Source organism: Phyllostomus hastatus, unplaced genomic scaffold, assembly GCF_019186645.2.
Source record: "Phyllostomus hastatus isolate PE091 unplaced genomic scaffold, TTU_PhHast_1.1 phas_contig_58, whole genome shotgun sequence".
Lineage (NCBI taxonomy): Eukaryota > Metazoa > Chordata > Mammalia > Chiroptera > Phyllostomidae > Phyllostomus > Phyllostomus hastatus.
Genome location: NW_025333916.1, coordinates 38,177,570 through 38,754,285, shown reverse-complemented (window position 1 = coordinate 38,754,285; position 576,716 = coordinate 38,177,570). Strand labels below are relative to the sequence as shown.

Here is a 576,716-nt window from a genome sequence, read left to right as displayed (position 1 = left end):
GCACAGAATAGCATGCTAATACAATGACCTTGGATGAGTTCCTGAACCCTGCTGAATTTGTTTCCTCTCTGTAGAGAGGGGTAATGGTAGGTCTGGTCCCTGAAGATTAAATCAAGTCATATGGCAGTCTAGTATGGTGCCTGGGACATGGTAAAAGTTCCGTAAATGTGGTTATATTTCACAGGTGTAAAAATTTCATTGTAAGAGTGAAGAGTAAAACAGAAACTCTGAGTTAGGGAAGAGAACTTCAAGGAGTAGGCTGAGTTTTGATAGACAATTTAGATTAAAATGAAATCAGTAAAGAATTGTGAGGAGAAAACTCCACAGTTTACCCAAATCCATCATGCATTGCATGGAAGTGTGAATTTGCATTTTAATAGAAAGAAGAAAATTAACTGATCTCAGACTGTGGCATCTTCCAGAGGCAGATTTCAGTCTTGGAAAATAAAACAGAAGCAAAAAAAAAAATGGAAATCAGTACACAATATATACAGTGTTTTACAGCCCTTACGTTCAAATGGCTGACCGGCAGGGGCAGGACCAACACAGGGCTCGTTTCTATTTCAGCTCTGTACCATGTACTCTCTGTGTGCAACTGAGAGCATCAGTGTTTCTGCATAAAGCACACAGCTGCACCTAAAGGCAAGCATGGGCTACACATTCACATTTTTATTGACATCTGATGTCTGAGATATAATAATAGCCTCTGTTCTTCTACAGAACTCAAAGGAAGCCAGTCTGTGGAATAAAACCACTGAGATTTTACATAGTGCTAATTCAGAGACTACAGTTCTGCTGGTTTGCTGGGAAATTAAAGAGGAAGGAGGAAAGGCGATCCTGAGTGACAGGGGAGGGACTGTATTAGTTTCCGAGGGTAGCAACCATAAATTATCCCAAATTGGGCGTCTTCAGACAACATAAATTTAATCTCTCACAGCTCTGGACGTGAGGAGTTCTGAAATCAGTATGCCTGCAGGGTTGGCTCCTTCTGGAGGCTCTGAGGGAGAATCTCTTGCAAGCCTCCCTCCTGGCTTCCTGCGGCTGCCGGCCATCCATGGGGTTCCCGGGCTTGTAGACCCATCATTCCAGTCTCTGCCTCTGGCTTCACACAGCCTGCTCCTCTTGATTTCTCTCTCTTATCAAGGCACTGGTCACTGGATTTAGGGCCCAGCTGGGTAATCCAGGATGATCTCATCTCAAAATCCTTAATTACGTTTACAAGACTCTATAAGATCACTGTCACAGATCTCCAGGGGTTTGGACTTACAAATACCTTTGTCGGGTGTCACTGTTCAACATGTTACAGGGACTGTTCCCTAAAAGCTATTGAGAAATAGCATATACCTTTATAAATCTGGAATTGTAACAGAAAATTAGAAAGTAAACCCAGTGTGACTAATTCCTTTGGGTAAGTAACATTTTAAGTTTTAAAAATTCTCTAACTTGGATTTCAGGTAAATACTAGTATGATTTTCTACATTAACAGAAAAGCTTATTCTTAGGGAAGAAAAGGGTTAAGTCTCTGAAGTAAGTTGAACCATTATAGGCATTTGGAATTTATAAACTTTTCTTCCTTTTCCTTTACAAAGTTACAACATGAAAAATAAGAAAATATTAAGAAAACATATACAATTTAGAAATATAAGCTGTTTTTTATCTTCATTTCAATTTGAAAAAATATTGCCATTTGTTAGGTGCAAAAATTCCAAATTGTGTTCATGTGATTCTGTATTATTTGTCATCTCTGCCCTGTTTTTTGGCATGTATATTGTTTGTGTGAGAATAAGCTAATTTCCAACTCTCTTAACTTCATTATAATGTGGAATAGAATGTAAATATAAAGTGAATTTCATTGGCCAATGCAAGTCACATGACAACAGCAGGTCTCAGAAGGAGAAAGAGCCAGAGTATTTGTGACTAGCCCGAACTACCTCAGCGTGAGATCCAAAGCTGTATGTCCAAAGAAATAGTAATGTATTAACTATAATATGTCAATAGATTTCTTGATCCAGGATGTGGATAAATCCTTCCATGCCTGATGAAAAGTAATTGGGTAATTATATTTGCATCATTATATCTGGAACTAACAAGAAAGAATTAGTCTTCCTATCAAAATTTTTTATGGAAATGACAAAAGCACTAACGATGTTGTTCTCCTTTCTTAACTGATACTTAGTTGGAGAATATAATTTCCAGAACACTGGCAGTGTTCTGGGTAGTCCCACTTATTTGTGGTGTCAAAGTAATAGATTGGTGGTATGTGTGTGTGTGTGTGCATGTGTGTGCATGCATCTAAGAGGTCTGTCCGCAGAAAGTCCAGTCATTGTTAATGTAAAAAGAATGGTTTGCGTGATGTTGATGTAACCTGGCAACCGAGGAGAGTGGACTAGAATGCACATGTGTGAACAGTGACAACCTCACTGTACTACTAGTCAGTGGGGGCAGTCAATGCTGCTCAGTGAGCGTGCGTACTGTGTGGCCATCCTATCCAAAATGAGCAAGTAGAGTAATGAACTTGCATCAGATTTTGTGTTAAGCTTGAATATTCCTCTGTGGGAAATATTTGGGTGATCCAGAAGGCCATAACTATGGGCAACTGGTGACTGGCCGCTTCATCACAACTTGTCTGATCATGTATCATGCCTTATGCAGAGTCTTTTTTTGTGAAACATCAATTCACCCAGGCGACTCAGGCCTCCTACAGCCCAGATTTGGTGCCCTGTGACTTCTGGGTTTTCCAAAAGCTAAAATTACCCCTGAAAGGGAAGAGATTTCAGACTGTCAATGAGATCCAGGAAAATAAGACAGGGCAGCTGATGGCAATTAGGGGAACTGTGTGAGGCCCCAAGGTACCTACTTTGAAGGGGACTGAAGCATCATTGTCCTATGTACAATGTTTCTTGTATCTTGTATCTTCTTCAATAAATGTCTTGATTTTTCATGTTACACACACACATGGCTGTGTGTACATGGCTGGATACCCTCTGAACAGACCTCATATATCTTGAGATGAAAAAACTACCCTATTTGAGTGGGCCCAAGCTAATTACATGCATTCTTAAAATTGGGAGAGAAAGGCAAGGAAGAGAATGAGAGAGATGGTATCAAGAGAAAGATTGGGAGGCAGAGACAGTATGGAAGGATCTGGGAGAGGTGTCTGGAAGGTAAGGGTGGCTCCCAGGTCATAGCCAGCAAGTGTGGGACCTCACCCTCTAGAACTGAATTATGCCAATGCCTGAGTGAGCAAAGTAATGGTTCTCCTCCCCACGAGCCTCTGGAAAGGAACCTACTAATACCTAAATTGTAGCCCAGTGACACCCACACTGTACTTCTGACCTCCCAAACTGCAAGATAGTAAATGTGTATAATTTTAATTCATTTAATTGTGGTCATTTGTTACAGTAGCAGTAGAAAATTAATACACAGTTTTCATGCAAGTTTTCTTTTTAATTTAAACCTTTCCACTCTAACCAACACTATTCATTCTAGCACAGACTCTAATCAGCCTGAACTCTAGTTCCTTCTTGTGAAGCAACCCTCTTTCCCAAGTGAAATGATTTAGAAAGGTCTTTATAACTTTTTATACTAAATTTTCTCTTTTTCATTGTTGTTCAGTTATAGTTGCTCAGTTTCCCCGTTGCTCACCCACGCCCCACCCAGCCTCCCCGCCACCTGCTCCCACAGTCAATCCCCACCCTGTTGTCCGTGCCTGCGAGTCCTCTATACATGCTTCTTGATTTTCTATATTAAAAGCCTCAGTGGATTTTCGAGCTGCATTTAGCTCAAACAATTCAGCTTGACTGATTACAGCAGTGTCAGTTAGGAGTGATGTAATCCTAGAGTCCAAAAGGCAAACGGATGCTAACATTCCTGACCCTGAAGGTGGTCTCAGTCACGCCTGGCAAGGACTGCATAGCACATTCTGGAATGCATCCAGACAAAGAGGGAAAAACAAAGATCCCAATCTTCTCACATCACAATCTGGTTTTAATATAATTTCTCTACAGAAGAATCAACTATTAGAGAATGATTTCCTCAAGTCCATTTTTACAATCACTTTAATCTTGCCAACTGCCAAAATTATCTTGATAGAAATGAGGAAAATTCAGTGAACATCTGAATTTCTTTGTTTATAAAATAAAAGCTGGATCACATTCTTGACCCAGTCTGCTGATAGAAATCAGTCTGATATGTACACATATCAGTGTGTGTATGTGTGTACAGTCACGTGCCCTATAATGACACCTTGGTCAATGACTGACCGTGTACATGATGGTGGTGTACTGTACAGCCGAGGGGTGTAATAGGCTGTACCATCCAGGTTTGTGTAAGTGCCCTCTATGATATGCACACAATAACAAAATTATGCAATTCTTAGAACATATCCCCATTGTTGAGCATGAATAAAATGTATGTACAGATTGATATCATATATTCACAGCGATACATGAATACATTGATACACATGGGTATTTAAATACAACCACACATGCACACACACACACACATAACTGTATTCATCAGGATAGGCAAGTTTACACTGCATGCGTTATCCATTGCCATATACAAGGCACACAAACTTAGTGGCTCAGAACAACAAAACTTGATTCGTTCAAATTTCTCTGGGTCAGCAGTCTTGGACTGGGGTCTTTTGTGAATTTTGTTTGGGGTCACTCAGCAGTACAGTCATATAGTAAACCAAGGAGGCCTATTCACATGTCTGGAGGAGAATGCATTCACTTCTATGTGGTGGAGGTGAATGCAGGCCATCGGTAGGGTCTCTCTCTGCATGTGGTCTTTCTCTATCTTCACTGGCTCCAAAAGGTGGAGTCAAAGCAGCAGGACAGATGAGCAGAGTTGAAAGGCCCCTGGAGGCCTTTACTAGGAACTTCCTCAGTATCACTTCTAAATTCCCACTCAGTCTCTCAGTCAAAGCAAGACATGAGTTCAGCCCAGTTTCAGGGGTAGAGAAAGAAAGTCTACCCTTGATGAGAAGAGCAACAAGTCACAATGTAAAAGTGATAGAGTGATTTATAGCCATTTTTATAACCTGTCATAACCCCCAAAACTCAGGTTTATTTTCACTTGTTCTGCATGCCCACCATGGTCTGCTAGGAGCTGTGCTCCACATTATTTCTCAGGATGATGGATTTCTGCCTCTGTGCAGAGCATGCCCTGTCGGTGATCATTGTGGAGGGAAAGGTATCAATGAAGTGTCTTCCAGGCACTTAAATGCCTCTGCCCATGAGTGAGATATGTCACTCACAACCAGTGCACTGTCCAAAGTCAGTCAGATAGCCACACCTGACTGCAGGGAGTGGGAGGTGAAGTCTTATCATGTGCCCAGAAACAAGGGAACTCAAATATGAGCAAACATATTTATTAATAAGAAACACATATGAGGTCTGTCTAGAAGACATCTAGTCACATAATACAAAAAATCGAGACATTTATTGAAGAAGATACAAGAAACATTGTACATAGAACAATGATGCCTCAGTATCCTTCAAAGTAGGCACCTTGAGACTTGACACAGTTCTCCCAATCGACATCAGCTGCCCTATCATATTTTTCTAAATCTCATCAGTGGTCTGAAATCTCTTCCCTTTCAATGGTAATTTTAGTTGTAGAAAAAGCCAGATGTCACAGGGTACCAAATCTGGGCTCTAGGAAGGTTGAGTCACCTGGGTGCTTTGATGTTTCACCAAAAAACTCTTCACGAGACCTGATGCATGAGCAAGAGCATTGTTGTGATGAAGCTTCCAATCACCAGTTGCCCATTGCTGCGGCCTTCTGAATCATCCAAATAGTTTCCATGGAGGAATGTTCATTCTTAATGCAAACTCTGATGCAGATTTACTACTCTACTCACTCAGTCATTGTTAATGTGATGGCCACAGAGTACACATGCTCGCTTAACATCATCTACTGCCCCCACTGACCACTACAGTGAGGTTGTCACTGTTCATGCATGTGCATTCCAGTCCTCTCTCCTTGGCTGCCAGGTTACATCAATGTCACACAAACCATTCTTGTTATATTAATAATGGCTGGACTGTTTCTGGACAGACCTCGTATGAACATTAATTACATTTGTAAAGTCTCTTTTTGCATGCAAGGTGACATTTTCACAGGTCCAGGGATCAGGACTTGGACATCACAGGAGCCATGACTCCGCCTACTCTCTCCCCAGCCCACAGAGAACCAGAGGATGATTGGAGGTGTGGGGCTTGAGATCTGGTGACCACTGGGCCTCGCTTTCCAGCCTGGGCAGTTTGGAGTATGAGCTCAGGGAAGGCATGGATTAGGAAGTCTCTGGATAAGAAAGAATGAAGTTCACATTTAGGCCTTATTTTGTGTCTGTTTGTTTAAAATCCAGCTGTTTAGTGACAGGATTTTCCATGATACTTTTTATTTATTCTTAGAAAGTATTTTAACTACATCCTTCTATTTCAGGACTTGCTCAAAGAATGCTCAGTGTTGTTCATTTCCCAGCCCTCAGAACTTTGCTTGGAAATGGGGCACCTAGTGTAAATATGAGTCTTGAAGTCTGAGTTTCTTCACTGCAGAACCTCCCAGAGCCTTCCGTCCTGATGCTTTGTGGGGCATGGTCCTGAATGGTTCTCCTCGTTCACAGTGAGCACAGGGGCTTGGAGAGTGCTACCAGCAAGGGGTGTCACTGGGGCTATGGTGTGGATCTCCATGAGAGGCAGGGAGATAAAAAAGGGAGTTGAGTAATAAAGTGAAGGTCTTCTCTTGGACCTGACCCCCTATGATCTAACAAAAATGTTTATGTCATGTGTTTTCCCTTCTAATAACGTTGGATGGTTGCACTGTGGGACCATCACCAGCTGTGTCCCCATTCCCCAAGTTCTCACATGTCAGATAAACCTGATTGGGGAGCCCAGTAATGTCACGTGAGTATGTGCCCTGGCCATCAGCCTGGTGGCTCTCCAGGTGCCTATACAGAAGGAAGACATCAGGGTGAAATGGCCACGAGCTACTGTGCTGACTGTTCAAAGTGCCGGAAGCCAAGCCTGGGACTTCTTATTAAATGTGGTGCTGTCATCCTTCCCAGGGGGCAGCTGGTGTAGGTCTTGAGTGTTAGTCATAATTACAAGGTGGCCTTCAGGAACTGAGCCTCACTCACAGCAGTCACAGCATCTCTAGCAAGGATGCTCCCCATTCCCTGGGCAGAAGTTCGGGGTCCCTGTGCTTCCTCATAGTCACCATGGGTCTGGATTCAGTTGTTCACTTTGAGAGCACAGGGACTGGTTTTATCAGTTTTCATAGAGGTTGTCAACTTTGGACATTTGAGCCATGCGGGAAAATTATTAATAACAGGCAGATTTATTAAATCTGAATGCTGATTTGCTAATTTGCCACAGGGGATAGATTTTGCAGGCAGAAGGATACTTGTATCCAAGGCAACCTCTGCTGGAAAAGCACATGTAAACTGAGAGCAGAGGGAGTGTGAGGGTTCTGTGGGATGCTACATTCCTATTGTGTCTTCTGTGGCTTCTGAAAATGAAGCTCCAGTGATTAGAAGACCATGTTGTGTTGTTATGATGGTTTCACAGTAAGCGATCCTCTTCTGTTTTCCATTGCTTTAGACTCCCAGCAGGTTTGCCACGAGAATGCATTGCCTCATACTTGCTGCATTGTAGCTGAACAAGTTAACAGTTTTCAAATTGGATTATCATCCAACTATGTTACCAATTATTTCCATATCAATCAGAAGTCATCTGGGGTCAATTAACTTGATCCATTATTGATTATTTACTATATTTAATTTCAGAAAGAAACCAGTGCACTTTATTGCAATACTTACCTTGTCTGCAGTGATACTGTGAGGGTCTCAGACCAGCAGCGTTGGCTTGAGGGTCACCGGGTTGATGGTCTATTGAATCAGGCTTTCTGGGGATGCAGTCCAGGAAATGGTTTTAACAAATCTCTCAGGTGATTCTCCTATGCATGAAAGTGTGAGAACCATGACTACAATGGTTAAGAGCATGGATCATAGGGCCAAGCTGCCTGGGTTTGTATTTTGGCTATTCCACTGAAGGCTGGATATCCTTGGGAAAATTACTTAACCTCTTTGAGATTCAGGTTTCTTATCTGTAAAATGGGCTTAATAGTAATTCTTACCTCACAGGGTTAGCTAAGTTAATGCATGCAAAATGTGTTCTGAACAGTACCTGGCCATCAGGAGGGCATTCTAAGCATTTGCTATTATTACTTCTTTTATCCCAGGGGAGGTAGAGTGAGGATAAAGCAGTGCCTGAATGGGGGTAGGATGTAGGTGGATGTGGGACCAGAAAGACTAGGTTTACATCTTGTACCCACATCTGTTCCAAGGCCTTGACCACATGATTGAATGGATCTGACCCTGATTTCTTTGCCACCACAGGCCTGCTGGCTTTTAAGATTGCTTTTGTCTCTGCAACTCCAGTCCTAAACATCGTCCCAATCTCTTGTCCTGCTAGGGCCCCATCAGGAGGAGAAGTGTAGGCCATTGTGCAGACCAATCAGAACAGGATTATTTGTAATGGAAGCAAATGGAATCTTTAAGAAAAGAGTAGATCTCAGCCAACTGCCCTGGATTTTAATCCTCAGTAGACTGGAACTTCAAGGGGAAGCCTACTTATGTACAGCTAAGAGAGCTTCCAAAGCACATGGTTACTATTTTTCATTCTTTAAAATTATACCAATAAGGCATATTAATTGAAATAAAAATTAGAAAACACCAGATGAGCAAAAGGAAAATAAAAAACATAGTTCCATTGCAGGAGAAAAACAGTAATTCATTTTTTAGATGTATGTTTCTGTAGGTTTTTCTGCATATATATTACATTAAATGGATTTCAAAACTTACATTGTGAATTATTTTATCAATAATCACAATCAATATTAATAATTGTAGGTTATTGTACATCATGGTTCATTATTGAATATTCATTGTTTACTCATGATTTACTAATTACTCCTTTACTTCTTTTTAAAATACTTTTTCATCTTATAATGAGTGAGTAATGAGATCTCATGTGCAAATGTTCATGGATACTTGTCCAGTGATTTTTAGAACACATTCTTCATGGCTGAATAGCTAGAGGTAAAGCATTTTAATGGCTTCTATTAAATGTTGCCAAATCACCTTCCCTACCAGGAGTGGGTAAAAGTGCCACAATTTCAAACCTTGCCAACATTGGATATTTTTCTTCATTTTAACCTTTCCCAATGTAAAAATGCTTTCTCACTCAATAAAGCATTCAAGAAATATTTCCCTGCATGCCCTGGGTCCTGTGCTAGGCACTCAGTCTCTAGCATCCTCCTTACAGACCTTGTTACCATGGCAATTGCTGGAAGAAAACTTTGGACTGAGTGCAGTGTGATGAGTGCTGTGCTCAGGAACATGAGCAACACAGCACAACACAGCATTTCAGAGCAGGGGTTCCCAGTCCAAACTGGCAGTCAGGAAAACCCGCCAAAGAAGTGGCATCTGAACTGAAATTCCGAGGATTAATAGGAGGTTTGCAGACATCGTGTTGGGAAACGTTGGTGCTGGAGAAGGAATGGAAACCTCAGGAGTGGAAGAAAGCCAGGCAAGGGTGGGACAAGGCATGTAGTTGCTTTAATTTGTATTTCCTTGATTTCTAGACAAGTTGTACATTTTAAATGCTGATTGGTCATGTATTTTGCTTTTCTATCCCCAAGAACCTTTTCATACTGGTGATATATTAACCTTTAGTACAGCACACATCTGAAATAGTGCTTAGAGCCTGTGTATTTCTTTAATTACTTATTTTGAAATTTTTATTCATTTTTCTTTTGAGGTGTTCAGTGGGAATTTTTTTCTTTTTACTTTTGAGATTTCTTTCTAAAATAAGGATATTAACTCAGTTTCCTTATATAATGATTTCTTTCTGGTTGTTACTCATCTTTTTATATTATTTATGTTCTTTTTGATCCTGCAGAAATTTAAATTAGATGTGTCAGGCTTTCCTTTAAATGTTAAACCCTTCTCTACTTAATCATTTTGTTAAGATGTAGTTGTCATAAAATAAGGTTGGTAGTTTAATGAGTTTTTACAAATGTTTTCACAGTGGAACCACCACTACAGTCTGGATGTAGAGTGTTTCTCACGTCTCAGGATCTGCCCTCACGTCCAGTTCCAGCCAGTTCTCTCCACACACATGTCCTACAGAGACTCTCACTGGCCTGGTTTCTCTCACCATACATTCATTCTGCGTCTTCTAGAACTTGATAAACATGCTCTTTCCACTTAACATAATATTTTGAGATCCATCCATGTTGTTTTACTTGGCAGTCGTTTGTCCTTTTGATTCTGAGTAGTGACCCATTGCATGACTGTGTAGTTATCTGTTTATCCAAATGTCTCTTGATGGATCATAGGCTATTGTAAGTTTATCTTTATAATAAGCTGACACACTGTTTTCCAGAGTAGCCATATCATTTTCACTCTGACTGCAGACAAATGAGAGTTCCACTTGTTCCACATTTTCACCAATACTTATTTAAGCTTTGATTAATTTCTATGTAAATTCAGAGACAAAAAAATCTAGCTTTGTCTTTTCCTAGATGGGTAGCTACTTATCTCAACAATATTCTTCAAATAGTTCATAATCTCTCCATTGCTTTAAATACCAAACTAATTTGTATACATTTTTATTTTTCATTTATTCCCCAGGTTTTTGGTGTCAGTATCACTCAGTTTTATTCATTATTGCTCCATAATATATTTCAATATCTGATAGTGGAAATCATTCATCTTTACTATTTTTTCTTGTTGTCATTTCAAAAGATTTCCCACTATTCTTATACATTTAATCTCACTTGAAGCTCAGTATTATATCTAAAAGTCCAAATTTTATAAGTCAAGGAATGATAAAGGATAGAGAATAAAACTGGGATTGTTTCAGCCTTCTGTAAAATTTCACCCAAGAGAATAACAATCCAAAATCTTGTTCTTTAAAAAAAATTAGCTATTATACTTACACAGCAAATGCAAAAAAGGTAGTTTTTAAAAAAACTCTCTACCTAGCTGAAGTTCAGTAATCCTTTATTTTATTGATTTATTTTTAGAGAGAGGGGACGGCAGAGAGAAAGAGAGGGAGAGAAACACTGACATGAGAGAGAAACGTCAATTGGTTGTCTCTCTTCTACTCCCCAACCAGGGGCCAAACCTGCAACCCAGGCATGTGCTCTTGTAACAGGGTGCAGCCAAGAGGGGAGCCCCAAACAGAGATTTGTAATAGGGTCCAGAAGAGCTTGGAGATAATTGGCTCCACACCACAGGACCACGCCTGCCCAGAATGCAGGCAGCTGTGGCCAATTGTGAGAGGAGCTGGAAATGGGGCTGCAGAGGAAGATTGGTGCTGGGATCTAAATGGAGGCACAGCAGCCATTGGGCGTCTCTCTTTTTGGGACCACACGTCTGTTTAGGATCATGCGGCTTTGGTGTCTTGGTTGAGACCATGGGGCTTGGGTGAGAGTCAGGACCACGAGGCTTTGGAAGTATTCCCTTTTGCCACGTGGAGGGTGCGGGGAGGACTGTGTGCATTTGTGGGGAACTTTAGTTTGTGTTATTTCAAATGAATAATAAATTCCTTTCCTTTTCATGAATCTCTGACATTGAGAGACGTCTTTCCTCTGGCGATGGACATAACGAAACTGGGGGGCTCCTTTTGGTGATAGTATATTGTCCCAGGCCCCCTCTTGTTGTTCTGTAACACTCTGACTGGGAACCCAACCTGTTACCCTTCGCCTTGCAGGATGACACCCAACCAGCTGAACCACGCAGGAGTCCTCTTAATTAGGATTTCAGGTATCATGGAAATTTCTGTGGAAAATAATTTTAAAAGTTCTCAGCTTCCTGGAGTCTGTTTTCGGCGGGAAATTTACGTTTCTCATTAATCTGCTGTAGATACAGTCACAACGCTCCCAAGGCTTGCCACCAAAACAATCAAGCTGACCTGTCAAACTCAGACCCCATCTCAGTGTCACAAAAGCACCCACAGAAGAAGGAGGCTTATCAACAGGAGATTATTTACTAATCACAAAGGCAACTACAACGTTACCCTGCATGAACCTCATGCTCAGAAACCACCGTGTGGCCAGAAAAGCTGGGTCTTGGAGGAGAGGGTTGTGGCTGTGGCTCACATCAGGGGGAAAATAGTGGACTTTGAATATTCGGCAATTGTTCTTAGTTTGGGACTAATTTTCAAAGATATTGGTTAGAATTTGGCACAGGAATTTATGCACTATCATGTGCCTTCTTGCCTTATTCTGAAGGTTTAGATGTTAAAATATTCAAACAGAAAATAATGAGGGCTGCTGAGGCCGTGGAGAAATGAGAACTTTGTGCCATGTGAGTGGGGTTGTCAAATGGTGCAGCTTCAGTGGAAAACAGTATGGTCGTTCCTCAAAAATTTAGAAGTAGAATCCCCATATGATCCACAAATGGCACTTCTGGATGTACACCCACAAGAACTGAAATCAGGGGCAGGAACAGGTATCTGTACACCCGTCTTTGCAGCAGTATTATTCACACTAGCCAAAAGGTGGAAGCAACCCATGTGTCCACTAATAGAAGAGTGGATAAACACGATGTGGTCTATACATGCAATGAAATATCAACCAGCCCCAAAAGGGAAGAAAATTCTTAACACATGCTACAACGTGGATGAACCTGGAAGATGTTAGGTTTTGTGAAATAAACCAGTCACAAAAAGACAACTACTGTATGGTTCCACTCGCACATGATTCTTAGAGTACTCAAATCCATTGAGAGAGAGAAAATGGAATGGTGTTGCCCTAGGCCGCGGGGAGTGGAGATGGGAGTACTGTTTCATGGAGCCAGAGCTTCAGCTCTGCCCGTGGAAAGAGCTCTGGAGAGGGATGGTGGGGATGGCGTCACAACAATGAGAATGCACTTAATACTGCTGAGCTGTGCACCTAAAAATGGTTAAATTGGTAACTTTTATGCTGTGCATATTTTAGCACAATTAAAAGACATTTTTTAAAAAGGTAAATGAAAAAAATCCTTAGGAAATTCAGATTTTGAAAAACCATCAAGGGTCATTATATTAGTCAAAGTACGTTCATATGAAACAAACCTCAAAATTTGGATGGCTCAATGCAATAAAAGTTTGTTTCTCTCTCATTTCAGCCCATCTCAGCTTTGGTAAGGGCAGGGGAGGATGGTATCTACTCCATACAGTTGTTCAGGTTGCCACGTCCTTCCACCCTGTGGCCCCTCTGACTCTTTGGAGTGCTTTCTGTTCAGTCGGCGGGAGAGGAAGAGGGTGAGGCTAGTGCTTGAAGAGTTTTTATGGGCCAGACCTCAGAGTGGAGCACATCAGCCCTGGTCATATTCTGCTGCCAGAACTCTGTCACTGAAACACACCCAATGCAAGGGGCACTTGGAAATGTAGTCCAGCTGTGTGTCCAGGAGGAAGAGGGAGTCTCAGTTATTTGTGCAAACTGCAGGTCTCCACTATAGTTCAGTTCTACTAGAAAGGCATATTTGATAAATATCTTGCCAGAAATAAAATCAGCAGTATTCCTAGCAGCCAGAATCCTGTGGGAAAGGTATTTCTTATGGGAGCAGAGAGATATGTCTAAATCATGGGTCCCATCCCCATAGCATGATAATATATAGTTCTGTGAATATACAAATAATTACTTCAAATACTCATATTTTGGTCTGAAGATAGATTACTTCAGCAATAGACCTCTGAATTTCCTCCTGATAGTGAAGTGAAAAGTGAGTCTTATGGTGATAGTCATTACTAAGGTCCTATCAAGTTCATAGGATAGCACAGAAGTTGGTTAGTAGCACTGGTACAGATGGGAGCATGGAAACCCAGCAGCTCATTGCCAGGCTCTAGACGACTTCCCATCCTAGATGCTCTGGCACTGAAGTGCAGTGGGAGTGGACGGAGGGGTTGGGGAGGGCTGCTGAGCCCCAGCCGTAGCTTCAGTGAACCCTAAGTTGGCTTCTGGCCTCTGGAGTGTTCTTTGTTCTCAAACCCTCACCAGAAAGACCTATATCTACACAAAGCTAGAGCTGCACTCCATTGAATGGAATAAGCTATAAGTTCACCTGTATTGCTATTGTGTATATATTCATAAAACTTTGGGCATGGGTTATAATCTTTTAAAAATGAAACCTTTAAAATATATAACAGATTTCTCCATTAAATATGCCTACATTAACATGAAAAATCTTCACGGATGTGAATCACTTCCCAATTTTATCTTGTTTGTCAGATCTGAATTTAGCATGTTGGGTGACTGTAAGTAACACTCATGCTATTGAATTATTTCACATTTTCTTCTGCTGGAAATTCTTTCATTTCCATCTATTTCTGGTTTGACACTCCTTCTCCAACTCAGTTTTTATCTTCCTCTACACCAGTACCTATTTGAATAATTACTGACCCTGCTATTTAAAACAGAAATCTCTGTACATGTTTATGTTAATTAAATTTCATAGCTACATTGAGGACCAGTTCAGTAATATGTACACGAAGTTGACAACGCTGGCCCCCTCAGGCTATGAAGTCGATCATTTGGACAGCATCTGTCTGAGACAGCCTGATGATGGAGTGTGGTCAGTTTTCCATCTGGGAATTAGTGCAGCACAGCATGGTCTTTGGTACTTCTCATACTCTGCATCTGTCGGAGCACATGAAAGATGCCTCGGTATTTCTAATTGTTCAAAACAATAGCCACTATAGGAATTATTTCCCTGCCAATCTGTGGGCTTCACTTTCTAGTTGACCTTTCCACACAATGTCATTGATGAACAGAGGCATTTTTTTGTGTTTTTTTTTTCAAAAGTATTTTTAATTGATTATGCTATTACAGTTTTCCCAATTTTCCCCCTTTATCCCCCCTCCACCCTGCCCCCTCAACCCTCCAGCATTCCCTCCCCCCTTAGTTCATGTCCATGGGTTGTACATATAAGTTCTTTGAGTCCTCTGTTTCCTATAGGATTTTTTATCTTTCCTCATCTATTTTATGCCTACCAATTATGCTGCTTCTTCCCTGTACCTTTTCCCCCCATTCTCCCCTTCTCCCTCCCCACTGACCTCCTTCTGTGTGATATCAATATCTCTGATTCTGTTCCTGTTCTGGCTATTTGCTTAGGTTTTTCTTTTAGGTTCATTTGTTGATAGTTATGAGTTGGTTGCCATTGTATTGTTCATATTTTTTTTCTTTTTTCCTAGATAAGTCCCTTTAACATTTCATATAGTAAGGGCTTGTTGATGATGAACTCCTTTAACTTGACCTTATCTGGGAAGAACTTAACTGCCCTTCCATTCTAAATGAAAGCTTTGCTGGATAGAGTCATCTTGGATGTAGGTCCTTGCCTTTCATGACTTCAAATACTTCTTTCCAGCCCCTTCTTGCCTGTAAGGTTTCTTTTGAGAAATCAGCTGATAGCCTTAAGGGAACTCTTTTGTAGGTAACTGTCTCCTTTTCTCTTGCTGTTGCTGTTAGGATTTTCTCTTTGTCTTTAATCTTGGGTAACTTAATGATGATGTGCCTTGGGTGTGTTCCTCTTTGGGTCCAACCTCTTTGGGACTCTCTGGGCTTCCTGGACTTCCTGGAAATCTATTTCCTTTGCTAGATGGGGAAAGTTTTTCTTCATTATTTGTTCAAATACGTTTTGAACTTCTTGCGGTTGCTCTTCTCCCTCTGGCACCCCTATAATTCGGATATTGGAATATTTCAGGTTGTCCCAGAGAGTCCTCAGCTTCTCTTCATTTTTTTGGATTCTTGTTTCTTTGTTCTGATCCAGTTGGATGTTTATTTCTTCCTTTTGTTACAAATTGTTGCTTTGAATCCTGGTTTCCTTCTTGTCACTGTTGGTTCCCTGAATATTTTGCTTTATTTCATTTTGGGTATTTTTCATTTGTCCTTTCATATTTCAACCAAGATCAATCAGTTCTGTGCACATTTTGATTACCAGGGCTTTAAATTCTCCAGTTAGGTTGCCAATGTCCTTATCACTTAGTTCTGAGCTTTTGCTGTGTTCTTTCATTTGGGCCATATTTCTTTGTCTTGACACACCTGGTAAGTTGTAAGGGGTGGGGCCCAGGTACATTTTAATTTTAAATGTTTAATAATGCATTCATTCAATATAGACTTTCCAGCACCTACTATGTACTGTATCTGGTTACTCAAGATACACCAATGAGCAAAAATTGTCTCAACTGTAATGGAATTTTAGATTCTAGGAAGAGGAATAGATAATAAGAATATGTGTGATAGTGATAAACATTAGAAAAAAAGAGGATAATGAAACAAAGGAAGGGAAGGGGTGAAAAGTGATGGTGGTATGGGGTGTGTAGTCAGATAAAGCCTCTTTGATGAGGTGACGTTTAATCTGCGTTAGGAAAGGGCATCACTCTTGTGGCTCTAGGAGAATGTTTCAAGCATGAGAAACCTCAGACCTCACAGATGGTGACTCATGTACATTGTAGGGTCCACCCTGGTATTTGGTGCCCTTTACCCTACAAAAACCCAGGGCAAGACCTTAGGTGTGAAACTGCATTATCACCAATGTAATAGCTCTGGAGCTAAGTTCTAGGCAATGTTGTAGAAATGCTAGTGTGTGTCCATCCACCGTGCATGGCCAGCTGTGCATAGAAAAAGCACTGCATGCCTGCAATTTTTATTTTGTTTCCCCCCCACTGTTTCTTGTTCAGTGCTTTTAGGGAGAACATAGATAATGATTTAGCAAAAAAAAAAAAAGAAAAAATGACTTCTTTTACTTTGGAAAAAAGTTTCCTTTGATGAAGGCAGCCATAAACAAGTCCAGCATATATGTGTGTGTGTATGTGTGTGTGAATGTATATATGTGTGTATATGTATACATATGTGTGTATGTTTGTACACACACACACGAATGATAATCCTTAAGCTATGTTAGAACAGATTTTTTTCTATTACCTTACTTAGGAAATACAAATTTTTCTATAGCTGTACTCTTTATTTGTATGTCTTGGGTAAGAATTTGCTGTCTCTAAAACTCCTTCTTGGAAACCACTGTCTTTTATTCCTCTATAGCTAACTAATTTTGCTTTCCATATAAAAATTTCTAGGACCAATTGCAGACTGTATAACTACCTCCATTTGGGCTGTAAACTGCTTATAACTAAGTTTGCTTTTTAATTGCATATTTATTAGCAGGCCATTATACCTGGTTTAAAAGAGGCAGGCAGTACATTAACATTTGTTAAGTATTCTGCTTTAAATAAACAATAAATGGCTATTATCTTTAAAACACAGCCCTGTCCCCCAAAGGAGGGATGCTAGCTGTGCTGATGGTTCTGCATCTAACTTTAATAAAATTTTCTTTTGCTCGAAAACATTGACAACAACAGTGGATGCAGTTTGCATATTCTGACCTCTTACATGACAAACACAAAGCAAATGTGAATGTGGCTCCACTTTCAATACACTTTGCATAGTGCAGAACAACCGGCTGGGACATGCATGTGCATATTTGTGTTTCATTAAAAATCCATTTGAGATGGAAGTTGCCCTAAGACCACTGACTTTTGATTGAATTATAGGAAATTGGGAAAATAGACAGTGATAATGTTGCATTCCAGAGAGGTGGTAGAGAAGCCATCACCCAGGAGTATTTTGGGAAATATAAGACATGTAGCTAGAGCCTGCCTGAGACTCCACACCAAAGCTATAAAATTGATGTCAGCAAACTTCTGCACAAATAATGTGCAAATGCTTCCAACTCTTGCTATTATACCTCTATACATAACATCATCTGAAAAATAAAACAGTGAAAAACAAAGCAGTTCAATTGTCAACAGTTCTTCAATAGTTATATTAACATTATTTTTTAAAGATTTTATTTATTTATTTTTAGAGGGAAAGAGAGGGAGAAGTAGAAGGAGAGAAACATCAGTGTGTGGTTGCCTCTTGTGCGCCCCCCATGTGCCCTGACTGGGAATCAAACTAGCGACCCTTTGGTTCACGGGTCCACGCTTAATCCATTCAGCTACACCAGCCAGGGATATGTTAACATTCTTGATCCTTCTACTGCTTCCACACATTACTTGTAATGTATGTGAATAAAGGCAAAGCAGAATAGGTGCCCAATAAACATTTGTTCAATGGACAGATAAACAAGTGCAATGCTAAAGATCCAGGTGTGCGGCAGGTACTTGGTACATCTTACTCAGTGAAGCAGTGGACCTTTAAGATTGCTTTTAATCGTAAAAATGTTCCCACACAGCTTCAGCCAAGTCTGTTGTGGATGAGGACCCTCAGAATTAAGTAAGTGTTTCTGCCTCTCTTTAAACAACAGGGAATTGTGGACCTCTCATCAAATGCACTATTGGAACCACAAGATGAAGGAGTTTTACATAGGAGTCAGGAGTGAGCAGATGGAACAGGGGCTTTCCAGATGAGAGGCCAGAGAGGAGATCTTACTGAGATGCCTGGCGTGGGTGCTGTTCCCTCCCTTTCCATGAGCATATGGCCTCGCTGGGGCTACATTTAGCTTGAGATCCAAATGTGTGTTGGATGCCACTGAGCACAGATTGTTAGTATTGAGTCTTCCTAAATGGTCAGAGATGCCATGAGAAACCGAGGTTTTCATTTTGGCAGGTCCCTGCCCTGCAAAGAATGGGCCATTTGTCGCTGCTGTGCCTCCAGTGTTAGTGAGTGTGGGGCTAATGGAAACCTAGTTGAGGTGTGTGGCCTCTGCTTCTGCTCGGGGTAGCCACATCTCGTCCCCCAAGGCTCAGTGCCTTGGGAACTTCATCTAATCTTACAGAGGACACGGCTGTGACCTCTTCCTGTCAAACTTCAGCCCACCTGAAATGATGCAGGAACAATGCCGCTCAACTGTATTGTAAATCTGACAGACTATTTGAAAAAAATAAAAGGTATGAAAATAGGTTTCATAAATCAGTTGTAAAAGTGGTTGGAAACTAAAATGAGGCCTGCATGCCTGTCTTCAGCAATCTGGGTCAGCATGAGAGATCGGAGCTGCAGTAATTATCAGTCTAATCATTAAGATCACGTTTTCCTCCTGCACGTTGGACTGTTCCTGCCCCCTCCTCCACCCCACACCACTGCGTTCCCACAGTCATATTTACTTTCTGTTTTATAGACAAAAGCATGATGCACTTTGAATATATCTGACAACAATACTTTTGGAATATATTTGGTCTCATCCTGTTTTTATAGCCTAAATTGCTTATTTCATGATTGTATGAATTCTTAGGAGGACGTATGTTTTGTAAATTACTGTGTTAAGTCATAACTAGGGAGAAAAGAGTGTCGACTAAACCTAGGAAAAACCCTATTCCTGATTGCTTAATTGTTAACATCCAAATCTCTTCTGCTACAGTAGAATCTCTTATTATCTAAATCATGTTTTGTGCGGGCAAAAAGAATAGATGTTTTTAATTGCTATTATCTATTTAACTATAACAAGACAACATGCAGATTGGTGGATAAATGAGGAAGGGTACTATTTCAGAAAATGAAATTCCGACATCATCATTTAATATATATGTAGGGTGCCTTAAGTGTACAATGACAACAACTACAGAAAATTAGAATTAAAGGTTTCCTTTATGTTTTCCTTTCCAACGTATTACTGTTGCAATTTAAAATATGTTGGAACAGTGTCACTCTATACAAATGGCTGGAGGGCCTTGGGTACCATTCCTGGATGTCCTTTCCTTTTCTCGTGTCTCAATGAGGGATTTCAGATTCCCATGTCTCCACTTTGCAGTGAACAGTGGTGGGATACAGATACATGCAGGTGGGGTTTGCACAGCTCTCCCTGCAAGCAGGTCATTAGACCGGCCTTGGGAGGACCATAGCCATCACTGTGCCATCCATCACCTGGGTCTCGTCATGCTCCCATGGAGACTGCACTAGGTGAAATAAATTCACAGCATTCCCTCTTCTAGAATACACAACATCTGAATATTCCCTAGAACAAGGTGTGAGGGCCTTATACACCTTTTCTGAAATTCTGTTTTCTCTTCCTTCCAGCAATAAGGAGTTGGCACAATTAACTACTAATGTCTTTTGCAAATCTCACATGATGTAGTTCTGTAGTAAATTTACTGTAATGAATTAAAAAAAGCCAAATTTATGGTTTTGTTCTGTTTTTTTACTCCTTCAGAATCAGCAAAGTTCTCTCTGTTATCTGATCACAGTTCTTATCTGTCATCCCACTCATTTGTCCAACAAATGTCCACAAAAAGTGGCTGCTAGATGATGGTGCATAGATGGAATAAAAACGTTACAAAGTTTATGTAATATTAAAGTTTGGCTAGCAACATCTTTCTAAAGATGAGAAGCTTTATTCATTTTTCTCATTCATCTCCTTCAGTGGATGTTTATAGAGCATCCCCACGTATCTCCACACACATGTCTATTCCTGGACACACAGAATCGGGCCAGTGTTCCCAGAGTACGTGAAGTGAGAAACTACAAAGACTGGTTCCCGCTGCGGGGGAAACAAAGGAAGAGAAACAATCTGGGTCTTCTAGGGGTTGACAAAACTAAGTCTGGGGAAGGCAGTCTCAAGGGGGAAAGAAGGAAAAAAGGTTCTGGACAGCCTTTGTGCATGAAAAGCTGAAATACTCAATCTTATTGCATTCTAATTCCTAAGTAATAATTCTGCCATTGAGAGGCAGAAAAAAGGTTTGTCTCCTGGAATAAAAGAGAGCCATCTGAGATTGGATCAGGGCAGGAGTGTCACGATAGGTTTCAAGATCACATATTGTAACCAACTTATATGTAGATGCATATTGAAATGTATTGGACTGTTCTGGCAGTTGGCGCACAATGCCAGGATAGTACATGTAGTTTGGAATGAATAAAACTTCTGATGCCCATATGATAACCTTATGTTTTAGAAACTCTTCTTATAGCACAATAAAAATTTGAGTTGTCAGAGTGAATATGTGATTGGAAGACAGCAATTTAATGCATAATGGAGATTCCAGAAAATAAATTTGTGGGTTTTTTTTTATTTGTTTTTAATCCTCACCCAAGAATATGTTCAGTGATTTAGAGAGAGAATGGAAGTGGGGGAGAAAAGGAGTGGAGAAGAAACACTGATGTGAGAGAGAAACATAAATTGGTTGCCTCCCATACATACTCTGACCAGGGATTGAACCCACAACATAGGTATGTGCCCTGACCAGGGATTGAACCTGCAAACTTTTGGTGCACAGGAAGATGCTCCAACCAACTGAGCCACTTGGCCAGATCAAATTTGTATTTTTTCTAAAAATTTTTTCTACAAATATGTTTGGCAAAATGAGTTTCATGAATAGAACAGTCAATCCTAGGTATATTGCTAAATGACTAACTTCAAGAAAATCACTTCTCTGGCTCCAATTCCTAAATGTGGGAAAAGACAGCACATCTCTACTTTTCTGTGTAGCCCACAGCTATTATATTGGTCAAAAAGTCCATATGGTTTTTTTCCATAAAATAAAAGACACATTTTTCATTTTTACCAGTAACTTTATTAATTTAGATATTTTGAATATGTTGACTATCTCCTGTGTGGTATAATGTTGATTGTTCTCAATTAATGTCTCAATTTGATTGCTACCAGTTTCAACTGGTCTACCTGCCTATGGAGCATTTTTGTCCAGTAAGAACTCTTCAGCATGAAAGTTCACTAACCACTTTTGACACATCTGATCAGTCACAGTACCTTGTCCATACAGTACATGAACTTTTTTTTGCATTTCTGTTGCATTTTTACCTTTCTTGAAGTAAAGTAATAAAGCATAATATGCCAAAATGTTGCTTATTTTCTTCCATCTTCAATATTAAAGTGGCTACATAAAATTTCACCTATTTTGATGTTTTATTTAATGCACACTGATATGACAGCTGTCACAATAAAATCCAACAAAATTGTTTTGAATGAAGTTAAAGACAGCTAAGTGCTCCTAGAGCCATCTTACGGGAAAAAAACAAACGAATGTTTTGGCCAACCCAGTGTGACTAAAACCCACCTCGAGCTCCACCAAAAATTAGGAATGTATGGGTTCCTTCAAACATCGAGGCCAACAGTGAGCGAGGGCTGGCTCTGGGGCTGAGGCGCTCTGACCACTGCTCTGCATCCTCTTCTCTGGGCACTGCTGTCCTCTGCGTGAAATCCACTCCTAAGCAGGCCCACGCTCGCCCTCAGGGCGGCAAGATGGCTGCCAGCAGCTCCAGACAAATACCTCATCTTTGATAAAGAGGGACATATTGCCCCAACAAAAGTTCTCAGATTAGTCCTACCTTGACACATTAGGGCCTCATGCTCATCCCTAAATGAATCTCTGATCAAGGGAGTTATGGCTTTTAAGACCACTTATTGCAACAGATGTATATGTAGAATCATATTCAAATGTATTGTTATGTATCATTGAAATGTTACCATTGAAATGAAATGTGAACTGTCACACCTGGGTCATGTGCCTGTACCTAGATTTGAGATCTCAGATAAGTCCCAAATAAGACACACAAACAGGGTGGAGAAGAGATCATTCCTCCGTGGAAAGTCAGAGTATAAAGTAGGGAATGAATGCTCATCGGGCAAAAAATAGCACTTGTTCAGCCTTCGTGCCTGAAGCACTGGAAGGTCATGATCCTGAATGGGCCACGTGGGATTTAAAGTCAGGCTGTGGTTCATGTCTTGAAAATGCTACTTTTTATCTGTGTGAATGAGGGCAATTTCCAACCTCTGTGCACCTCAACTTAATAATCTCTAAAGTGGGGATAATATTGATTTCACAGGATTGTCAAGAGGGCAAATTGAGACGATGTCTAACAACTGTATAGCATTTTAAGCACTAAATCAATGGTAAGTGTTCTTCCCCTTCCAAAAAGCCCCTGGCTTCAGATTCTTTCACTGTGAATTCTTTCCATTCTCTAAGAAATGCATCATTTCCATGTCATTTGAATTGTTCTGGTGCATAGAAAATAAGAAAAACTTAACAATTGTTTGATAAATCCAGCATTACATGGATAATCAAATTTATCAAATGTAACACTGAAAAAAAAACTACAAACCAATCTTCCTTATGAATAAAGGAGCAAAAATTTTAAATGAACCCCCAGCCAGAGTCGGCTGTGTATAAGGAGACTAGGCTGCCATGACTAGGAGTGCTGACTTCGGGGATGCAAATGTCAACTCACATACTCTGTTCTCATCGGGCTTCCTGTCACAAGATATGGCACCAGATGGGACAGTCCAAGTGATGTGAATGCACAAAATATTCTGTTTCTTATTTATAGTGCTCACACACTCCAGTTGGCAATGTCTTCCCTACATAATCTTACCCAGTCTTGTGACTTTAAATATCATCTCTATGCGAGTAAATTTCAAATGCATATTTCCGGCTCTTGTGACTACCTAAACTCCAAATGTATCACCCACTGCTTAATAACATCTCCACCTGGAGTAGGCATCTCAGACTGAACATGTCCACAGCAGGGCTCTGAATTTGAGTCTTCCTCCGGTTTTCCCTTCTTGAAAAGTGGCACCAACCCACAATGGATAATGCTAGTGACCCAAGAGTAATTCTTGGTTATCTCTTCCCCTCACTCCCTGTATCAAAGTCATCTGAAATCCTTGTGGGTTCTGCTTTCAAAATATATTCCAAATGCAGACACTTCTTCCCACCGTCTACCACCAACTTGACTTAGGCCAGCAACACCCCCTGCCTAGTCTACTGCACACCCTTCAGATTGGACCCTGTGCTCCCACTCTTGCCCTTTTCTGATCCCCAAGTCTGTTCTCCAGAGTAAATCCCCCCCAACCCCCACTCAACCTGGCCTCACCACACCTGTGTCTCTCTTCTCCTCTCCTCGGGTCCTTTCCTTTGCTCATGCTGCCCCAGCATTGGAATATTTGCCCCCTTCTTTTCTGGATCACTTCAAGCTCTCAAGCTCTTTTTTATTTTTTACTCAAGGGGACATTGCTGTGTCCCTTGCCACTTGGAAGGCTCATCCCCTTGACCTCCAGAGATGATTCCTTTTCATCCAGTTGTCTTTTCAATAACCACCTCTCTTCAAGGGCTCTGTCTCCCCGGCCGCACTCTCTAAAATAGCACCTTGCTCTACCCTACCTGGAGGTATTTATTTCTTTACTTGTTTAATTCTCATCTTCCCCACTAAAATGTAATTTCCAACATGACAGAGACTTTGTCTTGTTCTTTACTGTATGCTCCATGCTTAGAATAGTGCCTAGTCTATAGTCCATAATGCACACAATAAATATGCGTTAAAGTATAGAGGGAGAAAGGAAGGGGAAGAAAAGAAGTGAGAAAAGAAACAATGGAAGGAGAGAAGCAAGAACCGGGGAGGGAGGGACAGGGAGAAGGGGGAGTAAGAAATGATTGCAAATCCCACCACTCAGTTTCGAGCTGAAGACACAATCGTGGGGGCTGAGGTTACTCATGTGAGCCAAGTGCACCGTCTCTGGGCCCTCCTCCTCACTGTAACCCACATGGGGTTCTTGTTCGTAAAGCACTTTGTGCTCTTTACGTGAAAGACGTAAATTCAGGCACCATTATTCTATTTGCTGCCATGAGAATACATTTCAGAATATTGTGAAGAGGAAAGAAAAGCACAGAAATACATGACTAAGATAAAAAAAAGAGAGAGAAAGAGAAGGGACAAGTATAGGAGGGTGACCTGAATATTAAAGGCAAAAATTTCAGTCTGAAAGATGAACTGTGTATTCAAGTGGAGAGAAGCAAATGGATGGATGTGGTGAATGAGTAGTCTGAGAGAGTCTGGAGCTTTTTAACCAAAATATTGTGAAGTTTAGATTAAATAAATCCCGTGTAGACTTTAACAAGGGCTGAGGTATGCTCCAGGGAAGATGGAGCAAGGATGTCTGTGTTGGTTAGTCCAGGGTCTGTTTCTCCCTCATTTGAACGATCTTATTAAATATACAATAATGTTAATACATGGGCATGTTCCTTAAAGCAGGAATTGGTCCCTTGATAATGAAATGGGAAGACTCACTGGGGGAAGGTATTAAAACTATCGCTCACTTTCAAGATGACTCTAATCGCAAAGTAAACGTCCGTGTGCCACTGGAAAGCAGACAGATGATTATTACAGCGTTGTACCTGGTGAAAAGCTTGCCAATGTCAGTCTAACTGCCTGTGAAAAAAATTGCACTTTCTTTTGAGGGACTGAATGATCTGAATATAAATAAGCAACTCTTTCCGCCTGTCAGTTACCTTGAGAATATTTAGTATTGTCTCTTTTAATGACTGCTCATTACAGATGAGTGTGAGTGAGCAGATTTAATCAGGGTAACATGGGGTAATCATCATGTGAATTTCTCCACATCGGGACTTGTCCCATCTGTTCCGAGCCATTTGTCCGTGTAAAACTGTCACCATTCTGAGCTGATGACTGACAGGTGAGGCCAGACATAGGTTTTTCATCTCAGAGCCAGAAATTCTCTGATGTGTCCTTCTCACGAAAACCAACTGCTTCTTAAGAGATGCAAAGGGCTTCTATATTTAGGAGCATTTTTCTATGGTTTGTTGCATTGCTCATTAAAATATTTAGCTCGCTCTCGCTCAGCACAGCGTGATAGAGGCTCGTGGTTATTTTGATTGATGTAGTAAAAACTAAGGGGAAGGCTGGCTAACATGACCCCGGAGGTCTTCACATCAGCGCTGAAATGCAGCTGCCCCTGGGGTCTGAATAGGACATTAGTTTAGCAGCCACACAAGTGCTCCGCTGCTATGGATGGACATCTCTTATCCAGCCCCCTTCAGTGTAAGAAATACAAGTCTCCAGCGAGTTGCTGGCACTTGTCCAGGAATGGTGTGCCTTCAGCAGCCTTTGTGTGGGCTCACTAGAGGGACTGGTGATGGAAATTATTTAATGAAAAAAAAATGCAGCTTCAGCCTCATGAATTTTTATTTTTTACTTCATGGGATTTCTGCATCAGAAGAGCTGTTCTTTATGAAACAAAATTCTCTATGAAGAATTGCCTGTACTCCCCAAGCTAGTTCTAAGAAAAGTTATAATAGAATATTTGAGAATCAAATATCCCCTCAAGATGCTTGAATCCAAAAGACAAACAGCATGTTAATAAATAGAATTGGACATAGTTATTTCATTTAAGTCTTTGGTATACTCTGCGTGATCTCTGCTAGTTGGCTGTCAGTTCAGAAAGACTATATTACTATTCTAGAATCAAAATAGAATTTTTCCACTTTTCTGCCTTAGTTTGACCATTACTTTTTGTGCAATATTGAAATGCCCAGATCATGCTAAAGGACTCAGAACACAAAGGTCTTGGCAACACTGGAGCAATAGGAAAGAGCTAGAGATGCTGGTCTTATGATGTGATGTCTCCAGGAACAGAGAATTAGAAAGCAAAAGCTGTCTTTCACTGTGGCTTTGTAATATTTATTTCTCTTTTCCTTTGTCACAAAAACCCTTATGTAATTGAATTTGGTTTTACCTAACAAATGCTCCATAAGCCAAACACTGAAGAATAAATGAATGCTGGGGATGAGGAGAAAGCCCAGGCATGGCTTCCCAGGGCTGAGCCTCGCAGGGCACAGGCTGGCAACCAACACATGCCAGCAAAGAGGCCGGCGCCTTGATAGAGGTTTGATTGAGCAACCGGGGAAATAGTAGTTACTTCTCTTTCGAGTGTTCTTAGCTTCGTTATTTCATAGATGGATGCCCTTCCATTTTTGCTTTTCCAGTCTGCAGAAGGTAAAATCAAAGTTTTTTAGTACATTGTTTTCCACCTGAAGGAGAAGAACAAGGTTTATCCTGATGGTCACGGTCTACTCCGGATCTGTTTCAGTAGAAGCCACTCAGGAGCTGCGTCCCTCCGTGCCTCCTTGAAGATGTTCCCCTTTGTTCCCTTCATCACGCGGAAGCTGTGACAAGAACAGCGAAGTGGAGCCTGAATTGCACAGATATCACATATTCAGAGAAGAATGACAAAGTAACTCACCGCTGGTGTTTTCATCTGGTCCTCCTGTCAGCTTGCTAAATGTAGGATTCATCTTAAGTGTTGTTTCTGATGTCTCTGGACAAAGCGACCTGTATCCAGGACATAAGCCTCCGTGGGGGATCTGCTGGAAACATTGTGATCAAGTGCTACGTTAGAAAAGCTTCAATTCCCCCAGCATTTAATAAATTCTTCCCCACTTTGTGCTCTGGTGGCAAATTGTCCAAATAACTGATTTAGTTTGTCGTCACACTGTAAACGTGTCTTGCTCTGCCTTTAGTCTCTGAGTGCCTGGAGGACAGAAACTCAGTTCTATCCACTGCGGTGCCCCAGTATTTAGGAGAGTGGTACTTAACTGGGTGTGACTTTGCCATTCAGGGAACATTTGGCAATTTCTGGAAACCTTTTTGGTTTTCACACCTGGGGAGGGGAGCGTACTATAGGCACCTAGTGGGTGGACTGCAGGGATGCTGGTGAATCCTACATGGCACAGGACAGCTCCCTCCCCACACTGACAAAGAATTATCCAACCCAAACGTTGACAGTGTTGACATCAAGAAAACCTGCTTTAGCATAAGACCTGGCACTGCACGCATGTTAAAAAATGCTAACTTAATTTTTCCAAAAATAGTCTGTCGTAACAACACATTGAGTCATGTGCTCTTTTATCGTTACTTTTTTCCCCTGGAACAACAAGCTCACGTCACAAAATTCTCCTGGTTTTGAAAGAATAACCAGGGAAAGGTTCCAACCCTCGTGTTATTCTGCAGAGAGTTGCTGGCATGGATGGTGCCGACTGATTCTCTCAGCTGTGAATTGCTTTTCTTTAGGCCTTCGACCGACTGAATCCACATTTTGTGATGCTCTCTGTGTGTTACATATATTTTATTACATCACTGTTTTAAGTGTTGGGTGGTCCTGAATTGCTCAGCCATTGCCTAGTAGAAAACACCTCCTTAGGAGACTTACGTGGCTGAATGTCTGCATCATGATAGCAGAGGTGACAATTTCAAAAAAAAAGTTTTTAAAGAATGCTTTGCAAACATTAAGTAGAATCCCACCTGCAGACACAAATATTCTTGCTACCCGTGAGGGGCTGAGAAACTTCCACCGATGACGTAGCAGAAGACCCCTTCTCCCAGACCTGAAGGTGTCTCATTCCCAACATTTGCTTGTGATGCTGATGTCGAAAGCTAACGAGGCCTGGAAAATGCAAAAGCCATCGAGAACAAGCAAATTGTTGCTAGACTATCTCTTTCTTATTTGACTGCCTCGGAACGACGTGGAGAAAACTGTGCTATAAACACATTGCTGCCTCACTGCCTTTCTTATTAGAGCCGTGTCCCCCATAAGGGTTCAATCTAGTGGAAGAAAAAGAGAAAACTTGAATAATTCAAATTGCCCAAAAATATATAACTATATCAGTTTTTAAAACAACTGATTTTTTTTGTCAAAATGCTAGAGTCTCTTTTTATTACCCATCTTATTTTTGCAACGATACAGTGTCTCATGGGGGTTTTAGCAAACGGCATCATTGTGGTTGTGAACAGCACAGACTGGATCAAGCAGAGAAAGATGCTGCCCTTCGACCTCCTCCTTTGCTGTGTGGCGACTTCCAGGATTTGTCTCCAGATAGTCATATTCTACTTTAATCTGGCTCTTGTTTCCTTGGTCGAAATCCCTCCTTCTGGTGGGTATTTTGTCATGTTCATGTTTATATACCCATTGGAACTTTGGCTTGCCACGTGGCTCAGCGTTTTCTACTGCACCAAGATCTCCCCCATCACTCACCCACTCTTCTCTTGGTTGAAGTTGAGGATCTCCAAGTTGGTGCCATGGCTGATTTTGGGGACTGTGCTATGTACATTTCTCACTTCTATTTTCCACAGAAAATATGCATGGATTCTCTTCCAAAAAACCTGGTCAAGCTTTTTATTCCCAAATGCAACAACTCAAGTCAGAGAAATCAAAGAAATACCTGTGTTACAGCTTGTAGTTTTGTTCATTGAACTCTTATTGCCCTTAGTTATCTTCCTTATCTCTGTTCTTCTCCTGATATGTTCCCTGGGGAGACACACCCAGCAGATGATAAGCACAGCAACCGGAGCCAGGCCCCCGAGCGTGAGTGTCCACATCACTGCTCTCCGGTCCTTCCTGTCCTTCCTGGTCCTCTATGTCTCCCAGTACCTGATGGCTACTTTAGCCTTTTCTCATATTTTCAAGATCAGAAACTTCATCTTTTTTGTCTGCGTGTTGCTGGTTGGTTTATACCCCTCTGTACACTCCATTGTCTTAATTTTTGGAAATCCTAAACTGAAACAAAATGCAAAGAAGTTCTTCCTTCACAGTAAGTGCTGTCAGTGAGAGAGAAGTTTGATACATTCGAAGACCTCGCGGCTCGGTGAGTCAATGGTGCCTGCCATGCCTCCCTCAGCCAAGCAAGCTGGTCTGTCCATAAACACGCAAACAATCATCGAAAGACTGTTGAACCCAAGGCATTTTTATGGATTTGCTGCTTTTTCAAAGCGTTAAATTGATTTTCAGAACATAACACATGTCGATGGATTATATCAATATCCTTGTTGCTTTTAACTATTGTCCTGCAAGATGTTACCTACCTAACTAGGGACGCCTGGATAAGTGGTGCACGGATCTTTCTGAATTATTTCTTACAGTTGCAAGCAAATTGACAATTATCTCAAAATGAAAAGTTTGAAGGAAAAGAAAAGCGCATTTGAACTTGTTACGGCAGAAGGATGCATGTGCTGGAGGGGCCCTGTGTGCCTGCTGCCTTGTCTCAGCTGATTTCCCCTGAACAAAAGGGCTCGCTGCCCACCTCTTGTCTACCTGTATGGTAGCCCTGTTGTTTGTTAGTTACAGAGAACGGGACCGTTCTTCCACATCTGCTCAGAGAAGAAGCTGGGCACAGGCTGGCCTTCTGTGTCCTTGTAAGCATGCTCACCTACTCCATGCTGCTGAGGGCCTAGGTGCCATGGTGACATGTCCCATCAACTAACAAACAGGCAGACAGATGGAGGAGGAAGAGGAATGCCGGGCTGAGTCTTCATTTTCCATTTCCCCCAATGGGGAACGCTGAACAGACAACAGCTTGCAAAGCTGTTTTGTTTTGCACTTCTGTGCTCAGCTTTGAGACCCTTTCAACTGAGGGTGGCAATTTGGAACTCCTACCACATTGCATGTCTTCCCAACGAAGCAACATCAGTAGGTGGGTGGGGAGGGGGTGTCTCCATCTGCTTAAAGTCACCAACACATTTTCTATTTGATGGTTTTGGATGCTAAGAAATGTATATTTCCAAAAGAGCTTCAGAACCCCTTTATTTCCAATAAATTAAAAAATGTCCCTCAGCTTGGCTGTAGATTGTAGTTCACATGTAATGACGAAAAATGTGTTTAGTTTGTATCGCCAGTCGCCAGGAATGTAGTAATGTGGATTCAAATACGGTTTTGCTAGCCCAAGACTTGCAGGCCTAGCTGTACTAAACTAACACAGGCCTTTTGCCTTCTTGGGTGTGGGAATTAAGCTCTGAGGCTGGTCTTCCTTGTCCCACAAGTCTCGTACTTCACTCCCCAAGGAGCAAAGTAACAGCCTCCATCTTCCTGCTATTTCCTTTTCCCACGGCCCCCTAGGCGGGAAGGTTTACAGCTAATTGTGCGCTCAGGCAGCCAGCTCTGGGAAGAGCAGTTGGGACCTGGAGATGATTACTGCCCCCGCTTTGAGAAGGGACAGTGAGGAATCACATTTATTTTCTGCCCATCTCAAGTTCAGATGCCTGCTCCTTGAGTCACGGTCTTTCAACCTGCCGGTGGATGGAGGGCAGAGGAGCAATTTCAAAAACTTCAGGAAGAAAAGTATACAACTCTCATGTGAGGTTTTCTCAGATACCGAATTCTGATTCAATTTCACACGACTCCTGCTTCAATAATGCTAGCGAATGAAATAAATATTAAGGTATGACTGTCGTATACTTAAAGGTTATCAAAGTTATAAAAAGAAGGATGCATACTAAAGCAACCTATTCTAGAAACAGTCTACTTTCCTGGCAATATATTTCTTCCAGAAATGTTGCCTAACTATCTTGTTGGTAGATATTGCTAGGACAGTAATTGCTCCGTTGTAGAAGAAAAACAGACTCTGCCTTTGGACCCTCTGGAGCCACACTTATCTGCACTCCGTAGCTTGACAAATTGGTTTGGTCCTGCTCACGTAGCCTGGGGGTAGCCTCTGTGGCGGTGCAGCATCTCCCTCTGCCCTGCCCCTGCATGAACACTGTGGCCCTGGGAGTCTTGGCTGTGGGATCACAGGCCCGTGGGTCAGGCCAGAGGACTGCTGATTACAGGACATGACACTGTCCATGCTTCCTCCACTTCCTCTTGCTTCCTGAGGAGATCCAGCCCCTCCGTGGTCAGTCGTTAGCAAGGGAGGATGGGCTACAAGGCAGGTTCTGACTGGAAAGAAAGCAGCAGAGTATCCCATCCCATTCGAGGTAGGGGTTCCACGCACAGCCCCGAACCAGAGGATGGGTGTTGTGATGCTGTGCCCCGTTCTCCCTCTGACTCCAGGGATTCTCCATGATTGCCAGTGACTGACAATGGTGACTCCCCCTGCGGAGGCCAATCTCTGTGCTTATAGAAAGAGATTTTTAAAAACATAAGTGCTGCAACAATTTGAGTATTTTTTAAAAAAGTTTAAAAAGTCTTATGGATTATAAATGCCTTTTAAATTCTCAGTCACTCATTCAAATAGAATAAATGCTTGGTGATAGAATTATCTGGTCCCGAAAATTATAGGAAAACATTCGTGTTTAATGTCTACTGGCCTTCTTCAGGCTGACAGTAACCATTGTAGATACTTCAAAGAGCTCAATATTATGCTTTTTGTATGCTTGAGTACAGTCATACTTGTCAGACTATGAATATTCTAATAGCAGGCTTGGGAAATATGTTTTCCATAACTTTTGCCCATGTAGACCTACATGGTTTGGGGTGAGAAGAGGGACAGGTAGTCAGAATTATACCCAAGAGAGAAAGAAACCAGGCAGATCATCCAAATCGACTTCTGCGATCAGCGGAGTAACAGATGCTGCAGACAGATGGCACCCATATTGGAGAGAAATCCAAATGTTTGGGGCAGGGAACCCCACATGTTATAAAGAGGGTCTTGCTAGGGAATGAGTTTGGAATTAGGTTAGAGACTATATTAACTTAGTGTTGGTGATATATTCATTTTTAAAAATTATTCTTTTGCCACATAAAAATTATAGATAGATTGTTCTCTGAGAACTTTATGCCAGGGTAAAGGGCAGATACTGAGAAACTGCTTCAGTGAGTTGAAAACATTAAGCTTTTGGGGAGAGTCAGCCTAAATTCAGCTCTTGGGCATTTGTTTCTCTGCCTTTCTGTGTAAAGCTAGCCCCCACCCCCTCTTTCCTTGATACATTAAACCATCTGACATTATCACTCCATACCTTTGCAGGATTAAACAATGATTGTTTTTAAGATGTGATGTAAACATTTGGCTTTATGCCTGTGACATCTGGATTTACTTAATCCTTTTGGCTGAGGGTCAGGAGTTGGTGATTTTACCCTATAATTTAAAACATTCAAATCAATGAAGTGTAGGTTTCCTTTTTTCTTTTGGGTGCTTTATTTGTTTCTATTTTAAAAGTTTATCCACAAGATCATCAAAACAGCATAATGTTAAAACATCTACTCAAATCTCTGAAAACATGTTTGTTTAAAATGACAACAGAAAATTCATTTTGTTTAAATCTCAACATGATTGAGGAAAAAAATACATTGTGACTCTCTTCTATATTTGAAGTGAAAATGCATGTTCTTAAGTGAAATCCTTAGCTTCTATGAACTGAATTCTCTTCTTCCTATAGATTTCTAGAATTCAATAAAAGCACCCACAGATGGGTAACACATAACTGGGTGGAGTTTGCATTTGGGAGTACCTATGGCCCCATAGCTGGATTGGGCTCAGCACATGGGAAGCAGGTCCTGAATGACCTGAATTCCAGAATGACTGGGGAAACTTCAAATTCCTCTGAAGATAAGCAGGTTAAAAAAATTTGGAAAATAAGTAGCTAGCAATAGGATGGGATAGGACATTACTAAATACGTGGAATGCTGTCTGGCCGTAAACCCACTCATTTGGACAGCAGATGCTGTACTTATGATTATAAATTAGTAAGTTTTATTTCATTTGAAACCCCTGCAATCTGCCTCCAGAAAACACTAATCAGATGCGGTCAGGGAGCTCGGTTTCATGATAATACTCACTGCTGTTTTTTGCTATAATACTTGACATTCTTGAGATAAAGACTTGTTCCTTTGATCATGGAGGCATAATGTTCTTTTTCTTTTTTACTTTTGCTTTTTTTTCAATTACAGTTTACACTGACTATTATTTTGTATTAGGTTCAGGTGTACAGCATAGTGGTTAAACAGTCATGTATTTTAGAAGGTGTTCCCCCTGATATTTCCAGTACCCACCTGGCAACGCACATAGTTATTACAGTATTTTTTACTATATTTTCTATGCTGTGCTTATTTTACATGCTGGTGATTGTTGTGTAATTACCAATTTGTACTTCTTAATCTCTTCAAGTTTTTATTCCTGTTTTTTAATCCCCCCTCCCTTGGCAACCACCAGCCTCTTCTCCTTCTCTATGAGCCTATTTCTGTTTTGTTTGTTTATTTTGTTTCGTAGATTCCACATATTAAGAAATCATATGGTATTGGTCTTTTTTTTGACCGACTTAGCATAATACCTGCTAGGCCCATCCATGCTGTCACAAAGTGTAAGATTCTATTCTTTTTATGGCTGAGTAATATTCCATTGTATATATGTTTCACCATGTTTTTATCCACTAGTCTATTGATGGGCACTTGTGTTTCTTCCATATCTTGGCTATTGCAAATGATGCTACAGTGAACATAGAGGTACATATATTCTTTTGAATTAATGTTTTGGGTTTCTTCAGATATATATCCAGATGTAGAATCTCTGGGTCATAAGACAGTTCTAGATTTAATTTTTTGAGGAACCTCCATACGACTTTCCATAGTGGCTGCACCAATCTGCATTCCCACTGGCAGTGCACGAGGGTTCCATTTTCTTCACATCCTCACCAGCACTTGCTGTGTGTCGATTTTATTGATGATAGCCATTCTGGAGTGTTAGATGATATCTCATTCTGGTTTTCATTTCCTTGATGATCAGAGATGTTGAACATCTTGTATGTTCTTGCCTCCTTTGTTAAATATTAATTGACCATATAGGTGTGGGTTTACTTCTGGGTTTTCTATTCTGTTCCATGATCTACATATCTGTTTTTATACTACAGTATTATACTGATTACTATGGCCTAGTAGTGTGGTTGAGATCAGTACCTAGCTTGATACCTCCAACTTCATTCTTCATTCTCAAATTGCTGTGGCTATTTGGGATCTTTTGTGGTTCCATATAAATTTTTGGATTTTTTGTTCTGGTTCTGTGAAAAAATGCCATTGATATTTTGATAGGAAATTATGTTAAATCTATAGATTGCTTTGGATAGTATGGACATTTTAATGATGTAATTCTTCCTATCCATGAGCACAGTATGTGCTTGCATTTATTTCTGTCTTCCTCAGTTTCTTTCTTTGGTGTCTTACAATTTTTCAGATACAGGTCTTTTACCTCCTTAGTTAAATTTATTCCTAGGTATTTTTTTTTCTGATGCAATTTTAAGTGAGATTGCTTTCTTGGTTTCCTTTTCTAATAGTTCATTATTCCTGTGTAAAAATGCAACCAATTTCTGGATATTTGTTTTGCATTTTGCTACATTACTGAGTTTATTTATTAGTTTTAGTAGTTTTTTGGTAGAATCTTTATGGTCCTCTATAAACAGTACCATGCCATCTGCAAATAATGAGAGTTTTACTTCTTCCTTTCCAATTTGGATGCCTTTTATTTTTTGTCTGATTGCTATGGCTGGGCATCCAGTACTATGTTGAATGAGAGTTCTGAAAGTGAACATCCCTGTCTTGTTGCTGATCTTAAGGGAAATGTTTTAATTCTTCCCCATTGATATGATGTTAAATGTGAGTTTGTCATATATGTCCTTAATTAGTTTGAGATATGTTCTTTCTATTCACACTTTGCTGAGAGTTTTTATCATAAATGGATGCTGGATTTTGTCCAATGCTTTTTCTGACTCTATTGATGTAATCATATGGTTTTTTATCCTTCATTTTGTTTATGTGGTGTACCACATTTATTGATTTGTGGATATTGTACCAACCCTGTATCCCAGGAAAAAAATTCCACTTGATAATGCTGTATGATCTTTTTAGTGTAGTACTAAATTTGGTTTGTTAATATTTTGTTGAGGATTTTTGCAACTCTGTTCATCAGTTATATTGTCCTGTAAGTTTTTCTTTGCACTGTCTTCATCTGGCTTTGGAATTAGGAGAATGCTGGCCTCATAAAATGAGCTTGGGGGGTCTACCCTTAACTTGAATTTTTTTTGGAATTGTTCGAGAAGGATTGGTGTTAATTCTTCTTTGAATGTTTGGTAAAATTCATCAAACATTCAGTCAAGGAGTTTTGTTTGTTGGGAGTTTTTTTTATTACTGTTTTGATTTCTTTGGTTATAATTGGTTTGTTCAGATATTTTTGTTTCTTTGTGATTCAGTTTTGGAAGATTGTATGTTTCTAGGAATTTGTCCATTTCTTCCAGATTTCTCAGTTTGTTGGCATATATGTACTTGTGTGTAATATTTTCTCATAGTCCTTTGTATTTCTCTGGTGTCAGCTGCCACTTCTCTTTCATTTCTGATGTATTTATTTGGGTCCTCTCTTCTTATCTTGATAAGTCTGTTTAAAAATATATCAATCTTGTTTATGTTTTCAAAGAACCAGCTCTTGGTTTCATTAATCTTTTGTAATTTTTCTTTAGATTCTGTTTTGTTTATCTACACTCTAGTCTTTATTACTTCCTTTCTTCTGCTCACTTTGGGCTTTGTTTGTTGTTCTTCTAGTTCCTTTAGGTATTAGGTTAGATTGTTTATTTGAGATTTTTCTCTTTTTCTTTTCAGGTAAGCCTATAATGCTATGAATTTCCCTCTTAGAACTTTTTTACACTGTGTCCCATAGATCTGTGGTTGTTGTGTTTTCATTATTTGTTTCCAGGTGTCTTTTTACATCTTCCTTGATCTCATTGTTAAACTATTCATTGTTTAGTAATATGTTATTTTGCCCCCATGTGTTTATGTGTTTTTCAGTTTTTTTCTTGTAATTGATATCTAGTTTTATACCATGTGTTTGGAGAAGATGCTTAATATGATTTCAGTCTTCTTAAATTTAGTGAGACTTGTTTTGTGTTCTGGCTCCATACTTGAAAATGTTTTATCTGAACTTGAAAACATTGTATGTTCTGCTTCTTTGGGGTATAATGCTCTGAAAATACCAATTAAATCCATTTGATCTAATGTGTCATTTAAGGCTGCTATTTCCTTGTAGATTTTCTGTCTGGAAGATCTATCCATTGATTTCAATGGCTGTGAAAGTCCCTACTGTGAATGTACTACTGTCAATCTCTCCCTTTATGTTAGTCAAGATTTGCTTTATGTATTTAGGTTCTCCTATGTTGGGTGCATAAGTCTTTACAAAGGTTATATTCTCTTGTTGAATTGATCCCTTTATCATTATGTAGAGTCCTTTTTTGTCTTTCATAGCCTTTGTTTTAAAATCTATTTTGTTTAATGTAAGTATTGCTACCCCAGCTTTTCTGTTTGTTTCCATTTGCATGAAATGTCTTTTTATATCCCTTTACTTTCGTGTATGTGTGTGTTTGTGTCTTTCAATCTGAAGTAGATTTAATGTAGACAGCATATTGTGGGTCTCATTTTCTTATCTAGTCAGCTGCCCTATGTATTTTGATTGGAATATTTAATCCATTTACATTTAAAGTGATAATTCATAGGTATGTATTTATTGCCATTTTAAAATAATTATGTTCCTCTTTATTTGATTTTCTTTTTCCTAAATAAGTCCCTTTAACATTTCTTGTAATACTGGTTTGGTGGTAATGAACTCTTTAGCTTTTTCTTTTTGGGGAAGCTATTAATTTTACTTTCAATTTTAAATAATAGCTTTGTTAGATACAGTAGTCTTATTTGTAGGCCCTTGCTTTTCACCGCCTTGAATATATTTTATCCCATTCCCTTCTGGCCTGAAATATTTCTGTTGATATATCATCTGACAGGGGTATGACAGCTTCCTTGTAAGTAACTGTCTTTCTCATGCTGCTTTTAAGGTTCTCTCTTTGCCTTAACCTTGGGCATTTTAATTATGATGTATCTTGCTGTGAGCTTCTTTGAGTTTATCTTGTTTGGGACTCTCTGTGCTTCCTGGACTTATTTGTTTTTTTCCTTCACCAAGTTAGAGAATTTTCCATCACTGTGTCTTCAAATAGGTTCTCGATTTCTTGCTCTCTCTCTCTTGTATTTTGGTACATTTATGATGCATGCAGATGCTGTCATGCTTCATGTTGTCCCAGAGGTCCCTTAAGTGATCCTCATTTTGTTTAAGTCTTTTTGGATGTTTTTGCTATTCTGATGAGGTATTTTCTACTACCTTGTCTTTCAAATTGTTGATTTGGTCTTCTGCTTCACCTGATCTACTGTTGATTCCTTTAGTGTATTCTTCATTTCAGATATTGTATTCTTTATTTCTGACTGGTTCCTTTTCATGGTTTCTATGTCCATTCTTATGCTTACTATCTCTTTGTTGAAGCTCCCACTCAGTTTACTTGTTCTTCCGCTAAGGTCCTTGAGTATCCTGATAATCATTGTTTTCAATTCTGTATCCATTTCATTTAGTTCTTTTTTCTGGGTATTTCTCTCATTCTTTTATTTGGATCATGTTTCTTTGTCACCCCATTTTGGCTGCCTCCATGTATTTATTTCCATGTATCAGGTAGATCTACTATGTCTCTCAGTCTTGGTAGAGTGGTCTTAAGTAGTAGGTGTCTAATGGGACTTAGTGGCACTGTCTCCTTGATCACCAGTGCTAGGTCTGAGGTGCTCCAGGATTGTCCTTTGTGTTGGTTATGTGAGCCCTCCTACTGCAATTGAGTCTTAGTTACTGTTGACTCATCCAAGGGTGGGGTTGACTCTTAGCCTGGCTGGCATAATGACTACTCATTACCACAGTGTATGAGCTGCTGTGCGGGGGCCGACTGCATGAAGTAGACTTCATTCCAGCAGGGTCTGTTTCCTGCTGAGATCTCCTTTTGGGTGTGCCACTTGTGGAGCTAATTGGGTGGTGCTCCTATGTGTTCTGAAACCTGCCCCTGGGTATGTTGGTTCTGGGGCTTCTTGGGAGTAATTCTGGTGCAGATCAATGTCAGATGCTGCCAGTGACTATCCCTGGGCTATCTGTTAGGAGCTACAAAGTGAGGCACAGTTTGTGGCTGACTCTCTCTGGCCTGATTGTGCACAGGAGGGGCCAAGCTACACACCAAGGCTGGCTTCTACTAGCACCAGAGCTGGGGGAAGTGACAAAAGTCCCAATGTACCCTAAGATCTGCCTCCACTTGCTGGCTGCCTATTAGTCTCAGTCACTGAAAGAGCCCCTGGCAGTAAATCACCAGGTTGTGTGAGGTAAGTTCTCAGTAAATAACCAGGCAGGAGCAAACTGGTGTTCACCAGCTTGATAGATATTCAAACTCAGCACCAGTACTAGGTCTGAGGCCACTCAGCAAAAGTCTCAGGGTACATCAAGGCCAGGTGCTACCACCCTGGGGCCTGGGCACCTTTGTAGTAGGGAGGGGTCGCAGGGAGTTGTCAGGCTGGGGCCAGTAGAGTTCATCATGCTAAAACAGATTAAGTTTTGGTGATGTGGAGGAAGAGCTCTGCACAGGAATAGTGCATTGGTTGAGGCATATGGAGTGGGGATGGGGAGATGGAACTCCTTGAGAGGCTTCCGAGGAAGCCTGCATTGTGGACCCAGGCTGGCCATAGCCAGCAGACTCCTCCACAGGGTGTGAGCTTGGCAAGGTGGTGCCACAGGGAGTCAGGAGGGTGGAGCTAGTGAATCCCCTGTGGTGAATGTCATATGGAGGAAAGTGCTTGACCCAGGAAAGATGGCATCTTTGGGCAGTGTGGGAGAGAGACTTAGCACAGGGACAATGGTGGCTGTCCCTTTAGCCCTCTCCTTGAAGGCATACAACCCAAACTCTCCCTGTATGACTCCAGTTGGCTCTGAGCTGCCATCTCTCTGCCAAAGCCCAGGGCGAATGGCCACAAACGAGATTTTGTGTGCTGGCCCTTTAAGAGGGTGCCTGGGTTTCTAGCAGACTCCTGTCTCTCCAAGGTGGTCAGAATCCCCACAGATTTTATGACCAGATGGCATGCAGGCTCCTCTTCCTGGACCTGGTACTCCAGGCTAGGGAGCCCAGTGTGGGGTTGAAATTCCTTGCTCCTCCAGCAGGACCATTGTAGTTAACAAGGGCTGCATGTAGATGTGGAACCAGCCCTTTTTGAGTCTCTGCCCTTTCTACCAGTCTTGATGTCGCTTCTTTTGTAAACTCGTGGTTATAAAACTTCTGTTTAGCTAGTCTTCAGTTGGTTTTTCATGTTTATTGACAGCACGATGTTGTTAATGGCACTAGTTGGTGGTGGATATGAAAAACAGCCTCTATGGGAGAAAAGAAGAAATCTTAAGGATAATACTTTAGATTGAGTGAGTAAGTGGATTTGCATAATACTGTGTAAAGATAGGCAATTAGTCCATACACAAGCCAAACCAGCATTGCCGAGCCAATAACCTGGCCTCCCCAATTCTCACCAGCATGCACCTGGTTATTTTGGTTATGTAACAACTGTGCAGTACAGTAAGCACAGAAATAAGCTGAGCCTCTGTTCCTTGATCTGTAAAATGGGGATAATAACCATAGATACCTCATGTTTAATAAAGTTCCAGGTAGGCAATTTTGAGCACCAATGAATGCAACTCCTAGGAAATGGGGACTGATATAAGTGCTGTCACACGTTTCTCCAGCAGCACCTTGGGAGAGAGGCAGAGAGCACTGGGAGGAAACAGGTTGAACAACACGGAGTCATAACTAAAGCTTGATTTGGAATCTAGATTCACCACTAATGAGCACGGCGACTTGATGAACCTGAGCCTCATATTTCCCCATTTTTGAGATGGGGTACAAATAATTCTGAGCTTAATGAGAGGAGTTGATGGGTTACTATAATCAATGTCTGGCCATTGCTAGTGTTGCTTAATGGGTAGAGAATTTCTGTTGGGGATAATTAAAAAGTGCTGGAAGTAGATAGTTGTAATGGTTACACAACATTGTGAATGTACTTAATACCACTGAATTACATTTAAAATGGCTAATATGGTAAATGTCATATATATACTAAAAAACCCACTATCAAAATAGAAAAGAGGCAGGGGCTGGATGTACTACATTATGTTCTGTTGCTGTTCATGGGCAAATGTAGGTGACAGTCTCCTTCGTGAATTAAGTTATTATTAAATTAGAAATCAGGTTTCACTGTTAGAATCACCTTGTGTTCAGACTAATAGATAAATATTAAGAACCTAGATATTTTTATAATCTGAATAGATCATTAGCATTCAAATATGAGTTCCTCCTTCTTTCAAAATACACAAGACATTTTACAGGCCATTGAACCTAAGAATGTGCAATGGTGTTTAAATTCAGCAAGGAAAATCCAAATTCTCTGACATCATCTTTAAAGAAGTTAGTTTGAAATTCTTCTCAAGGGTCAAATTTAAATAAACCTTAAAAGTAGGGTTTTTTTTTTAACAGGCAGGGGTGCCTGGGGCATATTGTGAGGAAATAGAAATTCTAGCCCCTCAAGGCATCAAAATTGAGCTTGGTTGTCTAAAGAATTTTAAAGTGTGATTCAGTCATTGGTAGCTAATTCAGAGTGAACAAACTGTTTACCAATGACATGCTTCCAGAATGTTAAAAATAAACATATCTCCCTGATGGGACCAGTTTCTGTTGATGTGAACCCTCTAAGGAAGCTGGGGGTGCATCTTTGGGGATAGTTTTCCTTCCCAGATTGTAAAGTAACCAGAGCCAGTTCAGCTGACTCAGCCAGGCAATATCATCTACAAATGAAATACTTCTTTTTCTTTCTGCACTCTGTGTTTTGTTACACCCCAGGTTTCTGCCCTGCCAACCATGGATGCTTTGTTTATCCTTGACACCCAGATCCACCAGAATGTGTCAGGAGATGTGCTTATCAGTTATAAGTTGAGTGCCACTCCTCCCAAAGAACTCCTGGGGGATCCCAAGTCTGAAGAGCTCTCTGTCTCCCTGTTTTTGCAGGAAGAGAATGAATGGATCTCTTGTGAAGTAACTCTCTAAACTGTTCCCTTTGGTCTTTTAAATCATATTTGGAAAAAAAGCAAAAATAAAATAAAGTAGAACAACTCCAACAAGCCAGCAGGGACTTTCTGGGAAAGGAACCTCAGGCCTTTAGAGTAAACCTTCCTATAGCCAAAGTCAAGTAAGACATGGGCAATTTCTGCCTGTCAAATGTGGAGAACATGACCGGGAGTATGAGCTCCAGAGGCAGTCCAGGGGTGCCCTCACTGGGCTATAAGAGTGGGAATTTTTACATCTTCAATTATATTTTTATTTATTGTAAATAATAACAAATAATAAAAGAGAAAATTGCCCATATCATGTCTGCTAATGGATAGTCACAGTGTCAGGAGCCCACAAGGTGTACTGGGAGGAAGAGAAGACCCGGGGTGAGGAGCTGGGCTGACTGCCTAAAACAAAGTTGGTTTTGTAGGACTTCCCCACCAGTTTAGTCATGGTCCCTGCCGCCTCACACACTTTCCCCTCATCACTCAGGTCTTTGTGTGTAGAGGTCAACATTTTCTTTCTTGAATCAAACTGGGAGAAAATTAGAGAGGGAACATGGAGAAGACCATTTTCCTCATTGTTCTAGATCAGGTTTATCAACTTCAACACCATTGCCATGCGGTGCTGGGTAACCCTTCAGAAGCAACAGAGGCTATCCTGAGTCTTGTAGAATATGTAGTAGCATCTCTGGCCTCTACTGTTAGATGCCAGTAGCACCTCCACTCTCCTCTCCATTGTGACCACAAAAAGTATCTCCAGACATTGCCAAATGTCCCTGCGGGGCAAAATCTCCCTTGGGTGAGAACAGCTCTGCTAGAGGAATGCATTTCCTTTACAAAGGAAAGTGGACTAATAAATATGTAGATTAACATGTTTATAATTTAAAAGTAACCCATGACTGTTGTATTAATTATACAATTAAATGAAATAAGAGAGCATTGATTTTCTGTGTATACTACCTTTCAGATAAAACCTGAATGGTGTCATTGGAACCAGATTCAAACTCAGTCTGTTGTGGTCTATATCTCAGATAGTTTACCCAGAACATGTCCTGTCTTGCTTCCCATTCCAAAGTACTGTTTATTGCATGTGAGAAACAGTTGCTACACCCCAAAGTGAGGGCATACAGTGGTACCTGCTATGTGTCCGTGTTTTGAGAGTGTTGTAGGATTAATGAATTTATGGGTGGAAAACTCAGTGGCATTGTGGCAGAAATTGTGAGAGAAGAGCAAAGTTTTACTCTAGGAGGTCCATGTGGATTAACAGTGTCTGCCTTTTATTTGTGGTTCTTTTTAAAGAGAATGCTGTTCCTAAAGCTCAGACAATACCATCTGATGCTCTGAGTGCGTCTGAGGGGGCAGGGTTCAAGTGGGGTGACTGAAGAGGAGGAAGTCAAGACTAGAAGCCCCTTTTTCACGGTGTATGTGTTGGAGTTCACTGGGGGTGCAGCTGATCTTTTGTAATGGTGTCCCCAGCACCACTGGAGAAAGAGGTCAAGCCAATCAGCCATGTCTGTGCCCACAGCAGTGTCATTTTCCTTCATCTCCTTTCTGAGCTGCCACATACGGCTGCTGTCAGAGCTGAAGACAGCCCTACCCCCTGAGGAGGACTCCCAGCAAAAAAAGCTTAGGGAATGTGCCTTATATGGTGGAGCCTGTGGAGAGCTCCCTGAAATGGCCACAGGGTCACTTCTGTCTGGGGACTCTATGAACCAGAAGAAGCAGATTCCTAAGGAGGAATACTGATGTGAGGAGGGATCCTAATACAATGAGGAGTGTGGTGGTGTTTTTTACTTTTTTCTCATGAGTATGTTGGTGGGACTAAGAAAGCCAGCTGGGTTCGAAGGTAAACACTTGTTTAACCAACAGAAAGATAAACTGTGTGTGTATAGAGTTTTGAGTGGAGGAGGTCTTTCTGAGCAGAACATTACAGTAAAAAAAATCACAGATCTATTGACATAAAAATTTAAAATCTGTAGGGGAAAAATCTCAGTGATGATCACTGGAATATCAGGAAACTGTCACAACATATGTAACAGAATTAATACCAACATAGTAAGAATTCTCAAAACCAACGAGAAAAAGACAAGCCTGGTAAATAGAGTATGCCAAAGATATGAAGGAGACAGTTCAGAAAAGGCCAGAAAATACAAGAAAAAGTAGTAACCAGGATGGAAGCTGGAGGAGCAGTTGGGTAGTGCCACCGTTTAGCTGGCAGATGAACAAAAATGGGAAAGGGTGCCGTCTCCAGTCTTCCGTCAGGGCTGGGTGGGGGGTTGCCGTCACCAGAGCCTTAGAGAGGGCTGCTGGCCAACACACTCAGAGATTCGAAAGTCGGAATACTTTGACCTAACCATTCCACATCTAAGTACTTGGTACCGAGAAATAGCAAGATAAGGAGTGCGGTCATAACATCTTGGTAAGTTTACATGGTGACAAATGTTACTAGAATTCGGGGTGATCACATTGTAAGGCATGAAAATGTCAAATCACTATATTGTGTGCCTGAAACTAATGTAACCAATACAAGATTGTATATCAACTATACTTAAAAATAAATTAAAAACAAATAACTTAAAACTAATATAATAAAAAAAAGAAAGAAGGACATAAGTGCTCCAAATAAACATTGAGAAAGCTTTATTACATGTTTTTTTTAATGAAGACAAATATATGAAAAACCCTAAGTGACCAGGAGAGTGTTTAAATAAAAACCACATGTGAACCATAAAATGGAATACTCCTGTAGGCACCAAAAATATTTATGTTGCCCTACATCTATGGACTCGAGGATGTTTATGAAATAATATATGCAAAAAAGATCATAAGGTAATATATATGATTTTATTTATATAAAAATATATAAGTATACTTATATGTAGGGCAGAAAAATTGGAATTATATATAGCAAGATATTGACAGTAGCTATCTCTAGATTTGCAAATTAGAATGATTTCATTTCCTCTTTTCTTCTCTGTATTTTCTAACATTTTTACAAGCAACATGCATTATTTGTGTAACAAACTAATAATAAAAGCAAAAAATACAGTACGAAGAGACCCTCTGACTCTTGCCTGGCATCGTTGCAACCTGTTCTCATCCTCAGAACCTCTTCCTGTGCCGACCGCCCTCTTTCCACTGCCTCCCTTTCTGCCTGATATTCAGAGCTGGACTCTCATTGCAGCGCTCTCTCTCGTGTTTATAAGTGCCCACGTCTCCTTCGAGCTCTTCCTATCTCCCTGGAAATAAGTTCCCCGAAGCAGAATTGAAAACAGAAGAGGCCTATCATGTACTTTTGACTGTTTTAAAGTATGTAATGCTTCTGCTCAAAATTCTTCTTAGTTTTGCTTTCATATTCAGAATCAAGATCATACTCTCCTGTAATTTATAACATCCCATGAAATCTGAGCCCTCTCTTAATTCTTTCTCTTTCTCTTTTCTTTACTCGGTCTGCAAAGAACACAGTGACCTCCATGCTATTCCTTGTTCAAATACCAAGTGCTCTCTCAACCCAGGGCCTTTGCAAGTTGCTTCCCTTTGCCCCGAAAATGCACAGTCTATCTCTCTCCCTCACTTATTCAGGTCTCTGCTCAAATGTCACCTCCATGAAGAAGCCTGTCCTGATGTCACGTGTAAAACAGAATCTTCCCCATCATTCCATACCCCCAATTCACCTTGAATTTTCCTCATAACACCTCAATCATTACCTGACCGTTAACAGTACATTTAGCTGTCCGTTTTTTTTATGACCTGTCCCCGACTAGAACAAAATCTCCATGAGGGGGGTGGTTTGCCTTGTTCTTTGCTGTATCTACAGTTCCTGAAAGAATACCTGGTCTGCATTTATGGATGGAAGGGAAGAGATGGAATAATAGTAGAAATTAATGAACTAGAAGACAAAGAAACAAAAATCAACCAGAGCAAATGCTGTTCTTTAGAAAAATATTCTAAAATAAACTACTGACAAGGCTGATTAAATCAAGAGGGGAAGATACAAATAAATTATATTAATGATGACAAAGGAGGCAAAAGAGATAAGGGAAGAGGCTTTTAAAGTACGAGACCACCCAACAGTATTGTTTTTATTGAACAATAAGTTGAAGACTCTGTTGAGGAGGGGGCGCGGCCCTGGCCTGAAGCACACTTCCCCACACTGCGGCCTCTGCAAGCAATGGGCCAGTCACAACCCAGGGTTTGAAGCTATGCAGAATTAGATTAATGACCGAAGAAAAAAAGTCACACACATTTTCATACTAAAAAGCTGACAAATATGACAAATATCATGAAACCCAGAAAAATAGCAGGAAATTATTAGTAGTAGCAATAACTGACTGCCTGACATACCTCTGTAATGAGTATTCTCTGGCTTTTCCCCCATACTCTTTTATTGCCATTTCCTATGACAATAATTTTGTAATATCATTTTCTGTAGAGAGAATAGAAAGTTAATTCCATCTTTCCTCTCCCAAGGTTGACAGAAATTTATTTTTTATTATCAATGGTTTAAAAAAGCTGCTTTTGGTACCATGTCTGGTAACTGGTAATGCCACAATGGTGACTGTGCCATTTCTTGCTCAGATGGGGCTCCCAGCAGGACTGCAGGGGGTGTGGAGTCAAGGGAAGCCCTCAGAGACCTTAGGTCTTTCCTGGGGGTGAGGGGTGCAGGATCAGACCAAGCCTTAAGAGTCTTGCAAGCCTTCATCCCCCACTCTCTCTCTGGACATGGCCTCCCACAGCCACTGCCTCAGAGGCAAGTGGTTTCTTCACCCCAGGTCTGTTTCTTAGCTCCTTAGTTACCTCCCCACAGTACTGCAGGGCTGGTCCTCTGGAACCTGGGAGCAGAGCAGCACTGTTAGATCCTTATCCTCGAGGTCAACAATAGGGTCAGGATGCTCCAAGAATCCCTGAGTGACAGGCAGTTGCTGGAGCTGCAGGATGGAACATGGTACTCGTGGCTCTCTGGTGTTTACTGTAGCCCCCAGCTGCAGGGAGTAAAGGTGACCCCTAAGCAAGTCAGGGCTCCATTCAGAGGAGCTTCTGAATCCTTCCTACATCCCTGGAGGAAAGCACAGCCAGTGTAAGCTTAATTCTCTTTCTGGCAAGCCCACCACTTAGTGGAAGCCAACCTTGGAGCAGGTAGGAACAGCTCGGGAGCCTGCATGAGGGGCAAATGGGACTACTACTAATGGGGCAATGCTGGGAAAAGGGGTACAGGACTTACTGTCCTGGGTATGACTCTAGGTGTCCTAGGTGTGTTCCTTTCCTGAGTATTTCTTATGCCTGTTGGTGTCCTGGTATTGAACGTCTGTGGTTTGCATCAGTTCATTGTCACTCTTTCTACCATAGGCAAGGATGATCACCTTGTTTTTACATCTTCCATTGTTTCTCTTATATATGTTTTTGGGGTTTTTGTTTCCTCTGCTACTCTATTACTCCCTTTTTATGTTTAATTACATAACATCTTTGATACTGTGTGCCTGTTACACAGATGTGTAATTATATCCTTATTCTGTTGTCTTTAAATTGGATAGGGGAAAAAAATACAAACAAAGCATACATTTTTACTGTTATTATATTTCCCTTCGTTGTTAAGTTAATTGGTGCTCTTTATTTCTTTTTGTGGATTCAAGTGTTTGTCTAGTGTCCCCTCATTTTAACCTAAAGGACTCCCCTTAGTATTTCTTGTAGCATAAGTCTGTATGAGACAAATTATATCAGTTTTGTAAAATAAAGAATATATTAATTTATCCTTCATTTTTGATGGATGGCTTTGCCAGATAGAGAATTCATGGTTGACAGTTTTTTTTTCTTTCTGGGTATGTCATACCACTGACTTCTGGTCTCCATGGTTTCTGGGGAAAAGCCAGCCATCAGTCTAACTGATGACAACTTGTACAAAATCAGTCACTTCTTTCTTGCTGCTTTCAAGACTCCCTCTTGGCTTTTTTTTTTTTGACAGTTTGATGAAGATGCATATGTTTGGCTCTTCTGAGTTTTTCCTATTTGAAATTTATTGAGCTACTAGGATGAGATTAATGTTTTTCATCAAATTTTGGAAGTTTTCAGCAATTAGTTTTTCAATTATTTTTTCTGTCCCTACCTTTCTATCCATTCTTTCTGAGATTTGCATTATTCACATGTTGAGAATTTTGACTGTGTTCCGTAAGTCTCTGAGATTCTGTTCATTGTTCTTTTTTCTCTTTCTTTCTTTTTTTTCAAATTGGATAGTCTTAATTGACTATTATCAGGTTTACTTTTTCTTTCTTCTGCTTGGTCATATCTGCTATTAAGCCCTTTAGTAAATTTAAAAAAATTTAAATTTATTTTTAGAGATAGGGGAAGGGATGGAGAAAGAAAGGGTGAGAAACATCGGTATGAGAAGAAGCATCAATTGGTTGCCTCTGGCATGTGCCCCAACCAGAGACTGAACCCATAACCCAAGCATGTGCGCCGACTGGGAGTCAAACCAGTGAATTTTCACTTTGCAGTGTAATGCCCAACCAGTTGAGCCACACTGATCAGAACAAATTTTTTCGTATTAGTTGTTCTTTTCAACTACAGAGTTTTTATTTGATTTTTCAAGTCTTTGTCCTGTAAAACCAATGTCAGGTGTTCTCATAATGTTTTTGTTTTGAAAATCACACATTGAAAATAATATAATGTGGCAACTCTGAAAATCAGATTTCCCTCTGATCCCCCCATTTGTTTTCATTGCTGCATGTTGTAATTGTTGTTTGTTTGTTTTTGTGACTTTGCTGAAATAACCTGCCAAGCTTGTATTTTTTTTCATGTGTGTCCACCAAAGTCTCAACTCAGGTTAGTGGTCAGCTAATGAGTACACTAAGATTTCCTCAACTGTCTGGAACCAATACATCTACCAGTTCTTGCCAAAGCGCTCTTTATATGTGTTTGGGGGTCTCCCTCTCAGCACTCAGTCAAGAAGTTGACTTTGCCTTTCCCTCCTGCTCAGAGCCTCAGGATCAGCCAGGGTAAGAGCTTGGAGCCTTCTGAGGTCTTTCCTGAGTGTGACACAGCCAGAGCATGTGCACAGTTCTATCATACACATGGCCTTCTAGATTCCCAGGAATGCGTAAGAGCTTTTCTAAGACCCTATGTATTTCTATGTATTTCTCATTCCCCAGCTTTTCCTTTTGAGCTTTTTGGTTAGTCCATGGTTTATTCCAACTGCTATCTATCACCTTAGGCAGCTGCAAAGTTAAATGTTCCTGTACTTAGTTTCAACAAACATCCCTTGGAGAGAAGACTTTTTGCACTGGGCGAGCTCTAAATTAGGTCAACTGCAGATAGCCGTGCAAGTGAGATCATCCAGGGAACCGTGAGATGAGTGAAATAATGACGATTCTTTGAGAATGGGCCTTTGCCAGAGCTCCAGCTTCATTCTGCTACCTCCAGTGGCTGCCAGCTTACAATGGAAGCACAGGCTTTCATTTTACAAGGTTACTGTACATCTGGTGAGCTGAAGATAAGACGAAGGCAAGTTGAATGCAGACAAAGTTCACTGCTTTTACTGAGATTTAGTCAGTTATTCCCTGATCAATGCTCCTTACATCTCTCCACACCTTCAGTTAATTTCCAGAGTTCTAATAAAGTTGTTTCTGAGAACCTTAGCCAGTTTTATCATTATTTTATGGAAAGAGAATTTTTGGAGAAGAGAATTTATACCTTTTATCAATATTATTTGACTTCTTTTGATACACAAAATATTTTAATTATGCTACTGTTATGTAACCTCAGACTGATGTGATAGCTGTGTGTCTGGAGGAGTTTTACCCTGATTCTCGATCCTTATTTACCCCTTACAACTTATTTACTAGGTCTAAGTTTTCACTGTGCTGTGACATGGGTACACCCCTAAAATAAATTGGAGAAAAGTGTGTATGTACTGATGGTACCCAAGCTAGTATACGTATTAGCACCATTATTTGTGTATAGATGTTTTATAGTGAATTATTACTCTAAGTAAGGCTACAACCAGCAGCATAAGCACCACTTGTGAGCTTGTTAAAAGTGCAAATTCCCAGGCCTTAACATGACCTAGTAAATCAGAAACTGGTGTGGAGCCAAGGTAGCTCTTTTTTTTTAATCCTCACTTAAGGATATGCTTATTGATCTTAGAGAGAGGTGGAGGGAGAGAGGAAGAGAGGGAGAGAAATATCAGTGTGAGAGAGGAACATTGCTCAGTTGCTTCTCATACATGCCCTGACTGGGGACCAAACCCACAGCCGAGGTACGTGCCCTGACTGGGAATCAAACCTGTGATACTTTGATTTGTGGGATGACACCAACCAACTGAGCTACAGCAACCAGGGCAGGGTAGTTCTTTTAACCAATAATTTAGGTAATAGTTACGTTCCACCTTAAAAGAGAAAAGTATATAATTTACACCATTTATATTTTCTAATTTTCTTTTTTGTTTTATTGTACACAGATACATCATTTTATTCTTTTGGAATGAAATGTGGAGGGACAATTTTGAGTGAGATCATTTTAAGGGGGCTCCATTACAATAAAAGTAAGTTGTGGTCCAGTAAACAATATTTTTTTATTTTCTTTTTTGCTTTATTGAAAACAGATATCATTTTATTCTTTTAGAATGAAATTGGGAGGGATAGTTTTAAGTAAGATAATTTTTAAGGGAGCTCCATTACAATAAAAGCAATTTGTGGTCCAGTAAATAATATTTCTTTTTTAAAAAATTTATTTTAATTGTTGTTCAAGTATAGTTTTCTGACTTTTACTCCCATCCCAGCCCACCCATCCATAATTTACACCATTTAAATACTCTGATCACCTAGGTAACCCTTTATTCTCATATCCACCAAGGTGAGTGATCTCAAATGAGTTGCTTATTTTCACCTAGAGGGTTTATATCAAACCCGTAAAGTGATTAGGTTAATATAAAATCAAAGGGTTCATACGGTTATTTTGTTTGTTTTTGTATGGCATATGAATTACTGGTTTTTCTGAGAAGTACCTTCCCCACTCAATGGTTAAAAAAACAAAAGCATAACTCCTATATCTTATTATATCTTTACATGGATTTTATCTTTCATCTAGATCTTTAATCCAGCTAGAAACCATTTTAAAATTTTGTTGAAATGCATATATATATGTATTTGTATATATACACCTTTTATTTTCTAAATTATTAACTATTTGTTTAGGTATCATTTATCATGTGCTAAAACCCCAAGTATTTTTGGTTTGGTGTTTGGACTCTCTGTAGTTTTGCTCATCAATTGTCTGTTCCTGTGCCATATTGTTTTGATTAGTTTTAACATACATTTAAGTATCTGGAAAATAAGCCCCTGATAGTGATCTTTTCCAAAATATTCTCAGAAATTATCAAGTTTATTCTTCCAAGTGAAATTTGTATTCAATATGTCTATAAATTCTGATCTTCAAAAGCAAGATAAGAATATATAAACAACCATCAGAATTCTTTTTTTAAGTTAATTATTTATTGATTTTAGAGGCGGGGAGAGAGAGAGAGAGATCAATTTGTTGCTCCACCTATTGATGTATTCATTGATTACTTCTTGTATAAAAGCCCTGACCAGGAACCACACCTGCTACCTTGGTGTATCAGGACGACACTCTAACCCGCTGAGCTACCTGGTTAGGGTGGAGTTGCTGTGAATTTACATACTGAATGGAGAAGTATTTATGTCTTCCAGGCTTCCCATCTAGGGATATGACATGTCTTCATTTGCCGACAGTTTCTTTGAGGTCTTCTGTAAAATATTAATATCAAAGTATACATTCTAGTCTTACAACTTCCTTGACAATTTTATTTTTAGTCATTTTGTAGTTTTAGTAGCTATCATGAATGGAATCTTTTACCATTTCAATTTCTAAGTGGTTATTACTAGTATAGTGGAAAGCCACTAAGTTTTTCAAATATCTTACATAGTGACATCTTCATGTGGTTGTTTTTTTTTTAAAAATAGTTCTAATAGGTTGTATTTTTTAGTTAATACTTCTGAATTTTCTAAGTATAAAATCATCTTATCTGCAAAAAGTGGTATTGTTTTCACCTCTTTTCCAGTATTTACACCATTCACTTGATTCTGCATTAGCTCAAACCTCCCAAACAAGACGTTTAGTGGAGGTATCCTGCACCTTGTCCTGTGTCTAATTGTGGTGGAATGCATTGAGGATCTTATAATTTAATGGCTTTCGCTATCATCTTAAAAATCATTTAGGAAGTTTTTGTTTTATCTGAAGTATTTAATCGGAAATTTTATTTCAGTTAAAAACTTTAATCCTAAAATTTTTTTCTTGATTAGATCATTTTAGGATCTAATGATATGCTAATCCTTTACTCCAATTATGTATTAATATAAGGAATTATGCTATTAGAGTCCCACAAGTAGAAACATTCTAGAAAGTGTGGAATAAATTTTTGTTTAGTAGCTGTAGTAAAAGATATCATAAATAAAATGAAATGTAACATAAGCAAGAAGCTTAGAGAAAATATTTGCAATACAATGCATACAAATTTATGCATTGTATACCTATTTATGCAATAGATATGACTATATAGTATGTCATATCTATTAAAACATACAATATTTAATATAATGTTATTTTTACTTATTAATAAAAAATAGATAAACAAAGGATATATGAGTAGGCAAAACACAGATAAAAACATAAATGATCAATAAATATGTAAAAATATGTTCACTAATAATTTCACTAATTAATCTCCTAATAATTTTAAAAGCATAAATATAAGTGGGGTGTAGTTTGCCTTTTAAAATGACGTCTAAAAAGACTAATAACACCAAATGTTAGAGTGTGAAAAGCACTGGTGCCTTCACGCATCTGTAGTGGGATATGAATTAGTATAACTTCTCAAAATATGATTGAATTTCACATATTAAAAAACTTAATACATATATATGATGATCCAGCAATCTTAATGTCAAGAGTCTATACAAAATCCACAGTATGAATTGGTAAAGATGAATGTGCCAGGGTTTTCACTGCTACATTGTATATAACTGTTAAAATAAGAAAATCTCTTAAATGTACATAGACAGGCAGCTTATTAAGCAAATTGTGATGTAGGATGCAATACCATGGAATGTCACAAGGCACTTAACAAGAAAGGGTTGGTCTAGGTTTACTGGTATGTACAGCAGAGTTCTATTCTTAAATACCCTAAGAATCCTGAAATACCAATTCAAAAGAACCTATGCACCCCAATATTCATTACAGCACAATTTACAATAGCCAAGAGCTGGAAGCAGCCTAAGTGCCCATCAGTAAATGAGTGGATCAAAAACTGTGGTACATTTACACAATGGAATACTACGCAGCAGAAAGGAAGAAAGAGTTCCTATCCTTTGTGACAGTATGGATGGATCTGGAGAGCACTATGCTAAGTGAAATAAGCCAGGCAGTGAAAGACAAATACCATATCATCTCACCTGTAAGTGGAACCTAATCAACAAAACAAAGAAGCAAGCAAAATACAACCAGAGACATTGAAATACAGAACACACTGACAATAGCAGAGGGGAGGGGGGAGGGTGATAATGGGGGAAAGAAGGGGAAGGGTCATCAAGTAACATGCAAAGAGGACTCATGGACAAGAACAACGGAGCAGGGGGAGGGTTAGGATTGAGTGTGGGAGGTCAGGGTAGGTGAGGAGGGGGAGAGCGGTGCGGGGAAAATGGGAACAACTGTAGTTGAACAACAATAAAAAGAATTTCCATTCTTAAATAGAAACATACATTATTGCTTGCCATGTATTGTGTGTAGATTCTAGGCACATGTTTTAACAAGCACAGGACAATTAGGATCAGCCAGGTTACTAGTTTTAAGAAACAGTAGCTAGTTACGGTGAGTTCAGCAGAGAAGAGGAGACTGAGTGGTCCACAGTATCCTTGGGACATCCAGGAATATGCCCCAAACCATGTACAAGAACTGGCCTGACAGTGACGATTTTGCTGTCACTCAGCCTGGGATGCTACAGTTTGCACTGCCCCAAGGCTTGACCACAGCTGCAGTAGCCCCAGGCCCCATGCTGCTTTTGTTCCAGGGACGGGGCAGATGAGCACTGTGACCCAGGAGCCAGCTGCCTCACCAAAGTGGATTCCATGGGGCCTCTTCCTCAGGCTGTCCTTCCCAAAGCTCAGCCCATGTGTATAAGCTCAAAAGCCTGAAAACAGCTGCGAACCAGCTAAGAGCTGGGACCTCAGGTTCTCTGACTTCAGCCTCGGGAAGGTGGGACTCACAAGGCTAGAAAATGCAAGACATACCGAAGTGTTCAAAGGTGCTGAAAGGCCAGAGGAACATGGAAGCATCCAGCAGAGAGGGCTTCCAAACTACTTTAGACCAGGTCATCTCTGAAGGGTAGAATCAGAGGGGTTGTAGCGGCTGGAATTTCGTGGTGGAATTCCAAGGAGTGCCAGTCACTCTGGGTGGAATTTACAACATGGAAGCAGTGCTGGGGGATGTGTGTGTGTGTGTGTGTGTGTGTGTGTGTGTGTGTGTGTGTGTGGTGTATGTATATGCAATGGAGTTATTTAACTTATTTGTGCTTTTCATTATTTTCCATGTACAAAGCTAAATATAAACAAATGAGCTCACTGGGACCCTTTTAATCCTATAATTTTCATTATATTAGAATAAAAATTATGCATAAAACACAACAAAATTCAATATAAAAATATTGACAATACCAGATTTAATTTACACATTATATAGTTCACTGAGAGCAAAAACTAAGTTGGGGTCTTCAAATTCAGCGACCTTATTTCTGGAACAGCAGGTCCCAGATGGATTTAAATGGCTTCCTCGGCCCGTGAGAAATTCCATTCTGGGATTTCAGACTCCCAGTTCCCACTCTGGTATTCTATGGTGAAGGCAATTGAGATCAACTGTTGGAATTTATCTCTGTTTAATATTTTCTAATTGTCAAAAATCCCCAGTGGTTTCTCAATACATGAGGAGCAGAATCCTCGTTCTTTGTATAGCCCCACAAGCCCGGCCACTCTCTGACTCTTGTCTTTTCCTTCGTCATCCCTGTCCCAATCCCACTGACTTTCTTGTTCCTGGAGCTTGCCAACCTCATTGTTACTTGAGGATTTTTGCACTTAGTCATTTTGCCTGGAATGTTCCGTCCTCACACCCCTCCCCCCAGGATCTCTGCACAACTCACTTCTTCACTGCATTCTACTTTAGGCTCAGAGACCAGCCTCTGTGAGGCCTTCCCCAAACATTCTGTAGAAAACTCTACCTCCTTTTCCCCTTTTCTAGCCCCTCACCTGCTCTACAGCAGGGTCTCCTGCTAACTCACCAGATATTAGTTCCATGTGGGGAGGGACTGCTGTGATCTGAATAAGTGTCCACCCAAAATTGATAGGTTAAAATCCTAAACCCCTAGAATTAGGAGTTCTAGTGGGTCCTCTGAGAGTCCTCGTGAATGGGATTCATGGTCTTCTTATAAAAGAGGCTCCAGAGAGATCCTTGGCCCCTTTCATCATGTGACAACACAGAGAGAAGGCGCCAGCTATGAGCCAGGAAGAGGGCCCTCACCAGAACTTGACCATGCTGGAGACTTGATCTTGGACTTCACAGCCCCCCAACCTTTGAGGAATACATTTCTGTTGTTTAGAAGCCACCCAGTCTGTGGTATTCTGTTACAGCAGCCTGAATGGACTAAGAGAGGGACACTGGCCCGTTTACTCTTAGCATCAACCGAATGACTACATGTCACAAGCCTTCAGTACATAGTGATTGAAAGGTTAGTTTATGAGACCACCAGCTGGACTGTATATTCAATGGACTTGCTTCCTGTGTAGTTCTTCTGCAGGCTTCTTTCCCATGGAATCCACCTCCTGTCGAACTCCTCTCACCCAAGCCCGTAAGGGAGCTGATTTCAGTATTGGTCCTGTGAGTACAGAGACCCTTCCCTCCACACTTGCCTCTCCCATTGAGCTCCCAATCTCTCAGGGCCTCCCCTTGCTAACAGACCTGCTTAGGACCACTGGCCATGTGGGCCCCTTGTAGGTGCCTCTGGACATCTTTGCACAACATTGCTGGTGGCTCAGAATTCTTTTCATCTGCCTACTTGGAATCAGCCTGCACACCTGCATTCTTCGAACAGTTCCTAATAGCTGCTAATGGTGTTGCTCTGCCTGATCTGCACACTCCCCACTGTAATTCCCTTGCAGGTATACTAGTCCTTAGATCAAGAACACAGAAAAATACAGAATTTATTTTTTAACTGAATGAATCATTTTATGGGTGTCCATTCAGTTATTTGTATTTAACATCAGAAAACTAAATTCAGCAGCTGTTGGAAGAAAGTGCGATTCCGTATAGTGTCCCTATGAGAAATGTCTCATGATCCCCAGACCTCTCCCTGACCACACCAAGACTCTTTACTAAAAAAAAAAAAAAACCTAAATTTTTTCAGTTTTGATGTAACACCACCCCTCAATATTTGTATTTCTTTGTCTGGTATCCTACACAGCATAAAACATGTAGGCAGCTTAAAAATGTGGTTTGGGTCACTTTTGGATTATACTGCTGTGTAAATATCATGGTGTAAATATTGGTCCAAAAGTTGTGTTCCATCTTCATCCAGTCCGCGGTTTGATGGCTAAATCGAATATCTCATTGCACATTTACCTTTGGATGCCAACTGCTATGAGCGGTACAGTGCTATCAAGCATGGAAAATAAAGGTCAACACTGTTTCTCTTCTTCATTCTGCCCTTGACACAGGTGGGACGTCACAGAAGAAATGAGAAGTAAGCAACTGTGCCACAGAGAACCCGTGACCAGAGAAGTCTGGTCGGGGATGATGCCGCTCGTATAAGAGCTCTGAAGAGACACATTTCTACAGGACAGGACTTTGAAAGGAAGAGAGGGCAGTGCTGTCTGTTAGCTTTGCCAGGAGCATCAGCCTGGAAAATAGAAAACCGTGGAAAACCTTCGATCCAGCATAGAGTGAATAGGTTGGTGACTGCCACCAAGTTTGAAAGGATTAAGTAACAAAGGCAATAGGGTGTTTTGTAATGAGACACCTTCCACTCTCACCAGCATCTAGGTATAGGGGGAAGAAAACATGACCTGTTTCTCTATCTGTTTTCAGAATTCAATGACTTCTCCAGGCTACACGAGGGGCAGAACAGGGAATGAAACCTATGTGACCTTAGAAGGAAGCCCATTGTCCAGACAAAGCAATGTGGATATTCGTGTTTCTTATCCTCATCATCGGGTGCTATTTTCAGGGGAAAGATACTCTGCCTACAAAGAGGCTTCAAGCTCCAAAGTCAGAAGTTCCCTGTAGTGTCCCAATTTTGAGTCTCATAGCTCAGCACCAGGAAATGCTTTCTCTCTTTTTGACTGTGAGCATCTGCACTCGCTTCCTGTGCTTGAAACTTGCTTGCTAGGGTAGACGCTGTTTTTTGGCGGCTGGCCCTGACGCCCTTCCTGGGCCTGCTGTGAGCATTGGCTGTTGAGGATTCACTGAGGTCCCCCACTTGCCAGAGTATTTATTGCCTGGAGCATGTGTTGGTTCCTAGAGCAGCCACCACAGCGTACAAGGAGCTGGGTGGCTTACACAACAGCAAGTTATTTCCTGACATTTCTGGGGGCTGGAAGTCCAAGATTAAGGTGTTGACAGGGTTGGTTTTTTTTTTTTTTCAGGCCTCTCCCCTTGGCACGCTGATGGCCCTCTTCTCCTGTGGCCTTGCGTGTTTTTCTTTCTGTGTATGTCTGTATCCAAATCTTCTCTTCTTATAGGGATGCCAGTCATATTGGATTAGAGCCCAGCCTTATGACCTCATTTGATCTTAATTATGTCTTTAAAGGCCCTGTTTCCAAACACACTCACATTCTGAGGTACTAGGAGTTAGGATTTTCACATTTGAATCGAAAGAACACAAAATTCAGCCCCTAACAGGCCAGAAGCTTGAAAGAAAGAGAAAGTAAGAGTAGGGAGGGAAGGAGGGAAGGAAGGAAGGAAGGAAGGAAGGAAGGAAGGAAGGAAGGAGGGAAGGAAGGAAGGAAGGAAGGGGGAGAGAGAGAGAGAAAGGAAGAAAGAAAGGAAGAAAGAGAAAGAACGAAAGAGAGAGAGAAAAAAAGTTTCTAAAGGCACATGGAATTTGGTAATTAACAGTCTCTGAATATTTGACCTCCTGCCCAAGGCAGTTTCCTGGTCCTGAAAGCACAAGAACTGTGCTACTAAACCTCTACCCACTTTCCACCAGAAGGGGGAGTTCTTTCCAATGTCTTCCTAAGCTGCGGCCCTGGAGGAATGTGATATGGACAAGAAAGCCCCATCCCAGGGAACAGAATGGGAGTGGGGGAGGTAGGAGACAGGGGAAACCCTCAGACCTGCTTGTTCCAGAACCTGCTCCAACACTAGGGCAGGGCTGTTCTTGCCTAGCAGGGGGTTGTGACGTGTGTCATCGACAAGTAACCGCCTGTGCCACTCACCCCTCTCCTGAATGTGAACTGAAGAAGAACAGGAAGTAGAGACTCCAGACCAGATCAGATGAGTCTTCTGGCCTCAGTCTCCTATGGCTTTTCAGCAGTTCCTTAGAGAACTGAAGGTAATAGCAAAGCCTGGTGGTTCTGTGTAGGTAATAGGCTGAATATGGCTCCCAAAGATGCCTATGTCCCAATTTCTAGCACCTACAAATATTTGAATTGAAAGAGCACAAAGGGACTTGGTGAGTAAGGATTTTAAGATGAGGTGATTATCCTGGATTGTCTGGGTAGGTCCTGTGTAGTCACAGGACCTTTCTAAGAGCCAGGTGGGAGGGTCAGAGTCAGAGAATATGTGACAATCAAGCAGAGGTCGGAGAGGAGAGAAGATGCTATCCCACTGGATCTGAAGGTTGGGGAGGGGCCCACAAGGCAAGGAATACGGGTGAGCTCTGGAAGGCAAGGAGCAGATTCTTCTCTCAGAGCTTCTAAAGCAACACAGCCCAAACCTTGATTTTTTAGTCCAATGTAACTGATTTTGGGCTCCTGACCTCCAAACTATGAGACAACCAGCTTGTGTTGTTTCAAGTCACTCAATTTGTGGTCATGTATTACAGCAGCAATAGGGAACTAATGCAGTATGTAACAGGTATGAGTTTGCGTAGCAGTGCATTAGTTCAAGACACATCCTGTTATTTAACTTCTAAGGTGTATATTATATTATGCCTTTGCATATTATTTATAGTCTGTGGGATCTATGGTTAGACTTACAGTTATTGCTCAGTAAACTGTAGGTAGTTTTCATCCTATGTGAATGTCCAGTCATTTGCAGTCAATTCTTTCATTGCCTTAAAAGTCACACGTTAAAGAACCCTATAGATAGCACTGCCGACAAACACCTAAATGGCGTGCTACAGAACTGAAAACTGCAGTCCAGGTTCTAATGGCTACAGCTGGGAGGCTGGTGACTAGCTTTCCTTGCCTAATGGCCCGATAACAAGGTTTATTCCTTGACCTTTCCCAGGTCCTCTGCTCTCCTCCGCAGGTTGTCTGTCTGGTTGTAGGATTCCCCACAGTCGCTGGTCACTGCTCTAGCAACAATTGCATTCGTAGATGTCAACAAAGCAGAGCTGAATAGGCTTATACTGAGCAGAAAAAGAGACTGCTCTGGTTTGAGCCACCTGCCTTTCCTTAGCACCAAGACGAAACAGAAGCAAACTCTTGGGTCTTAGCGGATAAACACATCTGTTCTTTGCCTTCTCAGTTCATGCTAAGCTGATAATTAATCTTTAGCATTGGGACTAATGTGTCCAATTGCTGTGTAGTGGGCTTTAATTATAATAAAGAAAATGTTTAATGGGTTCATCTCGAACAAAATGGTGCACCTAATGGCAATTTTAAGAATATTTTTATTCCACAAAGCTTCTTATTTGAAAGAAAGAAATGTATGGCCTCAAAAGAAAATTTTTAGTAAAGGTTATAGAAATGGCAAAGTATGCTATTTTCTTCTCTTTTTGTTCTCCAGCCATTCACTTGCTTCCCTCACCCACTCACCCTTACTGAAGAAGAGGCCTTTCCTACTGGCATGCTGGCTTGCCTCCCCTGGCAGGAGCTTAGGAATCACCAGGAAAGGGCAAAGGCATCCGGAAGTCACAGGTATGCTTGTCATCAAACCCTATTTCCTGAGCCTCCAGAAGGCGGAAAGCTCTGAGCCAAGGCAGGTAGAAGCTAAATGAATGGAAAACGTGCAGAGACACACAGTGGAGGCAAGTTAGTCCTGCTGACCCAGAAAACAAGCTAATAATCACTTCTCCAAATGTTCTATAATTTTTCAAAAAGAAACCCTACAAATATGGTATTAGCAGAAAAAGATTTGTCTTACATTACATATGAGAATCTGTTTCAATTAACTTACCTGGAGAATTGGAAAACTCCAATGTTTGAAAGTAGAAATGATAGACTAGCTAATATTCTTTTCTCCTCCTTCAGCATTATGTATTTTTTCCTTGCGTGAATCAGAACAGGACAGTAAGAGAGAGTCATACTGACATCGTGGATTAATTTTTGTCAGGTATTCCTTTAAACTAAGGAGATTGATATTTGATGAGAACAAATTAGCATTGATTGTCCTATAGCAAATACCAGAAATAAGGCTCAAACTTATTTTTGCGAACTTAAGAATTAAAACACAGATTTCTCTTCTTTCAGTAATGGAAAGAAATTGCACCCTGCGGATACATTGGTACTCCTCAGTTTAATGCACATTTTACCAACAATAACTGAGCAGAAGACTAGAACTGGAATGCAGAATCCTGGACAACAGTGTTCATTCCTCACAAGGCATCTACTTGGTCCCTAAGGTAAAATACCTCCTGAGGGATCCTGATTAAAAGTGTGAAATTATCCTTTGTCTTCAAAAGAATTACCTCCCCCTTGAGCATGTGTCCCATTGTCTTCATACAGTAGCTGTGGAGAACAGGACAACTGTTTCCATCATGTGGGAGCCAGCCAACTTTCTGGAATGCTCCTGCTCTGGTGAGAGAGAGACCCCGCCCCCCACCCCAGACTTAGGAGGTGGGGACAGCGGAAGTGTCTGGGAGTAGCTGCTGGAAAGCTCACTGGCCTTTTCAAGGGGCATTTTTTTTTTAATTGTCATTGTGGAGACTCCCCCCAACCACCAATGAAGAGAAAAATAAGTTTCTTTTTTTTGTTGTTGCAATGCAGACACCTACTGGGTTTTCATGTTCCTTAAGAAAAATTAAGAATTGGGAGATATATTTAATAAATCAGAATACCAATTTAAAACACAGCCTGGTTCTGTGTATTTGCTAAATGAGGAGGAAGATGGACAGGGGGAGAAGAATCAAAATGGAAAAAGAGAGGGGGAGGGAAGAGAAAACTCACAGGAGAAAAGTGGAAATCAAATGGAAGGAGAAGAGGAAAAGGCCTGTCTTAGCTTGCTCGGGCTGCTGTAACAAAAATACCACCAACTGGGTGGCCATAACAACAAATGTGGATTTCTCACAGTTCTGAGGCTGGAGTCCAAATCAGGGTGCTGGCAGATTCAGTGTCTGGTGTAGTTTCCAGGTTTATAAAAGGCCAGCTGCTCTGTGTCCTCACCTGGTGGAAATGTTGAGGGATTTCTCTGGGGTCTCTTTTTCAGGGCATGATTCCCATTCATGAGGGCTCTACCCTCAGGACATAATCACCCACCCAAAGGCCCCACCTTCTAATACCATCCCTTTGGGCATTAGGTTTCAGCATATGAGTTTCAGGGGCACAAACCCTCAGTCTAGAGCAAGGCACAGAGGCAACGGTGAGGAGGACGAGGTGAGAATAGAAGACATTACGTGTAGAGATGCCAGCAGCAGCGAGGGGAGGGAGAAGGGTCCAGGCGGAGGGAGGGGAGCATAAGGCCAGACCAAGAGAGAGGTTAGCGGGAAGTGTAGTATGAGAGCCCCACTGTCTTTGCAGTAAGTTACGGCGTGTTGTCACTAACCACAATGACGCTGACTGCCATGGTGAGTTACTCATCCAGCAAGCAGGGCTGGGCTGCTCATCCTTTGCCAGGTGGGGCTCTGGGTGCTGGGACACAGCAGTGGGGCTCCTGGCCTGTGAGGTGAGAGGCCTAGAAATGGTGCTTTCGCCACGGGGAGGTGCAATTTGCGTTCATGATGAAATTCCACCTAGAATTTATATTTTAAAGGAGGATTATTTTACCACAGATTTCTTGTCTTTACATTCTTAAAAACAGTTAAGGGTTTAAAGTTGTTGTTTGGAACATTAGAGAAGACTGACTTTTTGGTAAAGATTAAAAGGCTGCTTTTAGATTTGAAAGCAGCCAGATGGTTTTGTGATTTGATAAGAGGTTTGTGATATGATAAGGAGTTTGCAAAGAGGGATGTGGGGTCGGGGGAGGCTGGCGGGGGGGAGGAGAGGAACCAAATCATTTCATGAACCTAAAGGTTACGTTTGGAAAAGGTGCTCATTTCATTGTTTCCCACCCCCGCCCCACCCCGCCACCATGCCCACCCCCACCCACCCATTTTTTTCCTTTGAAATGAAATCCAGATGTCTACTTAGTTCAGCTGAGTCCCAGAAAGCAGAATCCTGGGAACTATTATGCAGGGAATTAAGGGAACCTTCAGGTTAAATAAAGGAGTGAAACTCTGTTCTTACTTGCACAACTGCTCTTATCAAAATGTCAAGCTTCTCCTCTGTCCCAGAGGAGCTGGCCTCAGCGTGCTGCCCCATATTTTTGACGGATGAGATGGCAAGTGAGTTCAGCAAGACAAGGGGCCCACGAATAGTTGATTAACTCAAACTGTTTCTTCAGCTCGAACTGTGCCTTCTGCTTGGTGCTCTGGACAAGTCCCTCTGGGGCTGGCGCAGGGCCTGGGCTGTGGCAGGGCGAGTAGCACTGCATCCCCCGAGGAGCCCTGGCTGGGGCCCTGGCTGGAGCGTGGGGCAGAGCCTGGGCGGTGAGTGGGATTTCCAAAGGAAACTCCCTATAATTTTCTGCCCCTGTGCCGGAGAGATTATTTTGATAAAAAAGATACTGTTTGAGAAAATCATTTGGCAACAGATAATTCACTTTCCAGGGGAAGTGAGATTTCTTTGAACTAGTAGAGGTCCAATTTTCCTCAGTAAAATTCTGGAACTAGATAGAGGCGACGATTGCACAACTTTGTCAGTGGACTGAGTGCCACTAAACTGCACACTTAGAAAAGGGTCAACTTTATATTATCTGTATTTTGCCACACAAAAACATTTTAGTTGGCTGATTTTATTCTAAAACAAGTTGCAGTAATAATTAGGCATCAGTATAATAATACCTGTGGTGTTAAATCCATGGGAGGAATAACATAAAATTTCACCAAATTTGAAACAATTTGCTTCATAGGCCCATATTTTAGTATGATTTGATAATGAAGAAAATTCACAATGGAAAGGGATTTCTTAGCATAACCCTAGCTTCTGAGTTCTTCTGATGCAAGAATATTAAAACTGGGAGGACAACAAAGGGATAAAAATTAGCAAGAAAACCGAGAGCTCACCATTATATCAGGAACTGAGAAGCAAGCAGGAGATCCATTGCTCCATTTGGCCTGTAATCGCTTTGTTTAGGAAACACTGCATTCCGAGGGAATGATATCTGGTAGGAAAAACATCCTTTTAATCTTATCAGAACCAGCTCTGCACCTGGAGTTTGGAGCCCGCTTCCTCTCCCTTCATTAGAGGCTCAGTTTAGAAGCCTGAAAGGACTGTTGCAGGAGAAGCAAAGCTACGCACAATCAGTTCTCTCCCCTTGCAAGCTGAGCTGTGTGAGCATGGAGACCTGACTGTCAGATCCCCGGCAGAAGGGGGGCTTCTAGAAAATGCAGAAACTTACTCCCATGGTAAAATAATTCAGCCGATGAAATTAACAACTTATTTTGATCCTCTACCATCTGAAGTATAAAGTTAATTTTTCTTCTTTTCTTTTAAGCTTTACAAACAGTGGAGACTCTGAATATGCTCAGTAGACTTCTCCTGCAAAGAAGAGGTTGACTTTAATATATAATGAGCAAATCTTCAGTAAATGTTTCCAAATGTGATTGGGGGCAGGGTAAAATGGAGAATCCCCAGATTAATTCAATGATACTACATATACCAGGATCTTAACCTGTTACAAGCTCCTTGGGTCATGAAGTGCAAAGCCGACTCTGTCTAATGTTTAACCTAAGATGGCTCTGCTATTAAACAATTAATTTCTTTATTATAAAGTTTCCTTTCTTTAAATCATGTCTTTTATCTAGGAAGAATGAGGAAAAATGATTTACATATATTATCAACTCATCTACTTCATGGTTGTTGACTATTTCCTTCTGTTTCTTAGCTTTAGACTATTATATCCAGAGCCCCTCACATTTCCATAAAGACATCATTTCCAACATTTTGATTATGTTGTAATTTTTCTTTATATGTTCTTTAAGGTGCTCCAATAAGTTATTGGTGATGACCCAGGAGCCCCTCTGAACTTGCAGTTAATGTGCATGTTGCTGATTAGATGGAATGCCATTGAGTGTGGCCACAGCCCCTCCTTGGGGACCGGGGTTGATTCTGCCCACCTGACTGGCTGGATGGTGGCCTCGCCCTTATTTCTGAAAGTGCACCTCTCTCAAAACTACACCTGGGAAGAAAACCTATGAGATTATTGTCAGCATCTTGTGTTTCTGATTCCCCCTAATGTCCCCCTCTGGGGACTGCATCTGTATCCACACTTAATCAGTGCCCTTCCTGTGGAGGGTAGAACATCTTTGGGGAGAACCATGTCACTCGCCTTTGCCAGTGGAATACGAGTCTTCTGGATGGAAACTGTAACAGACAGCACTGCTCCGTTTTCCCCCATCTGTGGTGATGGAAACAGGGAGCCCTTGGACGTCTGAGTCCCTGAGGAATTGAGATGGTCAGGGCTTGCAACGGACAATGTAAATCAGAAACAATGTAAACCAGAAACAAACTTCATCACTTACATATTTTAGGTTGCTCCTATGGCATTGTCCAATCCATCTTGTCTGATACTTCACCAATCTCAACTAAAAATATTGATGACTTTGTCTCTTTGGATCCCATGGAACACTTTTGACCATCAGCAACTTTCAAGTCCAGTGACCTACTGATTCAATTGAAAGAGAGACTGGACTATCTTGGGTCAGCTCACTCGGCAGTCTTCCATAGATCAAGTAGCTCAAGTTCAGACATGAAAATGAAGAGCAGATTTTGAGGGAAACAGTGGTGATGAGACAATAAAGAAATTGCAGATGAATAGCCAATATTTGGAAGCAGCCCAAATGTCCATCAGTAGATGAGTAGATAAAAAAACAGTGGTACATTTACACAATGGAATACTACTCAGCTGCAAAAAAGAAGGACATCTTTGTGACAGCATGGATGGACCTGCAGAGCATTATGCCAAGTGAAATAAGCCAGTCAAAGAAAGACAAATACCATGTGATTTCATTTATCTGTGGAACCTAATGACCAAAATAAACTAACAAACAAAATAGAAACAGACTCATAGGTAGAGAGCAGACTGACATCTGTCAGAAAACAGGAGGTTTTGAGGGGCTGGGTGAAAAGGTGAAGGGATAAAACAAAAACAAAAAAAGAAAACGAAAGAAAGAAAACAAACTCACAGATACAGACAGCATGGTGATCGCCAGAGGGAAAAGGGGGTCGAGAAGGTAGAAGAGGGTAAAGGGGGGTAAATGGTGATGGAAGAAGATTTGACACAGTACAATAGACAGATGATGTATTATAGAACTGTACACCTGAAACCTATATAATTTTATTAACCAATGTCACCCCAATAAATTCAATAAAAAATTAAAAAGGAATAAAAAAGAAATTGCAGGTATAAAATAGAATGGGGCAGAGGGCATCTCAAATGAAGTTTTATATGGGGAAGCAGCTGGAATGGCTGCAAGAAGTTTTAGGGCAGGGTTGTTATTTTAGAACTCATTCCAGTTTAACATGGGGCTCTATTAGGGTTCTCCAGGGAAACAGAATCAATAAAATATGTTTATGTGTATATATTTCTATTTAGGTAGCATATATGTTTATTGTAAGGAATTAGTTCATGGGATTACAGAGGCTGAAAGGCCCGACAACCTGTCCTCTGCAAGCTGGAGCGTCGTGAGAGTTGGTGGCAGCCTTGCAGTCCAGGTCCCATGGCCTGAGAACCAGGAGTGCTGACTGACACCATGAGACCCGGTCTGAGGGCCGGAGAAGACAGACCCACGTCTCAGCTCCAGGTGTGTGGCAGAGAGAATTCTCTCTCCTCCTGCCTTTGATGGGATGATGCCTGCCCACACCGGGGAGGGCAGCCTGCTTTACTAAATCTACCAATTCAAATGCTAAGCTCTTCCAGAAATACACTCATGACACATCCGGAACAATGTTTAACTAAATAGCTGGGCACCCTGTGACCCGGTCAGGTTGACACATAAAATTAACCATTACAGAGTCATCAGGACTATTTCCCCATTCTGGTAGCAGTGAAATTGGGTGTGCGTGTGTGTCTTCATCACACATATTGCAATTATTGAGGGGTAGCATATACGCCAAAATGCACACAAATCATAAGGATGCAGCTCAGGGAATTTTCACAAAGTGAACATACCATGTAACCAGTAAGTACTCAGAAGAAACACATCATTTCCAGGACCCGAGACTTCCTCTCATTCTTGTCCCCATTACTTAAGAGTACTTTCCTGACTACATTTACCTGCTGTGTCTGGGTTCTTCTTCTCAAGGTTGTGTTTGTGACATTCATCCATGCGTGGTTGTCATTCAGTCATTTATCACAGCTGCATAGTGTTCCATGTGTGGGTATATACTGTAATTTATCCATTCTACTGTTGATGGGCATTTGAGTAGTTTCCATTTTGGGGCTCGACGTGGACTCTGGCCCTCGGGGTCCATGTTTTATGGCTGCAACGAACAAATTCACATGAACTATAGAAGCCTGTGGAGAAAAAGGGATGGCATGGCCACTTTCTAAGTGAGAGAGAGGGCCCCAACCCCTGCCTGGACAGGCTTTTATTGCTTTTGGGGGGTACATTACATTGAGGGTGGTCCTCATTTACTATGCACAGGTTTGCTGTAGGTGATTACCTTTTATAGATAACAAAGAAAAGAATGTTGCTAATTACTTCAAAGAGAAGGATGTTACAGATCAAGGGGAAAAGTGGTTGAACTGGTTACACTCTATACTTGGGAGGTTAGCACAGACTTTAGGAAGTTACTCCAAAGATATGCAGTAAACATTTGCTGCCTCAATTCAGGGTGAGAGAGTTTTAGCAAAAAGCAAGCCTGAAAGCAGCCTAGGTACAATGCAGGCCTGATTCCCCACGGGAAAACCCATCTGTGGACCCGGTTCCTGTGTGCCGACTCACTCCCCGTCATTTTTCCAAATCAGGGGCTGGGCTACATTCACCATGCCACTTGGATAGGTTCCCTATAGGGGCTACTACAAGTAGCTACTATTAATGTTTCTTTGATACATGTCTTTTAATGAAATATGTGTACAATCCTATTGGGTACATGCCTTGCACTGGAATTGCTGGATCACAGGGTATATGGTATGTTCCATTTTAATATTACACCTCCCATCATTTTCCAAAGTAGTGTTACTCGCACCAGCTCAGTAAAGAGAGGTCACACTTGTTCCATATCCTTCCCAACCTGTGGTGATTCTTGTCCTTTTCACTTTAGCCATTCTAATAGATGTGTGGTTTTAAGTCTCATTTCCCTGTTGCCTCTTGAACGTCTTTTTGTATGTTTATTTGCCATTTGGAGTATTCTTTCTTAAGTTCCTGCTTAAATCTTTGGTCCTTTTGTCCATTGGGTTGTGTGCCTTTTTCTCGATGATTTGTAGATATTCTTTATATATTCTGGATACAAGCCATTTTTTCAGACATATGTTTTGCACAATTTTCTCTCACTTCATGGGTTTCCCTTCCAATCTGTTTATGGTGCCTTAATGTACAAATTTTTATTTTATGTTTATTTATTTTTATATATTTATTTATATTTTATTACTTATTTTATATTTTATTTTTATTATTTATTTTTTATTTTAGAATTTCTTTGAGCCAAACTGATGACAATTGCTGGGAAGCAAACATCTCAACAGATTGAGAAAATGCTCCAGAAAATGGCAGTTTCACCACTTATTTTATACATCAGAACCAAAAGGGAAGATGTAAGGGGGTTACATGAAATCCACTGGTGATAGATTAGGGAGATGGGAGAAGGCAAAGCAAGAAATTTCTGAGATTGGATAAAAAGTAAAACAAATAGACGTCTACTTTTTTACATTTGTATGTATGGGATAGTTAACAGTCAATATGAGAAAAGCCTGAAGAACAAGTATAATAATAATAATTAATAATAGTAATAATAGTTATAATTATTAATTATTATTATTAATGTTAGCAGACAGGTAAAGATAATTAAACAAAGAAAGTCTACCATCAATTTGTAAGTATACGGGCCTTGTTGGTGTCTTGGGATAGCTGTGTATCTCTGATGTCAGCAGCTTCTCGTCCTCAAGAAGCCTTAGATCTCTGCTTAAAACAGGTCTGGAACTCCGAGTGAAACTCCCCCAAGTTCCCCGATGCAAAACTAGCTGGTGGGCCACAGTGGGTCGCGGCTTGTACCTAGCCTGAGTCCAGGTCGGCCAGGTGGTCCTGGGTGGGCTTCTTTGGAATCCTCCTGACTATGCCAAGTAAATGTCAGCGTAAGAAATGTCCAAACCTGTAAGAATTTTTATGAGTTTATGTGAGCCAAACTGAGGATGATTGCCGGGAAGCGAAATCTCAATGGATTGAGAAAATGCTCTCTTGATGTATAAGTTTTTAATTTAATGTGGTTCCAATTTAACATTTTGTTTATGATTGGCATTTTGTGGGTCTTGTTTTGAAATCTGTGCTGACTATACAGTTATAAGTATGTTTTTCTATATTTTCTTCTGAAAGATTTATTCTTTTACCATTTGCAATTAGATCTGTAATTGATTTTTTATGTTTATGTGATATAGGGCTTAAGAATCATTTTTTCCATATGGATGTCCAAGTGGCCGAGCCCAACCTGTCAGAAAGGCAGACTTTTCCTCCTGCCTAGCCGTGTTGCTTTTGGTCAAAAGTCAGGTGACTGCATAAGCGTGGCTCAGCATCCAGCTTTTCCATTATGAATCCATTCATCTAACCATGCACTGTATTACTTGTCAGTTTTATAATCATGAGATACATTGCATTCTAAACTGTTCTTAACGCAAATTCACAGGAAAAGAAGCAATAGTTCAAATGATACAGATCATATTTGGAGAGCTCTTAGCATAGATGACCAAAAGGCCTCATAGGATTACATATCCCCCAATAGTATATATAATTATTACTTTACTTGTTTACCCTGAATTTTGTTAACTTTTGGCACTAGCATTTTTTTTAAAAAATTGCACCAAATGCACCCATCACCAGTAATATTAACAACCACCATTTACTTCATTATACCCCAGACACTGTGTTAGCGGTCCTCTCCATACATCGCATGTTTGGTTTGTGTCCCCACTTCCCATGTTAGGAGACCGAGGCTCTGGATGTCACCTGATTCGTTGGAAGCTGCCCAAGAATTAAGTGTCAGAGATACACTTTCAGTCTCTGTCTGCCCCTCTCCAGAGCCCTTCTTTTCCCCACTGTCCTAGTGTATTCCATTGCAATTCTTTAATTACAAGGTAGCTGAAACTGCTTTCTTGTTGTAGGCCTCAGTGTCCCAGACCATCCTGTGGTTCTGCCTGATTCTTGGACCCTTCTCAGAAGGAATGACAATTCACAGGGCTTCTTACTGGCTGGGGAGCCATGCATCTTTCAGCCTCCCACCCACCTCCAGCCAGGAAAGGATGAGGGTGATGATGCCCTTTGCACTGGTACCTATTCCCCAGCGGCCAGTGGTCTAAGGGAACTTGCTTAACATGATTCAGAAAATGTATTGGTGATTAAACTGCTATTCCTCCATGTAGGTGAAGGGAAAGCCATGTGGGTAACCAGTATGCAGGGGAAGTTGAGAACGTGGTGAGAGGCAAAGTTTTCTAGGAGGCCTGGGCTGGTGGCTAGTGCAGGTAAACCCTGGTGGGAGTTCTCAGGAATGGCATTCTTTGGGGGGAGGTGGGCAGCGGGCGGACCTGGAGGTGGAAGTTGTGTCGCTCACCCTAGAAACACCAAAGGAGTCCAAGGGGCAGCTTCTCTATCTAACACACACATTCTCCTTCTCTCACACACAGGTGCCCACAGATCTCTCCCTGTTGCTCCCTTACACACTGACATTTGAGATCTTTGCCAATATTCTAAAGGAATTTTGGCCAAAGAAGGCTCCAGCTCCTTCCTTGGCCTCTGACACACGTGCCTTGTTCTGAACTGAGCCGGGCAAAGGCAAGAGGAGGGGCGGAGGCAGCCTGAGATCAGCAGAGGCGGAGTGCCCTCTTACACCAGCTGCTGTATTATGTAATTACCACGCATTTTGTATATTTTCCCCAGCAACATTAATGCAGTTGTAGAAGAGGGCTGTAATTTCTATAGTGGAAAACAAGGTGCTTAGATTTGGGAAGAACAGTGTCTGGAAATAATCACCTGTTGTTGGAGCAGGCTTTCAGGGGCCTTCTCCTCTATTTCAGTGGAGGATATGTCACCCTGAGAACCAGGTTAGTTAGTACCAAACTCCTGGAGCTCCTCCAGATGCTAAGGGACAGGAAAAAAGCAAAGGCACCAGAGGGAGTCTTACTGTCACTAGCATAGCTCAGGTTCCACGTTCTGTAGACATTACTCTAAGATCTGTAGATAAACAAGGATGAGAGCCACAGACTGCTCTGAAGGAGAGGAAGTCCAGCAACCTCCCGAGTCCTGCAGGCCATCCTGGAGCTCCAAGTGCAGAGGGACCCTTTACACTGTTACATCAGGGTGGCAGAAGTAAGCCACGGTACACCTGGAATCTTCCTTCCCTCTCTTAGTTTGAGTTTGTGTCCCCAGCACCAGAACATGGTTGCCTCAACATTTTCTTTAAATGTCCACGAGATAAAATGTTCCTCCAAACAAGCAGAAAGAAAAAACAAAGAGTGAGACAGAGTGGCTCAGCCTGGGCTTGATGAGCTTTGGCGCCAATTACAAAACTCAAACTTTTATTACTTACTGTGTTTCACCGAAATTGGAAGGAGGGTGTCCAAGCAAGAGCATAAAACCCTGCCACCAGCCTAGGGAGTGCCTCAGGCTTCCATGAGACAACGCCTGAACACGAAGGAAATAACCTTTGGTAGAATGTACGATGTTCAAGCCTAGTTGCATTCTGGCCCTTTAAGTTTCTTAACTTCACAATCCTAGAAGGCAGCAATTATTTCCATTTTGCAGATGAGGAAACTGAGGCTTAGGGAGATGAAGTCATTTGCTGAAGACTGCCCCAATAGAAAAAACTTAGGGTAAGACTTTGTCTAGGCCTGCTCGGCTCTAAGGTCTATGATCTAACATTCTAAAGTGAAGTCAATTTTGGTCTCAAATATTCTAAGTCTTCAGGACTTAGATGTTCTCTTTAGTAGCTCTGCAACAATGTCTATTGTTTGCTTCACAAGCAGCAGTAAGGCGCTATGCAGGGTAGTTATCACACTGGCCCTTCACGTATTTCCATTTTTGACAGACTTTTACAAATATTTTTAAAGGTTGGTTTTCCAGTCGTGGAAATGTAGGCAGTCTCAAAGTTTCTAAGTGAACCAAAACATTCTTAGCAGACTGAGTAATTTTGACATGAGTCATTTTATCTCTGAACTTTATGGTAATAGAGCAATTGACAATCTCACCGTATGTTCCAATGTGGGAGGAGATCCATTCAGAAAGAGAAGAAAAGAACGCGTTCAGCACATTTGTGTGGCAGATGAGAACGCCTGCTCTGCGCCAGCCGTCAGTGGTCCCAGGTGCTCCTCACTCGCGGCTCAGCCCAGATCCGAGACTTGGAATCGGACTTCCCAGATCTATGGTTGAACTCTCTTGGTTTTGTCTAATTCCACACAAAGCATCCCGAGAAACCTGCTCTCCCGGGCCTTGGCTGCAAATGGGTTATAAATGGGTTTCTTGTACTTTAAGGACATCTGAATCCAAACAGTTCCTTGAAGTTCTGAAGCTGCTGAGTCTGCAGTTTCTCAGATGCCTGGAGCACTGAAAGCGTGCCAAGAAAAGGACACTCCGGATGTGCTGGCGGCATGGATGGCACCTGACTGTGGGATAGAGTGGAGCCACCTACACAAGGAAATTAGGACGGACAGTCCTCAGAATGGGAGGACCTCAGGGCTTTCATAGCAAGTTTCCCAATTAATACGTCCCATTATGAGGAGTACATATCACATGCAAGTAGCTGAGGTTTGTAGAAAGTGGATGTGAAACCAAAGGCTTTAAGTAACTAGCCCGTGGCCACACAAATCAATGCTGGAAGCTGAGAATAGAAACCAGTCTTCTGACCTCTAGCCTGAGACTCTATCCATCATCCCTGTCTCCCTGGGACTAAAATACACCCTTTTCTTTAAAAATCAAATGGAACCAGCATGACCCAATAAAACTGTCGTTACTGTAGTTGTCATGGCAACCAGATTTAGAATTCAAAATATAAACTCTGATTTTGTGTGTATTTCTCGGGGGTGGGGGTTGCAGGGAGATAGCAGTAACCTCCTCTTCAAATAAATAAGCTTCAGTTTTCCTGTGACTTGAATCCTAATGCAAGTACAAAAATTTTTAGTGATTTAAGTTTTAAACTTCCAGACAGATAAATATAATTTTCTCTCACTGTTTTTTTTAAACAAAATTAGAATTTTATTTTAGTTCTATGATTATCTTTATAGTATTTATTTAAGGTTCTTTAGAAATTTGATGATTCAATATGTGATTAGTACCTTGTATAGGACTTTAAATAATTTCTGGCCAGGATGTATTTCTATGTATCATTGTAATGAAGTTTCTTTATTTTTGTTTCTAGGGTTTATGATGATTACTTTGGAGAAAGAAGTTGTTCCCCAAAAATAATCCTAATGAAAGGACTTTACATGGAAAGAGGTTATAATTATGTGCAGCAGAAACTCCCAGTTGCTTCTCAGTATCCATTGCCCCTTTTCTCTTACTTATAAGAACCCCAAATTTTCCTGATCTTTTTGCCATCAAGCCTAATGCCTGCTAGCTCACGTCCATCACAGCTAAATGTGCCTTGCATTTTGGCCAAAAAAATGTAAGTTGAAGTGTTTTGTGCAAACAAAGTCCAGGAAGTATCTCTAAAGGGAGGAGGGTTATCTTTTCCTCCCCAGACCGTGGGCATGACAGTGGGGGCTCTGGCATTCACCGGGGACTCTGAAGTCAGGGGACATATTTTGGGAGGTAGCAGAGGTACTGGCAGGACAAATCCTGTGTCTTGAAGGTTTAGGGGAATAGGATCATGTACGCCCTCACTGCCTGACTCTGGACAGATTTCTGTTTTGTGTAAACCACTGCCAGCCTGGGCTTCCCGTGCCATGCACGGAAGCTACTCCTAAGGGATAGATGTAAACCAGTATTGTCAGTATTGATTAGATTATTCTATTAAAACCTAAACTTTCAGGCTGAAGGGAGGAAGTAATTCATCTGGTCTTTTTCCAGCTTACTGCCTCCCATCCACATCCCAAAGAGTTAGTTCCCTGCAGGAGCTTACCTTGGAAACATTTACTCGTGGCATGGGTCAGAGCAGTTTGCAGCCACCTCTGCGGAAAGCAAACAAGCTTTTGATGGCTAATATGTATCCCTAATAAACTGCCTGTCCAGGAAGTGTGGGGCCTGCCAGCTACTTCATCAAGGTGCCACCTCCAGCCAGTGAGGCAATCTGGTCCTTCATGCCCCAACACCTTGATACAGTTAATTTACGATCATTTCTGACCTCGGGTTTAGAATCACCATGGAATGGGCTGCCTAATGCATGCAGGCGAACACAGGCCCGATGCACTGTCCTCTGCTCATTGCAGTCATTTAGTCCCAGCCTACATCCCGGAACGCCGCGGGGGAGGCCCAGTGCTAGCCAGCTACTTAAGTCTACTAATTGTGGACCCTCAGGAGCTGATCATTTTAGAAAAGTGCAGAAGTACTTTAATCAGATCATAAATTACAAAAGGGACTGCCATTTCTGAGTGGGTTTTTCAGGGAGGCTGTGTCGCACACACCTTTTATTTCCTGGAGCAAGTGGGAGAGGTGAGCCCCTGGCTGTGGCCTGACCCCAGGATGGAGGCGATTTTCCAGGAGAGGACAGTTATTACTAACCTGCTCAGACCCTCTTCGAGTCCAGATCTCACAGGAGAGTGAGTTCTGGCACAGACACACCACCAACCACCACGCACAATATTTGGATCCGCAGCAAATCATAGGACGATTTTCACTGTCAACACAATTAACCTTTAAGGTGGGAAAATCTAATGGCAAATAACCCTTCAAGTGCCTTTTGGTACAATCAAAGTGAGCAGCAAATAGGCAAATATTTGCATTTCTTTTGAAATTGAAAAACTCTTATTTAAGGAACAGTCTTTCAGGATCAAAAAGATTTTATCAGTAATACTACCTAAATACATGACCTCTGCATGAACCTAAGTATGCATGTATATACACAATAATCTACAGATTAACATTTAAAAGATTTAAAAGCAGAATGTGCATTTACGAGGTCTGTCCAGAAGCTATCCAGTCATGTAATATGGAAAATGGACATTTACTGAAGAAGATACAGGAAACATTGTACATAGGACAATGAAGCCTCAGTCCCTTTCAAAGTAGGCACCTTGCGACCTCACACAGTTCTCCCAATCACCATCAGCTGCCCCATCGTATTTTCCTGAATCTCACTGACCGTCTGAAATCTCTTTCCTTTCAGAGGTGATTGTAGTTTTGGGAAAAGCTAGAAGTTTCAGGGTGCCAAATTTGGGCTGTAGAGGGGCTGAATCACCTGAATGATTTGATATTTCACCAAAAAGTTTGCATGAGATGTGATGCATGAGTGGGTGTGTTGTCATGATGAAGCTACCAATCACCAGTTGCCTATAGCTGCAGGCTTCTGAACCATGCGAATAGTTTTTATTGAGAAATGTTCACGCTTAACCCAAAATTTGATGCAGATTCATTGTTCTACTTGCTCAGTCATTTTGAATGTGATGGTCCCACAGTACACATGCTCACTCCATGGTATCTACCACTCCCACTGACCAGTACAGTGCAGTTGTCATTGTTCACCCATGCACATTCCAGTCCACTCTCTTTGGCTGCCAGGTTATGTTGATGTCATGCAAACCATCCTCGTTATATTAACAATGGTTGGATGTTTTCCAGACAGACTTGTATAGGAAGCTATGTTACAAATATAAATGTTAGCCTATTTGTTTATATTAACTTAGTATAAAATCCATAAACTTAAAAGCTCAGCTTCTAACAATTTAAATAGCAAGGGCTTCTTGTTACAATTCAATGATCAAGCTGTCTGATTTTTAAATCTGAGGGATTATTCCTAATCATTCAACTTCAGCATAACTGTGATTTAAGGGTTTTATGGGGAGAGATTAATATCTCTTTTCCTTGAAATCCCCAGGTGATTACTTAGTTCCATCTTTTCTCTTCTTTGCCTGGTTTTACATGATTTAGCCAAGGGCATGCAGGCTCCGCAATTATTTGTGGCAGGTCCAGAACCTGCTGACCGTGGAAACGTGGCCGCATTGTATCATCAGTCTCCTGATGGGCGGTGCCATAAACCCAGTGCATTGCACATTGGTTGCACTTGCTTAGATACATCTCAGAGAGTCTACTTGCAGGTCTAAGGAATGAGTCCACTTGCAGGTGATTTCAGATGTGTTTGGTTGTTTTAGCTGATTTATTAACGTTCAGAAGAAAATGAGCCTGGCTTCTGTGGAGACAGAGTTATAAAATGGGAATCTCAGCAGGAAGGAAGATTTCTGAATCAGTTAGTTTCAAAGAGGACAAAGGGTCAATTAACAGTCCAGGTTGAAGAGTCCTGGTGATGCAAACACAAGGACAGCAGAATTAAGAGGGACAGAGAAAAGCCTTGGACTTGGAATGGACTTGGCATTGGAAGCAATAGGAGTGTTGAGAATGTGTGTGGTACCCGAGAGGAAAGAAAAAGTATAAAAATACTTTGGTCAAGCTTATATTTGATAAGCATTATTTGGACATACTTTGATTGTTATTAAAGCTTATATTTCCTTTACTTTTGTGTCCACTGGACCGTTCTGCTTTTAATAAGAACATCTATTTTAATGAATACATGTTTTATTTTCTTAATAAAGGGGATTGTGGGCTCCTTGACAGATGAACTGGGGAAATCACACTGATAGTTTATTCATTCAATGATTCAACAGAATTGAGCAATGGGTACTTTTATATCTGTGCATTTGACATCCGAGTGATTTCCATGAATGGTCAGTCATATTAGCATCATCTTGAGTAACTCATCTGGTATTTTGATGCTTTAAGAGATTTGTGAAATGTATCAAATTTTGTTGGAAAAAAATGGCCACATTTATATATAACTGCCTTTCACTTGAGAAAAGCCTACTGTTAGGTTGGAAAGCTCAAGTGATGGTTATCCAAAATGCTAAAATGCATTTGTAGTGCTACAAACCTCACCTGCTCAGATTAAAGTCCAAGCATTGGAATTATTAGTTGTGTGACAGTGGGAAGATTCCTTAATCTCTCTGGGACTCAGCTTCTTCACTGACAACGTGGTGATAATTGTAGATGCGTATCTCCAATAGTTATAGAGGTATGTGTTGGGAACTGCCCTGCCTGGTTTCTGAAGCTGTAACCCCCACCAAGGCTAAGGCTGAGGGAGCAACCTTGGACCGTAAGCCACTAAGGAGACAAAAGCTTATCTCCCTGGCAGGAGCACCACTTCTGCTCCTTTTACTTCATCCATACCTGGCTCCCGATGCTTGGTCGGTTAGCCAATGATGAGTAAGATTCCCCAACGGAGGGGAATGATCTAAGACAGGCACGATCACGTGGGAGGCCCCCAAGGAAGGACTTTGAGGGGTACACCAAAAGGGGATGATGGACCCTCGCCCCTTGGCTTTGACAAAGCCTGAGTCCTCATTTTCTGTGAGAAATCTCCTAATCTCTTGGCTGCCTTACTTCGCTTGCTCCACCTAAGCCTGAAACAATGACAGAGGGTGGTGCAGCCCTGTGCTGGAAAGAGTGGGTTCCTCAGGTGATCAGGCCTAAGAAAGAATATGTAAAATCCTGTCAAACCTGCTTTGTTTAGAATGCTCTCAATTAAATGATAAGGGTCCAAACAAGAAGTAAGTTTGTTCCTTAAAGTTTTATAGCTCTTTAGCTATCTGACCCTGACTCAAAATAGGCCCTCAGAGTTCTTTGTTATCTATTGTTTGATCCTTACTGCCTGGCAATGATTAATGAGCTTTATCTGTATTCCTGTGCAAATGAACCCAATAAAAGCCCACTGAGGAACAGGCTCTTCGGCCTTCTCCTTTGAGAGATCAGCCACCTTTCCTCCTGAAGCAGATCATGTCTTGGTAGACTTATTCTCATCCATGGCAGTGAGGGGGGTCCTGCGGGCGGAGCCCCCCACCCCCCACAGGTATGGTAAAGATGAAACATTGGATCACTGAGATGGCAAATTTCTACCTTGGAGCTGTGTTTGGGTGTAAAGCCCAAGTCTTGGGATGGCCAGAAGGACAAGGAAAAAGAGAATATCCTTGCCCTTGGGGAGCTTATGAACTAGTGTGGCAATAAGAAAAGATACAAAAGTGATGAGGAAAGATGTTTATGAATGTATAGTGATGGCTATAAGGTGACAGGAAACCTGTTATAGGTATTTGTCTGTGATAGTTTTCTGGAAAACAGGGGATTTCAGCTGAGTTTTAAACTACATGTCAGATTTAAACTCATAATGGGAGTTGTACATACCCACAACCCCCAAATTCAAAATGCCCTCAGAACCATTCTATCTGTAATGCAAGTGGCTACAAAAATGATCTCACACACTTTTTAGTGAAAACTAGACATGAACTGTGTGTGAGGCTGTTTATCTTCTTTACTATCCCACATTGTGACTATTTCTAATTTCTCTGCAGAAATATTAATGTGTTTGATTCTAGGGCAGCAGTTCCCAGTCTTTTTGGTGCCAGGGTCTGGTTTCATGGAAGACAGTTTTTTCATGGCCTGGGTTGGGGGAAGGCTTTATAGCCCGCCATCAGACGTAGCTGAATCGTCACTTGCCATTCACTGATAGGGTTTTGATATACAAACTAATGAACACACTCTTTTTTTTTACAAGAGAAGTTTTACATCATTTCTTTTGCTCATGAAATTTGCATGTCTATTATACTTTTCTACAACATAAATGTGGGTATGTATTTAAATTTAATTTTCTAAAATACTCTGCTCTACATTTTAAATAATTACCTCTGGATTTAGTTATCATTACAATAATTACCATCGCATAATGGAACAAAAATGGAAATGTCTCACAAATTTTGATAATTATAAGAAAGAATGTAACATTTTGTTGAAAAAAATCATCTTCAGTTAGATGGGCAATTTTTTCTTTTTTTTCTTCTTTATTTTTTCTTTTAGTTTATATGTCTCTACCTTAATATTACTTATTGATAAAATGAAAAAAGGATTGAACATCAATTTGATTCCTATTTTTCAGTTTATAAGTTCACGTGCTTAGAAAATTCATCCACACACATAAATGAAAATGGAACAAAATTGGTACAACAATTTCACTCCATTCTTTGAACTCTTCACAGTTACATTCCAGAAATTATACTATAATCTGTCATCAAAAATTACTTTTAATGTTCAATTATATGGCAATTCAATTAAGTTCTCTCTCAATTTGGTTTAAAACAAAAAGACTGGAAACAAATCTGATTCATTATACAATCATGAATATGGACTTCTTTCCCCATTTCTCAAAGTGTGGCTCTCTGAGACAGACACTATGGGAAGATCAAGAAACACTGACAGGTGTGCTTCAGTCCAATGAAATGACTTCTTCCCGCCCCCCCAAAAGGGCTCCAGGGGTGATGGATGCCCTGGGTGAGTGGAAGTCTCAAGAAGGAGCTGGGGGAAGAGGTGAGGACTGAGTTCTCTGAGCCTGTTGGCCACTGCTGCACGCCAGGAAAACTAGCTCAGTGCTCACACTTTAATACACAGGGCAGTGCGGGGGGAAGGGCATCCTGGCTGACCAGCAAGTCCCAGCCTTTTGAAGAAATGGATATCCAGGTAGACACATTGGAGGGAGGGATACAGAATCAGTTAATACAACTTGTTTCCCTTTAAAAAAATGCTTAACACACTCATATTTTAAAAAGTTATAGGCTATTCTGTTAAATGATTTACACTATGAGAAATATAAAATGAGATGTTGTGTCTGGCATCCGCTAGGAGAATAATGCAAATTTCAGAATGAGTGAGATTATTGAAAATGATATGGATTCTTTCCTGGGGAATACGTTTCTGAGGTAATTAGGCATGTTATTTTTACATTATCTGAGAGAAGCGTGTGATGTACATGACTCCATGTTTGTCCTCCACCCCAAATGTTGAGTCCAGGCAGCAACTCTGCAAGTGGACCCAGCAGCATTAGATGGATTTTCATTTGCAAGTGTTACACAGCAGTGCTTTGAGAACCAGAGTACCAGTTGTTTGTATAGAAAGTCAGGTGGTTAATAATTCAATGCTGTGTATAGAAGTTACCCCTTGAATTCTGAAACAGAATTAACATAAAATTGACATAAAATGAAGGAGAGTGTTTTTAAATACTAGGGAAACAACTTGTTTTTTAAAAAGATTTTATTTATTTATTTTTAGAGAGGGAAGGGAGGGAGAAAGAGAGAGAGAAACATCAATATGCAGTTGCTGGGGGCTGTGGCCTGCAACCCAGGCATGTGCCCTGACTGGGAATCGAACCTACGATGCTTTGGTTTGCAGTCCATGCTCAATCCACTGAGCTATGCCAGCCAGGGCGGGAAACAACTTTTAAAACTTGTTACCCGACATGGTGATCGTGGTAGAGAAAGCTAGCCATGGACCTGGAATAGTGTTCCTTCTCCCACAAAATCGAGGTGTTTCTGGCAGTGGTCATCAGTTTAGGACATCTTCCAGCTCAGCTTTTACCCAGCCTGGCCATGATCCAGTTCTCTCCAGTGAGATATGAGTGGAGGTGATGTGTGCCACTTCTTAGCCAGGGTACTTAAGAGGCAGATAAGCTTTCTCTACTGTCTTCTTGCCTTTTTTTTTTCTTTTTCCTGGTTAAAAGCAGGACAGATACTCTAAGGGGTCAGTCACTGTATCCAGGGATATTGACACTGCAGGATGGAAGCTATTATGTCTTTGAGTCACAAGTTAGAGGAAAACTGCCTACTGACCAGGAATTTTTCACTGGACTGTTGTGTGAACAAGAAAAATATTCTGGACTTCCAGCAAGATGGAGGCATAGGTAGACACACCGTACCTCCACACACAACCAAGATTAGAACAACAACAATTTAGAGGCAGAATAACACCCAGAACTGATAGAGAATTTATGTGAATGGAAGTCAGACAACCAAGAAGTTGAAGTAGACCCGTTCATCCAGACCAGTAGGAGGGGCGGAGAGGAGCAGCCGGGCGCGGGGCGAGGCGGTGGAGAACAGGGAGAACTGGGCGCGTAAGGCAACCAGGAGCACATAAGGCATCTGGGGCACGCAAGATCACAGCGGGTGGACCCTGAGTATGCAAACGGCAGCTGGCGGACCCAATGAGGCAGCGATTGTGGACCAGAGCAGAGCGCACAACCCAGGATCCCAGAGAAGGAACTGAGGTCCCAGGAGAGCGAAGCTACCGCCATTGTCCCCCTCCCCCCGCCCCCACATACAACGTCACAATCTAGTGACTGGGGTGCACAGCTCCGGTGAACACCTAAGGCTCCACCCCTCACCATAACTGGAGAGACCAGGCCAAAAAAAAAAGAGAGAGAGAGAGACATGTCTCAAACAGAAGAACAGATCAATGCCCCAGGACTCATCCTTTTGAGCGACTAAGAGATAGCCAATCTATCAGATGCACAGTTTGAAACACTGGTGATCAGGAAGCTCACAGAATTGGTTGATTTTGGGCTCAAATTAGATGAAAAAAATGAAGGTTACCATAAAAGAGATGAAGAAAGATGCATGGTGAACCAATAGTGATGGAAGGAAACTGGGACTCAAGACAATAGAGTGGACCAGAAGGAAGAAAAAAACAGCCAAGCAGGAAAGAATGGAGAAATAAGAATTCAAAAAACTGAGGAGAACCTTAGGAACCTCCAGGACATCTTTAAACGTTCCAACATCTGAATCATGGGGGTACCAGAAGGGGAAGAGGAAGAGCAACAAGTGGAAAAGTTATCTGAACACATAATAAAGGAGAACTTCCCTATTCTGGCAAAGGAAATAGACTTCCAGGAAATCCAGAAAGCTCAGAGAGCCCGAAAGAAGTTGGACCCAAGGAGAAACACACCAAGGCACATCATAATTACATTAGCCAAGGTAAAAATGAAGGAGAGAATCCTAGAAGCAGCAAGAGATAAGGAGACAGTAACCTACAAAGGAGTTCCCATCAGACTGTCAGCTAATTTCTCAAAAGAGACCTTACAGGCAAGAAGGGGCTGGCAAGAAGTATTCCAAGTCATGAAAGACAAGGACCTATACCCCAGATTACTCTATCCAGCAAAGCTTTCATTTAGACTGGAAGGGCAGATAAAGTGCTTCTCAGATAAGGTCAAATTAAAGGAGTTCATCATCACCAAGCCCTTATTTTATGAAATGTTAAAGGGACTTATCTAAGAAAAGAAGATAAAGAAAAAATATGTATAGTAAAAGGACAGCAAACTCACAATTATGAACAACCACACCTAAAGCAAAACCAACTAAGCAAACAACTAGAACAGGAACAGAACCACAGAAATGGAGATCACATGGAGGGTTAGCAACAGGGGAGTGGGAGGAGGAGAGAGGGGGAAAAGGTACAGAGAATAAGTAGCATAGATTATAGGTTGAAAATAGATAGGGGGAGGGTAAGAATAGTATGGGAAATGTAGGAGCTAAAGAAATTATAAGTATGACACATGGACATGAACTAAAGGGGGAATGTGGGTGGGAGAGGGTGTACAGGGTGGAGGGGAGTGAAGGGGGGAAAATGGGACAACTGTAACAGCATAATCAATAAAATATATTTTTAAAAAAATTCCATTGCATTAACCAACCAAAATGTTGGGTTTATTCGTTATAGCAGCTAACATTTTCTTAATAAAACAAAAGTATAGATTGAAAATATATAGAGATCAAAAGTCACTTAAATGAGTCAGTGCATGGTAGGTTTATATCTTATATGTAAGCGAATATGAAGTGTTTAAATAAACCTAAAGTATATGTGTGCTCAAATGTTTCCTATTGGCTTTAGGAGTTTTTTGTGTGTGTTTTTCTGAGCCTCTTTATCATCAGGACTCCACTTAGAAATGCCAACTTTCCAAAAACCTGCAATTAAAATTCCTGCAATGGGTACAAATAACTTATGGATAATTATGAATGCTTCTTTGAATGAATGATTCTCTAGCATGAATCCAAAAAAAAAAGAAAAAGCAAACAAGCAGCAATATGTCATATTATTAAAATGATGAAGAGTTAGCAGCCGAGTCAGAGGGATGGCCTTGACTGAGACAAGAAGCAGTTGTTCTGGCCATGGCATCTGTTCGTTGCACTTGGGTAGTGCAGCCCCGCCTGTGTCGGCATCCACAATTGGCAGTGGAAGAGCCTGACTGGCCAGGGCTTGCCACCCATCTGTCTTCATTCATCCCTCCTTCCCAAAGGTCAAGGTTATTGATGCTCCAACAAGCACATTGACAGGCTTTATCAAACTTCTGTTCAGAGCCCACCAATCACAGGAGGGCTGTAGCTTTCTCTGCAATTTATACAAATGACTTTGAATATGTGGATTTTAACGCTAATTTTTTAAAAAACAGGAACCTGTTGGAGTCTTCATATTTTTATTTGGGATAAAAAGAGAAATAGAACACTGAAAGCTAGTTTGTCATATCCCCTCTAAAACGGACTTATATAACACAGGAGAGAAACCAAATACCATTTGAATCAGTTATGAGTAAACATCCCACTCTAAATTTGCAGTTATTTAGCTAACAAAACTTTTTAATTTTGCTTCATCTTTGAAGAAGTCAGTTTCGATTACTCCCAGAGAAAATTACATGCAGCACATGCTAGGTTATGCAGAGTGCAAGCAAGTTCTAATTACTGGGATTCTCCTGAATTCAAAAACATTAAGACTTTTTATAACATGATGATTACAGTTGAACAATAGCAGGGCAGGCAACATCCTCACTTCAGCCCACATTTCAGTCTGTAATCCAGATGTTTTGTTTACATGCCGCCAACCCTTCATCTCTCAGATTCTTTCAACTTTAATTGACAAAATCTTTTAAGCATATTGACCTGATGCATCATAGGCTCAGCATTGCTTTACTCTCCTTATGTGAATAATCAGCTAAACAAAGAGTTGGATAATTCCAGAATCTCTCCATCCGTTTTCACTATATTTTGCTGCAAAAACAACTCCCGGATCTCTGGTTTATTTCTCACTCACATTTGATATCATCTGTGGGTTGGCTTCATGCATCTTCATTTTGAGACCAAAGCACGAGGAGCAGCCTCTGCTGGGGACATGCCATGGGCATGACTGAAGGAAAAGAACAAGAGGTGATTCAAACACACCCCTCTCCAAAGGGAAAAAAACTCCCTGCTCAGATGTAGCACACGACCTGTGAGCTCACATGTCAGCCAAAGCAAGTTACAAGGTCAAGTGGGGGTGGGAGGATAATTCTTTCACTATAAGAAGGAGCCAATAGTTGAAGTAATAATACAGGCTATGCCAGTGCACTCACATGGTCACAAGTGTTCCCTTAACCCCCTCTGCATGCTGCACACATCACACTCTTGCAGAGAAAAATACCCCAAGCCCTATGCAGTCACAGCCCAGGGCTTCCTGCAGTCTCTCCATCAGGTCAGCATCTGGTTCCCCTTGATTTGGCAACTTTTAAACAACAAGAAACAATGAAAAAGCTACTGGTATCTTTGGAGAAAAAAATGACACAGTAATGACACCCATTTGTCGAGGTGAGGAACAGGAGGCATACATTAGTCACAGGAGTCCCCTGGCAAAACTTGCTGAGTCCCCCAACTCTGGGCTAGGGGCTTGTGTTTCTTTAATCCTTTTCAAGAGTTACTGATATGCTGTATTGGAAACTTACTGTACTTGAGCATGGCTCTTCTCAATGCTGTTGAAACACAGATGGTGTCTTTACCAAGCGTCCCACCTATGCCCTAAGACCACTTAGTTGGACTTTGGGGTGATTCTCCAGTAGTGACTGGCCACAGTGCGCTGATTTTTTTCTCTTGTTAATATTACGACCGATGCAGAAGCCCGCAGATGGGCGTGTTATGCATGGCACAAATATCTCATTGTAACCTGAAATGTCCAATGGGAAAACTCGCCATCATTTGCAGGCATTGCTTATGGTGTTTGCTTTTTGTTTCAATATGCTGCAGTCTCAAAGGTAGAAATTACTCCCTGGTGTGCCTCCCTTTCCATTTTGTATAAAATTGATGTGTGACCGTGTCCCTAATCCACGTGGAATGCTACAAAACCAGGGAGCGGGATCCAGAGCAGGCAATACAAGGCAAGGGCTTTCCTCACAGCTCGGGCACATCTAAACTCCAGAATCAGGACTGTCAAATAAAGACACTGTCTTTTACAGGGAGTACTGGAAAGTGCAGGGTTGGATCACATGAACTTATTTTATTTCCACTTCTTTTTTCAACTTCTTCTTCCTTTCTTATCTCACCCCAGCAGGCCCATAAGTCAGATGGAATTTTGGTTCAGAGCCCAAATAATAAAGGAACACGATAGGTTCAGTTCCATGGATGTGTAGGTAGAACTTACTCTGCTGGATAAAAAAAAGGGCAGAGGTACCACAAAGTGCGGCTATCCCCAAAGGAGATCTTTATTTGGCACGCCCTCGCTTTCTGAAGCTTAATAAACCTGGACACCGGAAAAAAAGATGAAGTGACAGGAGCCTGGTTTTATCCATAAACCTAATATGAGACCTGAAGTCCCTGCCTCCTAAAGAAGGGGACTCAAGTTTTGTCTCCCTGAAGCTTCCTATTGGGAGACTGATGTTAAGCTGGTTATTAAGTAACAAAAGACTCAGGAAAAAACCTTTGACTACCCCAGCCACCTCCCCTCCCCCCCCCCCACCCCAGCCCAAGAGAGTTTCTCTGCCCCAGACGGAGAAACCTGCTGCAGGAAGGAAATCTTAGGATGTTTGCCTTTGCCTAATTTGAATTAAAGGCGGGAAAAAGAGGGCTTCAGGGGGCCCTTTGTTTCTGAGTCGCCTAGCAAGGATTTTCCTGCTATGGGTGCTCCACTCTTTCTCAACTACCTGTACGCTACACATTCTCATTTCTGAAACCTAATATCCTGTCTCCCCACCCTTTTCTCCTTTGTCCAAAATGTCTTACACACTCAGTGTTGCCTCGCTGTCTTTGGAATTTTCATGCTTGTGTGAATTTCCCATGTGCACTTATTAGAACTGTGATTTTCTCCTATTAGATCGTCTTTGTTAGTTTGATTATTAGCCCAGCTAGGAGAACTTAGAAAGTGGGAGGAAAAGTATTACTATTTTTTTTTTTTTTAGCTTCCACACTAATCAGACTCAGAGGATCAGGGCTGGCACTCAGGGGTCCTGGGAAAGAGATAAAATCTGCCTTTAATGCCTCTCTCCCAGCTCCTCCTTTCTGGAGCCCTGGGCATTTCTCCCTTAACAGTCTCTTCTTCCCTACCCCCACCTGCGCCACCCCCACCATTCCACAAACACAGGGTCCTTCCAGACAATCTCTGAATCTCAGGTTCCCTGGTGGAGCAAATCCTCTTAGAGCCAATCACTGGCTGCTTTAACAATCAGAGTGAGAACTGCTTGAGAGTCTTGAGTTAAAATAACACATTGGCGTCTGATGACTGCGTTTGTGAAATCAACTTTCAAATGTTGCCTATTCTTCTGCTCAGTCATCCTCTAACTTTCACGGCTTTCCATTTTATCCTTTACCGACGACATTTCCACCACTCCTTGCTTTGTGAGTCTTTTCTACAGTCTGGAGCCAGAAGCAGAAAAATGCTGATGCAACCTAAGTGTTAATGTTCCGTCCTTGCAAAGTTTGCATTTTAAAGAGGTCTGAGCAGATAAAATCCCTGTCCTTATGCAGCTTACTTTCCAGTCACAGCATTGTTTAATTATAAAAGTAAAGTATATAGTTTCTTGTGAGTAGAAAGTAATAGGTGCCCTGGGGTGGGGGATAAAACTCAGTAAGGAAATCTAGGGGTAGAGAGAGAGGGGGTAAAATTTTAAATGCAACCATCAGGTAGGCATTGCTAGGAAGGCCACAAGTGGACAACGGCTTAAAGAAGGTACAAGTGTGTAATTTCTGATTGAATTTTGATGTTTGACGGCTGATGGCTCACAAGCCCCAGCACTCCCCTCCTTTTCTCTCTGCCCCACATGTGGGTGAGGCAGTGGTGCTGGGGGAAGTTCAGCCATGGAGGCCTGGACCTGTGCTGGAATGGCTGTGCCTCCTGGGCAGTCACCCGGTGCCCTGTGCTCAGGCTATCTCCACACTTGGTTTAAGGCCCTGCTGTCGACATCTTGAAATGTTCGATCCTTTTGGAAAGAGGGCCTGTGCTTTCATTTGCACCGGGTCCTGCAGATTATAGAGGCAGGTAGTCTCTTCCTTTCTCCAAGGTCTGAAGCAGAGTTCTCAGGAGTTCTAATGTCAAACTCAAAGCTGGCCTCCCAGGTTATTAACAGAAGTCTCACTTTTTTAAAAAAGCAGATTTTATTTTATTTTTTATCATTATTATTTTTATTGTATTTCTCCATTACCATATATCTCCCTTATACCTTCTTCTACCTCCACTCCGCCCCCACATAATCACCACGTGTTGTCTGTTTCCATGAGTCGTTTTTCCTTTTTTGCTTGATCTCTCCACCTGCTACCCCTCACCCCACCACCAGAGCTGCCAGCCTGCTTTACTCATAGGTAGAGAGTGGGCTTTTTTTTTAAATTTTATTTTAGTCATTGTTCAAATACAGTTTTTTTCTTTTTACTCCCAATCCAGCCCCCCCTCCCACGCCTCCCCACTTCCCTCCCATTACCACCCTCCCCATAGTTTTTGACCATGTGTCCTTTAAGTTTGTTCCCGTGAACCCTTCCCAATGTCCCCTGAAATTCCCTGAGAGTAGGCTTTTTAATTTTCTAGACAGGGGAAGGGAGGGAGAAAGAAATGGAGAGAAACATCAATGTGAGAGAGAAACAGGGATCGGCTGCCCCTTGTATGGGCCCTGACCTGGGACCGAACCCAGAGCACAGGCATGTTCCCTTACTGGGAATCGAACCGATGACTTTTCAGGTTGCAGGATGAGGCCCAACTAGCTGGGCCATATTGGTTGGGGCCAAAGATCTCTTTTTATCCTGTTCTCTATCTATGAGTCTGCCTCTATTTTGCTTGTTAGTTCAGTTTGTTCATTAGATTCCACAGATGAGTGACATCATATAGTATTTATCTTTCTCTGATTGGCTTATTTGACTTAGCATAATGTTCTCCACCTCTACCCATACTGTTGCAAAGGGCCAAATTTTCTTCTTTTTTATGGCTGAGTAGTATTCCATTGCATAACTGTCCCATGGTTGTTTCATCCACGCATCTATTGATGGACATTTGGGCTGCTTTCTTGTCTTGGTGATTGTAAATAATGTTGCAATGAACACAGGGGTGCTTATGTTCTTTCAAATAAATGTTTGCAATTTCTTTGGATACATTCACAGAAGTGGGATTGCTAGGTCAAAAGGAAGATCTGCTTTTAATTTTGTTAAGTATCTCCATACTGCTTTCCACAGTGGCTGCATCAGCCTGCATTCTCACCAACAGAGCAAAAGTGTTCCCCTTTCTCCACATCCTTGTGAGCACTTGTTGTTTGACAGAACGATAGCCATTCTGTCAGGTATGAGATAGTATCTCCTTGTGGTTTTAATTTGCATTTCTCTGATGATTAGTGACAGCTAAGGTGGGGAGGTGAGGGTGTGGAGTGATTGAGCAAAATGGAAAAAGAACTCATGGATGTGGACAACAGTGTGGTGATTGTGGTGGGAGCGGATGTGAGGGGACTAAATGGTAATGGGAAAAATACAATAAAAATTAAATATATATATATATATTAGCCCTGGCTGGTGTAGCTCAGTGGATCGAGTGCTGGCCTCTGAACCAAAGGGTTGCTGGTTCAATTCCCAGTCAGGGCACATGCCTGGGTTGTGGGCCAGGTGAGAGGCAACCACACATTTAATGTTTCTCTCCCTCTCGTTCTCACTCCCTCCCCCTCTCTCTAAAAATAAATAAATAAAATATTTAAAAAATATATGTGTTAAAAGTTTTTTCTAAAGCTCTTCTTAACTTCTGAGATAACTGTCATGACAACTTTTGTGGTGCATTTTGTGACAATTGTACGTTCACCAGCAATGTAAGGAAATCTTCAGAGGGTCCCAGGTTTGCTTTACTCATTTTTATCTAATGCTAACATCTTGCATCAGATGTATTTTTTCAAGAGATGACGATAAAGCATCTTTTCTACAACAGCTTGTTGGTTACATTGTACTATTTAGATAACTAGGCCTCTTCATACAGTTCTTTCTGTCCCCAAAAGTTAGGATTTGAGCCGTCGCCACTACGCCGTGCAGCAAAACTTTAGGAAACAGTCTATACCCCCCACTTCTTTTCTCACCTTCTCTCGGACGTCCGTCCCTCCACTGCGTAAAGCCGCTGTCATCAGGTCCCACTGTTCGATCCAGAAGGGAGCGGTTCTCCACGCAGCGGACTCCTCAGCAGCATCCTTGGAGCTGACTGCTGTTCCTCCTGGCCCCGCTTCCCTCTCCTGGCTCCTGGGACACGGAGCCCTGCCACCCTGCCTCCTGTCCTGCTGGGGCTCCCACACCCATCACAGCTTCCTCCTTTCCCCCCTTTCTGAGCCCTGGGGCGCAGCCCACCCTGTTCTTCCCCACCCCTCTCTCAGCCTGTCTAACCCTCTCTGGACCGAAGACTCCCCAACCCCTCTTTCTAATTTCCACTGTGCACACCTCCACTGCGTGCCCAGGGGATACTTTGTGTACTCACTCTTATTCCAAGAGGATCAAATATCTTAAACCAACATTAAAAGCAATATAATATTATAAAGAGAGTGAGGATTATATTAAGTAGTGATTATCTGACCTGTTTCTAGTCATTGCTGAGGAACATGTGTCTGCTTTTGTTTCTGGATTACAGTTTTTCTTCTACTTGGAGGAATCAGAATAATTTGAGATGCTCGTCTCTCATATGCCAATGGGAGGTATATATGTTTAAACTGGATTTTCTGCTTTACATAGTTTCCAGTCATCTGTAGGTTTCAAAATTTCCAATTAAAATTTATTTTTAAAATACCCTGCAAATATCATCAATTTATAAAATGTGAAAGTTGTTTATTTTTTAGGTGGTGGGCTTATTTTTCTCAACTGAAGGCAGGAGACCACACACACACACACACACACACACACACACACACAGCCTACACTATGTCAGTACTCCAGTCAGACTCTCTAAATTGATGGTTTAGATTAGTAGGAAAATATTCTTTTAAAAACACCTAATTAAAAATCAACCACTTTGTCCTCCTGTGAAAATGTTGCTCAGAGCCCACGGAGCTGTGCTGGCACCACTGCCCACGGGGGCAACCAGTTAACCAGGATTTGTAATCAATCAGGAAAAAGAGTTCTCACTAAAGAGGGAAGAGATGTAATTAAAGTAGGTCAAACCAGTTGAAAGTGCTTTCTATTGCGAAATATTAATAAATATTGGCTCTTTCACCTGGTTTAATCTAGTGTGTATAGGAGTGATGTGAAGAGTGATTAATTGCTACCTAGCAGAACAACTCAGGAAGAGATGATTCAGGACATAGGAAAATGAAAAATAAAACAAAAATGAGAAATGCAATTCTTAACAACAGGGAAACGCTCAGGGAGGGCCTGCCTGGGAGGGGCCGGCCCGCCCACAACGCCTCCTCCCCCGAAGCACCTCTCCAGGGGGCGCCCCAGGGAAACCCAGCTGAGAAACACTGTGTGATCACAGCAGCAGGTTTGCCGCCCTTTTCACTGATCACAAAGGTAACCACGTACCTTGTGAAAAATGGAGAACATCGAAAAGTTCATAATGGAGAAAGTGATGAACACTCATCTGTGTATGTAGTTCTTGTTTTGTTTTTTTTTAATGCTTACTTGTATAGACTACAAAGTTAGAACTACATCTTTTACATGTTGTTTTACAACCTGTGTCCTTTTGACCTATGTCACAACATTATAAACAATGTTCATAAGAATGTCATACACAGCTTTCAATGTCTTGAAATAGGCTTTGAGAAGACAGTAAGATTCAAGTGGTTCCATGCTATGTAATGGATGGAATGACATTTGATTGTTCTTCTCTGTGTGATGTTCATGTTGCTTCTATCAATCTACTCTGTATGAGTGCCACAATGACAACTCTATCCCCAACTTTTTAAAAAAGATTTTATTTATTTTTAGAGAGAGGGAAAAGGAAAGAGAAAGAGAGGAGGAGAAACATCAATGTGTGGTTGCCTCTTGTATGTCCCCTGGAGACCTGGCCTGCAACCCAGACATGCGGCCCAGACTGGGAACGTGACCCTTTGGTTCACAGGCCAGCAGTCAACTGAATCACATCAGTCAGGGCTGTCCCCAATTTTAGTAAACCTCTCACTCTTACTATGTCTTTAAATTAATCCGGAGTGAGTGAAATTGTGTGTTCATTTTAAAAGCTCTTCTTAAGTATTTCTCTTTGGAACATTTATACAAATTTACATGCTAATCAGTCAGACAAATAAGAGGGAATATATATATATATATTTGAACAATTAGTCTTGCTCAAAAATTAAAAAATAAGATAACATTTTCATCTACCAAATTGAAGATTATCAAATACACAAATATATATACAAATATATGTACAAATGTATGTACAAATATATATACTATATATACAATATGTGTATATATATTTGTATATAGTATATATATTTGATCATCTTTTTCAATTTGGTAAATGAAAATGTTATCTCATTTTATTTTTTAATTTTTGAGCAAGATTAATTTTTAGGTTTGATATCTACTTTGTTGCTTCTTTTAGGAGTTAATTTTCCTTCATCTTTTATTTGGAATTTTTCTATTCTTAAGCACTCTATATATTTAGCATCACCCACATGGTCCATGTCTCAGTAGTATAAATTCCCTTTAGCTTGAGGGGCCCAATCAATTATGGGAGCTCAATAGCTACCAGGCAGATTGCCAGGATTAGCTCACTACAAAGCATCTGCTCCTGTTCCTTCTGGGAGACCCCAGAGGAATTCCTTCACATGCTAACAAGCCCAGCTAGTGAGCTGCCATACCTGCCTGCTCTCTAACTTCCTCTGTCCATCTTGCTCTGGCTCCTTCTTGTCCATTTCTATCATCAGGATGCCATATAGGCAAGTCACACAGCTGCCAATTGTCTGGAATATTCTCTGGAGTTAACAGAGACATTGTCTTCTCTAGGGTGGGAAAACAGTAGTGTCAATTCTATGCACACTGTGGATGCCTGTCCTTCATGTACAAGAATTTGCCGGGCTTCAGATGTGGGGTGAGTAACTGGAGAAGGGAAGGTAAGCTGCTGTCTCTACCCAGGAGCATCTGGGATCCAGCCCAAATAGCCAGCTGTGCCCTGTTGTACAAACACACTAAGCCTTTGTCTGTGACAAATGTTGCAACTATTTTCTTTTAGTCTGTTGCTTACATTACAATGTATCAGGTTGAAGCATGTAACTTAGTTTGCTTCTACAGGACTGAAATAGGGGGTTGATAGTCTCTTTATGGAAACATGGTCTACTAGGTGTTCTGAAGCTCTTCGCACTGCACAACACCTGAAAGGTCTGGATAAAAATAAACTAAGTATCTTTAAAATGCAGAATTGAGCTCACAACAGAGTATGGCAACTCCCAAGGGCTAAAAATAAAGATAGAATAGAAATTTATGCGGTTGTATTGTGGGGCATGCCTATCTTGATAACCAGTAACCAAGGGACTTAGATTTTAGTGGTCACAGAAAATCAGGCCTTCAGGCATACAAGATAATATTGAGGAAGTTACTCCCCTGCCCATCCCCATCCTAAAAGCCAGTCCTATCCTGTTGGTTGGCTACACCCTCCCTGAAAGGGTTTGTAAAACATCCACACACCAGCAGAGACAGTAAAGCTGTCTGCCCCTGACTCATGGTAGGAAATATCTTCCCTTTTGAATGATAAGCTCCAGATTTCACGCATGAAGGTTTTGAGTTTGACATTACTATCCCTGAGACCTCCAAAGGAGGAAATTGTCACCAGAAAATAAAAAAAAAGTAGCCCTGGTCTGACATGGCTCCTGGGATGCCCAAACCCTCTCCGAGGAGCATACTTTAGTCCAGGACACTCAAGATTTTCACATGGAGAGCCCCACTGAGTAGAAACTCACAACTTAAACTTTAAAATCACTAAAGAACAATCTACCACGTGCACAGCTCAGCAGAAAACACAAACAATAGATTCAGATATGAGAAGAATAGGACACCACCTATAAAACTAGCAGATCTGAGGTGATTAAGGCTGCAAAAATAAAACAACAAACCCCAAAACTTTAATATTTTTACAAAAAGACCTTGTACTTTCTACCCATGAAAATTATGCCCATTGGAAATAAAACCTTAGTGGGCATTTAAAACAAAGCACTAAACCAGATATATCCAAAGTGTGAACCTAAGGAGTTGTTCACTGGATCTAGTATCATTTCAGATATAAGGAGAGCCCAGGGTGCCACAGTCCAGAGTGGGTGCCTGTGGTTTGGGAGTGGAGGGGAAGTCAGATGGCAGTGAAGGGTCAGGTGGCCCCAACACTGTGGATAAGGAATTTCCTTGTTGGCAGCATCACCAATATTCTAGATGACTGAGACTTCAGGGTAAATGGTATAGTCATGCTGCAATTATATCTATGAACTATTAATAGGTTATTTTAAAAATATTTATGCTTAACATTAAAGAAATTTCATAGTGTGGCAGAGACTGCTTGTGTTCCAAAACAGTGACCTCTTCTATAGTAATAAAAACCCCCAATTTTTGCCCCAGCACTAAACCAGGCTGAAAAATGAGTTTGTTCTTGAGATTTGGTCCTGAATGATGGGATGGAACAGAAATGATGTGTGAAATCTCCAAGTGGTGCCTTAACAAGCAAGGACCCATGATCCCTCTCAAGCCTCCTTTCTGGTGGACATGGCGTAAGAAACATTGGCTCACAAAGGCACGACAGTCACCGAGGCATGGCCTGGTCACAGGGAGCGGGGAGCCTGGGTGCCTGACACCCTTGTGCAGCAGCAGCTGCACTTCAGATGTTAGGTGAGAAAGAACTAAACTTTCTTGTGCTTTACGCCATCATGTGTTTGGGTCCCTGTAACACACACCTGAACCTACAGAGCAGATTTTGATACCTGAAAGTGCAAAGTTGCCTTTGCTGGAACTTCAAACTGATGTCATTGGCCTAGAGGAAACATTGTCACAGAGGGCAGCAAAGACTCAGATGTCGGTGGCTGGAAGGCTGGTGATCCTTGTTATATGGTGACCAAAGATCCAGGGCCATTGTCACCTGCAGTATCTTGGGAGGCAGAACATATGCCATCACCAATAGTCAGGGAAGTGCCCAGAAAACGTAGAATGCTGGCATGTTCTGACTGCTACTTAACACACAGGAGAGGTGAATTTAAACTCTGCCAGGCCAGCTAGCTGTAGAGCAAACATGGAAGGGCCACTGCTCTGCTTCGTGGAGTGGAAGAGCTGCGTTGAGGAGGAGCCAGGCCCCTGCGGGGTTTGTGAAGTGTTACGTTATGACATCATGACGGCTCGGCTTCTCCTTTCACCTGAAAACTTCCTGTCCTTACGCCCCTGGTGTTTTGGATGTCTGTCCTGTATAGCCCAAATTAAACCCTTATTACTCTACGTGGTAAGGTTAAGTCATTCTTAATGAATTCTTTCATGGTCTTTGTCCAATGTTTTGTTAACAGATCCAAATAAATTATGAAATATTTCAAAATAGTGGGCCAAAATGGATAGCGAAGTAACTATTGCAGGTGTGTCCCCCAACAGTCTCTTTCCCCTCCCTCGCTGCCCTCCTCTCGTCTTCGCACCTCTCTCCTCTGGTCTTCTCTGTATCTCCCTTTTACGCACTCATGCAAACACGCTCTTGTACGTTTGAAGGTGAAGCAGCAGAGGAGAAATTAGGTCCCCCTTTCTCGTAAGGAGTTAGTGGGGATAGTGGGGCATAGGAGCGGGAGGCCGGTTTGATGTGCCAGGAGAGGGGGCATCGGGCGCAGCTCCGTCCCCAGCTGGCGCTGTGAATCTGGGAAGGACACCTCATCAACACCGCCTCTGCGTCTTCATCTGTGTGATGAGGTTTAAGATCAATGATCTTGAAAATCCCTTCTGGCTCTCAAATCTTATCTTGACATTACCAAAGTAATGTTAATTTTGCAGTTTCATAATCTGCAATTATACATTCTTGTCTTCAACTCCATCTGCTTGCCGACCTCGGGAACGTGAGCCATTAAACTTGGAATAAATACTCTTAGAAGTTAAGTTTGCCTTTTTTTTTTATAAAATGAAATTAAAGTGCCAAGAGTGTTTTGTCAGTTCAAATTAACACTTGGACACAAGGAAGCCCTGAGGAGTGTGTGCCACAGACAGAGAGCCGTCCTTTCACTCTCCTGCAGGGTTCAGTTCTCCTCCGAATCGGGGAAAATGGAGGAAAGTCACATTTTGAAACGAAATGAAATCCTCACTTTAAGAATTCAAATAGTTTGGAGGACATTTTAGTTTCCCACCCATTTTTTTTTTCTATGTAAAGAGACCCAAGGAGCCCTGGTGCCTTGTGGTGTGGCCAGAGCACCGGGGTGTGTAAGTAGCTCCTTACTTCCCACCTGCTCCAAGGGGAACCAGTCCTGGCAGGTGTCCCCTGCTCGAGTTATTTCTAGACGTGTCCAGTCAGCCTGATCCCAACCATTTAGCTCTAAGCTCTATTGTTGCCTAGCTTGTCAGTGCCTTTTGTGAACCTATAACCTGCCTGTTTTTGTCCCCACTCTCCGACAAACCATGTCCTGACAGGCAAGGAGAAACAAGCTCTGAGCAAGCTCTATTTAATGTGACTGGGACAAAACTCAACACTGTCTTGAAATGTAGATTTTCCTTAATGTGTCAGCGGGGAAAAATGAACTACTATAAAAGACAAATGATTTCCCCACACTAGGTGGTGTCATTCTCTGAGTTACAGCAATTTAGCCAAGTCCTTAGTACTATTGTCACATGTAAAAATTTTTGGAAATGATCTAACATGGCAGCAATACAGTCATTCATTTTCTTTTGATTTTACAAGCAAACATTTTTGAGCACCTGGTAACACAAGCCACTCTGCCAGGCACTATGAATACCAAGAAGATGGAACGTGGTTCCTGTCTGAAAAGCTGATGTTCCAGAAAACAAAATTCCTGAGAACAAAGACTGCAAGGGGAAGGAAATGATAGGGATTTAGTCATGGAATGGCAAGCTTTTATATTAGTTCTGATTTGCTTTCAGAAGATAATGTACTGGCTGTGCTTGTTAATAATATTCTTCTAGATGGTGGTTCTCCAAGTTCTTCTCCCCAGACCCACCATGTCAACATTGCCTGGAGACAGGCTACACGATGTCCCTCTGGGCCCCACCAAAGGTCTGGGGAGTCAGAACCACCGGAGGCCGAGAGGCACCTACACGATGTGTGCAAAGCCTCCCGAGGACTTTGAAAAAAGCTGAAGGTGGAGGTCCATTCTCCTGGAGCAGGTATCAACAGCTTGGGGGCCGGTGTGGCCCTCTGTCTGCCTTTGCACATAAAGTGTTATTGGAACACAATTAGGTCATGTATTGCCTACAGTTACAACAGAGACTGTGTGGCTCACAAAGCTGAAATATTTACTATCTGACCTTTACAGGAAACACTGGCCAAACCCTGGGCTAGTGTGCAGTGGGGCAGTGTTGCCACCCGAATCCCCCCATGCCTCCTGGCTGTTTCATTGTGGGGGAAATGATGTCACCTCTCCATGCTCAGTGTTCTCATCCAGGAAGTGATGATAATAAGGTTCCCAGCATTTGGAGTTATTGGGAGGGATCTACAGGGTTAATAGTTTAAACCTCTGAGGCCAGAGCCTGGCAAGCAGGAAACTCAATACATGTCAGCTCTACAAAAGACACATTACAAGACACTTCACTGAGGATTGCCCGAGCCTCAGATATTCATGACCTCATTGATGCAGTCACCATTATGGATGAATCACTGCAGGAGACTCTGGAGAGTGAAATAGCAGGCAATCCAGCCCACTCAGAGAGTGTGGCAGTGTTTGTCTTGGTGGGCCCTGGAAGGTGTGGCGCAATTTTCTGGAAATGAGGTGCCTACATATCATTTCCTCACCTGCCCGAGATCCTGACGTGTTTCACTGGGTGAGTTGAAATGACATCTCCTGAGGGTAGGGAAAGGTGAAACACATATTATTGTAGCTCTTATGCTGGCATGGGTAAGTAATTGCGCCTCTGCTTGTTGATCCGGGAAATTTGGGAAGAAGGGTAGTGAACAGTGGTCAACACGGTCTTGTGTTACTCCAGGGGAAATGCTTCCTCAGTTCCTGTTCCACCGAAGGCTCCTTCATTCACGCACAAAGCTGAAAATCTGACCCCAGCAGAAGAGAAAAGGTGTGTGTGGATGTGTATGACAGAGAGAAGCAGAAAGTGACCCCCCAATAATACTGCAGTCCCAAAAGCCATAAACTTGGCAACAAACATTTTTCAGATTATATTACAGATAAGCAAACTATTTTATAGAAATCAACTGATAATTGTTGGTATTTTAGTGAATCTTTGAGCAAGATGAGCAAATATTTAGAATATTCTCTGATCACCTAAGATTCTGAATAGGAAAATGTGTCTCTCAATAGAGTTTAGCATGAAATGAGTTGCTGTGTAGGATACTCAGAGCAAAACCCTTAGAGATAGACAAGAAAACAGTCATAATTGGACCCTCATGTCTTTTTTCTCTTGGACCATTTCTTTCTCAGCACTAGCAGAACCATTTAAATGATTTAAAGTATATGGGAAGATGTGCATAGGACATATGAAAATCCTAGACCACATTATGTAAAGGACTTGAGCATCTGCAGATGTTGGTATGGGGGTGGGGTGGAGATGCCCTGGAACCAATCCCCTCAGATACAAGGGAAGATTGCACTTCATTAGGAAAACAAACAAAAGTTCTTAGTCGGTAGGTCTTCATCTACACCAACAAAACTTCCATTCCTGCTTGAGCCCCCTCTGCCTTGGACCTCTCTCCTGACAATGCTAAGAGAGCCCCGGCTCTCCAAACACAAATTCTGTTGCCTCTTATCCTTCCAAGGCCTTTGTTCTGGGGTTATCTTGTTTCTCTACTGCACAGTCAATTTTTCTCTGTCCATGAAGGTATTTCAATCAATGTATAAACATGCTTCCAATGACCCACTTTGAAAAATAGCCCTCTGTGCTCACATCTCTCCAGCTGCTACCCGTTTCTTTGTTCCTCTTCAGGACAGAACTGCTCTAATGAGCTTCCTCTGCCTACCCTCGGCACTTCCTTACTTCCCATCAACCTTCTTCATTGAATTATGGCATTTTGTGAGCATACAGAGAAGGACAGTAATCTAACGAACACCCACCAAACCAGCTTTATCTAATCTCAACATTTTTCAATATTTGCTTCATCTCTTAGTTTTTTTAAATGGAAAACAACAGAATCACAGATAAAGCTGTTTATCTTTTTACAATCTCTGCCCACCCCCAGCCCCAGCCCCAGATAAACAGCCTGAGCTTAGTGCTTATCGTTTCTGTACTATTTGACGACTGTGTGTGTATTCATATGCTATATAGACATGATTTTTTGGTTTAATACTTTATGTAAACTGGCAGTATACGGCATGTCCTCTGCAACTTTGCCAGCTGGGCTGTATGCAATGGACGTTTTTAACTTGACAAGAGTGGCCAAAATGCCTTTCCAAGTGATTGTACCAATTTACACCTCTAAAGCTCCCCTTGCCAAAATTTGATAACAGTTGGTATCACCAGACTTTTTTTATTATTGCCAATCTGATTGGTATGACATGGTGCCATATTGTTTTAATTAAGTTTCCATGATTATTAGGGAAGTTGTAGTCTCTTCTTATGTTTGTTGGCCACTGAGCTTCCTATTTCATTTGCACGTTTTTCTATTTCTCCTTCTCCATTGGGTTGGTAGGAGTTTGACCATATATTCTGCCCATCAGCTTTTGCCAATTGTGTGCACTGAGAATTCTCCCAGGCTGTGGCTTGCTTCTAAGTTGTATTTCATCACATGGAAGGTCTAACCTTTAATGTTATTTGCTGTATTGATTTTTTTTCTTTATGGCTGGTCTTTTGAAAACTGCTTCCCTATCCAGAGGTCATATAGACAGCTTTTTATATGTTTTTCTTAACGTTTTAATGTTTTCTACTTTAGCTTTAATCTACTTTGAGGTTATTTCTATGAATGGCTTGAGGGAAGTTTCTAATTCAGTGTTTTTCCACCTGGATTGTCACTTGTCTTAAGCCCATTTATTGGGTCCCACCTCTCCCCAGGGAGCCCTTTGTCACATGTCAAAGACAGCATATGTATGGGTCTGTTTATAAGCCCTCTGTCGTGTTCTCGTAGTCAATCCCTGTGCTAGTATCTCATTGTCTTAATTTCTATAGCTTTATGAACAATATTGATACCTTATGACTCCCACCTACCATGTTCATTTTCTACAGAAATTCTTTAGCCACTCTCAGACCTGTGATCTTGCCTTGCTTATAAATTTTATGATCTACTTGAGTTCCATGCAGCCAGTTGAGATTTTGATTGCATCTGCATTGTATTTAATATAATACAATGTAATGTAATGTAATTCTTGTATTTAAGAATGAATTTGGGGAGCATAGATTTTCTGAATGAATATTTAATATTCAAGATATTATATACTGAAACAATCCATACAGAAATGTAGGATATCATCAGTTTATCTAGGCTTTCTTTAGGATCTTTAAATGTAGTTTTATAAGTTTTCCACAAAGGTCCAACATATCTTTGCCAAAATTATTCTTAGGTAACATATTGATTTTTTTATTGTTAATGTTATCTTTTCTCAATTATATTTTCTCATATTTGCTGTTGGTTTATGGGAACACAATTGATTTGTGTACTGAGAGTCTACCCAGCAGACTTACAGAACTTTTTCTTTCTTCTAATTATTTATCTGTAGATGTTCTTAAGTGCTTTTACTGGAAACAGTTATGTTGTCTGCAATGTCCTTTTGTGGGGGTTGGGAATGAGTCTCCCCAGAATGTGCCCCCGCCCATGGGCATGAAGATTATTTACAGCTGAAAACAATTAATGCCCCACAAACTCAGGAGGAGTCTTCACCTACCTAAAGGAATTCAGGTAGAAAACCTGCTTCAGGAAGGAACTTGAGCACAGTCACTCCAGCACAGGTGAATGAAGTGTGGGGCAGACAGGGACGACCCAAGCTGAAATCTCTGACTCTAGATTCCCTTCCTTTCTCCTTCTTTCCAGGTGACCCTGCGTGAACTTGTTTACCATATGTTTGATTTCTTATGGACCTGTACGTTGCCTCTTTTTAATCCAAAATGACGTATTTACCTCATTTTGCCTGGTGCCTTTGGAATTTTCATGCTTATGTGAATTCCTCCATATGCACATATTAAAATTTGATTTTCTCCTGTTAATCTGCTGTATGTCACTTGAATTATTCAACCAGCCAGGAAGAACTGAAGGAAGAAAAGGGAAAGTTTTCTTGCCAGACACTTTTCAACCAGTTATTTCAGTGTTGAGTAGAAGTGCTGATATGTGCAGGCCTGTCTCCATCTTCCCCTCCAAGTGAACATCCCTAATTTTTCACTATTAAATATAAAGTTTCATGTTGACTTTTTCATAGATACTCTAATTCCCTTTTATTACCAGTCTAATAGCTAAGAGAGTTTTTTTAATGATAAATACATGTTAAATTTTATCAAAGCATATTATGTAGTCGATGAAGTGGTCATATGGTTTTTCTTTAGTCTGTTGACGAGATGATTAATTACATTAGTATGTTTTCTAGTCATAAAACGTCATCCATGTATTTTTGAGAGTTTGTCCTGTGACTTTTCATTAAAATAACTTTGATAAAATAGGGATTAATTGTGTCTTGAATATTTGGTAGAATCTTCCTAGAAAACCAGATAGGATTGTTAAACTGTTTTACTTATTACATATTCACTGATTCAGTTTCTTTAATGATTGTAAGTGTATTTAAATTCTAATTTCCTCTTTAGTTTTCTAAAGCTAATTTTTTTCTAGTGAAATATATATATATATATATATATATATATATATATATATATATATATCCAGAGGGTGGTGTATTTCATTAAACTTGTTTTTTTAAATCATTTTGCTATTGTTGATTCTTTCTTTGTAATGTTATGATCTTTAATCAATATGTGATATTAATGACATTATTTCTCTTTGCTATTTTCTTTTTCTGACTTCTTGAGTTGGACTTTTAGCTTGTCAATTTCAGTCCTTTCCTAATGGAAGTACTTTAGGCTTTCTCTGTAAGTACTACTTTAGTTACATCGTGTAAGTTTGTGTTGTATTTTCATATAAAATATGAATTTTTCTGATTTCCATTGTCTTCTATGTTCTATGTGTCATTAGAAATGTGGCTTACGATTGACAAATATGAAATATTTCCAATGTTTTATTTAAAATGATTAATTTGTTGGCTAAGATGGAGGCGTAGGTAGATACACTTTGCCTCCTCGCACAACCAAAAGAAGGACAACAACAAATTATAAAAAAAACAACAACAACCAGGACTGCCAGAAAATCAAACTGTGTGGAAGTCTGACAACCAAGGAGTTAAAGAAGAAACATTCATCTAGACCAGTGGGAGCAGCGGAGACAGGCAGCTGTGGTGGAGAGGACTTGTCGCTAGGCATTGACTGAAGGACCAGGCTGGTGAGGTGGTGGCTGGCGGAGCCTGTGGCTGCACATTTGTATGCGGATAAACTGGAAGGAACAACTGCAGAGCGAGACAGACCATGCAACCTGGGGTTCCAGTGCAGGGAAATAAAGCCTCAAAGCCTCTGATTGAAAACACCTGTAGGGTTTGTGGTGGCAGGAAAAATATAGCTTGAAAACCTATATTTCTGATATGGGTTGGAGGGACCCACTGGGTCCTAGAACATACACAAACCCACGTACCTGGAAATCAGCACCAGAAGGGCCCAGTTTGCTTGTGGATAGCAGGGGAAGTGTCTGACTCTCAGCATTGTTCCCTCTCAGACCCCTCTCCCACACACAGCACCAAAGTCAGCAATGTGGGTTGACCTGCCCTGGCAAATACCTAAGGCTCTGCCACTTAAAGGGTAACAGGCATGCCAAGACAAAGACACATGGCCCAAGTGAAAGAACAGATCGAAGCTCCAAAATTAGATCTAAGCGATGAAGAGATAGCCAACCTATCAGATGCTGGTAATCCGAATGCTCACAGAAATCATTTAGTATGGTTGCAAAATAGAGGAAAAAAATGAAGGCTATGAAAAGTGAAATGAAAAATACACAGGGAGCCAACAGTAAAGGGAAGGAAACCAGGACTCAGATCAATGATTTGGAGCAGAAGGAAGAAGTAAACATTCAACCAGAACAGAATGGAAAAACAAGAATTCAAAAAAATGAAGAGAGGCTTAGGAACCTCTGGGACAGCTTTAAATGTTCCAACATCTGAATCATAGGGGTGCCAGAAGGTGAAGAGGAAGAGCAAGAAATGGAAAACTTATTGGAAAAAAAAATGAAGAACTTCCCCAATCTGTCAAAGGAAATAGACTTCCAGGAAGTCCAGGGAGCTCAGAGAATCCCAAAGAAGTTGGACCCAAGGAAGCATGCACCAAGGCACATCATAATTATATCACCCAAGATTAAAGATAAGGAGAGAATCTTAAAAGCAGTAAGAGAAAAGGAGTCAATTACCTACAAAGGAGTGGTCATAAGACTGTCAGCTGATTTCTCAAAAGAGATCTTGCAGGCAAGAAGGGGCTGGAAAGAAGTATTCCAAGTCATGAAAGGCAAGGACCTATATCCAAAATTACTCTATCCAGCAAAGCTTTCATTTAGAATGGAAGGACAGATAAAGTGTTTCTGAGATAAGGTCAAGTTAAAGGAGTTCATTATCACCAAGCCCTTATTATATGAAATGTTAAATGGACTTATCTAAGAAAAAGATCAAAACTATGAATAGTAAAATGACAGCAAAGTCACAACTATCAACAACTGAACCTAAAATAAACAAAACAAAGACAAACTAAGGAAACAACTAGAACGGAACAGAATCATGGAAATGGAGATCACATGGAAGGTTAGGGGGGAGATCAGGGGAAAAGGTGCAGGGAATAAGAAGCATAAGTGGTAGGTACAAAATAGACAAGGGGAGGTTAAGAATAGTATAGGGAATGGAGAAGCCAAGGAACTTATATGTTCCTTGAACTAAAGGTGGGGAATGCTGGTGGGAGGGGGGATGCAGGGCAGAGGGGAATAAAGGGGAGAAAAAATGGAACAATGGTAATAGCACAATGAACAAAATATACTCAAAAATGATTGATTTGTAACCTAAATGTATGATACTGAATATTAAGAATTCATTGAGACTTGCTTAATTTTTGTAAATCTTGATCATTGTTTTTCTCAGGATATCTAGATTCATATTTTTCCTCCTGTGGAATCAATCAGTCAGAGAAATGTGCTCCATCATTAACTGTGGACTTGCCAATTTTCTTTATAATTTTGTAGATTTTTACTTTTTATATTTAGAAACCATTTTGTTAGATTTGTACACATTTGTGTTTCCTAATGAACTGGATCTTTTTTAGATAGTGAATTTATCTACAAAGGATTTTATCTTTAAAACCTGTATTTCCGATATGGGCAATTTTAAACTATCTTTACTTTGACTGGTATTTATTTGCCTGGTATATTTCCCCCCATTGTGTTATTGTGCTCTTGGATATAATTGGATTTTACATGTTTACTGAAATTCTACTAGTTCTTCTCTTCCTACATGTTTTTCTTTCCATTTGTCTTTTTTTTTTCAGCCTTTTACTGGATTGGTCAAGTTATCTTTATTTCATCTTTTCCCCTCTCTACTGTTTTAGAAAATTGTACCTGTTGGTTCCTTTTTTTGCTATTACATTACTACCCTTGGTATTTTCACACATGTGCTTGAGTTATATACTAACGTATTTCCACTCTTTCCTGGAATTGCTCTACCTTCCCCATTTCCTTGTTAGTCCCTACTCATCCCTCAAATGCCAGCTCAAATGTCGCCTCAGTGATGCCTGTCCTGACCTTCCAGACTAAACCAGACACCCCTACACTGTCTATTCTAGCATTTATCAGGGCTTATGATTACACGTTTGTGGGATCAGTCCTTGATACCCACTGCTCCCCCAAAGACTGTAATTCCTGCAAGGGCAGTAATTGGCTCTGTGTTGCTCTATTCTATTCTTAATGCACAGCTCAGTGCCAGGGCACATGCTGTGCAACAACCTTGGCTGAAAGAGGAAAGCAGAGCTGGAGGGGGCCTGCATGGGTGGCAGTGCAGAGAGATGAGGATTCAGGGATGCCAGACTGGAAGAGCCTTCATGTTCTCCTGCAGAACCCAGAACAGAAACAGTGATGGACGAAACACAAGGGAATGTTATTTCTCTCTCCTGTTCCGAAGCCTGGAGGTGGCAGTCCATGGCTGAGTTAGGGGGACTAGAGCCTAACCAGGGATTCAGTGTCGTTTTTTCAGCTTTCCTATTCTTGACTCATGGCTTATATCTTAAAGGTTACCTTACAGCCCTGGATATTGACTGTAATTTCTACTATTGTAGTCAAATTCCAGGCAGGAATTCAGAAGTGTTATCAGAATCCCCATGTTTTTCCTTGGGTCAGCCTGCCTGTGCACACTGGCTCAAAGAAATGCTTGAGCAGGACTTTGCATTATAGAAAGAAAAATAGTTTAACATTGAATTGGCCAATCTGGACAGGGAGAGTTCATGCTAAAAATCTGACACCCAGATGGCACTAGGTTACAGATTATATGATAGGGCAAAGTCACAGGACACTGTGGGTTAAGGGCCTGGGGTCATGCTGGGGGCAGACTGACCAGAGGTGAGTGAGGGTAGTAAATCATTTCTTTAGGTCTGGAGGGCAGCTTTGAGGTCTTTTCTGAAGTTCCTCTGTCCAAGGGTCATTTCACCTTTAGGCTCAGGAACTGAACCATAACTTAGGTCAAGGTGCTAGCTATCTTTAGCCTGCCAGAGGTCTGGACCGCATGTCCATTAGGTCCAGGCCTTGGTCTTCTACTGCCTCCGGGGTTGCTGATGATCTGGGGGGAAAGGCTGGGTCTCTGGGGGGCACATAGGTAGACAGAGATCTGATTTCTATAGCTGGGATTTAAGACTAAATTTAATGAAAGCCATGAGGACCCTTGGTTTCAGGAGGTAAGGGCAGGAAAGTTCACACCCAGTTAGCTGTTGCCCCCTTACTTGAAGCCTTTCTTGGGATCCCACTGCCTTACATCTTGTTGGTCACAACTAAGTGCCATGGAAGTTGCTTTTCCTTTTTCTTTTTTACAAGCCAGGCAGATTGCAATTCAAAATCAGTTGTGTTATTGAGAACGAGTTGGGTGGTGGTGTTTGGGCGTGAGCGCGGTGGCGTAGAGCTGTAGACAGGAAGCGCAGGGAGACCGGGGCCATCAGGGGAGGTGCTGGTGTTCTGGGTGAGCGAAGTTCATATTCTGAATGAAGGTGACAGTGATGGGAATGGAAGGCAGGGTCTGAAGCAAGGTGACAGAAGGGTGACAAGATTCTTGACAACTCATCTTCCCACTTATTTGCTTCAGCAGACACTTGGTCCACTGGTCAATTTCACTTAGTAGATATTCTTTTCATTTTCCTCAAGGTCGTCATGAGTTCATCTCCCTGCTAAATGATGGAATAATCTGAGGCAGAGTAATCTGTATTTCTAAACCTATGTAGGATGGAGCTTATTTTTGAAAATTTATTTCCAAACACACTTATTTTCCCCAGATCTCTATTTTCAAAGACAGAGGATTATAGGGGACATTGGTTAATGAGTGTCAAGCATATCTATTTTAAAAGTACACTTTTTGCTTATGGACACTAAAAATATATACAAAGCTCCATGTCAGAACATAACACTCAGGAAGCCATATGGATGCTTTCTCTCTGTGCCACAAAGCGTCTGCATTTCCCCCAGGTGTTCCAAAAATCCTTTAAACCCAGCATTGTTCTTCTCCCCATACCATACTCATAAAAACACAACTTGAGGTGGTTTGAGCACAATTTTATTTTAAGGAAATTGGGTTGCTAGGAAAATATATCTAGAAATTTAACCATAAAGACAAGGCAAAATACTTCTAGAGGTGGTTTTCAGCTGGGGGGTGAGTTCTGGTAAGCTCAAAGGTAGGAAGCTCACCTGGGTTGGGTGAGGCCAAGTTGCTGTGTGTCAGCCTCCATGGAACACCCAGCAGGGACAAACAGGCTCCTGACAGGCCGGGGAAGCTGGAAGCAGGCCCCGGGTGGGTGTGGGTGGCCCTCAGCTTCAGAGGAGGGAGAGTGGTGCAGGGGCCAGTGAGCAGCCTGGCAGAGGGCTGACGTGCAGGTGCCTTCGTGGTGGCCCTGGTCCCTCAGTTTAAGGGCCAGGGCCCCACTTCGCTCCATGCCCATTTATGCTCACTCTCAGGTGTGCCACGATTTTCTTTCTATTCTGTTTTAGTTTCTGGCTGGTGTTTTTGAGTAAAACTGGCCTGCTTACCTCTGCCATGGGAGAAGGCTGCTCCACTAAACGGTGGGTGAGCATTTCTAGGGGTAAAAGAATTTTTACCCTGGTGAAGCTCAAGGGCCTCGAGTATGGGCTCCCTGAGTTCTCCCCACCTGGTGGTTCTGCTGTCAAGTCTCTGGGGAGCATCACAGCCTTATCTGTAGCCACATCATGGGTCTTTGAAGTACTTAAAATGGTGTATGAACAAACACTAGCACTAGGCAATCTTAGTGAGGCATAAAACTGCATGTTGTTTTTATCAATGTTTGGCCATTTCAAGAAAAAAAAAACTAATGGAGCTGATCAGAGGATCTCGCAGTTTTTTCAACTCTAAAATGCCAGGGATGTAGAAGAAGGAAAACAGGAGTAAGATGGGAACACCTGTGGATGACGAGTGTCATGTGCCTCTTGGCTCATCTGCAGGAACATCTAGTTACCATGTAAGTGTCCATAGGCCACGACTTCTGGACTGAGGTTTCTCGTGATACTAATACAATCACATGCCTTGTCAAGGTCACAGACGGAGGTGCCCCTTGGAGGTCACTCCTGATCACAGCAGCGTCTGTATCTCCACCAGGCGACCTTCTCATCAGCCCCCTCCCTGCTGCTCCCCTCTAAGATGGCGGTTTATCAATGTAGCTGAAATTCAAGCACAAGGGAGAGAAATCAAGATAAAACCCGTTAGTTATTTCAGAGACATAAGACATCCCTCATATCACTGCAGAACTTGAGGTGAATCAGGAAATGGATGGCGTTTTTCAGGTCACATGAATCAGCGCCCCAAAATTCATCATTTTCACCGAGTGCTTGAGTGGTTTGCTCATTCTTTTACATCGTGTGCATGGCTGACATGAAACAGTTTAGGGAAAGCTATATTTTTATTTGTATAAGAGAACTAAACAGCTTCATTTTAAAATGATCACCTCTAGTTCTACAATGTAAAAGCTTAATGTAGGAAGTTCTTCAGTGAGTAAAACTTAAAAAAAAAAAATCCCAACAAACCCAGAAATTTTCATTTGGAACAAGGGAACGCTTGTGGATTCTTTAAAACATTTTTATTGTACAGACTTCTATACTGGGCCCTGGGTATTTCCCGTACTTGCATTACTTCCTCTCTGTCTCAGTGCTTACTAAGGACACGCCTGCCAGCTGGTTCATTTAAGCTAGCTCAGTAAAGTTCAGGAACTTCTCCCTAGGTCACAAGGTGAAATCACAACCTCAGTTTAGGGCCATTTCACTTTAACGATGCACTCTAAATTATTATTTGAACGGAGGTTTCTCCTCCGTTCTCATTATTAATTTGTTTGTCATTCATTATCACTAAACGTACATTTTTTAACAATGCTTCGGTGTAGCCTGTAAACTGCCTGGGAAATTGACCTCCCTCCCCCACATACACATAAAGTTACACAATTTATTGAGTTAAATGTTATCTTATCAGCCCTCCTGGGTTATAGTGTAGAAAACTAAGTTCTTTTCACTGCGTAGCTCTCTGTACATATGCCAAGATTTTTTTTTCAAGTGTACATGCCCTTAACTGTAATGTTCAAGGCAAAGACAGGATTAACTCCACATTTTTATCCTAATTTGTCTCCCTTTGCCTTGGTCACTAGAGACTCCAAAGGTACCCACCCACCCAAGGGCTGCAAGGTCAAGAGTAAGGTAAAGTCCTCCACCCCCCAAGGGCAGAGCGGCCAGGCCAGACCTTGGCCACCTCCTCCTCCCAGGGCATTCCTAGGCCTGGGTGCCACGTAGGCAAGAGAGCTGGAATGCCAGGAATGGAGCTAGTGCCCTTCATGCCAAGCACAGAACTGTTAAGCTGTTCTGTAAGATCCCAGGAGCCAGGCAGCTGTCCGGCACCAGCCCCAGGCCCCCTCCACAACCCAGGTTAGAATGTTTCTTAAAGAGGAGCCCAGCTACTGACGTTTCCTCCGGAGGTCTTAAAGGAAATCCGAGTGAGGCCTGGAGTTCCCAGGCTACTCATCACTGGTGTGAAAGAGACTTCAAGAGTTTGGGCTGGGCTTCCTTCAAAATCGCTTTTTTTTTTTTATTAAAAAAGCATTTCTCCAAAGGAAACACAAGTCAATGTCAATTTGTATTTCTATAGCTCTTCTCTTGCATGTGATTGGCTGGGACACCTTCCAGCTAGTGGTTCCTTGCACAGATGAGCTCAACGGCAGTTATGGGACACTGGCCCATTCCCAGTATGCGGTATCTCAACAACCTGTCCTGCCTCGAGCTATATGTAAACGTGTGCCATAGGGACACACTATGTCACTAGCTGAGAGAGGAAAGCAGTGGGGCTTTCTTGCGTTTCCTTTTGCAAGGGGAACTTCAAAGCCACCCTCTGAAGTCCAGACGGAGAAAAAAGGGCCCAGAGATACTGTTCCCACCCCTAGGCAGAGGGAAAGGGTCACGTGCCGCTCTTTGGAGTTCCAAGCAGAGGCTTTGCAACAAAATATCAAATTCTAGGAGTCTTGAAAAGTACTTCAATTTCCAGTTATGAAACTTTTCACCTGAGCACTTGTTTGACATAACCGAGATTCTGCAAAAGTGCAACAAGTAAGATTTAGCCCCAGAATTAGACTAGCTGACCTTGTCCACCTAGAAGCTCCTCTTTTAACGCTCAGCGTAGTACTTGTGAACCCCCTGACCTGCCTCCCCGGTTCGTCTGATTTGCTCTTGTCTCTGAACTTCGTAGAAATCGACCCGAACTAGGCTGGAGGCTCACCCCCAAATCGCTCCTCCAAGAACCCGCAGAGACTCTAAGGAGTTTCCAGCTCAGCCCCCGCAAGAGCATGTCTTACAAAAATGAAAAAGTCACAAACTCAGGAGTCCGAGAGGACCCGGCCATCTCTGCCCACCCCCACCACGCGGCCGCAATTCTCCGGGGGACACGCACATACCTGGAGCAGAGGCCGGCAGAGCGGACGCGCCACGTCTAGATCTCCGCGCGCACCGCCTCCGGCCCTTTATACCGCGCTCGCCACCCCCCTCCCCCTCAATGTAGCCACGTCCGAGCGGCGGGACTTGGGCGAGGAGCCACTGAAGGTCCGCGCGAGTGGCCACGGGGAGGGAGCCCCCGAAAGTCCAGGCTCTGGCGCACTCCCACCGGGGAGGCAGTAGTGGGGTTTTTGGGGTGCAGAGGTGCCCTAAGCTCAGAGGGGTCCAGCCTGGGGAAGGGGCGGTGTAGGGGGTGGGGCCAGGGAGGTCAGGCGCGGGGTGGAGCGCTCGGGTTTCACTCTAGCTGGGAGGGGGAGGAGGAGGCGCGGCAGCTCGGGCGGGGTGGGGGCGGGGCAGGGGCGGGGCGAGCCAGCCCCGCGCTTCTTGCTTGCATCCAGCGCAGCTCTACTCGCTGGGAAGGCGGCGCCGGCGGCGGCTGCTGTAGCTGCGCCCTCTCCCTTGTGCTGCCCTCCCGCAGCGGGTGGGCTCCGCGACCCCCGACCGGCCGCGGCCCCTGCCGGGCGGCGGCCCCCAGACTTCACCTCCCCTCTGCGGGGACATCCCGGTCCTTGTGGCCCATCCTGGGGGCTTCCCTGCGGAACTCGTTCGGGCACCCAACTTTGCCTCGTTGCCTGTCGCCCCCACTGTGAAAGAACCTGCTTCACCCCCAGGCCAGCTGCGCACTAGGGAACGGTGAACCTGCCGCTTAAGTGGCGCCCCCAGCCCGGAGTGTAGCAAGTCGGGTGCTGCTCTAGGAAAGTGGCGGGGGCGGTGGTGGCTGCTGCCTCGACTTCCCTCGCCGGTCACTGAAGAGGACGCTCAGATCTCTCCGGGGTTCCAGGCGCTCGGTGACTGGTACGAGGAGCGCGCATCGCACCTGGTGAGCGACACCCCCGTATCCCTGCGTGGCGGTGGCCGCAACCCCCGCTGTACCGCACTGCTGGCCGGGACCCGGGGGCGGCAGTGATCGGAGGGTGGGTCATGTGGATGTTGGGCAAGGTCTATCATCAGGCTTGAGTGGGGAGCCGCGGGTGGTGGGGCGTATAGGATTAGGAGGACTACCCTTAGTGGGGAGGTTCTCACTGTTGAGCTAGTGCACCAGCTGGAAGTTTGTGTCCCTGTCTTTGCTGAGGCTCGAGGGTGCAGAGGTAAGAAGCAGAAGCGACCCCATGGGCGACCACTCGGGGGGCCAGATGGGACCCCCACCCAACACCCCGGGAAGGTTCACAGTGGAGGTCTGTGCCTGTGTCCCGCGCGCGCCCAGGCATGCATCGACAGGAGCGAAGGGCAGGGGTCCCGATGTCCGGCTATTTGTGGTCCCATAGCCTTGCCGAGCAGCCCGGCTGGGTCAGCTTTTTTTCCTGTTCCAGTTACAGCGGTTTTGCGGCGCGTGTGAGAAACTGGGAGGAAGTGGGACTTGGCTCAACTCCGCCAAGCCCTTTGGTTAACCGGGAAGATTGAGGCCGGGGACCACTCAGAATGCCGCTGCCAGGATGCAGAGGCCCGGGGACCCGCCTGCCCGGTGGTCTGCAGGCGGGCGAGTCCCTTTCTGCGGGCATCTTTGCGCCCTCCGCGGATTTTGCATCCTCTGCCTCAGGGTTTCGGGGACGGAGTCTGATGTGGGCGCTGGAGGGAACTGGTCCTCCCAAGATGTCCGGGGAAAACACCGCAGAGGAGTGATATTCGTGGTATCGTTTCCCTCGGCGCCGCTTGCGGGTCCTAACAGAGTCAGATCCCGATTCCCCGGGCTTTGGCGGGAAGCGCGTTCACCTCCTTGCCCTTTCCATGCTTTGTACCTGGATGCGGCTGCTCCGAGTTGGGATTTAACTTTCCTGCGCCTGTGGCGTCCCGGGGATCCCCGGAAGGGGGCGCTGAGAGCGAGCGCTGGAGGAGCGAGAGAGGATGCTGAGAGCAGCGATTAGGTCCAGGGTGAGTGGGTGGAGGTCCCAGTCAGCAAACGGCAGGACCAGGCAAATCTTGCAATAATTTCATAGGGGTGGAGGGTGGCGGCAGCTGATCTGTGGACCAGAGGGAGCTGTCAACGTTGCTAGAAGAAGGGACAGGAAAGGTGGTTGCCAAACACAAGTCCTTTAAATAGAAAGATTCTTTCCAGAGACAAACACATACTACTTGCAAACTCTTCCTGTCTGTGTATCTGTCTTCCTCCCTGTGACGATTGTGCCTACTCAGAAAAAAAAAATCGAAATTGAGTGAAGGTAATGTGATTTATGTTTAATACTGACATAAAGTTCTGCTTCTCAGGAGATCGTTAGTTAAAATGCCAGTAGTTACAAATGATTGTTGCAGCTTGTTTTTAAGGAAAACAATCGTATATCACCGTTAGCGTCTGCAGAAGAGCTCTGTCATCATGGCCAAGTTTGGGAACAGCAGATACGTTATAATAGTTAGCCTCTCCTAAGGAGGCACAGAAAGACAAAGACAGACTTTACTAGGTAAGATTTTTAACGCCTAATTAGCACTGCTAAATTAATTGCTAACTAATTCCAGTTTCATTATTGAACAGAGGGTAATGTTTATCATGCACTGTTTTGAATGACCAGTTCACAATGTCAGTTCAAGCAGATAATAGCTTAAGTTGTAGATCACTTAAATAACTTTTATGGTTGCTGATTTTGTTTACCCCAGAGGAAACATGGATTTTTTTTTTTACCGGCAAAGATTTTTATCCATGGTTGTTTTTAATGGAAAGCAGTCCATAATAACTGTTTGGGTCACTTGAAACACAGATTTCATTTTGCTTGAGTTTCTCTCGTAAAAACTTTGCCACAAAGTAACAGCTCCTCCTGGGTGTTGCACCACACCCGTGGATGGAAGGGGGCAGGTAATGACCTAGTACCTGCTTTTGCATGTGGTTAGCCTGTATGCACTTTTCTTAACAGGGTGAGGATGGATGATGCTGATCATTTTATGCCTTTTGCGAATTGTACTAACTTATTTGATGGTTTTAATGGCAAACAGCTGCGACATCCCTGCTGCGAGCAAAGGCTTTGGTCTCCTGGGTGGTCAAGCTTGTCTCTATCCAAAAGACGTTTTTTGAGATGTTCAGAATTTGCTCATAATAAGCCTGTGTTCTTCACTGCCCTTTTCCTTTAACATTATTTGTTTGCCATTTCTGGATAGAATGAAACATAGGAACATACAGTGTGGTGGCTATGGGACCCTAATGAATATATGCATATTCACGTGGATTTTGCCTTAAGTTTTAGAGAGTTCTTGGTCCTTCTGAAGTCCCATCCAGGGCTTTGCAGTAAGAAACATTACTTCACAGTCACTTTAGGCTCTTGATCAGGGACAAATGTTCAAATCAAAAAACTTTTCTCTCTGTTGTATGCTAACTGCTCAAAATAACAGATGCCAGCTCCTTGAGACTGTGTCAGGTATTCTTGATATTAGAGAGAGCTGCTGAACTGAACCATTGAACAGTTTTTCATTAACTTGGTGATTATTTTTAATGATGCCAATTTCGGGGGGGTTGTAAATCATTGAAATTAAGGCTTTGCTTCTGATATACGTAAATGTCCAGCCAGAGGTGTAAAGGCATTCCATCACATAAACAAGTAACCATGAATTCTAGAGTTAACTAAGATTGGCAACTAATCGTTAAGAAGAGGTTTGGATTACAAATCACATGGTTTGCAGGATAGAACAAATCAATCAGTTTATAATACGTCCCAGTCAAGGAATTCAATTCTGTAGGAGCATGTGCACAGTGTAGGAGAAAAGTGGTCCCACATCCTGTGGTAACTTCTTCGTATTTCTTGATTCTATAGTTATACCAAATTTGTGTTAACAATGCTTCTGACACTGTTGCTCTAGTTACTTAGACAAGTGCTTAGGGTACAATTATAAACCAAGGGACACATTTTTATGTTTAGGGTTAAGTAATTCTCAAATGTAAATTACAGTGTCTAACAAACTGAGTTATACCTGTGTGCAAAGTGTGTGAGACCTTGTACATTTCTGCCTACCTGTATCTTTGTGCACATTTAGACAGAGAAAGCGAACCTTTTTCTTGAGTCCTAAGATGACTATGTATATATGTTTTAAGTTGTTTATGTTATCTTTATGTACTCTTGTTGATAACACAGACATTTTCGCATATGTTCCCAGCAACCTTTGAACAATATTAGATGTTGAGATGAAGAAGTTTTGTTGAAAATCACTGGTCTTTATCACTCTGCCTGCTGCCTTGCAGAAATGATCTGCCACAAGTAGGGAGAGATCTGCCGTCTCTTATTCCTGCACAAGTTGGTTGCATCCTAAAGATAAATTCAACAGGTGAGGGACAGCTCATTGGCAAGTAGGTTGAAGAAGAAGCTTTTGGTATGCTTGATGAATATGTCACTTATTTCTTTGACATATTTGTCAGGTCCTGGTCATCTGATATATAAAATCAATTTCTAACAGCAAGAAAAGGAGAAAAACGTTACAGCACGTTAGAATATACATAAACTTTTCACTTTCAGTGAGCCTGCCCCAAACTTGTTTTGGTTCAGAATTCAAGCCAAACAGAACAGAGCAAATGAAAACGTGATCCAAGGGAAGGTAGCGTTATATACGTGATCTGTTATAATGCACTGGTACTGACAGCATTACTCTTTGTCATCTGAAGGCTCTGGAGCTGAGGCAACCTGGCCCTGAATGTCACAGAGCATTTTGAAGCCAGGCAACTTCAAAGAGAAGGTATATTTCACCCAGGGCATGACATTTAAAGCAGGATTAACCCAACGGTGGGCTCAAGAGAACAGAACATTTTCACAAAAGAGTTACTGTTGTCTTTTTTAAAATCCCTTCTTTTTGTCCAAGATTAATGGTTATTTGATGAGAGCAAAGATGAGCACACTTTATTTCCCTTTTCTAAGTTTTAAAATATACCGGCAAAGTACTGTTGCATTTGGAAAAAAAATCATTTCATTCTTCATTCTTTTTCACCTCATATACTAAAATTGGTTTACTGAATAATATCGAAAAACACTATCTTTCAAATGAATATTTTTTTTTAAGCCAGTGAATTTCTTTTATTTCTGGAAGGCCATGAACCCATTAATCTTTTATCTTCTCATCTTTCATTCATTATCTGTCATTGTATCTCTGTGGAATTGGCTAGCCTAGAATTCATGCAGAATGATGAGGAGGTATACACTGGAACAATTTTATTTTATGCTGCATTTTTATGTACATTTGAGAGTAGATCACATTACTGTTACAGGTAATTCAATTACAGATATGTATGATCAGTAACCAGGAGAGTGATGCTATCACTGTGCTGTGGAAATACTGTATTTGCTGAGATGTGAAATTAAGTAAGTTCTAGGCAAGTGACAATCAGGATTGAGCAAGGACAAATTGTTCACAGGAAATAGAGCCTCTTTTCAATCACTTCAAATCCACGTAACAGTTGGCAACGGTACATGAGGCGCCTGTGCAGAGAAAAGCAGTGCCCAGGAGAAGTCAGAAGAACATTTCTGCTGAGCAGTTTCCTGTGAGTTGTCTGGAACATCCAAGATGGCTAGTGCTTGGCTCCAACTTCCCAGAAGAGATGCATTTCTCATAAACTGAGTCCAGATAAAATTCCACACGAAGAACTACCCTTCTTGTAAAACAAACAAACAAACAAACAAACAAACAAAAATACCCCCCAGAGATGAGACACATTTTGGAGGAGGCTTTCCAGACCTCTCTCCAGCCTGCTGTGGAGTGTGGACACGTTGGAGGCCAGGGACACGTATGGGCGGACATCCTGCAACCAAACAGATTTCAGAATCACAACTGGCTTCTGCGGTTTCTTTTACAGGACTGAGATTTAGATCTGCCATAAAACTGTACTGATTGTAAAGCTGAGGACATTGTTTGTGACTGGCGGCATAAAACACAAAGAATCGCTGTGGACGTTAAACTTCTTCGTCCAGCAGAAATCGTAATGAAGCCGTTGCTCATGCCACTTGACGTCCAAGTATGAACTAAAGAAGGATTTGCTTCTGCAACATCTGTCTTGTAAATGCCTCTGTTTTCTAGCTGTGGATTTGTCTTTAAGAAAATTAGTGCTAGAAGGCTGGGTAGAATAAATACCAGAAGCCCACAGTTAATAGAGCCTAGAGAGGCCTCCTTTTTGAAGGAAGCACTCACAGGCCACGGAGTGGTCCCCAGGGGACAGGTCCACCCACTGCACTGCAGACGGGTCAGCAGGGGTGGACAAGTTCCTGGCTAGAGTTGGGCAGCTGGAGAGGGGTGGTGTGGGCAGCAGCAGTTGACAGTGGCGTAACTGTCCCTGTGTGAGTCAGGGGTGTCAGTCAGAGGTCCTGTGAGGGCCCTGCCCAGAGTTTGTGGGCGGAACATGTGGGTGGACTTGGAGATGGCCGGGTGTCAGTGGCAGGTCAGAATCCACGAGCGCATGGGGTCTTACAGAAACACGGCCTGAAAAGATAAAGGGGGCGTGGAGATGCAAAGCCTGGCAGGACTTTTCTACAAGACTGGCTAGGCTGTTTGGTTACCAGGGGTGAGCCTTGGGAATGATGACACAGAACACATTACTGCAACTAAATCACGATGTGGAGAACAGGTGGAGGAACAGCGGGACAGAGGTCTCTGAGTTTGGATGCCATGATAGAAATGAACTAGGAGGACTACTGTGAGTGTGTGTTTAGGATGATCCTTAGGCCAGAGGCCTGCAATGGGGACTGGATTGGTTCAATGAGGAGGGGATGGCGCTGTGCACCTGAGGCTGGGACAGGAGGGTCCTGTGGGACCATGGTTCCCTGACCTGACTTGGCCTGGCCTCTGCTCCTCCCTCCTGACTCCAGCCTCTCTGGTCTCCTTCCCAGCCTTCGTGTGTTCTTTTCCTTCTGCTGGGGAGGCTCTTTACTGTCCGTGATAGCTCACTGCTTCCAGATCTCACTGCTCTGAGGGTGCCCCCAAATCATACTATCTGAAATAGCATTGCCCCCTCCTCTCTTCCTTCAGCCTCTTTTTTTCTTCGTAGCATTTTGCACTATTTATTTCTTGAGGGCTTTCACCAATAGAGAATTGAGCTTAGGAGACAGACGAGATTGTCATCCGTGTCGCTGGTGCTCGACGGTGCCTGGCACACATGCTGCCCTCAGTCCATGTGTGATGAGCGAACGGATCGATAAATGCCTCTGTACAGTACATAAGCAGCACAGCCTGCACTGCAGCATCCTAGATAAAGGATTGTGGCTGTGGAAGCTAAACACTGATTATATTTTTTATATGGAGCAAAATGTTTCCAAAGCCCCCAAACTGATGTATTAGCCTACTCTTGAAATACAAATGTCTTTGTGAGCCAAGAGCTATACATACTTCATATATCCTCATTCAGGGCTATTTGCACAGTAAGTAAATGCTTGTTAAATGAATTGATGACCTTGCTTGACTTAGAAATTAGCATAAAAACACTTTATGTGTGTTAGAACCTTTTATGTATGTTCAGTCATAGAAGAATTGAAATTCAGGGGCATTGTCTTAGCTAGAACAGCATCCCTCCAATCCTTGGCCCCCATGCACAAAAATTCCAGGGAACATATTGTATCCTTATTGCATATTTTTACACGTTACAGAGATTTTAGAAATACCAGAGTATTTTTTAAATACGGCAGGCTCTCTTAATTTATTCCTGAGATTAGGCCAGTAAGCCTTGTCACTTAGTGGGATTTATAGGTTTAATAAGCTGAAACAGATGAGTGGATAAACACAATGTGGTATAACCATACAATGAACTACTATTCAGCAATAAAATGAGCTCTTGATCTATGCTGCGATATGTGTGAACTTGAAGACATCATGTGAAAGAAGCCAGTCACAAAAGACCGTGTATCCTGGGGTTTCATTTATATGGAATGTCTAGAAAAGTAAACCCATAAAGACAGACAGTAGATTCTCGGTAGCCTGGGGTGCGGGGTGGGAACTGGGCACTGAAAATGGGTGGGCCAGCCTTTTGCAGATGATGGGAATGTTCTAACACCGGGTTCTGGAGGTGATCACGCAACTCCACACTTAAAAAGTTGTTGACTTGTGCACTTACAATGAGCAAATTTTATGGGACATAACTTATACCTCAATAAAGTTGTTAAAAAATTAATCTGGGGCATAACCTCAAAAGATAGAATGCCTTAAACCACCAATAGCCTAGCCAAAGTCTGCTGCCATTTCTGGGAACTGTAGTCTGTTTCCATGATTGTCGCAGAGCCTGGTGCTGAGGCCACCGGATGCCCAGATGACAGCGTTTCTTTGATGCTGAGGAAGTGTGTCAGAGCTGGATCTCTGTCAGGAAAACAAGCAAATGCAAGTTGTTTCCAGATGAGACCACATTACTGAATTTAATCAATGCATTAAACTCATCAGCCAGCCTAGCTGCTCAGAATTTGGTTCACCCTAATTCCCTGTCATCTGTTAGAGTACACTTCTCTTCTGTCACTTTTATCTGCCACTTTTGTTGTTGCAGAGTTCAGGGGGACATATTTGAAAACAATCTCCTGGCTTCATTAGGGCTGCGGAGTGTTGCTTTCCTCACCAAAATGATGCTGCCCTCCTGTGGGAGGGCAAGTCCACCGTGGCTGCTTCTGTGTCCTTGTACACTGTCTTAGCAGACCGTTGGTCTCAGCGGGTGGGGCGGGTACCTTTAAACAGCCAGACCCAGAGGCAGAATGCGGATTTTTAAATGCCCAGAGCCTGAGTAGTTCAAGGGGAGTGTGCTCATTTTCTGCCTTACTAGGAGAGTCATAAAATCACCTCTAGCTTTGTCTACTCTGCTTTGGCGTGTTTTGCAGCTAAAGTACAAGATGAAATGAGGTTGTGGGTAGAGATGCTTATGAATTGCCTGTAATTGCCTTGCTCTTTGACTGCTGTCTCTGGGTAGACGTGAGTGTCTTTAGTTTTCCCCTCTTGTTTGTTTATTGCTACCTCCATCTGCTCAGTGTGTTCAAACCCTCTCTGCCTCCTGCCTCGGGGGTTCCTCAGCTCTCTTCCGGCACCATGCTCTCCCCACACCAGTTGGTTTCCACATGGTGACTTGCCATGGGAGTGTTTGCTTTGGCACAGAAGCCCCGAGCTCCAGATACCCCACCCCGCTTGGCCTCCAGGAGCTGGCTGAGACCTGCCAGCCTTCATAGCGCTCATGCATCTCCCCATTAGGAATAAAGTGTTTGTGATCCAGCCCCGTGGTGTTTCCAGCAAGCATTTTTGATGACGTCTTAAGTTCTTCAGTGCTTGTATGCAGATTTCAGTAGTTGCATGCAAAAATTGAGACTGACAGTTTAAGTCCTTGAGTAACAGTTTTTTTGAGCACTTAAAAATGTAATGTTGAACTAGCTTGTTCTGAATTTGCCTCCTCCCAAACTTGCTGCCTAACTTAGACACAAATTAAGAGTACAATTTGTACAATGACTCTGTTTTCCTATTACCTGTCCTAAATTATTACTCACCCTTGGTGAGTGATTAGGCGTTATTTATGAGATTGCATTAATATTTCCTTCTGCGTATTAGATGGTAAAGGAGTGACTGACATTTTTATTTTTGATATCACTTTTGATAGTTTAACCAGTCAATCAATGTTTAGGTTGGTATTATTTGTATGTGTATATGTGTGTATGTGGTTTTGTTTTGTTTTCTTTAATTTTCAAGGAGATTTCAACAAGAATCGGTTAGGCATTCTACTAGACAGACTGACTGGTTATACGATTAGAGAAATTTCCATGTTTCCAGGCCATAAATTTAGTTTCAAAATACAAGGAGTAAGAACAAGGTACAATTTTCTCTGGTTTTAAGACCTCTTTTAGAATAATTGTTGATTTGTATTGGATCTGATAGCTGGAGTTGATCATAATTAAAATAACACATAGTATTATATACAGAATTATTGAAGACATTGTCCTCAGTGGGGAAAATGTATTAGACTATTACTTTAGATTACTTTTACATTTTTCTAACCATTCCTTTTCTGGAAAGCATCCAAACGTTAACATTAAATACTGCTTTTGGACACTCTAAAATGTATAGGGTTCTTTTTTTTTAAGATTTTATTTATTTTTTAGAGAGGAGGGGAGGGAGGGAGAAAGAAAGGGAGAGAAACCTCAACGTGTTCCTCTCATGCCCCCGCTACCGGGGGCCTGGCTCACAACCCAGTCATGTGCCCTGACTAGGAATTGAGCTAGTGACCCTCTGGTTCGCAGACCAGCACTCAGTCTACTGAGCCACACCAGCCAGGGCCAAAATGTGTAGGATTCTAACACGGAGAAGAGCCGGAATGTTGACTGCATGGTCTGGAGGGCTGATGTGTGCAGTCCGGTCCTACCTACTGGCCCCTCCTCACCTCTTGTTGCTGCTCTGAAATTAAAAACTGGAGGATCTTTGACAACATGCCAGTGAAGGAAGACTCCTCTGAGGTTTGAGTGGGAGTTAAGGTTAGACACTTTATTCATTTAAATTTAATATTTCTGGTTGTAAATATAGAAGAAAGGTCATTGCCCTCGCTGGTGTGACTCAGTGGATTGAGCACTGGCCTGTGAACCAAAAGGTCACCAGTTTGATTCCCCATCAGGGCACATGCCTGGGTTCTGGGCCAGGTCCATGGTTGGGGGTATACGAGAGGCAACCGATGGATGTTTCTCTTCCTCTCTTTCTTCCTTTCTTCTCCTAAAAATAAGTAAATAAAATCTTTTAAAAAAGATTATGTTTTAGAGTAAGAGTCTAGTGCCCAGACATTGAACTCTTGCTCAAAGGAAAGTGACCCGATGTCCGATGTGGAAAGGAGATTCCCTGTCCTTTCTGATAAAGCGGCTCCGCAAATATCCTCTGATGACTTTCCCGCATATCTGAGGATTCTTCATTTCTCCCTCCTTATCATTATCCTCCTCTGGTCAGTTTCTCTGCTAATCCAGCAGTCTTTTAATTATTATGTTCCCTCTTCACTACATAGTTTCGAGTCTGGCTGAGCTCAAAATAACTTCTAATTGACCCTGTATTTCTAATGAGACCCATCTCACTCCCTTTCCTTTCCCTTTTCTGATCCACTACCCTCCTCACGTAAAAGGGAGTTTGCCTGCTTTCGCATCTATGTCTGACACTGTCTGGAGTCTCCGGTACCTGAGTCTTTACTGCGGAGACTCAGAGTTGTTGCTCCTATGACAGGGACCACCGCAGACATGTTCTTGTGCCCCACACTTGTTGCTGGGCTGCTTATGTTGGCTCATATAAATCAGATCTCATCTAGGTCAGTTCTGAGTATGACAGGAATGTGGTGGCTATTTAGTTACATCCCAACATTTGCTTCACATTTGATGGTGCTCGCAAGCATGCATGTGTTTATGAGGAGAGAGCCACTTGTCACAAGGCAGTAGGACCCCTTCATTCCTCAGTCTTGCCTCGTAATGGAAAAGATCTGAAGCATTGGGGCTGTGGTTCTCAAGGACCTCTCTTCTCTCCAACTTTGCATCACTCCCACTTCCTTGGCGCTTGGTTGCACCACAAAGGTGGTGCTGGGCAGGTGGGGGTACCTGGACCCCGGTGCTTCGGATGGAAATAGTCCTTAGTGTACTTATCCACCTGTGTTGCTTTTTTTTTACAATGCACATCTCAAACTAATGTTTTTTTTTTCCCTACAACTTTCTCTACCAAAAATGCCACCTCGAATGTACATTATGCAGTGTACATTCAGGGGGGTGGGGTTGGGGGTGGGGCTCTGCCAGTCCATGCAGCACATGCTGGCTGTCAAGGCTTTCAAAGCAGACTCCAGAATCAGACCTGGAACCAGATTTACTCTCCATCTGCCAGCAGTGATGGAATTCCTAGGTCCTATTACCAGCTTGTGAAAAGAAATCATTCATGAAACTGCAAGCTGGCAAGTAAGAATTGCAAAGATTCATTCACTTGAAAGCTCAGCCTGCAAATATTATTTAGCTTTGAACATTTTTCTCCAGGTCCACCTGCTGAGTTTCCATCTTATTGAGGCTTATCATAGTACAGAAGAAAGTCTTTGGAGGTTCATGGTGGGGATCTTAGGGGACACGTGCCAGAGATGATGTCAGAGAAGGAACCTTCCAGAAGACATCCCACACCTCACTCACCCTGATCCAAGAATCTGTGTCATGAGATCACGTCTCTAACACTTCATGGAGTGAACGTAAATGCTTGGACTTTGGTTGCTATGGCTCTAAACCACAGTTAGAACAAGAGAGAGAAACTTACGGACAACCTTCATAGTGTTCAGACACCTGTCCATTAAAATACCTTGAAGACATTTTTAGAAAGAGTATCTTATCTCTTGATGAATGAATTGTTCACTGAGGTAAACTCAAGGAAATTTATGACTTGAACTTGGATCGTGTCTATAGGGAAGACTGACTTGGCCAACACGGAGAAGAGAATACAGAGGGGAACGCACCTTAGCTTTGGATTGGGAAGAAGGGCATTTCCCACTGTCTAGATAGTATTTAAAAGGGACTCTAAAAAAATCATATAATAGAAATTATAACAGAAAAACTCCACGCTGCAGGTTCAAACACAGTTTAGAAGTGTACTCGACTTCTTTGTTTTGGTTGGAGGAGGGCAGCTGTGTACGTTGTGGAGTGAGTTCGGGAAGAAGAACAACTGGTAGACATTCTTCATTTGGTCTTTGTGACCCTGAGAATTCCTTCACAGTCTTTTAGAAAATCTTTTTCTTCCAGTGGCCAATTATTTTGCTCTTTCCTTTGGAGGAGGAAAATCATCGTGACTTAGCCAGTGAGTAGACGAGAGACTTGGTAAGGTGCGGGTCTTGATTCATGATTCTCCAGAGTGTCGCCCACACACCATCCAATCCTGGTCCCCATGAAGGAGGTGCGTAGAAGGGAAAGGATCGCCCGGAGTAATGGAGACCCCCCTGAGCTCCAGGGAATGCTGGTTCCATTTAGTTTTTTGTTTTTCCTTTTAATGAAGGCCACTCTGGTTTCTTCTGTCCTCCTCCTGTCCCTGAGACAGCGGGCATTACTTGTAAAAGCAGTCATGGTTCTGACCCTCCCCACAAGCGAGCCTGTGATCTGAGCCGGTGAGCATTGTCTCGAAGTATGGTGACACAATTTGGCGTGGGACGCAGTCCCATGGACAGGCACCCTGGCCTGCCTGCCCCTCGTGGCAGGCACTATTGTGGCCCATAAAACATGGCTATGAGTTCACGCCCAACAACCCGTAATCAAGTCTCTTTAATTAATGGTGGTAGCATGTGAACTTTGATGCAGTTTTGGATTTGCTACTAAAGGCCTTGCAGTGGGCTTTTCATTTGTTCCATGAAGAATTGGTTTTGGGACCCAGATTTCTTGCCTTGAGCTTGTTGAGTGGGAAGAAAGGTTGTGATTGGAGGCTTGGCAGTCATTCTTAAGAGGTCTGGACCAAGGACGCCACTGATGAATGGGTCAGGTTGGGAACTGACGTGGGAGGCCTGCAGGGCCCAGTGGCCTTGGTGGGTTTCTCTTTAATTGCACTTCTGAGTGAACACAGGGTTGGCCCCCAGGCTCATGGAGGCTGCAGGGGCAAGCTTATGGAAATGAATCAGACGCACACTGGGGAAGGCCGCTTCCTCCAGAGTACATGGGGTTGCTCATGGTGATCTTGATTCTTCTCCAGGAAAAAGTTACCAGGTTTTTTAAACCTGCCAGTTGGGATAAATGTTGACTTTGACAGTTAGCCATTTTGCCTAATAATGGCAGTGTGACCCAAATATATCACATTTTGTGTTAGATATTTAAAAAGACCCTGTGAAGAGGGCTGTCAGTACTAGCAAAATCCACGTCTTAATGTCTTTCCAAATGTGGGAAGGAAAGGTTTTGTAGGTGCATTTCTATAAAAGAGTTTGGCATTAGACTTCTTAGAATTGGTAGACAGCTAAATGAATTCGTATAAAGAAATAATTAGAGGTACATATAAAACTTGTAAAATACATGTTTGAAATGTTTGGCTTTTTTGAGCAATGGGGAGGTTGTCAGCCATTTCCTTTTCCTGTATTAGCTTCCAAATGATTAATTGGATTTATTTAATTAAATGCTCCACATTCGAGTGGAGTGGAGGCCCAGGGATCTTCTGAAATAATACTGTTTTCTATTAATCTATGGTATACCACATGGCTTGCTCGTACTTTACGAAAAGACATTCAAGTATGTATTAACAGTCTTCTAAAAATCATTTACTGTTAGTTCTAAAGTGAAAAGTCTATTTAGAAAAATCTTATAGGCAGTCTCAAAAATCCCATGTCATGAAATTTTGCTCCTTTGCTGCATTTCTCACGAACAAGCCAGGTTTGAGACTAGGAGCGCTGTTCTGTTGCTGCCACGGTGACTTGAAATGTTCGGAGGGCCAGCTGAGCTATTTTTAACGAGTGCAAATGTATCCTGAGGTGGCCGATTTCCAATGGTCCAAAATTAGTCCTGGGATCTTGGACATCACAGTGTCAAGGGCTCGGCGATTAGAGCTCATGCTTAACATCTTTGAATTTGTCAACGTAAATCTAACACCAGGATTGATGCCTTTGGCCAAAGAATACACAATTGTTTGGAGAAAAGAAAAGGATAATGTCGTTGTGAGCAAAGGTTCAGAACTTACAGAATTAAGTGCTGACAAGGTGGGTGCTGAATAAAATTGGGAGCAATTCTAAGTGATTGGAAGATGTCAGTCTCTTGGGGATGAGGACAGTTAAATACCTAAAAGGGGCATTTTAATTTTATTGGTAGAAGCATGAAGGAGAACAGCTGAGATTTTTTCCTCCTGCTGTGTTTCCAGGAAAAGAAGGTTAAAGGGGAAGGTTGACTGGGCCCCAGGGCGCGACGGGCTTGGTCACCAGAGTGGCCTTTCACCTGTGGAAAACAGAGAGATAGAGTTACCCTCTCTTCTTACCCACGTTGCCCCAGTCATCCTGCTGACAAATGACCAATTTGCTCTGAAAGAATCGTATTTACTGTTGCCCACGTCTCCAGAAACACTTCATTATTAAATACATATGAAGCATGCAGTTGTCCTTTGCAGGGCTCATTGATTACCAGTTTTCCCTAAGGTTTTTTGTTTGCTTGTAAATTAATCCACAGTTTATAACAGGATGGGCTAATCTTTAATAGCTTTATTCTGACAAACCCTGTCTGTTGTCTTAAGTCCCAATTCAAATCTACATGGCAGACAGGAGGTAGATCTGATTCAGAGGAAGGGACATGCGCTTGGTTGAACTACCGAGTTTTGTTTGTTGAATGTTGACTGCCTCCTAGTTGATGTAACCATTCCACAGGATGCCAGGATTTGGAAGCTGCTACTGAGGCTGACCACTGCGTCTCTGTCTCCAGGCAGGGCCTTTTCTACATGCTCAGAGGTGGTGATCTGTTATGCTCTTAAAAAGGGGCTTATGTAGGGTCTCCGTTATAACAGGGGCCATTTGTTTTACCCTAGTCCAGCTCCAGGGGAGCTGCAGGGTGAAGGATAGCATTCAGCCAACCGAGAAGTGTTTACCAGATACTTCCTCTGTGCCAGACCACAGCCCCTGCCCCGAGAATACAGTGTGTGGAGGGAAGAGATGGTTTCTGTTCTTTTGGTGCCTGTTTTCCAGAAGGATGTCTCTTGTCTTGGTGTGGATGCCATTTTTCTCCATTTTTTCCACAACCCAGATTGGTGTGTTAGGTGCGACCAAACACCTAGGATTCCCTAGAGCTTCAAGCCAGGATGACAGAGATGGCAGGTGGGAGGAGGAGTGGGCATGTGAACAGTTGGGAACACTGTTCAGTTTCCTGACCCTGGCAGAGCAGCCTCGCTTGCTGGGATGAAAGGGAGTCGTGGAGATTTGGAAGCTGCGTGCCCCACTGGCATGGGCACCTGGTTGGTACTCGGGCCCTTGGCTCTCCGAGGGGAGACCCTCCACTCACTGTACACGGCCGCACACATCCGAGCATACGTGCCAGGATAGGGTGTCTTCAGAGGTGTTTCCCTGCCAGGAGACAAGGCCTGAAAAGCAGAAATGACTTCAAGATTAAGAAGAAAAAAACACTGAGTGTTCTAGGCTACCCTTTCAGGATCTTGTAGGCCCTGTGGAGTCACTGAGAGCCCTTGCTTTCAGGGAGCTGGATGCCAAGACCACTGTATGACGAACTCACTGTGTTGCATGGCCCAAAATATGCGCTGTTTCTTGGTGTTCTTTAGGGACAAAAATTGAATAATCTACCTTTGTTGCAGGACAGTCTTTTCCAGTGTCTAGTGCACTGTGCAGTTAGGATGAGGAAAGAAGGCTGACCTTCCCTGACATTGTAGAGCCTCAGGATGTGAAAAGGAGGACTGGAGCAGAGTCAGATAACTGAGATGCTCAGCACCCCTCCTGCCCGGCCTTCCCTGTTTGGCCGGTGCTTTCCCGCCTCTCAGCTGTTACCTGAGCATGCAGTCTCGTTGTTGGTGGACTTTCATTTTCCGAATGATTCCAAGAGTCTAGTTAGATTGTGTGCTTCTGCAGAAGGGTCATTTCTCCCCTTTGTAAGCCCCTCTGTGAATCCGAAATGCCGATTGTATCTGAGCTGAGCCATTCTCAGGGGGATAACTGACGTCAGAAGGACAAAGACTGTTTCAGAGTTGTGTGCAAATGCAATCAGTTCATCGTCTCTCATGGCATAGTTGTTTGAGCCAGAAGTAACTCACTTGCATTCTGTTTCTTCCTTTTGTCCTTTTATTGAAACCTGAAAGAGGCATGCCTTGTTTTGGGATTAATTTTAACAAATATCTTTGAAAGAGAAGGATGTTATAAATGAGGGGTTTGTGTGTGTGTGTGTGTGTGTGTGCACGCGCACACACACATACCAGGGTGGTGTTGTTTGGGACTTGAGGAGTTTATAAATTATGTGTGTTGTTTCCTCCTGGATGTTTAGTTTGGATTCTGTGTTTATGTTATGATAACCCGTCGAGTCCTCTGCAGCCGTGAACACCTCGGCACCTAAGAATGTGTCTGTTAGTCTAAAAGGGGGTGTCTGAGCTGTCCCATCGTCACTTGCAGCCCTGTGAGAGCGCTTCCTTTTTTCTTTTTTCTTTTTTTAAATGCAGGATCTAGCTCCTTGTGAGATAACCAACACAGCAAAGAATTGCTGACTCTCCTAGTGATCCACAGCTCTGGAAACAGTCACTTCCAAGAAAGCCAGGGAGGGCAGAGATCCAAGATCCAGAACAGCAGGGTGTGGGGAGAAAATGCCTCCCACTGGCAGATGCCCCGGAACTAGCAGATGCCCCTGAACACCAGTCTCTGTCTTCCCAGCTCTCTCCTTGACTTTGCCGTCTCTTCAGAGGTCACGTTGGCTGCTGAGCCTTTTGGACACTATATAGAGTCTGTTTGAATGTGACACCTTTAAGGTTTCATGGGGCTTACATTTCAGATAACTATTCCAGAGACTCCAGTTCCAGTGACCTGAGGGAGCGCATGAGCAGTGAGTATCTGAGTACTGAAGTAGAAAAAGAGAGCTTAGCAATACATCAGGTTGCCAAAAAGAACTTTTACTTCACAAATTAACCCCCATCTTGCTGAACAGCTTCAAAAAGAGTGGACGAAGAAATGAAAACCAATGTCATAGTTACTTTCAAATATATTCATGGAACTTTATAAGGATTGACATACCAAGTCTTTGAGGCCAGTATTTGAAAACAAGTTACTAGTTTATTATTTATTTATTAACTGTAACAAATACAATTCTAGCACCAGTTCAGCGAATGTCTTTAATAATGTTGACAGAGGCCTTTCGGTCAGTGTCTGAAATATTCCTCGTCTAAAGAGCTTACATGTTTTATTTTGTTTAATTGAAGCTTATTAGTTGTCATTTTGGTTCAGTAGCTTACTGTGAAATAAAGTCCACAGTCCTGTACCCTGAAGCCCTCGGGGAGCCGGTGGCTGGCGGGGGAGGAGGTGGGGAGGAGTGAGCGCTCAGCCGCCCCGGCTGCCTCCTGGGGCCGGCCCAGTGGCATCCTGACCTCTGGGAAAGGTGGTGACAAGCCTGGCAGCCCGAGAGCAGGCTGTGGGGACTTCTGCTTCATTATACAGGGCGGAAACGATGTGAGGCAAAGCTGGCACCCTGAGGGAGGAAGCTTTTCTCACCCAGGGCCTGGCTGCCACCCTTAGATGGTTTCTCAGACTGTGATGTAGCCGACAGCTGGTTGTGCTTTCAAAACTGTGGTAATAGCCAGAACCATCTGGACACAGCACCACAGTGGGCTCACAACTCAGAGAAGTCTGCCTTGTGCCAGTCTTTATGGGTTTTCCAGAAGTATCAAGACCTGCAAATAAAATCGCCATATCTGATGAACTACCGTCTGGCAACAAAAGCAAAAATAAACAAGTGGGACTTTGTCAAACTAACAAGTGATGTCTTGTACACCAAAAGGTCACGGGTTCAATTTCCAGGTCAGGGCACATACCTAGGTTGTGGGTTCGATCCCAGGGCAGAGTGCCTACAGGAGACAACTGATTGGTGTTTTTGTCTCTCATTGATGTTTCTCCCTCTCTTTTCCTCTCTCTCTAAAACCAATGAATATATCCTTGGCTGAGGGTTAAAAAGATAATAAAATAAAAAGTGTCTATAAAGCAAAGGAACCCATCACCAAAATGAAAAGGCAACCTGTGGAATAAGAGAAAATTTATTTGCAAATCACATTTCTGATAAGGGGTTAATATCCAAAATATATAAAGAACTCATACAACTCAATAGCAAAAAGCAAAAGAGAACAAATAATACATTTACAAAATGGGCAAAGGATATGAATAGACATTTTTCTAAAGAAGACATACAGATGGCCCATAGGTACAGGAAAAGATGTTCAACATCGCTAATGCTCAGGGAAGTGTAAATCAAAACCATAATGAGATACCAACCTCACGTCTCGTGTGATAACTATCATCAAAAAAATAAGAAGCAACAACTGTTGGTGAGCATGTGGAGAAAAGGGAACCCCTGTGTACTGTTGGTGAGATTGTAAATTGGTGCAGCCACTGTGGAAAACAGCATGGCGGTTCCTCAAAAAACTGAAAATAGAACTACCATACGAAGGATTGATTCTAGTTCTTGGAATTTATCTGAAGTAAGCAAAAACACTAACTTGAACAGATGTCTGCACCTTCATGTTTATTGTAGCATTGTTTACACTAACCAACACATGGAAGCAAGCTAAGTGTCCATAGATTCATGAATAGATCAAGAAGTTGTGGCATATATATGTGTGTGTATATATATATATATATATCATGGAATATTTTTTAGCCATAAAAAGAAGGGAATAGTGCCCATTTAAGATGACATAGATGGATTTTGAGGACATTATGCTAAGTGAAATAAGTCAGAGAAAGACAAATGATCTTATATGTGTAGTTTTTAAAAGAATCAATCAATCAAACAAACAAACAAACAAAAAACAGCCCCACCTCATCAGTATAGAGAACAGATTGGTAGTTGCCAAAGATGAGGAGTGGGAGGTGGTCAAAATGAGTGAAGATGGTCAAAAGGTACAAAAGTCTAGAGTGAAAAAAAAAGAAGAAAGGGACTAACTAATCTAAGCATGAAGGCCTGGTGGACCTCTGTAGTTGGGTTCTGAAATAGCCTGTAGATTCCTGCCAACGAGGTTAAATTGATTTTGTACCGGAGAATATAGGCAAACAATGTAGTTCTCTTATTTCCAACTCTAATTCATTCACTCTTCTCAAGAAAATACATTAAAGTGATAAAATCCTTTGTTTCCATGATCCATTGCTGCGCAGCACATAATCTCGTACCTTCGTGGTGGAAGACAGTACTTGGTTCTTCCCTCTCACAGTCCTTCTGGTGGGCTGGGCTGGCTGGGTGGCTCTCCTCGGGTCTGTCACATGTTGCAGTCACGTGGTGTCTGGGGCCAGTGTCATGAGAGGCTTCTCAGCTGGGTACAAGATGGCTTCACTTACAAGGCTGGCACCCGAGGGTCTTGCCATACGGCCTCCCTGTTCTTACATGAAGGCATGTGCTTCAAGAGGCAGGAAACCCAGCTTTTCCAGCCATGGAAAGCCTTTTCCCAGAACAGGCACAATGTCTTTTCTGCTGTTAAGGCAGTCTTAGGGCTTGCCCAGATGCAGGGGTCAGAGAAGTAGAGTGCTTACTGATGGGCAATGCCAAGGACACGTGCAGGAGAACGTGGGGGAAGGCAGACTGTCGAGGCCATCTGTGAAACAGGCCATCAGCCACGTCACTCCTCATGTTCAGTGTCGAGCAGCGATTTTCAACTGGTGTACTGAGGCACACTGGCCTGTCACAAGAGACGCACTGGTGTGCGGCAAGAGTTTTTAAAACATGCGATACCTGACTGTTTAGTCGGTGGGGACAGACTGCCCTCTTTTCCCTTAGAGTTCCCAAATGAGAAAATAACACCAACACAACAATAGCTGTTCGGTGTACATGAATCAAAATTATACCTATGTTTTGCTCAGAGAGGCAAAAAATACATGTTTTTGGTGTGCTGCAGAATTTTAGTGGTTAGTTTATGTGGGCCATGAGATGGAACAGGTTGAAAATCACTGGTGTATCAGAACCAATGAAATAAATGTGAAATCGCTTGCTTAAGTGGATCACACTCAGCTTCCTTTCTATAAAGATAGGATTTGGAAGCTAATACATTGGTACTCAGCAAATACACCATGCAAATGTCAAGCTTACACATTACAAAGTGAGTGATCCTTTTCATTCAGGCAGGTTTTTTTTTTTTTTAACACTATCAGGAAGATTGGCTGCAGGATTTCTTTAAAAATATTAAGGTCTTCTAGAACTTCTCCAGTGTGATTTTCAAGGCAGGATAAATGTAGCGGTTATGGGAGTGGGTTTTGGATCGAGGTAGTCAGATTTGTAGTTCACTGTCCTCAGTTCTAAAATGATAAGAGTAGTTCCTCCCTCCTTAGGGGTTTTGTGATCATCAGAGGCTGTTAGTACATGTAAATTGCCTGCTCCATAGTGAGCGCTCGAAATGTTAGCAGGTATTTATGTTGTGACATAAGAAGTTCCTTATGTCACATAAGAAGGTTCAAGAAGTCCCTTGCCGATCCATGGTGTGGTGTAGCTCCCTCCTTTACTCAAGGGCACATCCCACAGAGAGCTCGTTGCAGCTCCTCTGTGAGGTCACCCGCGCAGGGATGCCCACGCAGAGCCCTGGAAGCGAGGTGGGAGGAAAAAGTGGAATTGCTAGAAATAAAAACTGAGATGAGCACTGTTGCTTGACTCTACCTGTGTCTCTTGACATTAGGAAAAACTAAAGGGAAGGTTATCTGTCTGTGCCAAGTATATTCTGCTTGCCCAGGTGGATGCTGTGAGGTGCTTTCTCCAGGCCGGCGGAGGCTCAGTGTGCAAAGCCTTGCTACTCCTCTACTTCTGGCTGGCTTCCTCCCGCTGGGAGCCCTGCAGAACATGGAGGAAGCAGGGCTTGTGCCCTGAGGGGACTCGGTGGGCTGGCTGCGTCCTTCCACCCAAGGCCTCAGAGCCCATCAGCCACAACCCCGAGCCCATCAGCCACAACCCCCAGCCCCCTCTGGCTGTAGGGCCTGGAAAATGCTCCCTCCGCACAGTCCAGCAGGCTTAGGGTGGTAGCTGAGCCACTGTGACTAGCTTTGGCTTGTTCTTATGTTTCCTCCCCTTTATTAACACTCCACATTTACACTCTCCTCCAGATACCCAAGATACCTGGTAAAGTGTACCTCTGTCCCTCCTGGGTCCTTGATACCCTATTCCTGGGATGATTAGCATTAACATCCATTTTCAGTTGGCTTTGTAATAGCTACTCCTGCCAGCAAAGGGGATGTGAGAAGTTAAGAAATGTATGGCCATTATAATAAAGAGAAAAGTGCTGGCAAGGATGTGGAGAAAAGGGAACTCTAGTGCACTGTTGGTGGGAGTGCACACTGATACAGCCCCTGTGGAAAACAGTATGGAATTTCCTCAAAAAAGTTAAAAAATGAAACTATCCTTTGACTCAATGAATGGAATCATTGGGGATATTCCCTAAGAATCCCAAAACATCAATTCAAAAGAACTTATGCACCCCTATTTTCATAGCAGCGCTATTTACAATAGCCAAGTGCTGGAAACAATGTGGGTGCCCATCAGTAAATGAGTGCATCAGAAATCTGTGGTACATTTATACAACGGAATACTATGCAGCAGAAAGAGAAAAGGAACTCCTATCTTTTGTGACAGCATAGATGGAACTGGAGAATATGTTGCTAAGTGAAATAAGCCAGTCAGTGAAAGATAAATAGCATATGCTCTCACTTATAAGAGCAATCTAATGATCCAAATAGAACCAGAGGCATGGAAACATGGAACAGACTGACAGTGGCTGGGAGGGCGAGGAGGGGGATAATGGTGTAAAGAAGGGGAAGGGACTAGTCAAAGAACATGTATGAATGACCTACGGACATGGACAATGGTGTCGGGATGGACTGTGGGAGTGAGGGGTGGGCTGAGTGGGGGAGTCAAAGGGGGAAAATTGGGACACCTGTAATAGAATAACAGTAGTTTTTTTTTAAAGAAATGTATTGCCTTTATTAATGCCAGGAAGGAGCTTCCAATGGATGATGCATTATCTTGAAGTCACTGAGAACCCAGAAGGGTAGGCAGCTTCCCAACATTTGGGGTGGCTTGGTAGGGCTGAAGCAGAGCATGTGACCAGAAACATGATCTTGGCTGAAACCAGCACCAGAATCCTGGCTCTCTGCTCTACCACACCTCCCTGGCCACCAGGGAGGATGGAACCAGGGACGTGGACTTGCGGCTTGAAGCCAAGCTGCCCCAGGGCTTCTGGGACCTTCAGCTGCTGATGGCTGTCTGGGAAGAAATCCCCTCTAGTTTTCTTAACTAAGGCCTGACGGTATTTCTGCTAGAAAATCAGGAGCACCTATGTTTGAGTGCTCCCTCTCTCTCTCTCTCTCTCTCTCTCTCTCTCTCTCTCTCTCTCTCTCTCTCAACTGGGCAGTTCTTGTTTGTAGGCTGACATCTTTACTGGGCAGTGGACTGATAGTTTATGTAAAGGCACCTGACTATTCTTTGAATTAGTTTTGATAAAATCAGTAAACTGTTACCCTGGGACAGTCCTCATAAATGTGGTCTAAGATATATTTAATTTTAGATGTATAAACACACAAATTTCTATTTACCTACTGGTTTATACACACATAACCCACTTGGCTTTCTAGCTTAATCCTAAACTTAAATGTTTATTAACCACGGTTGTTAGTGTGGTTGGATAAATGTTTTGACTGGAAAGGAAGAGAGTGCTCCTGACTCAGATTCCCCTCTTTCGTCCAGGGTTTATATCTCCTTGGGAAGTGTTTGGTAGCAAGAACTTTGCAACTCAATGTTCAATGCAAGCTTAATAACAGGTCATGTTTTGGGTGAAGTATATGGTTTATTAATGGGAAAGAAATGCTCATTTTAATATGTTTCTATTTAAAATTATCCCAAATGGGTTTCCAAGTGTCTGAAACTTTCCCTTAATTCTTTAAAATATAATTACTTGCAGTAATTAATTAATCTTCATGATATGACCCTACAAAGAGCCATATAGATACTCTAAATAATACAATTTTTGCTCTAGATTCAATTATTTTACATCTATAGAACTTAATTTTCCAACAAAACACTTCTATTATACTTTTGTTCCGCGACCTTCTGTTGATTCCTGCTTAAACTAAAGGACCAAAGGACAGCATTTCTTAGACTTGAAGGACGATGGGTATTCAAGGAAATTCAACCTCTGAAAACCACACCAGACTTTTCTCATTCTCATTTCACTTCCCCACGGGGGTCTCTACACAGACAGTTCCTAAAAGCAAGTGGGGGCATTTTTGGATGTCCCAAAGGCTGGGGTGCTCCTGGCATTTGGGCCCCAGAGCCCGCACAACCATCATCATCTGTCGTCACCCCGTCACCCCTTGCAGAGTCCTTGTCCCTCTTGCTCAGAATCCAGCTCTTTCTTAAGTCCCAGCAGAAGTCTGGCTCTCAGGGAACACAGTGCCCCAATCTCGCCTGCTCCTGATCTTTTGTTGCCTTTGCTGTCACTGCCAGTCATTTGATGTAAATATTAGGTTAAAACAAAGGACGACAAAGTTTTCTTGTGAAGATCTCAGTGGTAAATATTTTAGGCTTGGAGGGCCCCATGCCTCTGTCATGACTGCTCAGTTGTGGTGTGGCCATGTGACCGCACCCGCGGGCCGCATATAAGGAGTGGGCATGGCTGTTTTTTGGTAAAACTTTATTTACACAAGCAGGGGGAAGGCCAGATTTTGGACCCTTGGCTTAAACCATGTAAAACAGCTATTTTTGTAGTTCAAAAATGATCAACTATTGGAGATTGTGTATGATTTAAGCTATTATATTGCATGCTTTGTTGTACATCTCATTGCTATGTACCTCATTTCTACCCCCGATACATCTGAATCTCTTTCATTTTCCCCATCTTTTTAATTTTTTTTTTGCTTGATTTTAGCTTCCCATTATGTATAAGTCAGAGCCTTGAATATTTTGGGCATCCACTTAATATATATTTGGTATATGGCTGAAATGCAGAGCACTAAACTAAAAAATCCTTCACTGTACAAAAACATAGTTTATTAAATATTCTCTCAGTTACCATAAAATGTGTGCGTGTGCATGATTACATGAATAGCGGTTGAGAATTTGATGAGTCCTTATGTTGTGACCAAAGGAATTTTCATTATAGTTGTGGTTTTGTCACCAACTGTACCATCTGTATTTGTTTCCTAGGGCTATCGTACACATACTTGGTGGCTTACAGCAGTAGAAATACATTGTCTCCCCGTTCTGGAGGCCAGACGTCTGCAATCACAGTGTTGGCAGGGTTGGGTCATGCTGGAGGCTCTGAGGGAGAATCTGTCCCATGCCTCTCCCCAGCTTCCCGTGGGTGCCTGGCGTCCTTAGTGTTCCTTGGCTGGTAGACAGGCTCTTCCTCCGTTGTCATGTGGCGTCCTCCCTGCGTCTGTCCGTCTGTCTCTTGTTATAAGGACACCAGTCATTGGCTTAGGCCCCTTGCTCATTCAGTATGAGCTCATCTTAATTTAACTAATTACAACTGCAGAAGACTTATTTCCAAATAACATCACATTCTGAGGTTCTGGGTGGACAGGGACTTGGGCGGGGTGTGGACATTATTCCACTATCCAACCCAGCCCACCATCGCTGGGGGAGGATGCAGTGCCAGGTGCTGGGGATGGCACTGGGCTGACACCCTGATGGAAAAGTCTGCAGGGACCTTTCTGCCACTGGGGATAGTCCCGGGCTACTTGCTTTGGACCTAGAATGGAGAATTAAGCTTTTGAGTGCTTAATAGACACTTGGTGATAGTAATTTGCCTCTGAGCTTCCTCTTTTAGACCAACAATTGACAAAAGGAAGTTCACCCAGGAGGTGATTATTCTGTGTTATTTGGTGACCAATAATTGATAAGTCACTGCTGAAACCCTGATTCATGTCACCTTCCCACTGGTCCTTCTTTGTCTTTTTGTACAAAAAGACCAATGAAGGTCTTTTTGTGCATTTGTAAGGCAATTTAACTCTTAGATTGTGTTTAATGGCTTTGATTTATGAGTTTTTGTGAACAATTTACACAATATAGAGTGGCTGTGATGACAGTAAGATTTGAAAAATAGGCTACAGTGTTTCTCACTTTATAAACGTTTATAACTCCTGCATTTTTACGGGATTTATGAGCATGATTAAGTTTGTCATTTTAGAAATTGAAACTGCCTCCTAAGAGAGACGACAGTACAGGAGCTTACATCTCCAGCGGGACTGCAATAAGGGAAGGCTCTGGAAAAGGATGTGACACTCCAGCATTTGAAGTAAGGTGCCACCGCCACTGGTTTTATTTAGCTCTTCTACTCGTCATGTTGCTCCTCGTGGGGGCTCCGTCTGGCAATTACATAGTTCTCTTATGTAGGTTTCATTTTTCAATTTCATTCTCTTTATTGGAAGAGCTAGTTCCCATTTTATCTAAATAAAAAAGTGATTTCTTCAGCTTGTAATAGATTTTAAACATTCTTTTATTAGCTGTGTAAATCAAATCACCTTTATTACTTACTGATTGCTTTATCTTATAAAATTGCTTATATTTTATCTTAAGCTCAAAATAGGCATGCGCATATGAGTTTGGAAAAGAAATAAATTACGACTATGAAACTGTTTAAGTGAGGAACAGCTACACCTGCCCTAAGTACATAAAAGGCTGTGTGAATTCAGTCGCAGTTAAAGACCAGCTTGATCAAGAACTTTGAAGAAGTTCCACAACTAAAACATAAAAGGGAGAAGCTGAATTATGTCAGGGCTCATTGTTGGAGACTAAATTCAGGAGATTTCACTTTCGGTTAACTATTAATTCCATAGTTACTGTGAACCTCCAAGGCTTGGTTTAACTTTCTAGATTAAAACTGTTCGGAAGTCCAGGAATGAAACCGTTTGGGAGAGGGAAGCATCCTTTGAGCCACACCTCCCGTTACTTGCACATGGCCCATTGTCTTTGCGCCATTTCCTCTCCTGTGCGTATAACCTGGCTGCTCCAGAGGTATGGGATCATTTATTACATTGCCCCATCTTGCTTTTGTCCCTGGAAGTTTTCAGCATCCTTGGTGGAATAATCTGTGGAGGTATGGACAGTGTTAACCTGGGAAAGAGCCCAGGGAAGAAGCGAGGTCTGTTGCAAGGCTCTGTTCAGGTGGATGGGGCCTCTTGTACAGAGAGGGACCACCTGAGCCCACTCCCGGGGCCTCTAGAGAAGGAGAAGGAGGGGTCTGGGGCAGGTGTGGTGGTGGCAGTGAAAGGCAAATACCATATGATCTCACTTGTACCTGGAATCTGAGGAACAAAATGAACTGATAAGCAACATATTGTAGAATCAGAGGCACGGAAATGAGGAACAGACTGACAGATGAACGAGGAGGGCCGGGAGGAGGGGGAGAGGGGAAGAAACTGGGACAACTGTAACAGCATAAACAATGAAGAGAATTTAAAAAAATTTTTCAAAAAATAAAATTTTTATGATTTTGAGACTCACAAAAAATTTTTAGGATAGTTTTAAGTTTATGGAAAAGTTGCCGAGACAGGATAGAGCGTTCCCATTTACCTTGCGTCCTGACCACCAGTTATTAACATCTTACCTTGACACAGGACATGGGTCACAACAAAAAAATGTTGATGCGTTATTATTAACTGAAATCCGTACCTTATTTGGACTTCCTCAGTATTTCCCTGTGTCCTTTCTCTGTTCTGGGATTCCATCCAGAATACCACATTCCATTTGGTTGTCATGTCTCCTTAGGTCAATCGTAACTGGGAGAGTTTCTTAGACTTCCCTTTTGTTTTTGATACCCTTGGAAGGTTTCAGAAGTGCAGGAGTGTAGTTACTGGTCTTGGGGAGGAAGAACACAAAGAGGTAAATTGTCCTTACCACACTGTGTCGAGGGCACGTGCCTTCCAGGAGACTCATCACTGGTGATGTTGACCTCGATCATCTGCCTGAGATAGTGTAAAATATGACATAAGTCCAAGGTGTCTAGAGGAGCCCAAGGCCATAAGTGAGGCCTACCATATGCTTCCCCTTTCCACCTTCACTGCCCAAGTCCCTTTGGCTCTTTTCCCCTCAGAGCTTGTCCCACCTATTTCTGCTACCCTTTGTCCTGCTCTGTCCCAAACCTCTGGCACCCTGTGTAGGTTTATTGGTCTGTTTGATTGATGTCTCTCTCCTAGAGGGTAGGCTCGAGGAGGATGAAGAGCCTGCTTTGTTTATTGTATCCTCAGCCCCTACAGCAGTGCCTGGCATATAATAGGTGCTCTAAAAATATTGAATGAACAAATGAATGAGTGAATGATTTGTAGGAGAAAGGTCACAGCATTTAGACCACAGTCTTCTCTATTGCAGGCTACAATCTGGGGATGAATAAAGACTGATGCTGGGCTGTGGTGATGGGCATCTTCATGGGAATGGTACCCACCGCACTTGGATACTTTTCTGCCAACCTTTCTCACAAACTTGTATTTTGAGAATTTTTCTCTAGCACTTTTTTTCATAAAGGTCTGAACTTCTGCTTGCTCTCTGCTGTGAGAATAGTTGCAGAAGCACATTGTCTAGGATGATTAAAATGGGTTTCAATCAGAAACATACCACGATAGCAAAGGAAGGGGCAAGGTAATAGACGTGACAGATGATGCATCAGAAAGTAATGGTGATGGGACGGAATGCACTGAAACACAATCCGAGAGTTGCAGGCCTAACAAACCTGCCCATGCTGGTCTCAGCACTGCCCAAGGCGTCTCAGCCCCTGCTGGCCTTAGCAGTTCACTGGGTGTTGTGATAGTCCACAGTTCTGCTGTGCTAGTTCTTGGCTTCGGTACATGCATGACGGTTGGAAACATATCCAAGGAATTTTTCCTTCCACTCAGACATGGAGTGCTCAGTGGCAAACCCCTAAAAGGCTTCTTTCAGCATTAATTATGTGGTTAGAGCAAATAAACGAGCAAATTAGAGCATTAGCACCGACTTAAAATGATGCTGGAACGGTTACAGCAGCCAGCCCAAGTTGTTTTTGCATTTCGGAGGTGGGGAGCTTTTTCTCACCCTGTAGACCTGGAGCTGAACAACACAAAGTTCGGGGGCCTTGTCCTCTTTGAATGCTACATAATCAAACAGTATTGTACTTAAAATTCATTTTTTTTTTTAGATTTTGGTTAATCTATCAACAGTGTGCTATGCACAAGTGGAATGCAAACATTTACTTTTGAAAATGTTTCAAAATTCTTTTTAGATTGCAGTTGAAAGTGGGACAGACACTCACTTGAAAAAAAAAGCCACCACCAGGGGGTCTCTGCAAACAATGTCAGCTTTTTTTGCTCCGAGGCCAGTGCTTAGTAACCGGGTGATGGTCAGCAGCGACATGTTTTATGGAGAGGGAAGGAAAGTCCAGCACAAACACACAAACAACAGCACAGACTCACATTAATACACTAGGAAGAATAGAGCTCAAAATTGTATTTATGACTTTCTAATATGCCAGAGTTGTTAATGTAACCCTAAGAGTAGTAATTCAAGGAGCAGATGCCCCCCAAATGAGGCTTTATTTATCAAGCTTTAAAAATACTTTCTGTCCTGTTGTGGAATCAAAAGAATAGACTAGTGATAAACATGCCATTCTGGGCTAGAAAAGTTTCATTGAGACGTGTGTAAAATTTTTTGTTTACTCCCTTCTGTTGTGATTCAGTATCTTCTCTCTTTTTTAAGTAGAGTGGTCATTTTCTCCTGTGGGTGTCCATTAAGCATCAGGCAGTGCACAAGCTGGTCTGAACAGGGAGTAAGTAATTTCTGATCAGAAGGTGAGGGAGACAGCATCAAACTGATAAATAGGAGACTCTGTAGAAATACCGGGGGAGTCGCTGTGGCAGTGGAGCTGGGTTCGTGGCTCTAGGCTGTGAGGAGATTAGCATTAGTAGTTAAAGTTTTCCTCTTTTATCTTCTCCCTGTGAATAAGGTATGACTTTAGATTGATTGTAATATTGGAAACCTAGAGAAGACCAATGTCGCAAATGTATAATAGGCAGTATCCTTGACCATTCATCTTTCTTAGGTGAACATTAGATATTTTTGAAGTAGTTACATGAATTTCTTAAGTCACGAAAATTGGTGAGATACCCCCCTACTGACCTTCATGAGTTAATTCACCTTCCAAAGAACAGGCCTTTCTCCTAAGGAATTAGCTGATGCACGTAAGGGCCCATTTTATCTTCAGAACACATGAAGATCCAGATTTAAATTGAGTCACACCTAAGTAACCCAATTGTAAAAACATAATTTAACACTTCCACAGCAAATCAAACGATCCGTGATGGTGCTGGAGTAGGAAGTGTGTGTTATTGTCTTCTGCAAATTCAGCTATCTTTGGGAAACGTTTCAGTAGATTTGCCTATAGTAATTATTATTTTTTTGGAGCGTGTGTGAATGAAATAGAGTTGCTTTGCCCTTTGTAAATTGTAAGTCATTTTTGAAGTTTTTGTGCGGTTGCTGTAGTTACTGCTTATGTTTCTTTTTTATGGGATGATGAAAATCTTGCTTCTCTTGACCTTTCTCACCTGTTGCTACCATAAACCATGACCGGAAGGAAGAAGCTCCTATGTATTATTTTGCTCTGTGTGTGTGTGTGTGTGTGTGTGTGTGTGTGTGTGTGTTCTAAGGATGCAAATCCGAGTTGCTATGGTTACAGGAAACCAGATTGGAGGGAGTCGGCTCTTGGTAGGGTGCAGCCATTAGATTCTTTCGTGCCATTTTCTTCATAACTAGCTGGGAGAATAACCTTTGTAAATTTTAGTGGTGCTCAAAAACTGAGCATTTCACACATTACCTTTGGAATGAAATCCATTCTGTTAGACAAGGAATTTCAGTCATCTTTAGCTTCATTACTTACCGAAATTATAGTCCACAGTCGAAGAGTAAACTACAAGAAGTGGCTTTTTTTTGTCTCGATTGCTCTTGGGTATTTATGTCACTGCTTCACCTACCTAAAGGTACACACAGAGCGCCTGGGGGTCTGTAAAAGCACACATCCTGAGCCAGTGGTTCCAGGTTGGGGCCTGAGATTCTGCATGTCTGGTGTGCTCCCTGATGATGCTGATGCCGCTGGGCTCGGGCCTTCACTCGGAGGGGCACGGGGACTGTGCCACTCGAAGCTTTTCCTTCCGCATGGACGTTTAGGACACAGCCTGGGCAGCATTCATATGGACTTTCACCATATTTTGAAAAAAATGTGATTATCAACAGACATCGCAGAATTTGTTTTCCATTTGAGCGGTGGCAACAATAATAGGATTTTCCTCCCCCCATTCACATAGGTTTGGGATGTTTTTGAAAGAATACAGTGTACTTTTTCTTGACCAGAAAGTCATGGATGTTCCTGTGTTAACGTGGCTGGGAAGAAATAATCAGGAACTGTTATGATGATAGTCAAGTGAGTTTTGTGTTCACACGGACATTTTTCTCTGTTTCTTCCAGAGAATACCAGGATTTGGTACAGTTTAGAGGTTCTTTTCAGCTCCGTGGTAACTATTTCGCCCCCTTTGGGATATGATGCAGATTCGGAGCTTAATGGGCGTGCCCATTGAGTAAGGGTATTTGTATATCCGTGGCTGGCAAATGCCTCTCAGGGCTTCCGGTGTGTTTCAGAAGCTGTCATCCCACTGGGGCTCCGGGTCCGCTTGTGGTCACTGTTGCTCCAGTTGTATGGCCAAGGCAACAGACTTGCTCCCACAGCTGCCTCAGGGCTCCTTTCCCTGCCTGGGGCTCCAGGTCACTCAGATGAGACAAGGTCTTAGGGAACGGCCAGCTGTTGAGTAGTGAGTGGAGGGGACCGTGCAAACCGCTGTGCCTCTTTGCACTGGCTTCCTGTGCTGGGGTGGCAAATGATTCTTATATTCACACTGAAGTGGAGACAGTGCTCTAAATTTTACAAATTTGCCGGATGCACATCACCTACACTACTGAAGGTGTGGATGGGTTGCTGTGGTGACAGGAAGAATCTCAGTTTTTCTAGAGATTCTAAGTGGGACCCTGAGTGAAAGTACTCCAAAATCTTTTCAGTTCTTTGTGTAACAAGACAGCTCTTCTTCTTCATGGGTCAATCAGTGGGTGTATGATATGTGTATGCATGTGTACATGTGCAGACATGCATATTTGTGCCTATGTATGTGTGTACTATGTGCATGTGCCCACACACGGGGATGTTTATATGTGTGTACGCATGTGTTCAATGCACATGCGCTGCACATATATGCATGTGAATATGCACGTGTATATCTGTGTATGTGTGAATTTCTGTACGTATCTATACATGCATGCATATATAGCGTGTGCCTGTTTATGCATACATGTAGTATATGAATAGTTTGTATGGCATGTGTATCTTTGTGTTGATGTGTGATATTTTATGTGCATATGTGTATGATATGCATGTACCTGTATAATATGTCTTAGTGTACATGTGTGCTCTTGTATATATATATGTGAGTGTTTGCACGTGCATGCATGTGATATGTGTACATGAATGTGTGAATGTGGTGTATGTGTACACTTTCTTAAAGGCAGAGCTGAGGTTGAGTCCAGCCTTGTACCCTCCGCAGTGCATTGCACGATGCTTTGCACATAGTAGGTGTTCCATAGATTTGTTCAGTTAAATTGCATCCACTGAATGAGTACTAGGTTTGCTGGAGTAAAAAGAGCTTGCCTTCATATTGAAATTACAAATCTCAAATTACCATGGGTAAGAAAGGAGCAGATGGATTAATGGGAGAACTGAATTCCTGTCACTGGTTCATCTGCAAGGTGCCGTCACAATGCCTCTGATGGAAAAGTGGGGTTCACTGTGGGCCTCTGCACCAGGGAACACAGCTGGATTTTTAGCATGCTGTTTTTTTTTTTTTGAGATCAAGAAATTAAAATCCCATGATTAATTTATCTTTAGCTTTTTATACTGCCATTAAAATATTTTCTTCTGTCTCTCTTATCAGTTGCTGCTGAGGAGTCGACTCTGAAAAGTAGCTGCTGTTCTTGGGTTATCATGGGGTGAGCCACATTGCACTCAGGCCTGGCTGGGGTATAAAATGTATTTGCGATTTGTTAGAACTGAAAGCACCTCAGTTTGTGTAGTTCTTAGATGGTCTAGGATTAATTGGCAACATTGCACATTCTCCCAAGTTTTCTGCTCAGCTCCCTGTTGCTGTAATCATATTAAACATGTATTTTTCACGCTTATTTCAAGGTCTCAGTGACAGTTTGCACATATTCTTACTGTCACACAAGCTGCCCTATATCAACTTTTAATGAAGCTTCTGTCCCATTTTCTTTTGCATGATGGTCTAGTGGGTTCTGAAAACTGTATCCTTGCATATATGATGCACAGTGCATGGGTCTTAATGTGCCGTGTGATGACACTGAGTGTTAGATGTCTGTTCTTTGGATGGGGGGCAGGAAGGAGGGACTTGTTTGTGGAGTGTGTGGGAGGAAGGAGAGGCGTCCTGTAGCCTTGTGGCTGTTGTGCTCCTGGCTGGGGCTCTAAGTGTTCAGCCAGCAGGGGACCCCTGCAGGGACTGACTGGGCAGGAGAAGTGGTATTTGTATCCCAAATCTGCAGAAAAGCTGCCCTGTAGTCCTGGGTTTGTGGGGAGTCCTCCTCACCCTTGAATTGAAAGAGGCTGACTTCAGAGTCAAATTAAGTAGGAAATAGGAAATTAAGTAGGCCATCGGCCCTCTAAAATCCCACGGGGTGAGTTTGCACTCTCCCCTGTTTGCCGCCTACATCCCAGTGCATTGGTATTTAGAGATGATCTGTTGTTCAGCTGTTTATAGCGGGGAATCTCCACTGGGCAAGGCCAGGGTTTACCAGGTCAGCACTAGGACGAGGGATCTGCAAGCAGTCACACCTGACATTAAAAATAATGTGTTTTCCTGAACAGTGTTTAATCTATAGTTTAAATATATGAGTAAGGTTTTAAACTTCTTTTATGATATATCACATTAGTTAAAGAACCCAGTTATGAATGTATGCATGTAGGTGAATATAATTCAAAGGGGAACATTTTGAAAAATTTTTTCATTTATAAAGCTAAAATTTTGTATTGAGGCACTTATAAATAGTTTTGTATTTTTAATCTTGCATAATAGGGATGAATATAAATCTATACATCTATAATTTTTCTCACACACTGAGCTGGTACATTTTCTGTTCTTTCAGGTCTTTACATACTGCTTGTATTTTATGCATTACTTAAACTTCCAGAATGCTTTTATGTGCCGATGCTAAGCGTGCTAGATAAGGAAGTGGTTGGGATTGTGATTAAAAGCAGGGATTCTGGACACTGATTATCTCAACTAGCCTTGTGACGTTGGGTAAAAGTTAACCTCTCTGTGCTCAGTTTTTGTATCTGTAAAGTGCAGATGAACATACTGGTCTTTTAGGGATTTTTTTAAAAGGCTCAATGGAACAACAGATGAATTAATGCAGTAAAGCACGTAGCACGGTGCCTGGTGCATGCTGTGTATGTGCCGTTATTGTTATTGTCAGCAGCAGCACTGCCTTGTTGAACATTAGAGACCATGGAGTTAGATAAAACACTTGGGACGAGAGGGACTACGTTTTTAAAATTTTTTTTTAAAAATTATTTTATTGTTCCATTGCAGTTGTCTGGGGGGACTAAATTTTTTAAGCAGCTATTATATTTTCATAACTAATGTGTGCTTTCCTTATTTAATCTCCATGAGTTGTCTCCTAACCTGATGACAATTATTGTATAACTTAGCCTCCACGTGAGAGCTGGTGGCATGGGTCAGACTCTGCCTCCGACAGCTTTGTTTCAGGAACTTGGGGTTGGAATGGGTGCTCTGAGCAGAGTGCACGTCCCTTGCCTTCCAGAACTGACCTTGTAGCAGAGGTGGACTGCTTGTTCCAGAAACAACAGAGGTTGTGGCTACAGAACAGGTCATGAAGGACAAGCAGAGCAACCTGAGGTGCAGGAAGGGACATTTGCGGTGATAGAATACAGGCAGACAGAAAGAGTGTCCTGGAGGTGATGCAGAGAGAGGAGATTTGTGGGGTGTGCAGGGGCATTCAGATGCTGGTCAGTAGGGGCTGTGGGGACAGCTTGTCCGCCAGCCTGAGCTGCGGAGGGAGCAGCCCTATTCTCTCCGGCGTCTTCCCCCCTGTCACCTTCCCGTAGCAGCGAGCCAGGGCTGCCGGTGGTTCCCACGGCCCGTAAGAACCACCAGAGTGGTTGCTTCATCTGACTTTCGCTGAAGTAATTGAAAAGTAACACTGGAAAATTTTATTTCTGCTGACATTAATTACAAATATAATGTTAACTAGCTCAGCAATACCTTGAAAATAGCCAAGAGTCTGAGCTTAAATGTCCCATTACTTATTTTGTACCCAAAACATCCCAGGATCAGAGTCAGATGACTACCATATGTTTTCCTCATTCCCTGACTGTAATGTGTTTGGTCAGTTCCTTAGTGGTACAGGCTGATGTTAAATTAGTAAACTTTATTTTTTTAAACATGAAATATAAAAATTACTCAATAGGACCAATTTGTAGCTGGGCTTAGGCTGCTGTCACAGAAGCATGACTTGAGTGTGGGAGAAGAACATTTGGCGGAATCTGACCTCAAACTCTCCAGCATCTCTGTTGGCAGAATGAAGGGACTTCCGGGATGCCATCCTCTCAGTGCTCTCCAGAGGTCTCCTAATGCACGGGGTTAGGGTTTAAGTTTCAGTAGAATGTCAGCTAATGGAGGGTTTCTAAAAGCTGATTGCTACGGAGCCATCTTGGAAAGGATATATTCATTAGGAAGGTGCTTAGGAAATAGTTTCGAGTGATCGATATCGAGAGGTCAACAGATGGCTGAAGTAGGCAGAAGAGTGGCCCCAGAGGTGTCCCTTTGTCACCCCTGGTGTACCTTATGGGGCAAAAGTAGCTTTGCACATGTGACTAAGAGCCTTGAGATGGGAGGTGGTCCTGGGTGTCCAGGTGGGTTCTGAGTGTAATCACAAGAGTTTTCCTAAGTGAAGCCAGGGGGATGTTTACCACCGACAGAGAGAGGAAGGGGGCGTGAAGACCTAGGGGCACAGATTTGAAGATGCTGTACTGTTGACTGTGAAGGTGGAAGGGAGGACACGTACCAAGAGATGCAAGGATGAAAAGTCGTATAAGCTGGAAAAAGCAAGGAAGCAGAGGGAAAACCATGTCCAATTGCTGACCTCCAGAAATAAAAGGGGTCCATTTGCGTTGTTTTAAGCCACCACGCTTATGGTAATTTGTAATAGCAATAATTTGTTACATAGGAAACTAATATGCCATTCCACTATCTACCTAGTAAGCTTTTGGCCTAAAGGCACTGAGTTTTAAAAAGAAAATTAATATTCAAATGTATAATGAGCCCATGTGAAACTGTAATAGCGACTCAAAGCGGGAGAATTCCAATGCCAAAATTCAGAGGTGGACTCTGGGGTATGGATTGTTTGGAAGAGCTGCAGAAGTAGACGGAATGAGTGATCCTTTAGTTTCTTGGTGTTTAGTGGCGGAGCTCTGTGTTGTGCTGTCTCTTTTGGGCGAGGGGCTGTGGCTGCCACAATAAAGCACAAAGATGGTCAGTTCTGCTGAGGATGCAATGATCTTCCCAACCTTTCCTTCCTCTTCCCTGCCACCTCCCCCAATACAGATGTGTTCCCCGTGGCTGAAGATTTCTGGAAGACTGTTCTGTATAGGCTGTCTGTATGTTTGATATGATTTGATTAACATACCCCAGGAAGAAGAAATGTTCTTATTTTTAAAGAAATTTGCTGGAATCTAGAAGATTTGACACCTTGAAGGAAATGCAGTGATAGAATTCTCTCTGTGTTATTTATTGTTTCCTCTGAGGATAATAAAGTTCTCCAGTTTAATAATGTTATGGGAGTAAATCATTAAAGTCCTTAATTTTGTTAAAGTATATCTTCAGCTTATGTGACTTTTTTTTAAGTTCTTGAGATGGGAAGTTTGTTTTCCTAAAAGATTTTAGTGAGAAAATTCACATAGACAACATTGAACACACTTTAATTCTCACTTTGAGTATTTTCTTTCTGCATCTCATTCGATGAAATGAGGCAGAACATTTCTACTACTTGATTGGCTTCATTTGAGTCTTTGTTTATTAATGCTTTTCTTGTTTTTGGCACGGAACACTATTTGGTTGACAATACTCTAGGGAAAATGCCTAATTACTGAACAACTTTGACTGAAATTCAGGAAGAACATATTTGCAGGGGAACATATTTGTTCAGTTTAAGTTTATTTGACTTTCAAAAATAGATGAAAATAATCTGCAACTACACCACATTGGTGCTTTCAGGGAAAGGATTTGGTTGTGAGTGGAACAGCGAGAGATGGTGTTGAAGGCTTTCTTTAATTTAAAACGCCTTAAATGGAGAAGCAGAATGCATCACAGCATTCCTGCTGGCACGCGACCAGGCCCTTCCTGAGGTCTTTCCAGAATAGAGCGCACAGTGCAACGGAATTGAACACGAATGTTGACTTTTAAATCCAGTCTGTGTGCAATGGGATTGCTCAGTTACTATGAACAACTAGTTAAAAGAAAAAAGAAAAAAAGTGTCACTGGACCATGAATTAGAAGACCAGGATTTCTGCGTAGTCATTACTTCTTCCCCACAGAACTGTAGAAAAGTCCCATCAAGGCACCGAGCCTCCATTTCTTCATTTGCAAAATAGCAATGTGTGCTTTGCTTCCCACTTAGGTCTCTTTGGAGCCTAAAGACTAGGTATGTGGAAACTTTTAGTAATATATAATTTCATATAAAAAGACATGCTTAATGATAAATGATGTTTTGTTCATTGCTGAGGTCAGGACAAATTACTTTTTGCACATCTGTTGATGTTTTGGGTGGTGTTGAGAAGAATCGGCTCTGCTCCCAAGCTGTGCAATAAGTGAGCAGAATCTGGGGCTATTTCAGCTTTTCTAGGAACCACATTGTGTCCTCCTCTAACTTTACACGCCTGGGAGGTGAGACTAGTGATGGCCCCTTTGCCTTCATTCACCCCTAAACTACAAAGGATGTTTCCAGATTTGTCATCTTCAGTCCCTGGCTAGGAGAACACATGTCTGTGCAAAGAAGAACAAATGAAAAGAGAAAGCACTGTTTGCATTTTTTTGCGTGGTATTACTTATCATAGTTTTCCCTCAAATCATGTGATGTCAGGTTCTTAAAAGGGTAATTAGCCTTGTTTTTGGTTTATACCTGGGGCCCAGGTACTGGACAAATCAGACTGGAATATTTCCAGGTTGGAGGGGGTTTTCTGAGACAGTTAGGTGTTCTCAGGTTCTCTCATTGGAGCCCTTGTCTCCAGTACACCAGAGATACTTTTCCTTGGATTTCGAGTAGTGTGGAATGGTAATGCAAAGGTCATTACAACCCTGGATAGTTTTCTCCCTTGTGGTTGCCTCCTGAATTAGCCAGATATAAAGGTAAGACTCTGTTGTAAACAGAATATGTCTCCCTGATTTAGCATAAACTGATAACCGGACAAATTCCAATTCTCCATCAAAATGAATAACATCATCATATTACTACTTCAGGAAACCTCTTGAACGTGGTACACTTATTAAAAAATATGTTTATCCAGCACTGGCTGGTGTGGCTCAGTGGGCTGAGCACTGACCTGCAAACCAGAAGGTCGCTGGTTCCATCCCCATCAGGGCACATGCCTGGGTTGCAGGCTGGGTCCCCAGTTGGGGGCATGCGAGAGGCAACCGATCAATGTTTCTCTCCCTCTCTCCTTCCCTTCTCTTGTCTAAACATAAATAAATAAAATCTAAAAAAAATTTTTAAAAGTATATATATACACATACATATATATACATACACATATACGTGTATACACACACACACACACACACACACACACACACACACATAGAGAGAGAGGGAGAGAGAGTTAGAGAGAGAGAGATCAATTGGATGCTTCCCATATGTCCTGCATCAGGGATTGAACTCGCAACCTAGGTATATGTCCTGACCAGGAATCGAACTTCCAACCTTTTGGTGTATGGGATGACACTCCAACCAACTGAGCCACAATGGCTAGGGCAAATGTGGTATACTTTTCACCAGCTGTAGAAGGAGGGTGTTGCACAGTGGGAAATGTACCTAAAATATTCATCACCCCAAGAGTTAAGGAAATATTCTGTTATAACTTTTCACTGTACATGAATTCCATAAGGGTTTGGATGACCTCATGAATTAATGAGCCACTAATGGCTATGAGAGGACAGTTCTAACTCTTAAGGTGGATACCAGGAAAGGCAGGATTTGATACTCATGCCTACGGGATGTTGATGAAGTTTGAGTAACTTCAGACAACAGCACTTCTAATTTTGTTGGAATTGTTAGGACAAGTGGATTATGAATCAGTTTATTGTGTGTGTGTGTGTGTGTGTGTGTGTAATGGCTGTCACAAAAATATATGTTCCAAACTTGTGTAACTCTGTCCTTTGAATTGACACATGAAATTATATTTTACAACATTTTCTCCTGAGGGGTTGGGAACGTCACCTTAAACTGAAATCTTGAGAGGTAAATGGAAGGAATTTAAATATATATCAGTACATGCATATTATAAACTTTGCATAACTTGGGAGAAGGGTCTGAAGTATATAGATTTTTTAAAATAACATGCAGTTTTATTTATTTTAGTCATTAGCATTAAATGGAACATGATTAACAAAGAATTCCTAAAAATTATTCTATAACCCAGAAATGAAACTCCTTTGCAACTCAAATTACTAATATCTTGTAATGCCATATAAATGAACACTTACAAAGGACTTGAAAAATCGAGTTTCCAACATGTTATTTACCTCCCAATAGTTTGTACTTACCTTCAGAAATAAAACTTCACCTATGAATCACATGAAGTTGCCATTTTGTAGGACAAAATCTGTCAAATATTGGAGAATTTAAGTATCCAAACTCACATTAATTCTTCCAATCGAGCAACAGACATTTATTATTTTATATCATGTATTATTACTGTCTACCACAGTGCTCAACATCCTATAAATCTTCCATGACGTCTGTTGAAGGAATGAATGAGGTGGTAAATAAATGGAACACTGAATGAGTGTGTTTTGGACTAGGCATTGTGCCAGAGGCCATGGGGACTAAAATGTTGTGGCTTCTGTCCTGGCTGGTGTGGCTCAGTGGTTGGAGTGTCATCCATATTTGAAGAGTCATGGGTTCGATTCCTGGGCAGGGCACATACCTGGGTTGTGGTTTTCTTTCTTGTCTGAGCACGTATGGGAGACAGGCAATCCATGCTTTTCTCTCTTGCATCAATGTTTCTCCCTCTCCCTTCCTCTCTCTGAAAGTAATGAAAAAAATGTCCTCATTGAAGATAAAAAAAATTAAAATGGTATGGCTTCTAATCTCAAGGCTTCTTTCTTCAAGTTCTTTTCAGATTCCATGGGATTAATTTTTTTCTATCATCCTCATCCCTTCCTTGCCTGTTACCTTGCAAGGGAGTCTTTCCCTGGACAGCTGAAATAACCCTTTGCTATTCCCATGAGAAATCTCATGCTTCCTTTGCCTTTATTTCCTTCCATGGGATGCATCCATGGCGATGTTACAAACCATCCTTCCTTCAGTGCAGAGAACAAATTGGAGGATACAGGATTGGATGCAGGGAGATCAGGGTAGGAACCTCTTCAATAGTCCCAGCCAGATGTGGTGGTGGCTGCTATTAGAGAGAGGTAATAGTGGAGTGGGAGAGAAATGGGCCCATTTCACAGGAGTTTAGGAAGCTCATTGTCCAGGGTTTGGTGATTGCTGGATGTGGGAGGGGAGGGGGCTTCTTGGTGTAGAGGGAGATGACACTGGTTTTTGCTTGATCTTCAGAAGAAAGCATGCTGCATTCCAAGCTGAGAGACTGGAGAAGGCGATTAGTTGTTGCAGTTGATGAGGTGTAGAGAGATGAATTGAAATTTTTGGATCTTGAGACTTGACACACTCACAGTGACTCTGCTCTTTCCCGAGCCTCATAATCGTGTTCTAGAAACACTTCCCCGTCCTGTCTTTCTAAAGTTTCACTTTGGCTGGGAGAACAGGTCTCCATGGTGGACACTTGTAGGCTGGAACTTGAGTCCTGCCTGGGTCCCCCCATATGGCAGCTCCAGGACTCTGTTGCTTCCTTTGCAGGCAGACTGAGTTTTCATGTCATGAGCTTTATGGCTGTGGCATCAGGTTTGGAAACCAAGCAATGAGGAAAGACCTCAGAAGTACATCCCGTGAGAAGTAACAACCATGTGTACCCACGCCGTGTAGAAGGCATAGGGGAGCAAGTGTGACGGGAGAGCCAATTTATTCCTGAAGGAGGCGATTGCGGCATGTGTGAGAAACACGAGATGATTGCATTCTGATACGCCGTTAATGAGGAGTCATACGGGGCCAGATGGCATCCCTCTCTCCGAGGAACTAGTTGACATGTAAATCTGCACCAAATATTCCAGGATGGCTTTAACCTGAAAATGACTTGAAGATAATGGGGGCAGAGACCCGCTCCTTGAGGGCAATGGTTGAAGTTCAATGGCTCCCTAATCTGTAGCATGTGCTCCTTTATTACAGCCATAAACATAATGGGATCTAATTGTGATGGAATGCACCCACATAACTTATTAAATTTATTTCACTTCTCGTAAAATAACACCTATGCTACCTCACTAATTTCACCTTGTTTCGCACAAGAATAGACATTGTTCTCTAAGGAATTGACACCCATTTCATTATTGGTTGTAGCAAACTTAAAATGAGATCAGCTTTTAACAAATTTTCAGAAATTATTGAATTTCAAAGGTTACCTTGGCACATGCTCGTGCTTCAGGGTAATTTCAGAGAAGGGGCCCCTGGGGTACCTTGTGGGGTGGCAGGTGTGGCCTCCGCGTGGCCCTGCACTCATGGCTGTGGAGGTCGATTGTGTCTCAGGACCTCACAACTGGAATCTGCTGTTCTGGAAGCTCCCTGTTGGGTTATAAAGATACTGTTTTCACCGATTTTTGTCACCTTCTCAACATGTCTACTTGCCATTTTTGCCAACAGTTATTGTATTTTACCGAGTATAATGTGCAGTTTTTGCCCAAATTTTTGAGGGCAAAATAATGATGCACATTATACATGGGTATAATGATTCCCTACCAGGGGCATAATAATGGGTATAAATAATGCCATGTTTATGTGCACAAAAATGTGGGTGTGCATTTTACGTGGCAAAATACAGCCACACCAAAGCCACACAGATTTTCTGCCCCTCTTGGCCTCTTACCCCTTATTTCAATGCTGCAGAAACCCAGGGCCCTTCCTTCTCCTGCCCCATGGGGATGCGCCCAGTCCTGATGAAACATGACCTCCTCCTCAAATGGGATTCCTGGCAGTGCTCTCGCCGAAAGCTGGACCGTGTAAGATGGTCTGATGATAGTTAGTTGCAGTTTTCAAAAAGAGGCACTTTATAGTAATGTTGGGTTTAAAACAATAGTTTGGGCATTGAACAACAGAACTGTTCAACTGCTTGTTAGAACCTTAATCTTGTATTAATATATTTTATAGCCCTTCAGTGAAGATAGGACCACACTAAGAAGTCAGAAATTTTAGCAACTTCTGACCAATGGTTTGAAGTTAAGACACTATGTGTAGCCTGCTGAAAGACTGACCCCATTACAGCTCATATAAAATCCTGCTTTTACTATGAAATTGGAACTTGTCTAATGTTTAATCAATCTTTAAATGATTCTGAATTATCCAGTTCCTTCTATGTCATCTTTCTGTACCCATCATATAAATTATTCTGGTTGGATATGTTAATGTACTTATATTTGGAGTTTTTGCCTGAGCTCTAGAACCCCTTCTGTGGTCCAGGGTGCCATTTCTCCTGATATCTGCTCCCTCCACCCAGTTTCATTTTCAGCAGGTTTCATCCAGCTCTGTGCTTGGCAAATGTGGAGAATAGTTGCTTGGGTGACAGTTAATCTACCAGGATAAATTTCTGATTGCTCACTTTGAGGCTGTTCTTATCATTGGTCACCGAAATTATAAACCTGGAAGTCAAAGACAATAAAGAAAAATCGTGCCCTCGTCCATGAGCCCGTGCTGAGTTTCCTTGCACCAGTTAGAAAGTACATCACTGTCTTCGCTTTAGGCCTCTGCTTGTCCTCTTGGCAAAAGCTGCCAGCAGAGGTGTTTGGGTGCCATGTGCACCCAAGACTCTTCCCTTTGGGGTCCTCAGGTCTGAAGGACTGGGGTTAATTTTGCGTGGGCCCTGGCACTCTGGCTGCTCTGGCTTTCTGGAAGAAGCTGATTAAATAACTCTCTGTTCAATGCTTTAGGGGAGGCACAAGGACTAGATTAGGTTTCACAGCCTCCGCCCTGTAACCAGGAAGAGTTTGGGGAATCTGTGGCTCAACCCCCAAGGCGGGTGCAAGGTTGTGAGCCATGCAGCAGATCGTTTTCTTTCCCCCCCAAAGTGAAGCTGTACCTGAGACCTCCCACTGGTAGTTGGTGACAATAACTGAGGAGGTGAGGTCGTCATTTCAAAGTTTGGTGCATAGATGTCTGTTGTGTAATGTTAAAAGATTACACTCAACCGATTTCTTCGTCGGAGAAGCCAAGTCCCATGAGTTCTCTTGCTTTTGTCTCCGGTGAGCTAACGGAACGAGTGCTGGGTCCAGGGCAGGAGGCAGACATCGGGTTTTGCGTTCTTAACCCCCGCCCCGCCGTGTGGAACTGCTTAGTCATTGTTAGAGGAGTAATGTTTGCAGAACGCTTCCTCCCCCTTACAAGTTATTGTATATTTTTTGGCCTCACAGAAGATAAATGGGGACGCCACGTTAGACTTCTAATTTATCAGCACTCTGAGTTTTGTTGCGATCTTTGGTCAGGAGAATTATACCTGGTGGTGAATTTTGATTTCTGTCAGAAACGCAGCTACAGGAATGTTGAAGGGGCCTGGACATCAGGCTGGAGCACGGGACATAGGGGAGTGCGAGGACATAGTGCTGTTGTCATTCGGGTCCCTGTCTCATGCAGAGCCCCAGGCAAAAGGATCAAGAACTGTCCTCCTGAGAGGAAAACTTCGTAGCCCTGGTTGAGGAGGAGTTCGGTGTTCTCCTGTCCCTTTGGGAACATTTTTAGGAACTCAAGGAATAAGACAAAACTCTGTCGATCCCTGACACCTCCCATTTTTGCTTCTCTCTTCTCCTCTCTCTTCCCCCATTCAGAACCACTTGGGAGGCCACTTAATTATTTTGTGGCCTCTGCTCTTTCAGGCAGCATGTCGCTGATGGATTTCAAAGACCTAACTTGTCCCTCTACTTAGAGCTGAGGACTGCAGTGCCAGGGGCCTCCCGCCAGGCCCGGCTCTCCGGTTTCACCGGGAGTGTGCCAAGTGACAAGGTCAGCACGTGTTTCCTTGCACAGGAGTAGGCTGGCTGACACTTGAGGAATTCTGTGGAAACCCTGTAAGCCCGAGAGGTAGGATGTTTAGTGATAACTCATGGCTGGCAGGGAGTCCGGGCCAGCTCTCTGCTATTCCTGGCATGGAGTTTTGCTGGGACACTGTCAGTCCCATCAGGCTCGCCGTGGTATGGAATGTCTCCGTTACTTCGGATCACCTGTCCTCGGGAACGTGGCTGGTGCAGCCAGGTCTCTCTGCCTCAGGCCAGGTGGTGCCTCTCACGTGCACGTGTATCAGTGGGAACCGAGCCCTCAGATATTAGGACAACATGGTCCGTGTGGCAGACAGGTGGCTGCTTCTGTTTTTGTTTAAGCTCCAGCTACGTGCAAAAATTGTTTCCTCCACCTTCACTGCTGCTGAGCAATAACTTTTACTTCCGAGAAATACTGTTTATGTTGATTGAGTACAGGGATGTGTTTCTTTTTCCTGCTTCTTAACTCAGACCCTTCAAATGCTTCCACAATATTATTTTTATTTTAAAAATGCTATTTAGGGGCAGAGACTGAGAGTTTACTCAACATGCCTGATTAGATATTTGTCTATTTTGGTTTCTGTGGTACTTTGATCATTTTAAATGTCCCAATACCATGGCAACATGTGGATGCCCGAATGCCGTCATCTGTTTAGTAATTGTAATGGAACATGTAGACATTGAACAAGTCATGTTTTCTATAGCTGAATTAACAGGAAGTTTAAGTTTTCCATTTTTTTAATAGTTTGGACAATGTTTGGCTGTATATACCTGAAAACTCAATTTATGGCAGATCCACCAGCTAAGTCAAGTCTGTGTTTTTGTCGTGTAGCCAGCTGTATGTTCCGAGCTGGGGGGTACTGTTGGGGTGAGCTTTGGGATTTAGGTTCCTTTTCTCTTTCCCTCAGCCCTCCTTGATGTGTGGTTTTTGTCCTTAGGCACTTAAGAGGGCACATGCAGGCTGCTGCATTCCAGCAAACAGCCTGCATCCCAGCAGGAAGAGAGGAAGGGCAGTGGCTGGAAGGGATATGCCAGCCAGCTCTCCTCTTGAAGAGCTTCCCAAAGTTTCACCCAGTGCCTGCTCCTTACCACCCCCTGGCCTAAAACCATGAAAGGTTACCCCGAGGGCAAGGGAGAGGGAGATGAACATAGAAGGGAGGGGGCAAGATGGAAACACGGAGGGGCATGTGGGCACATGGCTGCCTTGAGTCCAGCAGAGCAGGGGCACTGATTGGGTGGGGAGGAGGAGAGGAGGGATATTGAATGGACATCAGTGTCTGCTCCATGTTTCTGAACTCTTCCAAGTCCTGACTTTAGCGTTTGGATACTTCTTTTTGCCTACTTAACTTCCTTTTTTAATTCTGGATGTAGAAAATCTTAAAAAAACCTGTGTCTATATTTATGCATGCTTACTTAGTAGAGTATTTTATACAAACACTCAGATACACACACATGTATATGGCCTGGAATAACAGTGTTTCAGTGACAGACCGCATATATGCAGGTGGTCCCATAAAATCGTAATGGAGCTGAAAATTTCTGTCATCTAATGACCTTATAGCCATCGTAACATCACAGCACCAGGCCATTTCTCGCGTGTTCGCGGGGCTGCTGCCGCACACAAACCCACGGTGCTGCCAGCCCCATAAAAGTGTAGCACGTAAATGACTACGTTGCTGGTTTATGTATTTGCCATACTATACTTTTTATCGTTATTTTAGAGGGTACTTCCCTTAAAAATGAAAGCTCGCTGTAAAACAGCCTGCCGGTGACACCGGCAGCAGCCTCACACATCTCCTGTTTACCTCATCTCCCAATCGCATTATTTCCTCTTGTGCTTGATGTAATCTCGTGTCGTTTTGTATAGTAACATGTTGTACTGGCCTGCAGTCTGGGAGCAGGAGGATATACCGTATAGCCTGGGTGCGCAGGAGATTAGACCACCTACATCTGAACTCTATGGTGTTCACACAATGAAGTCGCCTGACTATGCGTTTCTCAGAATTCAGCCTCACTGTTGGCACATGACTGTATTTTGATGTTTGTCTGTAGAGTAAAAAGATAATTTATTGGCAGTTTAGGTTCTCTTTTCTTAGCTTCCTAGATTTTAATATAATAGACATGGATTTTATTTTTTACATTATGGTCCAATTCTAATCATAGGTTAGAGATTAAATTGGGTTAGCAATGATTTTGACACAGTTATATGAAACTGCTAATGTATTTTGTAAATGAAGCATGTTTTAACTGAGGAAACACTGTCTTATTTAGAATGTTAATTAATTTTTTCCCATGGCCTTTGTATTAAGTCATTATGAATATCAAGAAAATCAGTATTAAGAAATTCTAGCTTCACACAGTGGCTGTTAAATCTGTGTTAGGTTTTTTTTCATAAAGGCAGGGATAGTTAGTTCTTCCACTAGAGGATTGGTTTAGTTTGATCTTTAATTAACAGTGTAGCTTCTGAAGATACTGATGAAAGATTCTTCTGGAGTAAAGGCCCAGCATGTTAGGGATGTGTTGGCAAGCTCCAAAAAGGCAAGAAAAGAGACTCAAGAGGGAGCAAGCATGCTTGGCAACCCCAGCAAACATTTACACCTTTTGGGGCCTGCCAGGCACAAACCCTAACCTGGAGCTCTGTGCGTGGGGTGGCCAGCGTTAACAGATATTTCAGTCTAAGTATATCCTAAAAGTTGCATGGGATGTGCTTAACTAAGAAGATATCCCTTGTTATCAGAAATGTAGATTTAACTGGGCCTCCTGGGTTTACTCTTTTGCCTTACTTCAGGCCAGCTCCGTGTGGAACCTCGGGCGCCGCCAGCCTGGAGCAGGTCGCTCAGCGGAGACCCCACGGTGGCGGGGCGATTTCTGGATCAGTTGGGAGAAAAGGAGTGGTTTTGGTTGTTTGGCAAGGTGCACTTTGATTAGAAATGCACACATCAAGAGCTAGCATGATTAAAACCTTTGGAAGGTTTGCTGTTTTGCCAGACAGTGTTTCACATATGTCTTACGAGCAGTTTTCGTGTCGTTTGCAAAGAACACCACTCCCGAGGCCTCAGGGGGAAGATGTCTGCCCCACCTTCACCATCAATATGCGGCGAATTTACACATGATTGAGTCTGAACCATGTGTTGCGTTGAATAATGCATTATAATAACCCAAAATGAGTCGAGGATTAACAAAACTTTATAAACTGGTGCTAAATTGACTTAGTGATTTGCATCTGGCTCTGTGTGGTTGGCCTGGTGACAATAACTTATTTGAAAGAATTGCTTTGCCGTTTCTTCTTAATGGCATGTGTTGTGCTGTAGGGTGATACAGAAGATATTAAAATATGAGTAACAGATGGATGCTTGCTAATGGAGCTTCACAGCCCATGTATTTTCTCATGGTTTTCGATTTATTTATGCCCCATATTTCTGCAAAATTAAAGTTTTTTTGCAGGGCAGTACTAACTGTGGCCTTTTTTGCTCACTTTTCCTGCACTTCCTTATCTCAGTTTCTCCTTCTCATCTCCCTCCATGGTGGAAGAGTCTCTGCTCTGGAATCCATTTGGAGTTTGGTTTGTGTTATTAGTGGATGAAGTTGATACATGACCAGGTTGAAACCCTTTGCAAGTGATGGCAATATTAATGTATTGGTGATAGTGGTTTTGTTATAGCTGCTATGGCTGTAGTTTTCTTATCCTTATTTAAAATAACAGAAACATGAAATAATGAAGAATCGGAAGTATCCATTTCTGGACCGTAAGAAAAGACGCCAGTTGTTAAACTTGATGCACTTACATTAGCGTATTTGTAGAGCCTAGTATGTGTAGAGCATTGACTGATATTGAACTCTAGGAGGCGTTTGTCTTGCTTTAAATAGTTGACAGTTGGACAGAAGAGGGAGAGGGCACACATCCAGATAATCAGACCAGTGAGGTGGTCTTCATGTGCCACGAGAGGCAAGGCTTCTCCGTGCCAGTACTAATAGTGCAATTCCTGTGACTTTGTAGTGTATCCATTGCCAAACCCGCTCATCGTTTTTATGCATTCCTTGTTTTTTTTTCTTTATTTTGCATTTGACGACTTTTTAATATGGGTCAGTTTACTCAAGTGGGGATAGAAAGAGAATAAAAAAATGGCACTAAACTAGTTGATGTTTTCCCTTAACATACTTTTTTTTCAATTGTCCCATAAACATTTGTGGATTTTTAAGAGTAGTAATGCTTTGATTCTTCTGAAAATTCTGGGGGAGAGAGGGTGTATGTGGGGAAGAGTCAACCGTTTTTTATGACCAGCTGCTCCAGTCTTCCTTGCTCCACCAGGTGGCGCCACAAAAGCATTAGGGCCTTCCTCACTTATATTTACCTACTGCTTTGTGTTTATTATTTGGTTGTGACATTATCATAATTGCAGCATGCATACATTTCCACTAAGTTCCTTTCAGCTTGCAGGAACTAATGTATCTGTTTGATAGAGTGAATTCTGTAATTGTTAATCAGACACACAAAACAAATACACAAAGTAAGTACAGCATGAAAACACATGCTAACCCCACTGAACCCAACTCAGCCCAAACCCTGCTAAACATTGCCTTTTATGTTCATGGTTCAAGTTGGAGTGCAACTATCCAGTCTTGAGTCATAAGGGCCTCTGGCATGACATGTCTTTTGGGTGAGAGTTGGTTATTGTAGTACTTGGACGGCATACCCATGGGAAATGAGCAGCCGCAGAGAATTCATGCTGATAATACTGTGATCTGAGGTTCATGTTCTGTTTCACACCGTTCTGCTCCCCGGTGCCATATTCTGGGCTGGGAAGTGGACTCAGTGAGCCCCACATCGCCACAGTGGCTGCCCCTCCAAGACAGAATACCCTCCATGTTAGAGTCCATGCAGCATTCTGAGAGAACCCAAGGATAACTGCAACTCTGTCTTTTGAAATGTCATAACCTCCAGGAATTTGTATTAAGGTTTCCAAAATTTACTTCTGAACTAAAATAAAAGATGACAAAGTTTGGCATGATTTTCTCAAAATAGTCAGGTGGATGGTGAATAGAAGTGATTTTCTTCTTGGTGGCATTGCCATATTTTAGACTCTTTGTTTTCATTCATGATAATGATGCCCTGAAATTATACTGTCACAAATGTGCTGTTGTTCCAGAAGTTCTCTTTTGTACTGTGGGTAACAATGCATCCTTGTGTGCAGATCCAGAATCTGTGTTCTGTTGGCAGTGATTGCACCCAGTTTCAGGAAATGGTTTCTCGGTTCTAGACATTTGGATTAGCTATTTCATCAGGGTTGATTTTCTATTAATCATTGTAAAATGTGCTGGTGGTTAGCAAGGAGTGCAGAAACACCTTATTCTATTTGGGAGCATCTACCAGCTGGCAAGCTATCGAGGGAAATTGGAGTACAGCAGCTAAGGCCAAGGCCAGGTGCATTGGCGGGCCTTTGGCCCAATGCCAATTTAACCTCCATTCTCCGTTCCTCCATTACTTACACCCGCGAGCGTGCGCCCCCCGCTCTTAACCCCTCTCCAAAGCAAAGACAAACATTTGTATCTTGATTAGGATCTTGATCCCAAAGCAGGCCACCTTTCTTCCTTCCCCATTCTCCTGCGAACCTCTGCCTGAATCTTGACCTCACCCCTTTACTATTGAGGAAAGGCCAATCCAGGAAAAAAGATCAACCCAGCCCACACAAAAGAAGCAAGTATAGGAACACAAAGGAGGACAAGGCAGCAGCTCCCCAGTGCCCAGGACTTCTCTGGCTTGGGGGCTGACACCTGGCTTTTCAGGAACTTGAACTCGGGCAGGCCGCTAGTACGCTGATTCCAGAGAGAGGGGCAAGGGGGCCACACCCCACTCACTCTGAGCTGGTGGCCTGAGTACCTCCCAGGCAGACTTCTGCCCCCATACTTCCTTCCCCATCTCTTTACCTCTCCGACCTAATGAAAAAGAAGCACTTCCTTAGAGCACAGCAAGACCTCTACTCCCTCGAACATGCCTGTGTAAAACACCTTTGAACTGGAGCACTCCGGCAGATTAGGAAGGGGGGCTGGGAGGAGCCATGAGTGTCCGCAGCCACCATCCCTCACCTTCGTCCAGCCTCTGCTCTTCCAGAGTGAGCTATCAGGGCCAAGGCGTCCATGACCGCCCATTGCACATAGAAGGCAACCATGAATCTCTGGTAATGGTAGAATGGTGAACAGTGGCTATCTCCATCTAAGTTACATATCAGTTTTTTAAATAATAACAATAGAAATGTGTTTTTAGGCAGTGAAAACATATTAAAGGCACAGAAGTAGTTTTCAGTTACCATTTAAAAACCATCTGTTATCTTTCATTTGAGGAGACTAAACGGGCAACTCAGTGAACACTGCTGGCTGCTTCCATTTGGAGTTTAAACATGCTCCATGACTCACAGGCTCAGATGGATTGCGTTAGGGGTATTGCCCCTTGGCCTCTGTGCAGTTAACTCGGGATGGTGTCTTGTGTCCATTGCTGTCCCTGGCTCTGTATGCATCGTATCCCCAACACTGAACGCACAATTTAACAACATAGAATATAATGGTGTGCATCTGCCTCTGAGTGCCAGCCAAGAGTCAAACCACAGGCCGCCATTTGATAAGGGAAGAGGGACTAACATCAGAAGCGTGCAGTTTTAGTGAGAAATGAATGAAGGCCAATCAGCCCAATGGTTAAGAGCAGTGGCTTCACAGAGAGAGACTCACAGCTGAATCACTACTCATCCCTTACTTCCTGTGTGACCTTGAACATGATATTGACCTCTCTCTCTTATATTCCTCTTCTGTAAAGTGAGGACAATAATAGCACTTTACTCCCTCCCTCCCACTTTCTCTCCCTCCCTTCCTTCCTTCTTGGCTTAAAACAGCAGATATTCACTCACTCACAGTTATGGAGGCTAAAAGGACAAAATCAAGGTGCTGGCAGGGCCATACTCACTCTGAACTGTCCAGGGGAGGATCCTTTCTTGCCTCTTCCAGCCTCTGGTAGCCCCAGGGGTTTCTCGGCTTGTGGCGGTGTAACTCCAGTCTCTGCCTCCATCCTCACGTGGCCGTTTTCTCTCTGTGTCTCTGTGTCGAAATTTCTATTATAAGAACGCCAGTCATATTGGATTTGGAGCCCGCCCTAATGAGCCTTTTCCTAACTTGATTATATTTGCAAAGATCCTATTTTTAAATAAAGTCACATTCACATGTTCTAGGTACGCAAGAATTTTAGGGGATACCATTCAATCCAGTATTGAAGGGAAAAATTATTCAAGAGTAGTGTAAGCTTAGGAGTTCAGGGCAGGGCATCGTCAGAGGCAGAATATAACAGCACTTTCTTATAGGGCTGTTTTGAAGATGGCCTGTCACCACCTGTAGCGTACTTAGATGCCTGGGTCTAGAAGGGCTTGCTCAGTAAGAGCAAACACAGTCTTCAGGCATTTATTGCTGGAGTTCTATGACACTCAACCTGAATCCTCCAATATCGTGAGGTGCATCCAATTATCGAGATGCACTATAAGATACTTATCTGAGGTCTTCTGTCTCTTCCATCATTGCTTCTCCAGCAATTTCTATCCCCAGCTGTGTTCAGGCATAGTGGACTCTATATTTGAAAATAACAATGAAAAATAGCAAGCATAAAAATATGCAGGGCTTTTTTAAAAAACAGTAAGTACTTGAGTGTAATGGTTTTTGAGGCAGTATGAAGAGCAGTGATGTGTTTCTTAAGAAACCACTGATGTTAAATGTATATAGGCCAGCTACCATTAGGAACTCATTCGTCTCTGTCAAGTGTGAAAGCTGATTGTCTCCATGTCATTAGGGCTTCACTGGCTTCAGAGTGTCAGAGCCAAACATGTCCCTGTACGTCTCCAGTACGCAAAGTTAAAGGGGGAACGGACCGAGCTACCACGCAGTACTCTTTTTAACAAGGCATCTCATTTGGAGGACAGTACCCGATTAACTCATTTAAAAGACAAATACTGGATTCACATGCCAGGCTATTTTAAGGCCTTTTTATTCATGCATATTAAAGCCCAAATGAACAGTGATTATCTCAAATGGGCTGTTCAGAATATTGTTCTTCCTGGTAGTAGGTTGCGGGGTGTACGTGGTTTTATGGGATTTGAAAATATTCTTACGGACTGATCATCAAATTATAGCAATGTATCTCTATAAGTAAAAAAAAAAGTGAAGAATCAAGGCAGTTCTAAAAATCCATCCTTGTTAAGAGAAGTTAATTTGGGCGACTCTGGCCGTCAGGCTGGTGTAGTGAGTGGACGGAACATGTGGTGGGTCAGACGCAGCAACTCTGAAGTTCAAACTTCGACTTTGCCACTCGCTGGCTGGCTCAAATTGGACATGTTTTCTGATCTGAAAATAGTGCGTATAACAATATTTCCTTTGGCTGTGTTCGCTTCAGTTTTGGTGTGAGAAGCAGCTGCTTCAAAAAGTTTTAATGGCTTTTGTAGACTGTCTAGGTAGACGTGTCTAGTGCTTCCTTATGAGATAAACTATTATTATATCATCTTTAAGCTTCCTCTAAAATGCATTGTATCAGGATATGCAATTAATTATGTGTTCTTCACTAATTGATTTTACTTTTACTCGAATACTATTCAACAAGTGAGTTCCCACTCTGTGCCAGGCGTGCTGGGGATGCCACAGCTTACACTTCAGGGTGTGGATAAGATCATGAGTGAGTAAACAAATGACTGTTCACTATATCAGGCAGAAACTAATTCTGTGAAGAACAAGTAAGCTTGCTAGACTGAGTCCCCTTGTCTCTTCCCCCTTTTCCAATACTGACGATACCTTGGAAAATCCTTGAAAGGAAAAGTGGCATAGAGTTGGAAAGGACGGCTTAATTGAATGAACTGTGTGAATTGAATGCATTTATTTTTGGTGGATGAAAGTATTTGCATTATTTAGATCCAGGGTAACCACATTTTATGCTTGTCACTGGGATTTGCCAGGGAAAGTATTGGGGCCTGTTAAGTAAGTCGGTAGGCAAAGGCCTTCCTTTGCCTTTAAAATTGTAAAAAGTGAGAGCGGAGGTGGTGCGATCTTCAGGTGTGCTTTGCTGTTCACACAGTGGTAGATTTGTTTCCTTTAGGGAAAGGTATTTTGCGAATAATCTTTTACATCTTAGTTAAATACTTCTCTCCCATCTTCCCTTGACTAGATTTGATATAGTTTAAAATTTGAAAATAATTTGAATTTTTCCTGGGAGTTGGTTAGATTGTGAGAGGAAGCAGGGAAGTGACAGAGTTCCCACTTTGGGTCAGGCTGGACTGTCCCCACCTGAGGTTGTAGTGGCTGGAGAACTGATTTGGGTTAAAATCTAAATACTTTTGTCTGCTGGGCTACCAACATGGATATGAGAGCATCATGCTAGTCTTTTACTTAGTTTCTATGATTTGAAAACGGTGAAGGAGGAATGTAGTCCCTAGCTCCCTGTAAAGCACTGAGAAGGGTTTGGGATTTTACCGTAATTGTAAGCCGATGGTTAGCCTGTCACAGTTTCATGGGTGTTGCAGAAGACATGAGACTCCTGGTTCAGAGACAGAGGACTTTATTGCTAAAAGCACAGTGAGCAGCATGAGCTTCATGTTGGCACCGACTTCCCCTGCTGCCACCCCCCAGTGCCCCCTGTGGAGGGGCCCTGGTGAATCACTGTACGTGCACTGGATGTGCGTCATAGCCGAGGAACCCAAGTTTAAGAAACCCGCAGCTTTTATAATGACCGCATGCAAACCCAACCAACTTTTGTCCCAGAAGGAGACATTGTCTTTATTACACAGGACAATAAACAAATCTGTCCTCTGTTCTTAGGAGACACTAACTTCATCTTTCAGGACTGTTTGCTATACAAACATCCTTGGAATAGATAATCCAAAAGAAAAGTTGACTCAGAACAAAAGTGCATGAGATACACATGGAGAACTGCTGATATATCTATCAGTAAGTGTGTGTGTATATATGTACACACACACACAACACACACAGAGATGGCTCCTCTTGAAATCTTAAAGCTTTGTGACTTCATCCATTTTTGCCCTTGTCCAACTGAGTGTTCCTGACCTTCAAAAGTTACTTCTTTCTTTGTTTTCCTCAAATGACTGACCACTGCCTTCTCATGCTATTATATATTTCCTTTTTGTTCACACCAGTTGATATATTTTCTGATTTCTTCTTAGACTATGAACATACAGAGGGCATTTATGTTCATTGTCTAGTACTGTGCTTGCTACTTCGCAGGCTCACTCAAATAAATGTTTGTTGAATGAATACATGAATAAATGCATTCTTGATTCCTGTTAGCAAAAACAAAAATTTGTGATATCTACTATTTAATCATATTGTTCAGAGGATACATACAATAAAGCAGAAGAATTAGTAGAAAATTATTCTAAAACACTTGCAAATGTATTTCAACTGCAAACCTTAGCTGGACCTGTTAATGTTTAAGAAATGGATAGGTTTTACTCCTTTTTAAATTCTCCCATATTGGTGATGTCAGATTTCGACCCTAAGAACTGGTGCACTCTAAGACGGCTAGCCTCGCAGCAGATCTGTGGTGGTGGTGGGAGGAGATGTTGGCTGTGAAGGGGATGCCATCAGGCAACCTAGTTAAGACTCCTGAGCTTATTCCACACCGCGAAAGGCCTCTGATGCCAGCTTCTGCAGTTCATTATGTTGCTGTGGGCCAGAGGTGAGCAGGACGATGACTAAATCTTTCCTCTAGTTCATGCGTGGCCTGCTTCTGCCCTTTATAGTGTACATGCACTTCTTTCTTTTACTCTACGGATAAATTTTCAGGTCAGCCCATAAATAAATAACTCAGGAGAATCTTTGAAATGTGAATTTATATTGTAGCTTTTGAACTGGCAAGTAGAAATTTTTAGCAAGAAATTTTTAGGAATGATTATTACATTTTAATTATCAAATAAGTCACATTTCTTCTTTGCATTAGCTGAAGAGCAGAGATAATGTTCCAAAATACAAACTTAAGAAAATTACATTCAAATTTATTTCCTAGCTTTTATAGGTTTAGGTAAGAAGAATGAATTGCTAACCTGGAAGAATTGAGGATGAACTTAAAATAGACGGATGTATTGTTTACGTGTTTTTAAATGTAAAAAATATTGTTTTGTCAAGAACCACTTTAAGTTGATGAATATCCTTTGACTATCCCAGCCTGGACCCCACTGGTCCTCTCCTCACCCTCACGTGGACACATCACTTAGTGTCGCTCCTCCCTCAGAAGTGACGTTGGTGGGCTGGCTACTCAACCAGGTAAACTCCCCCACTGTGCGCTCAGTCTCCTTCCCTCGTTTGTTACGGTGCCAGACACTTAGTAGGGAGTCAAAAGATACGTATTTAATGATGGAACATAGATTCTATTTCTAGCACTGTCTTTACTGTGAATCGGGGACTGTGTCTTCCTGCCTTGGGAGTTGGTCAAATTCAGAATACAGCTGCCTGTGTGATTCAGCTTCTCCCAGCTGGAACATTTCTAGTTTTGGCTCATTTACTTGGTCTTTTCTGGAAGAAGGCTTCACAGGTAACTCTGGAATTTGCTCTTTTTGGCGTTGTTATTCATAGACTCCTGCCCTTGACCATGCCTGCTTGTTGACTCCTAGCATTGGCAGTTTAATCCCTGACTTTGGGCAATTTATCTCCTAGTAAGGACCCCTTAGTACTCCAGGTATGACCAAAGGTACGGCAGCCCCGTGGCTCAGAAGGAACACAGGTTTTTGTTCTGCCTGAAATAATGGCAGCCTCACGGGGAATAAAAAAGAACTTAAGCACTTTGGGATGTTCTACAGCGACTTTGGTTTTGAAGTAGGCTCATGCACATACGCACAAATATTGCTCTTTCCGACATTTCTAGTTTTAACTTCAAAATGAATATTTTAATATATACAGGCTGTTCACAACAATTTCTAAAGTAAAAAAGTGCCAAAGGGGGCATATATTACTTCTTAAATAGAAACTTGAACATTTTAACCAGACCCTTTGGGCAGCACAACTTTTTGTATGTGGATGGATGTCACTGATACAAGCTGATCTGTAGGACGAACTGCTTGTTTTGACCTTGCATACGGTCGAAGTTTAACCTATGCTGTATATTATTTACTGGCTACAAACAGGGATGTGTCTTATAACCCATGTTTTCTCACCTAAAAAGATGGCAGTCACGATCCCTCAAGGTTAAAAATTAGGAGGATCAAGGACATTTTGCAAACTCAGAAGTGCTTTACAAATATTAGGCTGGTGGGGAGTGTGGGGGCAAGGGGACTTGGAGGAAGCGGACTCACCAGGGACCTGCTGGAAGTTCAGGGCCTGGGAGCAGTGAGGGCGGAAGGGCTTCCCAGGTCAGTCTGAAGAGCAGCCGGGTTGGGAATGACTGGCCTGGTGCCTCAGCATGTGTCCTACGTAGGTTTTGTTCACATCAAGTGTCCCTTCTTTGGAAACCTATGTGGAAAGTGGAAAGATGATGTTTGGAAGAAGTAGATTGGCTTCTTTCATTATAGGCCTTGTCAATTTCAGATGGAGTATCATTCCACCTCGAAGTTCTATTTTTCTGATTGTCTTGAGTTTGAGAGTTAAAAGATTAACTTTATTGTACCCCTGTCCCTTCCTTCCTTCTGCCCTGGTAGGTAAGCACCTTGAGGCTAGGGTCTATGTCTTGAATTTCTTTTATTTATTGTTATTCCTAAAGCACCTGGCTAATTATACAAAAGGAAAGAGCTCTGTAGGTAGGTGCTGGTTTAATTGGGCTTTATTACTAGGGGGTAATTAGGCTAAGTCTTGAGTGGAGAACATTGAGAAGGGCAGATCCAGATGAGAACATGGCCCACTTATATTGTAAAAAGTGTATTGTTTATTTAGTTAAAAATAGATACTACTTAGCACAGGCCAGAAATAGATACTGCTCGTTAAGAGTATGGCAGCCCTACATCTGTTGTGCTGAACCTAGGCAACTGGAGAGAGAAAAACAGATGAGTTTTTCGCTCACTGCTAGAAAACGTTCTTTCAGAAACTGTTATTTCTAGAAAGGTCAGTTCTGAGCTGCTGCTGGTGTGTGCGTGTCACTTTAGTATGTGCTGGCATCACGCTGCCATCACATCAAAGCCATCGTCTGCTAGTTGGCATTTTTCCTGTTGGTTTCTCGGGAGTGACAGTCAACACAGTATGGGAAAAACTTCTTGCAAGGACACAGCACACATTTCTAAGAAGAAAGACTACAACAGCATCAACTTAACTTTGTATATTTGTCGTCCAGAGGAAAATAACTTCAATCTCTTTATCAAGGACTGTCTGGCCCTCACTAAAATTTTCTTTTCTCCTTCCCTGGCCCCCCATGGTTTTCAATTAGTTCTGTTTTATAAATAGAGAGGCCATACTGATATTCTCCCCATAGAGATAAATAAGGTTATAATTAATTACTAATGTTACCAGGTCAGGATTCTTGAGGAGTCTTTTAGTAATCAAATTAGGCATCTGTGGGTAAGAGAGAGGAAAGCTACTTTGAAAAAGTATGAATTTAGGATTCTGGAACTTTTTGAATAAACATTAATATGTGGTAATGACAGTATGCTTTAAATTATACACTTTATATCATATTAAACATGTTGATTTATAATTAGATATATAATTAAGGCATATATTAAATACGTATAAATTGATAGCTTTTTTTAAAGCAGTTTTAATTTCACAGAAAAATTAGGTGGAAAGTATAGAAATTTTCAACACACCCCCCTGGCCCTTCCACCCCTTCCCCCCACCCGGCTGTCAACATCTCTCACCAGAGGGATGCACCTACACTGACACATTGTCATCATCCCAAGTTCATAGTTTACATTGGGTTCACTCTTGGCTTTGTGTATCCTCTGGGTTTTGACAGGTGTATAATGATGTGGATCTCTCATTACAGTATCACGCAGAGAAGTTTTAGCGCTCTGAAAATCCTCTGTGCTCCGCTGTTCATCCTTCCCTCTCCTCTGACCCCTGGCCACCTCTGATCTCGTTATTGTCGCCATAGTTTTACCACCTCCAGAGTGTCACAGAGTTGGAATCATACAAGAGCCTTTTCATATTGGCTTCTTTCACTTAGTAACATGTACTTAGTTCCTCTGAGTCTTTTTGGCTTGACAGCTCATTTCCTTTTAGCACTGGATAATATTCCACTGTCTGCATGTATCATTTACCTACTGAAAGGCATCTTGGTTACTTCCATGTTTTGAAAATTATGAACAAAAAAGTGTGTCTTTACAGGCAGTCTCTTATGCTCTTTTCTTTTAAATAAAGATTTCTTTAAAAATAAAAGCGAGTGGAATTACAGTATTGCAGACACCAAGGAGATGGTGAGGAGGAGGTGCTCGGGGGTTGGAAAGGTCAGTGAGCCCTGGGCCACTGGTATCCTGTTCCCACGTGTTAACTTCTTACCCAGCTGGCAGTGGGGGTAGGGCCTGGTCTCCGCCTTCTGACAGTTAATGAGGTCTCGGTTAGGATTGCCCCAGACACCAGCAGTGTGCTGCTTAGACGCACACTCTGTGATGTTATGCAGACGTACCTCTGAGTCTTCGTGTGAGCATCTCCCAGTCTGGGACTTGAAGCAAGTTTCTTCCTGAGCCTCGATTTTCTCTTGCAGAAAATGTGTCAATAACAGCTTCATGGTGATGTATGCACAAAGCCTGGCCCGGAAAAAGTAGTAAACAGGCGATTATTATTATTATTATATTAATTAATTATTTTTCTAATCATTATTATTGAACTTACTTCCCAAGTTATTATAACTTTTTGAAATTCTTTTCCCCCTACAAAATCTGAGCTGCATGAGAGCAGATACGTTTATCTGACTTGTGCCTGGACGAGTTTCTGACACACTTAATAAAAAGCTGTTGAATGAATCAATGAGCTTTCCAAACAAACTGATGGGCTTTATAGAAGCTGCCATGTTCCTTTTGTCTGTGTTCCAGCAAGACTGACTACAGATTTGCCGTGAAGGAGCATGAATAATAGCAAGAAGTGTTTGTCCATAAATTTAGGGCCAGTAATACTGGTAAACTGATTTTTATCTATGATTTCTTCTCTAAGTAAATCTATCGAGTAAGGATTTCTCCTCCTGCTGGTAGAACTGTTCAATTTACTTATAAGACATTAGAGCACCATGTCTCTTTCTGATGGATAACATGGCAGTGGTGATAAAAAGTTTTTTCTTTTTCTTTGAAAATTGTTTTTGTGCTTATTTTTATTTTTATATTTTCATATCTTTTTTTTGCATTGGCAATTTAAGGGTGATCTGATTAACATAAAACATTAAAGTTGATGGTAGAAATCTGAATCTGAGTCTAATCAGAGAATTTGCCAGTGCTGATGGTCTGTTCATCGACGTTTGCCTCCTAGATGGTTTTCTTGCCTTTGCATCTCTTCAGGTCTTGAATTGTGTATTCAAAGAACTGTGGTTGAGTGGCTGCTATGAACAGAGGGCTGTGATGGCCAGACAGACCCCAGCTCTCAGGTGGGGGAAACTGAGGCAAAGGGGTGTGTGATACAAGTGCAGCTCCTTCCGTCCATTGCTGAACTGGATGATGTCATGAGCCAAGTGCTGTCATGTTCGGTGGATACCTAAGGAGGAGTGGGTTAGGGACAGGAATTCCTAGTTTCTCTCTTGTTGACCTCGCTGCTAGGTTCTGACAACTCTGGTTTACAAGCCATTCCACGAGGCTGATGACAAATAGAGTTTTTGCTGTAACCTCTCCATCTAGGGGAGGACAGCATGGAAAGGCAGGCTGCGTGCCACAGTGGGGACAACTTGAGCTTTGGCGTTAGACCCACTGCCACTTGTCTGTTCTGAGAAATCGGTTGGAAAAAAGAAGTCAGGTTTAATGTGAGGTCATCATCAAGGGCATTGTCCATTGGTTGGCATAGTAGCCACAGACCCTGGTGAGATCAGAGGAGGTTCACCCCAAGGAGCTGCAGGAAAGCGGGGCCCAGTCTCTGATGCAGTGGGGGAGTGGGCGTTAGCGGCAGAGCTGTGCAGGCGGTTATTTTAAGAGTTGCATGTTACCCTGTGTGTGAGCACAGGAACTGGACACTGCCTGAAGAAGGACTACATTGACTCATTTATTACGTGTCCACTTTAGTGAATGCTGTTGAAATAAAATACTGAGGGTCAAGGCATAATTTTGTTGTAAAATTATTTTAATTCTCTTTTTCTGATGCAGAAAAATTAATGATGGATCACATAAAAGAAGACTATCATCTTCTATTTTACTGTGTTGCTCATTCTTAAAAATCTGACTTAAGATCTTCAAAAGCTGCCATGTAAGGATGGGGCTTTGCCAAGCAAGTCCAGTGTCAACTTGAGTAAGAGGTATTATGCTTGTCTTTGGTTCTTTCTCTGCTGTGTGAGGCCTTCAGTCAGTTCAGGTTGGGCCTTTTAAATGTTCTCAGACTGCAAACACTTAAGTGCATTTATTTGGAAGAAATTTGCTTCGACATTTGCTTCGACATTTGACATATATTTGATCATTTTACCTATGCATTCTCACCAAGGAATTCAGTTTGTTTAGGGGAGCAACTAAGAATCATTCCCTGAATTGTTCTGTTTCCTGTTTATACATTTCTCATTTTATTTATTTTAAATAGTCTGCACTGACTGGTTCACTTGTGTATGTTTTCCATGATCACACAGCAAGAAGAAAGGCACCAGCCACGTGTAGGTGAGGGCAAAGTGGTACCGATGCTCATTGAACATTCCAAAGCTGAAAACTGGAAATCCTGAGTGGTACTTGAAGGCAGTGTATTACAGCCAATACTCACTTGGGTAGCCTATTAGATAGCAATTTGCACTTTGGATCGTAATGCATGATAACGTTAGAAATAGCGCACCCCTTGGCCAGCAGAGTTCTCACAGCCATGTGCTTCTCCTGCCCCAAACTTTGCCTCAAGGACACTTTTGTTCTTTAAGTTTTAAAACCCTGCTTCACTGTTTAATTCTATTTGAGCTATTTCAACTATGCTATTTGGAGAGTGGTTTTTCTCAAAATTTTTGATACTCAAAATGGATATTATGGGCCAGACATATTTGTAGTATAACCCATAATATTTAGCACATTCCATCGAGTTGAGGCAAAGTCCGTCTCTGCCAATCCCCTGGCTCTCTTCCCAACGGCGGCTTTTTTGTCACCTTACATCGGTCCCATGACAGGGAGCTTGTCTCCTAGGAGGGACTACTGAGATAGCTGTTTTATGGAGAGCCTGATGCTTTCTTCCCTTTTACACAATTTTATTTTATTTTTATTTTTAAAAAGATTTTATTTATTTATTTTTAGACAGAGGGGAAGGGAAAGAGAAAGGGAGGGAAAGAAACATCAATGTGTGGTTGCCTCTCATGTGGCCTTCACTGGGGATCTGGCCCACAACCCAGGCATATGCCCTGACTGGGAATTGAACTGGCGACCTTTGGTTCACAGCCCATGCTCAATCCACTGAGCTACACCAGCCAGGGCTTATTTTAATTAGAATTTAAGAAACTCTTGTATCTTGGGCCAACACAGCATTTAGTAATAAGCATCTATAAGCAAGTTTTATGAAAAAGCTAACATTTTCTTTTGACCAATTTTTATTAGAACCAAAGGAACGCACTGTTGTTAGCTTATTTCGGCATTCAAGTCTAGTCAGTTTCTTTCTAGTTGGGCCAGAGCTTCTGAAGGACACTTGTGGAAGTCACTGTCTGTGTCACTTGCCTGTCTGTGCCCCAGAAAGCCTGGACCTCGGAAACCATGTGTGAGCCTGCCTGAGATTTCCAGTTGTTCAAAGGGGGCTGGTACTCATGAAAATGTTAATTTGTTTCTCTCTGGAATTAAATGCAAAAGAAATAATAACCAGAAACCATACCAATCAAACAATTGATGAAGAAGCATTTCAAAAGAGCATTGAAGGCTGTGTTGACTTAAAATGCAAAAGAATAAAATTTTTTAAATCCAATGGTAGATTTTTTTTTAAATTTTTACTTTCCATATTTATTTCAATATTTTATTCAAGTATGCTGGGTATTGAGTGTGAACAATCTCAAGAGTACAATGATAAAGATCTGTTCACTGACCTTTAGGCACTCACATCCTAGTTACTGTACTACATGGTTTGTTTCCGATGGTAGATTTCAAATAAACCTACCATCTCTCTGTTTTCAGAAAAAGACGCCCAAATGGGAAAATTTTATTCTAGGAGAGAGCAAGTAATTATAAGGAAAGACTTGTGTTCTGGGGACACACAGCATTAGGTTATAGGACACATCAATTTCGCAATTGGTTAACCTGAGGACAGCCTCTTATGCAGGTGTGTGGCAGGCATACGCCTTACGCAGAGGCTGGGGTTCAGTAGACAGACACACGGTTAGTTTTCCTAACCTGAGGGCAGTAGTGGATAACACAGGCACAGGCAAATAGCAGAATGTCGTGACATTAGAACATGGCAGTCCACAGTGGTCCTTCACAAGCAAATTACCTGTGAAAGGCAGTGTACATTGTGTCTGGAGTTGTTTTATGAGTGCCACGTGTTATACATCTGGCAAGATGTGAAATGCCTGGTGGTGTGATCCAGACACGTGGTTATTCTGACTTCGGCTCCGTTCACGTGAAGAAGGATTTGTGCAGATTTCACCTCAGGGAGGAGGAACGGGTGGGTGATTCAAGTGAGGTGGGGGTGGGGGGCCGCCCAGGTGAGCACTGGCTGAGTGTTTCCTGCAGTACTGATGCAGAACACAGACTGCCATAGACCCTGAGAGAAACGTGGGGGATAACCAGTTTCCTCATGGTAAAGGGGGGAAAAGATAAGGATGCTGACTACCCAGTGTGATTTAATGCTATCCTGGAAATTTTGTGCAGTGATACCGTATAAAAAGGGACACAGGGAAAGATGAATGTTGAAATGGAAAATATTAAATTCCACATTTTGGCCCCCACAAAACACAAGATAATCAGTTATAAGTATTAGAAGAAATAAGAACTTAGGTTAAACTTTCAAAATAAATATGCAAAAGCCAACAATTTTCTGTTTACTAGCAATAATTGGTTGCTATATAATGACATAATGTGATTCCATTCTTGATGGCAGCAAAAATACAAAACTATCTAAGAATTAACTTAAAAGAATGTATAGGGTGCATATAACTGTTTGGTGTCTCTTTATCTTGATATTGGTTTTCCTAAGGTTTTTGGTCATCAGATCGTCTTGAGAGCCTTTAATTCTCCTGTTTAGGGTTTGTAAGTTTGCTTTCTTTGGTTGGAGTTCATTGCCTGAGGCTGCCAGGGCTCTGTGTATAGGAGGTTCTCAATTTCCGGTGCCTGCTGTGTTCCTAGTCAGTTCAGGCAGCTCCCTCCCTCTTCAGCCCAAGTACTCACCCTGGTAGTTTCATTGTGAAAGCCGACACCCCTGCTGCTTGACCCCATGGGGCTTCCTAGTGAATCTCCGTGGCTTTAGTTTCTCTTGTCAGTGCATCTGTTGCTTCTGAACTTGGAGCAGCCCTAGAGGCACTACTGTGTTTTCTAGGGATCTTTTTAGTTCGTATTCGAGGCTGTGATTTTCTGTGCAGGGGAGGCGCTCCTTCCAGTCTCTCAGAAGTTCCTCACAATTTGCGGCCCACATGTCATTTTCTTGTTGACTTTCTAGCACTCCGTGAACATTTTCTTTTTAAGTGCACATATCCTCTTTGTCATTTGCAGGCCCTGAGGATGGGAAGAAGAGGCAGCTACATGTGCTCTGATGGCCATCTTGTTCCCACCCAGGAACAGGACATGAGAGCTCACGCAGGGCCCCCTGGTAGGGTTGCCAGATAAAATATTGGGCTGCCTATTTGAATTGGAACTTGAGATAAACAATGCATGACTGGGTTAGCATAAATCTGTTTTGTACTTACTCTAAAAACATAGAAGTACCCACTGTTTATCTGACATTTACATTTAACCTAGGAGGCTGATGTTTATGTGCAATTTAAATTCAGTGACAAATTCTGTATTTTTATTTGCTCAATCTGGCCATCCCATGCTTGGTGTCTGGTGTACAGAACTGCACTCACTCTACAGGTGTGTGGGTGATGGAAGTGGACACGGAGGAGACAATGACTCACACCGCAGGGATGCGAAACAGGAGTTTGAGGACTGGATCCAGTTAAATGCTAGTTGTAAGTGAGACCAACCCACGTCGTATAGGTCAGGTGTTTTCTTAACGCCAACTTTACAATTGCCATAGTCTTTTCAGGCTACTGTAACAAAAAGCCATATGCAGGTGACTTATAAACAACAGAAACTTACTTCTCACAATTCTAGAGGCTGGGAATTCCAAGATCTAGGTGGTGGCAGATGTAGGGTCTGGTGGAAGCCTGAGTTCTGGTTCATAGACAGCATCTCTTCATTGTGTTCTTATGGGGTGTGGCAGGGGAGAGGGAGCTTTCTACAGCCCTTATTATAAGGGCACTAATCCCAATCCTGAATGCTCACCGATATGATCCAAGGTCCTACCTCCTAATACCATCCCCTGGGTTTAGGCTACAACACGGGAAATTGAAGGGACACATTAACACTCAGGCCATAGCAATAAATATGGATGATCCAAATAATGCTTAACCGTGACTAAATTAATTTCTGACAGTACATATATTGATATTAAGGATGAAGAACACTTCGAATGTGATACCATAGTCTACTGAGTTATAGCTAGTCGTTAGCTTGAGACGTAAAATAACTCTTCAGAAGTATTATCAAAACATGCTCTTTAATTACAGTTCTTCTGGTGTTTCAATTGAGTATCATTAACTTCAAAGATGTTGAATGGTGACTGTGACAGCTAGCTAACTAGCTATTTGCATACAGCCTCCTGATGACATGCTGAATAAGAACCAGTGTGTTAAAACAAAGGGATCATGTAAGGAATGTTTAATATTTTCCTGACTGTGGGAGGTCAATGAAATAATGTCGGCGACTAATTATTGTTGACATATTTGTGAAATGGTTGTAAGAACTATTAACAAAGCTTTCATTTTTATGTAACAGAGGATCATGTTTTGCCTTAATCTTTGCAATGAGGTCATTTGTAAAATGGCATACATTTTAATGGTTTCAAGTTGGAAATCCATTCCTTTTTCCTCTGGAAAAAAAATCTGTGGCTGTCGCCAATTCATTTTCTCCTTTCATTGTTATTCTCAGGTGACAGAATTTTGATTTGGTTCTTCCTGAGACCCCTGCATTGCAGAATGATTCTGTGAGTAGAGAATTAGCTCCCAGGAATTACCACGTTTAGAGTCATTTGACTTCGTATCTGTGTATGCACATGTGAGCCATGCTGCCTGTGCCGAGCAGAACAAAGTAATTGACCTTGACATTATCTATATCTTTAATAGGTTTTTTATTCTTTGTCTAATCCCTCACAGCTGCTTTGCCCTCCTCCCCCTTAAGTCTTTGAGTATTTATTATTTTAAAGTGCAATCATTTTGTAATTTAAGCTTTCGATCTGATTTGCTTTTTTCTTCCAAACCTTTTGATATATAAGAATATAATCTAAGGACTTGAGGAGTACATACCTGGGCAAGGGTAAACCAGAAAATAAAGAGAAATAACACTCAGGATTTTATGGCAGCATTTTAAGCTACCTTTAAGTGGTTAGTAATTTACTCCCCTGTCTGTCTATTCTCTTTGTCATGCTGTGCTTGGTTTTGGTACATGTATTAAGTAAGGGTAATATGTGCTTTTTAGGCACTTAGAGCTTTGTTCATGCTTTTGTTATGGGTGGTATTTGCTGTGTTTCTGTTCATGTACTGGTTCCCATTAGCTCTGTAGTCTGGTATGTCACTGTTAAACATGATCACCTGGGTTCCCAGGTATTTTACAAAGATAGAAGCAGAAGCCTTTGCCATATTTGGAAGTTGAGAGAAGAGTGAGAGCGAGAGTCAGAGATAGAGCTAGAGCTAGAGACAGATAGATAGACAGATAGATAGATAGAGATGGAGGGGTAAGATGGGGCGGGACGGGAAGGAGAAGGAGGAGAAAGGGGAAAGGGACAGAAGGGAGGGAAATTTCTAGAGACAGTGATGTGGAGAGAGGGATGGGGAAGACATGGAGAGAGCCCAGAAGAGAGAGAATATGGTGGAAGAGAGGGGGTGATGGAGGGAAGGTAAAGAGACCCAGAATTAGACAGTGAAAAGCCTTTGTCAATAAATGCCATTCGCAGGAAATCTCTTCATAAGTAAAGTGCTTCTGAAGCCAAATAGGTGGCATGATAATTTCATCCAGAATTTTATACTATAGGATCACAATAGGAAAAAATCTGCAGTCCTCTGAGATTTGGATGGGAGTTAATATGTACTCTTTATGAATTTTTAAATCCCTAAGAATGCTATAAAGGCAAATGGAGAGAGTAAAAGGAAAGAAGACCCATTTACTTTCCTAGAATAAATGATCACCAGCCCAGTGGTCAGGAGGGAAGCTTCCACAGAGCAAGTCCGAAAACCTGAGCCTTTTCAGTTCCACTTCTTTGGCTAGTGGTTTTCAATGCTGGAGTTGGTCCTCACCTCCTGAGAGCCAGCTGGATGCACTTCTTCCCATCTCCATGTTCACTGACAACCTGGCTGTGGTGGGAGCATTTACACTACGGAAATTGGCAAACACCACAAATCAGGGCTCTCTGGAAAGCCGATAATTAAACATTGACCAGTATACCACTGGATGCCCTTCCAGTGCCCTGTATGCATGTTACTTGTTACTGGATGCCCACACGGGCTGTTTTACTTCCCATCCGCCTTCCACCCAGAATGCTGACCTCTAGAGATACCCGCCTGGGTAATGTCTTGTGCTCTTGATTTCTCTCTTTTTCCTCCATCAAAGTGTATTTGCCCTGAGTGAATGTCATTGCTGTGAGCTGCTAGTCTCATTGGATGGCTCCTGATGTAAGGCCCCTGAGCTGTGTTGAACTGGTAGCGTATTTTTCCTTGGTGCCCTGTGAAAACATGGCAGTAATCTGCATCTTCTCCGGGGTCAGACAAATCCATAATCCAAGTGGAGGGAATGTACGACCTCATTCAGCCCACAGGTCACAGTGCTGTCATCTGCATCCCTGTGTACGCCACTGGCCTTGGTGACCACAACCAAAGGCATGTTGAAAGACCAAAGAAAAGTGTCAGGTTGACAAATACAATTTTGGGGGTCAGTGACATTTCATGGGGGAGCAGAGAGACTCTTTATGTTTTGTTTACTGAACCATTAGTTCAATTTCAGCACAAAAAAAATGGTTCGGAGATGTGATTTCCACATTGTGCCTCCATCAGGGGCAGTGGATGGACCTGGCATTGCCAGGGTGGCTGACATAGGTGGGCCTGTGAGTTAGAAATCTTTCCTGGGGGTGGCCCTGCTCTTCGTTCAGATCGGAAGACAAGTCAATGACAAGCACATCTTCTGACGGGAATTTTGTCGGTGGTCATTCGTTGGTGGCCTCGTCTCTATGAGTTGGCCTTCTGCGGCACCTCAGGGCTTTCCGGCATCTCTGTTGTTATTATAGCTGGCCTCCAAACCAATGAGTGGAACCAAAGAGTGGGAAGGGAGAGAGAAAAAGGGAAAAGGATGTGAAATATAGGCTAGAAATAGAAGAGCTAAGGTTGTTAAGTGACTAAAAAAAACAAAAGAAAAGGAATCAAATCTCTAACAGTTGAAGCAGAAATCTCTAAAATTTCCAATAGTTTGTCATAATGAACAGAATTCAGTAGGTTTGTAGTGTTGTTAGTGATGGTATTTTGTCCCCCAGTTTGTTTGCCATAGTTTGATGGCTCAGAGATGACTCTGTCTGAATTGGCAACTAGAAGTGGAAAGCAACGTGCTCCTCATTGTGACCTGAGGCAAACAAAGTAAGCCCCTCAAAAAAGGACCACTTCACAGACCATACTTCTTGTACCCTAAATTGTCAGCTAAGTGTAAACATGAGTGATGCGGCATTAACGACACCGGACAGATATTTTGTAACAGGTTCTCCAGTCTCTTAGTGGTTCAGGTAGGACCTTCACTGACAGTAATAAACTGTCGCTGCCTACGGGTCCATGGATCTAAATTTCCCTGGCGTGATTCATCCCTGTCTTGCCCTGGATTGAGTCTAGAAAGTTATGAAGGAGTCGAGCAGTGAAGGCTGCGGCCGACACGCCTGATTTACACACTTCTCATGCTGCTGTCTCTTCCACGCGCGGTGGGTAAGTTATGCCGCTGTCAGGAGCTGGGCTGGTTTCCCTTCTCCGCAGGCTGGAGGGCCACGGGTACCGCACTCTTCCCTCCGAGAGGCAGTAAGAGCCGATGTGTGGTGTACAATCTTCTAGATTAATTGAAGAATACACATGGCTTATCATACTCACAAAAGCAGGGTTGCCACCAAAAACAACTCTAATTGGCTAAATAAATAACCCCAAGATTTCATTGCCTGCAGCCTGGATGCCCCTCCTGACCAGCAGCAGCTAATGGCTGATTTGCCTCGGTCAGTGAATATTCCCCTATCCGATGTAAGGAGCCTGGAGACTTATTTTGCTCACTTAGGGCTTATATTATTAAACTTTCAAAACAGCTTAGGGTTCAGGAAGATTGTAAAAATGAAGTGATTTTTTTAGCATTGTAATTTTTTAATAGACAAAAATAAATGTGTTTGTTTTTCTATGGCTGAAACCAGGGGTTCTTAACTGGTGGTGAGTTTTGCCTCTCAGGGGACATTTGGCAATATCTGAGGACCATTGTGGTGGTCCCAACTTGGTGTGTGTGTCTGCTAGTGGTGTCCAGTGGGTACAGGACGGGGTGCTCCCAAACATCCTGCCGTGCACAGGGCGCCCCCCACAGAGGGGCCCCTGTGATCTGGCCCCAGATGTTAGCAGTGCTGTGGTGGCAAAACTCTAGTTTAAACAGACTCTAAAGAGAAAAAAAAATGAGCACTTGTTAGGGAGATGCCTGGGTGGGCACCTTGTCCATTCTTTCAGTTGAGAGGTATTTTGTGAGCGCCAATTAGGCTCCATGCTGGTGAGGGGCAACGGTGTTGAGTGAGCTGAAGGCCATCACCCCAACACCTGTGGAGGCGGTGTTAGTGGGGACCAGCCACCTCCAGGGGGACTCCCAGCCTGAGGTGCCACTCAAGAAGAATAGACTAGTCATGAGTCGTGGTGGGAACAGATACTACTCTCATGCTGTATTTTTGCTGGACAGTGAGAAATGATGCTGGAATGGGGCTCTGACAGAGGAAACCCTGCTACGTATTGTTAATAATGATCACTTCAATTAATGACTGCACTTTATTCACATTCCTAGAAGATTCGTGTCAGGCACGAGGAAACCGAGGCTCAGCAATGGCAAGTGGCGTGTCTGGCACCCCCAGCTGACACGTTCGCTGTAGAGCCAGTGCCCGTCCCATGCCCCCTCCTCTGTGCCCTCCCTCTGTACCAGCGGGAAGAGAAGCAGCGCTGTTACTCCAAGGAGAGCAGGTGTTTTTATTTCTGAAAGTTGTGGTATGGTATCTTACTAAAAGTTATGACAAGGGATAATGGAGAGTTGTAACGGCTGAAATGACAAGCACACATTTAAAAGTAATGAGGAGCTTGGTGAAAGCTGTGGACCAGTTAGACTGATTCAGCTCGAGAGGCAGAGACAGAGCGTTTGGGGCTCTCAGAGGCCTGGAATTCCGACTGTTGGAAAGTCCCTCTCAAGTGCTTAGCACCTTGCTTGGCACGGAGGCGTCCTTTAGTCTTCAGTAGTGAGAAAGGAAATTTAAAAAGCAGCTAACAGTGTGGAAAGCTGTTCATAATTCAGGAAATGTAAATTAGCAACTGATTTTCACCTTTCAGACTGGCAAAGATTAAATAAGAATGGAAATCCCCAAGGCATGCAAACGCTGATGGAGGTTTAGGAAGTATGTGTCGCATTAATTGACCTGGCAAGTCCATGTCTAGGAATTTATCCCGTATTTATTATCACCTAATTGTGCAATGGTAGAAGATGTTTATTTTCTTTGTGTTTTTAGTAGTGCAAAAAGCCTAAATGTCTTCAAGAAGAGACCTGGTTAAATAAAATAAGGAGTAACACATTGTCCTTAAAAGGAATGGAGCAAGACTGTACTTTCAGGGATCATTTCTGTAGTCTGTTAAAAGGAATGGAGCATATCTGTTTTTGCAAACCTGGAAACATCTATGGTGCATTGAGCAAATGAAGCTGATCGTACAACAGCACGTGTCATCCCTTGTGTCTATGCAGTTGGTCGTCAGTACATGGAATGTGTTTGGAAGAGCCCCCACCAACCTGTGCTTGCCGGCCACCCCCATCCGATGAGTTGGATTCGCGGGAAGGAAGGGAAGTTTTGTTTTCATTTCGGATGATTCTGTTTTAGAGATCGCAACTATATGTTCATTTAAAATGGAAAACCTTTTCATGGAAAATACATGAGCATCTGTTTACTGAGCACCTGGTAATGGCCGGCTGCCCTTCTTGGCGGTGAAAACACAAATATGATGAGTCGTTTCTCCTGCTGTGGAGGATCTTCGTCTAACTTTCACACCTACTGGCCAAACCCCATTTTCTGTTTTTGGATGCTTAATTACTTCATTGCTCTAGAGAATTGGGTTAAAATAAAAATAAAGTCATTTGGTACTATGCAGGTGAATTATTTTTCTGCATATTTCTAAAAAATTTTTTGGATTATTATAGAATATAAAAGAAATGTTATTTTAGGTCTGAGATGCTCACAATGGAGAATGCATTCACGGAGAACCTACTATGTGATAGGCTCCAGGAAGATATTGATGAGTAAGAAATATGTGGCTCTTTCATTTTAAAGTACAGTTGAGGAAACAGACAAATGAGGAACAAGGACTTGAATGTGCCATTGAAGTTAAGACGGGGGCTGTGGAGGAAATGGGCATGGTGAAGATGGTTGACAGGCTGTCCACAAGAGCCTCTCTGAGGACAGGATGTTCAAAAGTAGACTGAAGAATGAGAGACCCCGCCGTACACAAAGAGGGGAGTGTTCCAGCAGGTGAGAAGAATGAGACGGGAAACAGCTGGCTGCATTGAAGACTCCAGTGACTCATGAGAGTTGGCTGGAGTGAGGGCAGGACAGGCAGGCGGGGCTGGCAGACAGGAGGCAGATGGCCCTGCTTTTTGCAGAGTTACCACTGTGCACAGTGGAGCAGTTGTCTCATCTCGATGATGGAAATGATTCTGAGAAGACGGGCACATCGAGTAAGTAGATTCTTCTAGAGGTAGAAGAAGATTAAGTCCACAGCACCTGGTGGGTGTCCTCTCCCAATTACTTAGAAACTCTCTCAGGTGAAATACCAGAATGTCCTAAAACAATTGGTTAGGTGATTCTCCGATATGCCTGTTTACACCTTGGTCTTTTCCAAGCCACACTGCTGTTTCCTGGTGGGAAAGTCCGCCCTCACCTTTCTATCTATCTATTTAGATTCTATCTATCTGTCTTGATTCCTGTCTATCACAGCTGGTGTCCCTGTGTGTCTGTCTTTCCCCTCTGAATTCCTTTAACTTGCAGATGTTTTGGCTTAAACTTGCCCTCAGGCTCAGACATCTTCAAACTTGGCCTCAGCCAGGTGTGCAGGAGGTGCTCTGACTCATTAGAAAGTCCTTTCTGCCCACGGAGGAATTTGATGGTCAGAATTCAACCCTGAGGGAGTGAACTGTTCACCCTAGAGAGCTTCTTTCTCTTACCACCCACAGCTTTTACCAGCGCCTCCCATGTTGCAACACCACCATTTTTCTAGTGCTCCTATGTCAAAGTAACATGGACCATGAAACTGCTACCTACTGAGAGATTTTTAACTTTTTTGGTTGTTATTTTAAATCCTTTACATGACTAGGTGATCTAGCAGTTCTTTCCCTGCTGCATTTTATCATTCATGTAAATTATGGGAATAGACCCCCCCCACCCCCCCACACTGAAGAAATGAACAGCTTAAAATATAGAGCAAAGGGATGGTCCCGAGTAAGGAAATGATTTAATAAATAATGCTGTATAAATTACATGAATATTTTGCAGTTGTTAGAAGTCCTGCTTTTAAAGAATTTTTACTTTATATGCATGGAGATGTATCTTAAACGTGTTAGTCAATAAACACCAATTCTATGTACATTTAGGTATTATTATATAACATATATTTTTATATATTTAGGAGTAGATAAAAGACTGCAAAGAAATGCACCAAAATCATAATGGTGATGATTTTTTCTTTATACTTTGATAAATTTTCTACATTGAATGTATACAGATTCCCCAAGAAAGAAAGAACTGTGAAAACATTAAGAACATATCCAAAAGTGATAAAAAATTATTATGATGCAGTTTTCTTTGGCTGTCTCCACCCCCCTGCCCCCCTGCTGTCTTCTCCCCCTCAGGATCTGCTGTGTTAGACAATCCCTTTGGCTGTGGCCCCGGGCTGAACTAAGGGTTACTTCTTGCCTACAGAAGACTACGGGAAAAACTACGATACAGCCTCAACAGGACTAACTCTGCTCTTTCAGGGCAACACAGGGCAGGAACATCTCATTTTATGCCTTATTTGCACAGCACAGCATTGATTTTCTAAGTCACATAAGGTTATCAAGGGGTGCCATCCAAGAATAAAAATCAAATCAAAACAAAACTCTTCCAGAGCACTACGTGATGTCTTGTTTATGCTCAAAAATGTCAAGAGGCAGATAGAAGGAAAACAAAAGTCAAAAACAAACCAAACACTGTGAAGCTTTTAGAGAAAAAGTGGAAGAAAAATTTCCCAAAGGACAGATGCCCTTTGAAAACACACAACTGGCTATATGTATTTTGAGAGACAAAAGCGATGAGTTGACAGCTCTTTTTTTTTTGGTAAATTAAAAGTAGAGGGCTGTTTTTCATAATTTGCATTACAGATCTTGCAGTGTAAGAGCACCCCATCATTTTACTAAGATCAGATGGTTACTTTTCTGCATTCGTCCTTCAAGTGAAACTGGAAATAAAGATGTACGAGGGAGCATTGAATTTAGAGTATGTTTGCTTGTAATTGTATCATTCAGCTAGGTATTTAGGTATTTAACAAATCTTGTTACCGGAATACATACAGACTGAGAAAACTTCCTCAACCTAATACACGTAACTTATGAAACTGAGTTATGTTGCATATTTTGGATATTTTAAAAATATCTCTGGCTTATTCTCATCAAACCAGAAACTAGTTGTTTTAGCAACAGTCTCTTAATTTTCCAAAGTCATGGCTAGTTCTAAAGCCAGCACTGAAGCATTTCCTGTCTCTCTGGTGGTTATGGGTGGTGGGAAGAGGCCACGTCATTCTGTCCCTGCCTGACTCAGTCAGTGACAGGGAAGTCTCAGGAAAGAGGGCTGTGCACCCCGGGCAGGAGCAGACCTGCTCTGTCTCTGTGCAACTTCATTAAATCCCAGCAGATTTCTCTCCACTGGGCAGTGTACTAAGAGACCCACAGGCTGGGCTCCCGCAGGAACTGAGAGGTCAGCTCTGTTGTTTTTAGGCCCCATCACGCCTGTTCACCCTTAGGGCTCCCACATCGCCCTTCTTGTGCACTTATGGGTGCGGTCTGTGGATGTGATGGAATTGGGTTCTCCTGGTTCTTAAGATAAACCTGGCTTCTCTGAGGCCCAGACCTTCTCCAGAGGAGAAAGCAGAGTCTTTCTCAAAGTTCTTGTCTCGAACTTCCCAGTGCTCTGGAAAAGCCTTTCTTCTAGGCCACCTCCTCTAACTGAGCAAGTTCTCCTTATAATAATTATTAACTACTAAGGTTTTGATCAAAAGCTAGGATCTTTTTTCCAGCTCTGTTGAACAAGACTTGAAGAATTATGCCTAGCAATGTCAGCACCAATTTGATTGTCAGATGACGTAACAAGCAGCCCCCGAATCTCTGTACGTTAAACAAATGTCTCCTTCTCATTCTTGCTCCCTGTGCATCTAGGGCTGCCAGAGGCACTGCTCTGTGTGATCCCTGCTCAAGTGGCAGGCTGACTTCTGTGGCTGCTGTCACCTGGAGCATTGCTGTCACCGTGACAGGGGTGAAAAGAACATGGTAATATCGAGCACTGACTAGCAAAGGCTTCAGAGGGACACTGGTCCCTTCCACTTACATCTCACTGGCCAGAGAAATCACATGGTAATGGCCTATGTCAGGTGTGGGAGGGGGGACTCTACCAGGAAGACAGGTGAACAACATTCAGGAGGATCATAATACCTGTCATTAGATTTCTTGTTTTTTTTGTGTGCCAGGTGTGGTCACCCCAACTTTTGCTAGTGTAGCCTTGCCTCCTTTACTTCCCAGTGCAGGTGGGTTCTGTCATGATCTCTACTCTCCACACCGGCTCCCGGAGGGTGACTGAGTGCTCAGTGCTGGACAGTAGTGTTGGACAGAGATGGCTGTAGCATCTGGTTTTATCTGTTTTCCCAGGTTGCAGGCTCTCAGCCACTGCACAGAACCGCTGTAGAATTCTTGAGGCCATCAGTGCAGGGGCAAGGAGTTTGGCAGTCCTGGGACTGTTTTAACTGTGCTGGCCTGGGTAATGCAGCCCAGGGAACCTCATGTGGGTAGAGTTTACTATGCGTGGAAGCTAGATTTCTCTCTATCTCTCTGAGTCAAAAATCTGTGCTCCATCCTCATTACCGTATTGAAATAGTGAGAATTCTCCTAACATGGCTGTCTTATTAGATACTATTTCTTGAGAATATACCATGTTGCAGACATGGGGACAGCCCCTCTGCGCACTGTGTCTTTTAGTTCATCTTCAGTTCACAGAGGAGTTGTAGGTGGCATGCCCAAGGTCAACACACATTAATTTACAGAGCCAGAACTGAAGTCTACAGTTGTCTGACTCAAAGCTTGCCCTCCAAAACATTTGTGCTTTGGGGTTTCAATAAAAGTATTCCAACTTCCCAAGCCTTTTACAAAGTACTCCCTCCATTCTCGCCCATTGGGAGTTTGTTGCAGGAAGAAGGTTGCTTTGAATCAAGGATTTAAAACTTTTTGCCCTTGGTAGCTTGAAGAAGAGTGGGGTGGGAAATAGCCATGAGCTCACTGCAAGGGCCTCTTACCTACCCTGCTCACAGTCCCCAGGACTTTCTGGATTCCAATCAGATGGGACAGATGGCCAAGGGCTGGCATCCTGGCCTCATGACTTATAAACAAGCTAGATAATCTCTTTTGGCCTCATTTTTCTCAAATGTAAAATGGGGACACCTTCCTTGCAAGGACCTTATACATGAGGTGTTTTCTTTACTTGCTTATTGAATGGTGGTAGCTTTTGAAGGATGGAGTGGTATTAGCTTTCTCCATTGTCTGGCCGCCTTCCCTAGCCACCCCACCAAGCTTTCCATAAACATGGTGTTGTGTCAAATGCCCTAGTCGTGACTTGCCACCCAATGACACTCGTAAACCCCACCAGAATAGAAAAATTAACCTCATGGAGCAGGTAAAAGTGGAAACTGGTACCACAGTCTGGAGAACAATGGCAGTATGTATATGAAAAGCTTCAAATATGTGTGAATCTATTAACTCCATGATGTAGCTTCCACAGATTTGTCCTGAGAAAATAATCAGAAAGATTTATGAGAAAGTTTGTGTGATGTCATGATAGCAGCAATGGGAAACTGCAGAAATGTCCAGCCATTGAGGACTGGCTGAATTAACAGCTACCACCATTTGATGGATAGCTTTGTAGCCATTTAAACCATGATTTTGAATATTCAAGGGCATGGGTAAAAATAGAGTAACCCCAGTTTTATATAATAGAAATAAATTTACGTGCATAAAAATTTACAGGTAGGCCATACCCCCACATGTTACCAGAATCCTAATTCACCGCCAAGAGATCACTGATGGCTGTTACTTTCTTTTTACTCTTCTTTTTACTCTGTATACTCTTTTGGAGAATACATTTTTATATTCTCCAAAATTTATTAATAATAAAGATATATTCCAAAAATAGTACAATTTAGGTAAAGGAAGATAAAGAAAACACGAAGGAAAGGTTAATACACATGATACACTTCGCAGGTTGTGGAGGAAAGCAGAGGAATGGGGGGCCGCAGTCAGGAAGGAGGCCGGGGCAGCCGCCCCAGCCCGGGGTGAGCTTTGTCGCAACTCTGCCGTCTCTGTTCCAGTGATGGCAGAGTCTGCCAGCGTCTCAAGTCAGACATTCCTGATTTGGCAGAATTACTGTCATTGACTATTATTAAAGCTACAATAAGAAACATTGTCTACTTCTTTTATTTTAAATAAAATTTAATCACAAGCTCCCTTCTGAGTAATGACAGACTCCCCGCTGACCCTCCCTGTTTTAGTAGCAGCCTGAGTCAGCGGAGCAAGGGGCAGCTGTGGATCCCTGCCTGGACTTGGTCGTGACCCAGATGTGAGTAACACCGAACTTCCCATAGCCCCGAGCAAAGCTTCTTACCTCTCTCTGTGCTCCCTAAATGGGGATATTCATACTTATTTTCTTCCCGGCTCACCAGGGTGTTGTAAGGATTAGTTGAACTTTGTTAGTTAAAGGACTTTGAAGTTTTAGTGCCCCGAATGGTGTTATTTTTAAAAACCCTGAAAATTCGTTCAGCTGCAGTGTTGCCTTATTTGTAGCATTTAGGAGCTCTGCTTGAGGAACCGGCCTCCCACAGGCATGACGCCAGACCCACGCTGGGCCCGGGCGGGCTCTGGCCTGCCTAGACCACTCTGCCCATCCTGGCTCCCGCCTCTGGGCATGGAGCTGCACTACCTGCCTTGGCTTGATGTTGGCTTAGTGGCTCCTTGGGGTTTATTATCCAAACTCTGTCAAGGTAGAAAGCCACCCATGCTCACAGCCCTCTGGTCTGTGCCAGGAAACAAAGAGACTTTTTCCATATATGCCCACTTGACTCACCGTAGTGTTCTGCCATGCAGCATGGCCAAGCAGGGCCTGGAAGCCTCCAGCCAATGCCCTGAAGCTCTCTGAAGTGGCAGAAATCACAATCCAGGGAAAATGAATGCTCACTGGGTCTCAGAACACTTTGCGCCATTCATGTTCCCATTCTTGGTGTCTGGGCCTTTTTGTTTCTATGGATGAGAAGGGCTGGAGCTTTGTGGCGGGGGAGGACAGTTGATCTGGGCAGTCAGTAAGGATGAGACGCACTTTTGCATTGCGGTTGCCAAACCTCACTCTCCTTTCCCTCACATCTGCCCACTCCTGCGATAAATCTGAGACACACCGATCCGAAAACACAGTCTCCCCCTTGGCAGTGACTTTGAAGAGCATTTTAGAAACGCGTATTGAGAGTGGATGCCAATTATTTAATGCTGAGTGGGAAGAGGAGGAATGAGTAAAACCAGCCAACGAGCCAGGTGAAACCAATCCCAGATCATTAACTCTGAATTATTTGTGATAAACATTGAAAATAATAACTTTGTAGTAACATAAGAGCAGATTGTATTCATTTAATGACTCTTCGGTAATTGGATTTCCTTATCTTTGTCTGTAAATACATTTACTGTGTTTCCTAAGCTGGAAATCTCAGAATCATTGTAAATGTTACCCTTTCTTTCACATCCCTCCTCTAATAGTCACCAAATTCTATCTTGTGAATATCTGTTACCCCGCACCTCCCCTTCTCCACCCCCAGTATTCTAGCCCTCTTTTTCCTGGTTGACTGTTTGGGGCATAATTCACTTACTGGCCTCAGGATTCCTCTGACTCCTGCCAGTTTAACCCCTGCTTCCAGACGATGTCTGCACTGGCAGCCCAACGACCCTTGTAGATAGCCACTCAGATCCGTGCACCCTCAGCTCCCCGACACCATTGGTTTCCCAGTGCCCTTGAGATCACGTAAGAAACAAACTTTCCTCATGCTCAGGTTGCTTCAGTGATGTTCAAGAAAGTTCGCACTGGAGAAGTTGAACAGGAATGGAAGACTTTATTCAAGACTACTGCAATATCGGAGACAGAATGAGCTCAAGTCCAACTGGAACTAAAAGCCAGAGAATTTTACACAGTGGAGAGCTAATGGAAAAATACTGAAGGATTTTGGGGGGAAGGTTGGTCAGCTGTCTGCAGGGAGGCCATCTGCGTTTGCCGAGTGGGCTCACTGAAGTTAGGGTCCCTCCCTCCCACAGAGACTGGGAGACAGGGCCCCGATCTTTCTTGGTGATTTCATTTCAAAAGGATAGCTCCCAGGTTCTGGAGAAAAGTAATCCTGGGCTGTAAAACTGGCAAGAGGCTGGGCCAAGATTGGAGCAGAGAAAGGATTTTAAATTGTTAGTTTCCTAAAGTAAGTGCTTTAAGAAAAGGGAGTCAGGGGCGTAGAGCCAAGAAGAAATGGGCCTACAATGCAGTGGGCTGAGGGGCGGGTGGGCCGTCTTGGTCAATGGCCCGCACCACCACTCTGACTTGCGACTTCGTCTCTGGATTCCCCTCCATGCTTCTCTGCATTGAGTTCACTCTGGCCTTCTCCCTGGAGTCGTCCTGTTCTCCTCTTCGTGCTTTGAGAACCTGGTCAGATGTCACCTTGGCACTTCAGGCAGCAAGACTACTATGTCTTGCCCAAGGACCTGAAAGGGTATAAAGTAATTAAATATCTACATGGCCATCAGCCCAATTGCCTATAATTACTATAATTGAGTATATTAAGCATATCTTTGCACATTGTGGGTGATTGACTTTTTTTTATGAATAAATTTCTCCCAGCTGTTTTAAGAATGATCGATAGAGACTTTTGGGAACACCTTTAGATCTTTTAGCACTTGGGAAAGTCACTGTATTTTGCATGAGATTCTGATTTTAACCTGGAAAAAAGAGAAATTCACAAACAAGCAATAAATATCATCGGAATCAACTGGTAACTTGTTAAAACAGAGATTCTGAGGCCCCATTCCTGGAGATTCTGGTTCAGTAAGTCCCTGATGGACCTGAGACCTTATGTTTTGCTGTTTCCTTAGTGATTCTGATGGGGAGTAAGAACCAAGGACCATCAGTGACCTCATGTCACACAGCCTTAAAGTAGGTTCAAGAGGTTGGAAGCGGGACTCCTGAAACTAACAAGGCAACAAAAGGTTTTGGAGGAATATAAGGAAACACGTGCAACGCCCTTTCCCCCTACCGTGGACACTCACTCCTGGACACTGACAAGATGTGACAGGCCTCTGGTCACGGATGGCTGCAAACCAATGGGCAGGTCTCGCTGCAAGCATTTGTGTTTAACGGGGCCTGAGTCCGTCAGTACTAATGATCTCGTTCTGGGCTAAGACTGCCACCAGCAAGCACTGATAGGCGAGCCCTTGTGGCACTACCCACATTTTCCACTAATTTCACTCCACACAGGCGGGGACAGGTAACAGGATTCAAGGCCAGGGCCCACCACGGCTGGCACGGATGGATGGCCTTGGGCTCTTGGACGCATCCCCCTCAACTGAGGCTTTGGAGGTTCAAACAGATGAGAGAGCCTCATTTAAACTCCTGTTTGACTAAAAAATAATACTGGAAAAAAAATACTGGGAGACTTTTAAAACTGCAAAGTTATTAAAATCCTTTTTAAAATGTTTGAAAAGGAGTATATTCGTATAGCAAACAATTCAGAGTAGCAAAGTATGAACGGGGGAGCCCCTTGCCAGAGGCAACTATGGTTAACAGCATCTTATATTTCTTTCCAGGAATATTTTAAGGAGGTGGAAATGTACCTATCTGTGCATATTCTTTATAAGAAATGGGAGCCTAGATGTTGGTCCGGCCTCTTCTTTTTTATGTAACTCTTTACCGCAAAGGTAGTTCTAGGGCAGCAAGTACATTTACCTTGTACTTTTCAGTGCCTACATTTTGCAAGTTATCCTGTATGGCTCTAGCGCAGGGACTCAACCAGGGGCGATTTTGCTCCCTGGGGGACGTTTGGCAATGTCTAAAGATATTTTTGTTTCCACAAACTGGGTGCTATTGGCATCTAGAGCATACGGACCAGGGAGGCTGCGCGTCGTCTGGCAGTGCATGGTTCCCAAAACAGAGGCACGGCCTCCAATGTCAGCACTGCCAATGCTGAGAAAAGCCTGCTGTCTAGCATCGCTAATTCTAAAGACTTGGATGGATTCTGCTCTCAGAGTGTAGCTATCAACCAGTAACAACAACATAAAACAAGGTCATGGACTATACACAGTGGAAACTCTTTGGGGGGTGAAGGGCACTGCCTTTTCAAACAGAGCTGTTTGTGGAACGTGTTCCCGTCTGGGCCTGAGCGTTACATCTGTTGGTTTGCAACGACTTTGGTGGTCTTCGCATCCACTACCTGGATATTAAATCTGCCTTGTCATTTCCTATCACGCAGCTCCTTTGGAGGAGAGCAAGCTGCTTTGGGACAGAGGAAGGCACACTGGCAGCGGAGCCCTTGGTGGCTCCGGGCACCTGCAGAACCTATAATTTTGTAGGCAAAATGAGAGCATCCGTTTTTAGCCCCAGAGGGTTTTTTTCTTAATGGTTTATATTCTGGCTGCTTATTTTTGTAGTGGCTCCACTGTGTTTACTTTATGCCTGGATAAAGAATCCTTTCTTTAGAGAGTGATTGCAACTGACTAAGTTTAGAAAACAAACAAATGAACTTGCTAGGAAAATCATGCTTAATTATTAATAATATTGTTCTGACCTCCTATCTTTCCCCCCAAAGGCTATGGCAGCTTTTACTATTTAGGTGGCACCTGAGGCTTGTATGTGGTTTTGTTTGTTTCTGGATTTAAAACAACTCTTTGAAATGCAGTTTTTTTCCACACTGCTCTCACTCTCTCCAGCTGTTTCAATGTACTTTTATTTATTGGAAGCCTTGCTGAGCACTTGAGAGCCTTTCTTTGCTTTTTTCAGACCCTGTCTTTCCCAAATAAGATTTTCTTGTTTAACATAAATGAATCCCCACCATATGAGTCTTTGTGAGAGCTCAGGTACAAAGCTCATCCTTATTTTTGGAAGACTCACAAACATTTAGTTCAGGCTTGGGGCATAGATGCTGCTGTCACCAGAGTGGGGGAAAGTTGGGTGGTTGATTGTTCATAGCAGCCTTCATACCTTAAGCCAGGATTGAGTGTAGCGATGCAACCATCATAACAAGGGAAATATAAGGGGAATGTGTTTTTTAACCTTTATGGTGTTGCAGTCCCAGGATCTCTTGGGTGTTAGATTTCCTGTGAGATTATAGGATAGAGCAGGAGCCTCTTGCTTGGTACATAGAATGGTGAATGCCTAGCATATGGAGAGGGTGTACATGAGTGGGGGTGGGTGGGAGCACACTAAACTATTGAGGCTGCACCTATCTTTTGCTAAATAAAAAATAGTTGTTGTTCACCCCTTACTCAGAGATCTGTGAAGGTCTGTACCACCACTGTGTCCCCATGTAGAGTTGTGTAGTTACGTATCTCTAATTACACCACTTTCTGAAGATGCATCTTTCAGGGAAGATGTGATAGAATGGTATTGTAGGCATGTTTCTGAGCAGGTCGAGATTTGATTCTTGTGTAAACAAGAATCTGGATGACTCTGGATATTTATTTGGAAAAGTATTATTCTCCAGGCCTTTCTCCTGTTGGATCCACTGTTACCTGGCAGCAAAGTAACAAAAACCATTGATTTTTGGTTTTCAAGAAAGATCTTGCTCTCCCTGGGCCATTAGTACTAAAGGGGCTAAGCTGAGGTTTTCATTTAGCTAGTTGACTTTGGACATTGCTGTTTGGTGACAGCTGAGCTAGACCTTGGTCATTACATTTGCTTTGATAATCTTAGGGTCTCCCAGCCTCTAGGGCACTGTAAAATTCATGAGCTTTTTCCGTGTGAACCTTGAGAAGAATGAAACAAAGTCTGAAATAATTGCTACAGTCCAGCCTTCTCATCCTCAGTTGAGCTCTTTCTGCTTTGCTGAAATGGTTCCTTACCTGGTTCTTGCATAAGAGCTGGTAATTATGGAATTCCTTATTTCATTTCAGTGCTCAGAAACCTCTATGTGAAATGCATGGCTGTAGAGGGGAGAAGCCCAGGACTAAGGAAATAAGCATTTCCTCAAGGGATGGAAATTACAAGGACTGTCTGTATTTAGTTTTCTTAGCCATCTTTGGGTTTGGGTCCAAAGAGAAGCCATGTGCTACTTGTGAAGAAAGGTTTAGAGAGGTATCAGGTGGCACATAGAAGGAATAATTGTCAGCTTATTCTTTAAAAGAATAGCAAAGTAGATAATAGGTTAACCAACCAAGTTTGTCTTAAAGCAACACATAAGCTAAAATTTTTCAAAACATAATGACACAGGCTTATCAGTTTTTTTTTCAGTAGAGGAATACATGACTTTAATATAGTTTTTATTTATTTTTTATTGCATTGTATATTTTCAGTGACAAGAGAAGAAGAATTTTATGAAGCAAGGAATTCCATAATTTCTAGGAGCTAGAAAATATAAACTTGGAACATTTGGTTCTGTTTCAAATTGATAAACATATCAAGATGAGAAAAACATCCTCCCCCCTTTCCTCCCAAAAGGAAGATGTGATGGAAAATGTTTTGCTTTGAGTAAGCAGCAACATTTTCTATTTGGATGTCTAACACACTGTATTTTATTGCACGAGTTTAGAATCTTTAACAGAATACAGATGATATCATGTATTTAAACATACCAATCATGTAAGTTAACTCATAAACATAATTTAAAAATACTTGAATACTTATTGCTGTGGACTGAATTGCATCCCCTCCCCTCCCATTCATATGTTGAAGCCCCAACTCCTGATGTACTGGTATTGCAGATGGGGTCTCTGGAAGGTAATTACACTTAGTTGAGTTCATGATGGGATATTATGCTCTTATAAGAAGAGACACCAGGGATCTTTCTACGATATGAAGACAAAGTAAGAAGGTGGCCATCTGCAATTTAGGAAGAGAACTCTCACCAGGAACAGAATCAGCTGATATGTTGCTCTTAGAATTCTAACCTCCATAACTATGAGAAGTAAATTGCTGTTGGTGAAGTCACACAGTTTGTGGTACTTTGTTATGCCAATACAAACTAATACAATTATGTGGACTGTTTCATGTTTGGGCATCTATTTGATCTCTAGGATGTATTGAAGAGACAGTGAGATATTTGCTTTCATATGAACTTCTATGTTCTGTATAAAATATAAAAGTCTACATTTATAGTTTCATTAACATGTACTCCTGTAAATTCATTGACACTTGTTCTAACCCATGAGCTGCTTACATAGCAGTTCAGCAACAGCCTGTTCATGCCTGTTCAGAAAGGCAGATACTTCATTTATACTCCTGGTAACATCAAAATAAAAATTTTCTAGTGCTGTTTTATATGACCAGTTAGGATTTTGAAAATAAAATTTGACAGTATTTGACATGGCACTTTATAATTGAACTATTCATGGTTAGTAACCAATGATCAAATGTTGATGTTTTGATCTTGTTTGTCCTTACTTCCCTTATTTGGTTAATGCCAAGCTTCTTGTAAAATCACCACAGAGCAGTGAATGGCAAATGAGAATCAGCTCTCTGTAACGCTTGATTTTGTGTGCTGGTTGAAAATGAAATTATTAAAATCAGGCATTAAATATATATATATATAGTTTATGAAAGACAAGTTCAGTTGAATAAACTATAATATCACTGATATTAAATAAAATTAGGGGGCACAACTTGAGTTTTAATGATCTGTATCAGTTATCTATTAAGTTAAAAATAGCACAGCACACTGAGTGAGTTCATAAAACACACATTTGTGATCTCACTGTTTCTGTGGGCCTGGATTCTGGGTTCTCAGCTGGGGTCTTTGCCATGCTGCAGATCAAGGGCAGTTGGCTGGGACAGGGGTCTCAACTGAAGACTTGACTGGGGAAGGATCTGTTTCTAGGGTCACTTGGGTTATTGACAGAATTGAATTTCTTGTGGTTGCAGGACTGAGGGCTTTATTTTCTTGCTGGAAACTTCCTTTGGCTCTTAGGGTCTTCCCATAATTCCCTGTGATATGGAATTCTCCAGTATGGCTGTTGGTTTCCTCAAAGCCAACCAGGAATAAAGAACCTCCAGTCAAGTGGTGCTGCAATCTAATGTAACATAGCCACTTTATCATCTGTATCTGGTCACCTTTGCTGTGTTCTACTGGTAGAAGCAAGTCACAGATCTCACCTACCCTCAAGGCCAGGGGTCACAACAAGGGCTTGAACGTGTGGAGGCAGGCATCCTCAGGGGCACTTTAAGTTCTCTCCCAAGCATGGTCATCAGTGGCTTTCCAGGAGACATTTAAATTTTATTTTATTTTATTTTATTTTATTTTATTTTATTTTATTTTATTTTATTTTATTTTATTTTATTTTATTTTATTTAGATTTATTTATTTATTTTTAGAGAGGGAAGGGAGGGAGAGAGAGAGAGAGAAACATCAATGTGCGGTTGCTGGGGGCCGTGGCCTGCAACCCAGGCATGTGCCCTGGCTGGGAATCGAACCTGTGATACTTTGGTTCGCAGCCCGCGCTCAATCCACTGATCTATGCCAGCCAGGGCTAGAGACATTGAATTTTTAAAGAAAGCAGTGTAATTATGGACAAAGTTAAAGAATAACAAAGAATAACAAAGAATAGCTTTCCTTCTAACTGAAGGTGAGGGTAATCTGCAAGGCTTTAAAGCAGCCATTTTCAAAACAGTGTGCCTGGTGTTCTGGGTCAGGCGCACTGCTGTGCAGCAAGAACTTTGAAAACATGCAATACCTGACTGTTGTGTCAGGACGACTGGCCTCTTTTCCCTTAGATTGTCAAATTAAAAAGTGACAACAGCTGACACAATAATAGCTGTCTGGTGTGAATATATCAAAATTATACCTATTTTTGTGGTCAGATGTGCAAAAAATATTTTTTGGAGTGCCAGAGAATTTTAGTAATTAGCTTATGTGTGCCTTGAGATGAAAAAGGTTGAAAATAGCTGCTTTAAAGGATGTCACGATTGATAGACAGATTGTAAAATGTGTACATCTGTGGGACTTCCTGCCTGAGCTTCTCAGCTTCTTATACCTGCCTGTTAGCTGTCACTGAACCCCCCCAAATATGGATGCTCACACATGTTCCACGGAGTTGACTCTATCACCATAGCAAGTCAGGCTTCCTGTCATGTCATTCACAGCAGACTTGGCTTTAAACATGGAGACCCAGCCCTCTGCAGAAGCTTTACCCATGAACTCTGGAGCTTCAGCTGGTGGACACGTCACACAGCCCCAGTGCAATTTACAGCTGCCTTCGTGGTTTGATGGGCGACCTGAGCATTTGCTGCCTGATTTTATGTGCTGGAACACATGTGGATGGGTGCTTGCCACCCAGATCTCACGAACAGGTTCATCATTGATGTGCTTACACAGTGCAACAGATAAACATTTGAGGAAAGTGCCTCGTTGGCAATTGCTTATCTTAGTTGAGGGCAGTTACTTTAGGTTTAGACTTTCTGCATTATCCTGAAGCGTTGAGAAAGACTGCAAGATGGGTCAGATCAGTTTTTAGGAGGTTGCAGGCTTGAAGATTCAGAACAAAACTGCTATCACTAGGGAACAAAATGGGACCTGTTTGTCATCAGCTCTTTGGAACTTTATACTTTGTAACACATCATTGCTTTTCCCTAGTCTCAAATAAAAGCAGAAATGCTGATTTTTTTATAGCATGCATTTTCTTTTCCTTTGTAATTTATATAAAAAAATTGTCCTATGGCCCTTTTTAAACGTGTGGTCCTTGTATGCTACAGAGGGCATCAGAGCGATGTTTTTTAAAGTTTTCTTTTTTTTTTCTTTTTCTGGACAGGTAACTAGGAGGAAAAAAAAGTGTCATGATAGGTTTGCAGTTGCAAAGTACAAGGGAAGAAAACAAATTCCCACCCAACTAGATTTCAAGACCTGAGACAGCATTAAAGAAAATGACCTGATGCACTAACTTCATTTTATAGGTTAAGTAACGAGGCCCAGAAAGGTGAGGTTATGGACTTGGGATTGTAGAGTAGAACACTGTTTGTTGTCCTGATAGTCACGTTGAGAAGCTTGGTGTGCGTGGTTTTGAAACCTCATAACTTTCCTATATAACCTGGTGGCTGATACTATCCTGCTTCCACAGCAGAGGAGACTCAGGGAGCTTTCAACACAAAACAGCATACGGCCTTGCTATGCAGGTAGGAAGGAGTGACAGGGTTTGAAATCAGGTGCAGTGCCATTTTTGGGGGAGCCTCTGTAGATTTTTTTTTAATTTTAATTATTCAAGTACAGTTTTCTGTCTTTTACTCCTATTCCAGCCCACTCCCAGCTCTCCCCACCTCCCTCCCATTTCCACCTCTCCCCTAGTTTTTGTCTATGTGTCCTTTTTACTTGTTCCTGTAAAACCTCCCCCTTTTCCCCTGAAATTCCCTCCCTTCTCCCTTCTGGTCACCGTCAGCCTGTTCTCTATCTCAGTGTCTTTGGTTACATTTTGCTTATTTGTTTGTTTTGTCGTAGATCTTTTCTTAAAGAAGGGGGAGTGCACTGCAGATTTGGTCTGGCACTGCCACTGAGAATGGATGACATGTTCTCCTGCTTTTCACTAACTTGGGAAATTCTCGGCCACAGTTTGTATTTTTAGGAGTTAAACTTGGACTCAGCAGGGTTTTAGCACAAGCAGGGAGACCAGTTATTTCACAACAGCTCTGAAATAGGTACGCAGTTGGTCTAATTTGCTGGGATTGACTTGGAAATTTTAGGGGGCAGCATTATTAAGACTCTGGAAACTTCCAGTGTCCTGGGGGCTTCAAGGCATATTCAGGGCTAAGGAAGTTTTCATGGGGAGATAAAAGGCCGGTTTAGTCCTTTTGTAGAGCAGTCTGAGCAGGGGGCTTCTGAGGGTTTCTCTGATCCCATTCTCTTTCCGAGGCTGGCCCCTCTGTTGTCATTTAAACACCTCATTGAAAGGCAGTTTCCAAATGGTTTTGAAAATGCTGTCTGGTGAGGTCCAGTGCTTCTTGAAGTTCCTCCAGTGCTGGGTTTCCCCCTTGCTTTGAATCCCAATGTTTATTTTTAAAAGTTTCGTGGTTCGACCTTTTCGCTTTTGTTATTGCAGCTGGACCGACTTAGATCTCCCTCCTCTGCTCCAGCCCTTTTGTGGTTTGGGGTACGGTTCTGCCGCATTAGGACTGGGCTGAAAGGGACAGGAGGCCAGCACTGCAGACACATCTGCTTTTCGTTAGCTTCCAGAGCCACAGGTGTCCCTCGTTTGCTCTGTCTGTCCACCAGAACGTTCCCCTTTTCTCCTGGTCGTCACCTCTCTGTGTTCTCCTTGAATTCCCTTGGAAGTTCGGGTTTTGAATTTTTTCCTTTTGTTATGTTTTGTTCTCTGCTTCCAATTACTCTTCCTCTTCCCCAGCCCGGGCCTGATTTTCACCTGCACTCAGACACTCTGAGTGCAGAGGCAATTATTTGCAGCAAGTTGCAGGAGAGGTGTGACCAAGACATATTTCTCTCCTTGGCTGGGACAGGGTGGGGGGCGGGATGGAGGGGCACAGAGCAGCTCTTTGTCAAGCGGTGGAGCCAGGAACCCCCTCCCTGCTGAAAGATGAAGGTGGTGAGTGGAAATTCTGCAGGAAGCCCAGAAAGATGTACTTTAATTAGAATGTATGCCTCAGCCGAAATCTTGGAGCTGCGGGCGCATTGGAAACAAAGAGCCAGCCCCTGCTGGAATCCGCGGGCAGAGTCTGACGCGCTCCGCGAGCACCTTCTCGGAGCTGTCCCCCGAGTCTTCTGACCACCTTCTCCCCTCTCCGCTGGGTGCATTTGAGTCCTTCCAGATACCGTGTCCCCTGGTGACCCACCCTTCCTTCCCAGAAGGGTCTTCTGTAAGTTTGAGTCAAATATCAATCATTTCTCTACTGTTCAGTTTAAATTTTTGGTGGTTAAGCCTTCCTTTCAAGTTGCCACCGGATCTCTTAAAAGCCCTCAGTTAACTTGTATACATGTGTCCTTATTTTAGCATCTAGTATTCTGAGAGATCAGGGACTTCTAAGAGCCAGGGTTAGCTGGAAAGCCAGATGGAATAGTCATTTATTTCTTTTAATTCTCACAATTTCTTATTACAGGATTGCTTGATCCCGGTTTGAAGCCCTTTTCCTGTTCTAGCCCATTCCTGTTGGCACACTGCCTCTCAGTCTTGACGCCTTTTCTAGAAATAACTGACTGTATGCTAACTAACCAGGAAACTCCGGGAGAGGTGTGGTTAGTTTGCCGTAATCATAGCCTCCGGGTATAGGCAAGAGAAATCCCTGTCTGAGGCTGGGGAAATAAAAATTCTAGTGCCTGACTCATATCCATAATGCTTGAACTTGATTTAGTGCTCTTAGAGGTTCTTGTGATTTTCTTTATGAATACATTTGTAGAGCCTACCAACTTATCTTTTTGTGATCTTGAGAGAAAGTGCTCTTCTTGAACTTGGAAAACAGTGCATTGCTTTATCAGTATGTTTTCTTAGCCTGAGGATGCATGAACTATTTCTGTTTTTTTTTTCTCTCACTTTCTATGGATAGCTAACAGCATAGAGGTGGAGATGGAGAAAGAAGCTCATTTTTTTTTATTATAGAAGAAGGAACGTAGTTTGAAAGGAAGCCAATTCCATTCTAAAAGGTAGTAGTTATAGTTGTTAAGATTATAATCAAAGGGGAGCAGCTGCTGGAGAAAAGAGCCGTGAGGCCACCAAGAAGCCAGAAAGTGAGAGCCTTGGCCCTTTGTATTCTATGGCGCTCGTAGATTGCTTGTTTTGTTTTTGAATGTTCAGGATCTCCATGTGCTAAAAGCGACTCGATTAGATTATAAGACTTTACTTGACTGGAGAAAAAACAGTACTCACTGTTCTGTACCAGGTTAACTTCTCCTCTTTTCCGTGCTGTGTATCGAGAAAACACTTTCCTATTCAATGCATGACAGATGAGAATGTGTCAAAGGGGCCATGTGTGATGTGTGTGGGTATTTGGAAGTTCAAGTTAATAGCTTGGGTTGTCAGGAATATATTATCTCAAGTGTAATGAGACCCAATCAACTCCTTAGACTGTAATCGTCCCTTCAGTAGAGGGAGCAGGAGTCATTATCAGATGCAGAGGACGGGGGTCTGGTTCACATTACATAATGAGAGCTCTGCAGAGTCCCGCCAGCTGAAGTCAGAGCCTGTATTCCGCCAGTGACCTTGTCTCTGGCTCGTCTTCCCTGATGCCCGCTAATTGTTCGGATTTTTGTTTCTGAGGGTCTAATTTTCACCGTAGGATGACTTCAGAAAGGTCTCTCCCCATGGTGTGGTTCATGCCAGACAGCCAGGCACCGGGAGCCCCACAGTTTGCAGCTAGCACCAGGAGCTTTGCGCTCCGATGGAGCAAGAGGGCCGGTATTCTGTGTTTCAGGGGTGATCCGGGAGCTTGTGCCTTTTGAGTTTCTATTGCCTGACTCCCAGTCTCCCTCCATCTAGGTGGTTACTCCTCTGAGTGGTATGCCCAATATTCAAACAGTCTTGCAGCCCACCCACCTTCATGTCAGGCAGCTTCAGGCATTCCTGTGCAGAGCTGGGGACTCTGTTTTGGTATTTTATCTGTGACTCATGTCTTCCAGTATTTACAGCGCACCCTCCTTATTCGTGATACTCAGGCTTTCTCTGGATAGTCACGGCAAACTCTGAATTAGCAAATACTGAACCATTGCTCCTAGGGGACATGGCGGGTCAAGCTGCTGGGAGCCTCTGGCCGCAAAGTCTTCATCAACCCATCGATAAAGAACCTCGTTCTATGCGTCTTTCTGATTAAAGACATCTTATTTAATATGTGGTTGATTCATTAGCTTGGAACTCACGGCCAACAGCACATTTTGGGGTTACAAATAAATCTTAGCACGTAGGTGGGTTCACAAATATGGAATTTGTGAATAACGACGATCAACTGTGTTTTCTTTTGCTTTCGTGAATATCAGGTACCACATGAAAGAGTAATGTCTGGAGTTATTCGACTGCTTTTGTACTCTGAATTCAGTGGGTGCAAAGTAGCTGTTTAAACTTGTTCTTGGAGGTTGCAGCATCACAGGTGGGAGAAGCCACAGGATCTGAATCAGCTCTCAGGACAGGCCTTCTCCCTGGGTGATCAATTAGATCCTTTTGGAATCCTTCCTGCCTGTCCTGCTGATGGCATCATTGAACCTGGACTTCAGTGCTTCTGCTTTGACCTGGAGGAGAGTAGTGTTTGCGGCACATCTGTAATAAATAGCACCTCGAATAACAAACTGGTGAAGAAACTACATACATTTATGCAACAAGATGAGAATAGCAATGGCTATTTTACGATGTAACACTGCACCTCCGATTTCTCCTTTACAGTTTTGATTAGGGAGCATGTGGCTGTGAGCTAAAAGAAAGTTTTGTTCGGTTTGGGGTAAAGAGTGTGGCCTGACTTGTGGTCTCCCACCGTAACTTCTTTTAACATGGCCGATAAAACTTCCCTCTGAAAAACAGTGCCAGCCCCTGTGCCCTGGTGGGCACACTCTGGGGTGGGGTTGGAATAATCTGGGGGGGATGCATGGGTGTGGATTGCCAAGTGCAACGCATGCTTGCTGAGATTGACAGCAGTGTCTCTCATGCTGCCGCCCCTGTGGCTGCTGCCCCTGTGGCTGCTGCCCCTGTCTAGGATTCCTGTGCAGCAGCTTGCTCTGGGAAGCACGTGGCTCCTTGAGAGCCATATGTCTGCCAAAGCAAACGGGGATTGCGTAGAAGGGGGGCTCCCTCTGGTGATTTCAGTCAGAATAAAGATATCTTCTGAGTAGTGACAGTTTCTGGAGTGAATGTCCTTGAGGGAGAGAGGCACATGTCATTGTAACTTCTCTACCCTTCCTTTCTTCAAAGGTCTGTCATAGCGTCAGGAGCCCCAGGAACGCCCATGCTGAGCTGCAGGGCTGACCAGTGGACATGAAGCCAGTGGAGAAGGGGAAGGAAAGGGGGTGAGCGAGAGTCTGCTTCTATGGACATTTTACCATTTGACACCAGATAGACTAGATGTAGGGCTAAAACCATTCAATTATTCAGGTTTCCATCACGATTATTGATTTCTGTACTTCTGCTGGAGGTTCCGATAGAACCGTCACCATACTTGGTGTTCACACCTTGTCGCATGGAAGTGCCTTGTCTGAAAGGAGGGGACCTGGTTCCCATCCTTGGCTGAGAGAAGAGGATGGGGAAGTTGACATCTCCCAAGGTTTCCTGCACAGGGAGGTCATGAAACCCGGGCCATTTCTGACCTTCCCTTCCATAGATTGGGAAGACTGTCATCAATTTGCATCTTTTTAGCTTCTGCTGAAAGACTCCTTTGTGCTGTAGAATGTGAAAATAGGAGAGACCCCGTTTGAGGGGCACGAGTAGTTTATGAAAGAATATGCCCGTAAACAACGGATTGTGGCACCAAGTTGTGTTTTGGTGGTTCACCGTGGGGGTCCTTGAGGAAAGCAGCTGCCACCCAAATTTCGTGTCGCTTTTCTGATGTGTAGCTCTTTCGTGGTGTTTAGGAAGGGACGTGACTCGAGAAGCTGTCAGGAAGTGACGCACAGCCCTGGCCCTTCTTCCCAGGGCAATTCTAGGCGCGGGAAGATGTGTGTGGCCAGCAGTGCAGGAGTTTTTGTTCCAAGTGTAATAATAAAGGGTCTCATCACCTCCCCCACAATGCTGTCAGCTCTCCGCTTGAATGAGGGGTTTTGTTTATGGTTGACTTTCACCAGAGTTCGCAGTGACTGCTGCAGTGATAGGACAGTTCATAATGAGATGACAGTTTCTCTGAAGGGATGTGTGAGGAGACAGAGACAGATTTGACATGAGCACTCCACTGAGCTGCTGTGTGTCTGCTGTCCGAGAGAAGGGACGTGGATAAGAGGCTGAATGTGACAAGAGCATCTTAATTTAACACTGTGTACGGTTGTCATTTGAGTTCATTTTCTGTGTCATTGCTTTGTTTTCAACACCAGAGTTACACAGGCCTTTCCTAAGGCTCTGGATTTAATTATTAGGCTTACTGCTCTCAGGGAGCTGCACTGTCATTTCTATAGGCCTGAAGAGTGGTTGATGAAAATAAGTGTGAACTAACCAAGTAAAAAATAAACTAATTATGTTGAGATTAAAATGTACATTTTGGAGTCAACCATAAAATGCCTCCAAGAACATAATGACTTTCTGGTGCTAAATTACCTAAAATGCTTTTCTAAGTTTTTAATCTGGTAAGCCTCATCATAATTTTATGTTCATTTTGGCCAGGGCACATACGTGTTGTCTGAAGCCACACATGAAATAGAAAACAGGACTGAGACAGAGAAGCTCCTTCAAACTCGTCTTTTCTCTGCACTGAACTGGGGAGAAGGGGCAAAGGAGTGAGTAGGGAGGGATGCTTGCGAGCAGGCAGCCAGCCCAGGGTCAAGTGCTCTCAGGACGCTGCTGGGTGACGATGCCTGCAACCCAGGATTAGAGAGAGAACGGAAGCCCAGGAAGCAAAACTGTGGGTTTTGTTTTAACCGATGGGTGCAGAATTGCTACACGAGAAACATTCCAGGTCAAGGGAACATCATCAGTTCAGAAATTGGAGACCTGATAGTTACGAAAAATGGGTTGACTGAGGGAATTATTAGTGCAGACATGAGATTTACAGAGATAATGTTTTTATTTCTAAAGAGTAAGTCTTTTCCCGACCAATCACTGCTGGCTGTCAGGTTGGCCTCGTTCTCCTGTCTTGACTCGGTTCACGAGAGCAGCTGTCTGTCTGCAGGGACACCTGTGAGTATGTAGGGAGGTTCTGGACTGGGCAGGGGAAGTGGACGCAGCTTCCCCAGTAGCACCGTAGAAGGATCCTTGTATCTGCCAATTGGCTTAGTAAACAAGAGTAAGGGAGACTTCGCTATGTTTGCCCAGGGGAGTCTGCAGTCAGTTTGGATTTTTCGAGAGTTTGAAGAGACATTAAAAAAGAGGGGCCGGGGACAAACCTGACTGATTAGCATCAGCAAGCTCCTAAGACCTGAACACCTTCTAAAGAGATTTGGAAAGATAATGTTATTTTGAGCAAAGATGAGATCAAGGCAAGCCTAGAGCCTCAGGCCAGGAAGGTGAGATTTTCTGTCCTCCGGACCTTCTCTCCAGCACAGCACAGTAGGTGTCCACCAGCTCCTGGCTGGGCACCTGTGGGGAGGGCCTGGCCCATTCTAGACCCGCAGGAGGATGGGCAGCATCCATTCCCACCAGGTGTAGTTTGCTCTATTTTTCTGGGTGATTTTGACTCATGTCAGACTAAACACATTGTGACCTCGAACTGGAAGAGTCTCTCTAGAAGCTGACTGCTGGGTTGTGCCCCAGTCTGTTTACATTGATGCAAACCCTGAAATCAAGCGAAGGAAACCTCATCCAATGTCTTTCTTGAACATGCTTATTTACTCGGTCGGGCTTCGGGGATTCAGAGTTGCATATGACCTGATGACTGCTCTTGACAGGGAAGGCCAGCAAATTCACAACAGAGAAATCCAGAAGGTGGGCCCCCATGTCCTGTTCACAGAGGAGAGGTGGCTGTATCACAGGGGGACACCAGGGACACTCTGGATTTCAGAGAGCTAGCAGGAATGTAAGCAACGGTCTTAGGATGAACCACTTGGATGATGAGGTCAATAAACTAATCTAAAGGGCAAGAAATACAGAATTCTCGATTCAGTGTCATAAATAAACTTCATTCATACCTCAAGGAGGGAATTACTGTCTCAGTAGCTTATCAAATCAAAGCAAAAAACCCCACAATACCCTTGGTCAGTTTGATGCTGTTCATCCAACAAAGTGGAGGTTTGTTTTCCTGACAGTTTTCGAAAAGGATACAAATTCCACCCCACTGCTGGGGGTGAGGGGCAGACACTCATTCGTGGGTTCACCACGACCAGACACCATCCCATGTGCTTTCGCTGTGTTATTACATTTGCTGGCAGAGCGTGTCAGTGGAAAATAATGAAGCATCCTTTTGTAAAACGTGGTGCATTTCAAAATGGTCATGTTTACTTTCAGTTCAAAGGAGTGGGGTTTTATTGGATGTGGTGGTGAGAGATGAACTGTGGCTCCTTTAATAATCAGCGAGCACAGAAATTTCCTAAGATCATCCAGCACTCCCCTCCCAGGTGTGATGTTTGAGGTGCATGGTGTCCCTCATCAAGGACGGAGTGAGGGGTGCAGGTAGTGTTAGGCTGCTGGGCTGAAGTTTTGAAGGGTGTGTGTAGGAAAGAAAATGAAAGGAGGACCTTTGGCTCTTACAAAGGAGAGGTCCTTTCCCCAGCAGGTTTGTATGAGGACACGCCCAGCCTTCTGGTTCCATTTAGCGAGTGGGATTTGATCAGATGTCTCCCTGATGGAGGCTGCGGGAGGGGCAGACCGACTTCATGACTAATCCAAGGCAGCTGCCACGGTTGTTTTTAAACATTAGGGAAGCTGTGCTGGCTCTTCGTGGGGAAGACGTGTCAGTACAGTCTGTGCTGAAATGGGTGACATGACTCAATGCCAAATGTAAAAAAAAGAAAAAAGGAATCGTTTTATTCCCCTCCGCATGTAAACACTCTAAACACAGCAGCGTTTATAGGAAGGTAATACACCATCTGGTTCAATGCGTAGTAGCCTATTTCTTATTTTTATCACTAATTTATATTGAGAGGATGATAAATAGAACAGAATTAGATTTCTGGTTATGCCACACAGCCAGTGCTAAGGCTTCTGCAGTCTCAGACTCATGAAACAAGTGCTGAGGGGGGATGGCTCACTCACGTACTGAAACGCAAAGATGGGATGTGTCTCTTTCTTCGGGCCTCGGTGCCCACCTCTGACGATGGAAGACCCAACAGGCCACTGGGACTGAGTCAGCAGGACTTAACAGTCTTTTACTTTTCATGTCTTCGGAGAGACAAACATTCTGAAATGACTTTAGAGTATTTGCTGGGTTTAAGCCAAAAAGCAAAACTACAGTTTGACTTCTAAGTCCAACACAATGTACTTGGTCCAGATCACTGTACACCGTGTCAACCAGCAACATTAGCATCTAGGCACGTAAAATAAATTCAGTCATGGAAAACCCGGGACCGACACAGCCCCCCGTGCACGCTGGATTGGCTGTGTGTTTGTACTAATCTGATTGCCCTTAACAAGTTGAAGGAAAACATCTTTTCATTTCTCTGTATGGAGCTGGAGAGAGCATCCTTTGTAGCCAGAAACTTCTAAAGAAATCTATCTGTTCTTTTAGGAAAATATTTTTCTGGGCGATTTAACCCATGGTGATTTCACTAACAGTTCATCGTGAATTTCCCTGTCAGCCATCCTTCCCAGGATCAATGAGCCCCCTTTCTGCCCCAGGCTTTTGCAGCAGAACTTTGCCTTGGTTCAGCTTTATTCTGGGGAGGTGGTGGTGCCAGTTGTGGGTTTGATATGTGGCCTGTGTCTCCTCCTTCCTGTGCAACGACCAGAGGGTTGACATACGAACCCATCATCCTGTTTGCTTTAAAAAAAGTTAAGGAATGACAGTAGTTACATAATTTTTTTTAGAGTTCAATCTTAATCTTGGAATCTTGAATTTAGATCTAGAGTTAACTCTTGACTCTTTTGTGTGGGTAAGCTACTGCTTACAAATGACATCTTGTCTAATGTGTTTTCCGAATAAACAAGAATCGAGAGACCACATTTTTCAAAGAGGCTCGGACACCCTTCTCTTTCCGGGTACTGAGAATGTCGTCTGCAAAGGATGGATCAATTTAGCTGTCAGAATGAAAGCTCAGGGCCCAATTGTCCATGCAAATTGGCCACTTGTGCAAGCGCTTCAAAATTGCCTACATGAAAAGCGATCTTGCCCTTTGAAAATTGGGCACATGGTGGCAGAAATAAGAATGTAGTCATTCTTCACAGACCATGGTGTCCCCAGAGAGCTGATTTTAGAAATTGCTCATTTTGAGCAGTTGATGGTTTTTTGGCAACTTGTTTGCTTTTTTAATAAGTCATTTTTGCCCTCTTTCTTTCCCTCTGCTCCCATGTCTCTTAGCAGTGCAGAACACATCTTGTCTGATGAGGGAGTACAGGGCTAAGAAGTATTTTACCCAGCTTTATTCCAGTTAATGCATCGGTTCCAAGGTCAGCAATTTTGCTGCTTTCTATACTCAGCAAAAGGTGACCTGCACGAAGACTGAATGGAAAACAATCGGGTTTCTTTCTTCCCAAATGTTAGGATTAGTCAACACTTAGGGAAGTAAAACCCCCGGTTCTGCCTTTCTTTTTCTGTAGGTCTCAGCTGTGTTTCATATTTCTAAGGCATCACGTTTCACGGTGACAAGTAACTGATGGAGAGGAGGGTCTCGGGTGGGTCTGGGTGTGCGGGCTCCAAGTGCGAAGCACGTCTTTCTTCCTGGTGCATCTCCCTCGTGGATGCAGCTTTCAGAAGTGCCTGTTCTTCTGTTAAGGAGGGTGGGATTTGCCTCTGCTGGTCTCAGAGACCAAAGATTGCATCATTCGATGACCCAAATGTGAGGCTTTGTGTTCCCATGTGAGGACACACTGTCCATGAAAGCTCAGCCATCCCCGGGGCTGGTCTCCATGTGTTCTTGCTTGGGGCCTAAGATAGCCCGAGATTCAAAGAGGGAAATTGTGACATGTGGTACTTGTTCTTTTTAAATCTACAGGAGATAATCATCAAAGAGATTCTTTATTAAATGATCTTGACCAATATGTGGCATTATTGTACAGAAAATAATTAGTGCATTACTAATCATTTTTAATTTAGGGGAAAGGTATTCCAAAGGGTGAATTCATTGAGCCCTTCCATGTAACCATGGCATTGTGCCCTACATCCCATACTCAACTGGGATACAGGAGAAAGGGCCTTATTGGCCATATACACTGATATGGGAACTAAAGCAAAACGTTTATTTACTTTTTGCAATAGTTGCAGCCCTCAAGAACTGATTTTTAAATGTTCCCCCACCCCATATATTTGTTTTGTCACACATTTTTTGTGTGTAAGCTTGTTAACTTTCTAAAACCACAACTATTTGCACCGATGTTTCCTTATGGAAATGTTACTTAACGTAGATGCTGTTTTGGCATGGGATCCACAAGCTAGCCAGTGCAGGCCAACCTAGGGGTAGAGGGACGCCTGCCAAGCAGAAACCACCCTAAGAGTGGGCCCATGACATCATATCCCTTTCTAACCCTGCTCAGCATTTACACATTATAATGTCAAACAGTGTTCAAAGTTTAGATGCGGCTGTGGAACAAATCAACAAACCTATATTTAAAAAACAAAAATAAAATATAGTTTCATATTTGAATCCTGACCCGTCTTGAATGTAACGTGGTCAGCAGCCTTATGTTTGGGGCGATCACAATGCTCCTGCTCCGTGGGCCAGCCTCTGACCCTCAGCAGTGTCGACTGGAGCAGAGGGGCGGGTGGCTGCTGAACAGCACTTACAGGACTCACCTTTTCCATGCGCTTTCTTCATCAACCTCAAGCTTTCCCTATTCCCATTGTTGTCTTGAATGCTGGCATTTTGGCTCAGGAATGTGGGGGCGGCTAGGAGCAGAGGCTCCCTCCCCTGCTTGCCTGGAGCCCAGCTTTTATGTCCTTAAATGTTGGCACCTTTCCAGAGTACCCACCTCTCTCTTCAGGCTGCTCTCCCTCCTTTTCTCATGCGTCCTTCCTTCCCTTTCCACGGTCCCCTCTTCTCTCTACCACTTTTACCCAGCTGTCTCACTCTGCTCCTCTTGCCAGCACTTCCTTTTCTTGCATGGCTGGGGGCTTCTGATACCCCCCAGCCCGTAGCAGCCCACCTTTCTTTCAGACAGCATCTTTATTTAACCCGAAGGTCCCCTATGATTTCTTCAAGCACCACTTAGTGAGGCACAGATGTTTGGAGGGAATGACAGAGACAGTCAGAGGTGACAATGCCGGAAGAGCGAAGTTAGGGATTGTGTAAGAAAGGGGAACCGTATGCACAGAGAGTGAACAGATTGTCTTCACCCCCACACACCTCTGAGCGATGGATTCTTTAGACAATTCCTCCTGACTGAACCAGGGGCATTGGACCAATGAGCAAATGACAGTCATATCCTGTACTTATTTTGTAGTTTGATTCTCAGTGAGAAAATTCTGATTCTTATTGTTTACAGTATTAAGTTCAAAGACATTCATTCTTCATACAGTACAGGCTCAGTTTCTCGACTGTTTCTATACAACTAATGTTTTATAAAACTAGGCTATGATTTATAGTCTTTTTTAGAAAAGTATTTTAGAATCCAAAGTTCTCTTGGGGAGCTTCATGCCCCCGGTTTCTCCCTCCTGATCTGTCCTCTGCAGAGCTGCCGTATGGATTCTCCTAAATGCCACTCTTGCCTTGGCCTTCCACCGAGCCCTCAGTGACTCCTTCCTCCCTTGGCGAAGTCTCATCTCTTTCTCTTGCTAGTGTTCTCTGATGATTTGCTTTGTCATAAAGCATCTCCTCCAGTGTGTGTTAGGGGCCGCTTTCTGGTACACACACTCCTGATGCCCCTCAGCCTCCCACTTGGAACCCATTGTCTTTGCTTCCTTGTCTTCCTCCACAAACTTGAGCATGAGACCAGCTGTCCACCTATGATTCCCTCTGCACTCCGGTGCTGACTTTGCACCTTAGCAGAGTTGCATTGCTTCACCTCCCCCAGTTCAGTCTTCACACGTGCAAGCTCCTATCTCAGGTGGCCCCAAGATGGGGGTTTCTGTGAATTCACCTGCCCTAGAGGCGGGACCAGACATTCATGTTGCAGCTCAGCATGGCTCTGGCCACCATGGCTCTTCCTTTCATCCAAGGATTCTCAGGGTTTTCTGTCTGATCTACCATTTGCTCCCCCACTCAAATAATCTTCAACTCTTAATATCCTACCCATCCCTCAAACCCCAGATCACATTTCTCTTCTTCCAGGAAGCTTCCCCTGACTCTTCCACCTAGAAGTAACCTCCCCTTTCTCAACTTTATAGTTTTACTGAACTGCGTAGCACACAAATCAGACAGTGCCTGGTGCGAGCTGCTAAGGACATAGTTGGTTGTTGCTTTGTCTTCTACCCGCTTACCATGGCCGTGGGTGTGCTGTGCATGGTGGTTCACTGATCTCTTGACTGATGACGATACGTCTCTCAAACTCCACAGTCACTGGTAAAATCCTTGGACGCTGGGAAACCCTAGTCCAACAGCTCACACTTTGCCTAAACCTGCCCTGGTGGGGCTTCTTTCCACTCCTCCACTAAATGTCTTTACGGTGCCAGGTGGTCTCGTCCATTTTAATTATATTTCTTCTGATTTTACTGTCATTGGTTTCTGAATTGAGCTAGTAGTGAGACTGGCCTGAAATTTTAATGGCTCTCATGTATCTGTAGGAGAATGGCCACCACTCCGTTGACCTTTGATCTCCAGAGAATGTTTAAATCCACATTTTTTCCTCATTCTTAATAGAAGGGGCTGGGGGAAGGTTGCATATTTTAGCAAAAAGGCATGTGTTGAAGATCACTTAGTAAGTTGTAACTGATGTTTAAATTTTATTTATGCAGTTCAGTTTAGGGACAATTTTAAGAGCCCGTGAAGGTGGCTGTTGGGTAATTCTGGGAATGGTTTATCATTTGTAAATCCCAACACCTTGCAGGGGACTAGTTCTGCACAAGTGTGTGTCTGTGGTGGGCTTTGGGGGGCAAGGCTCTGATTGAGAATTATGACACAAAGGACTTTTCACTAAAGATGATACTAAGCTAAAAGAGAAAAGAATAAGAATAATATGGAATTGAGTCAAATGGAGACATTTACATGTTAATAAAACACGAGCAGTTTCTTAATAATGGGTAGTTAAATATCCATCTTAAAATAGTTCACCCCCCAGCCTGAGGCCAGCCTCTGGGGCTTTGCCGTTTCTATACCTAGTTCATTTTCTAGCAAATATGCCAGTGATTTGTGGTTTATACATCAGCTAATGTATGACCTCACTGGGGAGGATGGGTTAGTTCAGCCTTCAGACTTGACGGGGTCATTTTCTGTGGCTTTAATTTAGCTCCCATTCAAGGTCACTGCTTTGTTGCTGTGATTCTGCTCATATGTGTGAGTGTTGTGTTGAGTGATGTATGTGCCTCTGGAGGCTGGAACTCCTGCCCGGACAGGGGTGGGCCTTATGGAGCAGAACGTCCTGAGGCTGTTCACTGGCCTTCTTGCCCCAGGGTGGTAGGATGTTTTTTGTTTTATTGTCAATATAAACACCGGCATAGTAAAACCTCTCAGGGCGTATTACTTGCCCAAACCCTGCTGTTGGACCTGAGTTTTGGTTTAGACATCAGATTCTAGACACTGTTGTATTGTCCCCTTGTCCCCTGAGCTAGGAGACTTCTGTGCTTGGCATTTTGTCACTTGAGTGTTGCCTTTTCACACGGAAGAGGCCTACACTCAGCAGGGACGTTCTCTTCCTACAATATTTGTTGTCTGGTTGCATCAACGATTCTGAATTCTCACAGCGTTCTTTTTGGCCTCCATCTGCTTTGCTGTTTAAGTGGTTGGCCACCCTCTGCAGGCCTCACTCTTGGATGTCCTAGCGAAGGGGCCTCATCAGCTAACAGATGACCTCACTGGGGGAGGAGAGGAAACCTCTGCCTCCAGACCTAATTACCAGCATTGTGTTTAATTTGATTCTGACACGTGGGAGCTGATAGAAATCTGCAGGTATTCATGGCGGCAACCAGTGGATCTGTCCAACTTGATTACTTAAACTGTGATTAAGGTGCAAACGAATACAGGGAAATTTTAGTACTAATTGTAAAACAGATTTTAGGGCCCCAGAGAGAAAGTTGGATTATTCAAACATGCTGTTTAATGAAGAAGTCCCAACTAACGTATTTGTTGCCACACCCATAGGAGATATTATTGGTGTTGTAACAAAGAATTGGCCGCTCCTAGGAATTTTTCCTGGGCTGAGGATGCCTCCTTACCTTGGGGAGAGCTCTCTTATCCTCTTTTGGCCTCAAGGATTTGCATCTGTGCCTTCTCCTTTCCAACAGATGATGTCACGAACTTTCAAAGACTCTGTTGGGACCACATCAGGATCTAGGACGCTGCAGTGTGTCAGTGCACCTGGGCTGTGGGCGCCTTCTTGGGCAATTCTGAATGTGTTGCTTTGGATCTCCTCCTTGCCTCCCATGAACTAGCCAAAGGCCCCTCTTGGAGACAGCAGCCACTCGGAGAGACAATGTTACCTAGCTACTGCCCTCTGACCTCTGAACTGGGGGACTTCAAAATTGCTCTTTAGCAGATACTAAATTTTACAAAAGTCCAGATGCTGTAATTCAGTTTATTTTCAGCAGTCAGATGGCTTTTAGATGATTACTGAAGGAGACGGTGTGGGAATTATTGCATAGAGGAATAGCTAGAATGTTCCAGAATGTTCTGGGAAGTTCTCCTTTTCTTGTCATCATTCTCAGCTGCTGCCTAAGTGTGTTGGATAGGCAACATCGGTGTGTTTCAGGTTTGTGGCAGCCAGAAGCTGCAAACTGTGGAGAGTAGAAAGAAACTGTGAAGAAGGACAACAGAGAAAACGTGAGCCCTGAAGTGCAGTATTTGAAGTCACAGGCATCTTTAAGTAACATTGGACGCATTTCCTTTATAAATAAGAAATGGGGAGAACCCCCTTTCTTGGAACACATGGCCCTAGGGAGGCTGGTGTTTTGTGCTAGACTTTCTGTCACACAGCAACCTCACGTTTTCAGGGTTTCCGCACATTAAGTTGGATGAAGAGATTGGATGTCTTGCTTTGGTTTTAGTAAAGTGAATCATTTTTATGGTTTATGATTTTTTCTATAAAGTTTCACATTGTGCATCAAATAAATGAACACGTAAATAAAAATGCAAGCTCACATTTTTGGTATTAGTTTATTCTATAACTTCTGCCTTTGATCTTCTATTCTTAAAATGTATGACTTAGGACATTGTATTCCAAAAAAAGGCACAAAAGAGCCATCAGAAAATGGTGGAAGTCACACAACCAGTCTGACTCTGATGTTCAAACCCCTTAAAGTAATTAGATGGGTTTGAAATGATGGCCCTTTCCATTGTTTTATGTTGCTTCCTGAGGTTTGTTTCCTTATGTTAACAGTATTCAATTTTTTATTTCTCCTTTTCTGAAGAAAGAAGTTTACTGATTCACAGATGTTAATTAAGCCAGGACAGTCCTGTCATTTTTAAGCTATCCTGTGCCACTGTATTGTAAGTCTTACATTGCTAAAGCAGCTTAATCTGACTGTGCGTGCACTAATGGGACTTTCTAGAATTGATAAGCCATGACTACAACATCTTTTAAACTGGGCAAATAGGATGATGTTTTTCTTTTCTTTCTTGCAGTGTCAGTGTGTGAGAGTTGGGCTGGAGAGCGCAGATGGCTGTGGATTTTTAGTGTGATACATGATCGAAGAAACGCTCCAAGCTTTTCCTCCTCGGTAAGCCAGGCATCTAAGCGGGAAGCGAAGGATCCAACAGTGGTGTACATTCAGATACTGTGATAGCTGATGAGCTTCATTTACCTCTGCTGTTAAAATGGTGGCGAATGGGCAAACTTTCAGAAAGACAGATCTTCTTTATGGCAAGACTATCGTGGGCTAACCCCCGCTCAGGAAACGCAGAGCCTTGACCAGTGCCATTGACACAGTGGCCTCTGGCCACAGTGTGCTTGTCCACATGGTTTCAGTTTTATTTCGCACCCCATGCATGCTGCTACCTACACATGTTAGGGCAAACGTGCAGTTATTTTAGGCTATCTGACAATTATGTTGCACAAAAGTGTTCTGGTATGAAATCTCCCTCTTTTATTACAAGCAAAAGCAGATGTTTACAGGACTCAAGATTGAAAAGGGTTAACATACTTAAATCATGGGATAACATGGAGCACCCTTTGCCATATGCATCAAATAAGGTGATTTTTTTTAGGGGGGGGTGATTTAACTTTTTCTCACAAAAGCATACTCTGACACCTGAAGGCCCATGAGTTAATTGACTCTCTACAGGTTTTTATCTAGAAAGATGGGCAAAGAAAAACCAATTAATTGGTATTTCTTTAAGGAGTTTAAGCAGGGAACTACTCTGTTCATTCATTCATTCATTCATTCATTCATAGAAATAAATCACTGTAGCAAGCCCATGAGCCTGATGTAGCAGAACTTTTGAAGATAATGCCTTTTTCAAGAGCCACTGGTACCTATGTGCAACACTTGCTCTATGAGTAATGGAAATGCATTCTTCACTTTAATGGTAATAACATAAAAAATAAAATTATGATTATAAAAGTAATAAAAAGCTATATATGGTACCTTATTAATTGGAAAAAAGAAATTGCAGAATAACATATTTAATAAAATCCTATTCATCTTAAAAATACATATACATAAACATATAAATATATACTCTCTACCCACAAATCATGTGTGTTATAAAGTCTACCAGAATACATATCAATATGTTCCAAATTATAAATGAATTAACTCTACAATTGAGGATGTAGGCATTTTATGATCCTTATCTTCACTATCTAAAATTTTCAATTTTAAAGTTTGGGATCTGAAAGAATGTAAAAAATAGAATGAAATAGTGAATAGTGAATGCTCATTATAGAAATACAGGGTGGAGCAAAAGTAGGTTGGCAGTAGTGACTGTGTGAAATAGACTTTATTCTTGTATTATTAGTTATTAATTATGTTATTTTCCATGTGAACAACTATAAACCTAGTTTCGCCTCACCCTGAGTGTAGAAGAAGGGCAAAATTCACCCTGAATCCCCCCACCAAAGAAAACTGCTGTTGGCATTTCATGTAATTTTTTATAGTATATTAAAAAAAACATGAGTAATTTACAGAGTTGAATTAGTTCTAGACATAAAATTTTACTTACATAGCTTTCACATTTGCTATAACATATACTTGTATATTATCCATGATAATAATATATCCTGTTGTTGAAAATTATTAATGACCCTCATTTATGCATCATACTATTCTGTCATGTAAAGGCACTATAATGTAAGTTCCTGCTTCTTTTCTGCTGGATGTATATAGTGTTTCTAACTGACAAAAACAACAGACAGTGTTGACATGGTCACAACAAGCACACACGCCTCACACCTGATTCCAGCCACGCCTTACAGCTTTTCGTGGGTTGCACTGTCTCCCACCTTGTGAATAGCAGAAATTTGGCGAGTGCGGTAGGTGTTTCATCAGCAAGAGCAGCTGTTGCTGGAAAGCTTTCTTCAGTTGGAGGTTAGCTCACTGCATTAGAATAGCCATAGTTGATTTACTATTTCAAAACCAAGCGGTTTTAGTAAGACTGCTCATTAGCTTTGGAAAGTGTTGTAGATATTTATATTTCAGCAACTCTATGCAAGAGAATTCACTTTACTAAAACTTCACTGAGCATCATCATTAGTTATCTTGTCAATGTGTTGGTATTCCTTTCCTTTTATATGTGCTATTGTTTACTCATTATGTTATTTGGTTGATTTATGTGATTATTAGCCATTACTTAGAGAAAGTTTATCTGTGTGTGTATGTGTGTGAGAGAGAGAGCGAGAGAGAGAGAACACATGTGTGAGGGAATTGTTTGTTTTTGTTTTAGACTTGCTGAGCTGTTGAGATTCAGAATTTTTATTACAGATTTTAAGACTTTATTTTTAAGAACATTAATTTTTGTTGTATTTTTCTCCACTTCATTTGCTTATAAACGTTATCCTTTTAAATTTAAAGAAGTTTAGTGTAGTATTGCCAAATGTTTAATAATTATTTCAACTACTGCTTAGAAAAATAATACATTTTTTCTTTCTACTTATTAAATGTACTCATTAAATATACTCAGTTCTTTAATTCAGAAAACAGTTCAGTTATATGAGCATACATATTGACTTTTGTGCTTTTTCTCACAGCTTTTTTCTGCCGCTGTGCTTTCTCACTGACAAAAATCAATCCTCAATTTTAATGAGAATATTCAGACGATTAAAATATTTGTATGAATGAAAGATCTCAGTTGTACATTGCTTCATTCTACAGAGACTACATTTACAGTGGACAACTGAAAATTTTTAATTCTTTTATTCTCTTTTGGTTAGGAAAAGAGAAAGTTTAATTTCTGCATTTTAGATGTGCTACACCCTTTACCAATATTTTTAACAACTACCTTTAAAATATTTTATTTAATAGTACTTAACCCATTGTGTTGAATATTAATAAATCATTATCACGGTTCTTTTCCTCTCACTTTATCCTTGTATCTAGAGTTTGGTGTTTACATTTAATGTTACGTGGTGTGTCTGGAAGACCAGGGCAATGCTGGTTAAATCACGTGATGTATAGGTCGATGTCCTTGCCTGCTGAGGTTAGCACATGCACCTAAAATATTAGTTACGATGTTCCTGCAATAATGGTTTCACAGTTCATAAGTTCCAAAAGATAAGAGAATTAGTTAATTGCTCTTTCTCAGTTGGAGGTTCACCCGGGTTTGGACAAATTGAGCCACAACTCGGTTATCCATGTATACTTTTCTTGGTTTTCCAGATTTCTTGGCTGTAAAATAAGGAAAGTGAGAGGACATCATTTGAGTCGGGGAATAGGCAATGAGAAACCAGACTGAGTTTCTGGAGAAAGAAAGTACATGGGAAAAAAATGTGCTTACTGACTTGGTGTTTTAGTAGCTGACACCGAGCTGATAGGAATTTCATTTTGTGCTATTTGCTGTTCATTTTTATGCATATTATTGATACGAGTATATCACTTGCTCAGACACGCTGCGTGGTTGTATTGTGGGGTAAAGATTTAGCCTGTCGTTCTTAATAACCTCAGAAATGCTAGAGATGTGGACTCCACTCCTTATTCCCGCCCTATTTATTGGCTAGTCAGCCTGATGGAACACCTCCGTGAGAAGATCTGGAAAGGCCTGTGCAGACCTGATCTGTTGTGTCGCGTGCATTTCACTTCTCATGGGTCAAGTTCACTGACAGGAGGGGTGTCTGCTCCCATTGTCCACGTTAGGATGCACTGGAATTTCCATACTGGAAGGTTTCCCAAAACCTTGCTCTCATTCCATCTCTTTTCTTCTGTATGGGATTTTGACCTTTTCTTTTTTTTTCCACTTGTTTTAGTGAGTGTCTGCAAAGTATGTTATTGTCTTGAAGGTTGCCGGCCTTATGAATACTATAAATATTTGTAACTCACAGATGTGTGGGCAAGTTCAGAATCTATTTCCTTTCCTTCATTTCGTGTCTAACTCAGGCTGGGCATGGTGTATGTGTCTGTTCATTCTCAGACACCCATTAGAGGGGCACATGTGTGTGTGGTTAATTACTTGAACTTGAAGATTTACATGTGCTTAGAAGGAAGCTGCCCCCTCAATTAAACTGTGCATAAGATCTTTTTTTGGCAGAATTTTCAGAAGGGCATGAAAATGACCTTGCATTTGGATTTTGGGGTTTCAGGGGACCTGGAGTTTTCCTACATTGTGGTCTGCAGAGCAGAGTATTGGAGAGGCTTTTATAGCTGCAGGGCTACCAACCCAGTCAATTCATGTTTTATCCACTGGGCTTTTCCTGTGATTTTTGTGTATGTTTGTGTCTCTTTTAGCCTGACAGAGCACAAAGGGATCAGGGTCATTTTGTTTCATTTGCTTTTGCTCAAAGTTTGGATAGTGACCACTATTGGTTAAACAAAAGCAGAAAAAAGCAAAGGTTGGAAAGATGGTCAGGAGATTCTGGGAAGCAAATACCACCATAATTTCATACAACCAAATCTAAGAATAGCAAACAGATCTTACATTTTTAGTGTGGAGGATTTGTGGGAGTGCCTCTAAGTTAATTGACCATAGCTTAGACTTTTTTGGGTGGTAGTGACTGCCCTGCTTATAGCTCAGGGCTCAGGCACCTTTAGAGGACTGTCCCTCTCCCTTCCACAGCAAACCACGTCCTTGCTGCAGAGATGTCTTGAAGATGAGGCAGCTGCCTACTGGCCAGTCACACATCCCATCTGGTGGCTGCTCTGACTAATTCTAGATGAGGCCTCAACTCCAGCATAGGCACTGATACCCCATTCTTAAACAATTAATTCTTACCTTTTTTCCCTGCATCATCATTTTTTATTTTCCCTTCTTTACTGAATCTTTGCAATAGGAATGCAAACATCTACCATCCTAATAAAATGAACTGTTGACCCTAATTTCTCCTCCATCTACGAAACTCCTGTCCTCTTTACAGAATGACTCCGTAAAAAATGCTTGCTTTTATTTGTTATCCTTAATTCCTCTGTTTCCATTTTCTCTTGAACCCACTGTGTCTACTTAGTCATTCGATCCGTATTGACTTGACAAGGTCACCAGTCACCACCATGTCACTAAATCCAGCAGCGGAGGCTCCGTCCCCACTGCACTTGAGAGTCCTAGTCGGCAGCATCCGTGCAGAACAGCGGGTCTCTCGCACCTTCTTGTAGCCCTTTCCCATCTGGTTTCAGGACACCGCGTTTCTTTTCCCACCATTCCCACTCCGTGTGTGATTTCTACCCTCCCCCCGAGGCGGTCTCCATGGCAGCAGGGATTTTTGCCTGTTGTGACCACTGCACCATCTCCAGGCACAGAGAAAAGCTAAGGCATAAAAAGCTGTCAATAATTATTTTTTTCATGGCGGGTTTATGGAAGATGGATGGGTGGATCAATAGAAGGATGGATGGGTGTTTTGGGATTTTTCAAACCCAGTGACAAAACTTTATTTTTAATTTGGACACAGAACTAGAAGTTAATGAGAGTGTCTACTAGACAATCAGAGTTTCGTGTGTTTGATACGATTTTCTGCACATTGTCCAATGGGCACACAGCTGCTTGTTCACCCATTCTCAGCACTCGTGTCACCTCCTCTACAGGCCATTGTCCTCCTTCTTAATGATTAGTCCAATTGGGTCGCACCTTCTCTGCGTCTCCACATTCCCAGGTATGTCTATTCCATGATAATTTCAGTTTGGATTCTTTGCAGTATTTCTTTTGTACACATAGTCTTTCTTCTTCATACAGTGAGGCTCTTGACTTCATTGAGTTTATCTTTCCAGCACTTAACACTCTGACACACAGTGTCTAATATGTATGAGTTATTTAATGAAGTGTTTCCGACTAAATTTTGTGAAACATAACTTCTTTAACGACCCTCGACAGGGTGATAAAATGCACTCCTCTAGCCTTCTGATTGTGCCTACATTTTATTTAAGATGTTTATTTCTTAATTTTCTTCAGTAATTCAATAATTAGATTTGCTGTAATCATTATAGACTATCCCCATATTGTCCATCTGTGGCCTCTCACTTTACTGCTTTTCTGGACACTTTTTGTTTGTCAAGTGAGTGAACATCACTCACAGTGGATCAGAGACAGGAGGGGGTGCAAACCTTTCCCAGGTCTCTCTCTTTGAGCTGGCTGTCCATGAGCTGTACAGAGAACCGAACAGCAGGGCAGGAGCAATCAAGCAGCATGAAGACCAAGCCCCACGTGGCCCTCCCCTGTGTGGGGTCAGATGTCAACTCCTTCCTGGCATTTAACATTTCTCACCATGAGCATTTGGACCACTGGCCGTGTCGTGGTGAGATTTCAGCAGTATCATCTCCAGGGAGTACATATTATTAAAAGTAAAAATAGCACAGCGCAGCATGACTGCTAGGGCATGGGGCTGAGCCAGGCTCAGGACCCTGAAGTCATACTTTCTGTAAATGAGTTTTCTGGTGTGCACATGTTCAACACTGATGTGTTTTAAGGGGTTCCTGCTGTGCTGGGAGCACATTTCTGGATCAGTTGAATAAATAGATAGATAGATTATAGCTGATAGCTAGCTAGCTAGATGTAGATAGATAGATAAAAGAGACACTGACATAGGTGTAAATATAGATAAATATAGGTGTCGATTTATAGATGTAGATATAGACATAAACAGGTATATATTGATATATACAGATATAGATATATAGATAAGGATGTTTACAGACATAGGTGATATAGACATAGAAATAGATATAGACATCGATAACACTATTATTGGGACTCATAAAAATCACTGAAATAAATGTCTAAAGCTATACTAAAGTCTAGCTTTGTGGCTTAATTACGAAATTCTGATAAATGAACTGATAGCTGCTAAAGGATTCACCTAATGGGAGAAGGTCAGAGCTCTGAAGAACCTTTAAAATAAATGGTCTGCCACTAACATGTTGCCACAAGCACATGTGAGCTTGCGTGCATGCGTGCACATACAAACACACACAGGCAGACATGCATACCCACATTTTTCATCAGACAGTGTAAATAGCTGGCCACTGCTCTCATCAGCCATCCCTGAACACACACCTGTGTCATGCTGACAGCTGCGTTCATGGCTGTGAGTGTCAGGTAGGAGGCATCCACAGGCCTGGCAAAGAGTAGGTGCCAGAGTGGAAGGCACACCCGCAGTGAGGCCTGTGTACAACCCCATGTTCCAACAGTAGGGCTCATTCTAAAACGTCATCACTGAACCCAGCACTTTGCCAGTGGGCAGGTCTGGTTCTTTTCTCCCAAGTAACTCTGACTTTTCTCTATTTTACTGGAATTTCTTCCTTCTTAATTCATTTTGAGGCATAGTTATATGCTAATTTTATCATTCCACTGCCATATTTTCTATAGAGCTGATACATTTCTTTTCATAACTTTCTATTTTATATACTGTATTATGGCCTTCTAAGATTATTTCATAAACCAGGTATAAAAGTGATCTATGTAAAGGTCTTAGAAGTTTATTCTGGAATGTTGTAATAATAGCAATAATTAAAAAGTGATTTATGATGTTCTAATGTTGTTCTGTGATTATAATTTAACTGTCTTGTATATAGTCTAACCTTGCCTCTTATTTTCTTGCTTAAGTTCTGTCTTTATGGAAGAACATTTACAAAGCAACTTTTAAGCATATCCTAAATGGTCAGATACACTTTCAACTAACGTTTCTAACCACAAGTGCATGGTTCATGAAGACTTCATTGATCTGGAGTCATTTCTTTTTCGGAACCCAAGCCAGTTCCCCAAGTAGACAGTGTAGCAGGGGTGTCCAACCTGTGGCTTGCAGGCTGCATGCAGCCCAGGATGGCTATCATTGTGGCCCAACACAAAATCATACATTTACTTAACACATTATGAGGTATTTTTTGTGATTATGTGTTGCAATGTATTTAATGTGTGGCTCAAGATAACTCTTCTTCCTGTGTGGCCCAGAGACGCCAAAAGGTCAGATGCCCCTGGAAAGTGTAGATCTCACTGTGTCACCTTCACCCGCCTCTGTAGTCACCCTTGTTTGGATCTGAAAGAGGACTGGGGCCAGTTCACCAGTAGAAATCATTTAACAGCCCTGTGTAATGTAGCAGTGACAATAGGAATTTGATATAGATCTCCAACATCTCACAATAGAAAACATTTTATAAGCCACTGGTAATAGCCTAGTAATAATTCACAAGAATGGAGCAAATGACTTGAGTACATCCTTACTCCCAGGCATAACTGCTGTACTTCTATCACTTCATCTTCTCGACACCATACAAAGAAGTTCAAATGCAGTGGAACCTAGATTTTCCAACTTAATTCATTCTGGAAAAATGTTTGAGAAGCGATTTGTTAAAAAACCGTATTTCCTTTGTGGCCTGAGAGACAGGTGGCTGAGACATGCAGGTATCAGTGTGAAGGGTTGTCAGGCAGAGAACTGGGACCTGAAGTTTTTGTTAGACAACTGAGATGTTTTTTTCTGGGAACAGCTGTATCGAGAACTGAGTTGTTCGAGAACCAAGACTTTGAGAATCGAGGATTGACCGTATTATTCTCAGTTATGAGAAGAGTAAACTAAGGCATGGAAAGATTAAGAAACTTGCCAAGGCCACTCAGGTCACCTGGATGGCTGAGCCCAGCGGATACTACATATTATCCAGGGTGTGTTTCAGCCCCCTTTTCCCTACAGGTCACCAAGGGAGCCCCCTTGGTGGAGTATTACCAAAAAGAATTGTAAAGTGATAGAACCCCCCTATTTTACATGTTATTACAAAATAATGCAGCTATAGGTTTCTGAAAATAGTGTCTTGGCTTTGTTTCACTGAGCTAGCAAATACTTTGAGGGTTGGAACTCACACTCACTGTGTAATTTCCTTGCCCAAAACATGTGATTGGTGGTCCATCTCAAACAAAAATTCCTCATAGACAAACATCTGTGTGAACCAACCGTGCCTCTGAAGCATCTCTTCCTATTCATGGGCCGCCAAGGGCTGGCGGGCACCCCAGTTAATGTCTGATTGGAAACCGTGTGTCTATTGTTGACATAACCACTGACCACTCTTCTTGAAGATTTCCAGGAATGTGACAAGGAGAAATAACCTGTATCCTGCCCCTTCCCCTAATAGATATTTATTGAGCACATACAGTGCGTGAGACTTTTAGGCATTGGCGATTTACTGTCAAACACGACAGGCTCCCCGTTCTCACAGAGCACACACGCATTTTAGGTGGGAAAGTCAGATCATAAGGATTACATCAACATAAATGAGAAAATGATCTTGTAGCACAAGCACTAAATGGTAAGTGGTCAGAGAATTCAGATAGGGTTGTGTGATAGAGCGTGAACAAGCCCACTCGGGTTGGCCTGCGGGTGGTGGGGAAGGCGAGAGCGATGTGGACTGAGACCACAGAGCTGGGCCGGAGTTAGATCATGTAGAGCTTTGCAAGGCAGGACTCAAAACTTGGGTGTCCGTTATGGCTGTTGGGAAGCCTTAGGAGAAGCAGCGGTGGAACAGGATTTGTTTGCATTTTAAAATTTTCATTCCAGTTGTCATGCTTACCATCGAGGAACCGGATTGTTGGGTAGCAGGAGGGGAGGCAGGAAGATCAGCTGGAAGTTCCTGCAGGTGACTGGACAGAGCGTGATGGGGGCACAGGCGAGGGTGTTGTTGGTGCGGATGGAGAGAACTAGAGGGAGTTGGCACGCTTTTAGAAGCAGAGTCAATCGGTGGGCATTGGGGGAAAGGGCAAGAAAAATTACGAATGAATTGTAAGTTCTGGGCTTGAGAAGGCTGGTGGGAGGGGGACTACTAAGATGGACGTCCTGAGGAGATGTAGGTTTCGGAGGACAAAGCGAGAATTTTAGGGCCGTGCCGACTTTGAGTTGACAGCTTCCGTTTCTCACCCAGTTGCAGAGAGTAGGTAACTGTGTATGTGAGTCTGGACTTTTTAGGAACCATTGGAACCAGAGGTAAATATTTGGAAGTCATTGTATAGTGACAGTATCTAAAATCCAGGGCCTCTCACCCAGGATGGGGAGGAAAAGTACACCCCAGACAGAACCGTAGGTGTGGGAACCTGGAAGGAGGGTGTTGGTAGAATCTTCATGGTATTTCACCAAAATAGCAGTGCTTTGGTATTTCAGAAGTGATCTTAAAAGTGACAAGAATTCCCAGAGTTAATTCTCCCCTTGAGAGATTTCATTCAACATCCTGGCAGCAAAATTCCCCACGGTTGTAACATAAAATGCCATTCTGGTTATAAGGAATAAGGTCAAATTCTTACAATGAAGTATGTAATTGGAGCTCTTTTCAGCCTTTATTTTGTTGTTTCTTCCCATCAGCAGTTCAGTCTGCTGGAGTTTTCAAAAGCAGTCTCTTCTCAGCTGAGTCTTGGGAGGCCCTGGACAGGGCAAGGCAAAGGTTTTAACGATCTCCCCAGCTTCCTCTTGTTACCAAAATGCTACTTTGTGACATAAAAATTTGCCCCACTGTTTTCTCATCCCCCCTTCTAATTATTATAATTATATATTTTCCCAGGAACCTTAGGCTAGCGAAAGGTCAGTATTCGAGAGGCCTGCTGAATATCTGTGCCCCTGGACGCCACGTTCGCAGTGCCAGGCCAGGCAGCAGCCAGCGCACTTACTGACTAAATGAATCTGGGAACAGTTGCAATGGGCCGGGGAAGTGACTCTCTGACACACTGTTATTAATAGAGCAGACAGCGGTGCCGGCCAGGGAGCCAGTCAGTGTGTGATTCCCTGCAAGGGTTTCAGTTAACATCGCTGGCATCGTTAACACCTTTTGTAGGAGGATCAAAGCTATGAAGCTCAGGATGTCATCAGGGTTTTATCAGTGGCTTAGAACATTGATTTTCAATCAAAGAGAAATGCATTTGGCCCACTAATGTGAAGCTGAAGGCTTGCATTTCTCATAGTCAGTTAAAGCAACCTCTGGCACTGGCTATTAAGATTTCCCGAGGCAGGTGTATTGCACTGCTGCAAACCAAGCCATAGGACTGGATGTTGAGGACTCATAGGTTTGACTCTCTGGAGCCCGCTCAGAGGCCTTGGTGAAAGGCGCGTGCTTCCTAATGTTGAAGGCCCCGTGATCAAGCACTTATTAAAAGAGATGAACTAAACTGAAGAATAAGTATTTTTTCTTGTGGATCATTTTATTGGTAAAATGCCAATATAGAAACTAGTTTATAAGTAACCTGAAAAGTCTGATTTAAAAAATTACTGAAGTACGATGGACATATAAAAAGCTGTACAGATTTGATGTGTAGATCTCAGTCAGTTTGGGGATACAAATGTACCTATGAAACCACCAGTGCCACCATCAAGTTCAAAAACATAGCTGTTACAACGTTTCTTGTAGCTATTATTATTATTGTTGTTGTTGTTATTATTATTATTATTAAAGAATATTTAACCTCAGATCTGACCTCTTAGCAAGTTTAAGTATAAATACAGTATTGTTGTTAGCTATAGGCGCTATGGTATACAGAAGATCCCATGTTTAAAATTTGTGTTTATTTTAGAGGTTGAGAATCACCTCTCAAGAATGCCATTTTGAGCAAGTCAATTGGGGTCAGAAATCACCCTTCGGCACCCTAAGTCTCAATCAGCCTTAATTTGGATGTTATATGACCCCCCTTCTCTGCTGCAGGTGGTGTTCAGATCTTGGGTGATACACGTGTAGTGCCAGCGTCTCTTCTGAAATGCGTACTGTAGTGCAGCTCACCGAGGGCAGGGAACTATAAAGGTGGGGTTGGCCCCAGCTGATCAGGGTTTTCAGTGACTGTGTGCTGGTTGTTGTGAGACCCAGAGGACATATCACCCATGACTGCAATGTGATTAGACGGTGGATCCAGGCTTTCAGATGGGGGCAGTAGGGGCAAAGGGTTTCCCGTATCCTTTTTAAAGACTGATGTTATCCCACCATTTTGGAGATTAGTAACATTATAAAACATCTTTATTGTTAATACCAATAATCGTTTCATAAAAATTCAAGAGAATAAAAAGCCAACACTGAAAGATGTTGGGAGGATCAGGCAGAATGATAAATATATGTGTCTTCCTCTCCCCCACCTAACGAAAAGGCCTATGGCTCTATTACTTGCTAAATGCTGGGAGATGACAGAGCCAGGTAACAGCAAGACTCAGTGAAGCTGTAAGGACGGGTGCTCCGGTGGACTGTATCCTGCTGTTGGTCTTCCTGTCTCTCTCCTCTCTAATGGGGAGGAAAACTGATGCACGTACTATTTTTAAAGAAACGGAGAGTCAGTTCCTCCCTGTAATTCACCCCATTTCATATGTACAACTATACCACCCTCCTTTCGGGGTAGCTGATTTTCTGATGTTGGAGACAGCTTCCAGACTAAGCATATCACTCGGTGTCTCTGTGTGTGTTCTGGTGGCGGAACCCATCCTAGGGACAGCACAGAGTAGTATTCGCAGCTGCAACCTCCTCAAACAAATGCTTTGCCCAGATTTAAGAATTACCAGGAGACACAGCAGTAACACAGAGGGTGGGACAAATCACGTCACTGACTTCATGTGTGATCGAGTTCTTCTCAGTCAGGGAGGTATAAGGCGCCATTTGTGTCAATGGTGAAGAATGCATTTTTGGAAATGTAAGTGTATTTATTATACCAGATTTCTTTCCAAGTTTATATTTCAGTGGATGTTTTGAGTCTTAATTTTAGCAGTTGCAGACTAAATGTAATTTGGTTGTTATTTAAAAAAACCGTCTATGCTAAGTGATGATATACAACATGTAAATAATCTTAACAAACCAAGTATTAGATAGACACAATACTGGCAATGCATATATGACAGACATAAGGTTAATATCTCATATACAAAGCTATAAACATTGATTAAAAAATTCAAACAGCTCGTAAGAAAATGGGTAAAGGTATGGATAGGCAATTCAGATAAGAGTAATTCTGATCTCCAGTGAGAAGATGAAAGATGTTCCCATCTGCTACTGTTACAATAATGCAAATGAAATACTATTCTTTTGACTGGGAAAAGAGAGAGAACACTCACCACTGGGGAAGGGTGTTGATAAAAGGGGACTCTTACCCATTCCTGATGTATGTGGGGATTGTTTATGTTTTGGGGAAAACAGTCTGACAGTCCCTACTAAAAATACGTGAACTTTTTGACCCAGCAGTATGATTTCTGGGAATATAGACTATAAAAAAATGTACACACATAAATATGGTATGTGTACTGGGGGCTTACAGCGGCATTGTGTTCACTGCCCCCCACCCCAAACACCCAACAACCTACCTCACACGCTGAGTATGTATCAGTAGATTACAGATTGTGCATCAATTACAGTGGGAAAATGTCTCAAGTAGGATGTGGCCTTTTAAAGATTAAAAGGGTACTTAGGAGAGATTTCCATACTATTCAGTGAGAATATAGATTCCGTTTTGTAACGTGGGAAGATCCTCATCCACCAGGCCAGTATACACGTGTTTGCATGGGATCTCACGGACATGGGGAAGGAAGTAGAAGGGGCCCAGGAAAAGGCTAGCAATGGTTATATGGGTAGTGGGAGGAGCCGCTTCTAAGAAACGGCCCTGCAGTGGGCACTGGGCTGGCAAAAGTAGGAAGATGTGGTCATCAGGGAGCCATGAACTTTAACGCTATTTTCTGGACATGGCAGAGTTCTGGTTGTAAATAAGATAGATGGTCAGAGAACCTTTCTATTTCTTTAAAGAGTTTAAAAGAACTCCTAGGAATGTAGGATTTTCTGTGGCCCGCAACCTTGTGTCAGGGATCCTTTCTGACTGTCTTCTGACAACATGCTCCTTTCAAATGTTACCTTTTTAAAAAGTAAACAGTCACCAGCAGTTGATTAGAAGTCCTGAATCTTCCCTTAGGTATTTGATATAAGATATTAAATATTTCCCCTCCTCTCCAGCCCATGGGTAACTCTGGGCATGTCAAAAATGCTTCCTCTGTCTCATTTTCCTCTTATACATTTGCAAGTACCATAATTCTTTTGTGTATTATGGGTAGTGACAAATACTATAATTAAGGTAAATCGCAATGGTAAATGCCTAACTTTTTATCCAAGAGGTGTTGTATAAACAGAAAGATTGCATGTAATACAGCTCCTCAGCACCACTGTTAGCAAATGCTGCTGCTATTGCTTAAAAGGCGGGGGTGGGTGGGGCGGTGACAAACACAGGAGTCAGTGACAATGATGGGGGTTTTCATGAGAGTTGGACTCTCTGGTCCACTTTGAAGAGCGCCAGGGCATTACTGATGGTTCAAGATGGAGTACCATGTGTGCATGCGGATCAGCACACAACGCAAAGGAGAAGTGGAGGCTGCAGCTGTAGATCAAATGCCCTCCCATTACTTGAACAGCATCTGGAACCAATAGGGCCGCCCAGGGCCCAGCAGAGCTCACCCTGAAGCCAGTGCTGTAGCCACAGATGTACTAATAGGCCTTTGGGATGCACATCAAAAAGCGTCTCCTCAGGTCATAACTTTTCTCTGTGTGACACCACAGACAAAAGTTGTCCTTAATTTGCCTTTCTGAAAACTTGATTTGTTTTTGCTGGTGATAGGTTGATTTAGAGGAGCTTTTCCATAGCTTCTCATGTACCAATTCTAAAAGAAAATCAAGTGCTCCCTCAATGAATATACAGAAGTCATCTGGGTGTCATATATAAACATTTAAGTGTGCCATGTACTCGTGCGTGCATGTGGGCCCCAGGAAGAAGACGAAGGAAGCCTCCCATTTTAACCATGCCTTCCGAACACCACCAGGCCCACCGATGCTGGACAACTGTAGGTTTGCCCAGCACCCAGAAAGGTTGTCCTGATGTGCTTAGAAGACAGGGCGGCTGAGTAGTCAGCAAGAAGGACTGTCATCATCTTGCCCCCTTTAATCATCAGCTCAGGTGATTAAGAAGTACAAGTAGGTAGTAAAGAATAGCATGAGGATGTAAAGTACAGCATAGGAAATGGAGTAGTCAAAAAACTTATACACAGGACCCATGGATGTGAACAGTGGTGGGGGGATTGCCTGAGGGAGTGAGGGGTCTTGGGTGGAGGGGGGTAAAGGGGAAAAAACTGGACAAGTATAATAGCATAATCAATCAAATATAATTAAAAAATCATCAGCTCAGAAATGCACATTTTCTTCACTGAGCACGACTGTGACCATGATTTGGTACCATTTGTCCTCTGCATCTGCTCTTACTTCCTAAGTGAGGCACACAGCCTGGCCAAGACACATGCTATTTGTCCTTCACTTTGTCCTAAATGGTTAAGATGCTTGTTACTCTCCTGACCTCCTCTTTGCACCAACAGATATCTGGTACTTTCTGCGCCATTGCTTCTCCTCTTCAACGTGAGGAGCATGTGTACTGCAAGCTCATGGCTCTCTGGTGTGTAGGCTCTCTGGTGTGTAAACACACAGATATCAGAGTTCCCCTTCTTAAGGAGCTCATATTTTAGTGTGCCCTTAGTGTCTGTCATCTGTGGAAGGCAGTTGTGGAGGAACACTCCTGTTGGGTGGCAGAAATTTTGAGCAAATGGTAAGCAAATTGACTGCAGTCATGGGAAGGGCTCTGAAAACTATATGCTAAAACCAAATGCTGCTCCTAATGAGTCCATGGGAAATGGAGCGTGTGCCTCCAATTTGCTCCATTCTGCACATAGGCAGTGTTGTGGACTGGTTGCTTGGACCCCTAAAGTTTATATGTCAAATTTATATCCTCAGTGTGTTGGTGTTAGGAAGTAAGACCTTGAGGAAGTGATTGGGTAATGAGGGTCGACGCCTCCTGAACGGTATTAGTGCCCTTATAGGAGAGACATGAGGGAAAGAGGCCTCTCCCCTCCTTTCCTCCACTCCCCGTTTCTTTCTACACATTGAAAAGATGGTAGTGTATGAACCAGGAGGCAGGTTCTCACCAGGCACCAAGTTTACTAGCACCTTGGAGTATGGCCTACAGAAAAGTGAAAATAAATGTTGGTTGATTAAGCCACCTAGTCTATGGTAATTTGTTGCAGCAGGCCGAGCTAAGGCAGGAGGAATTTAATAATGTTAAAATGACGTTATCAGTCGGAACGGCTGATAGGCAGGGAAGATATGCTGGAGAAGTGAAGGAAAAATGTCTCGAGAGAAGAATGCAGTTATGGAATCACGTATATGAAGTCTTCCTTATCATTCTTGTTCCCCTTAGCACTGAAAATGTAAAGAAGAGTCAGTTCATACTTTGCAAGTTAGAGGCAGTGCTGAGGAGTACCTGGGATCAAATGATGTGGGAACCTGAGGAAAAAAAAATGCACAAACTTGGATTTCACTTAAGGCTTAAATAAATGTAAGTTTATGTGAGAAATTTAAAAAATGTTTCAGCAAAGCAGATGATTGGCATAAGTAGAGACTGTAAATACATTCTGCATATACAAGCCAGTGGGATAGCATATTTAATTAGAAATTGCAGCTTCTAATGTTAAAAAGTACTCTGAAAAACAATTGTCTATGAATTGTGTCCAACTGGTTTTATTTATTCTAGTGAAACTTTTTATAGGTAAAATGTAAAAGCAGCAGCATCTTAAAATAATACAGTAGAGAATTGGAATGCTTGCTATAAATTGCCTCTCTTATTTTTTTTTATGTGGCAGAGTAAAGAGATAATATGTATGGGATATAAAAGATAATAAGAAAGTTGTTCAATGACTGTACCAGGCTCTCTATTTTAGTAGCTGAGAAAAGTTTCAGTGCTAGGGAGCTTACAGCTTATTGTGGCTTCAGTGTCTGTGATGTATGGGTGATAGTTGTCATGTGCAGATGACAAAGAACATTCCTCTTGGGAGGTAGGAATTGTGGGGAAAAGGCCAAGCTTTGATTGGAATCCTGAGGATGGGCCTGATAATTACATCTGGTAATTGGTCGTATCAATTCCTTTCCTCCATACAGGCCTTAATACTACCTAAATTGCACCCTCCCTTCCTTCCTTCCTTCCTTCCTTCCTTCCTTCCTTCCTTCCTTCCTTCCTTCCTTCCTTCCTTCCTTCCTTCCTCCCTTCCTTCCTTGTCTAAAGCAGAGTGTCTCGTCCTTGTCACTATTGACATTGGTGTTGAATAGTTTCTTCTTGTCAGGGAGTGGGCTTCCTGGGCATTTCAGGTGTTTATCAGCATCCATAACCTTCCCTCACTCGATACTGGCAGCATCCCTTGGCAGCGTCCCCCAGCTGTGACAGCATCCCCCAGCTGTGACAGCATCCCCCAGCTGTGACAGCCAAAACTGTCTCCAGACATTGCCAAATGTTCCCAGGCAGGGAGTCAAATCACCCTTGGTTTTGAGCTACTGATCTAAATACACTCTGCTAACTTAAATGCAGCACAAACAGGAGTCCTTAATTTTTTTTTTTTTTTTTAGAGAGAGGGGAAGGGAAGGAGAAAGAGAGGAAGAGAAATATTACAGTGTGGTTGCCTCTTGCACACCCTCTACTAGGGGCCTGGCCCACAACCCAGGCATATGCCCTGACTGGGAATCGAACTGGTGACCCTTTGGTTTGCAGGCCAGCGCTCAATCCACTGAGTCATACCAGCCAGGGTAATTATTATTATTATTATTATTTTTGCTGCTCAACTTTCCCAACTGTATCCCAAGGAAGAAAGTTGTCTAACAACGGAAGGTTTCACAGTCTGTACATTTGAGCTAAATCAGAGATCTGATGGCAACTCTAACACTGCACAATGTTATGTGTGAACTGGGGAAACTCTTGAAACAGAGTGAGGCCATAAACCAGTGAGTGAATTATAATGATGCAGACAGTAGTCATTTTGATTTGATAGGTGTTCAGCAGGGCTTTTATTACATATATTTTCCATTTTATTTAAAGGAAAATTCCACCCACTTTGCTAGGACCTACCATCTGGAAGTACTTTTTCCCTTTATTGCCTTTGACATCTTGCCAACTGAAAGAAAAATGATAGAGAATGAAAAAATGACAAAACTCTGTTTTTAATGTAATTTAATGTTATAGAAAATGCTAACTTTTTATCTTTCAACACATACATTCAGTTAAATTAAGTTCCTCTAAGTTTCATTTGGTAATTATTTGTCCTCTGGCATGTGTGACAAAGGATTCAGATTCTTGTTCTTCCTCCCGCTGTCATTTTACATCTCCGAGGCCCAGTATCTTACAGAAGTCTGTGTTCAGTGCTGATTGACACTTGATTAATAGGAGAACGCCATCTTACGTCTGTGCAGCCCTAGATAGCCAGCAGTCTTGTTCCTATGGTTGGCGCAGCATCTTCTATACTGGCCAAAGGTTTCAACCCCCCACCCCCCGTTCTATAATGAAATTTTGCTTAGAGAAAGCAGCTTCCTGAAAGATGCATCTTAAAAGTAAACCCTCATTGGAAGCACTTACTGGATAAATCGAGTAGTGGTTGATTTATCGTATGAAGCATACAAACCTCTTACTCATTTCAGTCAAATGCCTGTCTTCTTCATGAGCTGTCCTGTCTCGTAGTGACCAGATCTTTGCCTATGTTTGTATCAAGCGGGCTGAGCTTTGGGGGCAGTGAGTCACACAAAATCCAGACCCATCCATGAAATGGTATAACATTTATCAAACCGTCATCTGTGAAATGGTGTAATATGTATAGCAGACTTGCTGTGTGTCAGGCACTCTACTAGGTGTTTTTTGAATGCTATGTCAATCATGACAGAAACCCTGTAAGGTTAAGGTTTTCTATTCCCTTGGAATGGATAAAGCTGAGACACAGACATTATGTAACTTTCCCGAGGTAGAATCATAAAGCCGGGATTCATTCCAGGGCTTGCTAGTTCAAAAGGCCATGGCCTGATGCTGGAAAAGAGTCTTCTCTTCTCATGATTGTGAATGATACCTGTGGTCGATGTTTTCTTCTCCTAAGCACATGTGATAGGTTTTTGGATGAGTTTGTTGTTGCATTTATGTGAAGATTTCTAATAAATAATGTTACCAGTGTGTTTGTGTTATGATTATTAGATAGTAACAGCATCAATCAAGCAAATGACTTAAAAATATTTGGAAAGGGACATATTTCCATCTTAATATTTATGCAGGAGCCATGAACTTTATAACACTGTAGATCTATGTTATAAAATCTAATCAGAGGAACATTTTAAAAAATTTTATGCTCATTTAGAGAGAATGTATTGGATAGGCATCAGTAGAAAGAGCTAGAGAAAAACTATCATCTTAGATGAAAGTAATTTTTTCATATTCATAGTGAATTGCTAGATCTGGAGCATAGCTGAGTTGTGTTTTTCATATCTTATGCTTCATTTATTGCAAATGAAATTAATTTTTTTCGATGGTATCCTTTAAAGTCTCAAATATTATTACAATGAAATATGATGATTGCAATATCTATTTATGCATGTAATATGTGTTTTCCTAAAATAATTACATCATAAATTTTCATTTCACAGTGACAAAAGAGTTGGGGATCCTTTTAGCTCTTACCCAGTCAAACAAGAAAGGCAGTAGGTGATAATTTTGAATGAGATTCTACTAGATAGAAAAAATGTTTTAGGAAATGTTTTCTCCTGCCTTCTTGAGATAAGCTGATTACTTACTTTATAGTAATTCTTCATACCTGTTTTGGTACATACCTTGCTTGTGTTTAGTGGAATTCATTAAAGGAGAGGTAATGAACTTTGTAAATGGTAGGCTGTTGGGGATACTCAGAGCACAGGAATGTTTCAGAAACATAAATTATATGGCTATATAACTTGACTTTTATTCAACATATAGAGATTTTGTTGGCCATGTATGATGAAAACATTGTGAAATAGTATCTGCTGTCATTTGCCTTCCCTGTTCTATAACAGGGTTGTATTCTGCTGTTACATTCAACAGGACGCAAACGCTTAGTGGTTTCAAGCATTTGTTCTTACCCTTCTTCTAACCTCCCCTCCTCTGTCCCCCTTGAGTCATGCTCTCCAGCATACCTTATCACGCTTTCCAGTTCAAACTTCTTTTAAGGCTTACACTTCTCCCTTTATGATGTTCCACTGAATCTACTGGAAGGTTCCTGCCCAACATATCAACTTACACCAGCCTATTTATGTGAGTTCTGGTTCTACCTTGCCCAGTATGATGGGCATGCTCTTTAAGCCCTGCTTACTTTCTCCCTAAACTTTCTAAATCTTATTTAAGGTGTCAGAAGCCAGTTGAGTTTCTTCTTATTCTTCTCTGCCTAACTTTCTTACTTCTAGTTAGCTTCATATATATCTGGTGTATACTATTACATTTGCTATCATAGGCTGTACATGTTTAAGCCATGCCCTTTCTCCTTCCATGGAATACTACCCTGATGATTTGGGAATAGTTTCTGGCCTCTTTCCTGTTATTGTATGTACTTTTATTTCCCATTCTCCTGGGATATGCCCCTCATTTTTAAAGTTGCCTTCACTGTGACTTCTAGGAGCCTGACCTGATTTCTGGCCACCTGACCTTTTGATGACTGCTTGGCAATGAAGGTTCTGTTTACCTCCTGCTAACAAGCACTCCATATGCACTTCATTTGGTGGGTTATGTAGAGTGGTAGACCTTGTGGATGAAACATCAGACATCGCTGATGGATGCATCTGTGAATGCTGTGTTTTGATGATGAAGTCTCTTCATATAAGAAAACACTAACACTGGGGGCTGTTCAGTGTAGACAAAAATTAGTCAAGTAGTAGAGGAATCAATACAAATAGTTCATAGTTTCTTTTTTTGTTTTTGTTTTATATGACAGTCTAGATCTGAAAGTCTAAAGTATATTGTTAGTCATTCCAAAGATAAGTCATTGAGTTATGGGGTAATCTAGGAAGTGGTAGACTATGTTTTATTTTAAAGAGAAAATTCTTTAGGGCTTAATTAGAACGAGCAGAAGCAGGGAGGGATAAAGGCAAGGCCACCTGGAATCCATGACGAGATTGACTTTCCACCCACCATTCACTGGGACAGGACGCTGCAGCCTTTCATTCCAGGGAACACCTTGCGTGGATGTTGTTAAGACCCTTGGTCTCGTCCTAAAAGAAAGCTCTAGTATCCACAGTCATGATGCTATTTAGCCTTGATTAGCCTAATTTATCTTCCTATAAGTCATAACTCGTGATACTTTCTAATCACGATCACATATTTAGTGTAAGTTTTCCATTTGGTGACCCCCAGATGAACTATTTCTTCCTTCTTCTATTCCTTCCTCATGGGTAAATTCACCAGCACAGTTTAATTTGGGGGGCTGGGGAATGAGCCACTGTTCTGGCAGTGGGAGAGATATGGTAATGATGTGACTTGACTCTCTGTCTGTGGGTGACTTAAGAGAAGTGCCTAGCCTGTTCTCACTGGGGATGGCATATGTGAGATTCAGGTGTTCCTGTACCAGTATGCTGCTTCCACTGGATGCTGCTTAAATATAGGCTAGAGAAGCATGACCTCTGAAGTGGCTGAATTGAGAGGACTCCCATGCTATAGATAAGGCACGGCATAGACATGCACAGCAGACTCGCCTCTTACTTGTCTGTTTTAGCCCAGTGGCTGAGCTAAGTGTCCAATTAAGAAGATTTATTAAACTCCGGAGCTCCCAAAGATAATCAGCAGCCCAGCAGAGAACATGCTGGAGACATGCCATTTTATTCCTTGTCTTCATTGTGCAGCCATCTGACCCTGTTTCTTTTGTCTGAGTCGGAACAACCAGCATAGTGTGCACGAAGGTTGAGAATCATTTTTGGAATGGTGCTGGAAGCTATTTTATTTATGGTTACACAGTGTACATAGTTTTTCAAATGATCACAGAATGAAATGAGAAATGGCTTTGTGGAAAAAAAAAAAGTCCAGATGGAAATTGTCATTTGCTGTAACTCAAGAATAAATATCGTAAGTAGGAACTGAATGCTGTGTTGTGGAATTAGGCGGCTTGTATGCCTTTTTCCTTTACTCGCAGATTGTTTTATTTACTTACGTATAATATGTGGAGAGAATAGCCTGGATGCTTTGCAAGACTGAAGACCAATGAAATGGAAATCCCAATCCTGGGAAAATTGACTGCTGACTGCCTGGGAACTCAGACATTCAAACGGCCCCTGAAAAATGGAACAAAATGCTTTGAAAAGTCAAACAAACAAAGGTCCTCCCTCTTTGGAGCCCATGTAGTGTCAAATAGACTTTATCAGTTACACATACAATATTTTAATAAGATCTTAGTAGTTCTCTGGGGTACCTTATTATTAATTTTTTACATTCTTAATAGGTCTACGAGATCATTATGTGTTCTTTTGTTCTAATATAGGTGTAGGTGCATGCCTATATGTTGTTTATACACTTTCTTTTATTTAATAAAACCAAATGAAAGACACTGGAAAATGAAACTGACTTTTAAGTAACAGCTTCTGAAATGAAAAATTCTACAATAAAGCGAAACCTAAATGAGTTTTGGCTATCAATTATTATTTTAATAGGGAAATATATAACAATTTTTACTGAGATAAAAAATACCTGGATATCAAAATAAAGAAAAAACCCTAAGTAAAGGATCTGGTGTCATACTTCATCTCACTGTGAAACCAGAGAGCACTAGGGGGGTCTTACTCATTTGTTAAAGCTGCAGTGTTTTGCACTTGGAGACTTTGGTTTGATTAGCTGCCTGGTTGATCAGCAGGAACCAATGGGTAATGACATAGCTGCCCCATCTAATGCCTCCGTCTGAGACGCTTTCACTGGGAGGCCAGGTGCATTTAATCATTTCTCAACACTTCCTCGGGGGGGAAGTAGACTTTTCCACAGGGAGAAACTTAGTCACGGAAAGGTTTAAGATGTGAAGGCCTGAAAGTCAACCCCCAAATCAGTTTCGGCGCAGCCACCAAGAAGCCACTGTGTCTCCTTCACACGCAGGTAAAGGCCCCTTAACAGGTGTGGGCTGGGAGGAAGAGCCGGGCCAGGGGTGTGCACTGGACACAGATGGACAGAGAGACAGGGAGGTGGGGTTTTAGCTCTTGCTCAGCTATAACTCAGATTACTCAAGTATTTGTTTTACAGTTTCTCCCTGGTTAGCTATAAGTTAGTGGCTTGGGTTTGCCTGAAAAGGGTTTTGCACTTTGTAGATGAGACATATAGCCCAAAACTCAAATTTCGTGCTAGGATATGTGACCCTGAAGGTTCGGAGAGAGGCATGTTTGGGTGAATGATTATCTTTTGACTTTCTGGGTGAATCATTTTCATGTGTTTGCAGCCGTGTTTCTAAGCAGATGGATATTAAACTGTATTAGAGATAGAACACTGAGCTGGAGATTAGCTAGGTGTCAAGGATTGGCATCAGGACTCCTGGGTTCTCCTTTCAGCTCTGCTATCAGCGGTTGTTCTTGGGCAAATGACTTCCCCTCTTGGGAACTCAGTTTCCATGGCTGTAAAAAGAGAAGGTTGAAGTAAAATCTGTGTTTTTTTAACTGTTTAAAATGGCCCAGGTTTCCCCCAAAGTGCCCTCAGAGGAAAGGGAGGCCAAGGTTATGGCTTTTGAAATCAGTGGTCTGTTGTTAGAAAAGGTTGAAAGGAGCAAGTGTTCCTGGATCCCTGCATTATTCTATGAGATTTATTTAAAACTATAGCTTAGACATAAAATTTACCTTGAAATATTTGCAGTTTCGAGTAGCCACAGACTGGAGTGCTTCAGAGATCTTGAGAGACTGCAGCCTGGGTTCAGACCTTAGCTCTGTCATTTGCTATGACCTTGGACACAGTTTTTAATATTGCCGTGGGTCAGTCCCCTCATCTGTAAAGAGGACAAGAACTTGGAGTGATCATGATGTAGCTTCATCAATGGTAACAAATGTGCTGTTCCAGGGAGAATGTTGGTAATGGTGGAGGTGATGTGCGTGTGGAGGCAGGGGGTGTAGAGAGAGCTCTGTATCTTTCCATGAATATTGCTGCGATCCTAAAGCTGTTCTAAAAAGTAAAGTACGTCGAGACAAAGAGAGTAATAACTGTCTTATTGGTTTGCTTTAATTTTGAAGAGCACCTGGCACCTATTAAGCACTGTGTGAGAGTTAAGTAAATGTATGCTTGCCCATTGGAAAACTTGTTTTGCAACTTGGAGAAAATTTCTGCAATTTATGGGCAATTTCAGTGTTTTCTGTGTGTTCAGTGTGTTGCCAAATTGATTTAATAAGTTGGTAAGCTGAGCATTTGCGTAGTAGGGTGGACATCATAGGCCAAGAAAATAACTTGAGAAATAGGGGTCTAGCATTTACTTAAAGACCCATTTAAAATCTGTGTAGAAAAGAAACCTGCAATTTTGAGCTAATTTTATATCTTTTCTATACATTCTTTTGACAGAAACATGTTCAATTTAAGTGTTAACTCTAAAGGTATCTTATGCTTTCCTATATGGTATTTCTATCAGTTCTTATAAGTCAACTTATGTACATTTTTCTTCTCCTTAAATTTGGTTTTAAGCTCCTTAATAAAGTATAAAATGGCTTTGAATTATTTTTCAAATGCAGTTTAGTGCTATAAATGCTTTACATGGCCAATAAATACTTAATTTAAACTTTAATATTAAAGTATCAAGTGTTTTAAACTTAAAATACTTAAACTTAAAATTTGATACTTGATTCATTTGCATAAGTCAAAATATTATTTTCTTAATACCCATTATTTTACTGAAGAGAAAAACCAGTGCTCTCCTCCCCAAAGCAGAAATGCATTCAGATGCATTTCAGATTATAATCTCACTGGACTATAATACTGACACAAGAGTAGTTTTCTCATGTTTGAGAAAATATTTCTAACTTCTTACTTTTCTTGGCTTTAATTATATATTTTTAATCAGTCTAACATAGGCTTTATGAGACTGTGCTTATTGGCCAGCCTTTAAAAAGCTTGTGTCATGCTGTCTTTGATATGATATTATAAATAGATATCCATGATTTTCTAAACTCAGCAGTGAGTAAGCAGTTGTCATTAGGGAAATGTTTCTGTTGGGACAAATCCTGCTGTGGGGCGTATGAAGCCCTTAGAAATACAGCTAATTTGTTGGTGACCTTTCAACTGTGTTCTGTTCATTTGATTTCTAACCAGTTCTTTCTCCCATGTCCCTTTCTCCGAGTCAGTAAGGCAGGGAGCCTGTATGAACATTGTCATGCGGAATTAGAAACGCAAAGTCCTTTTCTTCCTGGCAGGTAAAGAGAGGGCCCTGATATTCAGCATTTTTGGTCCTTTCTGCTGGCTTATTGGCCACTTTCTTTGTCTGGCCTTTCCTGGGAGTGTATAGAATGCAGACTGTACCCGCTCATGGTGACTGAGCTGGCGTCCTCTCTTGTAGACTTTGCTAATCAAACATGTCTTCCATGGGTGAATTTAATCCTAAGGCCTATTAAGTGATATGAAAGAGAATCTAGCACATTTGAAGTTCCCCTTTTAAAAAGTCATGCAAACTAATTCTTGCTTATTGACCTTCAGCAGGACACCAGGCACCTTGCTGACCTTCTGCAGGTATTATTGGCTCATCACTCTGCAGTCACCCAGAGAGGTGGGTGTGGGTTTCTATCTTTATCTTACTGACAGAGAAACAGCACCACAGAACTGGGGCGACTTGGCCAAGGTTTTATTTCTGCGTTTGACTCAGGTCTGCCCAGCTCCAAATACAGTATCCTGCTCACTCTGACTGTACCCCAAGTCTCATTGGTTCTCGTAAATTACTCAGTTCAATGAGGGTGAAGGAAGGTGACCCAGGCTTAGACAGAACACTCCAGAAACTTGATTTTCAGTACTGCTGAATTAAGAAGGTGCAGTCATATGAATGGAAAGTTTACTAAGCCCCGAGTTAGAGAGAATTCAGGGGACCAGATGGTGGGCAAGGTTTTATGAGAGCAGGCAGGATGGCCCTCGCCATGGATTGCTGTGGAAGTCTGGATCCCTGGGGAGTCCATCTTTCTGCGAAGCCATTTCCAAGTGTTATCCAGATTGTCAGAAGGGACAGAAATGCTGTAACAAATGGTGCCGAACACCCTGTTTTGTTTCCTGACGTGTACAAACACAGTCTCAGAGGACATTCCCGGAATTGTCTGCTTGGGCCTGTTGTTTCATGGTGGGATAAAATAATGAATATCTTGCTTAACATTCTGTAACTCTAGAAGTTGCTTCCAAACCACATCGTTCCTTATTAAACTGGGTGAGAGAGCATGCTCACAGAGCTGGTTACCTTATATTCACCCTTTCTTTAGATGGCCGGATAATCCCTTCTGGAATCTAGTACCTGTTTGAAAGGAGGGAGACAAAAAAACTGCTCATCGCTTGTTGGTTTGTGGTCATGGTGGTCACCTGAGATGGTACACCTGGAAGGTCTCAGTGTTTGTTCATTCGCTTCTGGCCGTTTTCTTCCTTGATCTCAGGAACTTGCTATCAGAGTTTAGTCTAATGCTGATTTCTGCCCCTAACAAGGGGAAATTATTTGTCTTCAAACTATGTGCCAGTGGGTCACTGGAAAGATCCACTGTAAGAGAAGCCTTTTGATCATTCATCATTGCAAATATACATTTCAAAATAATTTGATTAAATAAGGAATCTAGTGATACAGCGCTAGGGACTTTGAACTGTAACTGAGTCTTAGGATTTAGTTGTGGCTTAAAGATTTATTGCTGGTATTAGAAAGTTATGGGCACCCAGCCTGCAATTTGAGTCCAGTTTTTCTTTTTTTCACACAGACATATGTATATAGTAGAGCATGCCAGTTGAAAACACTTGACATTGTGACTTTGATTAGAAAAAAAAATCACTGATGTATTTTGCTTTATCTAACCTCATGGCAGGTAGTTAATGGAAACTTGTATCACCATGGTTTGTGGAAATATGACAGCCCTGGATTTCATAGATGGGAGAATTAATACAGGAATCATATGTATGTCTTCTAGAGATGGTTCACAGTAGGATTCTGAGCCTGGCTTTGAGCTTGGATAGAAATACCGTGTAGTTTATAAGCAGACATTTACTGTGCTTCTGTCCAGTTGCACTGGCAGAAGAGGAGAGGTGTATGTGTCCAACCTCTGTTTTTCTTTTAACCTCATTCTCTTGTTCTATTTTATTAAGTTGTTTATTTCTAACACTTAAACTTCTGAGCACTGAGATGGAATGCTCAGCAAAGAAGATTGGCCCATTTTTTTTTCACAAGAGGATGAGATGGCTTAAAATTAGGGGTTACAATTTTCATTACAGTGTGACAGCAAGTATGTGTTAGTCATTGCCTGCTAGTCAGCATGAGATGATGCATGTAAAGAATTTAATATTATAATCTTCACAGCCATCCATGGGGAAAGTACAATTAATATCCTTGGTTTGTAATGAGACAGTTGAGCCTCTCTAGGGAGAGGTTAAATACCTAGCTCGCCCAGAGTCACCCAGCCAGCAAGTCTGGAAACCCAGTGGAGGAGCTGGGCTGCTTAACCCTTCCAGTCCTTGCCTGTTTGTCTCATAACATGGGCTGTGTCTCCATCACATTTAAGGACTAAGCTCTCTATTGTGTTGAAAAGGTACACTAATGAGTGTCTCTGCTGTGGTCTTGTGTTGTATCGGGGAATTAAGTTTATCAATAATTATGTCACTTTATAAGAGGAATGGTAAAGTTTATATATAGTGGATCCTGAGTGCAAGGTTGAAGGAAGAAGTGATTCTCATGGAGAATGAGAGTGGGAAAATAGTAAAGCTTTTGCAGATACTTTTCCAGTGGCCCTTCACAGAAGAGGAGGAGTAGATGGAAAATTCTACTTTGGAGAAAGAATACTGAACATAAAGAGCAAAAGAGGTGCATGCATGAATGTGCCGGTGTCTCAGGAATGCTGAATCATGCGTGGAGTCTGGTGGGAGGTGAGGCAGGAGTTTAGGGTGAGACTGTGTTGCATGATTGAGTGCAGAGGTTCAGAATGGAGGGGTTTAAGCCTTATTGAGGGTATGTGGAAGGAAAAGAGAACAGAGCCAGCGGTGATACAACCAGGACACTGGCCATGGCAGGAAGAGAAGGACTTTCAACAGGTAGCGTTTAATTGCCACTTCATACATGCCTGGGGATGTTTCAGGAGCATTAAAAGCATGTGCTTATATGGTCCTCCCAAAAACCTTGACAGGTAGGAGGTACTAGTATTTTAGATAAGAAAGGACAGTTGGCAGAGGTTAGTAAACTCTTCTGAAGTCACTAATTTAGAAGGTAGCAGAACTCAAACTCACATATGTTCAATTCTAGAAATCACTTGAAGGGCCTGTGAAATACTCTCATTTACATGGTAGAACTAGAGATAAAAGTCATAGCATCTCTTTAAAAACCGAGGGTGAGTTTGACACATGCCACTTCTAAAAAGTCTAGAGAAGTATTGATAGATGAGAAAAGCTGTCAAAGTCTTTTTAGTTCTGTAGTTGAATGTTAACAGTGGATTTATTATTTATAGTCTTTTGCTATGAGCAAAATCACCTTATTTATTAATTGTAAGAATATGTGGATATTTGAGGATCCTCCTTTATGGGTCGATCTTAAGTGAAAAAAGTGGACCCATAGAACAGGGTTTAGACATCTGAATCCAGTGTGTGAGTATGTGTATGTGTAGAGTTAATTGTTTTAAGCATGTGGTTATAGCAAATAAGGACACCATTCTTGATGCTGTAGAAAAGTGCAGATGACTGTCTAGTAATTCGTATGTGGGGTCCACTTGGACTGGGCCAGACTTGCATTTGATTTATTAGAGTGTGCTGAAGACAGTGCACTGGCCTGCTCAGAGACACTGGTGTGGAGGGAATGGTGAGAGTTAGGAGGAGAAGCAGCTGTTTAGTATGACTATGCTGTGCTTAGTTAGTGACCCTGGGCCAGTTCTCATCCTTGAAATTCCTTAGGAAAACTCCCATGGAATGAGCAGCTTGCCCAGAAAATCCCCATAGGGTGAGAATCTTGCTCAGTGGTCAAGAAATTAATTTGCAAATAGATGCTTTCTTAAGATTTATAGGATTGCAACTTGGGGAAAACATAAGTATTTCGTGATCTGAGATGCTAATTTGACAGCTCACCGCACACTATGACCTCAGGCTGTGGGAATTGTGGAAGAAGGGGCAATACTGATATTTAAGAGCTGAGAAGAGGACCATGAGGGACTGCCGATTCCAAGTCAATTACACAAGTGTTGCATGATGGAGGCTTCACTTGACGAGGTGGAACTTGTGGTCCCTGGGATAGTTCTGAGATTCCAGAAACATTCTCCTGGTCTGCCATATGGCACTAGATCCTCAGCCTTCTAAGAACTCAGTGCTCTGAGCAATATAATATCAGAACATTTGTCATTTACACATAGTTGAAGTAATATGTCCACGCACTTGGACACCTCTCTCATGGCTGCTGCCCATCTGCCTTCATGTCCACTGGTTCTTCCATTTGCTCTTCTTTTGGAGAATGAGCAATACTGCAAAACCTTCCCTTTAGCCCTCTGTCTTAATTGCTTTAACACGGGAAAGAAACACTTGGAAAAGAATGGAAATTTCTGTTAAGTGTGTTTGGGTGAAGAAGTGTGCATAGTCTCTAGGGACTGTTGAAGGTGTGTGTGGCATGCATGTTGGAGACGACAGCTCTTGGGCTCAGAGCCTGGAATCCACCAACACAATTATTAAGTAACATAACATAAGCAATGCAATAAGTTGATAAATAATATAATATAAAATATAAATTGAGGTAATTTTTAATGACAGGTAACATAAATTATAAAACAATTTGTAATTATAGATAGTGAAAGATGTTTAAAATTATTTAACTCCTGGTGCTGCTACTTTCTAGATTGATTACAGTACCCTGGGGCTAGAAGGTTGACTTCTCTGAATCACAGTTTCTTGTCCAGATTAAACTCGGGTCTGTGATTCACACACTGTCATATTTTTTTTCCAAAGTTTTTCATGTCATTGCATGCAGAAAATGGTAACATTGGTGTGGGTAGCTGCAGTAAGTGGAGAAGCCTTCTCACCTGGAGGATGAAGGGGTTGGTCCCTGGCACACCTGGATTATAGTTCTCTAGTATCCGAACCCCTGTTGGATGCTTCTCTCCTCTACTGTGACTCTCCTCTGTTAGGAAATTGTTTTCTTAATGTGCCTGCACTCTTGCCCCTTCCTATAACCTCTTTCGTTCTAATCTGTGAGAATCACCATCAACCACCGAAAAATATTGGACAATAAACTAAGCTATTGAAAGGTTATGATCTCATTGTATTTTATCTTTAGTATGGTGTGTGTGGGAAACTCACAAGATAAATGAAGAGTCCACTGATGGTGCTTTTGAACTTTAGCTCTGACTTCCCTTTAGGAAGTTATGGATGACCACTGATAACACCTTTCATTGGATCTGGCACTTGGTGCCACACCATTGTCGTATTTTTTTCTAGGCTTCTCAACATTATATTGGTTTTCTTGATTTTTTTTTTCTGCACTCGCTTCAGTTAGCAGGCCTTTGGTCAATGTGCAGCTTAAGTTAAAAAAAATCTAAATTCTAATTTCCTACTGTGAGTAAATTCTTCGGCCATGTGGAATTTCTTCTAGAGAAGTTGGATTTATCATCTTGTTCTATTTTATTTTTATTTTCATCTGGAGGTTATAGCATTCCTTTCAGAAGAGAGCTGGTACTTTTGAGTTAGAGACGTGCCTTTTAGAGGATGATCTAGCTCTGAGGAGATAAAATAATTCTGATTCCTTTAAAATGACTACAGGTTGTCTTTAGTACCATCTTCCCTGTTCGTGCAGGCATCTTCAAGCATGACCATGTATAACCAATGTGCCAAGGTTGGGCTCACCCGATGGAGCTGCGTCTATCCTCTGGTGATGGAAATGAGTTGGTGAGGGGGATAAGTCCCCAGTTCATTTTGACTCTTCTCTGTAGATTTCTTAGCATACATAAAAATTTTGTCTAATATGATCACATTTGCCCTTTTGTAGTGAACTTGCAAAAACAACCCCCCAAAGTATAAAAAATATGCAGACCCAGGTATTTCAGAACATTGCAATGATTTGCTGTATTTTCCTCCAGGTGTTAATTGTAACAATGAAGATCCACATTGTCATGTCTAACAATTATTGAGCACTTGCTGGGGGCTCACATTGTTCTAAGTGTTTCTCATTGATTAAATCATTAAACCCTTACAACCTTTTGAGAAAGGCACAGAGGTTATCCCCACTTGAAGATGAAAGTAGAGGACATGCGACCGCAAGAGGCCGGAGGCAGACAAAGGTTTGTGTCCAGTATAGAGTCAGACTTCCAGCCAGGCCCCCCATGTGTGCATGCTTATATTTCAATATGAGAATGTACACACGTGTGTGCATGTGATCACACTGTTGTGGGTGTGTGCCTCTGTGTGTGTATTTATTTACTGGCCACAAACAATACTTCTTACAATACTCTTAGTATTTTATCTTGAGTGTTTCGCGTGTCCTTAAAATTTGTCTTAAAAATATTATCCTGTCTTCCCGATACACTTAATTTGTATAGAACTATTTCCATTCCCCCAAAGGAGAAGCTTCCAAATCCTGGTTGTAACAACATAATAATTTGACTAGAAAGAATATATTTCAATGTAAATCTTTGTTAGCATCTCTGATGAATTCCTGTAAAGACTGTTCTAGAGATGAAACCAAAAGGCAAGATGTATAAATAATTTTAAGCGCCTTAAAATTTGTGTGTGTGTGTGTGTCTGTGTGTTGGTTTGTCAAATCAAAATACCGTTTTGTTAAACAGCCATAGCCACAATCAAGAGCCTCATGTTCACATTTCAAAATGGCAGTCAGTAAAGCAGTACCACATTCGACAGGATGGAAATAAATTTTTTCCCAGGCTTCTCAAATAGGTAGCTTTCTTCTGCAGCTTGCCACTCTATGGGATTCATTAGATTAGTTACTACATTAGATAGATCTCTTTGTTTGTGGTTCGCTGCAAGGAGGTGTGTTCAAGTGGTGAGTGTCATGCTCTGGATACATCGGATTTTCCAGACTGAGCTGTTGTGAGTTTAGAGCACAGCTCCATCACCTCCAATCTCATCTCCCTGGCTAATGAGCTGTGTCTTGTGCTACTGTGGTCGTAAACAGAGAACTGCAGGAATTTTCCAGAACAGCGAGATTAAGCATAACATTTTGCCTCTAACATATATTAGAGAAGGTACATCACTTTCACCTGTGCACCCAAGTGGAAATACAATCTATTGCTTATCGGCAAAACAAACATGTGTGCCAACTTTCCCAGAATGATTTCACTGGTATGTTCTATTTACCAAGTTTTAGTGGCAACTTGGAGGGTAAAAACGTAGTGTTGCTGTGTTGGGATGGAAAGTATTTGTCACTGTTGTGTGCCTGAGCATTTCTTCTCGGTGTAAGCAGAGAGCTTTGCATAGTACAGTTTAATCTGTTAAGGCTGATAAAACTAATTTCCTTTCTGTAGGTAAGAGTGAAGCTAATTTTCCCTGGGTAGAAGGAATTTAGTAAGTAAAGGAGTGGGAGGTTCCAGTTTCAGAAATGTCCATCATTAGCTCATTTTACACATGTGTGTCCTGTGTTCTCATCTCAACTATTCTCCACCAGACTTTGAATGAGACTAATAAGAATTTCTTGTTCTGCATAAAGACTAGTTGTGGGAAGCTCCTGATGCACATTTGTACCTTCTCCCCATCCCTTCTGTAAACCTGCCCTGCTTTCTGTTCTGGCTGCCCCATTATTTCTGACCTCCGTGTGCTCAGTGAGTCTAACCTGAATGGGCTCTAAAGGTGTACCGCAGTTAATTCATAAAACTAATCTGACATCACTCATTTATTTTAAGCTTCAATATTTTTATTCACTTTAAATTATGAAGTAAATAAATGCTTGTTGAAGTTCAAACAGGGTAGAAGAATATAAAATATCTGCACTGCTTAGGAGTAATCAGAGTTCTTTTCCACTTAAAAGCATATGAACATGGAAATCATTTGGTTTATTTTAATGAAAAATTGGACCTTTTTCTTTCTCTTTTCTGTATCTCTTTATAGATAGATAAATGCCTAACTTTTTTTTACTCAACATCATTATTGGATTTTTATGTAGGTGTATAGAGTCTTACTGCATTGGTTTTACAAGCTGCATAATATTCAATCACAGGCAGGTGCCATACGTAATTTATTCGATCTCATCATTTGCAACTTTGTTCCTTTTATTTCAAAGAGGTAACTGTGTTTGCTACTCCCATTCTTGGTAAATTCTACCCGCAACTTTATTCCATTTTTATGCCAAAAGTGTGATATTTTAATTTCTAGCCATTTACATAATTCTCACTCTTCCAAAACTCACCCTCCTCAGCCTTTTTTTATATTAGCCAGATACTTCTTTGCATTACCTGTTAGTGATTGTTGATCCATTCATTCAACAGGTATTAGGTACCCGCTATGTTCAGGGGGGACTAGAATGGTAAGTGGGGCTCGGGCTCTCCCATATGGCCTTGCAGGGATGACAAGTCACAAGGCAGAAGAGCTCAGACCTTGACAGAGTGAGCTGAGGGCCACAGAGATAAATTGCCTCCTAAGGAGGTTAGGTGGAGGGGCCCAGGGTTCTCGCTGGAGAAGAGGATAGGGGAATGGTGGAGCTAGCTGATGTCTGATCTGGGCCTCAGGGGAGGTTCTAATGTAGGCATGGGGGAGTGTGTTCTGGGCCGAAGGGCAGACATGGGAAAGTGTGGAGCCTGAGGAGGATCAGTGAATTGTTGAATTCAGCCTGGGTGGTTTGACTGTGGGAAGTCGATGAGGTGGAAAACCACCTCTGATGTTCATTCAGCATCCATGCCGTTGTCACCTTAGCACTGCTGTGAAGTTTCTATTTATGTGTCCTTGCCTTTAAAAAATGTTCGTGTAGCTTTAACAAATCTAAAGTATTGTTTAGTTTTATTTGTTTTTACTTTTAGAAAATATTGATTACTATGTTATATGTTAATCTTGATCCCGTCCCCCAATGTTATGTTTCTAATATTTATGTTATATGTAGCTGGAGTCTGCTCATATTTACTGTGATACAACGTGCCATAAAAATCTCCATTCTTTGTATGGAAGCCAGTATTATTTCTTGTTTTGTGCCATTATGAACAAGGCTGCTGTGAATGCTCTTTTACACGTTTCTTGGGCAGATGTGGAATTTCCCCAAGGCAGAGATAGCCACCCCCACCCACCGTCAGAGCTCTCATTAAACAGTGCACTGATTTTATCAGCCCTTTTTAACAAGACACTAATATGTTGCCAGAAAATGTTTTTCCTAGGAGATTTAAAAAACATTTTAAGATAGTCCTTATTTGCTTATATTTATTAAAACATTTTTTTTCAGTGCTTCCTCATTGCTAGGGAGTACTCTACATCCTTTCAAATGACTCATAGTTTTAAGCCTTGGTTTTTATCTCCGTATTACAGATGATGGAACCTCAGGCATAAGGTTAATAACATTCGAGCTAAAATTGGGATTCAGGCAATTTGGATCCAGAGTCCGTGTTCTTAAAATCCCCACACTGCTGCCTCTCCTAAACCTGTGCTGGTGGGGAGGGCGGATCATTGCGCTGAAGGCTGAGGAACACTGTTAGATAGTGCTTAACCTTTTGCATAGCAAAAGCGGGCAATGAGACGTTCTGAGGCTGTGTTTAACCCCCTGCACTGTTAAGAGAACAGCCTGCCAAACTGATGCAATCTGACCTTCCTTTTCCTGGACTTATATTTAGGAATTACTCCTATTGTCTTTTCATTAACACATCCACCATGGCAGAACTTTTGATATTTTGAAATACAGAATTTAAAGCACTTGGGGATTACCTTTTAACCATGGAGACCTTTACTGTGTTGTCCTGAATGACCTTTCCACATCCCAGGCTAATGAACTGAAGGATAAAATACCATATGTTCACGGCATGTCTGCATTTCTCAGCACCACCTTTTGTGCTAATCATTCGGTGCTTATGTGGCAGCTAATTCAAGATCTTTATTGACCTGTTCTCCTAAAGTCTCACCCAGCAGACTGATTCCTTGTGAGTGAACTTGTAGTTTCTCCATAGAAATTCTCCTAAAACTCCTGTTAAGCCCTATTCGGTGGCACTGGCAGAAGGTATCTAGGTCTTCACAATGATTTTCCCACTGTTTAGACAAGGACCCTCTTGGTTTCTATCTCCTCTAGTATCTAGTCAGTCAGTCGATTAGTATATGTGTGACATTCTGCTCTAGGTTCTGAGGATGTTGAGTGAACAAAACCAAGGCTCAGTCTTCTAGTTAGTTGCTTATATCCTAGTGGGCCATAACCAAATACATCCACTGGGCAATTTCAGGTGGTTTTAAGTGATGAGTGCTATAGCAGGTCATGCCGGAGAGTCTTCTCTGAGGAGCTGACATTTGAGGGAAATCTGAATAATGAGAAGGCAGCACCTTGGAAGGACCTGCAGGGAGAGAAGGGATCTCTGGGCCCATGGGCCAGCAAGTGCTGTCTGAAAGGTGATGAACTCAGTGGGTAACCACACCAGAGGGAAGGTGTGTGAGTGTGCACACATGTGCACACGCGGGTTTGTGGCCAGGGCACAGTGCATGGGAGTGCTGGGAAAAGTGCAGAAGTGGGTGGGGCCAAACAGGGAGCTCTTGTTTATTGGGGTCAGCAGTTTGCATTTTTGGAAAGTTGCAGAGTTAGTCCAGGGGTTTAAACAGGGAAAAAGTACCTAATCTGATTAACTGTTTTTTCCCCCTTTTATACAGGAAAGGATATTGCAGCTACATACATTTTAAAAAATATACAAGTGTTCTGTTCTCCTGGGTTTTTTTTCCCATCTTTATTGAGGTATAACTTATAAATAAAAATTGTACATATTTACTGTGTACAACATAATGTTTTGATACATGTGTGGAGTGTGAAATGATTACCACAAGCTAATCAACACATCAGCTTGTATATTTACCTTTTTGTGTATGTGGTGAGAACATTTAAAAGCTACTGTCTTAGCAGATTTTCGGTATACAATACAATATTATTAACTGCAGTCACCATGCTGTACATTAGATTTCCAGAACTTACTCATCCCAAGTAACTGAAACTTTATACCCTTCCATCAACGTCTCCTTATTTCCACCACCCCCAGCCCCTGGCAACCACTGTTCTATTTATGCTTCTGTGAGTTCCAGTTTTTTGGACTCTTTACAAAGATTGCTCTGGTTGCAATGTAGAGAATGGGCTTTTGGGGGGCAAGCATGAAAACCCCAAGACAGACTAGAGAGGCTTCTGCTGAGTCCAGGTGAAATGTGGAGTGGCTTCACCTGGCATTAGAGGCGAAGGAAGGGGACAGTGGAGGTGAGAGAAGAGGACAGGTATGTGACCCACGTGATAGGGTTTATCGACGGTGTAGAGTATCCTGTTGAGGAGTTGGGGGAAATAAGAATTATGCCGCCTGTGATGGGGAGACTCAGGCAGGAAGTGGATCTGAGGAAGGGGAATCAGTGGTGTACTGGGTCCGTATTTGCTTGGAGGTAATTCTTTGTCATGTAGAAGTGGAAAGTGATGGAAGTTGCAATTTCAGGGGCAGGTTGGGGCTGAGATACAAGTTTATATTCACCAGCTGAAAACTGCTATTTCATCACCATGGGCCCTCCAGAAGGGTGTGCAGATGGTAGGCAGAGGAAGGTATGAGTCAAGGCAGAGGATGACACAAAGCACAGAGAAGGCCACTCCATGGTTGTGCAGGGGCTGGCTCTCTTTCATCACTGGCTGGTTGAAATCTTGGTCAGTGAGGTCTCTGGCTCCAGGATTGGTGAATGATGCTGCAGCTGGTTGGTAACTTAGTGAAGTTTCTATCTCTAAGGACACATATTCAGGCCCAACGTGAGGTCGTTTTTAGAAATAGAGCATCTCTTGTTTCTTCAGCCTAATGACCCATGTGTCTAGTGGGACTCCCAATCCCTGGTCAGCAAATGGTCATCGCAGAAATGAGATAGAAATAAGAACAGGATCTTTAGTACAGCAAGATGACCCTGCACCTGGGGGCTAGGGTCTTAGCTGGGGGCCAGGGTCTTACCTGTCAAAATTGTTAGTTGTTCCGTTTATCTGTGGGAACTTTTTCATCTTTGTGTCTAACATGAAGGAATGAAAATACTTATTATACAGGTTTATGCCAGGAAATAAGAGATTTATGAATATTTTACCAAATCACATAATCTTTGCAGTCTCTTAAATTTTATTATTCCCTTAGAAGTGGAATCTTTGATTTTGTTATGATATGTTTCAGTAATATTTTCTTGTGATGAGAATGTCTAAGAGTCAGTCCTAGCAACTTTTAAATATGTAGAAAAATATTTTTAACTATAGTTAATTTTCTATTTTAGTGAGGATTTCTTATTCTTGCTATTTTTTAAAAAAATTCTCACCTAAGGATATTTTTTCATTGCTTTTAGAGAGAGAGAGGAAAGGTGAGAGAGAAAAAGTGGGGAGAGATAGAAGGGAAGAAGAGCAAGAAGAGGAAGAAGAAGAAAAGAGAAGAAAAGAGAAACATCAATGAGAGAGAGAGAAATATTGATTAGTTGCTTTCTTATACATACCCCAACCACGGATTGAATCCACAACCTTGCCACCTACAGGGCAATGCTCCAACCAACTGAGCCACACCAGCTAGGAATTGTTCTTGCTCTTAATAAACTGACCCAAAAGTAGTAATTAGTGCACTTGAGATCTGGTTGGTTTATTTGTATGTTTTGTTTTTTCCCCCCAGATGAAAAATTGCCACAGGTTTAAATGAACTCAAATATATCAACTACCATGTCTGGTCCATTGGGCCCAATAGGTATCATCAGATATCATACACAAGAGTGATCACCAACTAAAATCTGAAAACACCAAATCAGGGGCCTTTTCATTGAATATTCTATTTTTCCAAGTGTATTAGCAGTCTGTTTGCTATCTGTAAGTTCACCCAATAATATTTCAAGGTATTTACATTTTCATCTTAAAATAATGAATTTGATGAATTTATTTCTGTTATGAAGTGTGACATCCTCCTTTCTTTGTCCTTTGACTTTTCAAGAGGTTCTAGTGGATTATGGTGTGCCAGAGTCACTTACCCTAACCCTCAGGGTTAACACACTGTGGTGAAATCTTCCATGTGCTTTCATGTTTCCAGACCCAGGAGACTTCCTCTTTTTAGCCATTTTGCCTATAATAATCCTTTCATCTGTTTGACCATTAATTGAAAAATGATGACATTTAGAAAGGACATTTCTCAAAACCATGGGAATCCTTGTATTTGGACCAGATGTTAAGAGAATTTTAATATAGGAATAAAACATCTGTGACAATGAATGGCAGACTAGAAGAAAAAGGAACATGGATAGCATTTAATGGAAGCATAAATATTGTTAAGAAGGTAAAGATGTGTATGTGGGTTTGCATTATTTTCATCCATTAACTTATTCCTCAGGTGGTGATGACTTGTCTGGACTATGTGTTGTATTGTCCAGAGGAGGACATTTTCACAATCTGGGGCAGATACACAGGTAATCGTAGTTCAGGGTGATAATAGAAATGAGTATTGATGTATAGGGAGGCCACGTAGGTGTAGGGGGGAAGTGGAAAAAACCCCAGAGAGGGTTTCTCCAAGATAAAGCCTGAAGATTGGGACCAGAGGCAGGGAAACCCACCCAAAAACGGCTGATGTTGCAGAGGTGAGAAGTAGAGGACTTGGTTAGGGTAGGGAAGTGGGCATGATTCTAGATATGGATGAGGGAAGGGTGGTCAGAACATAGTGACAAAATGCTGGGCGAATTTTGGGAAGATGAAGTTAAGGAAGATGGTGTGCGAGTCCTCAGATTCTGAGTTGGATGTCTTGAGTAGATGAGAGGAAATAGGCATGAAGAAGACAGTTGGTGAAGACGGATATCAGGTCCCCTTTGGATGATGTACTGCTGGGTTATTCATGTGAAGATAACTATTTTGATTTATGAGTTTAGATTATGTACAGAAGTTTTGAAGAGAATTATAGATTTGGAAGTTATCAGTTTTTAGAAAACTTGTAACATCCTGTGAGTTTGAAGAGAAAGGCCACTGAGAATGTGTAGATTGAGAAGTAATGAACCTTCAGGAGAGACTGGGGATTACCTTTAAGAGAGCTGAGCAGTAAGAGTCCTGGATGCAGTAGGAAGACAAGGAGATTCGGGTGTTATGGAAAGAAACCAGGGAAGAAAGGTTTTCTGGGAGGGATTCAGGAGAAAAGATCAATGGACACAGATGCCATGGGGCTGTTGGGCTGCTTAGGCTCACCGGATTTGACAGTCAGGGCGTGACCAGTGCAGTGGACCGGAGTAGTGAGGATGGAAGGGTTTGTCTTTTTCTTCCTGCTGCCGCCATGTGCTTTTACGTGTTGGCAGAGACAGCGCACTCTGAGTTCTGCTTATCTTAACTAAAAACAAATGGGAGCTATGCATAATAATTTTCACACATGAGAGTCATTTATAACTTGATTATCTTACTCTGTCCATATGAGTTTCCTGCCCTGAGGAAATGACTCGGTAAAGCCCTTTAGAAATTGTCCATTGTTACCTTGAAGACCCATTATTTAAGTTTTCTTTCTTCAAAAGGACTCTTGTTGGTTTAGCTAACACAGAAATGGATTGAATGAACTTTCACTTAGTTTTAAAACCTGCTGACAGATAAAATTAATATTGCCTTTGTGTAAATAATAATTTTATCTAATGGACTTCATTTATTTTTATGGTTCCCTCAGGCAATCTGGAGCTAAACTAGGGGGAAAAGGCAAAAGTATAATAACATTTCCTTTTGAAGAAAGATATGAAATAAGGTCACCGAAGCTGAACCATTATTAAAATGTATAAAATAGTTTAATGTTTGCTTTTTCCCATTTTATACCATGAGGTCATTTTACATAGCCATAAAATTCCATCTCATCTCTATTCATATATGAGGAGAATCTATGAGTAACAAAGCCAACTTCTTCATTCACCTGAAGGTGGCAGCCAATGGTGCTACTGTAGTTAATGGCAATCACTGTTTTCAAGTAACATGTTCCCAAAAATGTTTCACTAATTCACTGATGTTAAACCTCTTTTGGCTGGAACTTGGCAGTCAAGACACATGGGTTAAAATAATATAGAATGGATCTAATTTTTACAAAAAAAGTATATAAAAGTAGAAGATGCAATATGTCTGGTGAACATCTTGATTCCCTGTAGAGACTCAAGATCGTAATAAGAAAACTTGAATTTCACTGTATTTCCCAAAGAATAAAATGTTCAGTTACTGTTTTTGAAAGAGGTCAGAAGACTCTATTTCCCTGAGCACTATGCATTAAGTTTATTGTTTTATTGATTCTTCATTTAATCCTAGTTCCTGCTCGGTACCTAGAATATCTGAACTCTCACAAGGAAAGAACATAGGTTCGTTCAATATGTTGATTTCAGCCCTGAACACATCATACTGATTGGCCTGGATCATTTCTTCCTGTTTTTTTTAAATACTCTGAACTTGAACTGCTTCAGAAGCCATAGCTTCTGCCTTCTTCCACCATTCAGAGGGAATTCTTCTGTCTTCTGGGTTTCCTGAGACTTTACTACTTTACTCCTCCTTTTATTTGATAATTATCAAAAGATAGAGTTTTACTTGCTTGACTACTATTAACTGTGACCTTGAGGTGTCCCCCCTGTGTTGGAGTTCCATCCTTTGCTCACAGGTGACATCCTTCATTGTAGCTGGGTGGTTAATGATTCTCCCTACAACGTTGCATGTTTCTGTGCCAAGGGTTTATTCCTTATTATTAATTCTGCAGACAAGGCTAAGTGTCTGGAGGTGATTTAGATAATCTGATCTTGTGGTCCTTAATCAGTGTGTGGTTTTCCAGTGTGAGTGGGAAGACTGAGCAAGCCTTGCAAAGAACCAGGGGGGAGTAGCCTCACCCAACTGGTGCGGCTGCCACAATACACTTGAGAGGCCTTTAACCTGTATCTCACTCAGCCACAAAGAGAAGAGAGAGACGGGTTATTTCAACCTCCTCTTTCACCTCTTGAATTTGCTGAGTTGTTGACTTATTTCCTGTTTCATATGCACCAGGGAAATGAATAAACCACCTTCCAATGGTATTTGCTCAGTGGCGAGGAATGAATGGATTCGAAATGCTCTATAGCTCATTGACTATGTGAATTCTGATTCATTCAGACAACTCATTTAGCATGTTGGAACGCATAAACTCGGGACTGTAACGACATGTTCAACCCACAGCTGATTTATAATAAAAAGGAGAAGTCAAAACATGGGAACAGGGAAGGCTGTATGCCTATAATGTGCAACCTTTGATGAGGAGTCGGGCACTGTAATTGATATATTGGGGTTTCTGGAAAAGACCTGCCCCTAGTGGGTGCAGAAGGTGGAGGCTAGCCTGTACCATGCCCAGTGGGAAGACTCAGGACAGGTGTGGGACCTGCGGCATTAGCAACGTGCAGATGAGTGTGCAAGGTTGACTGAGGATCCTGACTAGGCCAGGGGAGCTGGAGGGATGCCTTTGCAGTGGGAGTAGTGGAGGTGGAATTTGGGTAATGGTGGTTGGTGAAGGGGCGCAGTGTTTTCTTTGGAATGCAGTGGAGGAACCCTGAGAGTTTTTGAAGAGGGTTGGGCTGTTTACCTGGCAGCAGCTGACGGTTGTGCAACAGACACCGTGTTTAGCTGTGCCAGTGAGTGTGGGAATGAGACCAGGTGGTGTGTTCGGATGGATGAGTTTTCAGGGGTTCTGCTGCTTTCAGTTTGGACTGCAACTTAATTCTGGGGGAGTGGTTGGTTCATCAGATCCCCTAGAATAGGGCCAGGACATGGGAAGGATGAATACAAATATACACATTTCAGAAGAGCTTTTCATCCCCTTCTACAAATCCTAGCCGCTGTGTTCCCGAAGTTACAAAGGGCTGTAACTTTGTGTACGTAAGAGGCACACAAGCAACAACAGCCCCTCAATTTGGCCTCAGCCCTTTGAAACTGAACACTGCGGTGGGCAGGTATGAGGCGTGGCTTCCTGAGCCCTGTCCCCGTCAGCTCACCTGGCATCATTGTCCTCTCCCCAGTGGAAGTCCTGGTCTTTATAAACTCTGAGGTGCGCCAATGGATTGGGCCGCTTCAACTTGATGGCAGATCTAAGGCTCAGAAGACACCCAGCCTCCTCTGAAAAGAAGTACTTTAAGCTTATTTTGCATCTGTTTTTACTAATAAGTAGTTAGGCTTTGTTTCCTAAGCAAAAATTCTTGTGTAAGCACTCATTCTTTTTTTTTTAATTTCTTTTTTTTATCTGACAAGAGTTATTTAAACTAAGAGGAACAGTTATTTTCTGTTGCCCAGAGCCTATTCATTTGCGGTGTGGGTGTGAATGGGAAATGTTATTTATTGCACACACACTTACACACAGAGTTTTGCTTATTTAGATGGAGTTATTATAGAGAGATCCTCCCACGTCAGGAAACTGAAAGGAAGGCCTCAGACGTTTTGAAGTAAATGCAAAAAAAGTGCTTCTATTCTGTACCCCAAATTAGTCTGCTGAACTAAATCTTCCTATTGGCAAAATCACTTGTTTAATATCAACTCACCCAATATATTTTTAATTTTTCAGAGCTGGTGGGATGAAATTAGAACAACCTTGATTGAAATTAATTCTTTGAAAATTTCTTCATAACATATTTTCCCATGTAACAAATACGTAGTTGTAATTAATGTGACTTTTCATTCTTATTGAAATTTTGCTGACACGACTCAATACCAGTTCAGCTGGGTGACTTATATAAGTGTATTTTAATATAACCTTTCAAGTGATGATAGCTTATTTAATTTCTAAAGAGGGAGAGGTACGCTGATAACACAAAAGTTGGAGGTTCTCACTGCGGCAATCAGCAGCGGCTGGAGACAATTTGGGTTGGCAAAAGTGGGGAGGGGCTGCTGCTGGCGTCTGGCCAGGGACGCTGTAAACGCGGCCAGCAATTCCCAGAACAAAGAATGACATGGCTGTAAGTGACAAAAGTGCTGACATTAAGCACTGAAAATCCCTGGACTATGGCCCCAGAGCTCAATGATTCCATTGGAAGATGGAATTACTCGGTCCTGGGTTAGGGGTGGGTGCTAGTTAGAGGTAAGCCTACTTAGAGCAAAGGCATTCAGGGGGAAGTTAGGCTTGCGTGGCAGATGCTCAGAAAAGCCTACTCTATAAATGATGGTGAATACCCTTCCCTGGCATCCTACCACAAGGATTGTTTATAGTACAGTTATTTTAAGAAGAAAGGTAACATGCATTCTGAAAATTATAAACTTCTAAAAATCACCTGTTTTCATTAAATGTTCTTCCCTTGGTGTTTCATGGCAAACGTGCAATTTCCTCTCATCGCCGTGGGACTCCGTGTCCCATTTTAGCAGCTCTTACCCTTGACGTGGCACCTCCTCCTTCGCTAACCGTCACTTTCCACATCCTGGGAAGGGGTGTTGCAGGCACATGTGTTGTTTTTCTCTACCTTTCCTTCAGGAGGCTGAGATGCGAGCACTGAGGTCCATGGCTATTGTTAACATTAGACAATTCTGACTGACAGTTGGTCCTCGGACTCATTCCGCAGGTGGCGGAAGGGAGCCTGTATAGGCCCTGGCCTGACACATCGAAAAACCGTGCAAGAGGAGAATTTGCTCTTAGTCTTTAGGCAGCTTGAGCTCAGTCGGGGAGGTCAAGCTGGGGCAATGCCTTCTTCCATCTCCTGATGAATGCTGCCCAGTGGTACCACTGTGGGTGCTGGGCATGGTGTCAGTGTGGGGTGTCATGCCTGCCACAGAGCTAGCACTTTCTGAGGGTGTACTGGTACTTCATTTTCCTTCCTGCATTAACTTTTATTATTGCTGCTTTGTTTTGACATGAGGCAGTGGTAATCTACTGCCAGGGCACTGGTGAGGGTTCTCCAAATGCCCTTGCCGTGAACAGAACTAAATTACATCTAAAACATCTAACAAGTGCAATTTCACTTATTCTTTGTTAAGATATGTCCTTCGATGGCATTTCATACGTTAAGTCTCAGGTCAGAAGGATAAGAAAAGATGGGTTGCTTCATGTGTTCACCTCTGGACTAGAGTTCTAGAGCATTGTACAGTTTTGCAGACGATGTCACCTTTTCCAAGAGTGAAATTAATCATTCTTTAATTTTATAACTCAGGAAAGATACAACACCTGTGCCTTCATTGCGTCACTGTCCGTTACAGCACACTCTGCCTGGGCGGGGATGATGGACCCATCGGACCGATGCCCCCTGGCTCCCGGTTTCCCTTTGCGTTCCTCCCTCCACCTTCATGTTCAGGACCTCTCGCTTCCACAGAAGCCACACTCTGGCCTTGTCTTGATTTGCAGACCCTGCACTTGTTTTCTGCTCAATTTGAACATTTTCATCAATGGGAGCGTTGAGTCAATGGGACTCAAAATACAGAGACTTTGTGAAATCTGATGCATCCTAAAATTTTTTCTTCCTCTTTGTGAAATCTCACCACATATTCACAGGCACACTGCTTTGGAAGATGAGGTCTCTTTCATTCTTTCGTGACCACGCTCTTTACCAGGACTCCAATAGCTTCTACACCTTTGTTATCTTCTGTCTGACACTTCTTCTCCGCTTAAATCCACAGTCTCTCTCCCACTCACAACTTCTCAGAAAAGAGGCCAGATTTAATGATCTGTTGTCTTTATATTAAAATTTTCCTAACTTTGATTGTTTCATGGTTCTCTGAGTTCAATGAATTTTCTTTGATCACCTGGCATTCAAGTTAGCCATCCACGTTTTAGCCCGCCTTTGCTCCCTCCATTCCTGTTTGGTTTCTTGCCAGGTGGATTCTGTCTCTTGTTTTGTTGAAACCATCCCACCCCCACCCCCTGCCAAGTTGATTGTTGACTGTTCCCTAAAACCATTGGTCTGCCTCATTGGGATGCAGTTTACCAGGTCTCTTTTCAAAAGTGTTATTTTTATATTTCAGCAAAACTCGATCTCCACTTTTGCTTGGTGAGCTATCTCTGGTTTCCTTCTCATCTTTGTGTGGTGACTTTTTAAATTGCAGCTTTCTAAACAAACAAATAAACAAGTAATTTTCTTTAGCTCCTTCTCTCCCTTTTATTTCTCATTCTTTCCTCTGGTGAATTTAACCACACCTGTGATTTAACCCTTCCAAACATTGTATGCAGTCTCTTACTTCTTTTTTTTCTGAGCATCCAGTCTGGATTTTCAACGGTCTGTTGCTTTTCCTTAAATATTCTCTTAGCATCTTAAACCCAACATGTACAAAAGTAAATAATTACTTTCTCCTCCAAACAAAATTCTTCTGTTGATCATCATATTGAACAAAGTGATGTTACCACCTTCACAGTTTCTTGCATTCTCTGTTCTGAGTGCATCCATGCCTCTTTGCTTTTTGTTTCTCCAAAGTTTGCAGATTAGAACAACAATCCTTTTATTTCATTTCACATTTTGGGCGTTAGGAATTTGGGCAGGCCTCAACTGGGTGACTTATTTGCTCTCATACTTACTGGAGTCACTCAGTGGCTTTCATATACACTCAGGTACATTGGTGGGGATGGCTGGGAAGCTGGGCTTAGCAGGTAATGTCCCTAGGAGCTCCTGCATGTGGTCTCTCTAGCATGGCAGTTTCAGGGTACCTGGGGTCTCAGTGCCTAGAGAACATGTTCTAAGAGATAGGAAGTGGAAACTGCCAGTCTTAGGGGCGGGCTGGGAAACCAGCACACCATCCATTCTGTTTCGTTCGATTGAGCCAATCCAGATTCAAGAGAGGGGTCATAGACAGACCTCAGTGAGGGAAGTTCAAAAACTCCGTGTCCCTCTTTAATTTGTCATACTTTGTCTAACCCATCACTTTAAATATTTGCCTGAAGTTTTATTCCCATTGACACCCTTCAAAGTCACAGCTTCATTTATTTCTCTTCTGAACAATTGCAGTGGCTTCAAATGAACCTCTTCACCTCTGTGCTCCTTTCTACCCAATTGCCTATGTACACCATTGTAAGAATAATTTTATTAATACTTCTTGTAATGTAATATTAATATGCTATAATAGCTTGTGGCCTAAAAATAGAGAACTTAGACCTTAGTATAGTTTGCCTTCCAAATGTTAACCCAACCTACTCTGTATGCTGCTTCCCACTATATCTCCCTTTATATCTCCTGGTGTTGGGGTCAAGTATAGTAAACTGTTCCCAAAACACATTGCCTACTCCTTCCTCTTGCCTCCAGAGCCTCTTTTCATCCTCTTCCCTTGACATGGAACGCACTTCCAGAAACCTCCATCTGTTGAAATCCCCTTTATCCTCCAGTATTAAACTCAAACGTGAGCCCCTCCACGGACACACCCTGAACCGCCGTAAATAGCAGCTGGACGCTCTCACAACTCCCACCGCTCTCCTGCTTCTTTTAAAAATAGTTTTCTAACAACCTGGACTGCAGTTATTTTTGCAAGCCTATCTCATTTTAAAGTTTATTAATCTTTTAAATTATTCATAATCTTTCAAGTATCAACACTTCCAGCATAGTAATTTCATCTCACCCAGTGGGTGCTCAATGTAGATTTCATTTGATCTATACTTGGTCTCTAGCCAGAAACTTTGCAGGCAGTTCATCTATTAATTTCAGAGGATAAATTCACCAAATATGGGCAGTTTTTAAGAGCCGGGTATCATATCAGCTTATTCATAAATGACAGTGGTGATGACCTTACTGAATGGGGTGTTTTGAATATGAAAAAGGAAGGGCTGAATTGTTAGGGTTTCCACATGTAGATCTGCGTTTGCATGAGGAGATGAAGACGATGTTCCAAAGGAAAACCAATCCGTGATCACGGTCCTTAAATGGCATTCCTTAGGAGTGACTACAATGTGTTGATAGTGCTTACACTTGAACATTTTTCCTTTGATAATAAATGGTTTATCTTAAAAATTATTGTGAGAAAAAGAGGTTCTTATTGAGACACAGTCATACTCACATACCAGCTAGGAAATCGTCCACTTGTGTCTAAGCCCTCAAAGTTCTTTTTATTTTATTTTATATGTTTTTAAGGGTAGTGACAGGACATTACCAAAACACCATCACCCGAAAACCTGAACTTGTTTTCACCCTGTTGTTTTCCCGTGTGTGTTTTAGGCACTTTTCCCACATGACGGGAAGGCGAGCTTCTGGTTAGAAGGCAAGCGCGCAGAGTCAGACCCTCCTGCCCACCATGAAGGGAACCTGTGTCATCGCGTGGCTCTTCTCCAGCCTGGGCTGGTGGAGACTCGCCCAGCCTGAAACAGATGCCTCTCAGTGCCAGAGAGCAGAGCACCCGGTCATTTCCTATAAAGGTAAGGGGCAGGCAGGCTCTGATGCCAAGGCACCACTTAAATACACTTTCCATGCTCAGTGATGGAGAATAGCAGTGCTTATTGTTCTATTAGTCTGTGACTCTTGTTTTAAACACTGTTTAAAATAGCAGCAAAGTTGCAAAAACCTTCATCCAGAAATAGATCACTATCTGAAGAAGAATCCATGACTGGAGTTCTCACAGATGAGAAAGTCCCGGTGTTGACACCCTCTTTATTTAACAGGTGCTAGAAGCATAATAGGCATTTGAACCAGGGGATAAACATGTGACCCACAGAAATAACACCAAAAAGCAAGGAAAACAGCCCTGGTCAAATGGCCCAGTTGGTTAGAGTGTCATCCCATGCACCAAAAGGTTGCGGGTTCAATCCCTGGTCAGCACTGTATACCTACAGGTGGCAACCAATTGCTGTTTCTCTCTCTCTCTCTCTCTCCCCCCCCTCGACTGCCCCCTTTCCTCCCTCCCTCCTTTTTGCTCTCTTTCTAAAATCAATAAACATACCGTTAGGTAAGAATAAAAGAGAAGAAAACAAAAATTTTTTTACTTCAGCATTTCCCAACTAACCCTTATTCCTGCCTCAAAATATGATTTCGTTTTTCTCTGGCATTTCATGGCAGACAGATTTAGTTTAATGTCTCTGGTGTCTCCATGGATCTATAGGATTAATTAATTAGTATGTATATTCATTCATTTAATTTTTCATTAATCAAATTTATTTATTTATTTTTTTACCCTTGGCACTCAGCGTTCAGGAAAAAAAATAAATGTTTTTACTCTTGTCACATTGAACTCAGTTATATTATGAAGCTAACCATAATTATTCAGTCATTGTATTTTAATAATCCATCTGATAGTTTTATGCTTACATTTTGTTTTAATTTATTGATTTGAAAGAGAGAGACAGAGACATCGATCTGTTGCTCCATCCATCCACATACTCACTGGTTTACTCCTGCATGTGCCCTGACCGGGGATCGAACCCGAAACCCTGGTGCATTGAGAGGACAGTTCAACTACCTGAGCTACCTGGCCAGAGCCAACAGTCTTATGCTTTATTACTTTTTAAAGTTTGTATCGTGAAAAATTTCAAATATATACAGAAATTGAAAAAAAATAGTTTAAGGAACACCTAGTCCTTGCATTTATTAATTGATGGCCCACCGTTTTTCTGTTAAACCCCCACTTACGGTCTACCCCACACCCACCAAATTATTTTGAAGCAACTTGAAGAGATTTTATCTACAGTATTTCAGTTTATGACTATCAAAGAAAGAGAATTCACAATACCATTGTCACGTCAAACAGACAAAATTCCAAACAAAAAATAATTCTCTCACATCACCAGACATTTGATGAGTATTGCGAGATCTCCGATGGTCTCATAGATGCTTGCACGTTTGAGTAACAGGTGGATTGAATCTCGGCGGAGTTCATATGCTGCAACTGGTGGTGTATCTCTTGAGTCTTTTTAATCTTTTACTGTTTTTGTTGTTGTTGCTCCGCTTGCAAATCAATTATTTAAGAAAAAAATCTAAGTTCTTTGTACTGTAGAATTTCCCACGGCCTAGATGTTGCCAAGTGCATCTTATTGGTTTTGTTCAAATGTTCTTCTGTCTTGAATGTGTCTGTAAATACATAGTAATATTAAGAGGCTGCTTATGTTCCTGACTCTCCTTAGGTACTTCCTCTTATTGATCTGACAACCACCTATTTTGGCTGATTTTTCATGGAGGGTCACAGCTAGGAGTTTTGAACTGAGGAAAACATTTTAAAAACATGCACCATTAAGTTCTTCTAGATAGTTCCAAATCACCTCCAGGACTGTGGGTTTTCTGAACCTCTTCTGTCGTATGTCTACATCATTCCCTCTTGTACACAGTTTCCTAAGTCTCTGTAGGCCAATATAATATTCTTTTGCCTTTTCCTGACATAGACACGTATTCATTTCAGAATAACACTTTCATGCAACTCGGGTCATTTTTGACTACTGAAAACTCGAAGGTGATTTTCTTCTCTTAGTTGTCAGGTATAAATTTCACTGGGAAATTAAAGCAAAATTACTGCCTTGAAATCACTCAAAATAATTTCCTCTTCTATGGTTATGCCAACTCAAATCTCAGTTACTTTTGTTGAATTTTGCTTTTAATTGTTAGAGATTTTAAAAATTTGCATTACATTATTATGTATTGCTTCAAAGTCAAATTCATGTAACAAGGATATTCCAGGAAACTAGCTTTCCTCTCTCTTTTCTTTCCCTTGTTTATGCTCTCTGCTTTTAACTAGCCTTTTACTTATAGTTTATGGTTCATGCTTCTTTTTAAGTACAAACATACACACAATATTCTTGCCCCCCTTTCTTAGATGAAAGGTTACAGACATACAAACTTTTCTCTATGTAACATTTTTTAGCATAATGATATATCCTGGAGGCCATTCCCTAGCAGTATAGATTTATGTCATTTCTTTTTATAGCCACATAGCACTCCTCTATGTGATGAACATAGTGTAGGTTATTTTCTGTCACTTCTGATCAAGTATACTATTGCAATGAGTAGTGTGTCTTGCAAACAACTTTTAATATTTTTGCAAGAGTACCATTGGGAGACATTCCTAGAATTGGGATTACTAGGTCAAAAGGTAAATGTATGTGTGGTTTGCTAGATCTTGCCCAATTTCCATTCATGAAGGCTTTATCATTTTGCATTCTCATTTCCCTGGACACAAGTATCTGTTTACCTCCAGTCTTTCCAGCAGAGTATACTGTTAGGCTTTGCAATTTGGGCTGATCTCATAGTTCATGAATGGTATCTCAGCTTATGTTTAATTTGCATGTTTTTAATTAGGAGTGAATGCAACAACAAACATGTAATTGGTGCCTGTTATGTACCAGTGTCTATGTTAAATGTGGAGGAGATAGAGGCAGAAAATACAGTCTCTGTTAGGATTTTAGAATACCTTTAGGAATGTAAACCAAAAGGATCACTGCATTACATTTTATTAAGAGTCCTAATGGGTGTCATTGCTGGAGGCTGTGGGATCCTAGGAGAGGGGCACCTGAACCAGACAGCGCAGGCAGAAGGAGTGTGGTTAAGGAAGGTTTCCAGGATGAGGCCATCCATGCCAGAGCTGAGTCCCAAGTGATGGTCAGAAGGTGTTTGTGAATCTCATGAAGGGTGAGGAGTTCTGGGGGAGAAGAACCAATGCATTGATCCTGAAGGGAGGGAGGGGAGCATGGCATTCTGTAAGCATCATGTACAGTGCATCATGAAATCCTAGTCCAAGTTCCAGAGAGGACGTAGAGGGAGATGAGGCTAAAGTGGTTGATGGAGTTCCATAATGTAGGGTGTTGAAAGGCATCTTGAGAAGTCCCCCATGTATCTGGACAGGCTCAGCCTGGAGGATGGCAGCATGGTGGCAGGGAGACCCCATTCTGAGGCTGCTGTTGTGGTCAGAGGGAGCAGTAATGAGGGACTGGGCTGAGGGAGTGGTAGCAGAAATGGGAAGAATTGGGTGGATTCTGGGGATTCGAAGGCTTTTTTTTAAATTGATGATTTAATAGATATAGGGGGACAAGGAAGCACCGAGTATGATCCCAAGGTTCTTGGCTATTTATTCCATATGGAAGAAAGATGGGGAAGCAGATGTGAGGGATGTGGCAATTTTAGATGGAGAAAGCTGAGTTTTTACCTGCCACCAGATGGAATTATCTAGTTGAGAACAAGGCATCATGAAAACCAAGAATGAAGGACTTTTTAAGAGGGAGGTGGCCATCAGATTATTCAGTGATGCAGAGTTTAAGAAAGATGCAGGCCAGAAGGTAGAGTGACAAACTCATCCTGCTTTGCCTTGGACTTAACTGGTTTCACACAGAAAGGCCTGTGTTCTGAGAAAACTGGTACAGAGGGTCACTCTCCCAGAAATTCTGTAAGCAATGGTGTATTTGTTTCCTAGTGCTGCTGTATCGAAGTACCACAAACTGTGTGGCTTAACACAACAGAGATATCTGTTACAGTTCTGCAGGCCAGAAGTCCAAAATCAGGCATCCACAGATCCACGTTGTCTCTGAAGGCCCCAGAGGAGAATCCTTCTTTATCTCTTGTAGCTTCTGGTGATTCACTGACATCCCTTAACATGTAGACTCAACACTCTGATCTCTGGGTCTGTAGTCACACAGTCTCTCTCTCTCTGTATGTCTGTGTCTTTTTGTTCTCTTCTTATAATGACACCAGGCATGTTTATTTAGCGCCTTCCCTAACACAACATGACTTTATCTGAGCTAATTACGTCTGCAGAGGCCCTAATTCTGAATAAGATCGCATTCACAGGCATCCAAGGTTAGGATTTCAACACACCTTTTGGGAGGACACAACTCAACTCATAACAAATAGCATTTAGCCGAGAAGGTTTCGGGCAGTGCAAGAGGAGGAAACTAGATGCTGATCGGTGGAGGGATAAGCATGGGATGAAGAAACAGATATAAAAGGAGAGAATTGTCTCAGACCGCAGGGACATGAGGACAGGGGATGGCTTTTAAGAGAGCATTACTTAATCATCCTTAAATGGTGATGAGAAGAAGCCAGGTGACACAAGAGGCTGAAGAGAGACGGAGAGGGGGAGAAAATTCATGAGGCAAAGTCCCGGACTGTAGGTGGGTGTAGGACACTGGGCACAGCAGGGGGCATTAGCTGACAGGAAGCGACTCCACCTCCAGTGAGGGGAGGGGGAGTGGTCAGGGCACCCAGGATGCAGGGAAGAGAGGCAGTTCCTGAGAACCTCCATCTCAGCTGAGGAGTAGGCAGGCTGAGGGCCAAGAATGTGGGGGTTTTAGGAAGGAAGTGCTTCTCTGAAGGGATAAAACTTGGCCAAAAACGCACACAAAGGTTCCCTGTGGATGCTAACAGCCCAGGCTGTCCTTGAAGTGACTCCTGCTGCAGCTGAGCGAGTGGGCACCACTCACCTACATGCCCACTTTTCTCTAGCACAGGACTCTTTCAAGAGAGTTTGAGAAAGCAGGATGAAACACTGATAAGGGAGAAACAAAAGGACTGGATAATCTTGGCTTATAAAAATCTTGATTTCTGTGTACGTTTATAACTTCACGGTTTAGTGTGAAAACAGTGGAGGCGCTCTGCCCAAGAGGCTGTTAGTGAAGTGAACCAAATGCGATAGTAACGTCTTAATATAGCAAAGCACATTTTATAGAAGTCTTCGTTAAAACATTTTATTTATTTTAAAATTAAAAAAAATTAAATTTATTGGGGCAACATTGGTTAATAACATTATATAAATTTTGGGTGTACAGTTGTGTAATGCAACATTGTACATTGCATTGTGAGCCCACCACCCAGAGTATAGTCTCCTTTCATCACCATGTATTTGACCCCCTTTATCCTCTTCATCCTCCCCCTACCCCTCCCTGATTGAAGTTTTGATTTCATTTACCTGGCAAGATGGAATCAAGATGCTGGCGGACTATTTTTTCTCAGCCTCAGTTTAATACCTGCCATTGTGGGCTCTTCCTGTCTGGCGGAGTTTGTTGCTCAACTCGCTCTAACAGTTTGCTGTGTTTGCAAAGTTACTCCCTGACTGCATGTTCTGGAATATTTATCCCGGATTGTGCAGGGGCTGCTAAAACACCCTGACCCATTAGAGATGCACCGTTCACACTTAATGTCCTTGTCATTTGCTTAAATGTCTGTTTCAATAAAGAGGGGGGAAAATAGTGACCCTTCAGGACAGCGTGTTTCTCAGCATGCTTACTGAATCTCATAACGATCTCTGAAATGAGTTTTAAATGTTTAATGTTCACTTAGGCGATAGTGCCATATTCTGCTTTGGTTTGTTTATTGATTAAAGTTTACCCAGCTATTTGGAGAGTGTGTTCCAGTTATAGGAATTGGTTTATGGGGAGAAGTTTTATTTAATACATTAAGTACAGAGGAAGACCACTGGTGGGGTGAGTCATGCCACAGTCAGGCATTCTTTGCCTTGGAGTCTTACTATTGTGATTACTTTGGAGGCCTCTCTTCAGTGTCTTAGCTGGCAGCACTTAGTATTAATGCCTGAAATCACTCCTGCCTGTAGAATCAGGTAGGGCACTATTAATGCCAATCTCAGGTCCCTGAGATCTTTATCTCTGGCTCTTTAGTGATCTTGTTGAGTGTTTTCCTATGTCAGGATCATTGATTGGCCTGAGAATTGTTTTGGAACTTACTTTGGAAGATCTATATGGACGCTTGATAAAGGATTAGTAACAATTGGCCCCAGATCTTGGGAATGGCATCTGAAGGAATCAAAATGGGTATTCTAGCTTGGGCCATCACGGGGTGGGACTTGTGCCTTGAATTTAAACAGTTACCTTTATCCCCACATGGAGTCAAAGGTGGTTGAAAGAATCATGACGGAAAGGTTTTAACACAGGATCCTGAACTTGGCTTCTAGTCTGATACCACGGGATGAATAATTATTTTTCATGGATCCTGTATTTTTCTTTTGAATCATATAATTATATTCTATGCATATTTGTCATTATTTTGTTAAGCGTTGACATGTTTCATTGACTCTTGTTTATGTGAAGTTCCTGGGACCGCAGCCTCTCCCACCTCTGAGAGGCCCTCTTCCACCAGCTTGTAAGGTGGCCACATACACATTTCCTTTTGCCCCATTAACTGCCAGCCTGCCCTTTGTGCTGCCTTTTACTGTTCTTCACTTCGCTTCCTCATAGTCCCTGGCGCTCCTCTTTGGGCTGGAGAAAGTGTAGCCTAGGCAGCTGCTATTACCCTCAAGGGCAGAGTGAACTAGCTTTCTAGACAACAGTGATAGAGACACTGGAAAAAGCCCCAAGAAACCATTTCTGTTCCATGGCCCCATACATGTCCCATGTCCCCAAGCAAGTCCCATGGCTCCCTTCCTGTCCTGTGGCCTCACGAATGTCCCACGTGACCATGCCTGTCCCATGGTACAGCATTTCCTCTCGGTGTCAGCTGTCTGGTGTCCAGTGGCCCAGACAGTCTTGTGGTGTCCTGGCCCTGGTTGAGTTTCTTCTCTAGTTTCCAGGACCCTCATCATCACAGCCAGAGCTGCGGGTAGATGATTTCTGGAGCTCTTGTGAGAGTTCAAAGTCTGCGAATATGTAAACCTTGATTAAAATTGTTTCTAGTACTTCACTGTGTTCATCTATCTCAGAGCTGTCACTTGACCTTCATAAATCACACGTGTATGTGCCTGCATGACAGTGGCCTATTTTCTACATGGAAGAGTAGGAAATATATTTTAATTAATAATAGATGGTATGAAATTGATTTTAATATTTTATATAAATCAGATGAAAATATAGCAATATACCACTAATTGTTGAAAACAGTCTTGAATTCAGTGCTTCTTTCTGTAAATTTATATAAATGAAGAATGATTCTTTTTGGTTTTATAACAGGGGATGAGTTATTCTTCTGAGTTGGGGAAGAAAAGTGTAGTTTGGATCCTTAAGAAGTCCATTGTTCCATGAATATATTGACTTTGGTTATGCACATGACTGCATGTTTCATATACTGTAATGTCAGAATCACATGGGCAGATTGTTTGAACCAGTTCGCAAGTGAAGCAGCTAAGGTCCATGCACACTGCCTGGCTTTTTTTACATAAAAACTGCATTTGGGAATTAGTTTTTGATTTTAAAGTCTGTTGCTAGTTTGCTATCTGAAAAAAAGTAGAATATTTAAAAAGGTACTGCGTTTCAATTTTTAATGCAGGTATATCATGACTATTCATAAATGCATAGCGGTATTAGTGGTTTTATACTGCATTTTCTTCTAACACCTCTGTGTGTTATTCAGTGAGTAACTGGTTCCTGTGCCTGCATTGTGCTTTGATGTTGTTATTGATCTTTGCCTGACGAGACCTGAGACCATCCTTGTTTTATGTTTTTTATAAATAGTGATTTATTAAGTTTTGAGTATTATCAGTAACTTTTGCATTACTTTTAAGTTCAAAGGCCACTAATAAAAAATTTTGTGGATGAACATCTGTATCTTATCTTAAGATAAAACTTTCATTTTGTGATTGATTTGTCTCAGTGGAGAAATAGTTTTTATTGTTTTAAGACTGCAAGTGGAGTACTTTATAAAGGAAGTAGTTCAATGTGATTGCGTTAAAACTGAGAATAAAATTTTGTAAAGTTAATGTCAGGATTCTGATTTAAAACATTCATTTCATTTGGCCTCAAATGGTATGCTGTTTTGTTTTATTTATCTTTAAGCATGTTATAGTCTTTCTAAGCATTAAATGGGTAATTTATCTGTTTCTCACAGTGAAGGTAGATAAAATCTTGTCCTTATTTTATGTATAAAGGAAAAGTCGGAGATCAAATGTAGGGTGGATAAAGTTTTAATTAGGCAGTATTTTTCTTGGATTTATGTCCCGTGTCTTTGAGCACGAAGGCAAGGTAAGCAACCATGGTTGCAGTCGAGAGACAAAGCATCAGGCCGGCTCCAGCAGACACCGGTGCTGAGGCTTTCCTGTTACCAATGTCACAAAGAAAAGACTCTGGTGAGGTTTTTGAATCTAATTTAGTGTGTTTACTAATTTAATTAACACCTTAACTTTTGATTTTCCAGAAGGTGTTTTGTTATGGAGTGAAGAAGGGCCAGAGATTGACTCTAGCTTTTGGAGGAGTTACGTTTGATTTCTCTTTGCTTTTCCATTTTCCTGCCTGTGACTTGGGGCTGATCACATGTTTTGCATGAGGCAGGAAGCATTCTCGTTCATCATTAAGAGCTCAGTGACATGTGTTAAATGCCAAAATGAATAGGTTCCTCCAATCCACAGTATAACAAGTTGCAGGAAAGCAATTTGACCATTCCTACCTTGAAAGCACCCTGGGCACGTGCGAGGTAGGCTGCACACCATATTAACTGGAATCAATGAGGCCAGACCCTGGCACCAGGCATGGCTAACAGAGTGCTCCTCATAGCTCTCAGATGGTAACTAAAAATTGTCATTCTCATTTGTAGTTTTGACTTTTTGCTATTGTAGTCCCTGACTTCAGCACACAGAATATTTTAGCTTCTGCTTGTTCAATAATAAAAGCAGAGGTCCAGTTCACTGATTATTCAGTTGATATTTACTGAGTGTATGTTATGTGCCAGAGACGGTTTTAGTCACGGGGGTTGCCCCGATAAGCACAAAAGGTAGAACTCTCCACCTACGCTTTGTTTGCATTCTATCAGGGGAGACAGAGGATATTAGATAATATAATATAAAGTGGATTATATAGTGATAAGGGATGAGAACAACTACAAAGCAGGGAATGGGTTAAGTGGGGGAGGGTCTTCCATTTTTCATCAGGGTAACCAGGTGTACCAGACCTTTCCCTGTTACCTCTCAGCCCCACACTTACTCCTTTTTATTCTTGGTGCAACTGGGCAGGGAATTAGAAGAATTTCTCAGGCTCCCGTACCAGCTGGGTTCCTATTAGGATGTGTGAATGTTAGGGACCAGCAGTTACTGAGGAGCCTGGAGGAAGACTGGTCATATTTATGCCTCCAACCACATGATTGAGGATTGAAGGGCAGAGGCAGGGCTTTTTGGCAGTTCCTGCTGGAGCCACTGCTGGAGGAGAGCACAGCACAGGGATGGGTTGTGGGCTCCAGCTCAGCTTGTTAGCAGCTGCTTATCTCTGTGTGTCATGCACTCTTCCTTTTGGGTCTCCCTGGCCCCATCCTTCATGTGTTTGCTTTGTGAGTTCTTAGAATACCTTTACAACCAGTTCTCTCTGTTGAATTTTCTCTATTTGAGCTACCTAAGTTGGCTTCTGCTATCCTGGCTGGATTCTGACTTTACAAAGGACCTATTGAGGAGGGACTTAAAAGAGGTGAGGAGGCAAGCCATGTGGATAACTGAGGAAAGAGTACTCCAGGTAGAGGGAAGAGCAAGTGCAAAGGCCCTGAGGTAGGGCCATGCTTTCCAGGTTTGAGTGACAGCAAACAGGGCATGATGACCAGAATGGGGTGAACCTCAGAAGACAGTGATAGAGACAAGGTCAGAAAGGCTAATGGGGGCCAGGTCCTATAGGGCCTTTTAGAATTTTGATTTTTGTCTTGGTTGAGGTGGGCAACTGGAAGATTTTGAGTAGAGGAACAATGCAACATGACTGAAAAGGGTCACCCTGGCTGCTGTGCTTAGGATAGACTGAACAGCGGTGGGTGGGTAGGATGCAGGGCAGGGAGACCAGTTTGGGGGCTGGAGAATAATCTAAGCTGGAGATGGTAGTGGCTTGTAGGAGGGTGTTATCAGTGCACACAGGGAACAGAAGTCATTTTCTGCATATAGCTCATTTTGGAAATCAAGTTCAAAGTTTTTCTTTTCAGATTGTATATGTGCTTTTAAGAGAAAGAAACAGGCAAGGTTGTACTTTAAGTCTTCTGATTTGAGCAACTGGAAAAGTGCAGGTGCTGTCCAGGTGCAGGCAACTGGAAAAGTGCAAGTGCATTTACTGAGATGAGGAAAACCATACATAAGAGAGTTACATTTGGAGGGGTATCAGGGGCTCCATTTTGGACATGTCAACTGTGAAATGGTTCTTTGACATCTGAGTGGAAATGACGAGTAGTCAGCTGCATATACAAATCTAGAGTTTTTGGCTGAACGTGGGCATTTGGGAGTTATTAGTATATAGATATCATTTAAAGCCATAGACTGGATGAAGTTTCTAGGGGAGAGCGTGCAGAGAAAAGAGAAGAGGTGCACCGAGTGAGCCCAGAAGCCGTTCAGGGCATAGAGATTGGAGAGATGAGAGAGCAAATAAGATGGAGAAGGGGAAGCCGAATGAAGAAGATGTTTCCTTTACAGAGGCCTAGCGGGCTCAAATCCAGAGACTTGGCTCTGAAGACCAGAAAGCAGGAGGCTGATACTAATTTGCCAACAGGGGAGGATTTTCTAAGGTGGACTCCACTGGGCAGAAGAATATCTGTCAGATACTTTAGATGATCATGGGCATGTGCCACATGTTTTGAATATGAATATCCCTTGAATGATGGCCTGAAAGAGAATTGCCCTAGTAATCTTTAAGAGATAGTATTGTATGATGTTTCTATCTCTAGAAAGAGAAAGCTCAGAAGTTGGCTTGGCACCCATAACTGAAGCAGTACTAGCCAGCTGTTGAGAAGTAGAGAGAACAGTATGGTCAGGAAATCAGGTGTTGGGTTTGGTCCTGCGACTTAGTAATTGAACGTGGGTAAGTTGCTTAAAAAATTGGAATGATAACACTAACTTTGTAGGATTATTGAATAGGGTAAATAATAACAGTGTGGGCTTTTTTGTATGCGTGAAAGAAGTATAATTCAAGATGTGATTATAGCCAACATTAAAAATAGCTGACTTTGAACTTAAGTTGTATAACACTATTTGCAATTTTTGAACACTCTGAGGCACACTAATTTGAAACACAAGCAGTCATGAAGTGAATGAGAAATTTGAATATTCATTCTTCATGATTTTTGTCTGGACTTTAAGGTTAATTACTGTATAATGCAAATATTTATTGGCAACTTCTCATTTATGGGGTTAAAGGGAAAATCTCAAATCATTGTATGGATAGTTCAAGCCAGATTTAAACATTTTCTGAATTAAAAAAAAAATGGGCTAGGATAAATTAAAGTATGACTCATTCAAATTTAGAACTCATTTAAATGCTTTTATTTTTTAAATTCAAAGGGTCAGCTCTACTTAAAAAAATCATATCTACAAAAATAAAGGCACAGAATGGAAATCAAAAATCCTCCATTTCACAGTGGGAATACCAAATCTTAGATGAAAAATCCATGGATTAAGGTATAAACTTGAAGCCCAAATCAATTCATTTTGGGACTAAAAATGCAAAACAACGTATTCATGTGTAGAATATATGAATGCGTGAATTTTTTTTTTCCCATAAGAGTTTTAAACCATAACATCCAGTCCTAACTTTGGAAATTGTATACAGATTTCCAGAGAGCTTCTACTAAATTTGTCTCTTGTTTGACCAAGATGTGGTAAACCAATGATTGTTTTTTTTAAATGGAGAAATGATATAGGGAACTTTACCATCTAGCCATGATGGGGAAAAAAAGGGACTTGACTTGCTGTCTTGCTTTAAATAAGACAATCAAAAAAATATTGGAAAGTTTTCAGATGATGTAGAGCAGACAGAGGGCAGAGCAGGATTGTGATTACTTACAGAAAGGAAATCAATGAGTCCTATGATTGCCTCCGCTCACTGGAAGTAGTTTCTAAGACATAGCACAGCAATAGGGAATACAAACATAAACCAGCATAAATCAAGTCTTAATATATTTAAAAGGATTGAAATCATGCTTGTCTGATCTGTAAGTACATCAGAACCAAACTGAAGATCAATAACAGAATGACATATAGAAAATTATTTTGATCTTCAAGTAATATACTTCTAAATGACTCATAGGTCAAAAAAACAAATCAAAAGGGAAATTCGGATGGGGTAAAAGGCAGAAAACTGTACTTGAACAACAATTAAAATAAAATAAAATTTTTTTAGAAAAGGAAATTCTAAAATATTTCCATCTGAATGACAAAAGCACAGCCTAATCCAAATTTTAGTGTTACCCAAAGCAGAGCTTAAAAGGAAATTTATAGTGCTATTTGCTTATATTAGTGATGGAGAAAATCCATTACAATGATTTTGGGATGTTTCTTAGAGAAATAAAAAAGAAAAAGAAAAATCTATGGTAAATAGAGGAAAGAAAAACGATGAAGAGAATAAGTCAGGGAAGTGGAAAAAACTAATGAAGATCACTGAAACTAAACAAGATCAACAATATCAATAAATGTGTAGCCATATTGATTCAGAACAAGAGAGAAGATGTATTTACCAATATTAGGAATGAATGAAACATCACTATAGAACCTACAGAAGTAAACAAGATAATAATAGAAAACAATGAACAACTTTACGTCAATAAATTTGACAACTTAGGTGAAATGGACATATTCTTTGAAGATGTGAGTATATCCAAATTCATTTAAGAAGAGAAAAATAACTGAACTTATTCTGTATTTATTATAGAAATTAAACTCGTAGCTTAAAATCTTTTCAACAAAGAAAATTTCTAATCCAAATATTTAAGGGAAAACTACTAATTCTATTCTTCTAGTGTAGAAGACTATGGAACACCTCTCGGCTTCTTTAAGAAGACATCACTGCTCTTTTACTGAAGCCAGATAAGACATTTCAAAATATAAACTATGGATCAGTAACTCTCACAAATGTAGACACAAAACTTCTTAATATAATTTTATCAGTTGAGTCCAGCAATATGTAAAAACAATAATATGTTATGTCCAGTTGATCTTTATCCCCAAACTCCAGCATTACATGGGATTTCAAAGGTTTAACATTTGAAATCAATCAGTGCAAATCAATGTATTAACTAGACTTTTAAAAAATATTTATCTCAATACATATAGTAAAAAATATCTTTTTACTTATCATGAAAAAACCATTTGATAAATTTCAGCACACATTCAGGATGAAAACTAGGAGTGGAGGTATTGCTACATGACAAGGCTTCTTTAAAAACTCAGTCTGACACGATGCTTCATGGTGGATGTTTAAAGACTGCGTGCTTTCCACACAAGGGTGTCTACACTTACCACTCTGAATGCTTTTAGTTATTGTACTAGCCACTCTGAGAGCTTATGATAGATAAATAAATAATATATTTAAATAAAAGTAATATAATGAAGAAGTAGATGGCATGCAGCTTGGAAAGGAAGAATTACAGCTTTTCTTGGTAAACAAGATTGTATAGAATATCCTAATTAAATTTTTAAAAAGAAATATTAAAACTAACAAGTGGATTTATGATTTCAAGATATATAGTGAATATAAAATACTCAGTTGCATTGTGCTATACTATCAACTAGTACTTAGAAATTGAAATTAAATTATATCCTTTATAGTAGTATCATAAATATGAAATAGGGCTGTGTTTAACAAGATATGTGTAGGAGCTGAGCACTAAATACAACAAAACATTAAAGAAAATTAAAAAAGACCTAAACAAATGAAAATGCATATTTATACATTAGTAGATTCAATCTTAAGATATCAGTCTGTACCATATGTATTGCAGCTGCACCACATGAATTGCAATCAATAGATTTATATCAATCCAATAAAATTTTTACTGTTTTTATTATATAAAACGAAAAGCTGTTTTTAAAACATATGGAAATTCAGAGTATTTGAAAAAGCTGAAAATATGTTGAGAAAGAAGATCAGTGTTAGAATATTTCAAGTGCATGAATTCAAGATAATGAGGTGTTTCCACAGGGATAAACATATGAGTCGATGTAACAGAAAGCAGAGATTAGAACTAGACCCACACATATTGTCAGTTAATTCTAAATAAAGTGGCCATGGTAATTCAATGAGGAAATGATTATCCTTTCAACAGACAGTACCGGAGAAACTGGGCATCTCTATGCCAAAATTAGCTAAAATGGATCATAGACCTAAAGATCTAATTCTCTGAAAGAAAACCTGTGAAAAAAAATTTCTGTGCCCTTAGATTAGGCAAAGAAACAAAAAGCATATAAAAATTCTGATGAATTGGACCACAGCAAAATTAAAAACATTTGCTATTCAAAGACACCATTGAATAAATGGAAATGCAAGCCAGATGCTATGTGAAAACATTTATAAAACCTATGTCTGCTAAAGATCTTGTGTCCACATATAGAAATAAACCCGTACAACTTAATAAGAAAATAAATAATCCAAATTTTAAAAAATGGACTAGAGATTTATTCAGGTTACAAAATACTAATGACAGCCATGGTGAGCTCTATACATGCAGCAGAGTGGCTAAAATTAAAAAGCCTGATAATGCTAAGCACTGACAAGAATGTGGAGGAACTGGACCTCTTATGTTTTGCTGTTGACAATTTAAGGTAGTGCAGCCACTTTTGAAAATGTAGAGTTTCAGCAGAAGTTACACATACACTAGCCCTAAATCCCAGCAAACTCCCTCATAGGAATTAGCCCAAGGGCAATGAACTGTTGATACCTGCAGAAAGATTACTGCCCAAAGGTTCACAGCAGCTTCATTTATACTCACCAAGATGGGGGATCAAAAGTCCATCAATGGGAATGCACACATTAATGTGTACAATGGAATGTATGGACAAGAAAGGGAAACCACTTATAGGCAAGAAAATGGACGAATCCCCGGAGTATTATGCTAAGTGAGAAATGCCAGATACAAGACTACAAATTATTTATTATCATTGTATGTGAAATTCTACAAAAGGTAAAACTAAAGTAACAGAATACCTATCAGTGTCTGCCTGGGTCCAGGGTGAGGGAACAAGTTCACTGCAAAATTTGTGAGAAAACATACTAGTTAATGAAAATATTTTATGTCATGATAGAGGAGGTTTCTACATTTGTTAAAAATTGTTGAATTTAAGTTGGCAAATGTAATTGTGTTTAAATTATACCTCAGTGAAGCTAGTTTTAAAAATTACGTAGCTTCTAACTCTAGTGGAGAAGCATGGACTTGTCCAGAATGTAGGATCTAGTAATCAGACTGCTTAGGAAGTAGCCAAGTTTGCCACATTTCCTTGGCACTAAGGCCAAACATGCAAGAACTTTACAATGAGAACGGTAATTATGAATAATGTGTTATGCAACATTTAGTACAGTGAGTAACTATGTGTGTATCCTATAGACCAAAGTATTCTGGTCTGTAATGAAAACCCACTATGTAAACTGTTTAATCAGTAAAGTTTTTTCCTCAAGTTATTTTAGAGCATGAAAACCCTGATAATTCAGTTTGACTTGATGTAAGAGAGATACTTTACATAGACAGTTTCCTCTTTAAATACTGCCCCTTCCCAAAGAGTAATCTTTGGAGGAAAATATTTCTGACTTACATGTGCTTTGAGACAATGTCATCACACTGAGAAGTGCTGATTTGTGTTATTTGGAAAGAGACTTGACTTGGGTGGTGAACCCACAGTACAATATACAGATGATATATTATGGAATTGTACACCTGAAGCCTATATAATTTTATTAACCAATGTCACCACAATAGATTCAAAATAAATAAATTAAAAAGAGAGATAATAGTACCTCTTGGAATTAGCAGCTGTCAGAACCATAGAGAGAAAATGGGAGAGGCATTCATTTAGCCAGCCACAGTACCTTTGGTTGTAATGCATACAACTCTTCTCTTTCCCTTTCAGGGCTGATTTTCTATAGGTGGTCGTTCACTCCTCACGCCTGAAATGGGGCACTGAGGGGACCCATTAGTGTAGAGCAGCATTTAGTACGAGAACCAGTACAAGTCCAGTAGAACTTCCTCTGATTATGGAAACACTCAAATCCCGTGCTGGCAAATATGGTCGCCATTAGCCATAAGCAGCTGTCAAACACTGAATGTTGCTAGTGAAACTGAAATAATGAATCTTTTGTTTCATTTGATTTTACTTAATCAAAATGAACATACAAATAGTCATCCCTTCGTGGTGACTGTCCTATTGCAGAGCTCAGATATGGGACCTATTGCAGACCTCAGGTATGTAGCTTCTAGCACTACATGAAAATACTGGCCCAGGCCGCTGTTCCTGTGTGTCTACACGAAGGCTCTTGTGTCCTGACGTTGTCCTGGAATCAGGCCTTTTGGAAATTATCCTGGTTTGTGTTCTAAGAAAAGTGGACCAAGTACAGGAAAAGTTTTCCTAGAAGTAATTGTGATACTTCTGCTATTAATTACTTCTCTGATGTCAAGCAAATCTCTTATTGTCTTTCTGGTTGGTCTCAATTTCCATAAGCGGAAAATGAGTATATTGGGTAATTATATGAAAGGTTTTTTACCACAGTGATGATTCTGTTGCTATTTAAACTAGGATAAAAAGGTAGCCCAAGGGACATTTGGGATAATCTTTATCTCTTCAAGAAAACTCCCTCCTCTCTTAATTCTCAGACAGTAACACAGTCAGACGTTGTGTTGTAAGAGCAAAATAGAAATTGAGATTCTATTGATGTTGACAACATTTGTGTCACAAATATTTATTTCGTAGGAAAAATCAAGAGTTTATATTTCCATAGCTAATTAACATATGAAGAGTTTAGATCACATTCCACTTTAGACTTAGCACTTTTTCTTGCTGCCTAGAAGGAACTAATTCAGAGATGAAGTATTAATATATATTTTAAGTCATCGATGCATTAAAATTTAGAAACCCTTACTCTGAAAGCTGACTGTCATACAACATCAATTAGAAATATCTAGGCTGCAATTAACAGATAGCTGACCTAATAGCGGTTTAAATTCTAAGGACATTTATTGTTCTCTAACTAGAAGGAAGGAATTAGTCTCTCCAGGGATGGTTCAGAGGTGTCAGCCAGGCCCAAGCTCTGTCCTTTTGTTTGCTCATCCTCAGGGAACTGGCTTTTGCTTTTTGTTTGTTTCATGTTTGAGTGGCTGCTGGCAGCACTGAAAGGCAGGCAGCGGTGGGAAGGTTGGAGAGTAACCAACTTCTTTACTCATCTGTTTCATATCAGAAATCAACAACAAAGGCAAATCTTTCGTGTGCAGAATTGTTTACATGCAAGTGGCCAGAGCTGTGTCACATGACTAACTCGAGGCAGAGGGAAGTATCTGGCAAAGGGGAATGGAGAAAATCATAATATAACCCCTGAGCCTTGTAGGCCGGGGACTAGGGTGAGGTGAAGAATCCATTTTGGGTGCATTAGTTAAGGGGCACCAAAAATTTTTACTGATAAAAATAAATAATATATTAAAGCAGTATTTTTAGAAAAATCTATAGCCATGCAAAAATTATAATGAACAATCTATCTGGACTTTATCTTTTTAACATTTTTATTGTAGTTTCTCCCATTACCATTTGTCCCATTTGTACTCCCCTCCCCCTGGAAATCACCACATTGTTGTCTATGACACACTGTGTCTCAGTCCGTTTTCCTTTTTGCTCAATTCCTCCTGTCTGTCTGGACTTTGAGTCAAGAATGGACCAGTACCATCAGGCCCTGACACGCCCTATGGGAGCTCTAATGTCTATTTCAAATGTGGGTAGCTTGTTCATCATGGATTTGGGGGGCATTAATTTAGACCTTTGAATATATTGCATTAAAGTATTATTTTGACAGGTGAAGTTTTTGGCACCCTCTTAAATTTGACACTCTAGGTAAGGACCTCATTTGCCTCACTCTTGTCCCAGCCCTGCTATTTAACAAAATTAGGTTCTGTTAGCAAGGAAGAAGTGGTGGGCAGCCACCCTTGTCTCCACAGCTGTGTAATTGGTTCTGGTGTATCTGCACCATGAATATTCATAAATATGTGTCCTTCTATCTGCTCCATGGGCTATGTCTGTCTCTCCTTTTATATTCTAAAACTTTGGTGATAAACAGTGACTTCGCTATCTTGTGTATCTTTCTGAACAATACATATTCAAAATACTCTCTTTGATAGAAACCCTGACTACATCCTTTATTGTCAAGAAACAGAAAATTTCCCCCTGGCAGATTCTTCCCAACCAATCTGAGATACAATGAAGAACAAGAATTTCCTGTTTTTATGTTTTCTCATTTTAAAAGAAATATTCATGAGTGACTTAAAATTTAAAAGATGATTTATGAAGAAGTTGAGAGAATAGAAAGATCTGTTGGTACCTTTCTGTGTCTCTTGACATGGGCACTGTCTTTGGCGATGACTGAATCTGTCCTCCAGGAACTCACGTCATAAAATTTTAGAAATTATAGTCATGCAACATGAAAGCTGGCACAAAAGAATCCACTTTTCCTATAATTTTAATCTCACTCTATCTTTGGTCTTATTAACTACTAATTGATGTTGACAAGCTGTTTATTTGAAACCTCTTAAGCTTTTCTTCCCCTCAAGGGGTATGATAAGAGCAAGCCATCTCCCCAAGGGAAAGCTTTACAATTCTAGCAGGATATTTTTGTGAGTATAAGTAACTCTCCTCCAACGAAAATTTCTTTCTTTTTTCTTTATTTTTAGAGAGAGGGGAAAGGAGAGAGTAGAGGGAGAGAAACATCAGTGTGTGGTTGCCTCTCTGGTGCCCCTACTGGGGACTTGGCCCACAACCCAAGTGTGTGCTCTAGACTGGGAATCGAACTGGCAACCCTCTGGTTCGCAGGCTTTGCTCAATCCACTGAGCAACACCAGCCAGGGCCTCTTTTTTTTTTAAGTTTTTATTTTTTAAAATTTATTTTTAGAAAGAAGGAGCGGGAAGGAGAAAGAGAGAAACATCAATGTGTAGTTGCCTGTCACATGGCCCCTACTGGGGACCTGTCCCACATGTGCCCTGTTTGGGAATCAAACTGGCAACCCTCCGGTTTGCAGGCTGATGCTCAATCCACTGAACCTCGCCAGCCAGGGCCAGTGAAAATTTCACATGGAAAAATTTTATCTAGATCTGTAAAACCTGACTAATATAGATATGTAGTAGGAATTTCACGCAAGGCTATAAAAATATGTTTGTATTAAGGGCCAAATGTATTATTCACACCACTTATAAGATGTAAATTCCTCAATCTCAAAGGTGCCTGACCAAAATTGTTCAGTGTCTTCTCTGATTTAATTCAGCTTTTGAAAGCTTTTGAGGGCAATGTTTGGAATTTAGGGGGAAAGGGGAAGAACATATGGAAATAATAAATTTACATGGTTGGTTGTTAAAGATGGCTGCTATGAGAAAATTTAACATATGCAGCAGTGAAAGTAAAAGTGGGAAGATTACAATGAACTTTGCATGTGTTTATCATTACTGTTCTTACTTGGAACTTCCCCTTCCTCCTGAGACAAAGCTGAGCTCCCAGGGTTCTTTAATTTTATTATTTATTTATTTAATTTTTTAGCAACCAATGAAATACTGAGTTTCTGTTAGCTATATCCTGCCTCATACACTGCCTACTTTTATATGCCCCATTTTTCCCCCCTGGCTGCCTGACATGCCTTTTCATTTTATTCTATTTTTTGATTCAGCTACCCCATTGCATAAATTAACAATTGTTTTTTTGCAACTGAGCTTCTAGCTCCTTGCAGGTCTGTATCTCTTGGCCAGAACCATATAGCTGTTGCTGGGCAGGTGGATGGAGGGTATAGTTGGATAATATTTTGTCTGCAGCTCATTTTGTACTTCTCAAATGCCCTGGGATTCCTCTGCCTCCCTACCTATGTGAAGCTTCAGTTGATATCACCAAGAATTTCACACTCCATGTGAGAGAAAGATATCTCCCAAAGGATGTGTAATTCTATTATACAGCAACAACTCTTTATAAGACTTCAAGCCAAGCAAAAACATTTGCTAGTGCTGGAGCTACTTTTCAGCCAATCTAACCATGTGACCTTCGAGATCCTCTCTCATTGCGGCAATTTGCTTTTGACCTATTCCTGCCCTGCCATATAATTGTGACCTCTGTCTTCCAGTGCGGTAGGTGGAGTAGCAGCCGTCCTGTTTCCCAGTGCAGATCCAGTGCACGGCCACATCTGCCTTCCTGCTCTGTTTGTTTTTATCATCTGGGCAACATTAATGGGCCAGTGTGCATTTTCAGATGGAGAAAAGATTATATCAGCTCTTTGCAATGATTTCCTGTGTGCTATAATTGTTCATCGTAGATTAGAATGCCTTATGCCTTTTATAGTCCGAGACCACACTCCTCTGGCTGTGTAACCACATAAACAAAGCACTAGCCAAAGAACCAAACACAACTGTAAGGTCTCATGAAAAATTCTGCTCTAATGAAGTGGACTGTAGAGCCCTGGAATCTTTAATTAGTAGATTTTTCTAACCATGTTAAAAGAAATAAAAATGCAAACCCCAAAATGAGACGTATTACAAATATGCCTGCCTACATATCCTGCTGAGGGCCCCTGGGGGCCAGGTGAGGTGCTGAATGGTTTCCGGGCAGGCCGTAGTTTCTCCTTTGAGCACTTTCAGATGATTTCACACATAAAAATTAAGGTTTGACTTGGAGACTAAAGTTTTTTGCTCTAACCTCAGTCACTAACAGTTAAAATCATCTCACATTTACTATTTGTGTAATATGGGTGTAGAACAGAGATTAGAATGTGTGTGGGCTGAATCCCGAAAGCATGGGGCAAGTAGATTAACTGTGTTTACTTAGTTTTTATGTTCTTTTTTTTTGATATAATTAGCAGTTTAATTAGATTTACTTTAGCGGTTTCAATTCTATTTTGGAAAGGCAGATGCAAAATAGAAAGTAGGGATGGAAAATTGTATATTCTTCCCTGCAGATTTAAAATAGTAATATTTGTCACCATAAAAGTGTTGGGAGAGCATTCAACTAGTTTTCTCTGCTCATTGGAAGGAGTATTTCTAGTTATTGAGAAACTGATGTGAAAACATAAAGATGACAGTTCTTGTGAAAGTTTTCCAGCAAAACAGTGGACTGAGTTTGTGGGAGAAATCCCTTATCCTCATGGCATTATAAAATACAGAGTTGCCCCAAAAGCAAGAAAGGGAAAGTCCCAGGTGATAGGTATTAAAAAGAGGTGTCAAGTCTGGAATCCTCAGTGGAATTCCACATTGAAAGGCTTTAGGGGCTGGAGTTGTCAAACGTGCTTTTAGAAGTAGGTAGAAGTGGGTGGCGGGTACTGATGGGTACAGGGAGCAGACATTCAACTTCCAGTGTAAAGCTCAGGCTCCAATGCACTGTCCTAACTGAAAAGTGGAAGTCCAGAGGAACCGCATATCACCCCCACAGTAGAGCGATGGGAGCAGGCTGTGGGTGGAAAGAAACTCATGAAGGAGAAACTGGAGTACCAGGCCTGCTCTCTGGGCTCCCATGGGGGACCCACACATTGACTGTCCTTGCCAGGGAGGAACCCCAAGTCAAGATGCAGACAGTTGACATCTGAACACCAAATCTGAGAGGTCCCTCTAGTCTCCCATCCTCTAGTGGTGTTCTTGGATAGTTCCTGGATTGTGGGCTTTTCTGGGAATTCCTCGTACTGAAGATGAGCTCAGAGTTAGGGAACAAACCTCCATGAGACAGTCAATGTAGAACTTATACCCCCGGCTCATATAACAGATTTTAAGGTGTCTTAGAGATACACAAGTAGAATCAGGATGGCCAGAGCAAGAGGCCATGGCATAGACGTGACAGAGATTAGATGGAGTTGGAAAAAATTCTGAGCAAAGCTGTGTGAATGTAGTAGAGAGGAACATATTAAGCCATATTTGAATTCAAAGTAAAGAATTCATTTATGTATTTATCGACAACTCAAAACATCTAAGAAATACATGAGTCAGTCTTAATCACAGGAGAAATGTAGAGGTCATGATGGTCTAATTGTGATCACTTGTCTGCCTTTCTCTCAAACAGAGCTGTATATTCTCATTTTCAATGATAAGAGTGCACGATCCTGCATGGATTCGGGCACTGAGAGGGCGAGATTTCCGTTTTACTTATTATTGTACCCCAAGCAAGGACTTCATAGATGCTGGTGGAGAGAATGACTTTATATTTACTCCTCTGCTTCCAGAAACTTACTTCCTCCAATAGGATGAAGAAAATAAAAAATTAGTCATTCAAAAGATAAATCATAGACTGATAAAGAAAATTATAAAATAAAAAGCATTCATCATTTGTGTTTTGTATTCTTCTCTGCCCTTTAGCTTTTTGAGGGTTTTTTTTTTTGCATAAATCATGTGACTAATATTATCTACCGTGAAGGCTTTTTCAAAGATATGCAAATGTATATGTATAATAACCACAGGGTTGCTTGGCTTAGTTCTTAGAATATTGTATGAAATTAATACCTACCAAGACTATTGTTTTCTTTCAATTTTATTATTTTTACCATCATCTGAAATAAAATTCGTGAAGAGCATGTACTAAACTTCATTACTTTTGGTAGCTATTGTCTTGTTATCAAAAGCAAGGTGTAGGATGTGATAAAAATTTACTTGTTTTGGGGAATACCACCAAGATAGGTCATCTTTCCTGGGTCTCTGTATCTTAATCTAAACTTTCTTTATAGATGCCTTGTTTTACTCAGTATACGTATTTTGAAAACACTTTTATTGACCTATAGAGTATTGTAATCTTGTCTTTTGAAACATATTCAATCTGACAAATTTCTAAAGATCTTGCATTCTGTGCTCTATCTGGGTCACCAATAGAATCAAAATTCCATTCCTATGGACAATACCCTGTACATTATCTCCAAGTGTGTGTGCATGTACCTGATGCTGATTTCTGATTCACCTCCAAAGAGCACAGATGAGATAAGATGATCCACTAACAAGGTGAATGGTGGTTCTTATGGTGACTAGTTCATTGAATTTCCCAAAGGGCTCAAAGGCCATCGCTGCCATATGATGTCACTGTTGTAATTCTTGTTTATCTTGAATTTAGAAACTAAACAGGACAATCTCTTATTATCTTTCTATAAAATGAGCACAACAACAATCTTAAATCTATTATCATGACCTTAAGAGAATCCACTCCGCAATGCAGTCATAGGAATAATTTTCAGAACATCGAAGTCTTGGATTCCAGGTTGCTCTGCCTCTTCCTTCCCTGTGGCTCTTATTAAACTGTGTGGACCCTTTGCCCTCAACTTTTGCCCCCAAGGGTAACTTTTTCCATAGTTTATTTTTTTCCCCTCACTCTAAAGGAAATGGTTATTTGAGTTATGCCAATATGGATACTCTACTGTTGGACAAGCCCAGAGGATTTGGGACCAAACATCAAGCAGAATGAGTTGGATTGATGAGCATTCGAATTTTTTAAAGAAAGGGACAGAATTGGGTACAGAGAAATAATCATGATAGGCATAAAAGCTATGCTGTGTTCTCCATGCAAGAAAAGACTCATTTTAGATTCCATGGATGTCAAACTTGTCACGGTTTCAGCCTCCATCTAACTAACACTTTGGGAATTCCCCTCTCTGGCCACTTGTTTACTCTGGCCTCCCTCTACAGAGGGCATCTACTGGGTGAAAGTGACACTGGGAATCGTGACAGTTGTGAAAACGTAAAGGATAGCAGTCTCGAATTCCAGGAATGACTCACATTGTAAAAATCACAACCCAACCCAACAGCAGGTATTTACCGAGCCCCTTACTGACAGCGTGTCTTCTAGTCTTTATAATAAAGTCTGTAGGTGGCTATGTCTCCACCCTTTTATACAGCCCAGGAAATAGACTAAAAGGGGAGTGACTTGCCCACAGGCCATTCTTTCTATGGAAGGTTAGTGTTAGGGTCTGCAATGGCCAGGCTCTAAAATTCTACAGCCCTGAGTTGTGGTGGGAAGAGTTTGGGCCATGCCGTTTCTTCCTTGTGCGCATGTCTGTGTGTGTATGTGTGTACAGGTGTGGTGCTCTGCTGAGGAGCTGGGGCTGTCGTTGGCAGGGGAAGCCTGCTGCACCTGGGTCCTGTCTGCACTCCCTCTCCTCTGGTTCACAGAAAGCTCCCACAGCTCTGCTGGCTGCCCTATTCAGAGGAGGGGTCTGAGTCAGTGTTTTCTCTGCTCCTTGAATCAAAAACTTCTGAAGTAAATATATCTCATCATATACCTCAGGGCCCAAAATGAGAAGCTTGTTCTAGAGTCCAGGCGTACTATTGTACTAGAGAGGAGAGGAGCACCCCAAACATAGTGGAAAAACTCTAGTCTGACATTTACTACTTTCTCTTATATTTCTAGTTTCCTTGTTTTCATCATAGAGTGGGCATCTAAGGACTAAAATTCATTTATTCACTTCAGTGTTCAACATTTATTCATTTAGTTATTCATTGAAACAACATTCGTTCATGCATCCACTGAATTCATTTTTATTGAGTGAGGGCCGCCTTTATGTCAGCCTTAGCATCAGGCATGGGAATGTAGGAAGTGGGAAGACAGGTGTGAAAACTGGCAAGTGGACCACTGGGTCACGGGGCCTGATCGGGCAAAGCTGGTACACTGTATGCACACAGGCAGGGGCCTTCATCTTGTCTAAGGAGGCCCACGGAGGCTTTCTGGGGGAGCTGTAATTGCAGCTGGCATCTGAAGGATGGATAACAGAGCACTAGGCAAGAAAAGGGAAGTAAGGGAAACTCTGAATCGTCCCTGGGCCTAAAGTCCTTGATATAGTTAGAGCCCACAGTGCATGTTAGATGGGACAGTGGGGAGATGAGAATGAGCCAGATTGGTGTAGTTTTACTGAGGTGTCAGCTGAGGATGCTAATGGGAAGTCAGAGGGAGAGACAGTGACTATTGGCATAGCCAGGGGAGCAGTGGTGCAGATGAGAGAGAGTGGTGGCCCGAACCAATCAGCAGAAGGGACAGAGGGAAGCGTGTTCAAGGAGAGGAAGTGACAGGTTCTGTGACTGGATGGGCACAGGTGTCTCTGTGGTGTGCTCCAGGAAGATCCACTGTCTTCAGTCAAGTCAACCGAAACCTGACAACTGCTTCTGTTTTAGTTGAATTTCAGCAGCGGAAAAGGCAGTCTCATAATTTGTGTCCAAATAATGGTAGTTAAACCACTTTAGTTAAACAAGGGAGTTTAGAAATTTATTCATAAATCATTATCAATATTACACTATATGACGTGGAGATAAATAATTTTGCCTTATGTGTTTTAAGACACGAAAGATTCCAGTGCTCCTCTGATCTGTGCTCTGGGTATCGCATTAGTCCTCTGTATGTCTCCTGTACTAGGAGCTACGCACACAGTCAGGAGAGGTGCTCCCTCCCCTGGGGCTTTCGTTTTGGCATCACCAGTCAATTAAATGACAGCTTCTTGGGTAACAGTTCCCCCTACCCTCCCTTGTCACCCTAATCCTTTGAACAGACTCAACATTTGAAAGGAGGCTTACATTTATCCCCAGAGTTTATCAAGATATCGCCAGGCTCTCCTGTCCTCGGGTACGGAGTAGTGTTTATGTTTTGGGAAGAACAAAAATAGAAATGTTTATACCCGGTGGGGTGAAGAAAGAACTAGTGCAGGCTGGCATCGTCGGCTTGGTGGGTCCTGTTTATGCAAACAATTCGCTAATGATAGCCCTTTCAGATGGACACCATTATTATACTGACCATATGTAATTAACTTGACTTTTCTTTATCTATGTATGAAAATAGAATGGCATCAGTTTCCCCCTTACATGTTCCCAGGCAAGGACTGCACATGTAGTGGACCCGTCTAGCATTCGTCTTTTCTTCAGGAGATCTGAAGTCTCTTTACGGCATTAAATTTAATAGGCCTAGTATACCAAAAATAGAATTATAATTATGAAAAGTCAGTTAAAAGGAGGGTGAATGGTAAAATGAAATGAGATTTTTAATGGCTTGTCGACAGTTATAATTAATGAGATGGGGCTTGGGCCATGCATGCGACCTTCAGGTGGGAATGGGACAAAGCCCTGTATGAATGGACCCAGGGAGGAGAATGATTTTTCAGAAGAAAATTCCTCTCTACTTCTTGCTAGTTTCTGCCTCCCCCTTGTTCAGGACTTTTACTTAAAACTGGCCTCATTGGGGTGGTCAGGAAGCTTCAGTCACATCTTTGGGTGCATGAGAGCATCCCTCATGGAGACAAAGCAGGCCCTGGCATGGAAGCCCAGGAAGAAGGCAGATCTGGAGCTAATAGCGATGCCTGTATTTGCGAAGCCACTTGTTATCTCGCTCATAATAGGAAGCTGCTTTTCATGACAGTGTTAATTTGTAGGTCTAACTACTTCAGTGTCTGTTTTACGCAGTGACTTTCTTTGAATGCTAGGTGCAAACAAAAAGAGAATCATAGGAAGGAATGCTGGCTTTAGTGCCTGATACCATCCAACTGCGTAGCTTTCCCGCACACCAAGTGTGTTCCTGAGGCTATAAAAATGTTTTTGTCTGATTAAACATAGGTCCCTTTGAACTCCATGGGGGTTCTTTTCCACTACACTTTCTTGTAACTGTGTGCAAAGTCTTTTTTTTTCCCCTTTGGTCTGATTTGGGATCCAAAGAGCCTACAAGTCAGCTACACCCCACCTCCTTCATCCTTTTGTGAAAACATAAAAAATTGTAGTTCCTGTAACATCTGTTACATTTCATGCCCTGAGGCACAGACAGGCTGAGCTAAACCTTCTTCACACACATGCACACACACTAGCATTTTCTCCTGCTCATGCATGTAAAATGGGTGGACTGGAAAGCAGAACAGATCAGAACAAATATCTAGTAACTATTTCACGAAGAATGTTAGTTCCCATCTGATTATTACCAAAAAAAGTCTCTGTCTTACAAGGGAGCCCATGGAGGAGAGGAAATGCACCTTCAGTGAGGCTGGGACTTAGCTGGTACTCTAAGCTGTCAATTCTGGGGAAAGGATGGGAGTGAGAGGGGGGGATGGTTAGAATTTATATTTATGGCACGAGAAACAGTATCCAATTGGGAGGCACTTACAAAGCACATATGCAGACAAATGGCTTATTGGTCTCGAGAATGTAGTTAAATGGTCAAATTAATTCTAAGATCAATACCATCATGGCTATTAGCTCTGAAATTCTACTGTGAACTATGGGAGTTGTAGATGACTGGAGAGGAGCAACCTGACTGTACTCAGGAAGAAGGTGGAATTTATTCATTCATTCTCGCATGCATTGATTGTTCCTTTGCTCAATACTCCTCAAGTCTTCCGTGTGGGGACCCACTTTCTTCCTGTTCTAACCTGCTTCCTTTAAGTCCAAATTAGAATTGTAACTCTCATCTATGTGTTAATGGCCATCACATTTTTATCTTCAGTTCAATCATGCCTGAGCCACAGAACGACCTTGCACCTACCTACTCATCTCTCCATTGGGATTTCCAGGGGGGGATCCCCACTGAGGCATCCGTTAAAGAACTGTCAGGTTGTTTTGCAAACCACTTTTTCCCTCCAATCTCTTCTATCTCAGAAATGGCCTCAGAAATTAAGTTGCCCTAGTTGAAACCTTGGATGTCACCCTTAATTCCTCACATTTCCTTATTTTCCCAATTAATTCAAAACATTTCCTAGTCTGCCCTTCCCTTCTTGTCCCTGGACTGTGTTCTGTGCCCCTTGTGGTCCATTCTCCACACCATGGCCATAGGAGCTTTTAAAAATGGAAAGTAGTTCATGCTCCCCCTTTACCAGTATCCCCCCACCCCCCCAGTCACACACCTTGGCTTCCTTGTGCCATAGAGCAGAGTTTGCAAAAACCAGAGCCTTTAGCCAAATCTGGTGTACTGCCATTTACTGTGAATACCTTCTTATTGGAACGCAGCACACCACCCTTTGCCAACAGAAGAATACTGTAGTTGTGACAAAGACCATACGGTCTGCAAAGCCTAAAATAATGGTTCTTCCCTTTACAGCAAGAGTTTTCTCATTGCTTCCAGAAATATAATCTAACCTTTTTCACCTTGACCAGCAAAACTCTACCTGAGCTGTCTCTGCTTCCTTCTCGGCTCTCCTCACCTCACCTCTCACATGCTCCTGCCTTTTTTCTGTTGCTCAGTTATCCTGGTCCAGCCCCACCTCAGGGCCTCTCCCCAGCCAGCTCCCCGTCTTGGAATGCCCTTCTCCCAGCCTGGCTTTTTCTCATCACTCACATCTGAGCTTAATGACTCCTCACCAGAGTGGTCCTCCTTGGAAACTGCATAATGTCACTCTAAGCCACACTCTAAACATCATCCTGTTTTATTTACATCATGGCACTTGTTACTTATTTTGTTGATTCTGTCTTTTTCATTAGGTTATACACCTAAGGAGAAGAAGAACCTTCTCTGTGTATGTTCCCGCAGTATGTCTGGTTCCAAGCTCAGGCCCAGACACAGAGTTGTTAAGTGTGTTAGCTGAAGGAAGGCTGTCGTGCGCCTCATGGTGGATGGCCCAGTGGGGGAACATTAATGGGATCAAGCGGGTGATTAGAGTTGACCATGATGAATGCCATGAAAATTGGGCACAGAGCAAAAAGGGTCTCTGAAGTCTTTTGGGGATACATCAGGAAATGAGTCCATGCACTTGTCAGGAAAAATTGAAAACAAGCTTAGAAATGGGACTGTGACACTGAATTCACAATTCTCTGTGAGGAACTCATAAATACTGCTTCTGGTCTGTCTGCGCAGTGGCTTCCTTGCACGCTGGGAACGAGAGCAGCTGCTTGACAACCAGGTTCTGGTCCAGATCCAGCTGGTACCAGGAAATGAAAACAACCACAGCTCCACCAGAATAAACCAAAGTGGGCGAAACAAAAGATAGCGTTTATTTTCCTTGCCTTCGCTGACCGTGTGCCACCTGTGACCCTGTCTTTGTCAAGGTCGGTGATTGGAAGGTGCCAGTGCAGAGCTCTCTCGAGGATGTTGGCTTGGCCAAGGCCAAGAAATTCACCTCTGCTGCCAAGAACAGCCCTCAAACCATAAGTGTCAGCTATTGTTTTGCATTTAAAACATATGCTTTTAACATCTTGAGTATTTGACTTGGGGGCTGTTGGTACATAAGTAAGCCTGTGAGTGAAGCATGTAAATTTCATGAAACCATAGATTACATCAACTAATAGGCCATGCTAGGATTTCCAGAAAGTTTGCTTTTTCTCTGGGAGGAAATGGAAGTACTGTATAGTAATTAGCTGGGGTTTCAAAATGACTTTGTGTGATCATGTAGAGAACACTCAACGTTTGTCCATGAGTTGGGTAATGATTTTCTGTACGTCTTTTTTGTTTTAGTTGGAAAAAAAAAGAAACTACGGTGATATAAAACTAGTGGAATAAAATATTCTGGAAATGCTATTATTTACTGATGCTATGTGATATATTGTGCGCCGTGTACTGTAAGGGACGAGGGGCTCTGTTTAGACTAGACTACATTGACATCTGGCTGGGTGAATGTCGGTTAAGTTCCTTGCTCGTCTGGACTCCAAATGTGTCATTCATAGAATGAGGCATTTGAGTGGATGTGTTCAGGGTTTCCTTTTTACTTTAAGGTTGTGTATTATTTTTGTCCCTGTTACTAAATGATTATACTTGGTATGTTTAATGACCTGTAATCCATATTTATTGAGCTTTTATTCTATGGTCATCTAAAGCAGAGGCTGGCACACTTTTTTGTTCTTTGCTGTAACGGGTCACATAATAAATATTTCAGACCTCAGAAATCAGGCAGTATATATTAGACTATGCCAATGTAGCACAGATGCAGCCGTAGAGTATGCATAAACAAATGAGCAGTGCTGTGTTCCATAAAGCTCATTTATAAAAAAACAGGTGATAGGCTGGATTTGGCTCATGAACTATCATTTGCCAATCCTTGTGCTAGAACCTAGACTAACAATTATACTGTATAAATACTAGAGATGGCTTCTAAAAATAAATTCACATTATTTGTGTATAAATTCTTCACATGTAAAACACTTAGAAAGATGATGGGATATAGTTGATAAGTGCTACTTAAACATAATCACCAATCAAGACACAGTCTACAGGCAGTGTGGTTGAGCAGAAGGGATGGAGAAGGGCGAGTAGGAAAGATATAGGTAGAGTCAGGGACTGCATTGTGTCTTGAAGCTCTCAAGATTATATTCATTGCATATTTAGTCCAGGCTTGCTGCACTGCGTATTAGAACACAGATGTTAGCAAACATTCATGATAATCTTAAGTGGCTTCCTGCTAGTTCTATTTATTAGAGAGCCATAGGGACACAGGGGAAAGATCAGTCAGAAAGGGTGGAATCCTGTTGGCAATGCGGGCAGGTGAGAAAGAGCTGGTTGTGGCGTGACTAAGGGGTCTGAGTCGGGGAAAAACAGGAAAGAATAAAGAGCCAGGTGAATTTGAGAGGGACTGGCAGTCAGGCAAAGGCAGTTTGAAGGGCCCATGAAAACATACGAGCAGAAGATGGCTTTGCCATGTGAGATTGGCGTGCCTTCCCAATGGGGCTGTTGTTGAGTCCGTGTGTCTGGAGTTCCACAGGGACACCATAGCTAAGAATGTGCCTTTATCTGTGTGTGAAAATTTCACAAGAGAACTGGGACACTCCTGACTGCGAATTTGACTTTTCTTCCGCCCAACTCTCCTAAAAGATTTATCCAAAGCAGATTGCTTTTTGCCTTTTTTTCATGGAATATCAATGTTAATTATTCAATAGAACAATGAATAATATAAGGGGATATCTGCTCACTTTTATTAACCCATTGGCATCTTATTGGTTTCTGTGTGGAAGGATAGAATGTAAAAGTTCTTAAGTAGAGAAATTTCTTATGCTGTTAAAAAATGAGGGGCTATGGACAGTAAAATAGGAGAGGAAAGATTACAATGAAATGTACTAATTGTACTGTGTATGGCATTTACTTGTTTTCCAGCCATATATCTATTATAACTCATACAAAGAATTTGGCAAGCTTGACCCTAGGAAAAAATTGCCCCTTTGGAAAAGCTGTAGGTGGGCCACCTGAGAGATCCTGATGCTATCCAGGGGAACTGGGGTCTCCTCTCAGATAAATAGGTTAAATAATTCCCTGATAAAGTGAGGTGTGATTCTATGTGTTTCTGACTCATCCAGACCAACATCTCTGTATTTGAATAGCTTTCAGGAAAGCATATATGGATGCTATTATTTTACTTACTGGCTATCATCAAAGAGAAATAACCTCTGAGTTAAGGGTTTCCATAACCACCTTCAGGTTCAATGATTTCACTAGAAATGTTGTCATACTCGTAGTTATATTTTATTATAGGAAAAAGGATACAGATAAAAATTGGAAATGTTGAGTGCATAAAGCAAAATCTAGGAGAGTCCAGGTGTAAGCTTCTGTTTGTTCTCTCCTGTTTGTTCTCTCCTGTTTGACTCATCTGGACAGCACTCAATTCTTTTAGCAATGCTGTGTGACAGTGTGTGTGGAATATTGCCAGCCAGAGAATCTCACTTGAGCCTTGATGTCCAGGGCTTTTGTTTTTCACCCCTCAGTCAGTTGGCGTGGAATGTCCATGTGGCTAACCTTAGTTATTCAGTCTCCAGCCTGTAGAGGTCAAGCTGATACATCATCAAAGGTGTCCACCATCGATCACACTACTAGCATAGAGGGTCTGGTTTGACCTAAGGCCCTCAGGTACACAAAGACACTCTTATGGGGCCAGATATTCTGAGGTCTTAGAAATTATCTCTCCGGAGCCAGCCAGGGGTCAAACTTTTCTTTGAAATATGCAGGTTTTGAACACCCCAGACCTATGGAATCTCTCACTTGATTGATAGAGTTCTGCCAAAGTGTGGTACCTTTTCAGGTAGTTTTGAATGGTTGTTGATGGATGACTTACCTGCTTTGCAGAGCTTTTACAACCCTTAGCAGGTAGACTGTGATTTACATGAAATTGTACACCTCTTAAGATGAGGTTAATATTGATGACAGGTATTCTTTCAGGTACCCAAGGTGTTCTCAAAAGATATGACACCTGTTTGGGAAAAGTCCAGCCATTGTTAATATAACAAGAACGGTTTGCATGACATCGATGTAGCCTGGCAGCTAAGGAGAGTGGACTGGAATGCACATGCATGAACAACTTCCTGTACTTGTCAGTGGGGGCGGTAGATGCTATTGAGTGACCATGTGTACTATGTGGCCATCACATTCAAAATGACTGAATAAAGCACCGAGTCTGCATCAAATTTTGCATTAACCTTGAACATTCCTCTGTGGAAACTATTAGGATGATTCAGAAGACTTTTGTGGATGATGCAATGAGTGCAGCTCAAATAAAAGTGTGGCACAAGTGCTTCAAAGATGGCCAATTATCTTTTGAAAGAAGGCTTGCAACAAGCAGAACACCTGACGATGTTGAATGTGTATGGGCTGCAATCTACAAAGATCAGTGACTGACAATGTAAGAACTAGAAGCTGTCCTGGGTATTCCAAAAACTGTGTCTGAGGTCTTGATGCAGGATCTTGGCATGAAACATGTCTTGGCAAGATTTGGTCTATGGCTTCTGCTGCCGGAGCAGGGGGAACGTCATGCTGCAGTTGCTAATGACTTGATTCTAACTGCCACCAATCAACCAGATTTCCTCAAGAAGGTCACAACTGGAGGTGAATTGTGGGTCTATGGCTATGATCCAGAAAGGAAGGCCCAGTCATCCCAATGGAAGTTGCCTGATTTTCCATACCCAAAGAAGGTGCAGCAAAGTTGCAGCAAAATCAAGACCATGTTAATGCTGTTTTTTGATTAGAAAGGTGCTGTTCATCATGAATATGCCCCTCCAGGCCAAACAATAAATCAGATGTACTACCTCATTGTTCTTTGTTGGTTGAGAGTTGCAATATCACAAAAATGGCTGCAGCTATCAGCTACTGGTGATTGGCAGCTTCATTGTGATAACACACCCGCCTATGCATCACGTCTTGTGTAGAGTTTTTGGCGAAACATTAAATCACCCAGGTGACTCAGCCCCCATTATAGTCCAGATTTGGCGCCCTGCTTCTGGCTTTTCTCAAAACTAATATCCCCTTTGAAAGGGAAGAGATTTCAGACCATTGATGAGATTCAGGAAAATACTATGGGGCAGCTGATGTTGATACTGACAAAGAATTTTGCACAGTATTTTGAACAGTGGAAGAGATGCCCGGAGAACTGTGAGAGGTCCCAAGGTGCCTACTTTGAAGGGGACTGAGGCATCATTGTCCTATATACAATGTTTCTTGTATCTTCTTCAAGAAATGTCTCTACTTTTCATGGCCCACGGCTGGATACTTTTCGGACAGACCTCATATAACAGGACTATCCTCGTGGTATAACTTGTAAGACAGGTAAAGACCACCTTTTACTGTCCAGAGTGGCGGGGGTGAAAACTGGTATTTCTGGAGACCCTTCCATACTTTAGGTACTCTGCTGAATGCTTCCTGGGGATTAATTTACACAGTCTTCTCAACATTAAAACTATTGTTTTCTTATTTTTCCTCTATTTTATAGTTGATTAGGAAAAAATAAGACAACAGTGGTGGCCTCAGAGTCCCACAGATAAAAGTTCTGCATCCAAGATTCAAACCCAAGTCGGCCAAACTCTGAGGACTATGCCACTGTCATGAACGATTGGGTGAATGGAAGACAGTTCTGTTGGACTTAGTCTCTGATTTATTTGCAGTGTTAATGGCAATTGGTTCTGAGAAGACCCAGAGTTAATTCGTTTTTCAGTAATGAATGTAATAGAACAGTGTCTCTATATTACCAAGGAAGCCCTGTTCTTAATGTCTTAGATATGCACTGTCTAGTAGAGTAGCCACTAGCCATGATTGGCTCTTGAGCGCTTGAGATGTTGCTAGTCCAGACTGAGATGCATGGTAGTATAAAATACACACTGGATTTTGAGGACTTAGAACATACACATGAAAAATAAAATGAAGATATCTCAATTTTTATTTTGATACTATGTTGAAATGATATCTTGGATATATGGGGTTAAATTAACTATACTGGTAAAAATTGATTGTACCTGCTTTTGACTTTTTTTTTAATGTACGTGCTAGAAAACTCACCATTATGTGTATAGGTCATATTATCTTTATATTGGACAGCATGCCTCAGAACATTTATCATCACACTTTCCCTGGGACCAGCTAGCATTTCTCTTCTTCAGTTTAGCTCTCTAGTGTGTGTATCTCATCTCTTTTAGCTAAATTATAAATGTCTTGGAGGCAGAGGTCTGCCTCCCATTGCATCCTGCATAGCTGGTACCTATGAGGGGTTCTTCCATGTAGCAGGGACTCAAAAACATGTGTTGACTACCCAGATAAATCATTGTGCTGCCCCTGTATTCTTGGTGCGTATCACCCTCATGCTTAACCCTAAAGTTCCTAGAAAAATCTGGGTCTGTCTTGGAAAATATTCTCTGTGGGCTGTATAGATGAAATTAGTACTTTGGCAAAAAGATCACCTTGGGGCTCATTGAAATATCTTTGGTAAGGAAATGTTCTTGCACAACCCTGGCTCGTCTCTGCTTCTTCCCCCGAGCCCTGAGCTCTGCAGAGGTAGTGGCTTAGGTGAGAACACATGATTTCCCACTAGGAAACAGAGGGAGAAGAAACTGATTGTGGATTGTGAGAAAGAGGTATTAGCTTCAGGAAATGATTTATTTTCTTAAAGCCAAGGTCTGGTACTTCCTGAACACATGGCAGAATGAAGTGTAGGAACATTTTAAAACTGAGTGCCCTGGATTCTAAGAGTTTCCTGGAACTATCTTGGGTAGCCCCTGTGGTTACTTGGGGGCAAATGCTCATCCCTGCTTACACAGCAAGCACGTGGCCACTCCTGGAATAACGTAAGTGCACGCTGAATAGAAATGGTTCATTTTTACATTTTTAGTCATATTAACATCATTTGTAATTCTGAAGTTATAAATCTAAAGGAAATTACTTTTTAATGTCCTCTGGCAGAACATTAAGATTTTGCAATTAGATTTTATAGCCTACAGTCATATGCTGCAGGTCACAAGGCAAAATTAAGACTCTTCTACACCAGGAATATTTCCTGTAGGTGATGCAGTGTACTTACAAGCCACACCGAGTTTAAGGCAAGGCAGTCCTGGCACCAGCTTCATAGCTTAGAGGACAGAGCTGGTAATAATAGTCCAGGAGCTTGAGGGTCTTGGCCTAGGAATTTGTATAGCCTTTTAAAGAAAGTCTGTCTTGATGGATGGATACGTAGAAATTGCTTCTTGTGTGAGTTATCCAGCAATGAATACCTGCTACTGATTAGCTTGGTTCTTATCCTGCAGCCACTAGGACTAAATGGCTCCAGACGGTCTAATGAAATAGGAGGTTTCCATGACCTCAAACGTTACAGATGAAGGGAAGGAAGCACCAGTTGGCCAGGAGGCGTTTGACCCTAGCTTACCGACAGCTTTCCACAGATTTCCTTTATACCTTGCCACGTGTGTCTCAGGTAATCCTCGGACAACTCAGAACTGCTTGTGCTCGAGTAGCCTGGAACCTACCTAATACTGACAGTTAAGGTCCTGAGATTGAACAAGCGTTTGTAGTTAAGGCCAGAAATTCACAGAAGCAAGTGAAAACTTGAGGAAACAGTGGAAATCCTGAATCCCACTCTTGTTTCAGCATGGGAGTACATTTCAACAGTCACGAGATGGTTGTGGATTGCAGTGAAATTTCGTTTCCTAAATTTCTTTTAAAATGCCTGCCCAGGAAAAACATCCAACACGTTTATTTAGTTCTATATCATCCCACAATAATCTAACTTTGAGAAAACTATGTGAGCGAAAATCACACACGAATCCCTTCAATGAGTGAGGCTTATTCTCAGCCTGCCCCTGGCCACCCTTCAGCTTCCAGCCACTCCCACGTGGGCTGGCTGCTCCTGCCCTTTCTGGAATAGGGTATGCATTCTTTCCTGTGATTGAACAGATCTGTGGCTATTATTTAATCCTTATTTACATTGTGAATATACAGTATACTGTGCATTCCAGGCTGTAAAACATAGCTTAAAATGAGACTTGAGGTTTTCAAACTGTTTTTGAATTAAGAAGACCCAGATCAGGAACGCTTTAATGAACGTGAACGATCACAGCTTTTGGTTTCTGAGAAATCCAGCAGGCAGGCTGTCCAAGACGAAGCAGTGAACTTCCGAGGAACCCAATTCCAGAGCACAGATATTTTGCAAAACTTGCAGTGTGTGGGTTTTTTTCTGTGTGAAAAATGGATTAAGTCTGTTGCATGTCACTGCAAAGGAAATATGAAGGGACATGATAGATAAACACCGGACTCATGTGGAGCAGATATGCAACTAAAGACAAAAAGATGTGAGAAAGCTGTTGTGCTTACAGTAAGAAGGTCAATAAAAGATGCTTTATGCATTCTTGATGTATTGCATCCTTTTTGCTCTTACTCTCATAAAGTGTTTTAATTTTTCTGATTATTTATTGTTAAATAATTTTGGTTTATTTTAAAGAACAAGCCACATCATTGGAACATTTTGATCATTTCCTATTTAGCAATTTTTTTTAAGATTTTATTTATTTATTTTTAGAGAGGGAAGGGAGGAAGAAAGAGAGAGAGAGAAACATCAATGTGCGGTTGCTGGGGGTTATGGCCTGCAACCCAGGCATGTACCCTGGCTAGGAATAGAACCTGCGACACTTTGGTTCGCAGCCCACGCTCTATCCACTGAGCTACGCCAGCCAGGGCTCTATTTAGCAAAATTTTAAGACCATTTTCTCACTCTCTATTGTGGTCTTTAGTATGTATTTTATATATATACATACAAAATATCTTGATATACTCATGCAAATACACATGTATACAAGCATGTATATATATGAACAAACATATTGATTACTATCTAGACATAACTATGTATAATTATATACACATCTGTATCTATATGTAAAATATGTAAATATATGCTTATTTATGTATACCTATTTATATATTTGCATGTATCTGTAAATACATGGGTATATGTATATACATTCATACACACATATATATGAATGTATCATACCTAAATCTAGGTATAGAATTTTAGTCCCTTAAAATACTACTAGTGCTGTGATAGCGAAGACACAGCTTTGTAAAGAAGTCACAGGACTAGGATTTTCCACTTTGCCACTCATTGGCAGGTGGCTTGGGGAGGTCATTGTAACTCCTCTGTCCTTAGCTTTATCAACTATAAAATCCAGGGTGTCAGTCGCAGGATAGGCAATATCATGTCCTGCTGGAACTACTTTGATTCTACTGAGTCCTAGATAGGAGTTACAGCTAAAATAATTGAGCTTAAAACATTTGGAGGAACAAAATTGGTTTGCTATTTTTCAACCTTTCTACAAAGCTAAAGTTAGACAGAGTGTATTTGCCTATTTCTAAGTGAGCTGATGTTACCAGGACCGCTCTTGGACAAGACATGATGAAGGAGATGCATTTTCCACTGTTGGGGTCTTCCTGGGATGCCTCGTTGCGTTTGGTGGACCCTGGTTTCCTCCTGCTTTGCCCTGGGACCTTGCTTTTTTCAGTTGTGCCCTGCCCAGAGGGCAAACTGGGCTGTGCATGCCTATCCCCCATCTGAAAATCACCAGCATTTCCTTTTTCCAATTTTGCTCTTGTTTGGCGAGTGGCAACTGCTATTTTAAATAAATTACTTCATACTATTATATTACTCAGTGCTAAGGATAATGTACTTTATACATTTTTTGGACAATTGATTTTTAAATTTGGACCTCATGGGAATATTTCTTTTGTCCTACATTGGATTTAAATTCCAGCTTATCTGCTTACCACTTATGTTACATTTCGCAAGATATGTAACTTGCCAAAATCTCAGGGTTTTTTATCTTTATTTTTTATTTCTACAAGAAAGTTTATAGATCTTGCTTCACAGTATTATGAATATTAAACAAAATAAGAAATTGTTAACATCCAAAAAGATCTAATACAGTTTCTAAAACCAAGTAAACACTGAAAATATAGATGGTAAAACAGAGTGTAAATAAGAAGCATCGGTTATTGTGACCTTTTTTTCACAAGTATCAGTGTATGTGAATTTGTGTATTTCCTCTCTGGTGACTGATTTTGCCTTGTCCGGCCACTCAGAAAACACATGAGGCTTCGGGACTGTCACAGTAAGAAATGTCCAAACCTGTAGAAAAATCTTAAAAGATTTTATTTAAGCCAAAGTCACAGTTGCCAGGAAGCAAGATCTCAGATGCTTGAGAACATAACAGTTTTGTAGCTTCTTCTAAGCATTTGAAATTAAGGTGGGAACTTTTGGAAGATTCCATGGAGGTGGGAGAAAGCAAGGCAGAGATTTTATTCCAGTTACCACAGAGTAACAAGATTATGGGCTCTATTGAGGGTGGGGACACTTATTTCAAAGGTGAGTTAACCTAAGTGCTTGAGGCAAAGATAAACCTTTTAGTAAAACAATTACATACCCGGGGCCTGACTACTAGTTGTGACATAAACAAGCCAGCAAAATATAACCAGAGAGATTGAAATAAAGAACAAACTGACAGGAAAGAGTGGGGAGGGAGACAACAGGGAAAGAAGGGAAAGGTCCTCAAGGAACGTGTATGAAGGACCCAAGGACAAAGTCAAAGAGGTGTAGGATTGAGGGTGGGAGGGCGAGAGGGTGGGGTGGGGTGGGGTGGGGGAAAGTGGTGGTGGGAAAATGGAGACAACTGTATTCAAACAACGGTAACAAAATGATTTTTTAAAAAAGAAATTTATGATTGGATCACCTTGTGTGAGATTTCTTTCCATAGAAACTCCCCCCCCACCCCTTTTTTTTTTGTCCACAGGATTGAAATCAGTTATCATCAGTTACAGAATTTCAGGCAGGACTCAGGTAGCTGAAAGCCTGATGTGATGTATTTTGGGAGGTGAAACATGGCATGAGGGTGCTGCTGACCTCCTGCCAGAAGTGCAAGGGACTTGCTGTGAGTGACAGTTGGAGGAACAGGCCTGGAAAAGCAGATGGGGCGGGGGCGGGGGGCAGAGAAGAGGAAGAAGAGGGTAGCAGTCAGGTGGCGGTGTGGTAAACCAAGAGTCCCACCACACTGTTCTTCTTAGGGCTTTTTAAAATTCCACTCCTTTGTTTTTCAATCATATTTTTAGCTCACATTTTTTAGGTCGAATGGTGGTTTATGTAATGCACTGAAGCCGAAAATGAAATCCGTAGAAGGGAGATGCATGCCAACATTGAAGAGTAATAGGTATCTTTGAGATACGACAGTTCCTTTCACAATTCGGGGAAAGGGCAGGCAAGGAGAATTTCCAGAATGCCTAGCTGAGAGTACGCCCTGCATTTCTCCTCCTGCTCCACCAGGCCCTGGCAACAGAAGTGCCCTCTGGAGGAGGTGAGAACCCAGCTCACACATTTTCAGAGCAGTGTCCTGTTCCCCCATATCACAGCTGAGTGGCTCAGACTGCTTAGAAATTCAGCCATTGCTCATTCCCTTCTCGTCCCTCCTTCTCATTCCAGAATGTTCTTCCTTCCAATAAAGCAGACCAATGATGGGTATTGACATTGTTTTCCCCCTTACTTACATACATAAAGACCCTTCTTGGATCATAAAACCTTACAAGTAAAAATGGTAAATGCTTTTTCCTGTGGAGTTTAACTGACTTGTAGATTATTGTTATTAATAATATCAACAGTAAAAACAACACATGTTATATTTATAGGTCGACATGGCAGCTGGCTTTGGAAGATAGTCAGTGCCTTCTATAGTCCATAGTTGAAAACCCAACTATGGGTGGCAGTTTTTATGAAACAGCATAGGAGTATATCAGAATAAACTCCTTTTCCAAATGAAGAGGTCGTAGATTTTTCTCTCTTCCTGTTAGTTTTAAAATGTGGCACACGGGGTCCTCATCCATGTGGCTCAGTTGGTTGGAGCATCATCCCATACACCAAAAGACTCAGGGTTCAATTCCTGATCAGGGCACATACCTATGTTACAGGTTTGAGCCCCAGTTGGGGAGTGAATGTGATGTTGTTTCTTTCTCACATTGATGTTTCCCTTTCCCTTTTTCTCTCTCTAGAATCAATAAACTGATTTTAAAAATAAAAAAAAGTCACATAGGAAGGTACACTTCTGATTTGCTTCTCTTTAAGTGTAGAGCATAGTGGATAAAAATACTAGCTCCAAAGTTAGGAGCTGAATCTTACTAGCTGTTGACCTCAATGAGATTTGGTTTCCTCACCTACTTGCCCTATAATAGGGTGGGTGTGAAAAATATAAGAATTAAAATGTGTAAATTACATAGAGTAGCATCTAGCTGATGGCATGCACTATTTAAATGTTATCAATTTTTGTTAGCTGCTTTACCTATAATCATGTTGTCAACTTTGCTATTATCACCATGTGCAGCAGGAGATGCAGGTTAAATCAAAATATAATTTCATGAGTATTGGGAACAGTAAACCTTGATTTGCACTTACATTTTTGTACGCTTTATTACCTGTGCTTCTGTGCTTTTTCCCACTATCCCCTGCCCCCCCTCCTAGGTTAGCCTGTGACTCAGTTTCCAATAGGGGTCTCATTTTCTCCAAGAAGTTGTGCCAGCCTGTTTTCTTGATCCCTTCATTGACTGAAGTTTGAAGGAGAAAAGAATAAAGCTCAGGGCACGCATAGCCACCCTTCTTCTACCAGAGAGGTTTCTCACTCTGCGTCTGCTCACAAGTCAGCCGGTCCCCGTGGATCAGGGCTGCAGCCCCTGGAGGAGCCATCAGTCTGGTTTCGGGAGTGGCTGTCGGCTTTCAGACAGGTGCTGTTCTTCATCAGCAGAATTTCCTGTGATCTTATCAGGCTTTAAAAGGTTTTCTTGGCTTGTGACCATCCTTGTATAGCTTTAGAATATTTGCTTTTAAAGAAAGATAGCGACTTTCACTCCTTTTGCTTTCTTATTTTGGGGGTTAGGGGTGACTAACGAATCTGTTAAGCTAGTTTGTAGTTTATAGATTTCAATTATTTGGACTAAGTTTATTAATACTGAATACATGGTTATAAAAGTAATTTTTTCTTGAAGTTGTGATACTGAGTTCTTTTGAAAATTGAATCAGTATGCTTTTTTAAAATAGATTTTATTTATTTATTTTTTAGAGAGAGGGGAAGGGAAGGAGAAAGAGAGGGAGAGAAACATGAATGTGTGGTTGCCTCTCATGAGACCCGTACTGGGTGCATGGCCTGAAATCCAGACATGTGCCCTGACTGGGAATCAAGCATGGCCTGAAATCCAGACATGTGCCCTGACTGGGAATCAAACCTGTGACCTTTCGGTTTGCAGGCCCATGGTCAATCCACTGAGATACACCAGCCAGGGCCAAATCAGTATGCTTTTGATAGATCTTACTAAAAAATCATGTTGGTACTTATATAGTAGTAAGAGAAGGCAATATGATTAATTGCAGCTAATTTTGCAATAGAAAATCATTGTCAGAGTCCATATTTTAACAGTTATGTTTGTGTGATGAATGGATTAGCTAGGATGATTACTATCACTTATTAAACATTATCTACAAAGTATTCAATTCAAATTTATAGATTTTATGTTACTGTTTAATTTCCAAACAAGGAATATGACCCTTTAAATAAGGGTCATATTGGCTACCATATTTAAGTTCCATTCCATCTTATGGTTCTCTCGGTAACATCAGAACAAAGGGATAGAAGGAAAAGGTGAACCCATTATCTGGGGGAAATGAGCATGTATTAAGAAAGTCAACATTATTGAAAATTATATCTCCCTAATTTACCAAGTTCTGTGTCTCTTCCCCTGATCAGCTCACTCTCCCAACCTTTCTTTGGCCTCTGCTCAGCATATTCACCACCACCTGCCCTGGTGGTGCTCTCTCTTCTCCTGACTCTGTACTCTCAGGAGAGTCTGTCTGTAACTGTTCATTTTCTGATTCCTTAGAAAGCAGGATCAATAAATCTTCATGTTACTATTGAACTCTGTAATTGTGGTGGTGAATTCTACCAATAGATTTTCTGATGCTAAGCTTTTCTGAGCCATCCTTGTTTTTCTGAATTAAACCTACCTGTATGAAAAAGTGTGTGTGTGTGTGTGTGTGTGTGTGTGAGTGTGTGTGAGATATGCTCATACAGCTACGTCCTTAAGAGTGTTTCTGTGTTCTTAAATGAGATGGCTTATGACTTCCCTTCCTCATAATGTCCTTGTCTAGTCTTAGTATCAAAGCTATCAAGATCATAATAGCCTCAAAACTGCAGAGAGAAGAAAAGCTTTACCTCTTTGCCTAGTCTCCGAAATAATTCATATAAAATTGGAATTATATGTTTTTTAAAGAGTTGGTAAAACTTTCATGTAAAACCGAGCCTGTAGCCTTTTCCTACATACTGTACTTGAGAGTATATTATGTATTTTGTTTGGTGTTTGAAACTCTAATAACCTCTCTAATTAAAATCTAATTAATCTCTAATTAAAAGAATATAATTAAACAGTTTTTAATTTTTTTAATGGGGGATATGCATATTCTTATAGCAAGGGGTAAGGGGCTTTATAACATTGGATATTAATTAGAGGATAGAAGAGATAATTTAGGGCATCAATTAAGACATGAAAAGAGGTGGAATTGAAGCCAGGTAGTGGGGACTGATTATCAAAGAAAGATGGAGCACGGTGGTTCTGATCTCATAGGGAAAGTTGAGATGGTAGGTACTGCTGCAGGCATATTTTCATTTAGACAGATGGACTGGTGCGGGAACTTTGCCCCAAGTCCCTGCTGGCAGCTAGTAGGAGGGAAAGCCCTGTGATGTGCACAGTTGAGCTGGGCAGACCTGGTGGAGGAATGCACACGAAAGTAAAAAACGGAGGGTGGGGGCTCTGCCCGCAGGCACGACCCCCCCCCGCCCCAACCGGCCACCACAGATGAGAATAAGTCTACCAAGAGATGATCAGCTTGGGGAGGAAAGGTGCCCGACATCTCAAAGGAGAAGGGCCAGGACCCTGTTCCTCAATGGGCTTTTATTGGGTTCGTTTAGGCAGGAATTCAGGTAAAGCTCATTAATCATTGCCAGGAAGTAAGGATCAAACAATAGATAACAAAGATCTCTGAGGGCCTATTTTGAGGCAGGGTCAGATAGCTAAAGAGCTGTAAATCTTTGAGGAACAAAGTTACTTCTTGTTTGGACCCTCATCATTTAATTGAGAGCATTCTAAACAAAGCAGGTTTCACAGAATTTTACATATTCTTTCTTAGGCCTGATCACCTGGGGAACCCGCTCTTTCTAGCACAGGGCTGCACCACCCTCTGTCATTGTTTCAGGCTTAGGTGAAGCAAGGGAAGTAAGGCAGCCAAGAGATTAGGAGATTTTCTCGCAGACAATGAGGACTCAGGCTTTGTCAAAGCGGAGGGGCGAGGGTCCATCATCCCCTTTTGCTGTAGCCCCCAAAGTCCTTCCTTGGGGGCCTCCCACGTGATCGTGCCTGTCTTAGATCATCCCCCTCTTGGGGAATCTTACCCATCATTGGCTAACCAACCAAGCATTGGGGGCCAGTTATGGATGAAGTAAAAGGAGCAGAAGTGGTGCTCTTGCCAGGGAGATAAGCTTTTGTCTCCTTAGTGACTTATGGTCCAAGGTCACTCCCTCAGCCTTAGCCTTGGCGGGGGTTACAGCTTCTAAAACCAGGCAGGGCAGTTCCCAATAGGAGAGAACATGCAGGTTACCCAGGTTGGATGTAGTGTGAACCACAAAAATGTAGAGTTCTAGTGGGGAAGCTCATTAGCAATATAAATAAGGAAAATTGAACAATATTGGCAGAACTATGCGCTTCATTTTCCCCTCTCTGCATGGCTCCCTTTAGTATTTTGGTATTTCAGGAAGTGGTTTAACCATTGCTCAGTATAGATTTTAAACCCTGAAATATGTACCTTTGTTCTGGTTCCTGTTGGTCACTCTCTTTCAATTCTTCTCAATGAATAGAAAGATAAATGCATGGGAAATGAGTTACTTTAAATCTTTCCTTTTACCTAAAACTCAGATCATCTCTACTTTCTATATATGAATACTTTCTGTAACTGTATGAACACTTATAAACACCTGTATTTATAAATACTGTGTTTAAAGAAGATATTAGTGCTAGTTCCCTAACCAAATTCTTAAACTGTTAGAAGGACCATTTATTAATAACTTTTCATAGCTCCATTTCCTTTTATGTGCTTGGCTATAAATAAGTATTTTGTTTCAATTTACTTGCCTATAAGGTGAAAAAATTATATAAATTACTAAAAACAATCAAGATACCATGCACATGAAAATTTCAAAAACCAAATAAACACTGTCCTGTACATAAATCAACCTTTGTTTTCTTTAGGCAGAATAAAACTTTCAGTTAATGTCATTCTTTCCTCAATAACTGTTAGTAGAGAAATACCATATTTGTTATACAAAGTTATTTCTTGAAAATAATTCACTCTGGCTGTGTAACTCAGTTGGTTAGAGCATTGTCCTGATACACCAAGGTTGTGGGTTCTATCCGCAGTCAGGGCACATACCAGAATCAACCAAAGAATGCACAAATAGTGGAATAACAAATCAATGTTTCTTTTTCTCTCTCAAAGAAAAATTAAAAAATGAAGAAAATAATCCATCTCAATTACATCAACAAACACATTTTTACAGGAGATGGATATATTTTCATATAAGATCTGTTTTTAGCATCTGCTTTTGTTGGAAGAGATTATCCCTGTGCTACACACTTTTTCCCCTGAAATGAGTAACGTTGTTGATTTGACAGTTGCCATGCGCCTGTTCAGTGTGATATCACTGCCAGTGTTAAATCCGAGAGAAAGAGGTGATCTGACGGACAGCATGGTTGATTGTCAGGGCTGATTGTAAGGTGTGGCACAAATGGCAGGAGAGTCACTGAGTATTTTTTTAGTGTCAGAAATGAGCTAATGAGTTGTACAAAAAGGTTTAAGAAACAACATTATAGTCCTCTTTGAATACTGTCATATTATAAGAAAAAAGAATAGGACTCTAGGTTGGAGACCATTTAATAGTGCTTGTAGAAAAACAAAACAAAACAAAACCTCTCTAAAGAGTAGCTCTTTCTTAATTTCCCTTAGAAAAAATGCAAATGAGGCCTAGAAGTAACCGTGGATTTCTTATCTAGGAAGGACAAGTTTAACCGAGGTCAAAACCAGAAACTCAAAGGATAAAGGATGGGATATGGAACATCTTTGAAAGAAGGCAAATGGTACTCCTGTATTTGCCCTTGTTCCGACAGAGGGCTTGTGTGATTTTTTCCAAGTCTTCAGCTCTTTCCTGTCAAGTTTCTCAGGCAATGGTCTTTTCTGTGAATAATGTGTTATTTTCTGCCCAGCCCAGAGCCAATGGGAAATGCACATCTGGCTTGTAAATCACAACCAAGCATGGGTGCCTCGCTCATTTTTTATTGGGTGACTGTCTTTTGTGCTTTACACATTCTCAGTGTGGATTATGTGACGTCCTGATGGAAACCTCCCGTGGCCCCTAAACAGTCACCTCGGGGGACCTTTAAATCCTCTCTGAAATGTAATATTTGCTACCTGAAGTGCACTCTCTGTGGTCCCTAAAAGAAAAATCATTCATTTTTGTCTTTTCATTTATTTATTTTTCCTATTTAGAAATTGGCCCCTGGTTACGGGAGTTCAGAGCGAAGAATGCTGTGGATTTCTCGCAGTTAACATTTGACCCAGGACAGAAAGAACTTGTTGTAGGAGCAAGGTGAGAGATCTTACGTTTTGCCACCACTGATATTTTGGGACTTTGTTTTGTATCTGTGCATTTACACATGGGCTGCGCTTCCGTAATTGACGAGGGCTCAGTAATAATTCTTCTAAGAGTGAAATACAGTGTGTCATAAAGTATGCTACTAATAATAAGATGACTACTGCATTTTACAGCATGCATTTATTGGGCCCTCCCCATGTGCCAGGAACTGTTGTAACATGAATTCACTCCCTTTTCCCTCCCATGAATCCTGAGAGGTAGGTATTGTCAATATCCCTATTTTAGAGAAAAGGAAATTGAGGCAGGAAGTGGATAAATACACGGCCCTGGGACATGTTTATTGTGTCCAAAAAAAGATGGACCCACGTTTCAGACCCAGGCAGTTAGACTCCAGAAACCACGTTTTTAACTTCTCACCAAATTCCTCAGTAAAATTCTGGAGATCAACAGATCGTCATGCTCGTTCTGGCCCATGTGATGATGATTATGCCATTAACCAGCCAATTGAGAATTCAAGAAAGTTGCTGCTGTTTATATCTCTTAAGGTGCACATGTTCTTGTATCCAGGTCAAATCTGACATTCCAGTTTGACACTAAGGCCACTGGAGCACCATCAGCACAGATCTTGAGTTTTTCCCTCGTATTTACCTTGACTTCCTCAGAAAATATGCATAACCCCTGCCTTCAAATCATTTATCCTGCCAGTGTATTTTGAAGATGGTGTATAAAAAAGCACTTTATATCCATCTCTTAGGAAATATGACATGGAACTAGAAGAAAGAGGTAATTTGCAAATTTGGACCCTTCTGGCATCCAGGCAAAGCACTTTGGGCAGTGGAGTGCTCACATCTCTTTTGCCCAAATTTACTAGATTATAAAACACCCCTCTCTTAGCACGAGAGGTTACACAGTTTCCATATAGACCTTAGTGAAGTTAAATATGGCTTATGTTGTGGGCGTTCGAGACAGACATCAAACATTTTCTAGGGTTGTTGCTGTCACTGTCAGATCTTAGGGAGCCTTTGTACAACCATCTAATACCGGAAGACATTAAGATGTGTGTTTGTAACTTTAAATGAATAGACAGAAGTTGGTTTAGTTCCTGCCACTGAACATGCCACCCGAACCTCTTTTGATATTTGTGGGTGGACAGTGAGTGTGGACTGGATGGGCTTGCTGGGTGTGCTTTTGCTTTACTGCAGCCCACTGGGGATACTCAGTGGGTTTCTGATTCCGATTTCCATGAAATTCCACCTCTGGGAGCTGAGCTGTTTGTAGCAGGGATTTTTAACTGGTCTGCTACCCTCCAGATTTTCTCTTCCTTCTGCATGCCATGGCTAATGTCATCTTCTTAAATATCCACTTTCGGTAGCTGCCATTGGGTAAACACCGGCTCTTTGGTGTGGTCCACCAGCCCCTTTGCCTTGTGGTCACACATCTCTTACAGACTCACCTTTTCCATTCTCACCCAGTCCAGGCATGGGGAATTATTTATGTCACCCACAAAGTAAACCATTCTCTTTCTTGCCTTTGGGATTTTGCCTTTGACTTTTCTGGAATATTAGCTGCCCACCCATCCCACCCCAGATATCTACTTGGTGAACTTGTAGTAAGGATCTAGTTCAGGGCTTCTCCATCTGGCCTGAGCTGCTACATTCCCTGCTCTGTGTGGTCTTATTAGAAGTCCTGTTGGATGACACCTGCCATCTACCTTTGTTAGTGTACTGAATGCATTATATCTTGTCTGGTATCCTTCCTCCACCCTCCATTTTCATATAATGACTTACCAAATGGTAGAGAGGATGTGTCTGTCTTATCTTTGTTTCTTTAGAATATAGCAGTTTCTCCTCCTGGTAGAAACTCCAAGATGGCTGTTGTCTCAGTATGCATATTTCTAGGATTTGATTTGCATATACACCCCTCTGCATCTGGAGGAAACTTCAGGGAAAGAGGGTAGGAGTTGTAGCAGGAGTTGTAGCAGACTCATTCCAGATACCTACAGTTGGGCAAAGACACAAAGGAGTGGCAGTCTCTAAATAACCTAACCTAACCCTTATGGAAGATGAACTCTTTCCCTTAGCCAAGGAGGAAACAGACCCCCTCCTGGAACAGTAGGGGAAAATGTGACCCTGACTGGTGTAGCTGGGTCAAAAATCCCTCATTCAACTCTAAAGAACTTTGGATGAGATTTTCTTGTGAGTTTGACTCAAAAGACTCTCCATTGTTTCTGGAGGTGGAGCAGGCAGTGCCTCACATGTGTGTACACTCTGCCAGTAGCTGGCCTTTGGTCGATGACACACAGTCTCCTAATGAATGTGAGAAGCCGCACAGCAAAATGGGGCTTAGAAGAGACATCTCATAGTCCATCTTGTCTGGAGACAGTGCCTGGCATTATTTCCAGGGAACACTCACCCCTCAAGGTCTCCATCCTAGTGGCCCTGGAGGTTAGCATCTCAGTGGCCCTGGAGGTTTCCATCCCAATATCACTGCAGATCTTTATCCCAATGTTCCTGGAGGTCTTCCTCCCAGTGTCTTTGGAAATCTCCACCTAAGCATTCTTGGAAGCCTCCATCTACCTCATCTCACCCCAGTCCTAACCCAGCCATGCCGAGAGGGGTTGGACTAGCCACTGAGTCAACCTAGCATGCTATATGGCATGGTGGCCAGGAGTGATAGGATCTCCAGACTTAGCACATAAAAGTCCAGGATATGCAGTTAAACTTGCATTTCAGATAAGCAATCCTAGAACATGGGCTCTATTTTCTATTCTAGTATAGTGTGTGGTACATTGTAGACACTCAATAAACAAAAGAAGAGGTAGATGGATTTGCTTAGCTACATGACCTTGAGCCCTTTTCAGTCTAACTTTCTCATCTTTAAAAGTGATATAATTATTTTGATTCCTTTCTGCTCTTGTGAGGATTAAATGAAATAATCCCTGAAAAGTGATTGTCACAGTAACAGGCACCCAGTAAGCCCACAGTGGTAGGGAGCTCTGTGGGTATGAGTTTTGGCATACATGTGCATATATATTTCGGCAGATATCACTGGGTAACACTAGGAAATTTACCTGGAAAACTTGGTGGGATTAGGCTCAGAATGTTTGAGAAGGAGTGTGAGCCCATTATAAAACTTTAAAAATAGCCCAGCCCTCAGATTCCTGTTTGGGAGGGCTCGACCTAGCAAAAGAGATTTAGATAACAGGTGTATATTTTAGAAATCTGGAATGGTTTCAATATATGATTGGTAGAAAAGTACGAGAGTCTTTTTTTTTTTTTTTCATATTAGCAGTAGGCATTGTAAAGTCGTTTACTGGATGGTTTCACTTTATATCAGTGATACTTTATGTTTCCGGAATTGAATTCAGTTCAAAACTCTGTGCTCTTTGCAAAAAGTAGTTCATTGTGCTGCAAAAGAAAAACCTTTCCACGGGTGATTGGGGTTGTGTAGTGCCAGAAGGTCCTTGCATCTGAATTCATATGTTTTCTGGATGAAGCCCTAAATTTCCAATTTTCAAGGAGCGTATTATCTTTCATAATATTTTAAAAGCATTGACATTCATGTTCTGTTTTACCCAAGCCTCTTTAAAAATTAATAATGTTGGTGGGTGTTTTCAGTGAAGAGACTCAGACATTGTCATTCTAGAAAATATGGAAAATACAGTAAAGCATAAAGAAAAATCAATTCAGAAATAATTACAGGACTTCTGGCCAAGATGGAGGCGTAGGTAGACACACTGTGCCTCCTCGCACAACTAAAGTAAAAACAACAACAATTTAGAAACAAAATAACCAGAACTGACAGAAAATTGAACTGTATGGAAGTCGGACAACCAAGGAATTAAAATAGACACATTCATCCAAACTGGTAGGAAGAGCGGAGTCAGGCAGCCGGGCGGAGAGGGGTTGAGGCACAAAAGTGATGGCACTGGGCACATAAGGCATCCCGGGTACTCAAGACCACAGCAGGTGGACCCTAGGCATGCAGGTGGTGGCTGGCAGACCCCAGGTGCAGGGTGGCAATGGGCAGACCCAGTGAGGCAGTGACTGTGAAGCAAGGTACAATGAGCAAGGCGGCTGGCTGACGGAGCAGTCCCAGGGTCCCAGTGGTGAAAAAGAGCCCCGGGGCACTGATTGAAAACATCTGTGGGGATTGAGGCGCAGGGAGAAACTTCCAGCTTCACAGGAGAGTTCATTGGAGAGACCCATGGGGCCCTAGAATGTGCACAAGCCCACCCACACAAGAATTAGCACCAGTAAGGCCCAGTTTGCTTGGGGGAAGCACTGGAAGGGACTGAAATCTGACAGAGAACGGAGCAAGCACCATTGTTCCCTCTCAGACCCCGCCCCCACATACAGTGTCACAACCCAGTGACTGGGGTGCCCCGAGCTGGAGAACACCTAAGGCTCCGCCCCCATATATAACAGGGATGACAAGACAAAAAAAAAATGGTACAAACAGAATCAAAGCTCCACAGCAAATACAACTGAGCAACCAAGAGATAGCCAACCTATCAGATGCACAGTTCAAAGCACTGGTGATCAGGATGCTCACAGAATTGGTGGAATTTGGTCACAAATTAAATGAAAAAATGCAGGTTACCATAAAAGAGATGAAGGAAACTGTGCAAGGAACCAATAGTGATGGGAAGAAAACTGGGACTCAAATCAATGAAGTGGACCAGAAAGAAGAAAAAAACAATCAGACAGAAAAGAATGAAGAAACAAGAATTCAAAAAAATAAGGAGAGGCTTAGGAACCTCCAGGACATCTTTAAACGTTCCAACATCAGAATTATAGGGGTACCAGAAGGGGAAGAGGAAAAGCAACAAGTGGAAAAGTTATTTGAACAAATAATAAAGGAGAACTTCCCCAGTTTGACAAAGGAAATAGACTTTCAGGAAGCCCAGGAAGCTCAGAGAGTCCCAAAGAAGTTGGACCCAAGGAGAAACACACCAAGGCACATCATCATTACATTAGCCAAGGTAAAAATGAAGGAGAGAATCTTAGAAGCAGCAAGAGATAAGGAGACAGTAACCTACAAAGGAGTTCCCATCAGACTGTCAGCTGATTTCTCAAAAGAGACCTTGCAAGCAAGAAGGTTCTGGAAAGAAGTATTCCAAGTCATGAAAGGCAAGGACCTATATCCAAGACTGCTCTATCCAGCAAAGCTTTCATTTAGAACGGAAGGGTAGATAAAGTGCTTCTCAGATAAGGTCAAGTTAAAGGAGTTCATTATCACCAAGCCCTTATTTTATGAAATGTTAAAGGGACTTATCTAAGAAAAAGAAGATAAAAGACATGTACAGTAAAATGACAGCAAACTCACAATTATAAACAACCACACCTAAAAAACCCCCCAAACTAACTAAGCAAACAACTAGAATGGAAATAGAACTACAGAAATGGAGATCACATGGAGGGTTAGCAACAGGGGAATGGGAGGAGGAGAGAGGGGGAAAAGGTACAGAGAATAAGTAGCATAGATGGTATGTAGAAAATAGACAGGGGGAGGGTAAGAATAGTATGGGAAATGTAGAAGCTAAAGAACTTATGACACATGGACATGAACTAAAGCGGGGAATGTGGGTGGGAGGGGGTGTGCAGGGTGGAGGGGAATGAAGGGGGAAAATGGGACAACTGTAATAGCATAATCAATAAAATATATTTTTTAAAAAATAATTACTGTTAACCTTTTTAGTTTTTTTCCCTACTATATTTGATTTCTATTGGTTTATACTATTGGGATAGTATTTTATGAATGATTTTCATATTTTTGTCCAAAAACCTACTTAAAGTAGTTCTCATTATATGTATATATAGTGGTTTAGAGATATTTGAATAGGTAATTATGAATGTAATGATGGTAATAACCACAAAGTAGGTGCAAGTGTAAGTTTCCTGTATTTAGGGTTGTAACAACACATGTAAGGAAGGGTGATTACATTTCAATTCTCCAAATGAATCTGATGGTCTTTAATGCCTACGGTTCATTGTAAGGATGGCAAGTGATTCTGTGCTAACTTTAAATATTAGTCCAAATGGTACCTGACTTGGTCTGTACTCAGTGCAGGGCATTTACAAATTAGCCATAGTTTTTTAAAGGCTAAAGCTATACACATCATCAAGGAAAAGAGATTCTCATCAAAAACGCAAGAGGAGTTGATTTCAGCTTTGCGTTTTGTTTTTTGATTTTTCAGTTCTTTTCTTCCTATAACTTGATTTCGAATGATCTCACCCTTCTCTGACGAGGTCAGTGTCATAGAAGCTCCTAAATTGAAAGGCACAGTGAGAACAATCACCCGTAAGCTCTCACACAACCCCCCTGAGTCCAGGAGGCCTGGCCACTTGCTCACGATGAAAGTGGTGGGATGGACGCCCGTGGACCCAGTATTTGGGTCAGGGAAGCATCGTATTTGCCAACAAATATAACGATTTTTGTCCTTGGAAATTTTAAATTTTAATTCTATTAAAATTGCATCACAAAATGGGAACATTGTAAGGATATGAAGAATGAGGGTCACGGGGATGCCTGAGTTTCCTTGCACACGTGACCTGGAGTGAGCACCAGCCCACCGTGCGCCTTGCATGGAGCTTGCCATTGTAATTAATGGATTATTTCATTTATAGGAAGGTATTTCTCTATACATGTTTGTACGACACATAGTATGGGGTTTATAGTCAGTATGCTTGTTACCAAAAGCTAAGACTAAAACCTGAGTGCTTCTGAGTCAGAGCTTGGCGTTCCGGACAGTCACAACAAACACATTTTGAAAAATGTTAGTGTATTTTTTGAACCATTTGTTTTGCTCATGGTTTAAATATACAAAACCAAAGATAAAAAGGAAAGATAAATTACTTCTGTTGTGTTGGGGCTGCGTTTGCTTTGAGTATTCAAAGCGTTTATTCCCATAAGATCACATGAAATGAATGGGCAGGCTTCTGTTTAATTGGAATGATTTCCTTTTTTCAAAATGAGTTTGTTACTAGTTCTAAACAAAGGAAGCTAAATTTTAGATTCATAGAAAAATCATTTTACAAAGTTGACTAGTATAATTTTCTCCTTTTCGTGGTTATAATTCCTATTTTCATTTTAAAGTTTTACTTTAGAACTAATCTGTTGGAAGTGGCATGTAATTAAAAGGAAACTGGAGATTTCTATGAGATTTCTGCCCCTAGTAGCCACACCTTCTGTTTTCCAAGGTCTATATTTTAGTCAAGTTTGTGCATTAAAGGTAACTCCTACTGTGTGGAATGAAATCAGCAATTAGGAGTGAATCCAAAAAGCAGCAGAACCCCATTGTGCAAAGAAATCCCAGGTAATGGTGATGTTTATATTGTATTTACATTAATTACAGCTTAGGAAAAGCAGCTGGTGATGAAAGGAAGGGCGGTGCTTTTCATTCTTGCTCTTCATTTTCACCCCTACCCACCTGGAGTTGTTTTAAACCTATACTTTATGGTTTAAATATTTTCTTCTCTGTCCTTCTCCATGTTGGCACTCGATTCATACGTGTGTGTTTCTCTCTTAAGATTCTCCTCTTTCTTCTAATATGCCTGTTTGATTAATTGACCTAATCTGTATTTAAAAAGGCTGTTCTTTGTCTGTTGACTTTGTTAAATTTTGTGCAATATGCCTATTTGATTAATTAACTTAATCTGTGTTAAAAAGTCTGCTCTTTGTCTGCTGGCTTTGTTAAATTTTGTGCAATATTTGCCAAACATCAGTGCACCTAACTATCACCAGGAACGTGCATTCAAAATTCAGCTTTTTCTGCTCCCTACTCCCATCCCCTCTGGTTCAGTGGCTGGAAGGGGGTCCTGGGGTGTGAGCTTTTAACAAACATGTGGTCTACAGACACTCTTGTGGGAAAGACTTCTAACCATGTGTTCCTTTGGCTGTTGTGAAAAACAAAATAATCTCTGCACTTTCTTCCCTGCTTGAGCAGGAAAGCAGATAAACCTAGCAGTGTAGTTATTTATTTAGTTAGAAATATATATATATATATATATATATAGTCTTCTGTTTTCCAAATTACAAGAATGAGCCAACAAAGGAGTGTGATGAAAATGAACCAGCCTCTTTACTTTGAGTGTGTGTGTGTGATATAGTATTTGAGTGCTGAGAGCTTTTTTGCTTGCCGGTCCCACATGGGGCCCATCAGAATTTATTAGTTCGGTTGTTACTCTTTCACGACTCTTCATTCATCAAATATTTATTGAGCCTACTTTATGTCAGGAAGTATCTTAGGCATTGGGAAAACAAAGATGAAAACTTTATAGCCTAGTGTAAAGGTTGTCAAGCAAAGGCCCAAGTTGGCCTCCCGTTTTTGTAAATAAAGTTTTATTGGAACACAGCCACACCCATTTATTTAGTGCTTTAGCTGAACAACTGAGTACTCGCCAATGAGATCACAAACTGAAGTCTTTGATCTCAGACCCTTAAAAGAAAATGCTTGCTGACTCCAGGACTCCTGAGTGGGTCAACACAAGCAATCAAATTCTCCCAGGGAGGCCTGAGTTATGGGCCTTGGAAACATCAAGAGTAAAAGAGCATGAAGGTCCTTGGGGGTGAAAAAGGTACACTCAGAAGGAGTGTCCCTGCCAGAAGGACCATACCACATGGAAGTACCAGATCATGATGTGATTTGACTGAACCTGTTGGTGGCTGAGAGGGAACTTGTTGTAGGCGAGGCCAGAACTTCAGGTGAGGTCAGGTTATGGAGGACCTTGGACTTTCCCTCCAGACCTGTGATTTTGATTCCAGCAATCATTGAGAGTTATCTGACAGGCCTTTCAAGAAAGCAGATGCCCAGGCTTCTCTCAGATCATTCAAATTAGACTTTCTGGAAGTAATGTTGGGATCTCTGTTTTCACAAGCTCTTTTTGGTTTCTGTTTTCATTTATTTGTTTTTCCTTTTTAAATTTTATTGTATTTTTTCCATTACTGTTTATCACCCCATGCCCTCTTGCACGTCCATCCATCCCCCTTCCCTTCCGCAATCACCATACTGTTCTTTGTACTCATGAGTTCTTTCTCTTTTTTTCTCTTTTGCTCCATACCAACTCCCTGCCAACCCCCCAACCCATCCCCCAGAGGTGTCAGCCTGCTTTCTCTAATAAGCTGTTGATGATGCTATGTTAGCTTGGCAAATGTGTGAACCTCTCCCAGGGTTATCAGTTGCTCCGGAGACGTCTACCTATTACATGCTCAGATTTATATTAGGAAGCTGCTTTTGACATATTATGTGCAGAATGTGCTAGAGGTTGGATAATTTGGAGGTAGGGACAGCAGTGGAGGGGCTGTGGATCAGGTGACAGTAGAGAGGACTTGAACTTAGTCATTGATAGTGGAAATGGAGAGAAGTCAGATTTGAGACCTGTTTCGGAGCTGGTTTTGACAGTGATTGGTGGCAAATAGAATGGAGGGCCGAGGGCAAAGCCAAAGGGGAGATTTGACTGAATCAGTGAGATTTGGAAGTTTGGCCCATGATGGCATTAGCAGGGGTATGAGCACATGAGAGATGAGCTGTAATTCTTTGATTATTTGAAGAAACACTTAAAAGAAACCCTTAGATTTCACCAGTTCTGAAGAAAACCCAGAAAAATAATTGCAAATGGTGATAATTTGAGCCATGAGTATTTCTAGGAAAACAGAAGTTAAAAGAATTATAGGGTACTTCTCTTGTTTTTTTAAAATGAAAAATTATCTCTATTAACTGAAAAATGGAAAGGAACAAATTGAATACCCAGTGGACATACAAAAAAGCAGAAGTCACCAGTTAAATTTAGGGCAATAAGTCACCATCTGTAATCCTCAAATCACTTAGAGATTTGCAAGTAGCATTTAGAGCATAGTGACATTTAAATTATCAGTGTGGTTAACAGTATTGATTAACGACTTTGCCCATAAATATGCATATGGGAAAAGGTTTTTCTGATTTTATATCTCTCAAATTTGCTAACAGCATTGGTCTTAATCGTAGCATTCCACTAAAAATTCATCTTTGTTATTTCATTCTACTTGCCAAAGACCAAGAGGCTATCCGTGTATTCTGTGAATTTTAATCTTGGTGTTGAAACATACCAGAGTGCTATTAAGACTGTTTGATCTTGGTTTTGATGTATTCACTGAGACTTATTTCTAATAACCAGGACTTATGAAGGGTTTGAAATAGGCTTTTTGGGAATGAGACAAAGAATGAAATGAGCCAATACAATTCTGGGAGAGGGATTACTGAACACATATGGTAAAAACAACAATAATAAAATCAAAATTATTTTAAAGATTTTATAGCACTAAGTATATATATTTATTATTTTGGGAGAGGGTTCAAAAAAGTTGGACTAAGGAGGTAACTTGTAACATTGTCCATATTGTACATTTGTCTCCATATTTAAAAGTATACTAGCAAAGGGAAAAAAGTCAGCATTCAGAGCTTTGATCTAAATGAAACACAACTATTTAAATATTTTGATATATATTTGGAATAGTTTGGTAATTTTAAAATTTAATTAAGCTCCCCCAAACTGTGGAAAACATACACAGAGGAGATAATTTTGGAAATGTTTATACCCACAGAAAAATCAAAGGCTTCTGGAAGTTGTTTGGAGTCAACCAGCATAATGAAAGTCTTAGGAATAGCAATTATAGATAGGTGTGTGAAACTTGATTACATGATGAGATTAAATCTTTCTGTTCTTTTTAAAAATTATATTTTGCTTATTTATTTATTTAAATATTTTTGGTTACTTATTTTTAGAGGGAAAGGAAGGGAGAAAGAGAGGGAGAGAAACATCAGTGTGTGGTTGCCTCTCACGTACCCCCTACTGGGGACCTGGCCCACAATTCAGGCATGTGTCCTGACTGGGAATCGAACCAGTGACTCTTTGCTTCACAGGGTGGGACTCAATCCACTGACCAACACCAGCCAGGGTAAATCTTTATGTTCTTTAAAGCTACACATATATTTAATATAATATATTTACACATTTAATATAATATATTAAATGTTTACATTTAAACAATTAATTTTTATAAAATCACATTGTGTTTTAAAGGATATAGTTACTATAATACTTTTCATTACCTGCAAAGTTAAAAGCTTATATTTTCATCTTCAAGTCTGGCAATGCCATTGAAAATTTGGGTATTCTGCAAGATGTCACTATTTCAAATTTTGTGTCCATCGGATATCAGAAATGTTTAAGGTAGAATCTGGGGATGAAAAGAAATGGAGAAGGTGGTGCTGACAGAGGCAGGTACAAGGGAGATCAGCTTTCTGGTTGCTGTCAGCTCTCAGATTTACCCCAATGGTCACAGTTTTTATACAGTTGGTTCATGATCATCCGTGGTCTAAACTTTGACATAAGTTTACATCATCATTATTTAAAACATTTTCTTAGAGATTTACTTGCTTTCTGTCTTCATTTTCTCTTTGTGCAAAATGTGTATCTGTCTTAATTATTTGGTCGTCTGCTCTTTTTCCTTAAGAAAGCCTCTAACCTACCTGTTCAATAAGAACTTGAAATTTTTTCTTTGATTTTATAGCTATGTTCATCAGAGACCAATTGAGTTATTCTAAGAGAATGTCATTTTTAAAACACCTGTGTCTTTCATAATTAATGGAGGTCAGAGTTAAGTTTTATAGTGTCTCTAGATAAAATGAGTCATTTAGTTAATATGCTTGTGATGGCTCAACCTTTTCTTTTAATGCCAGCTGAATTTTATTACTTTACATGAGGATACAAATGAACTTCGTCTATTAAAGTCCGTACCGCTCCCTCAGAGAATATATTGTTGTGCTTAGTGATTTGTTGCTAATAGGCCTCTGGGGGATGTGATGGGACACAGGGGTGCGTTATTCAGACCTACAGTCAATAAGAAACACACTCAGTGAAGAGGGAGGAAGTGCACTCAGATGTCTAGTGAGTAAGGGATGAGTGGGCTTCCAAACTGTCAGTTTGTGTCTGCCAACTGTAATGGCTCTGTGATCTGAATTATTCAGTCTGTTGGATCTGTGAATTACTCATATATTAGCACTCCAAAAAGTAATATGGTTATTACATTTGAATGGGCAATGTCAAATTTTATTTGAGAACATTGAAGAAAACTAGATCTGTGCCAGGGAAAGAAAAGCTCATACTTTTATTTACTATAGCTGTTAAACTGAGCCTTGAGAGCATGGTAAACTGTTGCTTTGTCCTTCTGTAATGAGAGGGGACATGGAAGCAGAGAGTAGCTCCCCTAAGCTGTACAACTGCTACACTTGTGCTCCACTGCCTTTCTCCCTAAACAATGGTAATATTCCTCTTTACTACCTATCTGCCCCTAGGGGTGTTATGGAGATTAATGAGACCACTCGGATGCTTTGGGTTGCTGAAAGCATTGCCCTGCTGCAGAAACTGACCCGGTATGAGACATTTGGTTAGCATTCCTTGTTGGCAGGGAGTCAGAAGCATTACTTCTTCACGTTGGAAAGGTTGGTACCTTTCCTTTGAACCTCACATACAGGGTTTTCCCTCCTCTGTGAGCTCACAATCACGAGATAAAGAGGTTGCCTCTTCTACTATGCCCTAGCCAGCAGCCACTTGCAGGGGATGGCCCTAGATCGTACTTTAGTGTGGAAGTGGCCCCACATCTGGTTATGTCAATTTTTTTATTCCCTTTAGAAGATTTTCTCTTTTTTTGTAACCTTTAACTCCATAGGTCATTGACCTAAACTATCATGGATCAAGTTGTATGGGGAGATTTCAGGCCCCTTATCTTGCTAGCTGGATTAGAATTTTCCAACAGCAAAAATGCACCTTGGAGTTGTACTTGTGGCCAAATAGTTTGAGGAAAGAGGTTTGAGAATAGTAGAATCCACACTGTGTTTTGTCAGATTCTTAGGTTCCAATGAGGAGATTAGGAAATTCCACAAATATTTTGTTTTTACTTCATCTTTTAAACTATTTTTTAAATCGCTGAAAATCATGATAGATAAAGTGAATACTGAAATGTATCATATTGCATATTTCTAATATGGAAAAGTCCATCAGGCTGTTCAGTTGTCTCCTTGGGGTTTGTGCAGACCACAGTCAGGTATTAAACAAATATTTGAAAACATCTACCAATTTTTTGTCTCCTAAGTCAAACAAATACAAAAAAAGCAACAAAAATGTAACAGACCAACTGACATAAAAATAGACCGTGAATCTTTGTTGAGTCTATGCAAACTGATAGATCTGATAATTCCAATTTCAAAATTTTCAAATCAGCATAGTCAACCAACTTTGTGATGAACATATTATAGGTAAGTACTTATTGGATACATTTTTATTAAAAAGGATTATATTTTATATGCTGACATTTCAGATTATTTGAAATGTGTTGTTCATTGGCAAAAACTAAAAAAATATGCTTGAAAAGTATATTGTCAGGAATTTATTTAAAAATATCATGATAAAACTTTTGAAGTCTTTCATGAGATGGCCATGTGTTCCTCAAACTGTGTTGGTCATTTCACATATCTAAAAATGGTCAAAGTTTTGTAGAAATTTGTGTTATTTAGATACACAGACAGATTACATAGTTTCTCATTTCATAAGTGAAGAAACTTGAGCGCTCTTAAAATAAGTCGGTTTCAGGAAGAATTTATGAGAAATCAGAGGAAGAAAGGAAGTACCGTCTCATCAGCCAGACCGGCAGGATGAACGTGTCCTTGTAATGGGCAGACGCATGCAGGTCGCAGTCAGATCGCAGTCCCAGAGGTCGGAATCAATTTCCTGGAATCAAACGCCTGTCATCAGCCGTGCTAAACCATGGATCATCTCAAAATGATTTGTAAATGTGACTGGACAATGAAGGCATGGGATAACTGTGCTGGAAGAACTGTTGCTGTGTGTGTGTGTGTGTGTGTGTGTGTGTGTGTGTGTGTGGTTAGTGCCAGTGAAATTAGGAAGGGGGCATTGGACGCCTGATTGGTAAAGCCATGTAACACAATAGACAAGGGACACTAACGTTGGGGGGAGGCTGGTTTCTAGTCCTAGGATTTTCTCTGAATCCTAGTAATCTTGGATAAATCACACTGAACATCTTAATTTGAAAAAGTTTCTCTACCTACAAATTGAGCGGCATATACCCCTGGAATTCTAATGATAATACAGCTCTAGAATTCTTGGATTACATGATTTTTATTAGATAAAAAAATCGAAGGTGGGTTAAAAAAAGTCAACAACTTGCATCTTGTAACCCCGAGCATACCAAAGAAACAGTTCAAATCTCTGGTGCTCTTCTTCATTAAGATGGCGGTGGAGGTGGCAGCAGCAGGGATAATATCTGATAATTACTGTGCTGTTTTTCATAGGAAACATGCTTCTCCTCTCTACCCCTCCCATCCACCTATTCAACACCTCTGCCGTACTGAGTGGTTGCTGATGAGATGCTTTTGAGGGCACCATACTCAGGTGTTTGTTGAATGCAGAGTAAACAGTAAAAATCCACTGGTGATGGCTGGTGGGGAGGGGTGGTGGTACCTTTTACAGTTAGAATTGCATGGGAGATGAGATGTGGCATGTTGGTCATCAAAAATCAGTGTCTTCCTATCTTAGTCCATTCGGGCTGCAGTAACAAAATGCTTCAGGCTGGGTAGCTGATAAACAACAGGGACCTTCTCACAGGTCTGGAAGCTAAAAGTCCCAGGTCAGGGTGGCAGTGTGGCTGGGTTCTGGTGAGGGCCCTCTTCTGGGTTGCAGATGGCCAGCCTCTAGCTCTGTGTCCTCACATGGTGGAAGGGGCTAGGGATCTCTCTGGAGCTTCTTTTATGAGGGTAATTATCCCATCCATGAGGGATCAAAACACCTCTCAAAGGCCCCACCTCCTAATACCATCATCTTTGGTGGTTAGGATTTTTAGCATGAATTTTGGGAAAACTCAAATATTCAGTGCGGAGTACTTACCCTACAGAAAACACCTAAAAACTGGACCTAGGGGTTTCAAAGAATGATTGTTATACCTCTTCCAAGCCTCTCCCCAAGTAGAGAGGACTTTGAATGCTTCTCTTCAGTGGTCCCGCCCAGAGCTCTGCAGGACGTCAGGGACACCACCGTCCTCTTACCTCAGTGCTGTGAAAGCACTTTCAGCTTTTCCTTTGCATATGGGCGCTGCTTTTCTCGAAAGTTCCCAGTGCTAGATACTCTAGTGGGATGCTCTATGTGGGATGCACATGTGTACGTGTGTAGGTGAGGGTGTGTGTGGTGGGCAGAGGGTGGAGGCACAGGATGGCCATGTAATATCATCAAAGCCCTCAGGTAATTTATTGACTAAAAAATATGAGCATTTTTTAAAAATCAAGAATATTTACAGAGCCAGCGAGTTGGAAAGAGCGTGATAACTGGGTTCCAGAATCAAAACAATAAAAACAATGTTGTCTCTCTTTTCCCTAAAAATCCAGTCATGGAGAATATACTGAGAATTTCATCATGTCTGGAAATTTTAGTATTTCTTATAAACTGTCTAGTAGTAACTGTATTGATTGCATTTTTACAATGTGTCAGAGACAGAGATCTTAGTAGGGTTGTTGTTGTTGTTGTTTTTTTTTTTTGGTGGGGGGAGGGATTTAAACCTTACAGCCACCTCAGGGGGCAGTTATGACTTCACTCCATTCCACAGATGAGAAGACTGAGGCATAGAATGCTGAAGCTTTCTTCCTGAGCTTGTATAGTGATAGAGCTTTGGCTTTTGCACAAATAATCTGAACCACTAGGCAATCCTGTGTCCTGTGACAGAGGGGCAGTGACCAGTGATAGCTTTCTACAGCCAGGAGGCCACTTATAAAACCAGCCTGAGGGTCAGGAGCCAGGGGCCTGCCCTGTAGCCAGTAATTGCTTCTGGAGCCACTTGTGTGTTCCGCACCTGAAGGACTTATCTCTGTGTGTGTGCACAGGTTTCTAATTCCTCTTAGGGGAGCCCTGCTGGCCTCTATTTTATATCAGGTGAGATCTTGGCAACTCTTCAAACGCAGGCTAACCTCCAGGGGAGCTTACTGGGTAAGGGACCCTGACCTTCCACACTTGCACTGAGCTCACGTGCTTCCCTCTCAGGAAGATGTTTCTGTTGGAAACCTTGCCTCTGCATGGTGCCCGACTAAATAAAAATAGACTCTGCTCCCTCCTTGAAGGCCCTCTTAATCTGGTTCTTCATTGCGGGCTAGGACTTATCTCTAATAAAGAGAGGGGAAGTTTTCCCCAGATGGCTGTGTGGTGAGGTACCATGTGCCAGCCATGCTTCTGGGGCTATTTTCAGAGATTAATTTGCAGGGACACAAAGAACGTGGCAAAGAAACGATTACAGTGGTTAGGGGAGGCAATTTTCACTGAGTGCCGGATGGCAGTGCCCCTATGGTGGGGGACAAATTGTGAGAAGTCTGAGTTCCCCAGGTTGGTCCTTGAGGTGCACAAGACCACCCGGAAAGGGAGCCGAGTCCCGTTTCTTCCTCCAGCAGTGGGTGTGTGCATTCGTGCTGCTGGATGTCAGCTGCCCTGTTGCTTTGTCCTCCCCAGGCCCGAGCACACCAGAGGCGTGTCTCCCCATCCTCCACGCTATGCCCTTGGCCTCACTTGACAGTCATTGTTACTTCTACTGGGACAGCCTCTGCTTCTGACATCTACCTACCTCCCCATATAGTTAAAGTGGTCTACTTTGTTTCTTACTGGTGCTGGATAATTTTTTATTTTTTATTTTTAAAGATAACCTTGGACCAGACCCTTATAATATAGCCTCAGCTTCACAGGGACTCCTTCCCACCGTCTTACATCCTTGGGGTCTGCTTTCCATTGCTGTTTGTCAGTTTTCCCTGCCTTCTGCTTCTGTGCTCTGTTTCTCATCTGCATGAAGTCCCTTCTCAATGTGAGTTAGACGCCAAAGCATCTCACATGAGGGAGGCCCATCTGTGCTTTCTAAAAGCCATGGAAACAGGGTCCAGAGCCTCGTGTGGCCGATACCTATGGCTTTTTCTCCCAGTGCTCTACTGACCTTGATTGTATATTACACTGTTCTGTTCTTCCTCCTCACGTTGAAAGCTGGTAGTTTCCTTCCCTGTGATTTCCTTTCACACTTGGACACGCAGGCAGGGCTGACTCTTTCAAGCCCTTGGTGGCAGACCAAGATCCTGCTTTTAAACTTATGGTCACCAAATCCATCTAACCAGACAGAGCACTCTCATGCTTAGACCATTGTTGAATTCAATACCTGGACATGTTTTAATTATAAAACTGGGTGGATGTAAGTGACCTGTAAAAATGACACATGAAGAATGGTTTTATATCATCTTACTTAAATTTACTTTCAGAATAGAATGCCCATGTCCTTTTGTCCATTCACACACATAGATCAAGAGCCAATTAATAATGTAGACTTACTTGAGTCTCGGTATACATGCGTGTACACACATACCTTGTTCCTTAACTTTGTCGCCCATCTGAGATGTGTGTCTGTTGAATGATAATTTGATAAAATGCCTTTTTGAACTCCGAGGTCCCAGGAAATTTGTGGTACACAGTCTTAGCAGGAGGATGCTTTGGAAGCCAAAAGTCATTGTTTTTTTTTTTTTTTCCTTTGTTCTCATGATTTGTATGAACTATAATTTTTTGGGATCTATTAAAAGTAAACCTGCTCTCTTTTTGTATTTTGTAGAAACTACCTCTTCAGGTTACAGCTTGAGGATTTGTCTCTGATCCAGGTAGGTGCAATTTATTTTTCTGAAGCTTTCATTTTCCATTCGAATTAGCTCACCGTTTGAGGGCATGAAGATGGATGCATGTAAAAGTACTAATTAGGCTGCTCCAGGGATTCATTGCATCAGCAGGTCAGGCCTCAGGACTCTTGGCTGCCCTACCTGAGATGAGTCATCACCCGCTTACATTCATTGTTGGCCCTTTTCTCCTGCTGTGTAGCCCCAATTCCTTTCATGGGCCTCATCTGACTTTCTTTTCTGCAAGTGATGATAATTCAAAGGACATTTCCTCAATGTCTGGGAGCATCTTCTTCTGCCCTGGTTAGAATAATCATTGATTATTTAGCTTGATGCTGTTAGCTATCATATTCTTCTAAAAATCAACCCCCTTAGAAAGTCATTGTTTATAATTTATAATTAAGTAAATATGAATATATGTGTTAAAAACTATATATAGTAAAGAATAAGTGATGATAGAGAAAAATGCAATTTACTTACGTCTGTGTTTTTTGTTTGGAGAAGGAGCCTGGTGCTCTCATGTGTGAGTGGACTATTCATTTTGTTTTCTGGTGGATCTGAAACATACAGGCCCACATTGCCCTCTAGTCTTTTGGAAGGATCTGATAACCAGGGTGCCCTTGGAGAAGGAGAGGGTCATGGCAAACATATCTCCTTCACCAAGGTTCTACAGCTCCCTGTAACACATGCCAGAATCCTGGGGCTGTATCACTTGGAAGATGTTCTTCAGTCACTTTTAATGCCACCCTCATGTGCTTGAGTTCTAAGAAGCGATTAGAGAGAGTTTATATTATTTTCTTCTGTGATGCTAGTGTTTATGAACATTCTGAAAACTTTGGAGCTAGAGCTTCATATTCGATCTTTTATTCACCAAGGCCTTAAAATAAGCCAGTCCCACAAGCAAAGCTAGTATTGGCAAAAAGCAGGGTCTTTGAAGATGGTAGACTTGGTGGTCTAGCTCCACGACTTCCAGCGCTGCTGGGTTTCTTCATTTGTGAAGTGGCCCCAACGCACTCTCTTTCCCAGAGCGTCACTGATAAAACACATACAGTAAGGCCTGCACAAGAGATAAGGCACAGTGCTTCCTGAACAAATGGTAATTGCTTATGCTTTTAAAATGGAATAATAATAATAAATAATACATTATTATCCAAATTGTTTTATCACGCTAGGCAATGAATTGTCTTTCCATTGCAATTTAGTATGTAACTAAAGTCTTTAAGTGAATTGATTGGTTGGTAAAATTTTAATGTAGTAATAATGACTCAGAATGATCAGCAGTTTAACCAAAATATCACTTTAAAACTCTGATTTTTAAATAACATTTCATAAAAGAATATAGGCCTTTCAATAGACAGGAGTGCTGTATTATGCTCATTGTGATTCTCATGATATAATATGTTATCTGGCATACTGTACGTGTTAAAAAAGCAGAATATAGGTATGTGCATGTGCAAGCACATTCATTGATTTCCTATCTCTCTTGGTTCAGAGGGTCTAGAAAGTAGCCATGAGCACACTTAATACACAGTACTAGCTTTCTAAATTTCATTCTCCACCCACACAAACCAAGCCTTCTTATAAAAGTAGCTGATTCTAGGGCCTGAGTAATAAAAGTGCCCGCTAAGCCTGGAAAAGTTTGTTGTTTCCCGAACTCAGGAAGTATCCAGAGAACAATGAGGGCACGAAAAAAGCAGGTCAGAGCCAATTTGAAGGGGCACACTGAAGAGAGCTGGGACAATTTGATTATTAGAGTAAATAATGATGGTATCAGATTATAACACATTGAATAAACTAAGAATTTGAGAGTATATACTGACAAAAAATGAATAAACAATTGAGGCAGAAGGGACTGGTCTTCCTTACTGCAAAATGCCAAAATCAATGCTGAAATTTATGGGTGAGAGTTTCATGGTGACCTGTGTATTCTCAAATTTACCTAGAAGTAAATACTTTAATAAGTAAAAATACTTATAAGTAATACTTATATAAGTAAATACTTTAATAAGTATTTACCTATAAAATACTTATTAATTATAAGAGAGAAACTTGTGACTTGATATTGAAAAAACCCAGTCAGCTTCCCCATAACCACTTAGTTGAATGTAGCTTCACTGGCAATGGCCCAGAGAGCTAGTGTAAGCCTCCTGATTCGATGTGCTGAGAAGGATGCAGGAAGATTTCCATAATATCCCAGCCAAAATTATAACCAAGTTCACCATGAGAACCTGCACACAAACCAAAAATGAGGGACGTTCTATAAGAAACTTGCTTCTAATTTTCAAAAATCACCAAGTCATTAAAGATATAAAAAGAATCAAGAGGTATTTCATCAAAGAAGAGGAAAAATAGACATGACTATCAAATGAAACACTTGCATCTTGGAACAGAAAAAAAGAGTGTTTGTGCTATATTGGGACAACTGGCAAAATTTTAAGGTCTGTAGATAAAAGAGTAGAAATATATTAATATTGATTTACTGATTTTTATACCTGTAATATGGTTATATGGGAGAATGTTCTTGTTCTTTGGAAAAAACATACCAAGGTAAGTCGGGGTAAAGAGTATCATTTCTGTAACTTATTTTGAAATGATTTGAAAAACTACAATATGTGTGTGTGTGTATATATGTAATACAAATACAGTCATGCAGAAAGAATAATAATGCAAATGTGATTAAAAGTTAATAGGGACTGATTCAAAATAACATTGAAATGTAAACTATAATTGAAAAATAAAAGAAGTTAATAAGGGAAATCTAAAAGTATGGGTGAATAGTTTCTGAGAGTCCATTACACTTTTCTTGCAGCTTTTCTTGATGTTACTTCAAAATAAATAGATACAAAAACTTGGGAGGTGCATTGGTCATGAGCCCATGTGTGATACTATTGTGCGGGAAGGGAGGTGGTGTTTCTTATCCTTGTTTCCCATTGTCATGACTGCTGTGGTGGAAGTCAGGATTAGGTTATTGGTGGAATTGAGCTGTTCATGAAGTATGGGAAAACCATCAGCCTCACCTCCCACTGAGAGATTACAGTCTGTGACATAGAGCCAAACAAGAAGACAGGGGTCTTCTGAACCATGGCCTTGACAACAGAGTCCTAGTATCAGATGGCATTGTACAGCCCTCATCACATCGGTGCAAAAGGAGCAAGTCTCCTCACACATTCTTGGTTGTGTATGATGCTTGGTGGCCTACTGTTTGCTCAGTGTGGAGAGAGATAAAGCTGGCAGTTCTTCCCATCAGACTTTTTTTTACATGTCTCTGATAAAGTTTCTGCACCAAAACTATTGATTTCCATGAATACTTTATTTTAATTTACAAGACTATTTCCAAGGCTGAAAAAAAAAGAGGAAGCACACTGATGCAGAAAGGGCTGTACTGGTGTTAGAAACAGATCTGTCCAGAACATAATATGAGCCTCCTTGGTAATTTAAGATTATCTGGTGGTAGTCACATTGAAACCAGTACAAAGGTGCAGAAGAAATTATTTTTTAATATGTTTTACCTACCTCATTATAGCAAAACCAATTGAGATATTATGTTCCTTTTTTTGTATTAAGTCTTTAAACTCTGGTGTGTGTTTACTCTCGGAGCACATCCCTATTCAGCCTAGGCAGCATTTGAAAGCTAAGTGTGGCTGAGCATGACCCAGTTGGACAGTGGAGCTCTAGGTCATGGGTGACAGAAGCATGTATGTCTTGGTCACTTTCAGTTATGTTATAGAAGTGTTATTGTCTGCCACGGAGCATCTAGATTGATTTGGATATCTCAGGCTAATACTGTTCTCCTTCCCTGTCTCTCCAAAGATAGAACATTTTTTTAAATATGAGAAAATGAAGAAACTGAGTCCAGTGAGAATGAGCAATGTGCAAAAAATGGAGAACATCAGAACTGAGAGTCCGAGATAGGCATTTTTTTAACGCCAGACAAGCTTTATTTGATCTTGCTCCCCTCTCTTCCCAACAGCAGGGTTCACTTCCTTGTGGCAGCTCACATTGCCCCTGTCTCTTACATTGCCCCATCACCTCCACCACCATGGGACTCTTCCACCTTGTCTGTAAGCTGCTTAGAGCTTCCCAAATGGGTGGTTATTGACCAGCTTTAAGAGTTTGCTCTGGCTGTCCTCTCTCCCAGAAACGCTTTTACCCTATCATCTTCTCAATCTAGAAAAATATGGGCCCCCCTTCCGCCCCCCGCCCAGTCTGACTTGGCCCATTTCTTCTTTGTAAGCAATCCTGAGTCCCTTTGGGCTGATGACCCTCTGATGCATTTTATAGCCTCAGAGCCTCTATTTCTGACTAGAACCTATTGCCTCACACCGAAAATTGCAGTGTGTGCTGTGAGGAGCCCTGTATTTCTCTTTGTCTCTTCAGTATTAGATTAGAGCAGAGCATTAGATTAGTTTACTTGGCAGGTGGTAGACTCAAAACAAATGTCTGTGAACGTTTTCATCCCTCGATAGTTAGTAACACATCACTCTTTTTTTAAAATCTTTTTTTAACTTACCATTAGCTGAGTGTGGGTAAACTTCACATTTGTGTCCCTAACATGAAGGAAAGGCAAGAAATGCAGCCCAGATGCTAGAGCAAGGAGAAATACTTGCTGCAGTAAGCACCCTGCTGTGCATGCTCGCACCCCAAAGGATGGTTCTAGAGCGGCAGAGGTAATTCCTGACTCTGATCCCACTCACCTGTCTGTGCAACACTGCTCTGCACTTGCCCTCTTCCCCCGGTTCTTCTCCCATCTTGACATTTGTTTTAGGGTCAGTCCTGAGAAGGCAGGTGTTGAATAAAGTCTTTTTAAAACTCAATTTAGTGATTTCCGCACAATTCCAGAGGCCCTCCACCCCGCCAGTGTCCTCCACATTCAACGTGCTGCTCACGTCAAATGGCCAACATGGTTCTCAGCCATGGTGAGACATCCTAGTGCGTTTCTTCCCTTTCCCTGTCCTCAGGTCAAGGTGGTCCCCACACGGTGACTTGGTTATCCCCAAATCTGTTGTTCAGTGAGGGCAGAAGAGGGGGTTCCAGCTCCTGTTTCTGCCAGAGCGGTGAGGGAAGGATGGGAGGTGAGCTGCTGGCGTGACAGCGGGAGTCATGGCGCGCTGTCCTTCCAGAGCTGGGCATGCCTGCAGCTCAGGGTGGGAAACCATGCTGAAACCCACTGATGAGACCAGTGGGCTCCTGTGCGGTGGCTCCAGAATGGGAAAACTTACTGCGAGCCAGATGTTGTCAACAGAACCCAAATCAGAAGTCTTGTTGTCTTTGCCTCCCTAGTCTAGTTGAGACCTCGCCAGTGGAGTTGCTAAGGCAGTAAAGATCTGAGCAAGGATTCGGTTCACACACGATTACTCTACTGCCCTGTGTAAGCATTATCCATTTGAGTCAGATCTCTTGGCATCACACGAGAATATTCACATATAAATATATCACAAGGTAAAATGGCTATCCTTGGAATATGTACTATGCTTTTCATTTTATCCACAGCCACACTTTAATGTATTAACGTGAAAGACCAAGAGTTGCTTTTAATTTACAGAAATAAAACCTGGATTGCGTCACCAACCAGAGAATCAAATATTAATGTGCTCTCATTTATAAGGTATCTTCCCACTCGGAGGCTGTGATAAATTCCCTCACATCTCACCGCGTGCTGAAATGTAGCCATTACGTCTTGAAAACCAATCATCTTCAGGCATTGTGATAGAAGACGTGGCAGTTTACCAGTGTGTGTCTCTCCTACTTGTCATAATAACACATTCAGCTCTTCAGTATCACTTTCCTCCTTGCCTTGATCACAGTGGTTATTTTGCAAGAACAAAGCTTTTGGAAAAATATAAAAATACAGCTGGTCTCCAGACTCATTCGCACTTGCCCATCTGGGACCGTACCCTGGATGGCCCGACAGACACGCTCCTTGAACAGCCTCCTAAGAACACAGAGGGACTGCAGCTCATTTAACCTCACTATCTTTCTAGCGTTCTTTGGGGAAATAGCTCAAAATCCATTTTATATTGTTTTGTTACTGAGGGAAAAGGAATTCACAGCCTGTTTCTCACTTACGACTGCAGGGGTAAGCATAAAAATTGAAACCTGTGTTCCAATTTGCCACCTGCCTCTCTACCACTTCTAAATTGAAAACTGTTAAATCTCTGGCTACCTGGTCAATATCAGAAGTCTCTGGAAAGTTAAGATAGGTGTTAACTTTGTTTTCTGTATATTTGGGTTTGGGGGATTGAGTTTCAATTTCTAAACCAGTGTTTCTCAACTAGGGGCTGTTCAGCACAAGGAAACATCTGGTTGTCCCCACAGGCAGGGCAGGCTGCTGCTGGCATCTTAAGGGCGGGGATCAGGGTGTGGGGGGCACTGCTGACACTCCTGCAGTGCATGGGGAAGCCCCTCCAGGCTCAACCCAGAACATCCTGGCTCTCAATGTGAACAGTGTCAAGGCGCAGCGACTCCATGGGAGGTGATTGCAACCTCAGCTTCCATAGATTTGAAGAAGCCACTTTTCCTATTACTTGATTAAATGTGTAAAATATTTCATGTGCTTAGGGAATTTTCCTCTTTAGATTTATTCATATATTTAACCAAATGAATGTATAAAACTTTAGTGGCAACTTCTAAAGAAGCTGCTGGGAGACTTGGGTTTAAATTTCTTGCTTTTATTAATATGAAATTAAATTTAAAATAAATTGAGTAAATTTATAATACTAATACTCTCTTTAATGGGTCATAACAATATGATATTATTAGCCTCTGTTGGAATTAATCTGTAAAATTTAAACAATAATGTATTAACTAATAATTTAGAATATTTAAATCAGATAATTACATTAATTCATTTTAAAATCAAGTTTTATATTTATATTGAACAAGAGGAGACTGGTTTCCCTTGTAGTCCTCAAAAACCATGATTATAAATTTTATTTATTTTCTGCCTTTATCAAATATATTCGTAAACTCATAGTGTAGAAGTAGAAAGGATCTTAGAGGTAATCTTTATTCAAACCATTTCAGGGTCTGCAAACTAAAATGTGCATCTCAGTTAAAATTTCACTGAAACCCAGCCATGCTCTTTCATTTGCATATTGCCTTCTGGTGACCATAGTTAATGACCATTACTGGGACACAGACTCACCCATTCCTGTAGTGTTGGCTGTGACTTCTGCATCAGCAGGGCTGACCAGTTGTAACAGAGACTGACCCACAAAGCCTGGAATATTTCCTTTTTGCTCCTTTAAGTGCAAGTGTATCATCTGTCACGGTACCTATTGCATGCAGGTTCTCAGTGAGTGTTTCCTGGATGGAGGAGTGAACTCAGTGTTAATGCAGTGTGATTCTTTGTTTTCGGTTTTGCTTTTCTCAGACAGTGTCGGGTTGATGCGTTCATTTTGACTCCCTGTGCAATGATTTCATGGTCTACACTAGGCCACGGCCCATGGGTCGGAATCCTAAGATAGTGGAATGATTCATCCCCAGATTCTCATTTCTTACATTCACTCCCTTGGTGAAAATTCCCTGTCAAGAGCTGTTTTATCTACCCACTTAGTCAAACACACCTACTTTCCTTTTCTCTTAACTTCTTGGAGGATTTCAAGTTCCTTACGTATTTTTGTATAGAGGAGGACTAAGATTTTACTGATATCAGAGAGCATTCATCAAGTTAACTGCTGTTAACAGAGCTCCGTGCTCTCAGTGGCTAACCACACAGACAAAGCCTTGGTCCTCAGTTTTGTGAGACCCCAGTGTGGAGGGTCTGGGCTGTGTTCCATGATGCCATCCAGGGATCCAGGATGCTCTTCTTTATGGTTCCTCCATCCTCAGCCCACACCACAGGGGCAGCACGGGTGGAGGAGCTGAGGACCCTGCAGAGGAGCCCCGTATGGGCCACGCCTGGGAGTGGCACCTCTCCCTTCTCCCCAAATTCCAGGGGCCATAACTTAGTCACATGGCCTCAGCCACATGCAAGGGGGCTGGGAATTATAGTTTTTCCTTGTACCCAGGAAAAGGCAAAAAGTTTGGACATTTAGATATTGGTAGGTGTTAGCATTTTATCTCAGACAGCACTAGGAAAAACAAGACTAGCCCCTATGGATGCACTTAGCTGTTCCCTGTCTTCTCCCCAGGCTCCCCACACCCGGCCTTTCCAGCCATTCTAATTTCCTACTACACACAAACAGATTTATTCATGCTTCCAACATTTCTGTAAATAACAAAGTGGGGATACTTTGAACAAACCATTTAACCTCTTTGGACCTCAATTTTCTTCACGTTGTGTTTTGGAGAGGAGAGTCTGGAATTATCCCTGAGGACCCTTTCAACATTAAAATCAATGTGCACCATCCTTCCCTTTACTCTTTCTTCTGCCATTTCTTTAAAAAAATTTCCCTATAATTGGAAACTTGGCATTATGCTCATTTGATGTCACTTTAATGACCTAATTTGTCATAAGATAATGATGACTCAACAACACTAATAGCAGACAGAATTTGCTGTCCTTCTACTCTGTACTCAGCTCTTCCCATGCATCATCTTATTTTTGTTTTCTCAGCAGCACCAAGGGGTAGGTGTTATTTTCAATATTTTATGGAGGAAGAGTTGAAGCTTGGACAGTTTCTGATTTCCACAAGATCACCCACCTGGTATGTGGTAGAGCTGGGCTTTGGATCTGGGTATGTGGGACTCCCAGTGAGAACCTCTAATCACCAACCGACATGCTATTTTGTGGTACTCACTGCCCTAGTGACGGCCATGTCACCTACAGTTGACGACTAGCTCACAATGAATATAATTGTTAATTTACAATTCTGCAATTTATATCTGGGTTTTAGGTCAAGTTTCCTGTAAGTCTGAGGCAGGGATTCCTGTCTCTGTGCTTTATGGAGAGCATGTTCTCAGAATGTGAGGAGTGAGGGGTATAGCAGAGGGAAGGAGGGAGGAAGGAAGGGAGGAAGCAACGTCTTGCTCTCAGCAGGAATCCAGTGTCAGCCTGATGCCAAGGGCACTCTGGAGTGTGAATGGAATCTCAGTCGGTCCCCTTTGAGGCAAGGGGATGATGTATACCCAACTCTTCCTTGTCCTTCAGTCTTTAGTTAAAGAGTTTAGAGTTTGGGGGCTGTGGTGACATAATCTCCTGACCAGCCAAGAGCAGTTCTCCAGAGGAGGGGACAGCCTTGAGCCGCTACTAACCAGCAATGACAGCAATGACAGGAAGGCTCATCCTTCTGTAAGGAGAGCTGGGGAGGGCACCAGAACACCCATTACAGTGTGCATTCCCTAGTATTTTACTTAGCCTTGTCCTGATGTTCCGGACCCGGACTATTCCCAAGCACTGAAGAAGTGAAATGTTTTCATGTCTTTGAAAACAAACGTAATACAAGCTTGATTATTGAATGCATTTTGTTGTGTTGTACAAACCTTAGTTTTTAATAATTCTACCCATCCATTTCTGAATTCATGCTTCATTTGCAGCCTTAAAAACTAAATTGAAGATGCAGAAATATTTTTCTTAGTCATGTGTGTCATTTGGTTTTATGAAATGAGGTCAGGAAATTTCTGTAAGACAATAGCAAACACTGTCTGACAATCGCAGGCTGCTAGATAAATAGAGGGGTCCATTTCATTTATCTGAAATGCATTTCTACTTCTATTTCAAAAGTGGCCCCAGAACCTGACATAACTGTTGAATGATGGGCATGCTTAGAATTCTCTGCCCTGCTTTCATTTTCCTTATTTGTGTGCCTCTTCCAAAATGCTGACACAGATAGATAAACCAACGTACCAGGAAAGCCCTTTGTTTCAAATATAAGTAATGGATTTCTTGTTTGGTTAAGAGATTATGTATTCTGGAAGCTGAAGTCTCCCAATTACCTAGGGGCCAAGTGAAAATGAATGGCAAGGGAGAAATAGAAATGAAAAAAATGTGTCACATTGGCCTACCATTCTCTGGAATTAATGGATTGATACTCTTGATTTGATAATTCTCTAACACACAAGCCATTTATCATCCTGACTTTATTCAGTAACTGTGACGGAATTGGATAGAATAACTGTGGGTGATGGGCACTTCCCTTGTTTAGTATGTATATGTCCATCAAACTTTCCTTTTGCTGTTCTCTTTAGCTAGCCTTCCAGAGTTTATGCGTTATTACTTCTTCATTATACCACAGTGTTTAATCTGTTTGTATTAGTTCTTACAGGTCTTGGAGCCAGCCTTGCTTAAATGATAGGGTATAATCTCTGCTGTGATTTTGTATGAATTTATGGAATAGTTTAATTCTTGAAGTCACTTTCATTTTTAATTTTTAGGGATACTCAATTTATTGTTTACATTCTCTCTAGAAAGTATAGAGACAAGCTGCCCACTGAAATATAAACTATTAAAAGTAGTCTATTTGAAAAGAAAATAGTACTGGGTGTGAAATTGTGCTAATAATTGTAGTCCAAAGACCTTTCAAAGTTTTTAATGTCAGATTTTTAATCATTTGAATAACAGAACTTTGAAATACAAAATAGTCTTAAAGTATAGCCATTAGTTTCTAGTTCAAGAGGGTGAAGATAATTTCAAAAACAGATTCTCCATGTATCAAAAACATAGCATTTTAAATCTCACTAAAGATATATAAAAAGAAAAATGCTATGAATCCTAGATATGGAATCTTATAAAAACCCCAATTTGAAGACTTTATTTTTTTAAGGATAAAAAATACCTTTTATTTGAAAATTTAAAAATATACAAGAACAGAAAAAGAAATCCTCACAATCCAAAACATGGGGTAAGAGCCAAATAAGAACCAAACCCAATTACTTCAGATGAAACAGTAATATTCAAAGAGTACAGTACAAACTAATTACTTTAGATGAGACAGTAATATTTCAAGGAATAAATAAATTCCAAATATTATATTCAATGTTTTAAGAAAATATTGTGGGTTTTCTGTAAAAAAAAAAAAGGAAGACTGAACACATACTCCTGATTACCTCAGGTTTTTCTTGACACTTTTTGAGGCCAACAGGCAATGTTTAAATGTCATTAGCGCACAAGAACAAGGAAAATGAGAGAGAAGATGAAACTCTTTTGGCTTTAGCTGGATGCTGAGCCTCCAGTGATGGTGCTTCTCAGAGAGAGAGAAACAAGCAGATATTTTGGCAGTCCTGCAAAAGTCTAGTCACAAATTAGAGATTTAATTGGCTTCAAACACATGGCCAGTGTTCCCCCTGAAGATGTTTTCTAAACTTTGATGATGTGTGGGTCATGTAGCTAAAGATTAAGCTTATACAGAGTAGAGTCGATCTCCCACAGTCTTAGGGGACTAATGAGCTAAATACCCACCAGGTTTCTGATTGAAAACCCTGGAAGACATGTCCTAGAAGCAGAAGATAATGTAGAAGTCTAATTGAATCTCTCCAGAGTGCACCTCAGCCCCAACTCAACTCAGTGCCCACCTTCAGCTCTCCCACCCACTCCAAATCTGCTCAACAGAGGCACAGAGCAACTTTCTGAAGGAAGACCTTTTGGTGGAAGTTGCAAAATTTGGTGTCTCTACAGTTCTTTTATCCACAGTTCAGCATGCAATAACATAACCCAGACATGTGAAAAGACAAGACCTTATGACATATATATTAGATAAAAACAAGCAATTAAATTAAACCCAAAGATGATCCAGTTAGCATAGTAAACTGAAAGAAAGCCTCCTGGGAAATATCTGAACTGATGTACAGAGAGGAATTAGGGAAACACATGTTATCAGTAAGAGATACAAAACACACTCACAACTCTGTCTCACATAAAATTTAAGTCTCAAAAGGAGAAGAAAGAGAACAAAGCCGTGGCTGTATTCATAGTAATCATTGATGAGACTTTCAAAAACAATGAAAGACATCAGTCATCACCTTAAGAATTTCAGTAGCTCCCCAAAATGATCATATAAAATCACATCTATACACATTACAACCAAATTGTCAAAAACCAATGACAAAGTGAAATGTCTTCAAAATAAACCAGAGTGGGGAGAAAAAGAAAACCACATAAACTTTGTTGTAGTAAAAATAAGATTTATAGCAGGTTTTCCAACAGCAACTACAGAAACCGGGAGGCAAGGGAAGAGAGGTGGATACTCAGATGCTTAGAACTTCTCCCTCACTTTGTACCACGTCAGAGCTGCTCCTATATCATCCTGAAAGAAAATGGAGTTTTAGTTTTGGTGTATGTAAAACCTGGAGGCACATTGGGCTAGAGTGCCCAGAAGTAGCTTAGAATTCCCATTAAAAAACAAAACAAAACAGGGATGTAAGTCTATGTAGTGAGATCCCAGCTCCTCTCCTTCAGTGTGTAGTGTTTCTGCTCACCTATATTTTACATACACTTTTAGAGTACAATTTTTGGGGGGTGTCTGACCAGCCTACAACTAGAATCTTAGTAGTCAGTGCACTACAAAGAGTCACATCCAGAGCAACAGGCATCGATGACTACTAGTTGCCAAGCAATTCATGTACCCAGCTCTGGTTTATGATTCCCTTTATGAAAAATGGTAGTGAAACAAATTGAATGAGAAACCTGGAGGACATAGGGACAGGATGTCATCATTAATGTCTTCTGAAACAGGAAAAATAAAAAAGCCCTCCATAGATTATTGTTAAAATATGTGATTGTAAAATGTCAATGTCAGTGGAAAATTAAAAAATAAATTTGAATCTCCCAGAAGTTTCAATAAAGACTAAGTGATAGAAAATGATGGAAAATGAAGGAATATATGTGAACAGTATGTGATTAATACACTAGGTTTGAAATAGAGGTTCCAGCACAAGGAGGAAGAAAAGTATGCCCAGGGTGAGAGCTACAGGAGATAGTTGTGGAATCATGCTGTAGGCCTCAGGGGCATGTTAGAGTAGATGAAACAGTTCAGAAGCTGTCTTTCCAGGGAGATAACACTAATGGAATACTTGAGGTATCTGAGTGTATTTGGAGAAAATGGAAACTTATAGTTGGATATTAGGGGACATATTAGCAATAAGGAAATAAGAAAACAAATGAGAGTCTTGCTCGAGACTGAATGTTTGCATCACTCCCCGCCCCCCCCTCAATTTTTATACTACAACTTAAACCTTATTGTGATGTGTTTAAAGGTAAGATCCTTAGGAGGTGAATCAGATTAGTAACCTTATAAGAGAGGCCCCAGAGAGGTCCCTTACCCCCTCTACCATGTGTGATCACAACAAAAAGACCAGTGCCTATGAACCAGGAACTGGCCCCCACTATATACTAAATTTGCCAGCATCTTGATCTTGGACTTTCAAGCTTCCATAACTGTGAGAAATTTCTCTTCTTTATAAGCCATGCAGGTTGTGGTATTTTGTTATAGCGACCTGAATGTACTAAGACAAGACCATACTTAATTCCAAAAAAAACAAAATTGTTTTGAGAAACGTATCTTATTTCAAGGTGCATTTGTGAATAGTATTGACATAGTCACAAATATGTAAATCCTGACTATCCAAGCAAAATTATGGTAAGTCAGTTTTGAGAAAGTGGAGACCAAAGAATGTATGTGTAGGTGTTAGTATGGTAGAAGGATAGGTTAGACAAAAGCCAGTAAGTGATACTTTTAACTGAAAAAAAACCAAAAACCATGAAACAGCAGCCAAACCATATTGTTTAGAGATTTGGAGGTAAATTCCACAATTGGTGAGTCGAAGAGGTGGAAGTTCCTACTCTGAACAGACAAATACACGCCACAACACGGAGGGCTCACTTCAGTCTTGTGCATAAAGTCCTGTAGATCTCTTTGTACGTTAAGTGAATGTTTAACTTAAGGAACAATATGAAGGTGATATTGTGTTCATAAAGCATGTGAAGGATGTGATAGAAACAAAAAAGAGACAGAATTCATGGAAATATGTATATGAAGTCCCATATATACAGTTCATCAAAGATGATGCAAAGGAAATTAGAAGTTTTTCATAAGTTTTTCAAGACTTTTTAAAAAGTTTTCAACTTTTAAGAAGAAAATGGGTATTTTTATCCAACACACAAAGCTAACAACTGGGAAGTACTTAATTATGAGAAGATTAATACCTTAATCCTAACCTTAGTTATCAAAAGAAAAAGTAGATATTCAATATGAGAACTAAGATAAATAATAATCATATGAGAAAGAGGTGCTCCAAATACAAAACAAACTTGCAATAATTCTGAGTGTAAGAAAGTAAAAACATCAAATTTTGGTGGAAAATAAGGACCACAGTCTTTATTTGTGCAATTTCTCAGGATTCATTATAGTTCGTGACATAATCAATTTTTAATGATACTTATTTTTTCCCTATCAAGTGATTTATCTTTTATGAATGTGATTTTTGCTGGATTAATACTCATCTTTTCTCTATTTGAGAGTTATGCCCAAAGAAAGTTTAGACTTCAACATTTGTTCCTTTTCAAAATATTTTATGAAAGATTTATTAAACTTTGTGAATGTCAAGGAGTTTGGTTTGTTTCTTCTGATTCTTCTTAAACAGCTGATCTAAGTTTTGCTATCTGAAAATGCAACCTTGTTTTATAAAAAGAAAGTTAAAAAATAAATAACAACATTAATGACCTCATCTTCTACATGCTTAAAAATTTTATATATTACTTATTAGTAACTTTTAGGAACATTTTAGGGGTTTATATGTCTGATGAAGAAATGTGAATTTCAAAAAAAGAAATGTGAATTTCAGGCAGTCCTTCAATTTGACCTCAAGTTCTCTTTTTTGAATAATTAATTAAATCTAGTATTTGAAGTAAGGAAGTTAGCCAGTGGTCATCTCCATGTGGTGGGTGGTATGAACTTTCATTTTTGTACTTTGGTAATCCATGTACTTTTGTACATGGATTACTAAGTCATCTGCATTATTTTTAGTATCAGCAAAGCCTAATCGATTTAAATAGATTCATGAAGAAAAAAAAGGGCCAAATTTTAAAACATGGCTTCAGAACTTCTTGCCATATAACAATTAGAATTTGTTGAGGGGTCCCTTTATCTTCTTCTCAGCTTGGGCCTAGTAGGAGTCGGGGAAGAATTGCTGAAAGAATGGATACATATATTCTTTTTCACCATTAACCCGGTTTCCTGCTAGGCTGACATTTGAACTTCAGACTTCTCAACTTCAGAGCAGCGAGTTCTGTCTGAATTTCTAAAGCATTGACTTTGTCTAGAGCTGGCTGATGTTAAAGTCTTGGCAGCTTTGATGCCTCAGATCTGGCATGCACCTTGACAATCACGGCAAATCTGCTCCCAGACACAGCTGTGGGTTAGCCAGGGTCCTGAGCATGAATGAACGTGAGCATGAAAATGAGCATGAAATGAAACACACTCTTCCCACACTTCAGTTTCTCAGCTCCACTATGTGGGTAATGCAGGTATGAAATTCAGTTTGGCTTACGTGGTGGTTCAAATGTGTACTGATTTCATTGTATGTAGAGGATCACTAGCAGCAGGGTCAAGAGAGAGGCCACACTTTAACCTATAAGGAGCTTCATCACTGTCTTTCTCATTTACTCCCTTCTGGTACTATCAGGACCTTATTCTCTATGATTGTGGCACTATTGCCCGTGACAAGGTGTAGTGCTTTGAAAATTGGCATCCATTCCAAACAATATTTGTGCCCTAACTTCATGGAACCTGTGAATGTCACGTTATGTGGCAACAATATCGTGAAGTTAAGAATCTTGAGATGGCCTGGTTGGCATAGCTCAGTGGATTGAGCGCGGGCTGCGAACCAAAGTGTCGCAGGTTCGATTCCCAGCCAGGGTACATGCCTTGGTTGCAGACCATAACCCCCAGCAACCGCACATTGATGTTTCTCTCTCTCTCTCTCTATCTCCCTCCCTTCCATCTCTAAAAATATATATATAAATAAATAAATAAATAAATAAATAAATAATCTTTAAAAAAAAGAGAAGCATTTGCTTCTTAGTGATCTTTCATAAAAAAAAGAATCTTGAGATGAGAGGTTATCTTGGATGATGTGGGTGAGCCCCAAATACAACCACAAATGTCCTCACAAGAGGGGGGCTGAGGGGACTTTGACGTGAACATACAGAGGAGAAAACCATGTGGAGATGGGGCAGGGAGACACTTGAAGAAGCTCACCTTGGAGGTCGGGGTGATGCAGCCACAAGCCAAGGAATGCAGCAGCCACTAGAGGCTGGAAGGGGTGAGGAAGAGCTCTCCCCTGGAGACTCGGGAGGGAGCATGTCTGTGCCAACACCTTCATTTTGTTCCGGTGATATTGATTTCTGACTTCTAGCCTCCGGAACTCTAAGAGAATACAATTGTATTGATTTAACTCACCAAGTTTATAGCAGTTTTATTACAGCAGCCTCAGGGAACTAATAACATATGACCTCTATTTCTTGTATCTTGTAGGCAGGCCAGTGCCCCAGGAAGCCTAATTAGAGTATCCCATCTTCTTGTTCAGGGTTCTGTAAGTGATCCAAAGCAGCTAATTAGTAGCCGTTCAGGACTTTGAAATATACACTGAGAGAAACAAGGCTAATTTCTTTTCTTTGCAGTTTTGAATCTGAGGGATGATGTCACCCGCAGCCATCTTGTCACCATGTGGTATCTGCTCACAAGTAAGGCCCAACAGTGGCCGTCATCACTAGGAATCAACACTCTTGAATTTTTGTAGCATACTTTGAATCCCTGAGTTAGTCTGTGCTTGAATCTGATCTTCTCCTCATGTCTTTTCCAGTTGCAAAATATTTTAAAACTCTCCTTTTTGGCTTAAACTGCTTGGAGTTGACTTTTTATCACTTGTCACAAAAACAGTCCTAAGGGTGTGGTTAAAATGATTGTACTTTTGTCTCCTGCTGCCATTCAAAACTTTTCGAAACCACGTTTGAATGCCAGTGTACACTTACTTTAAGACTCCTGATACTTACGGATTTGCTGCCTAAAATCTGTCTGCCCTTTGAGAGACGGTCTGCCTTCGGAGTGCTGGGTCCAGTGCATGTACCAAGTGTGATTTTCTCTGTTTAAAATAAATGTTACCATTGATGGAGGGAGCCCTTTAGTTCATAAGAAACATACTTGGCTTATAAATACACATCTCAAAAAACTCACTTGGAAGTCACACTGAAACCAGATGTTTCCATTAGAAAGGATAGAAGTTGAGTCTGACTGAACACATTATCCTTTGGGTGGTGTGTAGTTTCCTAGGGTTGCTATCACATAACCACAAATTGAGTGGCCTAAAACAACAGAATTTTATTCTTTCCCATTCTGGATTCCAGCAGTCTGAAACTGAGTTAACGGATCTAAACTCTCTGAAAAGGTTCTAGGGCGTTCCCTTCCTCTCCTCCCGCACCTGGGGGTGCCTGGCATTTGTTCGGTCGTCAGCGCTTAACTCCTGTCTCTGCTGCTGTCTTCAGATGGCCTCCCTGTGCCTCGGAGTTTCAAATCTCCCTCACCTCTCTGTCCTAAGGACACTTGCCATTGGATTTAGGGTCTGCTGGATAACGTAGTATGATCTCACCTTGAGATTCTCAGTAGGAATTGAACAGATCTTTTTTTCCAATTAAGTCTGTAGTCACTTCTGGGTAGATATATGTGCCTTTTGACAAGCCTTGGTTCTGCCCAGTGCTGGTAGAATTCAGGCTTCTGTGTGGAAGGAAACCTTCCTGACTTGATGCTTTTTTGTTTTGAATAGATCCTGTCTGTTGAAGCTTTTCCTGGTGTCATTTCCTGGTGAAAAGTCATTACTTCATGACTTTTCAAGGTTTTTTACCCTATCTCAGGTAAAACTGCAAAGAAATTAGCCTTGTTTCTCTATTTCTTAACCTCAGCACTAGTGACAAGTAGGTCAGATAGATCTTTGTTTGGGGTGGTTGGAGCCGTCCTGTGCTCTGTGGGACGTAGGACCGAGGCAGCAGCTCAGACCTCTATTCTCTAGATGCTGGTAGCACTTCGATCTCCAGTTGTAACATCAAAAATGTCTCCAGCCCTGACTGGCGTGGCTCAGTTGGTTGAAGTATGGCCCTGTAACCAAAGGCTTGTGGGTTCAGTTTCCAGTTGAGGCAGGTCCTTGGGTTGCAGGTTTGATCCCCAGTCCGGGCACATGTGATCACTGGTCCAGGCATGTACAGGGGGCAACCAATCGATGCTTCTCTCCCTTCTTCCCTTCTCTCTCTGAGAGCAATGAAAAAATGTCCTTGGGTGAGGATTAAAAAAAGAGAAAAGAAAAGAAAAACATCTCCAGACATTGCCAAATGTCCCTTGGGTTGCAAAAATCTCCCCTCAGGTGAGAAGCATCAGTCTGTTTCTTTGTCACACTGTGATGGTGATAAATGTTTTCTGGCAGAAAAGCCGAGAGCATGGAGAGAGATGTAAATTCTGCCTTTCCTGTTTGCGAGGTGGAAGGAATGGATTTTCAGTGGATTGTGGTACAAGGAGGGAGCTGTAAGCTGCCTTCTTGCCCCTTTTCTGGAGTGCCTATCCTTCAGGTGCAGAAGGAGGCTGAGAGTGTCAGAGACCTTTGTGTCCCGATGCCCCTCTCAGTGATGCCCTGGCACATGGCTGCCTGAGGGACCACACAGGTGCTCACAGCCAGGCGGGCTGCACCACTGGAGCTCACAGCCCTGGATCCTGGAAATGCCAAGGAAGGGAGTGGGAAGTTGGGGTAGGACTGCAGCTTCTTACTAGTCACATTAAGTGACCATGTGGGGGAACTTCTGGTTCTCCCTCAAGCTGAATCTCTGCAGGGTTCTAATGGTCCAGTCCCATGAGGGAAGGAGGAAACCTGAGGTGTTGCTCTTGTCTGTGCAATTCATAGTAATCACTGCCAAGCTTTTTTTGTAAATACTCTTTGGCTTTTTGTAGTTTCTAGTTAGGAGGGCAGAGCAAGGTGCTCCACATCAATTCCTCCTTCCCCAAACCTATTCAAACGACAGGGATTAAAAAAATGACAAAACTCTGCCTAAGGCAATGCCGAAAGGGATGCTTAAAGTTGGCCCCTGAACTCCACCCTGCAGAGGTTGACCTGGGTCACTGGGAGCACTCCTCTGCCCAGTCTCCCCCTCACGGCCCTCCCCACACTCCACCAATCAGTGCCCAACCTATGATAGGAAGCTGTGAAAAAAGCAAGGTCAGTTCTGAGGAAGTCCCCAGAATAAGAGGGGCATTGGTCATTCCCAGCTTGCCTGCTTCCAGAGTGTTTGCCTGCTCTCCACCTGAATCCAAACCTCCCCCCGTGTTTCTTCTTGCTCTTTGCCCTGCTCAGATCCTCCTGCCCTCTGCCTAGACTCTCCCCCAGCTCCACTCCCGGCAGGTGTTATTTTAATTGTCCCCATCCTTGGTGGGTTCTTTCTTCATCACCTCTCCTGCCCGTTTCTGGAGTTTACTGTCCTCCATCCCAGTAGCATTAGACGGAATGGGCAGAATATCTCCAAGGGCCGTTTTCTGTTTAAGACTCTGAGATTTGCATGCCCAGGTTCTATGGATGTCCCCTTCTTCTGAACAGTGACACTCACAATCAGCACTGAATAATAATACTGAGGGTGCAGCCAGCCCAGCTCACTCTACCTTTAATGGCCGGTTGACTGAGCTTGCTTCATGAAGCCTGTCCAAATGGCTAACAAGCAAGATCCCCAGCTCCTAACACCACCATAAGGCAGGAATTTACTTAGGCTTATGGCCTCCATTCAACAGCAGTGGAGCTGAAGTCTGGGAGTTCCTTACTAAAACATTATAATGATTGGAGAATCATACAATAGGCAGGCCCTTTAAAGTGTTTGAAAGTCACCCTGGGTGTTTAAAGCTGCAAAAATGTCAACTACTGTCAGTCCTGGATAAGGACCTTCATCCCAGATGTTTTTCTTTAAACCCCTTGTTCAAAATTCTGTGCCAAACAGAGAGCAGACCTTATGTTTAATAGTCTTAGGAAACTGGAGTCAGTACAATGCTAGGAAATTAAACTACATATTTATTATTTTTACAAGTTTATTTATTTAAGGAAAATTTTTTCAAAAACTTTAAAAAATATTTAATTGTGATGCTTTTATTCTAACCATCTGTGCTAGTTTCTTAGGACTGCTGTGGCCGAGTGACAAACACGGAGTGGTCACAAACAACAGAAAAGTCCCATCTCCCCATCTGGAGGTCAAAACTCTGAAATCGGGGTGTGGGCAGGGCTGTGTTCTCAGCAAAGGCTCTCGGGGAGGGTCCTTCCTGCCTCTTCCAGCTTCAGGTGTTTGCCAGCAACCCCTGGCCTTTCCTGGCTTGTGGCTGTGCCACGCCAGCCACGTGGCCTTCTCCTCCCTGTGTGTCTTCCCACTGTCTTCTCTTTGTGCCTGTCCCCTCGGTCTGTGAGCGTCTGCTTTCTACCAGGACGCAGTCAGACTGGAGTAGGGCTCACCATGAAAACCTCATTTTTCCTTGATTACCTCGGTAAAGCCCTTATTTCCAAATAAGATCACCTTCTGAAATACTGAAGGTTAGGACATCAACGTATCTTTTTTCGAGAGACACACTTCACCTTATAACACCATCAATGTAATTTTTAATAAATCGGTGACATTTTGGTCGCTTAACTTCGTAGCTATATATTCTTCAATTGTGTATGTGTGTGTATGCACCATGTACGTGTATTCCCCCCAACCCCTTTGTGGAATGTTCTAGCTGATGATAGGGAATATAGAAAAAGTGTATTTTATTGTCACACTTGTCCCTTTTTAAAATTCAGCTCTCATTAGATTTTCTAAGTTAACCCCATGCACCTTGGTTTTCATCCTTCTCCCCAGCCCTTTGATTTTCTCCTAACGGAGCAGCAGTGATGCTGGTCATCTGCTCTGAACTTCAGCTCCCCCCTAGCTCTTACCCCATCGTGTGGTGCTTCCCTGCTGGTGTCTTCTGGAGCGACATGCTGAAGCTTCTGCCATGACTCAGGTCAAGCTCCCTGAGGAGAGGCCAGTGCTTTTACATAATTTTTGAGCCTATACGGATTGGAGCGTGATGTCTTACACATAGAAAACACTGTCTTTCCCTCCCCTATTACCTCTCCTTGCCCAATATTGTTACCCTCCACGCTAATTCTGAAATTTAAAAATATAAAATTTACAAAGGTATTATTTCACAAGCTAATCCTGAAAGTCAAAAATGTTGAGTGATTAGATCTGGATCAGGTTACTTTCTCTGTGATGTTTTATGTGTATATTTGGTCCTAGACTTTCTAAAATGTAGATTTCCTTTTATAATTACAGAAAAACAAGTAGCTACATTAACCTTGAACACAAAAATTATAAAATGCAAAATTTAAAAAATAGGCATTAAAAGATCTGACCAAACACATAATAATACAGTGTCTTTTGGCAACTGAGTATAAAATGCAATTACACGTAACCATTGATGTAACTGTGTCCCTGAGTCAGAAAAGAATTTGTAATTGATTTACCTTGGTAAATAGAGATTTTTACATTGATGGCTTTTTTATTAGCCTTACATGTATGAGGAACGGGATAGTTCTACTAGTGGATGATTTTTTTCCGCAGGGAAATCGTAATTAAATTGGCTCTTGTCATTTTGAAGCACGATTGGAGTAAATATATATAATTTTAAATGCATTCCCATGGCCAAGGATGCAGGAAGTGTTCCTACCACAAAGAAGATGTATGAACCAGGAGCAGTAAACTTGAGAAGATGCTATCCACTTGAAGTGAATTGGAAAGGGAGGCAAAAATGTGATTCAGTTTGAACAAAGCCTTCTGGTGTCCATGGCATATGTTCCATATGTAAATTTCTGGTGAAATTACTTAACGTCTTACTGTAGTTTTGTCATCATCCTTTTACTTTCAGTTATTGTTTTACTCTTTTATTAGCTCATGAGTCAAATTTCAGGCCCCAAATTACTAGTTTTTTTCTCATAACATTCAAAGTGAGAGTGAATTCTGCCAGAAGGGGCATATTACTTGTTAAATAAATACACATGAGGAAAGTACAGTTCTTTTCCAAAACAGCACAGAGGGTTTCATTTTCATAGCCATGTATGTTGCATACTCATAGAATGTCTCATGTACGTGCAGCCTGATTCTAAGAGGGTTCTGTATAAACAGGTCACATTTAGCTATTTCAAAAACAAAACTATTTTTCTAGATTTTGACAAATTTCAGTTTGTAACAGCTCACAAACTGAATATAAATACTCAATATATTTAAAGATCCCTGGGTCAGCCTCTAAGACATGGTAAGCCTATAGATGGATGTATAGGTAATATATTAATTATACACTTTATACAATAATAACCTTTGTCCTGACCTTCTAAAATAACTGCCATGTTTAGACTCTATTCCTTCCCTCATATGGGGTATAAGTATCTGTTTCCTTGCCCCAGTTACATACCCTTTTTAAATTAACATGGTAGCATTTGAGGTTTTTAAATCCCTAATTATCATTCATCACATTAGAATACCCTTTAAATGGTAATTATCTATTTGCTCCACTGGTTGATCAGAGTTGTTATTTGGCAAATAGAAACTATATTTTCTGTTCATTCTACCTAGAATCACAGGATGCATTCAGTGATATTTGGATGAATACGATCATTTCCAGCCAGATCTTTCAGATGTGTACATGTAATTCTCTGGAGATTTTTAACGATATAAGAAACATTACATTTTCCTGAATCTTGTCATGGTGATCATAGCCAGTCTGGGGACATTATTATGTATACCCATCTGTGTGTTAAGAGCTCAACATGCACTGAATCTAATCAGGGCACCTACTTGGTAGGCACCATCTCTATCCTGATTTTGCATATGAAGAAAACTTGTCAATGTCACACATCTCTGACCTTCGTGGACTCCAATTTAGATCTCAGACCTCCAGGCTGCCACATCTGTGCTCTTATTAGCCTTCTGCTAATAATATCGGAGAGCAGGATAGTCAGGGACAGAAATTACCCCCACCCCGGCGCTTCCTCCACTGCCACCCCCCATTACTCCCACATGCCACCTGAATCATTATAAAATTCTACCAAGCCGTACATTTAAACAGTCAATGTGAATTATTCGGTCTTTCATCTTTCTCTTTGTTCACATAGTTCTGAAAAATAGATGAAGTTTACAAACCAGAAATTCCCAGCTCACAAAAGGAAGTTTATTTCTATGCACTGCTTTTTTCAGGAGAAAGAGTGTTACAAATGGTAGCTGGATTAGAGGCTTACTGACTCTTTAATACAGGGACACTGTTAGGTCATCAGATTCACTTACATAGACTTTTAAAGATGGAAATCCCCAAATCCTTTCCATGGCTGCTGAGTAAGGTTTGGGATCATGGGGATCCCAGCTTTGAACATGAACCCTGGGAAACAAAAATAGTGGTGTTAGTCATACTTTAAGGGACCAAGCATGGGCTGTGAAAATGGTGCATTTGATCCCAGAGGTGCTGAGAGGAGCAGGGCAAGTGGGGCTGTGAGCAGCTGGACCTATGGGTGGGTTGAGAGGATGGAAAGGCAGGAAGTTCTGCTTTGACCCTAGTGACCTTTCATGATAGAGAGGCATCCAACTGGCTGTCCAGTGGGTATTTAGAAAGACAGCTTTTAATCTTGATGGGGGAAGGGAAAGAGGAGGAAAACAAAGCAAATAAAAGTGAAAGAGTGGGAGAGAATGAATGAATTGAAGAATGAATGAATGAATGAACTGTGGAACCAGGTAGGTCTGGGGATGGAACTAGTTTGTTGGCTCATTAGGAAGCCACTTCTTCACTCTCAGTGTGAAGGAAGAACGAGTGGCCTGCTCTGGGGTGAAACATGTAGAAGTTCAGGGTCCCTGGATGAAGCAGATGACAGGATTGGGGTTTGGAGTTCTGAGAGGTCAAGCAGATAGGCTAGTCAGTAGATCTGTGAAGAGCTTTGTGTCAAGGATCTGGACAGCACCAGGTATTCAGATACCCCAAGCAGGGAGTTTGGCATCAGTGGGTATCGATATGAAGGATGCATCATGTCAATCTTTGTGTGAGGAATGGCAGGAGGAAACCAGGAAAGAAAGAGTGGAACTGAGTCTCAGTATCGCTCCCATGGTGTCTGGCAGAACCATGACTTCTGAGCCCCAGGAAAGTGCCCACTGCCCCAGCAACTTTGCTGATGTCTTTTGGAAAAAATATCATGGGTGTGTAACTCCTCAAAGTGATGCAGGTTGCATGTGTTGAGGCTTACCCTGCAGCCTCAACACCTACCAGAAATCACGACACGTCCGAGCCTCAAACCCTGGGCAGCTACAGTGGAGCTGGGCTGGGTGGGGATCTTGTGTGACGGGGCCCTGCACTGCAGATGTGTGGCGAGAAGCCCACGTGCAGTCTGGCCACATTTCACAGATAGGATGTGGGGATAATTCACTTCTGTATGTGAACTGAGCTTCTGTTCCCAATTCCATTTTCCTATCGCTTCCCTCCCTTCAATTATATGATTAATTAAAAGCCAACATATTTGCAAATCACTTCTTTTTAACTCTGTTAGTAGAGTACTATCAGATATAAAAGACAGAGAATGAAATATGGAGACTGTAACTGGTATCACAAATAAAGGATCCAATTGTTTTTTGTTTCTTTTCTCTTTGTTAGTATACAGCTAACACACCAACAGTAAGCTATTTACTTATTTATTGATTTTTGCAAAAAATATCAATATCTCCCACACCTTTACCTGAATTTCAATTACTAATTTGGGTTAACAGTTTCTCACCTCCAAATACTCGGTGTAGTAGGGCTAACCCAGGCATGTGGCAGGTCAATAATCAATTGGAATAAATTTAAGTGTTGGAGGAGGAGAGAAAAGTGGGAAAAAATTAGATGAGCAAATAGTACAGAAGCAGTGGACTTGAAAGAAATTATATAAATGCATATTGTGACCAACTGAGACCAGGAATAGTGTAGAATTTAATGGCATTTATTAGATCCATCAATATTACTGCTAAAAAAAGCATCAATTACCAGTTGTCTATGCAGTGAATATAAAACAGCTGGAATTTTGTCAACTATATTTTCATTAATTCAAGTTTGTGTTTTTCCCGTGATAGCTCTCCTTGCAATTTAAAATTAGAGAATGTTTGCTTTTCATATGCCCTGGAGGTTGAGGAGGAAAGAATGGTGTTGTAAACCCTTAAGAGGTAAAAGACTAAGTTTAATGACGACATGTTTTTAGAAGGAAGCAATTACCTGGATTGCTTCGAGTTTTTCATTTCTAGTTTTGAAGAATCAGAAATTATAAGGTAAATCACACTGACAAACAGATATCAGGTACTGACTGCTCTGTGTTCTGCCGGGAAAAGAGGGGACCTGAGCTCTCACTGGAAGCTTATGTTCTAGCTGACAGGGTAAGATTTATGCTCCTGAAATATCAGTGGTGATGGTGGTAGTGCTGTTCCTCCCACTCTGTGATTAATTGCTTGGGAGCAACACATACAGTCTTAGAGGAGCTCAGAGCAGAGTGAGGATGGTCGGGGACAGGGACAGGGACTGTCAGAGCAAAGGGTGCAGCTCGGATTACCTTCCACACCAGGGCTCCTCAGCTTCGGCACTGTTGATATTTTGGGCCAGATAGTTCTTTGCCATGGGGGTGCTGTGTGTGCAATGTAGGATTTGTAGCGGTATCCTGGACTTCTACGCACTCGTGGTCCTTACCCCGACCCCAGTTATGAGGACCCAAGATTTTCCCAGACATTTGCATATGTTCTCTGCGGGGCAAGAATGACCCCTGTTGAGAACCCCTGGTCTATACCAACAGCAATGGCTGCACTTTCTGGCTTACCCGTGATACAGTTGATTACACTTGGTATTACTTTGGAGTTTCAAACAAATATTTTCCATGTCAGTTTCTGTTTAATAAATAAGGCACCATGAAAATTGATTGCTTAAACTTAACAAGCAATTCTAGTCATTAATCTTTTATAAATTCAGCAAAGATTAGTTATCTGGCATTCCATGCACAATCTCTGTCTTCCTAGAGGCACTGATGAAGAGAGTTTTGGAAAATACCCTCTGGGTGTCCACTGCCTTGGCTTATTATGTGTAGTCTTAGACAGTTTACTGAAGCTCAGTGTGCCTCCGTTTTCTCTCAGGAATAATCTTAGTTCCTTCCTTCAGATATCTGTGATGAGTGAATGAGCAGCCTGGCATACTGTAAGCCCTGAATGAATGTCACTGTCGTTTTACTTTTACAAGTGTGACCTTTACAAATGAAGGTTATTCTGGTAAATGCTGTGATTTAAGATCAACACCATAAATGGGCTGGAGGACTCACAGGATCCATTTGTAACGGTGGGGCAGGAGGCTCTTACTAAGGGGAAAGAGGGTTTAAATATTTGCATCTGTTAAAAAAATCATTATTGTTACGTTTGGCATCTTGCAAAAGCCACTGTTGCCCCCGCACCAGTCCTGTTCTGCCCAGCTGGGCAAAGGGAGCCCAGGTGGCTGACGAGTTGGGGGACGAAAGCCAGCCTGTTTCTAGTGCTGCAGCTTGAGTCACAGATGCTGGTAAGGGAGTGTGTTCAATGCATGTGGCACCTGTGTTGAGCAGGGGAAGTGTCTCTACTAGACATATGGACTTGTGACAAAATAATCACTCCTTGTTTTGGTGATCAGTTGCTGCCTAACAGATTACTACAAAACAACCGTTTTATTTTGCTCATGATTTTGTGGATTGAGAAGGAATTCCAAAAAATCCTTGGCTGGGGAGTTCAATTGAGGTCATGGTAGCATCAGACCAGGCAGCTGGGACCGGAGTTTTCCTATTCAAGCTGGTTTATTGACTCCTATGTGTCTGCACATCATTAATTACATCACTGTTCCTTGGGATCGGTCGACCTATCTATCCATCCATTCATCCACCCATTCATCTCCCCACCCTTCTCATCTCACCCCATTCTCTCCCCATCAGTCATTTTATGTTCCAGACCTCTTCTGCTGGATAGGGCCTTTCTTATGAGGCGCCTGGCTTTAGGAGGTAGGAAGCTAAGCTGCAGGCCAGTTAGGGCTGAGCATGGAACTGGCAGGGACAGCGTCACATCTGTCCTGTTCTATTGGCGATAGCAGCCACAGTCCTGCCAGGTGAAGTGTTGAACTGGGCTCCAGTTCTGGGTGGGGATGAGCTGATGACACCGAAGAAGGGCCTTGTAGGGGGGATGTTGTGGGAGTCGTCTATGGAGCACACTGTTGGCCGCATCCCAGCGCTTACTGAAGCCATATGCTCTGTGATTCCACCTCCCCACACATTCTGGCCCCACTGATCAAGGAATCTTCATTTCTAATGAACACCTGGAGGAGAGTCAAAAGCAGTGATTTCAAAAATGAGTGGGAAGAAAATATGAGAATTTCCATTTTTGTTATTTTTATATAAAAGTAGTGTAAAATTTACTAATATTAACATGCAAGTTGATGCTTTTCCAATATGTCAAGCTGCCAACACATGCCAGTCAATTTCTGGGGCATGGTCAGGTGATCATGGACAAATGGGGAGGATCTTGGTTCATAAGTATCAGTCAAGTGAATGTTTGCATTATGGTTGTTAATATGGTAGGATCTTCACAATGTTCTGTAATGAAATGAGGGGAGAGCATTTCATACAGATGTTCTCTGGATGTCACTGGGCAACATATTTAATGAGTTGTATGTTAGTCTAGCATAATAAGTTTGTCTAACTTAATGTGTGTGTGTATGTATGTATACACACATACAAATGTATGTCTACCTCTCTATCCTTTAAGAGATAACTGATCCAAATTTGCTGAACTTTCTGGTATTTTTAATGATATGATAAATAGTAGGTACTTAGGGAAAAAATCTTTTTATTTCAAGAGTGAGTGAGATAATCTGTTGTTAAAAAAATTACATACAATGGAAAAGTAATACTTTTAACCATACACTTAAATGTTTGTGAATTCATTGTTGAAATTGGCATATAGATGTCACTATGATGATCTTATCTATACTTCAGATTCGAAAATTTAGAAAGTTAAAAAAAATCTTATGTGTGCTTTGCACCTGGTAATAAAATTTTCCACTAGAGGGTTTCAATGTGTTTTCTGCTCATTTTAAACTTCTCTTAGAAGTTTGGAAGCAGATAATTTTGACATCAGTGAGGATGGAAATGTACTATGTAAATTTCAAGAAACTATCTAATTGGAAGATTGATTTTAAAAAACAGAACAGCTAATGATGCATTTGGGTTTACAAATCTTTTTTAGGTGTCTTCTTTAGTTGTAACAGTTTTAATATAAATATAAAAATGAAGGTAAAAACAGACTTTCTTTTTTAAAGATTTTTATTTATTTATTTGTTTTTAGAGAGAAGGGAAGGAGAGGGAGAAAGAGAGGGAGAGAAACATCAATGTATGGTTGCTCTAACACACCCCCCACTGGGGACGTGGCCAGTAACCCAGGCATGTGCCCTGATTGGCAATTGAACCAGCGACCTTTTGGTTCATAGGCCGGCACTCAATTCACTGAGCTACACCAGCCAGGGCTAAAAACAGACTTTCTAAACAGAGTTTTAAATCACTATCACTATATCAAGTTAATAAACTAAAATATTTAATTAAATTAATAAATATAAACTAAATCAATAAGCTATATCAAATTAATAAACTGAAATATTTAAAATTGTTTAATTAGAGTATAAAATAACATTTAAAAATGTATTTTATGTCATGTTAAAAATGTGTGTATTGTAATGAAAATATAATACATGCATGCACCATTTTATGTATATAATATACAAATAGAGAAATATATATTGATAGGGAGTAAATGCCAATAGTCTTTCTGATAAGGGTATATCAGCAAAACATTTTGGGGAATACTGTGCAGTCCTATTGAAGATGTTTTATGGACGCCACAATACTTGTCTCTAGTGAACGTAAACAATTGATTAAAATAGACTGGCATCTTGGATTCTCTTTCAAGAGAAAAGTCACTTAATTTAAAACTATTTTTTAAGAGAACAAGGCCTTTGTTTGCAGAGCATGATGAAAGGTTTTACTGTTCTTCAATTGTTTTGTTCCTTCCCTTCAGCTTTTTTAAAACGATCACAAGATGACAATCAGACGTAGGTTATGATTTGTGCATTAGCTACTGCCAGGTTAATTGGACTCTTATCAAGCCAACCTTTTTGTTCCAGCCATTTCCCAGAGCCGGTTTTTGATAAATGTGTTTTTCGTTTCACGTTGGGAAAAAGGATCCATCTCAGTCTCGCCCTGGTTTTAGAAGATGAGTGTCATTCACGAGACTGCACCGATGGAAGTGGAAGCACCACGGAGCGTGGTCTCACATTTATTTTCTCCTGTCCCATCGCCCTGGAATCCACACGTGCCCATGCTGCGCCTCTTTTCCTGCCCTGCTCCGCACACAGCCCCCCCTTCTCCTGGGGACCCTGCTGCGCGGGCCGTGGCACACACCAGGCCTTCAGGTGCCCAGCTGGGTGGCCAATGGAGAAGGTGCATGGAACTGCCAGAGAGAGGCAGGGGAGGTCAGGGTTGTGATTTCCTTCACTTGCCCCCTCAGAGTCACCTGGGACTGGCTCTAGCCTTCCACCGAAAGTCAGCTCAGCACAAGGGCCCGGATGACAAAGCTCTGCATCGCCTCACTCTCTCTGTGTGGCCCCAGTCTTCTCCCATTGTCCATCTCGACCCTCTGGTAGCTGCTGGGGACTCCCATTTCTCTCTACCCCACCTATTCCTTTGTTTATCGTTCTCCTATTGAGTCGTCCTCAAATGATCTTACGTGATGTTGTCACGCATGTTCTGTAGGACCCTTGGTTAGTAAAGTGTCCTATAAATGTGTGTTAGACTTTCTTCACTTTTGAAAGTATTTTTAATTCTGTTCTAGAACACCACATAGCTGTCATGTGTTTCTTTTACGTTTGTCGATGATTTTGAAAAGAGAGACAGATTTTAAGAATCTACATTTTTTTAACTGAGCTTGGTTGAATAGGCCATCTTATTTTTTTGCAATTCGGGTTTGAGAAAAAAGTGCTTTGCCAGATAATTTGAAGCATTGCAGGCCATGTGACCTCTGGCGCAGCGAATCGATTGCCACAGTGTTGCCAAACAAGCCACAGATGATACGTAAGTGAGTGAAGATGGCCGTGTTCCAGTGAAACTTCAGGTGTAATTGTAGCTGGTGGGCCAGATCGGCCTGTTGGCTGTGCTTATATGATCCCGGTGCTACAGGAACCCAAATTAGAAAATCTAGGTCATCTCTTTCAAAAGTATAGAATGTTTAAAGGTATATAAATTATAAATCCTTGCAGTAAATTATAAATTATTATTTAAATTCGATATAGTGAAAATTCCTGGTTATCTTCATCTAAAAATAATGACAGTGTACAAAGAAATACCTGGCTGTAAGAATTTATATATATGAAATAACTTGATTGTCTAGTTTGTTTGAACAATACTTAGTGTGATGCCTAAAAATAGAAGTTGGTATGCCTGCTGATTCTGAAACCACTTAGCAGCTATTTCATTAACATTAGCAAGTGTGATGCAGATGGTATTTTTCAGACAATGCTGGTGTCTAAGTTAATGTAAAAATGAATGCCCTTATTCGTTTTATATGTGTGTGTGCATGCCTGCACAGTTGCCTGATGAGGGAAGAGGAAATGGGTCAGCTGACCCATTAACTCCTGGTCTCCTGCACTGCTGGCCACTCCAGAGGGTGTGCTCTTCTCTCCTTGCCCAGGGGTCTGTAGACAGAACAGGCGGACTGCGATGGGTGGTGATGGTTTTGATTGCATCTAAGGAAGGGGAATATATTAAACGATTGAAGGGTCCAAACTCAGCATGTGTGCAAAGGTGCAGGAGGCGCCTGGTCCAAGCGGATCTCAGGAAGCTCATGTTTCTCATCATATATTGTTTTTTCTCTGCTGAAAACAAATGACTGAAGAATATCTTATTGGGACTTGAGTGTGTTAACTACCTCTGGTCCAATCAGCTGTGATCTGCAAGCAGATGGCAATAAGACCATGTCTTTGGGGCCCTGCTTGAAAGGATACTTCCCTGGCAGTGGGAAACTGAGGTCTACTCGATTGCCCAAAGCAGCACACAAGAGTTCAAAATTACACTGCCAAGATTGCTTAACCTTATTAAAAGACTGGACCAGGGGACAGAGAGACAGGTGGGGGTGGACAGCAGACTCAATGGAAAATGAAACTATCACTAAATGGTAGGGAAAGCATTTTCCCTAGGATGTATATTTTCAAGTCACCTGTCACAATTAAACAATTTGACTTTATGTTGGAACGGTCAGATGAAGGAGGGTAACCCATTTACATGTAACGCAGGTACATTTTCAAATACAACTTCCTTAATAAATCTCTTTGTGACTTCTTTTTACTACAGTATTACAGATTGAATTGTAGCACCTTCATTTATCATCTCCCTTTGGTCAGGATGGTGGCGTTACCAGACAGGGACTGGCCCTGCGCGGGTCTGCCTCAGGCCGGCCTGTAGTGTGTGGGTTCTTGACGTAGGAAAGAGTTCACAACGCGAGTCCAGGTGATTTTGAGACTATGTGTATTAAAGCTGGGGCAGTGAAACAGAGGCAGGGCTTAGGGAAGAAGAAGTAAAGGCCGTGCTCTGCTTTGGTTTCCTTGGAAGATCACAGGAAAGGAGTGAAGGTCGTCGTGGAGATGTGAGTGAGCCATGGCGGGGCTGCGTTTAGCTCACTGGAAAGTCAAGAGGAGGGGGGTCCTGGAGAGAGAATCAGGGGTAAGCCCAGGTCGAGCTGCCGTTGCCCACCGCTCCCCTGGCTGCAGGTGTCCTTGGGACCCTTAAGAGTTTAGGAGGAAGTAAAAAGTTCACGCCCAGGAAGGGGCAGGGTTGTGCTCTAAAGTGAGCCTCACTGAGTCTTTGTCCTGAGGGCTTTTTATCCTTCTTCTGCCCATGAAAATCTTAGGGGAGGGTTTCAGCAGAATATTCATCAGCTTTTCAATGCACTTTTCCATATGCTGGTGTGTCAAAATGAGTGCATGGGGGGTGTTTGGGAATATTGCTTTGGTCTGCTCTACTGCTTTATTTCTACTTTGGGTCTCTCTGGGTTTTAATGGGGTTTTTGGTGTTTGTTCCCCTGACTTCATCTGTCTTTGGGTTTAGCTGGCACACATGGCATTAAGTGGGTCTCTGTTCTCTATTTTGTGAGACCAGGGAGGTTTAAGCTAAGTACCCTTTGGTTAGGGAGGAGAGGTGTGAACCCTTTACTCTGAACGGTCCTCCGTTAGGGGAGAGGAGGTCTTGGGATTCACCAGCTGGCTGTAAGTGCTCTTTGGCCTCGTTTGATTCTCGTGTCTCAGTTTCCCTGTTCCACTTGCCCAGGAATTTTCCTAGCTTCTTATTAACCTGTCACAGTGGGACAAACTTCTAATATTCTTGGAAGCTTCATACAAAAAGATAAGTATTATTTAATGCAGCTCTTTGGAAGATTTGCCCAAAAACTCATACTTCCTGTCTTAGTTTTCTTGAAATTACCCATGACTTTTGATAGCATTCCCTCCTGTTCCCCATGAAGCAGAACTCAGCAGAACATCCGGGTCAAGATTCCTTGTAGGGTACCACCTCTCATGGGTAAGAAAGTCGTTCTGAGACTCCCTGGGGTTGTGTTTTTACCTGTGCCCCTGAAATCAGCCCTCCCTGCCTCAGAGGGTACCAGTGCCTGCCCATGGCCAATGGCTGAGCAGAGGGATGGAGCAGGTATCAGAACAGCTGCTGTGGAAACTTGCAAGCTGATGTTTAAGTTTGACTTCGAGAAGAACCAAGCCCAGCTGCCTTTGAGTCATTAAGACTCACAGCTTGAACGGGTGACTATGGTTTGAGTTAAAGCATGTGTTAATTTGTGTGTGAATGTGTTGCAAGACAAAGTAAGGAGTCCCTTCTTACTCCCATGCCTCTTGGAAGAGCAAACACTGCTGGGTATTTTAGGTCTTTCAAATCAACTCACAGAGGTCACACTGTCTTTGCTGGTTCATGGCCCAGTGATGGATGTGTGGGATCTGCTCTGTAAGATGAATTGCAGAAGCCAACACTCTACCATGGAGTTAGGTCAGTTATATCAAGAAATGCAAGCATTTTGCAAGCAGAAACATTTTCTAACAAGAAATGGTAGAAATCCTTACTGGCATAGAAGTCATCCTAGTCAGTTGTTGGAAGGACAAAGGGATTGTGCAGTGATGCAGAAATGCTTCTAATTAAAGGCAGGGGACTTGAGAAGGTGTTGGAGGTGTGAGGAATTTATCACATACCTACAGATGTTTATTTGTCCCTTCCTCTCCTTTGGTGTTATTATCAGAATGGAAGGATTTGTGAGTTGTCTTGCTGGGCCAGCCGCCCCAGGCTGGCAGTTTATGTGGTTGGCCAAGGGGTGCCCTCTTCCTGTGCTGCCGTCGTATTTCCTGTCCTGGGGCCCGGCTGTGAGGACTGTGCCTCCCCCGGTCCCCAGCCCCCTGGCTGGAGTAGAACTTTAATTGAAGCAATGTGTGGTGTGTTGGCACAAGGAGAGCGATTTATTAGAGCATGTCCATGTCGAAGCCGTAGGCAGACTTTTCCAGCTGAAACCTGCAAGAACCAATAAGGAGGCTGCTCTTCATTTTACATAAAAGGACCGTAGGTCTGCACTGGCCCGTGATCAGGGAGTTCTTTCCATTTGTAATTTTCTGAAAACTTTACCCCGAGAAAGAGTTTTTGAGTTAGGAAGTAAAGGAGAAAAAAAATCCCGTCACTGGTGACTGTTAAAAATAATTGATAAATAGTGTTGAATTGGAATCGGCCCAATCTGTCATAAAAAAGAAATGGAAATAATTATATTCTCCTCGTTCCTTATTTGCTGGCTCATTTTTAAACTCCCATGTGGCCGCTTTCTCTACATAATTCATTCATGATGTGTCTATGTTGATACTTTTCAGGCAAGGAAATCTAGGTTTGAGTTTACATTATGAAAATGAAGGTCTTTTGCTTCCCTCTTGTCACTATTACTTTCTTTCAGAATTCTCTATGAGCTACTGTTTTATAGTCTACTGAAAATTACTGCATTGCTAGATATTCATTGCAATGTGCTTTCATTCAGAATTGGAAAATTCAATCAGGAAAACAACACAGGTCACAGACAAAATCATTATACACCTATTTTAGTAAAACTGGGATCATGTGCATTGAGGTGTATAGTAAGTAGTTCTGTGTTAGGTACTGTGACCACGAAAATGAGGTGAAGTTTGAATTCTCTGAGACAGGTGAGAGGCAGCTGAGGATACAAACCGGAGAGCAGTCACTGGAAATAGAAGAGGGCATGCCTGAGGTTAAACGTGCCCCGTGTGACAGTGAGCGCATCAGGGCAGTGCATGTAGCTTTCTAACTTGCCTCTGTTGGGGGATTTGGTGAAAGGTTAGGTGCATTGGGGCAAGCTGCTGAAGCACCTAGTTTTCCCAGCCAAGGAGTATGGCAGACAGAATTCTAACATGGGTCTCGGGATTCTGCCCCCTGGTGGACATGCCCTGTGTAATCATGTCTCCTTGAGGGTGGGCTGGACTGGTGAATGTAATGGGGGATTCGCATCCATGATGGGGTGACCTTATATATTAAAGGTAAAGGGATTTTGCAGATGTAATTAAGAACACTAACCGATCGAGTATAAATTAATCCAAAAGGAGATTATGTGAGGTGTATTTCATCTAACCATGTGAGCTCCTAAAAGGGACTCCAAGCAGTCACAGAAGCTTCGCTGTTGACTTGAACTTCATGTTTGGGAAGCCGCCGCATGGCAGGGATGGATGGGCAGCCTCTAGGAGCAGAGACCGCAGTCCTAAAGTCACAAAGAGCTGAATTTGGCCACAACCAGTGAGTTTGGAAGATTATCCTGAGCCGCAAATAGACTTCAGTTGCGGTGGACACCTGGACTTAGGCCGGTGGGACCCTACGCGACGAACTTGGCTGGACTCCTGCCCCCTGAACTTCGAGATGGTAAAGGGGTGTTGCCTTCCGCCTCTATGTTTATGGCAACCTCATAGAAAGCAATAGAAAACTAAAACAAGGACAACATTGGTTTCCTATTGCTGCTGTAACATAATAGACCATATTTTGTGGCTTAAAACAGTGTACATTTAGTAAAGCTATTATCTTACCATTCGGGATATCAAAAGTTAAAAATGGTTTTACTGGACTACAATCAGCGCATTGGTAGGATTACGTTCCTTCTGGAGACGCTAGGGGGCGCATCTGCTTCCTTGCATTCGCAGCTTCTGGAAGCCACACGCACTCCAAGGCTCAGGGCCAACGTCTGTCTTCAAAGACAGCAATCATACCTCTCTAACCTGCTTTCTTCACCTCGTCTCCCCTTGTGACTCTGACACACCTTTCTCCCTCTTTCACTTACGAATACCCGTGTGATTACAGTGGAGTCTCTGCATAATCCAGGATTATCTCCCATCTCAAAGTCAACAGAGATGGCAACCTCGGTTTCCTTTGCAACAAGAGTTGTCCCCTTGCCATGTAACATAGTACTTGTGTGGTCAGAGGTCTGGAGGATTAGGGTGTGGACACCTTTACTGTGCCTTATCGGTAGGAATGCAGGCCTTGACCCTGTGGAAGGGGGAGATGCACAGTGACAGGGTGGCATGTGTGTGTTAGAAAGAGCTTTCTAGCCCTGGCTGGCATAGCTCAGTGGATTGAGTGCGGGCTGGGAACCAAAGTGTCCCAAGTTCGATTCCCAGCCAGGGTACATTCCTAGGTTGCAGGCCAGAACCCCCAGCAACTGCACATTGGTGTTTCTCTCTCTCTCTCTATCTCTATCTCTATCTCTATCTCTATCTCTATCTCTATCTCTATCTCTATCTCTGTCTCCCTCCCTTCCCTCTCTAAAAATAAATAAATAAAATCTTAAAAAAAAAAAAAAAGAAAGAGCTTTCTGATGTCAGGACAGGGGGCCCAGTTGGGGTTTCTTCCTCCATCTGGTCAAATGTGCCTGCCAGAAAAAGGGTGATGTCTCAGTGTGCCTACTACAACTGAGATGTCACTGTTTCTTTTCTTATATTCTACTAGTGGTGTTTAATTAAGTGGGTATAGCTATAAATAAATGCTATGTAATACTGATTTTCTTTAATACCCACTTCACAGGAGAGGACTCTGTCATTTTGTGCACGTGTATTACATCGATTGAAAGTTGGGGGGACAGTGAGGTTATCACTTTTCCCGTGAATGCCTTAGGAAGATTCTGCGTCCTCTTCACTTGCGTTACTGAAAACCGCAGGGACACATGCGCAGCTCACTGCCAGCACGCTCTCAGGCCTCCCTGCTGGGACAGTCCTGGCCTCTTGCCTTTCCAACCTTAGCTTCCTCTTTGCTTTATCTTGCTTAGCCATTTTTAAGGAGTTTTCCTCTACTGTCGTGTGTCGTTTAACAGTGGGGACATGTTCTGAGAAGTGCATCATGAGGTGATTTTGTCAGTATGCAAACATCATGGAATGGACTTACTCAAACCCAGATGACCTAGCCTACTACATGCCTGGGCTATGTGGAGGGCCCGCCACCGCTCCTGGGCTACAGCCCTGTACAGTGTATTGTTGTGCTGAACACAGCATAGATACATAGATACAAGGTATTTATGTATTTAAACATAGATAGATACATAGATACAAGGATTGATACAAGGATTATGATACATAGATACAAGATATTTATGTATCTAAACATACTTAGGTATAGAAAAAGTATAGTACAAATATGGTAGAAAAGATTTAAAAAATGGTGCACGTGTAAGGGTCCTTGCCATGAATGGGGCCTGCGGGACTGGCAGTTGTTCTGGGTGAGTCGGAGAGTGAGCAATGAGTGAAGAGCTGAAGCATTACTGTAGGTTAATAGACAATAAACACGGTATACTTAGGCAGCACTAAATTTATTCAAAATATTTTTTCTTCAAAATGAAAGTAACCTTAATTTCTTTTACTATAACTTTTTTTTTACTTTGTAAGCTTTTAATTTTGTTTAACTTTTTGACTCTTCTGTAATAACACTTGTCTTAACACAAACACATTTTACCCCTGTACAGAAATATTTTGTAAGACACAAACACACACAGGGTCATCAGTGTCACTGCCTTCCACCTCCACATCTTGTCCCTCTGGAAGGTCTTCAGGGACGATAACTCGTACGGAGTTGTCGTCTTCTGTGGTAACAGCGCCTTCTCCTGGAGCACCTCCTGCAGGACCTGCCTCAGCTCCTCCTGAGGAAGCACGTCACTCCGAAATATGTCCTTGGTGGCTTGCTTGTTTTCTTTTTCTTTCTTTTTCTCCTTCTCCTTCCTTCTTCTTCTTTTTTTTTTTTGCCATAGATTTGCGTGTAAGCAGATAAAGCACCATGATGATGTCACTAGGCAACAGGAATTTTTAGCTCCATTATTGTTTTATGGGGCCACTGTTATGCAGTCTGTCATTGGCTGAAACGTCAGATGTGGCACGTGACTGCATGCGTTGGTCTTTGTAGTTTTATTGTATTCATTGTTTTTAAATGTGTGTTGGACATTAATCTGTTTGCTCCAGAGTGAACTTCACTGAACCTAAATTTGATGATGTTCTTGTGTTAAGAGTCGGAGAGGGGCTGAGACCTGAGCCAACCACCTCTCACTGTACCTAAGAGGCCCCTGTACTCCTGAGAGGGTGTGACCTGACAGAGGTCAAACTGCTGTCCTCTCCCCTGTCGGGGGCAGCAGTGTACCTCAGTCCCATTTAATTGGGTTTCATGGCTGTTATTTGCCTTATCCTTTTTATTGATCTGGAAGTCTGTAAGAATCCAGATATTTCTCAGTATCCCTCCATAACCCTGTCTAGAAAGTCAATAAAATAATATGAACATGGATTTACTTTTTATATAAATTAGGCTGTCTCACCTTTGGCAGAGTTCACATTTGGGGCTGGAATTCTTCATTCTGGGACTCTCCTGTCTGTTCCTTCCGGGATGTTGGGCAGCATCCTTGGCTTCCACCCACTAGATGCCAGTAGCACCCACCCGACCCCAGGCTGTGACCACCAAAAACGTCTCCAGACACTGCCAAATGTCCTTGGGGAGTGAGGCCACTGGTATAAACTCATCTGACAATGGTAGGGAAACATATATTTTTTAAAGATTTTATTTATTTATTTTTAGAGAAAGAATGGAGGGAGAAAGAGAGAGAGAGAGAGAAACATCAATGTGCGGTTGCTGGGGGCTGTGGCTTGCAACCTAGGCATGTGCCCTGACTGGGAATCGAACCTGCAACACTTTGGTTCGAAGCCCGTGCTCAATCCACTGAGCTACGCCAGCCAGGCCTGGGAAACATATTTCGAATGGGAGCTGTTGGTTGAATTGAGTTAGGTGTTTGAATGAAGTGAAGAACATTTTAATTCCAGTAGAGGTAAATATTTTAATTCTTAGGGAAGTAAATATGCCATTATCAAGATGTAGCAAATTGTCTATTCCTTTTGTACTTTTTAATCTTACCAGTTCTACTGAGATCATTAAATACTAGAAATTAAATTTTGATAGCCCATCTTAATTGACAACATTAATACATCTGGTGTCCTCATCTGTAAAGTGGGGGTGATAATGGTACCTACTTTAGGGTTACTGTGAGGATTACATGAGACCTACAAAGTGGCTTTTATTTTACCTAGAAGTTCTTCGTTCATGTTAATGTAATCAACAAAGAATCAGGTTAGGTTGATGAGTTATTTAAATTATATAGACAGACACAGTTATTTATTTTTAAAAAACTTCACATGTCGTCATATCTTCTTACTACCAGAATTGGTAAAGTTTCACCACCTTGTCCTGGAGAAATCTCCTCCAAACCTGACTAGGATGAGTCCAGGCTGATATCCCCCAGTGCATGGAGAGCCACTCACTCCAGGGTCCTGCAGGCCAAGCAGAGAAGCTGTTCCTGAAGGGAAGGCTGGGTTTCTGTCCAGCCCGGACTTCCGCCCAGTCTCTAAGGTCTCTCATGTTTTCTTTCCCCTCGAGGCTGGAGAGTTGTTATTGTCCTGGGGAGGAGGGTGGCCCAAGACCACCTGGGGTTAAAGGACAGTTCCCAGGCCTCAGCACAGAGTCGTGCTCCTGGCTGTAGTTTCTTACAGTGAGGCACGTGGAGCCAGATCAGCGGAGGGAAAGGCACCCGAGGGAAGTTAGAGGAAACCAGGTGCAAACTTCCCGGAGTCCTTTCCCGGCCGGGTCACACAGGCGGGCATAGTTCCTCCAGCAACAAGGGTGCCCTGCGTGTGAAGTGCTGTCTACCAGAGAGGCTCATGGGACTCAATGCCCAAGGTTTTACCGAGGGCTGGTCACATAGGCACCTTCTACCTGGCACGCACTAAAATTCCAGACTCCTTGAAGGAAAGCGGGGTTTTGGCACAAACCTGTTGTTGGATACAGAATTTGGGTGTGGTGGGCCACTCTTAATGAAGAATGGTGGGAACCGCCTGCACAGTTATTTATCAAAAGGGGACTGGGGTTCACTGTGATATGGAATTTAATAGCACTGGTTGCCCGAGTCAGGAAAGACCCTTAGAACTAATCCTGAGTTTTTGCCCATGGAGATATATTCTATTTTGATAATGTATTAGTAGAAGTACAGAGTATAAGTTGGGAAATCATAAAATTTATAGAAACTTTAAAATTGTCCCTTATCCTACAGTTTTACATTCTGTATGTTACACTTTCCTTTGTTACTGTTATAAGGATTATAATTAAAATATTTCTATTCTATTTTTGTGTTAACAAGAGTATTCCCATGGACATTACCTGCTTTCAACTCTGTAGCACAATTTTTTGGTAATTGGGGCACTTATTTTTTCCCCATACTTCCAGATGAGCACACTAACTTGACTGGTTATCCAGTTTGCTCAAGGTTGCACAGCTAATAAAAACAAAACCAGGACACAAATGCAATTCTTTTATTCTCAACATCTCTAGTGTCTTGTTTTTGAGTCAGAATAGAATCATGCCTACAACACAATAGGTTGCTATTACCATTAATATCAAATTTTACTGCTCCTATGACTACAGGGGGTAGTATTAAACTTTCCCTCATATGTTGTGCACCTGGTTATCTCCTCTCCTCCATTTGCCATCAAGGTGTCTCTGATTGGCGGGGGTGCGGATTTTATTCTAGATCATTTGTTGCGGGTGAGGACTTGGAGCAATTCAGTGTGCATGAAGTTCTTAGGTGCTTGCCAGTAGTTTTCCCCTCTGTACAGCCTCCGCCCCCTGTGGCCTCTGTCATGTTTCCAGGGGATACGTGTCTGGTAGTTCTGTAGTCTAACGGTCTGATCTTACACCTTAGAGGGTAAAAATGTGTTTTTGTTTAGCATCCCAGGAGATAATTGTATGATTCAAATGTGTGCCTTACTAGCTTATTTATCTTGAAATTGTCATCACTTCTAAAACAAATTGAAATATACCCACTTTAAAAATAAATTAGTCTGTTTAAAAGAGTTTAATATAATTTATTCCCTAATTATTAAGCAATTACAAATCAAACAGTTGGTGCTGATTATCTATATACAAGGTAGCACTTTAAAAATTCGTGATAAATTACAGCAATCTGTTGAAGTGTTGGAAGTGATTATTTATAAAGTGTGATAGAAATGAAATTTGCCACAGTGGGAAGAAAATAAATCCTTTATTAACATTCAGTTATTTCTTTCTCTTGCTTCTGGATTCAGTGTGTCCTACCTGTAGATCAATTCTTATTGCCTGGGGACAAAAATATTTATTAAGGTGGCATTTTTAGTTTGTCATCATTAAGGTTTTTCAAATTCTATATCAGTGTTGTGACATTACCATTGACTGACAAATTCTTAACTTTATCACAAAAAAGCATAAAAAATAATAAGGTTTACATTTCCTTTCCTTAGGGCTTCATGATCTCATTTCATGTGTTTTCCCTCAATAGATGGGTGATCTTGTCACTGTTTGTTTAATGCTCACCCTTTAAGACCGGACTGCCATGTACATTTTGCACACAGAGCAAGTTCATTCTCCAGGCTCTAACCTTGCACTGTCTCAGTGGCTTCGTCAGTGATTCAGATTAGCATTTAAAGGATGTGCTGAAAAGATTGGCAGGTATTGTTAAGTGAATAAGTTGATTGACAGTTGTAGGGTCCATTGGCTCTGAACAGGTAAAACCTACCAGTATAATATTTTCAAGGGCCAATAATCAGTTCTATAATTGAAACTAAATCCACCAACAATAAAAAATAGCAAGACTCAACTATGCTAATCAAGACTGGGAAATAGAATAGGTGTATCAGGAAACACAGCACGGTGGATGTAGATGGCTCTAAAAACTAATCATGTTTTCAGTAATCAATGTCATGATACTGAGTGTAGTTTCCAAGCTTCTTCTAACCTTGTCATGTCTGAAGTATTATACACGTTTCTGGATGCTACACTCTTAAGACAGCCTTTTGTTATCGAAAATTTCAAACACAGACATAGATAAAGAAAATGGTATTATGAAATTCTGTGTACTCAGCAGTCAGATTAGAATTTATCAACATTTTTCCAAATCTAGTTTTATCTATTATCTTTCTTTCTTTTCCCTTGCACACACCAACACTAGGTTATTCTGAAGCCTATCTCAGATAAGATGGTATATCAGCTTTCAATATGAGTTTAATTTTATACTCTTGAGTTATAACTAACCAGAAAGAAGAGAGAGGAAAGGGACCAGAAGAGTCATAGGAGTGAGAAACCGTATTATCTGCAAAATGAGAACAGTAACTTGGACACTCTGGCCTAGAACGGGAAAGGTCCAGGAAGACGATTTAAGGATTCACAAACGGAAGGCACAAAAATGTGGAAGAAGGCTCAGAAGTTATGTAGGGTGGTAAATATCAGTTCAGTTTAAGAAGAGGTTTTAATAAAGTCCAGTGGGTCAAAGTTTCAGTAGACTTTCACAAGAAATGGATGTTCTTAACCCATTGGATTTACCGAGCAGACTGGACAACAGCTTGGCAGTATGAGGTAAAAGGGAAAGCAGAAAGGATTGAGGTCAGATTTGATGGCACATGGCTTTCTCCAAATGGAAGAACCCATGAAGTATGTCTGGATTCTTTTTTTTTAAGGTTTACTTATTATTTTGAAAGATTTTATTTATTTATTTTTAGAGAGAAGGGAAGGGAAGGAGAAAGAGAGGGAGAGAAACATCAATGTGTGGTTGCCTCCCACTTGCCCCATACTGGGGACCTGGCTTGCAATCCAAGCATGTGCCCTGATTGGCAATCAAACTAGCGACCCTTTTTTTGCAGGCCAGCACTCAATCCACTGAGCTAAACCAGCCAGGGCTGCATTCTTTTAATCAACCTCTTCTTAGCATATATGAAACGAGAATTAATTTTTTTTCTGAATTCAACAGCCATGTAAAACCTTCATCCTACTGTTTGTAGTGTGGACACATAGGGCTGTGGACACATCCTAGTGTTTTGAGTGAGTAACCTAGTGTCCCACCCTGATTTTACCATTTTCTAGCTGGGTGGAGCTCTGTGAGGTGTTTACTCCCAACCTGAACCTCAGACTCCTACTCTGTGGGCTCCTAAACTATTGTAACAGGAATTGTAAGGCATTTTCCGAGAATTAAGTAAGGGCTCATAATCAAAGTCTCTCTCCTTTACTCTGTGCTCAGTCAGGTACTTGGTAATAGGTGTTTAAATTTATTGTTCAGATGTCCAGAAGGTGGCAAAACCTCCATGTTACTATTATTATGGAAAATTTGAAACAACCAGGGCTGCAAAGATGAGATACACGTGGTCTTTCCAGAACAAGACTAGAGTTTGGGGGGCATTTGGGGCTGGATCAGATTCTCTTCATTAGTCTAGAAGAAATAAAGAGATTCTTAATGTCACCATGTATACTTCCCATCGGAAGAGAGCAGTTGTAATCATTTCATTGCTATCATCTTCTTACACTCTTTCATATAGGATGGAAGAAGTTGTTTTTGTTTTAAAGATAAAATATTGTTTTCCAGGACTGTCATAAGAGCCCTGATAAAAGTTTCCAGTGTAGCTTAAAGTCACACTAAAAAACAATGGTTTCTTCAGCCAAGCATTACATCATTATGTTGACAGAGGCTTTGTAAACATGTCATCATTTATGGAACCCTAGTCCTCTAGTAATTGTCACAAATAACAGGAGACCCTCCCAAATCATGTATTCATGCTCTTTATTATATTAATATTATTTACAAGCAGAGGGATGCCAGCAAACTCTATTTATAGGATATCTAGAAAGTATAAAAACCCTCTTTTGCTTTGAAATGTGCCCTAACTTGGACATCTCGCATTATCTGAGACATCAACACGAAACACCAACTGGATGAGACTGTTCTGTCCTTGGAATGGTCAACTGGCATTCAGAGACTCTTACCTAAAATCCCTGTTATCCTAAAATGCCCTCAGGGCAGACAGAGCCTGCGCCATTTGGAGTGCACAGTGTGGAATCAAGCACTGACGGCCTTTGTTCACAGACAGGTTGGGAAATGCGAGATAAATGGATTTTTTTTGTGTGATGGTGGGAGAGAGTGTGGGAGAGGCTGAGAAGGAAGGGGTGCCGTGGGGCAAGGAATGTTAAAACTTTAGCAAAGCCTCTTTGGTCTTCCTCCGCAAAACTGCCCTTTTCCTTCCAGCATTTTTCAAATGCCAGGCCCTGGACATGAAACAGGGCGCTCCAGCCGAGTGCCTGACATTCCCTTCCAGCACGTGGCGGGGAGCTGGCTAGTGCTCGCTGCTCCTCTGTGTGGAGCCCAGACATTCAGTGTGGGTAGAAACCAGTCCTGTGATGGCCTGAAAAGGAGTATAGGGGGCTGCTCCCTTGAACTTGGCTTAGCATAACCCGGAAGGTGATGCCTGTATTAATTGTCTTCTACTAACCCAGCAATGGCAGAAGGGATCTTCTGATGTAAGGTAATGGGGATGGTTGAACACAGGACATTGGACACTGGGCAGCAGTTTGTCACATACACCCGGAGCCCCGCTGGGGAAGGAGGACACTGTAAGCTGAGCTCGGCCACGCGGGGCACAGAGGGAACAAGCAGGTCCGTGGGAGGCAGGCTGTGTAGTGTTAAGAGGGTGGAGTGCCCTTTGGCTCCCGAGGGAAGATGGAACTGGCTTGTCTGAATAATTGCAGGGGCTGGCAGAGAACTGAAACCAGCACTCAGGAATGAGCTGGAACAGTACGGGCCCTGTGGCCCAGCAAGGTTCTTTGGCTCAGGGACCTTGTTCATGGGAACTGAGCCCAGAGCCGGGAGAGGAACGTGTAGTCAGGCCATCTGAGACCCTTCGGATATTTCCCCAGATGTCCAGGCAGCACATAACAGTGGGCCTGAGTGGTAGGCCTGACACCACCGTGTCAGAGGAAGAACGCAAAGAAAAAACACACTCCCTGCTAGTCACAGCAGACCCCTTGCTCATTGTTTCAGTCACTTGGTTCACGTTCCGTTCTTCCAGAGTATGAAAGTGACTGTACCTTTTAAGGAAGAATCCCCAGAATAAGATTAGAAGGAATTTCTAATCCAGGGCAACTCTTAGCCAACTTTTTGGAAACCAAAAGAAGGGATAAAACAAAAAGAAGGGATAAATCCAAAATGATTCTGAGCCCCACATCATCCTCCCGTACTGCATTCCCCAACCTGCATCCAGCCAGTGACTTAGATAGTGACCAGTGTCTTTATTGTTCCTATCATTAAAGAGCTATAGTCATATTGAGAGGAAGCTAACTTTCTTTTCCTCATGTAGGACATACAGCATTTTTAGACTGGAGACGGGCTTCCTGTTTGTGTCTCCGTTCTCGGTCTCTAGGTCCACTGCGGGAACTGGGAACAAGACCCACACTTGTCCCCGGAGGATGTAACTGTGAGGATGCCACACTCCCCGCCCCGCCCCCCAAGCCAGGAATCTCAGAGCTGAGAACCACAGGGTATTTTCTACCCAAGGGACTCATTTGATGTCAACTTTGACTTCATTTCCTTATGAAATGGTTCCCTGAATGGATGACTATATTTGAATTTTAAGTACTTAGGAGATTCTTCTGGGATTTGCTTTGAACATTATTGAAACAACGTGTGGACTTGAGGTTGAGTGCTTCAGTGCTTTCTTTACTGTTGCCGCCCTCTTGCCTTCTCAGGCCCACATTCTGCCACTGCCCCCTCCCCCCACCCCGCTCTCTTCCTTCTCTGCCCTGTGGCTTTATTCCCACTGCACAAGGCCCCTTCGTCTTGGCTTAGGGAAGTGTGTTGGGCATATGTGCAATACATTTAAACAGGAAGTAATAACCTAAACTAAAAGTAAAGTGATCTATTTTAATGGTGTGTTTTATTTTCTTCAACCGTACAACATAATGCCCCCCAAACAGGCTTGAATTTGAATTTGTTTACATCTTTCATTGTGGGCCTGTATTTCCTAAAAAGAAACTAGGCACTTAGCCACCATTCCAGAGTTTCCAATCCTAAAATTAGCTGAAAGACAACAAAAATAAAATTACAAGCTACATTCTCTTCTTATTAATCTCTGCAGGGGAATTAGGGAGACACGTTACAGGCATTAAAAACCATGACCCCCTTTTTTTTTGCAAGAACCTAAATTTAAGTCAGAGATGAAGGTTAAATGGCAGACTGTAAGTGTTCTGATGACACCAGGGAACCTGGGGGACAGAGTAGAAAAGCTGGGGGCAGTTTTATTCCTTTCATTATCCAGTCTGTTTCTATCACAACACTTCTGACACCAGATGAGGGCGTTTCCCCACACCAGTCGATTCTCTGACTCTGCACACTAACCAGGTGTCCTGCTCTGTTCGGTTCTGATACCATCTGTAGTTACTCAGACCTCACAGGTTAGGTAAGGAATCAGTCCCACAAGGCTGATTCCCACTTCAGACGACAGTCACGAATCCAGACCGTCACCTGTACTTCTGACTCTACTGGCTATAAACCTGGGATCTTTCCTGCCCCCTGCAGGTTCAATATTTCTCTAGAATTGCTCACACAACTCAAGGAAACACTTTACTTACGTTCACCAGTTTATTATAAAAGATGCAACTTAGGGACAACCAAATGGCAGAGGTACAAGGTAACAGGGAGGGGAGCGCCTGGCAGAGTGCATGCGTGCTCTGCTGGGGCACCCAGCACCTCCATGTGTTCACCAGCCTGGACGCTCTCTGAACCCCTTCATTTAGGTATTGTTACAAGTGTTTTATTACTTCAGCATAATGAATCAAATGATTGGCTATTGATGACTGAACCCTTCTTTCCTTCCTGAAGCCCAGGGGTGGGGTAAGTGCCAACACGCTGTCTTTTATGGTTGGTTTCCCTGGAAACCAGCCACGTCCTGAAGCTATCTTTGGGGTCCCCCAACAGTCACCTCCTTAGCATTAACTCAGGTGTGGCTGAAAGGAGCTTGCTGTGAATAACAAAGGGAATTCCAGGGGTTTCAGAGCTCTCTGTTCCAAACTGAGTGGATACAAAGAGTAAGGATATATTTTTCACTGCATCACACAATAAGAACTTTTCAATGATTCCTTAATGCACATTCCTTTATGTTTGTTCTAGCTTTCTCCCAATATTGCAGTAAGCAAGTTAATATTCTGAACAGATTTTTTTTTGGCAGACATATGCATCTTTTTTTTTTTCCTACTGATTGAATGGATTTAGCTTCTCAAATCATTTGGGATTCCTTAGGCATTTATTTTCAAATCTCCCCCAAAGCAAATAATAATTTCTTGTCAACATGTGTGGAAATATTTGGTACTGTGAACCCTTCAAGAATATTACAAGCAAATGTTTGCCTAGTAGCTGCTTGCATTTCTCGCTTCCATTGTAGCTATATGGTAGGTCCCTTATCTGTGGTTTCACTTACTGTGCATTGTTGCCTGAGGTCAACCATGGTCAGAAAATATTAAACAGAAAATTCTAAAACTAACAATCCAAAGATTTTAAAATTGCATGCTGTTTTGAGTTGTGCCATGAAATCTCTCCCATTCCCACTCCATCCTGCCTGGGATGTGATCCATTCCTTTGTCTTTGTCTGCATGCTCTCCAGGGGCGGGCAAAAATAGGTTCACAGTTGTTTGTCTGAAAAATAATATAATAATTAAAAAATAATAATACGAGAATAAACTTTGTGTTTCGCGTACTCATAACTGTAAACCTACTTTTGCCAACCCCTCCCTGTGTATGCTGCCTGCCTGTTGGTCACTGAGTAGCCGCCTCGGTTAGCTGATTTACTGTCCTAGTGCCATACTTTCAAGTAACCCTTACCTTAGCGTAACTCTATGGCACAATGTCTGTATCACTCACCTCAGCTCCCCTCGTTGTGTAGTTACTGTCTCATCTCACAGCACCAGAGAACAGTGAGCACAAGGCAGTAAGATAGTTTGAGAAAGACTTAGTCTATATTCATATACTTTCATCACAATGTATTGTGACCATTGTTCTATTTTGTTATTATTGTTAATCTCTTACTGTGCCTAGTTCATAAATTAAATGCTATCATAGGTGTGCATAGATATACATAGGTTGTAGTCACTCAATGAGGGTCTTAAAAGGAGTGGGTCATGTCCCCAAGGGTAAGTAAGAACTACGCTATTTCTAAGTTAAAAACAGATACCTAAAGGATTAGAATGGGATTAAAAAGGACTTTTCTTTAAATAATTAAAAGCATTAAATAGGTAACTTTGCAGGTTTGCCATGTGCAGGTCTGATTAAATACGTTGATAAATTCTTAGTATTCCTTACAACCTTTGAGATTGTTGCTATTTATTATTTCCATTAAGCAATGAGGGACATATATGTACATATATACAGAATTTACAGTAGAAACCAGGAAGTAGAAATAAATGGTTTGGCTAGGGGAGTTACAGAAATGATGACATAGCTCTGAAGTGAACAACAATTTGGCCATTAGCTGAGATCAGCTAAACAGTGCTTCCTGGGTGGCCTCTCTGTGCCAAGTTCATGCTGTGCAGAAGATTGATGAGCCCAATGCAAATGATGAACGCGGCCCCTGTCTAGTGATCCAGATACTTAAGAAGTTTGTGTAGCATTGGGACATTGTGTTATAATGTAAACCAGAATAGAGGATATGGAATGATATATACAGCATAATCACAGTTAAGGGGAAAAAATGCTCTTGAGTCAGAAAGAACAACCCACACTTTCCCTCCAGGTGGGCGGGGAGAGAGGGCAAATGACCTGCCTATACTCTGGCCCTATTGTGTTGTTTTATTTTTTACTTTTTTAAATTGAATTTATTGGGGTAACATTGGTTTATAAAATTATATAGGTTTCCGGAGTACAATTCTGTAACACATCATCTGTCCACTGTACTGTGTGTTCACCACCCCATGTCAGGTCTCCTTCCATTACCATTTATCCCCCTTGACTCTCTTCTACATCCCTCCAACCCGTTTTTTTGCTTAATCCCTTCATCTTTTTGACCCAGCCCTCCAACCCCCTTCCCCTCTGCCAGCTGTCCGACTGTTCTCTATCTGTGAGTCTGTTTCTGTTTTGTTCCTTAGGTTGCCCACATGAGTAAAACCACATGGCACTTGTCTTTCTCTGACTGGCTTATTTCACTTAGCCCAGTGCTGTCCAGGAGTAATGAGGGAGAGGGAGATGAAAAGATTCAACTAAATCAATAGTCAGTACTCAGCCCAGCTCTCCAGATAGACCCCAGGGTGGTGGGACCAGAGTTCTCAGTGTCATTTACAGATAAGGAGAGAGGGGCTCGATGATATTAATGCCTCGACATTTGACCCTGACAGTGGAGAAGACAGACTGACAGACACACCTGCCGTCTCTCCCTTCCTCCTCAACGAGCAGCGTGTCTGCTTGGCTGTCAGTCTCTGTTAGGGAATGCAACACCATCCCTGAGACTAAGTTTAATCGATACATTTTTTAATGTAATAATCAGGATTTTTATTGAGTTGTTAAATTTTGGCTCACTGAGTCTGCTAATTTAAGAAGTGAAATGAATGTAGAAGGCAACCTGAAACTAGCATTTTGAGAACCTATTTGAAAGGAAGCGGGTAAGACTGGTAACTTTTTTAGAGATTCTTTCCAAGGAAGTCAGTATGAACTTTTCTCTTTTATTTTAGCAGCATGACATTTGACAGCTCTTCTCCCCAGTGTTCCTTCTCAGCTAGTTCTCAGTGTTCAGTCTCGGTGAGTCTGAGGCAGGTACAAACCTGCGGTGCTGGCAGTTGGTCGTGCGGTGCACTGGTAGCGCCCTGACCCACCCTGACCTTTTGTTGGGCTTCTCCTCACCCCCTGTGGCCTTCATTGCTGCGTACAGAGCTGTCTAACTCTGTTTCCTCTTTTATGACTCATTCCTGAGCCTTTCTGAAGCATCCAGTGATGCCCTTGATGCTGCCCCTGTGAAACATCTGGCAGCCGTGCCTGGCACCAGGGTGCACTGCTGATGGTTCTACTGCCTGGGTTCTGAATCAGTGGTGATGCCTTGTGACTAACATGGGGGTGGGAGGTCATTAGGGGGCTTCATTTATTCTAAAAATTATCCATTGACCTCATCTGTTGTGAGGAGAAATTGTAATCAATTGTTTATTGCTATACAGTCTCAGTCCTTAATAAAACCACACATTGTGCGTTAGAGCTCACTATTTTGATGGGCATTTTTAGGTATGGCACAGAAGTGTTTATTTCATTTTATTTATTTACAGTGAAATTTAATTTGATATGAAAATATATATAAATATGAAGTATATATATATATATATGAAGAGTGTGTGTGTGTGTATGTGTTTAGGTGTGTGTGTGTGTGTGTATTTGAAAAAATCTATAGCTTGTTTGCCAGATGTAGGGAGCTTCACTTTTCCCCTGAGAATAGTTTTGTGGTTGTTTCTGCAGCAATAGTACATGTGCCATGTATCCTATTGAAAGCAAATCATAAGCAGACTGTCATCCTTGGAGCCATCTGAATGTCTTCAATACAGGCTGCTGTGAGGAGGTGATGGAGAGGATAACTAATGAGTTTTTCTGTGTATATTACTGTGCAAAGGATTTATTCTCTGAATTGTTGCCAGACACAAAGCTCTTCAGGGCCAGGTGGGGATGCCCACCACCCTGGTTTAGCCACACCCATGTGGTGGACCAGCAAATGAATGCTTGACAAAAATGAGCTCTCACTGTCTGAGGAGAGCGAAGACTCCAGGTGCAGCTACTCCTCCTGGCTTACCCTGACTACAGTTTACAAACCGTGTCCACATTCATCTTTTTCTGTCTCACAACAAGAAGCACAGGGGTCATTATTCCCATTCCATAGATTTGTGGGATGAGTTTCAGAAATGCAAAATCATTTGCCCAAACTTTACACACATCTTGAACCTATGGTCGTAAAACCAGGTTCACCTAATAGCAAATGTGATGAGGTTCTCACCTTGAGGTGGTTACCTGTTCAGAAAGTTTCCAAAGGCAAAGTCATTGTGCCTCCCTAAACTCTCAGATTCATTCTTCCTGTCAATTCATATTTAATTAGGATGTGATGTGTGGTAGTCTGATTTCTAAGTGCAGGAGGGAAAGTGGTGAGTCAAGGAAAAGAACTTTATTCTCTTAGATTAGAAGTTCCGTTGTAGTTGGAGACAAACGTGTCATCCATTGATGGTTAAGGAAAGTATTACACAGTGGTAAGTGTGTTGCTGAGAATTTGAGTACAGGGATACAATAGACAGTATCTGTATGGCCCCTGTGGGTGAGGTGTTCAGGAAAGCTCCACTTTCAGTGATGTTCGGGCTCATATCTGAATGTTGTGGAGTCAGGCAGAGGTGGAGGGGGCGAGATTTTTGGGAAGAGAGACCAGCAAATCCAAAGGGCCAGAGGAGGGAATGACTTTGGTAGGCTAAAGCAAGGTAAAGCTGTTCAGAGTTGTTGGATCACAGTGGTTATGGGCAGAGGAATGGATGTGACCAGTGAAACAGGCTCAAAATCTCATGAGGTGTTGTGAACAAGCCTGAAGACTCCAGCTTTTATTTTAATTACAGCAGTAAGCCATTAGAGTTTATTAAACATAATCTAACTTTCATATTAAGTAGTTACATTTGGTTGAGATGTAAAGACAGGGTTATAAGGGGGTGAGATTGGAGGAAGAACACTAATTAGAAAATTGCTACCATAGTTTAGGCAAGAAATTCTTAAGGAGACGTGGATGGATTTGGGATGGTGTGTGTGTGTGTGTGTGTGTGTGTGTGTTTACTACATCCAACAGGATTTACTGGTGGATTGAATGTGGACAGCGACAGTAATCAAGGGCTCATATATTTTTTAGCTGAGCAACTGTGTGGGTGGTGATATGAACAAAACTGGGAGAAGCGAGTTGGGAGACACTGAGGGAGATCACATGTGGTGATTTGGGTACATCAAGTGTGGGACCCCATTAGGGTATCACACGGGATATGACCAGAAGAGAATTAGAAGAATGAATAGTTCCTGTCAATGGGTAAGAACGGAAGTACACTGTATTGATGGCTTCACTGTCGTGGGGCCAGGTAATGCTGTCCAAAGAGGAAAACTATGCAATACTAATTTTATCACTGATGCAGTGGTGATATGGAAGCTATTCCTAATGCGAAGAGTTTCTCCTGAGGCACATCATTATTTAAAGGGAAAGCAGAAATTGGCAGAGATGGCCTAGAGATCAAGTGTTTTAGAAATACCCAGGGTCCGATGTTTAGAAAAGGTGAAAGTCTGAAATTTTATAGACCCCATATGGACTTGCTGCATTCATTTTTTTCTTAGACTCAATTAAGATTGGGTAATTAAAAATTATGTGTTGGTTGAGTCACCTGGGTTTTATATTAATATGAACACAAATCTAACCAATTATGAATGACATTTGTCAAAACACCGTAAAATAAACCAATCAGAATGGTTATAAATAGGCTGATAAGGTCCTTGAATATCCAAAGAGAAATGATGAACACACTGGGACAGAGATGTTCTCATAACCAGAAATCATTTCTAAATTAAAAAGCAATTAAATATTTTATCACTGCTATTTGAATGTTTGTGACTTGATTTTCACAGCTACAATAATCCTAAGAAAGTAATTAAGAGACCTAATGATCCATCATCACAATCCGTTAAATCAGTTGGCCTTGAGTGAGAGTATGTACAGATATGTATGGGGGGGGGGAGCTATTTGGAAAAACAAAGAAGAGAAGGGAACTTCTCTTAATTATCCAGCCTAATCAGATCTCTAGGCCTGATTAGGAAGTGAGGGGGTAACTGTTACCATTACTTATTTCAGGGATGTTAGAGCTCCTTTCGGGTGTGACTGTCCTAGAAAATACTAAGTTTAAAGCCCAGTGTTTTTCCACAGCTTGTGTGATGGCTTCAGGAGACATGTGTGGCTTCCGCCTTTAACACTGGCATTACTGCCAGCCTTGGGACCATTTAGGAGAATTGTAAAGGGCTGGATCCTCTAGCGAGAGGACAGCAGGGGGAATGATAAGACCATTTGGGGACAAGGAAAAGTAATATTCTCTGAGAGAGCAGATAGGCTGACTTCTGACCAGTGTAAAAACCCGGAGTGCACCAGGTCCCCAGAGTCTTTGTGTTTTCCAGGCCTGGTGTCACCTCTTCAGTGGTCCTCACACCTCTTCAGGGCATCCCTGTGCTGTGCTGTGGGAGAAAGGGGTTGGCTGGTCTCCGTGTTCCAGGTGGAGAGATGGAGACATGGGATCTTAGAATCTCACTTGACTGTGCCTGCATAATTAGTGGGTCCATCATAACCAGGACTCAGGCTCTGTTGACCTAGGTACTCATCACCTTACATATCTCTGTGGGACGGTTTTGTCTTTATTTCATCAAATCCAACATATAAAGTTACTTTGGAAATATAACCCAGTTTAAATGGCCTGTCTGTGGCTTAATAATCTTAAGTCAAATGTAATGTGTCAGAAGATGTAATAGACACATCCACACATACTTGCTCTTGCCTTTGATATTATTTCAAGTGGGCTTGGATAGTTCTGCAGAATTGTTGAGTCATAGACTCTTTTACAGGTATTTATGCATTTCCATGTATTTTCAGAGCTCAAACAACCTGAGGTGAGGCTGAGGAGAGTGGGTGCTAGCTAAAGACTTTCAAATGAATGAATATGTATGGAATGCACGTTGAAATATTACCAGTTTTGTCAAATTCTCAGTAACAACAAGATGAGATGAAGAGACAGCATCTCTTCAGCCAAACCTTCCCTTCCAAGGGTCGTTTCCCCTATTATTAGAAAGAAATACACAGCACACTTTATTTCCTTTGACAAGTTCAAAGCAAGGAAACTTGATCTTTCAATAGGACTTTGGTGAGTCAGGGAGGAATTAGGGATCTTCAAGTTCCTACCACCCTACTCACTAAAAGAAGGGGCCTTATCACATGGGCAAAGATTATGGATGTTGAAGCCATATGTCTTAGGTTCAAATCCTGGGTCATCCTCTTAATAGCTTGATGAGCTTTTGTTAGTTATTTACCTTTCTATCTCATGTATAAGATGAATTGAATACCAGCACCTGACTCACAGGGCTATTGGGAGGGCAGAGTATGTAGTGATGGGCAGAAGAGCACTGTGTATCATCCCCATCAACCATTCTGGAATATTTTCCCCAGATATACCTTCCTGGCTGCTCTTTTAAGGTGCGCTCCTGTCAAACACTGCCTGATTTCTTGTTCTTGCTGTTGCATTGCTCTTCCACATACCGGCCACTTTTGGAATGTTGTGACAACTCCAGATCACTGAGTGCTTTCTACAGTCCTCGTTTATCTGTTGGGCCTGGCTGAACTTGCTTTGCTTATCCAAAGGGTAGGCAGTGTGATTCAGTCAAAACTTGAAAAATTAAAGGCAGACCCAAGTGTTCCCTGAAATGCCATTAAATTTCCTCTGTTTATAGTGAAAATTATAATTGAGATCCAAGTATACTTAAAACTCTACTGTGAATTCCAAATTTGGCTGGTTTGGAGGCAGAATAAATATTTGTTTTTTTTATAGTTTGTTTCTTTTTAGAATTTTTTACATATATGAAAATATAAAGAGAAATGTTAAGCTAATAGATACGAAAAACTTAATTTTTCCATTCCATTTTTCTATATTTTTACTTAAAAAGTCCAATGTCTTTAACTTTGTTAAATGTCCTGTAAGTCAAGGATGATAAGTTTCCTCTCATTTTTCATTTGTTGGTGTCATATTGCTTTCATATCATCTCATTTGCTTGACTCTGGGCACAGAATTCTAAGCAAATAAGCCATTGTCATTAGGCTTTGAAAAGAGTTCCTGTGCTGAACTACTGTGAATTCTTACAATGTTAGCACAGCCTTTCATGGGATAAATATGGTTTGTCGTTTTTAAGTGGTTTTATAAAACCAAAATTTACTACCAATAAACTAAAGTATGTTTCATTCGAAAAGTGTGATGACAAAAACATCCTATTAATTTTTTGTCAACTGTTTTCTATTTTAGAAGTAAATTTATTGTCCTGTTATGTTTTTCTTCAAGCCAAATTGCAAAGGTAGTTTATTTTTGTATGACTGGAGTTACTTTATTGGGCATGGAAAGAAGGCAGTCCATAATTATGCATGGCCCTCAGTCCAAAGCCAGCCAAAGGAGTGGGTGGGAATTGGTGTCCTATAATAGAGTAGACAGACTTGAGCTACTGATGTCCACCCAGTTGTCCAGTCAGGTATGTGGTCATCTCCCACACATCTATGGTGCACATCCCGTTACTAAGTAGCTGGTTTCCCACCCTTCTGTCATCCTATTGTCACTGGCTATTTCGGCTCTCAATATCTGACTGCTCATTGCCTGCAAGTGTCTCTACCCCAGTCTCCTAGTCATCCACTCTCCATTCCAGGCCTTATCGTGCCCCTAAAGAGATCTTTCTCAAACACTAATCTCACCATGCCAACTTCTTGCTTAACCTCTGACCATGACTTCTCTTTAGATCATGAACAAAGTCTGAACTCCTTGGCATGGTTCATGAGGTCAGGCCTGAGCTGCGTGCCAACCTGTAAAGCCACATTCCTCTTCATCTCTATCCCAGTACTTCTAGTTTCTCAATATGCTTTCTTTCCATTCCAGAACTTTGCATGGGCTAATTCCCTTTCTTTTCATGAATTCCCATCCCTGCGTTCACTGATCAGTTCTATCACAATCCAGCTCTAACCTTGATTCATCCCCAGCCACATCTGGACCAAGTTCCCTTTCAGTACATCCCAAACCACAGAGTGTATCCCTCAGAGAGGTCTGTTTGATATCAGGAACTGAGTCTTTTATATTTACAGAGACCAGCTCAGATGTTTGGCAGAACCTGGAGCTCAATTTATCCACCTGATGACATCAAAACTATGTGTCTATGTTTGTGTGTTTGCACATTTGTGTATAATTCATGTGTACATATGCCTGTAGTAGTATTCTGTGGCTGCTGTAACATATTACCACAGTCTTGGTGACTTAAAGTGAACAGAATTTCTTCTCTCACAGCTCTAGAAGCCAGGGGCTAAAAATCAAGGAGCCTGGGCTGTGCTCGCTCTGTCTCCTTCTAGGGGAGCATCTGTTCTTTGCCTCTTGGAGAGTCTGGTAGCTGAGACTCTCCTTGACTTGTGACTGCACCACTGCAATCATTACCTCTGCGATCCTATTACTTCCTTTCTGTGTGTGTCAAACCTCCACCTGCCACCCTTTGTGAGGATACCTTTCATTATTTGTGGGGGCTGCCTGAATAATCTAGGCTGATTTCCCCATCTCAAGATCCTTAATCACATCTTTGAAGCTCTTTTTGCCTACAGGTAGCATTCACAGGCACCAGGGAATAGGATGTGAGTATCTTTTGCAGGGGTCATTTATTCAGCCTGACACAGTGGGCCACCACCAGACATATACGATGTGTGTTTTTGGATACCACTCGGAGCCGTAGAGCCATATAATTGGCTTCAAATTCCTTCACAGCAATTTGGGTGAAGTTGCAAGATTTGGCAATTCATTGTCAGCTCAGTCTAATCATATATCAGAAGAGGAGCTGAGAATACATGGGAAGGGGTGGGAGAGACTGAGTGAAGTGGACTTCCATTTATTGTAAAATATGACAAAACATCCATTTTCAATAAAAATATCTTAAACATTATATGTATCATGAAATGACCAGCTCCACCCTGACTTGTGTGGATCAATGGGTTGGGTGTCATCCTGCAAAACAAAAAGTCGCCAGTTCGATTCCCAGTCAGGGCACATGTCTGGGTTTCGGGTTTAGTCTCAGTCGGGTGGGGTGTGTACAAGAGTCAACCAACTGATGTTTCTCTCCCTCCTTCCCTTCCCCCTTTCTAAAAATGAATAAATAAAATAAAATAAAATACCAGCTGTCATTCTCATACTTAATACTGTTGGACTTGTTTCCTAGATAGATCTCATTTTCATCAAAGAGTTTTGTAAGGATAACATTCTAAGACTTGCCCCCAGCATGTAAATAAATTGAGTATACTATAGAATGGAGAAAAATGTTTGAAGAAATAAATGGCAAAAGCACAAATTGCTGTTTGATGTTAAATTATGTATTTGCTTTAATAAGTCTAAGCAGATATTACTAAAATAATGAGAATGTTAAATGTTAACTGAGAAATGAATATATCAATAACATTCATTAAGTCCACATTTAACATCAGAATATTATAAATAATGTGTCTTGAACAGAAGTATATCATCTTGTTATACATTTTATTTAAAATAAAAGAGAAATGTAACTGCCCAAATGTACACCAGAAGACAAATTTTAATGTTCATTTCTCTTAGCTGCAAGCAAAAATTTATGGAAATAATACTGATAAGGCCCATAAAAGGCTTTTCAATATATCTTGTGATGTGGCAAATAGCTCAATGTGTTCTGAAGTTGGAAGTAAAGCTAATCTTTGTCATGGTAAGATATATCTCAGGAAGCAAGTGTTTGTAACACAAATAATAAATAAATTCTGAATGGTCCAGTGAGTATAAAACAATTTCTCAGTAAACATCTATAATCTGAGCTTTATAAGTACTCCAGTGATTTTAGCACACGTTCTAACCCAGAACTGCCGAGAAAATCAGGTATGAAGGGTTGTTTCTTTCAGGAAAATTGAAAATATTGATGGAAGAACTAAAAACAAACACCCATTTATTTCTGTCTGTATTGGCTATTAAGCTGACAGTTTGTGCAGAATGTTTTCATTAGGCTAAAGAATAATAGGACCAAGACTGATGACCCTCAATATAAGTGACCTTCCACTTCAAGAAAGTGAACTCTAACACACAAAATCAGAAATAGGACAGTCCTCTTGAAGATGTAAAGGTACTTTTTAACATCCGTACAATGAAATTCTAAGCTGGACAAAGAACTATAGGGTTGCTGCCTCTTCATTCACGTCCATGCAGAAGTTGCTGGAGTCAGTCCCTTTATTTGTATATTTGTTTCATGTTGCTTTACTGCTTTGTCTGAACGGTGAGATACAGCCCCCAGTGTGAGCCCTTTCACTGCATTTCCAAATGAAATCTTATCTGGGTAGGAAAACTCACTCTTGTGTTTGAGTCAGACTTGTTTCTCTTCATTTTCCTGATGGTTTTAGAATGGGGTAGCCGGTAATCAAGTGTTCTGTGCTAGAAGAAAGCATTGGTCAGAGCCTTTCTACAGATACAGCTTTGTGAAGACATTTCCAGGAAAGCCTTCATTATTCAATCAAGTTGTTCATTTTCAGAGTTGGTCAAGGTCCTACAAAGTATCCCATGCCAATATGTTTCCTTCCTCCCAACCTACCTTCCTTCCTTCCTTCCTTCCTTCTTCTTTCTTTCTCCCTCCCCTCCCCTCCCCTTCCCTTCCTTTTTTCTTCTCTTTTCTTTTCCTTTCCTTTTTCCTTTTCCCCTTCCTTCCTTCCTTCCTTCCTTCCTTCCTTCCTTCCTTCCTTCCTTCCTTCCTTCCTTCCTTCCTTCCTTCCTTCTTTCTTTCTTTCTTTCTTTCTTTCTTTCTTTCTTTCTTTTTCTTTCTTTCTTTCTTTCCCCTCCCTCCCTCTCTCCCTCCTTCCTGCCTGCCTGCCTGCCTGCCTTCCTTCCTTTCTTCCTTCTCCCTTCCCTTCCCTTTTTCTCTTCTCTTCTCTTCTCTGCTCTTCTCTTCTCTTCTCTTCTCTTCTCTTCTCTTCTCTTCTCTTCTCTTCTCTTCTCTTCTCCTCTCTCTTCCTTCTTCCTTCCTTCCTTCCTTCCTTCCTTCCTTCCTTCCTTCCTTCCTTCCTTCCTTCCTTCCTTCCTTCCTTTCCTTCCCTCCCTCCCTCCCTCCCTCCCTCCCTCCCTCCCTCCCTTCTTCCCTTATTTATTTATTTAGCAAGACCTTATATCTTTGTCCCATAAAGTCTTCAAATAGTCTTAAGCTCAGTCTGATACTTCCTACCACATTCTGTAATCAGCTTACTCCTTTTGGGGTATCCCTTTGCATGTGCAGCATGGTTGTTACATCAGCTAAAAATTAAATGTCTAATTTTAGCTTCTAGAAAACATCACGATTTCTGTTGAACATTACAGATACTGTGATGTTTGAAAGGCATCGTCTATGTAATTGTATGCTCTAAAAAAGAGAAAATATGGCATTAGAAGCAATCATTTTCCCATGAAACATTTTTGGGAAATACTAAGTTAGGCAAGTCCTTGAGAAGTCAACACTTTAACACTTTTATCCCGTATTTGGTTGACTTTGAATTGGTTGGGTGTCATCCTGAAGAGCAAAAAGTCACCAGTTCAATTCTTTCAGAAATTTATGTTGAAATAGTTTTCCTCTAGTAATTGAATGTTTTCGTTACATTTAGCCTAACCGATTGGACAATAAGCGACTTTTCAAACCAGTCCATTTTGGATCCATGAAAGTGATTTCTTTGAATCCAGGAGCAGCTCACCTTCCTACTAGCCTTACCTTCCAGCATCACTCTCATTAATGGCAACATTTTTGCTGTACAACAGTTGTTTGAAGGCTCAATGTCTGACAATTATCATTGAAAATTATTTCAAACATTATCCTTTAATATCGGGCTCCTTTCTGATGCATTTTTTTCATAAAATCATCCCAGTGGTGCATATCCATATTCAGGATAGAGTTATTACAATCCATCCTACCTTATTTTGATTTCTCCACCCACAGGTCCATTCCAAGCCTTTTAAATTGCTTATCAGACACACCTGGTCCCTTAAAAAGGTGATTTGTCAAATATGTTTTCTGGAATCTCAGGATTCTAGAGGTGCTCATGGATTTTATATGTTTTATGTGTTTTAGTTCTATTATTTAAAATAGGACTTATACCAGTGTAGACCATATATACAATTATAAACACATTGGAAATCTTTAGTGAATTAATTTTTATTATAATATTACCTGGATTACTTGGTTTATTGTGGAGCATGGGATAAAGTGTCTGATGTCATTTCTGATTATATTCCAAAACAACTGAATTTCAAAGGTGGCCTTATTTATTACTACTTTATTTATATAATCAGTATTATTTCAAAATTAGGCAACAGAGCAAAATGTAGAAATAATTGAATACTGAGAGCACTGTGACTCAGCAGTCACTTGTCTTTGCCTTTTTTAATGATTTAATGTGATCATCTTACACTTGAAACATGACTTTAGTAAATGCCATAGTTACCTTACTTAAAAGAAATTGTGCATAAGAATTTACTTAAAGAAACCAGTCTATGGCTAAAAAAAAAAAGTGTGGCTGTCCCTAGTCCTTCCTATCTCTCTTTAGAGAGAAGCCACCTCCGTTCTTTCTCTTCACACTTTGGGGCCCAGTCGGGTGTTTGGATGAGGAGTCCTTGTGGGGTGTTCACGTCAGACGTGCAGCACGTGGTGGGCTCACCCGTGCATGGGAGGTCCTCTGGGGACACCCTGGAATTGGTTCCAAGGTTGTGTATATAGAGCATTCTGTATTCAGTCATTTAGTATTCAATAATTGTCTATTGAGCTCTTGTGTGTGAAACACTGTTCTAGATTCTGGGGACACATAAGTGAACCAAGAGGGCAAGATGCTGCCCAAATGTAACTTGCCTCTTTTTGAGGATTGAAGAAACAGATGTGGTTTTGCACACTTAGTCATAAAGGCTTCTTTGGAGGGATAATACATGAGCAAAGACACGCAGGGGGCATGGGTGTTAGCTCAGTGGGTATCACTGGGAGGAGAGTGTTCCAGAAGTGGGGCTGGCTGGTGCACAGGCCACATGGAACACGTCTGCATGGTCTGAGGATCACACCGTGGGATCCGTGTCTCCCAAAACAGAGTGTCGGGGTGGGGGGCTCTAGAAATGAGACAGACAGAAAGTAGCTGGATATGGCCGAATATTGCAGATGGCTTTGGTTTATACTCCAGATTGATCGAGGTGTGGATGGGGCTGGTGGGCCATGGCAGAAAAGGGAAAGATGACAGACACTTCAAGATTCATTCTGAAAGCACAACATTGTTGCTACATAGAACTGTCTTTTCATATTCAAGATGTTTAATTTCACAAAACCAACCCAAGATTCTTACATTTTACCTTGGCCACACAATTGTTGACTCTATACTTCCATTAGATGAATCCTTTCTTCTCTAAAATCAATACTAAGATCATGGTTGTATCCAGAGACTTTAAAAATGAATACACTCTATATAGGGGAATCAATACTTTTTATGATTAGTGAATATTTACTGAATGCCAATAGCTTTAAACTTAGGCATGCACCATTGTCTCTGATTTAGTTATATAGTTTTGTAAGTTATGAGGAAATAAAACAAACTGTGACAATCAGTAATGAGAGGTGTACAGTTTGAATTTCAGTGATCGGAGAGTGTTTCAGAGCACAGGCTTTGGGTACAAGTTACAGTTCAAATCTTGGTACCCCTACTTTCTATTTTTTTGGCTTTTGCTTTATTAGCCAATGTTGTCATCCAAAGTTATTATAGTGTCTCCCACATAATATTATAGAGATATAAATTGGATAAATGTATAGATAGCGCTTAGCATTGTACTCAGCATTTGACAAAAGTTCAATAAATTGTTATCAATAATTTGCCTAAGATCTGACAGCTAATTTATAGCAAAGCAATGACTCTACTTGTGTGGTATCACTTGTCAACCTCAAACTCCTACTTTTATGTCATGCTCTCTGTGCGAATTTGAATCATGTTTCCCCAAAATCCATGTTCACCTGGATTCTTGGAATGTGACCATTTTTTGGAAATAGTGTCTTTGCAGATACAATTAGTTAAGATGAAGGCATACTGGACTAGGGTTGGGCTTTAATTTATAGACCAGTGTCCTCACAGGAAGGGGGACATTTGGACAGACAGAGACACGCTGATAAGCCATATGACAACAGAGGTGAAGACTGGAGAGGGGCTAAAACCAGGGACTGCAGAGGATTGCCCACAGCCGCCAGAGGCTAAGACGGAAGCATGGGTGGGTTCTCCCTTGCAGAGTGCAGAAGAAACCAAACCTGTGGACGCTCTGATTTTGGACTTCTAGCCTTGGCAACTGAGAGAGAATAGGTTTCTACTGTTTAAAGCCATTCAATTTGTGGTACTTTTTTATGACAGCCCTAGGAATGTAATATACCACCTACTGAATTAAAAAACAACCCTCACTTTGAAACACCCAGTTGAAAAAAAAAGGCCCAATGAGAATTTTAACAAATTGGGAGTTCCGTTGTGCAGATTTTGAAGTAAGTTTCATTTGTTAATATTATGAGGAAGAAAGTCTTGGGGTTTAAAATAAGGTTTACAGCCCTGGCTGGTGTTGCTCAGTTGGTTGGAATGTGGTCCGGTAGACTGAAAGGTTGCATGTTTAATCCCTGGTCAGGGTGCTTACAAGAAGGCAATTTATCGTTCTCTCTCTCTCATACCTCTCTCTCCACACCCCACCTCTCTTCCTCGCTAAAGGAAATGAAAATATATCCTTGGGTGAAGATAAATAAATAAGATTTATAAATGACAATAATACATGTTTATGAGACTCTCTAAGGTTATGATTTACAATGTCTCTAATTTTGGAGGATATTAGTATAATGAGAATAAAAGAAATGCTACTTAAATGATATAAAATCCCCTCTTAATTTTTTGATTCTGAGGGGTCACTATAAGAATGCCATGACTTGCCTCTGTTTGACATGGGCATAAACTCATGTATAAGGCAAATTAATATTAAATATGAACAAGTACACTTAATATCCACTACAAAGGAAAGGTGGAGAGGAAAGCTGGACAAATCTTTCTAGAGTAACTGAAGTCACTTGATGTCTCTCAGCGCACGCAGCATGCCGTCTTAAGTGCCACTCATTTCACACCTGTCACATGTGGCCACGAAAGGGCATTAGCGACGATGTCTTATGCTCAAGAATAACTAGATTGACACTTTATTCAAGTTACATAAAAATCACAATTATTTCAAGTTCCAGCTAGTTTGTATCTGCTTCCATTTTGAACAAAGGTATGGCCTCACATTCCCTGGCAATTTGTTTATAATTGCCCTGACAATTTAACATTCTCCAGTGTTTCACAGAAATACATGACATAAGAATATGAATACAAACATGTAAAAAAAAAGCCCTCAGGTGGTTGTTAATTTTTGGCACTGTGTAATTAAACTAGTTTTTTAAAAAATGTTATCTCTTGCCAGTATCTAATTAGCAAAGCCATCTGCTGAAAGAGTAGTGGCCCATCTGCCTAAGAATGTTGTTCTCTTCATTTTTATGAAAAGTATCTGCCTTTGCTGGTCCCTGTCTAATTAACTTCTCTCACTGCGGAATACGATATACACAGCTTTGTTTATATACTTCTGAGAACTGTGGACTTATATGTATGTAACACATACATAGAAAGAGCCAATCATTTTTCTTTCCCACGTCTGACTTACTCCTGAGATTTCAGCTCAGTTTATCATAACCTGAGCACGGGTGTGTGCATGCCAGTGGGGTGTGCACTGTGTAATGAAACACTAGGAGCTTCCTTATACCCTCAAGGTTTCTGCAGGGAAAAAATGACTTTCAGCAAACCCACTCCATCTCCTTGTCGGTCTGTCTGTCACACTGTCACTTCCGGAAATTTGGTGAAGCAGTAAGCTCCAGTCTGTCACTGGATCTGAGATGAACATGGCTACTGTAACAATGAACGTGAACACTGTTGCATTCTCATGATCTTGTCTAGACTGATGGAAGGCACTAGTATTTTGTTATAAGCTAATATCCAATGTGTGCCAATGTTATCGATATGTCAATTTTTCCTTCCATTGGTCACTAGCACAAAGCCTTGCACTTGTTAGGTGCCCACTGAATATTTATTGCATGGAAGAGAATGAATATGTGTGCATAAAGGAAAACTCTTGTAAGTAGCTGAAGAGCACAGATGTTATTTGTAGGTATGTACAGACAAAAATGCACCACAAGCAGGAATCTTCACATCTTTTAAAAAATAGGTGTTTCAACCCTTTGCTTACTGTGTACAGCCAAATAATGGCAGTATTACTGCTGCATGTCTGCTGTTCAAAAATATAATGAAGAATAAATGCAGAATGGAATAGGGAATTGATTCCTTTTCTCTACTGGGCTCTGGTACAATGGAAAAAGATGGGAGACGGCAAAAATTAAAGATTAAAACAACCCAGAGACCCAGGAAATTAGATCATTAGTGTTGTGCTCTGGAATGTAGAAGGAAGAATGTGTACCTTTCCGTTCTGACTGTCATAAAGCCAGGCGTGGGTAGGTGAGAAAGATGGCTTCACAAATTGGTAGTGGGATTTGTTCCAAGACTATGATACATGAAAGGATAACCAAGAATCTCTAGTGCAGAGACAGCGAGAAGGCTTGATTTAAAGTTTTAACTGATGAGAACCAATCTTGTGGAATGAAAAAAGTTATGACCAAAAAGTTATGACATAATCTAATTTTATACAAAATAATGTGTAACTTCGAGAACTAAGATCTCCTACAGGAGAGTTCCATTGACATTCATAGTTCCCTCTAAGGAAAGTGGGGTTTTTTTATTTGTTTTTCCTCACAATGGTCAAATGGGTGAAGTGTAGCTCACTGAAGGAATAAAAGACACTGTGGGATTAATCCGGAACCTCCAATTTTAGGCCAGCTTGGAAAAGACACGTTGTCCCGCTACATTCTTTTTCAAATTCTGTAATCTCTCATAACATCTGTCCAGCCTTATAATAGGGTTTTCAATCCCACTGTTAATATAATTTCCTTTCATTCCATCCTTTATTCAGGTAAAAAGTGAGTCAACAGAAAAAGCTATACAATCACAGTCTTTAATTCTGGATTTGAATATTGTTGGAAAGCTGGTAATACTGTAATGAAAATACCTAAGAAAGTACATTTTGATACTTTCACAAACTGCCTTCAGAAGAATCTGTAAGATTTGTCCTGTTTTCTGTTCTTCCCATAAACAGTTGCTCTTTTCTTAGTCAACTGAATAAAGTAATGAAATATTTTTGAAAATCTCTCACATTCTTTTTCCTATTCCTTCCCCCTTTTAGTTGCTGACTGATATTTATCTGGAAAATGCAAAGGATAATTGGGAATTAGGTGGACTTGGGGGAATTAGGTGGACTTGGGGAGCTGTTTGTTTGCCATTTCAACAGAATCTGAGCCATTTTATGCACTTAATAAATATTCTTCTCGTAACCCTGGAACTAACCTTGCTCCTCGTAGCTCTTGTGTTTACTGAAGAAAGTGTTACTATTCAACTTTCAAAAAAATCGCTAGACCACAAAGGGCCATTATAAAATACCTCTTTCTTTCAAACATTTCACTGTATAGAAATTAATTTCTCTTTGTGATGTATAACACTAAATCCTCTTGGTGGTACAAAATTGCGTTTATAATAAGGTCTTCTTTGCTAAAAGAATATATCATAATGAATCAACTCTGTTTTGAGTTTAAGTAAGGGTAAAAGCATGGATATCTTTATTTAAATAAAAACAAGAGTGAGCTTTTATAAAGAGATCTGAGAAAGGAAACATCTACTGAGAATGACAGCAATGCATTTGTTTTATCTGTGTTTCATGGAGATAGACAGTTATGAAACTGTTTGTGAAGCTCTTATCTCTTCTCTAGAAGTGCCATCACTTTTCATGAAAATATTTGTCATTGTACCATGGAATTCAAGTCATTTGTTTGCATGAGATGCTGATTAACTGTGACTTTATTGTTGCCATTAAACCTCATGAACAGGAAAACATCACAGAAAGAATTAAATTCTCTTATCAGATGTTGACACTGACAAACATCTCCAAGCCTGTGGGAGGGGAAACAGTTGTAGTTTTGTTTCTGTTTGAAAGGCGCTCAAGTGTTCTCTCCAGAATACTTTTCTTACGGACTCAGGTTTGCCAAGTTAGATAAGTTATACACGATGCATTGTTTCATGTTTTAATCTTTGTCATGTCGCTTTCTTCGGAGGATAAGTAGAAATTAGATAATGGTGTTAGAATGACTTTATTATTCTCCTAAGTTTTGGAGAGTTAGAAGAAAAATCTTTCTAAAAGTAAGAGTGAAGCCGTTATTCTTTGTAATATTACACAGTTCATTTTTGGCTGACGTAGTTTATTATTTAACATTAGCGCAAATTAACAAAAAATGTCCTCTGTTTAAAATTTTTTGCTGATAATGATTTAGCCAGTTCTTGAGAAATTCTGAATTCTTCAGAAATTTACTCTAAAATAAGATAGGACATAACTGTAATAACATGTACAGCTGGAGAAAACATTTTTACCCCATAATAGTCCACATTCCATACAGTAATAGAAAAGATAGACAACTTACATGGGTAAATTTGTTCAAAAAATGAATCACAGTCTCAGCATAGATCATTGATGTCTGCGAGCATCATTTCCTCCTGTGAAGTGAGCTCTGTTACTGAACCAATCGCAGGCTCCATTTGTGGGTTAGCCTCCCATGTGTAAGTACCCACATCCAGCTGATCAGCACCGGTTAGGTTTGGAAAGTCTGGGGGAAAGTATTTAACGGTTGGGGCTCTACATATTTAGTGAGAACTACTAACAGTATGAACATTACTGGTATCGGAGTGGGGGGACCAGCAGATGAGCTTTTTGCAAGAGCTACTTATTTTATTGACTGCTCACCATTTATATGTGTATCTTGGCAGTAATAATAAGCAAGATCATTCTTGTTGCATGATCTACGAATATTGGTAGATGGCATCTTATTAAAATAAATGTCACGTAAATGTCTAAATGGGCATGTGGACCCTTCTGCAGCCAGGCTTCTCCTTGAAGCACACTCCGGGTTTACTCTGTGACATCACTGAAGTGACGGTGTCTGCAACTGTGCGCTAGTCACCACCTCTTGGGACAAGCCTCTCTCACAGTGACCACACCTAGATATCACGTGACTGCTGCTTAAACACAGTTCTTAGGTGGGGAAATCCCTTAAAATGCTTCCATTCTAAAGCCCAATCTCAGCCCCTGTGACTGCATTTTATGTACTGAGTTTAAATTCTATGTTAGTTTAAAAATATTGGTGTATTGTGCTCCCACATTTTCTAATCTGGTTACTGGTGTCTTATTTTTTTTCCCCTTGTATTCAATCAGAACCAGAATAATTGCTGTCCTTTTGGTCTTTCCTGCAGGCTGTGGAGTGGGAGTGTGATGAAGCAACCAAGAAGGCCTGTTACAGTAAGGGCAAGTCCGAGGTAAGGAGGACCCGGCCCTGGCGGTCGGCAGCTCTCTGAAGGATGAAACATAAAGTGTGTGGATGTGAAGGCTATTCCTAATTATGGTGCTATGTAAAAAAAGAGCAAGATTTTAAATATATGTACACACACACATATATATATATATCCAGTAAATTCTCTAGGTTTTATCATTGAATTAGTTTCCAAAAGGGGATTTAGAACATAAGATCAGATCTAATTTGCACTCTCAGTCTTTAGACTAAGCTATGAGATTAATTAGTTATGATATCATTTAGAATAATATAGGCCTGAATTTTTAAAATAATATTTTAATTTTCCCTGATTGTGCCTTACAGCTAACTCCAGAAAAGTAACTAACTATATTATGTCTAAAATAATGGCACAAAAATGAGTTGAGATTTCTTTATAATTTGTCTTCATCTATTTTTAAAAGAAGCATTCTTCCCACAGAAAGTCTATGCGTACGCCTCCCCCTCCCAGGTTCCTAAGGAAAGAACAGACTGTATGATAGCCTGGAAATGCGTGTCTTGAGCCACTGTGTCCGTGGCTGGAGAGCTTCACACAGTTGGCTGGCTTGAAAAGAGGCTTATGACGACTCAGAAACTCTTGTGTTCCTGAGAGAGTGATCCTGGGTGACCTTGACGAAATTCTGCCACTGGCCCTGAGGCTCGTTATGCCTCATTCCGAGAGATCATCTCACTTTATTGGAGCGAGGGCTGTCCCGCGTGAATCACACGTGGGGCTGCAGAAGAAAGTTGCTTCACAAAGAGCAGCAAAGAGGGCTCTCCACCAAAGGTGGTCCAAGGACAAAAGACGGGGCAAACGGAGGTTGCTGGGAAAGCATCCTCACACCTCCTATACCTGTGAAAGACTGTCCTGCACTTAATTTTACGCAACTTCACTTCCTGTCTCTCTCTTTAAACTCAACAGTTTTGAGGGGCAGACACATAGGTGAGTCTCAGAAAACACAGTCATTGCGTTTCCCAAAGCTGAATAAAGAACTAAGAAGAAGGAAGAGGAGGAAGAAGAAAATACAGTCTTAGTGTGGGAAGCACTTGGAGACAAAGAAAAAGAAAAGCTATTTATCAAAAGATCGCTAACCCCAGAAATTGCCTCTGGAATAAATCATGGGAGGAACAAAGACACAAGGAGATTAAAGGTAGCACCAGGTTACAAAGAATCAGAACACTGTCTCCTAAAATACCCCTGAAAATAAATAAGTATGTAATAAATTTATTTACCTCAATAACCTTCCTGAGGTTGTATAGATTTTGTATAAGCCTTTTGAAAAGATGTTTTCTTTCTCTGCCCTGTAATAGTTACACATCTTAACATGGCAGATGTGTTGTTGTGCTTTTGTTCCTCACTTGCTCCAGCACAGGGATTCTTCAAATAAGACCACTGTGCGGAGGGATGTACCATGGGGAACCAGATTCACCTGGGGCTGCGGTGGAAAAAATCGCCTTGCTTTGTATTAGCAAGATTCCCTGAGCAAAAGCTTCAGCCTTTCTTTCCACGGTCCGAAGGCCAACATCCTCCCCTTTGCCTGATGACATCAGTGCCTTTCAGGGTCCCAGGGCACTGTCTGATGACCTCACTCCTTTTTAGCATTTATTTAGCATCTGTTTTTTTCTGAATGTGGCGTGGGACTCAGGAACCGTCCGCTGAGGACCCGAACCTAGCCCCTGTGGCGTAGAAGGGCAGGAAGCAGTCCTGACCCAGTGAAAAGCTGCAGCCAGGCCAAGCACCCCCTGCCCACTGGCTAAGCCCGGAATTCAGAGTTCAGACACCCCAAGTTTCCCTGTTCTGACTATGCCAGGGACCAAACCAGAAAACATTCCCGGAGTCCATTTGATGAACGTATAACATCAGTCGGTGGGGAGTGAACATCAGATTTTTCTTTGTAGCCATGACTTGAGAAATGAGAATTCAACTGCTTCACATCTTTCTTTGTGCGGTAGTATTGTGAGGATTGACAAAGAATCACAAAGTTTCCCTTCTCCCTAAAATAAAAAGAACAGTGCAAAATGTGACATCTCAAAAATGAGAAAAATGCCAGCCATTTTGACTGAAGTGGGTTTTTTTGTATGCTAAGAAAAGTGGCCTATGCTGCTCCACACAATGCGTTTTACTGCAGAGCCAGGAATGTGGAGAGAGGGTGAGGGGCGGCCGAGGGCGGGCGCCATGGCCCGCGCCCACTCGCTGTGCTGGTGAGAACCTGCCTCGGCCGCCTGCAGAGCTGGGGAGAAGGAAGATGACACATTTCCTCCCGTTTCCCTGGGAACCGGATCGCTGGGACTGAACCAGCGTCGTTTCATGCGTAGTCCGCTCCGGTGACAATGTAGAGAGTCAGGGTGAAGAAAAATGTCACCAAATCTTTGATTTGGGCCCCTTTAGAAAAGAAGTGAGGTGCTGAAACTGCTGCTTCTTCCTGAGGTTTGGGCTCTGTTTTATTTACACAATTTCCAGCGCACTTTGGAGAGAGGGGGTGACTTCGCTGCAATGGCTTAAACATCCCCTGTATTGTTAAAGGGGGAAAATCTGTTTTTATGAATTCCAAAAACTTTTATAATAAAATCTGTTGTGTTTAGTCCTTTTTGAATGCCATTATAGAATTCGGCTTTGAGAACTATTTAAATATCTTTTACACAAATATTATTTTAAACATGAATAGTCAATTCTCTGGTGACCTAACAAGCACCCCTTGTCTGTGTGGGGTTATGATGTCTGAGCCAAAGCCCTTCCCTCCGTGACCTTTAGGAACTTGACAAAGGAAACACAACTGGTTATTAAGGGAATGAAAGAGCTACTTTGTGTGTGTGTTGCACTTTATAGTTTTCAAAAGGTTCTTGTTCCTGACTTCATCTCAGTATGTTTAACACCAAGTTCCTAGAATTATTTTGCAGTTAGTGGGAGAGTTTTGATTAGGATCCAGGGCTCTGTGTATTGTCCCTCCTGCTGTGTCCCGGGGTCCTGCTCCCGAGTGGTCAGACTTCGCAAGAAAAGAGTGAAGCTCCACTCAAGTGAGAGGGGAAAACACGACAGCACCCTGCTGGGGTCCTGGTGGCCTCAGCGTTGAAACGTGACATCTTCACCTAAGTTGCCCGTACCTGGAAAGCTATGACCTAATCAGTTCTGCCTTTATCCCATCTAATTGCTTCAAAACTGAGGATTCTTTAGATTAGATTATGTATACCGAATATGTTTTTATATGGAGGTTCCCAAACAAGTTTCCCATGGAGTCAGTTTCATCAAAAATAGTTGCATTATATAAATATAAATATATAAACTACATTTTAATTTATTAATGCACCATGTACTATATAACATAATGTAGTTTTAATATATGTATGTATATGTACATAGCTATATCTCTATATGTATAAACATATAAATAGAGATATAATAATATATAGAGAGATATAATAATATATCTATATTCAGGGGAGGGCAAAAGTAGGTTGATAGTTGTTCCTATGGAAAAAGACATGCAGGTTATGATTATTACACTAGTTTTTTAAATTATGTGTTTACTTATTGATAAAAAAAGAGAGTGAGAGAGAAACATCAGTTTGTTTTCCATTTATTCATGCATTCATTGGTTGATCCTTGTATGTGCCCTGACTAGGGATCAAACCACAGCCTTGGTGTTATTAGGACAATACTTAACCAACTGAGCTACTAGGCCAGGGCTACAATAGCTGTATTAACTCAAAAGAATGCCACAATGGCACAGTTCACTTAGGCACAATCTTGTAAGTGCTCAAATAGCTGGCCTTCATTAGTTACACATTCTTGTAGTCTTCGAAAATCAGTAAACAAACCTGAATTTCAGTGACCTTCTTGGGTTAGCCCCACTGCCTCCTGAGGAAGTTGAATTGAAACCTACTTTTGCCCACCTATGTATATACATTTATAATATTAAACACACACACACACATATCTGATTGGATCATATGGTTTTTCGAGATCCACCTTGTAATCATGACTTCAGTTGGTGTGCATTGAACTGAAAAGGTACATGCAATTACCCTGAATTGCTCCTCGGACGGTCTCCTTGGGTACTCACAAATGCATCATTAAGAGACAGACACACTGTTTTCAGTGGGAGCGCTGTGATTAACATAAAGGCTGTCAGGCTTCCGGCCCTCCTCTCTCCTCCTTCCTCCCTCGTCCCTAAAATTGATGGGTTTGGTGATGGCTGGGTATTGCTGAGGCATCTACCTTGTTTACAGTTAATCTTTCTACACAATTACAGTCTTTGTTCAAGCAGAACATAACTGTTTGAAAGGAAAATGATGAAATGCTATAAGGCAAAACCAGTTAATTCATTAAGAAAATGGTCCTAAAATATATGTTTTCTCTTCTGGGGTCAGACCTTACTTATATCCTTGAGACCAAGTGAATCTTGGCCAGTCTCATCTGAAAGCCTTCAGTGAGTCAGCAACTGTGCATCTCGGCTATCAATTCAAATAAGAATTGCTTTTCAAAGTCAAGGACAGGTTGACCAGCCTGCGAGAGCGCAGGCACACATGGGTCATTTTCATGTCCAAGTGGTATTATCGGAATGTAGATGGATGCATCTCATTATCAACAACAGAAGCCACGTGGTGGCAGGTTGCTAGTGGCCTTGGAAATGAGTATCATGACTTCTTGGAAAACCAGAGTTCACTAAATCCCCTTCATCCGTTTTGAAGATAGGATAAAGAAAAAAATTCTTTGATAAGAAAAAAATTCAGAGGCATTTAGATAAGCTATTTACAAGTGAAACCTACAACAGAATCTCTAAAAGGACCTTCTATATTATGTCTGTATTTTAAAACAGGATTTCTCCATGCATTCCTTCTGTCAAGTTCAGCTAACCCATGTGAAGGCCACATTTGTAGAAAAGACTTACAAAGGGTGCCAGGAGATTTTCTGTAGAATTTGGGTCTTACGGTCACCACCAGAATGAGACTAATTATTACAAAGCATGGCACACAGACTATTTTCTTTCATTCCTAAATTTATCTTAGCTTTTTTGCTACTTCCATTTTCTCCCATTTTCTATGTGTTTACATTTTGTTTTGTTTGAACTTGCTCCTATCTCTCTTGAAAATAAAAGCCCAAGAAGTTATTATTTTACCTGTATTTCTTTACTCAGGATTCACACTGACTGCTTCTAGAATGAGTCCAGGTGGTTTGTCAGTTAAACCTAAGAGAACTTCTCAGTGAGTAAGAAGAGGAAAGGTCTGAGATGAGCTGCGTGGCACCTTTGAGCAAATGAGTTCAGTTTTTGACAGTTAAGAGGAAGCAAAATACCACCTGCCTCCAAAGGTTTCCCTTGTCGGGCACCCTGTTCCATCCGACCTCGCATGCTGGACTCATCCAGAACATGACTAATGCTCCTTAGGTCCCATTTATCATAAGCAAGTCTTGGTTTCATAGGGTTGGGTCCTCCTCCATCCTTTTAGAAAAGGGCTGCACAAACCTCCGTGTCAGAGCGTCCTGGTTCCTGACATTTACCTCCTTCCTCCCTACGCATTTACTGAGTTGGGGGCAGCCCACACAGGCACACGGCCCTCCGCAGGTAGCGGAGCTGCCCGGTGTATTCTCAAGTGGTCCTGATTGCTAGAACATGCCTCTTTAAACAAAACAAAACAAAAACAAATCCACACTCTGGGCTAATTGAAATAATAGTTTTTTCTTCATTTACCTTTTTCCAAGATTTAAAATAAATGACCAGTTGGATTTGTGCTGCTTTCCTGGCACAGGTCTGCATCCTGGCTATTACATTCCATTCCCTAACACCTTTCTAGTCCTTCCTCAAGTGTGTGATGAGCCTTCAGGAATGTTAATGACCTAAAGTCTTATTTTCACTTTGTCTTTGGGGAGATTAAGATAAGCATGACTTTTTGTTATCTTGATTGTTTGCCTTCCCATAATCAATCACAGGCACTTGCGTACTCTTCACCAGAATTCAGCCTTGAGATCACACCTTTTCAAGCTCAACAGATTCTCTTGGAATAACTTGCCCTTCACTTTGTTCATAGTTAACAGAGACTGCCTCTAGTACATTTCTATCTTGTGTCAGTCTCTTGCTTCAAAATAACAAACAAATAGTTCTGTACATTTTGATTCATTCCTGAAAGACTTCTCAAAGCAGCATCAGAAATCAAACGAAACCCCCACCTGTCTCCACTGTGTGGAATTCTCCATCTTATTCTTATTATAGTGTCATTTTTGTGTCCGTTTTAGCTATTGATGTGTCAGGCCCTCTCGGCCCTCTGTTCTCCAGGGTGTCCCTTTGCACTGTCCCTCGGACAAGCTTGGGCTTTCTGTTTTCCTCCTTGCCTTGATCCTGCGTTTGCAAACTCTGTGCCCTCCTGCTCCCTGAGGTGGCGACCCCTCCTGTGCTCTCTGTGTGCTCCCAGGAGTCCAGGAAATGATGCCCATATGGTTCTCCGAAGTCTTGGTTTATTCTTTTTCTCTAGAACTCTCCTCCCCTCTCCGCAGTCATAAAAACAAAACAGAACAGAACAAAACATACCTCCCCATCTGGTGCACGCTTGTCACCCAATTTACTGTCCACTGTTTACACTCCTTTCTTAATTATTCTGATAGTTATCTTAGATCTCTCACCCTGTGGTTTTCTTTCCTCAGAGTGTCTTCAGATTGTCATCCAATGATAATGTATGTTACTCTTATTGCTAGGATTGGTATTAAAAGACTTATTTACCCTTGATATTTCACATTACATTTGCATTAGCTCTTTTTTTTAAGACGTAAGGTTTTTTTAACATTTTATTTATTCACTTCCAGAGAGGGAAGGGAGGGGGAGATAGGGAGAGAGAGAGAGAAACATCAATGTGCGGTTGCTGGGGGCCATGCCTGCAACCCAGGCATGTGCCCTGACTGGGAATCAAACCTGTGATGCTTTGGTTCGCAGCCCGCACTCAATCCACTGAGCTACGCCAGCCAGGGGGAGCTTAGCTCTTTTCCTCATCACAGCCAGGCCATACAGCAGCCTGAGTCATGGCAGATCAACATTTCATGGAGGCTGGGATTCTCTTTGGTTGAAAGAGCACTGCCAAGCCCGTAAGTGCAGATTTCCCTGGCCTTGGACAATGTGTGGTTCAAGCCATCGTGTCATCTTCTGGGTCCAGCTGGTTGGTCAGTGCCCACATCCTGTTAATTTGCTGGGCCCTGGTTTTGCCTTTTCACACTCCCACCTGGTCCAGGTGCCGGATGAGGATGAACTGAATCAGGACATGGTTTCCTTAACTGTCTCTGAACTGCCATCTCCTTACCTCCACTTTAGCTTCCCCATTGATTCCCCAGTCGTCCTATCATCACAATCATTGGATCAGGTCAGAACTTCATGCAGTAACAACACACAATCAAAATAAAATGCAAACTCATCCACCTGGCACACCTGGCTTGTATCCGGCTTCCCAACCTGGGCTGCCTCCTCTGTACACAATGGAAGCACCAGGACTTTTCTAGCCAGGGTGCCGTGGCACAGTCCTTCCCCCTGCCTGGGCATCTTTTCCCCTCTTTTGTTCAGTAAAATTCTGCAAGTATCAAATAACACCTGTTCCCAGAAGCCCTGGTGAAGTCTATTCCTCCTTTAAAATTCATGTGAGGTGTCACCTCCTCTGAGAAGCCTTCCTACATCTCTTTGCTGCCCCTCCCCTCTGTAGTTAATAATACGCTGCTCTTCTGCGGACAACTGTAAAGTAATTGCTCTGGGCCTGTATTTCAATTTTTCTTTGAAGAGCCTTAGATTGCGACCCTCAGCCCAGTGCCTACCAAAGAGTATCCCATCAGTAGATGCTTGTGCAATGTCCATGCACGCCTGTGACTGTGCCCCAGGTTTTCTAGGAATGCTTTGCAACTGCAAGAAATATCAGCGCTGGGTCATCCCTCAGCGTGGGCTTTCCTCCCACACGTTTCAGCATCCTCTCTGTGTTACTTGTCCATCAAAGAGCCAAACATGTTAAGAGTTTTGCTTTGTATGTAATGCCGTGTGAGAACTTAATGTGAAACCTACTCCAGTTTGTGAAGTTTCACACGTGCCCTTCACATTTGGAGGAGCATTCACAGTGTTTTCTCAAAGCCCCGAGGAAGTTTCCCAAGATGCTGTTTGATGAGGAGCATTGGATATGTACCTGTTATTTCCTTTCCTAACAGCTGGCAAGGGCAATTTTGGGTTTGGATTGATATCAAATGTAATTCAAAATGAAACCCTGGTCATGAAAAGAAGGCACATGCTTTGAGATTTTAATTGAACATAGTATCCTGTATTGAATAAGCATGCAAATAGTCAGATTATTTAATAGTTTTGTTGTTTTGTTTTGCTCAATTTCTGAGAGGCTTTCTTTTATTAGTGGTCAATTAACATTTAATTTATTAGCTAGACAGATTGGATTTAGAGTCAGCATTCCCTTTGGGCTGAGGTGCTATTAATATATTGTGATTTTTTTTTTTTTCAGAATGAGTGTCAGAACTACATCCGGGTGCTTTTGGTGGGTGGCAACCGGTTGTTTACCTGTGGGACCAATGCTTTCACACCTGTCTGCACCAACCGCACGGTATGGCTTCATGTTGAGAGTTGACAAAACTTAATACCAGGAAAATCCAAACCTTCAATTAAAACACTAGTGTCTTTTTAAAAAAGATTTTATTTATTTATTTTATTTTTAGAGAGGGGAAGGGAGGGAGAAAGACAGGGAGAGAAACATCATTGTGTGGTTGCCTCTTGAGCACCCCCTACTGAAGCCCTGGCCTGCAACCCCGGCATGTGCTCTGACTGGGAATCGAACCAGTGACCCTTTGGTTTGCAGACCAGCACATAGTCCGCTGAGCCACACCAGCCAGGGCCAAAACATTCATGTCTTTTTGGACTTCTGTTCTCCAATGAGTTACTCTTTAATTCAAAATACATCTTTCATCAAATCGAATAAATATTTGATGTATTGATTTATTCCTAATCCCAACTCTTAATTAAATAAAGAACTGGAAATAACCACAGTTTATATAATTAAATTTAAATAGAATTCTAAACTATTTCTATCAGTTTTTCCCCACCAGTGACTCTAAACATTAATCATAAACATATTTTTTTATTAATTCTGCTTTACTCTGGACATACTTTTAAGTATTAAAGTGGCCTAAAATCACAATCCAAACAAACAAAGATATTACGTACTGGATAAGAAGCATGTCAGAACTTTAACGCAAGGAAACAAACAACTGGAACTCCCGGCAAAGCAGCTGTATCATTACTAACAGGGATGTTCAGCGTCCACATCGTACTCCAGGAGAGCAGCCAGGGGGTCAAAGCACACATGCCATCTTCCCAGTGCGGGGTTTTCTTTCGATCTTCCTCAGGGAACATGATGTTGAGCTCTCAGCAGGTTAATTTTCTGGTTGCACAATGTCTCACAAAACCAGAATTAATCATCAGCTTTTACTGTGCCTTATTTTTGAAGTAACATTCAGTCACTGGAAATAAAGGGAGGATGATGGTGATGAGAAGCAATGCTCACAGAGACCCCTGGGGGCCATGCCCTGTTCCAAGGGCGCTCTGTCGACTCAGTCACAATCACTTAGTCCTCACTTCTACCCCATGCAGTGGTTAGTCATCCTTTGGGTCCCTGTTTTATAAAAGGAGAATCTCAGGCGTAGAGACTTTGAGTAACTTAACAGGGCTACAAGTCCCCCTGTAGAGTAGGCAGGGGCTCCGAGGGTCCTCCAAGCCCTCTGCTCTATTGCCTCTGTGGGAAGAGTGACGGGACAAATGCACACAGGATTCCCTCCCCACCAAAGAGCTTTTCTCATTCAGTGACTGAGAGGCTGAATTCCACCCAGATGACAGCAGGACATGGAGGTGTCTCTCTAAAAGCTGAACGATTAAGTTTTGGAAATTTGGGCTGTGTGGTGCTATAAATATCCATCCTTACCTGTAAACACAGCTTTGGGCTATGCATAATATGCTGAATCACTTATATTGATAAAAGTGCACATAATTCTTTATTGTGGTTTATATTTCTGTAAGTATGAAATTTGGTGTCCTTCTTCAAGTGGAAAGGTCAGCTGTGCCCCTTGCATTATGAATAGAAGCCATCTGCATACAACAATCCTCAGATTGTGTGAGGGTTCACTGGCTCGAGGTTCTGGAGCTGTAATGGGATGATGAGAGGGACCTACCCGTGGACTCTTTAACCATGGCCACAGCACGCAGTTTCATCAAGGGCAGAGTATGAAAGTTTGTTGTGTGTTGTCATGAGCCCCAGAAAGCTCGTTGCCCCTGTTTTGCTAGCAGTTCAAGCATTAACACTGTTAAAGGGCTTGCCTGGGGGATAACTGGTGTCTCTCTCCTGTCCTCACCCACAGCTGAATAACCTGACCGAGATCCATGATCAGATCAGCGGCATGGCCCGCTGTCCCTACAGTCCCCAGCACAATTCCACGGCTCTCCTCACAGCCAGTGGGGAGCTGTACGCTGCTACAGCCATGGATTTCCCGGGACGCGACCCCGCCATTTACCGAAGTCTGGGAGTCTTACCGCCTCTCCGCACGGCCCAGTACAACTCCAAGTGGCTCAATGGTAGGTCTTACAGTCACTCCTGTTTCCCCTCTCAGGTGTCTGTGGTGCCTGGTTACATGGCGCTTAAAACCAAATTGCCACAGTTTCTAAAGAACAGTAAATTCATTTTCTAAAGAAATCAAAATGTAATGTGTTTAGTACTTCCATGTGAAAGGTCATCATATAGCTGTCGGTGATAGAAAGAGCAGTGATATTCTTAACAGTGTGGATCATGAGAAGAGGACTCCTTTGATAATCATTGAACCTATGCTGTTTCTTAGTATTATTGTTTGTAATTTATAAAACGTGACATGTCCAAGACATCTGCAGACTCGTGCATTTTCTCTTAACATCTTTATTCTACAGGGTCTGGCACAAATAATGCCCCTTTTTATTACAAAATATCTTACTACAAAATCATAAGCATGCAATTCTGTAACATAACAATATCACACTGAAGGTCAGCGTACCATGTAACATTTAGGGGAAGTGTTCAAAGTGCCGTCCATCTCGTGCGAGACATTCACGTACCCTACCAACCACACTCAAGCAAGCCTTACTTTTGCTGGACCCTGTAAATCTAAGATGGGAAATTATTAGCATTTCATGAAATGTTCAGATACTGTGTAAAACGTGTGGCTACTGGTAGCTCCAAATAGCTTGACTAATTTAAAAAGAAAGGAAGGTTGGAAGGTTGAGTTAGACTTCTTTGGAGTTGCTTACATCAGAGGCTCAAATGTTAATAAGGACCCCAGTCGTGTCACTGGTCTTGCTGCCACCCACAGCCTGTCTGGTCAGGTTGGTCCTCAGTCTGCTGTGCTTGTGGATGCTAATGCACTGCTGCAAGTTCTGGTCCTACATCCAGATGTGACAGTATCTAACGGAAGAAGAACCCACATTTCTTATATTATTATTTTTGAAGAAATCAGAAAGCCCCAGAACACTTCCTTTCAATCTTGGGCTAGAACTTGGTCACCTGTTCACTACCGAGACTGGCTCTGTACCATGTCCTGAGATGTGGCAGATGAAGTTCAGCACTTTGTGTAGGCTCATGTGTGAATGTGGGCACACACGCGCTCACAAACATATTGATGTGGGTAGATATATGAGCCATATGTAATCCCTTCTCTCATTTATTTCAGAGTTGCACTAAGATAAAATCTTTAAATTGACACCACAATATTTACTATTTTAAGCTTTCAAGTTCTGCAAAGATTCACTGGCCTTTTGCCAAGTACAAGCTAATTATATAGAGCAGAGTTTCTCAACCTCAACACTGTTGGCATTTGGGGCCATATAATTCTTTCGGGTTGTGGGGAGGAGTTGTCCTGAATATCGTAGGATGGTTAGCAGCACGCCTGAACTATACTCACCGGATGCAATACCCCTCCTCTACTCCCAGTTGTGACAACGAAAATTCCCCAAAATTGCCGCTGATTAAGAACCACTGGTTTAGATTTATTGCTTATGAGTATGTGTATGCGTATGTATAAATAAAATGCAAGTATTTGGTCAATAACATAGTCAAACCAACTATCACAGTTCACCTTTTGAAGACTCCCTTGCAAAAAATGTTTTCATCAAATTTCTCCAGGACGTTGAACGCATTGACTCTCAATGGAAGGTCTCCTTTCATCCCTGAAGTCTTTCATCTGTATACCTCAAAGTTCTTCCTATTTGTTGATTTTTACTAGCCAAGCGAAGATTCCAGTTAAAAATCAAAATTCCCCCACCCGAAGGCATTGCAATTTTGCCAAAAGTAAAAAGTAATTAGGAGCACAGTTTCTTTTCACTAAAGTGATATCCTCACTAAGAATATCCTGGAAATATAATTCAGGTCATAGCATGAGTTATAAATGCCAGCTCTTTGTTTACATGTGACTCCAATACCCATGGGCTGACCAGATGGGCAGACTCTGCTCATGCTCTGGGTGGAAGAATCCTCTCCGTGTGAGAGTCAGGTGAGAGAACAAGGGCGGGAGAGCGCTCACCCAGCGCCCACCCCAGTCATTGCAGGCCTGCCATCGTCATTTACTGAACACAGGAAGTTTTAGATTCTCAGCTCATTGTGCCATCATAGCTGCCGTGGATAAAATGGCCCTGTTTTCCTCACAGAGCAGCAGCCCCCTCCCTCCCCTAGCCACACCAGGGAGGCCCTGACTCCTGGGACAGAGAGCAGAGAGCCTGACTCAGGGTTCCCAGGTTTAGCATGCTCACTGTTTATTCCCTCTCCTAGTTTCTGTTGGGCAGTTCCTTCTCGGATGGAACACTGAGATATCAATTCCACTCCTGGTTGTCTGGCCCTGGTTTTCTGCTCTGATTGATCCTCTCTGCAGGACAGATTCCAGCCTCTGTCCCTCACTTACTTCTGCTCTGTCCCCTGCTGAGACTGGGTACCGAGTTGTCTATTGTCACTGACCTAATTGGAATCCACATGTTGAACCCCACGTGCTCTTTGACCAGATGCCCTAAGTTCTTTCTGCTGTGTTCTGGAGTAGTTCTCTTTCAGTAGATCGTTGCTCTGTCTGTTTTCTCTTCTTTGCCATCGCCATAAGTTTCTCTTCACTAATGATGATCATTCTCTTTTGATAAAAATGCTCAGATTTCTTCTTTCTTAAATGAGGTAAGAACAAAGAAAGAAACCTTAACAGTCTCCTATTTTCCAACTGATTTTAGAGACCTATTAAATGATGCTCTGATATTCTTCTAAGTTTTCAGCTGATTGAGAATCCAGGCCCAGCAGCCAATGAATGAAGACCAGGCAGCTGGATTTGTTCTGAATACAGCTTAGTGGGGAACAGGAAGCAGGCTTCATGGGTGGGCTGGTGAGGGGTCCTTCTTTGTTCCTCGGCTCCTTTCTGGGTTCATGTCTCCTCAGTTGTTTTCTGAAATTCTGCTCTAGGCCCTCTCCAACCTACTCTCCACTCCTTTTCCACGGTGGTCCTTCAACACTGTACTCCAGAGCACGCCAGTCCCAGCCCTAACCCCCCTTTAATGCCTCCCATATTCTGGGAAAGTAAACTGTTTGCTCCCTTCCATGGCCCTTGCCGACCCTGTGCACTTGCTCTGGGACCTCATCTCCCCTGTGCCCTGCCTCGCTTTACCCCCTCATTTGCATTTCTTCTCCACACTGCTGTGCGCCCCCCACCCCGGTGGTTAGGGGCTGTGTTCATCCTGGGTTTAATGAGTGGCACCAGCTCACAGGTAAAGGGTAGAGGCTTTGGCGGCAGAAACACCTGAGGGTGACTGAACACCTCCGCCTTGGGGATACAGCTTGTGTCCCAACTCTGTTTCCTTATTTGCAAAATGGAGATAACTACCCACCTGACCTGGTTGTTGTGAGAATAAATGATACAATGAAGAGATAGATGATGAATATTAATGTCTTGCACACAGCAGTTGCTCAGTACATGAAAGTAATTACTGTGCACTTCCCACAGAGTGATGGGATGTCTGATGTGTGAGGCAGGTTTGTTGACTGAATGGGTGAACCGTTTGGGCTGTGTCCCTGAGTGACCAACACCTATCAGCCTCCTCTCTCCTCACTCCGATGAGCCTCCTCCCTGCCCCCCTGCTGTGCCCCCTGCTGTCCCTCCCAGGCCAGCCTCTCTTGACCCTTCTGTCTGGCTGCTGCCACACCCAGGCACAGTTGGGACCTGCCCGTGGCTTCCCAAGCCATGTTCCCTTCACACAGGAGCAGGAGTCAGGCCGTCGGGAGGCTATCGCTCAGCTAACAGCTGCTGACAAAGTATGATAAATAAAATCCACATCTTTGTTTTGGACATTTTCTAAATTTTTCCAACAGTTTTGTGTTCAGAAAAGAGAATTGTCTCAGCAAGAGAGGTCTAGAGGCCAGCACCTACTAACCAGGGTCAGCAACATTTTTGTGTTTAGATTCACTGCTTGGGATTCAATTGCATGTAGCACAACTTGATAATACAAAGAGGTGGCCCCTTCCGATAGTTCTGTTTTTACTTAATTTACACATAGGGCAAACCCACAAAGTACCGGAACAGCAGTTACTAATATCCGTTGTGTGCCTGTAGCGGCACAGGCTAGGCATCCTCCTGTTCCGCTTCCAGCAGCCAGCCCCCAGACCCCTCCACTGTATCAAGCCACACCTGCAGTGGCGTTTTGGACAGTTGCCTGTGTTTGTTTCCTGGGGTTCTCAGAACTGAGCACCACAAACTAAGTGACTTGAAATAGCATAAATTTATTATCTCGGAGTCCTGGAAGCTGGAAGTCCACAGTCAAGGAGTCGGCAGAGCCATGCATCTGAGAAGGCTCTAGGGGAGGATCCTTCCTGCCTCTTCCCACCCTGGTGGTCCCAGGGCTTCCTTGGCCTGTGGTTGCTGCACTCTGGTCTCTGCCCCAGTTGTCCCAGGGCCTCCTCCCTGTGTGTCTGTGTCCCCCCAGGCCATCTTCATACAGGAACAATGCTATTGGATGAGGGGCCCACCTTCCTCCCGTATAATCCCATATTAATGAATTATGTTTGGTATCACTCTATTTCCATGTTTATAGGTACTGGAGGTTTAGACTTCAACATATATTGTTTGGTGGGACACAATTCAACCCATGACAGTGTCCTAACTGTGAAGTGTTCAGTGGTTGAAATCTTAAACTGCAGCCTCTTATTTTCTGGTGACAATCTTAATCTTCATTTCTGTGCTGTGGGAAGATCCTCTGCCCATCTTCACCCCCCTGTCTCAGCTGGACCCCCTTCACTCTGAGCAGACAGTGTTGTTTCTCGTCTGCAATGAGGTCAGGACTGCAGAGTTGTCTGCCACCTTAGTCCGAGACGGACTGGCTGCACCTGTCTTCCTTCTATCCTCCAGAGCGCTGGGATGGACAACACGTTTACTCAAACTGCTGCCCTCTGCACCCCGAGTCCCTCCCCACCCCATGGCCTCTGCAGAAGGGGGGCCTGTCTCCTGAGCAGCATTCCTTAGAGGATGTCCTCCAGGGCATTCCAATGTCTGAGTCACCTCCTCAAAGGGCTACAGTGGAGGCTTGACTCGAGCACTTTCACACTCTAAGAGGATCACATAGGCACACGAAATGCTCTTTAGGACTGCAGATGTGTACATATAGCATGCCAGGCCCTGTGGCAACTCCAGCCTTTGGGGACCCCTAGAACTTCAGGAGAATGGTGGCATCAGCCTGTCCAGGCTGATGTCCTGCCAGGACATGGGGAGCCCTGTGTAGAGACCTGCCAAACCTCTATCCTCCCACCACACCTCCCAGAAACCAGCATGAATACCTAGTATAGTTCCAACAACCTTCCTGGAGCTTGCTAAATCCTTTGGATTTAATACTGAAGTTCCAGGAACCATTTCTTGTTATACCACTATAGCTGTACATCACTGAGTGGGTGTCCCACCTGCACCACGGCACCTGTGCCATGTGACTCAGGTGACAGGACATGCCATCAGCTATCAGCAAGGGCTGGTGTGGAGAGGGAGAGCAGGGGTGGCTGTGGACACTTTCCTCGGGCTTACCTGCTTCCCCTTGCCAGCAGATCCCAGTGCGATCTGCTCCATCTGGGTTTTCAGCCCTGACTCCTGCCATGTTCCCTGCGTGCACCCTTGGAGCTCTTTGGGAGAAGTGTGCTGTTTCCTGGGTGCACCATGCTGTCCTCACAGTGTTTGTGCACAGGGCATTTACGCTGTCCTCACTACCCTTGATTTTGTCAGCTCCCTCATTCCAGTTCCTCTTTTCTTCTGCTCAAGTTTCAGTTTGCCCCAGACTCAGCTGGGTCATCATCTGCTTTTGGCCATGTGCATGGTGGTACTTACCCCACTGCACTGGAGCTCTTGGTCATCCTCCTGAGCAACCCTCCCCACCCCCTGCAGTCCTCACTTCCCCTGCAGAGGAAGCCACAGCACTGCCCACTGGCTTCCTGTCACCTCTGTGTCCTCACTACTGACCCTTAGCCCCCTCCGCCCCTGCCTCTTACATTTTGCACATTCCACTCCCTCTCCCCGGGGGCCAGCAGACTTTTACTAGTTTTCCTTTCATGAGTTTATGAATCCCCTCAAGGGCAGAGATTATGTGTGAGCCATCTTTGTGTGCTCAGCATCCCCCTTAGTGCCTGAAACACACCTGAAGCTCTGTTAATAACTGTTGAATGGGTAGGAGATGACCACACGTCACAAGAAGCAGAAATGTGAGTGATGGTGTTAAACAAAGGGAACGGGTTGTATTGATTTTAACCCAAAACTAAAAAAAATAGGTTTGTATGTTAGCAACTGAGTCAGGTCTAAACATTTTTAAAAATCTTACTGTTGACTTCTCATTCAGACTCTGATTTTCAACTATTATGTATTCAGTCGGTTATCAAGGGCACAGAAATCGATTGGATAATGTTCTGGGGGTTTGAAACATTGAGTTTATGTGTTTGGTACTGAATATAAATTTTAGAATTACATTTTTCCCCTGTGCAAAAATCACTGTTAAAATAAATTTATGTGTTTAGAGAAATACATTAACATTAATGCATTGCAATACTAATAATTAATGAAACTACACTAATGCATTTAATACTAATAATAATCTTTATTAAATGATTACTGGTAAGACAGCATAATAAATGCTTAATGGCAAATGTTTAAAATAGAGAAGCTGTAAAACTTGCCTTTAAGAAATTGGCAATCAAATTAGGGAAACAGTAAACCCATGAAAAGGGAAAAAATATTTCCAAATTACTAATGTGCAAATTGAGTTTGTAGGTTCTTTTGTTTTTCTTTTCTCACAACTTTATTGAGATATAATTGAGATATAACATTGTGTAAATTTAAAGTGTACATTGTGTTAACTTGAAACATTTATATATTATAAAATAATTGCCATCATAGCATTAGGTAGTGCATTTGTCCTATCACATAATTACCTTTTCTAAAAATTATATTTTATTGATTATGCTATTAACAGTTGTCCTGATTTTTCCCTTCTTTGTCCTCCTCCACCCAGCAGCCCCCCCTCCCGCCCCCCACTCCCTCAGGAAATCTCTACACCATTGTTCTTGTTCATGGGTCATGCATATAAGTTCTTTGGCTACTCCCTTTCCTATATTGTATTGTACATCCCCATGTCTATTCTGTAACTACCTATCTACACTTCTTTTTTTTAAGTATATTTAATTGCTTATGACATTACAGTTGTCCCATTTTTTCTCCCCTTTATGCTCTTCTGCCCCCCTCCCACCCATTGTACCCCCTCTCCCCCCAGTGCATGCCCATGGGTCATACATAAAAGTTCTTTGGCTTCTCCATTTCCTATACTATTCTTAACCACCCCTTGTCTATTTTGTTCCTACCAATTATGCTTCTTACTCCCTGTACCTTTTCCCCCATTTTCCCTACATTCCCTCCCAACTGATAACTCTCCATGTGATCTCCATTTTTTATGTAGTAGGAATAGTCCAGGTCTATTTCCTTAACAACTTCCAAGTACATAATACAGTAATATTAGCTAAAATCACCATGATGTACCTTAGATCTCCAGAACTTGTTAATCTTATACCTTGAAGTTCATACCATTTACCAATATCTCCCTATTCTCCCCCAGCCGCAGCCCTGGGTAACTACTACTTTACATCTGTTTCTCAGAATCCAGCCTTTTAATTTCCACATGTAAGGGTGCTGCACAGTATTTGACTTTCTCTGTCTGACTTATTTCTCCTACCATGAGGTCCTCAGGTTCATTCAAGTTTTTGCTGGACTTCCTTTTTTCTCATAGCTCAACCATATTTCATTTTATATATTGATAAACTCATGGGCTGTTTCCATATCTTGGCTATTGTAAATTGTGCTGCCATTCATATGGGAATAAAGATACAGTTCTGAGGGAACTGCATGCTTGAGCATAGAGTAAAACCTCTGTAAGAAGTTAGGAAAACTAATCCATAAATTAGCCTTAAAAACTCAGTGTGGACATCTACACAGACGTCTCAGCGACCTGCTTGCTTCTTCCCTGCTGGAAATACTTGTTTTTCTGCTGGGTTGTCCTGATGGACTCCACAGCCTCCTCCGTTCTCTGAGCTCCCAGACAGGACCTCACGTGGGGAGGCAAAGTCACTGGAAATCCACAAGTCTTCTCATTTGAATAGTGTTACTTTTTAGGAGCTATTATATTTTTAGTTAAGGAAACTTTTACAATAACAATCTCAAATTCCATTGGTTTGAATTATGTTAATGATGCTACCCATATAACAAATAGTCTTTAAAATACAATAATTAACCTAATTTACTTGGAGAGAAAATCCCCTCTGGGCTTAGCTCCAAGAGAAATTGTTTCTGCTTATTGTGAAGATGTGAGCTTTATGGAGCTGGGTTCTGCCCACCCCCCCACCCCCGCCCCACCCATCAGTGGTCCTGGTGTGGCCAGGCTGTGGTGACTTTGTTGGGCTCTGCCCTGGGGACGGTGACAGCCCTTCTAGCAGAGGCTGCACAGCACCTTCCCTGCAGTGTCTGTTGGGTGCTCTGTGGACAGATGGTGTTTGTGAAGACGGGGAATTCATCAACGAAAGCAGAGTTCACAGAACAAGAAAAAACACAGACAAGTGGGACTTGGGAGTCCACAATGTTTGTGTAGGAAAACTAACGTATTTATCAAGAAAAAGAAGCTTGGTAAAACCAGGACAAAAATAAGATTGCATAGTGAACGGCCAAGTTTTGTATTGTACCAGACAAGCATGTGGGGAGGTGCTTTAAAACAGTTTCCCTTGTAGATGGTGGGAGCTTTTCAGAACCGCGGCTGCGAGAAAGCAGGAGGTTACAGTCTGACACCTGACTCTCAGATGGTAACCTTGCTGAGCGATGAGACTGGGACATACTGCTGAGCAAAGTCCTGTGGCATGTGACCCAGCTCGATGAGCCGTTCTTTCCTAACTTTCACTCTTCATTCAACCCATCAGAGGGCATGGACAGGTTGTCTGTGTTTTAAGGGCTGCGTGTGTTTTGGAAATTCTGTTGTAAGCCTAATCTTATTTTCTTCATGAGGTCAGAAAGACTTTAAATAAATAACCTTCCCGAGTACCATCTGCCTGCCTGTGCATCTGTTGACATCTCTGTTAACTCCAGTTATTACTCCAAGTTCAAGGGAGAGTCACATGGCTAGTTACAACTTTCCAGGCAGATGGGGTGCCCCATATACACTTTATCTGTAATCCATCACACAACCTTCCAAAGGAGATGGCACCATCCTTACTGTACAGATGAGCAAGCTGAGGTCAGAGGGATTAGCCACCTGAACCAGGGCCACGCAACTGTTGTGCACTTGAGCTGGGATTTGAAACCAGGGCCCACTCCAGAGCTTGAATCCTTCCCCGTCCATGTGCTCCTGGCCTCCCCTTTGTTCAGTCAGCACCCTAGGGAACAGCAACATCCTAGCTCGCCTCACCGCTCTCTCCTTGTGCCTATGTTTCTAAGCATGAGCTGAGATGGAAGAGGGACATGGGAACTTTGGAAACGGCTGAGAGTGTCTTCTTATAAAAGCTTAGAATAAAAGCTTATCAGAGAACATGGAGTAAAGTGGGATTATTAAACACAAAGCAGAAGAGACTGTGGTGTAATTTAACACAGCCCTTCATGGGCACCAAAGTTGGACAAGGGACATGGAGGGATCAATTCTTGTGGTGCTTCTTGAAAATAGTGTCCTGCTCTGTCTTGGTCATCTAGCACCGAGTGCCTGAAAGTTGGGGAGCCTCGGCATCCCTTCGGTCTTGTGAGGAAGTCTATGTGCCAGTAAATCATCTGGAATTTCAATTTGCAGATTTCAAAAGAGAATGAATGAATGAGCCCTTCCACCCCCCACCAAGATATTTTTAGACCAAAGACACCAACTGTGTACACTAAGTTCATGAAGACCTACATCTCACCCCCTCCAAAAAAATGTCCAAGCCAAGAAGACATGGACCATTATAGGGAATACAATATATTGTGTAGAAATTTACTAGTACTTATGCAACCACTCAGGAAAATGGCTTAAAGCTCCCTGCCTGGAGACCATAATCAGCTTCCTGCGACAGCCCTGGGCGATTCCTGGCATCCTGGCATGAATATTAACATTGTTCTCTTTTCCTCTCGAAAGTGTTACAGTTTGGGCTACAAGTCCTACTGCCGTCCTGTTCATAAGGTATTCAGTTCTATGTGTTTTAGTAAATTTTTCTCCATATTGTTCTATTAAACTTTATTTTTCCTCCATCATGGCCTCTCTCAATTTTTCATTCACTGCTGCAGATTGGATAGTTCACTCTGTGTTTTGTTTTGTTTGTTCTTTCTTGGCCTGGCTCAGGTCATCTCAGTAGACAGAGATCAAACCAACAGGCAAGGTTACTTATCCTAACTGTAATGGTACAGCCCCGTTTGTTCTTTCAATTAAATTTTTCTTTTTTTTCCCTTTTAGTCTTTTCAATATGCTTTATAGGTATTGCCCTGACTGGTGTGGATCAGTGGGTTGGGTGTTGTCCCACAATGCAAAGCATCACTGGTTCAATTCCTAGTGAGGGAATATGCCTGGGTTGTGGGTTCAGTCCCTGGTCAGGGCACGTATGAGAGGCAACTGATACTGATGTTTCTCTTTCACATTGATGTTTCTCTCCCTTTCTTTCTCCCTCCCCCTCTCCCTAAAAATAAATAAATGAAATCTTTAAAAAGAAATAAAAATAAAAATACTTTATAGATATTAAAATATTTCTTAGGTCTTTGAATTCAAGTTAATATTTCAATGAAAAAAACTCCTAGGTTTTGAGTTATGATACTACAGGTAAAATAATTTGTTCTTTAAAGAAGTGAACCTATACATTTAAAATATGATCAAGAAAAAATGAACATGGTAAATAGAAGCTTTCTGTTTTCAAAATGTTCAGAAATCACTTATACACCTACCTGAGCTGAGGAATGCGTGGTTTGGTGGGATCTTGCAGGAGGAGGGACAGGCTGCCGGGGGCTTTGTGCTTGGACTGGGAGGAGAGACCAGAACGGACAAGGACATCTCTGTCCCTTTGAGCTAGAACATTAGACGAATGGCCAGTTCATGAAGCTCCCGCAGACATCAAAGGGGGAACTCTGGGTGAGAGCACTTGGGGCGGGTGCGCATGCCGAAGCAGCAGTTCTCGTTGAAGGAGACAGCATGCATCCTTGTGCTACAAGTCCCTCCCACTTGCACCGGCAAATCCATGTCAACTCAACAGGGTATATTCCCCTTGAAGAGGGAAGGAAGCAAGTGTCTCATCCTACTGCCAGGGTTTTGGCAGTGGCTTCCTTTCTGCCAGGTGCTCAGGAGGAGAAGGACCTGGGGTCCAAGGCTCACTTTCCTGGGCCAGGGACCCCCGAGGATGTGCTTGGTTCACCCCCCTCCCCTTTACCTACCACCGCTACCACCCACACAGAGCTTTGGACCACAGGCTTTTTAAAAACCTCTCCATGACTCTCCTGTGGCAGTGGAAATTCAGACTTCTCACTGTGAGTAACTGGCCCGGCCTTCTCCCTCCTGTGCCATTGCTTCCTTCTGTGGCGACACTGGCTTTGTTCCATCCCGGCCACCCCCAGGGTCTGCCCTCGGGTTGCTCTTTCTGCTGTTCTTGGCCTGGTGGCCTCTTCCCACTGTCATATCTTCCCTTTTCCTGATCCCCTTCTTTCTGATTCTCAAGTTCACCTTGTTGCCCTTGGAACCTCATTTCCTCATCATCATTATAATGACTTGTTGGTCTGTCTTGTTTGTCTTCTCACGCCGTCCTTGAGGTCACAGGCTGTGTCCTACTTCACCAGGGAATACCCAGTGCCCAGGGCAGTTCCACAGTAGGTGGTCAGGAAGCCTCTGGTCACACAGGAGTACTCTGTCTGGCATCAAGGCCTCGTCTGTAGCATGGCCCTTCCACCCCGTTTGGTTCCAGATCTGCTGAAGGGAACACTGACCCCAGTTTGACATGCGGAATGCCATACCAATGAGTTAGCTTGTGCAGTACACACTGACAATATGCTTACCAATGTGTATGTTTATGCTAATTTATGTATTTATGTATATATATTCATTGTTAATTTACATGTTGTTATTTATTCATTATTTTGTATATTTACATAAACAGAGGTCTATGTTTTGATGAATAGCACTCAAGTGCTGGGCACTGCCACATGCTGCCTTTGACTCTCACAGTGATACTGCGTGGTCCTTACCATATCCCAAAGCAGGAGACTGGGAGTCTATGCTGCTAAATAACTTGACTAAGTTCACACAGCCAGTAGGTGGAAGTATTGAGCCATATATACATACACCTCAATGCTTCCTGTCTGTGCACATGCACACACATCTGTCTGTCTGTCCATCCAGTACTAGATATACTATGCTTTTTTATGGCTTTTAACCCACATAGTACTTAGTGTAATTTATTTTAGTTTGATTATCCACTCAAATACCTAGACAGCACATTTTTATATAGCTCTGGTGAGGGAAAAGATGTGCGAGATAGGAGAGGGTCTGAACTCTAGGAATCTGTGGAAACGGTTTGGATAGTGACTGACAGCAGCACGTTAGAGAGCAGGCAGTGTCTGGCTAACTGTGTGTCCTGTGTGGGGAATGTTTCCACTCATTTTTTTTGGGGGGGAGTAGCTTGCTATTTTGAAATCTCAGCATGTATGGCTGTATTTATGTTCCTTAATTTCTGATCACCTTTAAGCTTAACATATGCATGTTTGATTATGTGAAATTCTACTAAGTATAAATTGTTAAAAGGGAATCAAGAGTAAATCATGAAATAATTGTAGCCACCATTCATTAGGATTTTACTATGTAAACGTCTCTTTAATCCTTACAGCAAAATAGCTCTTCTTTTTATTTTATTTTATTTAATTTGTGTTTTTTTATTTTAACTGTTGCTCAATTACAGTTTTCTGCCTTTTACCCCCATTCCAGCCCACATCCCAGCCCTCCTCCCTCCCTCCCATTTCCACCTGTCTCTTATTATTTTCCATGTGTCCTTTATGCTTGTTCATGCAAACCCTTCCCCTTTAGCTCTTCTGTGCCCTGAATCGTCTTACAGGATTTAGGATGCCAGTGGTCCAGCCCAGGTTTCAGGCTGGGATGGGCGGAGCCACAATCCACACATGCCACGCATTGGCCAACCTGCCTTTGGCAAGCATATCCCAAGATGGCCTTTGTCTACAAGAGAAATTATGATAGGTTTTGATTCCAGTAAGATTTTTGTTAGGTTGAAAAATAGGAGTTCCTTTTTTGTCTTTAGTATTGATTCTCATCAATGTAGACAATCATATCAGACAATCAAATATGTCTGTATGAGGAGCCTCATTGAACCGGTGCACCTCCAGGCCAATGCAGTAGGCACTGGAATGGGAGGATGTATTCAGATGCTCAGCAGCTGGTGGTTTTATGTGGTCAAAATCTTCTTAACATTGTTGATGCTTTTGTTTTTCCTGTGTTCACTTATATTATGGGTCCTCTGCCAGTGTTCATTTTGACTTAGTCATTCTTATGTAAGTGAAGGTGTAAAATCAGAGTTCTTATGTCACAAAATATGAGTCTTCCTATAACATGACATATTTTGCAGAACACTGTATTGCATAACTCAGTGTTTTACAACCGTGAGATAAAACAGCTCCATGCATATATTTATAATAAACTGACATATACTCTTGTTCGGTTTTATTTTGAATTAGCAACATACCTCCTATTCCATTGTAGCTCTAATAATAATGATAATGAATTAAGGATCCCTTAGATTTGTCATTCACACACTCACATTCATTGTAGGTAATCAGGCAGTACCTGATTTGTGACTTGTTTAGTTCACTCAGGAGTGACAGATACTGGTTGGTGGTGAATTGCATTTTAACCCGAGACAGAACTTGAATAATGCAAGGGAAACAATATGCATCTTATTATCCTGCCTGTTGAGACTCAAACATCCCCTTAGCTCCAGATTTATATCTATAAATGCAAGACTTATTTGGCTGCCTGTTTAACAATTACTCCTGCTTTCTTGCTGTCTTTGGAAAAGAAACAGGATGCAGGCTGAGTTTCAAAAGGCTCTGCTTTCCAAGAAGGGGAGCTTCCTGACTTTGCAGCAGGCCACTCAGTCAGGGACCCGTCAGCACCCCGAAGGACCCCTGTAGGGTGGCCAGGTGTGTGTCCATACGCAGCCCAGCCCCTAAAATGACCTGTAATGTGTGGTGAACTAAACAGCGTACACTACACACTAAATACACGCTCTCCCCTATTTTCTCAACAGGGAATTGTTTGAGCGTATCTGTATAAAATATACTTTGTCATCCTATCATAACGTTGGTGCAGGGTGGCTTGAAGGGGTATTAGAGATTCTGTGTGGCAAGAGGAAGCTGTGGGTCAATCTGTTTGACTTTACTTCGTGTTCTCTTACATGAGAGATCTGAATAAGATTGTTCAGTGGACTGAATGATGAACATGAACTAGAAGCCCCACCAGTCACCCAGGGGCACTCTGGGGCTATTGTGGCAGCTGCGTGCAATACCGTCTCTGGGGGTGGGGCAATCACTTCCCAGCAAGACTCTTGTTTTGTAAGCCCTTGCTTGGGTTCTTGGGTCATTCTGCTTTTTCTTCTTTCTGTGTCATTCCTGATGTCTCTAAAAGTTGCAGGGCCAAGTTCCCTCTGGGCATCTGTCTTCCCCTCTAGTAGATTATAAGACCCACCTCATTGTGATCCCGAGTACACCTGCTCACTGCTTTGGTTTCTAAAGCATTATTCAAGATTCCCACCCTCTTCTTGAATATTGTTAACATAATCGATTGTTCTGGTGCTGCCCATTACGTTTTTCAGTGTAGTATAGAGATAAGTGTAAAGGCCATGTGGTCAGACTACCTGGATTCAGGGGGTTTGCCCCACACGGCCAGTGGTGTGAACTTGGACAGATGATTAAAGCTCTCGGCTTTAGTGTCTTGTCTATGACACAGGAAGAATGACCCAGCATCTATCTCTAGGATTCCTGTGAATTTAATTAGCACGTGAATGTGAAGCACTGAGCTCAGAGTCCAGCACAGCAGCATCGGCTGGCTACAGATGTTCTTAAATTATAGACCGATCTTGACCTGGAAGAACCACGACAGATCTTTTTACCTTAGCTGCTTCTTATTTTCCTGCTGGAGCCTCCCTACAAGCCAGAGATATTTACTATGTGGTTTTCATGCTGTCTGTCCCCAGGTTAGTAGCAGAAGTAGTTAGTTGGGAGGGTGTTGGGTAAAGCTTGTGGTCTGCACTCACACCTCATCCACATGTGCAGGTAAACGTAGTCCTGGGCTAGACCCATCCGGTCCTGGGCCTTCTCCTCTGTGTTCTCTTTTCTGACGTAAGGTTTGTTGTTGATGTTATTGGTGATGATAGTGTTCTTCTCTTTCTTTTCAGTGTAATGCTCTAATTGTAGCCCAGATGTAGGAACCCGGGTGCCTGACCTATTCTGAAACGATATAGCCTCTATTTAAAATTAGACATATAGGTGTCTATTTTCTGTATACACCAAACATAATTTATAATTGTTCTGTATCTTGGCTTTTGGGGTCTGCTTTAGAAATAATTCTCTTTTGGAGAGTAATCGTGAACACTGATTCAAAATTCTCTCAATATTTTGTTTTATTTTCCAAAAAACACAAGTCAGAGATATGTAGCCTCCGGAATATAACAGCATGCCATAACTGTGAATATATTTAACTCCATCTCCTACATTGTAATGCAGTCCAGGGATGTGGGGTTTTTTCATTGTCGTTGTTTGTTTTTTTAAATATCCACTTCAGGTTGAAGCAAACAGTGATCTATTAGTGTGTTCAGCAGTTTATAAATTAACATCATTTCTTATCAAACTCTCTTTGTATTACTTAATATTCTCTAATGTTTTTAGGACAGTATAATGGTCTGAAACAAAAGCTCATTGCATATACAATTTAGAATATTTGTTACATTTTTTTAGAACGTAAAGTTGAGTTACATTGAAGTATTTTGTAAGGGCATTGAAATGAAAACTAGCACCCATCTTTCCTGACAGAAGAGCAGAGTACTCCGTGCCACCTTCATGTCAGCCTCTGAACCAACATCTACATTTCAGATCTTCGGTGCGCCTGGTGTCTTACTCTAAACATTATGGGTCATGTTGTAGCCAAACAGCCTCTATTAAAGCAAACTTTTTGCCCAAATATTTGAGGGAAAAATAAGAATGCACATTATACGTGGGCATAATGATTTCATATCATGGGTATAATAATAGTTACAATAACCCCATGTATAATGCACACAAAAACATGAGTGTGCATTATACACAGAAAATTACGGTAGTTTTAGTTGTCCTGAAGATGTCTATTGGTGCACTGTGATTGAATCTGGTGAAGTACAAGGCCCACTGAATTGTCCCCCAAACTAATTATCCCTGAAAATGTGTTCTTGTGAATAGCAGTTGTGTGCATCTTTCCATTAATTTTGAACACCAAAAGTTATTGCTATATTATTCTAATGGCACCATAAAATTCAAACACTTGCTGATTAAATGAAAAATTCTTAGCAATAGAGAAAAGAATAACAATCAAACCTGTTTATTAGAGTTTTTAAAGATGATTATTAGTGCATATCTGGGTCTGAAAGGGTATCATCTGTATTATTGATGGGCTTAAATAGAGAGTTCTAAAGACAACATTTTCAATGATACATATGAAATTCAGTGGACAATCTATGTAATCCCTAAGTTCCTTATGAGCTTGATGATTACATAAAGGTTTTGTCATATTTCTGTCATTTTTAAATCTCTATTTTTAAGCTAATTATGAGATCAAAAAGGTGTGGGGTCAGTCACTGTGCTTCAGTATACTGCCTCTCTCTAAACGGTTTCTCCAGCAACCCGGAAAAAAGGAACTAGGGGTTAATCCTCACAGTTAGTGGTTACCATAGTAATGGGAATTGCTAAAGCTCATTCAGGACCCTAACCTTACATATCAGTTTTTGTTTAGGTTTTCACAAATGAAAAACATTTTTATAGTCCTTACTAAAAGCATCTACATGGTGTCAGCCATACACATGTATATTAGCAAAGTCAAAGAATTTTGTTGTCTTATTACACAAACATGATACTAGACTTGTGTACAGGATGAGGCAAACGTAGGTGTATAGTTGTATGAAACATAGTACAGTAACTAGTGAATAATAATATAAGAATAAACTTCGTTTTGCATAAGCACAAATATAAGCCTGCTTTGCCCTGCCCTGTATTCTGAATCACATTTCATCTTTTTTATCTTATTTTGTCTCTCTAAAGTTATGTAAAATTATATAATCTTATATTATATACAAATAAAACAGTAGGAATTGCTCTAAGTAGACTGCATTTCTTTGCTGCTCATTTTTTATGGTATTGATGGCATGTTTCTTTGACCCTGCACTAACTCAGGATGCTCCCCTGTGGGATTATTATGGTGATTTCTTGTCACTGAGAACTTGTATAGAGTTCCTGTGCTCAGCAGCACAGGCCATTAAGATGCTCATAGGACCTCCCATTTATCCTGTAAGATGCCTACACAGAACCAAGTCTCCTTGGAAGAAATAATGAAAACAGGAAAGACATAAAGAACTAGCACATGGATGTTAAGACTTTCCTTCTTTCCTGTTGTTTCCAGAGCCAAACTTTGTGTCCTCTTACGACATCGGGAATTTCACGTACTTCTTTTTCCGAGAAAATGCGGTGGAGCATGACTGTGGGAAGACCGTGTTCTCCAGAGCTGCCCGGGTCTGCAAGAACGACATTGGGGGGCGGTTCCTGCTGGAGGACACCTGGACCACGTTCATGAAGGCCCGCCTGAACTGCTCCCGCCCCGGCGAGGTCCCCTTCTACTACAACGAGCTGCAGAGCACGTTCTTCCTGCCCGAGCTGGACTTGATCTACGGCATCTTTACCACCAATGTGTACGTACCTGGGAGTGTTGCTTTGCTTGTTCTTCCACTCATTCTGAATGAGTCTACCGCTTTTTGACCTTTGTGGTTTAAAAGACGCTTTAAAAAGAAATCATTCTTATTTTACTGGGCTGGCAGCCAAAAGAATGTTTTGTTGAGTGTGAATTAAATGTTACGCTAAGATTTGTGATTTTTGAGATTGGTATTAGGAAAATAAAACTAATCAGAAGGTTTGGATCTATCCTTATTGGAATAGTAGCATCAAATTGTTCTACCACGAAATGTTCCTTCCTGATTTGCTGGGGCGTTCTCAGTACTTTCTGAAATGCTGGTATGTGTTAGACGTGCTTTTCTCTCGATATGCAAGCTGTGCATCTGTGCATACTGAAAGCACTATTGTCTGGAAAGTCTAATCTTTGAGATAATGCAACTCTCGACTAAACCGCTGCTCATATATGAAATGCACAGTCTCACTTTCCCAGAGTTGCATTTTAAGCCATTGTTCTAGAAGATGGCTGTTGTAGGCAGGCATTTCTAAAATGATGGTTATGCTTTTAAAATATTTTTGAAAAAAGAATAGCATTTTTTCCTTTCGTGGGCAGATGCTCTTAGCTTCCTAACTGACAGTATTTGTATTAGATAAAGTGCATGAAGTTTTCTGCTCATCCATTCAGTCTAATCTGATGGACTGTAGCACGACCCCACACTCATTTTCCAGTTTTAGCTGATGAGCTGTGTAAGGCTCAACGAGATCATCCCAGCCCCGGGAATCACAGGTCACAGTGCCACTAGCCTCCACTTTTCTCAACATTGCCAGTGATGATAATGATGATGATTCTGCAGCGTGGGTTCTGGTTTGGATCACTTTTGAAATCGTTAAATTGTTAACCTAACAGTCTGGACAAAAGCCCAATAATTGTATCCAAAAGAAAGGAGCTGATTCAGGGTGGGTTGGAATTGCTGATAAATGGGGTTGGGTGACCTAGCATTTGGGTTTGTCCAGGATTGTCCTGGTCTTAGAGTTGGGGACAGCCCTGCTGCTTCTGGGTGGCATCTGCTGGGCTTCTGGGTCTTCTTACTTTCTCATCTCTTCTGCCTCCAAAGCCTGCCCACGAATTACATTTCCAAAGAGCCACTTTGTCTGCATCTTACTTTCCTGTTGATCTTTCTCTTCTGATCTTTCCACTGCTGAGCTGAAGTGTTAACATTCATTTGATAATAACATTTACTCCATGAAGAGTCTTCTTTCTGACATGAAGATAGAAAATAAGGCCAAAATGGATGGTTTCCCATCCACCCCCGCTCCACCATGACCATCTTTATTGTAAATCTGGTTTTCAAGCCAGAGGTTATTTTCCCTCCGTGATAAGTTTCTTTTAAAAAATCAATTTATAGTTTCTGAAGTTGATTTGCTTTCCAGAACCTTTTTCAAGAAATAGTGTAGACTGCACAAGATGAATGTTCAGTTGTTCAGCTGACATCAATTTTAGCCACAGTGGGAGTTTGGCTCAGTTAGCTGTTCATTCCCCTGGCTCTGGGCTGAAATGAACAATTTAAAAAGTTATGTAAGTACTGTGCCCAGTCCATTCCAAGATGGTGAATGGTCAATTTAGATACTCTCAGAAATTAGTTTCAAACCATTCCAGATCATTTGTTTTGTGTTGTAAACACCCATCATGTTGGAAATCACCCAGTATATAGCGTCTACACTAGCAGAGGCAGAATTTCTAGATCTTTCCTTTCTCTATTGAATACGTACTTTCACTGTGTCTTAAGAACAACTTTTAATATATCCATCTCTAATCCTCCAGTGTGTTCAACTTTTCCTCGACCTCATGCATCAGCTTTGATCTCACCCTCTCAACTGATGACCATATTCTTGACAAGTTCTGTTGTAAACAGAGGTAGCTAGTTATTTCCTATTTCTGAATTAAATGCTTAGCGAATGCTGGGGCTAAGCTTTCTGGTGCTTTTGCTCATAGTATAGTTTTAGTTAGATTCTCTATGTCAAGGTCTCTTAACACTGGGGAGTAGGGAGACAGGTCACTATTCTAACTCATTGTTCCTGTGACTGTGTGGTTTCCTCAATCCCGTGGGCATGAGTTGGGCTGCAGGACATGGCAAATTATTGCAACGGCGTTTCTGAAGGTTTTGCTTTTGTTTTCTGGGATATCTAAAAATGGTGGCTTACAAATAGTAAATGGTAGGGATGGAGAACCATGCAGGTTTTGATATCTTTTCTCTCCTTAGGCATTGAAGGGAGGAATGTATCTACTTTTCTTTCTGTGCCTTTCAGTAGACTAAGGAAGCAAACTTCATGTTCCTTATAAACATAATTATGTTCCACTATTGTGGGGCTCATCTCTCTCCACTTTTACCCACCTGGGCTCTGAACAAGTTAAGGAATACAACTTAGCATTAAATGAAGGCCCCAGCATGCCTGTGATTCCTGAGGGAGGCCAGGTTGCAATACATGGTTGATGGTCTGTTCTCCAAATGGGCTTGTGAGTAGTGATCCCAACTTCAAGGAGGCTCATCCACTAGGTCATGGTAGTCTAGACCTGGGCTGGCCCCACCTGTCTGCAGGAATGGGGAGGCAAAGGTGGGTACATAATTTTGGAAGGCAGGCCTATCTCAGGGAGATGGGAAGGAAGGACCACAGTGGAGACATTTGTGCCCTTGGTCCCCCACCCCCACCTCACTGAAAGTACAAGGGCATAGAGGAGGTTGGAGGGTGTGTGTGTGTGTGTGTGTGTGTGTGTGCGCGCTGCACCAGGGGTGCTGTGCTCCCTAGGAAGGTCGAAAAGCAGTGACCCCAACTATCACAGATGTCCAGACTGGCTGCCACTGAGGCACCTGGAGGGACTCTGGGCTGACCCCAGATACGTGCCCAGAACTATTCTGAGTGACTGGATGCAGCGAACTGAGAAATGGGGTACCAGCAGGAGGGGTAGGGAGCACAGCAGTGGAGTCATGCACAGGAACTCTGGGGCCCCGTGCAAAGCAAGTGCAAGTCCTGCTTCCTTCAGCCTGTGACTGGCATTAAGTGACCACCCTGTGCCTCTGTCTGTTCATCTGTGTACTCAGGCCAATCTCAGCATCTGTAGGGTCCCTGTGAGAAATGAGGTAGCCCTTATGGAATGCTTAGCAGAGTGCTCAGGAGGATTTATTATTATTATTATTATCATTATCATCATTAACACTCTTCCTCAACTAAGGCAGCCTCACCCGATCCCTGGTAGACACCCTGCTGGGCATGCTGCTGTTCTTGCTCCAAAATAGTCACGTTTTTGTTCTTCCTAAGATCCAGTCACACGTTCGGAGGCTAATTCTTCCTTGCATTTTTTGACTTATCATGTTCTTCTTTTCTGAGGGAGAAATAAGACAGAGTCAAAACAACCATATGTATAGGTTCAATTTTAGCATCTGTCACTTTATTCCACCGCAGCAGGGATAGGCCTGCTCCCTGCCACTCTCCCCTCTCTGCTGGAGCTTCCAGAAGAAACACGTGTCCCTTCCCTCAAGCCGCCTACATTCCCGTGGGCTGGTCTGAATGCTGTCCACACAGGGCTCTGGCTAATAATTCAAAGTCCTGGTTTTTGGAGCAGGCCTGCCAGGGGTTCAAGTCCAACCCCCTCATGTAGTAGCTGGGTGACTTCGGACAGGTGTGTTGACCTAACTGTGCCCTGTTTTACTTATCAGCGACTGCCCCTTACCTCAGGGTGATGAATTGAACGGAAACTTGTAAAGCCTCTAGAACGGCGTCTAGCAACAAGTCTGTTTGTCAAAATAAATCAAGTGTGAGGCAGATATTTCTGTTTTCGAGTTCCTATGAAATTTCTTTTGATCCAGGGTGAGGAAGGATGATAAATCAACTTATATTGGCTAAGACTATTAACAAGAAAATTTAAAACCAAAGCTAAGATCCAAATGCAGATTTATTTAACCGAAGACTGTCTTGCTGTTTCCGCACTTCGCGGAAGGTCACCGCACTTCTCAGGGCCCTGCGCTCCCACGTGTCTGCGGAGCTTGAATCCTAAATTACCACTTCAAGATGTCAGAGCGTTCTCAAATTTTTCTCTTTCACCCTTTTTAAATGATAAAATGGATACATGAAGGGTGCCTGACAGGCACTTAGTACAAAATGCTTTTAGTTGATTATTTTTTAAAGGTTTACAAATCAACACAAATATTTGGGGATTACAATAAAAGCAGTCACTTGTCCCAGCGCCCGCTAAAGTAACCAGATACGCTGGGGGGCGGGGGGGGCATGCTGACTGATGAGAGGTGCCAGCCACTGGCGGAGAAAGGCTATTTCCTCCAGAATTTAAAAGGCCTAACAGGGCTCTTCAAAATCCTTTGTCACTCTGGTTCTGGCTGAGTGAATTAATCCCATCCAGGAGGATTACTAGTGTCATAACTGCTAAGTAGCCTTGTTTCTGTACTGAAGCATTTGTTCTTCCACAGAGAAATCACAGGGGAGCCCCGCTCATCGCTCCCATTTCTTCCTTGGGGCGTTCACGAGGCTGGGATCTCGAGGTTCTCTAGAAGATGCTCCCACTGGGCAGCGTCCGAGGGCCCACGGGGGAGAGACTAGTGACTGTGGGACTTTCTGACCTTCCTTCTTCCTCTTCCTCGGCCCCCAGGAACAGCATCGCTGCCTCGGCCGTGTGCGTCTTCAACCTGAGCGCCGTCTCGCAGGCCTTTAACGGGCCCTTCAAGTACCAGGAGAACTCACGCTCCGCCTGGCTGCCGTATCCCAACCCCAACCCCAACTTCCAGGTAATGTCTTGGGGCCTTAGGGCACTCGCTTGGTCATCCCCCTCTGAAGCATGATGATGCCTTCTGGGAGACAGGCTGAGACTATTTAAACTTCCAGTGGCTGCACAGGCATCTAGGGGCTCCCCAGACCCCTCGGGCACAGTCTCACACTGGGCTTGGCTCCTGTGAATAGACTAAGTCCTTTGTCAACTGAGGGGCCAGGACCGAAGAGGGACTTTTGTCAGCTGTGACGCCTCAGGCTGAACTGGAAAAGGTCAGTGTCAGGCAGCAGGTTGGGAAACCACGCTCCAGTTAGTGCTAATGATGATGGACTCTGTCCTCAGAAGCTCTGATCCCTAATGAATGATGCTCTGATGAATGGGCTCCCAGCACCATGGTGGAAACACAAAGACAGCATTGGAGCGCTAATTGGCGACTGTGCCGAGATTTCTTTCTGGGGTAAATGGGGTGGCATGGAGCAGCTGTGGAGAAAGGAGAGCAGTTGGAGGTGGCCACTCATTCATAAATATCACAATGATAGGCCATCCCACCAATGAGAGGCCCTGTATGTCATTTATTCCCATCTCCCAACATGCAGAGGTAGCTGAGATCCACCGAGATGAAGCGATTTACTCTTGGTTGGCTGGTCAGCAGGTTATATGAGTTTGCTGGCCTGCCATCACAAAATGCCACAGACTAGACAGCGTGAACAAAAGAAATTGACTTTCTCATAGTTTGGAGGCTGGAAGTCTATGATCCAGGTTCTGGCTGATTCTGTTTCTGGTGAGAGCAGTCTCCCCAGCCTGTAGACAGCCTCTGTCTGGCTGTGTCCCCGTGTGGCCTTTCCTTGTTGCCCCTGGAGAGACACTGACTTGTGCCTGGAGACACACTGAACCTTGAGGGATCAGGGCCCCACCCACCTCAGTTAACCTGAATTGCCGCCTTGCAGGATCCATTTCCAAATACAGCCACACCAAGGGTTAGGGCTTCAGCATAAGAATTTGTGGGAGACACTGACATTCAGTTCATAACAGCAGGCTTCCCTTGAGGGCCACTCTTCTGACAAAAACTGTCACAGGCTCATCATCACCGCCCTGGGTGTATGTTTAGTACCACCCATTTCTGGGGGGGGGTGCTCCGAATTTTGCTGCATTATGTCACATGCTGGCAGCAGTGCTCTAGTTTCTAGCAACGTTTCCAGGGCAGATAAGTCCTGGCACGGACACTGGGGATGAGTGACTGAGCTGGGATCTCAGTCTCTCCAACACCCAGTGCAGGTCTCCAGATGCAACGTCCCGGCCTCTTTTCACTAAAGGACCATTAGTTTCCCTAATTAATCAGTGCAGACCTGGGCCCATATCCAGGCCTCAGAATTCTATTTGTTTATCATCTCAGCACATAAAGCCTTTGGCTTTGAGAAAACTGGGGGTATGGAAAAGTTCAGTTGTCTTACAGTTTACTTGGACTTCAGCAAGGACTGTTCAATTCTTTAAAAAATTTTTTTAATCGTTTATGCTATTACCATTGCCCCACTTTCTCCCCTTTTGTCCCCCACCCTCCAGCCTCCCCTTCCCACTGTCAATCCTTACACCATTGTTCCATGGGTGATGAAAGGGGGTAGAAAGAAGGGAACTGTTCAATTTTAATTGCTTTGAAACAGTTTCTTAAAGTTTTCAAAAAGGAAGGGATTGAGAATAAGAAGGGCAGTTTACACATCCTTTTCACCATTTCCTGCTCTACTTGGACAAATCAGGTAGCATCTTCCACCTCATATTTCCGTCCATGAAATGAGGAAGGAGGGAAGCAAACGCACGGGCATGTCTGCTTTAGGAGTCAGTTTTGATAACATCGTCAACGTGCATTTTTCTGTAATGTACACGGAGAAGGTGACTCTCAGGGACCACTTATTGGGTGCCTTCTGGGCACCACATGTTGTGAATGCTTTACAAACTTTGCCTTTCTCTTCTCAACAACTCTGGAAGGTGGGATCTGTATTCACACTTTGTAAGTCAGGAAATTGAGGGATCAGATTCATATTTTCTATCCCCAGCTAGCTGATGAGAAACGTTCATCCTGGACAGGGAAGTTCCTATTGTGGGTCAGGTGAGCGAACAGTTTAGTGGGGACAAAACAGGCCTTATAGCCAGTTTTCCTGATGACGTGTGTGGTTTATGTAACTACTAACTGAACACTGACGCTTGGCCTTTTTGTTGAGTCTCTGTATCTAAATCCCACCCCTGTCCGGATGAAGGCCCTTGGTAAAACCCTGAGGTAAAACATGCCATTCCCTTTACAAAAGTCCCTTGCAAAATCCTGCAGGTTAAAAATTCTTAACAAGGATGCCCACTGCATTTATGGTGTACTTTTAATTCTTGGTGCTACTGTTGCAAAAGTTTTCACAAAGAAGTGACTTACAGACTTTGTGATGTCTTACCGCCTCCAAGCAGTGGGTAAATTTAGCTCCTTTATCTGGATATATTTATAGCCCACAGCAAATCTGCTCATTTCCTACAGCCACAGGCACCTGGGTTTATAGTTCCTCAGTCACACCGAAGGGCTTGCTCACGGTTGTGAGATGGGCGTAGGTCCAACCTGCAGTGTGATAAATGACGCCTGTGGACACATGGCTTTCGCTTCAGGCAGGAAGCTTGGTTAGCTGAGCTTGTCTTCTTCGGGTGGAATTTAAGATTTGCGGGAACTAAAGTTATACCTTATGGTGGTTCTTTGTACAACTCCTCATACAAATACGTTCCAGGTGTTTTCTTTTGGTTTACCTTGTTTGAAACCATGCGAGCTTAGGCTTCCTCACTGCCTTCCCTGGGACCATCTAGGCTGACGTAGGGTGGGCTAGGTTTTCGACGAAGGGTCCCTCTGCTAGTCATGTGTAAAGGGCCTTATGTTTGCAACAGCCAACAGTGAGAATTGGCTAGTTTTTTAAAATTGCTTTTTGCCTACCAACATTTGGAATTTTATGCAGCATTTATATACTAGAAGTAGCTATTAATTAGAGGAGCAGAAACATGATTCAAGTTCCACAAGAAATATGGGTAAGAGGACAGTGCATAATATTTCAAGATTTAATTCAGAAATTTCCACTGGACATGATAATGAAACAACAAAAACTACTCATCAGTTGCATCTAGAAACCACTGTAGGTGGTGCTGTAAAATTGCATCCCTTTAGAGACCATAGTCCTCAGAGTCGCCCAGACCCGCTTACTGACAGAAAACGTCATCCAGACCCAGTGGCACAGCTGTGGTTGTACAGACTCTGGAGTTTTCTGTGCGGTTTTGATTACAGCCAATCAGAAATGATGGTGCTGACATGGACCATACACCCTCGACCTGATGGCAGCCAAGCAGATGAGGAGGCCAATGTCGAAGGACTGCATTCAGGGACTTGGCCGTGTCATCAGGGCCCTCTGATACAGAAGGCATGTTTGCAGCAAGACAGGAGGAAGGTTATGATGAGGTTAGGGGATTGTAGACTCACCCACCAAGTACCTGCACGTTAGGATGAGGATGGCTCTATTGCCCTTGAAACAAATAAATAAAAATACAAGTATTGTATTTAAGAATTAGTAGAATTATTAACCTTAGTACTTACAGAGGTGTTAGCAAGACAACCATTGCGGGTTATAAGTCACATAAGGACGGTAACTGTGTTCTTGTTATTTTTATTGTTTTCCGTTTGCGCACAGTGCCCGGGGTGTCACACAGACACTGGAGGGGCCCAGTCTGTAAGGCACAACTAGAGAATTTGCAGCCCACTGGAGAACTCATGGGTTACTTATGATCCAATAAATATGTGCTATAAATTTAAATAGCTTTCAAAATAATTGGAAAAGACTCCTTGGGTGAGATATTCATTATAGGCTGCAAAAAGAAACCAAGACATTGTAGAGTGTAGTTCAAAACCAGTTTTTGAATAACGATTTTGTCACTCAGCTGCCGTGTGTGGGAGTTTTTCTCATGCCTCCAGGCAATTCTCCAACACCTTCTGGGTGTCCTACAATTCAGCTCAGTTCTGACACGATGTACCCAGAAATAGCAGCAGATCTCACAGGTAAACCCTTCCATCCCCACTTTGGATGCCAGTCTCAGGTCCTGGTTGTCAACCTTGCATCTGACCAATACTCCATAGATAGGAGGCTTCAACAACCCTCTCCTTGCTTTCTACTGATTTGCTAGAGTGGCTCACGGAACTCAGACATCTTACTAAATTGCTGGCTGATTATAAAAGGATGGAACTCAGGAACAGTCAGGTGAAGAGATGCATGGGGCAAGGCGTGGGGAGAGGCTGCAGAGCTGCCCGACCCTCTCCAAGCACGTCCCTCTCCCAGCACTTACGCTTGTTCAACAACCCCAAAGCTTTCGATTCTGATCTTTTGGGGATTTTATGGAGGTGTCATTACATAGGTTTAATTGATAACTCTTTGACCATTGGTGATTGAAATCAACCTCCAGCTCCTCTTCCCTCCCAAGAGGGGAGGGTAGGACTGAAAGGTTCAGCCTTCTAATCACAGGGTTCTTTCCTCTGGCAACCAGACCACATCCTTAGATGCTGTCCTAGAGTCACCTCATCAACATAACAAGAGACATATTTATCCCAGTCACCACTTGGGAAATTCCTAGGGTTTTAGGATCTTGTGCCAGAAACAGGAAGAAGACCAAATGTATTTTTCTTACTATAAACGACAATATTGAAACTCTATGACTTAAATGAGATAGGGGGTCCGGGAGTAAAACAGCGAGGGGCGGTCATTGGTTCTGCTACGCTCCTCCAATTTCTATGATGCCAACTTTTAAAAATCACTGTGCATGCAAAACAAAAGCCTGTGTGCAAAAGCTCACCCAGAAGGCAGGTGACTAATTGCTACCTGTACCTTAACTACTGCTATTGATTTAAGGAGGAACAAACATCAGACATAAAGTTGTTCTCAGAACTAGAGCTCATCTGCATGGACTTCAGACCAAGTCCAGTAAAGCTGTCTTTCATTTTTTACCATGTTGGCTAACAGGAATGTTCCTGTCCTCCAAGTGTTAAGACTACAGGCGATAATTATGTAAAATTGCCTAGTGCCTGACCCCCTGGCTCAATAGCAACTGCTGGTGTATTCACCCATTGATTCCTTTCTTTACTTATTCATTCATTTCCCTCTGGCCACTGCAGCTCAATGAACCATAGAATTGCTGTTCTGCTACAAGATGAGTGCACTGACCATTTATTTACTGTGCCAGGCACATTGTCTCGTGTCTTGGCGTTTACAAGCACTTGTAATTAATTTACAAATGCTCTCCACTGGTTATCTCAGTGGGTCTGACAGAGCTCTGGGAAGTGAGCAGTTTTCCTAGTCACTTCACAGGCAGGTGCAGAAGCTGAGAAGCAATGCCTCACCTGAGACCACATGGCTCCTGGGTAGCCAAGCTGAGTCCTTCACCTGACTGCATGTGGTCCCATTGCCTGGCACCTGAGGTGCCCCTGCAAGGATGTGGCTTTAAATGAAACATTGGGCCATGCTCAAAATCTATTTCATTCCAAGATTCTCTAATGCTACAATCAGCCTATCATTTTATGGCATGTAGGGTATTTTATCCAGTGCTGCACAAATAACATCTGTTTTAAATGAGGCAGTTTCCATCTTACACTTTCACCTCTAACCTATTATAAAGCCGAGTATTAGAAATGGCATGTTATGAATGGAAGTTTCAGATGGTATGTTTCCATCTGACCGACTTACATGAACTTCTGCCGAGGATTGGCCTTTATTGGTACCAGGATTTAAAGTTTATGAGTTCAGAGGGGAGAGAGGAGGGAATTTCAGGGGAATTTCAAGGGAAAAGGGGAAGGGTATACAGGAACAAGTATAAAGGACACATGGACAAAAACTAGAGGAGGGTGGAAATGGGAGGGAGGTGGGGAGGGCTGGTGGTTGGGTGGGCTGGGATGGGAGTAAAAGATAGAAAATTGTACTTGAACAATAATTAGAATAAAACTATTTAAAAAAAGAATGTCAAAAAATAAATAAAATAAAGTTTATGAGAGAAATGAGGAAGGTCGGTGGTAATTTCCTGATTCTGTGCTCTGTCCCAGAAAAGCTTTGCTTTCTTTCCTACCCCACTTTCTATCTCATCCTTGCCAAGGTGCATCCCGTATGCTGCCTCCCAGCCCCTTCACAGCACAGCTATGAATTTAATTCTCAGGAATTTCTGGGCCGATTTTTCCCCAGTATGTCCCAGATTCATCTTCATATAATTCCTCAATCTGAAAAGCTCTTTCTTCCCTTTTTCTTCCCTCCCTTTCTTGCTTTCCTGTCCTCCTCCATACTTTTCTCTCTCCTCATCATCCTCCCTTACTTCTTTTATCTCTATCCCACCCCCGTTTTTTTTTGCAAATTCACCATGTTGTTTCTCATCTTCCTAGACTCTAAACAAACTTTTTGTTTTGTCCAGCTTGGATATGAGCATAAAATAATAAGGCCATCACAGTGTTCTTATAGCCCATATGAAAGATATCAGAATAATGTTATATAATTTTCAGATTAAAATGACCTAATTCTATCTCCATGGATTCCATATCTTGCTTATAGATCCAGTGCTCCAATTAAAAAAAAAATAATAAGTCTGTATTATGTATTTGATTGTTGCATTTTCAATGTGGGTATTTGAATTGTCAGGCAGATAAAAGAGTATGCATTTAGTTGGAGGGCTCCCAAGTGACTCAGCAGGCGATGTGGAAATTTTATGCATGTGCTGTTCAAATTAAAGTTAGCACCGACTTCCACTTCATTTATTTGCTTTAACTTCTGATCATCCACTTATGATGAAGTTGAGAAACTCCTCAAATAGAAATTCAACTCCAAAATGAGAGAGACACTAGGGTGGGGACTTCGGGGACCATGGAGAAGAGGGCATATTTGCACAGTTCAGTTATTCAGCTTCTAAGTCAGCCTCTGGGTGGGTGGCCAGGGTCAGTGGGTGCCCAGGTGGCTGGTTCCAGCAATGGCCTGTTTTCCCTTGCAGTGTGGCACGGTGGACCAGGGGATGTACGTGAACCTGACAGAACGGAACCTGCAGGATGCTCAGAAGTTCATACTGATGCATGAAGTGGTGCAGCCAGTGACCCCAGTGCCCTCCTTCATGGAGGACAATAGCCGCTTTTCCCACGTGGCCGTCGACCTGGTGCAGGGCAGGGACGCCCTCATCCACACCATCTACTTGGCCACAGGTAGGAGCTCTCCCATATCGTCTTTCCTTGTCTTCTGGGCTTCTTTTGAGAAATCTTAATTTTCCTCTTCTTTCACTACCATTGGTCATAATACTAATTAGAAAAACAATGTCTGAGTTCTTAAGTGCTGCTCCTTAACTTCCCATAAAATAAGTTTTTTTTTTGTGGCAAGTTTAAATTTGGATAATGTAAGACTATGGAATTTGTTAGAAGACATGGCTGAATGAAATATTATCCCAGAAGTTTCTATCCTCATGGGGACAGCAGGTAACAAGCCAGCTACTAAGAACAGCAAGAAAGAGGTGATGTCAAATTTACACAGTGGGTGTGAGTACAGCGATGGGTGGTGAGAGCTCCTCCAGGGAGGCTCCTGTAGTTGGCTGGTGGGGGATTGGCTTCTCCCAGGAGGTGACATTTCACTTGAGAACTGACTGAGAAGGAAGAGCTGGCCTTACAGGTGCCAGATTCAGGAGTGATCTCTACAAACTGTGTTACCATGTGATCAGATAAAGTCAGAGCAGGGAGGGGACCATCAGGTCCCCAAAGGAGACCACTCGTTCTCTGAAGATCAGTCTGGGGGAGGACTGGGGGGAGAAGGGGGAAGGAGCATGGGGGAAGTTAGATGGAAACAGGTACTATGAGTGAGACTTCCAGAAGCTGTTCAGGGAAGCCCGGGGGAAGATTGATGTAGGGCCTTAGGTTTTAAGAGGTTGTTGTTTTAAGAGAAAACATACAGTTGCCATCCCAAGACAGTGTCTGTCTTGCTCACTAGAGTGTATGAAGAAGCCATATCTCTTTTTTTGCCATTTTTATCTTTGTTGCCCCTCCAGATGCTTGGCACATGGTAGACTGTGGAATTAATGGACTGGGCATTTCCAAAGGTTTTTCTAGTTTTTCTTCATAAATGTTCAGATGGATGCCACAGAGTATGGAATTCTAGGATGCTGTTAGTTCTTTAGCAAGACCTGGAAAGGGGGTAGAAAACGGGCAAGGGAGTGGTCTTGAGCAGGCCTGGGCGAGTCAGCGCAGTGTCCTGAGGCCTCGGCCTGAGAATTGTGACCTATTTCACAGCCAAGGCTATTAGCCGGTGATGTTTGCTTCCACTGTGAGCTTCTGATAAGTTCCAATGGCACTATCCTAGCAAATGTTTCATTCAATCTGCCGTAACAAAATACCATAGATGGCATGGATAAAACAACAGAAAATCTACTTCTCACAGTTCTGATGGTGGGAAGTCCAAGATCAAGGTGCCAGCCAATTAGTTTCCTGCTAAGAGCCCTCTTCCTGGTTCATAGATGACCATCTTCTTGTTGTGTCCTCTCATGGTGGAAACAGAGATCACTTCTTTCATCTTTCTTCTTGTAAGGGCACTAATCCTATTCATAAGGGCCCCACCCTCATGGCCTAATTACCTCTCAGAAGCCCTTCTTCCAAATAGCATTGCTTTGAAGACTAGAGCTTCAACATGAATTTTGGGAGGACACACACGTTTAGTCTATAGCACTGATCAACTTGCTCCACCACTATTTAAAACATGCCCACAGGAATGAAATACAGGGGTGGGCAAAAGTAGGCTTATAGTTGTGAATTCACAAAACACAGTTTATTTTTGCATTATTATTTATTCTTATATTATACATTTTTCCATATAAACAACTGTAAACCTACTCTTGTCCACCCCAGTATCAGGACTTTTATTATAAGTGGTGTGTTTGAATAGAATCTAAATCAAATCATAATAGGCCAACTTAGAAAAATTATACATCTGAGGTGAAATTATCATCAGCATTCATGGGTTTTAAACAGGACAACCTTCAAGAAGCTTGCTTGCCCAAGTCTGTTTGGAATTATCTGTTCCTACCACTGTATAGCCAGGGCATTAGCTCAGGCTACTGTAGATTTGCTCTGCCAGGCTGTCTGATGCTGCCTCCAGGTTTGTAGTTGTGATTCTGTAAAAACATACCATGTGCCATTCAGCAAAGATGTCTTACAGAGATTCACTTTTTAAAAAAATTTTATTTTTGATTTTGTGGGGAGGGGAAGAGAGAAGAAGAGAGGGCAAGAAACATCGATGTGAGAGGGAGAAAGAACAATTGGTTGCCTTCCATTCGTGCCCTGGGGAACCAAGCATGCAGCCTAGGCAGGTGCCCCAACTGGGAATGGACCCAGTGACCCTTTCCGTTCATAGGACAACGCCCGACCAACTGAGCCACATCGGCCAGGGCTGGAGACTTACTTTTTTGTTTTATAGACCTTATTTTTTGCTGTTTTATTCTACTGCCTATTTCTAAATTGAATCATGGTATATATATATGAAGATGCTGCTGACTCAAGTCACAGTTTGGGCTAGAGGGGAAGATTCCATGCATAGACTCTTTCTGCAGTTTCCGTGTCTCGCTAGTCAGTGTGCTTGTTACCTTCAAGGGGAAGAGACGTTTGCAGTGGGTGAAGGTCCCTCCCAGCAGGGGAACAGCCATGGATGGATGGATGTGTCCTAAAGAGAGTCCTGCTCCAAACCCCAGGCCGGGACTCGGGGCAGACACTGCAAGAGATCCATTGGTGGCTAAATACGCAGATGGTATTTACACTCGCTTAGACTAGCTTGGTGATTCTATTTTCAGGACCTTGATACATTACACATGCCATGTCTCAGCCAAGTTCTGGATCTTCTCATTATCTCTGATGACACTGATTAGTACCTCAGAAGGGGAGTTCTTCTTTAGCAAGTTTTGATTGATGGTGCAATTTAGTTTTAAAGGATCTAATTTCCAGTGATTCAGCATATAAATTTCTTCTTTATTTCCAATGTATTGAAAAATATAAATGGATTATTTAGAAGAATATCTGAAAATTCCAGTCTGTTTCAACTAAATCTGCCAAGAGCTACACCAGGGGTTTATAAAGGTTAGAGATTTTAATTTTAAATATTACAAAATCTGATTATTACGTGCTTTTATTTATATCTTACACCTGTAAAGTTAAAGCACCCCAAGTACTGAGCAGGTCCTGGAATAATGTCATTTGGTTCAACTCTGTTCAGTATGATGTTGATGAGGGAGAAAAAAAACACGATTCCCAGGCAGGGCAACTGACCGTGTGGAGGTGGTACGCTCCACCCAGGTACGCGTGGGTTTTCTCTAGATGCTCCGGTTTCCTCCCGCATCCCGAGGACCTAGGCGTGAGGGGAACGGGCTCTTCTCAGCTGTCCCAGTGAGAGTGAGTGTGGGTGTGTGTGCGCGGCCCTGTGACGGAAGGCTGTCATGCAGGGTGGGTCCCTCCTGCACCCTGAGCTTCAGGGACAGGCTTCAGCCACGTGTGACCCTGAACTAGAATCAGCAAGTTAGAAAAGAATTATTTTATTTATTTTAATTAATCTTTCATTAATGTATGCATACCTCACATTTATTTGAATGTTTAATATTAGAAATGTTTGGGTCTCTATTTAGCAGTTTAGTGATGTTTCTGTGACCAGAAATATGCCACAACAACTTAACGTTTGTTTATATCAGTTACTTTAGGGTAAAATTGGTTTTGTTGTGTCGTTTCACTTAAAGTCTCAGTTTCCAAGAGCCTATTACAGACTTTGGCCACTGCATAATCATCTTCTTTGATATTTAAGCTGAAAAGGAACTCATGAGGCCGGGGTCCTTGCAGTCCACCTGCCCGTGTCTTGCTTATCCAGGGACTGATACGTACTCAGCTGACAGGCCACAAGTGTGGCATTGACAACAGTGAATGTCACTCGAGAGGACTTCCTAACTTGATAATAAAGTCGGCTTATCATTTTGGTTTGGGAATTCAGGTTTGGTGATAAGTTGATTTTTTCCTGTATCAATTTTATTTAAATAAACACAGATGGGAGGAAACCTGTCAATGGCCATTTGAAAGTTGGTTTGTTCTGTTAGTCAGTATTATCTGAACTCAACATGAAATAGACCTTTCTGTTAACAGTGCAGTTCCTGGCACTTCCCGCAGCTTGAATGGATTTCCCTGCCCTCCACCCCCTACCCACTGCCGTGTCAAACACCTTTTCCCAGACATATTCTGGGTCTGCTTGCTTGCTGCTCCTGCCTCTCTTATGGGAAATCCAGCCGGGGCTAAGCACGTTGTCTGGGTCGTTATCTGCACTGACATTTTATGTTACTTATTTGAAGGTCTTCTCAGGCTAGGAGGCAAAATGACAAATGGTAACCCCTTTAGAATATTTATGGCTGGGGTTCTCTAAGTGACCGAATCTTACACCCAAATAGCTGCTCAGTTCCTCTTTGCAAAGACAGAATTACAGTGGCGTCGACCATTCACACTTTCTGGGGAACTTCTCCTTCCTTGGTTTGCAGGACACCGTCTCTTCGCCACTTCTGCTGCCTCTGTGATGTTCCTTTGCTGGCCCCACGTGTCTGCCTGCCCCTTCTGTGTTTGTTGCTCTGGCTTTGCCCATTGCTAAGCTTCTTCTAATTTCATGTTGCCTCCTAGACATATCGTTAGGTTTAAGGATTTCTTTTAAGATGAAATATAATACTTTTATTTTCACTTTGCCTCAATTCCTGCTGTGCCTATAATTGAATTTGTGTCTTTTTTGCACAACTCTGATGCTTCCCCGGTAGTCTGTCTCACTCTTGTTCAAGCACCACATCCTGTAATTCGAGCCCTCTGTCACCTGTGCTAACCACTTATTTTATTTGTCTATAACTATTTATTCCCCTAATTCAAACCCTTATTATTCTTAGAGCACACTACTTTAGACCAGTGTTTGTTCAACTTGAGCATGGATAACTCACCTGTTCCAGGTAGGACATGTGGTCATAATGGTTCCCGAGCCCAGCCCCATGAGATTCTTGTTCAGAGCAGAGTTGCTACTTATAAGAGGCTCCCAGGTGAACATCACACTGGGCACTTCTGGACCATACTCAAGTAGTGCTGTTCGAGATGAAATAATGATATTCTTGACCTAGAACCTGGCCGCTCTCTAATGGATGCACGGTGCTGCTCTCTCCAGTTAGACACTGACTTCACCATGATAGACACACAAATCCGTGAGCCACGTGAACCTAACAGCATGTTGACTCTTCGTTTCAGTAGCTGCTGGTATGATTTGCTAATTAGTTGGTAGAAGAGCTGTGACTTGATTGGAAAGCAAATGGTTTCAGATGCAGCAAGCTAATTCAGAATGACGAAACTGTACCAGGCTAAAACCAACAGTCATACATTATCTGTGATAGAAGTCGGTAGACTGCGCAGGGACAGACAATGGTACCAGCAGTGATTTCCCTGAAATCATGGAAGACGTGAATCTGCAAATTTTGAAGCACAACACATTTGAACAATACTGACTCATAATAAATGGGCACTAGGTGTAGCCAGGTTAAGTTTTTAAATTCCAAGGATAAAGAAAGGATTATTTAGGCATTCAGAAGAGAAAGACTTATTTAGGCATTCAGGGGAAAAATGCCCGCAATTGAGAAATAGTTAGATGGTTCCTGAATATTATTTAGAGGCATAAATCTGTGAAGCATAGTCTAAAATATTATGAGAAAAGCAATGTGAATTAAGAACATTATACTCAACCAGAAATAAAGAAAACAAGCAGATATCCCTCACAATGAAAATCTCAGGAAATAGATCTGGGGATCTCTTTTACAAACACAAAACAAGGCTAATTACTGGCTAGATTCATCCAAATAAATGATAGAGAAGCTTTGAGAACAAAGAGGAAAAAAAAATTGGAACACTAAATACTAGATTTCTGTATATATAGCTTTATAACACTATATATATATATACACACCATATGTACTAAATACTATATATATATGTAGTTTTACATATACATGCACACACACATATATGAATTGGAGGAAAGGGAAATGTGACTCAAGAGTATTATTTTAGACTAATCTTTCCTTCAAAAACAGAAAGCTTAAACATTTCCGCCCAAAGAAGAAAAACCTCAGAGAAAAGTGATGGAAAAAGGATGGGTGGGAGCTGGGAATTCACTGTAATTTCAGCTGAAGAAAAACCCGGGTGTCTGTAGAACATGATGGGCGGGAAGGGCTGGGAGGCTGGTGGAGCACAGTGCGTGCAGACACAGAGAGCGTGTCTGTGGGTTGCCCGTCTGAGCACCTCCCCAGACTCCGTTGGGCTTGTGTTATCCTGGACCCTCAGCCGTTTGCCCCATCTCAGCTGCCACTGTGGCTGATAGATTCCTCAGTGGGACTTGGAAATTCTTCCAACTGATGTCAGCCAGTTGTTGGCCAGTCCCCTCCTGTCACTTCTGGTCTTCTGTCAAACACACCCCGCTGTGTGGGATGTGGCTTCTTAGCAGATGCTAAAGGGGCTGGGAGATGCAACACAGAAGGACAGGGGAATTCATTTCCGGTGAGGTGAGCTTCATCCAGTGAGAGGGGGAATATGGGAAGAAACTAACTAATGGGTTTTCTTTCTCTTTTTCCACCAATGGGCTGCTCGAGGCAAGCTTTCCCATGTAACCAAGCAGATGTCCAGTTGTGGCTTGACATAAAGAAGTGACCCCATGGTGACACCTCACATGGATTTACTTCCCATCTTTCCTGCTCCCTTTCTTTGTCACTCACCCAGCCCTGGGATTGTGCCGCTAAATGTGTTAGCTCATGAGCCTTTCTTCCCGCTCTGCTCTCTCGTCTATTGCAATGGGGGGGAATGACTCAGCCCTGTAGAGTTGCATGGCTGCAAACCATGGCAAGGTAGATGATATATACTCTATAATTCATGTTAAGAAACTCAGATTTTAATCAAGTAAAATGATAAAACTGAAAAATTTGTAAATCAAGGAAGTAACATGAACTGATAAACATCTTTACTTTTCATTCTGTTTTATTATAGATGCTGTTACAGCTGTTCCCAAATGAGTTTTTCCTCATTTGTCCATGTCCACCCATATCCTCCCGACTCAGGCAATCTCTACACCATTGTCCATGTCCATGGGTCATGCATGTATGTTCTTTGGCTAATGTTTTTAAAGATTTCTGTCCCTTATTCTTGGAGAAGGAATTAGAGGGTAGCACAAAGGTAGAAACAGTAAAAATTGAGTTAAAGTTTCTTTCCACATCCTCAGTGTGGTTTTGCTGCAAGATTTGCCAACTATAAAAATAAATAGGCATTGTAGTGACATGTCTTTGCATTGTGATTATGTACTGAAGTCTAGCCTGCCTGTGGTGCAGGCTATTTCGGTCATGAATGAAGTCCAGGAGGGGATGTATGTGGCAGGTGTGGCTGGCAGACAGGACGTGGTGTAGACTAAGGCATGCGTGCTCATCTTAGGGTACTGCCTTTACCAGGCAAAAATGAGTTCTCAAGGGAGTTCTATATTTTTTGTGTATCAAATATAGGTATCCGTGCATGACACCGCCAAATATACATGCTTTAGTACTAAAATTTCATGGGTGGTAGGACAATTCCAGAAAAAAAAGTGTGGAAAGTTTCCTTGCCATAGTGCTAATGAAATTTTGAGCAATACTGTTCTTGGGCATTCCCATGGAGAGGAACTGGCAGGCTCAGTAAGGGCTGTGGAGGTATGTAGGGTGAGGGAATGGGTAAGGTCAAGAAGGACTCCTGATCATTTTTGGTTTGGGGGGGTTGAGTAATGCCGAGAAGGGAGAAACTGAAATTTTGGTATGAGATTTCCAGGAGAGGATTCAGCAGTGAACACAGCAGGCAGACTCCCTGCCCTCAGGAAGCTCGTGTTTCAGAGAGAGATGCAAACAAACAACAAACTAAAGCGACATTGAATGTGGGCTGGGGAAAACATAAAGCCGGAAGAAGGAGTGGGTGAGGCTAGGGTTTCTGTGTTGAGAACTCATTTCTGAACTCTGTTGTGTTTAATGAGTTTCAAAAGGTGTGAGGTAAAGACTGGAATTCACGTCCAAGGACTTTAGGTTTTTGGAATATCCACCTTGAGCACTTTCGGTAGAGAGTAGGAACCATGGACCCAGCTTTTATAAAGTTCACAACTACTGGTGTGAATCTCCCTGAGAAGGAAGGCTGATGGACAAGAGAAGGGGTCCACAAGTAGAGGAGGTTCTGGGGGTCTCAAGGGGTCAGGGGCATCATAACCCGAGGAGAGAGCAAGGAGGTGCCTCACTGATGCAGGAGGAGGCCCTGAGCTCATGCCTTTTGTCTTCCACTTCCCTGTGTCAGGAGTACCATGGAGAAAATATGACCGATGGCTCCATCCTACCCTCCCATTCTCCCCTTCCAGATGCATAATAGCATTCTTCTTGCTATTAATCATTGCTAAAACCCAGAAATCAGTAATGCTTCCATAATCAGTAGGTAGAAAAACCAAATAAAAAGGGGCCGTTTGGCTCCCTTTCTGAAGAGTGGAAGAGACTGCTGAGTGAGGGGCGGACCTCAGCATGCCCTTGGAGTACGTAGTTAAGACTTGAGAAGCCCTAGGAGATCCTTTTGGGGCACCAAAACGAAGTGATACATTTACTGTTGCCATTACTAACATTTATCTCCCTCAATATTTATAATCCATTTGCAGCTACATAAGTGTCCCAAGCAAGCATTACATTGTGAAAATACTATGCTGGAAATATTGTTTACGGTCACTCCAAATTCTGTCCTTCTCAGTGGACGTTGAACATCCAAACCTAATTCAGACTTGTTCTCTATGCGCCTGTTTATACAAGGTGTTCCCATGGGCTGATAGCGAACGTTATGTGGTCTGAATGCTTACTTGATAATATTTAAAGCATTTTGAGTTTAAGGATAATGTAATTCAGTGAATAATTGCAATGTGGATTACACAGTGTCCCCTACCCTGCAAAAGTTAGGTTGAAGTTTTAATCTGCGAGAAGTTCTACCCAGGGTCTCGGGGGCGCATGGCCTGGCCACCCTCTAACCTCCAGAACTGTGAGGTAGTCAGTTGCTATTTCTCTAAGCCATCCAGAATGCGGGATTCTGCCCAATGCTGCTAATTCTGTGGGTGTACTTTTCCACTCTGCACCTGGTCTTGCAGACAGATTTAAAGTGTGTTTTTTTTTCCTGCTGTCCCCCTGACATTTCTCAGTGTCCCGAACTCAATAAACAAAATTAGCTCTTTAGTATTAGTTTATGTCAGGCCCGATTAGAATAAAAATCTTACTGTTGAGAACAATTTAATATATGCCAAACTACTTAAAATGACATAAGCACAACTAATTATTTTGTTTTACCAAGTAGAGGAATGTGACTTCTTGGATTTTAATGTGTTTTGTATTTAACTATGTTTTCTGAATAATTTTAGTAGCTTATTCCTGGTTGCCCAACCACAAAATAATATTATGAAATTTTATGCTATGAATCAGTAAATATACCAATTCACTTTTAATATGCTGTGATTTCTTCCTTTTTTTTAGGGAGTTGCTCATTTACAGTTTTTCTCTCCCTGCGTTTTTTGTTTGTTTTAGAATTACCTTCAGTCTTTCTACTTTCTCTTTCATGTTTCACATGATCAGTGTTCATGGAAAGTTACCCCAGGCAGTAAAGCTGCGTCATCTCCGGACAAAAGAAATAGAACCTGTTTCTCTTTACCTTGTCCTTTCATGTCACTCTTGCTTGATGCGCACATTTGATCTAACTCCAATAGGTACCAAGGCAGTTTCTTGAGTCTGAGCACTGTAGTCTCTTTCTCCGGACCTGCTGTCCTGCTTGTACAAAAACCCACCTGGTGGGCTCTTCTTGTGCGATGACGACACAATAGCTCCGAAGAGATTTCAGTGACATCCACATAGTGCCCCAGGTTTTCTTGTGTGAAATCTGAATCTCCACTTCTGTGGAGGGACGTTCAAATCATTTTCCACAGGAAAACTCCTTAAGGCAAGTCTGATGGTGAGTGCCACTGTGGGAGCCCACAACTCAGGAACATGCTTAAGAAGTTTTAGCAGATATTTTTATTGTGGATAGTTCAGTTAGGAGATGATCCACTTGTTTGGTAATTTGATGATGGATCTACAAGTGCTACTCTAAAGGAATTGTACTTGTAGATCTTAAGTTCTCCATTCTCATCTATTTCTTTGTGGCAAGTACATTAAAAACATTTTACAATTATTGCTAATACTTGTGAAGTACTCCATTTCATACAGAGTACTCATATGCCTTAAAGAGATTTTTATCCTTGTATATTTCACTCTGGGGGTCAGTGTGGTAACATCCATTGTAACGAATGTAAGTGTAGGTTCCCCGGATGTACAGTACAGCCTGATGGTTACTTTTGTATAAAAAAAAAATGCAAGAGAGGAGATGCTGCTCATATTTGAACTTAGATAGTAAAAGTCTGTGTTTTTCCCCCTATCTTTTCCATCATGGTTACACAATCTGCTAAGTAGTAAAAGAAAATTACTTTTAGAGAAATAAAACCTGGTTCTGTCACTACAAGACCACCGATTTTATTTATAATGAATGTGGCATCCTACAAGTTTCAGTTTATCTGAATTACCCTCGTGTAAACTCGAATTTAATGCAAGCTCTCTGGGGTATTTATGGATACCAGAGCCGGAACTCAAATTATACTCGGAAACCTAATAAATTCCAAATGCTAGATGATTGCGTGGGACGTGCAGGTCTGTGTGGTCTTTTCCTTCCTTCCATGCTTAGTTTTAAAGCCCGAATAGACTACTTGGGCTGAGTACACATTAAAATAAAACCCCACGTAAGCCTTAGTAACCTGCGAGACAGAGCGGGTCACTTCAGATCACCTGGCAGAAGGCAGAGGTCTGCTTCTCCCAGAGGCGTTCGCTGGCCGAGGAGGGTGCATGGGGGGCAGGAAGGAGGAAGACTCAGGATCCTGTGAGGACCCAGCTTCACTCACAGCGAGCTGCTAGCGTTCACTGTAGTTACGAATAAGGATGAAAAATGGACTCATCAGTGGAGATAAAGTCAAGGTGCCAATTTCAGGAAATGGTTAATCAGAGAAACACAAGTATACTCCCCCCAGATTTAAGCTCCCCAAATATTAAGGCGGGAGGTGTCAGGAACAGCCTCCTTCTGTCCCACATGAGAACCTCCGGCAAGGTGGGGTGGGGTCAGCTGTCGTCATTTCCCACGATTTCACCTGACAGCTACACATTGGAAGAGCATCTCATGAGCCTGCAGAAAAGTCATCATGATGCTTGCTTCTCTGCCTCCATTTTTTGTAACCTGCACCCTGAACTCAGTGCTGTGGGGGAACCAGATTCTAAAGAGACGTTAGTGGCTTGGAAGCACCCTGGCCTTCTGGTTTCCAAATGGCTTTTATTTGTTCCAACAGCGTTTACATGCTGTTATTCTAAGGAGTCAGCCTCAATCACTGCTGCTCCTGCTCCTCCAAGGCTGTCGTGTGATTTCTTTTGTTGAAATCAAGGTTGTTGGAACATTCTCATCACATCAGTGCCATGCAATGTATATGATCTTGATGACTGTCCTTCCCTGGCCACACTGTTTAACCTGAATTAGGTTCTCCTGGAGGTGAAGAAGTCTTCCTCACGTTACTTCAAGTAACGGGAACATGGTAAGGACACCTGTTTCTGCTGCCCTATTGATAGTCACCCCTCTCTGCGTTCCTGGATTTGTGTTCCTTGGGAGGAGGATCCCCCGTAGCTAGTTGCTGTTCTTCTGCCTGTGCAGAGGACCCCAGGCAGGGCCGCACTGAAGGCTGCTGGTCAGCTTGCACAGTTGCCATTCTTGGGGCAGGGGCTCACTGGCCCCACCACCTGGGAGGGGTACAGAGTCCCATGTGCTGAAAGATAGGTCCCTTTTCTTCAACGGGAACAGGGCCTCTGACCTCAGAAGGAGACACCCAGTTTTACAAACAGTTCCACAAGGAGTTAAATAGGATACTCAGAAATTTATTAGTTTTGTGTTACTGTGTGACATACTATGCATGGTTCAGAAGCCTGGGCTCCCCTCAGCAGGGTCACCTGCTCAGGGTCTCAGATGTTAGGTGGGGCTGCAGTGTCATCTGAAGGCTGGACTGGTGAAGGAGTCATTTCCAGCCTCTTTCAGGTTGTTGGCAGAGGCCAGTCCCATGCCGTACAGGCCATGTGCGGTTCCCTCCCCTCCCCTGCGCTCGTGTCCACGTGACCTCCTACTCCGTCCGGCCTGCAAAGGGAGCCTTTGGTCTCAGGGCCGAGACCCTCTTTCGGGTGCTTTCACCTGGTTAGACCAGGCCTATGAAAGACAGTCCCACTTCGGTTAACTCAAAGTCAACTTCTTTGGAATCCTTTTGAAAACAATTTTTATTGAATTTATAAAGGGATGACATTGGTTAATAAAATTACATGGATTTCAGGTGTACAACTATGATACATCATCTGGATATTGTATTGGGTGTTCACCACCCGAAGTCTAATAATACCTGCTGAACCCTGTCACTGTTGCCATATGTCACCTAATCACCTAAGTGACCTGCCACCATATTCAGGTCTGGCCACTCAAGGGGAGGAGCCTATTTTACCAGTCTGCCTGCCTACCATATGTGATCTCTTGGATGCCCCCTACCTCACACATGCTGTCCACCCCCACAGAAAAACACCCACCACATACACAAACAAACAGAAAAATCTCTAAATGGGCTTCAGTTATTAAAGTTTTAAATTAAATATCAAATGCTTTTCTTGGGGCAAACAGCTACTCCTGTAATTATTAAAGCTATTCATATTTAAGGGGAAAGGAGTCTTCCCCTAGTTTGCTCTGCCCGTTGGATCGAGTACTTGCTCCGTGTCTGGTGATCTAGACCTGACTGAAGTGCTCGTGGCAGGATGAAATCATTCCCCATTGGCTCTGGCGCTCCGTGAGCAAATGTATTGAAAAAATTTCTGTAGTGTAGAAGAGGAGGGCCAGGGGGGAATGCCATTGATCTTACAGCATTTAATAATTCCTACACCAATTAAAAGGAGTAAGCAGATAATAATCCCTGCTCCGCAACAATAAAAATGGAAGGGCTGTCCCATCTCTGCTTGCACCCCTCCTGCCATCTCTGCTCTCTCCTTCCTTTCTCTATCCTGTGACCAGGATATGCGTTCTTTTGCTGACCGGAGGGATAAACACCCTCAGGGGACTCCTTCTTGAGTCATCTATAGGCATTGAGGTGACTGCATCTGTCCCCCAGGATGCGCTGCCTCTCTGACACCCAGTTACTCCAGGGCCCCAGGGGAGCATTCAGGATTCCCCCCAGGGGAGACTGCGCACTGCCCAGCTTTGCCGTGGTCCTCTGTGATGAGGTTTGGTGATCCCTTGGGCAATGCAAGGAGCAGAGATTTAGAATTCCACTACACTTCCACACTGCTGGTGGCCATTAGGATACTATGTGAAATTACCGGCAGCTGGCCCACATTCTCTAAGCTGTTAAATCAGAAAACAAAATGCTTTCTAGCACCATAAAACCTGGAATAATTTGATTTTGTTACAATGTGTTAACAAATTGAATCTTGGCACAGGGAAAACTGGGCTCCTCTCAGATGGCCAGAGTGCTGTCTTCTCTCATCCCTTGCAAGGAAGGCTGTAAACTTTCAGAGTAAACCTTTTTGTAACGATTTCATCTAACATTCAGGACAAGGTAATGAGGGTTTTGCAAAGGTGTCAGGTTGCTTGGGCCAAAGTGGAACCATATCTGATCACAGCAGCCAGATTGCTTGTAGGGTTGGTTTTGAATGTCTACCTTTTTCATTTTTCATGTAAGAACATTCCGCTGTCCTTGATAACTTGTATATATCCCTGTATACCCTTGTAAATTGCCAGGACGTTATGCCTGGCAATAATAACCAACCATTACTAAGCAAATTTAGCCATTGGCTCCTACGTAATTAAATTCTAAAGCAGACAGCAGAGCACTCAAGGGCTAGGAAGGAATAATTACAGTGTCCGCTGCATGATGAGATATCATCAACAATGACATTCTGCATGAACTTTCTTGCAGAAGTTGTCACACAGCAAAGTGACTAGAAGTAAAAGGAAAAAACATCATGTCTTTGCAAATAAGCCTTCACAGAGATGTTGGTAGAGAAATCCCTTATTGTCCAAGAAAGAGATTTGACAGACCTGTAAGAGCACTAAAGTGTGGGGAGCAAGGCATACCTACTAATACTGTAGTTGCCACCTGGAACCCATTGGAAAAAAATGGGTCCTCCCCAGATGGTCCTGATGAACTAACACAGTGCATTTCCTCCCACCAGCAGGCCTATGGCCAACTGTGATTTGGGTCAACAGGCGCAGCTATTGACAGTGTACCATGTGTGGAAGTGGTATTTGTCGATCGCAGAGATGTCAACATCAGAACATCTTTTAATTTGGTTCTTTCAAAAGTAGTGTAATCAAGCCCTGGCTGGCATAGCTCAGTGGATTGAGCATGGGCTGTGAACCAAACTGTCGAAGGTTCGATTCCCAGTCAGGGTACATGCCTGGGTTGCAGGACATGACCCCCAGCAACTGCACATTGATGTTTCTCTCTCTCTCTCTTTCTCCCTCCCTCTCTAAAAATAAATAAATAAAAACTTTTTAAAAAATTAAAAGAAAATAGTGTAATCACAAAGTAAGGTTCAAAAGCTTTACAGTTATTTATTGGTTTATAATATTTTTCCCACTTTCCTTTTTGAAATAAAGATGGCCAAGTGGATGTTTCTTAAATAAAGTGTTTTATGGTCTTTAAACAAAATTGTCTTTACAGAAGGATGCTGCAGAGGTTCCTATGAAGGAAGCACACATTCTCACAGTGCTAAGAATGGGATCATGTTGCAAGCTAACATCCTTAGAGGCAAATGCCATTGCTACCCGTTCATCTCTGATTTATCCATGGGATGTATAAGTATTTCTTACGTGAAGCTGAGGGTATGGTTTTGCTAATGAGATTTTATGTGAAGAATCAGGCAGCCTGAACTTAACCACCCCTGAAGTCAAGAATAGCTGAAATTATAATTATGTGGACAGTTACTCTTCTAGACCAAAGGAAAATCAATAGGAAGAAAACAAGTTCCTTTCCCTGTTGTCCGCATTGGCCGCCTTTATTAAGAGCTAAAATAAATACTTAAAAAATGGAAAGCGAAGAACCATCTGTCCATCTGGCCATCCTTCCAGTCATCCAGCCCCATTGTCATTACTTTAACTAACACCAAATATGAAAGAAAAAAAGAAAAAAGAACTCTGAGCCATTTAAAAGCAATAAATGCAAATTAATTAACTTTCTGTCCAAGTGAATGATTATCATCATTTTTGGACTTCTGAAGGCTACAAAAGCTTAACTCTGTTTGAAATTATTAAAGTATTCTGAGATTAAAACAATGCTCAGGAGGGCAGTTCTTCTTATCTATTTTTAGTTTAACTCTTGAGTTCCAACTGAGTGCAATGAAACCAATTAAATATATATTTTTTTACTTGAGGAATTAAACTTGAGTTGAGAGAAAGGAAAGGAGAATTTGTTTAAGAAAGATTTCTTTATTCAACTAGAAATATGTGTTAAGCATAAGCATTGTTACCATGAAAGACTAAAATATTGGAAGTCCCTTAGAGTGATCCTGAGTTAAGACCAGCAGAAGTGGAGGATTTATAGGCCTCAATTATTATGTATTTGTGCCAATAATAAAAATTCCACTAATTGTCTAAATATTCCAACACATTAATGGGATTTTGAAATTAAACATTCTCAGTATTGAAAGTGATCTCTAACATTAATTATCACAATAGGAGCTTCATTTAAGTCCTCATTGATTTAATCACTTAATTAATTTCTAAGATCTGACCTTGACCGTAGAAAAAGTGCACTGGTTCAAAGTAAAGAATAGCCTCAACCTCAGAGGCCTTGACTTGTCTTTAAAAGCAGCCCTCATAATGAGGCAGGGTTTTTTTGAGTTAAAGTATAATTTTTTCTTTCATTAAAATTGTATTGATTACTCAAAGTTGGCATTTTTTAAATATTTGTGGGCAACATTAATTCCTCTCTTCATGGATTGGGTATGAGACAGTTGTCTTGGTCTTTATTGAATCACTGACCTATGATGATTCGTTAGACAGCTGGTCTGCAGGACTCAACCTGTACCTCTGAGTTCTCAGGTTCTGGGGTCTTCCTGAACTTGAGCCCAGAGCGTGCCAGGAACACCAGGTTGCAGGCAGAGTGCCAGCTCATCCAGCCTTGACTGGGCTCTGACCTCTCACCCAGTTTTAGTGACTAGGCCTTTGACATCTCTGTTGACCTGTGTGCTGATCTCCTGCATCTTAGTTTTGTTCTGCATTCTCTAACACATCTCCACCCCAGGAATCAGATGGCTATTCACATGCCCTGTGGTTGATCCTACACCATCTCCAGGCACTTACTCTTTACCCCTACTGCTGGTCCTCCGTTTCCTGCTTTCTGATTGGGACCCTCACTATAGCCTTTATGGTTGGAAGATGTGTAGTTGGTGTTGGGACTGAGCTGGCCCTCAGACCCTTGAATCCTAGTTAGAGAAGAACAATGACTTTGGCTGAGGCTCATAAGTGGCCTTCTATGTGAGTAGGGACTTAGCTGGGATGCCATGTAGATCAAAAACAAATGTGCACCCACAAAAGATCCAGGAAGCCACAGTGGAAAGTCAGCACCAAAGCCAGCAATCCCGGGAGTCCTGGAATCTACATCACTAGTATGGGCCATATTTAGTGGCTGAGTCTTTCAGCTTTTCATCACAGTAAAGTGTCACAACATAAGCCTACTTCCTTGCACAGGAACATTTAATGACATGTGTCATGGCTGCCTGTCAGATGCCAGCTGGGATTTTCTGGCCCCTTGGATTTTACTTTCTTATTTTGGTCTTCCAATTTCATGCATTTGGAAGTCCACTTCCCTCCCATAATTTCTGTTAATTAATTCCTGGGCTAATGCTCACAAGGTCCTGTCTATTCTCAGGCAGATTGTGTTTCTGAGGCAGCCAGACACAAACTCAGCTCCTTCCCCAGACTGTGTTTAAAAAGAATAAGACACAGCAGTCAGAAGATGTTGTGTAAGGTTCCATGGTCACCGGGAAGGTTTATTGGGGAGCAAGCGGCTTTTTGCCATCAGCCTGCCTTCTCTCTCCCATCCTTTTGTCCTTCATTCTTTCTTAGCAGGACCTCAGCAGGATTCCAAGCTTCATGTCATGGGGAGCCCTTCTTCCCTGACACGCCCCCATACCCAGGTCAGGGGTCAGAGAGTAGGGAGGTGTGTGGGCTCTCACCACGGCTTGCCCTCCAAAGAACAGCTGTTACATCCCAAGAGGACTATTAGGGAATAGAAGTGTGCATACATTATTATATACTTATACCCCTTTTGTTTTAAATACTCAGCTCTATTTTAATATATTTGAGTCTAAAATTAGCTTTCCATCATGCACAAGTGAGTGTGTGGGGAGACAGCACAGGGTGCAAGAGATGGGTCCGCCCACCCCCCCGAACGAGTGAGTCTGTGGAAGTCGAGGTGCGCTCTATATAACACTTTCCCATTCTTCAGGAGACTTTTTTGATTAGAGGCTACAAGCATGATACTGTTTCACATACGTATGCTATGTATAAGGAGTAAACAATAGGCACCCTTGTTTACCCACCAGCCAGGCCAAATAGAAGGACTGCACAGGAGTTCCGAGGGACACTTCGTGTCCCCCACAAACCCCATTTCCTCTTCCCCAAAGTACCCACTACCCTGAATTTTATGTTTATTCTTTTCTTGCTCTTTTTGTAATTTTCATCATATTTCATGTCCTGCATGGCATAGCTTAATTTTATATGGTTTTGAACTTGAAGTAAATAGATTTACGTATGTCCTCCTGAGACTTGCTCCTTAAAATTGTGTTTAATATTTTTTATGAGTGACTCATTCATGTTTATGCATGCATCTAAAGTCCATTAATCTTTACAACGATACAGCCTTCCCCTGTTTTCCTGGATGTAAGGGCACCTTGTTGTCTGGCTTTGGCTACTTTCTAGTATCTTGTTGTTCTAAGTAGTGTTGCTAGGATGCGTCCTTGTGACACCTCCTGGAGCCTGTGTATAGGGTTTTGTTTAGGGCAGGGATTCCCAATCATGGCAACCGTAGTGAATGACATTCTATATATGGCACACTGGAGAAGTCGAGGTCACTTAATTGCAATGAGGGACCAACCCAGCAGGACAGAACTACCTGCTCTGCCCTGTGAGTAGAAGAGATTTATGTTGCAGTGTGTTTGTAGCCCATTTGTGGTCCCTAGATTGGGAAGCTGAAGTTGGTCATTCACAGAGTACTAGAATCTTTAACTCTGTTACCTTATTCCAAATTGCTGACCAAAGTGTTTTGTGGAGGCCAGCACTTTCTTACCCTTGTTGTTTGTGGGATGCCATTGGGTCCAATTTACATGGATTTGTGCATGCCACAACCATTTTCAGGTTCTAAACAAATGATTATGTCCCAATCATTCCTGGTTCCAAGCCAATGCACCACCCTTCCAAGGAACATTTAGTCCTATATGTCCATGAGCCATGGTGCCTAATCCTCCCTGCTATGGTCAGACCACCCTCCCTCCCTCACATGTCCTCATTTCCTTCGTTGTCTGGCAAATGCCTGCCCCTCCTTTGAGGTTCAGTTCAAGGGTGTAGGCTTCTTCTTCCCCATCCTTTCTACAAAAGCTGTTAAGCATTTCTTCCTGTAGATCCCAGAGGCATAGGGATTTGAGACCACAGACCTGGTCTCCTGGACTAGGAGAATCAGAAATGCCCCCTAGAGGACAAGTGTGGGAGCTGGGCCCCAGAGACAGGGGGATGGTTTCCTGGTGGAGAAGGTATGGATGGATGTTCTTAGGAGTGGCCACAAATTATGTAAAACCTGCAGATATAGAAAGGCAGGATGTTCTGAATGGTGAGAAACTCAAATTAGCTGGTGGGGTGGGTGGAGTGACAGGAGATGAAGGTGAAAGGTAAGACAAGTCAGGTTAGAATTTTTATCCTGACAAATGAGTTCAGGACTTCAGGTGCACGGACAGATTTGGGCCAAAGAGGAGACACAGCTCAGTTCTGGATATGCTGAGTTCCAGTTCCATGAGTGGGTGTGATAGATAGCTGGTTGGAAATCCTTTGAAGCTAAAAAGAGGTTAGTTTGTAAGAGAGACCTCAGCTCAGTTTGAAGCCGTGGGGGTGAATAAGATCATGCCCGAAGAAAGAGTGTGACAACTGTAGGTACCAAATAGCTCAATAAGTGAGACAAGCTATAGTTCATAATTAGTATAATGTAGCAATCCAGAAAAATGACAAAGTAATTTTCTTATTCCATTGGGTAAAGAGCTCTCCTTCTCTTTCAAATTAATGTTGTTAAAGTACAAAAGTGCTTAGCATAGATTTTTCTCCACCTTCCCAGTCCACACCTAATGCGATCAGTCGCAGTATAAATTTCACTGCCGGTGGGCAGAGGGTAATTTAGACTCCGTATTCCTGCCTGGTGACTGTCAGGGAAGGGCTGCCAACTTTGCCAACTGGGTGGCTGTTTTGTAATTTAGATACAATAAATCTAAGACAAGTAATTTCCTTCTAGAAACTTGAATTGCCTCCTTAGCAGAATGATGAGGGCTAGATTTAAGCTGTGGGGTTACATGAGAGCTTTAGAAAAGATACCCAGAGGACTCTATTAATTGCCCTCTCATTTTAAATGTAATATGGTTTTTATTCACAGGAAACTTCGGTGGTAAATTTCCTATAAGCATCAGCTTATGATTTAGAGGCCTGAGCGGCGCTTTTGAGGTTTTGTGCAGCAAGGCAGTAGCGGCTGCTGTGATAGAGTGATCATCTCTCCTCCCACTTCTTGTGTGGGGGACAGGCAGAGGCAGGGAGCTTGCTCATTTTGGACAAAAGTCGAGTAGGGCTTATAATCTGTCTATAAGTTAAAAGCATCAGGAAAATACTGATAACAAATTTTTCACAGCGAATGCTTTGTGCCAGGCACCATCCACACCCTCTTCATGAATAAACTCCATGTGTGGCCCTGGACCTGTGAACTGCACCCTGGGGTGGAGAAGATGCGGAGACAAGAGTCACGTGGAGCCGGGAGTCTAACCTGAGCCATGGGGCTTCCGAGTCCACACACTGAGCACCTGCAGTGTGCCAGGAACCATTCTATACTCCAGTGAGACCAGTGAACAGGACAGAATGTGTCCCCCAGAGCCTGACTCTCTGGAGCTTATAGATAAAGGGTCAGGATATGGAAAAATGACTTAAAATAATATTTTAAGTAAAAGAATATTGCAAGTAATTTATGAATAGACTGTTTAAACTGGCTAACATATGCTTTTGGGGAAGAAGTAAGCCATTAGTTGCATCTGATAAACGGAGTTAATTAAAATCTTCTTTTCAGGTATACACTAGCCAAGAAGATTTGTTGTTTTTTTTTTCTTACAATATAAATGTAATGCTGAGCTCCCAGTGCCAAGACCAATTTAATCCATTTGCTCTATTACAAGTTAAAAGAAAGAATTTGGCTAACATAGTAGCTGTCTGCTCCTTTGGTGTAATGACTGGCCGAATTGATGAACTTTATATAATGATCTGTTGCTATGACAACATGCAGCCCAGTGAGTGGAGTGGGGCGTTTCATCGTTACCTTTCGGATAATGGTTGGAACAGCAATGGAAGAAAATACAAAAGGTTTTCTTTCATGCTGCAGTAACTCTGGGTCAATGAGACAAGCGCTAAGAATGGCTCTTAGATACAGTGTTGGGGAATCATTCAAATGCACAATTGGAATGAAGTAATTTAGCCTCCCAGGTTCACGGCCTTGGTGTCTGCAGTGACTGTCCAGCCCTGTCACAGGTAATCATTGTCAGAATGGCCATTTGTCCCTTTCAGAACTTGAGTTTCTGTACTGCATTCAGCACAGGGAAAGCTGAATAATAAACATTCCTTTAAAACATGACAAAACTCAGAGAAGCAGTAAGGGGAAAATGGAATCCAGATTGCAGACTTAACTGTCCAGGGCTTTGCGATGAAAGGCCCCACATCTGTGTGTCACGGTTTCCTGAGCTGGCGCTCTGTTGCTCAGCAAGACTCTTTTCTTTTCTTATAAATTTTTTTTCTATATATCAAGTATGTTCCCATTCCACCCTCTAAGTTTTTTATTTTTTGCATCTTGGAAGAAATATATATATTTATTATGAGTTTTGGAAGTACTTCAAGCTGCTGTTCGTAAGAGGAATTAATTTCTCTGAGTCTTTTCTCGTTGCTCAGGGCATGAGAATTGGAGTCACTATACACACAGGGTATAATGAAATTCACTTTACTGTGTGTTTCCCTTTTAAAGCTTGCATGAATGGCAGAGGGCTGTCTGATCATACACAAGTACGAAACATCAGAAATTATTTAATTCCCAGCAACAGTAAACATTTTTTTATTGAGCTTCCCACATTGCCTTCTCCCTATCACTCCCTCCCTCCCTCCTCTGTCCTGCCTTCCTTCAAAGGGATTTTTTTTTTTTGCATAAGCTTTTAAATTTTGGTGAGACTGAAATTCTATAAATCCTCCAAAAAGAAATTTATTATAATCAGCGACCTTTTCCTCAAATATTTGAAAGTTCATTCTTTAGCGCTCATTAGTTTTCTCTAATTTCCTCCAAAGATCACCAGAGTCATTAGCCTAAAGGCCGTGGGTGATAACATCAGCTGCAGAATTATTGCGTAATGTTTGTCCAAACACAGCAGTTCTTCACAATGTTACATGCCCCGTGTCATCTCCCACTCTTTCCTAACCTGTGACGACATGTATAGGTTATATGCATTAAATAAAATAAATGTCAATATTTGAAAATACTAATCCATTAATAATGTAAATTTTACATTGTGGTCTCACAAGGTAAAACATTTGAGTCTAACATAATTTATAATACCTTTGCACCAGAATTTGAGTCATAATATCTTAGGGAAATAGGGAAAATAATTTACAGTCTATTTTTGAAATTGCTTGGAGCAAATTATCTGGATGACAAAATCTATTTTTATATTTCCTACTCTTGACTGGAGTCCCTGTGCTGTTTTGCCGGGGCTGCCATAACAAAGATAGCAGAGTGGGACGGACAGGCTAGATGAAACAACTGAGATTTATTTCTCACGGTGCTAGAGGCTGGAAGTCCAAGGTCAAGTTGTCAGCTGCACTGGTTCCTTCTGAGGTTTCCCAGATTGGCTTGTAGGTGCCTGTCCTCTCCATGTGTTCTCTCCTGTGGGTGCACATACCTGTAGCCTAATTTCCTCTTCTAAGAACAGCAGTCACTTTGTATCAGGGACCACTTATATGACCTCATTTTACCTTAACTACGACTTGAAGGGCCCTGTGCTGAGTACAGTCACATCTGAGGTGCTAGGAATTAGGGCTTCAACATGTGGGTTTGGAGCCCATCCCAATCCCTACCTGATTATAAGGCATTTTTCATGCCAAGCGATAGGTTGCTATACTTGACTGCCCCCATCAAGATTCATAATAGAATCTTGTTAAAACCACTGAATTCATGTTAGTTAGCAAACTGAACATTGATGGTTTCCCCTGAAGTCAAATATATGGTTAATTTTCAACAACTAATAACTGAATTATGTGCATGACACCCTCATTAGACAGGGCTTACGTTGCATACAGCAAGTAGTGGCTTGGGGTTCTTATTTTAATTGTATATTTTTTTGTTTAAATAAATCTTTTGATGCCTTAAATTCTCTTTTTAAAATAAAAACAGAACTGAAATAGAATTTTCATTAGACTATTTCTTATTTGCTCCCTGAGCTAGTGGACACGAGAGCCTTAGCAAACCAGCCCTTGCTTGCTATGAGGAGGACCTAAATTCTGGTCTGATAGTCTGAACTTTGTAACTCAACCTTCCTGGGCTTTGCTTTCCTTAGCGTGACGGAGAGGTCAGTTCTGTCCTGGGCTTGGCCCCCTACACGTTACCTGTCTGTTTTGAATTCCATAAGCTAAATACATGTGTGTAAACCAGGCTTCCTCTTTGCCTTGAATAACAGCCACCATCAAATGCACTGTTTTACCAGTCCTCCTGGTCTCTCAGGAAATCCTCAGCTCTGCGACTACTGACTCATCATTGTGGGAATTGCGTGTTATCTTTGCCTGCTTTAAGAACAAAAACTCCTCTGCAGACTTAGAAACCAGCCCTTGATTGCTATGAGGAGGACCTAAATTCTGGCCCCATAGTCTGATCTTTGTAACTCAACCTTCCTGGGCTTTGCTTTCCTTACTTGCCAAATTCAAAATGTTTTTGTGTGTCTCTTCCAACTCGGATGTGCTGTGGCTGTTTGAAGTTGTGGCGTAGAAAACAAAACAATGGTACCTGATCGGCTTCACAGGCGGCCCTATTGGTGAAGGGCCCTACCCCCGTGGAGCTTACGATGAAGAGTAGAAGCCACAAAACAAGTAAATTGGCAATTAAACTGTGATAAATGTTATAAAGCAAACAACAACAAATAAAGTACTCTGAGGTCCCAATGTTGTGTGAAAGAAGTAAGTAGACGTTTGTTCATTGGTCTTTTTCATGATCCGGGCACTGCCTTCCTGCCACTGAAAGAGACAGTGACTTTGCCACGTCCTTGTTCTGGAGCAAGTGTGGGCTTCACCCTCGTGTTGAGTAAAGAGGGGAGGACGTGGGACTGGAGCCCGGTGGAGCAGAGAAGGTCTGACTCACCGCCTACCAGTTGAGGTGCTGGCTGGTGGGGGTTCTGTATGTCCTCCCCAGCGAGCCTGTGATGAAATACCTGCTTCAGTGCAGTGGCATCTGTTAGTGTTGTGGGATTCAGAAATGTTACTCCTTTAACCCATCTTTCTCTGAAATGAGCGATTGTCAGGCTTTCTTTTCCTTTATTTGACTTAATTTATCCTAAAGAGAATTATATTCCTTGGTTATGTTGTTTCAAATTTACCCATTTGAAGTAAAATCATGTGATACGATGGAGGTGTTAACTGATGCCACTATGGTAATCGTTGCAGTATATAAATGTCAGCATGTTGTATGCCTTAAACACAGTGTACACAATGGAATATGTCTCTTGTATCCCAGTTTTTAGAAATTTCTGTATAATCATGATTGGTCATTAGACCAGGCCCCTGCAGTGGGAAGAACAAGATCCCCTCCCTGCCCACAGGACACTCCCCCACAGAAAGATACGTCAGTGATGAAAGAATGCCCTGACATTGGCTCTGTGGACACCACAGGAGGAAACAGCTGCCTGGGAGCGGGCAGAGGGGCACAGAGAAGGCTGCCAGCCAGCCATCTGAGCAAGGACACATGACAGCAGGGGTCAGAGCAAGGTGGCGAGGAGGCCACTTCAGACAAAGGACTTGTCTGTGCGGGGATCTGGACAGTTGCAGGCTCTCTCCGCTGCAGGACCCTGGATGACTGGAGCACAGAGCAGTGGAGACGGGGGACGGGAGCCGGAGGTTAGAGGTGCGCAGGCCAAACGCAGCCCGTGGTTGACACAGGACAGTGTTGGCACTTCATGCAGAGGGTCTGAGGCAGGAGAGGGGCATGGTCACACACGTGTTCTGGAGACACTCAAGTGAGAAAGGATTTCTATGCTAAGGTAACAGCGTTCAGGTCACAGAGCAAAACGAGGTACAGGCTGAAGAAGGAAAGGCTTCAAGTAAAGAAAAAGAGCTTTCTAAATGTTGTGTGTGGTGGGTGGGGGGTTCCAGATGTGCTGACCCTCGTGCCAGGGGAGGGGGAGCTTCAAGAGGCTCCTCGTGATCAGAAGCTTCAGAGGGTGAAGGAGACCCTGGCACAGGTGGTGGACCAGCACTTAAATCCACACTAAGTACAACTCTCTAGAGAGGCACTAAGCTCTGTGATGTTGTCACCTCTGAGTCAGCTGCAAATCCGATACAGGTGTGCAGAACATACGCTGAAAATTTTCATCTGTGGTGGTTATTTCAAGTCGCATTATTACAACTCTTTTTAAATTTGGGTTTTTTAACTTGCAGTTGCTTAAGAGTTTGAAATGCATGTGAGCATATTGGCATTTGAACTATTATTTGAGCAGGTTTCTCAGAGTAAAATCCATCAAAAATAAATAATAGACAGGAAGGCATCTCTGCCAAACTGTTGTGTAGGATATAGATCTATAAGCCATGCTTCCCATGCAAATGCTGCAGTAACAGGTACGAGGTGAGGATTCGCCAGCTGGACTCCCGCTTCCTTTGTCCCCATGCGCCCCCACCCCTGCATAGCTGTAACGTACCCTGTTTTGCCCCGAGAGTCTCCTACCTAAGCTCTCATAGGAGCCTTGCAGTCCCCTGGGTGGTGGTGATTCCCCTTCGATCCTCTGGCTTAGTCCATGTCTCCTGTCACCAGGAGGTCCCAAACAGTGGCCCAAAGCTCTGTGCTGTCACTGCTCCACAGGAAGGCTGGCCCCTCCCTCCCCGGGTGAGGACCTCCTCTGTGCTCAGTCACCTTCCCCGGAACTCCCACCCAGTGCCTGTCACTGCCCCGCTGCTGTGTGTTCAGTCACGCTTCGCACTGTGTGGAGCGGGAAGACCCCTGCATCTCGGAAGCTGAATTTCCCACCAGCTGGGAACTGCGATTTCCAAGTCAAAATTGAGTTGACTTACACAGTGAAGTCATACAAATTTTCCTGCACACCTAAGACTATGTAAATTGTATTTATTAAAATGTCTGCCTCCCCGATCCCAGGCTGCCCCCTCCCTCCCTCCCATCCTTCCTCCGTCTCGCTCTCCCTCTTCTGCTCACAAACACATACTCCCCCCTCAAAGACAGGCACTATGTTTTGAATCATCCCAGCATACAGCACAATTATGTTTTTTATGTTTGAACTTTCTCAAACACGTTTAACCAGCTAACCTCAAATAAAATTAAGCAGTGGTTTACTAACACTGCACGTACTACTTTGTAGTCAGTTCATAATTGATGCATGTTCAATGGAAATGTTTCAGAAGTCCATTTTTAAATAAACTCAGGAGAATACATGTCTGCATATGTATTTTCTCTCTAAATGTAAACATCTCTAAAGACTTGCTTAGAAGCAAAAAACTGAAAAGTATTTTCTGTCGAGAGTCTTCCAAGATTAATGATTGATTGGAAGCCTCAAAGCCAAAAGTTCATGATTTACTTCTGGTTTTAGGTCACTCCTTAGCCTCGTTTTCTGTGTGCACATAATGAGAACGTTGGACACTTTGCACCCTGATGGATTTTGTTCAGTCAGTGCCTTTAGGATGACTTGGGGGATGGATGCCATCTGGGGAGGTGCTTCTGGAGGACTGGGTTCGTGCCCTGGGTTTGCAGGCTGGTAGCCAGGGCCTCCCTGCAGTGCACCGGGGAAACAGCACGAGTTTTAAGTCTGTGTCTCTGACACAAGGCATTGACTGTGCCATGTCCCTCACTGGCTGAAATGCCCTTCTTCCATGCTCTTCCCAGCCAGTCTGGGGAGTCTCCAAGGTTCACGGACGCTCATCCTTGGGTAGCGCCTATAAATAAGTGAGCAGAAACACGCAGTGAGCAGAAAACCTGCAGATGGGAAGAGCCTGGGTCAGAAATGGATATTTGTAGTACAGAAAAGGAAACTTTGTGGAGTTGAGACTTAGAAATGCATCCCAAAGAAGAACATCAGAGAAAAAAAAGAAGAAAGTGATCTCAACAGAAAAGGAGGAGGAGAGCCAGAGGATGAGGTATTTACCAGGCAGGAAGGAAAAGGGGCCGCCTTCGCTGTTCTGCACATTTACCGTCGCCTGTGGCCTGGTGTCTGCCCTGCTGGGGCGGCAGGTGAGCCCCCTTGACACTAGAAATCCAAGATTGTCTCTTAAAAACTTCTGTCGCCTGACATTCCACATGACACAGCACGAAGCAGGCTCCTTTGAACCGCGGTCAGCGCTGGCGTCTAGACTTGCCCCAGGACAGCTGGTAGTGGGGTGCTTCTCTTCCATGGCTGCAGGTTAGGTCTGCTGAGAGCTGTAAAATGACTGGTGCCAGCGTCCACATCCAGCATGGTGGATTCACTAGGGCTGGGTGGGGGCCTATGCACCCGCATTTTCAAAGCCCCTCAGAGGATTCTCTGTGCAGCCAGGCTGGAGGAGAACCACGGCTGCTTAACTGCCTCGTGACCTGGGAGACCTGCTGACCTCATTCCCTTTCTTCCCTGTTGTCTTTGCAGATTACGGCACCATCAAAAAGGTGCGGGCGCCCCTGACCCAGAGCTCGGGCAGCTGTGTGCTGGAAGAAATCGAACTCTTCCCCGAAAGGCGGAGGGAGCCCATCAGGAGCCTGCAGATCCTCCACAGCCAGAGCGTCCTGTTCGTGGGCCTGCGGGAGCACGTGGCCAAGATCCAGCTGAAGAGGTGCCAGTTCCACCGCACGCGCAGGTAGGGCAGCCCCAGAGGCCGGCCTGTCCGCTGGAGCTCTTTCTAGCTGTGTCACCAGAGAGAGGGCACAGAGGCCACAGAGGTCTCTAAATTCCCCGTGGTTGAATGTCCACGCGACAGAGTTGTAACATCCTTGTGAATCCTGAATCCCAGGTGTAGAGTTTGATGCAAACAGATTTACTGTGATGAAAATGACCCACTGGTTATCTGCCGAGGAGGAGCCACACCATCACGTCTGCGAGCAGCTGTCAGGGTTACAGTAAATTATTCAGTGCTTTAGAACACTCAGTGATAGCACTGATAGTTGGTGTCCCTGAATTAATTTAGCACAGATTTAATTTTATTTCTGTAGTGTGTGTGTGCATATACATTCTCTCTGTGTATACTCGAATATATACCAGCCACAGAACAATATGAATTGTGTGTCCTCTTAGCCCAGAGCTAATCCACACACTCAAAGGAGCAATAGGCGTTGCCCTTCTGGGCAGTCCTTGCCATGCTGTCCTGGGCACCAGCTGTCTTAGGGTGCTGTCTCTCTCTTGAGGTTCCAGGACCACAAAGGCTGGTGGGAGATGGGAAGGAGATGGGGATTTCTACAGGTGCAGGGAAACCCATGTGTGTCCTCAGTTGACCCCAGTGATGTTCAAAGCTCACTTTGGAAAAACACAGGCCTAGGTGCTTGGGAATCAGAAAAGTCATGTGTACACCCTATGCTTCACTGGCACTTCAATGTTGGAATATTGCATAAATGCTTTGGCCCCTGATGCAAGCTTGCCCCTGGCAAAATCCCAGCCTTAAATGTCCTGAGGGATCAGGCCTCTTGTTAATTCTAGTGCTCCAAACAGGGCATCAGTGTGGAATTGGTGTAGAAGTGGGTGTCTGGATACATCACTCACAGGCATCACACAGGTCACTCTTTCTCCAACCAGGCGCTCAGTGGCACTGCCTCGGGGGCTCAGAGGATTGGAGTCTTGTTCTAGACCTGCACGTGCTGTTTCTTGACCTGTCACTATTGTATTTTAAGCCTCACTTTTTTTATCTAACTTGCAAATTACTGTAGAATAAAATGGGATGATGTATACAGTACAAAATTTAAAGCATTCTGCAGACTGTTCTTATGTAGAAGAAACGTCTTATGTATAATAAAAATTATTATAATATCCCCTTCTTGGTGGTTCTAGAAAATGAAGTCTATACTGTAATTCCTTCTTTGGTAGTAGAGTGTTGAGAAATAACAGTAGGGACTTCCTAGCTAGTAACAGTGCTATTGAGAGCATTGATACCAAATGGTGAGAGTTGATATTACCAACTATCTTTATATAGCACTTCTTTCCTAACTTGAATCCATGGTTGATTAAATTTGTCTGGATTGGTGTTCCTTGCAGGACTAATTTAGGGCAGGAATTATTCGGCCCAGTTGCTGATGGCTCAGTGGGAGACAGGAGGTTGGGGTTTGCCGGCAGACGTGTCACGCTTCAGAGTGCAGTTAGAAGGGCACCAGGCTTGCAACTCCATCCCAGTGAGCTCTGAGTTCCAATGGTGACTTCACTGGGTGCTTGACCCAGGTTAAGGTGCAGGAAGACACAGGCCTGTGCGGTATGTCCAGTTTTTCTGGTGTCAGAGTGGAGTTCACGGCTTGCAAAGAAGGAGGCCATTCATCCTTTCATGCTGCTTCCCTTCATTGGACCTGGGTGGCACGTGCTCAGCTCCAGGTAGATGAGGAAGCTAAATCCTGTATCAGCTCCAGGAAGCCAGGCCTCCGCGTGCCCACTCTCACCTCTTGTGAGACTGCACTTCAAGCCTGCTCATGAGTCCACGGGAGCTGGCTGCCACCAGGCACAGTGGCCAGGGAGCAGTTCACAGCGTTCTCCTTCTGTCCAGGAAAATATGGTCGCTTGTCTGTCCTCATCTGGCTCCTGTAGGGAGAAGATTTTTCAGTTACATCCAGAGCTGGGTCTCCCTGCTGTTCATGTGTCCACTCACTCAGAGAGAGCAGAGACAGATTGTAACTTCACTGTGGCCTGATGGATTGTGGTCTCTGTGTGCCCACACTCAGTGGGGGGATAGTTTGTGTCTGACGCCTAACAGTTCTAGTGGAGAAAAGAAAATCTGAAGATTTTAACTCAAGAGTCTCTCTGGATTCTTTCTAGTATGTTTCTCTGCCATCCTTCTCCTAGTGAAAATTAGCTGGAGAAATGAATCGATTTTTAAGAAAACAATATCTTTGTAACCAGAATTTTTTTTTGCATGAATGATGTGGAGAAAATGGTGGCATTTCATTTATTTTTTTTTGACAAAAGCACTGTCAATTTTCCAGAAATATGCCTTAAAAAGTATACTAAATAGGAACAAAATAACAGTTGAGTAATAGATGGATACTGACTTATTTATTAAGTATACTTTTTGTAGTAGGATATAATTTTAGCTAATGCTAGAAACTCAACTTTATTATTGAATCGTAAAGTAGTTAAGAAATTGAACTTAAGTGATCATATTCATGTTTTTCATTTTCAGGAATATCTGGCAATGCACATGATAAACAAATGTTTATAAATGATAGCAATCAATACAATTCCACAAGTTTCTTTTACATACCTGGCACTGTGCTAGATTTCATCACTCTTTAATCATTTTATCACCTTAATCACATACCCCGAGAGTAAAGTCACATATCATCTCTATTTTTCAAAGGAAGAAATGGTGGCTTAGAACTTTGGTGTCCTACTCAAGGTCACACAGCTCTGGTGGCAGGAAACCCAGGTTCAGAGCTGGGACTTTCCGCTCCCAGGGCCAGGGCCTCACCTCTGGTTCTCTGTGCTGCCCCTGGCACAATAAGGATCGAGATCCTTGCTCAGTGGTCAGGTTTCAGAGGGGACCAGCTGCATGATGACAGCACCTTGCATTGGGTCACTCACTGAGAGCCTGAGCTAGTTAGTATCAGGACAAGCCAAATTCAGGTCTACTGATAGCTAGTTATGGCTTTTCCCCAATAGTTTCTTCTTTATTTGCTAGATACAGCAAACCAGAGGAGTTTTGTCCCCCCTGGCTATTCTAAAGTGAGTCTCCAAGTCTCCATTCTCCAGTTTTCCTACAGGTGACCCTGGAGCCTCAGGGGAGGCTGAGCTCCCACATGCCTACACCGTCCGTGCTGTGCGCTGCTTGTCACGTGGGACAAGCAGCACGGCATTTTAACGTCACAGAATTGTTTTCCTCAGAAAGTTATTTTGAAAGAAGAATATTTAAAAAATATTATAGTCAAATTTGATCAAAAAATAAGTAAAACTATACATTTTAATTTTAGCATTTTTTGCACAACCATTTAATTAATAGCGTGAGGACATTATGCAAAGAATTAATCTTGCTATCAGAGTGGGCAGTTACCTTCTGCGATGTAAAGTGTGGGAGAAACTCATTCTTCTCTGTATATCTGATTGTACTCTGGGGCTTATTTCCCTCATGTATATATTAGTTTCATAGGGTGAATTAACATTCATTGAGCTTTGAGGTCCCTGGGGAGTCAGGATAGGCCTGGATATGGGTACAGCATATGACAGGAAGGTAGGTGAGCTGTTGTCAACCTGGGACCACCTGACGTGCACTGGGTGCACATTCCGGGCTCCCCAACAGTGGTGTGAGGTCTTGAAAGTGGAAGACGATCTCCACAGGGGTGCATAGGAGAGAGCAGCCAAGAACAACCACTGTCTTCATTCCTGTTGATGTAAATAGCAGTGTAAACTCATAACCTTATACTTGCAGGAAAACAGACTCCGGCAGAGAACTGAGAGTCCCCATTTCATTGTTTCAGGCAGAAAACAATGGTCACAGGACTCAGGCTGTAATAGTCAAGTTGAAAAATCAGGCAGTTATTCCTCCCCCTGCCCCCACCAAGTCCACTACCCTCTCCTTTCCTTTTCCTCCTGGGAAATACCGCAGCCGGCCAAGTGGCCTGACAGATTTCAGCTCTTGTGTGGTGATGGGAGGAGGGCTTTTGATAAAGACTTTTAAAGTCATTTTAAGGACTGTGCATTAATTAAATCAGTGGATCAGCACACTGCCTCTGTAAGGAATTAGAAAACATGCAGGCTTCCCAAGCTGCCTGGCTTCTGTCGCAACTTCTCAGCCCTGTCCTGGTAGCGTGGAAGCAGCCACAGATCATAGTGAATGAGCGTGGCTGTGTGTCAGCAGGGCTCCCAGATCCCAGACTCATCAGGCCAAGGAATATAATATACTTTCAGACTCAGAGAGTTTATTGTTTTCATTGGCAACAAAAGCAGGAGCAGAAAAGGTGTCCGCTACCCACGTCCCTTGTCCCACAGGATGACACCAACACAGAAGGGCTCAGATGACCATACAGCAGGAGAACTAGGGTGCCACGGTGCAGAGCAGCCAGTCCACACTGCAGTGGAGGGGGATAGCCTGCAGCTTGATGAGAAACTACCTCATGACAGCCTCCCCAGAACGGAAGCAGGTGGGAGGGCAATGGCCTTGCGCAGCTCCTCATCATCCTCCCACATGCCATACCCAGGGAGGATCACAGGGCGTTTTGCCAAAGCTTAGGCCTGCTGTGCTTGAGCCTTGCCCTGTGCGGTGTTTCTTTGAAACTTCACATGGCGGGCTGTCACTTGCTGACTCCTAAATTAGAATATTGCTCTATATGCCTTTTGAAGGAATGAATGAACGTTAAAACATTATGTGTACTGATTTATAATGTTAGGTATTAAACCTAATAAATTATATAAATTAACTCTATACATTAACCTTTTCTGAATAACATGATTTTTTTTCCTTTGGATATGTATATATTTAATATTTACATAAATTTTATATATATTTTCATTTTTTAAATTACAGTTTACATTTAACATTATTCTGTAGTAGTTTCAGAGGTATAGTAAAGTGGTTAGATAGTTGTGTCCTATACAGAGTGGTCCCTCGATACCTGTGTATTCTTTCATTTTTATTTAACATCGACCACAGTTCCGAGGTGAGTTAAACCTGCCAGGCTGTAGAACGAACATTTCACAGGGAGGGATGGAGCTGGACCAGAAAGAACGACCACAGACTCTCCAGTCACAGAACAGCAACGAGACCTCCGAGTGCTGCGTGTGGGCAGGCTTGTCTCGGCTCTCGGGAGCAGAGCTCGCTCCCGGTGGCTGGCGCTGCCTGCCTTCCCAGGCCCGGGGCAGCCTCCACTCGGTGCCTGGCCCCAGGAAGGCTCCTGAAACATTTATCAAATTCACAAACGGACACTCTGCCTCTTTCCTCTCTGCTGCTTTACTTAATAACCTAAAAAGAAACCCTAAGTTCTTGTGGAGCAGTAACACTCCCTTTACAGAAAAGTGTAGTGATAGAAAACGTTAGCCAAGGGACTGAAACCCTTGGGGCTCGGGTGTTTGTTTTGGTTTATTTTTGCTTCATTTTGAAAACTAACTGTGGGGAGAAGAAAAGCCAAAACTGGAAGAATCATAGCCCATATAAAAAACAGAAGACATATGTCTTTTTAAATTTTGCTTTATGAAACTGTAGGGGAAAAAATGAAACCATTAAGAGATTGACTTTGGCTCTCTTTGTGAGTGGGTACCTAGTCATTCTCAATTTAGTCAACCTGTGCTAGTTATCATTTAGCTAAAGAAATTAACATCTCATTAGGAAAATTAGGGTGGAAATTAAGGCATTTATTGCTTGAAAGGGCAAAGTTTTTAAAGGTGGATTTAATCAATTGGTGCCTTTATTGATTAAATATTCTCTAAAGGCAGCATCTGCCTGATGGGAGAAATGTATGTGTGCAGAGAGAAACTGCAGGAGCCCCATGGTGTCCCCGGCAAGGAAACCTCGGCCATTCGGTTATGAATCACAACAACATTCAGAAAGACCTTTTGACATGTACCCATTTTACAAGCCATTCTCCCTTTGCTATTCACTTAGTATTTTCCAAATCTCAATGTCCTGAGTTTTTGTTTTTGTTGGCTTTGGTGTGGCCTCTAAAGACTGTGGATTTTCCTTAGTAAACTCATTCCTAGAATATTTATTGAACTTAATAGGTGCCAAGCACCAAGCCAGGCCCTAAGTAGAGAGTGATGGATGAGGCAGCTCTGACTCTGTCTTCACGGGACTCAGACTCTAATGAGAAATTTGGGCATAAATAAAATCTCCCAAATATCTATTATGGGTCTGAGCCAAAGGGCCTGGGAGTTACCTTAGACTTTACCCCCAAATTGATTTAGCATTACAGCTGATCTTGGCCAGAGTATTCTAGGACCTAATATCTGAGCCTGACATCCCTGTGCAATTACTTTTTAAGTTATATCTGAATCACATCCAGTGTTCCAGTCCTGAATTCCCAATAGCAAGGGAATTAATCAGCAAGTTGTGACAGACTTATTCAATGGCTTATTTGCTCAGTGGGTTATTCTGAAGCCATTAGATGATGACTATGAAGACATCTGTGTGACATGATAGTAATTGGAAAGAGGAAATCATTATGTGTGTGTCATCATTACAACTGTTCAAAAAGTAGAAGGTGGGAAGCAAAATATGTTAATCAACATGCTAATTACGATTGTAACAAGGGGTCTGAGGTGGGCTTGGGCTGGGACCAAGGATCTTCCAGCAAAGTTACAAGTTAACACCCCCAGGTCCTGGACAGGGTGGAAAAGGAATGGCCAAAGTGTGGAGAAGGTGGAACCTGACTAGTAGATTAAGAAACGGACATCAGACTACTGTTCTGCAATGGTCAGGGAGAGATGTAAGTGTTGTGGGGCCCGAAGCTCACACCATTTGGGAGGGGTTCTCACTAAGGAAAAGAACATCAAATTATAAATATTAAATGACTAAGGCCAATGTCAGGGCCTTAAAAGGCCTCATGAACTAAATAAGTAAAAACTTCAGGAAGTAAACCTCCTTTAGCTTCATTGTAAATCCACCTCTGGAAATAATATAGATATAGATAGATATTTTGATAGAAAATGAAAACAAAGAAAGATACGAGTGCCATCCTGTAGGGATACCATGGCTGCCCTGCCTTCTGCGCTGCCCACTCAGTTCCCCTGCAACCATGGTATGAGTACATATTTTTTTCTTTTCTTCTTTGGCCAAATATTTCAATGTAATCATGTTATAATTTATATTAATTAATTATACATAGTTGTTACAATGGGGAACTTGTTTCTAAGAATAATAAGGTGTACTAAAAATATTCCATAGGTCAAATCCAATAGTGTAAGCTTTTAGCTTTTCTTAGATGTGCATTAGGCAGCCAACAGTTTTGGGGTTCAGCTTTGTGTTCAATTTCTTAAAAGAACAGAAATAATATATATAAGAGCAGTTTGCCTTTTTTCCCTTTTCTTGTGGTTTTTCCTTTGCAACTGATTGTTGCTATTTATTGGTATAATTGCTTAGTGATTTTTTCCTTTAATAAAAGGTAAGGTCTTTGGGTACAGTGACTGTGTCTCTTCTGTTTTCCACAGTGAATGCACCACCTTCAACGTCTAGTTCATTCATGGCAAGTGCTCTTCAGTATGAGCTGAATTAATGAACCACTGAAACACTTTGAATGTCCTATGTTTAATGGATACATTTTGTTAACATGGCAAAAATTCTTAACATCAAAAATAAGCTGATATAATGACAATTGGCGTGACAAAAACAAGCCAGAGAAAGTTATCTGTACTTAGGCATTCTGATATGTGAGGGGATCATGTTCAGTAATTAGCTCCCATTGTCCAAAAATACAGTGAAAAGATTTTAATGAATATACCTATTTTCCTATTACTCAAATCATGAGTAGCATAACTACTAACTTTAACAGGTAAAGGAAGAGTTTAGACCAGGGATGTCAAACTCATTTTCACTGTGGGGGGCCACATCAGCCTCACAGTTACCTTCAAAGGGCCAAATGTAATTTCAACTCCTTAACAGTTTAGGAGTAGTTACATTTATACAGTCCTAAAATTATCTCTGCCCTTTGAAGGCAACCACAAGGCTGATGTGGCCCCTGGTGAAAATGAGTTTGACACCCTTGGAACTTTAGATAAATATTAATGTCAATATCCTGCAAAAAGGCGAGTAGTTTATTCTTGTTCTAGAATTAAGGCCTGACTCTAAATGCACATTTAGCTCCTACAACATACTCTCAATAAATGTGTTTTCAAATTAATCCCTCAGATTCTGATTGACATGCTTTCTGGATTTGCATAATTTCAAATACTAGGACACTATGTTAACTGAGAATAATCTAAAGTTACTCACAAAATAAGAAAATTAAAAAGATTCATCATATACAGAAAACATTTCAAAGTGGAATAAAGAAAAGCCACTTTTGTGATGGTTAAGAGTAAGTCTGATTTTCTAAATGGTCTCTTTCAAAGACCCACCATCCAAAGTATATGTTATGATGACTCATTTTTCTTAAAGTATAGTTAAGAATAAAGGAAGAGCTCATGAGAGTTTCACCCATGGTATTAAATATTTTAAGTGAGGAAAACATGTATAAATGGTATTTTTAATGGATGGGTATTTGTGTTTGTAGAGAAGTTTTAATATTTTACAGGATAAGTGGAATGTTAAGAGCACACAGAACTGGCAGCATTATGGGAAGAAAGTGATGGTTGTGCAACAGCTTTTCACTTAAAACAGCCTAAAGTATTCCATGTAACCCTGTGGTGTGTTTCATTTTTCCACGTAGCTTTACAAGAGGAAGATTGGGGCAAAGGTAGGGAACTGAAGGAAATTTTCACCTTTTCATAACTTTAATTTTGTCTAATTTAGTAAGAAACATGTTAAGGCCCTGGTTGGTATGGTTCAGTGGACTGAATGCCAGCCTGAGAACCAAAGGGTCACCAGTTCAATTCCCAGTCAGGACACACGCCTGGGTTGCAGGCCAGGTCCCCAGTAGGGGGCATGTGAAAGGCAACAACACATTGATGTTACTCTCCCTCTCTTTCTCCCTCCCTTGCCCTCTCTAAAAATAATTAAATAAAATCTTTAAGAAAATAAAAAAGAAACGTCAAATAATTTTTTTAATTTAATAAGAAACATACGGAATTCAGGCTTTTTGAATAATTTCTGTAGGTGTAGCTTTACCCTGTTGCTCACCAACATGAAAATGGTTCAGACATGGGAGTTTCCATGTGTGATACACACCGTGCTTTCTGTCAGCCAGGCCATCAGTAAGACTAGGACACTGGGGTCAGATCCCACTGTCACCACCTGGAGAGGTCGCAGCAGCAGGCAGAAGGGTTCTTCCTTCCTCCCCCTTTGCCCAGGTCTGTCTTAGAGGTTGCACTGCAGTTGAGGTAAATTCCCTCTGGGTATTTTCCTACAGAACAACACATGCACAGGCAGAGTTACGTGGGAGAAGTTGTCCTGGGGTCTGATTCCATTATATGAAATGATCTTATTTCATAGATACAAAATGTGCAATTTCCTTGGTCTTATGCACTCATTAGTCCTCATCTTTCCTATCCCCTGCAAAAGAGAAAAAGAAAAAAGAAAAAGATGTTATTAAATCAATAATTATGTGTCTTAAAAATTGTGAGTTCTTAAAATTGAAAAATTTGGGCTTTGTTTTATAAATAGTATTTATGTAGTATTTATACTATAAATACAGGTGAAACTTTACTAATGGAACTGATTATTAAAATATATTTTTATTTAAGAGGAAATCATTAGAAACTGTATTCCAAACTTTAAGAAGAAGAGATTTTTAAAAGCCAGTGCTCACAAACTGTGATGTAAATTTGTGTTTGAAAAGATGCTGCCTGAATTTAATAGAAAACAGAGAAGGATACCCTACACAGCTCCCTTGCTCTTACTTCAGAGCTGTGAATCTGTTTTTGTTGGTTTGAAGTTTGAATGATTTAGTTTTAAAAGATGCTTTTGCTTATTTTTTAATTTTTTGGAGGGAAGTAAGGAAAGTTACTAAAATATATCTCAAATGGATCAAAGACATGGGGGTAGCACTGGCCAGTGTGGCTCAGTTGGTTGAGCATCACCTATAAAACGAAGGGCTGTGGGTTCAATTCCCAGTCAGGGCACTTGCTTAGGTTACAAGTTCACTCCAGGTCAGCATGCATACAAGAGGCAGCTGATTGCTGTTTCTCTCTCACATCGATGTTTGTCTTCCTCTCTCTCTCCCTCCCTTCCCTTGCCTCTAAAAGCAATAAGCATATGTTTAGGTGAAGATAAAAATATTAAAAATAAAAGATACAGAGGCAAATGAAATGATTCAACAGAAGAATCAGAAGAAATCTGGGGTAAATGTTTTTATGATTTTTTAACAGTAGAAGCTCCTAAATATGGTACAAAATCCAGGTGCTATGAAGGAAAAGATTCACAAAATTTACTGCATAAAATTTTAAACCATGTGTATCTCAAAAAAAAACATTTAGTGACAAATGGAAAACATAGTGGAAATGTTATTGACAGAGTATAATTTTTGTAACATAGAAATTTTGGCTGCCAATGTCTGCACAAAAAAGACTGAAGCTGATGATCCAGTTAAAAAGACTCGAGTGCAGGAATGGGTTGTAAGTAGATGTCTACACAAACAGAAATACGGATGATCAATAACTGCATACACCTATTCTAAATCTTCATCTCACAACTAAATAAAACAGATGACTAGAAATTGGATTTTCATCAATCAGAAAGAACTAAGTCATTTTTTTAAGGGCCAGATCTAACATGAAACAGGGAGAGGGAGGAGAGGCACCTGTCATACGGTTGATTAGTAGAAAATCATTAAAACCCATATATTTTAATTCATCATAGAGGTTTATCATGTAGAAAATATGTACAAAAATGTACATTTCAGCCTTGCTTTCAAAGGTTTAAATAAATGTTGGTTCATCAAGGTAACAGAATACTATAGAGATATTAAAGGGAATAAGGTAGAGCTGTATTTACTGAAGGAAAATGTGTTACAATATATAATTATATATAACAAAGTAAAACATGAGGCTGTGTTACACAGTCCATTTTGCATGTGTATATGTGTTTTCAGATAGTGTGTATATATGTGTGTGTGTGTATATTATGTGTACACACATACATATAATATGTAGTACAGGTGTATGTACACACACACACACACACTTATTTGTATAGAGACACTATCCCCCAAATATAGGTGTGAATAGTGCCTACTTCTGGTGAGGGAAGGCTTTTACTTTGCCCTTTATGCTGGTTTTGTTTGGTTTTGTTGCATGAAAATGTTAATAATGTATGTGAGTTAAAGTCATCAAACAAGGGGCCATTGGCTGCAGTGGCTCCAGCGCCCTGGCAGCCTGTGTAAGCAACCCTATGCCTAAGCCAGGGTCAATGCGCTGGAAGCTGACAGGATGACACTCGAGAACACCAGTCACACACAGCCAACCAGGCTCTCCCAGATAGGGCGACCGCTTACACTGGAGCCCATCACACAGTTTCCTTGCTTGCTTCCATGTTTTCTCTGTAAAAGCCTCTCCCCCAGCTCCTGACTCTGGAGCCTGCTAACCACCTTCAGTCTGATGCTGCTCGATTAGAATTCTTGTTTGCTAAAATAAACTCTTAAAAATGTTAATGTGCCTTAGTGTACCTTTTAGCATGTGCCTGGTCACTTACCAAAAAGTTCTATTGAGGTGATCGGGACAGGTCATCGGTTCACAGCTCTTCCCACCTCCACTTAGTCCTGCTGTGAGAAGCCCGATTCCGACCATTTCTGTTTGAACTTTTTAGATGGTTAATAGTTAACAACGCATAATAAGTGAAATAATAATTTATACCTCTGTTGCTTGATTTACTGTCTTTAGATGTCTCTTCCCCAGCTTTGGGACTTCACCTTTCTCTGCTTCAGTTTCTTCACTTTAAAGTGGGAATAAATGTAGTAACTAATTGAGATACTATATTTATAAGGTTCTATGTGTTTTAAATGAATGAATAGAGGTGAGGTTCTTACACCAGTGCTTTATACATGGTTAACATGTTTGGTATGCTAATTAGTCTTATTCCATATCATTGATATTAATCAGATTATTATTTATACTACCTCATTGGCCCTATGTTTGACTAATTGACAACTGTAACTTATTCTCCCTTCTAACTCTGCGGAGACAGTAGACTCCCTACTAACGGAGTCTTTCCTCACATCCTGCCTTTCCTCACATCCATTTCCCGCGCATCTGACTTCCTGGCCCCCTCAGAGAGAGAATGCTGGGCGTCTAATGCCCTGTTTTCCTGAGGAGTGGTCTTCTGTATAATTTTGGCTCTATGACTGTTATCTCTGTCTACTTGCTCCATCCTCTCCTCTGCCTTGTATTTTATTTAGAACATGGGGGTCAAAACCTTCATCTGATAATGCCCAGGTTGTATGTTAGCTCCTTCAATGACACAGAGCTAAAATAAAATATCCACTATCTACAATACTGCTGAGTAATATGTTGAATATTGTAGACAGCTATATTAAACTACTATTAAATTCAAAACTACTATTAAATTCAAAACTTTAATACATTTTTAAGCTATGGTACTGAGAAGAAAGACCCGTTTTATTAAATTTGAACTTACCATGTTGCATGGTTTTGGGTGTATTTGCTTGTCCTTGGGCCAGTTTCATAAATTTTGTGTCTTCGTTTTCTTTGTCGTTTCATCAGTGCCTCCCTCATGACAGTTTTTAGGTGTCCAAATGATTCAATAACTTGGTATACCACAGTAGGTGTTCCACAAATAATAACTGTTGATGGTAGTTATGATGATATTAAAGGTGGTAATGATGATTATGGTGATGATAAAAAAGTGTTAGCCCTGGCTAGTGTAGCTCAGTGGATTGAGCTCGGGCTGCGAACCAAAGCATCGCAGGTTCAATTCCCAGTCAGGTACATGCCTGGGTTGCTTGCCATGACCCCCAGCAACCGCACATTGATGTTTCTCTCTCTCTCTTTCTCCCTCCCTTCCCTCTCTAAAAATAAATAAATAAAATCTTTAAAGAAAGTGTTAACAGTACCTCTCTATAAATGTTGTTTGTGTCTAAATGAGATAATTTGACACATTACAATAGGTTTTTAACAAATAATACTGGTGGTGATGGTGGTGTTGGTGGTGATAAAAACAAGTAGTTTTGACCATTGCAAAATTTCGACTTTAACTCTGTTGATGACACCAAAAGGTTCACGTTGATACCTTAGTCACTTAGTTGTCTGTTCTCTAGCTTAAGAAAAAAATAGACATTGCAATGAAAATTAGTTATTTAATTTTAATTGGATACTTCCAGGTGTGTGCAGATGGAAACTTTGTTTTTCATAATCACTTCCCATGTCAAGTCACAAGGGCCAGGCATGCCTCGTTTTGCATCTTAGTGCAGTTCAGCGGCCTCTCTGTTGACCCTCACATGTGTGTTTCCAGTGCCTGCATCGGGGCCCAGGACCCTTACTGTGGCTGGGATGCGGTGACGAAGAAATGCACCAGCCTGGAGGAGAGCCTGAGCATGACTCAGTGGGAGCAGACCATCGCCGCCTGTCCTGTAAGTGTCTGCGTTCTCGGTCCTCTGCACACGCTGTCCACAGTAACCCGCTGTGCTTTGGTCCTAAGCAGCATTTGAATGACTTCCACACATTTTTATCTTAGAACCTTTTCAGCACACCCAGTCTGTGCTCTCTTAACTTACTCAGCTCTTAGCTTGCACAAGAGCCAGACAGGATACTGGCAGAAGCTTTTTGTCTGTTTTGAAGAGAAGTGTCTTATGAGAAAACAGTACTGGCTTGAAAATGAGGTGCAATATCTCTGTTTTATACTTGGATTTTTATCTCCAGCATTTGTTGTGAACTATTGTACCCTTTGTAACATTAATAAACAGTTCCCCCCACACCCATCAATTTCCTTTGGGAGCTATAGTTCCAGGAGCCCATATAAGTAGAGCTTTTAAATGAATGAACTAAAGGATATTACCATTGAATCCCATGTGGGACAGTCTCGTAGATTGTGCTCAGGGTCACAGCAGAGTCTGGGAGAAACAGTCTAATGTACATTCCCACAGTAAATTCTGCAGAATGAAGAGAAGCTTACTTGCATTTGGGTAAGAATCTCAATCCAAGAGAACAGATTCTACATTTTCTTTTGCCAACTTATTTGTTTGCATACTCACTCTGGGAACCAGCTGATTTTTTTTTTCCTTTGTCATTTGAACCTGTAATTAAAAAAATCTCACTTTCTTTTTTCCCTCAGAGAATATGATCAAAAGCTATTAGCTTCCACACATTTGCAAATTTATTAAGTTACTTCGCTGTCACGTAACTGCTAATCTCTGTGACTGTCAATTCCGGCATTGCTCTGCAAGACAGGGCTGAGCAGGGAAGTGACATATTCCGTGATTTGAAATCTGTGCTGTGTCTTCAGTACAGAACTGCCTGAGGCATGTGAACTGTGGGTCTGCTTCCTATCAAGGAGCCTGCTAATTCTATTATCTAAACCCATGTCCATGAAGACATCCTTCCATTTGTAAGTGGGAAAATCAGGCAGTTACATGATGGAGGCCAGGGCTATTAACGCCATTGTCCTTCCCCAAATGTTGGCACAAGATCAAGGACTTTCAGTGCAATGCAGAATTCATAGCCTCTTCTAGGGTCCAAACAAATCTTTGCATGGGGGTTAGCTGCTAGTCCTTTGGGTTATTGCTTCAGATCTCTGATTTTAAGAGCAAACTTTTCTGCAGCATCTGTTGAACTTGATTTAAAAAATGCCAGTGTTTTAAGTTCCTTTTCATTTCTGACCAACACTCAACAAGCACAATGGCGTTCACCTTCCATTCCTGCACCCAGAGAAAACAACATTCGACCTCTGAAATGTGGCTCTAATGCACAGACATGCACTTCAGAAGAATCAGCACACCTTCTTTTAGATATTTGACCTTAAAATTTTAATGGTAAAAAGAGAAAATGGATATAATAGCAGTTCTTTTTAAGCAATGAGGCCGTGGGTCTAGGACCCATGGTAGTTTTATTGGATATCTGAGACATGCTTACTTATGTAATGGAAAATACACATGCCGCCACTTGGTTTATAACAAATATGTGTCTTGTATATTTCTACAGTCCCGAAGTGGAGATGGTCCAATATTTAAGGAGGGATCAGAGGGTTGTCACTGAAGTTGTCACTGCTGCTCAGAGGAACATTTCTCTTGTAAACTCAGGGAGGTCAGAGGGCTGTGTGAATCTGCCCCGGGGCTGAGGCTGCCCTGCCACCTTCTCTGCTTTAAAATTGTAGCTGAGATGTGATTTCTGATTCGCTGTCTGGAAAACACATAATAAGGTCCTTTTCTTTTTCAAGATGATTTCCTTGTACAAAACCATGTCTATCCTCTCACCCTATGTAATGTGTCACATATCAAGATGCACTTTTAGAAAATTAACAATATGGAAGGCATGCAACAACAGAGAATAAATTATGTCACTTTGAACAATACTCAGGAAACAAAACAATCTATTTTTCTCATATGCAGGCTACCATGTAGAAAATGGGAAGTTTAGTGTAACTCAACTACTATTTTAATGATATATCCTTTTCTAACAATCTATTTCTTAGAAAAAAATGAACTAGGTGAAAACTATTAGCATTTATATAGAGCAGTCTTAGGTATTTTTAAAGGCCATTAAAATTTTGATTTGCTTCTATGTTATTTCTCATTTTTGACTGAATGAAAGGCTTAATTTTATTGGCTAAATCTACCATATTTCATCTTTCTTGATATGCTACTGGTTGTGAAGCATACTCCTGTTTTATAAGGAAAAAAATGCTTCCATGGAATGCAAGATGCTAGCTGATTTCAGAGATGCTAAAAATGCATAAATCTTATTATCAGCAAAATACATTTTTTATCTATATATCTTTAGCCAAAAGAAATTAAGCTTTATAAGCTGAGGGATTTTTAAATGAGACCAGCACAGCTTATATCTAGTATAAAAGCCCAAGTTGAAAAATGAGAGGAGGTCCTGTTTCATGGACTTCAATTAGGTTAGAGGGATGTTGAATGCGCTGAGACTGATACGGGACCCTCTTGTGGGAACCTACCTTAGAAATCTTCACAAACCTTGGACAAAGGGTGTAGCACAGCTGAGTCCCCCAGAGTTAGTTTTCCAGTCAAACCTCATGCAGGAGCCACCATTTGCTGTTTAGATCCTGTATTTTCCAGAGAGTTCAAATTGCCCATGCAACCCCAAGCATCCTCCCAGGGACTTAGCAACTTAAGACCTATTTTCCACTGAAAGGTTAAAACTATTAAAAATGTTTATGGATTTCTGTTGTCCAGGAGACAGAGCAATAGTGGACTGACTATTGATTAAAGTTTTGTTTGCTTATGTAAATATAATTGAAAACATTGTTCTCAGTTTAATAGATTTGGAAGTGCATGAGCAAGATCTAAATCAAAATATCTAGTGGATTTGAAAAAAAAATGTATGTCCTGCATAACTTGTAGAGTTGCTGAACGAGGATAGCATAGTATGAAGAATCTACCTGAGTTTTATGCATGAATACAGTCTGCATCCTTTGTGGACATGTGGTTACCAGCATATCATATCATATGATGAGCTCCTGTTCCCATATATATCATGCCATAACTAGCAAAATATGTAGACCGAGTAAGTCTCAAAATTTTAGGATGCTTCTCAGGCTATGGTGGATAATTAGCATTTTTAAAGTGAAAGAGGACTTCTTGTAGCAATGATGGAACCCAAAGCCCTCTCTGTAGATGGAAGCCCCATAGACCAGAGTCTAAACAGTTTATGCAGGTTCTCAGACTACACTGGGCAGGAAGTCGGGATTTAGATCCAGTACTTCTGATGTATGAGGCATTGCCATTCACATGTGTTAGCATCTCCCCAAGGCAGAGGCCTGTCAGGGGACCCAATTGTGAACCAGGGGTAACCCTGCACATTATGGTCAGATAGCAAGTGAGATATTATCTCAAAATTTTGTAATGAAATTTACTATGTATTTTTTTTCCATTGACCCCACAAGATGTTTCCTGTTGCGCTTGCATGAGATAATTGACAAATGGGGACAAGATTCTAGGATAATCATGGCATTCAGTGAGCATTTGCAGCGCATCAGTTCTCAGACTTAATATTTTATATACATTATCTTAAATAACAAGAGTTAGGTAAGGCTTGAAAAAATCTATTTTAATAGAAGGAAACAAGAACAAAGGTCAATTGTGTGTCTACACTATGTACTCAGGGCCATGTTAGGCAGTTTTTAATGGATTGTCTAATTTAATGCTAAGGACAACCCTCAAAGATGGACTTCATTGCTTCCATTTTATAGGGAAAAGAACTAGGACTCAGAGGCAATAAAATAAAGACTGCCTTGATTCACCCATCTTATCAGAGGCCACAGAGAACTCCAGCTTAGTTCCCTTCAAAGGTGCTATGTTTCCTTTGTGTAATTCATTTACAGACATAGACTTAGGGATGATACTGGGATGATACAAGACAAGCCTTTCAAGGAGCATGTTAATACTCATTTTGTTACTATCTCTGACAAGAAATATGTGAAACTTTGAAAATAAAGGAAGATCTTTTAACTTCTCATAAAATGTCTGGACAGAAAATACAAGATTTTAATGTAGATACAAGAAAATGATTGCTGGAGTACAGTAAAACCCTGAAGATACGCTCCAGGAGCCTCGTACACATCAAAGGCATCTCCGTCCTGGGTCAGTTGGGAATTAACTTAATTGACCATGGATGTATTAAAATGGGATTATGGATTTTGCTTTTAACAAAACTTTCATCTTCCTTAGTTAGCTCTTGGACATGTGTTATTTCCTAGGTGAGAGGAACTTTGCTGTTACAGAACTGGGGGTAAAAGTACATGAAGCTGATTTCCATGAGACTCACTAAAAAATGATCTGGGAACCGCATTACATAATGAAGTGGCTGAGATCGGTCTCTGGACTCTGCTTGTGGGGAATGATCTTGGGTCTTTTAAAACCAGTATGACTTAGAGAGAGGTGAACCTCACTTGAGTTTGTTTTCCTCTCTGTAAAACAGGGTGTATTATAATAGGGATGTTGGTAAGATTCAAGGAATTAATACGTGCACATCACTCAGCACAGTGGATGGCATACACTGAACTATCTACATATATACATGGCATGTGTTTTACTGTGACTTAATATTGAATGATATAGAGGACATACCCCAAATAGAACATCACTTGGCAGAAACCCAGAAGATAGCACAACTACAGAGAATTTATTCTAGAAAGCTTTATTTATGATGTCTGTTTAGGAAAGCTAAGAAAATATAAAAATGCCTACTCATACGGAGAAGTAATGCAGCAGAACCTACCCCATTATTCACGGATCTACACTATTTCCAAGGCAGATTCTCATACTACTATACTCATGATCAAAACAAGCCTATGGTTAGATGCAATGCAGACAGCCCGCCTGCTTTTCTGAATATTGCAAGCTCTTCCTGCTTCAAATGCAACAGAACCAACAGCAATGTGTCTGAATTGAAATTATTGCCCCTCAAAGTAGGCAGTTACCCTACCCATGGCTGAAAAATAAAGCCCACATTCTCATCCTGCAGAAATATAACACTCTGCCCTCTCATTAATGATTTGCTGAGCGCATTTCCTTTCCAGTGTCGTTATTGCTCTAACTGTTCTATTTTTTCTACCTCATTTCTCTTCATTCCTTTGTGAACTGTCACTTTCTTCAAATTCTTCCTCCTTTTTCATCGGTCACTCATTTGTGAGCCCATTTTTACCCATCCTTATATTTGGGAGGAAAACATTGATACCATCCCTTTCTTTGCCTAAGACCGTGTTATCTTACACCAGTGCCCAAAGTGTGGGGTGGGGGAGTGTCTAATACAATGGTTCTTAACTGGATGTGCCCCCAGGGACATTTAGTGATCCCTGGAGAACTGTTGGTTGTCAGATCCTGGGGCATCTAGAGGGTGGAGGCCAGGGATGTCAGTAACTGTTCCACAATGGACAGGACAGCCTCCTCAACAAAGAACTACCCGCCCAAACGTCAACAGTGCTGAGGTGGAGAAACCCTGGTCTCGTGGTAAGGAAAAGGCAGGCCATTTCCAATTACATTTTCCAAATAGCCAGATGTGCAGTCTTTGGCAATTTTGTAACTGTTTCCTTAAATCTTACTTTGCATTTTCTGGAGTAATAGTATATAAAGATTTTGTCCAATAGGACAGCATCTCCTTAAAAGACATTGAATTCCCTGTGATTGGGGCCTTAAAAATGACTCTTTTCATCCTGTGATGGGGATAGAGCAGTTTCAGAGCTGATTCTGTTGGGTTTTGGGAGGCACGGGGAGAACAGGTCTCTCATTCCCAGAGCCTCCTCCTCTTGCCTTAACCCCTGCCCCCCCCACCCCCCAGCTGGGACATGAAACATCACATCCTCACATAACTGAATCCAAGGCAGGAAGGATGAGAAGGAACAGAGAGTGGTTTTCTCTTATCTGGGGGAAAAGAATTTCTAGAAGGCTTTTGCTATTTCTTCTTGTCTCATTTTCTAGGATCGGGCCACATGTTCATCTTAGATCCAGCACTGGCCCAGTGAGTGGGGTTGCCATGTTGCCAATGGGTGTCAACCCCCCAGCCTGGGGCATGTCCTTGTCAAGGGCACGGCATGATGCCTCTTCTCCCATGGGGAGTGACAAGGAATAATTCCCCTGATGAGTGCAAAGCCCCTTCATTCAAAGTATCACCTTCATAAACACCCTCCACCCTGGCTGGGATTCTTGCCATGGGCTCTCTGGGCTGCAGAAACGGAGATTCTCAGGTCCCTTGCAGAATAGGGGATTGGGTGTAAGGGCGCACGTGGATTGGAATGGGAACTTCAATGTTGCCAGGAACCAGATAGAAACTGGCTCCTTCTCCCCATGCCTCCCTGTCTGTCTCTCTTTCTCTCTCCTTTTTGGCCTTTCTACTTGGACCTTCCCTGTTTTCATGTGTTTCTATCACCGTATTGACACATTCAGCTGGAACAGAGGCTGGCTCCTGACCTTGCAGTTCCCTTTCCACACATCGCTGACTTATTTTTTCAGTTTGCCAATTCCTGAGTATGTTCCCATCATAAAATGTCCTCTTGGAACGTTCCAAATGATTTGTTTCCATCTTCCTTTGCTTGTCACTATATCATATTCCCTCCTGGCCTCACGAGTCCTCATTTTCCTGTGTTCAGACTTCACCTGACTTCTTCCAGCTAAAGAGATCCTAACAGTCTGTGTGCCTGTTTCCTTTGTATTTTGTGGAGGAAATGGAGGCCAAGGGAGATCTGAGAAACTCTTTTGACCCCAATGCTATAAACTGTCTCCAAATAACCTGACATTTCAAAAGTTCCCGTCGATCGATCTCTGGAGGACCCCTAAACCTTCAACATCTCCAACCCCCGTTACCCCTCACACCACGCCCACTTCTGCCCCGATGCCTTCACTCCGTCCTCTTCCAAGTCATGTGGCCTGAGGCTTTGTCTCCTGCCAGGGTCATCCTCCATGCACTTGACTTCAGACTTAGCCCTTCATCTCTGGGACCTCAGCTCGGCCGAAAAGCCTTGTTAATCTGTGCCTTGTAACTTCTGCACCACCCTTTTCTCGTCACTCCAGTAGCATTCTAGAGGCTTGTGGGCTCCTTCCAGCCTGGGCTGGGATCTGGTCCACAGCAAAGCAGGCCTGTAGAAGAGGAGGAAGTTTTGTTATGTAAAAGTTTAGGGTTAACATCATGTGTTAAGATACATAGATATTGGTATTCTAAGTAAATGTACTATTTTGGTTGTTTTTTCATGTTGTTTTGCTTTAAAAATTCATTTACTTTTAAGCTCTTTAGGTTTTGCACTATTTTCAGTGAGGTTGTATGGGGTGTGGGGTGTGTGTGTGTGTGTGTGGTATTAGGAGGAACAGCCACTTGCCCATACAAAGTACACTGAGCAGCCCCATGGCACCCACGTGACACAGTCCAGTCCCGTGCTCTGAAATCCATTCTGCCCATTGCTCATCTGTCTTCCCGTAACTAGCTCAGTAGGGAAATCCTCATATCCTCTACAAATCCAGTCACTGAGCCAAGCCTGTCAGTAATTTGAATAAAAGCTATGAAATATTTTTAATATGAAAATGTCCCAAACAGTTGAAACTTCCTTCCTCCTTATGCTTTTGTAAGAACTTTTGTCCCTGTTTCCCCCTTCCAGCCAAACACCCACATGCCAGGAGCAGATGGGGAAGGCTGTGCCTCTGTGGGCAGTTGAGAACTAAGCTCCTTGTCGTCTAGATCCAGGTCTTGTCTGAGGAGAGCATCATTTAAATGCACGAGGAGGGCACGTGACACCATATTTGGGTTTGTGGTGATACCACAGGGAACTCGGCCTTATTCCCACACGATCCGTGCAGCACTTTACTTCTAATGGGCCCTTCACAAGGCTCGTCACAGTGCCATCCACTTGACGAGTAAATTAGATGTTGTTAGTCTTAAGTGACATTCATGCCAGGCCAGGGCTTCAATGACAGCTAGTTGACAAATCTTTCATTTTTTTTTAAGCTACATAAAAATGCAACACAATTGCACATCTGTAGTTTTCACTCCAGTTCTTCTTGTTCCTTGGGCTATCACATCAGAGGACAATTCTCCCATCACCCCATCGTCAAGCTATTAGCATGCTTCGCTTTCCGTCCCCTCCTCCTCCTCTCTTTTGCTTCTTTTCCTCCTCCTCTTTCTCCTCTTCTGCCTTCTCCTTTCCCCTCCCCCACCTCCTCCATCATTATCTTCACCAATGACCTCTTCTGTTTTACTTTGAAATGTTCCCCTGTTCCTCCCTTTTTATTGTAATATAAAACATTATAAATGGGTTCTGATTGTCTTCTGAGAGACCTCTCATTTTTTCTTTATGAGCGTTGCCTTACCCTTTCTAACATCCCTCCTTGTGTCTGCTTCCTAGACAAGGAACCTCACTGTGGATGGGCACTTTGGCGTGTGGTCCCCGTGGATGCCCTGCACGCACACAGATGGCAGCGCCGTGGGAACCTGCCTCTGTCGCACTCGCTCCTGTGACAGCCCACCCCCGCAGTGTGGCGGCTGGCAGTGCACAGGCCCCCGCATGGAGATCACCAACTGTTCCAGGTGCGTCCCCCCCAGCACTCGGGCCCACTTTCATGTGTACACTGACTGTAGAGGAGTTTGGGAAATCATTCCTAATATATACCTGCCCACCTCTAGAGAGAGGTGGGAAAAGATAGGGATACTTACTGCTTCAAAATTATGTAATTTCTAGAAGGGGACTTTAAACTCTAAAGCAGATTATGAATCTGAACCTAGTCTTATGCCCCTAATTAGACTAGGAAAAATATTGCTAATGTGCACAATATCATTGGCTTGTTTTAAGGAAACATCCATGCTAATTACAGTCTTCTTCTGGAATATGTAGACTTGTAGTCCTTTACTAGTATAACACAGTCCATTTTTATGTACCAGCCTAAGCCACTTAGCTCTTCACAACTGTCTCTTTTGACAGCGTCAGTGACTTCCGGTGGTTAGAAGGGAGAGCTGTGGGCCCCGCCCAGGTGCCCTTGCTATAAGGTGGTTCCTGAGAATGAAAACAAGTCTCAGATCAGATTTAGGCAGACTCACGACACTGTGCACAGCCTCTTCTTGTGAATGACGGTGTCCCAGGTCCCTGACCCTCAGGCATGCTAAAATGCATGCCCATGAGTGGTTCACCTGTGCAGATGTGATGCTCTGGGAGCCGGTCAGCCCACCTTCTACTCAGACCAGGGAAAGGGACCCTCTGTTACCATGGCAGACACTTCCTCAAGGTGGGGCCTCTGCCTTGCCCCCAGTGTGTGCAAGGACAGAGATGTGTTCATGGTATATCAGCTCATCCTCTCTTGGATACCACTTAATTCATCAACCAAAATCTATTCCTAACTGCCAGTGACCCTCATGGAGATTCAGAAAACAGTATGCATTGTTTGAAGCAGCTTCCTCTGGAGTGTGAGCAATAATGTCAGATAGTTTTTGTAATTTGAGAAGCTACCCACCTACCCATAGAATTGACTTTTCTGAGTCTCTGAAGGATACATATAGGGTAGCAACTAAAACTCACATGTCCATACATGTCCATGGCACTGTGGTGGGACAGCTCTCATTCACATGTTTGTACTTGGACCCTTGGGTGTTCTGGTGCAGCGGTCTTCACAGCCAGTTCCTCACCTGCCCTTGAGAGTCTTGATAAACTAGGTGCCTGCTCAAATACCTGCAGATTGGCATCTAATCTATTTCATCAAAAAGTTCAATGTTTTCAAAGCTATAATTTCTATTATGCCAGTCTTTAAATGTATAAATAGAACCTAAATACCATAGTTAGCTACCTTTCCATTTAAAGAAATTGATGAGCAGGCTCTTATTGAACATTCAAAAATTTTTTGTTTGTCCTTCCCTCAACTTCCTATTTCTAGTCTGTTGTCTTATAGACTCTTGTCCTAATTTCCTATGTTTTCATGTCTGAAAGTCTTACTTGGTTGTGCTATTACACTTCTCTGCCACTATTACAAAACAATTATATAAACAGAATTTTCTTTAAAACGTATTTCTGACAATCACAGGCTTTATAAGTATGTAATTTGAAAATTAACACACAAATTAATCTAAATATTATGGATATTGCACATTTTGACTAATAATTACTTAACATTAAAAAATGAGGTTTTTTGGAATTCCATTCTTCAATGCAATTGTTTTTAATTCCCAACCACTATTCCTGTTCAGGCATAAATGCAACCTCCTGCCTGAGTCAGTAAGGGCTTAGCACCAATTTCACTTTTATGTTTTATTTTTGTAGAAACTAAGGCCTGACAGGTTTTAGCTACATAAGTAGTTGGAAATGTAAGATCATAGCATTGTCACTCACTTCTCTAAGTTTTTTCAAAATCATCTGCCAAAATCACGATAATCTAATATTGAAGACTTTTTAATATCCTGTATTAATGGATAATCTGTTTATGTTGGCCTTCAGTTTTGTTGGAAGCAACACATTAGAACCACCTAATGTGAAAACTGGATTTTTTGCTGAGTACTATCAAGTACTTCCCCATTCTGTGCAAAGCACATCAAAGAGCCTTTAAGAGCATCATTCGAATGACTCTAAATTCAACCTGTTATTCTTTATGTATGTGCACCTTGTACATTCACAAAGTGTTGGAAAATTCAACCTAGTGCTAGTTTAATACATTTTGAAAGTATATTTTTAGTTGTATGCTTTATCTCATGACTTCATTTAAATATGTTTCTCAATACCTTGGAGCAGCAAGATTAAAAACATTTACTTTATGAAAAGAAATCCACAATATAAATTAATTAGCTAAGCCAGACCTGACTATCAAACAAGAGCCAAGTAAGACTTACTGTCAATTAGAAAAGCATGCTTTATTTTATAACTAAAACAAATATTTGAATGTGCATCCTAATGATCCTATGTCACTTCTGAATCCTCATACTTAGCAGGGAGGGAAGAAAGGAGGGAGAGGGAGAGAGATATTAAGAAACATAATTAGCCAATAGAAAGGCAGGAGGTCAAGGAAAGGCCTGGAGCCTTGATAGGAGTTGGCCATTTAAATGCATTCAGTCTCTGCAGCTTTCCATTCTTCTTACCTACCCCCCATTATGGAATGTAGGAACAAAATCTATGTTCGTCCAGGGGTCGTCAGGAGTGCCACTGTGACATGAGGTTTGTGTTTAGGAAGTAAAGTGGAGAATGCCCCCACATCCGCCCTGATGAAGGCAAGAAGTCCCTCCCTTGGTTGAGGGCGGGCTGACCTGGGCTGTGGGCCCAGTGAAGAGTTCAGCTGAGTTCTCCAGGAAACTCCATAGCTGGGATGGCCCCTGATGGCTGTGAGATCCTCTCAGCTGAGTTACTGCAGCCAGCACTGTCAGCAGCTGGAGGAAGGCATGCTCAGTCCCAAGGGTGCCCTGCGTGGCTTCCACTGCTATGTGCTGTGACAGTACCTGAGAGGGAGTAGAAGCCAAGTCCTTAATCAAATGGCTATCTGCTCTAGAACCTCAACGCCCAGCTCTGTGAACATTTGATACTGAGTAATCAGGAGACCCATTCAAAGGTGTGATCCATTGAGTAGGTTTCCTGTGTCTTCTGCTTATAGTTTGGTTGTGGCTGTTAGTTTGATTTCCTTTTACAACCATACTCAATTTTCTCCTCTCTCCCCTGAACCGATAGCACCATGACCAGAGGAGCATTTTATATTTCCAAAACAGTATTTTATATTTTATACAAGTGGTTCGTTTCATTTTTACTTATTCTTTTAATATATTTACCTTGTTTTATAGCCATATATAAATAACAAATAAATTCAAATATACACAGTTTGTACTCCTTATTTATTCCCTGTATCTTTCAAATTGCAAGAAAATAGCTAAGAATCTGGATTTAAAATATCCTTCCTTCATTTTTAATATAGTTTGTTTTAAAGCTTCAGACGTTACTCTGTTGTCTAGCAATGTGAATGCTACCAAAAGAAATACAGATTTTCATTGATTTTAAAGGTAGGCATTATATGTAGACTTCAATAATTATTTTATTTTTATGTGCACTCTAAATTAAAACTTAAATAGTACAGGTCAAGTAACAGCATACATTCTAAACATTCAGGGATTCATCTCTAATTGCTTTTCAGTGAATTCCATGCCTTATTATATTTATATTTCCATAACTAAAGTTTCTTAATAGTTTCTAATAAAGCCCATTTTGAGTTATTTACAGTTCACTTAAAATGTTACTCTTAAATTCCCTACTTTGACTCTAAATTCAGATACCTGGGAGAAGAATCTCACAGTAACTGAGATTCCCATGATGCAGTACGTTTAGTCTCATGGCCCTGGTTCCCTTTGCCTTCATAGCCCATAGTTGGGTCGTCCGTGTGGGGAAGCACCTGAATTTGGAGGTGGGTGCAGACAGGGGAAGGGCTACGAGCCAGTTTGACTCAGTGACCGCATTGTTTCCTCCCCCAGGAACGGAGGCTGGACCCCCTGGACCTCCTGGTCTCCCTGCAGCACCACCTGCGGGATTGGCTTCCAGGTGCGCCAGCGCTCCTGCAGCAACCCCACGCCCCGGCACGGTGGCCGGGTGTGTGTGGGGCAGAACCGCGAGGAAAGGTACGTGCCTCTCTGGCCCCAGCATCGCTGTCCTCACCCTTCACTGTCACTCCAGTGCAGTCGGTTTCTCTGCGGCTTTAGTTTTGGATCAAGCTTAACAAATTGGTGGCATTACCTTCTGTTGAGCTGAATTGTCTTCCTCTTTTCCTGACACCCTTAAATTTTGATCGGAGCCTCATGTTGACAGCATCACTGGGCTGCTATGGTCCCTGAATGGTTGACTCAGCTGAGCAAGTCCCAACAGAGTGGCAGTCCAGGGACAATGGGCACCCTGTCCCTGTCTGTACTGGGCTCTCTGGAGACTCTGAAAGTGAGTCTGTTGGAGAAAGCTTGTGTTTGTTAGAATTCAGCTACCCTGATCTCAAAACCTACAGTTCCGTGTAGGACCTAAGGTGGTCCTGGGTCCAGATGCATCGGCCAGTGAAGTAAAGCTCTCCATCAGAACTATATTAAGCAGCTGGAGCATGGGTGAGAACATATTCAAGGTTTTGGTTATATTTATAACTGGTACACATCCTTCTATTAACGGATACCCTCAATGAAGCCACATCATGACCCAGAGTGGGGCATTCTTTTCCATGCATAATTTAAGCTTTAAGCATATCATGGGGACATTTCAATTCAGTCTTGTATTTAACAGTCTGTTGGTTTTTATAGAATCTGACATTTGATTATGGCCTCATACAATCTACAATAGGGATATTTGACTCTTTTTCGAATATTTAAGTGCATTCCTGTTTATGGTCTTTGGAGAATATCCAAGTAGGTAATTTTCACATCACTTTCAGGATTCTTATTGTGCCACACTCACATAAACTTATTGTATTGATCCCGTGGGAAAGAAAATGACTTTCAATACCTTTTAATTAAAATGTAGTAAGGCTTGTATAGAGTGATATGGATTCACTGGAGCCTCATAAAATACTGTATGCAGTCATTTCTATGTCATTAATATTTATATATACAATATAATATTTATGTATTATATTTATGTACAGGTTTACTGAACAGATAGTTCTCTGCTAGATATTTATTACAACCTCAAAACAAACAGATAAAATCGCTCCATTTTTTTTCACTGTTTTCCTAAATTACCAATTAAAATTTTTATTCCTTTCAACTCAGAGGAAAACGAAAGATGATTTTTACAAAGCAGGGTTGGCCATTTTTCAAGTAGATCCCCCAAGATACTCCTGAGAAAGTCTGTCATTTCAGAACTAATACCAGTTGATAAGTGAGAAAACTGATGGGAGCGTGGTCTCTCTGCTATTTCTAAGCCTGGTAAGATTTAGAATTGGTTGGGAGTTTTAAATGCTATATATTGTCATAGAATACAGCCCACTCAGGTAAAACCACCTTCATCTGTGTAGTGCTGCCCTTAGTATCACAGCACCTCCACAAACCGCACACCTGTTCTCACCTTCCCCAGGCTGAGCACACAGGAGAGGTGACGCTGTTTAACTCTGTCTGTGGTAAACGTAGGAGTTTATGTGTCTTTAGTATCCATATACGATTGTTCTTAAAGCTTCGTTATCAGGAAAATATTAGGATGACCAGTGTGTTTGGAGGACTTACATTTAAAATGTTCTTTTTTTTTAACTGAAGAAATGCTCTTTTGGGCTAAATGAGTATTTTTTAATGGAGGAAATTTGGATTTAAGTAATAAATGGATGGGTGGTAAGAACAGGGATGATGTAAGATTTTTGTCAAATTGACCCCTTCCTATTGAATAGCCTTTCTAATGGCTTAGAAAGAAGTTAATGAAAACTAGAAAAAATACATGCTTGGTCTTCACAAGCAAATAGTTCTTAGATTTCTTTGTCATGGTCTGTGGGAGGTCTTTCCACCTAAGGAATATAAAGGAATGGCACCTGTTACAGACATTTGAGAACTAAACTCAAGGTTAAAGGAAATGGTCTCCATTATAAGGAACAAAGGACCAAGGTGTAAGCTTCCAAAATCATTAACACAATCACTTCATCCTTATTTAAACTCCATCAACCCTAAAGAACGCCTAAGAGGCCGCAAGTGAATAAATTGATTCTCCCCCCAAACATCCCTCTGTTAAAGCCAAGATTACAGTTAGTGACTTTTCATTTGAGACACAATCTCCAGTGTGGGGAGTAGTTCAATGAGAGCTTTATTGCCACAAAAATCTCTTCATATCATTTTTCTTAAGTAATAGATAAAGAAAATATCTATTTTTTTTTACTAAAAGGTACAGACACTCTATTTATCTCTTCTAAATTACCTGGAAAATGATTTTCATGAATACCAGGAACTGAGTGGTAGCATCTATTCCCAAGGAGGCCACTGACGAGGATGAACCCATGGATGTTTGTGTGAATATTATCAAAAGGCAGATGTCATTATTTGCATTATTCTTCTGCTCTATAACAACATTTCCATAAACTTACAGGTTTAAAAACACACACGTTTTTTCTCTCTCAGCCTCGGCAGGTCAGGAGTTCCATTCCGACTTACCTGGGTTCTCTGCTCGGCCAGAGCTGTGATCTCATCTCAGGATCAGCTGGGGAAGGGTTGATCGATCGATCGATTGATTGATTTTTGCTATTTAATTTCTTTGATTTAATCTTTATTGTATTTTTCCCCATTACCATTTAGTCCCCTTATAACCACCTCCCTCCAGCAATCACCACACTGTTGTCCTTGTCCATGGGAAAGATTTCCTTCCGAGATCACGTGGTTGTTGTTAGCATCCAGTCCCTCGTGGGCTGTCAGACTGAGGACTTCGGCTTCTTCTTCATTGTTAGCCAGAGACTATCCTCAATTTCTTGTCCAGTGAACCTTCTTGTCATGGCCACTTACTTCCTTAAATCTAGCAAAGTGTCTCCTTGCACGATGGGCATTACACTGTTACATAATGTCATCGCAAAGTGACATGACATTAGCTCGCCCTATTCTTTGGTTAGAAATAAGTCAAAGGCCCTGTCTACACTCAAGAGGGCGGTGTATACAGGACATGGATACTAGCAGGTAGAGGTCATTGGAATCACCTCAGAGTATCTGTCATAGACAATAGGTTATCTGTCTGTGAGTCATTCATATCCCTTGCACATGCAAAATGCGTTTTACCCACTCCCAAGGTCCAAACACATTTTATGCCATTAAATCATCTCACCAAATTCCAGAACCTTATCATGTAAATCAGGCCCAAATGTGATTGAGGCTTCCTCCATGTGGTTCCTCTCAGTTTGTCTGCCTCTAAAATGAGACCTGCCACCCACACACCCCACAGGCAGTGGTGGGTAGGATAGGAAGAGGGTACCCACTACAGACATTTCTGTTGAAAAGGGGGGAAATAGGAAGAGAAATGGACCCATTGCTCCATAGAAATCCTGAAATCTAGCCAGACGGGTGTTGGGAGGTCCTGGGAGGTACTCAATTCAGTTCCAATCCTGGACCTAATTTCCCCTGGTTCTTGGCTCTGCCTCCTGGGCTCTCAGTTCTGCTTTCTGAGTCTTTCTTCCTTTTTCTTAAAAGGTAGTGTGTGCTTGCTGCTGGGTGCTTTCATCAGCCTGCTTTCTGCCAGTAGAATTTTGGATTTCCTAATGCTTATTTCATTGTATTTTCAATGTTCCTTACAATCAAAGCTGGTACTTGGCTGTGGGTCCTCTGTGGACTTCCTTGGTGTTTACTCCACTAAAACCGAACTATAGCCACAGATATTGGTGAGATGTCCCTTCTTGGCCTGGGGATCCTGCCGAGACTGCTGAGGGCCTGGCCAACACCCTACAGCTTGCCTGTGACTGAGAGGGTCTATGACACACATCCTTGCTCTTGACCTCTTGAAAGGACCCTTTGTGTGATGTAATACTACCCTGATCGTTTGCTCCTTCTAAGGTTTGAACAAAAGGTTGTACAGCCACATCCTCAGCTTTTACTCCATGCCAGCCGTGTCTGGCATGCTCAGGAGCTATTTCTTAATGTTAGCATCTTTTGCCCTTAGGAGAGGCTCAGAAATGCCAAAGCTATTGGGTCCTGCTTACTTCTGTTTACTACTTCTTCTCTCATTTGTTTCTTTCTCTTACACTTAACAGTAAGCAGGAAGAAGAAAGGCCAGGCAGCACCTCCAGTACTTTGCCTTAATTACCATATTTTTCAGATTATAAGATGCACTTTTTTTAACCTCATTTTTTTGCTTCGAAAATATTTTTCCTATTTTCCTCCTCTAAAACTTAGGTCCGTCTTATAGTCTGAAAAATATGGTATGTAACTGCTTTACACTTACATGTTCTGGTTTCCATATAATTTCAGCAACAATTTTGGAAGCTTTCTGCCTTGTATGAAAAGGCTCTTTTCTTCTAGTTTCCTAGCTCCTAGGTTCTTTTTCCTTTTTAGTTTTTTATTGTGAATATATATATATCTATTCATACAATTTGCCTTTTAACTCTTTTAAGTGTACAATTCAGTGACATCAATTGCATGCATGGTATTGTACAACCATAGCCACTATTTCTAAAACATTTTCATCACCCCAAACAGAAATTCTGTAACCACTAAGCAATAACTCTTTATTTTTTTCTTCCTTCCAGCCCTTGGTAACCTCTAATCTATGTTCTGTCTCCATGAATTTGCCTGTTCCAGATATTTCATATAAGTAGAGTCACAATTTTTGTCCTGTTCTCTCTGGCTTATTTCACTGAACATGTTTTTCAAGGTTTATGTATGCTGTAACATGTGTCAGAAGTTCATTTTTTAAGGCTGAGTAATATTTGATTGAATGGCTATACCATACTTTATTTGTTCATTTGCCCATCAGTTCATTTGGGTTATTTTCACCTTTTCTTTTTTTTTTTTTAGATTTTATTTATTTATTTATTTATTTATTTATTTATTTAGAAAGAGGGGAAGGAAGGGAGAAAGAGAAGGAGGAAAACATCAACATGTGAAAGAAAGTTTGCCTCTTGCACACCCCATACTGGAGACCTGGCCCACAATCCAGGCATGTGCCCTGACTGGGAATCAAACCAGTGACCTTTTGGTTGTTAGGCTGGCACTCAATCACTGAGCCACACCAGCCAGTGCTCCACCTTTTGTCTATTGTAAATAATGCTGCAGTGAACTCTGGCATATGAGTATCTGTTCAAGTCCCAGTTTCATTTGTTTTGTGGATTTAACTTGGAGTATAATTGCTGGGTCATATGCTAATTCTAAGTTTGGATGTTTGAGGACTGCCAAACTGTTTTCCATAGTAGTAAAACCATTTTACATTCCTACCAGCAATATACAAGGGTTCCAATTTTTTTTACACCCTCACCAGCAATCCTTGCTACTTTACTTTTTTTTCTTTTATAGCCATCCTAGTAGATATAAACTGGTTTCTCATTGTGGTTTTGATTTGCATTTCCCTAAGGACTAATGATGTTGAGCATCTTCTCATGTGCTATTGGCCATCTGTATATCTTTTGGTGAAGAAATGTCTATTCAAGTCCTTTGCATATTTTTGAATTGTGTTGGTTTTGTTAAGTGTTAGTTGTTCATCTTATGTCCTTCTAAATCCTCACTGGCATCACCCACAAAGTCTAGGTTTAGACTGCAACAGTCCGGCTCAAGGTGATTCAGGTTTTCTCTACCGTGCTCCTCAAAATTGTGCTTGCTTCTTCCACCCATCCCCAGGTCCAGAAGCCCCCTGCACAGTTTTTGGTATTTCTTACAGTAGTACCACACATGGAGGCACCAAAATCTGTTTCACTAGTTATTACATAATAATATTTCCACAAATGAAGCTGCCCAAAGCCCCACATGGTTGTTGGCTCATGGTTTCTGTGGGTGTGTAGTCTGGACACAATTTATCTGCTCCTTGTTTGCTTCAGGATCTCACAAGGCTGCAACCAAGGCGCAGACCATGGCTGTGGTCTCATGTGAAGCTCCCCTGGAGAGGGGTCTGCTTGCCAAGTGCCATGGTTGCTGTCAGCATTCAGTTCCTTGTGCGCTGTGGGACTGAAGCTGTTAGCCAGAAGCCACACCCACTTCCTTGCCACCTGGGCCTTTCTGGCCTGACTGCTTCCTCGAAGCCAGCAAGGGAGAGCTTTCCTGAAATAAAGGCATTACGATCTTATGTAACAGAAGCATGGAAATGATAGCCTGTCGTTATTGCCATATTCTATTAGTTAGAATAGAACTAATGGGAACAAATCACGGGTTCCTCCCACACTGCATGGGAGGGGATTATACAGGTGTGCATTCCAGGAGAGGGCATCACAGGCACCAGGTTAGAGTTGAGAGCGGAAGGAATAAATGGCGGGGGCAGTTTCTATATGACTTTTCTTTGTCTTCATGCCTGTGTTTACTCAATCCTTAGTGAGCTCTTTGCAAGTCATTACTTTCCCCTAATGGGTTCTCTTAGCTTTTTCTTGGGATAAAAATATTAATATTATGATGGATGCAATGCATGCACAGATCCTCTGGTGTCACAAAAATCCCATTATTTCAGTACACCCCAGCAAAGGGACTATCACTTAGAGAGAACGAAGGAGAAAATAGTTCTGACTGGGCTCTGATTGGTGCAGGCAGACATAGGTTGCAGTGAGAAGCTGTCAAGGCTCTAACCCAAACAGAAGACAATTTACAGCATAAAGAAATATGAAAAGAAACATGATACGGTGTTGAGAATTTAAGCTATACAGGATTATGAAAGGGAGTTCTTTTCACAGAGACTAGGTTTGTGGGAAAATGGATAATTTATGGGGAAATATTGCTGGGTTATTAATTAACTTTTAAATGCAAAATGAGAATGAACATTCATGGGCAAAATTAAAATCTTAATTTTTAATGCATCATGAAATGCATCTGTGGCTGTCAATGATTTAAGACACTAGAGATCCTAGAGAGCCCATAAAATTTCGAAATGTTTAGCTTGTTATTTGGTAAAAGCAAGTTCTATGTCAAGGACTAGAGCAATGAGACTTCACCAGCTGGCCCATTGTGTAGGTCTCTGATACATAAATTAATAAAAATCCTTGAACAAGCAGAGTTTCCAGGGTAACAAACTGCTAATTTCCACTTTTGTTTGTGAGCAAGAAAGACTAGTTTAACAAGAGATGCTTCCCTTAAGAGCATGTTAGTTTGGGTGGGAGAGTCAGGGGGCCAGAAGGACCCTTCTTCTTTGAAATTGCAAAGAATCGGAGTTAGGGGCTTGCAAGCGCTTTGCCTCTGATCAGACTCTGGCTGGATTTGTGAGTAAAAGGGCAGACACAAAGGAACAGAGAGAGCCTACAAATTTCTGCTTTCCTTCTGACCTCCTTTGCAGTGGCTGACATATTCACAAGACCCTGGTGTAGCTTTTTCTCCCTGGGGACCCCCATAGAGGGAAAGAGAGGAAGAAAAGGGAAAGCATGCTGTGGGAAATGTTAAAATGCCGTTAGATATGGAACAGAGTAACAATGGTTGAAGTTCTATGTTTTGTGCAGTTTTCAGGTTCTCCTGAAGTATTTTTTTTAGCTCTAATAACATGCAGGGCATTTTCAAAGGTGGCCTGCGACAAGCAAACATGAGGAAAGTGTTTGTGCACTGTGATTTATTTTGCTGTGGGACCATGGTAGCTCAGTCACTGTGCTGGTTATTAAAAGTCAAATGTCTTATATTTCCTTTGTTCCCCCTACTTCTTTATTGTTTGTTTGTGTTTCTGAAAGCTGAAATTAGGGCCAAGGCCTCCAGGATGTCCATCTTTTGAATGTCGGTTGATAGGCTTAGAAACAGGAGGTGGTCTTATACTTCTCGTGATACCCACAGTGAGAGAAGCTGCATGTGGAGATTTTGGACTAAATCTGACAGTTCTGATATTCTGAGTTTTCTTCACTTACTGTTTTCAAACACGTTCTTAAAATAAATGGCAATATTCTCTTGAAACAGTCCGTGAACCAACTCACATGGTAGTCATCTCTGAGCATGACTTCCTTATTGTAACTGCTCGTTTGCATGGGCTGCTGAGATCACATTCCTTTAATTTATTTTATCCTCAGTTTTGTTCGGGCTCTTTTATCTAGAGGTCACACTCTGTTATTTAGAAGGTCCTTACCATCTATGGCCATGACCCTGAGCTCTGAGGGCTGGGCCCCTGGAAGACTGTGACTTCTTAAGAGGCAAACCTCATGTTTCTTTTTGCCTCAAAAGTGAAAAAGATGGATAGTGATGATTCATCAGTGCCATTGGCTACTCTTTTGTGTAAAAAGTTACAGAAACTAAACCATTTGTCTGATTGGTTCTTGACTTTCTGGAGGCTTCTTCTGCCGGGACCTATCAACTCTCTGCTGGAAAGTTAGCGTGCCTCCCATTTTCCCGTGTGAGGCTGACTGTTGACTCTAGTGTTTGTTACTTTTCATGTGCATTCACACAGTTGCTGTATCTTACTCCAGATGTCCCAAATCCCACGTGCATCCCTTCCTCCCCTCCTTCCACCACCATCATGTCTGTCTGGCTTGGACCATGTCTCCCTTCAGTGGCTGCCATCTAGTGTCTTCTGGCTGGCATTTGCTCTGTCACCTCTTCCTGCTGGTGGCCTCCCCTGGTCCATCTTTGGAGGCCCAGACCCCACCCTCAGACAGGCAGAGCTCCTCAAATGTCAGGGACTCTGGTGCTCCAGCGGGAGGAGCCGCCAAACCCATCCCCTCTAACTCGGATGGTACTATTTTTTTCTCAGGAATTTTGTGGGATTTTCTTGGGATTTTCTTAATTCCTTTTAAATAAAGTTCAATTTTCTCTCACCTTTTTCTGTTCTTTTTACCTCAGTGACCTCTCCTACTTTACTCTTCCCATTTCTACTTTCCACACTTTTCTAGACTACCCGTCAGTGCTCCGTGTGGCTCATCCTATTGACTCCCTTCCGCTTGGCCTGGCTTTTTGCTTTGCCTCACTGCACCTGTTCCCAGAGCCTTCTGGCTCTCTGCAGAATTTTCCTGGGTTGATGAAGAAACTGTTGAATCTTACCAGTGTTCGTTGTCAGGAAATGATGCTCCTAAAATACTTGTCCTAGCTTCTGGACACCCGCTACCATCCGGCCCTATTTTCCACTCGCTGAGATGGGACTGTCTGTCCGCCACATCCTGGGCTTGTGTTGTCTCTTTCCTGGTGTTCCTTTCAGGGTTGTAAACATCCATGACAGGGACATACTCTTTGTACTGCCCTCTGCATGGTGCCTGCTGGGTTAAGTATTTGCTCATTGTGATGACATCAAAAGCAACTGACTTAGCTTCATAAACAGGGCCCTCTGCCTCGTGCTTCTAAAGGCAGATGGACTGCATGGGGAGAAAGACAGAAACATCTTGCATTCTAGTCTTCTCTAGAAGACAAATTTGTGTTTAGTAGGTGGACCATTGTGTTTGAATGGTCTTTTAAACCGCCAGATGTGTCTCCCTGCATTTGGCTCTCAGACTAGCATCTTCCTCCCTATGAGCTATAATTTGTAGAATGCCAGGTTGTCTCTTGTGGGTTTTTTATTTATTTGTTTCCCTAACTTCACTTCATTTCAGTTGTACTATTAACAAAATGAGGAGAAGTTTGACTCACATACAGCTAAGAAAACCCTTGTATATTTGGCTAAAAATTGGCAATATGAATGTATATGTAAAAGCATATGCAATCACAAAGATAGGACTAGTATTTGTAAATAGTAATTCAACTTTTTTTAGATAACTAGTAGTCATTTAAATTAAGGTTGGACATCATTCTGGGAGTCTGCAAGTAAATTTTAAAATACAGTCACCTAAGCAGTATATGGCATGAACCTTTATGCTAAAATCAGGCTTTTACTTTTCTTTAACCTTTATTAATAGGTTATGAGCCTTATTTTGATTCATGAATAAAAACAAAATCCAAATACACTTTTGCTGACTTTGTATTATTCATAACCTGCAGTATCTTTTAATGTTTATGTTTAGAAGATGAATGCCCTACCTAGTTGTTTTCTGTGTTCTCATTTTTGGGTGTCTATTTGAAGGGTTTTTTGTTTGTTTCTCCTTTAATTGGCTGCACAGGAAGATCCATTCTGCATTGTGAGTTTAGCATTTTCTTCATTGTCTCCCATGCATCCCATTGTCTGTGCACACACAGCATGGCCAGCGCCACATCTGCCTCCTTTACTGAGCAACCACTTCCAGTACAACAGCCCCCCCACGCTGAGCATGCCCATGTGTCCAACATCTGGTGCAGGGACGGAGCCTGGAAGGTCTGGGGCCTCACATTGCACTAAGCAGTTTCCTTTCCTCTTGGTTTCCCCCTACAGATACTGCAATGAGCATCTGCTGTGCCCCCCGCACATGTTCTGGACAGGCTGGGGTCCTTGGGAACGGTGCACAGCCCAGTGCGGGGGTGGCATTCAAGCTCGCCGCAGGACTTGCGAGAACGGGCCCGACTGTGTGGGCTGCAATGTGGTAAGTGGAGTCCTCCTCATCCTCAGCCCACCCCGTGGATCTGGGAGGGCAGAGTCAGCACACACTAGATGTTTTCATACTAAAATTCCCTGAACATACAAGATACATGGCAAATACTAAGTGCCCCACAAATACTAAATGCTCTGTGAACACTCCGTGCTCTGTGAACACTCACACTCTGTGAACGTTAGATCTCTGCAAACACTAGTTGCTATATCGACACACATGCGAACATTAGCTGCACTGCATACACTAGGTTACCCCTACACATTATATGCTCTGTAGGTTCGAATGCTGGGTAAACATGACATGACCAGCCAGTGGAGGCTCTACACACACAGGAAGGTCTGCAGGCACTGGGTGCTCTCACACACTAGATGCTCTGCAAACATTAGGTTGTCCATAGACACTAGATGTTCTGTAAACATTAGATGCTCTGTAAACATTAGATGCTCTGTAAACATGCCATGTCCACACACTAGGTGCTTTGCATGCAGTAGATGCCGTGAATCAAACAGGTTTCCCTGGTTCATGAGAATGTTTGCTGGAAATACTGGACATTCAGGGTGTCCTGGAAGCTTCTGGAATTAAATATTCACATATGGAATAGGCCACCGGAGTAGGTTTTTAGTTCCCATTTCTAAGTTATGACAGCTTCAACCTGCCTAACTCCGGTTGGTGTATTTGGTTTGGGGAAATGGGATGAGGTCTCTACGCTGAGCCCACATGGAGGCATGGACCTCAGGATGGACCGAAGACACTGAGGAATGAGAAACTTTATGGGGTCCTTGTCAGATCACACTGATGCCAGTTCAGAGGAAATAAAGGACAAGTTAATGGTTCTGCTTTTCTTCTGCCTTAGCAAGTCATATTTCTTTGAGCACTTTGTACCCTCAAATAAACTCGCACTTCTGTGAGCACCTTCCCGAAGGCCCGTGGCAGCTCCCCCTGTGCCATTGGTAGGGTGACTGGGCCCTGACTGCTGCTGGGCTGGCACTCACTGCCTTCTGCAGGGGCCGGCACCGCAGAGTGGATACAGGGATGGGGGGGATGTTGTGGGGACGAAGTTCAGCATGAAACAGTCTGGGTTGGTGTCCTTGTGTGCCGATTTTCCACTTGGTCTTTGCAGCCTGTTGATCCCATAGTCGATGAAACTGAGTGATGTTTTGTGCTGCTGTAAAGCTTGTTTTTATAAGAAGCAAAAACCATGCACCCCAGACAGCCTTGGGAAATTCAGAGAGAGGAAATGGGTTATGAGATGCTTTGCCAGATATTACTCCGACCCAAGGAGACCTCTGTTACTGGGATTTACAATTAGATATTTTTCCCCCTTTGTGCTGGCAGATATTGCAGTAACTTTAATAGAAGCTATTACTGATTATAGAGGCATTTCTTTCCAGGCCGGCCTGAATTAAATTTCAACCATGAAGAATCTTATTGTCTTACTTGCGATGATATGTTTATTGATATTTCAGATGCTGAATTTTAAAATTGTTTATTAAAACATGAAGGGTAAATCGGTGAACATTCTCTTGTTCTTGGAAAACAATTCAAATGCGATAGCTCTAGTCTTTGCTGAAATATATCACTTCCCGCTCCCAGAGGCTCCATGTCTGAGCCTGGGATCTCCGTGCCCATATGGGTCTGGCCTGTCTGCTGGGAAACCACGGGGGTGATGCCCTGACTCCCTCTCGCACTTTAACTTTGCGATTTTAAAAACTCAGAAAACACTTCAAATCATTCATTTTCTTATTGCAAATTCACTTTAATAATTACACTTAAAATCACTTTAATGAAAGAAAAATTATATTAAGGAAGGTGTAACATTATCTTCCATCTAGTCACAGGTTTGTGTGTGCGTACACGGGTGAGATGCACCTGACTATAATGTAAAAATTGAATGTCTTTGTAAAAGGTTAATTTATTTATTGTTTTTTTTTATATCCAAGTTCACAGAATTATGGTGCCTGAAACAAATATGATATAGTTTTCAAATCCACAGAAATGTCATATAGGCCTTCAATGAGCCTGATGTCAGTTCTTCATATTATAGGTCGTTTTCATTATTTATTTATTTACTTACTTACTTATTTATTGTACTTCCCACCAAAGTGCAGCTATTGGCTGTGCACTTCCAGGAACATGTTGCTATGGCACAATGGAGCCATCTACTCTTTTATGGTAGAAGCACAACCTTTATTGTCCTTCCCACATGGCTCTTCCTGCGTATCCCAGTGTCTGTCTGCTCTAAGGCAGGAATGCCAGCCCACGCCCACTGGGGAACGTGAGCAGGATGAGGGAGGGGCTTGGTGTTTGGGGATTATTTAGAAAGTGTACATTATCAACTAAATTTCTAAGAAGTTTATTTAAAAATAAAAGCTATTTAAAGTAATACGTAGATCTTCATATTTATATATAGCTGCAATTGATAAATTTTTGGCCACAGAGTATGCTTGTTTTTAGTGGAGGGGTTTAATCAAGATCGTAGCTGCAAGTATAGGTAATTTATTGATTTTTGGAGTTGCGACATTGATTTTCTGCTTGTCAGTATCTCACCGGATGATGGGTCAGATGATATTTTTGACTGTTAGTCTCCTCCTCTAAGAAGGAGGTGACAGTCCCTTCCCCCCATAACTGCTATTAAGTGTTGTATTTGCTGATGGCATGAGGCTGTGATAGAAGGTCTCACCTTCCCAGCCTTTCACTGTGAGTTCCCCTTCTTACTCTCATTTCTTTAATTGTTATTCCCGAGCTTCAGCTGCTTCTCTGAGCTCAGGCTTATTGAAAGTGACAATATGCTAATGAATGTTACTTATACAGTAAAGGACATGCTTATGGAAAGTGTAAGAACTTGAATTTCCTGAGTACTACAGCAGCATGAACAGTATATAGAAGACATGTGAATCGTTCCCTGCTCCGACATTTTAAAACAAATTGTACAGAAAGATTTCCCAAGTTTCACCTGTGAAATTCATATGTCCTGGTTTTGAATACACCTCTGAGCCTTTACTTAAATCTCAGTGAGAGGTTCAGTTCAGACAGTTAAGGGCCCTCAGTGTGAGCCATTAGTTTTTCTCTGTGAAACCCTGCTCTTAAAGTGCCAAACGTTGATATCTCCTTACGGTCCTGTTTCAGTGCTTTCGGATAAATATGCAGAAGTGAGCTTGCTGGTTCACATGGTAGTTCCATTTTTCATTTCTTGAGGCACCTGCATACTGTTTTCCATGGCGGCTGCACCATTTTGTATTATTGGCATCAACACAGTTTCAGGGAGAAAAAGTTCTATACTTGAATAATAGCAATAAAGACAATGGACAGTTTATAATTTATTATATTAAAAATTCCTTTTCAGTTAACAAAATATCAATATTTGACATAAATATTTTATATTAACTATATGTTATTATTTTATATTATATTTGACATATTCATGTTTTATTTTTAACTTGTTTTGGTAATATCTGGTAAACATAATGATAATTGTCAGATCAAGTCTTAAGTATCCTGACATTGCATAGTATCAAATGATATTGTAATTAAATATACTTCAGTTATTATTTAGGCATGTTACCTCATGTTATCATGTTTCAGTTTAGATTTAAATCCCATGTTACATAACAAAATAATGAACTTTTATTGAGCACCTACTTTATGCCATACACTGCACTAAGAGCAATTAAAATGTATTATGTTTATTCTTCTACTACCCCTCCTAGGCAGTGAAAACATTTGCATTATTACTTCTACTTGGAGATGGGGAAAACTCAACTTGAGAAAGATGAATAAACTTGGCCAGTTGCACGTTGTTAGTCGGTGGCTAGGCCAGCCTTTGAGAACCGGATCTCTGGGCACAAGTAGAATTTAGGGACAAGACTTCCTTTGCATAACTTTCTTGCTCAGTGTTAAGTAATAAGTAGTAGGTCTTTATTTCATTCTTTTCTTATTTAGGACTAAGTGTTTCTTAAAAGAAAGAGGAGCTTTTTTTGTCTTTGGATAACGGTTCTCTCATTCATTGGCACCCTTGGTTTTCATAATATTGTGATCATATTCCCTCAGCCAACCATGAGAGTACCACTAAGAGATTATTATAAGCATGGAAATTAATTGGATATGAACTCATAACAAATTTAATGCAATGTTTAGCCTGAAAATTACAACACATGAAAGGAGAAAAGATAAAATAGTATGTTATATAAATAGAATTGCTTCAGAAATAAAGGTAGCTAAAGATTTTCTCAAAGGCTTAGCTGATATGTGAAAGAATAGAGCTAAAGGCAGTGTCAGATATAGCAAAGATAATTCCGAAACAGAAACAGACTCAATATTGCCAGCCCTGTATTTATTACTGGAATTTCACACACAATGGAAAACCATTGATGAAAAACTATGATATATGATATCAACAGGGAGCATAGGAGAGCTACCTAATTCCTACAAAAGAACTGGACCACAGAAGGCCTGGAAAGGTCAAGGAGAAAGACAGTAAAGTCAATTCATGTTGTCAGAGGGATTCTGTGGAGGTCGACCAGAATTGATACAACAAACTAAAAATTGTTTGTGTCACTATGTACAAATTGAGGGACAAGTGAAACCTGACAATCCAAAGTTTAAATATGTTGAGGCGTAAGAAAATAATGACAGTATTACAAAAATACCTCATTTTTATGTAGGACGTTGGAATTTGCAGAATATTTTAGAAATATCATCTAATACATTCCTGATTATCCAAATGAGAAAGTTAGGGCTCAGAGAAAACTAGTTACATCCCTGGAACCTGACAGCTGGCAGAGTAAGACCCTGTATCCAGGTCTTCTCCCCTTAAGATCCTTAATGGTCCAGGATTCTGTAGCTTCCTCAGAAAATACTGGGGCAAGAACTGTGCAATTAGCTGGCAGGAGCTAATATCCCACACCCTCAAAGCTGGATGGATTCAGAGTAGTTATTGGAAAGACTCATTTCCCTTTCTCCTAAATGGATAAAGTTATTTCTGGCGCCCCCTTTGTTATTTTTACTACTACATTATTTTTAAGGAAATCACAGCCTCTTGCATTGACACCTACTTATCTCTAAACAGTTCATGTGGAAGAAATGAAAGTTTCAAACCTGAACAACTACCACATTTTGCAATGTATAATGTACACTTTTTTGCCCAAATTTTTGAGGGGAAACAAGAATGCACATTATACAGGGGTAGTACCTGAAATACCTTGTATCTGTTCTTGTGTTTTGTAATTGTGTGTTACATAAAATTTCTTGTAGCATAATATTTTCAAAAATAAATGCTAAAATTCTTTTATAATACAACAGACAAGTATTTAAATATAAATAAATAAATTAATTAATTAATTAGTTAAAAATTTAAAGCAAAAGTTTTTTTTCCCTGAAAGTTTGGACCAAAAACTTGGGTGCTCATTATACACAGCAAAATACAGCAGTTTTTACTTTGGCTACATGCTAGTTGTGGTTGGTCATTCATTTCCTTTATTCTCATATTCAGTGTTACATCAGTTCCAGACAGTGACTCTCCCTAGATCCATGCTCCTGCTGTGGAGGATGGATGCATTTTTATGAGAAGCTACAGAGGAAGTTCTCTACTTGTTGAATGATTTTCATTTGCTTTTATTTCCTTTGTCCCATATAAGCCCAGCATATGCTAAACTATAGGTACTTGAACATTGCCAGTTTCTCACTAGGTTAAGTGTTAAAGTGTCATGATTTCACTTCGGGCCAACATCCACTTCCTTGGGTTTATTTGTTGCCCTAGACAATACCCTAAAAGCTCGGTCACAGATGGTGGCCTCTTGCCCAGGCTCCTTGTATGGGCTACTTCTTGAGGTGTATACTTTCTCTTTTCCTTCCTGGCTATAGAAGCTGCCTCTCAAATACCACTTCACAACTGATGTTAAAGGCATGCTCTTTCTTAACCATTGTTATCTATTGGAAATTATCTAAAATTTTCATGTGATCCATTACTGGGAAAGCTCAACAAATGACCTTCACAGTATGAACTCTTCCACTGCACAGTGCTTCTAAAATGCATTCAATTAAATTTTAAAATATTCTTCTGCATGGGAAAGGATCTACCTCCCTAACTGAAGGTTGATATTGCACCTTCTTAAGCATGGGAATGCAAAATTTGCTTTCTTTTTGTTATATCTCAGTGAAGAACTTACAGTTATGAAAGATGGGTAGAGTAAAAATGTCACATTTTGTTAAAAGAAGCTTGAAGGACTTCCAGTCAATATGGAGATGTAGGTAGACATGATTTGCCTCCTTACACAACCACAAGAAGAATCACAACTAACCTCAAAACAAAGAACACCCAGAACTGCCAGAAAATCAAAATGTATGGAAGTCTAACAACCAAGGAGTTAAAGAAGCCATATTCGTCCACAGGGGTAGGAGTGGTGGAGAAACACAGTGTGGTGCAGAGAGGCAGCAGCAGAACAGGCAGTCCCACAGTTACATGTGGTGGGTAAAAATCAGGAGAGATAGCTTGGGAGCAAGGGACCCCAGCCTGACACAAGACCGCACAGCCCAGGGCTCCAGCACTGCTAAGAGAAAGCCTTATAACTTCTGGCTGGAAAAACCAGTGGAGATTGAGGCAACAGAAGAAATTTTTGGTTATTCAAGAGAGCCTGTGTAAAGGGCCTGCATAGTCTTAAATACAAAAACCTACCCATGCTGGGATTCAACACCTGGGCAACAGCTGCATACAGGGAGTGGGTGAAGTAAGTGGAAAATGAACAAGTGCTTGGCAAGCCTCCAGAAGCCAGGCAGCCGCACTGTCCCTCTCCATCCCCTCCCCACCACACACAAAGCCACAAAGTGATGAAGCAGGTTGTCCAGCCCTGGCGAATACCTAAGGCTCCACCCCATACACCTTAACAGGTGCCCTAAGACAAGGTGTCAAAGCAGCTCTACCTAATACACAAAAGCAAATGCAGGGAAGCTGCCAAGTGAGGAAACAAAGAAATATGGCCCAAATGAAAGAACAGAACAAAAGCCCAGGTAAAGAACTAAACAAAACAGAGAGAGCCAACTGATCAGATACAGAATTCAAAACCCAGGTGATCAGGATGCTGAGAGAAATCATTCAGTATAACAATAACACAAGGGAAGAAATGAAGGCTATATACTAAGTGAAATAAAGAAAAATCCACAGGGAACCAACAGTGAAGGGAAGGAAGCCAGGCTTCAAATCAGTGATTTGGAACAAAAAGAAGAAATAAACATTCAACCAGAACAGAATGAAGAAAGAAGAATTTTTAAAAAATTAGGAGAGTATAAGACTCTGGGACTTCTCCAAAAGTGCCAACATCTAAATCATAGGGATGCCAGAAGGAGAAGAGGAAGAGCAAGAAATTGAGAACTTATTTGAAAAAATAATGAAAGAAAACTCTAATCTGGTGAAGGAAATAGACCTACAAGTCCAGGAAGAACAAGTCCCTAGCAAGTTGGACACAAAGAGGACCACATCAAGACACATCATAATTAAAATGCCAAAGGTTAAAGATAAAGAGAGAACCTTAAAAACTGCAAGAGAAAAGCAGAGAGTTACCTACAAAGGAGTTCCCATAAGACTGTCAGCTGATTTCTCAAAAGAAACTTTGCAGGCAACAGCTATTCAAAGTGATGAAAAGCAAATATTTAACAACCTATCCAGCAAAGCTATCATTTAGAATGGAAGGGCAGATAAAAAGCTTCCCACACCGGGTAAAGCTAAAGGAGCTCATCATCATCAAGCCTTTATCAAATGAAATGTTAAAGGGACTTATTTAAGAAAAAGAAGAAGATAAAAACTAGGAAAATTAAAATGACAATAAACTCACAATTAACAACTGAATCTAAGAAAACAAAAACAAACTAAGCAAACAACTAGAACAGAAACAGAATCACAGAAATGGAGATCATATGGAGGGTTATCAGTGGGGAGGGGAAAGGGAGAGAATGAAGGAAAAGATACCTGTATTAAGAAGCATAATTGGTAGATACAAAATAGACAGGGGGATGTTAAGTATGGTACAGGAGATGTAGGAGCCAAAGACGTTATATGCATGACCCATGGATATGGACTAAGTGGGGGGCGGGGATTGCTGGAGGGAAGGGGAGTACCGGGCAGAGGGCAGCAAAGGGAGAAAATTGGGACAACTGTAATAGCGTAATCAATAAAATGTACTTAAAAATAAATAAAAGAAGCTTGAGTATTTTGAAAAACTTAGTATCAGTTCAGAAAATCAAGGGATACAGTGGGTGGCCACAAAAGTATAGGTTTCCTGAAATTTAGCAGTGGAAGTTCTGTGATCAAGTTTAAGAATGATGCATGATGCTGAGGGAGAGAACAGGAAAGTGATGGATCACAGGAATTAATCCATCAAAAGTCTGTCTCTAAAGCACATAAATTATCAGCTGCAATCTCAGAAATTGCCATTGATATGGAGGACTAGAACATTTCACAAAAATGTTTTATTTATAGAGTTGAAAGAGTTGCACAGATTTCTGTGGCTCTACAAAAAATCAGGCTCGTTTCTGCCTATAATACTTTGAATACAGTGATTTCATAGTTAGTTGAAAGGAGAAACTTACATGAATAGAGATTTTCTTTTGTAAAAGTGGCTCTTAAGATACACAAAGATATTTTATTCCTTTACAGTTTACCAATAGTTTCCATGATAAAGCTTTTCCTATACCTGACACTAAAATACCCAAATGCACTTAGGGAAACACAGTCACAGCATTCTCCTCTATAATAATTTGCACTAAATGGCCACATAGTCATGACATGAATACATTGTATCCACAGAACATACCGATTTTTTAAAAAGCATAACAAATACTAAGTTGTCATCATTTAAAACAGGGAACCCCACACCTCTGTATTAAATGATGCCAGATTTTTAACTGCCACAAAATTAAAATAATAAAATGTGGCTTTCTAAATTTAAAGCCTTAGAAGACATTCCTCCAAACGTAACCAGGGAATATTCTTTTCCAACTGCATCCTCCATCTTCGATTGTAGCCCTGCCCACACTGTGGGCCAGTCCTGGGGTTTCTACACAGAACGCTCCTCGAGTTGTCTTCTGCTCGATTCTGATGTCCCTGCTAAATCAGGCACTTATTTTGGTCAGTTTCTGTAGTTCACCTTGTCTGTTTCTCGTTGAACTGGGTGCTTGCCACTGCAATTAAGGAGAAGACTCTCAGTTTTTAAAAGGTGATTCAGTTATCCTGCTGAATTCGCTTTGTGCTGAATGAAGTGCTGAGATGCTCCCCCTCTCACTAGAAGACAAGGACTTCCTGTCCCAGGGGAAGGGAGTGAGTTGGCAGAATCAAGATTGGGCTCTTGCATTGATTTCCGTCTTTGGGTACTTCTGTCTCCCCTTCAATTGTTAAAAATAGTATTCCAGTCCAGCACCTCGCTGCACAGGCTGGAGTTATGTCTTCAGGAGGCATTTTCACACATTATCACAACTTGGGCTGTGACTGCATGAGAACATGCTGCCCACTTGGCCACCCCAGTCAGAGACCTGCGGCTCTACTCTGGTAGTAGCTCTGCCCAGCCAACTTACCGGGAAGGTGGAGACAGGGGCAGGGGTCTGACCCACTGCAGGGTCATGTTGGAGAGGCCAGTGTTGCATCAGCTTTAAAACCTTCTCTACAATCAAGTAAATAAATAAGCAAACAAAAGACTTTTCTTCAAGGAAAGCTTTGCCATTTACTGAATTGATTGTCCTTCTTGTGGTATGGTTTACTCAGGCTTACAATACTCAGGCTTGCAAGATCTGCATGCATCACAGTCCGAAATGATGTTTGCCTGAGTCGCACTGGTGGAACCAGAATCTGAGCATCTTGACTGTTTACCCATGCCATTCTATCATTGTTTAATAAATATTGAGCTTCTAGCTCCTGATGGGCTGTGTGGGTAGCAGGGTGAACAAGGGAATCACGGTCCCTACATGGAACTTAGAACAGAGTCCTCACTTGAGGAGCTTAAATCAAAATGGTCTGTATAAGAATTTGTTTGGTACCTTATTTGTATTTGTGGTGCTCTTGTTCACAATATACTTTAATACCAGTTTCCACTTAGCAAAGCTGTGGCATGTGGTAGAGTTAGTTCACATGTATAGAAGTGCAGCCAGAGGATTTTCAAACGAGTTTTGTTCACCTTGTACTTGTCATCTGGTTTGGAAGAACATGGCAGTCAGGTCTTCCTTTTGGAGAAGTACCGCGATCCAATGTTTAATTACATCAATGATATGTTTCAATTGGTGTACTTAAGATTTGCATTTCACATTTTATTATTTCATCTGAGCGCCTCCAATGGAATTATTGAACATGTATAATTTCAGTTGTTAAAGCAATTCACACACATAATAATGTTCTAAGCAACTTGTAATTAAGTAAAGAAGGAAGTGACAGATGTTAGAGTGTGAAAAAATGGTTTGAAAACATTAACTATTTTCACAGACACCATCATTTCTTTCTTCTCAAGTGTTACTCCCTTTAGTAAGCCTAGAATTTTCTAAGAACTTTAGCCTATTTCAGACCTCTTCTGTGTGGCTACAAGAGAGAATTTAGGAAGCTAGTGCTACATTTAGATGTTACTGTCTTTCTAAATGGTAACACAATGCTACATTTAGAAGCCTTCCACGTTTGTCAGAAAAGAACAGAAGTCTAATTATTTTACTCTGTGGTCCAATGATGAGCCACAAAGCTGGCATTCTTAGAGCAGTTGTCTCTTCATTTCACTCCACTGCACATTGTTTCTAGATCTCTTTGACTGGCAGAATCTCATTAGGTTCTGGTTCGAAAGAAATAGTTGCAATAAAGATACTTAGAGATGGAATTGGCTCATACCATGTCACATTCTTGCATTATTTTATAAGCCATGCTGCCTAAGAAAGTAACATCTCATACACTCCTCTCTGGCATCTTGGTTCTTTCATGATGTGAAACATTTCCCCCATCTGTTCCAGTCCATCCTAGTCCCATGAAATTTCCCAGTTCGAGACAATTAGAAAGCAGTCTTCCAAGGAACTCCAGTGTCAGCATGGAGGAGAAAGAAAGGGCAATGGTGGAAAGAAGGAAACTGTGGAATCTACTTATACAATGATTCAGGCTCTGTATATGAAACCAGAAGTGCATGAACCATAGCCTCCCAAAAGAGAGTGAGGCAGGAATAGAAGGGAAACCAGACAGAATCCAGGCCTTCTGAGGAGCTTCTAATGTTCTCCAGGCAGTTTTCCTTTTGACACCTATTTAATTGATTGATTTCTTTCTCTTGTCCTCTTGCAACTGCTAATACCACTTAGTGAGAAGGCCCTGACATCTGACAGTGAACGTGACAAAAGAACTGTGCCTGTTACAGGTCATCTTGGAGAATTAAGTTGTCTAATGTTTGGTGTGATCTCCTATGGTATTGTTAATTTCTAAATAGTTTTACATATGGAAAAAAGAGCATTCTCAATGACTCTGGTTACTAATCTGTGTCTGTCATTCTATTCTTTGTAGAATTTTTAGAGCTTTTCATCTGTGTATTTAGAGAAGCAAAAAATGTTGAATACCTACTGTGTATACAGAATTGACCTAGGTGCTATGGAAGATATACAGAGATAGGCCATCAAACTCCTAACCTCAAGGACATAACTTTCTAGCTTAAGAGAAAAAAATATAAATCAAATACCTAGAATATAAGGAGGAAGCTAGGAATACCAATGGATCAATTAAGAGAAAGCAATGAAGGAGAGTTTATCTCTGGCTGGATGAGTCAAGGGGCACCTGCACAGTATGTCCAGGATTTGGCCGGGTTGAGATGGGAGTGGAAGATTCTCTATGAAAGGAACATGAATGAGGAGTATGGGTCAGAGGGTGTGGGGTACACACTGGGAGCCCTAAATAGCATCGTTTGGGTGACATGAGGATGTGTAAAGTTATGTGGCCAGACACAGACTTGGAATGTAAATTGTTTCAGTTCTAAAGGTCTTGAGTACCAGGCTGCATGATGCGGCCATTACTTAGCTCTCGTGGAGTTGCAACTGCAGTTACATGACTAGAGACACACTAGCTTTCTTGGGTAATATTTCCATGCTACAACTCTATCCATGATTTCAAACATGTAAGCTACATCATGTTTTTAATTATTTTTCCCTTTCAGTGAAAAAAAAAATCATGTTGATTTTACAGCCTAAAGGGTGCTATGTAATATATAGAAAACCCTAAAGACTCCTCCAAAAATCTATTGGAAACCATAAACACACTGCGTAAAGTTGCAGGACACAAAATCAAAGTACAAAAATCCACTGCATTCCTGCACATTGTACTAATAATGACATTGCAGAAAAAGAAATGAAAAACAATTCCTTTTGCAACTGCAACAAGAATAATAAAATACCTAAGAAGGAATTTAATAATGGATCTGAAGGACCTATATACTGAAAACTACAAAGCATTATTAAAAAAAATTGAAAGAGACAATGAAATGAAAAGACATTCCATGGTCATGGATTGGAAAAGTCAACATGTTCATATTACCCAATATGTTAAAATGTTCATATTACCCAAATTAATGTACAGTTTTAATACAATTCCCATCAAAATCCCAATGTCATTTTTTAAAAAAATAGGACAAAAAGTGAGATTTGTGTGAAATCATAAAAGACCCTGAATAGCCATAGCAATCTTGAGGGGGAAAAAAGAATAAAACCTGAGGTATCACACCACCTGACTTCAAATTATACTACAGAGCCATGATAATCAAAACAGTATGGTACTGGCAGAAAAACAGGCACAAAGGCCAGCGAAACAGAATTGAGAGCCTAAAAATAATACCACACATGTATGGGCAAATAATTTTTGACAAGGAAGCCAAAAACACACAATGGAGAAAAGAAAGCCTCTTCAATAAATGGTGCTGGGAAAATTGGAAAGCTACATGCAAAAGAATGAAACTAGATTACAGTTTTTTTCCCATGGACAAAAATTAATTCAAAATTGATCAAAGACCTAAATATAAGATCTGAAACAATAAATTACATGGAAGAAAAGATAGATGCTAAACTTACTGATTTGACTCCAAAGGCAAGGGAAGTAACTGCAAAAGTAAATCAGTGGGACTATATTAAACTAAAAAAGCTGTGTACAACAACAGAAACTACCAACAAAACAAAAAGGCAGCCAAATGAATGGGGGATGATATTTGCAAACAATAGCTCTGACTAGAGGTTAATATCCAAAATATATAAAGAACTCATACAACTCAACACCAGTCAAACAAACAGTCCAATTAAGAAATGGGCAGAGGACCTGAATAGACACTGCCCCCCAAGAAGACACACAAATGGCCAACAGGTATATGACAATGCTCAACCCCTCTAGATAGTAGGGAACTGCAAATTAAAACTACAGTGAGATACCACCTCACACCTGTTAGGATGGCCATCATCAACAAGACAAATAATAACAAGTGTTGGAGGGGCTGTGAAGAAAAAAAGCTCTAATTCAGTGCTGGTGGGAATGTAAACTGGTACAGCCACTATGGAAAACAGTATGGAGGTTCCTCAAAAAATTAAGAATAGAGTTACCATATGACCCAGCAATCCCTTTTCTGGGTATGCCTGAAACACTCAAAAACATTTATTCGCTAATATATAAGCACCCCTATATTCATTGCAGCATTATGCATGGTAGCCAAGACATGGAAACAACCAAAATGTCCTTCGATAGATTATTGGATGAAGATGTGGTACATATATACAATGGAATACTGCTTAGCCATAAGAAACTATGGAATACTGCCATTTACAACAACATGGATAAACCTTGAGAACATCATGCTAAGTGAAATAGGTCAGTCAGAAAGAGCTAAGAACCATATGATTTCCCCCGTGTGTGGTATATAAACTGAAACTCATAGACACAGGCAACAGCGTGGTAGTTACCAGAGGGAAGGGGAGGAGGGTGTAGTAGGTAGTAAAAAGTAAAAGGGGCCAAATATACAGATTACGTGTCATAGAAATGTACTCTTGAAACCTGTATAGTCTTATTAACCAATGTCACCCCAATAAACTTAAAAATAAATAAAAATAAAGGCAGCTATCTAATTATAACTATATTCATGATGCTATGCATGCAAATCTGTCTGGGTGGCCCTTCAACTTTAGTGGGTACTCCTGAACCTAAAAAACTTAAATTTAAGGTTAGTCTTGCCCCAAAATATGTTGCACAAACTTGAATTTAGCCCTGTTTCAAAAAGGAAACTTCCATCACACTAATAAGATATGCCTTAATTTGCTTCTAATCTTATTAATACCAAAAAATAAGATATTGTAAGATGTTCAAGTCAAGGGCAATATTTTATGAATGGCTGTATCCTCAACACAAAGCAGAGTGTATAGGGAATAAGTGGATATAATTATTAAATGTATGTATTAGTCTTTTTATGATATTTTGGGAAAAGATTGCCAACATGTTTCCAAACAAAGTGATTATTTTTGTGATGATATTGTTTTTGCCCACTCTTTGGTTCTTTTTTTATGGTCTCATGTCACGGAACATATGTTATGGTTAGTCTTTCACAGAGATTCACACCCTGACTGAGCTGCCATTTAATTTTTTGTGTGTGATATTTACTTATGAACATTTCATTTTTTGTTCAGATTGTTAAATTATTTAAAATTCCTTCTAATTGGCCATGTACATCTGCTCCAACTGAGTCAAATTTAGCACAGAAAACCAGTATGGCTGCAGTAATAGTGTATGAAGCTCATTAAAATTGCTTTTGTTATTAGATTATACTTGGCAGTGACCTTCCAAAACCTTATCAGGCCCCCAGATGCAAGACTTAAGTACGTATAAGTAATGCAGAGCACCTAATTAGAAAAGAAAATCTGACTTTAGTATTTTAGTGTGGCAGGGATTCCAATATCTGATCTCCCTTTTGTAAATCATTCCAATGGCCCTGAGCTCTTTCAGGCCAAAATGCCCCGTGTTAATCACATGCTGTCTTATTTCCCTTGGTGCAATCCATGCATGCCAGCCGAGGACAGTCCAGCTCTGCTCCCTCAACAAACAAGTCTTAAACAGGTATGAGTGTGAGCCCCAGCTTGGAGTGTGGGCTGGATGGAATGTGAGTCTGATTCCATTGCTGTCCTGCACCTCAGGGACCTCTCAGCTGGGAAAGAGAAAGAATATTAACAACTAAGTAACATCAATTCCAGGTCTAAAGTGCCACATTAAATACCAGCTACAGTTGTCCAGAGGTTGGACAGAGCCAAGCTTATAACTTTAAGGCCCCTGTACATGGGAGGGGTTTCTCTGGGCAATCCCCAGGTCACTGTTTTAGAAGAAGTCACTTGGGTGTTTGGGAGGTTCCTGAGACCTGGGTAGACCAGTGGCCAATGGGACTTTGAATATCACTGGTGTTCCTAATAGTTTGCTTTAACAAAAGAAGGCCCAGCACTGGAATTTGCTGAGAATCTGGTGTTTTCCTGGCAGTGTGTGTGGGGGTGGCTGACCTCTGGCACCGAAGACTCTAAGGATGCCCCCCTAGGTACACTCAGGCACCCTCTTTGTTTTCTCAGCAGCATAGGGATTTGTCTGTGGACCTCCATCCAGCACACTTGCCCTGTTTCCCATGCACTGTGACTCTCACTGGCACCAAGGGTCCTGTAGCCTGCTCATCCATTAAACTGGAAATGTCAGTGTTCTCACTGTTGGCACTGATTTTCTTTTTTGTAAACCACAATTCCCGGGCCTGTTAGGAAGATGCAATGCTCTGCATGCCTTCGTGGAAGAACTTGACAGGGTTTTCTTCGCTCCACATGTCTTATAAGACCTTCCTGGGGCCTTGCACTCCCTGTTACTGCCTTGTTTGTGTCCTCAGAGCACATAGGTCCTATTGCTAGTTATGCCCCATGAGTCGTGGAATGAGAGGGTTCTGGCCAAGGGGAACTATTTCATCCTGAATCAAATCGTTAACTTTTAAAATTCTGGCACTTGACTTCTACCTTTAGCCTGTATCTTTGCAAGAAAAAATATAATTAATGGAAGTTATAATGTTTTTCTCAGTAGACATTGTGTACGTTGTTTCTAAGCAGGATTTGCAACTTCCTTTTTCTTGCTTTTATGCTGATATTTGCATAGGCATGGCCTCTGAGTAGGTGTGGCTGTGAGTTTATTGTAGAATTACTGGAGTTTACCTCAGTTACCTGAAAGGAATCTGAATTAACTTTCACACAAGTACTCAAGTTGTTTTTGTTTTTTGGTTTTTTTATTTATTTATTTTTTTAGATTTATTTATTTATTTATTTTAGAGAGGGAAGGGAGGGAGAAAGAGAGAGAGAGAAACATCAATGTGCGGTTGCTGGGGGTCATGGCCTGCAACCCAGGCATGTGCGCTGACTGGGAATCGAACCTGCGACACTTTGGTTTGCAGCCTGCGCTCAATCCATTGAGCTACGCCAGCCAGGGCAAGTACTCAAGTTTAAAAATATGTTTTCCACATAGTTACAACAGGACAAGTATTCAAAAGAAAGTTTTACAATCCTTAAACTTTGTGGACATTTTATTTACACCTCTGAGGAGGACAGGTAATTTGCTTGGCACAGTTCTCAATTACGAATGTTGTCCTTCTAACTGTCGGGGTGAAATGAAATCGATGGTGAGCCTGAAGTTAGAGAAAGCTTGTTGAGGCTTTTCCACTCAAGAGGGGAGGTGCCCCAGCAACGTGGGGACACTGGGCAGGGGACAACCTGGGACTGTAGATCCCGGTGGCAAGCGGTGTGTCCGGGTGGCTTATCACTGCATCCTCAGCATCTTCTCAGTGACTGGCACAGACTGGCTCCTAACTGAAGAACATGAAATGTGTTAGCAGCATTCACATTAAGAGGGAACTGTCACAAATTTGGGACAGCAGTAGAGATCAAACATTCTCTCAGGAAGTCCCCAAGTAATCATCATTGTATTTGAAATAACAGGTGCAAAGAAGGGTCAGTTCAACATTTTAAGTTTTGTTTGTATCTCTCTCCTTCAAACATTTGGGTGCCTTTTCTCATGGTCCCCTTTTGCATAGGGGGCAGGTATCGGAAGTTAGAGCCAGTTAGAACGGCAGGGATTCTGAGCAGTAGACAGAGGGGGACATTTGTTGTAAAGTGAGGACTAACGCAGCAAGTTCTCCCAAGCTGGTATGTCCAGCTGGTATGTTGAGTTGTTTGGTGGATGATGTTGCCCCTGAGTGTTAGAAATGGTTAAGATCCAGGAGCACTGCTGACCCATAAGGTGCCGTCATGTATCTGAGCAAGCTTCCCTTCTGGTGGCCCCAGCGCTACAGGCTCTGGCCTTGGCGGACAGCCCGCATGTTTTCACGCATAGAATGGTGCCCTTTCCTCTACGTAGGGCCGCCTCGTGCTGAGGCTCACAGTTTAGGGGAAGAATAGGCAGAATAACAGCCCTCACACAGCCCCGCTGCCAGGGACTTCTTTTGTGCCGTGCCTGTATTGTGCAACCTTGTGCAGTGTTAATTCGTCGGGATTTAAGTACAAGTGAAAGTTATGCACAATAGTTACACTTCACTTATGTTGTTTTGTTCGTATTCATAATATGACATTTATGATGGTCAAGTGGAGAATCTTGTAAAGAATACCTTTTATATTAATAAGATTAAGGGAAAGAATGTTATAGTCACTTTAATAGATGCAGAATAAATGTTTCATAAAAACTCAACAGACATTTATAATATTGATAGCTTTTAAAAAGTCAATAGATAGAGTGGTTGGGAGCGCCTTCAACCCTTTGAAGGATATCTATTAAAGCATTATGGCAAACGTTATCATAGTTAGTGGTGAAGCATCAGAAGCTCTTTCATTAAAGTCAAGAAAAGGCTGAGGGTTTTTGCCAGCCCCTCTACTATTTCCTGCCATGCTGCAGAGCACATGCAGCCCATTCGATACAGCAAGGCAAAGCAATCAGAGCTGTGAGTCAAGGATGAGAATAATTTATCCCAAGAATTCCTGCCAGCTCTCCTACCCATGTCTGAAAGGTCAGAGGCTATTACTTCATAACTGGTCTTTGGATAGCATGTGGCATTCACCTATAGCAGTGCTGGGCAACTGGCACCATGCTGAGCCCCTGCAGGTGGCCTTGGGGGTGCTCACCTGGCTGGGGGCCTCCACCCCATTTGGACCAGAGCCTCTTGATCTTTACCGATTGGTACACTGTTTGCTGATTGAACAATTATTCAGTATTAATAAAGAGTTTGAACAGCACTGAGGAAGAGTTTTCAAAGACCACACAAGAGCCTGTGACGTGTTTCTGAGGTGTGGACTCCATTTGAGCCTGTCTGAGGAGGGGCCGGCAGGTCCGATGCTGGTGGGCGGCCTGCTGTGTGGTAACAGCAAGTGTCCAGGGCATTGTTCTAGAAGCAGAACAATGAGACCTGGGCAGCCGCTGCCTTCACAAACCCCACAGCCTACTGAGGAGACCCTTGTGCAAACGAGTCATCCCTGTGCTGCCTCCTTCAGCGGTTACTGTGCAGCAGACAGTGGTGCCACCAAGGAGGAAGTTGACTTCCAAGCAAATTTAGGAGAGAGCTACCAGATGTCATGAAAGGCAGGAGCAGCAAAGCCCAAGAGGCCTGAAGCCACAGCATATGTTTGTGGATCTTCAAGACATGTGGCTGGGACACGGGCCATGCGGTGGGAGGGGTTGAGACAAAGCCGCTGACCTGATTTTCTGAGCTCTCTCCAAGGCTGAGGACTTCAGCTTCACTCTGCCAGTGGTGGGAGCCACAACAGTGCAGTTGGGAGCACTGATTAGCCCATTTTCCAAGAAGGGCACCATGATGCACCATTCAAAATCACTAGAGCCTTCTCAGTGCTATTCTGATCATAATGTTAGGAATTATATACATTTTTACATAAAATTATGTATTACATTTTATAAGTACGTATTTGGCCTTCTAGCTACGGGTGCCAGTCCTGCCTGCCTGTGTGAACTGTTGGAACAAGCCTTGCCTCTCAGGCCCCGGCAGTGATGCTCTGTCTGAGCACGGGTTCGAGCATTTCCTGGTGTACTAAAGCCAAACAAACACTCTCACTGAGGAACGATCTGAAAGAAGAAAACTACATGTTTTTAATCACAGTATAAGAGAAGCCTTACATACGTGCAGTCATCCTCATATCACTGTTTATTCTATGTACTAATATTTGTAAGAGATAAAGCGATTTAGAGATACTTTTGTCATATTTTGAAGGGCAGGCACTTTTACTCAGCCACCTTATAGAATTTTTTGCCTAAACGAATAGAAATTGAAGCAGAAATCAGTCAATACTCTTGCTTAAATTTTGTGACGTGTCCAGAAGAGAAAAATGAATTTTAAACTCATCCACAGTATAGAATTCTAAATATTTAAACTGGGGCATTGTCTATAGGCCTGAAAGATATCTTTGAATAAGAAACACCCTTACTTTGTTGAAGAGAAGAAGCAACATTCTAGAATGAGAGACTTGTGGCTACATTTGTTAGTTTTCATAGTCTTAGTACATGAATTTCCAAGTAAGTGACTTCCATTATTTTCATATAGAAAAGGATATTTATATTATGATGGTAGAGGGAAGAAAATTTGTACAAGTAAAAACTAAGGAATGCATGTAACTATGCATCAGGATAAACACATACCTGTGATTAAAATATGGATTTGGAAGAAGTTTACCCACTTCATTATTTAATCATCATTTTATATTTTAGGAATTTATAGCAGAATGATTTTCTGATCATAATTAAGTACATGAAAATTTGTAATGTAGATCAATCTTTAAACATTGATTTGAGTATTCACTCTTTTGTAGGAAACCTCTAAATAAATAACCTGGTATACCATTGCCATGTTAAGTATATTAAAACCTAGAAATATTTATCTTATATGTTTGATTACAACATCTTAAATATTTTAATTCTACTGCAGACCTCATTTATGGGAAAGCATGCAAAAGTAGGTTTCCAGTTGTGAGAACATGTAACTGTTTAATGTATTATTATTTATTAAGTATTGTATTATTTCCCACATGAACAACTGTAAACCTACTTTTGTCCCACCCTATGTTAATGCTGGCAACTAGGATGAGGGCCAGGTTCAGAAAGTAGGTGAATGACAGGGATTCTGCTGTTCACCTCTGTGGCAGAGACTTCAATGGCTTCACAATATCTGAATGTTCTCTTTGATACTTGCTCTAATAAGCTTAATCACCTATTTTCCAGACTCTCACAAAGATGACAGTAGAGAGAGGACTGAGAGAAGTGGAGGCAAAGAAAGTAGCAGATGCAAGAGATGTGTTTAGGTTGTGTGTGTGTGGGGGGGATTCTAATGCATCAGTAGTATTGTCAATAACAAGTGAATTTAATTATAACCTTGAGATATTAATAAGCCATAAAATTAAGCTCTGAGAGAGAATGTTATAAATCTTAGAAATAAACCCATCAAAAGCAGTCATAAAAAAATTACTGTGTTATGATGTTTTCACTCCATTAAGACAGAGTCTTCACTTTTCTGATCATTTATTGGGAAGGATCGCATGAAAGTCATTAATGCATGTGACTGCATTGAGGTGCTGCCTCCACAAGGAAAGAACAAAGCCTGTATCCTCAGGTTGGAAATGCTTCTGTTTCTCCCAGCTTGGGGAGATAAGACAACAGAATGTGATGGCAGACAGGGAGCTCTGACCAAGACCTTGTGCTTTAGAATTAACTTGTGATCACAAGTTCTAAGCAGACCACCTTCATACTGTACTCTTTTCATTCGGATTATTGCAGAGACCCTGTGTATACATTTGGAACATTGATAAAGCTGGGGCACAAACATTTTTAACTGTGTAAAGAAAAAACAATAAGGATGAATACTCAACTAATTTGACAACTTACATTTTAACCAGAGGGTCTTTTATTTTCTGTGAACAAGACTTTAAACTTTTTTGAAGGTGGCTAAGGTTGCATTAGGGTTTTTATTTTGTTTTCTGTTAACAGTGGCATTCGACTATTAGGGCATGGATCAATTTTGTCAGAATTGGGTACCCAGGCAATTAAATCGGTAGGTGCTTCCCACCTTCAGTGCTGTGATTGAGGAAGACAATGAAACATAGGGTGAAACTGCTCATTCAGACAGAGAATCCCAGGGGAGTGACTCATGGAATTGAGTAGTGTCCTGTTATTGGAGGTCAAGTCCCTTCAGCATCTTAACTCCCATTACCCATAGTTGGGGTGGGGCTGATGGCACTTCCATGTCTCCCTTGAACTTCATGCACTTGCTTTTATCATTAATATCTAAGGTCCTCTGGAGAGGTACAGATGCTGCAACAATGATTATTGAAAAATGCATAAACGATCGAGTGGATGGATGAGTAAAATAATACTTCCATTTTCATAACTGTTGTTAATTGAAAATGTCATTTGGGCAATATTACTTTGACTTTAATTTCAAAAATATAAAGATTTGAATTGAGATACTTAGGTTAGTACCCATAAGTTCTGACAGGAAACATTCATGATATAATGGGAATCTAATTAAACTATTTGAATTATAAAAAGGAAGTTGTTTAAAAATTTTTAAAAGAGGAACATAATTTCCCACAGCAAATTGGCCAAAAGAAGAGCAAAAAAGTGCAGTTCCTCATGAAAGATGTTGATAAAACACACATGCTTTTCATTTCCCAGATCCATTAAATGATGGGTTCCCAGTGTAGAGAGCCAAGAAAACACCCCCGAGTTCCAAATACTTCCCTACTGGTGAAACGAAATGACAAAAAGGGCGTGGACCTCAGCAGTGAATGTTCCAAATACATCACACATGCTATTGGGATTTTAGATTAAATAAGTGTTCTTACTGCTATCTTTTAGGGCATGAAATCTGAACTAATTATTTAAGGAAATATAAACTGATAAAAAGTCATCTTCATAGAAACTCAGACAAGGGCAAATTGAGAAGATAATTTTCCACTAGATGATCACATAACTGAGGGAATGAAATGATATATATGGAATCTTGGATACTTATTCTACCACTTAGATAAATCCATTCCCCTGTGTGTAACCCTGCTAGAATTATTATGGATTCTTATGACCATCTGAATGTTGGGGGAGAGAATTTCTGTTGACCAGCTTTGGAGAACTCCTAATATTTTTGTTTTCTGTACACCGACTGTTTCCATACCTCCGTGCAGAACAACAATGCTCCATATACGGAGTTCTCCGATAATCACTATAAATGCATTATCTGGCTTCACACTCTCAGATCATCATGATGTGTTTCCTTCTATGCTCATTTTAACAATGAGAAATTTGAAGCACTAGGTTATGGCCATGAAAGAGGTAGACCTCCTGGACAGACCTAGTGGGCAATCTTAGTTATCACACAGGGTCACAAACTTGGAAGTGATCTGAGAATTTCACAATAGAACTTACGAATAAACTCAAAGGTGAAAACACTTGAGAAGCAAGACTAATGAAGTACCAGCTCCCTATGCATCACCCCATTCCCTGGAAAGCCACCACCACCAGCTTTGAAGGGGCATATTTTCAGTGACTTCCCATTAGAGCATGGACATGGAGATTCAATGAGCTAAGGACATAGAACGTTTGCCATGAGCTGTGGATTTTATGAACATAACACTCCATCCTCAATCCTTTGAGTCCTGGCTAGGTTTGGTAGAAGCCATGGATCTTCCGCACAACCTCGAAACTGCAGAAATACACCCCCATTTTCAGTCTTGAGTCAGTGAAGTTGATTGTAAAGTCAGTCATAGAACAACAAAATCGCTTTCACCTTTTGGGAACTTGTTTGATTTCAGGTAGCATCCTCCCTGACAGCATTTACTCACATGCGGTCTGCGCAGTTACTCAGTTCTGGTTCCTCAGGAAGGTCTGAGGAACTGGCTCAAGATGAGCTCAGATCTCCCTTGCTTTAAAGAAACCCGTTGAACTCTGTGGAACCCAGGGCTCCTCAGCCCTTCCAGACAGCAGATGCTTTGCCCTGTAGCACCCATGCGCTACTCAGAGACACGCTTTAGGAAAAGCTCTTTCATGGGATGACCGGAACACCATTTAAATTCTGTTTATGCCCTTAAGTCACAGATATTTACCCAACACACTTCACTCAAACATAGTGGACTGAAATCTACAGCTTTAGTGGAATTGGTAAAACTGAAACTCAGACTGCTGGTCAACACCTGTGGACTTTGTCACAGTTCTGCAAAGCTGAATTAAAAAAGCAAATTCTGCATGGGGCCAGGCACCTTTAATAAAACATAAATTCTAACAACAAACCTCAGATGATCTGCCAAACCTTGGCAGATGACCTATGAGACTCTTATCAACACTTTGAATTTCCTATGCATTGTTAATAGCAAGTTGTGGTAATTTTTTTTTTTAAGGAAAAACTATCCAAGATTTTCTCATAAGAAAATTGGAGGAATGTCATAGCAGGAAGGTAATGAATTTCTGGTGAAAGAAAATTCCTTGTCAATAGGAGACCGGACTGAGATGCAAAGGAGGTAGGAGATAAAAAAATTCAACTTCATTTGAATCATCCAATAAATTGAATCCTTGGAGTACTGGACAAAAGCAGGGTCATAGAATTGATTTTTTGTGTGTATACAAACAAACAAAAATACATATGTATATATACTTATATATGTAAATATACAAACAAACAAAAATACATATGTATATATATTTATAGATTCCCATCAGGTGGTGGGAACCTTGGAGGCATCTAAGAATTCTGCCTACCATAGTCTGTGAGTGGATGGGTGCATGCTCTCACTGTACCCCTAAGACCATCGTTGAACCATAATTGAGGAACCAGGCTGCAGGTAACTGGTGGAAAACAGACTAGCTGCTCACAAGGCTCCAAGTAGAACTACTAGACTGTGTGACCCAAGATACCCAGCCCTGCAAAGCTGATGAAATGCAAAAGAAAACTGAGTAGTCTGGATCTTTGTAAGATATCTTCAGGAATTTTACCAATTGAATAGCAAACCAAAGAAGATGCCACAACTCTTGTTCTGTCCAAAGTTCTTTGGGTACAAAAAGGCATCCAAATTATCTAAGAGAGGAAAATGGTATTTAAATTGTTTGCAATCTGTGGGCAGGGAAAGACAAGTTGTACATGTTTACCAACACCATCTGACTTGCATTTATTCATAGTATATTTCTCAAAAGCTCAAAACTTAAATTGCTTTATTTAGAAATTAATTCATACATAAAATAAATATTTACTTATCAAATGTAGTCTAATCTCCAGGCGTTTGTAAAACATCCGCTAACAGTTGTCTGTGCTGCTAAATAATTGTTTCTAATGAAACACATGTGTGTTTTTTTCAATTAGGGTTTGCTGAGGCCACAAAAGTATGATTGCAGCCTGTGTCTTCATGATTAAATTGTCTCTAACCACTGTATTATTCTAACTTGGGTTTACATTTTCTTGCCAAGAAATTAAATCATCATAGTCCACACAAGTGTGACTATGTAACTATAACCATAACATCTAAATACTCCGATTATAGGGAGTAGTTCTTCTTTCTTTTTTTACTTCTTGTTTTTCTTAGAATTGTGTATGTGTGTTGATTTTTTTTATACATACACACTCACACATTCTGTTCTACTAATAAAGCAGATCATTATTTACTGCTTCTTTTGTACTAACAAGAATCTAGGGCAGCTACCCCTATGTTTAATTTAAAAGTAATGCCCTATGAGTTATCCTGCCTGAAACTTTAATCTGTAATAACACAACCTCAGTTTGGTGATGGTATTTACTCTGGTTCTTCTAAAATCCTCATCAGAACTCTTAACATATATACAAATTATTATATTCTTCTGAAGCAAATGCATCACCATTAAATACTGTCCCTTGAAAAATGGAGGAGTGGAAGTAAAAGGTGGACTCCCTTGCTCAGGGTCACCCCTTTGAGAAGGAAACATTTTGCCCAATGATAGATTCTCACTTCTCACTGGAAGTACTTTCTCCTCTCATTGTAAGGTATTTGTCAGAAAAAATGAGTAAAAGGTGTCTGAATTCTCTCCACTACTAAGGATTTAAAGGCATTATAATTAGAGAATAAAATAAAATAAAATAAAAGAAATCTTCATATTTGAGAGTACCCACAAGTCATAGCCTCTGCAGTGAAGATGTGCAGCGACAACACTACTTTTCTAGTTGTCTTGGGCTGTCTACAATGTTAGAAAAAGGAATGCCCAAAATAATGTGTAAGGAAGAAAGCCAGCTTTACTGTATATATACATATGCACATATGTAATCTTGTACATGCACACACATGTCTCTTCTTAGTATGAAAGCAGAGAAATGCTTGCTTTTCTGCACTTAGAAGAATGCAGGCTGACCGTTTGTTGAAAGTAAATGCACTGATTTGAAAGACCCTGAGATGTTCAGCACAATCTGATTCCCCTCTGGAACCAGCAGTGGTGCCAGGGAGGGAAAACGCATCCACACCAGGCTTTACCCTCTAGTCCAGAAGCTCCCAGGCGGAGGAGGCCCTCGTGCCAACAAGCAGCGTAGTTAGGGTTCCTGAGGGTGGCCTGGGGAGAACTGAGGCCACTCAGAGGAAACCTGCTAAGCAGTCACTGCTTAGGACGGTGGAATTTCCTTCGCAGAGACATTCACTTGTTTCATTACAAAATTGCTTTGCATTTAAAAGTATTTCTATTTTACTTCATTGAATTTTTATAACTAGTAATTTTCATGGAAAGAAATTTTTAGGAATATTCTTAAAATTCTCTAAATCATCAGCCTCTGTTAAGAGTAGCAAAGGTAGACTCTATCTTCTCACATTTTGAGTATCAAGTCTTTCACCCTCTATGGACCAGATCGAAGTGCATGCTCTCAATGTTTATTTACTTTGAATCAAAAACCAAGGAAAATCAAAATCAAAATCAAAATCAAAACCAAGATTGTGGATCCCAAAATGTTTTTAATGTTGTGAGATCATCTTGTCTAATCCCTCATTTGGCATTTGTTGGGATTTGTCCCAAATGTATGTCCTTCTCCAAAATGCCTTGAAGTCGAATGCCCAATGGGATGGTGTTTGGAGATGTTAGGTCCGGCAGGTGGAGCTTTCATGAACAGGACCAATGTCCTTATTAAAGAGGCCCCATGGAGCTCCCTTTCCCCTTCTGCCAGGTGAGCACATGAGGAGAGGTCTGAGACCCAGAAGAAGACCTTCTCTTCACCACACTGGCACCACGATCTTGGACTTTCAGTATCCAGAATTGTGGGAAACAAACTTCTTTTGTTTAGATGCCACCCAGTTTGTGGAATTTTGTTACAGCCTAGACTGGACTAAGACATGTTCCAAGTGTTCAAAGACTTGCAGAGGGTTAGACAGTGACTAAGAAGGTGTCCTTGGCGCTGAGTTCCCACACCAAGCCCTCCTGGGACTCACAGCCTTCTCCAAATCCCACCGAAGGTGATTAAATCTCTTTTATGTTCAAAGGCCTGTATCCACATGAGAATGCTGTGCCACTGAAGAAACTTATTGTAACAGAAATAAGATTCTTTAAAAAATGCAGTTGATACACATGTAGACAGACAATGACTTAAAGTTGCTGAAGTTGCTACACTGGCTAGTTTTGTAATAGGAAATGACGTTTCCAGGTGTATGGGATGACAAGTAAAATTGGACTTGATGCACATTTTGTGCTTGTGAAGCATTTACCTATAAATACCTGGCAGTTATAGTAAGTCCCAAATACTCAAACATGAATGCCATAAAAAAACTGGAATTTTAATGTGTGCAGGTACATGCAATGACAACTGTTTTGGATATCATTTCTAAATCAGTAAGGTAACCACCATTTTTTAGAAAGACACTGGTCTTTCTGTGACCATATAGTTTTAATAACTTTATTAGGGTATGATTGGCATATAATAAATAAATGGTACATGGTTAAGTATAAAATTAGGTAGGTTTTGACCAATGTGTATTTCCAGGAAACCATTGGCACAGTCAGGAAAATGGACATGTCATCAACCCAGAAGTTTCCTCATTCCATTTTGTTGCCTCTCCCTCCTAACACCTATCTGTGTGTTGCCCTTCGGGAAACTGAACTGCCTTCCGACCCTACATTCGTTTTCATTTTCCATAATTGTCTATGTTGGCTTCTTTCTCTCAGCATAATTATTTTCAGATTCTTCTATGCTGTTGCACATCTCAGCAGTACATCTCTTCTGTTGCTGAGTAGTATTCTGTTACTTTGGTATAAGATGAATTACTTAGATACTCACCTGCTGAGAGACACGGAATTTTTCCCAGTGTTTGGCTATTACGAGTAAAGCTGTTAGGAACATTCGTGTGCAAGTACACATTTGTATGGACATGCTTTCTTTTCGGTAAATATCTAGGAGGGAATTGGCTTGTTCAGATGATAAGTGTGTGCATAAGTTTTTAAGCAAATGTCAAATAGTTTTCAAAGGGACTGTGCAATTTTATACTGCATCCCTACCAGCGGGGCGTGAGGAAGAGTTCCTGTTGCTTGGCTAGCTCACCAGCATTTGCTATTGTCAAGGTTTTGTTCTCTTTCAGCCATTTTAATATGTAATAGGTGTGTAGTGATTTACTCGTGGTTTTAATTTACTTCGTCTAAAAAATTATCTTATTATCATAGCAGGTTTATGTTTTGCCATCTGTATATCTTCTTTGATGAAATGTCTATTCATAACACTTGGAAGTTAATTGTTGAATTTTACTTTTTCAAACATAATGAATATGAGTCTTTTATTAGATATATGATTTGCAAATATTCTTTCCTAGTGTGTTGCTTGATTTGATTTGCTTAATGGTGTCTCTCAAAGAGCAGAACTCCCTGGTTTTAATTTAATTTATTTCTATTCTTTTCTTTTATGAATGATACTTTTGGCATCATATCTGGAAAATGTTTGCTTAACCTAAGGTCACAGAGAGGTTCTCCTGTTTTCTTCTGTAAGGTTCCTGGTATTAGGTATTGGTCTGTGACCCATTTGAATGTATTATCATTGATGAAGCAAGCTGTTGATCAGAGTTACTGCATATGGCTGTCCAGTTGTTCCAGCATCATTTGCTGAAAAGACTTACTTTCTTCACTGCATTGGCTTTGTACCTTTATCTACAGTGAATAAACCATTTATGTGCAGGCCTGTTTCAGGACTTTCCATCCCATTCCTTTGCTTAATTTTCATATCTTGATGCCAACATCACAGTGTCTCAATTTATTTTTTTGAAAGGAAAAATAAAAAGCAAAACTGGGGGCCTCACTTAATCATTGAAATCTGTTCACCAAATTTACGCAAATTCCCCTTGAATGGGCTTGTTTGTGAATTGATCAACATGATTTATCCATTCATTCACAAAAATAAGTGTTACTGTACTTAAGATTAGTAATGGGAAATAAATATAGACAAAATTCTTGCTCTTGACAAACTTGCAGTATATTAATAGAGGCAATCTAAACTAGACAATTAAACTTGAGTAAAATACAGGCTTCGACTACGTGAAACAGGCCTGCGGTGAGGGTGCCTGGAATGGAAACGAAACAGTTCGTGTGGGGAGGGGAGAAGGAACACGAGAAGCCCCGTCTGTAGGACTTGACTGAGAAGTAAGGGCGAAGCATCAGGGTGCCTCCTGGGTTTCGGGATGAAGCTTGTAAATGGGTGGTCTTACCACTGTTGGCTGAGACAGAGGCTACCCAGGGGACAAATTTGGAGAACTGTTTGAAATTCCTTTAGTAACCACTTTTTAAATTTGTTCTCCTTGACTATTTACTCTTTATCCTTGCAAATTTTAGTTTTTTAAACTTTACTTCAGCTTTATTGAGATATAATTGACACATAACATTGTGTAAGTTTAAGATGCATCATGTGCTGATTTGATACATTTAATAAATTGCCATAATTACCACCATAGAGGTAGCTGATACCTCTAGCTCATCACATAGTTACCATTTCTTTTTGGGGTGACAGCATTTAATATTTACTCTCTTAGCAACATTTGAATATACTTTATGATACAGTTATATGAGCTGTAATCATCATTTTGTACATTAGATCCCCACATTTGTTAATCTTATACCTGGAACTTCATACCCACAACTCTACTTACTGTTTGTCTGAGTCTGCCTTTTTTTAAAAACTATAATTGGCATACAATTGTATATTAGTTTCAGGTGTTTTTTTTTTATATTCCACATCAAGTGATATCACACAGACTTGTCTTTCTCTGTCTGACGTATTTTGCTTAGCACAATGCTCTCAAGTTCTGTCCCAGTTGTTGCAAATGGCAGGAGTTCCTTATTTCTCATTACTGAATATTTCATTGCATGTATATATTTTATATATTAAACTGTATAATACACAGTCCAGCAGAAGTAACACCTGCTTGAGTATGTTTGGTAGGTTAATGATGTGGGTGTAATAATTTATAGTTTTAATTTGAGCATTTCACCTAAAATGTCACATGGTCACCAGTGCTTGAGTGTGATATTGTTCTGTTACAGAATTACATGCTTATGATTTTGTAATAAAGAAGAGGTGTTATTTGTGTCAGACCCTGTATGTTATATATGCCACATCTTCTTTATTCTTTCATCCATTGTTGGATACTAGGTTTCTTCCATGTCTTATCCACTATGAGCAATGCAGAAGGGAATATGGGAGTGTGCATATCTCTGTGAGATCCTGATTTCATATATGTCCAGATGTGGGATTACTGTCAGTAACCGCTCTTACTTAATATTTGCCACCAGAATATTAAGAATCCTATGTGGCAAGTTACAGTAATTAGCTCCTAAAACTACTTTGAAAATCATTTCTTTCTGTAACATTAAATGTCGTGCTGTTCAAGTTCCATTCAAATGTGAGGACTTAGAGCAACAGTTCAAAAGTAAATTGTAGCAAACAGAGGGTGTTAAGTCATATAATTACTCACTATTGACTTGAATCACTTCATAATTTTAGTCATTAACATAAAACAGATTGGTCATATCATTTCTCAGCATTTCATAATCTGATATTTTAAGTAAATGCATCATATGAAACCTCAAAAAGCAGTTGAAAATGGAAGTCCTGTGTCTCGTGTTAACAGCTGTGCTGTGAGGAGCTAATGAACAAAAGAACCGATTTCATTATCAGAGGTTTAGGTCTAATGAGCTTGAATCGACCTTCTTCGTCCTTGAGCCATGCCCACCTCTGGTGTGCGTGCCCCCTGCTCTGCTGGGCATGTCGCCAGCACACAGGCCCCATGAGCTAGCTTTAAAATATATCTGTCCCTCATATATTTCACAAAATTTCATCTCCATAGAGAAGATGAAATTTTTAGTGTGAGGAAGCTACGAACTGTTGGATATATCTTCTATGTTTGTTTGTAAAGACATGAGGTAATATGATTTTACAAGTGATGTTGAACTTATTGATACTTGCATTTTTTAAGCAGGGGTCCACGAACAGAAAATGCTTTAAGTCCATTTCAGCAAGGAGCCCTGGACACTGGCCCAGCGAGGCTGGCACAGAATCACGAAGGGCAGGACGGTGGCATATGGCATTTCAGTCTGGGGATGGCAGTGCTGCCACACCGCAGGCCTGGGGGCTCCCAGACAAGGCGCACTGCATTCCTGTCATGTGGCTTCCATTTCAAGTGAAAGTGAGGGAGCTCACATGTGTTCCCTCTGGTTTCTCACACGATCGGGTTTATGGCCTGAATGGGGACTATTTTTTCATCCAGGAGGCAGCATCTGAAAGATGCCATAATAAAAGATGCTATAAACAGAGGGAAAGGCAGTCAGTCATCTGTCTCACAGTGTGTGTTGGTGTGGAGACAAGCAGCGTCTGTGGGCTGGGGAGGGCCGGGGGAGCAGGCCTGACTTCAGAGGAGCAAGGAAAACCACTTCACGCACTTTCTGTCAAAAGCCTATGGTATCACCAACATGGAGAACTCAGGGGTATTGTCCCTTGTAAAAAGAATAAAACAGATGGATTGCGAGTAAAGAAACCTACTTAGAGTAATCAGAATAATGACAAAAAACCTTGATTTTAATAGACTTCCAGATAAAGCTGTTGGTGCAGACACACATGGCTACTTTCTCTCTTATTAGAAATTCACTAATAAAACATTGAAGGGGCTTTTTTTTTTTTCAAACCAGAAACCCACAAAGACAACTTTTACTCTGAGTACCTGACGGGGGTGAATTGATGGCATGCTCATAGAAACTAAACAACCACCCCCAAAACAGAAGAGCCCTTGACTTGGATGGGAAGGGAACTGGACGAGAAACAGAAATCAGTCACGCTGTGGGTGTGGAGAGTGCGCACCTTGTGCTAAGTGAACACTGGATTTTGACCTAGCCAGAGGTGTAGCTTAACAGTAGTAAGACAGCCGGAGATGGGAAGGCTGTGTCAATGATGAAGACACACCCAGCGGGGTAGGAATTTAAGAGCTAAATCCCAGTTTCCCAGAGTGCAGGGGGAATGGACAGTGCCTGAGAGCAAATTCTCCTTGTTATGCGCTGGACAGATATCTAAATGTCTGCCAACAATTGATGGGGGACAGATGGAACAGTTCTCTTTTTGATAATACAGCTTAGAGAGCTATTTAACTCTTACTTTATATGTATGTTTTACATCGATGAAAATCATTTGAGAACTATGGCCATAGCTGAATGTGTTGTGTGTTGGCAGGTTTTCCTCCTGATGAAAGCTCCTTTGTTGTCGAAGGGAGCGATCATGATGTTGTGCTCTGTCCAAAGACAAACCCAGTAACCCTGGTATCTGGCCCTATTTCTAGAGACATAATGTTCAAAATTATTGCCAAATAAATATTTTAATGCTTCTAATGGATCTTCATAATTGTAGCCTTAAATTCCAACCCCCGACACACACTGTGCCCCTTTGCAAGATCTTCAAATCTTTCTCTTCAGCTCCCAGGACCCTCCGACCTGTGCACAAGGGAGATAGATGCCTGGTAGTGAAGGAAGGGAGGAGAAACTGACAAATGCCACTGAGGCATTAACCAGGGGAATCTTGTGAAAACTTCTTATCAACACAAAGCTATTACATACTGTGTTATCATTCAGATACTTACCAGTCTAACACTTTGAACCTGTGATTAAAACAGCTTCAAATATTCATTAATCATGAACTGAACATGCTGTCATCCAAAAAACAAGTCATGGTCCCACCATTTTCACTTTAATCTTTCAAAGAAGACAGCTAAATTTAACATCAGAATATTCAGCATTTTGGGTTACTTACTAAGTGAAAGAAATATGATTTTTATGAGAATCATGATTTTTATTCACAATTATTTTTATTGTCTTATTTTCATTGTTGATGCAAAAGAAATTGTGCAGATCCTTTTTTTCTTGGAACCAATTTTTAATTTTATTTATTTTAATTTTTGTATTGTTTTTCAAGTACAGTTGTCTCCATTTCCCCTCTCCACTCCCATCCGCCCCACCCATCCTGTCTCCCACCCTCGATCTCACCCACTTTGTCTTTGTCCATGGGGCCTTTATACATGTTCCTTGATGATCCTACCTGTTTGTCCCCCTGTTATCCCCTCCCCCCTCCCCTCTGGTTACTGTCAGTTTGTTCTTTATTTCAGTGTCTCTGGTTATATTTTGCTTGCTTATTTGTTTTATTGATTAGGTTCCACTTGTAGGTGAGATAATATGGTATTTGTCTTTTACCACCTGGCTTATTTCACTTAGCATAGTGCTCTCCAGTTCCATGCTTGCTGCTGTGAAGAGTAGGAGCTCCTTCTTTCTTTCTGCTGCTGCATAGTATTCCATCGTGTAAGTGTACCACAGTTTTTTGATCCACTCATTTACAGATGGGCGTTCATCCTTTTGGAGTTGACTTGAACACTGAACATTCTCCTAAATACCCAATTGAACAAAAATGCATTTTAAACCTTGTAGAGTAGATAACGGGTGTCTTATGACCTGAGGTTTTAGAGAGCCTTGTCTTTCACTGAAAGAACAGAACCCTGGCTCTGTGTATGCTGTATGATGAACACACACCATGCCTTTTCTCTCCCAGGAGTACCAGCCCTGTAATACCAACTCCTGCCCTGAGCTGAAGAAGACCACGCCCTGGACACCCTGGACACCCGTCAACATCTCTGACAATGGAGGCCACTATGAGCAGCGCTTTAGATACACATGCAAAGCCCGCCTGCCTGACCCAAATTTGCTGGAAGTAGGAAGACAGAGAATCGAAATGCGGTACTGCTCTAGCGATGGAACCAGCGGCTGCTCCACAGATGGTGAGTGGGGACTTCATGGGGACTGACCCACTTCCATGGACTGGCATGTGATCTGTTCTCTAAGTTCACAGAAGAGAGAGGGGGATTTTTCCTTTCGATGACTTTTGGTTTAGCAAGCTTTCTAACAAGGATACCTTTAGAACAGAACTGGCTTTGTAGCAAATTGATTGGAAACTCTTACTATAAAAATTTACTGGTAGTTACATATTGAGATGGTCTTGTGAAGTCAACCCTGAAAATAACACAATATTTATAGCAGGTCCACAATAGTTTGTGGGAGATTTATTTAGTATCAGAAAATATTATGGAAGGGTGAGTGTGGCCTTCTGTAGTTCTTTTGGCACTAAATTTTGCAATAAGCTTTTCCTGTATCTCAACATGGGACAAAGAAAACAGAGTTTCATCTCTGTGTTTATATATATAAAAGGATTTTTAAGAGTACAGCATAGTCTTTAACATTGTTTGCTCCTTGTACGTGTATAAATAAATCCCTTTAGTGGCATGCTAATAGTGTGGGTGAGCTTTAGGGTAGACCAGAAAGTCCCTCCTCTGCTTGGGCATTTCTGCATCCTTCTTCATGTCTGCTATCACTCTCATCTCATGTAACAAAATCTGACCAATTCTAAAAGAGAAACAAGTGCTCTCACATAGAGGTCTTCTCGGCAGTGATAGTAATATCTTGCACTAGACCACTTCCCAACATTTCTTAGCTCTCCTATGTTTATAATTCTACCTTATTCTCCCACCACGAATGTGATAGAGAAAGCACAGTCACCATCAACACCATTTTAAGAGAAGGAGTGTTAGACCTGGGGGAGTTGGCCTTCAGGAACAACAGAGCTGGTGAGTTGCCGTGTGGGACTGATGCGGGTGGAATAAATCCATGGAGGTGCCATAAATCTGCTTCCGCACTGCCAGGGGGAAAGCTCTTAAACAGAATGGCTGTGAGTAAGGGCCACCAGCTGCTCACATGTCACAGAACCCCATGCCTCTGCCTGGGAGCTGAACACCCAGGGCAGCGGAGAGCTGCCAGCCTTGGTGCCTGCAGGGCCAACAGTTGCCGTCTACAACCACTCCTGGTCATACTGATTTTGCTGACATTAACTGTCTACTAAGTTAATGACACCAACTCTCTCCTCCCTTCAAACCATCCTGTTTAATAAGTAGTTTAGCAATTGACAAGCTTATGTTTCTTGGGGGAGGGGTGGCAGAATACGTATCCTTTAGTGAAGAATTTTGTGTGAATAAGTCTACAATTAAAAAAGTAAACACTATTCACCTATTTCCTTATTTCAGAGCTGGCTGTGAGTTATCTTATTTTTTTATGATATCAAAGTAAAAAAATAGAAAATGAATAATAGTGTTTCTCTGTACTTTAACTTTATTCTCTTTTCTGAAAATAGATTTTGTATCTCTTCCATTTTCAGACAAATAGAAAACCAAAGCTAATAATTATTTTAAATGTTAGGAACATAAACTAAGGAAAAGTTTAATACACTATAATAAAATATGTTCTGTATTTTCTCCAAAAGTATATCATGGGCATGGCTTAAAAAAGACTTCATCTTTCTTGTGTCTTAATTCAAGCTCTAAGGACCATCCACACATTTTTGGTATCAACATCTTGAAAATACAAAGTTGGACTTACTTGCCTCTAACCACACAAGATGCAGTTTAATTGTGAATAGTTGTTCTGTATTGATTAACCACAAAGTACTGGTTCATCACAGAAAGGCATTTCTAGTCCATTTTCTTTAAAGAGCATCCTGCCTAGGTTTCTGGGCCAGTTTTGAAATGAACAACAGAATTATTTGACAATGGTTTGAACCGTTGGCGTATTTGCCTTCTGCACTTAACCAGAACTTTGGTGCAGACTTTGAGACTTTTTGTTATTGTTGTTAAAACCTATGTCACTCTGCCTACATTGGAGACAATTACTGAATGTTTGTTTAATATTATGAGTGGCTGGCATTTTTATTAAAAAGAACAGGAATTTTGACTGTGGCTAATTACATGATGCCAGTGCAAAGTGCCCTGAGCAGGCCTGACACATGGTCAATATTCAGATCTGTCTCTGCCAAGACGACTCCCCGCCCCCAAGCCCCCGCACCCATTACTGCTGCTTCTACATCTACACTTGTTCCTGGGCAGCCCTGTCTTGCTAGTCAGTGTGCTCTGAGCTTCATGGGAGCATTTGCCACATGACAGGGTCATTCAGGGGTATGGTGGGCACCAGGCCGTGAGCTCAGGCCCACTGCTGGGTTCTGGAGCAGCCATGTGTCTCCATGGCCTCTGATTCAGAAGCATGAACTCCATGCCTTTTACCAGCCTTCCTTCGCTTTGCAAAGGTGAACAGGTGGAGGGCCATTCAGAGAGTTAATGTCAGTTTTTAAAAATGTCTGAATTATCCTCTGTTTTTCCAGACCATCTTATCAACGATAAGTCCAAGGCTAGGTTATTGGTAGAATTCCCAAGGGAAGTGATAAAATTGTGTCTTCTTTGTAAAAGTGTCCCAGAAAAACAAGTAAACTATAACCTATAACCTATTTGAGGACTTGGCCACATTCAAAAAGTGAGTTCTTACTTTGTACCCTTATTTAGTAGCGGGCACAGAGAAAGACACTTGAGTTACAGGAGGTTAATCATTCAACTGCTTCTTTTTTTAATTTTGGGGTTGGAAGTGTAAAAAGTGTTCAACAGAATTTGAGGATGTAGCTGCAGAAATAAAGCAGGCACTGATACAAAATGAAAGTTAGTTTAGACCCTGGTTACTTCAAGAACAAACACTGTGGCCTCTTCCTCGGCAGGCCTCTCTGGTGATTTCCTGCGTGCTGGGAGATACTCGGCCCACACCGTCAACGGGGCTTGGTCAGCCTGGACGTCATGGTCACAGTGCAGCCGTGACTGCAGCAGGGGCATTCGGAACCGGAAGCGCGTTTGCAACAACCCTGAGCCCAAGTACGGGGGCATGCCCTGCCTGGGTCCGTCCCTGGAATACCAGGAATGCAACATTTTGCCCTGCCCAGGTAAGTGGATTGAGGTATATCAAAAAGATCTGAAAAATCAAGCACATTGGAAGACTTTCTGATCGAGGGAGGCTCAACCAGCTTCCCTGGTTTTGTGTGTGTGTCCGTGCATGTGCACGTGTGTGTGGGTGAGAGAGAGAGAAAGAAAGGTGTATTTTGGAGATGTTAAGGGTTCAGTTCTAAACCACTGCAATAAAGCAGGTCACATGCATTTTCAGGTTTCCCAGTGCATGTAAAAGTTATGTTTACATTCTCCTGTAGTCTGCTAAGTGAGTAATAGTATGATATCTAAAATAAAAAAAAAGGATTGTGCATACTTCAATTAAAAAAGACTTCATTGCTCAAAAATGCTAACCATCATCTGAGCTTTCAGCAAGTTGTAGTCTTGCTGTGGGAGGGTCTGGCCTTCAACTCGTGAGCCCAATAAAGCGAAGCGCAATAAGATGAGGTATGCTGTATATACCCACAGCACACACAAATATACAGATTACAGATTATATCTTCCAACTGCTTGGAAGTGGTATAAAAATGAATACAATCTAGACAGCATTATATTCCATTTATTTCTCCCAATTTAAAGACACTGAAACACTCTCCTGAGAGCCTGGGAGGGTCATGGGCCTTAAGCACTGTGCCCAGTGGAGAAGGCAGCCCTACTGCCGTGCTCAGGAGAGAGGAGTCCTGTCCTTGAAAGCAGAGAGGGCCCCCTCCCAGGCTCCGATGGCCCCAACCCTGTAGGAACTGACCTCTGTTCACCACAGATACCTACTCCAGGGTGACGGTTATCAGCTGTGTCTCACCAGGGGCCTGCAAGCTGTCCCTTGTGCTTTCGGTCAGCAGGGTCCACTTCTCCCAAGCTGGGTCTCCAAACACATACTTATCTCTCCTGGAAGCCAACAGAATCTCTCTGTCTGGGTCTTCCTCCTGAGTTCTGGCGTTTCATTCCATGGAATTCCCAAGCTGGCAGAGAGTTAATAAAATGAGCTAAAAAAGCCCCCAAGAGCCTCTGTGTTCCTGGCAGGGCGCTGCCTGCTGACACAGCCCCACAGGCCCCTCTGTCTGGTCTGCATTCCTTCTACCACAGCTCTGGGTAGGGCCCTGTCACCTTCCTTCCTTCCTTCCCCCGACCTCCCCACAGTCAGAGGCTCTTCCACCCGCTGCCTTGGGCCACCCCGGGTGCTGGTCTGCAGCTGTGCGTGTTGCCCTGAGGTGGGCCAGAGTGAGAGCTCCAGGAGGGCAGGGGCTGCTGTGAGGGTGTCACTCACTCCCAGCAGTGCCCTGGCTCCCCGAACAGGGGCTGGGCACACACTCAAATACCTACCAGTAACTGCTGGAGGGAGGGAAAGCAGGCAGTCAGTTACTTGATCTGCATCTTTCACTCAATTTACCAGCAAATATGTTTGCTGTGCACTGTTTCTGTGCACTACTCACAGGGTAAAGAAAGATGCAGTGGCACAGTCCGGGTCAGAAGGAACCTGGCGTTCAGTGAGGAGGCATCCTGCGAATACTGCCACTCCAGATGGTCACCAGCTATTGGGGTGGGGAGAAGATACAGAGGTTATGACAGTCAAGGACCCATGGAGCTGGGATCTGCTCCCCCGAGCAGGCTGCTCCCCACCTCAGTCTTGAGGGACAGAGAGGAATTGGATAAACAGACAAAAAGGAATCAGAAATGGGGTGGAAGTTCATTCCAAACAGCAGGAACAGTGTTTTTAAAGGTACAGAAGCTTGAAAGTACCTTTTCAGTAGGTACAAGCAACTTGCTGAGTTCTTTGAACAAGAAACTGGCTTGTAGCAATGCTCAGTAAACATTTGTTGGATGGGTAAATGGATAGATGGATGATGGAAAAATGATCGATGGACAGACAGATGGGTGATAGATGGATGGGTATTGGAAGAATGGACAATGGATAGATGGGTGGGTGGGTGATGGATAGAAAGATGAATGGTCAGATGGTAGATGGATGAGTGGATGAATGGATGATGGATGGATGGATGGACGGTTGGGTGAGTGAGGGATGATGAGTGGGTGGGTGATGAATGGATGTACATATACATATGTACATTAAACTGCAAATACACAATTCCCAGCCTTGTAGCTGAGGCTCTTGGTAATGTGCTTGCTCCTGCAGCTGCTCTGCTTTTTCTAGGATGTCTCTGCCAGGAGTTCTCCAGCCTCAAGTGACTCTTCCCTCCAACCATCCAGCTCTCCCAGCCAAGTGGTGCTGAGGGGCTGGGAAAGGTCACACAGCTTGGATTTTCCCACAGGCCCAGCCCTGAGAGTAGAGCATCCCTCCCCCGGGACTCGAGGGTGCCACGGGGCAGCATCACTAGATTCGAGCTCGTGCTATAAACTGAGCAGGGAGGGTGACGTGGGAATGTCAGCATCCCTCCATGGACTCTTGCTTTCCCAGGTTCCAGACATGAGTCCTGGTTGCTGTCAGCAGAAGGTACGGGTTCCCCCAGATGCTGGACACTGCCCTGACCTTGAGTGCAAGCTCAGGACCCCTCTCAGAGACAGCCATCAGCATGATCTGGGGGCTGCTTCTGTTTTAGTTGATTTGATGGTGAAGACAATACCATGTGTATATAACCTTAATGTCTTGAAATAGCTCTGCCCTCATTTTCCTTATGAAAGCCAAAATTCCATAGAGGGTTGGAAAAATATCCAGAGTGGCCCCTTTTACTTTCCACTTGGACAAGGGTAGGTTTAAGGGGCTGAGTTGGGCAAATGTCAGCCCTCTCTCCCACCTCCTGGAAAGTTCCTAAACAAATGATAACAAGTAATGCATGAAGGAAGGTTCAGAAGCACTCAGGGCTCTGGGTGCAGAGCTGCTCAGCCACGAGGACGTCCAGTTATGGGGCTATTTTTACCTTATTTCGGACACTCTCCTCCCTCCAATTTACTCTTTGTAGGTCTATTGGGTCCATAGTGTACACACACACACGGGCACTGTATTTTAATTAAAAACAAGCTTCCTTGCTATGATTAAGTTTGAAAATAAATCCAAGCACACTAGGTGAATGTAAAATATCTTTCAAATTTGATCTCCAGTTGTAATGTGTTCGATAAATTACAACAAGGTATGAAAGTTGGGGTCATGTTGAAATGACCATTTTTCAACTTCTTGTGGGTTCGTCCATGTCATCCCTTCACCTTCATGCTTTACCCGCAACAGTGAGAAATTGCTGGGTGACTGTCCTTCACTCCTTTTCTTCAGACCATGTTTGTTTCGGAACTAAGGATTCCAGACCTTGGCCAACCAAGGTAGAAACTACAGGTGGTGCTTTTGACTAAGTAGTATTCACATTCAAATAACATAGTTCCTCTTGTCTCTTTATGAACACCGTGAGTCAGTAAGCATGAGTGAGAAAGAGCAGAGTGAGAGTCTAACGGAGGGCCGGGCTCTACCTGCAGTGTGTTACCTGCAGTGTGGTCAGCTCCAGCTCTGCAGTGTTGCACAGCAGATTCACGCTGCACGGCTAGGACGCCGTGTCTGTGAACAGCACCTCGTTCCACCCACCCCCACCCAGCCCCGGGCAGCCACCATTCTACTCTCTGATTCTTCAAGTGTGACATTTTATACTTCATATGTAAATGGAACCATGTGGTATTTGTCTTTTTTTTTTACTTATTTCACTCGCATATTCCACATTCATCCATGTTGTGGAATATGACAGGACTTCCTTTGTTTTAATGGAATATCCCATTGCATATAAATACCACAATTTACTTATCCATTCATCTGTCAGTGGGTTTTACACTGTTTCCACCTTTTGTCTGTTGAGAAGAATGCTGCAATGTATATGGGAGTGCAGATATCTTTCCGAGATCCTGATTTCAATGCTTTTGGATATATATCTAGGAATGGGATTTCTGGGTTACATGGTAGTTTTTTAATTTTTAACTTTTTATTTTTTAGGGACCACCATATTGTTGTTCCAAATAACTGCACCAATTTACATTTGCACAAATAAAATACAAGTGTTCCAATTTCTCCACATCCTTGCCAACACTATCTTCTACTGTTATCTATTGTGATGGTGGTGTTCTTTTCATAATAGCCATCCGAATAAGTATGCAGCGATGTCTCCCTATGGTATTGATTTGCATTTCCTTGCCTATTAATGAAGTTGGGCATCGTTTCCATATACTTACTGGCCACTGGTCCGCAGGTTCATTATGCAATAGAAAAGCCCAGGATCCTCAGATCACCTGATTGCTTCTAAGTCCGGTTCCAACTCCAAACTAGATGATGCATTAGACCCTCTTGAGCCTCAGACTGCCTTGTGTACATTCAAACATCTGACCTCTATGACATCTGCTGTTCTAAGGCACTGTGACTCATCTGTGTCTTAGTTTGGGGTGTGCACACATACCTACTTTAAGCTTCAGCTTGGGTTACAGATAGAGAAAAACTGCCAGCAAGCAGTCCCCCAGTGAGAACAGACATGGCAGTGGGTGTTTGAAAATTTTAAAGTTCTAGGCAAATCTATGCCTGCCTTTTTTTACTGTTATTACAAGCAATGTCAGATATCTGATTCATTCCCTCTTATTTTCTGATATGCTTATTGCCTTTGGGGGAAAGTGGTGAATTCTCCAAATGTGGATAAACTATCAAATCACAAAATTCCCAGTTACATGTCAAATATTTCTTTGTTCTATTTTTACTCTTTGCAAATTAAAGTATCACCATAAACACAGTGTTGCTGCTCATGTGTCTCAAAAATATTTTTTTTACCTGTGCCCATATCTAAAGAGACATATTACTCTGTAGAGATGTACCAAATCACAATGGGTGTGTACAAATACACATAGGTCATTCTGGCCAAAATAGCCTTGTGTCTTTAACAATTTTGGCATCCCCTTTCCTGGTGGTTTCTGTTTTATTTTATATAGAATATGGAGAAAATAAAACATGATACTATCTACATGTAGAAAAGTGAGTCTCTCATCAGCTTTCTTATGTTGCTTGCTGTGGTTATGATTGATTTTTGCTAACTGGAGTTGAATGACACCTTGACAAAGTCCTGGCTTTGCTCTAGGACTCAGTAAACCGGGGCAGGTCTGGCTGGCAAGAGAGTCAGACACAGGGCAGATCACACCTGACACTGTCAGACGGAAGCCAGTGGGAGGTCTCAGTTTAACAATGTCAGCTAATGCGGGAGGGAGCACTGAGATCCCCGTGTGTCTGCTCACCCAGCGCTCTCCCAGGAGGCCGGTCCACAGGTGTCAGGAGCCCAGCCTGGAGAAAACAGGAGAACTGCTCAGAGGCACGGATAGCAATGGCAGCAGTAATGTTTGAGTTACAGAATGCCTTCATTTCCACCCTGAAGTCTGGCTGCAGGTAGCAGGTCCTATGTTTACTCTGTCACGTAGGCACCCCACTGAGGGTGTGCGGTGTGGGCTTGTTGGGTTTTTTGGTGCCTGCATCTGCGGAGTGTCTCCACAGTCCTTCACAGGACCTGTGTCCTTTTCTTTATCCCTTTGTCCTGGAGCAAATTGTAACCCAATTAATAAGGAAGGCTGTGACTGGAACTATCTGTCCTTGGCTATAAGTCTCCCTTGGCCAACTCGCTTGTGCAGTTACCAAAGGCAAGAGCAAGCTGGGGCTCCACATTAATCACAGCAGTATGTGGTACATGGTTATTCCCAGGGACAGGGATTTTGTATTACGTGCACTGCGCTCCTCTGTCATCGTCATGCTTACATGTTATGCTTAGAGATGTTTCCTGAAGGAACAAATAGGAGGAACTGAAAATATGACAGGAAGACTATGCAAAATAGGTGCCCTCACCAGGAGACCCCAAATACCCCTCTGTGAGTGGTCACTGGCTCTGCAGACCTGTTCCTGCCACGCACGTGCAATTTATAGCCTCATCAGATCGGTCAGATTTTGCATCTCAGAAGCAATGTGACTTTGTGTCCCTTCCCAGTGGATGGCGTGTGGTCTTGCTGGTCCCCCTGGTCAAAATGCTCGGCAACCTGTGGCGGCGGACACTACATGAGGACCCGCTCGTGCACAAACCCAGCCCCAGCCTACGGCGGGGACATCTGCCTGGGGCTGCACACGGAAGAGGCTCTCTGCAACACGCAGCCCTGCCCTGGTGAGTGGTGGGACTTTCGGACCAACTTCCTGTCCCCTCGGTTTAGAAACGGTGAAATGGATCCTGCCACATCGCAGGTGCTGGAAGAGGGGAGCCACCAACCCCGCACCGTCACCCTTGCCGTGACTTCAGAACAGGTGTTCTGCAATAGGATGGTTCTCGTCAAGCCATAGTTTCAGAACTAGTAGCAGAAGCCGGTGATAACAAAGCCCTTATAAAATGTTTAATCTGAGAATGAAGTCTGAGATTCTGTTGTGGAAAACCAGGGTGGGAGCATGGGGATACCTTGCAAAGCTGCTGCACAGGGCGGGCCTCAGGGCCGTGGGGGTGGGGTCTGAGCACTGAGAATGGCTGACGCAGGTGCCACTGAACCAGCTCCCACAGGCCCTCAGCCAGGGATTAGCTCTGTTTTCTGACATGGGTGGGGTGAGGGGGGGGCCACTGGGAATGAAAATGAGGCCTAACTTTGATATTGAAACACTTTTTTAAAAACTTGTTCCTGCAGGTCTTTCTAGAAGGTTCCATTTATAGTGAAAAGTACCTAGAAACCACACTCTCACAGTCGTTCTGAAAACTAGCACTTAACAGATATTTAAGGGAAAGCTGTACCGTTTACATGGATCTCTCCTCCCATTGGGTTAAGGCACAAGTTCGAGTTCCAAATGTTCCCTGAACTGCAAAAACCATGCTGACATCTTACATTTAAAGAGGGGGCAAAAACAAAACTGCATAGAAATATATTTTTATGCTGATTAATACTTCATAAATAATATTAAGAGTTCATTTGTGTAACCTCCTTACTTCAAATATGAATGCCTCTCTGTCACACATCTGTAGGCCTGGATGAATTTAACAAATCCTGGCAAATCTGCCACTTCAGGGTGAAGGGACCTGGTATTGCTCAACTTCTGGCCTTAACCAAGACTTGTACATGGATTTCCATGAGCTTCCGTGACAGTGACCGTGGGATAAGATGAATTCTACCTGAAGCACGGCCTGACTGGGCTGTACTGACTCTGCAGGACTGCTTTTGCGGCGGAACACTCGTAGCCCTGTGTTCCTCAGGAACACACACCTGGGCTTTTTCTCGAGTGCCTGCTGTTCCTCCCGCCTGAGCGTGAGGCCTGGGGGAGTGTCTCAGGAAAGCGTTCAAGGGCTGCTCTTTGCAGAGGAGCAGTACTACCCTGGTGGAAACGGTGTCTGTATAGATGGTTTCTGGTCCCCACCATTAGTGGTCTGTGCACAGCTGGGCATCATCGATAGCCTGAGTGTCTAATCCAGTTACTTTATAGCATGAAAATAATGTGGTTTTAGCAAGTGTATTTTAAGCATGTTATTTCAACTACATACTAGTTCCTTTATTCCTGCCTGTGTGTATTGTATCCACTGGACTTCTAAGAAGATAGGAGTATATCTCATTTACATGCAGGCCCATGAAACCTAATGTGAGGACTTGAATTCACATATGTAGCTGTAACCTGACTGCTTTCAAGTTGGCTGATCTTAGTGGGCCCTGTGGCCTCCTTCCCCACCCTTGGTCGCTGCAGAGATGTGGTCGGAGTGGTCAGACTGGTCTGAGTGTGACGTGTCTGGAGTCCAGGTCCGCGCCCGCCAGTGCGTCCTCCTGTTCCCTGTGGGCAGCCAGTGTTCGGGGAATACCACGGAGAGCCGGCCGTGTGTTTTTGACTCCAATTTCATCCCAGGTAAGGGCAGAATGTGTGTGAAATCACTGCCCACATTCACACAGAAAATGAGTCATCAAATAGAGATTTACTGTTCTTTGAGGTCCCTTTGGTGAAACAGATAGATTCTATCAACTTGTGGTTTCAGGGTGATTCAAGTGTAGATTTATAGATAACTGCCGGTATAGACTGGCATTTAGGCTATGAGTTTTGAGATTTAAAAAAAAATCTTAGATATTTTTTAAGCACAGTGTTGTCTTCTATAATTTAGTGACTACAACACATGCAGAAGATTTTGCTCAAAAAATTAAAGTGGCGTGTTTAGTTATTTTAATTATTAAGTCAGATATTTTGGCAATGCTTGTGTGCATATGTTTGCACAAGAGAAGGAGGAAATTGCACCCTCACTGTGTGATTTTAATGTATTTGGGAAATGGGAACCCATTTGGAAAATTGCTCGTATCTTGGGGAAAAGGTAACTGGCCTTCTCGCCACTGGCTTCTCCGTGTGAAATTGGTGTTTAGCTTTTAGTGGTAGGTAGTCACCTATCATGTGCTTGCTGTAGGTCTGGTGCCCCTTTTTAATCATAGATATACTTTTAATTCTTGTTATCTAATGAAGAATCAGTACAGGAGAGAACAACCTTTCTGGCCTCCTGAAATTGTGTTTTACTGTTTGGGTGGGTTTCTCCTCACATTGGCAGCTCATGTGTGGCCTGGCAGAGCATGAATGGGCTCTGAATAGGGACATTATTTGTTCTGGCCATTTCCTTGGAGCGCTGGTGGACTGGTGCCCTCTGCAGGGCGTGTGATAACAATGGGTTTGATGGAACAACAGATCTGAGTCAGGAAGATCTCAGACAAATACTGTGGGTTCCACGGCTGACAGAACTTTTGTAACAGAAAATCAGCACATTCTCTGCCCTTGTTTTCAAGCTGGTGCCCAGGTCTCAGTGCCAGGGACCATTGCATTTTGTCCCTGTGGAGATGACACTCACCCCTTCCCAGTCACAATGATCCTGACCAAACACAGCTCATGTTGGTTAGACCAACACAGAAGCAAATACAATTTTTAAAAAAGCAGGCTTTTGGAACTTTGACTCACATAAAACTCAGAATCATCAGATGTTTTGTAAAGAATCACTAATGTGATCTTTCTTCCCAATACCCTTTATACATTGTGATTGGATTTTTGTTTTTCCAGAAGTATCTGTGGCAAGATCCAGTAGTGTAGAAGAGAAAAGGTGTGGAGGTAAGTTCTTCCTTTTAGCTACTTTCTCATTGATTTCTGATATTTTCTGCTGTTGGCCAAATGATGTTTCTTGTTGTTCCAAGAAAAAAAAATGCAAATGCAAAAACATAACAGACTGGATCCCAAGCACCTTATGCTTTGAGACCATAAATGCTAAGAGTCAATGTTGAACAGCTAGATTAGTGGTTCTCAAGTGGGGTCCCCAGACCAGCATCACCAGCATCACCCGGGGACTTGAGGGAAATACAGATTCTCAGGCGTCTGCTTGATCTACAGAACTAGAACCCTTTGAGTGGGACTCAACACTCTGTGGTTGAACAAGCCCTTCAGATGATTCTGGTGAATGCTAAGCTTTATGAACCATTGTGCTTGATATCTTGATACTATACAGATACTAAATATCAATGTTAGAGTTCTGATGAGTATTCAAACAATTTGTTTATATTTAGAATGCAAATTCATGGCAGTCAGCCTCAGATCTCCAGATTGCTGGATTGACAAACTTGTAAGGGGGTATAATGTTCTTCTACCCATATCTCTAGAGATATGTTTAAAACTTCCCAGAATGCTAAATGACAAAAATCAACATTCTCTGATTCAAGTGTATGATAAATTTGGACTTTACTGTCAGTGTCTATTGTGTCTGGATGGGAGGAGCTTGCTGTCCATATATCCAGGCCCAGCTTTGGTCCACCTTTGCTAATTGGAGCTAAAACCCACTCCAAGACAGTCATTGTCATATGTGTGTATGGCCTATTAATAACCGTGCCTAGCATAACCCATCTACCCTGGGAGTCCTAGACAACTCAACCCAAGGGGCTTTGGTCTCTGCTTATTCTCAGATGGAGTCTGGTGCTTCTAGGCATATTTTAGGAATGTACTTCCCATTATTAATTACACTTAATAATAAAAGTTCACTATCTGTTATTGTACATTCTTTCTGTTTAGTCAGGCATGTGGTAATCCAGCCATTCAGTGGTCTTCGATGAGCACCCACTCTGCTAGTTTAATGAGGGGCCTGGAGGTCATGGTGAGGATGGAAAGAGCCAGCAGTCCTGTCCTTAGGGATAGTGTCTGGTGCCTGACCTGAGTCAGGTCACTGAGTTCACAGATGGCAGTCACTAACTCGGGATCCACCTGTAAGGTAAACATATTGCCACTTTAAATGAAAATAATCCATTAATCCATTAATGAGAATCCATTAGTATTTGAGACCAGTCACTATAAGCCAGACACTGCATTAAATGACAAGAAGAAACCTATTTGATCCTCTCACAAAGAGCACTTATGTAAGTGCCCAAGTCCACAATTCTTTATGTAAAAAAGAATTGGAGATAGAGAAGGGTTTTGGAGTTGAACACTTTTCAGATTGTAAATGGGCCATATGGGGCATATACTGTATATTACATAAGGCCCCTGCAGGACCTGGGGGCCACACCAGGTGACCTATTCCTTTAAAGATGCTGCTGTGACAGGTGGGTGGAGTGAATATGCTAATGATCCTCCTGGCAGTTCTGGTCAGCTGTAGCAAATGGGTCAGGTCAGGTCTTGCACTTTTCAGAGATTTTGGCCTTGGAAATTGTGGAAAAGCATTGTCAGTCACAGGTTTTTATCTGCCTTTTGTAGGCAGTGATCGTGAGGGACAGAGAGATGGGATCCCTGGCTGAAGCTGACACAGGCAGCCAGCAGTAGAGCCCAGGTTGGATCCAGGCGGTGGGATCGCGGTGTGAACTTGAAGCTCAGGGTGCCACAGGAAGAGGGTGGGATCATGTCTGGGGGCTAGAGCCACAGCACCCCGGTCAGTGGACACTCTTGGACAACACCAGGTTCCTGGCATGTCCGCTGACCTCAGAGGCAGCGAAGGCCCAGAGTGGGTGGCGTTTGTAGGAAGTGATCCTGTTCTGAGGGAAGCCACCAGCCGATGTCTCTGCAGAGTCGAGAGGCCCTCCACAAGTTCGAAAACCACTTTCCCTGGCCAGCCCTCTGAGGGTTAAGCAATGGGAGTCCTTCCAAGGCTTTGAGCTCCCAGGAAGACATACGGCAGAGCCCACTCCCATCTTAAAATGCTGCTGCTGTGTGTCTGTGCCAGCTGCGCCAAATAACAGCAAGGAATCAATCCTTGAGGTGCTCTCGATTAATTCATAGAAACTAATTACAATATTCAGAACTAATTTTCTGGATCTCTAGGCTACTGACAGTGACACTCCAGGATAGCTGGGTAAGAGGTCAGCTGGATATGATTGTTGAGCTGATAGATAAAAACAATTTCCTAGCACGGATGTTTTGGGTGTCTTTAATATGGATGTCTTTTTTTAGTCTGTTGCAAAAAAACAATCACATTTTGCACAGAAAATCAGGAAGTTGAACCAGCTAGGCAACTGGTCTCTACTCCAGCTTTACTGACCAAAAATAACAGCAATAAAGGCATATTCAGAGTGAAGAGTCACAGTAAGCAAATTCAAGAGATTGAATAGGCACTATTTTTCCTTATGCAAAAAAATCTGAGCCTTTTGAAATATTTCAACTTAGAGAGCTATTTTTAGTCACACGAGACACAGGCCTGTATAACCCTCGTGAAGATGTCAGTGGCCCCAGCCTTCCCCGGAGGACACCTGGAGGAGTGATGCATCTGACTAATGACAAAGCATCTGCATATGGAGGGAGTCACACATCTTCCGCGTGTTACAGTGAAATATGTTTCCAGTGCAGCAGAGAGTAGTTGTATTCATACCTGACAATGCCTCCAGGGAGTCTCAACCCTAAAGTATCAAAAAATGACAACACTAGGGTACCCGGAGCACAGCTTCGGTGTTAGAGTGAAGCCTGCAGTGGCCGCTGCTGGAATGTCCCCAGGTGCTTGATCCAACTGTCCCTGTTTGGGAGCTGTCCGGCCCTAGTAGCTTCAGGCAAGATCAGGAAAAGCCAAAGATTTATGAAGTCCTTTCACTTAGTTAAACTATTGACAAAATAATCAAGAAATGAAAGACTGAGGTGGGTGCTGGGAGTGGATGATACCTGTGGAATGTTCTAGTCACATCCTCCTGGATCATCCAGCCCTTTGCGCTGAGCACACTGGATGCCTGCCATGGGAATATCATGTTGTTTGGAGTCTCAGTGTGAGTGGGAGCATGTTGGTTGTGCTCACAGTGCACCAACGAGGCATCCTCAGCCCAGGGTCCGTCCCCCTCAGAAAGAGGATCCCCGTCTCAGGGCCCCGGGTCCGCAGAATGCAGTGCCTGGGAACAGCAAAAGGGCACCATTTAGAGGGAGAAGTCACGGTTTAGGAACAGGTGAGAGACATTCAGCACCTGCTGTGGATCGCAGGTAAGGTGAAGACTGCTTGAAAAACCCTTTGTGAGGAACACGAGTGGTTAAGGTACAAATGCCCCAGGGCCTGGGTGTGGGGGGCACACCTGCAGGTCTCCTCTCCTGAGAGCCCCAGGGCCCTCACTTTGCAGCTTTGCAGACTCACCTCTGTACTGGCTCCACTTGGGGCGGTGTGGACAGATTGGGGTGGGGGCGGGTTCAGCTTAGGGGCCAGTGCACCCTTTCGTGGCCAATGGAAGGGACACCCTGAGGGAAAAAGCCACGTCCTCAGGATGTGTCCTGTGCAGGGGAGACACATAAGGCCAGTGACCCACAAACAGCTGGCTAGCCACACGGGGCCAACCCAGTAGTAAAAGTAAGATCATGTTCTGCTTTACCTGATACTCCCCAAGCCCACCTTCGTCAACACTGCCCAGCGTGGTCTTTAGTCCCTGAGAGGTGTGAAATTCTAATTGCAACGTGTCTTACAAACACACCATGAATGTCTGTTTTTTTCCTGCTGTTGTTTCTCAGACATTAGGCAGGTCGAGCTTATGTTACCTTGATGTCACACGAGCCAATGCTAGCTATATTAGGGTCATAAATGCCTGCCTTTCCACTTTCTCATGGTTTGTACTCATAACTCAAGGAAAATAACTCAGAGTCTATCAAACAGGAAAAAAGTGTAAAAAGAGGGTCATTTCATGACCACTAAAATGTCATATTTTATTCCCTTGACACAAATCCTATTTTTATTTGTATGGTCTCCACTTTCTTTATAAGATCTCCAAAATGTAATGTATGTGAAAAAAAGTGGTACCCAGGATAACATTTTGGTGTGCACACACACACAGAGCACAGAAGTGTGCAGAGATTTTGGGACAAGCACACCAGAAACTAGCCATAGTAGTCCTCTAGGAAAGAAAAAGGTGTTATTCTTATATTCCCTTTTACACTTTTTATGTTATGTGTTCATATTCATAATCAAAAATATATTGAGAAACATAAGAATTACGTAAGTAGAACTCATTTTTTAATAAAAAGAAATAATAAAGAAAAGGGGGAATAAAGAAAGGTGGCTTGCAGGTGAGCGGTATTAGAAGCAGTAAACCCCTCCTCCCTTCGCACCCTGGCTGTGTAGGAGCCTGGAGCTCGTGTTTCCTAGAAACCCCACAGACTGCTGCTGCCCCACGAGCTGCTGCGTTTGAAAGAGAAGAACATTCTTTAAGTTAAAAGGAGCTTCTGCTAGTATATTAAGGTGATTTCCAAAGGACTCATTACAATACATAAGAGCATTTAACTTAAAATACACTCTGTTCACTTTGGAGAAGTGTCTTGGTGGCCATGCCATTTCAAGGGAAGGCACTACGATTAATTTTGGATGGATACGGGGCTTTCCATGCTGTCTTCCTCTGTTCACTGAAACCCTGAGCTGTTGTGTAGCATGCTCCTTCCCAGTGTAGCATCACCTTTGGTGCTGTCTTCCCAGAGTTCAACATGTTCCACATGGTCGCTGTGGGGCTGAGCAGCTCCATCCTGGGCTGCCTTCTCACGCTCCTCGTCTACACCTACTGCCAGCGGTACCAACAGCAATCCCACGATGCCACTGTCATCCACCCCATTGCGCCTGCCCCTCTCAACACCAGCATAACGAACCACATCAACAAACTGGACAAGTACGACTCGGTGGAGGCCATCAAGGTAAGGGACAGGCAGCAACCACAGTAGCCAGAGGTACAACGAAGTCAGGTGGACTGTGGGACTCTTGACAAGGCACAGTGGTGGTGGTGCAGGTGAGGGTGCAGGGCAAGGCAACGGACTCCGCTTATGATGGACTGCCTTTGTAGCCTTGCCTTGCCTGTGAAAACATGTTTGGAGTCTCATATTCAGAATGTAGGTTAGAAATGAGACATGGTAACAGCAACAAATAAAATGCTGGAAAATATTAGGTTATTGGCCAGTGTCCAGCTCTGCCTCCACTGTGCTTTCTGCTTCCAAAGGGAGGTCATGCCAAAGAGAAGAGCTCCAGGCCAAGGGCAGATACACGCTGGGCAGTGGAAATGAGGACCAGGCTTGGGCAATAAGATATACAGGTCCATCTCAGGAGTCACCAGGATGGCAATCTGAGAAAAATTGTTACAGTATTATAAAGACTATCCTCAAATAATTTTCAAGCACAGTGCAGCTTTGTGTGATGTAAAAGTGCAGTGTGACTGCTGTATTTTGTTAAATTTCCCCAATGGGTGATTAACCTAGTATTTGCCCCAGCAATTTGGAGTGAGTGACCAGTCTCCTCCTCATTCCCTGGAAGAAGGGGTGGGAAGGGTATTGGCAGTGGAGCCGGCAGACCTGGGTTCATGAGTCACTTACCATCTGTAACTCACACTCTCTGAGCCTCCCGTTTTCTTCTCAATGAATTGAAGATGATGAAAATCAGTGGAGTCATTTATATGAAATGCCTTGAACAGTTTATTCACCTTTAAATGAGTATAACAGTACGTATTCCTGAGCGCTGTTGAACACTTCCTGCCTAAAACTCAGCGACAAACTGGAAGATATAAAAATTGCCCACTTTGTTCTAGTCATGAGGCAAATCTTCAGTGAGGCAGTGGTGTTAGGAAGCAGGTAAGCGAGGAAACACATTTTCCAATACTAGAGCCTTGGGAGAGAACTCAAGTTCAACATGATCGCCACCTCGTTCTATTCTCTTTCTAAAATGCCACTTAAATTTTTTATTTTTATGTGTTACAGGCATTTAATAAAAACAACCTGATCCTAGAGGAAAGAAACAAGTATTTCAACCCGCATCTTACCGGGAAGACTTATTCTAACGCCTACTTTACAGATCTCAATAATTATGATGAGTACTAATAGTTCTTATATTTTTGGCTTCTTGAAATTCCCCAGTTCCTCAAGGCCTGTGCTCCATGACTGCCCATGTTTCCGAGACTTCAGAGATGAAGTTTGGATACATTTCAAGTGCATTTCAAGCCACAAGTGTCCCATTGCTGCCAAAAATAGATGTCCTTAAAAGCAACAAAAATCTAAATATGACATTGTGAAAATCTGGTCTACAATACTTGGTCATACTGTTGAATGAGCCACGATGTGGTGTTTCTTATTGTGCTCAGTCCATTTTTTTAACAAGTCAGTTGTTTCCTTGAGCTTTTTAATAAGTGTGCCACCTGCACTGGAAAGAGACTCTAGAAATAGGAGCCTCTTCTTGCTCTGGAGCATAAATCTTCATGATGTTCTCGTTCAAGAAAATAGTCACTTTTTATGAGAGAGCCCCCCACACACACATGCACAGACACACACAAGGAGTGCTTAGGTCCACAGTATTGATAAAAGGAAGAATATGAATGTGGCCACACAGTGACTCCCATGAAGCTCCCATCTTCCCCATCTGGAGGCTACTGTGGAATTCTAGGAAGCAACTCGTGTGTTTGGACAGGGAATGATTCGTGCCGGAGGAAGCCCAGGATGCAACCTGGTTTGCATCTGCAGAGGTGATTGATTATGTGGAGTCTGAGACCCCCCATCCGTGGTCCTGATGTGGTTCCTGTGTTACCACTCGGGGAGGTAAGCGGAAAGAGGAGAGGCACAGACACAGTGAAGGGGAGATTGTTCTGCAGGTTGCTGCGAAACCAGCCTTATTCTGACTTTCGGATTTCATGGCATTCCAGGGAGCTCCTGGCCACGCAGTTGGCCTGGATGCCCACCTGTCTGGTCCATCGTAACGTCTGAAGAGCCAGTGTGTAAAATAATGACTTGTGTAGCATTTGGATGTACCCTACACTTCCTCTCTCCCTGTGAAGAAAAACCTTGGACACTAACGATGCCCCTGAAGACAGTATTGAAAGTACTAAAATATAATTGTAAGAAACTTTTTGTAAATGTCCCATGTTATGGAAAGTGTTGAAAGAACTAATGTCGATTTTCCATCTCCCTGACTGAACTGACGTCTGGCGATCGGCCCCTACCAAGAGCATTAATGATGTGTGAAGCTTGCTTTCTGCTGCCCGTTGCTGTGCTTAGTGAGCTGCTCCCCCAGGTCCCAGGTGGCGCTGCCACCTCTGGGTCAGGTGAGGAGCAGATGTTTAGCTCTGGTGCCTTTTGGTTTTAACCTAGTGTTGCCTTCCCGTCCACTCACTCCCACGTCTCCCTGCATGGAGGCCACAGTATTTCAACATGTAGCTTGAGAAATCGGGGTACCCGGAAGTGAGGTTTTTAATGATTGTTGTGTTTCTGAGCATTTCAGGGTATTATACAATTCACAGTGGTCCCCAGTAGGGGAAAAAAAAGGATAAATTATTCACCAACAGCTAATAGGTGACGTGACAGTTGGTTGGATAATCATTGAAAGTAGGAACAAGATTGAAAGAATTCATCTAATGCCAAGGGCATTGTGATAAAGGCCTTGTGTGGACTTTGAAATGTGTTTTTATTGATCCATGAACATTCAGATATTTGAAAATATATAGTGTGGGCATTGGCAAACATGGACTTATTAGCATATGTGTGTTTTTACCCTACCCCATTTACAGGAATAGTTTCAAAAAGTGTTGGGAAAACCCTATGTTTAGTAATACTGAGTTCCAAATATCCTCATGTCCCCAGATTTGCAGAAATGGCTCTACCGAAATTAAGATTTCAGTAGTAGGTGGGCTCTGGAAGGTCTGGTAGAGTGCAGACAAGCGGTGTGGGGGTCTTTGTGTGGGCGTCTGGGTCGCATCGCCTCACTCCTGTGTGCTGCATGAGATCGCACTGTCTGTGCGGAGTGTCTGCAGTGAAGCCAGCTGGTTTCCTGATTTTAACTAGATGCTTCAACCCAGCTCTTCACTTTCCTATAAGAAAAATGTCCTCACTGTGTATCACGTTAGGTGCTTTTTTGAATCCCTCCCCCCCCCCCAATTTTCTGAGCTTAAAAGTTTATTCTATTTCCCCAAGGAAAGGGGAATATTAGTTCCCCAAGAAACTAATATTTCAAAAAAAATCGCCACTGGATTTCATGGGAAGTGCTTTCTAAATTATATCAAAGCCAGTTTTTAATCAATCTTAGACAATGACTGGGAAAGGAGCCTTCACCCGCAACAGCATTTTTGTGTTGTCGATTAGATAAATCCTTGTAATTATCACTGCAAAGAAATCCCCTCATATTTGTCCTCTGACACTGTATTCAAAGGAAAATGGCCCTGGTTTTTCTGGCTTCACTCTCTTTCTCTCCCTCTTATGTAACAGATTTTAGCTCGTTTAGAATCATTTCAGCTATATCCTAAGCATTTTAACTAGCTGTGGAGGAACTTTGTTGCTGTCACTACAGAGCTGTTGCTCAGGTGCCAATTCATCACCTCCACACCCTCCTTCTGGCGGAAGCCCTCGCGTGTGGGTCTTCACAGCAGCCCTGCCACATCTCCCAGGACCTCCCCACCCCCCCGCCCGCCCACGGCAGCTCTTCCTTAGGCTGGGCCACTCGGGATTCCTGCCAAAACCTTCGGGGACACTTGTCACATTTTTCATTTCTGTGTGGCTTTTTAATTTTCTCTTTCCTCTTCTTTTTTCTTTTACTACAAGAAGCACAATTATAAATTCATACTTTACACTGCACCAGGCAATTTAATCCCACTAAAGGAACCTGTTGTCAACTGACATTAATCACAGGTTCATTTTTAGGGTTGTTTCTGGATACAGTTCAAGTTCGGCTGGTTTTCATTAGGAAACTAGGCTAGTCTCATTTAAATTCTTTGGAAGTGGTTCCCAGCATTGTTCCTTTTCCAGCCTAACCCAGTGACCATCTGTCAGGCCAAAGTGCACCCACATTGTACAGGGAGGAGGACGCTGCAAAGTTTCTAAAATGACTTCCGTATCCCCCCTTTTCAGGACTTACATTACAGGTGCACCATACATACTTTTTGGAGCATGTAGATCAAAGTTTTATTGAGTGTTCCTGTGTTTCATTATTGAAAACTTGGTACATGTTACAGAAGCATCAGCAATGGAGACCTGTTCTCTTTTGACAGTATAGTTCCACTCTGCAAAGAGACTTAGAGCATCATCCAAACCAAATTCAGAGACTGATACAAAGTGTACTATCACCTAGTATTTTTGAAGGATCATATTAGTGCATATTAGAAAGCAATCAAGCTGCTTACTCATGACCACAGCCAGAATCAATTCTCATTTAAGTAAACATGTTTCACCTTGTTGGCATGATGATGGTAACTAGTCAAGAACCGGAAAGGAGAAAAGTAGAGGCAGACAACCACTTTATGGCAGTTTTTTAACTAACAACTTTATTGGGCAGAGAATAAAATTCATCCCGCCACATGTAGTCAGAAATATGAGGCCAGCACTTCAAACGGGATCATGTTCTTTCTCAGCTTATTGACAGTGTAATTCCGCAGGGTCCGCATACTAGATGAATGGTGACTCGAATGGTTCACATGCTGGATAAATACAAGCTCGGAGCAAAATCTTGCTAAGAAGAGGGCATTGTGAGCCACCCTTTATATGTTCAAATAGTTTAATTTCCTCTGAAAATGCCAGTGCCTTGTTTAAAATGATTTTTATTATTTTGTCTGGATGTTATTGGTTCCAATTCAAAGCAGGGGATTGATTGGCTGTTCTTTAAAGAAAATCACTCTTCTATGCCTCTTTGAACTCAGGAATAGAAAATGACTAAGAAGCACATCATCTTCAGATGTGATTTGTACCCCCCACTGGGGTGTGGCCCAGGAATAGGGCCCAGGTGTGTTCAGAGTGAAGGTGAACCCGGCCTCGCCTTCCAGGAACTGACATCACTTTCGTCTTACATCCTCCTGCAAGCGCCTTAGCGTTTGCCCTGTGGTAGGAATGTCAGTGTGATGCCCGTGGGGGTTACAGACTGTTGTCACTGTCCCTGTGGTCAGCAAGTCCATAGCTGTAGGAAAGTCAGAGAGGCTGGCGACAGTGGCCACAGATATGGTGAGAGGAAAGAGAACCACACAGACTATGGCCTGCTGTTTTTTTATCTTTATTTTTTTAAGTCAGTGTCAAAGCTGCTTCACAAGTTCACAAAGTTGTTTATTTAGGTTAAGAAAGTTAACGGTGTTTTCTCTGCTAAAGTTGATTGCTCTTCCTCTCTACCATGACTGTTGGCAAAATCACACTTGAACTTCTGTACTTGAGAGAAAGCACAGTATGAACCTTTAACCTAAGCATCTACGTTCACCACCAAATACTACATCATCGACAAAGGAAATGCACAAACTTGGCCCAGTGTAGGATTCCCCAGAGGTGTGTAACAAACCGTCTGTGTTGTGTCACTTGACGTGACTTGAAAATGTTATGTTATAAGCCTCATTCTGTTCATTTGCTGTTGCTGTTTTGTGATACAAAATAAACTTACTTGGGATCGTTTCTTTTTTTAAAAAAAAATATATATATATAAATTCGGTTGCCCTGTTGGAGTGCTTGTGGATTGCCAACTATGTTCTCACAGGGCCGGTGAGCGCACCACACTTTTTTTCCAGTTCTTACATTCAGTGTGACATACAAATTTCCAATGGTCTTTGCTTTCATCTTGTCTGCTCATCAGTTCACTGTCTTAAATGCTCACTCGAGAGCTGCCCGGGTCTGTATCTAAGAAAGTTGTTTACCGACACCTGAGACAGATGCAGTGCTTTCAAAACCTGGCTGAAGACACCAACCGCAGCAGCCCAGGGAGCTCATTGCCTGTTTTGTTGGAGAGGTTATGGGAGTTCAGAGAGGGAACGGGTGGACAGAGGGGGTTAGAAACCAACTCGCACCTCTCCCAGCCTGGACTCAGAGGAAAACAGACCTATTTACACGTGAAAAGGAGCTGCTATGACAGAGGTGAAAGTGCGGTGCTTGGTGCTCGTTCACTGCTCTGGGTAAGTTGCCAGGTCCTGTAACCCAAACTAATTCATCTCCTTTAAGACAATAAATTCACGAAGAGCGATCCTAAGTACTGCTAACGGCGCAGCAATCTTCCTTTCGCAGCAACCCCCTCTTCACCTCTGCCTGGGAAAAAATAAGAGAGCCCTGATTATGTACAGTTAAATTGTATTATATTTTTTGTACTTAGGTTTTATGTAAATAGTTTGTCTCATGCAATTGTATGTGAGCATTGAAATAAACTCTACCATTTAGGAAACAATTTAGTGGCATTTTCCTTTGCATGGTGTCAAAGTCCCTGGTGTTCCCAGGTGTCCTAAGGAGCATTCACTACTCAGAGGAGAGCGTTTCAGCAAAATGAGACTGGATGACCTCCTGGGTGAATCCCATGATGTGCTCTTGTTGGTTCTGCAGACCATAAAGCCTTTTGAGTGTTGGCGAAGACAGGACCAGCCAGCTTCATGATCCTGTGAAGTGGTAAAGAACTCTCAGAAATATTTCTGTGGACAATAGCAAGTGTATGGCATGGAAAGCCAGTCAGGTTTTTAATTTACCAGTAGTTGGTATTGTACATACTGGTGATTGTTAAGCTTTATTCTCTTTTTTCCTAGAATGAACCACTATCAGTCAGTATGGACCCTCAGCTAAAAAGATGCCTGCCCCAGGAAAACTATTGAGTGAAATCTATATTACAGTGTTTTTTCTCTCTACAGTATATATTTATATCTAATATAGTAATTCATATATGTGTGTGTGGTATATATAAAATTTTTAATTGGCCAAAGAGCTGAAAACCACCATTTAATAGAGAGGCCAAAAATTATAATAAAACTATATAAAAATATAAACTAGTGAAGCATGTTATAGTAATTAAGTTGTTTAATCACCACTTAATGAAATATTTTCTTAATTCTGTGTTTGTCCAGATGACCCAAGCTGACTATACTATTAAAAGAGTTCTCTCCTATTGGAGGGCTGGATGTCCTTTAGTGCTAAAAGGCTCTCAGAAGAATAATTTCCTACAGCTTTGTGAGGAGGTTTCTCCCCTTCTCCCCCATTAAGCAAGCGGACAATCCAGGAGATTATTAGCTCCGGCTGCATATTAATATTTTCTGGGGAGTTTTTAAAAAAACATCATCCAACCCACATTCCAGACCAATTCAATTTGGATTCTGAGTATTTGTATTCTATGAAATATTAAAATTAAAATATCCCTTGAAGAGCCTACATTTGGCTGGTAGTTTAGAAAGTGAATGGAATAAATAAATGTACCACAATTTCCTTTCATGTGGCTTTTTTTCTGAATATGTATTTACAATCATATATTCTGATTTTTACACATTCTCACACGTTGCTTATGTATCCAACTCCTTTTTATAAACTTCGTATGTTCTTGAAAATAAAATTGAAATATGATTTAAAATATCTTTCTGGACCTGTTTGAAATATGTATTGTAAATCTCCATTTAAAGTGTCTCCTTGTGCCCAGCTTTTGAAGAATAGAAAAAATGATTGAGTGTATTGACTGAAGAATTGTGGATATTTAATGTAAAAAGAAATTGTCCTTAAAGTAATATCTGAAACTGTATTATTTTCCTGGACTTTTACCTGGTTTACATTTGGTTTATTTCTTTAAAGTGGTTTGTTTATAAAATCAAACAGAAAATGATGTCTGAAATGGCTTTTCCCTCATCAATCAGCTTGGCAGGTGTTTTCCTTGGAAGCGTCTGAAGCTCTCACCTCACCCCTGTAATCACAGCCAGAACCAGCACTGAAAGCAACAAGATGACGTTTGATATACATTTGATAGTTCTCGGTGCTGCAGGGCTCTGCAGACTAGTAGCTAAAAGCATGACAGAGGAAATAAAATTTATAAAAAAAATAACCCTTTGTAAAATGATCTTTGTTCAAAACACAGAAACTGGAAGAATTTATCCCTAGTTTGAAAAACTATTAATATTCTGAAAATGGGATTTAACATAGAACACAGAGAAAGCTTTGAGTTATGGCTTTTCATGAATGTGTGTGAGCTCGGTGACACTGGCCAGGTGTTTGTGAATGCCTCTGCCTGAGGTCAGTTGTTCATCACAGTGGGCGTTTCATGGGCCATCTTTCCTTGGAAAGATAGGGGTAGTGAAGACTGCAGGGCTTTAGGACTGTGAAAATGCCTGTTCACACTTCTCTTACTCTTCAGTTTCCTCCTCTCTTGTCCCTCAGAATTGCTGTTACTTTTCTGGTAAGTAGATGCAGATACAGGATGTCTTTGTTCACTCTACTTCTGAGACCATGCGCCCCCTGGTGGCCAGGGCTCACCCTTCCTTGAGAAGTGGTTTAGTAGTGGCAGCAACATGGCCCCTGGAAAATTCCTGTCAGAAAGACAAATGGGCAGCTATAACCAGCCATTCAGAGAGAGAATTCACGTGCACACAGCCACAGATAAGCACAACAGCTGGAAAGTCTCCTTCTGAATTTTGAAGGTGCTCCTGTTTGCGGAAGGGATAGGGGAACACACACTTGCACAAAGACACGTAACAGATGTAGGGGTTCCATCTGAATTTGGAGACATTTTCCATGGGCTTCCAGTCATTTCCCCCTAATTCACTGTGACATGCATTTCAGCACAAACTCAGGATCGATCCCGTTTTTAAAGCTTATATAACTTGGAGGAACTTTGAAAGAAAGGGAATATAAAATATTCACACTATGAAATCAGGTATGAAAATACTCATATTTTGAAAATAAGTCACTACAAACTTCAAATTTAAAAAATATGATACAAATAATAAGATTAAAAAATGCAATAAGAAAAGCAATCACACAACCTTTGAAGAGGGGAAATGTGCTTTCTAACTCTGTGATGATCAGAACAGATATGTGTCCATTACAGGGAAACACTGAGGTTGTCAGATGCAAAACTGAGGGTTCAGCAAACTATAAGCAAGTTACGATTTTCCATTATAGAGGTGCCAATGGGAAGGAAGACGTTTAGGTTCTCAATTGCTCTGTTCTGTGCGATACAGAGCAACCTGTTAGAGCAAAGCCATTTCCTCTCCCCACATCACGGGGGAAGGACTTGCTCAAACAGGTGAGCATCTTCCAGCTCTTAGGAAAGGAGGAAAGTTTTCTGTACATCTAAGGTAATATTCTTACTATTAGTATGTATTATTAACCAAAGAGTGTGGAATACTTTAAATTGTCCAAGAATTATGGGAAAAAGTAATTATTCTGTGGTTAGTAATCAAGGTTGGTAACCAAGATTGGTCTCTGAGAAAATCAGAAAAAGAAAAAGTTTTAAAACGAGTCATGTTGAGTGTTTTTGGTTGTTTCTAATCTATTTTTTCTTTTGGCAAAAGAGATGATGATGAAAATCCCTAAGGGGTAAAAAGAACTGAAATCCAACCTCTGAACTTTTCAGAAAACAGACAGAGGCCCTCACACCACTCGGACTGCCCTATATTGTGAGAGGAAAAAGTGCCAGTGCAAACATATCTTATGACCAGGATATACGTTTCCTCATCTCATCTTTCAGCTGATGTTTTTTGCTACTTCATATTTCCAAAAGTTTTATAAAAAACAGGATTGAGAAAAGTTGTAAAATCTATCAACATTCAGATAGTGTGGGTCCTGGAATTTCCCACGGGTGCTTCACTGGGTGGAGGCAGCAGCAGGTGAGAGGTGATACATAAAAAGTAAGGTCAGCTGGAATGCAAAGGTGCAAGTTTCATTCACTGTAGGATTCTAAGACCACGTGGTAGGATTTATTTGCACACACTAACATTAATGCAAACTAGCCTTTGCCAAATTCTGGTGTTTGAGAGCAGCGGAAGAAGAACATTTTGTGTGTAGAATAATTTAGGTGGCTGGTGTGGTGAAGGTGGGACTGCTGGTACTTCCTAATCAAACTCCTGCTTCCAGAAGAATCACTACCCTGGAGGATATTACTGGGGAGTTATAGTCAATTCATAGGCTACGGCTCACAACTTGGTGGAAAATGGTTTTGTAATTATGCAGAGAGTAAGAGGGAGAGCTGATGGGTATGCTGGGAGAATGAAAGGCCCCGTGGGCAGGGACTGGAGATTTGTTAAAGATGGATCTTCTCTTGGTCCTCTTGGCAGTTAAGTGTCAAGTTGCTACACCTGAAAGTCATGATGTAGGAGTGATCTCTCACTCCTTAGAAAAGAGCCAAGTGTCTTGTTTGTCTTAAAACCATTCACTGTTAAGTTTGCAATTTAGTCAGGTTATTTTCTGGAACCTTTTCAGAAAACAAGTTTCAACAGTGTAATAAAATTGAAATGGGATCTAGGAAGCAATAAACCCTATTGCTGAACTGTGTTGGAAGTTTTTTGGGCTTGTGAAGGTTGTCCTTTGTGAGACAATGAAATGCTATGCAACCCAGCTGGAAATGTCCTTTGAATATGTTTCTAGTACCCTGAGGAGTAACAGCTCACACACCTTGCCAAATTCAATGCAGACAATGGAAAGACAAGAATTAGATGCTCAGAAACAATGGAGAGGCAGGGACTTGGTGGAAAATGTAGGCATGCCTTAATCCTACACACACAGGACCACAAAGGGGCAGGGGCATTACTACAGAATTTTGACAGCCTGCAGCACAAAGCAAGTTAACACATATAGCTCACAAATGGATTAATTAGAATATTACCAATGTTTGACTTGTTTAAGAAGACAATTATATTTCCTATGTTGCATTGGATTCTCCCTTTAATGATTAGATGTTTTGAACAGAAAAACTATTTCTCTTTGAAAAGCTGGTCTGTATCACCTGAAGGTACCATGACCATTTTATGCTGAGGCCTCTATTTTTATGTTGCTCTTTCTGCACATAGGAATGCAATACTTAAGGCATTACCATCCAGAAAGTTCTACCACAGATGTGTAGTTTCCCTTAAGTAAATATTTTGTTAAAACAGGTTGTAAAAATTCTAATTGAGATGGTAGACATACTTGTAGACAAACAGGGGGTACAAGGAAGCAAGTGATGCCTCTCAAAGATGGCATTATTTTGTGCTAAAGAAAATGGAACAGAACTTCTTGCACAGGGTCAGGAACTGGGAAGGCTGTGTCACCCATGACACAGGGATGAATCCCAAGCCTATGTGGGAACAAGTTCTGAGCTGTGGTCAGGGCAATAGTGCACAAGAAAGAAAAACCCACAGCCTGTGTGATGTCCAAAAATCTAATACAGAAATAAATGTTGAACAGTGGTCCATAGTGAGAAAATGTAGTCATAGCAGCACAATTCATAATAGCCAAGTGCTGGAAGCAACCTAGGTACCCATCAGTAAATGAGTGGATCAAAAAACTATGGCACATTTATACAATGGAATTCTATGCAGCAGAGAGAAAGAAGAAACTCCTACCCTTTGTGACAGCATGGATAGAAATGGAGAACATTATGCTAAGTGAAATAATCTAGGCAGTGAAAGACAGATTCCACATGATCTCACCTATTAAGTGGAACCTAATCAACAAAACAAACAAGCAAAATACAATCAGAGACATTGAAATAAAGAACAAACTGACAGTAACCAGAGAGGAGTGGGGAGGGGATAATAGGGGAAGGACCATCAAGGAACATGTATAAAGGACCCATGGACAAAGCCAAAGGGGGTAGGTTCAAGGGTGGAAGGTGGGGATGGGGGGACGTGGTGGGTTGAATATGGAGAAACTGTATTTGAACAACAATATAAAATAGATAAATAAAATGTAGCCATATTCACCTGAGCAAACTTAAAAGCAAATCTTGAAATGGTCAAGGAAATCTAAATAGCATAGCTTGCTCAGCAGAACAAGTCCTGAAACTATACAGGAATAAAATGAAATTCAATATTAAACAACACAATTTTGCAATTTTCAGCATCCACTAATTAAATACCAAGCATGCAAAGAAGCAAGAAAACATGGAACAAGTATTTGTATACAAAATCAATAGCAGCTTTGTTTATAGTAACAAAACCGTGAAAACAGCCCAAATGTCCTGCAACTAGCAAATGATAAATTATGGTATCCCCATGAATTGGCATAGGGTTCAGTAATGAAAAGAAATAAACTATTGATACACAGGACAATGTAAATAACTCTCAAGAGCATGAGATTAAGTAAAACAAGCCAGACATGCATACGTACACTATCACGTGATTCCAGTTTCATTGATACGAATTCTTGAAAAAGCAAAATCATACTCACAGAAAAAATTTGGGTGTGCCTGGGACTGAGGATCAGTGAGCATATTCTCTGTAAGGGAGGCAGAGGGAAATTTTAGGGGGCGTAGAAATGAGTTAGGTTTATATTACTGTATTATTTGTCAAAACTGATAATCTACTGGAAAAAATCACTTTTTGTTAAGTATATATTTCCATAATGCTGGTGCAAAAAAAAAATAGTCTAGAACTGATAAAATATTGTGAACCAGACAGAGCTAAAGGTAAAACTCTCAACAATAAGGTTCCCATTCTGGGGCAATGCCTGTCTCCCTGAAACAGATCCTACATAAGAACATGAAAGAGGATAAGCACATAAGGAAACATCTCTTTCTAAGAGAGATTCTGATACTGACATCAATTGATGGACATTTGGGTTATTTCTCATTTGGGGTTATTTTAAATCTTATGAAAAGATTTGAAAATGAGTATGTTTAAGATAAAAACGTAAGGGGGTAAACTCTATAAGGCAAGAATAGGGCATGATGCCCAAAGAGAGGAAATTCAGAAAACCCACCAAAGTTCTTTAAAAAAAAAAACACTATAAGCATGGATAATATCTCTGAAAAGGTGAATATTTAATGGTAAATTATGTATTACTGATGGGAAGACAGTAATTAGAAGATAAAACTGAGGAATTAAGGCAAAATGAACCACAGATGTGAATACAAAATAAAAGTTAAGATTGATGAGAAAAAGAATACGATTTAGTATATGAGGTCTGTCCAGAAAAAGTCCAGCCATTGTTAACATCACGAGAAAGGTTCGTGCGACATTGACATAGCTTGCCAGCCAAGGGGTATGGACTGGAATGCACATGAGTGAACAATGTGACCTCACTGGTACTAGTCAGCAAGGGTGGTAGACACTATTGAATGAGCAGGTATACTGTGTGGCCACTGCATTCAAAATGAGTAAGGCAACAAATCTGCATCAAATTTTGCATTAAACATCAACATTCCACCATGGAAACTATTCACATGATTAAGAAGACCACAGCTATAGGCAACTCGTGATTGACAGCTTCATCATGACAATGTACCCACTCATGCGTCTCGTCTCATGTAGAGTTTTTTGGTGAAACATCAAATCACCCAGGTGACTCAGCCCCCTGTGGCCCAGATTTGGCACCCTGTGACTTCTGGCTTCTCCCAAAACTAAAATCACTTTTGAAAGGGAAGAGATTTCACACCATCAGTGAGATTCAGCAAAATGTGACGGGGTAGCTGATGGTGAATGGAAGACCTGTGTGAGTTTCCAAGGTGCCTACTTTGAAGGGGACTGAGGTGTCATTGTCCTATGTACAATGTTTCTTGTATCTTGTATCTTCTTCAGTAAATGTCTCTATTTTTTAATAGTACATGGCTGGGTACTTTCTGGACAGATCTCGCATTTCATCAACAAAGCAGACAGCAGATCTGTACAGCATGATTGTGCATTATGGCAAGTAAAAATATCAGATTTTTTTCATGTCCTAGAAGAATTTTATTTCTTAAATACAGGGGACCTGTTCACAGTGCTGTCATTGCCCTGTTGAGGGTGGGGATGGGGATTAAAAGCATCACTGAGGATCCCAGGACTAATCCTTTCACATTCAAGAAGCCACTGTGAAGAGTCAACCTCGGGCAAAGCTTTGTCGTGGGGGCTGTTTGGGATCCGAAGTGATGACAGGAGCTCGTAATTCATTAAGCGTTTATGTAAGAATGCCAAGGAGACATCACTCTGCTCCGAAAGAGTGGTAAAAAGTGATTGCTTAATTCAGAGCGGGGGTAGCCAGCTTCCCACTGGGTCCTATAAAGGAAAGAAGGGAGAACATTTATTCACGTCTTTTGATCTCAGCCAAGTGATATAAGTGGCTTATTAGACTGGGCTAACGTCACACCATGTGCTTTGCTGTGGCTCCGTGGGGAAGACAGTTTCACCTGCGCATTTCAGTTTCAAGCTCGATGGATGATCATCACAGTTCCAGAGAGTCAGTGCCTCACTTAGATGCTGTCATTCCTCACTTGAAAATGATTATCTCATGGAAGTCTTCTATGAGACTGTGAATTAAAGTAATTTGAAGTAAAAAACATTGAATTCTTAAAAATTAGGGAGTCTATTTTAATAATTTGAGATTTTTTAATTTTAAGATTTTACATTTTAAGCTGGATTTTAAAACAATGTCCATTTTTATATATCAACTTGAATTGACACTCAATATTATTTTATGCTATCTTCTAGTGTACATGATGGAGTTTAGACATTTATGTAATTTACAAAGTGATCCCCCCAATAAGTCTAGTACTCACCTGGCCCTATACATAGTTATCACAATATTATTGACTATGTTCCCTATGCTGTGCTTTATATCCCAGTGGCTATTTAATCTGCGCATCGTAATCCCTTCCCCTTTTTCACCCACCCCTCCCCCACTCCCTCTCCAGCAACCGCCAGTCTGTTCTCTGTATCTGTGAGTCTGTTTCTGTTTTGTTTGTTTGACCCACAAAATCCATCCAAGTTGTCACTAATTTGGCTTTTTTCATCTTTAAGCATAAATAATCTTTTCCCCAAGCTTCATTGGTGATTATCCCATTCCCATCATAGACGCCATCGTGTTAGATGCAAGGATCAACACTACCGCAGAATTTAGGAAAATGTAAGAGTTAACTGAAGAAAAGAGAGGACACGGGCAGTGTTAGCCTGTAGAATATTTACTCTCGAGTTAACATCTACTTTAAAAAAATATGTTCTTTATGAGTGAAAAAATGTTATCTTTCTAAAAAATTTTTATAGCAGGTCTTCCATGAATGATAGATTAGAAATTAAAAATAAGAAGTAAGTGAATAAATAAATTACTAGGAGAATATTCTTCTTTCCCAGTTTCAGCAAGGGCCATTTGATATGTTGGAATCATGGTACAAGAATTCCCAACTCCACATAATCTGAACAGCGCACAACGTGCAAGCTGATGGTTTCTTACAGCCGCTCTAGTGCGCACTTCACGGACACAGGGGAAAGGGTGGCCAGTGATGTACTTAGTGCTGCACAGCATCGTGCCTTTTTGTAAGTAAGATGGCGTATAGTCACGATATTCAAAGTTTCCAGATGTTTGTTTAATTAAGAAGAAAAAAGGGAGCATAAAACAGGAAAGAATGGGAACTCATGGGAAGAATGCATGTTTCTCCCCCCAGGGAAGATAAGAAAATGATTAGTCATGAAGGGAAAAATGTTATTAGGCATTAGAGGAAATTTTATTTTTTATCAGAAATTGAAGAACTTAATGCTCAGGCTTCTCACCACAAGGAGCACCTTGACCCTCCCTGCATCCTCATCACCCCGATCAGATACCCCAGATGTTCAATCAGGCCCTATTTTATACCCCTGTTTCTGGTAAATGTTGATACAGTGAAATCAAATGGGCCTCACAGAACCCATCGGAACCATGATGTCAGCACAGCACTGAAACTCACCCTCCGAAGGCCTCTCAAAAGGAGTTTGTGTCTCACGTGACTGTCTGTGAAAGTGCACACTCGACAGCTCAAGGAGGACATCAAATCAATCTGTTGTGTGAAGTCACAGATGAGGGAGCAACCTGAGTCCAGAGGAAAACACTAAAAACTTACGGCCACAATAGCGATTGACAAGTAACCACAGTATTTCTGTTTGTGTTGTCATTTTGATGACTGCCTCTTGTAATATTGGCTTCAGAAAAAAGGGCATAATGACCCCAAATCTGTTAATTTATTCATAGAAATAAGGCTGTCCAAAGAATAGCCTATAATATGTCTTTCCATGACTATAGAATTTATGTAAAAGCCTATTTTCAAATAAGTACAAAGAGAAAATTATGCATTTAGACTTGAGTTCATTTCACATATCTTTTAATTCCTGGAAATGACTTAGACCTGGGCATACAAGTGTATTTATTCGGACAACAAAACTTTGTGGAGGAAGTGGCGCATCAATGCGGCAACGGCACAGGGCTGAGGGCTAGTGCAGACAGCAGAGTCTAATTAGAACTGGGACTTGGAGAGAATATGGTAACAGGTGCAAGGTCACTCTATCTCAGCCGCACTTAACAGGTATAATATATATTAAAAAAATAAGCCTGAAACACTCTGGCTATGGAAAATGCCTATAGTTTATTTACATAACGTTAAATGACAAATATATATTGACAGAAGACACCAAAGGAAAAAAAAAGATAGTAAAGCAGGGATGGTTTGTATCTACTTGTATTATTCCCTCAGGAAAAAAAATACTGAGAGAGAAGTAATGTCGTGTTCTTGTTCTGAGCTCTGGAGGCCGAGATAATCAGCATTAGGTAAATTATAAAAAGATAAATTGTTAACAGTTACAAAAGATGTGTAACATATGCCCAGAAACTCAGCAGTTTAAAGCAAACATTTGTTGTGATCATACATTCTGTGGGTCTGGAATTCAAACGAGCTTAGCTGCTCTCTGCCCCTCAGGATTCCGTCTTCGGATGGAAGACCCAGAGACTGGAGCCATCTGAAGACGCATCCGCTCACATCGTGGCTGGCTTGCAGGGGGCGGGGCGGGGGTTGGGCTCCGTGGGAGGTGAGCCTTTCCTGTGGTCTCTCGTGGGGGCTCCGTGGGGCTTCTTTCGACATGGCAGTTGGGATCCAAGAGCATTTTCAGCTTCGGCTCTTAAGAAAAGAACTTATATTTAGGCCTCACTTCACATAGGGAGTCCATTTATAATCTCTTGCAACAAATGGGCTGTATTTAGTGTCTGTTTCTAAAAGGCAAATCAAATTTGTGCCTCCACTTCTTCTAACCCTAGTGTTCTTTAGGTCCCCAAAATTTGGTTCCACTCCATATATATCCACAGACATTTTACCTTGTTTTTGAGTTTGTGTCCATTCTTTCTATATTTTTGAGTAAAGGGTTGAGTTCTTTGGACATATTCTGCTCTTTTGTCTAGGAGTATAATCTTATCAAAAGTAGCGATTCACTTTAGGAATATAGGGGCAGGAAAAGAATGGCTTTTTAAAGGAACCTGAAAAATATCCCCAAGGGCTGGTGAAATCTGCAAGGAAGTTTCCCCCCTGTGGTTGTAAAAATACACCCACAGATTAAAGGACTGTAAGATTCAGTAATACTTTACTGTGAAAACCCTTTTGTTAAACACATTAGAAAGTGGTATAGTTAATGCCTCAAAGCACTGGCCAACGCATTTTAGGTTTTAAATATTTGATATTAAATAGCATAGTGATGCAAATTTAGATGTAAGCTTCTTTGCAGCATATCAATGAGAAGTAATCATATCCTAGTATATCGTAAGTGGCAACCCACATGTTTATTAAAAATTGTTAACTTTACTTTTTATAACATAGAGGTAAAAAATAGCCACCCCCCACCACACACAAACACAAACACTCATAATCACATATTCATTCGCTTTGGAGCAAATGGATAACCACATGATTTTAGTGCCGGCCTTATATTTACAATTTAATTGAATTCAACTTTAATAGTGACAGCATAAATAGTGGAGGCCAAAGGTCGTGATTCAAGCTTCAACAAAGGCAAATGATCATCAAAAGCAGCAAGAATCTTACATTAATTATGTCAATATTTAGAGTGCTTATTTTTAAGCTTTGGAAAATGTATTTCCACTAGATCACAATGCAGTTTACCAAAAGAAATAAGCAAAATATAATGATCCATTCTGTTCAATTGTTTTCCTTGTCCTCGGCAGTGAACAAAACAGCAGCAGGATGGCAAGTAAGAGCTATTTGAATGACTGCAGTAGATAATATTCTATGGAATGTAAGGTATCATTTCAAATTCCCTTCAATGAGCCAGCTGTCACCCGAATGAATGATTGATAGATACACAGTAAAGGAAGGAGGGTGGCTTGAAAGCAGTCCTCCTTGCAGCAAAGATTAGGCAGGAACCATTTTGCCTTTTCCCCCAATGTCTAGTTTTATTTAACGTCTGATAGATCAGCAGAGGCAGAGGTAGACACAGGTCGTTGAAAGTCCCATCTCACGCAGCGTGCGAGGTGAGCCGTCCCAGCTCTCCAGTCAAGAGCCTTCTGTCCTAACCTAGCAATTTTCTCAGATGGCCGGAATAAAACAAATAAAACACAGGGATGGTTTCTGTGGTCTGGAATGACATCAGAGCAGTTATATAAGGATCATCTTCAAACAGGCAAAAGACAATCACGTCTCTAGAGACGGTCCATTGACCACAGTGACAGGGAAGTGCAGCCCCTGCTGAAATCTGGAGAGATGCCTTCAGACTTTCACAGTCATAGAAAAGAGAGTTGGAATTAATTTTTCTAAATATTGGGAGGTCAGGAAAACTCCTCTGGAGGGGATGCCCTCATCTGAGTTAAGACCCTGTCACAGTCAGCCACCTGAGTCTCCTTGGGAGTCATCACTGTTGACGTCTCCTTCCCCCTCGTCCCGGCCTGCTTCAGTCCTCTCTGTTGCCTCCCCTGACCTGCCTGGCTTTCACCGTGTGCTGAAGCAGATTGGTTTGGGCCTCTTAAATAAGTTTCTCACAAACCCCATAGATTCCTGGGTCGAGTTCCTTATGATTGTGGAAGTGCATACAAACGGATTCTTCGGCAATTCATCCCAGTATTTTATTTGTTAAATTTGGCTCTATGCCTAGATATTTTTTGAAGATTTTCCTTTAAGCCATTTGTTTCTTTTATGAAAAAATGTATCTTTTTTTCTGTGCTTTTAGCAATCTCCTGTATCCTATATGCTTTTCCAAAGATAATTGCTCAAGACTGCACAACTGCGTTTTGATAGGCACAATTGTTGGCAGACTCCCAGATCCATGCTCACTTGAGGCTCGCTGAGATTCTTCAGGTGTTGTATGCAGGTGAAACCCCCAAACACACATTCCAGGTGATGCCTCAAGTGTTACCCTTTCCACCCTGAATATTGCTGTCTCCACCTGGACCGAAGCTATCTTCCAACTTGAAATAATCTGTATGACCCAGGACTAGCCATATTGGAAAGCAGAGCAAAGGACAATTTAATTACCACTTCACCTAACACAATAACCTCTTCTATGCCCTAAATCCTAAAGGAAAACAAAAGAAAACAAGACCACTGAATGTGGTTTTAACAACTGATTCTCAAAGTGTTAATTTAACATTGGTAACTCTCAGCAGTAATTTAGTTAAATGGGTCTTAATAATTTGTCACAGAGCCAGATAGAAGTGGAAATAATGTGGCCTGTAAATTGCTTACGTTTGGTTTGAGAGATCCTAAGTGCCAGCCGAGCTAGCCCAGTCTCTGGTTGCAGGAGGACGCTCTGGTGAGAAAGAGAAGCTAGGGGATGCCTATGAGACAATGGAGAGGAATGTGAGTGTCCCTTGTAAAGACAGGTGTAGGAAGGAGGGCTTACGTCAGATTTAAAGTTCTGGGACACAAGGAAAATGATTTTGGAAAGTTAGTCAAGGAATAAACAAAACCTGAACTCTATATGTGTAATTTGTCCTCAATTTATGGTCTTAAATTCCTCTCTGAAAAATAAGACTATTTTTATGTAGAATAGTATATACATCATATAATCAGGTGATTTTCTTGTCAGCGTGAAACATGGCCAATGAATTCTAGAAATTATAAAGGTTTTAAAATGGATATTTTAAAGGGAAAATAAGTTGCTTGTATTTTAAGGGCACTACATCAGAGGACAGAGTGAGAAGGCTGAACTCCTTCTCGCAGCGGGACGGAAAAGGACAGGGCTTCACTGTGGGCTGAAGCCCTGTCTGAGGCACTGTGGGCTGAGTGGGAGAGAAAGTGCTTCTATCAGGATGTTGTCTCCACAGTAGTGGGGGACAGAATATAGAAGCCATTTGACCCCTTCGTATCAGGACTGCCATTTGAAAGAGAAATTATGTGTATTACCACAGACCAAAGCTCGGTTTATTGTCCTGATGCAAACCTATTTAACATGATCTGAGAATATCGACTCTTCGTCTGAGGATCCCAAGTTGTTTTACATTGATAAAGAACATGAAAATGAGAAGTTACAATGAAGAGAAAGTGAGGAAATTTATTTTCAATATAAAAGGTGCTCACATCCATTTTTCTAAATCATGACCCTGACTGAGACTATGCAGACTCATGCAGGGGCAGTTCTCTGGTGGCTGGAGTCTGCGTGCTGACATATTTGTGCACACTTTATTTTTCTTTGGTAGATGCACTTGACCTGTTCTCCACCCCCACCCCCCACTCTCACCCCCCTCCCCCACACTGGGGATGGCTCGTGTGTACTAATAGAAGAATCCCTTATAGGGATGTATGTAAAGCTGGTTGTCCATTTGGCAATTGGGGAAGAAGAGATGCTTCTCAAATGTGGTTGAAAAGGGTCAGACTCATCTGGTACACTCTTTTGACTTTTATCCCATTTTGTTTTTACTACCTAGAATAAAAATGTGATACTTAGAGGCACAGCAGCCATTTTTGAACATTAAAATAAGTCATACACTTAGGACTACAGAACAGAAAGGCAGGAGGAACCTGGTTCCCAGGTTCAATTTGGAGATAACTTCCCAACCAGAATGTGTATCTCCACCCTGTTTCCTGTGGAGAAAATATATTTGCTTAAGTCGTTTCATTCAATTTTATATTAGTTGCAGCTAAAGAAAACACTGTACAAGATACAAAATAATCTGAGGAAAAGTAGAAGTCTAGATATCTTAATAACCATGAAAGACAGCAAACAAATGTGACCGCAGACACTTCTTAGAAGATGAAACAAGAAGAAAACACAAAACTAGACTGATACAAGGTAGTCACTGTCTGCTCATTTTTCCTTTACCTTCGCCCTGATTGCATTGAACCTTTCATACTTCATGCACACACACACACACACTTAGATATTCATCTTATTTTATATTGTGATAACAGTCTCAACATGTTTCATTGGTTATTATGATTATAAGTGTGGTAAAAAGAAAAGAGACATTAGAAGAAAATAAAGTTTTTTCTCTATTGTCTTTTTAGAGAAATCAAAAAAGAAATGACATGCCAAAATTAGAAAGGACTAGTATTGTGATAGTTATCTTTACTGTCAAATGGCTAGACTGAATGATTTTTCATTTAGTCCTCTTAAAGGAAAAGTGCAAGGATCAGTGAACATTCATAACTGAGACATGAAATGGAGGCCATTTTTTACCTGAATTATCTATTTTAGCAATTGTAATATTTGATAGTAATTGCATGATTACAAAACTTCTCTCTCACTCTCATCTGGATAATCAGACTTCATGAGAAGCCAGTATGAATTGCTCTGTATCAATATAAACCATTATAAATGTTTAATATCTCAACTCATCAACCAAACATATCATCAGGGTGCTTTGTGCTGCAATCACAGAGGAACTAATCAGATGGCTTCTGTATCCCAGTGAGTTAAGCAGTTTTCACCGTTTGCAAAACAACGTGACTCAGACATGAGTAATTTTTTGCATTTGGACTGTCCTTTTTATTCATACCTCCTTCCTCTTTTCTAAGGATCATCTGTGAGAGCTGAGGAGGTAGAATATAGAGCAGCAAAGTGGAGCATTTTGTGTTTCTTCTTTTATCCTTGTATTTATGAAGTTAGGGGGATTTGAAACAAATAATAATGACAGTCTGCTTTGGCATACTCCTCCCCAGGAACTGCAGGTGTATTTGCCTCGCTAAAATAAGCCATCCTGGGCAGATCATAATCCCAAGTACGATCTTAGATTTCCCAGTCACTCAAACTGTGTTTTTTTATTTGCATTGTCTGATAGAAGAAGGAGTGTCAGGGAGAAGGTGCTCTTGTGATTTCTGCTTCTCTAAGCTGGTGCCTTCCTTTTAATGGGCGGTGCCCAGTGAAGCAGTGGTCCCAAGAAACTCCTTTCTCTTGAGGAGTCTCAGGAACTCTGTGTTAAGTGAAGAAAGTATAAATGTTTGATTCTCATGGGCATCAGGGACCGTGAGACAGTGTACTGCTCATTTCTGCTCCCTGCTCCCACCATCCAGTGTTGTCACTGACCCAGTCCAGGACAAAGAGCAAGGGGACACTCATCAAAGGGACAGATCTACCCAAGCTGGAGACATTGGAAGTACCTCATAGTTCCCTATAACTTAAGACTGCAATCTCCTTGCCTTCAAGACTGACTAACATCAATAACTCTGAGCTTCACTGAGAAGCAATATAGTGTCTGTCCTAGAATAAACTGGTAAAATGCACGAGGTTTTCCTTTAGTCTGATTAAGACCATAACTCATTGTTTCTGTAGTTCTCTACCCGGCCTAAAGGCAGCATGATGCTGCTGATATTTTATTAATGACAATTTTGTTATTTTCTACCACAGCCTGATCTAATTTTATTTTATTATAATCTGTATATATGTATGCAGATTTAAAATAATGTATAATTAGGATATATTCCACTGGTAAGCAAAACATTCAAAAGAATCATATAAATGTTTAGATTGTGTACAAACCAACAAGAAGTTACCATAATTATAAGAAAATGAGCCAAGGATAAAAATTCAAACCCCCAGCCCTGGCTGGCATAGCTCAGTGGATTGAGCTTGGGCTGCGAACCAAAGTGTCGCAGGTTTGATTCCCAGTCAGGGCACATGCCTGGGTTGCAGGCCATGGCCCCCAGCAACCGCACATTGATGACTCTCTCTCTCTCTTTCTCCCTCACTTCCCTCTCTAAAAATAAATAAATAAAACCTTTAAAAAAATTCAAACCCCCAAATATACAAAGGACAATAGCTATGTGGAAAAAGATTCAAGTCTTACTGGGATTCAAACAAGTAAAATACCATTTCTCTCTCACCAAAATGGCCAAGGCAAAAAAAAGAGTGAAAATATTGTGCCATTGTCAAATCCAGTCCTTTTGAACACTTCCAGTATAATTATAAAATGGCACATTTTCACAGACAGCTGGCAAAATATTTTAAAAGCCTTAAAATTGCCCTTGGCATTTCCCTTGTCTATGAAACGTGGTAGAATTCCATGAGGAGTAGATGGTGAAACAAGAAGACGGTGTCCACTCCTGTTCTGATGGCAATTCTTGCTAGGTTTCTGGCTGCCACAACTGAGTAGAACTTGTGCTGCTGGTGAAAAGGATCAGGTTTGGAATGGGAGGAGATATGGGACATTCAATGCTACACAGAGTCTCTAGGGCCTTACATATAGTTCTTTGAACTGCATATTGGGAGAAGTAAGAGATATGAGTGAGTTGGGGGTTGTGTTGAAAAAAATGGGGAGAACAAGTGTAGGTACATTTTCAGGAAGTCTTTGTTTTGAAATGAGGGACTTATGGTAACTAGAAGAATATATAAGGTCAAGGGCATTTTTTTAATGACAGGAGATTCTTAAGCATTTTCACATGCGGATGACGAGACAAAGAAAGTGAGGTTGAATATAGAGCAGAGAGAATATAGTTGCTCTATCAGGGCTGCTGGGGGCTGAGGAGGTGGTGTGTGCATGAGTCCGCAGGGAGCCTGGGGAGGGGCTTGGCTTAAGACAAAAACACCTGCTCCCAAATGACAGGAGGGAAGTAAGAAATGATGACTATAAAGGAAAACAATTTCTGTGTCAAATTAGTAATAAAGATATGACACAGATCAGGTTATAGTTAATTTCCCAGAGATGGTAGGAAGAAGAGCTTCTGTGGAAATGCAGGAGGAGTTTTAAGGCAAGGGAAATATTTGAAATAATCCACAGATAATGGAAAATGGTTATAATTTATAGAGAATGGTTACAGTGTACAGATTCAAATGAGTTGGCAGGAAATAAATTGTCATTCCATTATGGGATGTTTATTTTAATCTAAAGGTATCTTCTCCTACATATTTTCTATCTTTACTGTGAAAACAACCAGTTATTAAATTCATAGCAATGATTTTGAGTGAAGATAGAAACTGCCTTCTGAATGTGATTTGGTTTCTATGTCTACTGGTAATACCTTCTCCCATTTACTATTTCTATAAGAATCTGATAGTATGCAATTTGCATCCTAACTCCTGAAGTCCAGGGGTTTCATAAGACAAATACATAAGAGACACACACACATACAAACCCCTCAGACAAACAAATGCACAATAATATAGGTCAATAGTGACTTCTGATTTGGAGGAAAAGCTTTTTGGTCATTTTCATTCCCCAGTCATTCCACATTTAAAAATGCAGAGAAGAAGATGTTTTAAAGAATAATAAAAAGTTAATTTTATAAAATATCACTCATAATATTATAGTGAGAAGTCCTGAAACTTATATGTATTCTCTATTTTATATTTCACTAGAAACAATCCCAATGGTTGACTTCTGATCTTTAGATACAATTGCTAATGAGCTGTAAATTCACTTCAACTGAGTCTTACACTTTGGATAATGTTCCAGGAGACATAAATTTACATAAGTGAATAATGCTGATATTGTTATAAAGATGACGAATACTACTCTAATTTATAAATTGAATTTTAAGACATTTTACCCAACATACCAAATGTATTTCAACTTAAATACTTCATAAACACAGCTCTTAAACAGTCAAGAGGGAGTTTTCCTCTATACAGCTCACACAATGCAATCTTTCAGGCTTCCTGTTCATCTTCTTCCTTTTGCCCTCCAGCAGCCCAGTAAAGTATAAAATATTAACACTGGGAAAACATGTGCAAACTTGCCAGGAGGAGTTTAGTGAAAGCAGATATTTTGGTTCAGTAGAGTTTCCAACATGGTACAAATATTGCTACCATTTGGAAAAGGGCACCAGATATTACTCTGGGAACCAGAGGCCACAGGTTTTTATTACTTGCTTGTTTTTAAAGATATATTTTTTCTTTTTATTGGATTATTCAGTTTGTATATAAAAGTAAAGAACTCATATTGTTCAATTTAATGAACTGTCACAAAGAAAACACCCTCATGGACTCATCACCCAGATCCAAGTAAAGAGCATTCCCGAAACATCAGAAGCTCCCCTCTGCCCTTCCCTTTCACAGCCTAGTTTCTCTTCTCTGAGTTGGGAAACACTATGTGCACTTCACATATTACAGCTAAGCTTTAATCATTTTTGAAAATTTTATAAGGAAAATCATGAAGTATGTATTTTACTTCATGTATGTGCTTTGCTTCCTATATGTTTATGAGATTCATCCATGTTGTTGTCTGTTCTTGTCCCTGTGCAGTTTCCATTGTATGAATAAACAAACCATCCTTTATTTAGACATTCCATTGTTGATGAGCATTTGGGTTGTTTTCAGGGTTTTTGTTTTCTGTTATAAATAATGCTCTTCTAATGGTCTTATATATGTTTCTTGGTGCACTTATGTAGACATTTCTGTTGGGTAGAAATCTCAGTGTGAACATGTGAGGTGATAATACATGCATATTATCAGGTTTTTACTGTAATCAATCTGTAGTGGATACTATAGAGCATGCTTCTCAATCTCAGCACTATTGAAATTTGTACCTGAAAAAATCCTCTGTTGTTGGGGGCTATTTGAAATGCAGAATGTTTAGTGGCATCCTTGGCCTCTACCAAATAGCAACCAGTAGCAACACCCAGTTGTGACGCCCCTGTTTGTGATGACCACAGATATCTACAGAAATTTATATCTTCTGGGAGGTCAGATGAGCTCTGGTTGAGAACCACTGCTCAGAGTTTACAACCTGAATCTGAGATTTATACTTTTTCAAAGATCTTAGAACACTTTATCACCATGTGCTTTCCTTTCATGTATTGTGTTATTGTTGCCATATATTTTAATACTATAGATAATTGAAATTGAATAAAACACCACAATTGTTTTAGGATATCAATATTCATTTAAATTTTGCTTATATATTTATTATTTTTGTTGCTTTTATTCTTTAATAATTATATCTGTGTCTCCACATTTTCTCTATTAATTTTTTTACATTAGTCTTAGCTACTGGTGTGTTAACTAATTTTTAATTTAATGCCACATACAGTTTTTAAAAGTTGTAAAGATGATTAGTGATCATCTTTATAAAAGATCAGTTTTATTTCTGACAGACAGACAATTCATCTTTAAGCACCCCTTTCACCTTAGATACCTGTCAATTAAAAATTTCAAAGCCCAGTGGCTCAGAAGCCAATCATAAATTGAATCTGATCATGGATAGATTGATTAGAGACTGGACTTTATTATTTGCAGGGGTTGGTCCCTTTCTGTCTATTCCTACTCATAGGATGTAGCCCTTTAAGGTTTCCACTGAGTGCCTGGGCTAATTGCTTTGCTTGGATCTCAACTCCATTTTTGGTCTCTTTACAGCAATGAGATTTCTGGAAGCTCTACTTAGTTTTTTTACCTCTCAGCTTTAGCTTCTGAGCCAGTGGGAACTAGCCTTTTAATTCACAAATGGCTCAATGGGGAAATGGTGCTTTAAGGTGAGTTTACTTTTTTGTGCTTCCTTTATTTCTGGCATCTTGTAGCTCTGCAAATCCTTCAAACAGTGATTTCCTTATATTTTATCAGTGTTTCCAACAGCTCTTGTTGGTTGCATTGCAACAAGCTAATCTACAAGTATCAGAAGACTGAAAATCCACTAATAACTTGTTGGAAAACTAGCCAAATCAACACAAAGTAATATAATGAAAATAAGTATTAATATCATTTGCATGAATTTTGATTGCCATGTGCCTTTATCCCTTAATCCAATAGAATTTGCATAAATCCCTTGCCCTGAAGCACTCTGGGCCAATGGTCAATACGGAGAAGTGAGAAGGCCCATGTTACTGTGGAAAGACAGCAGAATCAGGAGTCAGACATGTTGTTTTAAATCTGATTCTGCCACTTCCAAGCTCTGAGCCATTTACAAAATTACACAAATTTTCTGTCTGATATTTCTCATCTCTGAAATATAGCCAATAACTATGCTACTTTCCTAACAGCATTGCTGCAGGGATAAAATAAAAATGGAAGATTGATATGAGGTTTCTATCAACTTTCTACAATCATGCAAGGGGCATTTTTTCACTTTGATTTGCATGTTTAGTAGCTTTACGTCTTTAGTAGAAGGCAAACTACACACAGTGTATCTTCATAATTGGGTAGTTCAGCAAAGACAGAACTATGAGAGGAAGCAAAATCAAATTTATTTTCTGGGCAATTTTATTTTATCAATGGAACCTACACTACTTAACATGCCTGATTTTTACCCCCAGTATCTGAAATTACATGAAGCATAAGGGCTCAAAGGGATGATAAACATACAAGCATCATGGATCCTGAGCACGGTGGCTTAAAGGTCAGTTGGTTCTGACTAATCTGAAAATATCCAAGAGAAGAGAAGTGAAGAGAAGAGAAGAGAAGAGAAGAGAAGAGAAGAGAAGAGGGGAGGAGAGAAGAGAAGAGAGGAGAAGAGAAGAGAAGAGAAGAGAAGAGAAGAGAAGAGAAGAGAAGAGAAGAGGGAAGGGAAGGGGGAGGGGAGGGGAGGGGGGAGGGGACCGGAGGGGAGGGGAAAGAAGAGAAAAGAATTCATTCTCTGGTTCTTTCTTCTGTGAGACTGCCCCTTTAAAAAGGCCTAGTGTGTCAACAAAGTCATGGACTAAAGCTCTTGGGAATTTGGAAGACTTCTCTGTACCCTAGAGGGCTTCATGAGATCCCTAGCAAGTAGAATCACTAATCTTCAACACACTGATTGAGTCTTCATTATTTGCTGCTTTGGTCACAATTCAAGATCTTAAGACCCATGAAGCTGACATAAAACTTTATTAGTGCTGCTGCAACTCTCAGTGTATTCCATGTGAATTGGCTGATACACAGCATCTTTAGTAGAACAAAAAAGCAATAGTGCTGTTCCCAGTTTTGATGTCATGGAGAAAACTACGTTATCTTCATGTGTGCCTGGGTGAATTAAAGACACATTACAGGCAGAATTAACCATTGGATAAACTGAACAGAAAGGAGTATATGGAAACATTTACTCAGAGGAAATCCCTGAGGATGAGTTACAGAAGGCTTAAGTACCTTGCGTGAGAAAACAAGTATCCTCCATCCTGCCTAACTCTCTAAAATGGAGAAATACCAGGAGATCAGATAAAGCTGGAAAAGGGGGTCATGAAGATCTTGTTAGTAATGCAGAGGAGATAATAGGATTCAATGTGGGGGTGACTAAAACTGAAAGACCTTTATCTTAGGTGCTGCTAGCTGGCCAGCTTATTGTAAAACTCTGTGTGATTTATGTGCATGAATTATGTGTAATTTCTTTACTCCCTTCCTTGGCAAACTAGTCATAATTCTATTATTACTGTATTAAAGTTACACAGAAATATCATCCTACATATATCTACTTTAGAATGCTTATTAAAGCTTGCCATTTCTTATAATACCCTTCACATAAAAGCAAATAATACAAAAGAAAATATGATGAAAATGCAAGTAAAGGTGTGGGTATTGTTATAGGATACTTCACATATTGAAAGAATTAACATAAAAGTATCTCTATAAAAATATATGAACAAGACAGAACTTCATGTGTTTAGTCTAACTTTGGGATTTGGTGGAGTGCAGCTCAGGAAGTCCTCAATTTTGTGTGTGTGTGTGATCTAGTCCTATTTAATTCCCCCTCCTGAGTGCATTTTCTTTTCTTATTTATTATCTCCATGACACACTAATTTATAGACTACTCAGAAAAACAGAAATTCTTTGAGTGTCCACCAAGAAACTCTCGCTCTGCAGAAAATTCTTCCTAGGTATATATCATATAATCGGGCAATGGAAAGGAATGTCTTGCCAACTATGACATGGTCATTTTTGGTATCACCTCATTAAGCCAAGTCTCAAGTCTCTTGCTCCTCCATGATGCTGAGTCCACCTCTTTTCACTGAGAAATCCTGGGTATTCAATGAGGCATTCGTATAAAATCCTCAGCACTGTGCCTGGCACATGCTAAATGTTCACGTTTCATGCACCATTACTGTTTCCTTTTTATGAAACTGCAGAGATGACTGCCACCATCTCTCTATGGGGTCAGCACAATTTCTTCACGACTCCTACAGAGATGTCCCCTGTTTTTGTGCCATAGCTTTGCCACCCTGGACACACCTTTATCTGCTCCTTCTGTTACCTGATTTCATACACCTTAGATAAACATAACAATATATAAATTCCAATGTCACACATGTTACTCCATTGGATTCAGAATTTATATTAAGCTATAAATGTCACCTCTGTAAAACCACAGTATTCCAAAAATCTATTGAAACACTCATATATAGTATCCAAACTCTCTAGTGTTTATTTTTCTGTTTATTAGAAGTGTTCCTCAATGCATGCAACTAAGATGCATTTAAATCAAGAATTCAATTTTAAGTGTTTAATAAGAATAATAATATATGGATGAGACAATTGCTTGTCAGTTTTTATTTATTAACCATTCTGAGGCACAGTATCTAACCACACTCCAGACTTTGATTGCATTCCACTAAACCAGGACTTCTGATTTTGGCTGTTACAAATCATTATATTCTTGGTTTGAAAGACTTTCATTGCTGCCAACTAATGGATGCTATATAGGAGATAATTTCAACTAGGAAATAAATCTCCTCATAATAGTATCCTCTTGCAACATCCAGAATAAATTTACTTTTTCTATGATAAATGTTGAAATGAATGTTATAAATTGGCCAATTTTCTGTCCTATTTCCTATAGTTTCAAACACACTAAATTAATATTTCTTTTTTTCCTTTTCAGCAATAAAAAGAAATCTCTGCACTAAAGATATGCACTTACACTGGCCAAGACATGTTTTGGCAAAAGCTAAGGCATGACATATGGTGGAGGAAACAGCATTTTACCAGGTGAATTGTTTGGCTGAGACATGTTTCATCAAAATCCTCCCCTGTAGCGGGCCACCTGTCAATTAATTTGGAGCTACAGGAGCTGGGTATCACCCAGCTGGTTCTGAATAATCTGTTGGCTCCAAGTTCAAGAAGAGAAGAATGATAAAGACCTTGACAGGAAGAAAGGAAGAACTCCTTTGCCTGTCCCAGCAAAAGAGATACTCTTGCCCCAGCATAAGCTTTGTGGCTCCACAAAGTGACTCTCCCCTATACCCTCTTTCATCTTACACCCAGGTGACATGGTGCCTGGATGTGCGCTGGTCTTCTCCTTTGCCATGGAGATTTGGGGTCTTCAGCCTAGCCTGAATCCAGCCAACCATGACTGACGTACACTCTCTGCGGGACTCTTGGAATATCACTTATCCTTCCCTATTTCTTCTTTCCAGGGTGAACAATGACCCCACTCTGAATGCTGTTGGAGAGATTTCACTGAAACATGGAAATGTTTGGTGATTATAATTCTATTTCTTTACTTGATCTTTCCCTTTACTCTCTACTGCCTCTAGCGGGAAAAAGCTGAACTGCTCCCAAGTCTCTCCACAAACTCCAGGAAGGCACTTCTGTGTGCTGTGTTCTATATGCTGTGTACTGCTTAAAGGAAAGAAGCCCTCATGGCAAACACAGAAACAGACAGCAAGCTTTTTCATGGCAGATGCACCTTTTGACACCTCTCCCAGCACAGGACATCCTGTACAGCCCAGGCGCCTGCAGTCAGGAAGTCTGAGTTCAGGAAGGTGCAGAAGGGCAAGAACCCAGTCAAGGGATGCCCATGGCACTGTGAATTCTCATTTACTCCTTACCACAGTGCTTTGAAAGGTCATCCCATGTCATACACGAGTTAACTGAGGTCTGGAGAGTTAGATGGCTCTTACCCTCCACAGTGACTCTGCAGAGAGGCAGCCCATGAGCAGCACAAATATGTGAGCGGTCCTGCTTTTCTCTGAGTTCTCACCATCTCCTGACTCACAGCTCCTGGTTACAGCGGGTTGATATGACAGAACCACACAACCGAGACACTCCTGTTGTCCTGGTACATCACAAAGGAAAAATCCTGCTGGGCACAAGGAGCTGAAAACAGTAGTAAGAGTTAAGGATCCAGAACCATGCACATTCTTTTTAATAAATGTTGAATCACTCTCTACTAACAGAAACATGTGTCTTTTCTCCATGGTTTTCCCGAAAGCTTAGACATTAGCATATAAGGCTGTGTGTTTTGTCCCTACACACTGACACAAATCAAAATTGATTCACTGGTAATTAATTTTAAGGAGATTTGAAAGGAAAAAGCCACATTTAATTCTACTATGCAGTTTAATTTAAATGTCAATTCTAAAAAGCCATGTTCGTAACTGGACTAAAGTGACAACCTCTAACTCTGTGCAAACTTTGAGCAGTTGACACATTGAAAATCTGTCACCAGAAAAATTTTAATTTGTTCTAACGTCAACTTGCTGATAGATCTTTGTCCTTCTATAGCAATTTCACTTTCTCACACATCTTTCACATAAATTTTTTCAATTTGAATTCTCAAGAAATACAATTGGTAGTAAAAGCAACTGTTTTATTTGTGTCGCATTAAATAAAGACAATGAGGCTCTTGAAGAGAAATGACTTATTCTAAGTTCATGTGACCAGTAGTTTTTCAAGCTGAAGTATCTCAATTTACTACATGCATCATGTCACTAATTACAGTACAAATTGAAAGAAATCAAGTCATACCATATGCAGTTAGACAGTATAACTAACTGTTTCCAATATCCCATTTGCTGTCAATGGGACAACTGTGGGATTCGCTTATACCAGCCAATGCCCATTTGCAGACCTTTCCAGTCTGTGTCCCTATTTGAAAGCATTGGGGTAAATAATCTGTTGCTTCACCCCCTAGTGGAGATCCCTTGTCACAATGCAGGGCTCTGATGTTGGTGAGTGTGGGACATCTGCAGGACTCTGTTCTAAGAGTTATAGGTATCTTCACACCTTTGATTCTCACCCATAACAAACCTGTGAGGCAGGTATGTCATCATCACATTTTAGAGAGAGGAATATGCAACTCATTAAGATTAATCAAGGAACCTTCCCAAGCTACACAATAATAAGTAGAAGAGCCTACTTTTAAACCAGGTGTTCTAGAACCCCAGCCCACCTTGTTATCTTCAGAGCTACCTGGCCTTGCTCTCACAATGAGATGATGGATGACATGCTCTGGAGTCAGACTCAATGCTTGGCTGCAGCTTGGAGGAGAGGTCTTCAGAGGAAGCAGTCTGGCAATTGGGTTGCCAAGGTCTGCAGAAGCAGAGGACAAGGGAGAAGCCTGTAAGGAAGGGAGAGTAGTAAGGATGGAAGCATGGCTGAAGGCGGTAACACACAGGAATTGGATGTTGGTACAGAGATAATCCTGGATAGAGTGGAGGACCCAGGAGAAAAATTCAAGGTGAGGGTAAAAATTAAACTGAAGCAAAAGTGAGGAGAAACTTGAGCACTAGGTTGAGCAGAGGTTAGTTTGTGAGGGCTGTGAGGAAAAAAAAGAGTGTGAACACAAATAGTCACTACATGGC

The 576,716-nt window shown here is 41.7% G+C and overlaps 2 protein-coding genes, 1 long non-coding RNA gene, 1 other non-coding gene and 1 pseudogene across 4 annotated transcripts; 3 read left to right on the top strand and 2 right to left on the bottom strand.

Annotated features, from left to right (window-relative positions):
- The first annotated feature begins 28,492 nt into the window (after positions 1–28,492).
- Positions 28,493–29,401, top strand: TAS2R1 (taste 2 receptor member 1). The gene has a single exon (XM_045847740.1). It carries the CDS (start codon positions 28,493–28,495, stop codon positions 29,399–29,401), a length of 909 nt encoding a protein of 302 aa, XP_045703696.1.
- Positions 29,402–105,231: 75,830 nt separating this feature from the next.
- On the bottom strand, positions 105,232–108,902 carry LOC123824753. Its single transcript, XR_006786744.1, has 2 exons — positions 108,630–108,902; positions 105,232–106,362 (listed from the first exon to the last, which is right to left on the bottom strand). It is a non-coding gene; the product is annotated as an uncharacterized LOC123824753 (long non-coding RNA).
- Positions 106,455–106,524, bottom strand: LOC123825035. The gene has a single exon (XR_006786817.1). It is a non-coding gene; the product is annotated as a small nucleolar RNA SNORD123 (small nucleolar RNA).
- A 180-nt stretch (positions 108,903–109,082) lies between the features above and the next one.
- SEMA5A (semaphorin 5A) lies at positions 109,083–550,367 on the top strand. Its single transcript, XM_045847790.1, has 23 exons — positions 109,083–109,546; positions 211,185–211,279; positions 258,321–258,517; positions 304,668–304,767; positions 322,447–322,492; positions 389,158–389,220; positions 397,698–397,796; positions 399,601–399,814; positions 417,434–417,719; positions 422,354–422,489; positions 429,491–429,695; positions 456,794–457,001; positions 470,379–470,496; positions 478,932–479,113; positions 483,011–483,154; positions 493,398–493,545; positions 526,611–526,836; positions 529,644–529,862; positions 535,800–535,970; positions 537,518–537,673; positions 538,856–538,903; positions 543,699–543,910; positions 544,961–550,367. The coding sequence occupies exons 3-23, from the start codon at positions 258,397–258,399 to the stop codon at positions 545,078–545,080; spliced, it is 3,222 nt and encodes a 1,073-aa protein (XP_045703746.1). The 5' UTR covers positions 109,083–109,546; positions 211,185–211,279; positions 258,321–258,396; the 3' UTR covers positions 545,081–550,367.
- LOC123825062 lies at positions 178,866–178,951 on the top strand (annotated as a pseudogene).
- Positions 550,368–576,716: the final 26,349 nt, after the last annotated feature.

Coding starts and splice junctions, on each gene's coding strand:
- SEMA5A (XM_045847790.1), top strand. CDS start 258,397: ATGAAGGGAACCTGTGTCATCGCGTGGCTCTTCTCCAGCCTGGGCTGG. Junction 322,493..389,157: donor AGGATTTGTCTCTGATCCAG/GTAGGTGCAATT, acceptor TCTTTCCTGCAG/GCTGTGGAGTGGGAGTGTGA. Junction 493,546..526,610: donor ACTGTGTGGGCTGCAATGTG/GTAAGTGGAGTC, acceptor TTTCTCTCCCAG/GAGTACCAGCCCTGTAATAC.
- TAS2R1 (XM_045847740.1), top strand. CDS start 28,493: ATGCTAGAGTCTCTTTTTATTACCCATCTTATTTTTGCAACGATACAG.